Source organism: Hemiscyllium ocellatum, chromosome 26 (genome assembly GCF_020745735.1).
Source record: "Hemiscyllium ocellatum isolate sHemOce1 chromosome 26, sHemOce1.pat.X.cur, whole genome shotgun sequence".
NCBI classification, from domain to species: domain Eukaryota; kingdom Metazoa; phylum Chordata; class Chondrichthyes; order Orectolobiformes; family Hemiscylliidae; genus Hemiscyllium; species Hemiscyllium ocellatum.
Genome location: NC_083426.1, coordinates 10,528,651 through 11,085,829, shown reverse-complemented (window position 1 = coordinate 11,085,829; position 557,179 = coordinate 10,528,651). Strand labels below are relative to the sequence as shown.

The following is a 557,179-nucleotide window of genomic DNA, read 5'->3' as shown; positions in this document are numbered from 1 at the left end:
AAACTTGGTTCGAATCTGGATTTCTGGCATGGTGAGGCAGTGGTGCTAACCACTGAGCCCCCTACTGCCCCTACTCTTTTCCAAAATTGTGCTGTGGCCCTCACTAAAGTTCAGCTTGATCAGTATACAATCTCAAACTCTTCTGACCAACATTGCATTCTTCGGATACTGCAGTGCGATTGCAACTAGCCACAGTTAGCTCAAATAGAAGTGAAGGGGCAGGTAAGTGTTAAGAAAGCCTGGAGGCTGTGGAAGGGCTTGGACAGGCTAGGAGAGTGGGCAAAGAAGGGGCAAATGGAATAAAATGTTGGAAAGTGTGAGCACATGCACTTTGGTAGGAAGAATAGAGATATAAACTATTTTTTAAATGGGGAAATGCTTTGGAAATCTGAAGCACAAAGGGACTTGGGAGTACTAGTTCAGGATTCTCTCTCAGGTTAGTATGCAGTTGGCAGGTAGGAAGGCAAATGCAATGTTAGCATTCATTTGGTGAGGACTAGGATACAAGAACAGAGATACATTGCTGAGGCTGTGCAGTGCTCTGGTCAGACTGCATTTGGAATATAGTGAGCAGTTTTGAGCTCCATATCTAAGGAAAGATGTTCTAGTCTTGAAGGGAGTCTGGAGGAGCTTTATGAGAATTATTCCAGGGCTGAAGGGCTTGTCATATGAGGAATGGTTGAGGACCCTGGATCTATACTTGATGGAGTTTAAAGCAATGAGGGGTATCTGATTGAAACTTATAAAATGCTGAGAGGCCTGATAAGTTGAGTGTGGAGAAGTTGTTTCCACGAATAGGAGAGACTAAGACCTGACAGTGCAGTCTTAGAGTGAAAGGATGACTCTTTAGAACTGAGATGAGGTGGAATTTCTTCATTGCCATGATAGGCTGTAGAACCATTGAGTACATTGTTACAGATACAAATATGTTCCTCATTAGCAAAAGGATCAAGGCTTATGGCGTGAAGGCAGGAGAATGGGAGTTGAGAAACATATCAGCCATGGTTGAATAGTGGAAGAGACTCGATGGGCCGAATGGCCTATTTTCTCTCCTTAATATAGTCATGGAGATGTACGGCACGGAAACAGACCCACAGTCCAACTCGTCCATGTTGATCAGATATCCTAATCTAATTTAGTCCTATTTTCCAGCACTCGGCCCCTATCCCTGTAAACCCTCCTATTCACATACCCATTCAGATGCCTTTTAAATGTTGTAATTGTACCAGCCTCCAGCACTTCCTCTGGCAGCTCATTCTACATGGTCTTACGTTTCACGCTTGCCTTCAAGAAATCCTGTTCCTCAATTTCACTCTTTCCTCTGGAGGTGGGGGTGTCTCAGCAGGAAGAGGGCACCACTGACAGAATGGGGCTCCCTCAGGGCCACATTAATGTGCCTACCTGGAGTGTGTGCTCAACTTTATGGAAAAAAACTTCAAGCCCCCACACGTTTTACCCCTGAGCAGGATTAGCACACCACAGAGGCAGGACATAAAACCCAGGCAAACTGATTATTGAAAAAAGGCTGCAGTTATCTTAATACTCTTTATGAAGCTAGTTGCTATCTCAGTATCTAGAGCAACAAACTTGATGAAGCTCAGCATTGTTACCTGTCAAACACTGGAGCCCCCAGTAATGTTTCAAAAAAGGTAAAGTTGCCACAGAGTTTGAGAGAGAAGAGAGAGAGAGACAGACAGACAGAGAGAGACAGAGAGACAGACAACTGATAGTGGTTTAACCTGAGGGTCACTACACCTCAGGTAAGGAGAGAGTTGAAAAGTGGAGTCCTTCATGGTTTGAGAATTGAACTCATGCTGTTGATGTCACCCTGCATTGCAAATAACCCATCCAAGGTAACAAACCTTTTGTCAGGACTGTGTGCAGAGATTCACTGTCAGTCACAATTGGTTGTTACGTCCTACTCAGTTGTTAGATAGCTGCTTACAATTGTATTCCTCACCATGATAGAACATCAGCATTTAGAAGAGGTTCCTGATGGTAAAATCTAGCGGCACGGTGGCACAGTGGTTAGCACTGCTGTCTCACAGCGCTTGAGACCCGGGTTCAATTCCCAACTCAGGCGACAGACTGTGTGGAGTTTGCACATTGTCTGCGTGTGTTTCCTCCGGGTGCTCCGGTTTTCTCCCACAGTCCAAAGATGTGCGGGTCAGGTGAATTGGCCATACTAAATTGCCCATAGTGTTAGGTAAGAGGTAAATGTAGGGGTATGGTGGGTTGTGCTTCGGCGGGTCAGTGTGGACTTGTTGGGCCGAAGGGCCTGTTTCCACACTGTAAGTAATCTAATCTAGTTGTTACAGACAAGAATTTAGATTTTGAAATTTTAGATTCTGTGTATGTGAGAGGACGTATACATATGAGGGGGGAGGGGGGAGGGGGGATGGGAGAAAAGGCTCTAAGTATATTCAAAAAGCAGTCTCATAAGGGTACTCATCATCAAACAGCTGATTTTCACTTTCTTTCCATGTTTTGGAATTCTTAGCAATACATGTCTTTAGAGTTTTTGTTTTGCTTGCAGTGTGAAAAGTTTGAATTGTGTCTAATTGTCCTCATCCTGAATTAAATCCTGAAATTATCTATCTTCCTCATTCAAGAGCTCGTAAGAACTCATTGGACAAAATACTGACAGCTGAAGTGAGAAATGAAACACATAGGAAGACCACACCAGAAGTTCTCAAATGAAGATGTGACCCAGTGTCTGGCTAGCAACATACTGGCTGAACCCATGACCACTGCTTTGGGACTGCAACCATCCAATGCTCCACTAACACTGTACACCAGACACCTTGGACAGAACTGAGAGGATGCAGGCTGTGATCACTGGGGACTAAGAAGCTTAGTAAAGATGAGGTCATAGTCACTGAGCACCTCTGCAGTTCAACTTGTTATCACTATTCTTTCCCAACGTGAGTGTAACTGGTATGACCAGCATTTGTTCTGTATTCTTGAGTTGTCCTTGAATGGAGTGGGTCTCAGCTAGGATTGTGGTCTGGTGTCATTCCTAGGCCACACAAGATATAAATGACAGGTTTTCTTCCCTAAAGTTATGGGGTGGCAAGAGAAGAGGGCAGAGGAGAGTAAGGGGAGCAGGGTGGGGGTGTGGGGGGTGGAGGACAGGGTGGACAAGAGGGAAGGAAGGGGAGGAGAAGAAAGGAGAAGAAGGGAGAAGAGAGGGGGCAGAAGGAGGGAAAAACGGTTGAGAGGGGGAGGAGGGGGTGAAAAAAGGAGGGAGAAGGGGGAGGTGGAGCACAGTGGGGAGGAGGGGCAGGAAAGGGGGAGGAGGGGGGAGAGGGAAGAGGAGGACAAGGGGAAGGAGGGAGATCAAGGAGAGGGAAGAGGAGCTAGTTATTATTCCATACCACAATCCTGCCCTCTGAGAATTGCAAAGCAAGTCACTCAAGGACAACTAAAGAATGGATAACAAATACTGGTCATACCAGCAACACCCTCACTGTGGAAGAATAAAGAAAACAAGTTGAACCACAAAGGTGCTAATTCACTGTGACCTCCTGCTTAGTAAGGTTCTTCGTCCCCAGTGATCACAGTCTACACCGTCTCAGTTCTGCCTGGTGTACAGCGTCTCTGGAATGTTAGGAGTGAACCTCAATGAACCAGATGAGCTTTTACAACAATCAACAATCGTTCATGGTCACAATTACTGAGGCTAACCTTCAATCCCATGTTTCCTTTTGATTAATTAATTCCATCAGCTTCCATGGTGAAATTAGAGTCAAGGATCCCAGAGCATTAGCTAAGGCCCCAGAATTGTTAGTCGAACAACATTACCACCATGCCACCACTTCCCCACCCAAATAACAGTCTGTTCCTTCCATTCAAGGCAAAGAGCATCTGTATGTATGGGTGCTGTCAGACATCACATTATCATGGCATAGTTTTAGAGAATGAACACAATGGCACAGACCAACTCTACACATGGAGATGAAATAACCACCTTTAGTGTCTGATCCATTGAGTTTGAGTTTGTTCAATGAATGCTAGCATCCCACTCATAGACTTCATAAAGGATTTGCTGGGAATTTTTGGGATGACTGGTGTTTGGAGTGGAATTGCAGGTGGACCAGCAAAGACTTTGATCATTATGTTTGAAGTAAATTGGGGAAAACGACTCCCTGGATTTGGTGATGCAATGCCTGACTTGTCAAATGGTTTGCTGACATTGGTGACTGGAATCGTGGAACCATAGAAATGTATGGTATAGAGCAAGGCCATTCAACCCCTCATGCTTATGCTCACCTTTTGAAAGAGATATGATGCATTGACACATGTATGCCTTTGTTTTGACATTACCCTGGAAGTTCCTTCAACTATTGCCCACTCTCTTTATGGAGTCAGATTCCAAGCCCATTGTCTCAGATCTTGACAATTCTTTGAATGAACACAATTTTCCTCTTTTGCCCTTTGAATATTTTACCCAAGAAATTTGAATATCCAACCTCTACTTACATTCATCAAAGGGAATTGTTTTTTTTCTCTCTACTTCCTCTAATGATCAGTTTGAAGGTTTTATTAGGTTGTCTCTGTCTCTGTTCTGAGGATTAAAAAATCCTAATTTTTAAAAACCTCTTCTCCTAATTGAAGTCTCTCATCCCTGGTAGCATCTTATTAAACCTCCTTTTTCTAATTCCTTCAGGGACTATGTTGTGATTCATTGTCCACCTTTTTATTGCCCATCTCTAATTGCCCTTACGAAGGTGATGGTGAGCTACCTTCTTGAACCATTACAATCCAGGAGGTGTTTAGCGGCACTCACAGTGTTCTTCTGGAGGGAGTTCCAGGATTTTGAACCGCTGATCTCTATCTCCTTAAATGTGTTCACATTTTCCCAGTTTCCACATTTATTCACAATACTGAAGTGTATCCAGAGATTAATAAAATTCCAGCACAATCTCTTTGCTTCTATACTGTATTCCTCTATTTCTAAGCACAAGCAACCCTATTTTAACCACCTTAAATGCACATCCTCCCACTTTTAAGAATTTATGTTATAGACACCAATACCTCTTTCTCATCTGTACTTTTGATTAACCCATGCCTTCCCAATTGGAAAATTTACTTTGTCCCTGGTAATGGATTCCAATGACCTCCCCACCATTAATGTGAACCTGACAGGCCTGCTGTACACTATACAATAATTGCAATCCTCCAATGCTAATCTACCATCCAATCAAGACTGATAGCCTATGAACATCTCTGTTATTTATTCTTTTTGGCATTCTATGATGTATTCTATCTGCTGGTAACTTTCCGAAATGATAACCTTTTTTAAATATGTTTTCTCCATCTAGTGATATTCTGTCCATATACACCCTCTCCTCTTTCAATGTAATCCCATAACAGTCCCTTCCTTTGTGAAGACAGAAACGGAAAATGTTCTGCCTCACCTAAAATATGCACAAAGAGAATGAATCTTGTTTTATTCAGGTTAGACCATTTGTTAATTTAATAAAAGGAGAAATTAATGCATTATTGATATATCATGTTTGGCATCAATAACCAGCCAATTTAGCAACTACTATATCAGATTATATCAAGGCTGCCAAGGAGAGATCTCGAAAACATGTACAATATTATTCTCCCTTGAATTTGTTGAAACTATAGTTTGAATACAAGTTTGAATGGATGCTTTGCTTAGCAAAAGTAGTTGAGGTAAACATGATTCATGCATCGGGAAAGGAGCTTGGTACATGCTTAATTGAGATTGAGATAACAACGAAAAGAACATAATTAATCAAGGACTCCCTGTGGAGACTGGTTTAATGAACCAGGTTTCTTTTACTTGTTCACAGGATGAGGGCATTTATCAAGTTAAGAATTGACTACATTGTTGCAGGTCTGGAGCCACATGTAGGCCAGATCATGTGAGGATGACAGATTTCCTTCCGTTAGTGCACCAGGTGGGTTTTTACTACAATTGGCAGTACTGACGTGTGTATCATTAAGCCATCTTTTCGTTCCAGATTTTTATTGGAAATAATTTCCACCAAAATTCCATAATGGGATTCAAATCCATATCACGAGGGCATTGGCCTAGAGTTCTGTATTATGAGTCATGTGACATTACCACTATATCACTGCCTCCCCTTGAGGGACACTTTCTGGACCGTCCATTTTGTAGATACTTAAAATCAACTTGTTCTGATACATCATGACATATGTCCGGGGCAGGTGTAACTGGAACCAGGATCTTCTGTCCCAGAAAGTAGGGACATTACTCACTGTGTCACAAGAATACTCCCATGTCAATGTTGTATATTTGGATGACTTTTTACCCACTGAAATAATGGGATGCAATATTTTTTGTGCTGGAGGAAGATGAAAGTAATGTCCGGGGGGCAATAGCCCATCCACTTTGAAAGGTTGTGTGAGGGGAGATGGTTGAATATTTGATGACTTTGCTTCTTTGTAGAACTTTCCCATTGTAGATATTAAGTATTTTGAAAAGAATCTAGAGAAGAGAGAGAATTTTTTTTCCCCCCATTGTTGAGGGAAACTAAGAAAATGGATCTTAACTGTAAAAGCCAGAATAAAGCCATTCAGGTGAGAAGTCAGGAAGCTGCTGAAGGTGTAGAATTTTGCAAGCTATAGGTATTGAGGAATATAGAGCCAAAGCTTGTGTAAAGATATAGTGAAAGGGGAAGAATGATAACATAGACTGTGCTCGCCTGTGGAAGGAGCAGATTGGATTTTCTTTTATCCCATTCCTGCTCCAGGTGTTCTAATTTGACAATTCCAGACATCACCAGTGCCAATATCAGTGACAATAAGATTCCTGATATAAAAGCCGCTAATCTGGTCAGATGGAGCCCAAGTCAAAAGAAAACCATTGTGATGGAAAGGGTTGCCATAACGGTGGAGTGATCCATGTTCTTCAAAGCTTAACTCAAGCAACCTGGCACATGTCTGGTTCAGATCGCAGTGGCGAAACCTATCCTGTTGTTCTTGTAATCAAATTCAGTGTAATATCGACCAATAAAGTTGGCACCCAGGATCCAGACAGGGCCAGCAGGCGGGGGGATATCAAGTCCAGAAAAAGTAACTGTGCAGACATCTTCTCCAAACTGGGATTCCTGTAAACATCAAGGAACATAGATCAGTCCTTGTGTCTCTTTGATCTAACTAAAAGACTCAAACAGATGGGCTTTTTTCTTTCCTTTCATTCTTCTTAATTACAGCAGAAAATATGTACAAAATGTGTAGTAACTTCCCGCTAGTCCACCAATTCCCCCATCACAAACAACAGCATGGCACATGACATTCCCATGTTTAGCAAAACTGCTAAAGTTAACTGACTTTTAATATGTACTAAAGCATTACAATCTTAATGCCAGGAATTTGCCCAAGGCTTCCATCTATGCTAATAAATCAGTGCTTTATAGTTTTCTGAATAGAAGCATGGATTTATGATTTCATTGAAGGCTCTAAGATACATCAAAGCAAATTTGAGGTTGTATAATCAGATCTATGTTCAATGCCAGCTTGTGCTTCTTTCTGTAGGGATAGTACAGGCTACCATTATATAGATAGGGTGGCTAGTCAGAGGCTTTTTCCCGGGGTGGAAAGGTCAATGACAAGAGGGTGATGTGTTTCTGATTGGCAAAAAGCATCATCTCTACAGGGCAAGCAGAGGACTGGTAAGGGAACGTGGAAGCTGAACACAAAGCTGTTGACCCCGGGAAACATTGAGGAGCTCAAGAGGGACTATGCAGGTTGGAGAACCGTGAAGCCCCTCTTTGAGTCCCCAGTGAACTGGTGGGAAACAGTAAAAGGGAATATCAAGAGGTTCTTCATCCTCAAAGATGTTCAGGAGGTGAGAGAGAGGCGGGGAAAACTGTTCCAGCTCCAGGAAAGTATGCAGAACCTGCTACTGCTGCAGACGATGGGGGTCAATGTCACGGAGGACCTCAAGGAGGTGAAGGGCCAGCAAGCCTCGCTCTTTGCCTCGGAGGCTTCCAAGATCATCTTCCAGTCCAGGGTCCGCTTGGTGGAGCAGGACGAGACGTGCTCATGTTTCTTCTTCCAGAAGGTGCACAAAGAGAGTTCTGTGCTCAGCAGCCTGAAGGAAGAAGATGGCTCGATAACGTCATCTCAGGCCGACGTCATGAGGATCAGTAAATCCTTCTATGCCAGTCTATATGATGTGAAGCCGACCAACAGCGCGGCCTCCCAGTTGTTCCTGTCCTCTATCAAGGAGGTCTTAGATGACAGAACACGCGGGAGGCTGGACCAGCCGCTATCTCTGGACGAGCTGACCAAGGCCCTAGAGTCCTTCGAAAAGAATAAAACTCCCGGAAGCGACGGCTTACCGGTCAAGCTCTATTCCACTCTGTGGGACTTGATTGGCCAGGACCTGCTGGAGGTGTATGTCAATATGCTTCAGGCAGGTACCATGAGTGAATCCATGAAGAAAGGCATCATCACCCTCATCTACAAGCGGAAAGGGGAGAGGGAGGAACTCAAAAATTCGAGACCAATTTCACTGTTGAATGCAGATTTCAAAATTCTGTCAAAGATTATCGCCAAGCGGGTCAGGTCTGCTCTGGGGTCGGTGATCCACCCTGACCAAACCTGTGCTGTGCCGGGCAGGAAGATCGCTGAGAGTCTCGCACTCCTCAGGGATACGATCGCCTACGTGCAGGATAGCGGGTTGGACACCTGCATCATCAGCCTGGACCAGGAGAAAGCCTTTGACCGAATATCACACAGGTATATGAGAGATGTTCTCTCCAAAATGGGCTTTGGGGAGGAATCTGCAATTGGATCAGACTGCTCTACACCAACATTGTCAGTGCAGTCTCCATCAATGGGTGGGAATCAGATAGCTTTCCAGTCAAATCTGGAGTCAGGCAGGGCTGCCTTTTCTCTCCTGCCTTGTTTGCGTACTGCATAGAGCCATTTGCCGAGTCCATCAGGAAGGATGCGAGCCTGAGAGGGGTGACTATTCCTGGCAGCGGGGGCCTGTAGGTTAAGGCCTCCCTGTACATGGATGACGTCGCCGTTTTCTGCTCAGATCCGCTGTCTGTGCACAGACTGATGTGCATATGTGACCAGTTCGAACAGGCCTCGGGGGCCAAGGTAAATCGAGGCAAGAGCGAGGCCATGCTCTTCGGGAACTGGGCCGACCAATCCTCAAACCCCTTCACCGTCAGGACCGACCACCTGAAGGTGCTGGGTATTTGGTTCGGAGGGGCTGGGGTGTGCGCCAAGTCTTGGGAGGAGCGTGTCAGCAAAGTGAGACAGAAACTGGGCAGATGGAGGCTACGGTCACTCTCCATCATGGGAAAAAACCTGGTCATCAGGTGTGAGGCACTGTCATTGCTATTATACGTGGCACAGGTCTGGCCTATTCCCAGAACCTGTGTCACTGCAGTCACTCGGGCTATCTTCCAGTTTATATGGAGATCAAAGATGGACCAGGTCTGAAGGGACTCACTGTACAAAGATCTGGGCAACAGGGGAAAAAATACACACAATGCCACCCTCACCCTGATGGCCACCTTTGTGTGTGGCTGCATCAAGCTGTGCGTGGATCCCCAGTATGCAAACACCAAGTGTCACTACGTACTGAGGTTCTACCTGTCCCCGGTGTTGCGAAGGATGGGCCTGGCCTCGCTGCCGCGGAACGCTCCGAGTAGTTGGACCATTCCGTATCACCTGTCCTTTGTGGAAAAGTTTATGAAGAAAAACATCTTTGACCACAAGTCCATCAGGAAGTGGTCAGCACGTAGTGTCCTTGAGACCCTTCGGGAAAAGGAAAGGGCGGATCCTATCGAGAGGTTCCCTGAGCAGACTGTCAAAGCCATTTGGCAGAATGCCTCATCGCCAGAACTTTCCAACAAGCACCAAGACATGGCTTGGCTGGTGGTGAGAAGGGCTCTACCTGTGAGATCGTTTATGCATGCCTGGACTCTCAGCTGCACCGCACGCTGCCCTCAAAGCGGCTGCAGGGGGGAAGAGACTGTCACACACGTCCTTCTGGAATGTGCCTGTGCAGAGGAAGTCTGGAGAGGAATGCAGTGGTGTTTGTCGAGGTTCGTCCCGAGCAGCGCCGTGACGCGGGACTCCGTGCTCTACGGCCTGTTCCCTGGGACGCACACCGAGACGAACATCAACTGTGCCTGGAGGATCATCAGCTTAGTGAAGGACGCTCTCTGGGCGGTCCGAAAGCTGTTGAACTTCCAGCTGAAGGAGTTGACCCCGACTGAGTGTTGCAGACTGGCACATTCCAAGGTCCAGGACTACGTGTTGAGGGACGCGCTGAAGCTTGGGGCAGCTGCCGCCAAGGCGCGGTGAGGAAAGACCACCGTGTAACATCTGCCTGCCTAAGAAGAACAGGGGGCCCACGCAGTCATTTGGGCTCCGCTGACACCTCAGCTCAAAATGTAATCATATCGACCTGTAAATAGGAATGATTACTCTGTTTCGGTATGCAAAGAAATGGAATGTTTACTTACGCACTGCATGTCCAGTTGTATAGATCAAAGTATTTATGAATAAAGTATATTTTTGAAATAAAAAAATCTCTTCCACATTGTCACAGCCCTTCACAATTCAGGGCCAGAGTCAACTCCTGGATCAGATATTTGGAAGAGGTATCCCCTGCATCTTTTATCTGGACCATTGACCTGGGATTTTAATCTGATTTTTCACCTCTCCGAGTAGATATCCTGTTTATGTGCAGGATATCACAATGGCATGGGAAGGTTGGAATAACCAAGGGGTCTTGTCCCCTTTCTCATTGTTTGCATGAGGACAATAGAACTTCATTGGAATTACCTGCTTATATACATGGGACTCAGCTCACCCTAACTGATCATGAGTCCCAACATCAGTAAAATGGTCAGAATATAAATGCATGCACACACACAAACACATTGATAAAGAGCAAAGAACAATCTAGCAGAGGAACAGCCCCTTCAGATCACCCCTGCATCAATTCTGATCCTTATTTAGACCTGCTACTTATTGCCCATATGCGGTTTCTATCCCTCTGTTCGCCTCCCATTCACGTGTCCATCAAGACACACCCTAAGCTTTGCTAACGTACCTGCTTCCATCGCCTCCACTGTCTGTATATTCCAGGCACTTACCACGCTCTGTGTGAGCAATGTTCCCCACACTTCTCCCCTAAATTTTCCCGCTCTCACCTTGAACCTGTGCCCTCTTGTAGTTGATCTTTCCACTCTAGGAAAAAGCCTCTGACTATTCACCCTAACTATAACTTTGTAGAGCACTATCTGGTTGCCCCTCAGCCTTTACCTTTTCAGTGAAAACAATCTCACCTCTCCTCATAACTAAAACCCTCCAGACCAGGCAACATCCTGGTAAACCTTCTTTGTATCCTCTCCAAAGCATCCGTGTCCTCCTGGCAGTGTGACAGCCAAACCTGCACACAATATTTTGGAATGTTAACTAAAGCTTTGTACAGCTGTAACATAATTTGCAACTTTTGTATTCAATGCTCCACCTGATAAAGATAAATGTGCTGAATGCTTTCTTGACTACCTTATTCACCTGTGTTGCCACATTCAGGGATCAGTGGTCCTGTATATCCAGATCCCTATCTGAAAATGTGTTGCTGGAAAAGCGCAGCAGGTCAGGCAGCATCCAAGGAGTAGGAGAATCAACGTTTCGGGCATGAGACCTTCTTCAGGAATCCCTATGTATATGTTCAGGAATCCCTATGTACCCAGATCCCTAAGTATATCAGTGCTCCTAAGGGTTCTGTTATTTATTGTATAATTTGCACCTGACGTTGATCTTCCAAAATGCATCACCTTACATTTGTCAGCATTAAACTCCATCTGCCATTTCTCTGGCCAAATCTACAATCCATCTATATCCCACTGTTTTTTTTTGCCAATCTTTTTCACTGTCTGCAAACTTAATGATCAGACTGTCTTATCCCTTATACTTCTTGCATTGAAGCAAATACAGTCCAAGCCTTAAGTTCCACTGAGCTCAGCAACCTTTCCCTGACTGCTGTTCCTCACACACAAATATATGCTCATATACAAACGCGCACATGTACAAATGTGTACATATACAGAAAAACTCAAAGAGGTTCACATGGACACACAAGACACATATGCACCTGCATACACATGTGAACACACATACCCTCATACACACACAAACATACATTTATACACCCAGAGATACACATACCCCTCACAGATATAAACATACACACATAGAGACATATACATACACATACACAGAGATTTACATATCCAGACGTATATACTCAGACATAGACATATTCACACACTGAAATATTCATATACAATATAATTAAAACTCACCTTCATAATGTAGTCTTCACCCTTTAATAAATAGGTCCTCCCTCCCATGTTGAAAGAAATGTGAGGCAATAGATGGATTTTGTCACAGTTCACGATGTACTACATGTGAGGTAAAAAAGGCAGTGACCAGAACAATAAGATTAAGCCAATCATGATATCAAAAATTGGTGCCTCTTTTTAAAAGTCTGTTATTTGCATTCTAGTTCTGATGAGAACAAGACAAAAATCTTACACTTCCAGTCTCCCTTTAGCAAAATTTAATACCCAATTCTCCAAATAATTTCAATGATGACATACTTAGATTTCCATCCTGCTTTTAGATTAATCTCAACCTTCTCCATTAATTAAGAAATCGGTACATTACCAATTAAATGCAGCAACAGTGGTGAAAATCTATTGTACAAGTTATCATACTCTCTGAAAATGAGTATTCTTGTGACAACAATCTACATGTAGATCTTTTAAATTCGGGAGGTTTGGTTCTGCTGACCAACAATCTCCTCTACTTCTACAATAATGCAAATAAAAGAAAGAACAGCCAATGCTGAAGACTTGAAACAAAAACAGAAATTATTGGAGAAACTCTGCAGGTCTGGTAATAACTGTGCAGTGGTGTGGCCCAGTGGTTATCACTGCTGCCTCACGGTACCCAGGGACCCAGGTACGATTCCAGCCTCGGGCAACTGTCTGTGGGGAGTTTGCCAGTTCTTCCCGTGCTTGCATGGGTTTCCACCGGGTGCTCTGGTTTCCTCCCTCAATCCAAAAATGTGCAGGTTGGGTGGATTGGTCACGCTAAATTGTCCACAATGTTCAGGAGTATGTAGGTTAGGTGCATTAGTTAAGGGAGTGGGTTACTCTTTGGAGGGTTTCTATGGACTTGTTGGGCCAAATGGCCTGTTTCACACAGTAGGAATTCAATGATGAAAATAGAATTGATGTTCTGAGTCTGCTCAGTAGACATGAAATGGTAACTCTAATTCCCTCTTCACAGACACTGCCCACGTTGCCTCCAACAATTTCTGCTCTCCATTCTGAGAATTGACATTCCCAATTTCTTAGTGAGTTTTGAGAAGATTTGTAGCTCAAGTTGAGGTTCTGGATGTAGGTTTGCTCGCTGAGCTGGAAGGTTCATTTCCAGAAATTTTGCCACCATAACTAGGTAACATCTTCAATGAGCCTCCAGGCAAAGCACTGCTGGTGATTCCTGCTTTTTATTTATATGTTTGGGTTTCTTTGGGTTGGTGATGTCATTTCCTGTGGTGATGTTATTTCCTGTTCTTTTTCTCAGGGGGTGGTAGATGGGGTCTAACTCCATGTGTTTGTTGCTAGAGTTCTGGTTGAGTTAATCTACCAGTCCATCTACCTGGTATCGTATGATTTTTAACTTTGTCCACTCCAGTCCAACATTGGCACCTCCATAACATCATTTATTGCTGTAAGACCCACTGCTCTCAAGCTGCTTCTGTTTGGATGAGAGGCCAAGAGAGGCTCGAAGAATAATAGGGTGGTCGTGGTAGGGGATATTAACTCTCCAAACAGAGTCAGCAGTTAGTCAGAGTTAACGTGTTGACTTGACTTGGGCTGGCCACCACAATGCCACAAGCCGGATGAAAACTGCTGACACTGCAGCTAGGGATCTGATGCCTGTGGTCTGAACATCCTGCGCTATGTGGGAAATCCTAGGTAGCACTGGTGGCCTGGAGCAAGAGGTGCCTGTGGCCTGTGAAATTTGAGCTCCAGGTTTTGGGGGTGGAGGAGGAGCTGGGGGCTGCTATGGTGCGATCACGAGGCTGAGGCTGTCGTAGATAGTTTGTTTCAACACACATCTTAACTAGGTGCAGGCACCTGGAGGTGGGTTACTGCGTGAGGGAGGGAGGGCTCCAGGCAGCTAGTGAGGGAATCTCCTGTTGCAAAACATTTCTTGACATTGGAAAATGGCATTGGAGACCAGCTAGGGCCAAGACTGTGGCACTACAGATGGCCCAGCTACTGAGACTGGTAGAAAGAACTATGAAAGGGCAATAGTGACAAGGGGTTCATTAATGAGGGAGTAGTCAGCTGAGTCTGTGCCTGTAGATGTGACACCAAGCTAGCATATTGCCCCCTGGTGCCATTGAGGGAAACAAGGGAGGAATGTCATGGGCCCTGGTAGTAATTTACAAATCCTGTCTGGTGCTACAAAAAGAGATAAGAGGAGCAGGAAATTGAGAAACAAATTTGTAAGAAGATCTCCGTTATCTGTAAGAATAATAGGGTGGTCGTGGTAGGGGATTTTAACTTTCCAAACATAGACTGGGACTGTCATAGTGTTAAGGGTCCAGATGGAGAGGAATTTGTTAAGTGTGTACAAGACAATTTTCTGATCTAGTATGTAGATGTACCTACGACAGAAGATGCACCTACTCTTGGGAAATAAGGCAGGGCAGGTGACTGAGCTGTCAGTGGGGGAGCACTTTGGGGCCAGCGACCATAATTCTATTAGTTTTAAAATAGTGATAGAAAAAGGATAGACCGGATCTAAAAGCTGAAGTTGTAAATTGGAGAAAGACCAATTTTGAGGGTATTAGGCAAGAACTTTCGAAAGCTGATTGGGGGCAGATGTTCGCAGGTGAAGTGACAGCTGGAAAATGGGAAGCCTTCAGAAATGAGATAATGACAGTCCAGAGAAAGTATATTCCTGTCAGGGTGAAAGGAAAGGCTGGTAGGCGCCTGTGACCAAGGGAGTGCCACAAGGATCGGCGCTGGGTCCACTACTTTTCGTCATTTATATAAACAATCTGAACGTGAACATAGAATCCACAGTTAGTAAGTTTGTAGACAACACCAAAATTGGAAGTGCAGCGGACAGCAAAGAAGGTTACCTCAGATTACAACAAGATCTGGACCAGATGAGACAATGGTTGAGAAGTGACAGATGGAGTTTAATTAAGATAAATACAAGGTGCTATATTTTGGGAAAGCAAAACTTAGCAGGACTTATACACTTAATGATAAGATCCTAGGGAGTGTTGCTGAACAAAGAGACCTTGGAGTGCAGGTTCATAGCTCCTTGAAAGTAGAGTCACAGGTAGATGGGATAGTGAAGAAGGCATTTGGTATGCTTTCCTTTATTGGTCAGAGTATTGAGTACAGGAATTGGGAGGTCATGTACAAGGTGTTGGTTAGGCCACTGTTGGAATGTTGCATGCAATTCTGGTCTCCTTCCTATCGGAAAGATGTTGTGAAACTTGAAAGGGTGCAGAAAAGATTTACAAGGATGTTGCTGGGGTTGGAAGATTTAAGTTACAGGGAGAGGCTGAACAGGCTGGGGCTGTTTTCCCTGGAGTGTCGGAGGCTGAGGGGTGACCTTATAGAGGTTTACAAAATTATGAGGGGCATGGATAGGATAAATAGACAAAGTCTTTTCCCTGGGGCGGGGGAGTCCAGAACTAGAGGGCATAGGTTTAGGGTGAGAGGGGAAAGATATAAAAGAGACCTTGGGTGCAACTTCTTCATGCAGAGGGTGGAGGAGGCTGGTGCAATTGCAACATTTAAAAGGCATCTGGATAGGTATATGAATAGGAAGTGGTTGGAGGGATATGGGCCGGGTGCTGGCAGGTTGGACTAGATTGGGTTGGGATATCTGGTCGGCATGGATGGGTTGGACTGAAGGGTCTGTTTCCATGCTGTACATCTCTATGGCTCTATGATTCTGTGATAAGCGACAATGAAAACCATGAGGTTCTAGGGGTCAAGTGAAAGGGCAAAAACTTGGTAAATTAAGTAATGTAGGTAAGTGTGAGGTCATGCACTTTTGTTGGAAGAATCAAAGGGCATTCTATTATTTAAATGGAGAGAGACTCCAAATAAAGTGTAGCTCAGAGGGATCTAGTTCTTGTGCATCAACCGTGAAGTTAGCAGGTAAATGCAGCTAATAGTTAAGAATCGAAATCGAATTTTGCTCTTTACTGCCAGCAGGTTGGAATTTTAAAATAGAGAAGTCTTCTTCCAATTGTAATGGGTGTGGCTGAGGCCACATGTGGAGTACTATGTCCAGTTTTGGTCCCAGTATTTGAGAAAGAATGTACTGACATTGGAGTCAGTTCAAAAGAGATTCATTAGGCTGATGCTTGTGATGAGGGGGTTGGCTTATCAAGAACAGTTAAACAGATTAGGCATTTATTCATTAGACTTTAGGAGAATGAGGGGTGATCTTATTGAAATACACATGGTTCTGAGGGGATTTGACAGGATAGATGCTGAGAAGATATTTACACTGGTTGGAGAATTTAGAACTGGGAGCACAGATATAGAATAGGGGGACACTCTCTTAAATCTGACCGTCATATTTACATGCTGAAAATGTGTTGCTGGAAAAGCGCAGCAGGTCAGGCAGCATCCGAGGAACAGGAAATTTGACGTTTTGGGCATAAACCCTTCTTTAGGAATCCTGAAGAAGGGCTTATGCCCGAAACGTCGAATTTCCTGTTCCTTGGATGCTGCCTGACCTGCTGCGCTTTTCCAGCAACACATTTTCAGCTCTGATCTCCAGCATCTGTAGACCTCACTTTCTCCCCATCACATTTACATATTAAGATTAATATATCCTCCCAATCTTTGACTTTAATCAGTGCATTATTTGAGCTAGCCTACAGTCATGATCTCACCCTAACCTTTTCATCTAAGCTTATTAGCATACCTCTTATTCCTTCTACACACCTACAGGTCCCTAAACATCATCGCTGTTCACCTCAACCATTCCTTATGAGAATGCTGAACAGTGGGTTCTCAGAGAAGCACTGACTCTCGACCTTTGTTTTTGGGTCAGTGATTGACTGAATCACTGGGTAATGTACCCATTGATTCTTGATAAGCTGTACGATAATAAATTGTGTGGTATCACAAACCAAAAGGACAACAAGTTCAAAGGTAACATTCTGTTCTTTAAACTGCTTAAGGGCCAATAAATGTGTCAGTGCCCTGGGAAATAAACACACAACATCATATATTATTTAAGTAGACGATTCAATTACAGCTCAGTAAAATAGACTCTCCACTTGCAACTACTTTGACTAAACAACAGTAACGATGGTGATGGGTTTTATATGACCATGAGGTGTGGGAGGTGTATAGCTTCTCTCGGGAAATTTTTAAAAATCAATAGATGTCTTAAATGAAGGCCACTTCGAAGATCAGTCTTACGTAGGTTACAGAGAACATACGTCATAAATACAGGCCATTTAGCCCAAGTGGTTCATGCTGGTATTTATGCTCTACACAAGCCTCCTCTCATCTCTGCCTGTTGTTTTGAAAGGTCTCTCATTTATACATAGTCAGAAGTCATACTACACCAGGTTATAGTCCAACAAGGTTATTTTAAATCTCAAGCTTTAAGAACGCCTGGTTGTGTGACTTCTGACTTTGTCAATCCCAGTCCAACACTGGCACCTTCATGTCATGGCAACCATTTATATGTAGTTTTGGAATTTGTATTTCAAAATAAAGGCAGCTAGGTGCTGGTCTCTACAGTGAAGGGTTTCATTTTGCTGACTTAGAAAGAACTCACCAAACAGTCCATGGCAAAGTAAATTATAAAGAGACAGTTAGGTAAAAACTTAAAGAGTTGAGATAGGGTATAATTTCTCTGGACTCAAGTCTACGTGACAGATAGATTCCTACAGTGCGGAAACAAGCCATTTAGCCCAGCAAATCCACACTGGCTCTCCGAAGAGTAACCCACCCAGACCTGTTCCCTTATTACTCTACACCTAATGCACCTAACTTACGCTTTCTGAACACTATGGGTAATTTAGCATGGCCAATTCACCTAACCTGTACATTTTTGGATTCTGGGAGGAAACCCACATAGACATAGGGAGAACATACAAACTCCACATAGACAGACACCTGAGGCTGGAATCAAACCCAGGTCCCTACTGCTATGAGGTAGCAATGCTAACCACTGTGCCACCGTGGTTAGTTAAATCAGTTGAATTTTTGTTCAGCAATGCATTTTAAGATCATTGTAACTGTTTTTTTTTAATGTAATTAAGGAGCTTGTGTTTTCTATTTTCCTTTTATGAAATAAACTTCTGGTGTATTGCTGAAGAAAATCTACAGTTTTGTGAAACCATCACATTAACTAATTAAACAAGAGTAAACATAATCTATCAAGCCATGTTTCACTCTGAGATCTGCCTTGGCCAGTAAAACCATCAACTGGGATTCTAACACTTCCAACATATCCATCTATTCTTTCTCAGCTCAGGTATTTATCAAGTTAATGCACCTACATATCATAGAATCCTTACACTGTGGAAGCAGGATATTTAGCTTATATTAACCCTCCAAAGACCATCCCACCCACACTCCTATCCTTATGACCCTGCATTACCCATGGCTAACCCATCCAGACTGCAAATTCCTGGAAACTATGGGCAATTTAGCGTAGCCAATCCACCTAACCTGCACATCTTTGGACTGTGGGAGGAAACCCACACAGATAGTCACCCAAGGGTAGGATCAAACCAGGGTTCCCAATGCTGCAAGGCAAGTAGTGCTAACCACTCAGCCACCATACATCCCTTAGGTTCAAGTCATTAATAAAAGGAAGTGAAAAATCTCACACTGTGGTACTCCAAATGTTCGCCTAGTCTCTTGCTGCCTCACGATCCCAAATTCAATTGCCAACTTGGCCAATTGCAACAGGACATTTTTAGCAAGAAGAACAGTAAGAATTAATGAAACTCTCCCCAGTTAGACTCTTAGGATCAGAAATAGGTTTGCTTGGACCTTAAGTTTGTACCTTCTAATGATTTTAAAGTGTGTCTTCTACACCTGCCCAACTTATTCACTTATCTGCAACAGTTTTTTATTGACTTCAGTTCGTGGATTATGTTGTAATAAAACATTGAGCATTGGTCTCTCACTTAGTAATAAAACTGTGACACTCCACAGGGGTTAAATTTGAAGAAAGCACTCCAATATTGTGGAGGCACAGGCATTGCCCCACCTAGTGGTGAGGTATGCCACAAACACTGCCTTAATAAAAACAAATGAATGGTGATTTCATTTTCACTGAGGGTGAGGTCAGGGCCCAGTGGTGTGTTCATTTATTAACAATGGTATAATTCTGTTGATTACTCACTCAACACAATGACTCACTGCTGGATTATCTCTGCACTGGCAATGACCATACCAGCCTGGAATCCATGTTATCCCTGCCACGTGAATTGTTATTGTCTTAGCAATCAGTTGAACTGGAAGCAATAGTTTATTTCCTCACAATAGACTATTCCCTAGCAAATCTCTTCCTCAAAGACGCCTTCATTGCTTATTGGTAGTTCTAATCATACAATCATCCAGCACAGGAGGAGGCCATTCAGTCTATTGTATGTGTGCCAACTCTTTGTCAGAACTATTTTCTTGTGAAAAGCCCTGTTTTTCCGTCATCCCCCTGCAACTTTGGACAGTGCTTTCCTGATCTCAGCAACATTCTCTGCTAGAGTCAAAACCGCTTTAGGTCCCTTCTATTTATTCATCCACTGGGTGTGGTCATCACGGACAAAGCCAGCATTCACTGACCATGTCCTAACGCCCCCAAAGTTATGTGGAAGCAAAGAACAGGTTTCCGTTTAAATGGTCGAGCTTTGGTTTTCCATGGATACTGGGTCCTGTCTCTCAAAGATAGCATCATTCGCTTCAGCCTAACCAGTATGCTCGAGGGTAGGAGGGAAGAGGTGGGTGGAAGGGTGTAGGTAAAGCCAGAGTGCCTGGCTTTTGTAGAGAGGGGAGACATGTACACAGCGAGGTATCTGGATGAGGACTTCACTGATGGCTGGATGTTATGGAGGAAGGGCGACTGGATGAGATCATACTCCCCACAACCACACACAGCTTAAAACAATTCTGATCACTCAGCGATCCAATGCAGATTGATCAATTTATTTATGGTCTCAGTCAGACGTGGAATTTCATCTCACTTCTTTGACAGTCTCAGGATGTTCCAAGCCACTTCACTGCGGTGACTGAATGCATGTGAAGTGTAATTGTTGCTGTAACGTAGGAGGCGTAGTTTGTACACAGCAAGCCCTCACAAACAGCAAGAGTGTTTTTCTTTATTCATTTGTAATGAGTTGCACTGTCCAGCCCAACATTTATTGCCCATCCCTAACTGACTTTATGAAGGTAATGGTGAACTGGAAGCAATAGTTTATTTCCTCACAATAGACTATTCCCTAGCAAACCTCTTCCTCAGAGACACCTTAATTGCTTATTGGTAGTTCACCTACCGCTGTGGTCATAATTAATCCACACTGAATTAGAATCCCTACAGTGTGAAAACAGGCCCGTTGGCCTAACAAGTCCACACTGACCCTCTGAAGAGTATCCCACCCAGATCCATTCCCCTACATATACCCCTAACTCATGCACCTAACCTACACATCCCTGAACACTATGGGCAATTTGAGCATGGCCAATTCACCTGCCCTGTACATCTTTGGGAGGAAACTGGAGCACCCGGACGAAACCCACACAGACACGGGTAGAATGTACAAACTCCACACAGACAGTGACCCGAGGCTGGAATCGAACCCAGGTTCCTGTTGCTATGAGGCAGCAGTGCTAACTACTGAGCCACTGTGCCATCACTAACTCTTAGGAAGGGAATTCTTGGGTTTTGAGTCAATGAAGGAACAATACACAATTCCCATTCAGGATGTTGGATGATTTGGAGGAGAGTTTGCAGCTGGGATGGTGTTCCAGTGAATTTGTTGCGCTCATTCTGGGTGACAATGGTCAAGGGTTTGGAAGGTGCTTTTGATGGAGCCTTGGAGAATTTCTGTAATGCATCTTGTTGGTGGTACACACTGCTACTACTGAGCGTTGGGTGGTGGAGGAGATGAATGTTTGTGGATGCGGTGCCAATCAAGTGGACTGCTTTGTCCTGGATGGTAGCCATGATGTGGAGGAGCTGGTGTTGGACCGGAGTGGACAAAGTGAAAACTCACATAACACCAGCTTATAGTCCAACAGGTTTATTTGGAAGTGCTCCGATAGCTAGTGCTTCCAAATAAACCCGTTGGACAATAATCTGGTGTTGTGAGACTTTTAACTTTGTCCTGGATGGTGTTGAGCTTTTTGAGTATTGTTGGAGCTGCACCCGTCCAGGTCCATGGAGAATATTTCATCACCCTCCTGTATGGTGGGCAGCCTCAGGGAAGTGAAGAGATTAGTTACTTGCCTCAGCATTCCTCGCTTCTAATCTGCCTTTGTAGCTATATGAATTTTGTGGCTGCTCCAGTTCTGTCTCTGGCTAATGGAATGCTGTTGATGGTCAGAGATTCTGTGATAGCAATGCCATTGAATTTAAAGAGGCAATGGTTGGACAATCTCTTGTTGGAGATGCACATTGCACTTCTGTGGCATGGGTATACCACTTATCAACCCATGTCACCCAGGCCTCACTGCAAATGATCTAATGGACCGGTTCAGTGTCTGAGGAGTTGTGAATAGTGCTGAGCACTGAGCACGACAAACAGTTTCACTTTCGACCTTATGATGGAGGGAAGGTCATTATGAAGCAAGTGAAGATTCACTTGCTTCACCGAGGACATTACTCTGAAGAACTCTTGCAGTGCTGCTTTGTGACCAAGTTGTTTGACCTGCAACAACCATAGCCACCTTCTTTCATAATTGAAAAGACTTTAACCTGGGGATAGCTTTTCTTCCTGGTTCAACCTTAACTTTGTTAGGACTCTTGATGGCTAACTAACTGCTAGCCTGATTCTCAATGGGTCTAGTTTAGAGTGGTGCTGGAAAAACACAGCAGGTCAGGCAGCATCCGAGGACCAGGAATTCCTGATGAAGGGCTTTTGCCCAAACGTCAATTTTCCTGCTCCTCGGATGCTGCCTGACCTGCTGTGCTTTTCCAGCACCACTCTAATCTAGGCTCTGATCTCCTCACTTTTGCCTGCCTGATTCTCAATGGGGTTTATTGAGGGATAAATAATGTCCAGGACACTGGGGAGGACTTGCCTGCTCTTCTTCACCATTGTACCATGGGACCTTTGGAACCCAGTTGATCAGACAGACAGGCAAAGCACTGGTTTCATGTTTCAGCCAAAGGCAGCAGTTTCTAATGGTACAGCTCTCTCTGTGTCCTTTGGGGAGCAATAATCCTTTCATATTAAGTCTATGGAATGGGTTCTTCAACTCAGAAAATCTTCAACCTCAGAGGCAAGCAAGCTACCAGCTAAAATAAACAGAAAATGCTGGAGAAGCTCAGCAGGTCTGGCAGCATCTGTGGAGACAGAAACAGAGTTATGTTATCGAGTCTGGAAAGCCCTTTTTTCAGAACTGTAGCAGAACTACCAACTGAGCCACAGGTCACCAAATAATGACTCCTCTCCTCACCTCTCCCTCTTCTAGGACCGTGGCTCCAATAGCATTCACTAGAGAGGAAACTGCTGCGGCTGGTCCAGTGATGTAGGAGGATCCAGTATCGACAATGGCTGCACAGCCTTTACGACAGAACAACATCTCTCCACCGACCGAAATCCTAAGACAGGAGAATAGAACAAGAATTTGTGAAAGGAAGTGCTTCCTGCTTTCAGAAGTGCTGAGGGTTCTGCAAACAATTTCTATTATCTGCTGGGGACTGCAAGCTGCAAGTCAGGAGAAAAAAACTCATAGAGTGAGAGATACCTGCACCACAGCAGAAGGCCCACCGGCCCATTGCATCTGAGCCTATCAACACCAACTAACTCACTATCCTAATCCCATTTTCCGGCACTTGACCCGTAGCCTTGTTTGCCTTGGCATTGTAAGTAGGCAAAAGTGGTGACTGCAGATGCTGAAGATCAGAGTCTAGATTAGAGTGGTGCTGGAAAAGCACAGCAGGTCAGGCAGCATCCAAGGAGCAGGAGAATCGATGTTTCAGCAAAAGCCCTTCATCGGGAATCAGGCTTTTGCTCGAAACATCGATTTTCCTGTTCCTCGAATGCTGCCTGACCTGCTGTGTTTTTCCAGCTCCACTCTAATCTTGGCATTGCAAGGGTACCTCGAAATACTTCTTAAATATTATGACAATTTTTATCTCATCACCTTTACAGATAGTGCTCTTCAGATTCTCATCATCCTTGAGGTGAAAGCAAATTTCCTCCAATATTCTCTAAACTTCCTGCCCCTTACCTGAAATTTATTCTGCCTGGTCAATTATTTCTCCATCAACAGGGAAAGTCTCTTCCTATCTACCCTATCTGTGCCTCTCATAATTTTATATACCTCAATCACATCCCATCTCAATCTCCTCTGCTCTAATGAAAATAACCGCAGTTGGTCCAATCTATCTTCATCTTCTGAAACTCTCTAGACCAGGCAACATCCTGGTAAATCTCCTTCACACCCTCTCCAGTGCTATCACATCCTTCCTATAATGTGAATTCCAGGACCACAAACACGTCTCTAGCTGTAATCTAACCAACATTTTATACATTCTGAGCATAACCTCTCCACTCTTAAACTCTATGTCTCAGCTAATAAAGGCAAGTATATCATATGCCTTCTTAATCACTTTATCTTTCTGTCCTGTTATTTTAAGGGCAGTGGACATGCACACCAAGGTGTCTCTGACCCTCAGTACTTCCTAGGGTCCTACGTTCATCATATATGCAATTGCCTTGTTTATCCTGCCCAAATGCATCACCTCACATTTATTCAGATTTAATTTAACTTGCCACTGATCAGCTCATCTATATTCTCTTGTAGTCCTAGGCAATCTTTCTCACTATTACCACCCTATTAATTTTTTAATGTCTGAAAACCTTACTGATCAACTCTCGTACATTTAAGTCTAAATCATTTCTATAAACCACAAATAGCAAGGGCCCCAAAACTGACCTCTATGGGACCCCACTGGACTCAGACTTCCAGCCAGAAAAATATCCCCCAACCACCACCCTCTGCTTCCCTCACCTCAGCCAATTGTGGATCCAATCTGCCAAATTTCCTCAGATCGCATGGACTTTTACCTTTGCTGTCAGTCTCCCATTTGAGACTTTATGCTGACTCTGACAATTAGGAATGGGAGTTGCAAGGATAGCCACTATATGTCTGTACAGAGAAGGCAGTTCTCCGCTGGTAGATTCACAACTCTGAGTTTGAAGGCTGGGGACTCAGGTTTAACAAAAACCTTGGTTGATAGTCCCAAGGCAGAGGATTTTCTTACAATATCCTTTGTGATTACCCAACACTGCAGTTGATCAAATATCTTTGAAGTATTGTCCCATGCTGTAAAGTAGGAAGCACACCAATTCACACATAGAAAGAGTTTTACGTTATTTATTGAGGAATAAGCATTGACCAGGTTGACATCATCTTTGGACTAGGGCCATGGAATCTTTTGTAACTATGTGATAGGGCAGACAGGGAGTAGGATCAATGTCACAAAAACAAAATTCTGCATCTCTAACATACAGCACACCACTGAAATGTCAATTTGGAATCTACAGCTAAGTACATTGGATGAGACTTTGACCCACAGCCATCCATCTGGGAAGCAAGATTGCTTTCAGTTGATCCACAATTGGTGCATACAACCATCACAATCAGTTCAATGTTGAACTGCAAGGTTAAATCAAACATTCATAATCATGTAGCAGAAACTGCAGTATACTGTAATTGTCATAGATAAACTCGTCATTAAGTAAACACACACAGTCATAAATGTCTCCCTGTTCTTCTAACTTTGGACAATATTACATTTGTCGTCGTATTAGATCAAGCTGTCATTCTGGACTAAGTGAGAACAGTCATTAGTGAATAGAGGAATGATCATTTATGGAAAAATCACCATATATTATTGTGATTATATATATAAAAAATACATTTATAAATTTAAAACCATAACAATAATTTTTTGAACCATTTATCCCCCTCCATTTTGTTCTAGCACTCCAATGTTTAACTTTAACTCGCTACCCATATTCTTCCTTTCTCTCAAACAAAATGCCATAGAATCACACCATTCATCTTGATTAACTTACACAAGTGAAAGATTGTTGTCAAAGGCAGAACTGTCAAATATTAACAGTGCTCCCTTTGTGCACGCTAATCTTTAAGCAGTTTAGCACATGCCACGGTTGGAATCAGTGCCTATACTGAGTGAAACTGTGTACGAGGAATCACTCTGGGACCTTGCTGTAATGATGCTTACCCTTTCAGTTCGATTTGCCAGTAACCTTTCTTGAGCAGGTTCAGATAGTGGAACTCACCACTGTAGTAGGAAGGATCAGTGCCCCCCAGTATCATCTCTCCACCTGGAGTTCCTCTGGAGTCTCTGTGTAAATCAAGAACACATGGTTAAAAATAAATCAGAGTAAGAGAAGGGGAAGGCAGCTGGGAGAGAGTGAAGCTAAGCCAAAAATTATCCCCTTTGACTGCTGCGTGAATAATCACAGTCTTTGGAATGCGCTCCCCCCACAGTGTTGGCATAAAATTTCTTATAGAGTGGCCACACAATACTCTAAGGATTGCCAACTTTGGATATAAAGCTGAAGTAGGTCAGAAAGCTGCAAATTCTTTCGCAAGTAACATCCCAGAAAGGCTGTCTACAAGGCACAGACCAGGAGTGTGGTCCATTTACCTGGATGGGTGCAGCTGCAATGATACTCAAGAAGCTCAAAACCATCCAGAAACAAAAAACAGCCCGCTTGATTGGCAGCTCAGCCACTACTTCCATCGTTGACTCACTCCCTCAGTGGTATGCAGGAGCAGCATTGTGTACTATTTACATGGCACACTACAGCAACTCACCAAGGATCCTTCAACAGCACCGACCAAACACACAACCTCTAGCAATTAGAAGGACAGGGGCAGCAGATACTTGGGAATGCAATCACCTGTAAGTTCCCCCCCAGCTCACACTGCATCCTGACTTTGAAATATATCGCTGTGTCTTCACAGTCACAGGGTTAAAATCCTAGAACTCCCTTCCTCACAATATCGTAATCTTACCCCACATGGACTGCAGCAGTTCAAGTAGGTGTGTCATCACTACCTGCTCCAGAGTAATTAAGGATGGATGGTAAAGGTTGGCATTACCTAGTGACTTTCAAATTCCTTGAACAAATAACATCAGAGCAAGATTCCTGCTTCTAACTGCCTGGACTACATGCAACTTCTGCTGATAACCCAACAACTCTCATCTCACATTGGAGCACTGCCCATCATGCACTAAAATGAGAGGAAACCCATCATTTGCTGCTTGAATGATCCTTGACTGTGAAACAATGTTGACCCAATTTCCAACATTTCAATAATCAACTAACAGAATGATTCAACATGAGTAAAATTGCTGTAAATACTATATATTTTGTCATGTGAATGGAGGAAGAAAGTGGAAGTTTAGATACTGCTGTGTTGTAGAGAATGAAACAGGTGTGTTTTATTTTCCAGAATAAGTGAAAATGTATATTGTTCAATTCTTGTTATAGAGTCATAGAGTTATACAGCACGGAAACAGACCCTTTGGTCCAACTCATCCTCACAAACCAGCTATCCATAATTAATCTAGTCCCACTTGCAAGCACTTGGCCCATATGCTTCTAAACCTTTCCTATTCATATTCCCATTCAGATGCCTTTTAAATGTTGTAATTTTACCAGCTTCCACCACTTCCTTAATCCATACACACACTAAAATTTGCTTCTTAGGTCCCTTTTAAATCTTTCCCCTCTCACCTTAAACCAACGCCCTCTAGTTTTGGACTCCCCTACGCCAGGAAAAAAGACCTTGGCTAGATAAGGTTAGATAACTTTTGGAGAAGTTGTATTTGATACATTTATAAGAAAAGCCTTTGTGTGGTAAAGCTGCCTAGCAACAGCCTGTGGATTTTTAAGTTGCAGTTTGTCAGCGACCTGGATGGTGTCAGGCTTCTTGAGATTTGTTGGAGATGCACACATCCAGGTAAGCGGAAAGTATTCCATTACCCTTCTGACTTGATGGTGGGCAAGACTGGGGAGGCAGGAGATGAGTTACTTACAGTCATGGAAATTGCACCTTGGAAACAGACCCTTCAGTCCAACTCGTCCACCAGGTATTCTAAATTAACCTAGTCCCATTTGCCAGTAATTGTACCAGCCTGCATTACTTCCTCGGGCAATTCATTCCATACAGGCATCATGCTCTGTGTGAAAAAGTTGCCTTTAGGTCCCTTTTAAATCTTTCCCCTCTCACTACTTGCTGCAGAATTCTAGCCTCTGACCTGGTCTTGTAGCTCTTGTATTTATAAGGCTCATCCAGATCTAAGAAACCTTACAGTGTGGAAGCAGGCCATTAGGCCAAACAAAACCACACCGACCCTCCGAAAAGTATCCCACCCAGACCCATTTCCCCACCCTATATTTACCCCTGACTAATGCACCTAGCCCACACATCCCTGAACACTATGGGCAATTTAGCATGGCCAATTCACCTGACCTGCACATATTTTGGATTGTGGGGAGAAACTGGAGCACACGCAGGAAAGCCACACAGACATGGGGAGAATGTGCAAACTCTACACAAACAGTCGCCCAAGGCTGGAATCGAACCAGAGTTCCTGGTGCTGTGAGGCAGCAGTGCTAGCCACTGAGCCACGATGCCACCCACCATGTCTAATGAATGGTAACCCCTAGAATGTTGGTAGTGAGGGATTCATTGATGGTAGTTCCATTGAATGGCAAGGACCAATGGTTAGATTCTCTCTTGTTGGAGATGGTTATTGACTGGCACTTGTGGGGCATGAATACTACTTGCCGCTTGTCTGCCCAAACCTGGATATTGATGTTACAAGTTAAAATGATGGAAGGACACTTGCTCTGTCACCTCCAAGTTGTCTCCATCACTTAGCACTCTCTCTCCCTACCTGCGGATTATGTATTATTCACACCCACCTGTTATAGTAAACAGAAAAGACTTCTTCATTGAGAACATGTTGATCCAAGATTCGCTCGAACACCGGCTTTATGTTGTCAATAGCAATAGTCCGGAACCCCATGCCCAGGATCCCATCAAACTTGGCAAAGATAAAAGGATAAGCTGGCAAGGCAGTAGCTTCAGCAAACACTTGGATAACTGGGATATTGGCCACCTACCGGAACAAAGATCATGTTTCAGAAATCACAGGATATTGTCAGCCATGTTTCACACTGAGGTCCAGTGATGGGGAACTAGAGACAGTGCAGAGAACACAGAATGGAGGAACAGGACAAGGGGAAGCTGGCAGAGGTTAGCGAGTTAAGTACTGTGCATGAAAATATTCAGATCATCTGATTCTCTGAAATGAACGTAACATGTAAGATTTTATGAGGGCTTGACAGGTTAAATACTTGGAAGATATTTCATCTCATGGGGGCCTCTATAACTGGGGGACAGACTTTCTGAATAGAGAACTTTGCCTTTAAGACAGTGAGAATTTTTTCTATTAGAGAATTTAGAATTCCCTAGCTTGAGTGAGCACTGGTCATTGAATATATCCAAGGCATAGGTAGACAAATTTTGGGTTGACAAGGGACTTGAGGGATATGGAGACAGAACAGGAAGTGTTAAGGCCACAATCAGGTCAGCCATGATTGAACTAAATGATACAACAGGCATGAATAGCCTACTGTTTGTTGTATTTCTTATTTATTAAAGGAGCAGTCCATCTCAAAGGGACAGACTGCTGCTAATTTGTTACAGGAGTGCCACAGGGAGAATAACATAAATGACTGAGTGAACAGAATCCTTAAACAATGCACGACAAAAAATGTTAATGTTGATACATGAACAGGATTTCATTATCTATTTCTCACCATTACAATATCTTGACTGAGGAATCCCTTCACATTGCCAGATCCATATTGAATAGCAAACCCTTGTCCATTGGCCTCATATGTCCTTGAGGTGGAGGAGTCATATCTGTTGTGGGAAACTTCAAAAAGCCAAAACAAGTCACAGACAATTTAATTTTAGGCAATTTCACTACTTTCCTGTTGTCATAATTTTTGAGATTCTGGTACACTTCATCCTAAACCTGGTCTAGAGCACCATCCAGTGGCAAATCAAATTCTGTGTTAAATTGAAATGCTGTATTTTTAAAAATTCTGTTCAGTACTATTCCTTGCCATATTTTTAACTTTTCATCTTCTTTCGTCTTCCACTTTGTTTTTCACTCTTGTATATTTTTCTCTTTTTTTTCTAGTCTTAAAAGTGCTTTTGTTATCTGAATCTTTAACTTGTTTCTTATTTACTCAATGATACATTTTATTTCCCTGAGAGTCTCACTTCTGCCCAGGCTTTGACTGAATGTGCAGCAACTTCCAGTTTAATTGATCTTTGCAAGGTTCTTGCAGGAGGAGATTGGTGTTTGGGTCAATTTTACGGGCTCCTCAGGGGTTTAGCTCAACAGGGTATGATAGGTTTACGTCAACCAGGCGAAAATGAGGACTGTAGATGCTGGAGATCAGAGCCAAGATTAGAGTGGTGCTGGAAAAGCACAGCAGGACAGACAGCAACCGAGGAGCAGGAAAATTGACGTTTCTGGCAGGAGCCCTTCATCAGGAAAATTCCTGATGAAGGGCTCCTGCCCGAAACATCAATTTTCTTGCTCCTTAGATGCTGCCTGACCTGCTGTGCTTTTCCAGCACCACTCTAATCTTGGCTCTGATAGGTTTACGAGTAAAAAATGAGGTCTGCAGATGCTGGAGATCAGAGCTGAAAATGTGTTGCTGGTCAAAGCACAGCAGGCCAGGCAGCATCTCAGGAATAGAGAATTCGACGTTTCGAGCATAAGCCATCAGTCTGATCAGATGTAAACACAGGAACAGGAGTAGGCTATTCATCCTTTCAGCTTGTTTCATCATTCAATTAAATCATAACTGATCCATGGTCTAACTCTGTATAACTTCCGTTGCCCTATATCCCCTAATACCTTTGCTTAACAAAATTCTTTCTATCTAGATTTGAAATTAATAACTGATCCTACATTCACCGCCATTGGTCAAAGAGAGTTCCAAACAACTATGATGTTTTGATGTGCTTCCTAACATTTCGCCTGAACATCCTGGCCCTAATTCTCATACCATGTCCTCTAGTTAAAAATGATACTTTATTAGATAGAGATCGCACTTGTGAAGGAATTCTCACTGGAGTGCAATGATGAGTCTATCTGCAGGTTACCTTACATTCATCCAGGGGACACTTACAACAAGCTGTGTAAATGGGCGAACAGTTGGTCGATGGTATCCAGAGGTTGGCAGAGCCAGTGTCGAAAATGACTTTGAAGTTCTGTGGCGGGGTCCCGATGCTGATCTCCCCAAAGTATTGGGTCTGAAAAGGACAGCACAACAATAGCAAAGACCCAGCAACAATTCAGAGTGCTTCATAACCAAATGAAATGGCACTTCACCTGATGAAGTGCTCTGAAAGCTTGTGTTTCCAAATAATCCTGTTGGACTATAACTTGGTGTCATGTGACTTCTGATTTTGTCCACCTCAGTCTAACATCGGCACCTCCACATCATACTTTTGAAATGGTAACACTGCAGGAAAAGTGGCAGCCAGTTTACTCTGAGTAAGGCTCCACAAACAGCAATATGTTAATTGAGCAGTTAATGTGTTTTTCAGGACGTAGGTTAAGGAAAATGTATTTTCCTAAGATACATAACATGTATAATAATGCTGCAGTTTCCTTCAATGTCCACCTGAGGGAGCAGATGGAAGCATGGTTGAATGTTTGAGCTACAAAAGGGAATCTCCAGCAGAGCTTAGTGTGTGGAACTGAAATATGTGCTCAAATCTCTAGAGTGGGATTTGAACATACTACATTCTGCTTAATAGGGACACAATTACAGAGGGAATGCTGGCACGGCACTGACTGTGTAACCCTAGGTTAATCAGCTGGAACACAAAACATGAGCTCAAAATCTACCCTGGGAAATCTAAATTCAGTTAATAAATAAATATCAGAAGGTTGCATCAACAATGGTGTCCATAGAAACATCAACCTGCTGTGAACATTTAATTCGTTCATCGGTGTTCTTTGAAAAGCTTACCCCAACTAGCCTACACATTTTTTTGTTATTTGTTTTATTATTGTCATGTGTACCTATGTACATAAAAAGTTTTGTTTTACGTGCAGTACAGGCAAATTATACCATACAAAGCGCATTGGGGTAATGGAATAGAGCAAGGAATACAATGTTACACCTGCAGAGAAGGTGCACAAACAGTGACATTAACATTTAAATTTAAAATTTGAGAGGACCATTCAGAATCAAGAGTGTGGCGCTGGAAAAGCATAGCAGGTCAGGCAGCATCCGAGGAACAGGAGAATCAACTCCTCGGGCATAAACCCTTCATCATGAATGAGGCTTGTGGAACAGAGGGCCTGAGAGATAAATGGGAGGGGAGGGGGTGGGGCTGGGGGGAAAGGTAGCTGAGAAAGTAATAAGTAGATAAAGGTGGGTGAAGGTGATAGGTTGGAGGGGAGAGTAGGGCAAATAGGTGGGAAGGAAGATAGACAGGTCAAGAGGGCAGTGCCGAGTTGGATGGTTGGGGCTGGGATAAGGTGGGGGGAGGGGAAATGAGGAAACTGGTGAAATCCACATTAATCCCTGTGGTTGGAGGGTCCCAAAGTGGAAGATGAGACATTCCTCCTCCAGGCATTGGATGATTAGGGTTTGGCAATGGAGGAGGCCCAGAACCTGCATGTCCTTGGTGTAGTGGGAGGGGGAGTTGAAGTGTTCAGCCATGGGGCATTGGGGTTGGTTGGTGCGGGTGTCCCAGAGATATTCTCTGAAACGTTCTGCAAGTTGGCATCCCGTCTCCCCGATGCAGAGATCTGACAAGGGAGTCATGGAGAGACTTTCAGAAGTCTGATAACAGCGGGGAAGAAGCTGTTCTTGAATCTATTAGTACATGCGTTTAAGCTTATCCACAGTAACGTGATTGACACAAATTCTTTATTCTTTCATGGGATGTGGGCACCAGTGACAAAGTCAGTATTTTTCTTTTATTCATTCACAGGAAGTGGGCAATTTATTGCCCAACTCTAATTGCCCAGAGAGCAACCACCTTGCTGTGGGTATAGAGTCACATGTAAACAAGACTGGGTAAGGATGGCAGAATGTTTTATTCAGTCATAAAATTAAAAAACACACAACACCAGGTTATAGTCCAACAGGTTTATTTGGAAGCACAAGCTTTCGGAGCGCCGCTCCTTCATCAGACCCTGTGAAAATTAGTGCTTCCAAATAAACTTATTGCACTATAAACTGGTATTGTGTGATTTTTAACTGTGTCCGCCCCAGTCCATACCAGCACCTCCAAATCATAATTCAGTCATGGCATCACTAGCTGGACCAACATTTATTCCCCATCCTTAAATGCCCAGAGGGCAGTGAGGAGTCAAACACATTTTGGAGTCACATTCAGACAAGACCAGGTAAGGATGGCGGTTTCTGAAAGGACATTAATAACCAAATGGGTTCCTCCATTCCTAGCATTGACTTCTGCTTTCAGGAGTTGCTGCTACACACAGGCCTTGGAGATCCAAGCAGGAGGATTCCACGGGTTGAGTTTCCTCAAAGGGAGGGCATTCCTCCTCATCTCTGTCTTAAATGGGTGACCCCCCCCCCTTATTTTATTTTCATTAGAGAGAAAGAAAGGTGACTGATGGGGACTTTAACCTTCGGGTCACCAAGTTTCAGACAGGAGGCAGGGCTCTTGTGGCTACCTAAGCCAAACCAGGAATTAAACCATCATTGTTCGTGTCAACAAGCCAGCTGTAAAATCGTCAGGGCTAACTGCACCCTTCCCCCCAGGAAAGTCTGTGTAAACATCAGAAACAGGACAATGACACATTATGGATTCCTTGTTTCAGCTTAAAAGTCTGTTCCCAGTTAGTTTTAAATTTTAATTCAAATCATAAGTAAGTAATGGGGCGAGAACAAAGTTAACCTTTTGAGTCCAGTGACCTTTCATCACAACCCAGTCACAGACTTGAAACCTGAACTCTGTTTTCTCTCCATAGATGCTGTCAGAACTGCCAAGTTTCTCCAGCAATTTTTGTTTTTGTTTCTGATCTCCAGCATTCAAAAGTAGGTGGTTTTACTTCTATCGCAATTAATTATTGTCTACAAACTAACAGTGAGAGAGAATGGATCTGGTTGAATGAGGTCAAAGGCCACAGGTTAAAGAACATCACCCCCTCCATTATTCCCTTCTCCCCCATTTCTTCGGAATGAAGCTCAAGAAGGTGGATGGCACACTTACATCCAGGTAGTTGGTAAGGATGGTCGGGGCTGTTCCATTGTTCGGCTTCATTAGAAAGTCCCAATTAGCCTCAGGAGAGACATCCGACACTTTCAATCCAAGTTGCCGCAGAGATTGGCGAATGGATGGCATTTTACGGAGAGGGATCCTTTGGAGACAGGAATGGTTTAAAATGAGTGTGAGGCAATAAGTGAAACCTTACTAGGTGAGCAAGAATAGGCCATTCAGCCATCTGTTGTAATGTTTCGACTGAACAATTACAATCCATTTCATTTTCTTCGAATCATAGGGGGGACCTGCCTGGTTAGATGTGGAGATGTTGTTTCCCATTGTGGAAGAGCCAAAGACCAGTGGGAATAATCTCAGAGTAAAGGATTGGCCATTGAAGATAGAGATGAGGATGGCACGGTGGCTCAGTAGTTGGCACTGCTGCCTCACAGCGCCAGGGAACCAGGTTTGATTCCAGCCTCAGCCTGTGTGGAGTTTGTACATTCTCTCCGTGTCTGCGTGGGTTTCCTCCGGGTGCTCTGGTTTCCTCCCACAATCCAAACATGTGCAGGTTAGGTGAATTGGTTATGCTAAATTGCCCATAGTATTCAGGGGTGTGTAGGTTATGTGCATTAGTCAGGGGAAATATAGAATAGTAGGGGGGGAATGGTCTGGGTGGGTTACTCTTTGGAGGGTCATTGTGGACTTGTTGGACCAAATGGCCTGTTTTCACACTGTAGGGATTCTATGAGGAGGAATTTCTTGTCTCAGAGAGTTGTGAATCTGAAATTCCTTACTGCAAAGGGCTGTCGAAGTTGGGTTGCTGAGTATACGCAAGGCTGAGAGAGAGTTTTAATCATTAAGGGAAGCAAGGGTTATGAGGAAAGGCTGGAAAGTGGAGCTGAAGATTATCAGGTCAGATGATCTTAACCATGATCCCATTGAATAGGGAAACAGACTTGATGGGCTGAATAACTTACTCTGCTCCTACATTTCATGGTTTTGTGGATAAGGAATTACACTCAAGGTCACCTATACTCTCTTTGAATGTCAAAATAGGGAGAAGATAGATTGGTTTCTCATACCTTTTGATTCTACCATGACCACTAACTGCCAAAGGATCAGAAGAGTGCATATCAACCGCACAAATGTATAGGATCAGGAGAGTGTGTAAAAATTCGACACAAATATATAGGATCAGGAGAGAGTATTTATGACAACACAAATATATAGGATGAGGAGAGTGCATGATTAACTGCATAAATATATATGATCAGGAGAGTGCATATATAACCACACAAATACGTACGATCAATAGAGTGCATATATAACCGCACAAATACATACGATCAGGAGAGTGCATATATAACCACACAAGAGCAACTTGCATTGATTCACCATCTTTCATAACATCAGATCATCCTCAAGTGCTTTCACGCTGCAGAAGGGCATTTAAAAGATTAGCACTGGCCGTAATGCAGCAAATACTGCAGCCAATCTCACCAAACTTCCCCAAACTGCAATGGGATAATGACTAGATAATGGGAGCTGCTTAGTAATGTTGGCTGAAAGGTTAATATTAGACAAGGCAACTCCCTTGATCTTTGAGATTGTCATGGAATCATCGACACCTAACAGAGACAAAAAGGTTAACATCACTTCCAAAAGGTGCAGTACTTATTCTGTACCGCACTGGAGTGTTAGTCTCGTGGTTGCTTTCAAGCTTCTGGGGTACGGCTTGAACCCACAATCTTTTGAGAGAGGTGACAATGCTTGCAATAAATCACTGCCAAAAACAGCACTGACAGCGCCCTTTAAATGCATTCATAATCTCGTATTCCAACCAAATCACTTGCTTAACTGTTCCGATATCTTACCATCCACTCCTCTGCCATCTTCCATTGCTAGAACACCTCAAGATTTAATTTAAGTGTCACAATGACAGGTGGTTGCAGGTATTCTGGACCCAACTACCTTGAGACAGAGGATCTCTCTTATTTTGAGCTGGTGACCATCTCACTGAACGTGAAACAGCTGCAGGATGTAGCAAAGCCCTTTGTGACTGATCGCAATGGTGACTCCTGGGCTTAAAGAACAACGTTCTCACTGAGCTCGAGCACTAGCTTCCCTCAAACGTTCAAGTGGATAGCACATTCGCTCAGGCTACTTGACCCCACCATGACCTCAGGTTGGCAGAGAACCACCACAATCCTAAAATTAAACGACTGTGTAAACGGGAGCACTGACGGATTTATTCATTTGCAATAAACCCTACTGTAAAGACTCACCATTGTAACAATGATTTAGACAGACTTTATTTTTAAAATGGACAGGTCATTCCAATTTCTCTCACATCCTCCTGTATTCCCTGAGGACTCACAGTGTTGATGAGCAGACATTTCATATGACCCAGCATTGCCCAAAAAGGACAGCTTTGATCCTCGCCATTCTTTCCAGCTCTGCTCAGTAGTTAGTTTCCGGTTCCATCCCCCTATTCACGATACCCAGCCAAACACCATTCCGTGACATGAAGCTGTGCCATCCTCACCAGTGTTGAGCTTTTAATCCATCACTAAGACCAGCAATGTCCATCTCTTGCCCTGTCTCATCTCGAGTTGCTACTGAAAACTTAAGGCACATCATCATTATGTCCAAACTCAAGCTGTCCTTGCTTCACCTTCCACAGTCTCTGACACATCCTTGGCTAGACAAAGTCCCACACCAACAACTCTGATCCTCTGCTGGCTCTAGGTGGGACATATTCCTGAAAGTTTCTTTGCCTGACCTGCCCTGCAAGTATATTTTAAAAATAAATGGCAAGTCTTCAATAAACCACTGTCCACCATAAGGGAGAGGTACTAATGTAAGAGGAATGTCACCAGGCAGTAAATTGGGCAAGAGTCGAAGAGTGTGGTGCTGGAGAAGCATAGCTGGTCAAGCAGCATCCAAGGAGGAGGAGAATCGACATTTTGAGCATAAGCCCTTCATCAGGGATGAGGCTTGAGAGATAAATGGGGAGTGGGACTGGGGGAAGGCAGCTGACAATGTAATAGGTAGATGAAAGTAGGGGTGAAGGTGATAAGTCGGGGAGGAGGGTAGAGGGGGTGGGTGGGAAGGAAGATGGAAAGGTAGGACCATTCAAGAGGGCGATGCTGAGTTGGAGGGTTGGATCTGGGTAAGATGGGAGATGGAGAAATGAGGAAACTGGTGAAATCCACATTGATCATGTGTGGTTGGATGGTCCCAAGGCAGAAGATGAGGTGTTCTTCCTCCAGGTGTCAGGTGGTTAGGGTGTGGCAGTGGAGGAGGCCCAGGACTTGCATGTCCTGGGTGGAGTGGGAGGAGGAGTTAAAGTGTTCAGCAGTGGGGTTGTTTAGTGCGTGTGTCCCAGAGATGTTCTCTAAAACATTCTGCAAGTTGGCATCCTGTCTCCCCAGTGTAGAGGACACCAGATCGGGAGCAATGGACATAGTAGATGACATGTGTGGAATACAGGTAAATCTCTGTTAGATGCGGAAGAATCCTTTATGCTCTTGGATGGAGGTAAGGGGGCAGGTGTAGGCACAGGTTTTGTACTTCTTGTTTTGGAAGGGGTGGGAGCTGGGAGTGGAGGGTGGGTCGGTGGGGTGGGGGTGTGAACCTAACAAGAGAGTCGTGGGGTAATGGTCTCTCTAGAACGCAGATAGGGTAGCCTTTCCTCCAGACCAAAGGGGTAGCCATGGGCGCCGCATGGGCCCCAGCTATGCCTGCCTCTTTCTCAGGCATGTGGAACAGTCTATCTTCCACAGTTACACTGGCACCATTCTCCACCTTTTTCTCGCTACATCGATGACTGTATCGGTGCCACCTTATGCTCCCATGATGAGATTAAATAGTTTATCAACATCACGAACATCCTCCACCCCGACCTCAAGTTCACCTGGACCATCTCGGACATTTCACTCCCCTTCCTGGACCTCTCCATCTCCATCTCCTGCAATCAACTCAGCACAAGCATCTATTTCAAACCCATCAACTCCCACAGATACCTGGACTACACCTCCTCCCACCTCCACACCTGTAAAATGGGATCCCTTACTCCCAATTCCTCTGACTCCACCATATCTGCTCCCAGGAGGACCAATTCCACCATAGAACATCCAAGATGGTCTTCTTCTTCAAAGACTGCAATGTCCCCGCCCCCTACATGGTCAATGATGCCCTCCAGCGCATCTCCTCCACTTCCCCCACCTCCGCCCTAGAACCCTACCCCTCCCAACACAACAAGGACAGAACCTCCCGGTCCTCACCTTCCACCCTACCAACGTCCAGATAAAACGCATCATCCTCTGCCATTTCCACCAACTACAAACAGACCCCGCCACCAGGGATATATATTCCCTACCCACCTGATCTGCATTCCGGAGAGATCATTCCCTCTGCGACTCCATTGTTAGGTCCACACCCCCCACCAACTATCCTTCCCTCCCAGCACCATCCCCAACCATCACAGCAAAATCTGTGCTCATACCTCCCCCCCTCACCTCTGTCCAAAGCCCTAAAGGATCCTTCCACATCTGACAGAGATTCACCTGTACTTCCATACATGTCATTTACTGTATTTGTTGCTCCCGATGTGGTCTCCTCTACACTGGGGAGTCAGGACGACAATGTGCGGAACATTTCAGAAAATATCTCTGAGACACCCACACTAAACAACCCCACTGCCCCGTGGCCGAACACTTCAACACCTCCTCCCACTCCACCAAGGACATGAAGGTGCTGGGCCTCCTCCACTGCCAAGCCCTAACCACCTGACGTCTGGAGGAAGAATGCCTCATCTTCCACCTTGGATTGCTTCAACTACATGGGATCAATGTGGATTTTATCAGTTTCCTCATTTCCTCTACCCCTACCTTATCCCAGATCCAACCTTCCAACTCAGCACCACCCTCTTGACCTGTCCTACCCGTCCAATTTCCTTCCCACCTATCCGCTCCCTCCTCCTTTCCGACCTATCACCTTCCCCCCAACCCCTCCCCCAAAGCCCCACCCCCTCCCATTTATCTCTCAGCCCCTTTCGGGTGAACTACCCCACCCTCCATTCCTGATGAAGGGCTTATGCTCAAAACGCCGACTTTCCTGCTCCTCGGATGCTGCCTGACTGGCTGTGCTTTCCCAGCACCTCACTCTTCGGCACTGACTCTCCAGCATCTGCAGTCCCCACTTTCTTTGAGTAAATTGGGCAAACCCATGCTAATCATCTAGGGACATGGGTTCAGATCCCATCATGGTAAATAGTGAAATTCAAATGCAACAAAACTCTAGCATCAGAAACCCATCCAGCTCACTAATACCTTAAAAGAAATCTGCTGTTCTTATTTGCTTTGGCTACATGTGACTCCAGACCCATTCTTAACCGTCCTCTAAGAAATTAGGAATTGGCAGGAAATGTTGGCCAAGTCAGCAATACGCACATCCTCTATTTGAACAAAAAATGGTTTATCGGTGTGGCTGAAACATTTGATTAATTAAGAGATGAGATTCCCTACAATGTGGAAATAGTCCACACCAACCCTCCGAAGAGTTACCCACCCAGACCCATTTCACTCGGACTAACGTACCTATCAATATGGGCAATTTGGCACAGCCAATTCACCTGACCTGCACGTCTTTGGACTGTGGGAGCAAACCCATGCAGACTCGGGGGGGAATATGCAAACTCCACGCAGACAGTCATCTGAGGCTGGAATTCAAACTGGGACCGTGAGGCAACAGCGCTAACCCCTGAGCCACCGTGCAACCCCAATTTAGCTCTTTTAGCAACAGTCTCAATCTCAACCAAGCATGTACTGGATTCCTTTTCAGCCAACAGTGCCCACATCCCATGATCAAATTACAAATAACTATTTCTGATGCCTCAGTCTCCTGAGTTTTCATTCACAAATAAAGTAGGGGAATCCTAGAATGCTGCTCACCCGACACTGGCTCACCATTTCCTAGTGGCAAGAGTTTGATTTCTTTCATTCCTGTATAGATCCCTTTGTTGCTGGAGACACCTACATCTCTTCCAGTTCTACATTCAGGCCTGCATTTCCACTCTATGTCTGCTCCCTCTGTTCCCACTTCGACATGAGGTCTTAAGAGATAGGAATGAAAGTAGCCCAATCAGGCCCTCATCCCAGCTCTGGCTTTCAATCATTTCGTTGATTGGCTTAGAAGCATGACTTAGAAAGGGTGGACGTTGGGAAATTGTTTCCATTAAAGTGGGGATACTAGGACCCACAGGCACAGCCTTAGAATTAGAGGAGGTCAATTTAGAACAGAAATGAGGAGACATTTCTTCAGCCAGAGAGTGGTGGGCCTGTGGAATTCATTGCAACGGAGTGCAGTGGAGACTCAGACATTAAATGTCTTCAAGGCAGAGATTGATAAATTCTTAATCTTGCAAGGAATTAAAGGCTACAGGGTGAGTGCGGGTAGGTGGCGTTGAAATGCCCATCAGCCATGATTGAATGTCGGATTCGATGGACCAAATGGCCTTACTTCCACTCCTATGTCTTATGGTTTTATGGTCTTATGGTTGTGCATCTGATTGTGGACTCAACTCTACTTTCTGTTCCCCATAACCCTTGGACTCCCTCTTTGATCAAAAATCTGTTTAGTTTGCCCCTGAATATATTCAACGATTCAGCTTCCAATGCTCAAAGAGAATTTCTAACACTAATGACATTTCACTCCTTTGCTTTTATTTATAGTTCCAGACCCTTTAGCCATTTCTCCCTCACCCTCGGCAATTCCCAATCTAAATTCCTCTTGTTCTTCCAGATGCCCTCCTGGGAGATACTCTGGGATGTTTTACCTGAGAGTAGAGATTAAGTGGACTAAGCTTACATTTTCTAGAAGTTGGAAAATTGAAAGGAGATGCCATTGAATCACGTAAAACCTTCATGGGGACTGGCAGGATAGTGCTGGGAATAGATCTCTTCAGGTTGGGAAATACTCAACTAGGTGTCATAGTCTCTGAATAAGGGATTTGTAGGACCATAGACATGAAAGCAGGAGAAGGCCATTTGGCCCATGGAGTCTGCTCCCCCATTGAATGAGATCATGGCTGATCTGATCATTTTTACTTCATTGTTCCTGCCTTTCCCCATATCCCTTGAATCTCTTACTTATTAAAATTCTGTCTATCTTAGCCTCCCTTATACTCAGTGAGCCAGCCATGGCAACCCTCTTCATCAGAGCTGAAAATGTGTTGCTGGAAAAGCGTAGCAGGTCAGGCAGCATCCAAGGAACGGGAGATTTGACGTTTCGGGCATAAGCCCTCCTTCAGGAATCCTGAAGTTTCCTGAAGAAGGGCTTATGCCCAAAACGTCGAATCTCCTGCTCCTTGGATGCTGCCTGACCTGCTGCGCTTTTCCAGCAACACATTTTCAGCTCTGATCTCCAGCATCTGCAGTCCTCACTTTCTCCTTTTTAACCCTCTTCATCAGTTTGACTCCCCTCTGAGAGAAGAAATTCCTCTTTATCTCTGTCCTAATTGGGCTCCAAGACTGAGACGAGCACACGTTTCTTCACTTAAAGGGTTGTCCGTCTTTGGAAGTCTCCATCCCAGAGATGCTCAGAGAGTCAGACAGCACAGAAACAGACCCTTTGGTCCAACCAGTCCAGGGTGAACATAATCCTAAACTAGACTAGTCCCACCTGCCTGCTCCTGGCCCATATCCCTCCAAACCTTTCCTATTCATGTACTTAGCCAAATGTTGTAATTGGGCCCACATCCACCACTTCCTCAAGAAATTCACTCCACATGCAAACCACCATCTAGGTAAAATATTTGTCCCTCGAGTCTTTTTTAAATCTCTCTACTCTCATCCTAAAAATGTGCCTGCTAAGTTGTTAACTGTGCTCAAGATATAGATTTTTTTGGTTCTAATGGCTTTAAGGAATATAGAGATAGCATGGGAAGATGGAAGCAGAACAGCCATGATTTCTTGATTGATGGAACTGGGTTGAAGGGCTGGATGGCAACTCCATTTCCTATTTCTTGTGTTCTAATGAAAGTTGAAAGAAAGTACTATTCAGCACTTTTCACAACTTCAGGTGGTTTACAGTCACTGATGTATTGACGGTAATTATCATTGGAATGGTAAAACTGCTGCTGTACTGTATCCACCAGGGATTACCATGGTCCCAAGATGGTAGGCAGAGTACCATTGCAGGTGCAGGTGGATGGGGCATCAGGGAGTTGAAGCCTGTGGCAGAGGATGGTTTTCAGTGGAGCACCTTCTTCCTGATGCCAGGTGTGACAACTTGTGCCTTTAGGGGAGACCTACTTAGAGTGTTATAAAGATTCAGCACAGCCTCTCTTAATTTTGTCATCAATGGGTGGTAATTCTGTATTCTCCTGACATGAGATTCATGTCTAGGGCAGTTGAGCAGGCAGAAGGATTTTGGACAATGACGTTTTGGCCAATTTCCTAAATAGGTCCTTGGAGAGAAGGACCTTCCTGCCCTTCCATTGACTGGGCACATCATGCCCACTGAAGGTCCTCATCTCACAATCACTGGTTCTCACCCAGCAGTGGGGGGAGGTTTGCCATATTGAATGTATTCGGAATGTACAAATCAGTGTGTGAACATATTGGGAATTTACAAATCAGTGTGTGAACATATTGTGAAAGCACAAATCAGTGTGTGAACATATTGGGAACGTCCAAATCAGTGAGTGGTCATATTGGGTACAAATCAGTGTGTGAACATACTGGGAAGGTGCCAAATCAGTGTGTGAACATGTCAACTTTACCGAGCAATGTACAAGTAGTGATATTAGCATCAGTTACACAGGTCAAATACAACAGGCAGAGATGAAATTTTTAAATGTTATTTCAATATTTCTTGACTTGGTGAGGGCTCTTGTGGTGCAATGGTAGTGTCCCTACCTCTGAACCAGAAGGTTTAAGTCAGACATGCTCCAGAGGTGTGTCAGAACACATCTGAGCACTTTATTTATAAAAACAAATCTATCTCTTCAGTTGGCAGGATTGAATATTTATGCAAAGTTAATTGCATTAATACAAAGACCAATTTAAATGCAAATATACACTGGCTGTTAATGAACATCCAGGGGTTACATTTTTGATTCTGTGGTGCAGATGATATTAGTACAGGAAGCAATTTAAATGCTAATACACTTTGGTAGTTAATGATCATCCAGGGATTAAAGGGTCCTGAATAATTGACGGGTTAGCCCTCAAAAGGTGTGAGCAGACTGATTATTAATACCATTTAAAAAGAGATTCTGACTACATAATCATACTGCACAAAGGAGGCCAGTTGGCCGTCTCCTTCCTGTACTAGCTCTTTAACAGAATGTCTAGTTAGTTTCACCATGTTTCTCAGTTACAGAATTAGCTCTTTTTTGTGGTATGAAGGCCCTTTTGTTGATTTTGTTTTTGTTTGAAAAACACTCCCTGACTCAGGGATTCCAGGGTTAGCAGTTTTTATGCTTCTTCAGCAAACGTAGCAGAAATGAAAGCAAAATACTGTCTGTACTGGAAACCTGACTTTAAAAAAAACAGATAGTTTAGGAAATATTCAGCAGGTCTAAACTTTGGTGAAAGAGGTGGACTTTTGGAGCATCTCGAAGGAAGAGAGAGAGGCAGAGGGAATTCCAAAGCTCAGGACCTAAACAATCGAAAGCAAAGCTGTGGTCTAATAAAGCTCTTGTGAAGTGTTCTTGGGCATTTTGTTAAGTTAAAGACGTTGTGTAGATTCATGCCACATGATTGCCAGGCAGTGATCTGCATCAATAAGTTACAATCTAATCATCACTCCTTGGCATTACCATCACTGAATTCCCCTACTATCAATATCCTGGATGTTACCATTGACCAGAACCTGAACTGGACTCACCATGTACATGCAGTGACGACAAGTGCAGATCAGAGGTCAGGAACACTGCAGCGAGTAACTCACCTCCTGCCTCCATCTACAAGGCAAAAATCAGGAGGTGAGTTACTTGCCTGGATGGGTGCAACTCCAACAACATTAAAGACACTTGACACTATCCAGGGCATAGCAGCCCGCTTCAGTGGCATAACATCCACAAACGTTCATTCACTCCATCACTGATGCTCAGTAGCAGCACTGTGTACCATCTACAAGATACAATGCAGGAATTCACCAAATATCCTGAGACTGTACCTTCCAAACCCATGACCACTTCTGTCTAGAACGACAAGGGCAGCAGATATGTAGGAACACCATCACCTCCCCTCCAAGCCACTCACGATCCTGACTTGGAAATATATTCTGACTTGGACAGTTCCTTCACTGTCGCTGAATCAAAATCCTGAAATTCCCTCACTAACTGCTTTGTGGGTCTACCCACAGCACATGGACAACTAGGGATGGGCAATAAATGCTGCCCCAGCCAATGTCCCAGGAGTGAATAAAATATGTTGCTGATGGTAACTTCCTCCGTGGTTTCCTTCATTACTAATTAGAATATGACACAGTATGCTTATGGTCACTTCACTTGCATCCCTCCATTGTCGATTATCAAATCATTTCCTTCTTTACAACTGTCCTACTGGGTTTTTCCTGCCTGACATTACCACGTTTGTGAACAGCAACTGTCAAATTCTCTATGCTAGGAATTAACATATTCTGGAGAAAGTTTTGGGCTGGAACACATCAGCAGCAAATTAAAATGCAGAAGGAAATATAGTTAAACAACAAACTTTAATGAAAAGCAGCATTCTATTGACTAAACTATACAATGTTTACGAAACACAGTCTTTCAACAAATCTTTGTCTGGAGGCACAGCAGAAATTCATTTAACTGCAATCAGAGAATGTATTCAAAGTCAATTAATCATTTTGAGCCTCAGCATCAGACTCATTAATTAAGGCTGCTGTAACATAATGGTTACACTGGGGTTGTGCACTTATACAGTCCAAGTTGCCATGCCAATGGGCTTTTTTACATCTACGTTGTGGCCTGTAGCTATGGACAGTGGTGATAGAGGAGCAATTCCAAATTTCTTTCTATTGCAGAGCTCAACAGAGAGTCATACAGTCATAGAAATATAGATGCCTACAGCACAGAAAAAACTGCTTTGGCCAATTGAGTCTGTGACAGTCAAAAACAACCACTTACCTACTCCAAACCCATTTTCCAGTACTTGGCCCACAGCCTTGTATGCCTTGGCATCACAAGTGCACTTCAAAATATTTAAGTGTTGTGATGGTTTCAGCTTCTACCATCCTCATAGGCAGTGAATTCCAGATTCCCACCACCCTCTGAGTGAAAATGTTTTTCCTCACATCTCCTTTAAACCTTCAGCCCCACACCTTAAAACTATGTCTTCTGGTCATTGATCCCTCCATCAACGGGATCTTCCTGTCTATCCTATCACTGCCCCTCATAATTTTCTATGTCTAACTCATGCCCCCTCTCAATCTCCTCTGCACCATGGAAAACAATCCCAGTCTATTCAATCTTCTTCAGAACTGAAACTCTCCGATCCAGGCAATGTCCTCTGGCGAATCACCTCTGTGCCCTCTCCAGTACTATCCTATCCCTCTGGATTCCAGAACTGCATACAACATTCATGTTGGTGTGACCTAACCAGCATTTAATATAATCACAGCGTAGCCTCCCTGCTCTTAAACTTTATGCCTTCATAAAGGCAATTATACCACATGCTTTCTTTAGTGCTTTATCCACCTGTCCTGATAGCTTAAGGGACTATTGAACATGTACACCAAGGTCCCTCTGACCCTCAGTGTTTCCCAGGGTCCTACTGTTCATCATGTATTCACTTGCCTTATTTGTCCTGCCCAAGTATATCACCGCACATTTATCTGGATTGAATTCCATTTACCACTGATCACTCCATCTGAACAACAGTACCCTTCTGTAATGTAAGACTATCCTCACTATTTACCACCCTGCAACTTTTTGAATCAACTGCCAATTTACTGATCCACCCTCCAATATTCATGTCTAAATCATTAATATAAACCACAAACAGCAAGGGCCCCAACATTGACCTCTGTGGAACACTACTGGACTCAGACCTTCAACCGGAATAAATCCCTCAACCATCACCCTCTGCTTCCTTCCACTCATTTAATTGTGGACCCAATTTGCCAAATTTCATTGGATCCCATGGACTCTGGTCTTAGTGTTCCCATAAGATGGAATCTCTCCCAGTCTGACTACCTGCCATTGATGTGTGCTGGACACTCAGTCTGTCTGAGATAGGTCAACCTTCTTCAGCTGGGATCAAGTCCTGGAGTGGGACCCAAACCTGGAGCTTCAGGTTCAGAGGCAGGGATGATACTCACTCTGTCACAGGGCCTCTGTGTGATTCCGCTATGTCCCTAGTAATACCAAGGAGACGCTAGTTTACCTCCCACCACTCCAGCTGAGGAGGTTAAATTAAGTTAGTAAACAAAATCTTGAATAAAAAGTTAGTATTGGCAATAGTGGACATTAAACTCTTGGATTTTACAAAAAAAATTTGATTAATTCTTGACGTTTAGTGAAGCAATCCTGCCAGCTCTACCTAGCATGACCTGCATGTGACTCCAGATGTGCAGAATTTGTGTGTTTGACCCATAGTCACCCTCTGAATTGGCTGAACACACTGTTTAATTGTGTACAGTAAGGTGGCTCACCAACACCTTACCAAGTTATTAAGGGTGGGATATGAATGCTGGCCTTACCAGCGACAAATACATCCAATGATTGAATCGAAAAGGTAAGTAACAATAAGTTGATTGTACTCAAGTGATGAAGATATACTCTGATGGATATAAGCTGGCTTGCTGAGCTGGAAGGTTCGTTTTTCAATGTTTCGTCATCATACCAGACAACATCATCAGTGAGCCTCCGGTGAAGTGCTGGTGTTATGTCCCACTTTCTATTTCTATGTTTAAGTTTCCTTGGGTCGGTGATGCCATTTCCTGTTCTTTTTCTCAGGGGGTGGTAGTTGGAGTCCAATTCAATGTGTTTGTTGATAGAGTTCCGGTTGGAATGCCATATTTCTAGGAATTCTTGTCCGCGTCTCTGTTTGGCTTGTCCTAGGATGGATGTGGTGTTCCAGTCCAAGTGGTGTCCTTCTGCATTTGTATGTAAGGATACTGGTGATAGGGAATACTGAGGGCTCTGGAGATTATATGTTTGGATCTTATTGAGTCATCTCAACCACTCCTCAATTATCCTGTCTCAATTGTTTCTATTAACTAAACAGCACACACCCTTCTCAAAGACTAGCACAGCTTGGTACAGGTTTCCAAATTGGCGTTCACAAGACCATCAGGCTCCACTATGGATTGAATAGCCACCATGGTCAGCTTTGGATCATTGGCAGCTGTCTTCCACTCACTCGTATTCCGAGTCTCACTTCGTTGTTGAACACATAGCTCAGAAGGAGCCCAGCGCTACTGAGTGCATGAGATGTTCACTGAGCGCTCACCTGCTCACTCAGGTAGGTGGGAAGATCCTGTTGTAAGGGGAGTTATCATTGGTGCACAGGACAATAGTTAGCCCTTAATCAGCAACACAAGCAGAAACCAATTATCTGGTCATTTACCTTCTTGCTGCTTGTGGGATCTTTATGCACTCAGATTTATGCTGTATTCCCTACATTACAACTGTGCCATTGCAGTTCATATGCCCTTTATCCTCTATAATGTGCTGTAGGATGTTATGTGATTGGGAAAGGTGTAGCATAACTGCAAAGTCTGGTCTGTTGCAGAGAAAAGCACGTTGTCTTTCAGCCACCTTGGGGGAGCATGCTTGAGGAGCTGAATAGTCTATTCTTATCCAATTAGGCAGCACGGTGGCTCAGTGGTTATCACTGCTGCCTCACAGCTCCAGGGACCTGGGTTCAGTTCCACCCTCAGGTGACTGTCTGTGTGGAGTTTGCACATTCTCCCTGTGTCTGCGTGGCTTGGAAAGGGTGGACACTAGGAAATTGTTTCCATTAGGCGAGGAGGCTAGGACCCGTGGACACAGCCTTAGAATTAGAGGGGGTCAATTCAGAACAGAAATGTGGAGACATTTCTTCAGCCAGAGAGTGGTGGGCCTGTGGAATTCATTGCAACAGAGTGCAGTGGAGGCTGGGACGCTAAATGTCTTCAAGGCAGAGATTGATAAATTCTTGTTGTCACAAGGAATTAAGGGCTACGGGGAGAATGCGGGTAAGTGGAGTTGAAATGCCCATCAGCCATGATTAAATGGCAGAGTGGACTCGATGGGCCGAGTGGCCTTACTTCCACTCCTATGTCTATGGTCTTATGGTCTTATAGGTGCTCCGGTTTCTTCCCACAGTACAGGCCAGGTGAATTGGCTGGGCTAAATTGGCCCCTTCTGCCCAGGGACGTGCAGGTTAAGTGGATTAGTCATGGAAAATGCAAGGTTACAGGGATAGGGTGGGGGAGTGCATCTAGATGGGAAGCTCTTTGGAGGGTTGGTGGGCTGAATGGTCTGCTTCCACACTGTGTGGATTCAATTATATTTGTTGCGATGTTCTTTCCTTAGAAGATTTAGACAGAGGGACCCTGGGAACATGACAACACCAACAGATGAGGGTGTCTCCATCATAGAGAGAGGTTTGGGAGAAAGTGAGGAATGCAGATGCTGGAGAGTCAAAGTCGAAAAGTGTGGAGCTGCAAAAGCACAGCAGGTCAGGCAGCATCCGAGGAACAGGACAGCTCTTCTTCAGGAATGTGGGGGACGCCCTAGAGGGCTGAGAGATAAATGGGAGGGGGATGGGGCTGGAGGGAAGGTAGCTTGGAAGGCGATAGGTAGATGAAGGTGGGGGGGAAGTGATGGTGATAGGTCAGAATGGAGGGTGGAGCAGATAGGTGGGAAGGAAGATAGACAGGTAGGAACATTCAAGAGGGCAGTGCGAAGTTGGAGGGTTGGATCTGGGATAAGGTTGGGGGAGGGGAGATGAGGAAACATAGAGGGTTTATATTGAAGTTGTCAATGGTAACAGAGGACAAACAGCTTGGCTTTCTGTCGAGTTTCCTTCTGGTAAAAGCTTTCTCCATTATGTCATCAGGGAAATATGAACCAAGTGATAGGGTCAATAGCATCGTCAGCCAGATGGTAAAATTAACTATTAGACAAGAACTAAAACAGGACTTGTAGATCCCTGTGTTTATACAACAATGTTCTGAAAATAGCCAACAACAGGGAAAGCTTCTCCAAACTCTCCCACGCACCCTAACCAGCCGGTGAGTGGTGCTGGAGAAATGCCTGTGTTTCTGGCTGGGAAGGGGGAACGTGGGAGGGGGAGAGTTTCTGATGGAGATTTGCAAACAGGACCACTAACACAATTACTGAGGCAATGATACTTACACAAGTATTTTCAAATTCATTCACCACTAAAGGCCAGTTCCAAACATTAAACTCAGTGCACTCATACTGACCACGCTGCTTCAAGACTTGAACTCCCAGTCTAAAGCTGAATTAGTTGGGGGCACAATTTGACCTTAGTTCCCGCAGGCTAGTTCTGACTCCTGCTGCATGATAGATGCACAGCTCATAACGTCTGTGCAGTTCAACAGCATCAGGTTCAAACCTGATACCCTCCCCTGACCAAAGAGTTAGCTTTCACTTACTAAAGAACAACCTTTTGGTAAAAAGCATTCTTCATTAAAAGAAAACTTTGATGAAGAACGAAGGTTTCTCCAAACGTAATCCCTTCAACTCTGTTTCAAAAGATGTACAGCAAAACCATATCCTGGGAAATGACTATAGGTTAAAAAGTTATAGGTTTACTAATGTAAAACAGCATCCCCTAGTTATTGACTACCCTCCCTCCCTTCTCCCCTGCCCAACCTTTAGAGTCATACAGCACGGAAACAGACCCGTCGGTCCAACCAGTCCATGCCGAACATAATCCCAAACTAAACAAGTCCCACCTGCCTTCTCCTGGCCCATTTCCCCCAAACCTTTTCCATTCATGTTCTTATCCAAATGTCTTTTAAATGTTGCAATTGTCTCCACATTCACCACTTCCTCCAGAAGTTCAATTCACACGTAAACCACTCTCTATGTAAACAAAATGCCCTTCGTGTAATTTTTAAATCTCTCCCCACTCACCTTAAAAATCTGCCCCCGAGTCTTGAAATATTCTTGCCTAGGGAAAAACCAAATACTACTAACTCTGTTTATACTCCTCATTATTTTATAAACTTCTATCATTGCCTCTCAACCTCCTACCCTCCAGTGAAAGAAGCCTCAGCCTATCCAGCCTTTCTTGATAACTCAAACCTTTCAAACCTGGCAACATCCTGGTAAATCTCTTCAAAACCTTTTCCAGCTTAATAATATCCTTCCGAAAACAGGATGACCAGAACTTGACACAGCATTTAATTGCAAGGATGCCTGCCTTGAAGAAGTTTTCCTCCTCTCTCTGCAAGAATCCAGCTCACTGCCTTTATTCCTGATGAAGGGCTTTTGCCCGAAACGTCGATTTCGCTGCTCGTTGGATGCTGCCTGAACTGCTGTGCTCTTCCAGCACCACTGATCCAGAATCTGGTTTCCAGCATTTGCAGTCATTGTTTTTACCACAGCATTTAAACGTTCAGAGACTGGAATAAGTATCGTCTGATTAACAAGTTCATGACTGAAAATGTGTTGCTGGTTAAAGCACAGCAGGTCAGGCAGCATCCAAGGAATAGGAAATTCGACGTTTCGGGCATAAGCCCTTCATCAGGAATCCTATTCCTTGGATGCTGCCTGACCTGCTGTGCTTTAACCAGCAACACATTTTCAGCTGTGATCTCCAGCATCTGCAGACCTCATTTTTTAACAAGTTCATGACTCAATGGCATAGTGATGACACATGAAAGGAAGACATAAAGGTTCAGTGTTGAGGTATGGGCAGTGCACCTGGTACTGTGCCCCAGCACAGTAATTGTCTTCTTCAGAGGATTAAACTGGTTCGGAAACTTGGGGGATAGGGAATGATTCTGGATGAAGCAACTAGCATCAGCCACACTTGCCTTACTTTGAGATATCCTGGCCCATCTTTTTAAGTTTCCAGTTTGAACATCTTAGCTTTCTTTTAGATAGTCTAGTGACAAGCAGCAAAATAAAGCTTATGCGAAGTGAGTTTTATCAAGATATGCTTTTGAAAAGTCATGGCCATTATTTACCTGGGATGTAGTGTTTCAGTTGCCAAGGGAGACTAGATAGGCTGAGAGTTGTTTTCCTCAGAGTGGGGGAAGGTGGGGGTGGGGTTGTTGTTGATGTGTACAAAATGATGAGGGACACAGACAGGGTCGAGAGGAAGGAACTTTTCCCTGTAGTTGGGCGGGGGGGAAGGGAGGGAGGATAGCCAATAACTAGGGGATGCTGTTTTAAAGTAATCGTCTGAAAGTTTAGAGGGGATTTAAGGAAGAATATGTTTATGTAGAGGCTGGTGGGTATTTGGAAATCACTGCTTGAAAGTATCATAGACTGCAAGAACTACTATGACATTTAGGAACTACAGAGGAACCTTAATTATCCGAATATAAATTATCCAAATTTTAGATTATCCGAAGAAGATCTCAAGGTCCCAATAGAAATATTACATCAAAGAGATGTTTCCCCACTGTTCATGTCTTTTGTTTACAATGATTAAAAAGGAACTCGGCTGACTGAAATGTTGCTGAGAACAGTCCTGAACATCGATGGGAGCCCAGGCACCAATTCCAAATGACTGACTGCCCACCCTCTCTCTCTCTCTCTCTCCCCACACTTTCCCTGGAGTTTTACAAAGCAGTGTACCCTGAACCCCCCTCTTTCTCAGTTAATCTCTCCAACATTGTCCTGTACAGGGCAGAGGTGGAACATGTCAAAATGCTCCAGTAAAATGTTGTGTGTGTGTGTATGTGTGGGGCTGTGTCTGTGTGCGTATGTGTGGGGCTGTGTGTGCGTGTATGTGTGGGGCTGTGTGTGTGTGCGTGTGTGTATGTGTGGGGCTGTATGTGTGTGTGTATGTGTGGGGCTGTCTGTGTGTGTATGTGTGTGCATGTGTGGAGCTCTGTGTGTGTGTGTGTGTGTGCATGTGTGTATGTATGTGTGTGTATGTATGGGGCTGCGTGTGTGTATGTGTGGGGCTGTGTGTGTGTGCGCGTATGTGTGGGACTGTGTGTGCGTGTATGTGTGGGGCTGTGTGTGTGTGTGTGTGTGTGTGTGTGTGTGTGTGTGTGTGTGTGTGTGTGTGTGTGTGTAGATGTAGATGCAGTAGGTGTAGATGGATGGGGCCTCGTGGGGTTGGGGCAGATGTGGGCGGGGACGGACAGGGTTGGAGGGGCAGGGTGGATGGTGTTGGGGTCAGACAGGGGGCAGGCCAGACAGGGTTTGGGGTGGGGCTGGATGGGAGTGGGGACAGACGAGACACTCTGGCGGAGGCCCGCGTGCAGTTGCTGCTGCCTTGCCTCCAGAACGGGGAGCGGCCTTAGCCAGTGCTCACTGTGTCAGTCCCAATGAACTGATTGGGGTGGGGAGAGGCTTCAGCAATGCTGCAGGTCTCTTACTCACAAGTGTGTGTCTGCTCAGAAATAAGCCCTGAGAGAGGGGGAGCAATGCAGGCAGAGAGAAGAAATAGGAAACTTCAGAAAACTCCAAGCTCAAAAGGAGAGGTATTGAATCAATTAATTGAATAATCAATTATCTGAACAAATAATGCCCGCCCATCTCATCTGGATAATCGTGCTTCCTCTGTGTTTAGAAAAACTCTTGAAATGCTACAATATACAAGGCCGCAGGCCGAGTGCTGGGAAATGGGATGAGGCTAGATGGGAGCTTGATGACCAATATGGGCCAAAGGGCTGTCGAATTTTAAGTGTACGAGGATATTTATTCTCTATTGATGTGGTCATTCTCCATTTAGCCTTCAGTCAAGGTTCTGTTACAAAATAGCACTGATCATCCCCTTATTTCTCTTTTGTAACATCCCATACAACCTCCCCTGTTATGTATTTAATCATAGACCCACCAAACACCAATTCCACACCAGTGTTTCTCTCTACCAGACAGCTGCTCTAATCTTAGACTCGTGCTCACTCAACATACCTACACATCCTTCCTTGCGCTTGCAATTATTGATTTGACCCATTCACTGGGAACACAGATGGAGTAGGAAGATTTGCATTAATGAAATTTCCTGAACTCTGCTCCTGCACCGAGATTCAAAATACTCTAGGGAGTGGATGTAAGGATTATATTGTGCACGGACAATACTTGCAGCAAAAGAAAAATTGTGTGGTTTTGATTTCCCACGCTAACCTTTACTTACTGAATTCTGAAGAAATTCACAAATGTTATGGGCAATGGAGATTCTTATACCACATGGACCAGCCTTCCCAGCACCAACAATAAAATAGTGCCGAATGTCAGCTTCACCTCAATTAATCCTCAGCACGGCCATTAAAATAAAATAAATTTGACAAATCATTGGCAGAATTTGTAATCACGTGGAAGTTTTTAATAACATTTTTAAAGATTTTAATGAATCATCCATAAAACAGTGACAATGTTAAAGAGCTACAATAATGGCATCAGCAATCAATTTAAATTTGTGTTTATTATTTGTTCAGCTGGCTGATTTTTACTGCTGAATACAGTGAGTTAAAACTCCCATCAGTAAGGATACAGCAAAACGTCTTACCTTTTTAAAGCATCTGCTAAGACACAGAGACTCCAAAGAACCAACAGCCACTTCATACTGGTGCTCAAAGCTTCAGTCTTCCTGCTTTGCTGACTTGTCAATCTTACAACTGGGTAAAGTTTCTATCTCTTGCGAGTTTTATAGTCAGTTGGCATCGCCTACAGCTTCACCATCCACCTTCTCATTGGCTAATGCTCATCTCCTCTGCCTACTGCTCTGCCCTTGTCAAACTGTTTGGACATGAGAGAATGGAATTAAACTCTATGTACACAGTAACCCGACTCGCTTACTTTGTGGAGATTTTATTCCAAAATACTGCACAGGGATTCCGTGGGAGACCATTGTGAAAGGAAAAATCCAGGCAGAGTGGTCACGTTGATTCACTTTTCTTTCAACCCTTCTGGAGGCTGAGAGTTATCCAAATCTGTCCTTGTTCACCCAATCAAAAGCCCTTAATATTTTAAAGTATAGCTACTCCACAACACGGGAGCTGATAGAATTGGTTGAAGAAATTGCAGATTTTCTCGCTGATATCTTTCAAGGCTCACTGGAATCAAATAACACATCAATAAATTGTAAAGAATTAATGCCGTAAGGCATTCTTCCCAGAGAAAGGATCTTCAATTTAATACCCCATGAACGTTATGTCTTTCTGAGGAAAGTGATTGAGACATCAGTGGCACTTAGCATAATAATTCATAGAAAGGATAGGGTCAGGTTAGACAGTAGCATCTATCATTTAGGGAAACCATCTTCTTTATTTTCATGACCTTTTTGTCTGGTTATGCACTTATGCAGCATCTGGGGATATTTGTCTACATTAAAAGCATTAATTGAAAGCTTTGTGGTGTTTGTGGGTCTGGTGAGACAGTCAATATCTTCAGAAAAAGCTATTTGACATCATTCTAAGTAATAGGATGGTTCAGAAAGCTTGAGCTCATGGGGTAACTGGTAAAGTCAGGTCTGCAATAATGAGGCCTCTCTCATATCTCCACTCAGCCATTCTTACCACTCTCCAGGGTTCCATCATCGATCCTTCATGATAGCCCAAATGAAATACTGTGGGGTTATATGCCCACATCTCCAAGAGTTTCGGTTTAAGATAATTTTGTAAAGGAGAAGGAACATCAAGAATTGTCTTCAGGCTGAGTCTTTTTTCTACCTATGTTTGTTTACTGTTAATATAAATACTACTATACATGGTAATTTGAAATATATCAGCCTCTAAGTGCACTGTTATATCATTAAAAGACTTTAATCCAAATTCTATCTTTTCCATTTTCTATTGCCCTAACTAATTCCATCCACTCTATGCTATTTAAGCTCAATGAACAGCAGCTCTGAGACATCGTCACAAGGGTGCTCCAGGTTCCTAAAGCCTTTACACCACACTGGCAGTGTTAAGATAAGCACCTGCTTGCCAGAAAATTGTACCAAGTCTCCCAGAAATAATCAATGTGAGGTTCCCCCCATTTATTCAGCCAGTGGATGGATTCCCTGCTGTGAAACTTAAAAACTGAAGAAGTGGAAACCAGGATTTTGATTTCCACATTGGCTGAGGGGAATCAGAGGAGTGTTTGATGATCTTTTCCTGCACTTTATGTCATTAGGTGATTATAACCTTGCCTCAAAGTGATATACCCCCCCACCATTGAAGACACCCACAGAATCTGATGTTATTTGAACAGCATTATTAATAATTAGTACTACATTGAAACATGTACAGACCAGAAGATGACTATTTGGTACTTTGTGTTGAAGCCAACTCTTTGAAAGACCATTCCAATTTAGTGACATTCCCCTGCTTTCTCTCTGCTAACATTTCTCTTTGAAGTATTCTTCCAATTTCCATTTGAAAGTTACTAATGAATCTGCTTCCACTGCCCTTTTAGAATGGAAATGTTTGGTGATAAAATAAAATCACTACAGTGTGGAAACAGGCCCTTCAGCTCTACAAGTCCACACTGATCCTCCAAAGAGTATCGCACCCAAACTCATTCCTCTACATTTACCCCTAACCTACACATCCCTGAACGCTATGGACAATTTGGCATAGCCAACTCACCTAACCTGCTCATCTTTGGACTGTGGGACAAAACCAGAGCATCTAGAGGAAACATGCGCAGACACTGGGAGAATGTGTAAACTCCACACAGACAGAGGCTTGAATCAAACCTGAGTCCCTGGAGCTGTGTGGCCGCAGTGCTAACCACTGAGCTACTGTGCCTCCCTGATGGAGGGAGTTAAAAATCTAGGTCACTGGTCTTATAGAATGATGACAGACATATGTTTTCCAATGGCCAAATTGTTGAACAAATCCAGTAAGCATGTGGCATCACTAAGCACCACACAATATCAGTGTTCTTTGTTTGGATTTTCTCTTAGATTTTACAAGTTAAATGAGTACATCAAATTAGTACAATGTTGGGACTTTTTTATTTTCTTCAGTATGTTTGAAATTCAAACATTCAATTTTAGCTCTGCTTTGTACATGTTGTTCCAGGAGTAATGACTTGCTGTGGTTCTAAAAGGTCACGGATTAGAATTATTGAAGAACAAATTATACTTCTGTCAGGGGAATGAATTGAAGTCAATTTAAAAATATAGTACAATTGATTGTAATATCAGCTTTTTTTTAAATAAGTGGAAGGTATGTACAGAGCTTTCAATAATATACTTAAAAAGGGAAATACTTAGATGATCAGGGAAAGAACAGAGAAGTCATGAGGGGCATGGGCAGGGGTAGGGGAGTCAAAACAAGAGGTGATGGCTTTAAGGTGAGATGGGAAAGATTTAAAAGGGACCTAAGAGGCAACTTTTTCACACAAAGGGTGGTGTGTGTGTGTGTGGAATGAACTGCCAGAGCAAGTGGTGGAGGCTGGTACAATTTCACTTAAAAGGTTTCTGGATGGGTATTTGAATAGGAAGGGTTTAGAGGGATATGGGCCAAATCCTAGCAATTGGGACTAGATTAATTTAGGGTTATTGGGTTGGCATGGACAAATTGGACTGAAAGGTCTGTTTCCATGCTGTACATCTCTGTGCCTCGATAACTGTATGACCCGATGATTCAATGTGAGATGATGTAAGGAGCTCCTTCAGCTAGTTCCAGGCATCTACTCCTACTGCTTTAGACATTTCTGTCACTCTTTCATGAGATGTGAACATCAACAGTAAGTCAGTATCTGTTACCCATCCCTATGACTGTCCTTTAGAGCAGTTTGGAACCACACTTTTATCACTGCTTCATGGAATATGTGCATTGTTGTCCATTCCTAATTTCCCTTGAGAGCAGTTAGGAGACACTAGTAGACCCAGCCAGACGAGAAAAAGGAGAGCAAATTTCCTTCCATTAAATAAAATGAATTGTTTTTTACAACAAATAATGATAGTTTAATAAATACAAACAGAAATTGCTAGAGAAATTCAGCAGGTCTGGGAACTGGACATAGAAACTAAATTAATGTTCTGAGTCCAATATGACTTCTCTTCAGCTTATCTTAGCCCTGGTGTTCCAAAGAAATGTTATGTCAGACTTGAAGTGTTAACCATATTTCTCTATCTACAGACGCTGCCAGGCCTGCTGAGCTTTTTCAACACTTTCTGTTTTTAGTTCCGATCTCCCGCATCTACAATGGTCATGATTCCTAATGAAGGGCTTTTGCCTGAAACGTCGATTCTCCTGCTCCTCGGGTGCTGCTTGACCTGCTGTGCTTTTCCAGCACCACTTTTATCTTGACTCTAATTTCCAGCATCTGCAGTACCCACTACTGGCTGGTTTCATGGTCACGACAAATAAGACTATATTTCAGCTGTAGGATTTCCATACGTCAAGTGAACCTAGTCATGATTTAAACTTTCCCAGAGATAACTAGTCCAGGTGACTGGTAAGTAAAGGTCAAGTCACCACGGTCCCGGAGGTGTATAGGAGAGCATGGTGGCTCACTGGTTAGTTCGGATGCCTCAGAGTGCTGGACCTAGGTTCAATTCCAGCCTCAGGAGACCATCTGTGTAGAGTTTGCATGTTCTCCTTGAGTCTACTTGAGTTCCCTCTGGGTGATCTGGTTTCTTCCTACAAGATACACAGGTTAGGCGGATTAATGATGAAGGGCTTATGCTCAAAACATTGACTCTCCTGCTCCTCAGCTGCTGCCTGACGGGCTGTGCTCTTCCTAGCACCACACTCTCGACTCTGATCTCCAGCATCTGCAGTCCTCGCTTGCTCCAGGTTAGGTGGATTAGCCATGGTTAAAAACCCCATGTGGGCTTCTGGGGGAGGGGAAGTGGGCCTGTGTGGGATGCTCTTCAGAGGACTTGTCTCTTTCTGCACTGTCAGGATTCTGTTATAGGGCTGGTCTCATTAGAGAGAGATGGTTGGTGGTGAGGTTGGCCTGAAGTTGTACATACCTCTGGTAAGAGGAACTGTTGAGAGGGGGTGTCGTGCTTGGTAATCTCAGTTTATGTAGGAATTGAACCTATGTTGTTGACATCACATGACTGTAACCCCAAAAGAAACAGCACAGCTACATAATGCAATTCCTCCAAGAGCCTGTATATGGAGTGAAAACTCCCATCAGATCAGATCAGACCAGGCTTGGCTGGAAATTCCTTTCCTGATTTTTCTCACCATTGACATAAATGATTAGATTTACAGTGTGGAAACAGGCCCTTCGGCCCAACAAGTCCACACCGACCCGCCGAAGCGAAACCCACCCATACCCCTACATTTACCCCTTACCTAACACTATGGGCAATTTAGCATGGCCAATTCACCTGACCCGCACATCTTTGGACTGTGGGAGGAAACCGGAGCACCCGGAGGAAACCCACGCTGACACGGGGAGAACGTGCAAACTCCACACAGCCAGTTGCCTGAGTCGGGAATTGAACCCAGGTCTCAGGCGCTGTGAGGCAGCAGTGCTAACCACTGTGCCACCGTGCCGCCCACAATGAATGAATGGCAGAGAAATGTGTAAGTTTCAAACCATAAACCCACAGCTGCCTGCCAGTTGGTGCGATGATTAAACATTGTTGGTGCCATTCTGGTAGGCCATTGGTCAGTGCTACTTTTTCCCCATTTGCAGCTTTACCCACAGAAGGAGATATAAAAAGGTGCAGTCACTGTTGTCCTGAAGGAGTCGAAAAGTGTGACACTGGAAAAGCACACCAGGTCAGGCAGCATCCGAGGAACAGCAGAGTTTACATTTTGGATACAAGCCCTTCATCAGGAATGTGGAGGGGAAGGGGGCTGAGAGCTAAATGGAGGGATAAGGGTGGTGTTGGGGGGAAGGGAGCTGGGAAGATGTAGGTGGATGCAGGTGGGGAGTAATAGTGATAGGCCAATGAGGAGGGTGGAGTGGATAAGTGGGAAGGACGATGGACAGGTCAAGAGGGTTCTAAAGGACCACAGTCTGCTGTCTGTTTCAAGAGAGAGAGAGATGATCAGGATAAATTACATACAAATAAAGAACAGAAATTGCTGGCGAATCTCAACAGGTCTGGCTGTATATGTGGAGAGAAATCAGGGTTAACATTTTGGGTCCAAACTTTCTCAAAATTGCACAGCCCCAGAGTACTATAATGCAGCACAGTGATTAGCTCTGCTCCCTCACAGTGCCAGGGACCTGGGTTTGATTCCATCCTCAGGAGACTGTCTATGTGGAGTTTACACATTCTCCCTGCATCTGTGTGAGCTTCCTTCAGATGCTCTTCACTCGACCTGAACCATCAACTCTGATTTTTCTTCACAAATCCTGCTTAGCTTTTCCAGCAATTACTGTTTTTATTTCTGATTTCTAGCATCTGCAGTTCTTTTAGATTTTACATAAATAAAGAGGGTACCTGATTCTGAGAGTGACACAATATCATTTGGTATTACATTCTCAACCTCCAGCAATGCCGGCCTTGGTGAGTGTCTGCCCTTCTCTATTCCATCTCTCAAGCTGGTGGTGCAGTGATGACTCCTCTTCTCTGAGTCCCCTGATCATCCTCGAAGTTCCGAGGTAGTTTGGATCCTGGTTGATCAGGGCAGAACCAAACCAACACATTCCTTAGTCAGTAACAGCTGAAAACAAAATCAGACAATGGTTTTATGGTCATCATTAGACTCATATTTGCTTAAAGTTGATTTCAAATTCCATTCATCTGCAATGACGGGATTTGAACCTGCGTTCCCAGGACATTAGCTGTACCTGTGGATTGCTAATAAAAAAATTAGCACGTATACCGCAAGGACATCAGCTCCCCTTTGGGAAGAGAAATCAACTTTGCTTGTTTGTTGAGTAGTTGTGTGAAAATGCAAATATTCTTTTATTTAAAAAAGAAGATACAATTCAAATACGTTCTACTGTAACCATTTCTACAAAGCGCACAAGCTGGGAGTTTAATTCTAAGGACTGATACGTTATTTCAAACTTTAGTATGTACTTACCTCCTCAATCATTATGAAACCATCTGCTCAATTGTTTTGGTATGCTTGATGCAGAACGGAATTTGAATTCCTTAAGTCAAAGCACCCATGAATCAAACTTTAAAAAAAAGACTTTCTTTTACACAGCAAGTAACCCATCCCCTGGCTCTTGGTTTTGTGAAAAGGCAATCTTTTTTGTCATGTTCTGTGGAGAAAGGGGGATCTGGAGATAGTTACAGAGTTATAGAGATGTATAGCACAGAAACAGACCCTGCAGTCCAACTCGTCCATGTTGACCAGATATCCCAACCCAATCCAGTCCCACCTGCCAGAACCTGGCCCATACCCCTCCAAACCCTTCCTATTCATTTACCCATCCGAATGCCTTTTAAATGTTGAAATTGTACTAGCCTCCACCACTTCCTCTTGCAGCTCATTCCATACACCCTCCACCACCACCCTCTGTCTCCTACCTTTGATCCAGTTCTGTATCCAAATGATGAGTTCTCCTTGTATTCCATGAGATCTAACTTTGTTCACCAGTCTCCCATGGGGAACCTTGTCGAACGCCTTACTGAAGTCCATATAGATCACATCTACTGCTCTGCCCTCATCAATCCGCTTTGTTACTTCTTCAAAAAACTCAATCAAGTTTGTGAGACATGATTTCCCAATCATAAAGCCTTGTTGACTATTCCTATTCAGTCCTTGCCTTTCCAAGTACATGTACATCCTATCCCTCAGGATTCCCTCCAACAACTTGCCCACCACCGACGTCAGGCTCACTGGTCTGTAGTTCCTGGCTTGTCCTTATCATCTTTGTTAAATAGTGGCACCACGTTAGCCAATCTCCAGTTTTCTGGCAACTCACCTGTGACTATCAATGATACAAATATCTCCAAAAGAGGCCCCACAATCACATCCCTAGCTTCCCACAGAGTTCTCGGGTACACCTGATCAGGTCCTGGGGATTTATCCACTTTTATGCATTTCAAGACATTCAGCACTTCCTCCCCTGTAATATGGACATTTTTCAAGATATGCATGGATGTTGAAAAGGCATTTGACAATGTTCCACATAAAAGTTTATTGTGTAAAATTTGAGCTCACTGTGTTATGTAAAACATTTTTTGAGTGGATAGACATTAGCTGGCCAGCAGAAAACAGAGATAAATTATGACTAAATTTGTACATTAATGAGTATTTTCTTCTGATTGGCAGGATGTGACAAATGGAATCCTGCAATTGCCTCAGCTTTTAAAAGTTTTTATCAATGCCTTGGATGAAGGCTTTTGTGATGCAGTGGTAGTGTCCTCACCTCTGAGCCAGTAGGCATAAGTTCAAGTCCTACCTGGTCCAGAGGTGTGCAATAGCATCCCTGAGTATGTTGATTAGAAAATACTTGGTGAGAGGAGCGGGAGTTCCCTCAGTGACTCCCTGGTTAGCTAAATTTGCAGATGATTCAAAGGTAGGTAGGAGAAAATGCTCTGAAGAGGAAATATGAAGTTTGTAGATGGATTGGAACAGTTGGACTAGCAAACAAAAACGTGGTAGATGGAGTATTATGTGGAAAGCTGTGAAGCTGTTTGCTTTGTTCTGAGGAAGGGTCACTCAACTCAAAACATTAACTCTGACTTCTCTCCACAGATGCTGCCAGATCTGCTGAGTTTTTCCAGCAATTTCTGTTTTTGTTCCTGATTTTCAGCATCTGCAGTTCTTTCAGTTTTTAAGTTATTCGCTTAGGACGGATTTTAAAACAAAAACAGAGAATTACATAAATGGAGAATGACTACTGAATTCAAAGTTTCAGAGAGAACCAGGTGTTCTCGAACACATGTTAAAAAAAGTTAAATGTTGCAAGAAGTTACTAAAAACAATTCCTTAAAGAATCAAATAATGTTACAGTGCAGAAGAGGCCATTCAGCTGATTGTGTCTAGATTGGCTCTTTAAATGAACATCATTGCCTAGAAACATTACTGCCTGGTATACATTATTTCTATCCAAATAATTATACAGTGCCTCCTGATTGTTTCAACTGAACTTGGTTTCACTACATTTCCAAGCAGTACATTCCATATTCTAACCACGTGTTGTGCAAATATTTATGCTCATTATTACATTTGCTCCCATCAATCATTAAAGAAGGTTAATGGAATGCTTCAGTTCTACAAGGCACTGGTGAGACCATATCTCAGTTAAATACATTGCACAATTCTGCTCTCTTTATTTAAGAGAGGATGTAAATATTTAAAGTCTGGTTGAAGATTTGTAACTCGGGTGTCCATTGTTGTGGTTCTGTTCGCCGAGCTGGAAGTTTTTGCTGCAAACGTTTCGTTCCCTGGCTAGGGAACATCATCAGTGCTATTGGAGCCTCCTGAGAAGCGCTGCTTTGATGTTTCTTCTGGTATAAACCACTATAAATAGCGGAAGAAACATCAAAGCAGCACTTCTCAGGAGGCTCCAATAGCACTGATGATGTTCCCTAGCCAGGGAACGAAACGTTTGCAGCAAAAACTTCCAGCTCAGCGAACAGAACCACAACACAGGATGTAAATATATTGGAGGCTGTCAGAGGTGTTTTGGAAATTGTCTTATAAGGATAGTTCATTAAGTGGCTGTTGAAAACTCGAGATTAGAAGTGTGAGGGGTCAGTTGATCGAATTGTATAAGGTTCTGAATGGTCACGACATGATGGGTGTGGAAAGGCTATTTCCCCATTAGAACTAGGGGTCACCATTTAAAACTGGGTGTCACCCTTTCAAGACAGAAATGAAGAGAACTGGTTTCTCTGAGAAGGTTGTGTGACATTGGAACTCTGTCAAGTTGATGTGAGGAAACCTTTATCGACACAGTGATCTGAAATGCACCGCCTGAAAGGGGCACAGAAACAGATTCAATAGGAATGTACTTTGTTTATTCATGGGAGCTGGGAGTCACAGGCTAGGCCAGTATTTATTGACCACCTCTAATTACTCTTGGGGCAGTGGTAGTGAGCTGTCATCTGGAACTGCTGCAGGTCATAAGGTGGGTGCAAACAAATTGCTATCAGCAAGGGACTTCCAAGATTTGATCCAGTGACACTGAAAGAACAGTTATATTTGTAGAAGTCAGAATGGTGAGCAGCTTGGAGGGAAACTTGCAGGTAGAGGTATTCCCATTCATCTACCATCCATGTCCTTCTGGGTAGTGCTGGGTTTGGAAGGTACTGTCGGTGAATCTTCGACACTTGCTGCAGAACATCTTGTAGATGTTAACAGTACTGTGACTGTGTTTCAGTGGTGGAGGGAGTGAATTTTGGAAGTGGTGAATGGGATGCCAATAAAAGAAGAGGGAACTGGAGACAACTTGATAGGGAAAATGAATTTAAGACTATAGAGCAGGAGGCTCAGTTAACATACATCTTTTTTTCCCAAACAGGTGACAAAGGCATAAATGGTTTCCATTTTCATTACTCATTAATGGGATGTAGGTATTACTGGTTGGGACAGCAACCATTGTCCAGCCCTAATTGCTCTTGAATAGTTGGTGGTGAGTTGACTTCCTGACCATGTGGTGCAGGGTCACCTATACTGTTTACGATAAATTTCCAGGTGTTTTCAGTAAGATTCACTGATATTAGTAGGGTTCAACTGATCAATTTCTTCAGTATCATGAATGTTGGAATATTATCACCTTGAGCTTTCCCCCTAGGTGCAGCATCTTCGATATTCCTTCATGAATTATGAGTGCGGCTCTTCTCTGCCAATTCTAAATAGGAAAAAAATCCAATTTTCGTTTCTAATACTCTGGCAGATTCCTACAAGAAAGCAATAAGGTCTGCGTAAGTGGGAGGAAAAGGAGATTAATTAGATTAAACAATGCACTAATAACTGAGTCATTTATAACTATTGCACGCACACGGATATTAGAACATAAATTAAGTAACAAGATAATTAGAGTAATCAATCCCATTCCCTTCGGAGCCCGAGGGATACCTTTGCTCAACTATGAACTAATCATTGAGTTCCCTGGAAGATGAAAAACAGCCATCCAAGGACTTGTAGAATTACAAAGTGTAATGACAATTTACTTTCATTCCAAGTTTAATTGAGTGTCATGACGAAGTATTAAATTCGACAAAAAAACCATGGTTATAGTTCCAACCAGTTACATTCCAATAGTGACTCCTAAATTGTTACAGATTTGCATGAACAATTATACACAGATGACAAATACCTCCCCGATCTCCAATTATCTCTCCAATCTACAATCACATTGCTGAATGGATAATTAGCAGTTCTCCACATAGTTTACTCTCTGTTGAGAGTGCCGAGTATTTGCTAGGACGAAGTTATGTGCATACCATGAACTCCCTGGTGCACTTTATGAGCAGTTAGCTACTTGATCATAGGCACCACAGCCTAGTTCAAAGCTTTTGTAATCCACACACATGTGCATAGAAAGTAGGCTCACTTGCTGTTTATCCCTTCTAATTCCCTTTTGTTTAAAGGGACTAAGACCACTGGAGCCCTAAATGGACTCGCTGGAGAGGATTAACCACTACAACAAATATCAAGAATTGAACTTGGACACTTGCTGATCTGTAACAATCAGTAACACAATCCAGGTCTTTTAAAGGGTTGACAATTGCCTTGATATTTACAGGGAAGAAAGGGATTGGGAGTGTAATATTGAGGTGGGAGAGGATTTACCTCTGGTCCTGCTGAGCTGAATTCCAGGGCTTGGTTATCTTAGTTAATTTCCCTTTCCTGGTCCTGCGTCACCATATTGTAGCTGGCTGCGGACTGTCTCTGAGGAGAGATCATAAAGATTCAAGATGATGGAGTGAGGAAACCAAGGGTCCGGGATTAGACAACTGTGTTTGAGTAAGTGTTGGGCTGTGAAAGTAGAGAAACTGTATCCAGCAGTTAAGAGTAAAGACATTTACCTGCTGAATCTACTAATTTAGCTGTACCCAACCTGATGCTTCAGTTACATTCAAAATGGAGATTAAATCTGAAATACATAACCACGTTATAATATTTAAATGGTCAACCATTCTTTCTAATCCACATCCTACCTGTTTTTTGTGATTAATATTTTGTAGCATTGTTCTAACTGTGTTTAGTTGATAAAAGTTAACTGAATGCAAATATCTTTTGAGTTAATTAGCCACTTGGGACACATTGCAAGTAACTTGTGTCCGATGCTGTCCTGAATATGAGGAGTTTTGTTTTGTGATATGTTGAGTGTTGGTAGTTCCAAAACTCTTCCCCCCAGTCCTATGCCAATACAAGCGTAACTTCAGGACACAGTTGTGTAAGATCCTGTTATGTTTGCAAATATTTCTCAAGAATCCTAAATATGGAAGATTGAAATTCCTCCCAGTGATGTATAAGAGTCTGGCTTTCAGCCTTGTTCACACCACAGAGTGCTCCTATTACGCAAAGATCTGTCTTTCTGCGACATTGCCATTCTATCAAAGGCACATTCCCTGTATCTCTATCACACTCATTTCCCACACCTCTCCCATTTGGTGATTTAGTAATGCAAAACAACAAGGATATGTACTGGGCCCTCTACTTTTTGTCATTTACATAAATGATTTGGATGCGAACATAAGAGGTACAGTTAGTAAGTTTACAGATGACACCAAAATTGGAGGTGTAGTGGACAGTGAAGAGGGTTACCTCAGATTACAACAGGATCTGGACCAGATGGGCCAATGGGCTGAGAAGTGGCAGATGGAGTTTAATTCAGATAAATGTGAGGTGCTGCATTTTGGGAAAGCAAATCTTAGTAGGACTTATACACTTAATGGTAAGGTCCTAATGAGTGTTGCTGAACAAAGAGACCTTGGAGTGCAGGCTCATAGCTCCTTGAAAGTAGAGTCGCAGGTAGATGGGATAATGAAGAAGGCGTACGGTATGCTTTCCTTTATTGGGGAGAGTATTGAGTACAGGAGTTGGGAGGTCATGTTGTGGCTGTATGAGACAGTGGTTAGGCCACTGTTGGAATATTGCATGCAATTCTGGTCTCCTTCCTATCGGAAAGATGTTGTGAAACTTGAAAGGGTGCAGAAAAGATTTACATGGATGTTGCCAGGGCTGGATGCTCTGAGCTACAGGGAGAGGCTGAACAGGCTGGGGCTGTTTTCCCTGGAGCGTCAGAGGCTGAGGGGTGACCTTATAGATGTTTACAAAATTATGAGGAGCATGGATAGGATAAATAGACAAAGTCTTTTCCCTGGGGTCAGGGAGTCCAGAACTAGAGGGCATAGGTTTAGGATGAGAGGGGAAAGATATAAAAGAGACCTAAGGGGCAACTTTTTCACGCAGAGGGTGGTACATGTATGGAATGAGCTGCCAGAGGAAGTGGTGGAGGCTGATACAATTGCAACATTGAAGAGGCATTTGGATGGGTATATGAACAGGAAGGGTTTGGAGGGATATGGGCTGGGTGCTGAGAGGTGGGCCTAGATTGGGTTGGGATATCTGGTCGACATGGACAGGTTGGACCGAAGGGTCTGTTTCCATGCTGTACATCTCTATGACTCTAAAACTACTTCAAATATCCACTGTTTTATTCGACTATTAATGCTCCTGTTGCCTCTCGACGCAACTATTCCAATGCCTTTCTGCTGACCTCCCACCTTCCAACCTTAACTTTGAGCCCATCTAAAACTCTGCTGCTCCTTTCCTAGCTTGCACCATATCCCTTTCACCCTGTGCCTGCTGACTTACACTGAGCCCTGATCCTACACTCACTTACTGAATCCAGCAGCCCCACCTGCCTTTAGTTCCTGTTTTCTGATGCTCTGGTTGTATTTAAAACAGAGGTTGAATCTGAGGCAAATAATCTCATTGTAATATTTAAGTGACCAGCCTTCATTCAGGGAGCTAATTTATTGTCCCATTCATAGAACTACAGAAAGTTTTCAGCACAGAAAGAATTCATTCAGCATGTTCTGTTTGCGTCCGCTGAATAAACTAGCTATCAATTTTAATCTTGCTTAACAGTACTTGGTCCATAGATTAGATTTGATTTGATTCCCTACAGTGTTGAAACAGGCCCTTCGGCTCAACAAGTCCACACCGACCCTCTGAAGAGTAACCCACCCAGACCCATTTTGCTCTGACTAATGCACCTAGCACTATGGACAATTTAGCATGGCTAATTCACCTGGCCTGCACATCTTTGGACTGTAGAAGGAAACTGGAGCACCCGGAGGAAACCCTCACAGACAAGGGGAGAATGTGCAAACTCCACACAGACAGTCGCCAGAGGCTGAAATCGAACCTGGGACCCAGGTACTGTGAGGCATCAGTGCTAACCACTGCGCCACCGTGCCACCCATAGCTTTGTAGGTTACAGAGAGTCCTTTTAAATAACCTGAGGGTTTATACCTCAACCACCAAATAAGACAACTAATTCCAGATCCCCACCGCCCTCTGGTTGACAAGTATTTTTAATGTCCCCTCCTATTCTTCTAGCTATCACCTTAAGCCCCTTGTTAATTCATCTCACCATTATGGGGAATCAGGTCTTCTCTGTCCATCTATTCATGTCCTTCTCTCATTATTTTGCACACCTCCATTAAGTTACTCCACTGTTCGAAGGAAACAACCTCAGCCTATCAATTAGACCAGGAAGCCTCACAAAGTAACCAGACCATCAGTCTGCAAGCTAGAGCTCACGAATGGGGGAACCCAACCACCGCTGAGACCTTCCACTGTCAACTCACAAATGACGAGTTAATGAGTCGAATTGTCTGCCATCATTTCTGGGGTGAATAGCCTCTGCCTCTGAAGGCCATCGAACCACTCAGAGGAGGAGCATGCCAGCTGACTAACCTGATGCTAACCAATTTGATTTAAGCATGAAGGAACCCTTCCTCTGACAATAGAAGGAATATGTTCAAGCCTTGTACTTTCTTGAATGACCTGGGAGTTGTATGAGCCCCATAAGTTCCCTCTTGCTTTCTCCATGGCAATGCCTTGATCAATCAGAATCAGTTTGCCAACTGGGCAGCACCCTCTCTTTCTGTCGTGTAAAATATTGAGATCATTTGAAATATGGCATTCTTGCACTAGCCCTGAGAATACAAGACAAAAAGCTTTAGCATCCTCTCTGTCTTTCTAGCTAAATTCAAACTCTGTGCTACCAAACACTTTCTGAATTTTCTCTCTGTCCAAACTCCCCCTCACCCCTTACCCTGTCGGCCAAGGATAATTGACACTAATTGAATTCTCAGGCAAGGTGAGACAATTTTCAAATGAATTGTGATAAAGGTGCAAGAGTATTTCCTCTCCACTTACTAGTTATTACAGGAAGTTGTACATGGCTCAGTGGTTAGCACTGCTGCCTCATAGCACTAGGCTACCCAGGTTCGATTACACCCTTGGGCAACTGTCTGTGTGGAGTTCGCATGTTCTCCCTGTGTCTGTGTGGATTTCCTCCCACAGTCCAAAGGTGGTGCAGATTAAGTGGATTGGCCATGCTAAATTGCCCCGTAGGTGGGTTAGGAAATTTGATGTTTCGGGCCAGAGCCCTTCATCAGGGCTCTGGCCCGAAATGTCAAATTTCCTGTTCCTTAGATGCTGCCTAACCTGCTGTTCTTTTACCAGCAACACATTTTCAGCTCTGATCTCCAGCATCTGCAGACCTCACTTTTTACCTGTAGGTGGGTTAGCCATGGAAAATGTAGGATGGGGCTGGGTGGAATGCTCTTTGAAGAATCACTGCAGACTTGATGGGCCAAATGGCCTGTAGGGATTCGATTCTATGGAGTGATTTTATTTTCAGCATACAGAGTAGAAGCAGACACGCCATTTTTAATTTGGGGAGAAAAATTTGGCAAACTCTGCATGAAATTTGTAATTTACTTCCTTTATCACCCGTATCATTCGCTATGTCCTGCCTAACAGCATGAGCTGGTTAACTACGTCAAGGTTCACCAATATTAGGTTGCCAACAATGTCTCAGTCAAACAGGGAAATTAAGGACTGATTAACTGAGACAAGGCACATACTCATTGTAACATAGTGAAATGGTTATTGTCAAGAATGAAAGACATCAGTATATGTCATGATTTTAAATCTTAGGTGCCAGAATGTCTATATGTTGGAGTGAGAGCATTCACAGTGTGACTAAAACACCCACCTACTTACTAAGTAATCACATCTAGATTAGATTAGATTACTTACAGTGTGGAAACAGGCCCTACAGCCCAGCAAGCCCACACCGACCCACCGAAGCGCAACCTGCACAGACTCATTCCCCTACATTTACCCCTTCACCTACACTACAGCAATTTAGCAAGGCCTATTCACCTAACCTGCACATTTTTGGACTGTGGGAGAAAACTGGAGCACCCAGAGGGGAATGTGCAAACTCCACACAGACAGTTGCCTAAGGCAGGAATTGAACCCAGGTTTCTGGTGCTGTGAGGCAGCAGTGCTAACCACTGTGCTGCCCATAATAGATGAATCTGAAAATATAATCTGCTACCATTGCACGCGGGTATCCTGTAAAAATCTGGACATAGATATAAACAAAGGTATTTATTTGCAGCAGAGACCAGGACTAGAAAAATTAGATTGTCACCAAGAAATTCAACGCAAAGCTCAGGAGCAGCATATTTATGCAGAGAGTAAGTCACATGAAGTAATTGAGTCTCATTGTGTGGATACATTTAAGAGAAAACTAGACAAGTATATGAAGAAGAAAGGAGTACAGGGTAACAATGGGAGTGAAAGACTATCAAGGGTAGAGGGAAATGTAGAATTCAGAACTCAAACTCATGGTCTTATTGAATGGCAGAGCAGACATAGAGGATTCAATGACTGACTTTGATGCCCAGTTTGTATCTTTGTGTCTTTATGGAACATGTTGCTATGTAGAAGTGGTACTTAAGTGCAAGCTCCTGTTATAGGATTAAGTGTCAGCCACATTGTTGTGAATCTGGAGTCACATGTAGGCCAGACCAGGTAAGGATGACAGACTTCCAGCAGGTGAGTTTCTAACAACAATTGATACATGGTCTCCATTTCAACATGTCTTATTTCCAGATTTTTTTGTTATATTGAATTCAAATTTCACCATCGGCAATGGCAGAATTTGAACCCATTACCTCAGAATATTAGGTTGGTGTTCTTGGATTACCAGTCCTGTGATATTATCACTACACCACCAGAGAGCAAAGAACAGTAAATGGTGGAAAACCTCAACAGGCCCAGCAGCATCTGTGGAGAGAGAAACAGAGTTAATGTTTTGAGTCCTGTATGACACTTCTTCTGACTATTTCTTCTAAAGAAGGAGCTCGCCAAAGCAAGATCAAGCTCAATCAGCGAAGCAAGGTGGTGGTGGATGGGGCCTCTTTTCAAGGAAGAAGCGGTGAGTTTTCGAGAGTATCATAGAATGCCTGCAGTGTGAAGGCTGGCCACTCACCCATCGTGTCCGCACTGGCCCTCCAAGAGCATCCCACCCCATCCACCTGACCTGCACATCTTTGAACTGTGGGAGGAAACCGGGAAGAAACCCATGCAGACATGGGGAGAAGGTGCAAACTCCACACAGACAGAATCAAACCCAGGTCCTTGGTGCTGTGAGGCAGTAGCGCTAACCATTGAGCCACTGTGCTGTGAATGTGTAGATTTTCCGAAGGAGAATCATATCGGAATTGAAACATTAACTCTGCTTCTCTCTTGGCAGATGCTGCCAAACCTGCTGAGTTTCTCCAAAACTTTCTGTTTTTATATTAAGAGCATTTTGTTTGTTGTGATAACTATTTGACCATTTTGATGTCAACCGAGTCGTTCTCTTTAAATAATTCCTTGTGAACATTTCATTTACAAATCCGACTGTGCCCTGTCATCTTGGCATCACTGCTCAGTCGTCCGTGAAACATCCCAGAATTGTTTTTGTTTGACCCATGTGGTTTTCCAGATGTATTGAGGCCAACAACTAGGTCTTGGCAGTAACTGAGGCAAGGCAGGTTTGACGGATTCACAGTCAATGCCAACAAGGCGATGATGAGTTCTTACTCCTCTGGAGTACTTATTTTCCCACGTTGTCATTGTAACCTTAAACAGCTCAAATGAAAATGTGTCTGAGATATTATGAGGTGGTCACTTGTGGATAGTGAAATGAAAATGAAAAGTTCCCTTAAAAGGAAAAATGGATCTTAGCACCATGAGTCCCCTAAAGCAAAGCCTCCCAAAGTCCCAAGAGGCATCGCAGCCTGAAATTCTGGGGTCACAAACTCTGCGGTAGAAGTGGCTGTTCATCGAGCTCTGACTGGATTATAACAGCTTTGCAACACTCTCCCCACTCCCTTAGTTCTCTAAGAGCTCACAGCAAATTTCAACTTGACGTGGGATCGCAGAGGGAAAATGTTTGGGGAGCACTGCCCTATAGAGTTTGTTCTTTTTGCTAACTTTTCATAGCTACAGAAAAAACAATCTTTTAACTTATATATGGCACCTTTGTCACAGAGTCCTACAGCATGGAGACAGGCCCTTCAGCCCAAACTGGTCCATGCTGACCAAAATGTCCAGCCACGCTAACCCCATTTCCCTGAACTTGACCCATATCCTTCTAAACCTTTCCTATCCATGCATTTGTCCAAATGCCTTTTAAACGTGGTTAATGTACCTGCCTCAACCACTTCCACTGGCAGCTCATTCCATATGCGTACCACCCTCTGTGAAAAGAAGTTGCCCGTCAGGTTCCCTTACAGGATGTGTGCCTTGTGGGTAAGTTTGACATTTACCATCCAATCCTCATTAACTTCAGGAAGGTGATGGATTAGCAAAACCAATGTTTAAATCCTGAGAAAGATAACGTATTTCAGGGGAGTTGGGGCCTCGCACTATTAGCACTAGACCTAGGTGGTGTTCCGAGGACTCTGGTTCAAATCCTGCCATGACAGATGGTGGAATTTGCATTCAATAAAATTCTGGAATTAGGAGTCTAATGAGGACCATTGTTGATTCTTGGAAACATCCATCTGCTTTGCTAATGTCCTTTAGAAAGAAAACTGATATCCTTACCTGACCTATGCATGACTCCAGACACACATCAATATGTAGACTCTTAAACTGCCCTGTGAGCAATAAGTCAGTGATTCCCTCATCCCATGAATGAATTTAAAAAATTGTGTGGTCTAACCAACATGCATTTCTTTAAACTCAACCAAGTCAATGTTCTCCTTGACTGCATCCCATCTTCCACCCTCAAAGAACGTGAACTCATCCAAATAGTCTACTGCACATGGCCTAATGTGCAGCAGGTCCTATTCACTCACCACCTTATATTATCTCCCAATCCAGCAAAGCCTAGCTTTTAAATTAGAACAGAAAATGCTGGGAAACCTCAGCAGGTCAGACAGCAGGAGACAGAGTTAATGCTTTTTTTCATCAGAATCAACATTTCAGAATTCTGATGAAAAATATTCAACCCAAAATATTAACTGTTTCTCTCTGCAGATGCTGCCAGACCTACAGAGATTTTCTATGTTTTTAGTTTTTGTTTCTGATTTATAGCATCCACAATATTTTTCTCTTACTTTGATTTACTCTTCTTCTTCTCCTGTTGAAATTGCCCTATCCGAGCTGAGCTCAACAGTCCGGGTCCTGCATGTCGTGAAGGTACTAGTGCTCCTAATTAGATTAGATTAGATTAGATTACTTACAGTGTGGAAACAGGCCATTCGGCCCAACAAGTCCACACTGACCCGCCGAAGCGCAACCCATCCATACCCCTACATTTACCCCTTACCTAACACTACGGGCAATTTAGCATGGCCAATTCACCTGACCCACACATCTTTGGACTGTGGGAGGATGTAGAATGGAAGTTCCTATCCATTTTCTGTATGCACTGAATGGATCATACTGCATAACATAATGACCCTAAATTAATCTACAACTGTTAGGATCAATCTATTATTCCAGACTATAGAAAGACACAGTTCACTCTTGTGTATGAACAGTAACAGTACCAAATCCTGGTAGCCTTGGATTTAAAAGGATTTTCTTTGTCAACCAAAGTTTTTAAGGCAACTCGTGTGGCATCTTAGATATTAGAACAACAGTTTAACATACACTGCAATCCACCTGCTGACTATAGAAAGTCAAATGTCATTGGGAAAATAGGCAAGCAAATCTTTTAGGGAGATAAGAAATGGGGATTATTGCCCTTAATTTCAAGAAAACCTGCAGTGAATGATACAATGGGTGGTCTGATGATTGATGATTGAATCGAACCATTGATACTAGTAATATAATTCAGACTAGTGAGGCTTCACTGTTTGTGCATTCCTGCCAACACTATCTTAACCTATACCAATTTTGGTTCCTGCATCCCCATCTGTTATGGAGGTGAACTTGCAAGTTGATGGGAAGCTGACTGACTGACCTTTGACCAATGTTACGTGCCCTCCCTGCTTTCCCTGGCTGAAGATACAACCAGGTTACGTGGCTAGCTCTGAACTAGCAACTGGCGCATGGTCATCAGCAGACAGAAATTACAATGTACATCCTAGGAGGAAGGTTAAATAGGTATGTGAGGACCTGTGGATGTAATGACATTGTATAAAGCCTGACTCAGTTGGTAGGACCTTCATCTCTGAGTTACACGGTGGGTTCAAGTCTCACTACAGAACCCGCGCACAGTAACCGAGACTGATACTGTCATACAGTGCAGAGGGAATGCTGCGCTTTAGAGACGTTGCTTTTTGGGATGAGATTCTACACCCAACCTGCCTTCTCAGATGAACATAAGAAGGTCTGTTGGCATTATTTCTAAGAAGAGCTATTTCCAATGTCCTGACCAATAATTTTTTTCCAATCAATATCCCATAGGAAACAGATTATCTGCTCACTAGACTGCTGTTAGTGGGAGATTGCTGTGTGCAAATTGATGGTTTCCTACATTACAACAGAGGCCATGCTTCAAAATAGAAGTCGGTTTGCTCTAAAACACTGAGAAAATTTGAGGTTGTGAAAAGAGATGTAAACTCATGTCTTTTCCTGATAGGACCTTAGCGAGACATCTTGAACAGTTAAGATCACACACATGTGACAATGCTGATAAGTCTTTTGTATATGATTGCTTGCTGGTTTCAATCTTGTAACCACTGCATGTGAAGTATCATGTTACATCATTGATTTGTTAAATAGAGAGCATTAACCTGATGTGTTTCCTAATCTTTGTACTTACCTTAGAGCTAAATGATATTTGACAACATGCAACAGAACTCAGCAATACTGCTGCCAAGGAACTCTGCTGGTAGAAGAGAATGTTGTGGACCAGACCAAAACCTCCTTTAAATATATCATGGAGATAGCCGAGGCCCTGACTTTTATCTTACTTAAGGCAAGTAAACGGTGCTGTGTTCCAGATGTAATTCAACTGGTTACACGACTCGGCTTTCAGCAAAGTACACATTATTCTTACCCCCAGTTAAAATACAAACAAATGGAAGAAGAATTGGTGTAATTTTAACTCAACTAGAAAACTTAACATAATAATGGATTATTTAACTCCTAAACAGCAACAGTTTCAATATAGTAACATCCCAAAAACACACCCTTGGCAAAGGCAAATTCAATAAAACAGCTTTAATGTTTCTCCAGTCCAGGAGAAAAGAACACCAAGAGAAAATTCCAGTGGAGAAACAGAGAGCATTCCAGCTTTTTGCTGCAGCAGGGAGAGATTGATAACAGCTTCCACAACCAACTTCAAAATCCCAACTACTGAAAGCTAAACTGAAACCTTGGTTCTGTGGAAGCTTGACTCCACCCATTCTTGCTGCTTCTATTGTTCTAACTTTAAAAAGAAAAGATTCCAAGGCCTGACAAGCTGTTTGGGGATAGTGAGGCCCGCAGATGCTGGGAAGTCAGAGTCAGTAAAATGTGGAGCTGGAGAAAGGTCAGCAGGTCAAGCAACATCTGAGGAGCGGGAGAGTCAACATTTCAGGCAGGACCCTTCATCAGGACTGGGGAGGGGGAAGGAGACTGAGAAATAAATGGAGGGAAGGTAGAGCTGGGGGAAAGATAGGTGGTATGACGATAGGTGGATGCAGGTATGAGATGGTTGAGATTGGTCAGTGGGAAGAGTGAAACAGATAGATGACAGGAAGACGGATGGATCGGTTAGGACAGGTCAAGGGGGTGAGGCAGAGAGGGACGGTTGGGCCTGGGATGAGGTGAGGCTTGGGGGGATTTGGAAGCTGGTGAATTCTATGTTGAGGCCATGTGGTTATAAACCCCTGAGGCAGAAGGTGAGGTGTTCTTCCTCCAGTTCGTATGCGGCCTTATTTTGACAGTGGAGGAGGCCCAGGATGAACATGTCATTGGGGGAGGGGGAGGGGAATTGAAATGGCTGGGAACTGGGAGGTGATGTTGATTTTTATTGGCTTCAGGGAGACAACTGGGTGCCTCTGGCTCAATACCTCTCTTCAAAAAAAAACACAGGACAAAATACACCTCTTAACGCCAAAGTATCGTCACAAGGAGAAAGGTACAATGACGGATAACAGCACCTTCTTTCCTTCCAGATTCAGTCATAGTATGATCTAGCACTCAGCTATTTTTTTTCTGTTGCTGTCCTGCAGGGGACTGATCCTCTCCCTCAGCCTCCTCAGCTTCCTCCCAATCTCCCTGCTCTCCTGGTGCCTTCTCCTGGGACTTCTGGTCATCCATTATCCTAATCTCCTCATTCGTTTACTCGTGCTCTCCCCAGCAGTCTCCAACTCCAGCACGTTTCTGTAGGACAGGGGCAGAATACATCAGGCTCTTTAAGAAATCTTTGAACATTGGAATGGCTTAAAGGTATTCATGACCTGGATATTTCTGCTTATAACTAATGTAAATTAAGTACATCACTTTTAATGGTGGGAAACGCACTTCAAGTGAATCATTCAGCTAAAATTATTTTTTATTTGCTCATAGGATGTGGGCTCCTCTGGCTAGGCCAGAATTAATTGCCTGTCCCTAATTGCCCAGAGGGCAGTTCGAGGTCAACCATACTTTTGTGGGTCTGGAGTCACATATAGGCCAAACCAGATGAGGACGACAAATTTCCTTCTCTAAAGTCCTTTAAAGAACCAGATAGAATTATTTTCTCCAACGATCAACAATGGCTTCATGGTCATCATTCGACCCTTACTTAAAGATTTTTTACTGAATTTAAATACCACCATCTGCCATGGCAGGATTTGAACCAGGGTCCCCAGAACATTAGCTCAGTTTCTAGATTAGTAGTGAGAATATCGCTAGGTCATTGCCTTCCATAAGGTTGTCTGAAAAACTGTTGCCGGGCTATGATTTAACATTTAAGTAACACTTAAAATGCTTTCAAAATATTCGAAGGGATTAGAGTTAATATGCTGTGCTAAATTTAAACAGGCCATGAGGGTGATGAAGCCTGAAGTATTATGTTCAATCTTGTCTCCTCACCTGAGAAAGTGCAATGAAGGTTTACTGGACTGGATCAGTGAGAGAGTGGGTAAACTAGATTTCCACTTCCTGAACTTTTGATGAATGACAGGTGATCTCATTGAAATATATTTAATTCTTAAAGATGCTGGACAGTGTAAATATTGAGAAGAATGCCTCTCTCAGATCTAACCTGCACTTTATTATCAAACTTGCTGATAAGGGTGGTGTTGCTATTATCTGGCATGCTGATCTTGAATATTTCTTGACAGTATTCACTCTAGAAAGCGACAATGTTGTCGAGGAGAATACTGAAATACAGGCTACTAGACTAGGTGGGATTGAGGTTCACAAGGAAGAGGGATTAGAAACCCTGCAGAGTGTGAAAATAGATTGGTCCCCTGGGCCAGATGAGATTTATTCTAGGATCTTCTGGGAAGCCAGGGAGGAGATTGCCGAGCCTTTGGCATTGATCTTTAAATTGTCATTGCCTACAGGAATAGTGCCAGAAGGCTGGAGGAAAGCAAATGTGGTTCCCCTGTTCAAGAAGGGGAGTAGAGACAACCCTGGTAATTATAGACCAAGTGAGCCTTACTTCAGTTGTTGGTAAAGTGTTGGAAAAGATTATAAGAGATAGGATTTATAATCATCTAGAAAAGAATAATTTGATTAGGGATAGTCAGCACCTTATTGAGTTCTTTGAGAAGGTGACTAAACAGGTAGATGAGAGTAAATCAGTTGATGTGGTGTATACGGATTCCAGAAAGACATTCAATAAGGGTTCCCACAGTAGGCTAATGTACAAAATGCGGAGGAATGGGATTGTGGGGGATATAGCAGTTTGGATCAGTAATTGGCTTGCTGAAAGAAGACAGAGGGTGGTGGTTGATGGTAAATGTTCATCCTGGAGTCCAGTTACCAGTGATGTACTGCAAGGGTCGGTGTTGGGTCCACTGCTGTTTGTCATTTTTATAAACGACCTGCATGAGGGCGTAGAAGGGTGGGTTAGTAAATTTGCAGATGACACTAAGGTCGGTGGAGTTGTGGATAGTGATGAAGGATGTTGTAGGTTACAGAGAGACATAGATAAGCTGCAGAGCTGGGCTGAGAGGTGGCAAATGGAGTTTAATGCGGACAAGTGTGAGGTGATTCCTTCTTCAGGGCTTATGACCGAAACGTCGAATCTCCTGTTCCTTGGATGCTGCCTGACCTACTGCGCTTTTCCAGCAACACATTTTCAGCTTTGATCTCCAGCATCTGCAGTCCTCACTTTCTCCTATAAGAAGGATGTGAAAGCTTTGGAAAGGGTGCAGAGGAGATTTACCAGGATGTTGCCTGGTATGGAGGGAAGGTCTTACGGGGAAAGGCTGAGGGACTTGAGGCTGTTTTCGTTGGAGAGAAGAAGGTTGAGAGGTGACTTAATAGAGACATATAAGATAATCAGAGGGTTAGATAGGGTGGACAGGGAGAGCCTTTTTCCAAGTATGGTAACGACGAGCACAAGGGTGCATAGCTTTAAATTGAGGGGTGATAGATATAGGACAGATGTCAGAGGTAGTTTCTTTACTCAGAGAGTATTAAGGGTGTGGAATACTTTGTCTGCAACGGTAGTAGACTCACCAAGTTTAAGTACATTTAAGTTGTCATTGGACAAGCATATGGACGTACATGGAATAGTGTAGGTTAGATGGGCTTCAGATTGGTATGACAGGTCGACGCAACATTGAGGGCCGAAGGGCCTGTACTGCACTGTAATGTTCTATGTTCTATGGTGAATTTTCTCAGACACTTCCTTAGTCTCCACTCAGGTCATGACCCTACCATTGAACACCAAGCTGTTGTTTTCAGGACTGTCACTGACCTCATCTCCTCTGGAGATCTCCCCTTCAAAGCATCCTGCCTTCTAATTCTCCCAACCCTGCACAGTCTGCTTCTAACTCCTCTCCCCCAAAGACAAAGTTCCAGCTCAAAATATTAAGTGTGTTTCCTTCTCCATAGATGCTGCCAGGTCCCTGGTGAATTACTCGAGCACTTTCTCCTTTCACTGAGAAAGCATTTCCCTTCTCTAAGGAATCCAGAATTGAGAGTCACCGTCTCTGCAAAAAAGGCATTGGCCATTTACAACGAAGGAGAATGAGACAAAGAGACACTGACGAAATCGGGTTTACTGGGATATTGGGGGAAAATGAAATTGAAGAACAACAGCTATGATCTGGTTAAATGCTGAAAAGACCAGCTCCTTTTTAAAAGCTAGACACATTTCTGATCATTAAGATAATCAAGGAATATGGGAATGAGACAGCAAATTGGAGTTGAGGATGATCAGAGCAGTCTCGCTGTCATTAAATGATGGAGTGGATCAATGGACTAAATAGCTTACTTCTGCCCCTACGTCTTATGGTCTAAGTTCAAAATTTACAGTTTTTTTCCAAACTTTTTATACACAATTGTAACATTTGCATTGTAAGCAAGTCTTTAGAGAGAATTTTAATTAGCATTTGATATTATAAGGTTCAAAAAGTGCTTTGTGAATTCATGTTCTTTCTATTTTTGAGGACAAGTTGATTTTTCTATACAAAATATCTTTTCTCTGAATTTGCTTTCAGATCATTATTGTTTTATAACTTGGAGCTGAAGGCCACAATGAGCAATGTCTCAATTAAATTTCCCACTCTACATTTGAGGTACTGAGATTAATGCTGTACTGAACTAGGAGTGGGGAGTTTGAGGGCAGCCGTGTCAGGATCTCCCAGTGAAACAGGGAGACAGAAAATGAAAGCAGCAAGGAAGATCTGGTTCTCTTCATTAAAGCAAGGAAGGTAAAGAGAAGATGTAATGTTTTACAGTGCCGGAAAATTCCATGATCGTTTAAAATCTTGAAATAAAGTTCCAAGGGTTTGAGTATTTGTGTTATTTTATTTTCCCTTGCCAAGATATTGTAACAGTTTGTAACAACAATTTATCATGTTTAGATGCTGCAGTTCTGTTTCCCACAGGCATTTTCAAATTTGATCTTACTTCAAGTGACCCTGATGATGAGTCGTAACCAGTCAGAGAGATTGACGCAGGACCCCCTTACCAGATCCTGTAAACTGCAAGAAGTCAAGAAACTCGTTCCCTGAGCTCCACTTACCCAGTGCTGAGATATGAAGGATACATGCCAACGTTGGCAGAATGTGTACTAGTGCACGGGAACCATTTGAGTAAATACTCTCATAGGAACAGGAGTAGGCCATTCTGCCCATCAAGCCTGCTCTGCCATTTATTACAATCATGGCTGATAGAACACACTTTTACCCACTTTATTCCTGTAATCCTATATACCATTGGGATTCAGAAATCTATTCATCTTTAGAGCCATAGAGATATATAGCATGGAAACAGACCCTTCAGTCCATGCCGACCAGATATCCTAAATTAGTCTATTCCCACTTGACAGCACTTAACTCATATCCCTCTAAACCCTTCCCATTCATGTACCCATCCAGATGCCTTTTAAATGTTGTAATTGTACCAACCTCCATGACTTCCTCTGGTAGCTCATGAAAATATTGCCCCTGAGGTCCCTTTTAAATCTTTTTGTTCTCACCTTAAACCTATGCCCTCTAGTTTTGGAATCCTCTAATCTGGGGAAAAGACCTTTGCTATTCTCCCTATCCAGCCCCTCATGATTTTATAATCCTTTGACTTAACTTCCACAGGCCACCGAGATGGAGAATTCTAAAGATCGCTCCCCTGTGAGTAAAATAAAATTATCCTCAGTTCAGTCTCTTTATGTTTAAATTGTTCCACCAATTCTGGACTCCCCAGTTAGGGGAACATCTTGCCGGCATTTACTTTGTGTATCCATTTAAGTATATTGTAGATTTCAATCAGATCACCTCTATTTTTCAAACCTTTAGAGAATGCAGGCCCATTTTGCCCAAATCTCCCCTCATAGCGCAGTCCCGCCATCCCAGGAACAAGCCCGGTGAACTTTCATTGGACTCCCCCTATGTAAGTAACATATTTCCTGAGATAAGAGCTGAAAATGTGTTGCTGGTTAAAGCACAGCAGGTCAGGCAGCATCCAAGGAACAGGACGTTTCGGGCCAGAGCCCTTCATCAGGAGCCCTGTTCCTTGGATGCTGCCTGACCTGCTGCGCTTTAACCAGCAACACATTTTCAGCTCTGATCTCCAGCATCTGCAGACCTCACTTTTTACTCTATTTCCTGAGATAACACGATCAAAACTGTCCACAGTACTCTGGGCATGGTCTAACTGGGCTCCTATACAATTGAAGAAAGACTTCACTATTCCTATACACAAATCCTTTTGCAATAAAGACTTAACTTTCCATTAGCTTTCCAAATAATATGCTGCAGCTGCATATTGGGCTTCAGTGACTTATTGACAACGACACTTGAGTCCCTTTGTACATTTACACCTTCTAATCTCTTGCTATTTGGGAAATACTCTGCACATCTGTCCCTGCAACCAAAGTAGAAAACCTCACATTTTTCCACATTATATTGAATCTGCCATGTTTTTTATCTACTTACTAAGTCTGCCCAAATCCTCCTGAATCAGAGTCGAATCCACACTGCCTCCTTGAAGAGCATCCCTCCCAATCACATCTTCATAAGTCTGTGTTTCCCATGCCTAAACAACCTAGCCTGCACATCTTTGGATTGTGGGAGGAAATTGGACCACCCAGAGGAAACACATACAGATTTGAGAAGAATGTGCAAACTCCACATAGGCAGTCACCCAAGGCTGAAATCGAACCTGGGCCCCCGGCGCTGTGAAGCAGCCATGCTAACCCCTGAGCCACCATGCCATCCATTTTACATCTTCACAACACACATTCCTACTTGGCTTTGTATCATTCGCAAATTTGGAAATACTGTATTACATTTGGTCACAAAGTTGTGTTCAAACTTATGTCTAATTAGCTGTCACCAGTTCTCAGCTTTGAGAATCTGTGAGGTCCACTATGAATGGTGTTGAGGGTTTCAATGCATAAGAATGAAATACAGGAAATTCAGTGTGGAGACATCACACTGAGGAGGAGACATCACACTGAGGGTGAACACAGCAAAGAAATGAGGTTCCCATTTGAGGATGAAGACCAAAACTTGAGGACTAGAAACACAAGAAATCCACTCATTAATCCAAGGAATCCTTTAGGAGAAACTTTGTTATCCAGATAGTGTTGGCAATGTGCACTTACTCTACCAAGATAAATAGCTGAGTGTATAACATAGATTCAACCAGAGGGAAGATTAATGGGAATAGAAGTGTGAAAGGATTTGAGAATTTTAATTTATTTATTAATTCATGGGATGTGACCATTGCTGGCTAGGCCAGCCATTTACTCCCCATTCCGAGTTGCCCTTGAGAAAGCGGTAAGAAGCTGCCTTCCTTACCTGGAGAAGCCCATGCCGTTAGCTTCCCTACAGTGTGGAAACAGGCACTTCAGCCCAACCAGTTCACACTGACCCTCTGAAGAGTAACCCATCCAGACTCATTTCCCTCTGACTAATGCACCTAACACTATGGGCAATTTAGCATGGCCAATTCACCTGACCTAGATATCTTTGGATTGTGGGAGGAAACTGGAGCACCCGGAGGAAACCCATGCAGACACAGGGAGAATGTGCAATCTCCACACGGAGTATCGCCCAAGGCTGAAATTGAACCCGGGACCCTGGTGCTGTGAGGCAGCAGTGCTAATCACTGAGCCATCATGTTGTCAGGGAGGGAGTTCCAGTATTTTTACCCAGCGATAGTGAAAGAAAGACAATACATTTCCAAGTCAGGATGGAGATTGGCTTGGAGGGGAACTTGGATGTGGTGGTGTTCCCATGTATCTGTTGCCCACGTCCTTTGCGATGCAAATGGGTCTGAGTTTGGAAGGTGCTGTCTAAGGAGTTCTAGTGAATTTCTGCAGTGCACCTTTAGATATTGCACACTGCTGCTACTGTGTGTTGATGGTGGAAGGAATCGATGTTTGTGGGTGTGATGTCAACTAAACAGGCTGCTCTGTTTTGGATGGTGTTATATTGGTGGGTAGATCGAGGCTCAAATGCAGCATAAATGCCAGCATAGTGGCGCTGAATGGCCTGGATTCTGTACCGAACATTTTGTACGATTTTACATGATTTTGCTAAAGATACTCCTTTCTTTCCCACACCTCGAAATGCTGCCCAACATCTGTGTTCTGGACCTCGTCCAGTGCCTTCTTGAGACTTGCCGGTTTGCCCTTGAGGGATGCAAGGCAAGTTTTTTTTGACAGTTCCCTGAATTAGCTGCAGCTTTTCTTCCCAGGAGGTGACAGAAGACAGTAACATGAGGGCAAGTCTAGTCAAGGCTTGAAGTATGAGGTGCCTATGGGCTTCGTAGCCTTTCCTCATTCAGAATGCAGAACCATCGATGATCCTCCTTCAAGCAGGATGGCTGGATTCCTGACCCGAGGCCAGAACAGTGTGTCGTGCCTTATCTCCCTGGGGTGCTGTTACTGCTGGATTCAATCCTGTTACTGTTAACTGCATCCTTCCAGACCCAGACAGCCTGAGTAATAACTTGGCATCATGTTGGAGAACAAACTAAAGTAGAAAGAATTCCATCAACTCTGAAGAATTGAACCACCACAGGAGGAACAGGTATAACTCCCATTTCCCATTATCCGACTCAAATCAAACTCATTAAAATATGAGATAGAGGCAGGTGGAGATGCGAAATAAGACAGAGTAAAGGAAAGACAAAAGCAGTAAAAAGGGAGCATTTAGCATCAAGACAGAGGTGGGTTTACTCTCAATGAGCGAGGGGATGACAGGTTAGTATGGGTATGATGAAATATAGATTGGAGGTTTCAATCCCTTATCCAAAAAAGGGACAGGGGTCCCAAAATGTTAACTCTGCTTTCTCTCCACAGATGCTGCCAACTCAAAGAAGCTATGAATTTTACACTTTTGACCTGATCCAGTCTCCAGAAAATGATCAGTTTGACCACTAGCGACATCACAAACATATGACATGTTTTCCAAACTATTTTGAGGCCAGAGTCATAGAGGTGTACAGCAAGGAGACAAGCCCTTTGATCCAAATCATCCATGCCAACCAGATATCCCAAATTAATCTAGTTCTATTAGCCAACACTTGGCCCATATCCCGCTAAATTGTTCCTATTCATATACCCATCCAGATGCCTCTTAAATGTTGTAATTGGACCAGCCTCCATCACTTCCTCTGGCAGCTCATTCCATATGTGCACCACCCTCTGTGTGAAAAAGTTGCCCCTTAGGTCTCTTTTAAATCTTTCCTCTCTCACTTTGAACCTATAAGCCTCTAGTTCTGGACTAGATCAATTAACACAATAAGAGTTGCTTGTGTCTCTTTGCAAAAATGCTTAACTGGCTCTTAATGAACTTTGACATAAAACTTAACTGCTTTCATTTTTCCTCACTTTTATGTTACCCTGAGGTGGGGGTGCTAGTGTTTGATTGATGTGGACAAAGTCAGAAGTCACACAACACCAAAAGGTTTATTTGAGTTCACCTGATGAAGGAGCAGTGCTTCAAACCTTTGTGATTTCAAGGATTATGTGTAATCCAAGATGGAGGATAGGAAAAATTTCCACCTGTAACAGCTGCTTCTTTTTTGAGGTATTTTACGTGTTGGAGGTGATTTCCTCAAATTCCAGGAGCAGTAATTACTGTTTTTTTGCTGTCGCATTGTTTTGGAACTTTGGGGGAAAAAAAAGTCAAAAGAACAGCAGTTTTAAAAGGGAGAAGAGCAGACAAAGGAAGCACATGGTGAGGACAGTGTAGGAGAGAGAGAGAGAGAAAGGAAGAAACTGAAACTGCCTTTGCTGTTTGAATTCATGTATCGCAGGACACCGGAATACATCTGGGAAAATTAACAAACAGTGAAATTCACAACTCATCTTGGAGGAACTGTTGGACGAAGTTCACAGCAAAGAATCAGATAAGTTAATTGTTTTAAGTGGACTACAGAAAGTCTGCAGTAGTGAGTAGAGTGGATTCATTCTTGATTATATGTTTTTGGAGGTATGTCTCTTGACTAAACTTAAAATATAAGCCATAACTATTAATTTAACCTGGGGCAGTGCTTGTAGAAGAATAAGATGGTGTTATTTTCTGGGTCTGTAGATTGTGAAGGATCAAAAATGGCCTTTAGTAGAGTGATAGGTGCTTCTTGTCAGATGTGGGAGTTTAAAGAGAGTTTAAGGGTTACTGCGGATTATATCTGCAATATATCTGCTATTGGTTGCGAATCTTATCAGATCCAATGGATCGGTTGGAGAGACAGTTAAAAGCAATGAGCAATTTGCAACAGCAACAGTATATGATGGATGGCAGTTATGGAAAGGAGGAAAGTCTCAAATGCAGTCACATAGTTGGGGTAACTCCAGAAAAAGTATGAGAGGTAGGCAACTAGTGCAGGGGTCTTTTTTGGCTATCCCCATTTGAAACATATATGCTGTTTTGGAAAATGTAGGGGTGATTCTCAGGGGAGGGTAGCACGAACAGCCATGTTTCTGGTATTGAACCTGGCTGTAATGCAATGAGGGGTATGGTGGCTTCCAAGAGATCAATTGTGTGAGGGGATTCTCTAGTCCGAGGTACAGGCAGATATTTCTGTGGCCAGCAGCGAAAAATCAGAATGGTGTGAGGCTTCTTTGGTGCCAGGATCAAGAAGGTCTCAGAGAAGGTGCAGAATGTTCTCACGGGGGAGAGGGACCAGCAAGGGGTCATTATTCACATTGGTACCAATGCCATAAGAAGGGAAAAGGTTGAGATTCTGAAGGGAAAATACAGAGAGTTAGGCAGGAATTTAAAAAGGAGGTCCTCGAGAGTAGTAATATCTGGATTACTCCTGGTGCTACAAGTTAGTGAGGGCAGGAATAGGAGGATAAAGCAGATGAATGCATGGCTGAGGAGCTGGCGTATGGGAGAATGATTCTCACCATAGAGTGGTTATGGTAAGGGATTTTAACTTTCCAAACATAGACTGGGACTGCCACAGTGTTAAGGGTTTAGATGGATAAGAATTTGTTAAGTGTGTACAAGAATATTTTCTGATTCAGTGTGTGGATGTACCTACTAGAGAAGGTGCAAAACTTGATCTACTCTTGGGAAATAAGGCAGGGCAGGTGAATGAGGTGTCAGTGGGGGAGCACTTTGGGGCCAGCAACCATAATTCTATTAGTTTTAAAATAGTGATGGAAAAGGACAGACCGGATCTAAAAGTTGAAGCACTAAATTGGAGAAAGGCAAATTTTGACGGTATTAAGCAAGAACTTTCAAAAGCTGATTGGGGACAGATGTTCACAGGTAAAGGGACGACTGGAAAATGGGAAGCCTTCAGAAATGAGATAACAAGAATCCAGAGAAATTATATTCCTGTTAAGGTGAAAGGAAAGGCTGCTAGGTATAGGGAATGCTGGATGAATAAAGAAGTTGAGGGTTTGCTTAAGAAAAAGAAGGAAGCATATGTAAGGTATAGACAGGATAGATCGAGTGAATCCTGAGAAGAGTATAAAGGCAGTAGGAGTATACTTAAGAGGGAAATTAGGAGGGAAAAAAGGGGACATGAGGTAGCTTTGGAAAATAGAATTAAGGAGAGTCTAAAGGGTTTTTACAAATATATAAAGGAGAAAAGGGTAACTAGGGAGAGAATAGGGCCCCTCAAAGATCAGCAAGGCGGCCTTTGTGTGGAGCCACAGAAAATGGAGGAGATACTAAACGAGTATTTTGCATCAATATTTACTGTGGAAAAGGAAATTAAAGATATAGACTGTAGGGAAATAGATGGTGACACCTTGCAAAATGTCCATATTACAGAGGAGGAAGTGCTGAACGTCTTGGAACATATCAAGGTGGATAAATCCCCAAGACCTGATCAGGTGTACCCTAGAACTCTGTGGGAAGCTAGAGAAGTGATTGCTGGGCCTCTTACTGAGATATTTATATCATGGATAGTCACAGGTGAGGTGCCGGAAGACTGGAGGTTGGCAAACGTGGTGCCATTGTTTAAGAAGGGTGGTAAGGACAAGCCAGGGAATTATAGACCAGTGAGCCTGACCTCGATGGTGGGCAGGTTGTTGGAGGGAATCCTGAGGGACAGGATGTACATGTATTTGGAAAGGCAAGGACTGATTAGGGATAGGAGAAAATGAGAACTGCAGATGCTGGAGATCAGAGCTGAAAAATGCTTTTCAGCACTGGTTAGGAATAGTCAACATGGCTTTGTGCATGGGAAATCATCTCGCAAACTTAATTGAGTTTTTAGAAAAAGTAACAAAGAGGACTGATGAGGGAAGAGCAGTAGATGTGATCTTTGTGGACTTCAGTCAGGCATTCAACATGATTCCCCAAGGGAGACTGATTAGCAAGTTAGATCTCATGGAATACAGGGAGAACTAGCCATTTGGATACAGAACTGGCTCAAAGGTAGAAGACAGAGGATGGTGGTGGAGGGTTGTTTTTCAGACTGGAGGCCTGTGACCAGTGGAGTGCCACAAGTATCGGTGTTGGGTCCTCGACATTTTGTCATTTACATAAATGATTTGAATGTGAGCATAAGAAGTACAGTTAGTAAGTTTGCAGATGACACCAAAATTGGGTGTGTAGTGGACAGCAAAGAGAGATACCTCAGATTACAACAGGATCTTGACCAGATGGGCCAATGGGCTGAGAATTGGCAGATGGAGTTTAATTTAGATAAATGCAAGGTGCTGCATTTTGGGAAAGCAAATCTTAGCAGGGCTTACACACTTATTGGTACGGTCCTAATGAGTGTTGCTGAACAAAGAGATCTTGGAGTGCAGGTTCATAGCTGCTTGAAAGTGGAGTCACAGGTAGATAGGATAGTGAAGAAGGCGTTTGGTATGCTTTCCTTTATTGGTCAGAGTATTGAGTACAGGAGTTGGGAGGTCATATTGCGGCTGCACGAGACATTGGTTAGGCCACTGTTGGAATATTGTGTGCAATTCTGGTCTCCTTCCTATCGGAAAGATGTTGTAACACTTGAAAGGGTTCAGAAAAGATTTACAAGGATGTTGCCAGGGTTGGAGGATTTGAACTATAGGGAGAGGCTGAACAGGCTGGGGCTGTTTTCTCTGGAGCTTTGGAGGCTGAGGGGTGACCTTATAGAGGTTTACAAAATTATGAGGGGTGTGGATAGGGTAAATAGACAAAGTCTTTTCCCTGGAGTCAGGGAGTCCAGAACTAGATGGCATAGGTTTAGGTGAAAGGGAAAAGATATAAAAGATACCTCAGGGGCAACCTTTTCACGCAGAGGGTGGTACGTGTATGGCATGAGCTGCCAGAGGAAGTGGTGGAGGCTGGTACAATTACAACATTTAAGAGGGATTTGGATGGCTATATGAATAGGAAGGATTTGGAGGGACATGGGCCCGGTGCTGGCTGGTTGACTAGATTGGGTTGGGATATCTGGTTGGCATGGACGGGTTGGACCGAAGGGTCTGTTTCCATGCTGTACATCTCTATGACTGTATGACTCTAAATAAACCTGTTGGACTATAACTTGATTTGGAGATGCCAGTGTTGGACTGAGGTGTACAAAGTTAAAAATCACACAACACCAGCATATAGTCCGACAGGTTTATTTGGAAGTACTAGCGCTGTTCCTCCATGTTTGTGTATAACCTGGTGTCATGTGACTTTGGTATATGTCTCCCAATCACTGTTTGATATTTACACAGCACCATTCCATGACAAATCTCCCTGATAAATAATTCACATCTGATTTACTGTGCTCCTTTTAAACAAAACTTCAGCTTTCTGGAGTTACTGTGACAGTCTAGGCTGTAACTGCTGAGTTCCAAGGCTTTGATGGAAACAAATACAAGCTTTCTTTTAGCCTAACCTTAAAACTGATGATTTTTCTAATCATTAGGTCATCACCAAGTTGCATATGTTTTCTCCTTTCCATTTCATTCCAGTTTAATTTCAGCTAACTCAGCACATTTTAGTTTCATACGTACATATGCAGCTTCAATGCTAATTGTCCATTCTTGTGCTAACTACATTCTGTGCCAGCAAGACATGAAGGAGAGCAGAATAAATGTCAGGTAAGTTCAGTGTCTTTCACCAGTATTCCTACCTAAGCTCCTGAGCACCATATGGAGAGACAATATCACTGATGCTGAACTGCTACAGAGGACTGGTTGGAGATGGAGGGAACAGGTAGAGAAGCCCATAAGGAAGGGTACATCCTTCATAGAGTCATAGAGGACTACAGCAAAGAAAAAGTCTCTTCAGCCCAACCTGTCCATGCTGTCTAGTTTTCACAATTAAATTTGTTCCATTGGCCTGCTTTTGGTCCATATCCCTCTATATCTATCCCAACTATCTACCTGTCTAAATGTTTCTTAAATGTTGAAATTGCACTTCCTTCCACCACATCTCTGGCAGCCTCTTCCAGACATCCACCGTCCTCATTAAAATTGCCCCTCTGGACCCTTTTATATCTTTCCCCACTAACTATAACCGTATGCCCCAAGTTTTACACTCCCCAATTCTTGGCTATCTACCTGATCTATGCCTCTCATGATTTTATTGACCTCTATATGGTCATCTCTCAGTCTTCTTAGCTCTAGGGGAAAATGTCCAAGACCACCCAGCCTCTCCTGGGTTTCTCAATATGATCAGAGATTGTTTTCATCAAACAATTAATGATTTTGAAAGGTAATTTGATTCATAATAGGGCCAAGGGGAGAAATTGGAGGGGTAGTACGAATTGGATTTCACCCCTTGGGCTGAATGGGCTGAAATTCCATGCTAGAAATTGCTTCATAACTCTATACACACTCTTTTCAAACTGCTTGGGTAAGGGTTCAAAGTACATACATCTCTTTCCATTGCTCCTTTGGAATTAGTAGCTGAAGATTAAAGTACAGATTCCTAAATGAGTCCTAAGTTTGCATGAATTAATTGTGACCTTGAATAATAGTGTAAAACAATTGGTATCAGCTTGATCACCCCTTAAACATACTCATAGAATTTATAGCACAGATCCAGGCACAACTGAGTCTTATGTTGGTGTTTATGCATTGCTTAACCTTTTCCCAAATCTAATTACCTCTTTGTATGCTGCTTCACACCAAATCTCTTACGCTTTGCATCAATGATTTGGAGATGCTGGTGTTGGACTGGGGTGTACAAAGTTTATAATCACACAACACCAGGTCATAGACCAACAGGTTTAATTGGAAGCACTAGCTTTCAGAGCAATGCTCCTTCATCAGGTGATAGTATCACCTGATGAAGGAGCAGCACTCCGAAAGCTAGTGCTTCCAATTCAACCTGTTGGACTTTAACCTGGTGTTGTGTGATTTTTAACACTATGCATCAAGATTGCTTTTAAATGCATGGTGAACATTTTCTTTAACCATCGCAAAACAATAGGTTCTAATTTCTCTTCACTCTTAGGGTAAAGAAAATCACAAATTTTTTATTTGATTAGTTAATGGATATGTTGCTTATTCCCTTGATCTGGACTCAACGACCTCTTTAACCTGGATTTAAGATTCTTGCATGGACCAGGGAACAAACACAGGCCCCCACTGTGGCAAGTAAGATTTCTATCACTGAGCTACCAATATAATTTACATTCCAGTTTCAATAACAGATTCTCTCCAAGTCTTTCAATTTCTCTTAGTCATTTCTCTATGTTTTTTTTAAAATAAATGACCAATTTGAATCTCAAAATCCACAGAGGGCATTCTGACTGCAACAGGTCATCTCTGCTACTAGAATTTTCTATTTGGCTTTTTAATTGCTAAATAATTCCACAATGATCTCAATAAACTTCTAGCAATGCAGAGAAAGGCTTCTGTAATGACTGCGGGTAGCAGCAGAATGAATGATTACCCTAAAGTGGACGTCAGCATAATTATGATATATTAAGTGTCTCTATTAAAGAAGTCCTCTTGTTTTTTTCTGTTCAATTCTCTATCAGTTCACCATCACAAATATCATCTCCTATAGGCTCTCCAGTACAATGTCAGCCAGAGAATACTGGTGAATTCCGTTTCTGTCAAAGGCATTGTTCTTAAACCTCTCTCTCTCTCTCTCTCTCTCTCTCGAGGCTGATATTATTGCAGTGGTTTTTCAAAAGTGAAACTGATTTGTTTAATGCCAATATTAGTAGGCAAGCACATTATTTGTGCCTTATTTAGTAATCCTCCCTGTTGTTTTAATGAAGCATTTAGCTTGTTTGAGCATCGGCACTTTCATTCTATTAATGTACCATGTGATTCACAGCAGCTTGAAACCTAAACACATATAAGCCATAAATTTATAATGGTGACATTTACCTGACATCAAAACAAATCTCTAAGTGACCAAGAAACGTGTGATGTTGGCACTAGGTGTTTGAAGTAGATAGGTATTCTACTGCCTAACACAGAATGCCTCACCTTGATGTGCGTTCAGACAAAGAACCTATCAAAAAATTAAAGCAGGATCAGAACACAGCAAAGCGATAAAATGAACAAAAAAAAAGTAGTTTGAGTCATCTTAGTCCCCTCAACATTTGTTTATCTCCTTTGAAGTATTGATGTTTCTTCAATCTAACACATTAAAATGATCTATAATCTCTCAAAGGAATTTCTGAATTGCTATATCTTACATTTTAAACATCTTGTTGTTCTACCACACACCACAATAAATACGACTATCTTTTGTGTTATGTCTCATGGTCTACCTTTCAGAGACATTACAATAACATCTCTGGATCATAGCTTGTAATCTGTGGTAGGAGGGTCTCAGACTCTATCTTAACTCTGATCACTTGAAACATGACTTGCTGCAAGAATCATGTTGCACTATGTAGTTAATAGCTTAAAATTATCCCAGGCACCATGCACGTTTGGATGGAATCTTAGTCAGGTTGAGTTTGGTGGATTCTTGCCATGACACTGAGTGAGTTTTCTTTCCATACTTTACCAATTCCACCGCTTTAAATACCATGTGAACCCTCAGTAGAGAATCGTGCCCTATTTCTGCCCCTTCTTAACACGTGCCATTCCCAATGCAGCTCGCCACTCAGATCCCAGAATTGACTGCATCCCTGGCATTGGCAGCTTCTTGACATGGTGACGTCCCCACATGACTTGGCATCCTCTCAGGTTGGCGTGGCAGTCTTCTGGCAGTACAGGTTGGTTTTCTTGGTCTGGCATGGCCTCAGCGTGGTCTCTCAGTCTCAGGGTGATTCCAGAGAGATCTTCTAGCCTTATAAACCTCGAGGTGAAGCCCAGTGTGGTTTTGAGCCAAGGCCATGTGTGGGCTGGAGGCTAGCTATCAACATGGCAAAAGTGAGCACTGCAGATGCTGGAGATCAGAGTCTAGATTAGAGTGATGCTGGAAAAGTACAGCAGGTCAGGCAGGAAAATCAACATTTCAGGCAAAAGCCCTTCATCAGTAATGATCATTCCTAAGGAAGGGCTTTTGCCCGAAACATCGATTTTCCTGCCTCTCAGATGCTGCCTGGCCTGCTTTGCTTTTCCAGCACCACTCTAATCTAGGTACAAACATGGTCTGGGCTGGAAGGACCGTTGCTCTGAACATTTATTTCTGCAATGCTGGACTTCTTATGTCTCTATTTTCTAGGACTTTGTTACTGAAGAAGCTGTACCCACATACCTTTGTACCTAACATGGTGCTGTAAGTGGCGCCTTATAAACTTTTCACTGTACTCATGTGAGTACATGTGACAATAAAGCTACATCTAATTCTAATTCTATTATTTAAAAAAACCACTGTGAAAAGCATTGTCAGACTGGAGCTGCCCTGCACAGTCCCTGATAGGTTCCCCAGATGTGGCAGACAGAGGAAAATCCTTGCCCCACTTTGTATTATTCTAACATTGTAATAACTGTCAAAGATAACCTGGTAAAATAAGTGATGATGTGGTGGGGAGTGAAATGGAAATAGTCCTTTTCAATGCAGTATTTCTTAGCCGCCCTTCTTCTCCTAGCCCAACATACTTTTCCTGGCTTCCTCACTGTACTTTCACATCTTCCCTGCTCTACGATGAAAAATCATTGCTTCAAAAGCCATTTTTTAATCCTCTGCAGAATTTGCAGCTCCCTTGTTGAAACTTGATGTACTTTTGGATTATCCTGTGTTTGACAACAGAACTGGAGGAGAAATGGGGAAAATGCAATGAGAATTACGAGCTGAAATACACTGCTTGTGGGTGTGGTGAGGACAGATTCAACTGTGGCTGTCAAAAGAGAATTGGAGGAGCATCTTATGAGAAACCTTGGAAGGGCTTTGAGATAAGGGCCAGGGGAAAACAAGTCTCACTGAGCTCCTGCAAAGAGCCTGGAATGCTCAAATGGCTTTCTATCATTTCTTCATAGACTCCCTACAGTGTGGAAACAGGCCCTTCTGCCCAACAAGTCCACACCGACCCTCCGAAGGATACTCCACCCAGACCTATTCCTCTACTCTATATTTACCTCTGATTAATGCATCTAACCTACACATCTCTGAATACTACGGGCAATTTGCCATGGCCAATTCACCTAACCTGCACATCTTTGGACTGTGGGAGGAAACCAGAGCACCCGGAGGAAACCCACGCAGACACGGGGAGAATGTGCAAACTCCACACAGACGGTCACCTGAGGCAGGAATTGAACCCGGGTCTCTAGCACTGTGAGGCAACAGTGCTAACCACTGAGCCACCCTGATTTGTGCTCACTCAGATGATTTTCTCAGCTCCATTCACTTTGCGTTTCTTAGAGAACTGCCTTTGCAATGACATTGTAACTGGGTTGTTCAGGCCCTATGGTCCAACAAGACAAGAAGGTAACACTGCAAACATGCAACACTGCCCATGTTGTGCAGGAAAATTGGCCATTATGCTCAATCCATTGTACGGTGGATGAATGTAACTGTAGCCTAATAGCCCAGTGTCAAAGTTCCAGCCCCTGGTGTACCATTGAGGCTTTTCCACTTTTGTAAGGGGCTATGTTTAAAGTGATAGAGTCATGCAGTACGGAAAGAGACCCCTCAGCCCAACTCATCCATGCTGACCAGGTTTCTCAAATGAACTAGTCCCATTTGCCTTCTCTCAACTTTTCCTATCCATGTATCTGTCCAAATATCTTTTAAATGTTGTCATTGTATGCACTTCTACCACTTCCTCTGGCAGTTCGTTCCAGACACACATCACCTCCATATGATTAAGTTGTCCCTCAGGTCCCTTTTAAATCTTTCCCCTTGCACCTTAAACCTATTCCGTCTAGTTTTGAACTCCCCTACCCTGATGAAAAGACTTTGGCTATTCATTTTACCTATGTCCCTCATGGTTTTTGAAACCTCTATACGGTCATCCCTCAGCCTGGGTCGCTCCAAGGAAGAAAATTCCCAGCTTATCCAGTGTCTCCTTATGGTTCAACCTTCTAGTTTGTGGTCTTTTAGGTAATAATGTTGATTGGGGCAAAGCTGGTGTTTTGAATTGATGTTTCATAAGGTGTGAGTTGTTGTTGTTGCTCATTATGTTCACATAAAACCAGCAGTAAAGAGAAGACAAATCAAATCCAGTACTGGGCACTCTAATCCCCTTTTTTTGTCTTCGATTCCAGTTCAGCTTTGGATAAAGTCATTTATTTCACAGAGGATCTCTTGATAGTGATTTTAATTTCTGATCCATGGCTGAAAGAGAGTTCCTAAAGAGTTCATAAATTAGCAGAATCCAGTTGGGCTTATTGTTCTCTTTTTACAACTGCAGAAAATTTATCTCAGTCAGATCTCATTTCACCTCTGGTTGAAGCTTGTTCCCAATTAGAGCAGCTTGGGACTCACAGCCAACAACAAATGGGCCCTCTTGTGGCACAGTGGTAGTGTCCAATGCCTGGGCAAGGAGTTCTGAGTTCAAGTCCCACCTGCTTCAGAGGTGTGTAATTATATGTCTCTGTCCAGCTTGATTAGGAAAAACTGGGTTAATTTAACAAAAGGTTGCGGTCAACAAGTTCACCTGTTTGGAGGCTGAGGGGTGACCTTATAGAGGTTTATAAAATCATGAGGGGTATGGATAGGGTAAATAGACAAAGTCTTTTCCCTGGTGTGGGGGATTCCAGAACTAGAGGGCATAGGTATAGGGTGAGAGGGAGAATATTTAAAAGGGATTTAAGGGGCAACTGTTTCACGCAAAGGGTGGTACGTGTATGGAATGAGCTGTTAGAGGAAGTGATGGAGACTGGTACAATTGCAACATTTAAAAGGCGTCTGGATGGGTATATGAATAGGAAGGGTTTAGAAGGATATGGGTCAAATGCTGGCAAATGGGACTAGATTTATTTGGGATGTCTGAGCGACATGGATGAATTGGACCGAGGATCTGTTTCCGTGCTGTATATCTCTAAATCTCTTTGACTCTATGACTCTAACTCTATTATATTGCTTTTCTATTGCTCAGACCTTTGTGTATAGGAGTTGGGACATTATGTTGAGGTTGTACAAGATGCTTTGGTAAGGCTTCTGGAGTATTGTGTCCAATTCAAGTTATTCTGTTATAGGAAGGATATTGTTAAGTTTTCAGAAAAGGTTTACCAGGATTTTGCTGGGAATGGAGAGCTTGAGTTATAAGGAGAAGCTTTTTTTCCCCAGGAGCGTAGGTGGTTAAGGTGTGACATTATAGGCATTTATAAAATCATGAGGGGTATAGATAAGGTGAATGGCAGGTACCTTTTCCCTAGGGTGGGGGATTTTAAATCTAAGGGACATATTCTTCAGGTAAGAAGAGAAATATTTAAAAAAAAATATGAGGGGCAATTTTTTCACACAGAGGGAGGTTCGTGTATGGATGGACTTCCAAAGGAAGTGGTGGATGTTGGTACAGTTATAACATTTAAAAGATATTTGGATATGTACATGAATAAGAAATGTTTTGAGGGAAATGGGCCAAGGGCAGGCACATGGGACTAGTTTAATTGGGATTATGGTCGGTAATGGATTGGTTGGACTGGAAGGTCTGTTTCCATACTGTATGACACTATGACTTTGAGTTGACGCTGAGAGCAAAATATAGTTGCCTTCTTATATTCCCTACCTGTAAACTAAGTGTTGCCTATCAGGGGGGGACTGTATGCATGAATGTCCAAAGGCATATGAGAAGCTTTCAGCTCCATTTGCCAAAGTCCATGCATATTTAAGACTGAGATACATAAAATCTTGAGGATTATAGGCAAAGCACAACTGGAGGTGAGGAATGTCGGAGCAGCCACGATCCTATGGAATGATGCAGCAGGTTCAAGGGGCCAAATGGCCTATTCCTGTTCCTATTTCTTATGGTCTTATCTCCATCACTATGAAGCAAGAAGCTCTCCATGGTCATCACTCTGTTAATAGGACATTACTGGGGAAAAAAGTGGCTGCTACATTTTTTAGATCATAACAGTAGCTACATTTCAAAATATTCCATCGGTGTTTTAGGGTAACCAAAGGTAGTGAAAAGTGCTGTATAAATGCAACTCTTTGTTTCTGACAGATAACAAGTGACAATTGTTGCCTGTGGCTTCCTTGAGTCAAATGTTGCTGATACTTCTGAAGCTATGGAAGTCTTATCATGTCGGTGTTACTGTCCCTACTGCTCAGGCAGAGCTTTGAAGTTTAAGTCCCACACGAGGACTGATGCCCAATGAAGGTGTGATAATAACATGGCTAAACAGTATGATAGAAACTGGCCCTAGGTTCTAGGCCAATCCGGGCCTTGCCTCCACACCACACTGGGCTTTGAAACTCGAGGCCTTGCCTCCAGTCTGCAGAGGGACTTCACTTCCTGAAGAAGGGCTTATGCCTGAAACATCGATTCTCCTGTTCCTTGAATGCTGCCTGACCTGTTGAGCTTTTCCAGCAACACTTTTTCAGCTCTAAACAGTATGAGTAGCAAACTTCAGTTCCTTCCCCAGTACACATCACTGGCAGGTAGTAAGTATGGGAGAAATTCTTGATTAACAATGTGATAAAAAGAATGTTGGAAACTGTCCTGATTACATTCTGTAAAAATGCAGATTATCATAGTAATTTGGGACTCCCTGAGCGAACTGGAACTCATCATCACTTGAGGAGGATTACTAGCTGTTACATTTTCCTTTATGTGGTGAATAGTGTGTCTGTCAATTTTTGTAGGAGGTAAACAGACTGGAGGCCATCACAAGGAGGTGAAGTCCCTCTGCAGACTGGAGGCAAGGCTTCGAGTTTCAAAGCCCAGTGTGGTGTGGAGGCTAGGCCCGGATTGGCCTAGAACCTAGGGCCAGTGTGGTCTGGTGACTAGGCCCGATGTGGCCTGGAGACTTGGCCTGCTGTAGTGTGGAGATTTGGCCTGCTGTGGTGTGGAGACTGGGCTTGGTGTGCCTGAAGGCTAGGCCCAGTGTGGTCTGGAGACTAGGCCCGGTGTGATCTGGAAGCTTGGCTTGATGTAGGCTGGAAGCCTGGCCCGATATAGCCTGGAGGCTTGGCCTGGTGTGGTCTGGAGGCTAGGCCAGGTGTGATCTGGAGGCTAGGCCCAGTGTGACCTGAAGGCTTGGCCTGATGTGGTCTGGAGACGCGGTGCCAGCATGGGGTGGGGTGGAAGGATGGTAAATTGTGTACTTTTATTTTTTCATTTCTCCATTTTATTCTTATGCTATACTTTTTATTTATTATTTTTTCAATTTTATACCAAATACTTAAGCACTTGTACTAGGTAACTTGTATGTAAGGGGGTGCCATAACATAACTTGTAAACTTTTCGCTGTACTCATGTGAGTACATATGATAGTAAAGCTGATTCAATTCAATTCAAAACTTCATTTCAAATGACAAATTCATTCAATGCTTCATTTAAACTTCATGTAAGATTTTATATGAAGTTAATTACAGAGGAAATAATTGGCATGCCTTCTGATGCCAGCTGTTAATAAACAATAAATTTATAGTATCTCTGGTAAGTAATAGGACATCTGATCATGGCCCACAGTGTAATAATATCTGCAACCATCCCTCTCATTTCTTCTCACCATCAGCCAGACTCTTCCCATATCTTAATCCAAAAGAATTCCAGTTGTACGAGGCAGAATCTTTCTCCCTCTTCACCAAATCTAACTCAGCTCCTCGTGAGTGGTGTTTGTTCAGGATGAGCTTTATTATGCACAGCTCCCAGCTGAGGGCCTGTTGTCTTCGGAAGAGATTGTAAAGAGGATCCTTGGAATTCGTTATCACGCTCGGGTCCCGTGGGTGACTGGAACAGGGAAAACCAACTGCCTGGTGGAGTTCTTCAGAGTTCGTGTGATCAAAGGGTCCGCCTGTTAAAATACAAAAGTGTGACACAGTGAAGTAAATTTCTTTCAGAACAGACACAATGATCACAGACTCTCTTACCTTCAAGCCAGATTTTACAAATATTGCAAAGCTGATTGTGCTCAAATGAAATCTTTTTATTGGCTATTTTGATGAGACATAATAGATCTTAAAATCATGAAGGACTTGAATGAGGGGGCTTACACCCCTCATCATTACTCATGTCGTCCATCCATTTCTGATTCTCCAATGGTAACCCCCTCAACTTGGATCAGTTTTCAACGTCAATCACTGATGTTGCAGATGGAGTGAGAATGTAAGAGAGGTAGAGAGAGAGAGAGAGAGAAAGAGAGAGGTTTAAACTTGTGAAAAGAATTAAATGTAACTCAGCCATATCCAGACTGTGCAAAATGAAATTTTCTGCCATTTTAGGGAAATGCCATTTTGCCTTGTTTTGTCCTCTTCTCTTTTTCTATTGCTGCCTTCAGTAGCTTTTCACAATCGGAAGTGTAGTTTATTTGCAATGGGATATTAATTTTTACATTGGACAACTTTCCATGTCTTCAGTGTGTGTATTTCTCCAATTTGTTTGAGTTCTTTTTGGTCCCTTTGATAATGTTCTCTGCTGCCTCAGCCTTTGACTGGGAGTAATGAGATGATGATGATGTTAAGTTTCCCAATCCTTTTTGAAGCAGATGAATTATTTGCTAGTGAACTGAGGGGCACTCTCACTCATCACAATATCTATCATGCCTTAAAATCTGAAGTGTGTTTTCAAGCATTCTACAATCTCGCTGGGAGTTCCTGAAATCAACTGGTCTAACTCTAAATAGACCACATATGAGTCTACAATGACAGGATGATCATTTCCTGCAAGAGTGAAGAGGTCTACTCCCAAATTCATCTATGGCCTTTCTAACCTTCCAGTCCTGAAGAAGAGTCTACCAGATTTGGAACGTTAACTCTGTTTCTTGCCATGTATCCTGTCAAACCTGTTGCGTTTCTCCAGCATTCTCTCTGTTTGTTGCAACTGTGGTCTGTCTGCATTGACGTGTACACCAGTGACTCTAACTTGCTTAACTTGATACAGTTACATTCACTGCATTGGCTGATATGATCCTTAATCTCCTTTTCTGGAGGTAAACAGTCCAATTTCTTTTAGATTTAGATTCAGATTTAGGTTGTATTGCCACGCCTACTCACATGGGATTACAGGAATATAGTGAAAAGTGTTCAATGTCACTGTTCCTAGTGCCATCTTTAGGTACAAAGGTGCCTCGGTGCAAAATCTTAGGTACAAAAATAGAAAAGTAAAGGAATAAGTTAAAAGGTTCATCACTACTTGGGTAGTGTTGTAGACCAGAGGGACCTAGGGGTGCAGGTACATAATTCTTTGAAGTTTGAATCGCATATAGACAGGGTGGTTAAAAGAGTAAAAAATGAGGTCTGCAGATGCTGGAGATCACAGCTGCAAATGTGTTGCTGGTCAAAGCACAGCAGGCCAGGCAGCATCTCAGGAATAGAGAATTCGACGTTTCGAGCATAAGCCCTTCATCAGGTTAAAAGAGTGTTTGGCATTCTTGCCTTCATTGCTCAGCCCTTTGATTATAGCACTTGGGAAATCATATGTTGAGGTTGTACAGGACATTGGCTGAGGAATTGGGAGTAATTGATAGCATTTTGACAGGAGGGAGGGGAGTAGGAGAAGGTGTAGTCCAGGTAGCTGTGGGAGTTGGTGAGTATGAAGTAGATGTCCATGTTGAGTCGGTTGCTGGAAGTGGAATTGGAGAGGTCCAGGAAAGGGAGGAAAGGTGTCCAAGATTGTCCATGTGAACTTGAGGTCAGGGTGAAAGGTGTTCATGAAGTTGATGAACTGTTCAACGTCCTTGTGGGAGCATGAGGTGGTGCCAATACAGCCATCAATGTAGTGGAGGAAAGGGCAGGGAATGATGCCAGCATAGCTGCGGAAGATGGACTGTTTCACGTATCCAACCAAGAGGCAGGCATAGCTGGGACCCATGCAGGTGTCCATGGCTACTCCTTTGGTTTGAAGGATATACGAAGATTCGAAGAAGAAATTGTTGAGGGTGAGGACCAGTTCAGCCAATCGAATGATGGATGTATACAGGGAATGGATGTCCATGGTGACATTGAGGCATTGGGTGCTGGGAAACCAAAAGTCATTGAGGAGGTGTCCCAAATGTATGTGGAGAGATCATGGACCAAAGGGGACAGGACTGTGTCAAGGTATGAGAAGATAATTTCAGTGGGGCAGGAGCAAGCGGAGATGATGGGTCACCCGTGGCAGTTAGGTTTGTGAATTTTGGCTAACAAGTAGAACCGGGCGGTGTGGGATTCCTGGACTATGAGTTTGGAGGCTGTGGATGGGAGATTCACCTCAGGTGATGTTGTGAATGGTCTGGGAGATGATGGTTTGGTGATTGGAGGGTTGGTTGTGGTTGAGGGGGCAGTAGGAGGAGGTGTCTGAGTTGGTGCCTGTCTTTAGCGGTGTACATGTTGGTGCACCAAACTACCACAGGGCGCCCCCTTGTCTGCTGGTTTGATGGTGAGGTTGGGGATTGAAGCGGAGGAAGTGGAGGACAGTGTGTTGTGAGGGTGAGAGGTCGGAGTGAGTGAGAGGGGTGGACTGGCTGAGGCAGTCAATATAGCGGCAGCAGTTGGAGATGAAGAGATCGAGGGTGGGTAACAGGCCAGCACGGGGTGGTCCTGGTGGATGGAATATGTTGGAAGTGGGATAAGGGGTCCTTGGACGGTGGGTGGGAGTCCAGATGGAAAAGGTATGCACAGCGGCGGCAGAAGAAAAATTCAACATCGTGACATGTGTTGAATTTGTTGATGTGGGACCATAGTGGAATGAAGGTGAGGCTTTAACTATGGGTTGATCATTCATCCTCATAAAAGTTGACTATCTTTACTGCAACAGTTGTAAACCATTTGCCAGTTGACTAGGTTGTATGAAGTGGTGTGGTTCATCGGACTTTTTTAATGATATCTCTCCATCGTCAACTGTATCTGCTTGCTGTCTCGTTTACCGTCACTGATTCGGCCGCAGCCTGCCTGTTTAAAAGCTTTCAGCATCTTTGAACATTTTGGCATTCCTTTTTTAGTAGCTGTGCTTCTCTCTCAGCTCTTCAACTTTCAATCTCGACTCCATTCCTAGCACCATAATACGAGTTCAATGAGCACAATGTTGTTTGTATTTAGTCTTTGTTCAGACTGCCTTTAAGATGGCTGCCTACAGTGATGCCTCATAGCAGAGGTCACAGAGGACTGTAATGAGTGAGGAAATATGCTAGTACAGCACTACATTTCTATCCAAATAGTTACTGAGAAAGAGATGAGAAATTGGAAGAAATCTCTTTACAGAAAAAAATGTATTGAGGTGGGATCAAGAGCATCCTATAAGGGAACAATATGTTAAATCATAGAATCCTTACAGTGTGGAAGCAGGCCATTCAGTCCATCAAGTTTGCACCAACCCTCCACAGAACATCCCACTTAGACCTACCCTGTCCCTGTAACCCTGCAAATCCCATGGCTGACTCACCTAGCCTGCACATTCCTGAACACTACAAGCAATTTAGCGTGGTCAACCCAGCTAACCTACACATCTTTAGACACTAGAAGGAAACCACATCACCCAGGTCATACGTGCAAATTCCACACAGGCAGTTGCCTGAGGCTGGATTCAAGCCCGGGTCTCTGGTGCTGTGAGGCAACAGTGTTAACCACTGCACCACCGTGCTGCCCGTATTGAATATCTGAAGCAAAACATAGACCTAAGGATTGCTGGTATTAACTTTGGTTTGTCTAAAAAAAATGAATGTTGGAATACCTTCCTTCTTTGCAACGAATAATAGTAAGAGCTCAATTCATGTAACACATGAAGAAATTTCATGCAACTTGAACAGCCTGATTCAAACCATATGTTACAAATAGCTGGTCATGTTATTAAAACTAATTTATTCTTTTCTTTGACTCTGCCAAAAGGTGATGCAACCACTACCATTTCTTAAATTTTGATCAGAAAAATGATTCTCAAGAATTTGCAACAGAGTTTTATTGCCTGAGTAGTCAATCTCACAAGACCCCAAAGGGGATTTGAGTTCAATTATCGGCTTCATTGGAGTGTAATCTATAGAGGAGGGTCAAAGTCGAGACTGTTCAGATGTCTTTACTGTTAGCAAATGTGAAGAATGTTGCCCAGGAGTCAATCCACCTGTGCTCCACATGGTATTGGCTCTCAAATTTCAGCCCTCCAAATCTGGTGTGAAGTATAAAATGGAGAGAGAATGTGTAAAAGGCTAATGTTTCAGCTTTTGAGAAGCGAGTAACTCAATCATACCGAGTCACTTTTGTTAAAAGATATGTGCCCCTGTGCTGTAATTACTGTATCTGCATAAATAACAGTCCATGTATACAAAGCACATGTGTGAATATTTTGTTTTATGTGCATGCTTCTATTACCATTTATGAAGATTTATGTTAAAACACATGTCTTGACAAAATTTATATCTCAGGCATGGCATTCCAGTGCAATACATTGATCTAGTTCCCTATGAAATGGAAACAGAAAGTGCAGAGAAATTCAGAAAGACTGGCGACATCTGTGGAGGGAGAAACAGAGTTAATATTTTGAGTACAAAACTCAAATCCCTTCCAGTGCATAAATTAACCACAACGCAGAAGTTTATAAGACACTGTGCTTGTTCCTGTTGTTGACATTAATTAATTGAAACCATTCAACCTTATCATTGAAATTCACAGGTTTAGCAATGTAGCTTCAAGTATTTAAGTTTTGGATGTTCTTTTGTAAACCAATTGGATATGGACAAAATCTTAGAAGCAAATCAGATATTTCATGTATTTTGTAAAAAGCAATCTAATAGTTTCATGACTATTACAAATGGGATTGCTGCTTCATAAATGTACCCTTAATATTGCTGATTGTAAAAACACAAAGCATTGAAATTTTCCCACAATATCTCCCACTTCAATGCCCTAGTTTTAACAACCCTCGAATGGGGCACATTGTGGTCCCTTTTGATTCTCAGGTGATGAAGCATAACATCCAGCTGGTGATGAGGTGGCTGAGCTTTGGAGACTGCAGCATTTCTCCAATTGCACCTGATCCTGTGGCCCATCCTTTGACCAGTTCTAAGCTTAAAGGGCAGCTCTTGGTAAGATTGTTGCAAACATTCAGGCATGTAGGGTGCCCACTGATAGGCCCCATTAAAATGTCATCACTCAGATCATTGACATTAACGGGGGTGAGGCAGTGAATATTTTAAGGCCTTTGCTCAGTTCAGAGGTTCTAAACTTCATGTCTGTTTAGCAAAGAAATGAACAATGTGTCACAAAATCTCACACCAAGCTAACTGTACCTGCAAGCTGCGGTCTACGCATCGAAACATCTCTCTCCCAGTCCATCTCCAAGGGGTTTGCAAGCTGTCTTTCGAAACAGAGGACCATCAGGAACAGCAGGAATGTTCTCATCCTGGAAACCACTGTGGAATACTGGTGAATTGCAAAAGAAAGCAGGTGTTGAACATTGCTTCAAGGAAATAATTACTGTAATTCGGCAATCCAGTATTCGAGTTGTTAGGAAGTGGACTTGCCAGCCTAAGTGATCCACTTAGAGTCATAGAGTCATAGAGATGTACAGCATGCAAACAGACCCTTCGGTCCAACCCATCTATGCTGACCAGATATCCCAATCCAATCAAGTTCCACCTGCCAGCACCCAGCCCATATCGCTCCAAACCCTTCCTATTCATATACCCATCCAAATGTCTGTTAAATGTTGCAGTTGTACCAGCCTCCACCACATCCTCTGGCAGCTCATTCCATACACGTACCACTCTCTGCATGAAAAAGTTACCCCTTAGGTCTCTTTTATATCTATCCCCTCTCACCCTAAACCTATGCCCCCTAGTTCTGGACTCCCCCGCCTCAGGGAAAAGACTTTGTCTACTTACCCTATCCACACCCCTCATAATCTTATCATATCGAATGGATCGGGTTGGAGAGACATTTAGAAGCAATGAGGAATTTGCAACAGCAACAGTATGTGATGGATGGCAGTTATAGGAAGGGGGGAAAGTCTCAGACATAGTCATATAGATGGGTTAACTTCAGAAAAGGGATGAGGCAGCAAGTGCAGTTGTGTTCTGTGGCTATACCCATTTCAAACAGGTATGCTATTTTGGAAAATGTAGGGGGTGATGGATTCTCAGGGGAACGTAGCACGAACAGCCAAGTTTCTGATATTGAGACTGGCTCTAATGCAGCGCAGGGTACATTGACTTCCAAGAGATCAATTGTGTTAGGGGACTCTCTCGTCCGAGGTACAGACAGACGTTTCTGTGGTCAGCAGTGAAAAATCAGAATGGTGTGTTGCTTCCCTGGTGCCAGGATCAAGGATGTCTCAGGGTGCAGAATGTTCTCACGGGGAGAGGGCCCAGCAGGAGGTCATTGTCCACAGTGGAATCAATGACATAGGAAGGGAAAAGGTTGAAATTCTGAAGGGACATTACAGAGAGTTATGCAGGAATTTATAAAAGGAGGTCATTGAGAGTAGTAATATCTGGATTACTCCCAGTGCTACGAGTTAGTGAGGTCAGGAATAGGAAGACAGAGCAGATGAATGCGAGCATAAGAGGTACAGTTAGTAAGTTTGCAGATGACACCAAAATTAGAGGTGTAGTGGACAGCAAAGAAGGTTACCTCAGATTACAATGGGATCTTTATCAGGTGGGCCAATGGGCTGAGATGTGGCAGATGGAGTTTAATTTAGATAAATGCGAGGTGCTGCATTTTGGGAAAGCAAATCTTAGCAGGACTTATACACTTAATGGTACGGTCCTAATGAGTGTTGCTGAACAAAGAGACCTTGGAGTGCAGGTTCATAGCTCCTTGAAAGTGGAGTCACAGGTAGATAGGATGGTGAAGGTGGTGTTTGGTATGCTTTCCTTTATTGATCAGAGTATTGAGTACAGGAGTTGGGAGGTCATGTTGCGGCTGTACAGGACATTGGTTAGGCCACTGTTGGAGTATTGCATGCAATTCTGGTCTCCTTCCTATCGGAATGATGTTGTGAAACTTGAAAGGGATCAGAAAAGATCTACAAGGATGTTGCCAGGGTTGGAGGATTTGAGCTACACAGAGAGGCTGAGGGGTGACCTTATAGAGGTTTACAAAATTATGAGGAGCATGGATAGGGTAAATAGGCAAAGTCTTTTCCCTGGGGTCGGGAGTCCAGAACTAGAGGGCATAGGTTTAGGGTGAGAGAGGAAAGATATAAAAGAGACCTAAGGAGCAACTTTTTCATGCAGAAGGTGTTACATGTATGGAATGAGCTGCCAGAGGATGTGGTGGAGGCTGGTACAATTGCAACATCTAAGAGGCATTTGGATGGGTATATGAATAGGAAGGGTTTGGAGGGATATAGGCTGAGTGCTGGCAGGTGGGACTAGATTGGGTTAGGATATCTGGTTGGCATGGATGGGTTGGACCGAAGGATCTATTTCCATGCTGTACATCTCTATGACTCTATGACTCGAATTGTTGCTATATTTTCCCAGACCTTACAATGCGTATCATACTTAATGTTATACTGGCATGTTGTTATTGTGCAGAGGGATCATGGAGGCCACTTTTCTGATCGTAGAATCGCAGTATGGAAACATACGTTTTGGCCCATCAAGACCACACTACCCCTCCACAGAGCACCCCACCCAGACCCAACCCCCTACCCCTATAACCCTGCATTTCTCAGGTCTAATCCACCTAACCTACACATCCCTGGACACCATGAGCAACCCAAATAACCTGCACACCTTTGGACTGTGGGAGGAAACCACAGAACACAGAGGAAACCCGCATAGACACAGGGAGAATGTGTAAACTCTAGACTGGCAGTTGCCTAAGGGTGGAATAGAACTCAGATCCCCAGTGCTGTGAGGCACCAATGCTAACCACTGAACTACTGTGCTGCGCAATAGTAGCAGACTCTCCAATAATTCAAAACGATAATCATCATGTTAAATGCATTTGCTATCAATAAGGCCAGTTAATTAAAGGTGCACTCTGTAAGACGTTGCAGGACTGCAAAATTTGAGAACAGCATTGAAGTCTCAACAGAAGTGGCCAAATGGATTTATGGAATGGGCCCTGGGCCACTGGACTCAAAAGTCTCATTTTCCATTGCTGATTGATCCTCCAGCCTGGTTCATTCAGGGCACCTGATGGGGTAGAATGTTATTCCAACTATACAATGATGTCATGGTTAGGTTGGTTCCAGTTATACAAGCATTAGGGAGCTGAGCTCTGACCACTCATTATCTAGCTTCTGCAAGTTCATTGGAGCCTTTCTCAATCTATATCAACAAATAGAATTTCTCAGAAATGAAAACAAAATGCTGTGGATGCTGAAAATCTGCATATAAAAACAGAAAGTGCTGGAAATGTCCAGGAGGTCTGACACCCTCCATGGAGGGATAACCCAAGTTAACCATTCAAGTCCCATATGACATTGTTTTGGGAACAGAATTTCTCAGAGCTGTGCTTTGGGGACGTAAAGGTTGCTGATGAATTTTCAGACAATTTCACATTAAAATTCAGCTTCCTTTCAAGACAACTTAATTTGATGCAAGTGGTGGAACAGCTCCTCAGCTTCTGCATAGGTACCTTTATAGGCTTCAGGATTCAGTACTGCCTTTAACAATTTCAGAGAATAAACACTTCCTCCCGTGTCTATTACCTAAACCCACAAGTCCTGTCATGAAATGGGTTGCTTTTAACACAGTCAACCCATTTTAACTACTCACCTATCCTAGCTTCTCTTCTTCCCTGGCTTCCCTCTATCTGTGTACCATCTCTTTCTAGGAACAAGTTACTGCAGATGCTGGAATCTGAACTGAAAACAACAAATGCTGGAGATTACAGTGGGTCAGGCAACATCCACGGGGAGAGAGCAAGCTAACGTTTCCAGTCTAGATGATCTTCATCTCTGAAGAGTCTGACCCGCTGTGATCTCCAGCATTGGTTGTTTTCAGTATTTCAGTACATTTTATTTCTCTCTCTGTGGGCCCCATTTCCAACTATCATTCAGTCCATCATCCATCCACCTCCCCCCCCCCACCCCGTGCTCCTTTTGTTTCAGGTCTGCATCATTTGTGGTTCTTTAGTTTATCTTAATTAGATATTCTTGGAGAGACAGGGAAAATGGACTCAAGAAGGAAGGCCAAGCAACTTCTGATGATTTATCATGGATGTTCACTTTTATCAACCGTGTATTTATCAAAATACTGACAAGAGGCTTGGCTGCAAGCTTTGATTCAGCAGTTCTTTGGTGACAGAAAGGAAGCATAAATTGGCCAAAGTCTAAGCAAGAGAGTACAACACAGAATCACAGGGGAAAGTGGAAAAAATAGAAATCCACAAACTTCACAAGGATAGTACTGGAGCTGAGAGAATATAGCGACTAGGAAAGGTTAAGCATGCTTGGGGATATATTGTTAAGGGGAACCTGATACAAATTTTTTAAAGATGATGAATGGGTTAGACAGGGTAGATGTGGAGAAAATATTTTAATTTGTGGGTGAATCCAGACCATAAATGCAAGATGGTTGCTCATAAATGAAATATAAAAAAAAGTTATCTTCAGAAGCAAACACTTGAATGTGCAAAATGATTACTGCCATACCTTGGACTGTATGCATTAGACTTCTCCCACAGACTGAAGCCTGTATGATTGTCATTACATGGATTCTATACTCACTGCGGTATTGCCAATCGACAACACAATGTCTTGATATTCCAAACAACCTGCATCTCATAACTTATAACAATCCCTCCCCACACTTGGTTAGACTTAAACTCTTTAGAGACACTGGGATATACATGATCCTGACCACAGTGGTTGGTCACCTCTCCTCAAGTCTCGACCACATGCTTTCCTCTGTGCTACCGATATCAAAGTAATATTACCATTGACATCATCACCTATCTCAGGAAGTGATTGAGGCAAATAGTTTAGATGCTTTCACAAGGAAATTAAATACATGAGAAAAAAGGGATCAGAAAGATGTGCTGTCAGGCTGAGATGAGGCAGATCAAATGAAAAGAGACCCGTGGAGTATAAGCCACACAGACTAGTCAGTTTGAGTGATCTGTTTCTGTCTTGGACATTCTCTGTAATAAATTGATGGATAGGTTATCTGATTGGAGTGGTGAGTTGGTTGAGCGATGGTGAGGTAGACATTGGTGCATGGCTGGAGGGAGGAGGTATCGCAAGTTGGTGTGACATCCTTATAAGGGGTTTATTTAGGGATAAAGTTAAAAATCACACCACACCAGGTTGTAGTCCAACAGGTTTGTTTGGAAGTACTACCTTTCATCAGGTAACTAGTGAAGAAGCAGCGCTCTGAAAGCTAGTACTTCCAAATAAACCCGTTAGACTATCACCTGATGTTGTGTGATTTTTAACTTTGTCTATGCCAGTCCAACACTGACACCTCCACATCAGAGGTAGGGATAGGACAGCATAGATACAAATCATCAGTTTTATCCTAATTCACTTGCTGGTAACTGGCATGATTGAGTACAATCCTACCTGATATACTACTCTGAGTGCGGATGCTGGAGTTCCATATCAAGTAAGGTTCTAAAACCAATATTATACCCTATCCGGTGGCTACCTTACCCAGCAAGTGAGATTGAGAAAGACAGCATCCAACTTGAGCTATAAAATTACAGCTCAGTGCACAGTTTTGAAAGATTAACTGATAGAAATTTATTTACTGTAGTCAGAATGAAATAAAATCCATCAGTTTTCTAAAAGAGATGCAGGGAAGGAATGTAAATCTGTAAATCTGTACTCCCGCAAGCCAAAACTCTGACGTAATTAATTTCTTGAGTGTGTCTCTTGGAAGTGAGTGGGAGATGGTGGATCAAAGCATTGAGCAGAAGGGTTGCTGGCCTTTGTTCTATGAGTAAAGGCAACCCACTCCAAACTGTGCAGATTTATCCACAGAGACCCTGTTAAACAAATACATCCAGCTTTGCAGAGTGCTTGATTAATGCAATCTGGTGGCTAGATTTGACATGATCACAACAGAATAATATTATTCCTACAGCACCCTACCTAGAATACTTCACATTCAATTTTTAATTTTATTTTTATATCATTCCTCTCAGCCCCCCAGGTTCTTCAACCTCTTCTCCCTCAAAAATGTTATTTCTTTATTTGATCATGGACTGAGGGTGTCCTTGGCAATATCCTCTCTGCTTTTTTAAAATTCATCTATGGGGTGTGGGTGTCACTGATTAGGCCATCATTTATTGCTCATCCTTAATTGTCCTTGACAAGGTGGTAGTGATGTGCCTTCTTGAACCACTGCAGTCCATGCCTATCTCCTCTGCCTTGTCCAATGGTCAACGTCTTGCATACAACCAGTGTTGAGAAACATCAACAGTGTGTGCCCTGCCAGCGATTGTCCATTCAGTCAACCTCAGTCAACAATAAGTTGTGGGCATTGCACTTCTGTTATTGTGAGATAACATGACCTGCGAAGCCTCACCAAAAACGTGAGGATTTCCAGAATTCACTTGGTTTATTTTATACTGATGATAATGCCAAGTCTGAACCTACCCTCAATCAGAAATCCACATACACCTGGTGAGTTCTGAAGATGGGTCACTAGATCCAAAAGGTTAACTCTGATTTCTCTCCTAAATCCCCAGGACCTGGTCAGGTGAACCCGAGAACTCTGTGGAAAGCCAGAGAAGTGATTGCTGGGCTTCTTTCTGAGATATTTGTATCATTGATAGTCACAGGTGAGGTGCCAGAAGACTGGAAGTTGGCTAACGTGGTGCCACTGTTTAACAAAGGTGGCAAGGACAAGCCAGGGAACTATAGACCAGTGAGCCTGACGTCAATAGGCAAGTTGTTGGAGGGAATCCTGACGGACAGGATGTACACGTATTTGAAAAGGCAAGGACTGATTATTGATAGTCAACATGGCTTTGTACATGGGAAAACATGTCTCACAAACTTGATTGAGTTTTTTAAAGAAGTAACAAAGAGAATTGATGAGGGCAGAGCAATAGACTTCAGTAAGACATTCAAAAAGGTTCCCATGGGAGACTGATTAGCAAGGTTAGATCTCATGGATAACAGGGAGAACTAGCCATTTGATTACAGACCTGACTCAAAGGTAGAAGACAGAGGGTGGTGGTGGAGGGTTGTTTTTCAGACTGGAGGCCTGTGAACAGTGAAGTGTCACATGGATCGGTGCTGGGTCCATTAATTTTCATCATTTATATAAATGATTTGGATGTGAGCATAACAGGTGTAGTTAGTAATTTTGCAAATGACACCAAAATTGGAGGTGTAGTGGACAGCGAAGAAGATTACTTCAGATTACAACAGGATCTTGATCAGATGAATCAATGGACTGAGAAGTAGCAGATGGAATTTAATTTTGATAAATGTGAGGTGCTGCATTTTGGGAAAGCAAATATTAGAAGGACTTATAACTTAATGGTAAGGTCCTAGCAGATGTTGCTGAACAAAGAGATCTTGGAGTGCAGGTTCATAGCTCCTTGAAAGTAGAATCGTAGGTAGATAGGATAGTGAAGAAGGCGTTTGGTCAGAATATTGAGTACAGGAGTTGGGAGGTCATGTTGAGGTTGTACAGGACATTAGTTAGGCCACTGTTGGAATATTGCATGCAATTCTGGTCTCCTTCCTATCGGAAAGGTATTGTGAAACTTGAAAGAGTTCAGAAAAGATTTATAAGAATGTTGCCAGGGTTGGAGGATTTGAGCTACAGGGAGAGATTGAATAGGCTAGGGTTGTTTTCCCTGGAGCGTCGGAGGGCTGAGAGGTTTATAAAATCATGAGAGGCATGGATTGGATAAATAGACAAAGTCTCTTCCCTGGGGTGGGGGAGTCCAGAACTGAAGTGCATAGGTTTAGGGTGAGAGGGGAAAGATATGAAAGAGACCTAAGGAGCAACATGTGGTACATGTATGGAATGAGCTGCCAGAGGAAGTGATGGAGGCTGATACAATTGCAACTTTTATAAAGGCACCTGGATGAGTATATAAATAGGAAGGGTTTGGACCGATATGGGCTAGATGCTGGCAGGTGGGACTCGATTGGGTTGGGATATCTGGTTGATATGGACGAGTTGTACTGAAGAGTCTGTTTCCGTGCTGTACATCTCTATGATTCTATGACTCTGTGAGATGCTGCTAGACTCACTGAGATTTTCCAGCAATTTCTGTTTTTGTTTATAATTGCCAGCGTCCACAATTCTTTTGGTTTTTTTTTAACACATGGCATTGCTAGGATGGAATAAGTGGACAAGAGTGAGAACTGGGGCCTTCTCTATTACCTTGCCTACAGTACAACTGATCTGAGACAACTTAGTGGAACCTGAAGGGTAATTGCGGGACACTTTAGATCTATTAAATCAGTTCCACATTGGCCCAAGTTCCCACCATTTAGACCATTAAAGAAAACAACCTATAATCACTTACACATACAATTAACCAAGCTTACACACACACACACACACACACACACACCGACATACACACACACTCCATCATGTGCACTCATACCCACATGCACGCACCCACATGCACACACCCATATGGACACACTCATATGGACACACCCACACGCACACACCCACACACATACACCCACACGCATACACCCACACGCACACACTCACATGGACACATGCACACGCCCACATGCCCACACCCACGTGCACACACCCACATGGACACACTCATATGGACACACCCACATGCACACACCCACGCGCACACACTCACATGGACACACCCACACGCACACACTCACATGCACATGCCCACATGCACACGCCCACATGCACACGCCCACATGCACGCACCCACATGCACACACTCCCATACACACACCCACACAGACACACCCATATGCACACACTCACATGGACACACTCACATGCACACACTCACATGTACACACCCACACGGACATACCCCACATGGACATACCCCACACGGACACACCCCACACGCACACACCCACACGCACACACCCACACGCACACACTCACATGCACACACTCACATGGACACACCCACATGCACACACTCACATGGACGCACCCACATGCACACACCCACACGGACGCACCCACATGCACACACCCACACGGATGCACCCACATGGACACACACACGTGCACGTACCCACATGCATACACTCACATGGACACACCCACGTGCACACACTTACATGCACACACTCGCATGGACACGCCCACATGCCCACACCCACATGGGCGTTTAATCTGTTGCTCCTACATGTACATACACAAGTTTATGGAGTGAATTTGTTCTTGCAGAAGTACATTTGATTTGGCTCAAAAACTGCATGAATCCATCTGAAACTCTGTAAAACTATATGGAGGGTTTGTCAATCTGACCGACAGATGGACTTCACACGTATTGTTTAAAAAGCTGAGCTATCTTGAGAATGTAATTTAAAAGAAGTTCTGGGATTTACATATCAAGGAACAGAAACCAGCATATCCCATTATAAAAGATGAACGTTTTAATCTAAGATTGTTTACTGTATCACTTCTTCATGACACTGGACTCCTTTGGCTATAAATTCTGTGAGCATGATCTTAACCTCCACAATGAAGGATTGACGCTCTGAAAGCTAGTGCTTCCCAATAAACCTGTTGGACTATAACCTGGTGTTGTGTGATTTTTAACTACATTCATTTAACATCTTTAACAAAATAAAACATTCCAAGTTAATTCACTGGAGGATTACCAAATGAGGTTTGACATCAAACTACATAAAGAGGGTGGAAGACCAAGGCTTGGTCAAATTGGTTATGAATCAGAATCTTAAAGCAGGGAAAGTTACAGAGATAAAGAGTTTTAGGGAGCAAATAGAGCATTGGTCATTATTATAGTGGCTCAGTGGTTAGCACTACTGCCTCAGTGCCAAGGATCCAGGTTTGAATCCACCCTCAGGTGGCTGTCTATGTGGTATTTTCACATTCTCCCCATTAGTCTGTGCAGGTTTTCTCTGGGTGCTCTGGTTTCCTCCCACAGTCTAAAGGTGTGCAAGTTAAGTGGATTGGCCATGCTAAGTAGCCCATAGTGCCCAGGGATGTACGCGCTAGGTGAATTGGCTATGGGATATGCAAGGTTACAGGGATAGGATGGGATGCTCTTCGGGGAATCAGTGCAAACTCAATGGGATAAATGGCCTGGTTCCACACTGTAGGGATTCTATGATTAGACTTATTGTGGAAACAGGCCATTTGGCCCAACAAGTCCACACTGATCCTCTGAAGAGTATCCGACCTAGACCCATTCCCCTATCCTATTAGTCTACATTTACCCCTGACTAGTGCATCTAACCTACCCACCCCTGAACACTATGGGAGATTTAGTATGGCCAATTCACCCCAACCTACACATCATTAGATTGTAGGAGGAAAGCAGAGCACCCGGAGGAAACCCGCACAGACACAGTGAGAATGTGCAATCTCCACACAGACAGTAGCCCAAGGCTGGAATCAAACTTGGATCCCTGGACTATGAGGCAACAGTGCTGTGCCACCATGAAATATTTGGTACTTATTTCCATGTTTATGATTGAATTCAATTTCCACTATTGTTATGGGTTGATTTGAACCCAGGTTCCCAGGAAACCACTTGTGCCTCTGGATTAATAGTCTAAGGAATAGTACCATTAGGCCATCACCTCCCTACTATGGCGAATATGATTTGGAGATGCCGGTGTTGGACAGGGGTGTACAAAGTTCAAAATCACACAACGCCAGGTTATAGTCCAACAGGTTTAATTGGAAGCACTAGCTTTCGGAGCGACGCTCCTTCATCACAACCACCTGATGAAGGGGCAGTGCTCCGAAAACTAGTGCTTCCAATTAAACCTGTTGGAATATAACCTGGCGTCGTGTGATTTCTTCCATGGCAAAGGATTCCTATCAATGAGCTGAGCAAACAAATAAACATCTAGTTTTACTTGGCAAATTTCACTTGATGCTCTTTCTGTTGACGTGAGTACTAAGCACCAATTCCTCTTTCAAATGATGAAAGGCATTTGACATTTAACGGAGATGAGTCCTAAAGGATGCCAGGGCACTGACTGAGCGCGACCAGTTGTAAAGGTCAGTCTCTAGCTACGAAGGCTTTATTCTCAGATGATTGCATCGCACCAGTATTAAGTCGACGTGTGGCAAAGATTCATTCACGGAGTCTCAGACACGACAGGCAGGCTTTGTAATGAGTTGCTGCACTGACACTTTGCATGCAGCAGTGCAGGTTACCCTTAACCGAGTAAGAGAGTCAAGGGCCAGTGAGTCACAGTGCAGCATGCGAAGGGTGAAAAGGAGAAGAGAAAAACCAATGAAGTCGTTGTGGGTTTGGAATGATAATGTTGACTTTTAGAAGCCTGTGCGTTTGAGGAGTAAGGAGAGACCCAGGTGTTACGGAGCTCTGAGGTCATGGAAAAAAAAATTATGATATGATTCATTGAGACTGGATTCTAAAATAGTGATGACTCACTGAACATGGGGCGGGGGGAGTGGTGGGTGTGGGGAAGGTAACACATATAGAATCATGTCAATAGAGCTTTGCTGCAACAAAGAGTACATTTGCAGGCGCAATGATTAGAATATTACTGATGGAAACAGGAAAGGAATGGTTTTGTTGGAGAAAAGAGGAGTTAGATTCAAGCTGCATAATCATTACGACACTCACTTCAGTCTGAGTGTGCATGAGCGTAAGTTCACAGGGGCGTACACTTGACTGCTACTATTTATATCACACTGGAGATTCCTGGCATACAAAGGCTTCAACTCTTCAGCACCTTAAAGCAGTTCTGGCATTCCATTCCTTTATCACAGAGAAATTGGCATCTTTGTTCAGTCCAACAAAGGAATGATTTGTCCAATTACCATCACTTCTGCTTTAAAAGAAACTCACGCAGTAGATTTTTTTGTAAATATATTTGAATAATGCTTGTTCATTCCTTTAATGACCACATTCTGGATGTGTTACATTTACTGATGCATCATCATACATGACCTACCTGAAGAACAACTTTCAGAAGCAGCTTCCCAAGTTGCTGAACCAATAGTGAAGTGCCTCTAGATAACGTCCTCTTCTGTTACTGTTGAAAGCTTCCAGTTGTTTGTATTTCTCCTCACCACTCTTACACTATCTTTATTTTTCGACTGAAGGGGCTGACCCTTTTTATAATGAGACTATTCAACCTCGAAAAGCACCCAATTTTTTATTATCATCCATGACTTCCATGCAGCAACCTTCAACAAATAATGCATGATGATATAAACCCTGGCTGACACTAGTGCTTCTTGGCCCCAGTAATCGCTGATAAACTGCAGCAGTCCCAACTACTGTGTGCACTGGAGTTGGTTAACTGTGTCCAAACTAGGGCAGCACGGTGGCTCAGTGGTTAGCACTGCTGCTTGACAGTACCAGGGACGCAGGTTTGATTCCACCCTCAGGTGACTGTCTGTGTGGAGTTTGCACGTTCTCCCTGTGTCTGCGTGGGTTTGCTCCGGTTTCCTCCCACAATCCAAAATTGTGCAGTTTAGGTGAATTGGCCATGATAAATTGCCCATAGTGTTCAGAGACCTGTAGGTTAGGTGCATTAGTCAGGGGAAATGTAGAGGAATGGGTCTGGGTGGGATATTCTTCATATGGAGGGTGTGGACATGTTGGGCCAAATGGCCATTTTCCACACTGTAGGGATTCTAGGAATTGGCTATCAGGTCCCTGTGAAACCTGATTGGATTATTGTTACACATCCTGATATTCAGTGAAAATTATTGTTTTGTGTGCTATCAAGGCAAATCATAGCGTTCATAAGTACATCAGGATAATAGAACAGAGTGCAGAACATAATGTTACAGCTACAGAGAAGGTGGAGAGAAAGATCAACTCCAACATATAACATTCAAAAATCTGACAAAAGCATTCATTAGTATCATGGCACAAGGTAGAACTAAGCACGATAGAGTTTAATGCCAATGTGTTAATGTTATTGCTAATAGAATAAGAGAATCTTACTTTACAAAGGATATTATGTGATGGAACCTCAACAAAATTCAAATTTAAATCAACTTCTGTGATTTATCCAGCAGAGTCAAAACACATTCGGGAGGAATGTCATTCATCGGAAAACAACACCAGAAGCAAAAGAGTTAAGTAAGGTATCAGTACCCATTCCTAGATATCGGATCACTTCGCCAGATGGTTATTACTTTGCTCTGACCGTTATAATCAACTCTTGACAAATGCTGGCTAAAAGAGGGCAATTGATCAAGTCGATTCAGACAATTCAATAATTGAAATGGTGCAGTTTAATGCTCTTCAGTTCATGATGGAAAATTCTGGAGTAATCATTTCTATTCCAGTAAATACAGAAATCTTAAAACAAACATGACCTCCCCATTGAGAATGAAACACAAGTAATCGTTTACAGGTGCAGTAAATCTGCACTGGATAAGTTCCATCATACTAAAAAATAAAGATGATATTAAAAAAATCATGCTCATCTGAAATCCGTACCTTGTAGAAATTGTAAGTTTTCTCAAAGAGCCTGCAAGAAAACTGAACTCCTCTTCAGGGTGTGCTATCACAGGTGGGTCACTTTTGTAGGTAAGATTCCTTAAGATTGACACCTTGTTCTCTGATCTAGCAAAAAAGTCCGATTTTGGACAAGCAAACTGATTTACTTTATCTCTCTCTCTCTCTGCCTCTCTGCTTCACACAGGGTCCATGCAGAGTATATGGGTTTCTGCATTTGAAATTCACTCCAACTTCCCTACAGCTTCTTTTATACGTGCTGCCACCCACGTCACTGCACTGAGTCCAGTTTCTGAGTTTCATTGAAATGAGCAGCTTTGAGTCAGACCTGTCATTGCTGCAGGTAAGGGGTGGGAGGATGCAGAAATCCACTCCTGCCCCCAGTTGCATCTCGCCAGCTGATTGGCTGCAACTGCAGAAATCTCATCACTCAGCAAGGTTTGAAGACGTGTTTTAGGAAAAAAGAACTGACGTTTTCTCAGGAAACAAAGCTTTGCTTTGATAATTCCCAGATTCCAGTCATGGTGCTTTCAAATTCAAAGCTAAAGCAAGATGTACTTTGCTGCTCAGATATGAATGCATCCGTGAACATGGAAGCCAGGAGCATGCACAGTCCATTCGGCCCTTTGAACATGTTCAGCCATTCAATAAAGTCATGGATGATCATCCAACTCAATTCCATCTCTAACCTTCCATCCATTGACTCCGTCTACACTTCTCACTGACTCAGAAAGACAGCCAACGTCATCAAAAACTCCTTCCAACCCGGACATAATCTCTTCCAACCTCTTCTGCCAGGCAGAAGATACAGAAGCTGAAAATGTGTTGCTGGAAAAGCGCAGCAGGTCAGGCAGCATCCAAGGAACAGGAGATTCGACGTTTCGGGCATAAGGCCTTCTTCAGGAAGTGCTAGAAGATACAGAAGCTAAAACACATGCACCAAAAGATTCAAGAACAGCTTCTTCCCTGCTGTTATTAGACTTCTGAATGATCCTTTCAAATTTCAAATCTAATATTGATCTTGCTTTCTGTGCACCTTCTCTGCAGCTGTAACTCTGTATTCCTCGCTTTGTTCTATCATTCTATGATTTTTGTCTGGGATGATCTGCCTGTACTGCACACAAAAACAGAACCTTACACTGTATTTAGGTACATATGACAATAATAAATTTAATCAAATACTCCTGAATTCTCTCCACAGTGGCTGCCTGAACTATTGAGTATTTCCAGCACTTCCTGTATTTATTCCAAGATTTCCAGCAGCTGCAAAATTTTATTTTTATTTTGGAACATTTATGTCTTTTTACTTTATTTCCCCCACTCCAATTTCTTGAATATAGGGACCCTGAGGTCAGATGAAGAAACTTTACTGCATGTCCTGTAGAGACTAACTAATTCAGTAAAGTCTGAAAGAACACACTGTAGGAAGGATATTATTAAATTGGAGGGGGTTCAGAAAAGAATTACCAAGATGTTGCTGGGCTGGGAGGGTTTGAATTATGAGAAGCTGGATAAGCTAGGACTTTTCTTTTCCCTGAAGCGTAGAAAGCCGAGGGGTGACTCTATAGAGGTTTATAACATCATGAGCGGTATGAGTGGCAAAGGTCTTTTCCCTCAGGTGGGGGTATAATTTTAAGGTGAGAGGGCATAAAAACTAAAGGGCACATTTTTAAGGTAAGAGGAGAAAAACTTAAAAGGGACCTAAAGGGCAAATTTTCCACACAGAGGGTTGTTCATGTGTGGAATGAGCTGCCAGAGGAAGTGGTAGATGCAGACACAGTTACAACATTTAAAAGACATTTGGACAGGTACATGAATTGGGAAAGTCTTAGAGGGATATGGGCCAAACACAGGCAAGTGGGACTTGTTTAATTTGGGAAACTTGGTCGGCGTGGATGAGTTGGAGTGAAGGAACTGTTTCTGTGCCGTATGACTCAATGACTTTTTTAAAAACATTCTTTTATGGGACGTATATTGCTGGTTAGTCCAGCATTTGTTGCTTCTCTCGCAATTAAAGGGCAGTTTACAGTTGACTAACCACATTACTGTAAGCCTGGAGTTACATATAGGCCAGAGAGGTAAAATTGGCAAATTTCCTTCCCTAGAGGACATTAATGACACAGATAGGGTTTTAAACAACTGATGGCATTTTCATGATCACCATCACTGAAGACAGCTGCTCAATGGTTTTGTTAACTGAAGTCAAATTCCGCCAAGGTGGGATACGAACCCCTGTCTCCCAGAGCATTTACTGAGCCTCTGGATCACTGACATCACCACGACCAACAACCTGCAATTCTATGGCCCCAACAACATGGTGGAAGGTATCTCAGAAGATTATAGGACAGGGAGGAGAATGAATCCAGAACACAATGATGGGGGGAAAATGGATAGAGTAGAATGAAAAGGATGGTTTTGGCAAGGCTTTGTATTCAGGAGAGAGGGGCATCAAACAGCAGACAGAAGAAGGTGGAGAATTTAAGGGCAAAAGTATATTAGTGAATGAATAGCCACTGACAGTTTTTGTAAACTGAACAAATGGTCACACAACATGTCGGAAGTTAAGAAGCTAGTTAGCAACAGATGAAAAGAAAAATGAACTTCAAACACTGAACCTTAGAAGCAAAAATCAGAACCACTGCAAGCAGCTAGGCAATGGTCTCGTGGTATTAATGCTAGCCTATAAATCCAGAGACCCAGGTATTATCCCAGAGACCCAGATTAGAATCCTACCACAGCAGATGGTGGACCATGAATTTCATAAAAATCTCAAAAATAAGAGTCTAATGATGAAAGTATTGTCAGGGACAATGTCCCTATAGGGAAGGGAATCTGCTGCTCTGACATGGCCTGGCCTACTTGTGACTGTTAACTGCCCTCTGGGCAATTAGGAATGGGCAATAAATGCTGGTCCAGCCAGAAGTGCCCACATTCCATCAACTAATAAATAAAGGCCTAGATTGTAAGTGGATATCATCTTCTAGCCTTCATTTGGCTATAACCTCTGTAACCAAAAGAGCCATAGACTTTCAGACTGTTACTGACCTTATTTCATACAGAGTTGTTCTCTACTCTTCCTCCAACACCATTGTTCCATAATCCAATATCACAGACTTCAATCTCCTCCCTAAGACTCACCAATGGGAAGTTCCTGGTTGATCCAGCATATAATCTATCACTTGGGTAATTCCCCATCTCATGATGGTGGTGAGGATGGAGGGTGATAGGTAGGAAATATGAGGAGAGCCATTTCAGCATGGGCTTCATGACATATCCAGTCCATGTTTCCAGGAATAGCCTGGGCAGCAGATTTCTACCTTGTCACACAGAGGGGGAGAGGTAATTCTTATAGTTAAGGCCCCATCTACAGGAAGGAAATTTTGGCAGGTACCAGAGTCTCATTGTACTCCATGCAAGATTACCAAAGCCAGAGAAATAATAACATTCTACAATGAGGTGTTGTTGAGGTGAGTCAGAAAGGTACATTTAAGGAGTAGATGAGTAAACTAGGTTTTTAAAAAATGAAGAAGAAAGGAAGAGAAGAATTGCTGATGGAGTTAGATGAAAAGGGGCAGAGGGACACTCATGTGAAGCAGAAGCATAGGCTAGTTGGGGCGAATGGCCTGATTCTCTGCTGAAACATTCTTCTGCTCCTTCCTTTTTAAACTGATGATGAGAGAGCTGCGAGCAGAGTGTGAGGCCAGTGAAACTTGACAGTGTTCAGAAAAGATTTGCAAGGATGTTGCCAGGGTTGGAGACTGAGCTATACGGAGAGGCAGAATAGGCTAGGGCGGTTTTCCCTGGAGCATCAGAGGCTGAGGGCTGACCTTATAGAGGTTTATAAAATCATGAGGTGCATGGATAGGATAAATAGACAAAGTCTCTTCCCTGGAGTGGGGGAGCCCAGACCTAGAGGGTATAGGTTTAGGGTGAGAGGGGAGAGATGTAAAAGAGACCTAAGGGGCAACATTTTCACGCAGAGGGTAGTACGTGTATGGAATGAGCTGCCAGAGGATGTGGTGGAGGCTAGTATGTTTGCAACATTTAAGAGGCATTTGGATGGGTATATGAATAGGAAGGGTTTGGAGGGATATGGGCTGGGTGCTGGCAGGTGGGACCAGATTGACTAGAAGGGTCTGTTTCTGTGCTGTACACCTTTATGACTCTACTACAGCAAGATTATTCCAGCCCCTTAATCATCGGCTTTGACCAAATTGCTCAGAATTGAAAATACCTCACAGATAAAATAAGTTTGCAATAGCACATTGAAATATAGAAGAATCATAGATGGATTTATGCCCCTAAAAGTCCTTTCAGTCTGAATATTCCAATATTTCATTAAAGCTGTCTGTGTCCTCCTCCAAACTGTGATAAAAAATGGATTATTCCAAGAAAATAATTCACCAACTTTCTCTCATCATTTTAGCATTAATGTGCCTCAGATATACAAGATAATACATGGCTTGGAAAGGGTGGACGCTAGGAAATTGTTTCCGTTAGGCGAGGAGACTAGGACCTGTGGACACAGCCTTAGAATTAGAGGGGGTCAATTCAGAACAGAAATGCGGAGACATTTCTTCAGCCAGAGAATGGTGGGCCTGTGGAATTCATTGCCGCAGAGTGCATTGGAGGCTGGGACGCTAAATGTCTTCAAGGCAGAGATTGATAAATTCTTGATGTCACAAGGAATTAAGGGCTACAGGGAGAATGCGGGTAAGTGGAGTTGAAATGCCCATCAGCCATGATTGAATGGCGGAGCGGACTCGGTGGGCCGAATGGCCTTACTTCCACTCCTATGTCTTATGGTCTTATGGGTCAGAATTGTGTCTCTGAATTTTTTCTCGTGCTGAATCCTGCATCAATCCTATCTATGATGGAGGCTGAGGGGAAACCTGATAGAAATATATAAAATTATAGGATGCATGGGTAGGCTGTATAGTTGAAGTCTTCTTGGGTGGAAATATTAAAAACAATGTTTAAGGTGAGGGGATACGTTTAAAAGAAATGTGCAAGGCAAATCTTTTACACAGAGGGTGGCAGGTGCTTGGAATGTGCTACCAGGTGAGGTGGTCGAAACTGATATGATAGCAATGTTGTAGAGGTGTTTAAATAGACACATGAACAGACGGGGAATAGAGGAATATGGACTACGTGCAGACAAATGGGATTAGTTTAGAGTAGCGTTATGGACGGCACACACTAGATGGCTGAAGGGCCTGTTCATTTGCTGTACCTTTCTATGTTCTCTGTTGTGTGATACAGAGGTGCTGGTGTTGGACTCAATCCAATCTATGTCATGAAGAAAGTTAAACATCACACAACACCAGGTTATAGTCCAACAGGAGCAACACTCCAAAAGCTAGTGCTTCCAAATAAACCTGTTGGACTGTAACCTGGTGTTGTATGATGTTTAACTTTGACCATCCCAGTCCAACACCGGCTTCTCCACATCATATCATGAAGAAAGTTACATTTCAACATTTTTACCTGGGCTATACCAACATTTCCCTAATTAACATCAGTTCGGAGGAAGGGTCAACGGACCCAAAACATTAACTCTGATTTCTCTTCACAGACGTTCCCAAACCTGCTGAGGTTTTCTAGCAACGTCTCTGTTTTTGTATCATTTTACCTGGGCATCATTTAGTCCGAATGTGTCATTCCCTCAGACTATTTGATTTTATTATAATATCTACAATAGGCAATTGTAGTCTGTTCACTATTCAGCACCTAATTCTTCGAAATCAAAATTATAAATAAAAACATAGATCAGTAATGCTTTGAAATGTCATGTTCAGCAGTAACCAGCAGAATCTTAGAACTCTAGAGGAATACTGCACAGAAAGAGACAATCAAGACCACCTTGCTGTTTAAGTAATTATAGTAGCTCCGTACTGGCCATGGTGCATCCCAATTTTGTCAACTGGACACGGATAATCATGGAAACATATACTTGAGTAACCTCATTACTTACTGGACTCCAGTACAAAGCAGAAAATGTGTTGCTGGAAAAGTGCAGCAGGTCAGGCAGCATCCAAGGAACAGGAAATTCGACATTTCGGGCATAAGCCCTTCTTCAGGAATGCTTATACCCGAAACGTTGAATCTCCTGTTCCTTGGATGCTGCCTGATCTGCTGCGCTTTTCCAGCGACACATTTTCAGCTCTGATCTCCAGCATCTGCAGACCTCACTTTCTCCTCCAGTACAAAGCAGCCCATCCACCATCTTAAATATATACTCCCTTCAAAGTTTGGGAGAAGATTTGTAGCTCGGGTGCTCGTTGTTACGGTTCTGTTCGCCGAGCTGGGAATTTGTGTTGCAGACGTTTTGTCCCCTGTCTAGGTGACATCCTCAGTGCTTGGGAGCCTCCTGTGAAGCGCGTCTGTGATCTTTCCTCCAGCACTTGTAGTGGTTTGAATCTGCCGCTTCCGGTTGTCAGTTCCAGCTGTCCTTTGCAGTGGTCGGTATATTGGGTCCAGGTCGATGTGCTTATTGATTGAATCTGTGGATGAGTGCTATGCCTCTAGGAATTTCCTGGCTGTTCTCAGTTTGGCTTGTCCTATAATAGTATAACACTATAGAACAAGCCAAACAGAGAACAGTCAGGGAATTCCTAGAGGCATGGCACTCATTCACAGATTCAATCAATAAGCACATCGACCCGGACCCAATATACCGACCACTGCAGCGGACAGCTGGAACTGACAACCGGAAGCGGCAGATTCAAACCATTATAAATGCCGGAGGAAAGATCACAGAAGCGCTTCACAGGAGGCTCTCAAGCACTGAGGATGTCACCTAGACAGGGGACGAAATGTCTGCAACACAAATTCCCAGCTTGGTGAACAGAACCACAACAATATACTCCCTTCACCTCAGCTGCACAGTGGCAGCACAATGTGTACCATCTCCAGCGCACTAACTCACCAAATCGTCAACAGCTCCTTGCATGCCCATGGCTTCTACCATCTAGAAGGACAAGGGCAGCAGATACATGAGACCACCACTACCTAAGCCACACACCATCCTGATTTGGAAACATATCGTCACTCCTTCACTGTCGTTCGGTTAAAATCTTGGAGCTCTGTCAAAGCTTTACATTTTGTGCTTGTCTGGAACCTTAACAGTGCAGTCAGGGCATCTGCGGCACACAAACCTCTGCAGCAGTTCCAGAAGGGAGCTCTTCACCACCTTCTCAAATGAAATCAGGGACAAACAATAAATATTGGCAAAGCCAGCCATGTCTTTTTACTATGAATGAATAATTTTAAAATTCACACAAAACCTGTTGTATGAGCTGATGGTGCATTGTGTGAGTGAATTATCATAGAATCCCTTAAGCATGGAAGCAGACCATTCAGGTCGCACCAACCCTCCAAAGAGCATCCAACCCAGACCCACCACCCTATCCTATCCTTGTTTCCCTGCATTTCCCATGGTTAACTGACCCAGCCTGCACACTGTGGTAATTTAGTGAAACCAATCCACCTAACCTGCATATCTGTGGATTGCAGGAAGAAACCAGCACACCCAGAGGAAACCCATGCAGACACTGGGAGAACAAGGAACTCCACACAGACAGTCACCTGACTGTCCTTGGTAGTGTGAGGCAGCAGTGCCAACCACTGAGCTGCTGTACCCATTGTATATGCTGGTGGCCTGCCCTGGGTTTTCTCATGGTTCCCAGCCAGAAAGCTCATTATCACCCATTGTATGCACGACAGTCCTGTTCTATTTTGTTATTGTAACAATTCACACTCCCTTTGAAATGTGGTATTCTTGCGTCCATCAAGAGTGCAAAGCCAAAATCTCTTTGACTGCATGTCACTGTTTTCAACAATACTCAAGTTCTGTATGATCAAGCAACAAAACGTCATTTTATTAACAGCTTGATGCCCATAGAAAAACCCAGAAACATAGAAACATAATCTTCATTTGGAGTCAGCGAATTGTCTCTTAGTGAAAGGCATTATTTAGACTAAGATTTGTTTTCAGGAGCCAGTATGAGATTGGCTGCTGACTGTGTCTCAGGTGTACAAGAGATCAAAAGCTTTTGTTGTATCCTCACCTGAGAAATCCCGAGAATTCTATCTGAATATAGCCTAGCCCTAACACACACACACACACACACACACACACACACACACACACACACACACACACACACACACACACACACACACACAGAATGACAGATATCTGGCATTGCAACATTTTTTTAAAAATTGAGCCAAAACCTGTATTACAAAGCAAATAATTAGATGGACATTCTACCAAGGCAATTGAGTGAATCTATCACTCACTTTAATTGAAAAGGGTATAACATTCAACCAATGTCTTTGTCAGAAACAAAAACAGAAGTTGTTGGAAAAATCTCAGCAGGTTTGGCAGCCTCTGTGGAGAGAAGACAGATTTAACGTATTGGGTCTAGTGACCCTTCTGCAGATCAGACCCTTCTTCAGATCAGTGAAAGAAACGTCACTGGATTCAAAATATTAACCCTGCTTTCTCTCCACCAATGCTGCCAAACCTGCTGAGATTTTCCAACAATTTCTGCTTTTGTGTCTGATTTCTGCAATTCTTTGGGTTTTTTTTGTCCAATGCCTTTGTATCTGAGCCATCCCAGAGGACCCATGACGGTGGCAAAGCTTGTGGAGAAGAGTGAAAAGACAGAGGGAATATTTGGAGTAAAGGAAGCAGGCGAGGGACAGGACCAAAAAGACCAGTAGTAAAGTTTCTCTTTAGAGAGCAAAAACCTGCATCTGCATGGCAAACCTTATCAATATGCTTCACCAAGCCCTCATGAGGAGATATTAGGACAAGGAGGAAAAAGCTTATTTGACGAGTTGGCTTTCAGGAACCTGTTCAAATGGATGAGAGGATCAGAGGTGAAGAGCTTTTTGAATGGAAATTCCAGAATTCAGGACTGAAGGCACAGGTACAAGTGGCGTTGCAGATCAACAATATGCAGGATGTCAGAAATAGAGAAGCATAGGGATTTCATATAGTTGTAGAACTGGATTAGAACAGGAATGGAGAATGTTAATGCCATGGAAGCATTTAGCGATGGAAATAAAGCATTGGTGGACTCCATAACCAAGTAGGTCAACAAACTCCGATTAACAGAAATAAAGGAAAGACTGTTGACTAGCTCATTGGAAATAACAGCTTTCCTAAAACTTTCAGCTGGAGTAATTGCCAGTTTTACACAGTATGGCCCTATCTAAAAACAGGTCCAGTGAAGCTGAGTTTATGGCTGATTTAAACAGATGATTTCTTCAGTTGCTCCTTGTTCTTTGGCTTGTCTTCACTTCAAAGAGCCTCCCTCACTAAATCTCTTCAACATCTGGAGAGAAAAACAAACAAGCAAGTGTGAAGATCCCTCAAAACTGATAAGATTACCTTGCATTTTATATCGCAACTCTGTGGGTTGCAATTTGGAGACTGATGTTGCCCTCTTTTTCTTAACCATAAAGATAAAAAGAGTATTTGCACTTTGCTGAACTATTTCAAATTGTCAGTTTGGTGCTGTTATTTTGTAAAGAGCCCATGAATTGGGGCCTGCCTTACAATTACATGAGCTGACCCTACAGACAACAGAAAGAAGGGTTTGGATGCACAATCCAGGCCACGGAGAATGGAAGAACAATAGGTCAGTCAATTTTGAAATAGCCCACTCTTATCAATGCGTTTATCCTCAAAAAGTGTGGACTGACACTTCAAAACTCTACACAGGGAGTGCTGCTTTGCAGCCAATTCCACCTGTTAATTCAATGTTCAGCCAAAGTCTTGCCTGGTTTCTCAGGAGGACATAAATGATTCTACAGTATCTTGTGTGAAGGAATATGGAAGACTTGGTACAGAATTAAAATACTACAGGTGCCAGAAACCGGAACTCAATGTGGAAAATGGTGAAAACCTCAGCAGGTCTGGCAGCAGCAGAAATTGACCAAAGATCCTCAGACAGCACCTTCCAAACTCACAAGCATTTCCATCTAGAAGGACAAGGGTAGCAGATACATGGGAACACCACTCCCTGCAAGTTCCTCTCCAAGTCACTCACCATCCTGACATGGAAATATATTACCATTACTTCACTCTCACTGGGTCAAACTCCTGGAATTCCCTCCCGAATGGCATTGCGGGTCAACCCACAGCAAGTGGACTGCAACAGTTCAAGAAGGCAGCTCACCACCATCTTCTCAAGGGCAATAGGGACAGGCAATAAACGCTGACCAGGCAGCTACACCCACATCCCACAAATGAATAAGTCAATTTTAAAAATTGTGGAGTGAGAAACAAAGTTAATGTTTCAGCTCAATGACCTTTCTTTAATGTGGAAGTTGATTCTTCTGCTAACATACATCGGTTCTGACAAATCGATCTCATAGTGATTGGAACCAGGGCCAGGCAATCTCATTGACTGTGAGATCCTTTATTGGGGTTGTTAACCTGGGTCAATCAGGGAGCCTGTCTGATGGTTATAAACAGGAGATTCAGAAGATCTCCTCAGTCTAGGGATTGCCTCGGAGCTGGCTGTTCAAGTTCATGTACTGTTCATATTTAAATAAAGGTTGACTTGGTGACAGGATACAGGCCTCTCTGCGCTTATTTTCAGTTCTGAAATGTTAACACTATCCTCCACAGTTTCAGCACTTTCTGAGTTCACTGGGGATCTGTTCAACATTTATATTTCCATCAACTTCACTAATAGATTACCTGGTCATATTTTTATTATAAGAACTTTTAGTGTGCAAATTAGCTGTTCCATTCTCCATTACTTTAACAGTAATTCAGTGATTGTGAAGTGCTATGAGAGCACCAAAAATAGTGAAAAATGCAATGCTATTTTCAGGCATAATTTTTCAATGTTAACTTCCTTCAGCTGTGTGAACCTTCAAGAAGAAGCACTACAGAAACTCATCTGCTGACAGCACCTTCCAAACCATGACACCTACCAGCTAGAAGGATGACAACAAATGCATAACAAGACCAACACCTATGAGTTTGTCTCTTAGCCATTGATCATCCTGACATGGAACTGTCATGCAACGGCGTGGTGAAAGTCCTGGAACAAGTTTCCTTCTCCTGCTGCCATCAGCTCTGTAGGTGGCACAGGTGGAGTCCAAGTACAAACAGGGGAAGAAACATGGCACCCACCCAATTCCTCAAACACCCACCTTTGACAGTGTCCAGATCTAGCTCTTATTCAGACCCATTCTCCAACTCGAGCCACTGCCAATGTAAAGATGTCTACATGCCGAAGATAGCAATGGTTCCAGAAGGCACCATCTGTTCAAGGGCAATATATTCTAACCTACAAAGCAACTTCAAAAGTTTATAAGAGATAATTTTATTAGGGATAGGCAACACGGTTTTGGGAAGGGTAGGTCATGCTTAACTTACCTTATTGAGTTCTTTGAGAAGGTGACAAAACAGGTGGATGAAGGTAAAGCAGTTGATGTGGTGTATATGCACTTTGGTAAGGCATTTGATTTGGTTACACAAGGTAGGCTATTGGACAAAATACAGAGTTTCGGGATTGAAGGTGATTTAGTGAATTGGATCAGACATTGGCTAGCTGAAAGAAGACAAAGGATGGTGGTTAATGGGAAATGTTCATCCTAGAGCTGAGTTACTAGTGGTATGCCGCAAGGATCTGTTTTGGGACACTGCTGTTTATCATTTTTGTAAATGATCTGGATGTGGGATTAGAAGGATGGGTTAGTAACTTTGCGGATGACACTAAGGTTCTCAAACCACGCAATAGATTATCTGGTCATTTATTCCATTACTATTTCAAGGGCCTTTCTGTGTGCACATTGGATGCTGTACATTACAACAATGATTACACTTCTAAAAATTACTTAATTGGTTATAAGGTGCCTACTGAGGTCATCATTTATGGAACATTCGTGAAAATGTTTCCTGCCTCATTTTCAAGGTGAGTTGTGACAGGAGTATTAGGACGAGGAAGCAGGAAAATGTATCCAATCTGCAAGATGCACTGGAGCAACTCTTCAAACCTACTTTGGATAAATGAGTTTTGCCAATGGATGTTGACTTTTGCTGATACTTATTTTTCGCACAGATGTTTGAATTTGCAATTCGTGATTTCATGGATACTGAGGATTTATTGTACTAATGTGTACAAATAAAAGTTATTGTATAGCATGTCTTTTAAGCCCCAAAATATATTGTGACATTAAACCCTATTAATGATTATTAAGTGACTTACAGGCAGCAGTGTTCTCCATGTATGCAAATAAATTGGCTTACCACTTTCTCAATAAACTATCCTGTCGTATTGATGTCATAAAACTAATAAACCTGACTGAAGATAGGATTTGTGAAAGGACATTTGAAAAGCATTCACAAGGGATGTTAAACATATATAATATTGCTGCTTGAATAGTTAGTTGAAGCAGCCTTAAAGGAACACATTCAAATATATTAGGACTCCATGGTACCAAGGAAATTCAGGGTAGCTGGCAAATTCAGTGGGGGAAGCATTTCTCACTCACTTTCATTGGTCAATATTTACCTCTCAACTAACAGCACTGGTCAGGCACTTTACATTAAAGAAGATACAGGCCATAATAAAATATCTTAGTCATAAAATGGTACATTCTGCCAATATTTCCTCTATTTGCTTCCTGCACATATCCAAAATCTGTGCACAACAGCAACCTCCAAAACCAGAATTCCATGGGACTGCGCAACTTAAAGGGAACATTGCTCTCTAATGTGTAGCACTCCCTCAGTATTGTACTATAGTGTTGGTCTGGGTTATGTGATCAAGCTTCCAAAATGGGGCAAGGATCCTCATTCACACATGATTGCAAAAGCCTGCACACCGACTCCCTCCCCATGCTGTTCCCGGCCAATATTAAACGCTCTCAATATGCTCAAACCACTGGTATAGATGAGCTGGTCAGTTATCTCACTGCTATTTGAAGGGGCTGACTATGTGCAAATTGGGTGCTGTACATTATAACAATGGTGAAGTTAAGTTACTAAAACAGTAACCAGTTTCCTCATTTCCCCGCCCCCCTCCTTTTCCCAGCCCAAGCCTCTAACTCAGCACAGCCTTCTTGACCCGTCCCTCGTCTTTCCCATCTTTCCATTCCACACTCCTCTCTGACCTATCACCTTCTCCCCCACCGTCATTTAGCTATTGCATCTCCAGCTACCTTACACCCAGCCCCACCATCCTCCCATTTATCTCTCAGCCCCTCTGCCCACATGCCTTATTCCTGTTGAAGGGCTTACGCCTGAGACATTGATTCTCCTGCCCCTCAGATGCTGCCTAACCTCCTGTGCTTTTCCAGCACCACACTCTCGACTCTGATCTCCAACACCTGCAGTCCTCACTTTCTCCTAGTTGATGACAATAATGGTGTCTCTTCTACAAGTTACTTAACTGGTTGGAAGGTGTCTGAGGCCAGCAAAAGTGCTACATTAGTGCTTGTGTTTCTTCCTATATTTTCTTTCTCAAGGTGAGCTATGACCAGGGCATTAGGGTGAGGAAGGAGGAAAATTTATCCAATCTCTAAGTTGCACTGACACAGCTCTTCAAGCCTACTTTGATAGCACCTGTCAAACCAGGACCTTCTACCACTAAGAACAAAAAGGGCAGTCAGTTCATGGGAACACCATCACCCACCATACTTCCCAGCAACGTTTTGCCTTGATGTCTCTGGGTCAAAATCCTGGATATATTTCCAAATCAGAATGGTGAGTGGCTTGAAGGGGAACTTGGTGGTGTACCTGCTGTCTTTGCCCCGTCATAACCATCTAGCAAGTTCCCCAACAAATCACTCACCATCTTGACTCAAATTTTCAAAAGAAAATTCCCTACCCACCTGCATGATCGGTGCACCTGTCCCACATTTTAAAAACTCATTCATGGGATGAGGGCATCACTGACTAGGTCAATATTAATTGCCCATCCCTAATTAACCAGAGGGCAGTTAAGAGTTCAACCACATTGCTTTGGGTCCGGAGTCACATGAAGGCCAGATCAGGTTAGGATGGCAGTTTCCTTCCCTAAAGGGCATTAGTGAACCAGATGGGTTTTTTGACAAATGACAATGGATTCATGATCATTATTAAACTCTTAATTCCAGATCTTTATTGATTTCAAATTCCACCATCTGTCATGGCAGGATTCCAACCCGGACATTACGTGGGTCTCTGGATTAACAATATCACTAAGCCATCACCTCCCACATGAACTACTACTGATGAAGAAAGCAACCATCGCCATCTTCTGAAATCACGGGCGATTGTGGATGGGCAATAACTGCTGCCTTTCAGGAATGTGAGACCGGGAATTAGCTGACAGAGATGGAAATTCAGTGCACTAACCAAATGCTGCAACTGAATTCCTAACCAGTGTTCGGCAATTTGCACTCTCTAGATTTTATTTAACTGCCAAAGTTGGACTTTAAAGTAATTGCCTGCCTTCTTTCTTAGATTGCAACTGCTTAAATCTTCTGTGGGGGAGTAGCTTTAATATTAATATTGATGATGTATGTCAATGAGACAGTGGATTAACATTCCCTGTAGGCGTGGAGCAGGATATAATCAAGCTAACTATTATATTGAATAAATGTGTCTCCTTCAGTGAGAAACTACAAATACAATTTTGACTATTCTAAGTTACCGTTCCAATATTAAAACCAATTCACAGTTTTTACTTACCTATACATTATTGAGCAGTTTGATCTGAATCTTAATGGTTTTTTTTCATTTATATGCATGAGAAATACTAACATTAAACAGACGCAAGCACAAGTTTAAATTTAAGGTAGAGAATGTATTATTTATCACTACACTGGCAGTGAATGCAGATTAAAACAGAAACTAATCATTTTGATAAAACCAACACTGATGAATTTAACTTGGTACATTTGGTTTCATGGAATATTGCATTAGTCATGTTGCAGAGAGCATAGAGAGACAGACAAGAACAGCACCACAAAGAGATAAAGAGAAGCATTTTTACATCAAGATAGAGAGAAATTTCACCACATGGAAAGATAGACAGAAACACGCTGGTTGAGACGTAATTTGGGACTGGGACTGACTATCCTCATGGCAATGCACACTGTGCTTGGGTCAAGAACAGTAACCTGGCACATGTGCAGAAAAGCCAGGCCCATATTATTTCAATTGGTATTCAGGAATGTGAAATAGAATTCAATTTCTGTGCAAGTTACTTTCCCAACTTATTATCTTCTGCTTTGGTTATGTCAACATTACAGGTCAATTCTTGTATTGTGCCAGCAAATCACTTTTTAAAAACAATATGAATTTGATTAACATTGCAGCCATGACTGAACAAATTGGATTTTTTTATAATGTGTTTGAGGGACAAATATTGGCCAATGGCATCAAGGTTAACCATCCCACAAAATAACATCATAGGATTATTTTACATTCACCAAGCAGATGGGACCTTGGTCTAACATCATATCTGAAAGACTGCACTCCCTCAGTGTCAGCCTTACCATTTCAAGCTCTCAAGTATGACTTGAACCAGGGACTTTACAATTACAAAGACAAGTGCTCTGCCATCAGAGCCACAGTAATAGATTGGCTGCGTTTCATTGGAAACATTCCTAAAGTGCCCTTAAGCATCACCATTTCATTGGAAACAAACCCATAATGAATGGGCAGTGCTGAGGAGTTTCTTACCGTGCTGAGTCCAGGGAGTGTAAAGATGAGACTCAGGATGGGAATCTTGGAGAGTAATTCCGAAACAACTGGAAGTGCGCCCCTGGGAAAACAGTTCCACATTGAGAAAGGTTAATTAATTTGACATTTTCTTAAATTAGAAGAGTTTTCTAAATCTTGACTTTAAACACATTTGTGGTTTCCTCTTTCTTTTCGCGATGTGAATGTCATTGGGCACCGTGTACTGACCATGCTCAGTTGCACTGAGGATAATTAAGGGACAGGAAGCGCAGTGTCCAGTGCTGCTCTGGTCTGGGCTCCACTCGCGATATCCCAAACCGAGCTCTGCTCCCGACCTGGGTATAGGAGGTCCCACCTTGAAAACGATCAAAAGCACTTGAACTGAAGCAGGTGGCCCCACTGCCAAAAGAACACAGAGTTCCCCACCCCCAGCCAGTATAGCTGGCATTCCCCTTGACCCAAGCACAGAGGGTACTGTTCCTGAGCCAAGCAAAGTACCATTGCCCTGAGGACAGTGTTCCCAGTCTTAAATTATTGAGCCTAGCCACTTTTCAGTCAGACAAAGAGAGGAACACAGACTTCAGTACTGGTGAGCCAGAAAAAACAGTGAGGGTTCAATTCCTGCCCTGGCTGAGGTTACCATGAACGACACTTCTTCTCAAATCCCCCCCTTGCCTGAGGCATGGTGACCCTCTAGTTAAACCACAAGCAGTCAACTCTCTGTAATGAGACAGCAGCCCTATAATCCAATAGGTGACTTGACTGTACCTTATTGGTAACCAGGGTGGGTTCTCAGACAACCCAACAGCTTCATAGTTACTTTTACTGACAGCAACCTCTAATGTCCAGGTTTTTGTCAAACCAAATTAGAATTCTCAAACTGTGCTGTTGGGATTTGAACCTACTGGACTTGTAGTTTCCAATTCTGGGTTACTAGGTTTAAAACATAATCCTGACCTAAAATTTTCAATCTAATTTTGCATGTAGGCAAGAGATTAATACAGTAGGTCTATGTGTGCATTTTTATTGATCAAACTTTACTCTCCCCCAATGAATATTCTGCTTCAGATCAAGGAAGGCAGATCTCAGGTGCCCCAAAAGGTAATCCATCATCCATTCCCTCAGTCATATGTTAAAATAAATCTGATGAAAGAAATTTTAAAAAACGCTGGTTGGATTTTGTTTGAGTGGACTAGACCTTTCCATCTCTATCTCGGGCCTAGACCTTTCCATCTCTATCTCGGGCCTAGACCTTTCCATCTCTATCTCGGGCCTAGACCGTTCCATCTCTATCTCGGGTCTAGACCTTTCCATCTCTATCTCGGGCCTAGACCTTTCCATCTCTATCTCGGGCCTAGACCTTTCCATCTCTATCTCGGGCGACCGACTCAACACAGACATCTATTATAAACTGACTGACTCCCACAGCTACCTGGACTACACCTCCTCCCACCCTGCCCCCTGCAAAAACGCCATCCCATCTTCCCAATTCCTTCGTCTCCACCGCATCTGCTCCCAGGAGGACCAGTTCCAACACCGCACAGCCCAGATGGCCTCCTTCTTCAAGGACCGCAGATTCCCCCCAGACGTGATCGATGATGCCCTCCACCGCATCTCCTCCACTTCCCGCTCCTCTGCCCTTGAGCCCCGCTCCTCCAACCGCCACCAAGACAGAACCCCACTGGTTCTCACCTACCACCCCACCAACCTCCGCATACAACATATCATCCGCCGTCATTTCCGCCACCTCCAAACGGACCCCACCACCAAGGATATATTTCCCTCCCCTCCCCTATCAGCGTTCCGCAAGGACCACTCCCTTCGTGACTCCCTCGTCAGATCCACACCCCCCACCAACCCAACCTCCACTCCCGGCACCTTCCCCTGCAACCGCAGGAAATGTAAAACTTGCGCCCACACCTCCACACTCACTTCCCTCCAAGGCCCCAAGGGATTCTTCCATATCCACCACAAGTTCACCTGTACCTCCACACACATCATCTATTGCATCCGCTGCACCCGATGTGGCCTCCTCTATATTGGTGAGACAGGCCGCTTACTTGCGGAACGCTTCAGAGAACACCTCAGGGACGCCCGGACCAACCAACCCAACCACCCCGTGGCTCAACACTTTAACTCTCCCTCCCACTCCACCGAGGACATGCAGGTCCTTGGACTCCTCCACCGGCAGAACATAACAACACGACGGCTGGAGGAGGAGCGCCTCATCTTCCGCCTGGGAACCCTCCAACCACAAGGTATGAATTCAGATTTCTCCAGTTTCCTCATTTCCCCTCCCCCCACCTTGTCTCAGTCGGTTCCCTCAACTCAGCACAGCCCTCCTAACCTGCAATCTTCTTCCTGACCTCTCCGCCCCACCCCACTCCGGCCTATCACCCTCACCTTGACCTCCTTCCACCTATCCCACCTCCATCGCCCCTCCCCCAAGTCCCTCCTCCCTACCTTTTATCTTAGCCTGCTTGGCTACTCTCTCTCATTCCTGATGAAGGGCTTATGCTCGAAACGTCGAATTCTCTATTCCTGAGATGCTGCCTGGCCTGCTGTGCTTTGACCAGCAACATATTTTCAGTTTTGTTTGAGTGGGTCCAATTAGTGAGTCTTTTTCTCCTCACCAAAGTCCTTTGCCATATAACATACTGGAAGGGTGAGTTGATGATGGTGAAGTGATAGCACCAGGTGACAAGGATGGCTGTAAATTACAATATTAGCAGTCTTTCTCCTTAACAAATGAGAAGTGAGCCTTAAGAAAGAAGCAAAGGGGTGCCAGAGAAGGAAGATGGCTTAGAGCCAAATTAGATACTGAAATACAGCAAACATTTAAGCAGCTTGGTGGCTCAGTAGTTAGCACTGCTGTCTCACAGTGCTAGGGACCCAGGTTCAATTCCACCCTTGGGTGACCATCTGTGTGGGTTTACTCTGGATGCTCTGGTTTCCTCCCACAGTCCAAAGTTGTGTAGGCTGGGAGAACTGGCTGTGTTAAATTGACCAGAGATGTGTAGGTTAGGTGCATTGGTGAGGGGGACATGTAGGGGCTTGGGTGGGATATGTTCTGGAGGGTCACTGTGGACTTGTTGGGCTGAAGGGCCTGTATCCACACTGTAGGGATTCTATGATTTCATGAACCAGCAGCTATGGGATAATGATGTGCCCATTGGTCTAATATTCCAGTTGATCAAGATGAGCACATAATCGATCTGATAGAAACAATGCAGGGGATATGCACATTACTGTTGTACTTTATTTACAGCTTAAATCATTTAATAACACAACTTTGCCTTAAATAAAACATACTGGCAGACAGCCTTCTCATTTGCACCCTCAGCTTCCTACTCAGAGACCACGATTATACAGCAAGCTGAGGTATATAACTGAAGTATTTGAAGTGTATACGTTTTGCTGGTTTATTGAGAGTGCCAGTTCATAAAGTTCTGGTTAAAACATAGTTTTCTGTTAAGAGGAATTTAAAAATTAAATTATGAACGCATGAAAAAAAATTTGCTGTGTCCATGTGGGCTACTGAGACTGACTTTGCCGGAGATCGCAACAGTTAAGACATAAGATATTCCGATGCAAGTTTCATTTAGTCCTTGTCTAGGAACAAGGTTGGGGCTTGTTGTATGATCTTTAACAGGTCACTCAAATGGAAAAGCAGTATTAAAGTCAGTCAGTGAGAGAGAGAGAGAGGGGTCCAAAGAATATGCCTCCATGTTCCAGAAGTGCTATCATTAGGTATGGGGACAATTAATCATAGAATCCCTACAGTGTGGAAATAGGCCCTTCGGCCAAATAAGTCCAAACTGACTCTCCAAAGAGAATCCCACCCAGACCCATTCCCAAATACTCAACATTTATCATGACTAACCAACACATCCCAGAACACTACAGACAATTTAGCATGGCCAATTCACACAACCCACACATCTTTGGACTGTGGAAGGAAACCCCCACAGACATAGGGAGAACATGCAAGCTCCACACAGACAGTCACCCAAGGCTGGGATTGAACCTAGGTCACTGGTATTGTGAGCAGCAGTGCTAACCACTGAGCCATTGTGCCAGGCAGATTGCGTGGCTCTCACAGGGAGACAGTGGATGAGTTCCTTTTCCAGCAGGTTGTCAGGTCTCTGATCTATTAACATGCCCTCCCCAGCCTCAGTATTTCTCACAGAAATGAGACTTACTTGAAAAGTAGAAAACATCCATAGCTTTCACAGAGCATTCCAAGCACCGGCCATCGCAGGAGCACCAGCAGAATTCCAGCCAGGAAAAAACTTGAACCTTTCAGTTTCTGCCTTTGGATGAAGAATCGGAATGTATTCTGCAGCCCAGTGATGAAGGGAAGGCCCGACACAAAGAGAATCTGACAGGAAAAACCAGCAACACTCCAGTATTGTGCCCACTTCACAATTTAGGGAAGACATGAATGCTTTGAAGGGGGTACAGCAGAGATTTACTAGCATAAGGACAGAGACAAGATGAGCAGGAGTAGGTCATTTGACCCAAAGTACCTACACTGACATTCAAACAGATCATGGCTGATCATCTACCACTACACGATTTTTACTTACTATCTTCATATCCTTTGATGCAATTAATGTTTTATTAAGGTGGAATGGTCTGGAAGCGTTAATGCTGGAAGGGAGGAGTGCAACCAACCATAATGGTGTTACGTGGGACTGGTAGAACAGCTTAGGATCTCAAAGGAGTACAACCTTCCAACAGCTTATTCCTTATAGTCTCTGCAACAATGTCTATCATACCAGTGTTCATGTGCTTTTAAACATCATCCATGGGGTGTCGTCATTGCTGGCTGGAGCATGATTTGCTGCCCATCCCTGAATGCCCAGAGGACAATTTGAATCAATTCTTTCGGTACATAGGGGAAGAGGAAGGGAGGGTTAATGGGATGAGGGGAGAGGGAGGGAGGCTAAAGGAGGTGAGGGGAGATAGAGAGGATGCAGGGGGTGAGGGAGAGGGAGGGAGGATTAAGGGGGTGAGGGGAGAGAGAGGGAGGATTAAGGGGGTGAGGGGAGAAAGAGGGACGATTAAGGGGGAGGGGAGAGGGAGGGTGGATTAAGTGAGTGAGGGGGAGGGAGGGACAATTAAGCGGGTGAGGGGAGAGAGGGAGGATTAAGGGGGTGAGGGAGAGGGAGGGAGGATAAAGGAGGTGAGGGGGGAGAGAGGGAGGAATAAGGGGAGGGGAAGAGGGAGAGGGAGGGGGAGAGGGAGGGAGGATTAAGGGGGAGGGGGAAGGAGGGACGATTAAATGGGTGAAGTACTTGGATTGTTATCTTCAGAGTTGTGAAGGCAATGACGCTATTTAATCAATACATTCTAAATTGAGGAGCAGTGATAGATCAGATAAGGAGAAATTATTTCCACTGGCAAAAAGGTCAGTTCCCAAGGAAACAAATTTATAATAAAGCAAAACCATTTTGTATTTTGCTTTAATAAAAGTCCATTTATCTTCAAATAATGTAGAACATTATGAAACTGCATTTGAAACATGAAATCAATTTACACAGTAATAGAAAATGATTTAATCCAATGATCAAACACAGTTATGTATTTGTGGCAGAATGTATCCTATCTAATCCAATGTAACCTAAATAATGGAAAGAAAATTGGAACCAATTTAATCTTTTATGTACACAGGGTTTCCTCTCCAAACTAAAATTTCGTACTGTCACATGTGTTTTCTGAGACCGTTTAGTTATGCTCCTCTCGAGATTCTTTTCTGTACTGTGAACTTCAGCAATCCACCCAACTCCCACATATTTTCTAAAGAGTAATACTCACATTTCCAAATCCAAGTAGCACTCTGTCAAAATATAAGAGGATGCCCATCAGAAGGAAAAAAACTCCGAATCCTATCAGTCCCACTCCAATCCCTAGAAAAGATCACATCTATTTGAATGGTGCACTCCTAAGTTTTTAATACTTCTTAATATACAAAGAACAAAAAACAATACAGCACAGGAAGAGGCCCTTCGGCCCTCTAAGTCTATGTTGACACATTTTGCCCTTCCATATTAAAACTATCTTCACTTACAGGATCTGTTTTCCTCTATTCTCTTCCTATTCATGTATTCATATAGATGCTTCTTAAATTGTTGTGGTTCTGCTCGCCGAGCTGGAAGTTTTTGCTGCAAACATTTCGTTCCCTGGCTAGGGAACATCATCAGTGCTGTTGGAGCCTCGTGTGAAGCGCTGCTTTGATGTTTCTTCCGGTATTTATATTGGTTTGTTCTTGCCGCTTCCGGGTGTCAGTTTCAGCTGCAGTGATTTGTATGTGGGGTCCAGGTCGATGTGTCTGTTGATGGATGTTCTTGCCGTTTCCGGGTGTCAGTTTCAGCTGTAGTGGTTTGTATATGGTGTCCAGGTCAATGTGTCTGTTGATGGAGTTTGAAACTGACACCCGGAAACGGCAAGAACATCCATCAACAGACACATCGACCTGGACCCCACATACAAATCACTGCAGCTGAAACTGACACCCGGAAGCGGCAAGAACAAACCAATATAAATACCGGAAGAAACATCAAAGCAGCGCTTCACACGAGGCTCCAACAGCACTGATGATGTTCCCTAGCCAGGGAACAAAACGTTTGCAGCAAAAACTTCCAGCTCGGCGAGCAGAACCACAACAACGGATACCCGAGCTACAAATCTTCAATCAGATTTTAAATGCTTCTTAAATGTCGTAATTATCATAGAGTCATAGAGATGTACAGCACGGAAACAGACCCATCAGTCCAATCTGTCCATGCTGACCAGATTTCCCAACCCAATCTAGTCCCACTTACCAGTACCCAGCCCACATCCCTCCAAACCCTTCCTATTCATAGACCCAGCCAAATGTCTTTTAAATGTTGCAATTGTATCAGCCTCCAACACTTCGTCTGGCAGCTCATACACGTACCACCCTCTGTGTAAAAACGTTGCCCCTTAGGTCTCTTTCATATCTTTCCCCTCTCACCCTAAACCACTCCCCCACCCCAGGGAAAAGACTTTGCCTATTTATCCTATCCATGCCCCTTATAATTTTGTAAACCTCTATAAGGTCACCCCTCAGCCTCCGACGCTCCAGGGAAAACAGACTCAGCCTGTTCAGCCTCTCCCTTCAGCTAATCCAAGATGGAGGACGGGAAAAATTTCTGGCTGTAAGAGCTACTCCTTTTTTTGAGGTATTTTAGGTGTTGGAGGTGATTTCCTCGAATTTCAGGAGCAGTAATTAATGTTTTTTTGCTGTCGCATTGTTTTGGAACTTTGGCGAAAAAAAGTCAAAACAACAGCAGTTTTAAAAGGGAGAAGAACAGACAAAGGAAGCACATGGTGAGGTCAGTGCAGGAGAGGGACTCCACCTGGTCCAGTTGCTTTCTGTGGGTCCACTCTCAAGAAGGCCGACATAACATCTTTGGAGTGACCGTTGATACGGGTGCAACTGAGGCTGTTGGGATAGGTAACATTGTTTCACTGACCTTATGTTCAAAGTGAGCATGGAGTGCATTGAGTTCATTGGGTAGGGGTGTACGGTTGCCTGCGATTCTGTTTGACTTTGTTTTGTAGTCTGTTATAACGTGTAAGCCTTGTAACAAATGACAGGTGTCTGTTTGGTTGGCCTGGGTCTCAAGCTTAGTTTGGGTTTCTGTCTTGGCACCTCTGATGAGAGGGGTAAGAAGCATATCAGCCACAATCAAATAGCAGAGCAGACTCAATGGGCTGAACAGCCTCATTTGTGCTCCGATATCTTTGATGGCCTTGCAAAGGCTGTATCTGGATTTCCTGGTTAGATCAGGGTTGCCCGACTTATATAATTCAGACCTAAGAGCTCGGAGTTGATCCATTTGGTGTGGATTTTGTCCTTGCTGGTATTCAGGAAAAGTCCCATGCCTTTATAGTCCCCAGTGCGCAAATCAGCTGTCTGTTCTTCAAAGTGAACACTAGCTTTCAGACAATCATGCTGGTGTTCTGTCACAGAGTAGTTGTTATCTTGATTGTGGCATTAAAACTGGTTGAAGTCGATGAGCTTAGCATCAGTGTGAAAAATATCCACAGCTGGGAGAGCCTGTCAGTAGTAAATTACAGCGTTATTACAAGCAAGTGTGCACAGACACACCCCATTTAACATTACTTTTCCAGGGATCTGTGATGAGCCTTTGCACAGAACTGTTACTTTTATTTTGTCATGTAGGAGACAAATGATGTTTGTGAAGTTAGTAAGGCTTCCAGATTACTGTAGCACCTTCCAAAGTACATCAAAGGCTTCTGTGCTGAGGAAGAAAGTCATGAATAAAGTTCACACTGTAAATTTTTGCTATAAGTTCTGTGCGTTAGGATTGAGCCCTCCACTATCACTTGATGAAGGAGCGTCGCTCTGAAAGCTAGTGCTTCCAATTAAACCTGTTGGACTATAACCTGGTGTTGTGTGATTTTTAACTATGAACAAAGAGGTGTTCTTTTCTCTACATTATTTCTGCAGTTAGTGTACAGGTAGTTCTCCTGTAATGCATGCTTATTAGATGTGATTTGGTTGCCACGCATCTCTGAATTGTGGATTTCTTCTTTATAAAGTAAACTCGCGCTGTTGCCCAATTCCAGGCCCAGCAGTAGCTGAACAGCACTGCCAGTTCCTCCAAAATAAGGAAGAACAGTTATGAAGAAAGTTGAGACTGAAGAAAATTGCCCAGAAGCTCTGAGTCAACAGCAGGGGTGGGGCGAGTCCACACTATCCCTCCAGCAGCAACTTGCTGCCTCACAGCGCCTGAGACCCGGGTTCAATTCCCGACTCAGGCGACTGACTGTGTGGAGTTTACACGTTCTCCCCGTGTCTGCGTGGGTTTCCTCCGGGTGCTCCGGTTTCCTCCCACAGTCCAAAGATGTGCGGGTCAGGTGAATTGGCCATGCTAAATTGTCCATAGTGTTAGGTAAGGGGCAAATGTAAGGGTATGGGTGGGTTGCGCTTCAGCGGGTCGGTGTGGACTTGTTGGGCCGAAGGGCCTGTTTCCACACTGTAAGTAATCTAATCTAAAACTCAGTCTCGGGATCCTCTGTCTGCAAAATGCAAATTCAGTATGAGGGTGAGGGGGTAAGATTTAAAAGGGACCTATTATGTCTGTGTCCACCACCTCCTGTGGCAGTGCTAACAGGTACTCTTAACTCTTTGTGTGTAAAAATTAGCTTTTTCTCTTTTAAACATCCCCCCCTTATCTTGAAACTGTCACCTAGTAATTGACCCCTCACCCTGGGAAAAAGCTTCATATTTTGCACTGTATCCATGCCATTCACAATCTTATAAACTCTTATCAGGTCACCCCCTCAACCTCCTGCACTCTAGTGAATACAAATTCATCGAGGAGAAAGTGAGGTCTGCAGATGCTGGAGTATCAGAGCTGAAAATGTGTTGCTGGAAAAGCGCAGCAGATCAGGCAGCATCCAAGGAACAGGAAATTCGATGTTTTGTCGAATTTCCTGTTCTTTGGATGCTGCCTGACCTGCTGCACTTTTCCAGCAACACATTTTCAGCTCTGAATACAAATTCAGTCGACCTAATCTTTCTTCATAGCTAAAATCCCTCGGATGAGGTAACTTTCTGATAAACCTTTTCTCTACCTCCTCCAGAGCATCTACATCCTTCAGGTAGTGTGGTGACCGGAACTGTAGGCAATTTTCCAAGTGTGGCCTAACTGAAGTTTTATAAAGCTGCAGCATAACTTGTCTATCGTTATACTCAATGCTCCTTCCAATGAAGGCCAGGATGTCATAGGTCTTTTTGACAACTTTATCTACTTGCACGAGATAATATTCAGGAGTTGCTTTCTACAATAGACAAGCCAATCCCTATCATTGACTTATGTAACAAACACAATAAGTGATCTAAATACTGAGCATATATGCAAGGAAATGATTTCTACGTAGTGAGCAGTTGTGCAGTAAGTGTACATGCATAGCACATGCTAAAATTAATTGCACAAACCATAACCTCCATCTCAAATCTCTAACGTGATCAAGTTCCCCTCCAAATGCAAATCACTTTGTTATATTTTTATTGCGATAGGACTGATTTTGGCAATTGCTCAGCATCTATCTCTAGTCTCAAGAAGGAGATGAGGAGGTTTGTTTTCTCTTTCAGAGATTCATGAGTCCTTACCGAGCAGTGGAGGCAGGAATTGAATATGTTTAAGGCTGAGGTGTATAGATTGTTGACTGACACAAGGAGTCAAAGCATGTAGGACAGGAAGTAGGAGTCTGGGGTCATGGGTTCAGAGGCAGTGATGGCTGCTGGGGAGATCTAAGTTATCGTTCACAGCGATGAGGCCCCTTTAAGTTCTTGCGCCTTCTTTAATAGTGGATATGCTTAACTGACCATTTTGGAAGCTTCATTTTAACTCTAAAAAAAGCCAGTAAAAGACCCTGAAGATCAAACATTTTGATTCTCACCCGCAACTCAACCACCTCACGGCCACCTCCTACTACCACCCGACTTCCACCCTCCCTCACCTACTGCTGGTCTCACAGTCCTCAGGGTCATGACTATCTTCCAACGTTGACTTGGGATCTCCTCAGAAGTTGGTTGGGAAGCAGTGACATCAGAGTAGCTAGGGAATTAGAGACTATATTCAGACCAGCCATGTCCACACTGAATGATGAAGCAGGATGGAGGGTCTGAGTGGATGGAGGGAGGACAAGGTTAGACCTTTTTACAGCCACCCTGGCAATTCCCCGTCTTAACACCAGCAGGATTTGGGTGAAGTTCTGCTTGTGGTACAGATTTTAACTGTATCAGCTGTTAGGTGTGTGAGAATCAGCGAGTAGAGGACTCGTGAAAAGAAATCTTTGGAATGCAACAAATTGTAATTCACACCAGACGCTTAGCGAAGCGTAAAGAGTTGGGAATTACATGTCAGAGTTCAAGTAGTAGTGACTCCTTCTGTTTTCACGTTGGTGAATTCTTTCTTAAAATCTCCGGCAGATGGTTTTCCAGGTCAGTAAGAGTCAATATAACTCTGAGCACTAATCAATAACTTTCAACCATTTGCAAAGCTTCAGCTTTCCAAAACACGTGCACCATACCTTCCCCTGTGCCAATACTTACTCTGCGTGTCAGTTAAAGAGATCATTTTCTTCAATTTTTTTTTAATAAACAAGAAGAATACATGTGATATTTAATCCAGATTCTGACGGCTTTCCAGACGTACTCGAGTTGTTGCAAAATGTGACCCTTGGCTCGAACAATGAGTCTGATGGAATGTGGAAACATTTACGCAGCAAACATGACCTCAGGGACTGTGGTGAAAGTCCATTCCACTATCTCCGGCATATCAACTACAGTAATGCTTCTTAATCGTAATTCTCAATCTTAAATCATAAAACCAAGGCAATGTCCAGAGACTTGCGGTCTGCTGGGAGGTCACAGTATGATTCCAAGTTGGCTTGATATAACATACCCACAACTGTGCATTTAGAACAAAGAACAGTTTAGCACAGGAATAGGCCCTTCGGCCCACCAAGAATGTGCTGACACATGATGCCTTTCTAAATTAAAACCCTGCCCATATCCCTCTATTCCCTATCTATTTACATATCTGTCAAGATGCTTCTTAAATATAGCCATTGCTTCTGTCTCCACCACTTCCTCTGGCAGCACATTCTGGGCACTTACTACCCTCTGCATTAAAAGCTTCCCTCTCACACCTTTATTAAACTTGCCCCATTTTACCTTAAACCTATGTCCCTGAGTAATTGACATTTCTATCCTGTGAAAATTACACTGACTATCCATTCTGTCTATGCCATAGAGTTGGAGAGTCATAGAGACGTACAGCACAGAAACAGACCCATCTGTCCAACTCATCCATGCTGACCAAATATCCCAACCCAATCTAGTCCCACCTGCCAGCACCCAGCCCAAATCCCTCCAAACCCTTCCTATTAATATGTCCATCCAGATGCCTTTAAAATGTTGCACTTGTATCAGCCTCCACCACTTCCTCTGGCAGTTCGTTCCATACACATACCATGTCCCACATGATTTTATAAACCTCTATATGACTAGACTACCTAGACTCCCTACAGTGTAGAAACAGGCCCTTCAGCCCAACCAGTCCACACCGACCCACTGAAGAGCAACCCACCCAGACCCATTTCCCTCTGACTAATGCACCTAACACTATGGACAATTTAGCATAGCCAATTCACCTGATCTGCACATCTTTGGACTGCGGGAGGAAATCAGAGCACCCGGAGGAAAACCCACACAGACACGTGGAGAGTGTGCAAACTCCATACAGACAGTTACCCGAGGCCAGAATCGAACCTGGGAACCTGGCGCTGTGAGGCAACAGTGCTAACCACTGAGCCACCACAAGAGGTGTAAAACCTATGCCCACATCTCCCCCCTCACCTCCATCTATGGCCCCAAAGAATCCTTTCACATCCAACAGAGATTTACCTGCACTTCCACACACATCATCTACTGTGTCCGTTGCTCCCGATGTGGTCTCCTCTGCATTGGGGACACAGAACGCCAACCTGCAGAACATTTCAGTGAACATCTCTGGGACACACGCACTAAACAACCCCACCGCCCTGTGGCTGACCACTTTAACTCCCCCTCCCACTCTGTCAAGGACACGCAAGTCTCAGGCCACCTCCACCTTGCATTTGTTCAGATTAACCTCCATCTGCCATTTCTCCACCCAAGCCTTTCTATATCCCACTGAATACTTTGGCAATCCTCACTATCTGCAACTCCCCCAATCTTTCTGTCATTTTTAAACTCACTAATCAGGCCAACTACATTAACCTCCAAATTATTTACATATATTACAAACAACAATAGATTGGTCAGGGGGCAACGCAACAAGATCCACCCTCTCCTTTTCCCACAGGGCCTCAAGGATACTACGTGCTGACCACTTCCTGATGGAATTGAGGTTGAAGGTGTTTTGTTCGCAAATTTCTCCACAAAGGACAAATGACATGGAATGGTCCAACTAATTGTGTTGAGACCAGTCCCATCCTTTCCAACTCTGGGACAGGTAGAACATTAGTATACACTTGGTGATTGTGTGCTAGGGCCCAAAGTACAGCTTGATGCAGCCTCACATAGGTGACCACCAGGATAAGGTACATCAGGTACATTCTTCCCCCATTTATCTACAATTTTGTACATAATGTCCTTGCAGACATAGTCTGTCTTAGAGCTCCAGATGAAGTGGAAAGTAGTTTGGGTAATTGCATTGGTGCAGGCTCTGGGAATGGACCAGACCTGTGCCATGTACAACAATAGAGAGCGTGTCTAACAACTGTACCTGCAATGGAGAGGGAGCAGTGTTCCCAAAAGCCTTGTTTCTGCCTCAGCTTGGCAAAACTCTCCTCCCGAGGTTATGCATATGCCCCAGCCCCTCCAAACCACATTCTCAGTACAAAATGGAAGTACTTTATCTCTCTCCAGGCACTACTCACTCAGACTAAAAACCCGGTTTCTGAGCGGCCGAGCCCATGTCTGTGATCCCTTTCTTTATCGTGGTGACTGAACCGAAATCTCCCAGAATCCTTCTCCTCGATTCTCACCAGCACCCTCTGTTTTAGAAATTAATAACATAATCCAAGAGAGTCAACGTGGCTGCACAAAGGGATCTGACAAATCTATTACAGTTCTTCGAGAAGGTGACAGGCAGGATCACTAAATGGGCACCAGTAATACATTTGGATTTCCAAAAGGTGTTCGATGAGTTTCCACACATAAAGTATTTAATAAAGTAAGAGCCCGTGGTGTTGGGAGTAAAATATTAGTATGGATATTATATTAGCTAACGCATAGAAAACAGAGTTGGGGTAAAGGAGGCAACTTGTAACTAGTGAAATGCCACTGGGATTTAGTGCTGGGGGTCTCAATCATTTACAATTATTATTAATGACTTGAATGATGGAAATGAGTGTACAATCTCTAAGTTTATGGATGACACAAAAATAAGGCAAGTGGTGAAAATGACAGAAAGAGTCAGTTCACAGAGGGAGATGGACGGGTCATGGGTGAGTGGCCAAAAACTTGGCAGATGGATTATGGGCAAGAAAATGTAAAGTTATGCATTTTGGCAGGAAAAATAGAGGAGCTGAACATTATTTAAGTGGAGAAAGACTGCAGAAAGCTGCAGCACAGAAGGATTTGGGAGCCTCTAGGTATAAATCACAAAAAAGCTATCATCCAAGTTTAGCAGCCAATAAATGAAGGCAAATGGAATCACAGCTCGACATTGCTGAAGAAACTCAGCAGGTCAGGCAGCATCTCTTAAAAGAAAACCAGAGTTAACATTTCAAGTTCAGTGACCTTTCTGCACAACAGTTCTGAATCCAGAAACTTTTAACTTTGTTTTCATTCCAGAAATGCTGCCAGACCTGCTGAATTTTTCCAGCAATTTCTGATTTTGTATTTCCAGTATCCTCAATTCTTTGGGGTTTTTTGTTTAAGACAAGTGGAAAGTTGGCCTTTATTTAATAAGGAGTGAAATATAAAGGTAGGGAAGTTTGCTTAAAGCTATACAAGGCACCAATCAGACCACGCAGCATCCAAGGAGCAGGAGAATCGACGTTTTGGGCATGAGCCCTTCTTCAGGAATGAGGAAAGTGTGTCCAGCAGGCTAAGATAAAAGGTAGGAGGAGGGATTTGGGGGAGGGGCGTTGGAAATGCGATAGGTGGAAGGAAGTCAAGGTGAGGGTGATAGGCCGGAGGAGGGGTGGGGGCGGAGAGGTCAGGAAGAAGATTGCAGGTTAGGAAGGTGGTGCTGAGTTCGAGGGATTTGACTGAGACAAGGTGGGGGGAGGGGAAATGAGGGAACTGGAGAAATCTAGGTTCATCCCTTGTGGTTGGAGGGTGCCTAGGCGGAAGATGAGGCGCTCTTCCTCCAACCGTCGTGTTACTATGGTCTGGCGATGGAGGAGTCCAAGGACCTGCATGTCCTTGGCGGAGTGGGAGGGGGAGTTGAAGTTTTGAGCCACAGGTTGGTTAGGTTGGTTGGTCCGGGTGTCCCAGAGGTGTTCCCTGAAATGTTCCACAAGTAGGCGGCCCGTCTCCCCAATATAGAGGAGGCCACATCGGGTGCAGCGGATGCAATAGATGATGTGTGTGGAGGTGAAGGTGAACTTGTGGTGGATATGGAAGGATCCCTTGGGGCCTTGAAGGGAAGTAAGGGGGGAGGTGTGGGCGCAAGTTTTGCATTTCTTGCGGTTGCAGGGGAAGGTGCTGGGAGTGGGGGTTGGGTTGGTGGGAGGTGTGGACCTGACAAGGGAGTCGCGGAGGGAGTGGTCTTTTCAGAATGCTGATAGGGGAGGGGAGGGAAATATATCTCTGATGGTGGGGTCCGTTTGGAGGTGGCGGAAATGACGACGGATGATACGATGTATGTGGAGGTTGGTGGGGTGGTAGGTGAGGACCAGTGGGGTTCTGTCCTGGTGGCGATTGGAGGGGTGGGGCTCAAGGGCGGAGGAGCGGGAAGTGGAGGAGATGCAGTGGAGGGCATTGTCGATCACCTCTGGGGGGAAATTACGGTCTTTAAACAAGGAGCCTATTTGGGTTGTACAGTATTGGAACTGGTCCTCCTGGGAGCAGATGCGGTGGAGCTGAAGGAATTGGGAGTATGGGATGGCGTTTTTACAGTGGGCAGGATAGGAGGAGGTGTAGTCTAGGTAGCTGTGGGAGTCAATCGGTTTGTAGTAAATGTCCGTGTTGATTCGGTCGCCTGAGATAGAAATGGAAAGGTCTAGGAAGGGGAGGGAGGAGTCTGAGATGGTCCAGGTGAATTTGAGGTCAGGGTGGAAGGTATTGGTAAAGTGGATGAACTGTTCAACCTCCTCGTGAGAGCACGAGGCAGCGCCGATACAGTCATTGATGTAGCAGAGGAAAAGATAGGGGGTGGTGCCAGTGTAGCTGCGGAAGATGGACTGTTCCATATATCCTACGAAGAGGCAGGCATAGCTGGGGCTCATGCGGATGCCCATGGCTACTCCTTTGGTTTGGAGGAAGTGGGAGGATTGGAAAGAGAAGTTGTTCAGGGTGGGGACCAGTTCAGTCAGTCAAAGGAGGGGGTCAGTGGAAGGGTACTGGTTGGTGCGGCGGGAAAGGAAGAAGCGGAGGGCTTTGAGTCCTTCGTGATGGGGGATGGAGGTGTACAGGGACTGAATGTCCATGGTGAAGATAAGGTGTTAATAAGGCGATAAATCTTCATCAAAGAGCACTGTAGAAGTTGAATCATTAGTATATTCAAAACTGAGATATATCATTAAATAGCAAGGGAATCAAAGGTTATGGGTAAAAAAGCAGGAAAGTGCAGTTAAGGATTAGCAGATCAGCCATGATCCCATTGAATGGTAGAGTGATTTGATGGGCTGATCGGCTTACTTCTGCTCCAATGCCTGATGGTGTAACTTCAAGGCTTAAGACAAACGCAGACGAAAGTGAAGACTGCAGATTAGAGTTAAGTTTATAGTGATGCTGGAAAAGCACAGCAGGTCAGGCAGCATCTGAGGAGCTGGAAAATCGACGTTTCAGGCAGTACTTTCCTGCTCCTCAGATGCTGCCTGATCTGCTGTGCTTTTCCAGCACCACTCTAATCTTAAGACAAAAGTAGCCAGAAGCACATTATTGGTTTATTTAGCCAGTTACAAAATCAGTAGAAAAATATTAATTGGCCCACTCACTTTGGTTTATAAACCTTACCACTTGCCCTTTGACTAACCATGTGTTGCATACAATGGCTGATTCCAGATCTTATCTTCCACTGATCCCTCTCTATTTAAAGAAATATTAGCTGACATCAGAGCGACACTTGTTCTTCACAATCCTAGAAACCCCTGAGCCTCTAATCGGCCACAGTGCATTTTCTCTATCCCACTTAGTTTCTTTCAAACCTCTCAATCAAATCTTGCTACAGTATTGGGTGGCATGGTGGCTCAGTGGTTAGCACTGCTGCCTCACAGCACTAGGGACCTGGGTTCAATTCCCACCTTGGGCAACTCTCTGTGTGGAATTTGCACATTCTCCCTTTGTTTCCTCCCACAGTCCAAAAATGTGCAGGTTAGGTGAATTGGCCATGCTAAATTGCCCATGGTGTTAGGTGCATTAGTTAAGGGAATGGGTCTGGGTGGGTTACTCTTCGGAGCGTCAGTGTAGACTTGTTGGACCAAAGGTGGGTAAAAACAAGGACTGCAGATGCTGGAAACCAAAGTCCAGATTAGAGTGGTGCTGGGCCGAAGGGCCCGTTTCCACACAGTAGTAAATCTAAACAAAAAATCTCTCAGTAATGTTGAGGATACCTGGTTTCTTGAACCCTTGCTGCTTTTCCTATTAATTTAAGGTGACAGTTTAATTGTTCTTCTCTGCTTGTCTGCAGCGACCTCCTTCTGTTGAGTTGACCTGGACTCCAAGTTATTCAGTAAAGTGCAATGATTTGAGATCTGTCATGGAAGGCTGTACCGATACGAAAGGATTAATACTGAGGAGTATCTTAAGCATCACTTATTGTAGTGTCATTTGAGCTTGATGGAAGAGTAAATTAGGATCTTGAAGCAGGGGCCCACTGCCCAGCACCCCCTTATTTGGAGAGATGCCTACCGTCCTAATGTATCTTATATGGTTGTTAATCTGCGGTAAACTGGAGCCGCATTCACCATGTCCTTTGGGAATTCATTTCACACATGAACCACTCTCTGTATAAAAATGTTGTCTCTCATGCCTTTTTACAATCTTTCTCCCCTCAACTTAAAAATATGCCCCCTAGCCTTGAAATACCCCACATGCCAATGATCTTTTCCATGACTTTATAAACCTCTATGAGGTCACCCCTCGATCTCCCACGCTCCTGTGAAACAAGTCCCAGCCTACCCAGTCTCTCTTTTTGACTCAAGCTCTCCATTCCCGGCAACATCCTGATAAATCTCTTCCGAACGCTCTCCAGCTCCTTCCTATAACTGGGTGACCAGAACTGGACACAGTACTCCAGAAGAGGCCTCACCAACATCCTATACAACTTCAACATAAAGTCCCAACTCCTGTACTCAAAGGAGAAAGTGAGGACTGCAGATGCTGGAGATCAGAGTCGAGAGTGGAGTGTTGGAAAAGCGCAGCAGGTCAGGCAGCATCCGAGGTGCAGGAGAGTTGACTTTTTGGGCATAAGGTGAAGGGCGTATGTTCGCCATGTCGATTCTCCTGCTCCTCGGATGCTGCCTGCTCTGCTGTGCTTTTCTAGCACCCTACTCTTGTACTCAAACATCTGAGCAATGAAGTTTGAGCTCATCTGTGCATCACCACGTACTTTCTGCTTGTAAAGCTCTTCTCAGTCAGAACGGTCGAAATTCTTTGCGGTGAATCAGTGAATCCTTTCCCACACACAAAGCAGATGAATGGCTCTGTTTGTTGTGAGCTTACTGCTGTCTTGGACAGTGGGATGAATGAATGAATTTCTTTCCACAGGGGGAACAGGTGAATGATCTCTCCCTCATGTGAACATTCTGATGTCCCAACAGATCCTGTTTGCTTCAAATGTGTTTCTCACAGACAGAACATTTAAAAGACCTCTGATCAGTGTGAACTCACTGGTGTGTCTGCATTTGGGATAAACACCTGAGGCTAGCTTGGCTAGTTATAGTAAGAGAAATTAAAGGTCACAAAAGCAATTTTAACCAAGGTCACAGCTGGAGGGACGTGACATAGCCAGTATTAAAGTGATAAAGAGACATATTAAGGCATAAACAGACAAGGTCTAATGAACAAAGGAAGTTAAGAAACTTTATTGAGGCTGTTGAAAAGGCAGAGAATCCATTATTAAACTGCGGCAAAGGCTGGAGGCTTGTATGGAAGCCAGATGTAGGAATGTACCAGAAAAGAAATGATTAAAGCAAGTTTCTTTTTAATAAAGACACAGGTGGTGGGATTCATTCAATAAAGCCTTTAAGGAAATGGGAATCATTTATTTAAGCCGCAATTCATGGGATTCATCCAGAGAAACTGCAAACCCTACTTTTTAATTATAGAAGATGGGGGTCTCCCATTTTGAAATGAAGGAAAACCTTTTCAGGGCTGCACAATCCTGCAGCAGCAGCATTGCTATACTATCAATGGAAGATCTTTAAAGCAGGAAAAAAAAAATCAAATTAGAAAGATATGGTAGCAGAAATAATACTTAAAAATATTCACTTATTTGCTTCTGTACTGTGACTTTTACCCAACAAATCCCTCCAAAATTAGTTCTGAATCTCACTGTTAGTTAATTTTCCCAGACACATTCCGATGTCCACCGATATATGAATTCAAAGGCAGTAACTATGCAGGTTCCCATCTATGTCAGTTAGCAGTGTGGGTTCTTTCTCTCTCTCTCTCTCTCTCTCTCCTGCACTGTGAATATTTAATTTCTGCGGTAAATTGATAAGAATTGAACATCTTGTAGAAAGCAATTCTTAAGATTCAGAATATCTATCAAATCAGGCATTAAATCAGAAGCTGAACAAGTTAATGCACTTCCAGACCCATTTGGGAGTATCAATGATGATGTTATAGTTCTCCAAAGAGCAAAAAAGAAACAATAGGATTCTGGGTAATCCAAAATGGAGGACAGTAAAAATATTTGGCTGTAACAGCTACTCCTTTTTTGAGGTATTTTAGGTGTTGGAGGTGATTTCCTTGAATACCAGGAGCAGCAATTACTGCTTTATATGCTGTTGCATTGTTTTGAAACTTTGGAGAAAAAAAAGTCAAAACAACAGCACTTTAAAAAGGGAGAGGAACAGACAAAGGAAGCACATGGTGAGGTCAGTGCAGGAGAGAGAGAGAGAGAAAGAGAGAGAGAGAGAGAGAATTAGAACCCACACTGCTAACTGACATAGCAGGGAACCTGCACAGTTACGGCTTTTGCTGTTTGAATTCATGTATTGGTGGACATCGGAGTGGGTCTGGGAAAATTAACTAACAGTGAAATTCACAACTGATCTTGGAGGAATTTGTTGGAGAGAGGTCACAGCACAGAAACAGATTAGTGAATATTTTTAAATGTGGCCTTAGAGAAAGTCTGCAGTAGAGAGTAGAGTAGGTTCTTTCTTGATTATATGTTTCATTGAGATAGGTCTCTTGATTAAACTGAAAATATAAGACATATGTATTAATTTAACCTGGAGCAGTGCTTTGTAGAGGAATAAAACAGTGCTATTTTCTGGGTCTATAGATTGAAAGAAGCAAAAATGGACTTTAGTGGAGAGATATGTCCTTCTTGTCGGATGTGGGAGTTTAGGGAAAGTTTACAGGTTACTGAGGATTATATCTGCAATAAATAAATGGTTGCAAATCTTATCAGATCGAATGGATGGGAGAGACAGTTAGAGGTAATGAGGAATTTACAAGAGAAAGAGGATGTGATGGATGGCAGTTATAGGAAGGGGGGAAAGTCTCAGATATAGTCACATAGATGGGTTAACTCCAGAAAAGGTAAGAGAGGTAGGCAGCTGATGCAGGAGTCTTCTGTGGCTATCTCTATTTCAAACAATTACGCTGTTTTGGAAAATGTAGGTGGTGATGGATTCTCAGGGGAACGCAACACGAACAGTCTAGTTTCTAGTATTGAGATTGGCTCTAATGCAATGAGGGGTACATTGGGTTTCAAGAGATCGATTGTGTTAGTGAACTGTCCAGTCCAAGGTACAGACAGACGTTTCTGTGGCCAGCAGTGAGAAATCAGAATGGTGTGTTGCTTCCCTGGGCCAGGATCAAGGATGTCTCAGAGAGGGTGCAGAATGTTCTCAAGGGGAGAGGGACCAGCAAGAGGTCATTGTCCTCATTGTAACCAACGACATTGGAAGGGAAAAGGTTGAGATTCTGAAGGGAGATTACAGAGAGTTAGGCAGAAATTTAAAAAGGAGGTCCTAGAAAATAGTAATATCTGGATTACTCCCGGTGATATGAGCTAGTGAGGGCAGGAATAGGAGGATAGAGCAGATGAATGCATGGCTGAGGTGCTGGTGTATGGGAGAAGGATTCACATTTTTGGATCATTGGAAGCTCTTTTTGGGGTAGAAGAGACCTGTACAAGAAGGACGGATTGCACCTGAATTAGACAAAGACTAATAGACTGGTAGGGAGATTTGTTAGAGTTGCTCAGGAGGATTTAAACTAGTAAAGGGTGGGGGGGTGGAGTTGGGACCCAGGGAGATAGTGAGGAAAGAGATTAATCTGAGACTGGTACAGTTGAGAACCAAGGCAAGTCAAACAGTCAGGGCAGGCAGCGATAAAGCAGAGAACAAGGTAGGACTGCTAAATTAAACTGCACTTATTTCAATGCAAAAGGCAGATGAACTCAGGACATGGTTAGGAACATGGGACTGGGATATCATATCAATTACAGAAACATGGCTCAGGGCTGGACAGGGCTGGCAGCTTAATGTCCCAGGATACAAATGCTACAGGAAGGATAGAAAGAGAGGCAAGAGAGGAAGAAAAGTGACGTTTTTGATAAGGGATAGCATTAAAGTTGCTATTCTGGGATATTTCGGAATATACATCCAGGGAAGTTAGTTGGGTGGAATTGAGATATAAGAAAGGGATGATCACATAATTGGGATTGTATTATAGACCCCCTAATAGTCAGAGGGAAATTGAGAAACAGATTTGTAAGGAGATCACGGTTATCTGTAAGAATAGTAGTGTGGTTCTGGTAGGGGATTTTAACTTTCCAAATATGGACTTGGACTGCCTTGGTGTGAAGGGTTTAGATGGATAGGAATTTGTTAAGTGTGTACAAGACAATTTTCTGATTCAGTATGTGGATGTACCAACTAGAGATGGCGCAAAACTTGACCTACTCTTGGGAAGTAAGGCAGGGCAGGTGACTGAGGTATCAATGGGAGAGCACTTTGTGGCCAGCGACAATAATTCTATTAGTTTTAAAATAGTGATAGAAAAGGATAGACCAGATCTAAAAGTTGAAGTTCTAAATTGGAGAAAGGCCAATTTGGATCGTATTAGGCAAGAACTTTCAAAAGTTGATTGGGGACAGACGTTCGCAGGTAAAGTGATGGCTGGAAAATGGGAAGCCTTTAGAAATGAGGTAACAAGAACCCAGAGAAAGTATATTCCTGTCAGGATGAAAGGAAAGGCTGGTAGGTATAGGGAATGCTGGATGACTAAAGAAATTGAGGGTTTGGTTAAGAAAAAGAAGGAAACTTATGTTAGGTACAGACAGGACAGATCTCGTGAACCCTGAGAAGAGTATAAAGGCAGTAGGAATATATTTAAGAGGGATATCAGGAGGGCAAAACAGGGACATGAGATATCTTTGGCAAATAGAGTTAAGGAGAATCCAAAGGTTTTTACAAATACATAAAGGACAAAAGGGTAATTAGGGAGAGAAAAGGGCCCCTCAAAGATCAGCAAGGCGGCCTTTGTGTGGAGCTGCAGAAGATGGGGGAGATACTAAACAAGTATTTGGTATCAGTTTTTACTGTGGAAAAGGACATGGAAGATATAGAATGCAGGGAAATAGATGGTGACATCTTGAAAAATGTCCATATTGCAGAGAAGGAAGTGCTGGATATCTCCAAACACATAAAAATGGATAAATCCCCAGAGTCTGATCAGGTGTACCCTAAAACTCTGTGGGAAGCTAGGAAAATGATTGCTGGGCCTCTTACTGAGATATTTGTATCATGAATAGTCACAGGTAAGGTGCCAGAAGACTGGAGGTTGGCTAATATGGTGCCACTGTTTTAGAAAGGCCGTGAGGACAAGTCAGGGAACTAGAGATCAGTGAGCTTGACGTCAGTGGTGGGTAATTTATTGGAAATGTATTTGGAAAGGACTTCAGTAAGGCATTAGACAAGGTTCCCCATGGGAGACTGGTTAGCAAGGTTAGATCTCATGGAATACAGGGAGAACTCGCCATTTGGATACAGAACTGACTCAAAGGTAGAAGACAGAGGATGGTGATGGAGGGTTGATTTTCAGACTGGAGGCCTGTGACCAGTGGAGTGCCACAAGGGTTGATGCTGAGTCCCCTGCTTTTCATCATTCATATAAATGATTTGGATATTAGCATAAGAGGTATAGTTAGTAAGTTTGCAGATGTATGACTGTGGATGTATGACACCAAAATTGGAGATGTAATGGACAGTGAAGAAGGTTACCTCAGATTACAACGGGATCTTGATCAGATGGGCCAATGTGCTGAGAAGTGGCAGATGGAGTTCAATTTAGATAAATGTGAGGCGCTGCATTTTGGGGGAAAGCAAACCTTAGCAGGACTTATACACTTAATGGTAAGGTCCTGAGGAGTGTTGCTGGACAAGGTGACCTTGGAGTGCAGGTTCATAGCTTCTTGAATGTAGAGTCACAGTTGGATAGAATAGTGAAGGTGGCATTTGGTCTGCTTGCCTTTATTATCTTGTACCATCATCTCAAACTCTCCTGACTAGCCATGCATCATGCTCCAGTGATGCCCAACTCATCCTATTCTCCCACAGTCCACTGCCAGGACTTCCTTGGGATTCCTGGTGCCAGCCCTAATTTTAAAGATCAGCCATACATCAGATCAAGAGTTGACAGTCCAACATGGCCCTACATCTTTGATTTTATTTGCTCCAGACATTTTGGGGCTGGGGACATTGAGTTTTGCAGCAGTGACCAGGACGTCCTGATGGACAGAAGGTGCATGCAAACACTGTCGTTGAGCTTGCCCTGAGATGTTGATGACTGGCGGAGATCCAGATGAGTAAGGAGTGAGCTGAAGTCATCAGGTTACTGCCCTGACTTCCACATCGGGACCACCATCGAGTTTCTCTCCAGTGGGTGGAGAATGGGGAATGGCATATCAATGAGGTGAACTCACAGAACAATGGAGATATGCTGATGCAGTCAAGTAGCCTTCTTGTGCTCACTAGTGAATAGCTCGTCTCACTGCTCAACACTTGTTTCGAAAAACGGGCTTTTTGCTTTCAAAAACAGGAGGCTCCTCACTGCCACTTTCATCCGATTCTTGTTTTGCCAATGCCCATACCTTTCAGGGCTATGGACACTCCACCTGCTATCTTTCATAGTTTAAGAAAGGAACAGGGTACAATAAAGGAAATACACAAATAAAACTACTGTAATTTTAGAAGCAAAATCTGGGCCATTGTGTTTTTTCAACAATTCATGGCTAAGCTCCCTCAAGCTCAAAGAGACCTCCAGTGGTTGAGCAACATAACTACTGTGAAATATTAATTAAAAGGCAGTGCCTCACAAATAGGAACCCATACAGAGGATTGCAATTAATATCAACGCGCATTCTGTCAGCTCCACTCGAACGTTGTTAAACTTTTAAGGAGTTTTAAATGATTTTAAGGAGCCCAGACTGTATGAGGGAAACATGGATTGCACAATATTAGTGGATTTAAGGTGAATATAGAAAGAAGCATTAAAGGAGTAGGATGATGTGTTATAAGGTTAGGGTTAATGATGACTTGCATGTAAGGTGAAATAAAACAGAGTGGGAACTGATCCCTATTATGCCAAAACAGTAGCTTAGAACAATTGAGTTTGAAGACTGTTTTAGAGCTGTGTGAGAAATGTTTATATTATTGGTATAGTTGGAATTTCGATTTTTAAAATAAAGATAGATGGGTTTTGATCAATTCCGTAGATTTGTTTAGAAGGTCAGAAGGTCATTTGGATCAATGACCTAAAGGCATCATTTCCATGTGATTCAGTTAAGTGTCTAGTAGGATACATGTGATATTAATGGATATAGTGCTGATGCTGATGGGTTTATGACAGACAGAGGAAAACAAATCAGAGGCACTAGTTTAGTTTTTGACTTCAATTCAGAAGGGAGAATAATTTCATCCTCGCAGAAGAATCGAGGTGCCAAATTGGGGAAGCCAATCACTGGAGAAGAAATCATTTTAATCTGAAGGATCCAGGCTTTTTAAATATTTTCTTGTGGGACACTGGCTTGTCAGCATTTATCGTCCATCCCCAGTTGTCCCTTGAGAAGGTGGTAGTGAACACATTTATGAGTTGACCCACAAAGTTGTTATGTTGGGAATCCCTGGATTTTGACCCAACAGCAATGAAGAAATTGTGATATATTTCCAATGTAGGATGTTGAGTGACTTGGAAGGGAACTTGCAGATGGTAGTTTTCCTTCTGCCCTTATCCTTCTAGATGGAAGGGGTCATGGGCTTGGAAGGTACTGTCTTAAGGATCTTTGGCAACTTTTTACAGTGCATCTGATTGATCACACAAACTGCTGCTACTGCATGTTGGTCATGAAGGGAATAGCCTCTGCTGTACCTGCTCCCAGGAGGAGAAATTCCACTCCAGAATATCCCAGATGACCTTCTATTTCAAGGACTGCGATTTCCCTTCCCATGTGATTAACAATGTCCTCCAATGCATCTCTTCCACTTCCCGCAGCAGCGCCCCCCACCACACCCCTCCCCCTTGAACCCACCCCTCCAATCGCAACAAGGATAGAATTCCCCCCAGTCCTCACCTTCCACCCCACCAACCTCTGGGATACAGAGCATCATTTTCCACCATTTCTGCCACCTACAGTGAGACCCCCCCCCCCACCAGAGATATATTTTCCTCCCCACCCTTACCGCCATTCCATAGAGACCATTCCCTTCATGACTCCCTCGTTAGATCCACACCCCCACCAACCCACCCTCTACTCTCAGCACATTCTCCCACCACCGCAAGAAGTGTAAAACCTGCACCCACACCTCCCCCCTCACCTCCATCCAAGGCCCCAAGGGATCCTTCCACATCTGGCAGAGATTTTCTTGCACATCTAAACACCTCATCTACTGTGTCCATTGCTCTCGATGCAGTCTTCTCTGTACTGGGGAGACAGGATGCCAACTTTCCGGGAACATCACTGGGACACATGCATCAAACAACCCCACTGCCCTGTGACAGACCACTTCAACATTGTCCTCTTGAATTGTCTCATCTGTCCATCTTCCTTCCCACCTATCCACCACACCCTCCGCTCCGACCTATCACAATCACCCCCCCACCTGCATCTACCTATCACTTTCCCAGCTGCTTTCCCCCAGCCCCACCCTACCCTCCTATTTATCTCTCAGCCCCTTCCTTGCCCCCACATTCCTGATGAAGTGCTTATGCCTGAAACATTGATTGTTCTGCTCCTCAGATGCTGCCTGACCTGCTGTGCTTTTCCAGTGCCACACTTTTCGACTATGACCTCCAGCATCTGCAGTCCTCTCTATCTCCTAGTGCTTGTGCATGTGGTGTCAATCAAGTAAACCGCTTTGTCCTGGATCGTGTCAATCATCTTGAGTGTTGTTCAAACTGCACACATCCACGTAAGTGGGGAGTAGTCCATCACTCTCCTGACCTGTAAAAAATGAGGTCTGCAGATGCTGGAGATCACAGCTGCAAATGTGTTGCTGGTCAAAGCACAGCAGGCCAGGCAGCATCTCAGGAATAGAGAATTCGACGTTTCGAGCATAAGCCCTGCCCCCACATTCCTGATGAAGGGCTTATGCTCGAAACGTCGAATTCTCTATTCCTGAGATGCTGCCTGGCCTGCTGTGCTTTGACCAGCAACACATTTGCAGCTCTCCTGACCTGTACCTTGTAGATAGTGGACAGGCTTTGGAGAGTTACTCATTGCAGTATTCTTAGCCTCTGACCTGCTCTTGTAGCTACTGTATCTATATGGCTAGTCCAGTTGAGTTTCTGGTCAATGATAACCCCCAGGATGTTGATACTGAGGCATTCAGTCATGGTAACATCATTGAATGTCAAGGGACGGTGTATAGATTGTCTCTTATTGGACAAAGTCAATGCGTGACATTTTTGTAGCATGAATGTTAGTTGCTATTTATCAGCCCAAACTTGGATATTCTCCAGTTCTTGTTGTATTTGGACATGGACTGCATCATTATCTGAGGAGATGCGAATGGTGTTGAATGTGGTGCAACCATGAGCAAGCATTCCCATTTCTGATGGAGCTGAGATGGATGAGCCTAGGACACTACCCTGAGGAACTCCTGCAGAAATACCTTGGAGCAGAAATGGCTGACCTCCAACAAACATAACCATTCCTATATGCTGGCTATGATTGCAACAAGTGAAGAGTTTGCCCTCTAATTCCCATTTCTTTCAGTTTTGCTGTTGTTCCTTGATCCCACAGTTGGCCAAATAAGGCCTCGATTTCAAGGGCTGTCACTCTTACCTCATGTGGCAGAGTGAGAATATATTAATGTTCAAACTATCTGAACTAAAAGGAAATTTAGGCCATCAGAATTCAACAAACAATTAATACCAGAAGACACAGAAAAAAGAAATAAAACTTTTGGAGCACCTAACTGAGATGAGTTGGTTAAGTTAGAAATTAAAGATAGGAGTAACGGTTTTTGGTGGGATTGAGTATGTGTAAAAGGAAATGTTGGGAAATAGTTTGAAACTGTGTTTTGCTGTTCAGGTTAAAAACTTTCCTTAGTTGTCTTTTATCGATACATAGCTTTCTTTGATTTTTTTTCAATAAACTTGTGTTCTTTTGTTAAAGAATATTTGCAGCCTACTGTATTTGCATTATAAGTTTACTGATTGACCACGATGCAACCAAACTGCAAAAATTAAAACTGATTTATCAGGATAGGTTTGGGATTCTGAACTCTGATCTGTCCAGTACCACTATCAGCTGAGATCATAACAACTATAAATTATCTGTAAATTCTGTAATGATCTCTGTCCTTTTGTGTAGGCCTGTTATATAGATGCTGTAATGTGGAGGATCCGGTGTTGGACTGCGGTGGACAAAGTTAAAAATCACAGGTTATAGTCCAACGGGTTTATTTGGAAGATGCTGTAGTTCAGTTAAAATGTTGAATCGAGGCTCCATCCACCCTCTAAGATGGGTGCAAAAGATCCCTTGGCATCATTTCAAATGGATGCTGACTTATCCCTGTGCCATGGTCAATACTTATTCCTCATTTACCAAAAATAGAATATCCAATCATCACATCACTGTCTGTGAGATCTTGCTGTGTACAAGTTAGGAGTCATGTTACCCACATTAATAGTGATTATAATGCTTGTGGGGTGCTTTGGGCTATCCTCAGGTCCTATATGAGGCACACTGTTTTATCTGGCATTAACCCTGTTCAATTGAAAGTATGACTTTTACTCATTTGAAACTTCCTTGGATCCGCTGAGAGACCAAATGTCTCTCTATTCAAGCCTTAAATATATTTTCATGGCAAAACAACCCTCTCTTGTAGGCAATCACATTAATTCCTGATCATCTCAGTGAAGAAATTTCTCATCTCAATCATAATAATCAGCACTTCATCCAGAAGCTGCAATCCTATTGGCTAGATCCCCCTACCAGGGAAAACCCTCACTAAGAGACAATCTAACCATTGTCTCTTAACATTCAATGGTATTACCGTCAGGGAATAACCCACTAACAATACCCTTGGATTACCATTTACCAGAATTCAACTGGACTCACTTCATAAACATAGTGACTACGTGAGCAGGTCAGCGGCAAGAAATAATGAGTAACTCACCTTCTGACTCCCCAAAGCCTCTCCAACTTCTACAAGACACAAGCCAGGAGGGTAATGGAATCCTCCCCACTTGCCTGGATGGGAGCAGCCCCAACAACAGTCAAGAAGTTTGACACCATTCACAATAAAGTAGCCTGTTTGATTGGCATCACATCCACAAGCATCCGTTCCCTTCACCATTGATGCTCAGTAGCAGCAGTGTGTACACTCATGTCCCACAGGTGAATAAAAAAGTGTCTGCTCCACCCAACCCCTACAACACTCTGAATGTATCAATGAGATTAACTCTTATCTTCTTCTGATTTCAGACAGTACAGACACAATTTTTGCAGATGTATGACTGTGGATGTATGACACCAAAATTGGAGGTGTAGTGGACAGCGAAGAGGGTTACCTCAGATTACAACAGGATCTTGATCAGATGGGCCAGTGGGCTGAGAAATGGCAAATGGCATTTAATTCAGATAAATGCGAGGTGCTGAATTTTGGGAAAACAAATCTTAGTTGGACTTATACACTTAATGGTAAGGTCCTGGGGAGTGTTGCTGAACAAAGAGACCTTGGAGTGCAGGCTCATAGCTCCTTGAAAGTGGAGTCGCAGGTAAATAGGATAGTGAAGAAGGCGTTTGGTATGTTTTCCTTTATTGGTCAGAGTATTGAGTACAGGAGCCGGGAGGTCATGTTGCGGCTGTACAGGGCATTGGTTAGACCACTTTTGGAATATTGCATGCAATTCTTGTCTCCTTCCTACTGAAAGGATGCTGTAAAAATTGAAAGAGTTCAGAAAAGATTTACAAGGATGTTGCCAGGGTTTGGAGGATTTGAGCTCTTGGGAGAGGTTGAATAGGCCAGGGCTGTATTCCCTGAAGCATCGGAGGCCGAGTGGTGACCTTATAGAGGTCTATAAAATCATGAGGGGCATGGATAGGATAAATAGACAAAGTCTCTTCCCTAGGGTGAAACAGTCTAGAACTAGAGGGCAAAGGTTTAGGGTGAGAGCAGAAAGATATAAAAGAGACATAAGGGGCAACTTTTTTACACAGAGGGTGGTACGTACATGGAATGAGCTGCCAGAGGAAGTGGTGGAGGCTAGTACGATTGCAACATTTAAAATGCATCTGGATGGGTATATGAATAGGAAGGTTTGGAGGGATATGGGCTGGGTGCTGGCAGGTGGGACTAGATTGAGTTGGGATACCTGGTCGGCATGGACGGGTTGGACCGAAGGTTCTGTTTCCATGCTGAAAATTTCTCTGGCTCTAATTGGTTACCCTAATTCATTTCTTCCAATTATACCCTTTCCCATTATTCTGAGCTGTATGTGTGAACACTAACTGAGCTCTATCAAGTTCTGCTGTTTGTATACAAAGGGGCACTGTCTTGATAATTACAGTTGGCTTGGCAATGACCTTATCCGATGCAGAGGGTACCGAAATAAGCATTAAAATTGACGTAAACCTTGAAACATATTTCAAGAACTTCAAAATTTGTAAAAATCAAACACTTAAGACTTACATTTACATTTTTTAATTCTGGTTAGTTTCAATATTTTTCATAATAATTTTTTGATATTTATTTATTACAATACATTGATGTACATTATAGGGTTTACCCCTTATCTAAATTCCCAACCAAACGAAGTGAGCTATAAAACAATGCCTTCCCCAACACATTTTAGCAGTCACGCAATGAACAGCTTATCGTCTATGAAAAAATATCCTGCTTTGTCAAATAGGAAATGGAAACAAGACATAGTAAAGAAGCACATGAGGTTACAAATGTCATATTCTTGATCCTTTTACTTTCCCACATCCTGAGTCATTAAGTGTAAAGTTTCCCAGTCCCTTCAAAATAAACCCTCCTTCAAACATGAGGTATGGTTGCTACAATCCAGTATTCCTCTCCGTGAGCTCAACTGTTGTTCAATTTACAAGGTTTGCACTGGAACAGTGGCTGTCAGTGGGGATGTCAAGGGATCGGTAGAGGGAGAGCGGGAATGATGGAAGAGGTTGGTGTATGGGATGCGAACAGACCATAGCTTTTGAAACTGCCCTCCCCTCATCTGAAGAAGGTCAAGGTGTTATGGAATGAATCGAGTTACAGACGCAGGGCAATATTTAATTCTAAATACGGAGTTCAGCAAGGTCACGGATCAAGACAGAGTAAACACCTCACTGAGACCTATGGTCTGAATGGTATCATTAATGGCAGCATCTAGATTGGCAAGAGTCACAAAAACAAATAAATCAAGAGTCAATGTAACTTTCAGAAAAACAAAACTAGGCACATAGATTTTAATCAGAATAGGATTGGACTCTGTTATGGTGCCCCTATGGTCAATCCTCATTCTCCATGCTGCACAAGAAGGATTGTCACCTAAAAGCAGACACTGGATGGTGGTTGGCACCTACAGAACTGTAATCTGGTGGTAAGCTCTGCTGGGCTGGAGAGGGTGTAGACAGAGCAATTTCTGCAAATTGTTCCAGTCTACACCTCAGACTGAGCTTCAAAGGAAAGCCAGGATGCTGGAGAATTGTCCTCAGTGCCACAGCATGGAAGGAGGGCCCAGATATGTTAGGTTTAAGTCAATGGCTGATCACTATTCTCTACATCAGTCCTGCTGAGAGACCGCCCAACTAACAGCAGTAAAGTCTGTCACGATTACAAAAGGTCCTCGAGCAATTAAGAGTTCATTTAGAGACAAAGTTCTAGAGTGGTCTCTAGTTTGATCCATTAGGGATTTTATTATCCTTAAATCTCAATCATTTCATCAGCTGTAATCACTAAGTGCATGGAACCTCTAACTCCCCATCATTGGTGTTCACACTGCAAATAGTTTTATAGATAGTACACTCTTACACAGCTAAATCATGTTCAAAAGTTGACAATTTCTAGGTGACAGTCTACTTAATGATCTGCTTTATTCAACTAAATCCTTTTGAACATTCTACGTTCACTGATGTTGATTTTGTGATTGAAGATGGTCACAATACGTTCATCACAGTAACCTGCCTGTGTACAGCTACTTCCAGGAGAAAGTGAGGAGTGAATTGAGCAATAATGAACAGGGCTGGACGATATTTTAAAACAGACCTTCTGGCTTTAGTCACTGGTTAACAGTGACCGTTTCAATGGCCTAAATTAAGAGTTTTGTTCTGTTTTACAAACAGCATCAATCACACATTGACTCAGCTTGACTTCGGTCACCCACAATTATTGCTCCACATGTTGACTCCACCCGCATAGCTTATATCTCACCTTACAGTCCAGTCTCCTTCCCTGGTTCACATTTCGCATCCTCACAACTCAATCTACCCTACCCTCGCCCTCCCCCAGGTTCATTCCCTTGTTCTTATGTCCTATGCACATCCACATCCCAGGTCACATTCCCTTCTCATCTGTCTTCACATGCATTAGCCAATTTGTAGCACCCCCTGCCTTTAGTCCTGCACAGCCTCCTCGTCTGATGATGGACTTCTGGATCTTTCCATTCTGGCCCCTTTACTATTTTGCTTGTACCAGCCATTAGTTGCTTTGCTTGCCCTAGTCAATCGAGGAGAAAGTGAGGTCTGCAGATGCTGGAGATCAGAGCTGAAAATGTGTTGCTGGAAAAGTGCAGCAGGTCAGGCAGCATCAAAGGAACAGGAAATTCAATGATGAAGGGCTTATGCCCGAAATGTTGAATTTCCTGTTCCATGGATGCTGCCTGACTTGCTGCACTTTTCCAGCAACACATTTTCTGCCTTAGTCAATCCTCAACATTGATTGCACCAGTGAAGACGCCAAGAGCACAACTGTATGAGACCAAACATTCAGTTGACCACTGGTCATGCCCATTGTATCATGGAAATCATCACCCCCTCACACCTGCATGGAACTGGAGTCTGCATTAATGCGGTAACCTCAGGATACTCCATGTCGACCATAAATTCTCTGGCAGAGCCAGATCAGTTCATAATTAACAATAACTTCATAATAGAGTGAAACCACACATAGGTATTCATGTTGGAATATGTGAACAGATCCAGATTTCAGATTTCCTTTCCAAAAGTAAACTCTTTCTTTCAACTGACTCAACAATTAATGTGACAATGTAATTTATGATCTCATAGTGCTGAAGTCTGCCAGCTTTGCAAGGATAGCATTCAGATAGGTGAGACAGAGTTAGTCTCTGTACATCAATACTGTGCGTATTTGAATAGTACACTCTTTTGTAGTGACTCTGGAAAGAGATCAGTATTAGATAGTTTTTTTTCTTTAATTTTACCAAGTTTATTTATGAAACGAGGCATTTCTGACCCCAGCGGAAATCTTTTCCCAGATTGCTCAGAGTAAGACTCAGAAGTCAATGGGTGAAGCAAACAAGCTGCAAGATCATCTGATGAAAAGCAAATGTCTCCCAATCAATGAAACCTCTTGCTTACTTTGTCCACAGCTTATTCAACATCCAGGTCACGAGTAGGTCACCCTTTACTTGTTGTAGCTCTATATTGAGACTGGAGCTATACTGCAGCTGTTGAAAGAACAAGCTAATGTGTGCTGACACCAGGATATGATCAAACATTGGAACAATTTTGCATGGATGTATAACTGCAGTTACAGCTCTCCATTCCTGGTGACAAGAATTTATTTACATTAGGATTGTAAATCATTGCTCCTAGTTCATGAATCCCAACAGCCAGCACACTGAATAGCATTTTATTGTCAAAGAGTTGGCCAAGTTTTTGTGCTTGAGACAAGGTCCCTCCTCCAACAAGAGAACTTAATTTGCTACCTCAGTATTGACCCAGTGAAAGCTTGGCACCCTATAACCTCCCCTCTCCATCTGGAATTGACTCATTATACAACAAAGGAGAACCCTTATAAAATTCCTCTTCCACAATCGCAAGAGAGACCCTCTTTAATGAGAATCAGGTTGCTCAATGGCGCTGACCTTCTAGAAGACCATCACAAGACTGACATTAACTCGGAGCTGATAAATAACTGCCATGTATTCTCAACTGCACCACATTCATTCCTCAACTTGACTGAAGAAGATCCCCCAAGCACATTCCAACTATCCCTGACGCTCACCAGAGTTAATGCCTTCAACAGAACTGGATTTCCTGCTGCAAACTCTGCCGCGGCTTCTAGTATTGACCTTCTGCCCAAATTTCTCCTCTTCATCCACATGACCCCAATCCTTATCCCCATCCTTGCTACCACAAAGAGTTGGAGAACTTCCAAAAAGAGTGCGTCCAATTGGGTGCAAACTTCACAGTGGAGTACACAGGGAGTCCAATTCAGTCATTTTCTAACTTCTGGCAACTCTACGTTCTTCTGGATTGATGGCAGTGGGAGAGCAATTAAATGGAAAAATGTCTTAAGGAGCTTATAAGCAAAAAACTAACTGGTCACAATCATGTTATCAGTGCTGGCCTTAATAGAGAGCAGTCTGAAACCAACTGAACCAGTGCCTCCATGGAGAGATATCAGGTCGGTTGTCACATGTCAGATGGCTACACAGTGTGACCTCAGACTGACAAGACAGCCAACTGACAACAGGACTGGGCAAAGGAGAAGCTCAGTGCTTTGTAAATTCTGGCATAAACTTTTCATCTTTATACAACACATATGTACAGAGAGAAGGTTCAGAGTTATACCGTGCAACAGTTTAACCCAACTGTTCATATTACGTTCAGATCTCCCATTAAACAAACTGGACTTAGCCTATTTAGCAAGTCACAGAAGAGCTCATCAACAGTCAGTCAACAAGTACTCGTTGAATTTGACACAAGCTCTGTAAAATTGAGTCTTCCTCTTAACTTTGTTTTCCATCGCTACCATGACAACACAGTAGCTGAGGCCATTGCTAATGAGAAGGCACACTGACGTGTATTGATAAAACGGGTTCAGCCACATTTTCGAACAGACATGAAGATTGAGCTAGTTTACACTTGACTACCAAAGCCTACATTTTTATCTTGCAGCCTCTCCCAAATAGGCTTCTCAAAATAGTCAACAAAAGAAAGTTAATAGGAAAGCAAAGATCGAGGAGGTAATATATTTGCAAATTTCTGCGTTATTCTAATGAAAATTATTCACTGAGAGAATCTGCTGATTGACACCTGTAAGAGTTACAGGTTTGGAAGAGAAGGAAAGTCAAGAAGGGTATTTGGTTTTTTTGGGGAAATAATATCCTTGACCTTTGAACATATGTTTCTGTGCCTCAATCTATTCCTTGAGATGGGTGTACAGTAAAACCTTCATGAGGCGCCTACACTTTCACTGAGCACATCAGTTACTGACCCGCCTGCACACTTCGGGAGGGGGAAGGACTTCAGCTGGCTATGCAGGGTATACAACCAAGTCTAGTGTCTGAAGCAAGATCAGGATTGGCTCCGATCACTGGAAAGGGCAGGGGGAATCTCTCTGCCCTCCTTCTTCAACCATCAGTGGATAGTTGACAGTGAAAACCACACTGGCATCATGGGACTCAAACGGTGATCAGTGCCACAAGTAATTACCCACTCACTCTATCCTCATGCCCCCTGGTAAGGTCAGTGCTGGTGGGCATCAACTTTGTATGAAATGACCATTCCCCTGGTACTCCAAGCTCTGCTATCAAGTCCCTGTCAGATAGTTTGCCCAACTTCCTTCTCCTGGATACCTACTGGCAAGGGAGATGATACTGAGATGAATTGTTTTTTTCAAAAAATAAAGTTATCTATCTTCAGGGGATCTAGGGCACTTCTCCTCCCTAATCGCTCACAAGCTTCCTCTTGGGGTTCTGCTTGTCATCAGCGAACAGGCCTGTTTTTGCTGCACATACCAGCTTCCAGAATAATGTGCAGTTCCAAATGAACCTCAGTCTACTCCGTGCCCTCTTCCTCTCAAAGATACAGCAGGAATCTAATGAAAATACTTGGTCCCTCTTATGACTTTTATAAATACAGTATTAATCATTTTTAATGTAAGTATTTTCCCCAGCATATAATGAGAGCGGTTATAAAGTATAAAATGCATTCATAGACTTTCCTTCCGGTCGAAACCTCAATCTTACAGTGGTAGCCCAGGTTCCTCAGAATTCATTGCTCAAACGCAAAATAAAATCAGGTCACGTGAAGGACTAAAACAACAAGAAGCTCCTGGATGAATATTGGGAGGTGTTGTCTTCTTTAAATATGAAGGAGTCATTCAATCTGGTCTCCGCTGGGTGTCAGTGGCTCTTGGACAAAGGCTCCTGCTCAGTCTGAAACTCAGTCCTGTCGATGGTGTCAACGTACGACTGATAGTCTTCAGTACGTCGACCCGTGATACTTGATGGCAGCAACAGCTTGAGCTGCAAAAGAAACACGTAATAAATGATCTTGCTGCACGGTGTGGCTGATCAGCTCTTAACTCTCCATCACTTAAGGACATTAAAATGAAGAGGAAAGAGACTCTGATTTAAATTAAATTGAGAATGCATAGACTACAAATCACTTCCTTTGTAACATTTAGCAACAGTGTGAAATAAGTGAAAATTTTAACCAACTCAACCTGACAACATATGATCTTTGAATAAGAATACAAAGTGCAAATTGCAATAGCCCTTTATAAATGATAAATTAAGGGGCATGTATTTTACAAGGCATTGCTGTCATTCAAATGTTGAAATCATAATTCTGTAACCCTTTTACTACTTTGTACTTTTATTTTAGTGATATGTTGTGTGTTATCAGTTTTACTTCTATCCTCTGTCACAATTCAGCTTTTGCAGCCCTGATGATTTTTCAATGAACATTTAAAGACCAAAGGAGGCACATTCCAGATACCAGGAGCACCGAATACTGAGAAAGTCAACTTTGGAAGGGAGTGGATAGAGAGGGGACCTTATGCAAGACGATAAAAGGTATTTTCAAAATGAAATTATTAGTACTAGGGTTCTGAACCCATCCATTTTGGTCAGGCGTCCTACCAGAATTGGCACGTGGGATCATCCTAGAGAAATGGCAACTTGTACACAGGACTCCTGTGTGTGTGGGACTCTGGCAATTATGAGCTTGCAATTGCATGGTTGGGCACTGCCAGTTCCTCCAAAATAAGGAAGAACAGTTATGAAGAAAGTTGAGACTGAAGAAAATTGCCCAGAAGCTCTGAGTCAACAGCAGGGGTGGGGCGAGTCCACACTATCCCTCCAGCAGCAACTTGCTGCCTCACAGTGCCTGAGACCCGGGTTCAATTCCCGACTCAGGCGACTGACTGTGTGGAGTTTGCACGTTCTCCCCGTGTCTGCGTGGGTTTCCTCCGGGTGCTCCGGTTTCCTCCCACAGTACAAAGATGTGCGGGTCAGGTGAATTGGCCATGCTAAATTGCCCGTAGTGTTAGGTAAGGGGTAAATGTAAGGGTATGGGTGGGTTGCGCTTCGGCGGATCGGTGTGGACTTGTTGGGCCGAAGGGCCTGTTTCCACTTTGTAAGTAATCTAATCTAATCTAAACTCACCCTCCTACCTCAGAACTGTACTTCCCATGGCCAATCCACCCGATCCTGCACAACTTTGCATTGTGGGAGGAAACCAGAACACCCAGAGGAAACCCTGGTAGACATGGGGAGAATGTGCAAGCTCCATACAAACAGTCACCCAAGGCTATGATCGAACCCACTGAGCCATCATGCCACCCAGATGGGAACATGCAGGTGGTGGTGCTCCTATGTATCTGCTGCCCTTGTCCTAGATGGTCATGATTGTGGGTTTGGAAGGTGTTGTCAAAGGGGTGCTGGTGAATTTCTGCAATGCATCTCACTGTAGAAATTACATACTGCTGATGATGGAGGGTGTGAATGTCTATGAATGTGATGCCAATCGATCAGACTGCTTCATCTTGAAATGGTGTCGAACTTCTTGAGTGTTGTTGGAGCTACCCCCATCCAGGCAAGTGGGGAGTATTCTATCATACTCTTGTCTTGTGCCTTGTAGATTTGTGGAGTCAGGTGGTGAGTTGCTCACTACAGGGTTCCAAGCCCCTGACCTGCTCTGGTAGCCACAGCACTGATATGGTGAGTCCAGCTGAGTCAATGGTAACCCCCAGATGTTGATAGTGGAAATTCAGTAACAATAACATTATTGAACATCAGGGGAGACAGTTAGATTTTCTCTTGCTGGAAATGGTCACTGCCTGACATTTGTAAGCCATGAATACTACTTGCCATTTGTTCGCCCAAGCCTGGATATTTTCCAGATCTTGATGCATTTGGACACAGAGGAATTGTGAATGGACATTGCGTAACCATCAACCATAGTGAACATCCCTATTTCTGACCTTATGATGGAGGGAAGGTCATTAATTAGATTAGATTACTTACAGTGTGGAAACAGGCCCTTCGGGCCAACAAATACACACTGACCCATCGGAGCACAACCCACCCATACCACTACATTTACCCCTTATCTAACACTACGGGCAATTTAGCAATTTAGCCAATCCACCCTAACCTACACATCTTTGGACTGTGGGAGGAAACTGGAGCACCCAGAGGAAACCCACGCAGAAGAACGTGCAAGCTTCACACAGTCAGTCGCCTGAGGTGGGAATCGAACCCAGGTCTCTGGCGCTGTGAGGCAGCAGTGCTCACCACTGTGCCACCATGCCGCCCAATTAACGAAGCAGCTGAAGATGGTTAGGCCTAGGACACTCCCCTGAGACATTCCTGCCAAGGTGTCCCAGTGCAGATCCTCACGGTAGTGTCCTAGGCCCAACTTACCCTAACAATTTTGAATCTTTCCATTCCTTAGTGCTCCAAGACATAAATTACATTTCTCAACCCGATGTACATCTAAACATTACAAAGCTTATTCAGGTATTGATGTCATTGAAAGACTCAACTAAGGAAATGTAATAATGTGTTCGCAAATGTCATATTATCAAAATCATAAAATTGAACACCACATGACTTGTGTCACATGATCATATGACACATGATCAAATGTTAGGTGCAAGCTTTGAGAAGAAAGGAAATTGGTACAAACTGAGGAAAGGCAATTAGGAATGTGACAGGCCTTCATTGCCTAAACTTTCATAGGACCTGATGTCAATCTACCCAATTTACATCAATCACTGCATGCAGCTAATGCTTAATAAGTAGACATCATACAAGTATGTCATTCTTTTAAAGTTACAAATGATGAGTCTTTCTTTAAAAACTGCTTACTTCTTCAGACACACATTAAATGGCTTCCATCAGTAATCTGAGGTGGCAGTGAGGAGATGGGAGATGATGGTGGGTTTGAAGAACCTGGTGCGCTTGAAGCTGGAACTAAATGGAATGGAAGCGTGGAATAAATGAAGCAAAGATGATGGCAAAAGCATTCTTTCAAAAACAAAATCACACCCCTAAACAAGCCCACGTGCAAAGTCCTGCATTGACAACACCCCTTTCTCCTCCTACAGTTAGCTGTGACTAAATGCAGGCTATTGCATTCTTAGTACCTGGCCACCATACCCATTGTTCAGAGGTTCCCCTGTGTAAGTGACTGTCGTTTTCCTTCCATTGATTTGCCTTCTCTGAAGTTTCACCAACTTAAGGATCCCCATATTGACATCAAGCCACTTACCCCTTCCAACCACCACACCCCTCCCAACCCAACTCTATGGTGCCCACTCCCACAGCGTGCCCTTTACCCCTTCCTTCCCTCACCACAGGTAGTCCACTTGCCGAACACTGCCTTGTCTCCCTCCATCTAGATGTCTGTCTTTGTTTCCAATCCACGTGCAACTGGTTTTCCCCTCCACAGATCATCCCGTACCCACCAACCTCCAGCAGTGCTTGACCCAGTTAAACAGGACTGCCACCACAACACAGTCTCTTCCAGTGCTGTCCTGAGCATGATGATTAAAGTAAATGTGGACTGAGTGAATGGCAATGGATTAAAAAGAAAATTGTTTTAGAAAAATAAAGCATCACTAAGTATTTAATGCCAAATGATAATTCATCCTGGAAATAAATTCATCCAAACTTAATAGCTGTCTGAGCTGATCCACATTTGATCATTAAAAACATTTGTATTTGGATAGTAATTGTGAGGGCACTTGATTATCTATCTCTAGGAAGTACTGACACCCTCTTTGCTTGACCCATTGCTGTCTTTTTGGTGACAGCACTTTGACAATAAGAATTTAAACAGAGAAACAAGTTTTTCAGCCTAAGTTGACATTTATGGTCCATGCGTCTGTGGTGTTTGCACACTCCAGGACAATGTCCCAGGAGTGCTGAAGGAACAGTGATGCATGACCAAATCAGGATGATATGTGACTTGAAGGGAAATTTGATAAGCATTCACATCTACCAGAGATGGGGGATGGGTGGAGAGCAGGATCTCAGTAATATTCATTAGAAATGTCCCACCTGCAGCTGAGGCATCGGCACTGGGATCCTGTGGGAGTCCAGACCCTGATGGTGTCCAGGTCCCACGTGCTTGAGTGATCTTCCTGGGGGTAGCCAAATCCCAGGCTGTACAGGTAGAAGGACAGACCAGAGTTCCTCAGACTGCGGCCTATATCAGGAACAGTGGGTGCTGCTGGGGAAGGTGGAAGACTCTAGAGGGCACCTGAAGCCTCAGGACTTCTGGTTAAAATGAAGTATGGTCAGAGCTACTGGATGATTATTATACGTGGAGTACCCTTTGATCACTTTCGGCTTAAGAAATATACCCAATTCCTTCTTGAAAATATTCAATGCTTTGTCCAGAATGACTTTTCGTGGCTGAGAATTCCACAGGTTCATCACCGTCTGGGTGAAGACAATTCTTCTTAACACCATTTTAAACGGCCTATCCCATATCTCCAGATTGTCACCCTTAATTCAGGACTCCCTGGTCATTGAAAACTTCCTTCCTGTGTTAACTCGGCATGGCCTTATTAGAAATTCTAGAGGTTTCTATTAAATCCCCCCCATTCTTCTGAACTCTGATGAATCTTGTCCTAACCGAGGCAGTCTCTCTCTTTCTCTCTCTCTTTCTCTCTCTCTCTCTCTCCAGAAATCAGTCCTGCCATCCCAGGAACCATTCATTTCCAGAGCACAAGCAGAGCGTGACCACATGCGTTACCTGATAAGAGCCGGCTGCGCCTGGATGCCTCTGTGGCCAGAGCACAGGAAATCTCGATCCTCTTCTCCTGCTCCTGGAGTTGGAGCTCAGGGTCGAGGTTGGTGTCGGTCAGCCCTTCATTTAAGGGGATGATGTTCTGCAAGCTGACATCACATAGACCATTCACTCTGCTGTCCAAATATGCGCAGTGCCCTTCTCCCATCGTCCTTCCCGCCCAGCCCAAATCCGAATGAGCTATTCATTGCAGGAATGTCACTTCACTGCCTTCTCCCCCATCCTGCACTGTGAACAAAAGCAGACAGTGCTGGAGACACTCTGCAGCATCTGTAGAGACAGAGTTCAGTCTGACTCTCCTTCAGAACCTCTGACAAAAGGGTCCCTGGACTCGGGATGTCAACTCTGTTTCTCTCTCTGCAGACGCTAGGACAAAGTGAGGACTGCAAATGCTGCAGTGAAGGCCTTACGCCCGAAACGTTGACTCTCCTGCTGTGCTTTTCCAGCGCCACACTTTTCATCTCTGCAGATGCTACCAGACCTGCTGAGTTTCTCTAGCACTGCCTGTCCTTGTTTCAGATTTCCAATGGCCACAGTTTCTTGCCTTTATTGCACTGAGGACAGTTGGGCACCATGGGAAACTGTGGAAGTCACCATCTCCCTCCGCTGTCAAAACTATTTTAAAATCACTACATTGCTCATGCAGATGACGACGCCAAATTAGATGTTGAAAACTGCTTGTCAGTAGGAAAAGGGACATTCTAATTACATGGGGGAATTGAAGATTCAAAAATTATACACGCGCACACTTCAAACAAACCTTTGTACTGTTCTGCATGAAGGACAGTTTTTTTTAATATCAAAAGCCATTTTCAGGAGGTGGCATTAATGGTGGTGGTAATGACGCATTTCCATCCTGAATAGATGTGATTTTGTACATTGGGGAAGACCTTTAGGCCATTTCAAATGGCTATTAAAAATCCACGTTGTTATGACTCACAGGCCAAGTAGGTGAAGGCATTACAGATTTCACAGAAATAGAGAAACTCAGAGCAGGAGAAGGCCATTTGGCCCTTTAAGCTTGTTCTGTTATTCAAATGGTCATGGCTGATCATCCAACACCAGTCCCTGCTTCCGCTTTCTCCCCATACACTTTGATCCCTTTATTCCTAAGAGTGTATGGAATGAGCTGCCAGAGAAAGTGGTGGAGGCTGGTACAATTACAACATTTAAAAGACATCTGGATGGGTACATGAATAGGAAGGTTTACAGGGACCAACTGCTTGCAAATGGGACTAAAACAGTTTAGTATATCTGGTTTGCATGGATGAGTTGGACCAAGATCTGGGAGTGCAGGTCCATTGTACCCTGAAGGTTGCTGCACAGGTGGATAGAGTGGTCAAGAAGACATATGATATGCTTGCCTTCACCGGACGGGGTATTGAGTACAACAGCTGGTAGGTCATGTTAAAATTATACATTGGTTCGGCCGCATTTAGAATACTGTGTACAGTTCAGGGTGCCACATTACCAAAATGATGGGGACGCTTTGGAGAGGGTGCAGAGAAGGTTTATGATGACATTGCCTGGTATAGAAGGAGCTAGCTATGAAGAGAGGTTGAGTAGGTTACGTTTGTTTTCATTAGGAAAAAGGAGATTGAGGCAGGACCTGATTGAGGTTTACAAAATCATGAAGGGTATAGAAGGATGGATACAGATAAGCTTTTTCCCAAGGTGAAGGATTCGATAATGAAAGGTCATGCTTTCAAGGTGAGGGGTGAACAGTTTAAGGGGGATACACGTGGCAAGTACTTCACACAGAGTGTGGTGTGTGTCTGGAATGTGTTGCCAGCAGAGATGGTAGAGGCAGGCACGGTTGATTCATTTAAGATGCATCTGGATAAATGCATGAGTAGGTTGGGAGCAGAGAGATACAGATGCTTAGGAATTGGCCGACAGGTTTAGACAGTAGATTTGGATCAGCTCAGGCTTGGAGGGCCGAAGGGCCTGCTCCTGCTCCTGGGCTGTAAATTTTCTTTGTTTCTTGTGCTGTATGACTCTATGATTATACCGAACTCTTTCATGAAAACATTCAATGTTTAGGCCTCCACAGCTTTCTGTGGCAGAGAATTCCACAGGCTCCCCACTCTCTGGGTGAAGACATTTCTCCTCATCTCAGTCCGAGATGGCCTATCGCCCATCCGAAATCTTCAGCACTGAAATTGAGTTATTTTGGACTCAAAGTTAACTTTGATTCTCTCTTCATAGACCTGCTGAGTTTCTCCAACATTTGTTTTGCTCGTAACTGACTCTAACAGTTCTCACTGTCATGGGGTCATAGTAATTTAAAGTCCTCAAGTTGGGGGCCACAGTGCGAGAGGTTTGGAAACACTGGCCCACAGCCACAAAGCAGAGGCCTAATTACTAACTCTTAGGGAATAACAAATGCCCCTTACCCAGTGTTAATGCACTTGACCAGTTAAAGCTAATGTAACCTGCTATTATGTAATAACACTTTATGTGTTACTCAAATAAACGCCTTTTCTGTTGACTGATTAGTAGTTAATCCTTCACCACCGAATACAAGTCCCAGAGGCGACACCAAGAAGACTGCTGGTAGCGAATCTGTCTAAAGAGGATCCCATTAGAACCAGGTGCCAACTACAGACATCTCTTACAACACCCAGGCTTTGGTAAACTCCCCCATAGTTCAGCAATTCGGTACCTGGATTTTGCGATGAGTGTTTTGATTCGTTCCACTTTCTTCTGCTTCTCTTTGAGCTCCTCTGGACTGAGAGGAAGCTCAGGTTCAATTTCAATGTATCGCTCTGGAATGAAGACTTTGTCTGGTGTGGACAACTGTACACGAGAGAATCAATCAGGACAAAAACGAGTAAACATTCACAAGCCCTGTAACTGTACTTTGTAACAAGGGAACAAGTAAGCCATCCAGTACACTACCTGGTCTTGCCAATACCAGCTCTAAGGTGAGGTAAACCCAAACAATGATATTTATTGAAATGAACAAAGTCATGCAGGACCTGAACACAGCAGGCAGGGAGAAACCGATTCCAATCTTTAAAAAGTGGAGATCAAGAGAACACAGATTTTGAAAAGGAGCAAATACAGCGTAATAAAATGTGTTATCACAGAGAGTCTGGAATGAGCTGCCTGAAAATCTGATGGAGGCAGGTTCAGCGGAGACATTGTAGAGGGCACTGGATTAATATTTGAATAGAGACATTGTGGGTTTCCTCCAGGTGCTCCGGTTTCCTCCCACAGTCCAAAGATGTGCGGGTCAGGTGAATTGGCCATGCTAAATTGCCCGTAGTGTTAGGTAAGGGGTAAATGTAGGGGTAGGGGTATGGGTGGGTTGCGCTTCGGCGGGTCGGTGTGGACTTGTTGGGCCGAAGGGCCTGTTTCCATACTGTAAGTAATCTAATCTAATTGTGCAGGGTTAGGGGAAAAGGCAGATGTGTGACTTTAAGTTATAATGCATATATGATGGGCTGAATGGCCTCTTCGTGCAATGATAATGATTCTGTGAAATCGGCTATGAGGAACTGGATACGCTTTGCATGGATTGCTGGGCTCAAACAGTTCATGGTGAAGCAAAGCATGGGTCATAGCTATCTTAGATAGTGCCAACAGTTGATGGGAAGTCAGTGGGTAACCTCACTGTGACCATTTCTAAGGGCATTAATCCATTCTGCACATGCTGCATGCTTGTCATCAGGAATCCCGTCTCTTTAATGAGGGAGACTCGGCTCCAACAGCTCCCACCTATCAAAGGGCTGGCAAACTAGCCATCCAGCTCTCCTGTGCCACCAAGAGCACTGGTCACTGCCAAGACTGCAGTCGGCTGGGAGTAGGTGCTAGAGTCTGTTGAGGTGGGGACCAGGCAGATAAGCCACAGGAAGAGTTAAGGATCAAGGTGGAGGGAGGGTTGTAACTGTGGAGGTGGTTCGATCTGTCAGATGACCACTTGTCTCCATCGCCCCTCCCCCAAGTCCCTCCTCCCTACCTTTTATCTTAGCCTGCTTGGCTACTCTCTCTCATTCCTGATGAAGGGCTTATGCTCGAAACGTCGAATTCTCTATTCCTGAGATGCTGCCTGGCCTGCTGTGCTTTGATCAGCAAAACATTTTCAGCTGTGATGTCCAGCATCTGCAGACCTCATTTTTTACTCGAAGACAGTACCCCCTCAATCCCACCAGTTTTACTGGAGCATCGCTGCATTGTGGAAAGGCCACTCATATCCACCAACCAGCTTCCATTCTGATGCTACAGCCTCTTCCAACCTCACAGTCCGTCCCATGAACCAGATTGAATTCCACCCTGGTTCACAGAGAACTGCAATACCACTGTTACTGATGGATGGCGCCAAAGAGCCAAAAGTCCTCAACTTGGGCAGTGGGATCTACAAACCTGGTGTATCTGTGGCTCTCCGTGGCTATTCCAAAGTTCAGCTGCACCATTCAAAGAAGAGAAGGGAATTTCTCCCTAATTTCAGGACAATAAATTAGACTTTGCACCCATATCGCTAAAACATATTTTGCCGTGCTTTGTGGAAGCTTTGCTCTGTAAGGACACTGCTGCATTTGCTAACTTCGCAAAATAAATCTATGGCAGAAAAGCACAGATATCCCCAGGACACGAGAAGTGATTAATAAATGCAATGTGCCAGTCGAATGCCCCATGTCAAAAAGTAATTAATTCAATTTCTGCATGCACACCACCCTCTTCACTTTCCCATTCCTCTAACACTTCTCCCTCACACTGCCTTCCACCAATCGCTCGCCATCGTGCACAACTGCCCTTCCAACACTCACAACCACACACACCTCCTTGTTGATGTCCACGGAATAGTGCTCTGGCTCCACATCCATCCTCCTGAGTCGGGCAATCTCTTCCCTTGGTGTCTCCTGGTAGTTTGCGGTGTGATCCCCCCTGACAGCTGCCTCCAGGTGACAGATATCGATCTCCGTGGTCTTACGCCGAGGAACCTGGATTGGATGGGGAGAAAGAGTAAATTTCAGCTCCTGTTGGAAGGTGACAGCTTTACTGACCCAAAACTGTCACCAACAGAATAGTTACATCATCCATTAAGAGGCTATTGATATTTTCTTTTGAGTGTGATAGGGGTTCTAATGGGACATGGCATAAGATGGTTTCTCTGGATTCTAATGGGAATTGGCATAAGATGTTTCCCTGGGTTCTGATGGGACCTGGCGTAAGATGGTTCCTCTGGGTTGAGAAGGCTGACCTTCATTGTAACCTCAGTAAGCACATTAACTGGACCTACCCTCTAGGTGTTACTCTGCGTCACAAACCAGCCATCCAGCCAACTGAGCTAATCAACCCTGAGCTGAGCTAATTAATAAAATGTTAAATTATATTGTTAAGATACAGTGAAGGACATTGGGTAATCAAGTACCTACAGCACTTATAAAGGGAGACCATTGGGACATGGGAGACAGTAGATGGGAATTAGACATCGGCAGTGCTATATCCTGTCAATTAACTTACACCAAAGGAAAGTATTAACATCTAGTTTCATGCTTCACCAACCGGCTTGGGGTTGATTTAACCAGGGACAGATTCCTGGCAGGCCGAGGTTAGGGTGAAACATGCAGTGCCATACCGTGACTCTCCGAGCAATAGGCTTCGGGCTGCTCGTGCCCACAGCCATCAGCTGACCCGACGTTAGGGTTAGGCTCCGCCTTTTGGTGTTCCCTCGGAGCGACCCATTCTGGTGACGCTTCATGCGCTCCGCTTGTTCCTCCACACTCATCTTGGATTTTGTGTCGTTGGGGTACCCGCTGCCTTTTGATTTTTCCTTTTGCAGAAAGATAAGAAATGCCCGTCATCAGGGAAAGGAGTCAGACAGCAACAAACCAGCAACAGTCACTCTCAGTAAGACCTGACCCAACCAGATAGCTTCAAGACAGGTGAAGTCTCACCTCAAAATAATTATAAGCCAGTGAAAATAATTTGTTATCTTCCTGTTATTATTGTTAACTCTATCAAGGAAGTTCAATAGGGAAACAAACAGAGAGAGGACTTTCATAGTCTGAAACCTGTGTTGCCATTTAATTAAATCACGAACCTAACTCCATTAATCCTTCTCAAGGGCAACTAGGGATAAGCAGCAGGTGTTGGCCCAGCCAGTGAAGTCATGGCCCGCAAATGAATAAAGAAACCCCACCACATCCCTTAAACTACCCGCTAACCAAGGGGAAGAGGGTGGTAGGGAGCAGGCAAGAAATTTTCGTTGTGATCGTCAGTCAAGCCTAACCTACATACTTACTCGTGCCTGAGAGTCGTAAATCACTTTATCATTACTTCGAACAGCAAGGGAAGATGGAGACGGAGAAACCTCCTCTGGAGGTGATTTGGTCCTTGGAGGAACAACACCTACTGTAGAATCAAATGGGAATACAGGTTAGAGAGCTAGGTCAATGTAGCTTTGAAGTGATCTTCTGAAGAGCATTCTAGTAACCAAACAAAACAATAATGAATTTCTAATGAGATCCTTCTGCTTGTCTACAGTGACTTTGAGGAAATGTTAATAATAAACACTTTAATCACTATTACAAATAGGAGGTTGACTCTTAGATGCACATTAAATTAGCTGAGCATGTATCAAACTGGTACTAAAGCTGACAAAAGGAATGAAAACCAATGGACGGTATTGTCGCACACACAAACCTGTTGACCCTCCAAGCTCCCCTTGCTGCTGTCCAGGGGTTTGTGCCAAAATTGGGAGAGTTGCCTCACAGAATGGTCAAGCAAACGCCTGATACAGTCACCGGATCATACCTTACAGACAATCTCTTCCAATCACCATCACCATCCCTGGGTATCTCCTGTCCCACCAGCAAGACAGACCCAGTAGAGGTGCTGGCACAATGGTAAATACTGTAGTCAGGAGGGAGTTCCCGACATTGACTCCGGACACTGTGAAATCTCAGGTCAAACAAGAGCAAGGACATTTCCTGCTGAATACCATTTACCGTCTTCCTCTGGCTAATGAGTCCTTCATGGTGAACAATGCACGAGGGATACACTGAGGGTGGCATGTGGGGTTTAAACATCAAGCAGCAGCACCTGTACTGACCGAGCTGGTTGGATCCTAAAGGACATAGCCACTCGACTGGATCCACGGCAAATAACAAAAGAACCAACAAGAGGGAAAAACATACTCGACCTCATCCTCATCAATCCATCTTCTGTTGATTCATTTACCTATGACAACATCAGTAAGAATGACCACTGCACAGTCCTTATGGATATAAAGTTCTGGTTTCACATTGAGGATGCGCTCCATCATGCTGTATGGCACTACCATCGTGCTAAATGGGATAGATCTGAAACAGGTCGAGCAACTCAAGGTAGGGCATCCATGAGCCTCCGTGGGCCATCAGCAGCAGCAGAACTGTATTCAGCCCCGACCTGTAACGTCATCCCCTGATCTACCATTGGCATCAAGCCAGGGCATAAAGCCTGCTTCAATGAGGAGTGCAGCGTGGCATGCTACAAAAGCACCAGGCATATCTAATAAAAACATTGTCACCCAGGTGAAGCTACAAAACAGCAAGAAACAGCATAAGCAGCAAATGATAGATAGAGCTAAGTGATCCCGCAACCAACGCTGGATCAGATCTAAGCTCTGTAGCCCTGGTGCATGCGGTAATGAAAAGGTATTGACAATTAAACAAATCACTGAAGGAGATGAGCACAGCACCTCAGTGCAAAAAATAAGGTTGGTTCATTTACAAACATCTTCTGCCAAAGTGCCAAGTAAAGGATCTCATTTGGATAGCACCTTTAATATGAGTCACTGTCCCAAAGCACTTTTAGAGGAGAGCTATCAAACAAAATTTGACCCCAAGCTTCTATTATGGTTGGTGGCCAAAGATTTGGTCAAAGCAATGGATCTTATGGAGTGTCATGAAAAAAATGACAGATATGGGGTAGCAGGGCCCTTTAGAGAAGATGGTCCAGAGCAATCCAATTCAGTATTGCAAATTGGAGAGGCCAGAATTGAGGGAGAGTAGATACAAATGCAACATGCTGTCAATGTCATGGAGTATTTTAGGACCAATGGTAAACAAGAAGCTTTAATTAAACAGCTCCCATTATCCTGGCTGGATAATTCTGTGGATAAGGTTATTAAACGCTCAGCTGCAAAACCAAGCAAGCTCAGCTTAGATTTACTACAGAGTCAAAAGTGTGGCACTGGAAAAGCACTGCAGGTCTGATAGCATCCAAGGAGCAGGAGAGTTGATGTTTGAGCATAAGAATTTCATCCGGAATGTGGGGGGGGGGGGGGGGGGGGGGGGGGGGGGGGGCAAGGGGACTGAGAGATATATGGGAGGGGTTTGGAGTTGGGGGGGATGATAACTGGGAAAGCGATAGGTGGGGGAGGGTGATGGTGATAGGCCGGAGCAGAGGGTGGAGCGGATAGGTGGGAAGGAAGATGGGCAGATGAGACAGTTCAAGAGGGCGGTGACGAGTTGGAGGGTTGGATCTGGGATAAGATGGGGGCAGGGGAACTGAGGAAACTGGTGAAATCAACATTGATCCCGTGTAGTTGGAGGGTCCCAACAGGGAAGATGGGGCGTTCTTCCTCTGGCTGTTGGGTGGCTTGGATCCCAGCTACATTGCCCCCAGCCCCACCCCCTCCCATTTATCTCTCAGCCCCCTTGGGCCCTCCCTGCCCCCAACATTCCTGATGAAGAGTTTAACTTGAAACATCGACACTCCTGCTCCTCGGATGTTGCCTGACCTGCTGTGCTTTTCCAGCAACACACATTTCGACTCTGATCTCCAGCATCCACAGTCCTTACTTTCTCTTGAGATTTACTACATCCCAGTACCCAAACACAAGCTCCCTGAACCCAGGGGACACACCCATTTGGTCTCTCGCAGATCGTACCTTTGTTGTGTTTCTCAGCTTCTGCGTCCTGCTTGCTACCCTCGGAGTTGGTCTGCAACATCGAACGCCCTTCCTTCTTGGATCCCTCAAGACCCAGCTTCTGCAAGAAACAAAACACAGTTAAACATCAGGGCTGAGATAGCCAAGACGTGAGCTGAGGAGCCAGCCCTGGACTGACTGGAGAGAAAAGGTGGGCGGTGGGCGGGGGGAACAGGTGCCAAAAGCCCTGCTCCCTTTGGAATATGCTCGATGACAGAGGGTCCCCTCCCTTGAATGAAGAGTGTAACGAACTTGAGGTTGGGGCAGGTTAGGACGAGGCTCTCAATCCAAAGTCTAAGTGTATGAATCCCTACTGTGGATTCCTCTCTAAAGTGATAGACAGAAAAGCTCTGTAAAATCCAATGAGGCAGAAAGCAAGTTCTCTGTTTAAAGCTGATTGTTCAGCTAACGTGCTGGAGATCTTTCAGCGTAACTGATCCGATCAGTTAGCATTCGCTCTGGTTTCACATCCAAAGAGGAGAGTTGCCTCAACCAAGTTACTCATCCTCTCTTTAAGCAAAAGGCATGTGACTTCTTTTCCTGGTAAATTCAAAGGCCATAGGATTCATGATCCTTATCGCCTTTGTGACTACATTACCTCAGAAGAGGAAAGAGACCGCAATTGCCCAAGACATTTAGCAAGTGGATGAACCGTTCAGACTAGAACGATCTCTGTTTCATGATACCTGTGGGCCATGTTAGTTGTTAGAGATTGAGTATGGGAATGGCAATGCTACTCATTGCTGGCTGTCGTTTAGGTTTTTGGGAAAGGGCTAAAATAAACTCTTGATCCATTGGCCCTTGCTAGAAGTGGATATTTTCAAGGCCATGCAGTTGGGTTTTGGCTATTTGACCATGAAAGCATTACCACTGGTAACAAATCCTTGTCCAGGCTCACTTGGTGACTTCAGCAAGAGAGGATGAAAGATGTAAGGATTTCTTCTCCCCAACTGGACTGGACAAAAATCCATTTCCCAAAGCAGGAATGGTGACATGGTAACTGCAGCCTGAGCCTGCACTAGCACAAACTCAACCAAGATCAGTCAGTAAACAATGCCCATAATTCAGCAGTAACTATCCCTTAAAGTTTACCAGCCTCTGATTTGTATTATGGCTACTACAAGGTAGAGTGAAATGGAGCAAAATCCTACAAAAGTGCTGTATGTCTTTGTGATCACCCTTTCCAATTTTTTAAAGGCGAGCAAGTTTTAAGGAAGGTTCACAGACATTGTATTGTTTTTATTCATTTTATTCTGTCCCTATCCTGGTTGGAAGTTGCACAATGGCTCAGTGGTTAGATTTGCTGCCTCACAGCACCAGGGTCCCAGGTTCAATTCTAGCCTCGGTTGACTATCTGTGTGGAGTTTGCACATTCGCCCCATGTCTGCGTGGGTTTGCTCCGGTTTCCTCCCACAATCCAAAGATGTACAGGTTAGGTGAATTGGCCATGCTAAATTTCCCATAGTGTTAGGTGCATTAGTCAGAGGGAAATGGGTCTGGGTTGGTTCCTGTTCGGAGGGTCGGTGTGGATTGGTTGGGCTGAAGGGCCTGTTTCCACACTGTAGGGAATCTAATCTAATCTTAATCAAAGCTCTAGATGAATAGAAATAACAGAGTTGTTTTGGATAAACTCAACAACTACCCAGTCCCCGTGGCCCACCTTTAATGACCAAAGATGATGATCCCCATAATGATTTGCTACTACTACATCTGAAATGTAGCAAACAGTGCTGGCTACAGGGACGCTGCTGCACAAATCAAAGTACAGTGAGACACTATGCCCACAGTTTTATGAATCACACATCAAATTCAAAGGGAAATACACCAAATTACAACACATCGGCTACAACAAAGAGGCATGAAATAAGGAGTTTCCAGTTATCGATATCAACTGACTTATTAATAAGAATTTCTGTTCACTCATCATCCTTGTTGCCTCTGATCTGTGCTTCGGTCCTGACCTGGCAATGCCCGATTTTTAAATCTTCATCATTTTTTCCCCCCAAACCCTCTATTTCCTCACCAGTCCCCTTTTCTCTGACATGCCCTACGGACCCTGTAGGATTGTCGCACTCCTCCAAACCCGGCCTCTCATGCACCACCCCAATTTTCTTCCCTCTGTGCTGCAATCTTAACCTCCTCGGCTCCAGAATTCCCTCCTTCAGGAGTGGGGGCAGAGAGATTTAAGCTGCTCCGTTAAACCTACTGCTCTGACTAAATTTTTGCTTCTCCTGTCTGAATATTTTCTGATGTGACTGAACCTCCGTTGAAGCACCTTGGTACGTTTTACTGAGTTCAAGGAGCTTTACTAATGCAAGCTCTTGTTGTTACATTAGCATGTCTCTACACATCTAAAAAACTTTAAAGAGATTAGAATCATCCTGCATCTAGTAAACTGATTTGGATCTCCTGTATTACAGAGACACTCATTAACTGTGCTGTAATGCATCATTGAGCCATTTCAGTACAATTGAATGAGAGTTACTTTCAGCATTATTCCTAGCTGAAAGATTATTGTCAATGCTGCCTCATGTATTCTACTTATTTCATGCCTTGAAATCACATGAGCAGAACTAAACAGATGGGAAACCACAAGACTTGGGACTGATGTAGACAGTGGCCTGGCCAGCCACTTACTGCCGTGCCTCCTTCCATTCTCTTCATCTCCAAAGCTGTCTTCCCTTTCTCCGCCTGCTCCCAGATGTCCTCGATAGAGTAGGCCCAGAGGCTGCTCTCAGTGGGAAGAGGAGGAACTACAGGCAACGACCCTTGAGGCAGGTAGGACTGCGGAAGGGGAGGTCGTGGCGGGCGGGTCTCCTGAGACAAAGAGCGAGCAAAGCATAAAGAGTAACTGCAAAGCTAGGAAGACAATGAGTGAGCAAGAGGAGATTAGTCTTTGGAAGGCTTCCCCTTTGAAATGAAGAAACAAGGAGGAGTTTAGGATTTTAGTGAATACAGAGGGTTGTATCTTGGTGTATCCTTTAACATTGGTGTGCACAGCTGGAGGTGAAACCACTTCTCCATCGTTTCTCTTTCTCTCTGACAGGGTCTGAGTCATGGGGTCTCCAACACATTTGGCCCATTGAATCTGCTTCTGTCAAAAACAACCACCTAACTATTCTAAATCCCATTTCCCAGCCCTTGGCACATAGCCTTGAACGTCTAGGCATTACAAGTGCACGTCTAAATAATTCTTCAATGTAATGAGGGTTTCTGCCTCCATCATCCTTCCAGGCAGTGACTCATAAAAGTTGCTAATTCATACTGGGGTGGGGGGGGAGGGAAGCAGGGTTTGGTGTCTCGGTCACTAGGTGATCATCTGACACTTTATGCAAGTGGTCATCATTTATATTCAGTGTAATTGGCTACTTGAATGTTTGCAAAACAGTGTCAATCACAGGTTAGCACGGTGGCTCATTGATTAGCATTGCTGCCTCACAGCACCAGGGACCTGGTTCGATTCCAGCCTCGGGTGACTGTCTGTATGGAGCTTGCACATCCTCCCTGTGTCTGTGTGGGTTTCCTCCAGGTGCTCTGGTTTCCTTCCACAATCCAAACATGTGCAGCTTAGGTGAATTGGCCATGCTAAATTGCCCATCGTGTTCAGGGATGTTTAGGTTAGGTGCATTAGTCAGGGTTAAACATAGAGTAATAGAATAGGGGTTTGAGTGGGTTAATCTTTGGAAGGTCAGTGTGGACTTGATGGGCTGAAGGATCTGATTCTATAAAAAAAACTAAACCACATTCTATCCCTAACAGTCACCTCTCCATATACTTTTCTGGACAGTGGTCACTGGGTAGAGATCAGGAGGATACACAGGTCTTGATCCTCGGTACCCTGGATGATTGATACTTCCCTGTGATGCTTCTCCTATTGCTTTGACGCTATTCACTTCTGAGCCCAGCTGCAGTGCAGGATACTACCCAATAGATGCTGCATGGGCTGCTTCCAAATCCCTTCTACTCTGCAGCGACATGTTTTACAAGCAGTGGCTTTGCAACATGCCAGACAACAGCACTTTTCAAACTCTTTCATGTGGGGAATTCTTGCAAATATTGACACAGGCCCAGGACTTCGCATCCTAGCTTCTGAAAGACTGAGCCAGCAAACTGAAGGGAAACTCAAGGTCTCTTTGTTTCCGAGGAATACAGAAGTGGAAACAAAATGTACAAATGAATGGAGGCAGTCAGAAACCGACAGCTATTCCAGAACCATCTTGTGTGGCCTGATCAGTTTTTTTATTTTGGCTTTGACCTGGTGAGCAACAGGAATTGGGTTGAGACTGTGCCCCTCCTTCCCAAATCCAGAATGATTCCAACTGGAATCCTTGTGGAAGAGAATGGGTTTCCATCTCAACTAGTTTGGGTTGTGCGCTCCCCAACTCAAGTCCCTGGAGGTGAAAGGGCAGAATGCTCAATAAAGGCCACAGCTGCCTGTTTGTCAGTACAATATGCAATAATTGGATAACTGCCTAAAACAACATCATACAGAAACAGCAGTCAGATGACATACCAGCACGGTGTGACAGGGGTTAGCACTGCTGCCTCACAGCAGCAGGGACCCAGGTTCCATTCCACCCTCGGGTGACTGTCTGTGTGGAGTTTGCACATTCTCCCTGTGTCTGTATGGGTTTCCTCCAGGTCCTCTGGTTTCCTCCCATAGTCCAAAGGTGTGCAGGTTAGGTGAATTGGCCAAGCTAAATTCCCCATAGTGTCTAGAGATTAGCAGGCTAAGTGGGTTAGCCATGGGAAGTTCAGGGTTACGGGATAAGGTGAGTCTGGATGGAATGCTCTTTGGAAGGCCAGTGTGGAGATGATGGGCCAAATGGCCTGCTTCCACAATGCAAGGATTCTATAATACTGCCACCATCGGAATACTGGAGTAATTTGCCAAATTACTGATTGGAAACTAACTGGATCAGAATCCTTTCTTTCTTTTTCATCCTTCTGTCAATTTCTTTTCAAATTGTTTTATTTTCTTTCTTCTTCCTATTTTCTACTGTTTTTCAAAATTCATTAATAGGATGTGGGCATCACTGACTAAGCCAGCATTCATTCCCCATCCCTATTGGGCAATTGAGAGTTAATTACATTGCTGTGGGTCTGGAGTCACGTGAAGGCCGCACCAGGTAAAAGGATGATAATTTTCTTCCCTACAGGATATTAGTGAACCAGATGGGGTTTTCTTGACCATCAATTGGTCATCAGGAGCACACGGTGGCTCACGGTGCTGCCTCACAGTGCCGCCTCACAGTGCGAGGGACATGGGTTCGATTCCAGCCTAGGGTGACTGTCTGTGTCAAATTCGTACGTTCTCCCTGTGTCTGTCCCCCCACAGTCCAAAGAGATGCAGGTTAGGTGAACTAGCCATGCTAAATTGTCCATAATTTAAAAGATAAAATGATTAAAAGTGGAAGGAACTTTAGGTTTGCGTTCAGAACAATGGTGAAAATGGGCAAACAAGAGTAGGTGGCACGGTGGCACAGTGGTTAGCTCTGCTGCCTCACAGTGCCAGAGACCCGGGTTCAATTCCCGCCTCAGGCGACTGACTGTGTAGAGTTTGCACATTCACCGTGTCTGCGCGAGTTTCCTCCGGGTGCTCTAGTTTCCTCCCACAGTCCAAAAATGTGCAGGTTAGGTGAACTGGCCATGATAAATTGCCCGCAGTGTTAGGTGAAGGGGTAAATGTCGGGGAATGGGTCTGGGTGGGTTGCGCTTTGGGGGGTCGGTGTGGACTTGTTGGGCTGAAGGCCTGTTTCCACACTGTAAGTAATCTTAAAAAAAAAAGTAGAAGATGGGACCATCAACTGCAGGGTTTCTAACAATTGTTAAGTAAATACTGAACAGAGTTACTCCTCTATTGCTAGGGAAAGGGAATATGGGGACTGGAAAGAGTGAAGGACAATTATGTTTCTGGAGGACAGAAGGTCACATTGAACAGTGGAGATATGATCATTGTTGGAATTGTGCTTGATTACTTTTATTTATTTTTAAGCAACCTGCTCAGACAGGTTATGGGACACTTTTGCAGCAGACAGGACTTGAACTCTGGAGCATCTGGTCCAAGGGTAGGGCATTACCACTGTGACCAAAAGGCTACCCCTTGATTGTTCTTATACCATCAGGAATTAATCATGTTTATTTAAGCACAGATAGGATTGACGGTCAGAATCTTTTTTCCCAAAGCTGAAACATCTAATACTAGGGGGCATGCACTTAACAAGAGAGGGAGGAAGTTCAAAGGAGATGTGAAGGGGAGGTTTTATACACAGAGAGTGGCAGTAGTCTGGAACGCACTGCCAGGGGAGGTGGTGGAGGGAGATACAATAAGGGCATTTGAGGAACTTTTAGATAAGCACATGAATATGCAAGGAATGGAGGCGGACAGACTAAGGGCAGGCAGAAGGGATTAGGTTTTTTTGGCATCATATTTGGCACAACTTTGTGGACCGAAAGCCCGTTCCTGTCCTGTACGGTTCTATGTTCCCTCCCGACATTAGGTAAGTTAGAGTCAAAGCCATGATCGGAAGGTGTTGGCTTGATGCTGTTAACGGGAATTTCCTAAACCTCACTTCCTTGTAATTTGAAATGGATCAGCTGGTTCCTGGGTATCATTCCATGGTTTTGAAGCAAGTTCTGCAGAAATCATATTGGAATCAAAACATTGGCTCTGTTTCTCTCGTTACAGATGCTGCCAGAGGCGCTGTGTTTCTCCAGCACTTCCTGTTTTTATTTCAATATTTACTTGTTCCACTTGACAGCAGACACAATTTGCTCACTATAGCACAGTTAAATACAATTTGTGTTAGATCTGATATCTCATTAATTTTGAATGCTTTGGCTAAACACCAATTACCACTGGCTGTCAGCAGAAGGGAAGGAGATCAGACTACTGGTTTAGATTAGACTTACAGTGTGGAAACAGGCCCTTCGGCCCAACAAGTCCACACCGACCCGCCGAAGCGCAACCCACCCATACCCCTAACCTAACACTACGGGCAATTTGGTATGGCCAATTCACCTCACCCGCACATCTTTGGACTGTGGGAGGAAACCGGAGCACCCGGAGGAAACCCACACAGACACGGGGAGAACGTGCAAACTCCACACAGTCAGTCGCCTGAGTCGGGAATTGAACCCAGGTCTCAGACGCTGTGAGGCAGCAGTGCTAACCACTGTGCCACCGTGCCGCCCCTGTGCCACCGTGCCGCCCTGGGGAGAAGCTAGGATTGAAGTTGACACGAGCAATAACAACTCATCTCTCGCTCACTGGAACTCTTTCCAGGACTATACGGATGTCACTAAAACGCCACCACAAAGACGGGGAGTTGGTTTGTCCATCCTGAGTCAGGGTTTACATTGCTTACCTCCTTTGCTGTCTGCTGAGCGGACACCTGTGACTCGGAGATGGGAGAGAAGGGGCTCAGTGGACTGGTGAGGCTGGTGGTGCTCAGAGGGCTGGCAGGACTGTTTGAGTTGAAGGTGCCCATTTGGGCACTTGTCACTGTGAAAAGAAAAAGATCGAGATTCGAGAAAGAAACTAACCATTCATTTTCTGCGCATCACCCACTGTTTATAGAATCTATCCAATCTTCCATGTATCTGGACACGCGATGCACATAGCTCAATCCATAATGACATAAAATCACCACAATCCGTTATCATGAGGGGTTTACAGAGAGTTGACTGTGGTTGGCTTTTCCGTAAGATGGGGAATTTCAAGACTGGGGGCACATTTTGAAGGTGAGATAAATTTTAAAAAGACATAAGCAACAATTTTTTCACACAGAGGGTGGCTTGAGTGTGGAATGAACTTCCTGAGGAAGTGGTGGATGCGGGTGCAATTACAACCTTTAAGAGACATTTGGATGGATACATGAGTAGGAAAGGTTTGGAGGGACATGGGCCCACAGCAGACAAATAGGACAAGTTTAGTTTGGGATTACGTTCAGCATAGCCTGGTTGGACTGAAGAGTCAGTTTCTGTGCTGTGTGACTCTATGACTCAATGAAATCAATACATGAAGATGGAAGACTACATTTTCTGCGTTGACCCTGTGTGTGGGCAGTTTATGTGCTTTTGTCACAGATTCATTATATAGAGTCTATAGCAATGGCAGAGTTAGTGTATGGCCCAAAGCACTGTGAACACCATTTGTTTTGCAATGTATCATATAAGCATAGAGAGTATACAGCACAGAAGAGGCTGTTTGGCCCATCAAATCTATGTCAACCTACCTTCAATCACTTAACTCACAGCTTTGAAAGTTATGTCATTTCGAGTGCTCAACCACATACATTTTAAAGGTTGTGAGGTTGCCCCTCTCTCTTGCTCTCCCTCGCAGCAGTTCCAGATCCCCATCACTCTGAGGGAAAATGGTTTTCCTCAAATCCCCTCTAAACCTCCTGCCCTTCACCTTCACCTCCCAATCTCAAACACATTAAAGTATTGAGACTTGCATTTATACAGGGTCTTCATAAACACAGGACGGACGGACGGACGGACGGACGGACGCGCGCGCACACACACACACACACACACACACACACACACCCCCCTCCGTGTCACTTCAGAGATAATGTGAGTTAGCACAATGACATATAAAGTCTCACCCGAAAGACAGAATGACCAACACTGCAGCACTCCCTCACTATGGCACTGGGAATGTCAGCCTAGATTGTGTGTTCAACACTTGAACTGACTCCAAGTGCTACCCACTGATCTGAGATTGGCACCTTTGAATTCCTGAAAGCAGTAATTCAGGTCTTGTCAGGAGGATTGTGCAGAGTGTTACTAATGAATTATCCCAGTACAGAACTTGGTGAATAGGATGGTTTGTCCTGAAATCAGGCTGAAGTGAACACATTGTACATACTTTTGGAAGCAAGTCGGTAACTGGGATTCCACTTTTCGTGATGACCCGCAGTAAGTTCACATTTCACCAGCACACTGCCCTGCCCTGCACTGTCTGCCCACAATGGTAATAGCTGCAAATGTGTTGCTGGTCAAAGCACAGCAGGCCAGGCAGCATCTCAGGAATAGAGAATTCGACGTTTCGAGCATAAGCCCTTCATCAGGAATCAACCACAATGAATTACCACAATGGTAATATACCATCTACCAGGGCCAGGGAGAGAAATTGCAGACCGTCATGTTATTTTTGGTCATGGCATAATCTTAGAGCATTAAGACACAATTAAAGAGGAACGTCTTCTCTCAGAAGGAAGTAAGTCTGTGGAAGTCATTACTGTCAAGTCTGGGTCATTAAATACATTCAAATCTGATACAGGTAGATTTTTAATCAGGAGGGGAATCAAGAGTTATGGAGAAAACACAGGAAAATGGAGATGAGGATCATTGAATCAGCCATAATGTCATTGAATGGGAGAGCAGACTCAATGGGCTGAATGGACTATTTCTGCTCTGAGGTCTAATGGTCTGGGCCCCCAGACCCAAGCATAGTGGTCCTTCCCTCCTAACCTGGGTACAGAGCCCTTCTGGACCCCTGGTCCTCGGGCTGTGAGGTGTCTTGCCATGCTGGCCCCTGATGCCCACCCCCTGCCCACAAGCTGGGAATTGCCATACCATGCTGTTTAAGGGGCTCCGTTGAAATTCGGTCGGGATAAGACTTCCGTAGTCCCTCCATGACATCTTGGATTTTCCACAGCTCCTTCTGAATGTGCTTGTGCCCCACCTCATCCTGTAAAACGATCATAAACCCCGCGTCAGACTCATTTCCTACACCTTGACTGAAATCGATTAGCTTCCTCCACAGGAGCGGAAAGTGCTATGAAGCGAAATTCAAAATCATTTAGAGATGTGATTGCACAGTTACAGTAGACTTTATCTTGATGAATTAGGATGGGCGAGAAGATTTAATGGGCTAACCTCGCACCTAGTCCTCTCCTATGTTTCCTCGATGTGGATGATTACTGATTATTTTTACCAGATTACCTTTGCTTATGAGTTTATGGCAGTGTTACCTGCATTCCCATGGGGCTGTTCAGCTGCTCCCATAAGTCATTGTGAATGATGGACAGCTCCATTTTGAGGGCATCGCACTCCATCTTTGTGTTTGCAAAGGCCTAAAATGCATGCAACGCACAAAGCAGGACCAGAATACAAGTCAATACTATTTCCTTGTGAAAAATCTCAACGCGTCATGAAAGAAACAAGTACATTCCATAACTAATGGGGTGCTTTTACATCCATAATTGGCGACCAACTTCATAAAGATTGTCAGTGATAAGCCATGACTATGGTAATAAACAGGGACCCAAGGCCTTGGAGGTGGAGCTTGCCACTGAAATGGCTCAGCATTGCTTATACCTCTGTTGCTAACCGTGCAAATGCAAGCTGGTTCACCTGTTGTGGGGGCAGCTACGTTTGTCTTGCTTTTAAAGCTGTTGAAACACTCTTGCCCGGGCCGGTCTCTGTTCCAAATTTGCTTCCGTCAACCGGGCAAGGTGCAAACACCGAGCAACATGCTGGCATAATCTAGCGAAGACAAGTTCCTTTCCAGCACACTCGATTAGACAAAGTGCTGAACTCCCAAGACTGCCAAGACAGTCAAGCCTCGTGGGTCAAACATAATTGCGGCCCCACCCCTAGCCTTCCGCCGCCCCACCTCCACCCCTCATGACCTCGCGGTAACTCAGCTCCCATACCGTAGTTGCTTGCGAGAGCTCCCCACGAATGTTGATCAACTGATTCTGCAGAGATTCTTTTTTCTGTACGAGTTGCTCAGTGTAACCTGGCTGGTTAGGGTACATCTCCATCTCCCGATGGGTTTTCTCCAAGGCACTTTCCAGGGATTCCTGGAGTATGGAAGGAACAGCCAAGGAAACCCTATGAATTAGGTTCAACCACCATTAAAAACCAAACAGACACTCGTTCTTCTCTATAGCTGAGGGAACAGATGGGGACATTGAGGAACCTCAACAATAGAAAGGACAAAGACTGAATAAACTGTGTTGTGGCTAAGTGCAGGTTCTGTCCTGAATGCAAGTGAGTGGGTCACCCCCACAGCCTCCTCCCCACCCATCAATCAACCCAGAAACCATCCTCACTTGTACCATGGAATTATCCTCCACTCACAGAATAATCCTACTTTTATCAAGAGTGTTTGGGGTGACTACAGCCACATGTGTGCTACTTGCTAGAGTACATAAAAACTCTACCTTGTTTAAAATATGGAATCCATCTGAAGCTGAGAAAGCAAGAAAAGAGGGAAAGAGGATAGAGAGAGAGAAGGAGAGATGCATGGAGAGGAAGAGAGAGATAAAGAGAGGAGGACAGAGAAAGAGTCAGAGAGATAGAGACGGAGAGAGTAGAGATATCATGGACAAAATGGCACATAAATAGTTAATACTCAGATCCAGTTTACAACGCAGTTCAACACAGCTGACATGACTGCTTGTCATCTTTGACCTTTCAAGGCAGAACAGTCTACAACTACAATAAGTGTAAAATATATTGCTGCTTATGTTCATTTCTCAAACCTTAGAAGTATTTATGTTAACAATGTCTGAAGTCAACCTACAAGGTGTTCACAATCTAGCCAGTTGTCCAAGTATGGTTCCATCTCTGGATATGTTGCAAGTTACCGAAGCTTTGACCAGAAAAGGCACGATGAACAATGTGGACAAAGGGCCCTCCTCTAGGAATGCTCCAAGAAAGCGGACATGAGGAACCTATCCAGGGAGCTAGAAAACATTAAGGTACCTTCTCCTTCCGAAGCTGCAGGACCCATTTCTCCTGCTCCCGCTGGTTCTTGCTCTGCTCACAAAGTCGGCCCAGCAGTTTCTGTTTCCCAAAAAAATAAGGAAAATGGAGTCAATGTTTGGGCGGACTTCTGACAGAGATGGCAATAAGGCAAACATTTGCAAATCTTGCAGGCATCAGATGTAATTAATTAACACTGTGATACCTCGTAAATTCATCCACAGAAATGGCTCCTGCTGCAAATGATTAGGTTGTGTGAACATGAATAATGTTACAGTCATTCTATTGTTATGGTTAATCATAAACATGTGGAGGGTAGGGACTGATTAAGAATCTTGAACACCAAAAAAGACTGTTCTCCTCAATACCTGGTTGCAACACAGTTCCATGCTCCAGATCTTTGGATCCTGGTTGTGGACGAGGGAACCTTATCAAGGTGGCCACTATCACTTCTAGGTACTGGGTTGTGGAGGAAGTCATTAGAAGTGACTGGCTACCTGGCAAGGGAGCACATTTACCACCACTGGTGGGCACCACATGGGCTGGGAGTTTCTAATCTCCTTTCAAAACCAAATTTTAATTTAATTAGGTAAGTTTCCAATAGAATTTCATCTTTATTTAAGGGGCTGTGAGCTAATTAATTTGGTTCATTAGGTAATAGTTTTCTCAAAAGTGTGCATAAAGAGACAGCTGCTATCCTGGGACCTTGATAGGTAGAAGGTGGAGATATTTGATAGGAGTTAAACATAGTTCTTCGAACTAAAGGGATCAAAGGATATGGGGAACAGGGAACGAAGTTGGATGATCAGTAATGATCATACTGAATGGTGGAGCAGACTCGATGGGCTGAATGGCCTCTTCCTGCTCCTATATTCTATGGTTCCATGTTTCTATCTGCAATGCTGCATTCTGTGAACAAATCTTCACCAAGAAAATAATCGGTGTCTCGATTTATACGACCAGCTTGCTTAGATCCATTTAACAACAGACTGTTTGTCGGTAACTTCAGCATGAGTCATTGAGATTTTGATCGCCAATTCACCATCAGATACTGTTCAGAGGAAAAGAGGCAAGACTCCCCACCGAGTAAAAAGTGAGGTCTGCAGATGCTGGAGATCAGAGCTGAAAATGTGTTGCTGGTTAAAGCACAGCAGGTCAGGCAGCATCCAAGGAACAGGAAATTCGACGTTTCGGGCCAGAGCCCTTCATCAGATTCCCCACCCCCCTGCCCCTGCCTCACAGGAGAAATAACACGCAATGCTGGGGATACACCTGTGAATCTCAGGATAGTGGTACCCTCCATCTCTCAACATGTTCTCAATGTTTGTGGCACTTGCTCAGAGATAGGTTCATTTCAATGGTCTACGTTCACCCCAAAATGGTCAGTCCTCCAAAGGTGAGCAAAGAGTGGCAGCAAGCCATTCGGCTGTGGAGGCATCATCATTGAGATTAATGCATTGATGGCTGCCCAATTTTCTTCATTGTCCAAAAACGGGATCATCAGCTCAAAGAAACAAAAGCCAAAAGCCCAGGTAATCACCCAACCCTGTCCCTGCCCCACCTCACCATCGCCTTTGTGCCAAAGCCCCTTGCTGAGCCCTTCTCATCTCCTGGAGTTCACTTTTCATGAACATTACATCTTAGAAAGATCCAATCACACACTGAGGAGTGTATCAATCAACTGAGACATCTGGAGATCATAACATTTTAATATTACGTAGGACAGGTAAGAAAACATGAAATCCCAATAATTTCTTTCTGCTTTCTCTGTGTTGGCATATTTTTTCCCAATGTCCAGCTACAAATGCTGGGACCCAGTGGACATGAATCCCACACCTACACCCTCCCAAGAAGGCCCAGTCTTTGTCCTGATTGGTCATTATTCTTCCTCTTGGTCATTATTCTTCCGCTTACCCAGGTTTCAAGTTGTGCAATTACTCCCCCTCCACCCCCCCCCCGGGAACCCTTTGGTACCAACAGAATCCCTCGTACATGGTTTAGATTAGATTATTTACAGTGTGGAAACAGGCCCTTCGGTCCAACAAGTCCACACCGACCCGCCGAAGCGCAACCCACCCTTCTCCTACATTTACCCCCTTACCTAACACTACGGGCAATTGAGCATGGCCAATTCACCTGACCTGCACATCTTTGGACTGTGGGAGGAAACCAGAGCACCTGGAGGAAACCCACGCAGACACGGGGAGAATGTGCAAACTCCACACAGTCAGTCGCCTGAGTCGGGAATTGAACCCGGGTCTCTGGCACTGTGAGGCAGCAGTGCTAACCACCGTGCCACCATGCCGCCCACAAAGATGGCAAAGATGGTATGGTTTAAGATGGCAAGTTGCTGCCAATAGGATATCAACAGCTTAATACAAGACCAAAACCATACAGAGTGAGTTAACCTGTTAAACCCTTGCTGTCAAGCCATGTCAGAGCCCAGCATTGTGGAAATAATCTTACTGAGGACACTGGTAAATAAATGTGCAACTTACATCAATCTCCACTTCATCGACTTTGTAATGCTCCAGTGGCTCCTGGAATCTGTCCTGGTATGGAACCTGCAAACACCAGCAATTGTTAAAGATTCTGACCTTGCTGTCTGCAGTGCACATTCATCAGGATGTTGGCTGCACTGTCAATTTACAGCTGCCAATTCTGGATTGTTTTATACTTTAAGTCACTGGATACTGCTCCCTCACTTACCGCTGCTTTGATTGTTGGTATCAGTAGCAAGCCAATCCCCCTGTCTCATGCTCTACAATCTAACAGGGCCATCAAAACTACAGTTGGTTCTGATAGAACATGGTAGTTCCATTTCTGTGCGTTATAAGAAAATCGTGAAATGGCAGCACCATTTAAGCCAATGGGACCTGAATCATGTTATAGCAAATACACGTAAGGAAAACTCACATTCTACATGTAATGGTCTAAATTATTCAATCGCGTTATAGCCAATTCACGTTGAAGAAATGCTTGCGATAGCAGAACCGATTGTACAATCAAACTAAGAGCGACGCACGGTCACAGTTAGAAAGGATCATCGTTTGATACAAATCAGAAGAAACACACTCCACTCTCTGCCCTTGATTATTAGTGACTGACCCTAACTGCTTGTAAAAGGCAGTCTAATTCACTCTGATTGTGCAGAATCCTCACATTCCAGAGTGCCTTCTGATTACAAAGTGAGAAACAAGGACAACAGGTGGCCATTCAGCCCTTTGAGCTTAATCTGCAATTCAACAAGACCCTGGCTGGCCTGCCACCAATTGTCCACAGTATCCGAATATCTCTTGCGAAACAAATCTTCGCAAAACCAAAGATTGCAGCACAGTTTATGGTCGATAGTTGAGCATCCACAGGTAAGATGATTCCAAACCTTCGCAATCATTTGAATGAAGACATTTCTCCTGAACGTGCAACCACTTATTCTGAGACTGAGACCGCTCTTGTTCTAAACTGCTAAACTAATGGAAATATTCTCCCACCCTGTCAAGTTCCTTAAGCATTTTCTATATTGTTTTGTGGGAGATTGATTTTAAACTGCAAAACCAGCGCATGTCTCCTCAAACAAAAACAGAAATTGCTGGAAAAACTCAGCAGGTCTGGCAGCATCCGTGAAAGACGAACTGAGTTAATGTTTTAAGTCCAGTGACCCTGAGAGAGTCATAGAGTCATACAGCACAGAAACAGACCCTTTGGTCCAACCAGAGTAAGTGAGGACTGAAGATGTTGGAGATCAGAGTGGAAGAGTGTGGTGCTGGAAAAGCACAGCCGGTCAGGCAGCATCCGAGGAGCAGGAGAATCGACGTTTTGGGTATAAGGTGAAGGGCTTATACCCAAAAAGTTGATTTTCCTGCCCCTCGGATGCTGCCTGACCTGCTGTGCTTTTCCAGCGCCACACTCTCGCCTTCGGTCCAACCAGTCCTTGCCGAACATAATCCCAAACTAAACTAGTCCCACTTGCCTGCACTTGGCCTATATCCCTCCAAACATTTCTTATTCATGTACTTATCTAAATGTCATAAATGTTGTAGCTGTACCTGCATCCACCACTTCCTCTGGACATTCATTCCAGCCACGAACCACTCTCTGTGTAAAAAACCTGCCCCTCGTGTCACTTTTAAAACTTTCTCCTCTCACTTAAAAATGTCACCTAGTCTTGAAATCCTCCACCCTAGGGAAAAGATACCTGCCATTCACCTTATCTGTACCCCTCATTATTTTATAAGCCTCTATAACGTCACCTCTCAATATTTGACACTCCAGTGAAAAAAGTCCCTGCCTATCCAGCCTCTCCTTATGACTCAAACTCTCCATTCCCAGCAACACCCTGGTAAATCTCTTCCGCACCCTCTCCAGCTTAATAATATCCTTCCTATAAGTGGGAGACCAGAACTGGATACAGTACTCAGACCCTTCTTCAAGAACTTTTTGCCAAGAGGTGCAAGGGAGGACCGAAGGACCGCTGGGGACGTGAGTAAAAAACATTATTTGAGCAGAGCAGCAAGGAGAGAGGGCGAGAGAAATGAGGGCTACCGGAAAGTTTTTACGCGGGTGAGATCCGGCAGAATATGGCGGGTGAGAGACACTTCACATGTCTCTGCCAACTACATCTGCGGGAAGTGCATCCAACTCCAGCTCCTTGAAAACCAAGTTAGGGAACTGGAGCTGGAGCTGGATGAACTACGGATTATCCGGGTGGGGCTGATGTAGAAATTGAGAGGATGTACAGGGAGGTGGTCACTCCCCAGACACAGGGTAAGGACAGCTGGGTTACAGTCAGGGGGAGGAAAGGGAACCGACGGTCAGAGCAAGGATCCCCTGTGGCCATTGCCCTCAGCAATAAGCATACTGTTTTGGATACTGCTGATGGGGATGGCCTATCAGGGGAAAGCCATAGTTGTCAGGTCTCTGGCACTGAGCCTGGCACTATGGCTTAGAAGGGAAGGGGGAGAATAGAAAAGCACTAGTGTTAGGGGACTCAATAGTTAGATGGATTGACAGGAGATTTTGTGGTCAGGAACAGGACTCCTGGAAGGTATGTTGCCTCCCCGATGCCAGGGTCCGGGATGTCGCCGATCGGGTTTACAGGATTCTGAACGGGGAGGGTGAGCAGCCAGAAATCGTGGTACATATTGGCACCAATGATATAGCCAGGAAAGGCATTGAGGATCTGAAAAGTGACTACAGAGAGTTAGGATGGAAGCTGAAGAGCAGGATGAGTAGAGTAGTGATCTCAGGCTTGCTACTGGTGCCAAGAGATAGTGAGGTGAGGAAAGTCAGCAAATGCAGCTTAACACGTGGCTGCGAGGCTGATGCAGAAGGGAGGGATTTAGATACCTAGGCCGTTGGGATACCTTCTGGGGTAGGTGGGACCTGTACATGAAGGATGGGTTGCACCTGAACTGGAGGGGCACAAATGTCCTGGGTAGGAGATTTGCTCGTGTGCTTCAGGAGGATTTAAACTAGTTTGCCAAGGGAGTGGGAATCAGAGCCACATATCTGACAGGGGTCAGTTGCACATGGGACAGTAACAGGATGTAGCAAATCTTTCGGGAAGGTTTCTCACACGATGAATCAAATGAATCAGTTCAAGTGTGTCTGCTTTAACGCAAGGAGTGTCAGAAATAAGAGTGATCAACTTAGAGCATGGATCAGTACTTGGGGCTATGATGTTGTGACTGTAATGGAGACGTGGGTTTCACAGGGGCAGGAATGTTTGCTAGATGTTCCAGGGTTTAGAACATTTAAAAAGAACAGGGAAGGTGGAAAAAGAGGAGGGGGTGTCGCATTGCTAATTAGAAAGTGCATCACAGCAACAGAAAGGAAGGTTGTTGAGGAAGGTTTGTCTACTGAGTCAGTATGGGTGGGAGTTAGGAACAGCAAGGGAACAGCCACCTCATTGGTGGTTTTCTACAAACCCCCCCAATAGCAGTAGAGAGATTGAAGATCTCATAGGCGGGCAGATTTTGGAAAAATGCAGATGTAGCAGGGTTGTTGTAATGGGTGATTTCAACTTTCCCAATATTGACTGGACCCTCCTTAGCGCAGGTGGTTTGGATGGAGCCGTTTTTGTCAGGTGTGTTCATGAGGGTTTCCTTACTCAGTATGTAGACAGACCGATCAGGGGAGAGGCCATTTTGGATTTGGTGCTTGGCAACGAGCCAGGACAGGTGTCAGATCTCGCGGTAGGAGAGCGCTTTGGTGACAGTGACCACAACTGCTTTACATTTAGCATAGCCTTCAAGAGGGAAAGGAGTAGTTACCGAGGGAAGATATTTAATTGGGGAAAAGGAAATTATGACGCTATCATTCCTCTGAAACAGGTACAAAGAGGTCAGATTAAGGAACCTTGGATGGCGAGAACAGAGGAGCTTCTCGTCAAAAGAAAGAAGGCACCTTACGTAAGGTGGAGGAAGCAAGGATCAAGCACAGCTTTAGAGGATTACAGGCTTGCTAGTAAGGAGCTCAGAAATGGACTGAGGAGAGCCAGGAGGGGGCACAAAAAAGGCTTGGCAAGAAGGATTAGGGAGAACCCAAAGGCTCTTTACTCATATGTGAAGAATAAGAGAATGATCAGGGAGAAGGTAGGGTTGATCAGGGATAGCGTAGGAAACTTGTGCGTGGAATCTCAGCAGATAAGGGAAGCCCTAAATGAGTTTTTTGCTTTGGTTTTCACTAAGGAAAGGGATCTTGTTGCAAATGAGAACTTTGAGGAGCTGGGATACACGCTTGACCAGATCAAGATTGATGAAGTTGATGTGATCGAAATTTTGGCAAACATTAAGATTGTTAAGTCCCTAGTGCCAGACCAAATTTATTGTAGGCTGCTCTAGGAAGCAAGAAAGGAGGTTGCTAAGCCGCTGGTGAGGATCTTTGCCTCCTCACTCTTCATGGGAGTCATACTGGAGGGTTGGAATGAGACAAATGTTGTTCCTCTTTTTAAGAAGGGGAATAGGGAAATCCCTGGCAATTACAGACCAGTCAGTCTTACGTCGTTGGTCAGCAAAGTTGTGGAAAGAATTCTGAGGGACAGGATTTATGACGATTTGGCAAAGCATAGCGTGATTAAAGTCAGTCAGCACGGCTTTGTGAGGGACAGGTCATGCCTCACAAATCTTATTGAGTTCTCTGAGGAGGTGACAAGACAGGTTGATGACAGTCAAGCAGTGGATGTTGTGTATATGGACTTCAGCAAGGCATTTGATAGGGTTTCCCATGGTAGGCTAATTCATAAAGTCAAGAGGTATGGGATGCAGGGAGATTTGGCTATCTGGATTCAGAATTTGTTGGTTGACAGAAGGCAGAAAGTGGTTGTAGATGGAAAGTATTCTGTCTGGAGGTCAGTGCTGGGTGGGGTCCTGCAGGGCTATGTTATTGGGCCTCTGCTCTTTGTAGTTTTAATAAGTAACTTGGTTGAGGAGGTTGAGGGTGGGTTAGTAACTTTGCAAATGACACAAAGGTTGGAGGTACTGTTGATAGTATCAAAGGCTATTGCAGGCTGCAGCACAACATAGACAGGATGCAGAGCCGGGCTGAGAAATGGCAAATAGAGTTCAACCTGGATAAATGAGAAGTGATGCATTTTGGAAGGTCGAACCTGAATGCTGAATATAGGATTAAAGACAGGATTCTGGGCAGTGTGGAGGAACAGAGGGATCTTGGTGTTCAACTGCATAGCTCCCTCAAAGTTGCCACCCAAGTGGATAGGGTTGTTAAGAAAGCATATGGCGTTTTGGCTTTCATTAACAGGGGGATCAGGTTTAACAGTTGCAAGGTTTTGCTACAGTTCTACCTGTCCCTGGTGAGACCACACTTGGAATATTGTGTCCAGTTCTGGTTGTCCTACTATAGGAAAGATACAGAGGCTTTGGAGAGGGTGCAAAGAAGGTTTACCAGGATGCTGCCTGGACTGGAGAGCTTGTCTTACAAAGAAAGGTTGACTAAGCTTGGACTTTTCTCTCTGGAGAGAAGGATGAAGAGAGGTGACTTGATCAAGGTGTACAAGATAATGAGAGGAATAGATAGAATTGATAGCCAGAGAGTTTTCCCCAGGACAGGATGGACTGGTACGAGGGGTCATAGTTTTAAGATATTGGGAGTAAGGTATAGAGGGAACCTCAGAGAAAGGTTCTTTAAACAGAGAGTTGTGAATGCATGGAATACATTGCCAGCGGTGGTGGTAGAAGCAGAGTCATTCAGGACATATAAGCGACTGCTGGACATGCACATGGATAGCAGTGAATTGAGCGTGTAGGTTAAGTTATTTTATTTTACGTTAGGATTAATCCTCGGCACAACATCGTGGACCAAAGGACCTGTCCTGTGCTGTACTTTTCTACGGTCTATGTTCTATGTTGTATAACTTCTTCAATCCCCTATCAGTCTAGCAAGCCAATGGGTTCACTCATTGCTGTTCTGTCAATCTTAATGCACCACTTTCTTTCTCGTGTTGCTTTCATTGCAGAGAATTATAATGGACTGTCTCCTGTCATTCCCTCCAGTAACAACTATAGACAATTCCAATAGATCAAGTGTTCTATCATCAGCTTGTACTTGTCAGTACAGAAACTGCCTGGAACAAACTCCTCACTCTTTACATCGAAGTCCCCATCCTACTGAACAATCCCTTATTCAGAGAGAAGGAACAGCAATTACTGTGTTATTACTCATATACTACACAGGCCTTTTATCTCACTTGCAAACATCTGGACAATACTTGTCTTTGTTCAGTATTTTCTGCTATCTGCCATTTGATAGACCTGCCAAGTGGATAGGTAAATAGCCTGTGAACTGAAGATCATCAATTAATCCCAGTTTAGGTACATAATGACTTGGGGATAATCGAAACGCCTTATTCACAAGTCACCTATTTAAGCAAATCCTAAAACTGTCACATCTGTTAATATGCCCCAAATACACAATTACCTAAGTGACTGCCCAGCCTTGAGAAATTAAACCCAGTTGGTGACCTACATTTAACCCCAAGTTCTACACAATTAACTAATCTTCAATCCACATTCATCCCAAAAGGCTGATAGTAATAATAGTGATTTCAGTGGATGAAGCGAACTTTTGAAATGGCTATTGAGCTGTTTCAAATATAATACTTTAAATATGCAAGCTTGACTCATAACATAAATCGTATACAAAAATTACCAGGAACAAACTCAGGACAAAACTGAGAGGAATCACTGCCATCTTTGATACTACTCTGGATTTTCATTTCCACATGTCTGAGGCAAGCTATCTTGCAAAATCATCTGTATTTCATAGTTTTTTTTTCCTGAACAACGTCTGCTAAGTAACACATATTACACAAACACACATGTGTTCATGTCAGTAAAATTTAGATTCTCACATGTTTATTTCTTGAACTCGTAACTTGAACAGTATATTGCAGCCACCACACTGAGCAGTGTGTTGTAGCGAAGCAGTTATGGTCAATGTGATGAAAACTCTTCAATGAGCAGCTCATGATAGAAATGTGGGTTCTCAGTAAGTTATATAAAGTCTCCAACTGTTGTAATCACTTGATTAGAAACATATATTCACCTCTTTTCCTGCCTGCTACAAGATCCTGGATTGCTAATCCCCAGGATGTAACACGACTGTGCGTTGGAGTCAAGCCAGATAATAGGATTCCACAATTTTGAAAAATTACTGCAGAATGGTTATGGCACAGGAGAAGACCATTTGGCCTATTGCATCTGTACTGGCTCTCCAAAGGAGCAACTGACTTAGTGTCACTTCCTTGCCTTCTCCCCATAATCCAGCACATTCTTCCATTTCAGATAACAATCCAATTGCCTCTTGAAAGCTTTGATTGAACCTTCCTCCACACCAGCCTCCTCAGGAGCAGAAGGTTTTGAGTGGATGTAAGAAAAGACATTCTCACCCAGAGCGTGGCGGGGAATCTGGAACTCATTGCTTGTAATAGAGGCAGAAATCCTCAAAACATTTTAAAAGTGTTTCGATGTGCACTTGTGAAGCCAATGCATACAAGGCTATGGGCCAAATGCTGGAAAATGGAGTTACAATAGTTAGGTGTTTGGTTTTGACACGATGGTCTTTTTCTAAGCTGTAGATCTCTCGGAGTCTGTGACACTCTGAGATAGCACGTTGCAGATTCCAACCTCTCATTGGATGATGAGGTTGTCATGTTGCCATTGTTTATTTTGTCAATCTGGTTCACTAATGTCCTCTAGGGACAGAAACGGCCATCTTTACCTGGTCAGGACTACATGTGACTCCAGACCCACAGCAATGTGGTTAACTCTCAACTGCCCTCTGGGCAATTAGTAATGGGCAATAAATGCTGGACTAGGCAGTGATGACCTCATCCCTTGAATGAATAATCACCTTAGATTTGTACCTTGTTGTCCTCAATCTTTTCACCAATAGGAACTTCTCGACTGACTCCCTCATGGTTTAGAATAGATTAGATTAGATTAGATTACTTACAGTGTGGAAACAGGCCCTTCGGCCCAACAAGTCCACACCGACCCGCCGAAGCGCAACCCACCCATACCCCTACATTTACCCCTTACCTAACACTACGGGCAATTTAGCATGGCCAATTCACCTGACCTGCACATCTTTGGATTGTGGGAGGAAACTGGAGCACCCGGTGGAAACCCACTTCGAAGATATTTCCTACCCGGAGATGTCAATGCATAACTTTAAAGAAGGTGGGAGTAAAACCCGGTCTCTGGCCGAAAAGAGATTAGCACTAGGTAGTAGCAAGCACAATAAGGATGAATGGCCTCTTCCTGAGCTGTGACTCTGAAATTCTGAGAGGTAGAGACACTACCGCTGCCACAATACTCTCATTCACTATTTGCATCAAATAAAACTCTTGCACTATCAGCTGGCTTTATTCAGAGCGAAAGACTGGAGTCTTACCTTTGAACTTGGAACCCGTCAGTCGGCAATCTGCATTCCTCTATATCATTTTACAATTCACTGGCATATTTTAGTTGTCAAACTGCTTCAAGGCAGGGAATCTCAGAGAGATTCATGTAGTTATAGTAATCTAATCCCTTGTCCAGAGGATAATGGCTGGGTTTGAAGCTTTAAGTTAATTATCTCCTACTCAAGAAACCAAAAGATACTTTGCCTCCTTGTCATCTGTACTCAAAATGGCTACTTACAAATCAACAATGACTGCATAATGAAGTAAATAATTACATTGAAAGTTAAGGTTGCTTGATCAACCTTCTCTATTCAAAGAGATTTAAACAAGATTTTCAAAATCACAAAGGTATTTGACACAGTAAATAAGGAGAAACTGTTTCAAGGTTCAACAAGCAAAGAGTGGGGAGAAGATGGAGAGTGAATTTATGATCTGAAACGTGCTGCTTGAAAACGTGATGGAAGCTGGCTTCGTGGAAAAGATTGAAAAATATAGTTCACCACTTCAGAGAAATATTTTGCAGAGCTACAGAGATAGATCAGGGGACTGGGGCTATTTGACATTTTCTTTTTAGACAGCCATAACAGTGCTACATTGATGGAGGTAGGTTGGGGTTGGTTAGCTCAGTTGGCTGAACAGCCGGTTTACAATGTACCAACAGCATGGGTTTGATTTCCACACCAGCTGAGGTTACCATAATGGAGTCTCTTTCTCAACCTCTTCCCCTCACCCAAGGTGTGGTAACCCTCAGGTTAAACCAACACCAGTTATCTCTCTCTAATAGGAGAGCAGCCCCATAATACAATGGTGACCTTACACTGGCTGAATGATCGTTCTATGTTGTATGATTCCACAGTTTGAGACATATCTGAAACACGATAAGGTGCCATGAAAGTACAAGATTTTTTGTGGTAATTATTGATTGAAATTTGAGGGAAACTTGTTTATGTGAAGGAATAAATGTGCCATATCTATTTGCAGTGATCTTGAGCCTGGCAACAACTAATGAACAGATTCTGAGCCAAAAAATCAATGACGCTGAATTGGAAAGTGAATGAAAACTTGCCAGTTGTCAGTCAAGGTTTGTTCAAAACATTATATTAATTAATTGCTTTATAGGGTCAGGGATTGAAAATAATCCTCAGCAAATCAATAGGGAAGATGGTGATTTAGTTCAAATTAAATGGTGCTACAAACAGCATCACCTTATCAATTCCAGTCATGTTTTCAAACATAGATATTGACTGCAGAGCGGTGGATGAGTCAAACATAACATTCACTTTAAACATATACTTTCTCGTGGACATGTAGCAACAATTTCACTTTAAAATGTGTTTGGCATAAAGCACATTTACTATAGTAACGTATCCCAAAATATCCTGCAGCGCAACGCTCGTATTCAGAAAGAACCAAGGGTTTAGAGTCACTGCAGGATTGTGTTGTAAATCCTGGCACAGTACAAGTGACAGCGGCTGTAACTGGGGAGATTAGAACAGTGTGCCAGAGATAACAGCATCAATGTAAATCCAAAGCCACACTGTGAATAACTTGAGTTTACTCATTCTAGAACATGCGCAGCTTTCTTAAATTTGTACGCTTAAGATGAGCTCTCAGAGAGAAGACACTAAGTTACAGCCCATTAACATTAGCTGAGTTTTTCAAGGTCGACATGGATTTGGTTTTATGCACTTGACCTTGAGTGTGGCCTCAAGCCCCTTAAATACCAAGACAGGGCTGACTAAATGCACCCTTTAAAAACATAGTATTGCTTATGTTAATCACTGAAACAGCTCATTCAGCCCATCTAGTCTAGCTACGTATTAACGCATCATACAGTCTCTCTGACTCTACTTCACCTTAATCTATAAAACATATCTTTCTATTCCTTTCTTCCTAAGGTACTAATCAAGCTTCCTCTTATGTGTGACAATGCCATTTGTCTAAACTATTTCATGCAGGTTTCAAACTCAAAGCACTCTTTCATGGGTAATGAGGATTTTCCTGAATTTCCAATTCAATTTACTAGTGGTCATCTTATAATTATGACCATTAAACATACCTGTTCCTTAGTGGAAATGTCTTCTCTGCATTTTTCCTATCAAACTCATATCATAATTTTAAAGTTATCCAGATGTCTTTTTCTAGAGAGTAGTCACCTCTTCCCACCTGCACTGTTTCTTCGTCGATGGTTATAATTTCAAACACACAATCTTGAGCAGAGTCTGAGTGCCTCAAACGGTCACAGCAGCAAGCGCATGTAAAATGGACAGTCACAGAACAGAAAGCAGGCAATTTACAGAAAACCAATTATTTGAAGCATCCTGTATTGTGTATGAAAGTTGAGGGAGGTTAATCACATTCTATCGAATTCTCTACAGGGTTTCTGACAAGATTTACACAAATTCAACAGTAAACAACAAGATCTTTTGACGAGATGAACACACTACAGACTGCATTATCAGGATGTCGGTGAAGACAGAAACAGACAAATACTCAAAGGAGAAGTATCAAGGTTCACTACCTTCACAGTGCAACCCAAAAAAATATAAATCCCAACATTAATTGTCAAATATTTAAATTTTGTTTAGCCTATCAAAGAGGCAAGCCCTTAATGTCGATCATCTCTCTGGAGTAAAATCCCTTTGATATGGTTTGTTCCTCACTAAAGAAATCCTTTTAATGTTTATATTGCCTTCCCATTACTACATTTTTTTGATGTGTGTTTGATTGCTATTGAATAATCCTTTTTAATTAGCTTGAGCAAAATGCTGGAACATAGTCTCCTAGAACATGTTGTGTCATGAATCTAGTTGTATCATGTGGATCTGAAATAGTTCAATCATTAACACTGTACTTATCATTAATCTTGCTGTTGCTTTAACATCTTTATGTTTGATCAATGAGAACAACGAAGTATTCGTAGGTTGAAAAATCTATGACATGGACCTTCCTTCAATGTTCATCGCCATTTTTAAGAGGGTGGTTAGTTCCTACAACCAATAATCAGAAGGTTTGTGCGCCAATATCTGGTTGTGAAACCAGAATTTAGATACATCTGTGAGGGTTATCTGGAGTGGGTTTTGACCTTCTCCACCTGCTAACTTGGAGTCAGGAATACAACTAGCAGTCAAAGGCTCACTCAATATCTTACACGTGAAGATGTATCTACTACTAACAATCTCAGCGCTTGTTTTATCCTCCTTGGCAATACCTATATGTTAATTACTGTTATACAGGAATTATTGTAATGTCACTTTATTCAGTAATTATGAGTATTTTGTGTATGCATAAAATGAAACACCCTCTTCAGACATTTCTAAACTACCCTTGGATTTTTTTCATCTAACTTGTTTCTGTGTTACACCCTAGTTTATAATTACTTAATTATGTGAAAATGTTGATTTGATTTTTCTTTAAGAAGTCAAGTAATTAATTGGTGGCATGGGTGAGGTGTGCTGAATGGGCTCTTGTGTTGTGTCATTCTGTGAGTCTTGTTCCTCATGGTCTTTAAGTATCATTGACTCGAACTCCCAGTTCACGTGGATCAGACTCAAGGGTAATGTCCAATTCACAACCTTGTCACTTCATCCTTGACCAATGGGAATGGACATCAGGGTGGTTTGACCAATGGGAACAGACACCAAAAGAGTGTGGCCAATGGGTATAGATACCAGGACAGTTTGACTAATGGGAATGGACATCAGGACGGTCTGACCGAAGGGAAAAGACACCAATGGAATGTGGCCAATGGATATAGATACCAGGACAGTTTGACTCATGTGAATGGACACCAAGACAGATTTACACATCAAGGCCCACCTGCTGGTCCAGAAATTCTAGCTTCCTTTGTAACTGAAGATCTAGAATTTCATCCTGTCATGCCACAGGGTAAGAGGAGTCGCAGAGTTAGACAGCACAGAATGAGGAAGAAAACAAATAGTTAGTCAGAAGAAAGGGAACAGACGGTTAGAGAGTCCAAAAGGGCCCAGTTAGACACTGTGATACTCCAAGGATACAGTAAATAAGATAGGGCTCTGAATCTACTCATGCTGCTCATCAGCACCTGACCATTTCAAAAATGCTGCTGCACAGACTGTTTTAAGTGTAGTTGTTACTTCCACTGCAAGAAGGCAAGGCTTCTGTGGAAAACGGAGATGGTTTTACTGTCCAAATTGACATTTAATGATCAAAGAGGTTCCCTTGATCCCTAAACCAACTCTTTGAGGCAGGTAGACCTGCTCTAAGCCTGTCTGAATGCACACCAGCTACTCAGCTCTGACACTAAATCTACACCACACAGAGTAGAGGGAGCTGAGGGAAGGTTAAAGCACAAAGTGAAGATTGAATGCAATGATAATAATATGAACCCCCCCGCAGGTTCTACGATTGAAGTCAAGAAAGTTGAATAAATATGATGGGAAAGCTGAGCTTGCCCAGGTTAGCATTAGGGAAAGGTGGTTTAGTGGTAATGTTAATGTCCTCTATATTGGTGAGACAGGCCGCTTACTTGCGGAACGCTTCAGAGAACACCTCAGGGACGCCCGGACCAACCAACCCAACCACCCCGTGGCTCAACACTTTAACTCTCCCTCCCACTCCACCGAGGACATGCAGGTCCTTGGACTCCTCCACCGGCAGAACATAACAACACGACGGCTGGAGGAGGAGCGCCTCATCTTCCGCCTGGGAACCCTCCAACTACAAGGTATGAATTCAGATTTCTCCAGTTTCCTCATTTCCCCTCCCCCCACCTTGTCTCAGTCGGTTCCCTCAACTCAGCACCGCCCTCCTAACCTGCAATCTTCTTCCTGACCTCTCCGCCCCCACCCCACTCCGGCCTATCACCCTCACCTTGACCTCCTTCCACCTATCCCACCTCCATCGCCCCTCCCCCTAGTCCCTCCTCCCTACCTTTTATCTTAGCCTGCTTGGCTACTCTCTCTCATTCCTGATGAAGGGCTTATGCTCGAAACGTCGAATTCTCTATTCCTGAGATGCTGCCTGGCCTGCTGTGCTTTGACCAGCAACACATTTTCAGCTGGTAATGTTAATGACCTATAAATCCAGATCCCGTTCTGATGTTCTGGGGACATGGGTTTGAGTCCTACTGTGGCAGGTGGCGAATTTGGAATTCAACTAAGATCTTGACATTAATAACCATCGTCAATTGTTGTAAAAATCCATCTGATTCGACAGGAAGGAGATCTGTTGTTCTTTCTGACATGTGAATCCAGACCCACAGCATGGAGTCACAGCACAGAAAAAGGCCATTCAGCACATCAAGTCTGCACTGGTCAAAAATAACTCCCATTGCCCAGCACTTGACATCACAAGTGTACATCTAAATACTTCTTCAAAGTTATGAGAGTTTCTGCCTCTATCACTCATATAGGTCATGAGTTCCAGATTCCCACCACCCTCTGGGTAAAGATTGTTGACTCAAATCCACTCTAAACCTCCTGGCCCTTACCTTAAAATTAATCCCTCCATGATTGATCGCTCCACCAAGAGGAAAAGATCCTTCTTGTCTCCCCCATCTATATCCCTGATCAGTTTCTACCCCTCAATTCATGTACCCATCAGTACTCTCTACTCAAAGGAAAACAATCCAAGTCTATCCAGTGTAGTGTCTTTTCACTGCCACTCAGTTCAACAAATGCTGGTCGAGCTAGTGAAGTCAACATTCCATGATGTGGAACAGTTGAGAATACAAGGAGGATAGTTTAAGGAGGAGAATGTAGGGATGGACAATACAACTTATCTCCCAAGCCCTGCATCCTGCTGGAATATGGTTCCAGATGACTGTGGATGACCTCTCAGTTGTGTCCAATCTTATCCTCAAGGGTCAAATACACTCACTCATTTTCCCAGAGGACAATAGTGACTAATGGTTGCTACTTCCAGACCCAAGTTAAGATTAATTGTATCTGTCCTCAGTGAATGCTGGCATGGAATACAGCTGATGTCGGCAATCTTAATGTGTAGAAATGCAACTACTTATTCTACAAGTCATGCAGCATAGGGGTCAGAACCAAATCTCAGCTGCAGATGAGCTACTGTTAAAACTATGTGACATGCCAATTGTCAAGGAGACAAAAAGAAATTTTCACTCTTTGAGGCTTGCAAGCCTGGTCCAAACTCACTGCATACCAACTCCCCAGGCACATGTAAAAAGGCAAACGTCTTGTCCAGTAACTAATGTTTGATCCTCTGTTCCTAAAGGGCAACAGCCAAACTATTGTATTTTCATGACATATTGACTGCAGCTGGGACAAAAGAAATTCAAGCTTTCACTGTTAAACCATGAGAAGAATTCAGCATGGATTTTCAATCTTGATAATTAAACATAGAATCCCAACAGCGTGGAAGCAGGCCATTCATCCCATCAGCTCCACAACCACCCTCTGAAAAGTATCCGATACAGACCCACCCCCTACCCTATCCCTGTAACTCTGCATTTCCCATGGCAAACCCACCTTGTCTGCACATCCCTGCACATTCTGGGTAATTTACCACGGTCAACCCATCTCACCCACCCATCTTTGGACTGTGGGAGGAAACCAGAGCACCCAAAGGAAATCCACACAGACACGGGGAGAATGTGCAAACTCCACACAGACAGTCACCCGAGGCTGGAATGAAACCCAGGTTCCTGGCAGTACGAGCCATTGTGCCGCCCATTAACATGGCTGGAGTAACTGAATTTGATTTTAGTGACTGACCTGAATCTTAACTAAGACTTAGGCTTGAGACTCTGCTGTCTAGCATTATCCATTCTCCAGCTCTCCTTCTCCCATCACACCTATTCTCAACAATTTCAGCTGGCTCCCCGCTACTCAATGCTTCAAACTCAAAATCCTCACCTTCAGAACCTTTTCATAACCTTGCACGTCAATCGCTCCCAGCCCATGAATTCTGGTTCTCTGATACCATGTGTTAGTCATCCCTCCATTTCACTATATTAATCATCACAATCCCTGCATCCCACCAAACTTTTGTAACTTGATCCCTAAATTGTTCCAAACTTCATGGTTATGGGACTCCTTTAAACGTCTTTCTTCAATCATGTTTCAAACTGTTTCTCCTCAACGTTTTGCACACATTTGCTGTGAAGCATCTTAGGACGTCTTTCTGTGTGAAGGCACTCTGTAATTATTTAAAACAGAGGAAACAATAACACACTGGTAATGTTACTGGACTAATAATCCACACATTTGGACTAATTCATCTCTGACATGGGTTCAATGCCGTACCACAGCATAGGGACAAAAAGATGTACAGCACGGAAACAGACCCTTTGGTCCAACCATGCTGACCAGTTAACCTAATCTGATCTAGTCCCATTTGCCGGCACTTGGCCCATATCCCTCTAAACCCTTCCTATTCATATACTTATCCCAATGCCTTTTAAATGCTGTAATTGTACCAGCCTCCACCACTTCCTCTGCCAGCTCATTCCATATACGTACCACCTTCTGTGTGAAAAGGTTGCCCCCTTTGGGCGGCACGGTGGCACAGTGGTTAGCACTGCTGCCTCACAGCGCCTGAAGACCCGGGTTCAATTCCCGACTCAGGCGACTGACTGTGTGGAGTTTGCACATTCTCCCCGTGTCTGCGTGGGTTTCCTCCGGGTGCTCCGGTTTCCTCCCACAGTCCAAAGATGTGCGGGTCAGGTGAATTGGCCATGCTAAATTGCCCGTAGTGTTAGTTAAGGGGTAAATATAAGGGTATGGGTATGGGTGGGTTGCGCTTCGGCGGGTCGGTGTGGACTTGTTGGGCCGAAGGGCCTGTTTCCACACTGTAAGTAATCTAATCTAATCTTAGGTCCCTCTTACATTTTTCCCCTCTCACCCTGAACCTATGCCCTCTCATTCTGGACTTCCCACCCCAGGGAAAAGACTTTGTCTATTTATCCTATCCGTGCACCTCATAATTTTGTAAACCTCTATAAGGTCACCCCTCAGCCTCTGACACTCCAGGGAAAACAGCTCCAGCCTATTCAGACTGTCCCTATAGCTCAAATCTTCCAACCCTGGCAACATCCTTGTAAATCTCTTCTGAACCCTGTAACGTTTCACAACATCTTTCCGAAAGGAAGGAGACCAGAATTGCACGCAATATTCCAACAGTGGCCTAACCAAGTCCTGTACATCCACAATATGACCTCCCAAAAGGAAAGCATACCAAATGCATTTTTCACTATCTTATCTGCCTGCGACTCCACTTTCTACAAACCTCCACTCCAAGACCCCTTTGTTCAGCAACACTCCCCAGGACCTTACCATTAAGTGTATAAGTCCTGCACTGATTTCTTTTTCCAAAATGCAGCACCTCACAATTATCTAAACTCCATTTGCCACTCCTCAGCCAATTGCCCCATCTGATCAAGGTCCCACTGTAATCTAAGGTAACTTTCTTCGCTGTCCACTACACCTCCAATTTTGTTGTAATTGGAGGATTTTTAATTTAATGGAAAAAATAATCTGGAATAAAATGCTAGTCTCACTAACCATTAACATGGGAATTCTGGATGGCTGTAAAAGTGCACTTTCTTCACTAACGTGCCTCAAGTCTGGCCTAATGTGACTCCAGACCCAACAGTGATGTTATTGGCCCTAATTGCCCACTGAAATGGTCTGCCAAACAACTGAGTTGAACCAAACTGTAAAAGTTGACAAAGGTGATCAGATATAGGGGTAATAAATGATGGACTTGTCAGTGACACTCACGTTCTAAGAATAAATGAAGGAGAAAGACATGGGTCAACTTTAACTGTTGCCTTTGTTCCTTGCCCTTTCAATTATGTTCTAACCCAGTAACTTCAAACTGTCCTCTGTTACACCCACAATGTCATGAGTAAAGGACTAAACCATATTGTACTTCAATTTTCAAAAAATATAACAGGGTGACATATTGAATTGCTCTGTGTGACTCTACAGTGAAAATGTCTCATAGCTACACAGCAGCTCTTTAATTCTGTTGTAAACATCTGTTTCAGGGGAATCGAACAAACTGAAGTGTCAGCTACACAGGTCAGGAAAGCATGCCTGACAGTAAATATGCTGCTGGTATCAGGGATTAAAAAATGTCAGTGGTACCTTGATTTTTGGCCCAGCAATGGTAGCATACCAATGCACTGGCAACTTTTAAAGTGTCACTGGTAGAGTTTGGGAGCGGTGGTAAGATGGGTTTACCCATAGAGAGCAGTGGTTCCTCGTGACTATTGCACAATTTTTTCTTCTGGTAGTCTCGGAATAAATTGTTGAGACTTCCAAACTTCATCTTGGTTGGCAGGATGGAGTGGGGGGGGGGGAAATGAAGGGGTGACTGAAATGGATTATAACGTTTCTACAAGGGCTTAGGCAGATAGGAGCAGAACCATCTCGCTGGACACATCCTTTCAGACAGTGGCAAAAGAATCGGTGTTTGCAATAGTCAGTCAATACAGCTGGGATAAAGTTTCAGTGGTCTAAAGGAAAATAAGTATTTTATGATTTACTGATTAGTGGGCTACTCTCATTTGCTGAGAATTATATAAAATTTACAGCATGCATGCAAGCAGTGCAGCCCATTGGATCTGAGTTGGTGTTTATGTCCCATATCAGTCTCATGGTAACCTACTGGCATCATCACTAATTATTAACTTAGCGACCCAGGCAACTTATTGGAGACACTGGTTCAAATCTTGCTTTGGCAGATGGTGGAGTTTGAATCCAATAAAAATCTGAATTAAGAGTGTAATGGTGACCATGAAACTATTGTCAATTGTCAGGCAAAACTGAATGCGATCAGCAAAGTCTTTTTAGGGATGGAAATCTGCTTTCCTTACCTGGTCTGGCCAACATGTGACTCCAGACCCAATGGCCCTCTGGGAAATTAGGGACTGGCAATAAATGCTGGCCTGGCCAGCAACATCCACATACTGTGAATGAGTGAAACAAAAAACTGTTCAGGGGATGTGAGTATCACTGGTCTGGCCAATATTTGTTGTCCGTTCCTTAATGTCTGTAAGAAGATGATGGTGAACCACCCTACTTGCATTGCAGGCCACGTGGAATAGCAAGCCCCCTCCCCCCCACCCCAGTTGTGTTAGGGAGGAATTTCCAAGACTCTGACTCAGTGAAAGTGAAAGAATGGTGATCTCGCTCCAAGTTCTGGGTGAGGGGATCCTGGAGGGGAACTTGCAGATGGTGGGTTTTTCAACACTACTACCACACTTGCCTTTCCAGGTGGTAAAGCTCGCAGGTTTGGAGGGTACTGATGAAGAATGTCATTGCTTGGGGCATTTGCATTCTTGGGTCTTAGCAGAAACTAGGCCTTGTTGTCAAGGTCCTGCAAATAGAAACCTAAAGCTACGTCCAAAGATGTGAATTTTCACTGTTATCAATATCCAAAAATGAATCAGCAACAGGAACCATTCTCTATGAATTGCAAGTGGTGCTTCCAGGTTAGAACTAACTACAGAATAAGCCATGAAAATATTGTTGGGGAATCAAACATGCCAAACATCAATGTGCCAGAAATTTTGCAATACATGGAGAGTCCAGAAGTTATGGTTTATGACATCCCCTTCTTTCATTTGCTTATTACAGTTTTCTTGCATGAATCCAAATGAATTTACATTGCAAGTCATTTTCAGAACCTACCATTCTGTCCTGCATTGAGCGAGAGGCAGTGAAGTGATATGGCTGCAGTCCAGACAGCCTCCTGTCTCCGGAGTAGTCGTATTGCTAGAAACAAACAGGAAAAAGCTTTAATAAAACTCACCACCAACCACAGCTGATGCACAGGCATTCCTTGGAAATGCCTAACTAACAAGGTGAATGTTAATTATGTTTGCAAATACTCCTGTGAAGAGGCTTGGAACTTTTTTTTTAATTAAGTGAAGTGTTGTTAACTGTGCATTAGAGAGTCCAACAAGCAGAACTGATGACTTTGTGAATTTTAAGGTTTCTTTAATCCTCTTTCTTGTTCCAGTATGATGGTGATGCTGTTACAACCTGCAAATGTATCACTTGCCCAGAGGTGATGAGCTGGGTCTATTACTCCCTGAGGGTTAAACCTGAGCACAGCAAGCTGTTCAAGTGGGAATGAGCTTGCCCAGGCAATGTTTTTTTATATATGTTGGGGCTGGGTAGGGTCTCCGCCAGCCCCTGGAAAACAATGATCTTTTCTGGGCATTACACCTTAGGAAGGGTCATCTGACCACAAGGCATAGGAACAGAAATAGGCCATTCAGCCATTTGAGTCTGCTCCGCTAGTCAATGATAATCCCTCACTTCACTTTACTTTAGAAGGAGTACCTTATAAATTTAGCAAAATTATAAAAAAATTACACAAAATGAAGTTGTATACCCTGGAATTTAAAATGTTTGACTCAAGTTTCAAAACATTAAGGGGGACAGGTCGGGTAGACAGAGAGAGACACTATTTTGTCGGAGCAAACTATTGCAGATGCTGGAATCTGTACTGAAAACAAAAAATGCTGGAGATCACAGCGGGTCAGGCAGCATCCATGGAGAGAAAGTAAGCTGACGTTTCGAGTCCAGATGACTCTTTATCAGAGCTGATGTGACTCCCATTTCTTCCCTTTGTTTTAGCTATATTTGTTACATTCTCTGTCACCATGTCTTCTCTCCCCTTCCCCCACTCTGGTGAGACTATGTCTTCTTTCCTGTTTGGCAGTTAGACCCACTATGGTTCTGCCATTCTCAGAGTCCAGAACTAGAGGGCATTGGTTTAGGGTGAGAAGGGAAAGATATAAAAGGGGCCTTAGGGGCAAAGTTTTCACACAGAGGATGGTACGTGTATGGAATGAGCTGCCAGACCAAGTGGTGGAGGCTGATACAATTGCTACATTTAAAAGGCATCTGGATGGGTATCTGAATAGGAAGCGTTTAGAGAGACGTGGGCCAAAAAATGGCAAATGGGACTAGATTAGGTTGGGATATCTGGTCGGCATGGATGAGTTGGACCGAAGGGTCTGTTTCCGTGCTGAACATCTCTATGAGTCTGTGACTTAATCTGCACTAACAGCACCATTTCTCCCTCAGCACACCACCCCCACTATTTCATAAATGTTGCCCCCTCCACACTCATGTCAGCGCTGATGAAGAATTTACCTAGAGTGCTTGCTCACTCTCCACGGATGCTGTCTGACCCGCTGTGATCTCCAGTATTTTTTGTTTAGAGATGCTATTTCCACTGAATGTGAATCTAGCACTAAGAGGTAGAGTCTAAAAATTGGAGCCAGAAATTTCAGAAGAGCAATTAGAAACATTGTGAGACAGAAAAGGATGGAGAAATTTAGAATTCTCTTCTGAAAATTGCAATTGATGTCAGATCAATTGCTAAGTTTAAAATGGAAATTGATACAGTTTTGTTATCCCCAGGGTATAATGGAATGTGGGGTAATGGTAAGTATATGGAGGTCGGCCACAGGTAAGCTATGATCTCACTGCGTGACGCAAGGAGCTAAATGGCCTCCTCCTCATCTTCTATTCCTACATAATATCAAAATACTTAGAAAGGCCTAAAGAAACAGACACATTTCTTTCTAATTGTTGAACCTTCCCATTGTATTTTTCCCACTGAAATCCATCGCCTTCACATTCTATCCCTCTCACGAACTGAAATGTAATCAACTCCATTGTGCTGCTCACTTCCATCTCCTTTCCTGCAAATTTGGTATGCAAAGCTTTCATGAAAAGCACCTCATATCTTTTTTTCTCTCTCTGACAAGGGACTACATAAATAGAAGTGTTGGAAATATTCCATTTAATTTCCATTTGTATAGTTGACTTCTTAATCTTTAACTTGCATTCACCATTATTTGAACCCTCTGTCACAATAAACAACTGCCTGGTTCAAGTCAGTTTCTTTTCTTATTAATCCGAGAAAGCTGTACTGAAACTCCCACGTATATTGAATTCTGAACCCTCAGGGACCTTGCAACTTAAAGAGTCCTTTGCTGTGCTTCCCTGGGCCACACACATGTGCAGAATGTTCCTTTTTGCTGAGGGTGAATTTCTGGTGGAGACTAACATGCAAATTCCCTCCCCCCATGACTAAGAAAACTTGTCATTTCACCCATTAAGAGCTGGTAGGTCAGTATGTGTGAGGTTCTCAGCAAATGACAGGCCTTGACACTCGAAAATTCAGGGTGCCAAAAGTTACCACCCAAGCCAACTCCTCAGTTGGGCATGGCAGCACTGTGGTTCGCACTGCTGCCTCAGAGAGCCAGGGTCCCAGGGACACTTAATCTAAATTAAACCTTACAGACATGTGGAATGAATGCATCAGCTTGAAATGAAATATTGTGAAATAATCGAACATTGTTGAGAGCATTCTTGTTTGAATTAGAAGTTTTGAGTTCCTACTCAAGAGAAATTAGGTGTACAACTTATGTTGAAGCAGCAATGCAATGCTGTGCAGAGGGAGTGCTACACTGTCACTGGTACCACCTTTCACAACAAGGTTCGTCCAGCTCTCTCAGGTGGATATAATAGATCATACTTTGAAGAGCAACAGTAGCATCTCCACAACATCTTCACTCAAATAGCATCAATAAAGCAGACTATCTAGTTATTACCACATTGCTGGTTTGGGATCATGCTGTGCACAAATTGCCTGTCATGTTTGTACAACAGCGAGTTCAAAAGAAATTCATTGGCTGTAAGGGCCAGATCTGTGAAAGCTTGTTCCATGAATGAATATCTTTCCAAATCCCTCCTGCATTCTCAAATTAAAGGATGGTATAAAAATTTAGAATCCTTACAGTGTGGATACAGGCCATTCAGCCCATCCAGTCCACAATGACCCTCTGAAAAGCACCCCATCCAGATCCATTTACCCTCCCTTCTCCTATCATCATGCATTCCCCATGGCTAATCCACCCAGCCTGCACGTCTTTGGAAGAAGCCCACGCAGACACAGGGAGAATGTGCAAACTCCACACAGATCTTGATGGTATAGGTTCATCTTGGAGTGATGAACTAGCGATGTTCCACAAGGATCTGTTTTGGGACCATTGCTGTTTGTCATTTTTATAAATGACCTGAAGGAGGGGCTTGAAGGCTGGGTGAGCAAGTTTGCGGATGATACGAAAGTCGGTGGAGTTGTGGACAGCGAAGAAGGATGTGGCAGGTTACAGCGGGATATATATAAGTTGCAGAGCTGGGCAGAAAGGTGGCAAATGGAGTTCAATGTAGCTAAGTGTGAAGTCATTCACTTTGGTAGGAGTAACAAGAAGATGGATTACTGGGCTAATGGTAGGCTACTTGGTAGTGTGGATGAGCAGAGGGATCTTGGTGTCCATGTACACAGATCTCTGAAAGTTGCCACCCAGGTAAATAGTGCTGTGAGGAAGGCATATGGCGTACTGGGCTTTATTGGTAGAGGAATTGAGTTCCGGAGTCCTGAGGTCATGTTGCAGTTGTATAAGACTCTGGTGCGGCCTCATCTGGAGTATTGTGTGCAGTATTGGTCGCCATACTATAGGAAGGATATGGAGGCATTGGAACGGGTGCAGAGGAGGTTTACCAGGATGTTGCCTGGCATGGTAGGAAGATCGTATGAGGAAAGGCTGAGGCACTTGGGGCTATTCTCATTGGAGAAAAGAAGGTCTAGGGGAGATTTGATAGAGGTGTACAAGATGATTAGGGGTTTAGATAGGGTTGACAGTGAGAACCTTTTTCCGCTAATGGAGTCAGCTGTTACTAGGGGACACAGCTTTAAATTAAGGGGAGGTTGGTATAGGACAGATGTTAGGGGTAGATTCTTTACTCAGCGGGTTGTGAGTTCATGGAATGCCCTGCCAGTAGCAGTGGTGGACTCTCCCTCTTTATGGTCATTTAAGCGGGCATTGGATAAGCATATGGAGGTTATTGGGCTAGTGTAGGTTAGGTAGGCTTCGGTCAGTGCAACATCGAGGGCCAAAGGGCCTGTACTGCATTGTATTTTTCTATGTTCTATGTTCTAGACTGTCGCCTGAGGCTGGAATTGAACCCGGGTACCTGGCACTGTGAGGCAGCAGTGCTAACCACTGTGCCACCATGCCACCCTTTGAGTAAGAAAAAACCTTTTGCAGGAGACAACATAGAAATTACTGCCCAGACACAGTCCATTTAGCCGACTTGCCTTGGCTGTTCATCTTTCCTGATGAAGGGCTTTTACCCAAAATGTTGATTTTCCTGCTCCTCGGATGCTGCCTGACCTGCTCTGCTTTTTCAGCACCACTCCAATCTAGACTCTGATCGCTAGCATCTGCAGTACTCACTTTCACCTTTGCTGTTCAAAGGCAATTAGGAATGAGTAACAACGCAAGGCTCACATACAGAACTATATAATTATGTAACTAAACTCCACAAAGGCTCTAGTCAGAATACTGATGGGATGCTCTAAACAGTTTTGGGCCCCTGATGTATGAAAAGATAGACTGGAAACAGTTCACAAAAGGTTCGTCCTCTTGGTTTCTCCCAGGTCTGGAAGGACTGTCCTATGAGGAGAGTTTGAGTAGGTTTAGCCAATCCTCAATGATGCCAGCATGCAATGAATTAATCATAGGGACGTTGTGTGTATATTTAATCAGACCATTCAAAGTGTGGACTGTGAGGTGAGTTACCTTTGCACTGCGAGACCGGCGCAGCGTGTAGGCTGGGTGGCCAAACACTTCGTCCCTTCGGGCCGGCAACCTATCAAACCGGGCGCTCGGAGACCTCACCGGAGAGTAGACCCGATTCACCACGAGGGGTCCTTGGGATGGTGAGCGAGGTACGGAGCGGGAACGGGGCTGCAGGGACATCCTCCGCATTGTGCTGGTGATGTTGTCGACCTCATGGGTGTACGCTGGCTGTGCCCCATGCCACACGGGCGACCCCTGCCCACTGTATGCCCGCCGGTCCTGCCAATCCCTCGGCAGAAACGCCGACTGTCGCTCGTCGATTGACCACCGCGCTGTCATTCTGTCATAAGCTGGCACAGAACAAATACTGTCCGGCCGTGTACCAGGTTGTAAAAACTGCGGGTACTCATCTTGGTAATAGGGCGATAGCAGTCTATAATACTCTGGCACATCTCTGGTTGGCGTGTGATATACCTGAGAGCTGAAAAAAAGGGATATCATCAGTGCCACAGGTGACCAACTTATAAACAAAACCAGAACTCGATGGAGAAACTCAGTAGGTCTGGCAGCATCTGTGGGGAGAAAGCAGAGTTAACAGGTTAGGTCCAATGACCCTTCTTCAGAACTCTGACCACCGTAGATACTCCTTGTAGTTACAATGGCAAAGAGAGGCATGGTTTTTCATTTCACTTCCCCCCACCCCCACTCACTGTTTCTGCCATTCTACCAGGAAATGATCAAATTTTCAGCACGGGGAAGGTAGCATACTGGCTCAGTGGTTAGCATTGCTGCCTCATGGCGTCGGGGACCCAGATTTGATTTCAGTCTTGGGAGACTGTCTGTGTGGAGTTTGCATATTCTCCCCATCTCTCTGTGGGCTTCCTCCAGGTGCTCTGGTTTCTTCCCAGTGTAAAGTTTGCAGGCTAGATGGATTGGCCATGCTAAAATTACCTTGTAGTGTCCAGAGAAGTGGAGGATAGATGAATTAGCAGTGGGAAATGTGGAGTAATAGGGTAGGGACAAAAACACCGCAGATGCTGAAATCCAAGGTAGACAAGCAGGCGGCTGGAAGAACACAGCAAGCCAGGCAGCATCAGGAGGTGGAGAAGTCAATGTTTCCGGTAAAACCCTTGTTCAGATCAAAATGTCGACCTCTCCACGTCCTGATGCTGCCTGGCTTGCTGTGCTCTTCCAGCCTCCTGCCTGTCTAATTGGGTATGGGGCTGGGGCTGGGTGGAATGCTCTTTGCAGGGTCAGTGCAGACCCTGAATGGCCTCTTTACACAATGAAGGGATTCTAATTATGCCTTCAATTTTGTACCCACACAGACACGCGCTTAGCTTTGGATAGTAATCAGAAACAGTAGTATGAGGTGACTGTCTCTTCTCTATCCCACTAAGCTCCTTCTGACCCTATGATAGTGTCTGTAACGTCCAACTGCCTTCATCCAATCTCCTCAACTTTCCTCAGCTAACTGTTGAGCGAGATGGTTTTGTGCAATGGACTTATCTCCTCTGATTGCTTCAGATACGGCCGGTGAACCATCAACCAACTATTTCAAGAATTTGGCCTCTCTTCGAAGTATAGATATTTATCACCACCCAGGGATCATGATCAGACATGGTCATTAAAACGATTATTGGAAATTCTAGAGCATAAAACAGTTTGGAAGACCAATTTAAATCAGTCTCCGAGCATGTTGCTGGACACAGAGATCTTTAAGTTCCCAACACGGGAAGGCAATAAATGTCAAATATAAGTCCATTTCAGGAGGAGCTGAATCCCAAAGTAGAGAGGTTTTGTTAAACATATGCAGAACGTTGGTTAGTCCACTCTGGAATACCATGCTTTGTTCTAGTCTCTATATTATAACCCTAACTCGATATTATGAAGAAGATATAAAGACACTGGAAACTAAATCTATAGGAATGACGACATAACTGAAAGGTTCTGACCATCAGGAAAGAATGAATAGGCTGGGATCTTATTCTCTATAAAAGAAAAGGTTGAGAATCCATGCAAAGTGCCGTTTTCAAACAAACAGAAGCTTACAGGACAGCCCTTCCCGGATGCATTCCCCATGGCAATGACCTGACCAATCACAGTTGAGTTGCCTGGTTTCAAGTTAAACATCAGCTTGGCAGTTAAACTGTTCCCCAATACATTCTCCATGACAACCAGACAGGACTCTTTCCTCATGCAGTATGAATTGTTGTTCTCTTTGAGAGTTTTATGGGCGGCACGGTGGCACAGTGGTTAGCACTGCTGCCTCACAGCGCCAGCGACCTGGGTTCAATTCCCGACTCAGGCGACTGACTGTGTGGAGTTTACACGTTCTCCCCGTGTCTGCGTGGGTTTCCTCTGGGTGCTCCGGTTTCCTCCCACATTCCAAAGATGTGTGGGTCAGGTGAATTGGCCATGCTAAATTGCCCGTAGTGTTAGGTAAGGGGTAAATGTAGGGGTATGGGTTGCGCTTCGGCGGGTCGGTGTGGACTTGTTGGGCCGAAGGGCCTGTTTCCACACTGTAAGTAATCTAATCTAATCAGTCTTTGGTATTCTTGCAATTCTGTCCTGATGAGTGCAAGATGAAAGGCTTTGACAATATGTTGCTATTTTTCAGCAGTGATAGTACACAAATCACTGTGTACTATCAAATTGATAAAAATTTTTATCAGGTTTAAATACTTTAAATATTTAAGAGGATTAATCCAAAAACTAAGGGACACGAGTATAAGAAAGTCACTAATGATTGGAATCAAGAATTCAGGAGAAATTTCTTTATGTAGGGAATTGATAGAACTGTACCTTACCACCATGCTGGTTGAAGAGACTAATATAGATTCATTTAAAGAAAAACAAAAACAGAAATTGCTGGGAAACTCTGCAGGTCTGGCAGCATCCGTAGAGAGAAAGCAAGGTGTAGCAACTGGAATGAGGTCAGCTAGGTGTACCTCATAGAATATGAGTTCCCTGATTTGGGCTGTTAATCTGACCCACTCAGGGTGCCCTGGCTGACATATTAAAACATGGGTGTCAGATTTGCTGTTCACTCAGAATTGGCTCTGAGAAAGTTGGATCAGTATCAAGGACCCTCCACATGTAAATAAAGGGGGTGTTAGATACTGGCCTCTGTGGAGTTATTTCACAGAGTTAACGTTTCAGGTCCTGAGACCATTGAAGGAGATGTTTTGATAAATAAAGGAATGAAATGTAGCATTGATTGAGTTAGATGGGAGAGTGGGAAGTAAGTCACATGAACAGTAGCATGGCTCACAGGGCCTAATAGCTATCTCTGTAAAACTTTGTGTAATTCTATGTAGCATTAGTCAGCTTCCATTTTAAGACAACACCAGATTCTAGTCCCATCACTGTTGGTCTGGCAAGGCATTCAATGTGCTATCAACACTTAAGTTCCAATTCCCTGCCTAAACCCCACTCACATTTTACTTTCCTGTCTGCCTTCAATTCACTTCATAAAATCTAACTATTTAAAGGACTAGCTTAGCTCAGTTGGCTGGACAGTTGATTTGTGACACATTGTAACACCATAGGTTTTTTTCCACATTTTCTGAGGTCACCATGAAAGCTTGTCACTCGCCCAAGGTGTGGTTAAGCCACCTTCAGTCACCTGTCTCTAATAATGGATAGCTGAAACTATGGAGATGTTACCTTGGTTTTCCTAGCAGTGTTTTCCTGGTGATGGTGACTGGTTTAAGTTCATCTCTCCCTGTTACCTCTAGATTTTCAATTTCAATGGAAGACAGACTAGACCAACAGGCACAAATTATCCATTTAAAATTTCCATTCGTCCTCTGTTTCCAATTATAAATTTCCCAAACCGTCTCTGCAGAGGCCTTTGTTACTCCTTTCCTATTAAAATACTGTAGGAACTCTTACTGTCTGTTGGTATATTACGAACGAGCTTTCTTTTATACTCTGCTATCCGCATCTTAATTATCTTATTAGTCATTCTTTGCTGATTCTTAGTTAATCCAATCCTCTATCCTACCACAAATCTTTGCAGATGTGTAGTGTTCCTTTCAATTTAATATTAGCCTTTCCTTCCTTACTTAGCCATGAATCCTTCTCAAACAAACAGTCTTTCCTTCTCACTGAGTTCAATCTTTGATGAGAATTATTAAGAAATCTCAAAAATGTGCCACTGGTAACTCTACTCTCCTTACTTCTAACCTAGTTTCCCAGTTCACCTTTGCCTTCACACCCTCAGATTTACCTTTATTTTGGTTTACAACACGAGTCATGGCCCACACTTACCCCTTTCAAACTAAACTTAAAACTCTGAATGTAAATTTGGAAGATTCATTTTCAGACGTTTCATTACCATACTAGGTAACATCATCAGTGAGTCTCCAGTGAAGTGCTGGTATTATGACCCACTTTCTATTTATGTGTTTATGGTTCCTTGGGTTGGTGATGGCATTTCCTGAGGTGATGGCATTTCCTGAGGTGATGGCATTTCCTGTTCTTTACAGGAACAGGAAATGGCATCACCAACACAAGGAAATCTCAACACATAAATAGAAAGTGTGTCATAACACCAGTGCTTCACTGGAGGCTCACTGATTATATTACCTTGTATGGTGGCGAAACATCTGAAAATGAACCTTCCAGATCAGCGAGCAAACTTACATTCAGAACCTCAACCTAAGCTACAAATCTTCTCAAAACTCATTAACATAAAGCTCGACAGTGATTTGTTATTGTGGGGCAGCACAGTGGTTCACTGGTTAGCATTGTGTCCTCAAAGCGCCAGGGTCCCAGGTTCGATTCCAGCCTCGGGTGACTGTTTGAGTGGGGTTTGCACATTCTCCCTGTGTCTGCATGGGTTTCCTCCAGGTGCTCTAGTTTCCTCCCACAATCCAAAAGATGTGCAGGTCAGGTGAATTGGCCATGCTAAACTGCCCAAAGTGTTAGGTGCGTTAGTTAAGGGTAAATATAAGATGGAGGAATGGGTCTGGGTGGGTTACTCTTCAGAGGATCAGTATGGATTTGTTGGGCTGAAGGGCCTGTTTCCACACTGTAGGGAATCCATTCTAAACTAATCTTACCTCAAGGCTCCTTTGGCATGAGCTAATTGATTTACCTTGTTGCAATGTGTATTGCTAGCTCCAGATTAGCCCAATCCTTGATACACTCTAGAACGTACTTTAAGAAACTGACCTGAAAATACTATTCAAGCATTTTACAGGAGACCTTTGCCAATCTGTTTCCCTCCATCTATAGAATAGATTAAAGTCACCCATGATTACCGTGGTCCCTTTCTTACATGCCCCATCTATTTCTTCCCATAAACTCGGTTTTACAATATGGCTACTGTCAGGGGGCCTATAAACTTTGGCCACAAGTAACTTCTTTATTATTTGGTACATCTCCCCAAACTGATTGGCCATGAATGGCTTTGCCAGTGATGCCCACATTCTGCAAATGACTGAGATTTAACGTCGGGTTTTAGACATGCCCTCTCACCTCCTCAGTTCGTCCTGTGGGAGTGCGGATCTGCGCATGTTAACCCACTGTTGCAATTGAGTCAACGAGGATTGACGTTGTGCCATTTTCTCAGTGTTAGTACGTGGGACAAAGCCCCTTCGATGCACTGTATTCATCCCGTCCTGTTGTAAGTACTCCTCGCTGGGTCTACCAGGGGAAGCGTGTTGCCAGTTGTGCCCATTGGGTTGCACAGGCCTCTCGTGCCCTGGCTGAGTTCTCAGCTCTGGACCAGGGCTATTGGTGTCAAAAGGCACTTCCTGTACCATCACACCATTGACCTTGGCTGTTGGCTCGTTGCTCGAGTCCTTCTGCTCACTCTTCCTATCGCATCTTTCGAACCCGTCCATTTCACTTTGAACCCGATCTGAGTCGGGTTTAATCAGTTGTTTATGATTACTTGTGTGGTTCAGTTCCAAAGTAGATTTTATTTCATACTTCATCCCAGTGCTGCCAAAACAACAGAAAAACTCAAATTAGTGTCTCGTTCAATTGTGGTGAATGTGTTTTGTAACTACAGCCTTCCACCCCCATGCATTAGGATCACAGGGAAATGAGACATACTCAAATCCTGATGCACTCATGTAAAGTATCATCTGTCTGGTTAGCACACAATACAATACTTTTCACTGTATCTGGGTATACGTGACAATAATAATAAATCAATATGAGCAGGAGACCCTTTTTGATCGTGTAGATCGTGTGGAAATTCTCTACTGAACATCATGTCCCCCTTTAATTTGGGGAAACGTTCTGCAAATTTCCAACCTGATTTTCCCAAAGATAGTCAAACTGTCTATAGTCATAGTTGTACAATTTTTTTGAGAGTGGGTATGATGTTGTAGTGATTATATTGCTGCAACATTGAAACCTGGGCAGTGGAACACCCAACAGCATACCAGTTCAAATCCCATGACAGGAGTTTTAAGAATTCAGTTCTAATTTGCAATTAAAAAAAGAAAATCAAGAGCTGGCATCAAGGGTAACCAGAAAGCTGTCAGACTGACCCAAGATGGAAATGGTTCACTCAAGTTTTTCAGGGCAAGAAACCTGGCATCCTTACCTGGTCCACAACTATCTGTGACTTCAGTTCCACACTGATTTGACTGACCAAGTTCAGTGGGTGATAGGGCAGGCAAACTGAACTTTATTTTAAAAGGGATGGAATATAAAAGTAGGGAGGTTTTGCTGTAAACATACAAAGCAACACTCAGATCACAGTTGGAATACTGTGAATGGCTTTGGGTTCTTTATCTAAGGCAAAATATACTGACATTGGAGGCAGTCCAGAAAAGGTACACTCAACTGATATCAGGAATGGAGGGACGAACTTATCAGGAGATGTTGAGTAGATTTGGACTGTACACATTGGAATTTAGAAGAATAAGGGGCAAGCTTCTTGATATACACAAGATTCTGGAGGAACTTGACAAGGTAGATGCAGAAAGGTTGATTCTCCTTGTGGGACAGTCTAGGACCAGAGGGCACAATCTCAGAGTAAGGAGTCACATATTTGAGATAGAGATGAGGAGGAATTTCGTCTCTCAGAGGCTAGTGAAGCTGTGGAATTCTTTACCGCAGAATGGTCGAGGCTGGGTGATTACATATATTCAAGGCTGAGAGAGACAGACTTTTAATCAGGAAGGGGGCCAAAGAATATGGGGAAAAGGTGGGAGGTAGAGTTGAGGATTATCAGATCAGCACGATCTCATTGAACAGTGGAGCATTGAACGGTGGAGCAGTTGTACAGGAGATGGGGGTTAATAAATGCCAGCTATGCCCACACGCCAAGGATGAAGTTTAAAAACTACTTCAGGCAAAGTCAAGGCCATTAGAAGAGCAGACAGAATGAAGGAATGGAGAAAGTGAGGACTGCAGACGCTGGAGATCAGGGTCGAGAGTGTGGTGCTGGAAAAGCACAATCAGTCAGGCAGCATCCTAGGAGCAGGAGAGTCAACGTTTTGGGCAAAAGCCCTTCATCAGGAATAAAGCTCTGGCTCTTGTCCGAAACGCTGATTCTCCTGCTCCTCGGATGCTGCCTGACCTGCTGCGCTTTTCCAGCACCATGCTCTCAAGAATGAAAGAATGGGGTATGTCTCAATATATTCTGGACATAACTTGTGTACGTAAAATTGGGGAGATGGTAGCACAGTGGTAACATCACTGGACTAATAATCCAGAGCCCCAGGCTAAAGCCCTGGAAAACCTGGAATTTGAACTGAATTAATAAACCTGCAATTAAAAGCCAAGTTTAGCCAGGTGACTGTTCCAATGTCAACTGATGTACGTCTGACTTTGGTGTGGCTTGTAATGTTATCAGAAGATTGCAGGTTCCAGTCCTGCTGCTGCTGTTTTAGGGCTCTTATGGTGCAGTGGTAGTGTTCACAACTCTGAGTTAGGAGGCCTGGGTTCAAGTCACACCTGCTCTGGAAGAATGTTATGACACATCTGAACACATTGATTTAAATAAAAACACACCAAGACATTCAGTTGAATGGGTACATTGTGCAGTTCACATCAGGAAACAGACTTGCCTGCACTCAACCAACTCGACACTTCCAAAACTTAGAATGTAATGCCTAATTTTAGGGAGTTCTTGTGGCATTGTGGTATTGTCCCTAGCTCTGGTTCAAAAGGCCCATGTTCAAGAACCAACTGCTTCAGAGGTGTGTCAAAAAATCTTTGGATTATAAAATACCTAAAAACCTTCCATCAGGGAAGGAAATTTGCTAGTCTGACCTATGTATGACTCCTGACCGACAGCAATGAGGTTAATTCTTGATCATCCTCTGAAATGGTTGAACAAGCCATTCAACTTAAGGGTAATTAGAATGGTCAGCAAATACTGGCCTTCCCATTGATGTCCACATCCACAAAAGAATAAATCCTATGAAGCTAACAATGTTGTTCATTTTTGGCATGAACAAAAGGGGTATTCAGAATAGCACAATGTTTGTGAGTCTTCTATACACTGCACCTGTTCAATGGCACGGCCTGTATGCTCGCTGCTTCGTTCATCGCATTGATCCAGTCCTCCATCTCCGTCTTATTCTCTGCACTCAAGTAGTAAGTCCGGATACCTGCATGTTCAGCCTGATAATTAATGGAGCGGTCATTATTGTGAAAAACCTCTGGCTGTCTGCTTACAATCAGCTGTGGGAGAGATAGGGGATGTAATTGTCACTAGTGAGACAGACTTGGTCACTGTTTTGCAAAAGATTAAACTGGTAGACAACCACAACTGGAAGGCAACAACTTGACTTGTCCCGCATGCTTGGGTCAGACTTCCTCCTAACTGGAGGTTGGCATCAATGTGGAGCAGTGGTACTGGAAGAGCACAGTTCAGGCAGCATCCAACGAGCAGCGAAATCGACGTTTCGGGCAAAAGCCCTTCATCAGGAATAAAGGCAGTGAGCCTGAAAGCGTGGAGAGATAAGCTAGAGGAGGGTAGAAAGTAACATAGAGTACAATGGGTGAGTTGGGGGAGGAGATGAAGGTGATAGGTCAGGGAGGAGAGGGTGGAGTGGATAGGTGGAAAAGGAGCTAGGCAGGTCGGACAAATCCGGACAAGTCATGGGGACAGTGCTGAGCTGGAAGTTTGAAACAGCTCCTCCCCCACTCACCCATTGTACGCTATGCTACTCTCTCCCCACCCCCACCCTCCTCTAGCTTATCTCTCCACGCTTTCAGGCTCACTGCCTTTATTCCCGATGAAGGGCTTTTGCCCGAAACGTCGATTTCGCTGCTCGTTGGATGCTGCCTGAACTGCTGTGTTCTTCCAGCACCACTAATCCAGAATCTGATTGCCAGCATCTGCAGTCATTGTTTTTACCACATCAATGTGGGGCAGTCCCTTCACCGGTCGACAATGAGTTTGCAGCTGGCATTGCCAATGAGGTTTCTAGAAGTGACCACATGTGACAGGAGATTACCAGCCACCAGCCATCACTTGCACCAACCCCAGCATCTCTGCTGCTGACCTGTGTGAAGTCAAGCCCACTTCAGAATGCATGGGCCTCACCAGAGCAGGCTCAGTGTCAGCATTAGGCTGCCCATTTGCCCCCTCAACATCTCAAACAGGTTCCATCTTTAGCTGCTGTTTTCAGATCAGACAGATGGCAAGTGTTAGAGAGGAGGCGTGGCCCATCACAAACGATGTTCCAGACAGGGTAATCATGACAGCCCTCACAAATGATTCTCCAGTTGTGTTTCTCCTTCAGTAACTGCCATATTTATGTTACATTTAAACCCAAATTGCACACCCTTTTCGTATCCATTCACCAGTCCATTGTGTCAGCGCTCAGTGGGGAATGTGCATCTGTATTTCAATCAGCCAGTCTCCCATCTCTCTCCTATTGGGAAGAGATTGCAACACCCTCCCACAATGTTACTTATGATGTTTATTGTTAAATAGGAATTTGCTACTTTTCAACCTTTCACCACCTGATGGTAGCACCCCAGGATGGTATCCAATATCTCCAGCAAAGGGAGTTCACCAGTGCCTGGAATGTCCATGTGGGAGTGCAGACAGTGACCAGATTTTCAACCATGGCGAGGGGGCGCACATGGTCAAACCCAACACTACCCGTATCCGTAGTTAAAGCCATGACGGCTTGTGCAAGAGCCATTGGATAATGATCAGGGGCAGGGCCCAAAGTGCTTTGCACAAGCCCTGTTTTCTATGGAGATGGAGTATCTCAACACTGGGTCCCAACTTGAGCACTTACCCCACTGAGGCATCCGAACAAGGAGAAAGTCATTTTATAAAATCAAAATCAACTGAGAATTATGGAATTTTTAAGCTTGCAAACAATGTGTTTTTATTAAAATGCAGCAACTTAGGGAAGAAATGGAAGCAACAGGTTAAATAGTGTTGAAGCTCACGTTTCTCTCCACATGTCCAGCTTTGACTGGAGTCACATGTTAATGAAGTGTCTCTGAAGTTGCATCTCTATCCACTGGACAGCTTTAGACATTGGGAGCCTTTGTAAGTCTGGGTGTGGTTGGTAAGCAACACCAAATGTTGACTTATTGGTCAATGGGTAAGTTATCAGCAAAGTTTGAATAAGGTGTCAGAACCCATACAGTCTGGAAACTCTCTGAGATGCCAAGGCACCATCTTGAACATTCATGACTTAAAGGGTCGAAGGTGCCTTTTGCTACAAATGCTGGGCCGTGTGGCCAGTGTCCTGGAGTGTATAACAGTCTGCATCCTCTGGAGCACAGCAGGAGGTGAGAACAAGTATGGGGTACCTCTAGTGCAAGTTCACAAAGTGTGGCTGATGTGGGCAATAGGAACCTGGCCAGACATGGTCTCTTTGAACATGGGGAGCAACAAGCCCAGCCCTGCCCTCATCCAAAGACCAAGCAAGAGAAGAATAGCCAACATCCAAACAGGTATGCAGCACATTGAGGTGCCACATGGACTCCACATTCTCAAGGAGGGTCACTGGACCCGAAACATTAACACTGATTTCTCTCCAAAGATGCTGCCAGACCTGTTGAGTTTCTCCAGCAATGTCTCTTTTTGTTTTTCCTTCCAATGTTGGAAAGGGACAGGAGAAACAGAGAGTTTTAAAGATCATGGCAGCCTGCATTTGATAGAATCTCACTCTCTTGAGGTTGAGATTTTGCGAGGTGATGATTTTTGAATCTTGTGTCTTGTGCTGCAGATGGGATACAAACTGTTTTACACTCCATGGTTCCTGCAGATAGGAGCTGTAGGTCATTTGATTTAACACGGATACTGGTTCAACACCACCTCGGTTAATTAGAAGAACTGGAAATTATACCTAGCTGAGATCCTGCAGAAATTCAAGACACGCACAATGCAGCCACTTCTTGTACAGGGGAGTCCTCGGCCATGAGTGGAAAAGATAAAACGTCAGAACAACTAGCAGAGGTTAACAGAGAGAAGCAGCACACTCACCATAATGAGAATAACCTTTTGGAATATTCCTGGGTATTAAGACTGAAAGTGCAGAAGTTACAACCACTATTTTGGGGCAGAACTTTTTTATTGCTTCTTACAACAAAAAACAAAGGCTTTGAAGACATTGTGGTCATGTTTGGATGCCTAATCAAGAATTCCAAACTGATGCTTCAGAGATAAAAGTTCAAATCCCACCAGGGTAGCTGGTGGAAATTAAATTGAAAAAATGACAATGAAACAAGTAGATTGCGATTAACAGTTGAAAATGCGTTGCTGGTTAAAGCACAGCAGGTCAGGCAGCATCCAAGGAATAGGAAATTCGACGTTTCGGGTGTAAGCCCTTCATCAGGATTTTTACCCGATTGCGATTAACAGCCCATCTGGTGTACTAATGTCCTTCAGAGAAGGAAATCTGTCACTTTCTGAAAAACCCTTCAGGTTCAGCCTCGTTTCTTATGCTCAAGTGGGGGAAATGCACTGCTATTGTATTAAAGCGTATGGGAGGCAAAGGCTTTCTGGTATTGTTGCTGGACTGTTAACCCAGAGAGCCAGGTAATGTTCTGGAAACCTGGGTTCAAATCCCACCACAGCAGATCTGAATCCAATAAAAATCTGGAGTGAAGACTGTAAATGCATTGTCAATTGTCAAAAAAAACCCATCTGGGAAGGAGACTGCCATCCTTACCCAGTGTTGTCGGCATGACCCACTGCAATGTGGTTGATGGGTAATAAATGCTGACCAAGCCAGGGTTGGCACCAACTATGTATGGATGATTTAATATAAGACCTTACCTGCTTTGTGCCAACATGTGACTCCAGATCAACAGCAGAGCAGTTGACTTTTAACTGCCCTCTGAAATGTCACTCAGCGGTGCTCACCACCTTCTCCAGGCACTAAGTGCTTGCCATCTCTGTGACCTCATGACCTAAGGGTGAATCATCAAAACCTCATGCTATTCCCAGTGGGACAAGAACCTGAAAAGGCAAATCCCAGGCCTTTATTACAGTTCTGGGGACTGACAATTGGGTTTGTCAATACTGATTGGGTTATGCCTGAAACTTCCATCTCACGTCATCCCACTTCCACCAGTTGGCCCCTTCAATAGGTATAAAACTAAAAAAAATGAGAAAACTGCACAATTATTTTGATTCTCCAATGGTTTTTCTCCTGAGTGTTGCATAGTGCAGAATGGGATTGAGTTCAATCTCTGACCTTTGGAAACTCCAGGATGAGCTGGGAGGGTTGGGGATGAGCTGAGATCTGTAGGTTATAGGTGCTGCACCAGAAGTCACCAATAGCCTATGTTTTAAGGCTGAGGCAGCTGACGTTAAAGAAACTGAAAGTAAACTGTTGGGAAAACAGCGGTATTAACCTGCTTTGGTCATGTTGATATTTTCTGTTCACGTGGTGTAATCTGAATTGATTAGCCAGCCACTGTTCTCAGTCACTGGCAGCCTGCTAGCTTAGCACTGTCTGTGCCAGGAATTATTCATTTTAAGTGGAAACTAAGGCACTATCATCCTGCTGACCCCTTGAAGGATGGACTACACTCTGAAAATCTATTGGAATCTTTCAGTGGCAGTACACTTCCCTCATTTGAGCATTTGATAGCACATAACAAACAAGGCTGAACCTGAAGGGTTTTGTAGAAAGCTCTTTCCCCTTCTACTCACACCCAATAGTTATACAGACATAGAGATGTACAGCACAGAAACAGACCCTTCTGTCCAACTTGTCCATGCTGACCAGATATCCGAACTTTAGTCCCATTTGCCAGCATTTGGCCTAAATCCCTCTGAACCCTTCCTATTCATATTCCCATCCACTTGCCTTTTAAATGTTGTAATTGCCTCCACTACCTCCGATGGCAACTTATTCCTTACGCACACCACCCTCTGTGTGAAAAAGTTGCCTCTCAGGCCCCTTTTAAATCTTTCCATTCACACCTTAAACCTATGCCCTCTCGTTTGGTTTCCCCTACTCTGGGAAAAAGACCTTGGCTATTCATTCTATCCAGGTCTTTCATGGTTTTATAACATCTATTAGGCACCAGTCTCAGCCTTTGACACTCCAGGGAAAACAGCCCCAGCCTATTCAGCCTCTCCCTGTAGCTCAAACCCACCAACCCTGGCAACATTCTTGTAAATCATTTCTGCACTCTCACAAGTTTAACACCATCTTTCCTCAAACAGGGGGACTGAAGTTGAACACAGTATTCCAAAAGTGGCCTAACCAATGTCCTGTACAGCTGCAACCTGACATCTGAACTCCTATTGTCAATGCACTGACCAACAAAGGAAAGCATACCAAACCATTAAGTGTATAAGTCCTGCCCTGATTTGCCTTTCCAAAATACAGCACCTCACATTTATCTAAATTAAACTCCACCTGCCACTCTTCAGCTCATTGGCCCATCTGATCAAGGTGCAAAACTAAAATGGAGTGAACTGCTGCAACGTGCTTGGAGGTAGAACCATCTCTGACTCTTGTTGGTCACCACCCATTGATAGAACAGACTCACCCTTTACAATGAAAACTGGACCTCGAGACATTTCCGAGTGTTTGAGCAGTCGTGCTAACGTCAGATATTTTGGTTACATGCAGACCATAATAAGATCTCAAGATGCCTCTTCTCACCCGGCAATGTCAGCTCTGCAAATATTTGCTACAGGAGGTCAACTTATACAGTCAGTTCTGATAAAATGTGATAGTTCCGTTCTTGTGCGATCTCACGTTTTAAGAAAATCGCGTAATAGCCGCATCATTTAAACTAATGGGGCCACACTCAGATAATAGCTAATACAGATAAGGAAAGTTTGTGTTCTGCAAATAGTAGTCTAAATTCTTCAATCACATTACAACCAATTTATGTTGAAGAAACTCACGTTATAGCAGAACCGACTGTACTCTGTTTGTTTTGAAACTTCACCTTAGCTCCAATCTCAGTCTGAGTTCATGATTTTGTTGGTCAATTTTAGGTAAATGCTACCCAGAGACACTAAACTGCTTAGTCTCAGTCTCTGAAGCAATGGGAACATTTAAATTATCTGCAAATACACAGTGATCAAACCTGCACATGACCACCTTGCTACTCCTGCCTGGTTTAAGTACAGAACTACAAACAGTACCCCCAGCAGAGTGACTATATCTAATGTACTACGCTACAATTTGGCAGCTGGAATAAAGAATATTATTGATTTTAAGGTGGGGGAGAGGGTAATGTGAAGCTATGTGAACATTCACAGACTGGATTTGTCAGAAATAAACTTCAAAAGTGAATTATTGACCTCCTCAAGGCAACAGTGCACAGTCAGGACTTATAACCAATACCCATCCACTCTCCCACCCTTTTCAAGGATAATGGAGCTTCTTTTTCCTGTTCTCTGTTCATCTGTTCATGTAATTGTTTGTCCAACCAGTGAGACAAGAGGTTAGATTAGGAGCATGTTGTTGCCATGTGCACTGGGGATCAGCCACACTTTATAGGTATCAAGCTTCAGCAATCTCTATAACAGCCTGATCTGGAGCATCTGCTCTTAGCCTGAACCCCAAGATGGCAGTCACATATCTTCAGAAGGCATTCTTCATCCATGATAGTTCTTCTATAACTGACACTTCAGACTTGCTATGTAACAAGCATTTTGTGTTTCCTGTCGTTGAATCTTACTTGACTGGAATTATTTCTTGGGTTAGGTTGTAGCAATGCCTTTTATGAGTTTAATTATCACTCTCAGGTCAATATGTTAGCTTCAGCACTTCTGTAAGTCACTTTTGAAATTTGATTTTATTCCTGTAAACCTGTCGTAGGACCATAAGCACTTGAGGGGAAGAGTTGGTTCCTGATGAAGGGCTCTGGCCTGAAACGTCGAATTTCCTGTTCCTTGGATGCTGCCTAACCTGCTGTGCTTTAACCAGCAACACATTTTCAGCTCTGATCTCCAGCATCTGCAGACCTCACTTTTTAATCAAAATCCTTTGTCAGATTCAATCAGTTGAAGGTTGTTGACCTAAAACATTCATTTGAGCGCATTCTGTTCTAGATTCTGATGGATTTGCTGCATTTTCTCATTTGCAATTCAGACTTGGGGAATTTAAAAACTTTTCATTAAAACTTTGTTTCTTTTTTGCTTTCATCATCCAAACTTGTCAGTGTGCCTGATCTGTCTGAAAATAAACTCTATTGTAGAATGATGCAGCACAGAAGGAACCCACTTGGCGTGTTCTCCCTACACTCTGTGCAATGAAGCTGCAAGCATACACTTTCTAAACAATTTGGCCACACAGCGTGCAGACAGAACCTTTCCACCAAACATGCAAGACACTTAGGGAGCAGAATCCAGAGACACATTTATAGACAGACACATACCCACAAGAGAAACAGCGTTCAAACATAAGCATATGTGCACTTCCTTTTATATTTTATTCGCTCATGTGATGTGGGCATCGCTGGCTGGCCAGTATTTATTGCCCATCCCTTGTTGCCACTTGAGAAGGTTCTGGTGAACTGCTTTCTTGAACCATTGCTGTTCAGATGCTGTAGGTTCACCCACAATGCCCTTAGGGAGGGAACTTCAGGAGCTTGATCCAGCAACAGTGAAGAAATAGTGATTTTTTTTCCCAAGTCACGATGTTGAGTTGCTTGGAGGGGAACTTTCAGGTGATGTCCTCCCAGATGGAAATGGAGGTGGGTTTGGAAGGTGCTGTCTGAGGATTTTAAGTGAATTGCTGCAGTGCATCTTGTAGATGGCACACTCCGCCATGACTGAGTGTTGGTGGTGGAGGGAGTGGATGTTTGTGATTGTGGTGCCAATCAAGTGGGCTGCTTATTTCTGGATGGTGTCAAGCTTCTTGGAACACAAGAAGCTGCATGTGTGTGTATGTGTTGATATGCCTCTCTTGTTGTACATCTCTGTGTGTTTACTGCAGGTAAAAGAGTGCATGTCGAATTCATTAAGGTACGTTGAGTTTACACAAACCAGAGAATCTCACTGGTGTTATCTATTGACTTAATTTGAAGTAAAATCAGGGAAGTCACATCAATCATGTTATCATGTCCCAAACCTAAGAAGCAGTGCATCTCTTTACTATGGGAGCATGTGTACAGACAAACATAGGAAATAGAGTAGGCCATTCAGTCTTTCAAATGTGCTCCACTATTCAATTAAATAATGGCTGATTTGTATCTTAACTGCCTCTGCAAGACATCTTAAGGAGGTGTGTAAAAGTATTTTTGAAGGAAAGCTTTAGACCCTTGCATATTGTGCAAATTTACAGGTTCCTGGACATGAAGAGGCAAAAAAAACCCCTTTTGTTTGCAAACCTTATGCCGGAGGGAAGTGGAAGTTTCACAGTAGATTTTGTAAAAATTGCCTTTTCATGCAAATGGCTGACCACATTTTAGCCACCTCAAGTTATCAGACAAAGTCTCGGGAGCAGTTGTGGTTGTGACTATGTGTGACACCAGCACAAGCTAACACTGACACCACTCAATCTCCTCTGTAAGGCTATAGCAAATTGAGCCAAGCCCTCTGCATCAAGACTGGCACAATGTTCGTGTTTCCAAAATCAAATAACTTCCAAATAAAGACTCATTTCCACAAGTAAAATTTGGAATCTAATAAAAAAAGTTTGGAGAGTTTACACATTGAGTAACAGATGGACGAAAATGATTTATGGGCTGAAATCTAACTGAGGTATTGAGAAAAGGGCATGGAAGCCCCCTTTAACTATAGTGGTTACACAGTGGTTAGTACTGCTGCCTCACAGCACCAAGAACCCAGGCTCCATTCCAGTCTTGGAGAATTGTCTGTGTGGAGTTTGCACATTCTCCTCGTGTCTGTTTGAGTTTCCTCCAAGTGCTCCAGTTTCCTTCCACGCTCCAAAGATGGGCAGGTTGGGTGGATTGGCCAAGCTTAAAAATTGTTCATAATGCAGGTTTGGTGGGTTAGCCATGGTAAGTGTGGGGTTATGGGGATAGAGTGTGGGCGTGGATCTGAGTGGGATGCTCTTTGAAGGGTCAGTGAAGATTCTATGGGTTGAATGGCCTCTTGCTGCATCGTAGGGATTCAATGATCTCTTTCAAAGAGAGATTGATAAGATTTTTGATTATCAATGGCATAAAGAGCTATTGGGACAATTTGGGTACACAACAGTCACTGAGTAGTAAAGCAGACTTGGACTGAATAGCATACTCCTGCTCCTATGTTCCAATGTCAGGTTTAATGATACAATATTCTAGATATCCTATAGTGACTGATAGGTTCCCATCTCATCAAAGATTCTAATTTGTAATTAATTGATACCTTGGAATGAGATACACACTATAATCTAATCAAAGTTCATATCATATGACGTACTGTGGGAGTTGTTGTTAGCTATTCCAGATTTTATTAATACTGCATTTTGAAATATGTTTATGTTCGCTTTATTTCAATTTTACATTCCCTAAGACATGGCAAGTTTCCTTGATCTCTTTTTGTCTGCTGTTGAAAGGTTAAGATTGTGATCTCATTCCTGTACTGTTCTCAGTATTTATCGAACCATCGATCTCCATTTTCAAAGAGATTCCAAGGGCAGTGCTAAATGTGACTGAAGCCCTAATGAAATCTCCTGCTGAACAGTTTAATGAGGCTACAGTTCTGACACCTGAGGCTCTGCTGATAAATGTCTTACATTTTTTAAAAATGCAATGAATACGACTCAAAATGTCTAAAACAGCCAGTTGCAAGGGATCTCATTGTGTAAGAGGATTTCCATTGTAATTGCATCTAACTCCACAAAGTTCTTGGGCTAACTCTGAATCATTACATGCAAAGCAATAGAACAAGCAGGGCTATGTTAACCAGGAGTTAGAACTTGAGGGGTGAGCCTTACATGAAACAAAATGATGGAGTTAGTCATCACAAAGTGGTCACTCATTTACTCTGAATTCTCAAATGAAACAGTCATTAAAATTGTTGCATCCAATCTTGAGAAATTACAAAATATCTGCTGAAAATGACAAGCCCAGGATGGACTATGAAGCAATGACCAGGTTGTTGAGAAGATGATCAAAAAATATTCCCACTTTCCTACATGTTGAGGTTTGTGAATTTCCAGAAATTGGATAATATCTTCAGACAAGGGACCACTTTGTGTCACGAAAGAGAGGAGACACCAGAAGTAGTAAAGCCACAAGAGTGAACAACAGATACAACAAAGACAGAATCATCAATAATACAAGGAAACAACAGATAAGTGCAAAATATTAAACAGTAACACTTAGACAAGGCATTTTGTGCAGCATGTGCTGAAGCTGGGCTTTGTAACACCCCAAACCCCAGAATCTTTTGGGCAGTTTCATGTGTTCCGACTGGAGCTGCTTCTGGAGATTTTATCACATGACATCCTAGTCACACACATCCCAATTCACTACACTCCCTCCATTGGTCTATCCTGCAGGTATTACCTTTCTACAGCCAATAGGAAAGGGAACAAACACTTTGCTGGCCAATCAGATGAAGCTCCACCATTTGCAAAACAGCCCATCCCCAATAATTAACAAAATAATTGACACAAACGAGGGAACAACTCAGATTTCTGTTCAATGTTCCTATTGTTTTTCACCTGAGTTGCAACTAAAGGTGATCCTGAAATTAATCAATAAGTTTCTGGAGCCTCCAGAATAATCATGGAGCAGTCTCAACACCAGAACCCCATCCCCTTTTTGAATGGAAAGGCAATGGAATAGGGATCAATTTTAATACAATTTTCGGATTGGCAATTTTCTGTTCATGAGGCATTTTTTGCATACCTGAAGAGTTTAAAAATATTAGGGTACTCATAGGTTTCTTTAATTTCTCCCTCCGCTGACCCGAAAATGTGTTGCTGGAAAAGCGCAGCAGGTCAGGCAGCATCCAAGGAACAGGAGATTCAACGTTTCGGGTGTAAGCCCTTCTTCAGGAAGCCCTTCTTCATTCCTGAAGAAGGGCTGATGCCCGAAACGTCGAATCTCCTGTTCCTTGGATGCTGCCTGACCTGCTTCGCTTTTCCAGCAACACATTTTCAGCTCTGATCTCCAGCATCTGCTGTCCTCACTTTCCCCTCCGCTGACCCCTCAACATCCCCACCTGTCTGACCAAAGCCATCGACACTCTGTCTGCTGTTAAAAGCACCAACAACACTTTGGTGCCTCTCCCCAAATGACCGGCCTTCAAACGTAAGCCGAGGTACGGAATGCCGTCGGACTGGCACCCATTATGGGCATCACTTTCTGTCTCAATCCTGCCCTGGCACAAATCCTACAAACGATTTCTCAGGGAGCAGTTTCAGAGAGAGCACTACGTCACCTTGAAGGCGTGCTTGCGGCTGATGTTGTCCGAAGGTTGAACGGGGCTTATTCGGAAGCTGAACAATGGGATGCTCGCCAGAACTGCCTCCTCTTTCTCATCTGGATTCAAAGACAAAACTCATTGTTACTGAATTATCTTTCTTGGTAGACCGCTCTTTCGCATGTACCACTCTGCATTATAAGGAAGGAGAGGTTACAAGAATAAACTGTGATTGGCCCTTCCTGCCTGATCTGAATGATAGCGAATGAATGGCTTCATGCAGTGAAGAAATGCAGCCATTGACACACTAAGTCCAACACTAGCTTTGGGTTTCCCTGGCCATTGTTTGCAAAGTACACCCCCACTCTCCTCCCAGCCCCTCTCCCCTATACTCACCTTGTGTCTGTAACCTCTCCCTCAGCTACCCTGGGGTGTTGTCCCTGACTGCCCAGTCCGTTACTTAAATTAAGGCTGTTACTTAAACTAAGGCTTGACCGTTAAAATGACGCATTCTTGATTTTAATCCCTCCACCACTGAGGGCAGTGCTCTCAACTGCTGAGGCTCAGGAATTCCCTCCCTAAAACTCTTGACACCACTATCTCTCCCTCTCCTCCTGAAATGCTATCTCTTTGACCAGGTTTAATGGTTACCTCGGTAATAGAAGAGGCAGCGATCTGCCAGCACAAACCAGCGCTTGTTCCAGGACTTCACTCCTGAACTTGCCTGTCAAAGATAAGGACAGTTATGACCTCCGCATTGATAAGAGTGAAGACAATTAGCAAGGCAACAGTCAACATTTCCCAGTCTCCAACACCATTCCCTTGGTCAAAATAATGGATGCATCCACCTCGGATTTAAAGGAATTAATGGCTAATCTCATCAAAACATATTATCCTCATCAGATGCTGATGACACCCTATCAATCTCAAACTACAACAGCAAAGTTTGGAAAATGTTGAAAATCTGAAAAGGTTGCTAAGAAATGATGGCGTCATGATAATGGAATTAGATTAGTAATTTAAAAGCACAGGCTAATATACTTGCGACAAGGATTTGAATCCCACCATGCAGATCGTGAAATTTGAATCCAGTGGAGTCTGGAATTAAAGGCTCATCCAAAGTTCATAAAAGCCCATCCACTTCACTAACACCCTTTAGGAAAGGGAAAATGGCCTACATGTGACTCCAGACCCACAGCAATGTGGCTCATGCTTAAATTATCCAAAAAGAATGAGAACAAATAGCTGGGCTAGCCAGCAATGCTTGCGTTGCACTAATGAATAAAAAATGGCTGGAAATATTCAGAAGGTCTGACTGTGTCTGTGGAGAGGGGAACAGAGTTGATGATTAATGCTTTTCCTCTCTTTGTAAAATTGATGGGCATTTATCCAAGTTTCTTGCTTCTATAGCAAATATATCCTGCTCTGCAGGTGCCAAAATATCACCAAATGGAAAATACTGCAGCTGGTAGAAATCTAACACCCTGGAAAATTCTGGAATTCTGTTGAACAAAAGCTGAGTAGAAATGACTGCCCTGATACTGGCAGTTGGGAAATCCAGGAATGTGGAAGTCTTGATTAACTTAACTACTGGACCTTATTAGGAATTTTTTTTGTTAAATCAGATTTTCCGCCTGGCAACTGGATACACTGAAGAGTTGATCCATCACTGAGCAGCAAAGCCAGTGGTCTACACTGCACAGTCTCACAGCGTATCTGCTGGGAATGTGGAAAGGCACAAATGGATTAGGGTGGAAGTTGGGAAGGATAACACTTCAATTTGTGTGGAATTGGATTGGTACTTTCCCACTTGACATTAGTTCCTTCCCCCAATGGTTTAACACTTCATCTAGCCATGAAGTGTTCATTGCTGAAAATATGTTGCTGGAAAAGCGCAGCAGGTCAGGCAGCATCCAAGGAACAGGAGATTCGACGTTTCGGGCATAAGCCCTTCTTCAGAATCTCCTGTTCCTTGGATGCTGCCTGACCTGCTGCGCTTTTCTAGCAACATATTTTCAGCTCTGATCTCCAGCATCTGCAGTCCTCACTTTCTCCATGAAGTGTTCATTGCTTGGCCATTACAGTCTGTTGCAATGTCTTTATATCCTATGCCCAGTGAGTGGCTTTACAACGAGTCCTTGCACCTATTTGGCTTTGGGCTGTATTGTTATGACTCTCTAACTGTTGCTGTGCAGTGATGGCCCTTCACTTCTGTAAACAATTTGATCTTGAGTGGCTTTGTGCTCGGTTTTGAAAACTTGGCACGAGTTTCAAACGGCTGAGAGTTTGACTCATGTCTTTGAAACAATGAAAGTTTATGTTGTTCAAAGCTTTCTTATAAAGCAATACAAACTGCAGCAGACAAAAATTTAAAAAATAGTTCCTACAGTCCCACTTTGTGAAGAGAAGGGATGGATCCTGCAGAGGATTGTGGCAGACTTTTCAATGTTTGGTATAAATGTAACTGATCAGAAGATCTCATTTTAGACACTTTCTGCACTTCCTTTTGACTGCCCACACATTTTAATACAATCCCAGTTCAGCATACCCCATGACACTTTATCAAAAATCACTACAAGACAGATATTAAATCCTTTACTTTAAATCAAGAAATAAAACTCATGCTTCATATTAGTTCTTTTGCATTAATTAAAGGCATCATTCAAACACTGTTGTACAGATCTGCAGTGGCATATTCATTTCCCTGCACTGATTTAAAATGTGTGCAGGGTCTTATATTTAATAACAGCACAGAGTTCTTGCATCTATTCCTGCTGAATAAGCACCAATGTAATGCAGAGAGCCTGCTGAATGGGGAAGAAGTTACACAGCGAGTAACCCTTGCCCTGCTGCATAACCAGTAAATCTGTGCAGTCAGCTATTCTCTATTCCGCAAGGGATAGATCACACCAAGAGAAATCCTGACCATGTTAACTACCAACACCGATTAATTATAAAAAGAGTAGCAAATGCAGTGAAGTCATAAGTGCAGATGTGAAGAAGCTTATAGCTTTACTGGAACTAATGTGCAGAGCAAGTAATTTGCACCTGTTATGTGGTGACTAACTCCTGCACAATAATTTCACAGTCACCAAGCATTAACCTGGGCATAACTAATTGGAATGCCAAAGTACCAACATTGATTTCAATGGGAACTTTATAGAAGTAGCATTTAGTGCAGATTCATTTAATTTGCAATTAGCCGTTAACAATGTATAGTATTTTTGGCACCATGTGGAAGTGATTTCCACTACGTCTTAAAGGTACTGCTTGATATGACGAAATGCAAACACAATTTCAGCACAGGTTTCTAGTTGACAAGCTATAGGTCTGTAAATTTGTGAAAGGATAATATTCAGGCTTGGGCTGATAAGTGGCAAGTAACATTTCGTGCCACACAAACATGGCCAATGTCCAATAAGAGATAATCCAACTATATCCCCTTGACGTTCAATGGCATCACCATTGTTGAATTGCCCAATATCAATATCGTTGAAGTTGTCATTGACCAGAAACTGAACTGTATTAGTCTAAAAGTAGCTACAAAGGTAAGTCAAACTCTGGGACATTTTGATGAGTAATTCACTTCCAAATTTCCAAAAGCTTGCCCACCATCTGGAAGGCACAAGTCAGGAGTGTGATGGAATGTTGCACAATTGCCTGGATGAGTGCAGTTCCAACACCATTGAGGACAAGGTGGAGAGCTTGATTGGCACACCATCTAACACCTTCAACATTCACTCCCTCCATCACCTATATACCTATGTACCATCTACAAGATGTACTGCAACAGCTCACCAAGGCTCCTTAGATAGCATCATCAAAACATGTGTCATCTACAACCTAAAAGAATAAGGGCAGCAGATACATAGAAACACCACCACCTTCAAGGTCCCTTCTAAACCAGTCACCATTCTGACTTGGAACTAGATCACTATTCCTTCCTTGTCACTGGGTCAGAATTCTAACCATGTGCCCACCTATAGCACAAGGACTTCAGCGGTTTAAGAAAGCAAATCACCACTACTTTCTCAAGGACAGTTAGGGATGGTCAATAACATCTGGTCTAGCCAGTAAAAACCATATCCCGTGAATGAATAATAAAAAAAGTCACTCATCAGACAAAGGCAGACTGCCTTCAATAGGTTAAACACAAAGAACTGCAGATGCTGGAAATCTGAAACAAAAACAGAAAGTGTTGGAGAAACCCAACATTCCTGGCAGCATCTGTGGAAAGAGGAACAGAATAAATTCAGTGACCCTATAGATGCTGTCAGACCCTGCTGTGTTCTTCCAGTGTTCTCTGTTAGTGCTTCTAGCAGTTGTGACGTAAAGAACAGGGTTGCCCATAAATACAATAATAAATACAAGAGATAATAAAGGGGAAACCTCTCTACACAGAGATTTATGCGCTAATGAAATTCACCTTCAAAATGAGCAGTTGAAGCAGAAACGTGTCAACATTCCCAGTTCAGTTTATACAAATGGACAGACAGAACAGGGCAGAAGGATATGGACACAAGGTGACTGATTTTAAAGAAAAATTTTCCAGGGTATGCAGGATTACAGAGCCGAGGTTGAAATCAGATCAGCCATGACCATTGAACAGGCTCGAAGGGCCGAGTGGTCTATTCTTATCTCTTGTTTGTACATTTGAAATGAAAGGAGCTGGGTTTGCTGAAAGCTTTAGCAGAGTTGGGATGCCATTTTGTGGCTGTACAGAATATTGGTGAGGCCACTTCTAGAATACTGCATACAAATGCTGGTCGCCCTGCTATAAGAAGGATGGTGTTAAACTAGAGAGCGTACGGAAAATATTCACAAGGATGTTGCCTGGATTGGAGGGTTTGAGTTATAAGATGAGGCTGGATAGGCTGGGACTTCTTTCCCTGGAGCATAGGAGGCTTCATTGTAATCCTTGTTGTACCAAACTCTGGCTCTGAAGATCTTAATGTTCATATTATAATAGCTCCACCCACTCTACTGACATCACACACAGTCTGTGGGTCAACACAAAGAGTTCTCTTCCAGTTTTCAGAGGGAGCAGATGAACTTGTATCAGCTCCCTAATTTCCTAGTTCTGCCCACTATCCGCCTGACCAAACACAGATATACATGTTGCTATCATGTAATAAGACTTCTTGTTACCTAAGAACAGTGCCTCTTCTGTAGATAGTCTCCAATAGTGTACCCTGTACCACTAATGGATAGTGAGACTCAAGACGAAGCTGGCCCTTACCCAGCACCAGAGACTGGCAGAAGTGGAAGCTGCCTCTAAGTGCCTACTGTGATTAGATTAGATTACTTACAGTGTGGAAACAGGCCCTTCGGCCCAACAAGTCCACACCGACCCGTCGAAGCGCAACCCACCCATACCCCTACATTTATCCCTTACCTAACACTATGGGCAATTTAGCATGGCCAATTCACCTGACCCGCACATCTTTGGACTGTGGGAGGAAACCGGAGCAAACCCACGCAGACACGGGGAGAACGTGCAAACTCCACACAGTCAGTCGCCTGAGTCGGGAATTGAACCCGGGTCTCAGGCGCTGTAAGGCAGCAGTGCTAACCACTGTGCCACCGTGCCGCCCACGTGATCATGCAGGTTAAAAAAAACACAACTTTGAACTGCACACATGGGTGAAACTGGATCTTCAGGAGAGGAGGGATGGGAGAAACAAAAAAGGTTTAAATGTTTATTTAAAAAAAATAATAGCTGTGTGGACCAATACTGCGCTGAGTTGTTCTGTACAATAGTATTGCAGGGCTTAGCAATAAGACACATTATAGTATTGATGAAAAAGGCACATTTTGTCAAAGCCCTTCATCTTGCACACATCAGGACAATTTGCAAGAATACCTCCAAGACTGGTTGAGCATATTAAACAGAATGTTTCGTATGTTGCTTATGACAAGAAAGAGGATGACTTTACCTTACCAGTCAATGCTTGCCAATCTCACAACACAGTTTTTAGCATTAGATATGATTCTGTAATTAAACAATGTTTTTTGGATAATCTTGAGTGAGTGAAGAATTATGCTACAGTTCAATTTAGGCCTTGCAATATGATGCACCTGTGTCTACTTGAAGCTATGTAAATTAATATACAGGGCTCTGTTCTTTGAGACAGAAACAACATGGACTCACATTGCATCGATTTCAACTCAACAAAATAGGCAACAGCCATTCGCTGGTTGATTTCTCAGGGTAATTCCCTAACCAATCAGAGTCAACCTGTTTGGTTCAAATGGTGAATGAATCTTGGCAGTTAACTGTCAATTAACAGTAATGGGGTACATTCTTCTGCGCAATACTTCTACCAATCAGATTCCACTTGGCAACTAGCTTTCTTCTGTCACGCAGTAGAAATATTGGTTTTCCCCTTCAATTGACATTCTTGTGAAGTTTCCTGACCCGTGCAAGTTGAAAAAGCTAAACAAAGTGTGTCATGTTAGAGTATTAGAGATGTACAGCACAGAAACAGACCCTTCGTTCCAACTCATCCATGCCAACCAGATATCCTACATTAATCCAGTCCCGTTTGCCAGCACTTGGTCCATATACCTTTAAACCCTTCCTATTCATATAGCCAACCAGATGCCCTTTAAATGTTGTAATTGTACCAGCCTCCACCACTTCCTCTGGCATCTCATTCCATACACCCATCACCCCCATGTGAAAAAACTGCCCCTTAGATCCCTTTTATATCTTTCCCCTCTCACCTATGCTTATGCCCTTTAGTTGTGGACACCCCCACCCCAGGAAAAAGACCTTGGCTATTCATTTTATCTATGCCTTTCATGATTTTATATACCTTTATAAGGTCACCCCTCAGTCTCCAACACTCCAGGGAAAACAGTCCCAGACTATTCAGCCTCTCCCGCCTCTCCCTATAACACGAATCCTCCAACCCTGGCAACATCTTTGTAAATCTTTGCTGCACCCTTTCAAGTTTCACAACATCTTTCCTACAGCATGGAGGCCAGGATTGAACAGTATTCTAAAAGTGGCCTAACCAATGTCCTGTACCAATGTTTCAGCAAACTCAAGTCTTGCACTACTACATGTTATTTATATTGATTTTTAAATAGATTGTCACTGCAGGGCAAACTTGTGCCACTGCATCCCAGTTTCACCCCACTGCTGGTCAAACAGGAGTTATACTGTACCTGCTTAAACAACCAGCCACTCTTTAGGACATTGGCTTTCGGATTCCTCTTCATTGAGTTTGACCTTTTGCCAAAGGCAGCATTTTTCTTTGACGACCTGGAAGTCTGTTAAGAGCCAACATTAAAACAATCAGGTGAAAGATTAAAAGCATCAACTAAAGAGAAATAATGTGCCCCCTGCCATTCCTCACCTCCCTACACACTCCTTTTTAAGAGGCATAGCTAATACAAACCCTAACCATAAAGGAGAACGAAAACGTATCAATGGAATAACAATATTTCATCTAATATCTACTTCAGGCTCCAATACTTGCATTGGTCACTAATTGTTGAAAGACTCAAAAATATCACGAACATAGAAAATAGAAACAGGAGTGGCCTTTGAGCCTTCTCTGCCAATCAATATGACCATGGCTGATCATCTAACTCAGTCCCCTGTTCCTGCTCTCACTCCATAGCCTTTGATCATTTTAACTCTTAAGAACTCTATCTAACTCTGTCTTGAAAACATTCAATGCTTTCACCCCAACCTGATCTGATTTGATTTGTACCAGCATACAGAGAAAAGTTTTGTTTTGCATGCTAATGAGACAAATCATGCCTTACATAAGTACATCAGGATAAAAGTTCAGAATGCACAATATAGTGTTAAGCTACAGAGAAGGTGCGAAGAAAGATCAACTCTAACATATGAAATTTGTTAATAGTGGGAATATCCAAGGAGCAGTAGAGTCGACGTTTCGGGCATAAGCCCTTCTTCAGGAATCCTTCAGGAAGCCCTTCCTGAAGAAGGGCTTATGCCCGAAACATCGACTCTCCTGTTCCTTAGATTCTGCCTGACCTGCGGCGCTTTTCCAGCAACACATTTTCAGCTCTGATCTCCAGCATCTGCAGTCCTCACTTTCTCCTAATAGTGGGAATAAGCTATTTTTAAATCTGTTGATATGTGTTTTCAAACTTTTGCATCTTCTGCTTTTAGAAAAGGGTGGAAGAGAGTATAGGGAGGAGTCTTTGATTATATTGGCTGCTTTTCTGATACAGCAGGAAGTATAGATGCAGTCAATGGAAGGAAGTCTGGTTTTCATGATGGACTGGCTCTTTCTGTATCAGAGAATGCTGCAGGTGAAGAAGTTTCTCCTCATTTCAGCCCTAAATGGTCGACCCTATATCCTCAGAATGTGACCCTTGGTTCTGCACTCCCTGACCATCGTGAACATCCTTCTGCAGTTACTCTGTCTATTCCTGTTCAAATTTTAAATGTTTTTATGAGATTGCTCACCCCTAATTTTTCTAAACTTGAGTGAATATAGTCCTTCAAGACACTAGCAAGGACACCACTTCCAGGCCTGTGGAATTCAGGAGAGCAGACAGAGTGGCAAAGCACCTATCCTGCCAACTGCACCAGGCTATGACCAACCTATACTCATACAGATACCACCTTGGCCTGGAATCAGAGCAGATCCATGTAAAGGTCTTGCAGACTTGACCATTCCCTCCCCTCTGGTTTATTCCAGAAATGGTGACTACAATTGGTAGCAAAAAGGGAATGAGGATGTGACAGACAACAGGGAACTGTGCACCAGAATCCATCACAGAAACATTCCAGAAGGACTGACCCTTCCTAAACCCCATTCTCTGAAATATAGCTCCTCTGTCCTTTAGGGGTTTAACATAATAGTTAGCCTCAAGGTTATCCAGTGCTAGGATTGCACTATCCAATGCTAGGATTGCACTATCCAGTGCTGGGATTGCACTATCCAGTGCTGGGATTGCACTATCCAGTACTGGGATTACACTATCCAGTGCGAGGATTGCACTGTCCAGTGCGAGGATTGCACTGTCCAGTGCTAGGATTGCACTATCTAGTGCTGGGATTACACTATCCAGTGCTGGGATTGCACTGTCCAGTGGGAGGATTGCACTGTCCAGTGTTGGGATTGCACTGTCCAGTGCAAGGATTGCACTATCCAGTGCGAGGATTGCACTATTCAGCGTTGGGATTGAACTGTCCAGTGCTAGGATTGCACTATCCAGTGCTGGGATTGCACTGTCCATTTGGGCAGCTTTTGACATGTTTTCCTTCCCAGGATCAGCCACCAGCAACGAGCTTGTTCCTTGGGGCAGCTTCTGTGCTGTCTTGTGCTTGGGTATTCCAGCGGCCCTGCATAGTGGTACTGTCTTTCCCAAACCCTGGAGCCATGAATTTAACCAAGATGAACTTTATCTTAATTTTTAAGTTTTGTTTTCTTTATTTTATTAATATAGTCACCATGCTATGGTGACTTGAACAGTTCCACTGATTTTTTTGTAAGAGAAAATACAAGCAACAATAAATTACTATTCTACTTGATGGAACAAGCAACCAACTAAATTAAGTCAACTGTGAGACTGGAGACATTGGGGTAGTTACTAAAGACGCTCAAAACTCACCCACCAATATTTACTAAATATGACACTTCCTACATAGATTTGTGCTCAATGTTACATGTTTATAAATGGTTGCCCCATTTGGAGACCTTGTGGTTCAGATCAATCTGAAGAGACCTTTATGATTCCTCAGAAGTGGCCAGTGGGGTTAGTCTGGCAATAATTGAGCCAAACATACAATGTTCTGGAAAAGCTCAGCAGGTCTGGCAGCATCAGTGGAGAGAAATCAGAGTTAACATTTCAGGTCAAGTGACCCTTGCTCAGAACTCAATAATTCAGTCAGTTTTAAGTACATTGTTTTAATAGTTCTTCTTATGGTGATATCTTTAGCTTCCCATCTGACAGGTATGTTTGTGCCCATATAGTAACAGTATCCAATATTAAAAATCGCACAACACCAGGTTATAGCCCAACAGTTTATTTGGAAGCACTAGCTTTCAGAGCACTGCTCCTTCATCAGGTGGTCATCAAGTGACAACCACCTCATGAAGGAACAGTACTCTGAAAGCTAATGCTTCCAAATATACCTTTGGACTATGTTGTGTGATTTTGAACTTTGTACACCTCAGTCCAACACTGACTCCTCCAAATCATGGTATCCAATATTGACCCTTCAACTGAAGGTGAACACGTGCTTCCTCTGCAGTGAAACGCCATGCTTACCCTGACTGCCTGTTCCTGAGAGGTTTCTGAAACCAAGGTGTGATTGGACATCTCACTGGCAATGCTGGTTGGACGCTGCCCACCTCCTCCTTCACCTCGCACACTTCCTGCCCGGTTTGACATGTTAGGCAGTGGCCTGAAACAACCGAAGGAACTGTGTTAGAAAAAGAGACTGTAATAGTCTCAAAAATCCCCAGATTTACTGTTGTACATATGTGAATAGAACTGCGTGTCATAAGTTTGTGTGCACTGCGTTCATAATATATCCGCACACTCTACTGTACATGCTGTGTATGTACATTAAATTCTACTAAATGTTGTTATATTCTTTACCAGAAACAGTACAACACAGAAAAACAGTAATTCATTTTAAAGTGACTGTGGAACCTGTCATTTCTAAAAGAATGCTGCAAAGTACTTTCAGGGGTTGGCATCCACTATAAGAAGACTCTAACCTCACACCTTTAATGCATTGTCTGAGCTGAGATGTCATCTTTTTCTAATCCACTGAGTTAACTCAGAACTGTGACTTGAAAGAAATTCTGGGATTCACATATTAGTCAATCAAAACCTGCATCACAATTCTAAGTGATTAAAGACTTAACAGCAATCTAGGTTTGTCTAATACATCACAGCAGTTGCATGACACTTTGACCTTTAACATATACGTTCTGTGTTCTATGTACCTGCCTGCTGAGCTACCTGACGTTGGAGCAGCACTCTGAAAGCTTATACTTTGAAATAAATCTGTTCAGCTATAACCCAGTATTGTGTGATTTTTAACACTGTAAAAAGGATCAATTGTAATTTGTTTGGATAATAAGAAATTGGCCATCAAGTCCCAGTGTATGACACGGTGACCCTTGGCTTGGAAGGAAATTAAGAAAGAAACCATATAGCTGGCAGACACAAAGGAGAATTGCAGAGACAAAGGGGAGGTACAGTCAGAGGAGTTGGAGGGTGAAGTGATCACAAGAACACAAAAAGAAAGTGGAGAGAAACAGAAAAAACACAAACACTTCTTGTGAGGAGAAGAAGCAAGAGCTGAAAATGTGTTGCTGGAAAAGCGCAGCAGGTCAGGCAGCATCCAAGGAACAGGAAATTCGACGTTTCGGGCATAAGCCCTTCCTCAAGAATTCCTGATGAAGGGCTTATGCCCGAAACATTGAATTTCCTGTTCCTTGGATGCTGCCTGACCTGCTGCGCTTTTCCAGCAACACATTTTCAGCTCTGATCTCCAGCATCTGCAGACCTCACTTTCTCCTAGGAGAAGAAGCAAGTCAATTTCAGGATAAGCTCAGTTTTTCTGTTTAGCAGAAAGAGGTACAGAAACTCTTGGAGAAACTGCATGGCTTGGCTAAAAAGGTGTGAAAACTAGATGGCTGTATGAATAAACAAGAGATGTTAAAGAATTGGGTATGTTCCCAGACTGGCCAAACAGGGAACTGTAGTGTTATTGGTTGGTCCATTGAAATGCGATTCAGGAAAGCTACATTTTCAGAATTGTTGCCAAATAAGGGAGAGAGGATTGGTAGAAATGTGTGTCCCTCGTTGGTGATAAATGTACCTGTGAAATCCAGAGGAGAGAGGTTTTATAGGGCGCAGCTCCTGACTGACCTCACAAGAGAAAGGAACTGCATGCTGTGGCTCTGCACAGCTACATACTTCCACATTTGTGGAGGAAGTGACTCAAATGCTTATGGCTACAAAAAGATGTACCTTTGTGGGCTAGCTAAAATGAAATTTATCCCTTTATTTGAAGTACTAGTTGCCTAATAGTTTTTATGTAAATTGTAATGGTTCTATTGAGGGTAGAGTTAATCCTACAAAAATTCTAACCTTGTCAGTCATTGCTTCACATGGAGGTTGTTCAGTAAGTATTAGTTTTCCCTCAGGGACGATAACAATGTTATACATTAATGCATTATAATGATATATTATAATTGTGGTGTATACTGTTTCTTTATATGTGGTCTTCTGTGTTAAACCGAAATGGTAATAATTACCAGCTCAAGATTTTTGACTGAAACAAGCCAAAAAGCATTTTACTGGAATTAGGCCTGAAATTTCTACAAATCCTCTCCTATTCTATTTCCAAATTGAGAATCACTGGTGTTTGAACTGGTCACAAAGTAGCTGTCACAAGGAAAATTGCTGGGATTTAATCTTTTGTTCCCATAACAGTTTTGCAATAACTCAGTCTCATACAGACAGAGGGAATATTTCTTCAGTGGGACTCGCCCAGAGGGAAGATCTCCTCCCACAGTCTCTTTGCTTCATTAACACCCACAGATACAGTTACAGAACTTACAGCAAATTCATTTCTCAGGCACTCCTTTTTAATGAATGTGAGGCTGAACCTCAATATTACACATGCCTTCTGGACACAAAAGGATTCAATTGTGTTTCAAAAGGGAGCTGGGTAATTCTCTCTGAGATCTTGGCCAATATTAATCCTTCAAACAACATCTCTAAAACAAATTAGCTGGTCAGTTATACATTGCTACTCACAGTTACAAATTAGCCATATCCTACAGTAATGGAGTGGAGGTTGCAGGTTAAATTGGACGGCATGGTGGCTCAGTGGTTAGCACTGATGCCTCACAGCACCAGGGACCCAGGTTTGATTCCAGCCTTGGAAGACTGTCTGTGTGGAGTTTGCACATTCTCCCCGTGTCTGTGTGGGTTTCCTCCGGGTGCTCGGGTTTTCTCCCACAATCCAAAGATATGCAGGTCAGGGTGAATTGGCCATGCTAACTTGCCCATGGTATTTATGGGTGTGTAAGTTAGGTGTATTAGTCAGGGGAAATGCAGAGTAACAGGGTAGGGGAATGTGTCTGGGTGGATTACTCTTCAGAGGGTTAGTGTGGGCATGTTGGGCTAAATGGCCTGTTTCCACATTGCAGGGATTCCATGTTCTATGAAGATTCGGCATGCATGCTATAGGTGGTGGGGGTAGAAGCTGCAATTTCTTTCCATTACATGGCCGAGCAGGACATTGTCGTTCTCTCTTTGCCTGCTAATGGAATGTGTTGGAAGGTGATGCACAACCTCTTTGGCCTTGCTATGAACACACCTTCCTTGCCCATGAAACCCTAGTTGAAAATGTGTTGCTAGTTAAAGCACAGCAGGTTAGGCAGCATCCAAGGAACAGGAAATTCAACGTTTCGAAGTCAGTCGAAGGAGGGTGTCAGTGGAAGGGTACTGGTTGGTGCGGTGGGAAAGGAAGAAGCGGAGGGCTTTGAGTCCTTCGTGATGGGGGATGGAGGTGTACAGAGACTGGATGTCCATTGTGAAGATAAGGCGTTGGGGACCGGGGAAGCGAAAATCATGGAGGAGGTGGAGGGCGTGGGTGGTGTCCCGAACGTAGGTGGGGAGTTCTTGGACTAAAGGGGACAGAACCGTGTCGAGGAACGCGGAGATGAGTTCGGTGGGGCAGGAGCAGGCTGAGACAATGGGTCGGCCGGGGCAGTCAGGTTTGTGGATTTTGGGCAGAAGGTAGAAACGGGCGGTGCAGGGTTGTGGGACTATGAGGTTGGAGGCGGTGGATGGAAGATCCCCTGAGGTGATGAGGTTATTGATGGTCTGGGAGATGATAGTTTGGTGGTGGGAGGTGGGGTCATGGTCAAGGGGGTGATAAGAGGAGGCGTCCGCGAGCTGGTGTTTGGCCTCAGCGGTATAAAGGTCGGTGCGCCAAAGTACTACCGCGCCTCCCTTGTCTGCCGGTTTGATGGTGAGGTTAGGGTTGGAGCGGAGGGAGTGGAGGGCTGCACGCTCTGAGGGTGAGAGGTTGGAGTGGGTGAGAGGGGTGGGCAGGTTGAGTCGGTTAATGTCGCGGCGGCAGTTGGCTATAATAGATCGAGGGCGGGTAAGAGGCCAGCACGGGGTGTCCAGGTGGATGGGGTATGTTGGAGGCGGGAGAAGGGGTCGTCAGAGGGTGGGCGGGAGTCTTGGTTGTAAAAGTAGGCATGGAGGCGAAGGCGGCGGAAGAATTGTTCAATATCTCGCCGCGTGTTGAACTCATTGATCCGAGAGCGTAGGGGAATGAAGGTGAGGCCTCTGCTGAGGACTGATCTTTCATCCTCAGAGAGGGGGAGGTCTGGAGGGATGGTGAAGATCCGGCAAGGTTGGGAGCTAGGACCTGGTGTGGGACTGGAGCTAGAGGTGGGGGCGGGGTTAGGGGCGGGGACAGAGATCGACGTAGGGGCAGGGTTAGACGTGGTGACGTTGCTCGGTGTGGGGGCGGGGTTACGTGTGGTGGCGAAAGTCGGCGTGGGGGCGGGGTTATGCGTGGTGGCGAAGGTTTGCGTGAGGGCGGGATTACGTTTAGTGACGAAAGACGGCGTGGGGGCGGAGAAACCTGAGGCGTTGTGGTCCTGCAGGTTAGTGGTGTCAGTGGGGGCGGAATGGCTGCGGCGATGGCAACCGAAGGGGCGGAAATGGTTGTGGCGACAGAAGAACCGTTGTCATTCCCGGTAGCCGCGGGGGTCGCGAGTCCGTCGGCTTCGTGGAAGCGGTTGTCTGTGCGGCGATCGCGGAGGCTCCGAGGTCGGTGGGGGCGGAAGTGACGTCACGGTCGACGGCGGCCGTTGGTGCCGCAGGCGCCGTAGCGGCCACAAGTGTAATGGCGTCCGACAGGCCGATAGAAGATTCTGGAACAGTCTTCTTCCTTGACAATCTTCTTCCTGACCTCTCCACCCCCACCCCACTCCAACTTATCACCCTCACCTTGACAATCTTCTTCCTGACCTCTCCGCCCCCACCCCACTCCAACCTATCACCCTCACCTTGACAATCTTCTTCCTGACCTCTCCGCCCCCACCCCACTCCAACCTATCACCCTCACCTTGACAATCTTCTTCCTGACCTCTCCGCCCCCACCCCACTCCAACCTATCACCCTCACCTTGACCTTAACACTTTAACTCTCCCTCCCACTCCACCGAGGACATGCAGGTCCTTGGACTCCTCCATCGGCAGAACATAACAACACGACGGCTGGAGGAGGAGCGCCTCATCTTCTGCCTGGGAACCCTCCAACCACAAGGGATGAACTCAGATTTCTCCAGTTTCCTCATTTCTCCTCCCCCCACCTTGTCTCAGTCGATTCCCTCAACTCAGCACCGCCCTCCTAACCTGAAATCTTCTTACTGACCTCTCCGCCCCCACCCCACTCCAACCTATCACCCTCACCTTGACCATCCAGTCCCTGTACACCTCCATCCCCCATCACGAAGGTCTCAAAGCCCTCCGCTTCTTCCTTTCCCGCCGCACCAACCAGTACCCTTCCACTGACACCCTCCTTCGACTGACTTAACTGGTCCTCACCCTGAATAACTTCTCTTTTCAATCCTCCCACTTCCTCCAAACTAAAGGAGTTGCCATGGGCACCCGCATGGGCTCCAGCTATGCCTGTCCCTTCGTAGGATATGTGGAACAGTCCATCTTCCGCAACTACACTGGCACCACCCCCCACCTTTTCCTCTGCTACATCGATGACTGTATCGGCGCTGCCTCGTGCTCCCACGAGGAGGTTGAACAGTTCATCAACTTTACCAACACCTTCCATCCCGACTTCAAATTCACCTGGACTGTCTCAGACTCCTCCCTCCCCTTCCTAGACCTTTCCATTTCTATCTCGGGCGACCGACTCAACACAGACATCTACTATAAACCGACTGACTCCCACAGCTACCTGGACTACACCTCCTCCCACCCTGCCCACTGTAAAAACTCCATCCCATATTCCCAATTCCTTCGTCTCCGCCGCATCTGCTCCCAGGAGGACCAGTTCCAATACCGTACAGCCCAGATGGCCTCCTTCTTCAAGGACCACAGATTCCCCCCAGACGTGATCGACGATGCCCTCCACCGCATCTCCTCCACTTCCCGCTCCTCCGCCCTTGAGCCCCGCTCCTCCAACCGCTACCAAGACAGAACCCCACTGGTTCTCACCTACCACCCCACCAACCTCCGCATACAGCGTATCATCCGCCGTCATTTCCACCACCTCCAAACAGACCCCACCACCAGGGATATATTTCCCTCCCCTCCCCTATCAGCATTCCGCAAAGACCACTCCCTTCGTGACTCGCTCGTCAGGTCCACACCCCCCACCAACCCAACCTCCACTCCCGGCACCTTCCCCTGCAACCGCAGGAAATGTAAAACTTGCGCCCACACCTCCTCCCTCACTTCCCTCCAAGGCCCCAAGGGATCCTTCCATATCCACCACAAGTTCACCTGCACCTCCACACACATCATCTATTGCATCCGCTGCACCCGATGTGGCCTCCTCTACATTGGGGAGACGGGCCGCCTACTTGCGGAACACTTCAGAGAACACCTCTGGGACGCCCGGACCAACCAACCCAACCACCCCGTGGCTCAACACTTTAACTCTCCCTCCCACTCCACCGAGGACATGCAGGTCCTTGGACTCCTCCATCTGCAGAACATAACAACACGACGGCTGGAGGAGGAGCGCCTCATCTTCCGCCTGGGAACCCTCCAACCACAAGGAATGAACTCAGATTTCTCCAGTTTCCTCATTTCCCCTCCCCCCACCTTGTCTCAGTCGGTTCCCTCAACTCAGCACCGCCCTCCTAACCTGCAATCTTCTTCCTGGCCTCTCCGCCCCCACCCCACTCCAACCTATCACCCTCACCTTGACCTCCTTCCACCTATCACATCTCCATCGCCCCTCCCCCAAGTCCCTCCTCCCTACCTTTTATCTTAGCCTGCCTGGCACATTCTCCTCATTCCTGATGAAGGGCTCTGGCCCGAAACGTCGAATTTCCTGTTCCTTGGATGCTGCCTAACCTGCTGTGCTTTAACCAGCAACACATTTTCAGCTCTGATCTCCAGCATCTGCAGACCTCATTTTTTACATGAAACCCTCGTGGTGACACTCAAACCCAGAGCTTCTAATCAGAGACAGGGAAGCTCAGGATCTCCTCTTACGACAGAGACTGCCCTATACTTGAAGTCATGAGTGGGGCTATATAAATACAAGAGTGTGGTGCTGGGAAAGCACAGCAAGTCAGGCAGCATCAGAGAAGTAGGAGAATCATTGTTTCAGGCATAAGCCCTTATCAGAAATTTCCAGCACCACACTCTCAACTCTGATCTCCAGCATTTGCAGTCCTCACTTTCTCCGATATAAATGCAAACAGACTTTGGCGCACAGGGCACAATTCCAAAATTTAAAGACGATCAGAAACTTGGAAGCATTATGAATTGCAAGGAGGATAGTGTAAGCTTCAAAAAGGACATGTACAGATTGGCGGAGTGGGCGGATAAGTGGCAGATCAAATTTAATGCAGAAAAGTGTGAAGTGACTTATTTTGGCAGGAAGAAGACAGGGAGGCAATGTGAAATAAAAGAGTCCAATTCTAAAGAGGGTGCATGAGCAGAGGGACCTGTGTGTGCACAAGTCATCAAATACACAGGTCGGGGTTAGTGAAAGTGGGCTTAATAAAGCAATACAGCAACCGAGACTTTATTGAAAGGTGCACAATCAAGGAAGCTATGTATAGAACACCAGCCCAGTCTCAAACAAAATACTGTATCCAGTTTCGTGTACCACACACTTTAGGAAAGATGTGAAGGCAATTGGGAGAGTGCAGAAAAGATTATGAGAACGGTTTCCAGAGATGGGGAACTTCAAGATCTTCAGGATCTGGGCAGAGTCGGTCAAAAACAATGCTCCCACAAATGGAAGGATCTGGAATAAAGAGGCACGGATTCAAAGTAACTGGCAAGAGAAAGAATGGTAACACAGGAGAAACCTTTTCATGTAATAAGTTATTAGGATCTGGAATGCACTTCCTGAGAGTGTGGTGGAGGCAGGTCCAGTTGAGATATTCAAAAGCAATTGGACCATCAACTGAAAAGGATAAATGGGCAGGGCCAAAGGGAGACGGCAGATGGGTGGCACAATGTAAATTGTTCCTAAGGCGAACTAGTGCAGACATGATGGGCCAAATAGCCTCCTTCCATGTTGTACTGATTCGGTGAACTCTTTCTTCTCAGTAGGGCATAGAATCTTTCATGTTTACTCGGCAAGAGGATTGGCAAGGCAAAACCGGAGAATTGGCACTAGCCTCATTGCTCTTGCAGAGAGTCTGCACAGGTTTGATGGGTGGAATGGCCTCTTCGTTGTAACCATTCCACAATCCTGAGAGGACAGGATGTGCCTTTGGTTATCCTCTCATCTAAAATGCAGCACTTTGCCCAGTGCCGTACTTGGGGTACAAAAAATAATTATTGGGATTATAGATAAAATGCCGGGAAGGTTGTTATAAAGATTATTGGGGGCTATACAGACACGGAGATGGGGGTTATATAAACACTGGACGGAAGCAGGGGGGACGTGTTACAAAAACTCTTGCAGCAGCTGCAGCATCAGGAGCTCTGGACGGGGAGCAGACAGTTTGTAGGGTGTACTGCCACAACTAGGCCACATTCCGAGCACACTTCCACACCAACTCGTCAGCCACTCCCTTCTGTGACCACCACCTGCCCTAAGTGTAACAATATCCACCACAAATTCACCTGCACCATATTCGCCACAAATTCACCTGTACCTCCACACACATCATCTATTGCATCCGCTGCACCCGATGTGGCCTCCTCTATATTGGGGAGACAGGCCGCCTACTTGCGGAACGCTTCAGGGAACACCTCTGGGACGCCCGGACCAACCAACCCAACCACCCTGTGGCTCAACACTTTAACTCTCCCTCCCACTCCACCGAGGACATGCAGGTCCTTGGACTCCTCCACCGCCAGAACATAACATCACAACGGTTGGAGGAAGAGCACCTCATCTTCCGCCTGGGAACCCTCCAACCACAAGGGATGAACTCAGATTTCTCCAGTTTCCTCATTTCCCCTCCCCCCACCTTGTCTCAGTCGATTCCCTCGAACTCAGCACCTCCCTCCTAACCTGCAATTTTCTTCCTGACCTCTCCGCCCCCACCCCACTCCGGCCTATCACCCTCACCTTTACCTCCTTCCACCTATCACATCTCCATCGCCCCTCCCCCAAGTCCCTCCTCCCTACCTTTTATCTTAGCCTGCTGGACACACTTTCCTCATTTCTGATGAAGGGCTTATGCCCGAAACGTCGAATTTCCTGTTCCTTGGATGCTGCCTGACCTGCTGCGCTTTAACCAGCAACACATTTTCAGCTAAGTGTAACAGTGTCTATGTTTGCCACATTGATCTGTACAGCCACCTATGGACTCACCCTGAGAGGGGAAAAGAGTTATCCTTGTCTGTGAGGGACCACCAATGACTGGGAGTATCAGCTTAGATTCTGTACTTGAATGCGGAGCGTAAGGCTCAGCATCACCCAATCAACTACAGCTGGGCAAGTTCTCTTTCTCTTCCCTCAGTTACAACTAAAAACAAAAGCTCTATCTTAAGAAAAATAATTCCAGGCAATAAAATATCTGCATCCTTCTGGAAGCCAATATAAAATGAGAAGAACACCACAAGAATTAGCATAATGGATAGGCCACTCAGCCACCTGAACCTGTTATAGAGTTAAACAGCATGGAAACAGACCCTTTGGTCCAACTCAGTCATGCTGACCAAGTTTCCCAAACCAATCTAGTCCCACTTGCCAGCGTTTGGCCCATATGCCTCTGAACCTTTGTTATTCATGTACCTATCAATTTTTTTTTATATTTTGTAACTGTACATGCATTGATCACTTCATCTGGCAGCTCATTCCACATATGAACCATCTTTTGTGGGGTGAAAGGGTTGCCCTTCAGGTCCCTTTTAAATCTTTCTTCTTTCAGCTTAAGAAATATGCCCACGGTTTTGAACTCCCCCACCCAAATGGAAAAGACTTAGGTTATTCACCTTATCTATGCCTTTTATGATTTTATAAACCTCTCAAGGGTCACCCCTCAAACTCCTATGCTCCAGCAAAAAAGTCCCAGCCTATCCTTATAGGACACTCCAGACCTGGCAACATTCTGACAAATCTTTTTTTAAACCCTCACCAGTTTAATAATATCCTTCCCAGCGCAGGGCAACCAGAACTGTACATAGCACTCCAACAATGGTCTCACCAACATCCTGTACAAACTCAACATGATGTCCCATTTCCTATACCAAATGGTCTGTACAATGAAGGTAAGCATACTAAACATCTTCTTAATCATCCCATCGATGTGTGAGGCAACTTTCAAAGAACTATGTTCCTGAACACCTAGGTCTCTCTGTTCGACAACAGATGGATCCCTCATCTCCGTTTTCCCGACCATCCCCCATAACCCTCAGTTCTCTTGTCAATAAAAAGTGCACATAATGCAATCTTAAATATAGTCAATGACCACTATCACCAGGGCAAGAGAATTCCCGGGGGTAAAACACCTGACTCCACTGCATGTCTGTCAACAATAATTTATTGAGCCCAGCATTATTACAGAGCACAATACAGTACAGGTATTGGGATGACTGTACATATACACACACATCCCAAGGGTAAAACAAAATCTCACCTTTTGACTTAAATGGGGACACTTAATTTGAAATATTTTGAATTATTATTCTTTTACTGGTCGGAGCATTGAGTATAGGAGTTAAGAGGTCATGTTGTGCCTGTACAGGACATTGGTTAGGCCACTTTTGCAATATTGTGTGCAATTCTGTCTCCATGTTATCGGAAGGGTGTTGTGAAACTTGAAAGGACTCAGAAAAGATTTACAAGGACGTTTCCAGGGTTGGAGGATTTGAGCTTTAGGGAGAGGCTGAATAGGCTGGGACTGTTTTACCTGGAACTTTGGAGGCTGAGGGGTGACCTTATGGAGGTTTATAAAATCATGAGGAGCATAGATAGGGTGAATAGAAAAGGTCTTTTCCCTGGGGTGGGGGTGTCCAGAACTAGAGGGCATAGATTTAGGGTGAGTGGGAAAAAAATTTAAAAGAGATCTCAGGGGCAACGTTTTCTTGCAGAGAGTGGTGCGTGTATGGAATGAGATGGCAGAGGAAATGGTGGAGTCTGATACAATGACAACATTTAAAAGGTATCTGGATGGGTATATGAATAGGAATGATTTAGAGTGATATGGGCCAAGTGCCGGCAAAAGGGACTAGATTAATATAAGATATCTGGTTGGCATGGACGAGTTGGACTAAAGGGTGTGTTTCTGTGCTATACGTCTCTATGACTGTAAATGTGAGAGAGTAACATCTGATATAGAACCAGAGGCTTCCTGAATCTCTTTCAGCACAAACCAGTGCCAGTGAGAAAACGCTTCGTATTTCATTGCTGCCTTAGGGTTGAGAACATTGTCACAGAGACTGAAAGGATGATTATCTTGCATCTGACTCCACTGCTTGTCTGTTAACAGTAATTTATTAAGGCCAGCACTGTTGCAGAGCACAATACAGTACAGGTATTGGGAGGACCGTACATATACACACACACGTAGACACACACACACAATACATGTGACAAATAGAGAGGCCAGTGATGAATGGGAACTATCAAAATCTCTTAGATGTTACACATGCATATTTTAGAACATTCTCAGAATGAATTCACTCTTTATAAATTCTGCTGGCTGCTATAACCTGACTGCCTGACATCAGCGCCTGGTAAATCTCAGACGGAGAGAGGCAACCTTAAACTAAGCTGTCCTTTGGGAAGCCAATGAGACTCTGTCCAATTTTACCCTGCAATTAAATTGGGGATATTATATTGGTCAGAGGAATGTAAAACCCAATCCTCAACTTATTCCTGATACTCACATCTAATGGGTTAAAGTTACCATTCCCTTGATGAAATATTTCCTTAGATGGTGAAAATGTAAAATGTCTGAATTGTTATCTCATTTCTACATTGAGGTTTCTATGAGTCCAAAGAGACACTGTTACTGGGTCAAGCACAAATTTACATCCAGCATCTACACAGTGGGCTGCAGCTCTTTTTAGATTTGAGCAGTTACTTTTGGAAATATTTCCTGCTGGCTGAAGGTGTAATTACCAATCACCATGGAGACAGTACTTGGTCTGCCTGCAACTATTTTGCAAAATTGCATATTGTTTAAAGAACAGAATATGGGCTTTGGTCCTTCAAAAACATCCTGAAAGATAAGCAGCAAATTGCATTCATGTAGCACCTCGAGTAGATTAATTCATCTCAAGAGTTGGGAACTGTACCCTTTGAGCCACCAAAGGGGATATTAACACAGATGACGAAAAGCTTGGTTGAAGACGTGAGTTTCAAAGTACATCTTAGACAGGAGAGAGCAGGATAGAGATGCAGGATAATTTAGGGAGGGAACTTTGGAGTTGAAATGACAGCATGGCCGCAGTTAGCACCATGAAGAAAATTTGCAATAATGGAGTGCACCTCATTGGGCAATAGTAGCACCACGTGAGTGTAGTTATTTCATTTAGGAGGTGCTTGAGAGATTGATGGAAAGAAACACATGCAGAGAATCTTGAGATAATGTAACAGTAGGCAAAGGTCTTAGTCTACCTCAGATTCCCATGTAGAGAAGTAACTAATATTAGTTTTGTGATAAAAAGAGTTCTAAAGAAGCCTAAGCCAAAAGATTCTTCTTGATTTGTCTTCTCTTCGACCAGTCTGTCTTGAATCCAAATTCTTGGATGTTGGCATAACGCCAAATGTCAAAAGAGCCACTAATGATGGAGCAATGAACATCGGGATTATGCAAGAGACCAGAATAAAACACTATTTCAAGCTTATTTATTTTAATTATAAATTTAAACAACAAACAGCTGTGTGTTTGTCAAATGAATGCAAGGAAAAGGGACAGAGATGTGTTTATTTTAATCTGGCTTTGCAAAGTCCAGCTCAGTGACTGAATCCAGCTCGTACATGATTCATACAGAATCTTGGTTCTAATCATGGACAAGTTAACTGATCTGAAACTGGGCTACTACAACACAGGCTTGAGCTACTCCCAGAGCCTTTGCTGAAGGGAAAGGTTAATCAAAACTATTAGCCTGGATGCAGTCACACTCCATTGGCGAAACCGCAGGTGTTGTCTGTGAAGACTTGCATGTGACAAATGAAATTTTGACAAGTGGAATGCTGTTAGCCTCAAGGGAACTAAAGCCGTTCAGGTGGTGGGAGACAGAAAGATGACTAGGACCTATGAAACCATGTGTCATATAGCCCCATGCCAGCTGGTGAAGTACAAAATTAGACACAAATATTTTCCTTGCTGAGAGATTTATTGACAGAATGCAGCACTACATATGTCTGTTTCCTACTAACTAGCAACCCAGAGCTCTCACAGTGTCTCTTTATATAGCATTTAATCAACTTGCTCAGAAATGTTATTAGACACCTCTGGAGCAGGTGGGACTTAAACCCGGGTCTATGGCCTCAGAGGTAGGGATACTACTGTGGCACTAGAGCCTGAGCATTCTCTATTCATATTTAGGGAATAGAAATCAATTAAACTAAATGAAACAATTTAACAACCCCTTAAAGGACATTGTTTCATTAGGTTTTTTTCTCGTCCTATAGCTATTTTTTGTCTCTTATATTATTTTGAAATAACCAGAGAAAAGGGAGTACCATAATGAAACTAATCAAACCAAACTGACAACCTTTAAGAGGGTTCTATAAAAGGTCAAGTTAGAATGTCACACCTCACTGGAGTTGCACATTAATAATCAATCCGCCCCTTAAATTCCCCAATTTACTAGTTCTTTAGACCCAGGCTGAAAGAAAGTACAGATCAGTTTTGAAGGATGTTACCAAGACCTGAAAGTTTGAATTATAAGGAGAAGCTGAATAGGCTGGGACTTTTTCCCCTGGAGTGTTGGAGGCTGCAGGATGACGTTATAGAGGTTTATAAAATCATGAGGGACAAGGATAGGATAAATAGACAAGGTCTTTTCCTTGGGTGGGGAGTCCAGAACTAGAGGGCGTAGGTTTAGGGTGAGAGGGAAAAGATATAAAAAGGACATGAGGGATAACCTTTTCCCACAGCGGGTGGTGCATGTGTTGAATGAGCTGCTAGAGGGAGTGGTATAGGAGGGTACAGTCACAACATTAAAATGACATTTGGACAGGTACAGGGATAGGAAAGGTTTAGAAGGATATGGGGGACAGGGGAGAGAGACAGAGACAGAGAGAGAGAAAGTGTGTGTGTGTGAGAGAGAGAGAGAGAGAGAGAGTGATACCTACACCCATTGAATTAGACTGTTATTGGAAGTGGGGGCAAGGTGAGGGGCCAAAATGGCAATAAGGAGAGAAGTAAAGGAGACAAGATACTTACTTGTCTTCCAGTTTGAAGATGCAGTTCTCAATAGGCACAATCCCTGTCACTGGGTCCTGGAAGGTGGTTGTTCTGTCATTGTGGCTGAAAAACAATGGAAGAGGTTGAGTATTGGTTTAGTATTTATTCTAAAAATCGAGCCAGTGTTGACTATGTCTATGCAGTCATTGCAAGCATTAGAGAGCTCAGTACCTGCCATTCAGGTGGACGTGTCTCACTGTGAGACAGGGCTGAGACAAACTTCTACCTGTGATTGAGAGAGCATGAAGGCAGCCCAGTCCAACTCTCCCTCCAGTGCAACAGCTGGCTGGGGAAAGTACAGAGTGTAAGGCTCTCCCAATAAAAGATGGGCTACAGCTTACGTAAAATCCCTTAGCTGTGTGCACCAGAAAATGTGAATGTAACATAATTGTAACTGCAGTTGGAGTTGGGACATCATCCAGTGAAGGCCCCAGAAGCATAGCTAATTAGCATTGGCAATATTGCACAAATTATCTCTTCGCTAAGGAGGTCAATTCAGACCTGAATGAATCGTTTGCCAACACCCTGATGGAGAGAGTTCCCTTGGGTCAACTGGGACTTGAAAAGGAGATGTGCCTGATAACTCCCAACTTACCCCTTGCTGAAGATTTACTCAACCCTCTCAGCCAAAATCAAAGCTACTGATGGATATAGAAACCTTGGTGGCAATATGTTAAGAGAAAAAATCCTGACCCCTCCTCCCAACTTCACCTGCCTATTAATTCTCTATCCCAACCCACACCCAGAATCTTTAATTACTGCAAGTCCAACTCCCATTCATTGTCTTTACTACCTACAACACTGAGTCACAAGTGAAAAAATGGCTTAATACACAGCGAAAGATAACGATTTGCACCACACTGCCCAGGACTTTGTGTGCTACACTCAAATTAACTGATATTTATGGGGAACATCCTAGTGAACCTTCTCTGAACTGCCTCCAATGAAATGAAACATTTCCTCAATTAAGGGGACCAAATCTGCTCACAGTACCCCAGGTGTGGTCTCACCAGCATCTTGCACAGCTGTAGTAATACTTGCCCATTCTTATACTCCAAATTCCTTTCAAAGAAGAGTCAATGTTCCATTAGCCTTGCTAACTACCTGCTGTACCTGTGAGCTGGCTTTCTGTGTTTTGTGCACAAGTACTCCGGCTCCCTGTGTTACAGTTTACTGCAGTTATTTTCCATTTCAATAATATTGTTCTTTTCCCTTTCGAAATGAATACATTCACAATTTCCCACATTACACTCCATTTGCCAACTTTTTACTTAGTTTGTCAATAGCTCTTCGTAAACTGTGTGTATTCCTCTCACAACTTGCCTTTACACCGTACTGTGATCTGCAAATTTGACTACAGTACATTCACAACCTTTCTCCTCATCATTGACATATATTATAAACAGCTGCAGTTCCAGCACCGATTCTTGTGGAACCCAGTGGCCACCAATCTGAAAATGAACCCCTCATCCCTACTTGCTATTTCTTGCCTATTTGTCAATTCTCAATCTATGCTAATATATCACCCCCAAATCTTCCTCCACTTCAGTGATCTAATTAATCTCTCCGCATTATCATTTTCTCCCATCATCCTTCATCTCTGTGAACATTTTTAATCGAATTCTGAACTCATACATGCTGTCTGTGTCTATAAACTTTCATTAACAGCTTCATTTATCTCATGCCTTTCACGTAGTAAATCAGCATAAGATGCTTCACAAAATGATGATCAAACAAAATGTGAAACAGTCATGTCAAGAGATAGTAAAAGAGCGATTGAAAATTTGGTGATAAAGGTAGGTTTTAAAGGTGCAGCTTAGAAGGAGAAGAGAGTGATAGAGGTGGGTAAGCAAAAAAAAAAAATCCAAAGTAGAGGGCTCGGGCAGCTGAAGTGGCAGGTTTCTCAAGGACATTTCCTCTAGAGTAGGCCTGCAGGAGGTAGTGAGGGAAAGAAAAAGACAAACTAGATCTTGTCCTTTCCAACATAGTGGTCACAGATACGTCTACCCATGCCCCAACCACTAGGTGAGACCACAATCCTCATGAAGAGAAAGTTACCAATGTTGGAATGATTAAAGATTTGGACTTACAAAGACACTATACTAAAATCTTGGAAGGGTATGGGACTGGAGGAGGTACAGAGATGAAGGGACATTGAGAACATGTTTGACCACAACGGTAATCACTTTTAAACTGAGGATTCAGGGACCAATGAGGATACAAATGATGGTTAACTTTTGCCTGCTTTCTGATTGATGCTGTTAGCCTTCACATTTTTCCAGGAGAAAGTGAGGACCGCAGATGATGGAGATCAGAGTCAAGAGTGTGGTGCTGGAAAAGCACAGCAGGTCATATGGCATCTGAGGAGCAGCGGAATCACGATCAGGATTCCTAATGAAGGGCTTATATCCGAAACGTCAATTCTCCTTGGATGCTGCCTGAACTGCTGTGCTTTTCCAGCACCAGACTCTCAAATCTACATTTTTCCACTCAGGTATCATGGAGTTTGAACTTTTCACTGTGCAAATAATTGCAGTGGCTTAAGTTTCTCAATCCTCTTCAAATCAGCAGTGAATTTTCCTCCATTACAATGAAAGATAAGTTGACATTCTTTGATCCTAGCAGGTACCAGTTGTGTCTCTATGGGGAGCTCTGGCACCTGAATCAGGAGGTTGGGGTCGAAGTCTCATTTCAAGCACAAAAGCCCAGGGGTAAGAGCCCGGTGTGTTATTGAGGGACTGCTGCACCCTCAGAGATGCTGTCTTTAGGATGTGATGGACCAAATAGAACATAGAACATAGAAAAATACAGCGCAGTACAGGCCCTTTGGCCCTCGATGTTGCGCCGATCCAAGCCCACCTAACCTACACTAGCCCACTATCCTCCACATGCCTATCCAATGCCCATTTAAATGCCCATGAAGAGGGAGAGTCCACCACTGCTACTGGCAGGGCATTCCATGGCATCATTTGGAAAAACAGTGGGGGGAGTTATCACCAGGGTCCAGCTAATATTTATTCCACAACCTAACAGTACAGGAAATGGTCATCTGGTTATTATGATGTCGCGTTTTTGAATGAACTTCCCTTGCACAAATTGACTGACGTGTTTTGTACATTGCAACAGTTGTGACCACTGTAGTACATCATGACTGACCAAAGTGGCTGGTTCCTGAAGGACATTTCCTCTAGACTGGGTCTGTAGCAGGTCGTGAGGGATAAAAAAAGAGCAACTAGATTTTGTCCCTTCCCTCATAGTGGTCTCAGATACATCTACCCATGCCCCAACCACTAGGTGAGACCACAATCCTTGTGAAGAGAAAGTCTCATCTTCATACTGAGGGGACCCTGCATGGTGACATGTCGTACTGCCGTTGTGCTAAATGAAACAGACTCCAAACAGATCAAAAAAGCTCAAAACTAGGCACCCAAGAGGCACTGTGGGCCAGTAACAGCAGAACAATATTCAGCCACAATCTGTGCCTTCAAGGCATGGCACAGCCATCAATCTATTACTGTCAAGTCGAGGGATCAGCGCTGGTTCAGTGAAGCACAGAGGATGGCATGCCAGGAGCAGCACCAGCAAAGCTAAACAAAATGGTGTCAACCTGTGAAGCTACAACAGAGGACTACTTTTCATGCCAAACTACAGTAGCAACAAAAAACAGACAGAGCTACACGATGCCACAACCAGTGGATCAGATCTAAACTCAACAGTGCTGCCACATCTAACCCTGAATGGTGATGGAGAATTCAGCAAGTCCCTGCAAGAGGAGCCTGCACAAATATCCCCATCCTCAACCACGGGAGAGCCCAGCACATCAGTGCAAAGAATAAGGGTGAAACATTTGCAACAGTCTTCAAACAGAAGAGCTCAGCAAATTATTCATCACAACCTCCTCCTGCATTCCTGATGAAGGGCTTTTGCCCGTTACGTTGATTTTCGTGCTCCTCAGATGCTGCCTGACCTGCTGTGCTTTTCTTGACTCCTCCTGCAGTCCCCGGCATCACAATTTGATTCACTTCATGTGATACCAGGAAGCAGCTGAAGGCATTGGATGCTGTAAAGGTCATGGGCCCTAACAGCATTCTGGCAATATCATTGAAGACGTATGCACCAAAGCCAATCATGCCCCTGGCCAAGCTGTTCCGCTACAGTCCCAACACTGGCATTGACTTGGCAATGTGGAAAATTGCCTTGGTATGCCTGAAAAATAGGGAAATCTACACTGGCCAATTACTGCCCCATCAGTACACTTTCAACCATCAGAACACTGAGAAATTAAGAAGTATTGTCAACAGTTCTATCAAGCAGCATTTACAAAGCAATATCCTGCTTCACTCTCAGTCAGGTTACATTCCAGCTCTTGATCTCATTATCACCTTGATCCAAACATGAACAAAAAGGCTGGAGTCTACAGGCAACGTGACAGTGACATGAGAGCAGGGTGAAATCTTGTCAGCAGTTTAGCTATTAATTGGAAGCTAGAATTTCCCTTCAAAACCTTATTGATCTGTACAGGGATTGCAGCAATACAAAAATTGCTCTTAAAAAACGGCAGGCATCACTGTTTGTCATTCCAGGAACAATAACTGCTGGTTACTCGCTCAGGAACAAGGTGTGACAGCTGAATCGAACATGAAAGCAGACTCTCGCCTGCTCACAACCTTTTAAAAATCAGCCCTGAGTTGTTTCAAATGAGGACACTGCTGCTTTGTTAAAGCTGGGGTTTAAAAGGTCACCAAAAATAGCGATACAGTGATGACTTTGCAAAACAACAATCCCCCCACCCACCCAGTGCAAAAGTCTTGACCTGAGAAGAATAATAGGAATAATCTTTCCACCCCATCAAATAAGAAAACAATTCCAATTGCAAAATTCTAATTTAGAGAGTCCAGCAACTGGAAAACATTATGCAGTTATTATAAAGATGAAACAACTCCTGAAGTCAGATCTAGATGAATCAGATGCTGGAATGAGTGGTACAGAATGGTTCACTGTCAACTCTTCACCAGTCATTATTATCATTGGCTGCTTGCCCCAATCTGCTGCAAGATTTACATTTTTTCACTTGTTCTATAAACACTTCCTCCATATCTACAGGCCTCCATCACATTGATGGTAATCATCGATCTCGAGCACGTTAGGCATCAAAGATACTTCCATTAATAAAACAATTGTTGTCAGGTTACACAGCTCTGGCGGAATCAATTAGTTTGTTACAGTGTGCCTCAGGTATCATCAGCATGTGGGACACCCATGTCCTGCCTTCACTCTCATTCATCCCAAATTAACACAATCCTATCCTAAACAGAACACAACTTCTTAGCAACAATCACTGGATGATGGCCAGGGATCCTGGTTGTTTTTTCATGGTATGGTAACTTAGTGGCAATATTACTGGACTGGAAATTCAGAGACATGAGCTCACATCCCGCTGAGACATCTAGCCAACTTAAAATCAATCTACATCTGGAATATAAAAACGTTTACACCAGTAACAATGACCACAAAACTGTCAGATTGTTATAAAATATACCTGGCTCATTAAGGGAAATTTTCCGTCCAGATCATGATCTGACCGTGGTCCCACAGCTACATGGTTGATTCTTAACTTCCCTCTGAAATGGTCCAGCAATAATCAGCTGCATTAAAGAAGGTGGCAACTAGGGGTGGGCATTAAGAGTATCACCTTCCGGACTGACTTTTTTCTCCACAGTGCTCCATAAAGCATACTTATTTGTGTAGGTTTTTGGTCATCTGACCTAATATTTTCTAATACAGCTCAGTGTATACATTCTGGTGAAGCACTTTCAGAAATTTCATTACATCAAAGATGCTATATAAGTTGTTGGTGTCATGCGGATAATACAAAGACCCTTCATCTCTCAGATACTTTTGTCGAGTAACTAGTAAACTATCATACATGTGCACAAACCTGTGCTAAGTGAATCCCTTGGGTTTATTCTAATTCCATACATTGCTTGTGCTTTTGAGACAAGTGTCCTACCTCTTCCACCAAGCAGCGTTTAACTCGCTAGCTCCAAGAGAACTTCGATTTTTGATAGATTTACAACACAGGAGACAAACAATCAAACTCATGGAGTGCATGTGATTAACTTTTCAAAGCTGTCTGCGCTTTCAGAGGTTGTCTCTGGTCTCTCTACTGTAGGTTTCTACAGTACCTTCTGGCCTGCTCACCACATACAGGCACAATCTAGCCATCTACAGTAATTATGTGAATCGCGCCGCAGCACATCAGTCAAACATGGATCAAGTCCTCCACTCATTTGAAGGTAATGATCAAGAATGTTGTGTTACTGTAGCCCCAGCTCCATTTCTCTTTTTAGAAACCTGAAGACAATGCATTAAAAATTATAAAATCATGGCGAGGGTCTATTCCCTGGGGTGGGGGGAGTTCAAAACTAAGGTGAGAGGAGAAAGGTTTAAAAAGGACATGGGGGCAACATTTCTATGCAAAGGGTGGTTCATGTGTGGAATGAACTTCCAGGGGAAGTGGTGGATGCAGGTACAGTTACAACATTTGAAAGACATTTGGATATGTAAATAAGTAGGCAAGGTTTGGAGAGATATGGGACAAATGCAGGAATGTTGGACTAGTTTAGTTTGGAAACATGATTGACATGGACTAGTTGGACTGAAGGGTCTGTTTCCATGCTGTATGACTCTATAACTCTATAAAAGCAAGGCTATGCCACAAGGCAGTGGTAGAACTCCCAACACCACATTGGAAAGTTGTGGGTTAGAATCATAGACTGATTTATAGAATGGTCACAGCACAAAAGGACGCCATTCTGCCCATCATGACAATACCAACTCTCTGCAAAAAACAAGTAGTTAGGCCTGACTAACCTGCCTTTTCCCTATAGCCTGATCTGCTACTTCTCTTCAACTCATTAGATTAGATTAGATTAGACTTAGATTAGACTTACAGTGTGGAAACAGGCCCTTCGGCCCAACAAGTCCACACCGACCCGCCGAAGCGCAACCCACCCATACCCCTACATTTACCCCTTACCTAACACTACGGGCAATTTTTAGCTTGGCCAATTCACCTGACCCGCACATCTTTGGACTGTGGGAGGAAACCGGAGCACCCGGAGGAAACCCACGCAGACACGGGGAGAACGTGCAAACTCCACACAGTCAGTAGCCTGAGTCGGGAATTGAACCCGGGTCTACAGGCACTGTGAGGCAGCAATGCTAACCACTGTGCCACCGTGCCGCCCACTAACCATTACCCCTACTGAATCTGCCTCCACCAAGGCACTCTCAGGCATTACAGTCCAGATCCTAGCCACCTTTCACCTTTCACTGTATCTTGGTACATGTGACAATAATAAATCCAATCAAATCAAACTCGCTACACAAAAATAAATTTTGCCCAATTCCAGCTTTGGCCAGGTTCTCTCAGCCATTGCTCACTGGGTCCTGACTGCTTATCAATAGGAACCTCCCTATATTCTCTCTATCCACTCTGATTTTGTAGACACCCAAAGTATCTTCTTATGACTGTCTCTGAAAACAGTCCAGCTCCAATAGCCTGTCCCTCGCTGCTGCAATCATTCTTATGAACTGTTCCTGCTAGCTAGCAACGCATTCACACAATGCAGGGTGACTCCACAGTACAGTGCTGAGATTGCTGCACAATCACAAGTTCCATTGCTTACACAACGCAGTAAACTGATGCCCCACCTATCCTCATGGATGGATTGCGAAGATCCCATTGCCCATTTGAGGAAAAACAGGGTAAGTCTTCCTGCTGTCCTTTTCAGTACATTATCCCTCAACTAACATCACAAACAGAATATTTGGCCATTATTTCATTGCCATTTGCCAGTTGTAGGGTGCAACATTTGCTGCATAGTTATCCATATTGGGACTACTCTTAAAACATAATTAATATTCACGAAGCACTCTGGAATGGCAAGGTCAGAGAGTCATACAGCTCAGAAACACAGGTCTATGCTGAATATAATCTCAAACTAAACTAATCCCACCTGCCTGCTCCTGGCTCATACGCCTCCAATCCTTTCCTATTTGTGTACTTATCCAAATGTCTTTTAAAGTTGTAACTGTATCCACCTCCACCACCTCCTCAGGAAGTTCACTCCACATATGACCCACCCTCTGCGTAAAAAACTCTCCCCCTATTGTTTTTTAAATCTCACTTTAAAAACATGCCCCCTGGTCTTGAAATCACCCATCCTAGGGAAAAGACATTGTCATTAATCCCAGATATGTCCGACATGATTTTATAGACTTTTATAAGGCCACCTCTTAACCTCCTGAACGCCAGTGAAAAAAGTCCCAGCCTTTCTTTATAACTCAAACCTTCCATATCCTGCCACATCCCAGTAAATCTCTTCTGTGCGTTCACCAGCTTAGCATAGGTCTGTATTTTTTTTATGAGTATTCAGACAACTTATTTTGTTCATCGTCACATTGACATGTAAGTTTTCAAGAGAAGGATCACCATCAACATTAAAAATCACACAACACCACGTTATAGACCAACAAGTTTAATTGGAAGCACACTAGCTTTCGGAGCGACGCTCCAAATCATGACCATCAACATTGGCCTTCCTCACCTCGAGTGGCCTGGCCAAGATTTACATTTCAAACAATGTCAACAATAAAAGACAATGGTCACATCATCACTTGCACTGCATGCAACTTGGCTGCTCTACTTCCAAAATGTCGCCGGGAGATCTTCCACATCCACCCCAAGCTGCAGATGAGCAGGGGTTTATCAGCCAGCACTTCTGGCAGAGTGGCACTCCCTTAGTGCAGCACGAGGAAGGTCAAACCTAAAATGGTGCTCTAGGGGTGGGACTTGAACCCATAATCTTCTGACTCAGTGGTGAGATTGCCAAAATGGAGCCACGGTGACACGGAAAGGATTTTTGCAAAGGTTCAATCTGCCAACAATAATGCTCTATTGGAGGTTAACTTAGCCAGATTGTTGTCAGATCACAATCTTTGTGATTCAATGATCAAAGTGGCAGTAACTTGCTTTCAATAATGAGCTTCCCAACAGGCAGGAAGGAGAACAGCAAAACTTGCAATTGCCTGAAAAAACAAGAGTCTTGAACTGAAACAGTGAAACGATGGCTGGTTGGGCTATTGCAGAATGGTGGGCTTTAACGAAACCCCGTGCCATTGCTTATCAGGAACTATGGCCAAGTCTCACTATCAAAGTTGTCTTGTTCTACAAGAAATCCTGTGAAGGTAAGAGACAAATCTTCAAGTCAAGGACATTGATGCCACCAGTGAGGGACATGGAGCTAATGCTTCGGAAACTGTCTCTGAATGAAATGATACAGAAGATTGATCATCATGAGGATCATATGTGTTTTCAACAGATTAGATTTTATTGCCACATGTACAACAATACAGAAATACACTGAAAAGTGCACAAAGTTGCCATTCTCCGGCATCATCTTAGAACACAACAGTTAGATTTAAAATCAAGAGCAGAAATAATGAATCCGAAACAAAAGGAAAAGAAAATGTCCAGATCATCCTTGTCCCTATGTATATTGTACAAACATGTGTGTAGTTTATGAAACTGTACCGATAAATGTTGCTTTGGAAATTAAACCTTCCGAAACAAAAGAGATACATGCAAGTTGGAATTGAAGGCAAGTTACTATGGAGAACGTGGAAGAGGAGAGAGATGATGGTGACAGGGATTGGTGTTCTTTGGGAGTACGATACCAGAACGTCCAACATGGAGACAATAAAGGGAGGGGGAGCTGGATGCCAATGATGCACAGGAAGATAACAATGAGACAATAGCTCTGGCCCAGTTTATACTCTAACCTGACCTTACACCAATCACCTGGATTTTAAAGATTCTAAAGTTCTGCAATGGCTTGTATTAGAGGCAGGCAAAAACCTAGGAATATTATTGCTAAATTAATAATCCACAAACCCAGCTAATGTTCTGTGAACTCTGGTTCAGATCCTGCCATTGTAGTCTGAATTCGACAAAAAGTCTGGAATTAAGAGTCTGGTAATGACCATGAATCCATTGTCGAATGTTGGAAAAACCCATTTGGTTCACAAAGAGGACAGCACGGTGGCTCATTGGCTAGCACTGCTGCCTCACAGTGCCAGGGACCCGGGTTCAATTCCAGCATCGGGCAACGGTGGAGTTTGAACACTTTCCCCGTGTCTGCGTGGGTTTTCTCCGGGTATTCCAGTTTCTTCCAAAGAGGTGCAGATTAGGTGAATTGACCATGCTAAATTACCCATAGTGTCCGGGGATGACTAGGTTAGGTGCATTAGCCATGAGAAATGCAGGGTTACAGGGATAGGGTAGGGGGTTGGGACTGGATGGAATGCTCTTCCGAGGATTGGTGTGGACTTGTTGGGTCAAATGGCCTGTTTCCACACTCTGGGATTCTACAGATACAGAATATCCTTTAGGGAAGGAACTCTGTCAAACCTACCTGGCCTGTAACTCCAGACCCACAGCAATGTGGCTGACTCTGAGCAATTAGGGATGGCAATAAATGCTGGCCCAGCCAGAGCCACCCACATCCTGTGAGTGAATAAATAAAAGAACCTGTTCATACTGACAACATAGTTATCCTTGGGCTTCTATGAAGTGCAATCAGTGCAGCTGTTTTGAAATGATCAAATCCACATCATGTATAATTAACACTTCTGTGTGCAGCATTATTTTGATACAAGGTCCATCTTTGGTAGTAACAATGATGTGGATTTTGGGATGTGGATTGAAAGACAGAGAGTTGGAGATGGCGAATTAAGAGTAACACACAAGTAGTGGCTCACCCATTACGAAATGGTTTGGCTCACTGTGTTATCCTCTAGACTACTAATATATAACAAATATAAGGATTACAGAAGCATATACTCATTTTACAACAACGGCACTTTTATGAGGCTATGCTTTGTAATCTGTGCCAAGTGGAGAATTACTTTGAGTTGACACCCTTGTTGTAAATACTTGCATCACCAGATCATAGATTTCTGTTCCCATCCCTCACAGCACAAACAATTTGCTCCACTGCTATAAAATATCAGGCATGACATGTTCCAACAGGTCCATGTCCTCAACCCAACATAGGGGCATTCCAGCGAGGGGGAAAGTGAGAGAGAGTTTGGGACTGGGCTATGAGGCTAATTTCTAGGCAACCCCTGCACAGCACAATAAGATGCACTGAAACCCAATGGAAAAGGTCAGTTAGAGGGACACAAGGCAAGAGAGTTAGCATGGAAAGCACAAGGGCTCTTGGGGACTCTTGGAATGGTGGTACAAGGTTTGGTGGTGGTGGGCTTTGATAAAATCTCTCAAATTATATTTCAAAGATTTCCAAATCCACACTATGGTTCACGATTTATCTAAGGACTCATGAACAATGAGTTATAGAGAAGATGCCAGCCTAACTCTGCAAACACTGGGGGGATACAGAGTGATGGTTAACCCTTCCCTGGCACCAATCACATGAGGGCATCCAGTACATACAGTTATTGCCCTCACCTTTATGCTTCACCAGCAACAATTGCTGGCAGTGGGAGTGGGGGCAGGAATCTTGGAATTGGGCGCCGTTCTCCATTTTACAGCTGCATGGAGTTATCCACACCCTGTGGAAACCTGGCTCTTAGTGAGTTAGAGCTGTGTTCCTTCTTTGGATGTCAAGACTTTAGCACTGGGAGTCTCAATGCCCATGTGTGTTCTCAATGCTCACTGCTGGGGCAAATGTATAAGAAGAGGCCATCTGATTAGTTGCCTCTGCCTTTGCCATTCACATCAGGATGTGGAGGGCCAATGGGTGGGGGAGGCAAGCAGCAACAGACAGCTGCTGGCCAGACCAGGTGAGGTGTCCGAGGCAGGTGGGTGAACAGGAGGACATCTGAAAATTGAGAAATTCTGCCAAAACGAACTAAAACAGAAATCGCTGGAGAAACTGAGAGGTCAGGCAGCACCTACAAAGAAAATACACAGTGAGAATGTTTCCAGTCCAGTGGCCCTTTGGTTCAGAGCTCTGCTCAACATGTGAGATGGTGGAGGTGTGAGGGCCAAGGAATGATTGCTGAGGGTTCCTTAATGAGAGTTTGAGATGAGTCTCCAATGGCCTACCAACCTGCCATCCGAACCCTCCAATCAGTAGGCGCATTCTAAACTTAATTGGGGTTGTCGGGGAGGGATTGGTCTGACTGATGCTGGGAATATTTTATCAGATATCTGGAACAATGGCAGTTAACGGGGCTACACTGCCACCCCAACATGACAGAGGCTGCTCATTTCCTAACAACTACCTCTTAAGAAAGTCAGAACTCCAGCAGCCTCTAAACCCATCTTTACAGGGAGCCAGGAACATTCAACACTTTGGTGACATCTAGCATCAGTTTGGTCACATCTAGCATCAGATCTCTAAATGGTGTGCTCCCACAAACCGTGTAGTGTATATAATGGGTTGTATGTTAACATTGTTTAAGGTCCAGTAGTGAAGCCAGACTGGGGCATTCTATGTCTGTATTGGGCAGATGATATTTTGATTGGATACAAGTCATACAGTCAGAGTCATACAGCACAGAAACAGACCTTTCGATCCAACCAGTCCACGCCTGGTTGCATAGATGCAACACAGAGCAATACTACCCAACCTGACCCCCAACAGCCCCCCACCAACTCCTTCACTAGTAACCATGCTGTATGAGTATAATTTTTATGCAGCACAAGATGCTTAACCCCAGCGCAGATGGGAACAAAATCAGCATCAGCAGTTAACAGAACACACTGTTCCTGAATTCAGGTCATTTCTCTATCCCTAACTTGCACTCGGTATGTGCAGCAAGCACGCACACAGACTTTGCTTGCTTGGGCACGTCAACACATCATAAGCAAACGCACGCAGAATGTTCTCACACATTTAACCATATGCCATCCTGCAGCATTTAAGAGACAGGCAGACAAATAGCTCCTTCCTAAAACCCAACACCACCCCTCGCACACACCACAGCCCCCTCTTCAGAAAAACACACCCCAGGTCCACCTTTGCTTAACAATCTCAGAGAGGCCCACTTGCCTGTTTCATAGGAACACTGCAATGCAGCATTAATGTGTAAACTAGTTAATCAGGCTCCGCAGCAGTTACTCTGTCATCATTTTACAGGTACCTACCTCTTCCTCCTGTCGGCCCTGAACTTCAACATTATCTTAATGGCAGAGAACTCCTGCAAAATCAGTAGCCCAGGGTGCTTGCGGTGCCCTTCCGTCCCACGGGCTTGGGATCTCGGGATCATTCCCTGCGCATCCTTATGCTCCACGTCGGAATTCCTCTCCGGGAGACAGGGAGGATGGCAGCTTCATTCTGAAGCTTGGCCCTGGCAGCCTGACAAAGCCTACACCTAGGCAGCCAGCAAGGTGAAGTGCAGGAGACTGAATTTCTTCACGCAGTTTCTTTGCTCAACCTCCCCACACACACATAGCACCCCCTCCCTCCCTCCCTCCCTCCCTCTCAAGGGAGGCTCTGAAGGACACAGGAGTCAGTCAGGTACTGATGGGGTTTTTTTTGCGGGCAGCAACCTCTCTCAGTAATGAGGCACTGAGACTTGCCGATAAAGCTATTTTACATTAGCTTGCTGCCTGCAGGTCTGAGCTAAGACCTATTTAATCCTCAACAGTGATCACAAAGCCGTCAAGTGCTGCTGTCTCCTTCAATTTGCACTAATGGATTATTTTGTGAAATGATTTACCCTTTAAATGCCGCACCTCCATCACATGGAATTAGGCAAAAGGAATTCAGACATAAAAAAATACAAAACGTCAAGTCTTGCCTTTGTGAGATTCACAAAGAAGGTGCTTGAGCAAGGTTAAGCTTTGTAATGAACCCCGAATCTGGGTAAGGCTCACAGCGCAGGATGGTAGCAGTGACCCACACTTGTGCTATGAAAAGGCACCAACTTGTTATTCGGATTAGAATGATCCCAGGTTCAACCCCAACCAGGTGTAAAAGATGCCAAGGCCGTGTCTAAGTGCAGAAGTGCAGGTGGCTTCTCCCTGGTGTCCTGGGCAACATTCACCAACATCCCCCCACCCCCCTGCTCCCCCTCCCCAAAAAAAAACAACAAAAACAGCAAGAGTTTGCCTGGTCCTTGTTCTTTGTGAGAGCTTGCTGTGTGCAAATTGGCTGCAGTGTTTCTGCGCTTTACAACAGGGACGACAGCTCAAACAGTGCTTAACTGGCAATACAGCACCTTGGGATGTCCTGAGGTTATGAAAGACACTACATTAATTCACATTTGTTTTTCTTAAACAGCTGATCACCAGAGTGGTATTGGTGTAACCCAAGTCCCTGGGTAAAATGAGGAAAAGTATTGATGCACAAGTTCACAAGGATCTGCGGAGGACAATGGGGAAGTAACTGATTGACCATGTGACTTAGGAACAGATGAGGCCATTCAGCCCATCATGTCTGCTCCACCATTCATTAAGATCATGGCTGATCTGATAATCTGCAAAACTGAAGACTACATCGACCCACACATTGAAGAATAAAGAGTGCACATGCTAGACACACAGAGTGGAAGGTGCTGCCATCCCAGACTTCAGGGATATAAAGAATCAAGCTTTAACTTGATGTTAATGACCTGCTCAGAAACTCTTCGATTGTCTGGTAGGTTTGCTTTCATTATAACATATGTTATACAAGTCAACATTTTGTCGTAATGTGTTACCACTTAAAAAGGATAACATTGTAGGATTATGAATCTGTCAGTTACCCAAAAGAAACAGGAGTTGAAAAAATACATACCCAGGGAAGGAAGAGGTGGACAGAAGGTGACTAACAACGAAAGAGAGAAAACTAAAGTGAGCAGAGAGAGCCCAGAGATAGAGAGAAGCAGACAAAGAGGGAGACACAAGATGAAAGAGACAGGGAGAGGGACACAGGCAGATACAGACACAGGATGAAAGAGACAGAGAGACACAAGCAGATAGTGACACAGACTAAAAGAGACAGACAGACAGACACAGGGTGAAAGAGACAGGGAGAAGGACACAGAGATATAGCCATAGAGAGGCACAGGGCTCAACAGAGACAAGTGGTAGTTAGAAAGAGAAACACAGAAAAATAGGGAAAGAAATTGATGGGGGATAAAACAGAAACTATTAGAAACGTCGAGCAGGTCAGTTAGCATCGGTAAAGACAAAAGATAGATTACAATGTTTTTAGCATCTTTCATCACAACTTAAGATATTGATAAACTCATCCTTCAGTTCTGGTGAAGAATTATACACTGCAAATATCAATAACCTATCTTCTCTTATTGCAGGCACTCATTAATAATTCTCTTTATTCAAAACAGCCAAGATTTGTGAGTTTTTGCCTTTTATTTTATTTTTCGAGACATTAATGACAATGAATTGACGATGACTTCAAACACCAGTTCAGAAGAGAAATGCACATTCTATGTATGGCTTGTCGTGGGGTGAGGGCTGCATTGGTGGATGGGAGTTCAGTTCAGTGTAGGGTTGAAGAGGGTGAAGGTGGAGGGTGGGGAGGAGGGTCACCAATGAATAGGATTCCTTTCTCTGTGCTAGTTTCACAAGGAAATTGGATTTTGTGCATAGGACTACCAGCGATTACCAGCATCACGATATTTTCCATCAGTTCTGAGGAAGGATCACTCAACCCAAGACACTAATTCTGATTTCTCTCCACAGATGCTGCCAGACATGTTGAGTTTTTCCAGCAATTCCTGTTTTGGTTGCTGTTGTTGTAGGAAGAAATTAGGACAGGTGACCCAAAACTTGATAAAGACTTCACTTTTCGGGAGCACCTTAAAGAGTGAGAGGAGAGGAGAATGGAAGCCTGGGCAACCACAATAAAGACTAAATTCTGACAATGTGCGGCAGGGCATCATTCCAAGGTGAATCTTGAGACATCACTCCAGGAAACAATTCAAATGCATTTTGCTACAATAAAATGAAGGACTGCAGGTGCTGGAAATCTGAAAGCAAAACAGTAATTGCTGGAGAAACTCAGCAGCTCTGCAGCATTTGTGGAGAGAGAATCAGAGGGAGCATTTCGAGTCCAGTGACCTTTCTTCAGAGCTGTTTAGTGGGTTTGATACATGAGCTCTGTTTCTCTCTTCACAAATGCTGATTTTCTCCAGCGATTACTGTTTGGTCTAAAATGCATTGTCTCCACCCAGTCCTCATGAAGGTTTCCAATTGCTGGAGTGTATTTGAGGATCTAAAGAGAAAATAATGAAACCCATCACATGAAAAGCTTCTGAAAAATAGGTGCAATGCAAGATCCGATCTGAAAGGAGATAAACAGTGTATGGAACAGAGCCCTTTACCAACTCAGTGTTCACGTCCAGTCTAATTTGTGCTGTGACAGTACCACTGTTACCCACACTACATGCTCAACACAAACAAGTACAGATTAGCTTTTCTGTAACGCAATGGTTGCATTCTTGTGCAAACCTGCATTATAGAAAAATTACACTTTAGAAACAGCACTTAAAATGTTGGTGTGTTAACAAAACGTGTGTTATAGCAGAGCGACCAGTATAACCTCAATTTTTCGTCTACCAAACCACATGGACACACATACACAATCACTTCCACATACAGACTCAACCATAAATATCCACGCACGCGAATATCCACAAACAGACATTTAAACATACACACACTCACACGCAAATATAATCACACCAGAGGAAACAATAACACAGTAAATCCCTGGACAAGGAATCCAGAGGTTCAGGTTAATAATCTGGGAGCATGTGTTCAAATCTCACCACAGCATTTGGTGGAATTAAAATTGAATTATTTAAATCTGAAATATAAAGTCAGTCTCACCCAGTGACCCTGAAACTACCAAATTGAATCATAAGAGGTTTCCAATACAGAAATAGAACCTTCGAAGTTGAGAGTGAGTTGCTGGGAAAGCACAGAAGGTCAGGCAGCATCCGAGGAGCAGGAGAATCGACGTTTCGGGCATAAGCCCCTCATCAGGAATGAGGCTGGTGGGACAAGGGGCTGAGAGATACATGGGAGAGGGTTGGAGTTGGGGGGAAGATAGCTGAGAAAGCGATGGATGAAGGTGGGTGAGAAGGTTGATGGGTCTCACTTGCTCCTAACAGTACCTCCAACCCAACTTGTTCATGTTGCCCAGTTTTTACAATTAACCTAGTCCTGTTTGCCTCCGTTTGGCCAATATCCCTCTATACCTATCCCATCTAAATAACGGTCCAAATGTTTTTAAATGGTAAAATTGTACTCACCTCTACCACAACCTCTGGTAGCCTGTGTCAGACACTCCCCACTCTCTATGGGGCAACACTTGCCCGTCTGGACGCTTTTGTATCTCTCCCCTCTCTTTTAAACCGATGCTGTCTAGTTTTAGACTCCTCTATCATGAGGAAAAGCTGTTGGCTATCTACTGTATCTATGCTTCTCATGATTTTATAGATCTCTACATGGTCACCCCTCGGTCTCCTATGCTCCAGGGAAAAAAGGCAAAAGCGAGGACTGCAGATGCTGGAAACCAGAGTTTAGATCAGAGTGGTGCTGGAGAAGCACAGCAGGTCAGGCAGCATCTGAGGAGCAGAAAAATCGATGCTTTGGGCAAAAGCCCTTCATCAGTCTTGCTGCCTGACCTGCTGTGCTTTTCCAGCACCACTCTGATCTTAACTCCAGGGGAAAATGTCCCAGCCAATCCAGCCTCTCCTTAAGGCTCAAACCTTAAACCTGAGTGCCTTTCAGAGGAAGTTTAATCATAGGATTGTACAGTAAAAAGGCCTTTCGGCCCATCGGGTCCGTATCACCAAAAAGAGGATTAGACTGGATTTGAGGAAAGGCTTTTACATCCTTGGTTAGAATCTGAAATGAGAGAGGATAGTTGCAGCAAGAGACCACATAACCTTTAAAAATGTATTCGGATGGCTGAAGGCAAAATCACCAAGAACTGGTGGGAGCTGCATTTAGTCAGACAAATTGTGCAAATAGTGAAGTGATTGCCAGTATTTCAGTAAATGCTTGACGGGGATCAATTTACTAAGTGGCTCAACACGCGCACACACAAATGAATTAAAGTGTGGAGTATCTGGAACATGCTCCAACAGAGAGCAACTGAGCTGACGAGTTTGGATGCATTAAGGGGGAGCTGAGTAAACATAGGAGGGAGAAACTAATATTAATGCTATGAAGAGATGGTTAGATAAAGTGACTGAGTGGAGGCACTCATGAAACACAAAACATTTTCTGGATTAGTTGGTCTGAATGGTCTGTTTCTAAAATATATGTTCTACACAGTTCTAGCAGTTTGTTCCTACCATTTAGTTATAAGGCCTTCTCCTCTGTGATGACAGCACAACTCCAAGAACAATCTTTCTCCTTTAAGGGACACCACTTCCCTCAATTTGTACAGAACCAAGGAGAATTACTTCTTTTAAGTTAAATTTACAATAAATTAGCGCCTAGAATACCTCAGAAACTTCCCTATGTGACTCCAGTATTCAAAGATTAATGCCATACAATACCCCGGAGTGGATCAGAAAACGTAGCCGAGCTATCTGGATTATTCAAACATTCCCAGGTTGAAACCTGTATTTCCTCTCTCAGGCCTTGCATTATGCACAATGACGATAGCTAAACAAACCTACATTTCCACCAAACCATGACAGAGGTCAAAGGATTGTTGAATAATGCAGCATAGAAGGAGGCCATTTGGCTCATACTGTCTTGAAAGAGTTATCCAATTTGTCCCACCCTCCTGCTCTTTTCCCCACAGTCCATATTCTTCCTTTTGGGTGTTTATTCAATTCCTTTATAAAGTCACAAATAAATGTGCTTGAAACACCATTTCAGGCAGCAAATTTCCACTGAAAACAGATTACAGATTAGAAAGGCTCTCCTTTGGTGTCCTCTGTGTCCTCCACTCATTGCTATAATTCACCATAGCTCTATGGGCGACATAGCTCTCACTGTTGTTATAACTCACAGTTAGTATGCAATATACTTTTAAGAGACATGCGCTTCACTTTATAAGGATATAAAGATCTCCATCTCCACCTTAACTGGGGCCACTTGAAGCATGACATGCTGATGAAGTATGTCACTGTTTTTAACCAAATAGCTTTGGTCAATTAATATTAAAGTGCTTTGAAATATTATATTTATACATACGTCAAGAATTGAAGTAAATATCTACTGAGTATTTCAATAGCACATTACCCACTTCTATTTTACATTATGGGAGCTAACATGAGTGTTGCCACATTAGGTACCAGTGCCCTGCTGATGACAAAACTCACACCATGATGGCGCCTTTTCTTTGGCTTGGCATTTCATATTTGAGATGAACAGAGCAGCTTTTACTGCCCCTGAGCACAACAGATAATAACTTAGACCAGAGCAAGTCACTTTGTGTTGCAATGTAACTTTCCTTTAAAGTTTTGGCACAAGGCTTGGTGAAAGATAAGACAAACAGAACATATTTCTATGATTAGTACCACATTTAGGTTATTCTGAGGGTTACCCTTTATTAAAGGAACGTCAAAGTTGAACCCAGAATTAAAGAAAAGCAAAATATGGTGTGGTGGGATGGGTGGGGGGTGGACTTTGGGGGAGCAGGGGTCATGGTTCAGAGTGCAAGGGGTACAAGAGGTTTTACCCTCAAGTGAGCAATCGGTGTGGGGACCATGATGGTAATGATTGTGCAGAGTTCCACTCCTTTGAGGGGAATGGCCTCTGGAGAACTGAGGCTCAAAGTTCACAAAAGTCACACAATGCAAAAACATCGCGGACTAGAGCGCATCAGTTTGAGGTTGGAAGGGAATGAACAAAAGGGAACCTGAAGTGCAACGTTTTTGCATAGAGGGTGGTATGCATGTGGAATGAGCAGCCAATGGAAATGGTTGAGGCAAGTACATTAACAACTTTTAAAAGGCACCTGAACAAATACATGGATAGGAAAGGATTAGAAGGATATGAGCCAAGTGCAGGGAAATGGGGTTAGCGTGGATAGACATTTTTGTCGGCTTGGGCTGAAGGGCCTATCTCCGTGCTCTAAGATTCTATGACCTAATTTTCATGAATAATTAAGAAGCCGGTGTTCTCTCACTATGACAGAGAGCAGTAGGGTGTAAAGTATAATTGGGAAGAGAGGATGGGATCAGTAAGTGTCTTGGGAAAGGAAACTCCCTGAGAAGGGAACATATATCCTTGGAACATTTATTGGCCCTTCAGAAAGATCGATCGGGTGCCAGTGGTCACGCTGTAATTCCACAATGTGAGTCAACAAAAGCAGATTCTGTTTCCGCACTGCTGTGTTGAGCACTGAACCCAATCCCCACCAGACACCGAGCACCATGTCAGTGGATGACACAGTAAATATAAATTATACTGATTGATACAGGATAGACTTCACTGAATCTCCCACACACTGCAGCATATGCATACATCAACCCTTTCCAAGTACAAAATATTACCTCTGGTTTAAGTAAATGAATGCACATCTACAAATTACTGAAAACGCAGCTGCAGTATATATACAACATTCATTCCGAAGTTTTATTGCTGGTTCATTGATTTTTCGTCACTGTGGGAACCTATGGTGCATGTACTGCTCAGATTCTGGCTTTAAGGAGAGCAGGTGAGACAGAAGGATGAGGAGCGAAGAGTGTTCCTTTGTTTGTCATACATTAAGAAAGCATAGGCCATTCATAATAACCAGATTTATGATATGGATGGACGTAGTGCATAGAAGAACCTTTCCCATACTGTAGGAGTGAAGTAGTGCTTTTTAGACGGGTTCCACATTGGCAGCTACATAGCCTCATTTAGTGAGGCGAACCCTAGACAGAAGGACAGGTCAGAGAATCAAACATAAAGGCTGTTGAATTAATGAATGGGAACATCAAGGATCCTAAAAATATACTAGAATCTGAATAAAGAAGATGACGCACATATGAAAAACGCATTTGAATGGCAATGGCCAACACTTTGCTCGACTGATCATTTCAGGTTACGTTTGGCTGGTAAACAGGAGTTGCATGGGAGCAACAAAGGGATACAGACAGATTGAAGGTAGGGTTGTGAAGCCTGGCTGTGCATATTCCAGGAGAAGTCAGCAGAAATGAAATCACAGAAAGCAAGAGGGCATGGTGCAATCACAATTTTGAAAAGTAAGCAACAACAAAAAAGTGCAACAACTGTGGAAAACGAAACCTCAACCCCACCGAGTGTATTTAAATCAAATGTCCTCGGGTTACTGTAGGCAACTATAGGACGTGCCCTAATGCTTTCCCCTCCTGGATTACAAACCCAGCAAGGCCAGCAGCTGTTTGTAAAAAAACAAAACTTCGTTCTCAAGGTGCAGGCATCTAAAAAATGTAGCCTGGAAATATGAGGATAACAGCAGTATCCAGAGGCAAGGTTACTGAATACTTTCCATGCAGAAGTAGATGTATTTGTGTTCGGCAAAGTATTCAAAGGTTATTGGAGCAGTTGAGAATGTGGGCTGCAAAATAGATCGGCCATGGTCTTATTAAATCATAGAATCCCTACAGTCTAGAAAAAGGCCAATCGACCGGAGCCTCGGAAGAGCATCCCACCCAGACCCACCCCCATCTCCATTCACCCCCATTCCCCATGTCCAATCCATCTGCCCACACACTGCTGGGCAATTTAGCATGGCCAATCCACTCTACCCTGCACATCTTTGGACTGTGGGAGGAAACCAGACCACCTGGAGGAAACCCACGCAGACATGGAGAAGAATGTGTAAATTCCATACAGACTGACATCAGAGGATGGAAATGAACCTGGATCCCCAGCACTGTTACGCAGCAGTGCTAACACTCAGCCTCCAGTGGCAAGCTTGAGAGGCTGAATGGTTTATTTGCTCCTACTTCAAATGCTCGTATGTTCATATGAAGGGTGTGGGGCACACAAGCATTTTAGCAGAAGAGCCTCCAATGTATGGGCAAAGCTATAACACATGGAAGGGTATGACACCATCTATGTTATATGGAAGAAAGACAAATCAGAATACTGTCATAATGACAAGGCTAAAGTGCTCACTCACATACACAAATCTCTAGAACTTGACACATAGATGTCAAATAATCACAGAGGCTTCCAAAATGTTGGTCTTCATCTCAATGGGGGTTGAAATAAAATCATGAGAAGAGATGCTACAACTACACAGAGCTGTGGTCAAACCTGCATCAGAGAACTACCTTCAGCTCTGGGAACCTCATCTCTAAAAAGCAGACTGATCTTGGAGGAGATCACAATAGATCCATTAATGATACTATGACTAGAAGCTTAAATTACAAGGACAAACCTGGCCTGTGTCACCCCAGGGGAAGATAGGAGGCGGGTGTCATCAAACTCTTGGCTGAAGTGGTGGGTTTTGAGAAGGATCTTAAAGCAGAGAAGACAGTGAGGTTTAGGGCGATTGTTCCAGAGTCTAGAGACGTGAAGGCACATGAAGAGTAAAAGAATTGGGGATTCCTCCAAGTCCGTGCACTAGCGGAAGTAATGACATTTGCCCCAACAATCCTACAACTAAACTGAAGCTGTAGATAATTTCCTCTAACTCCCAACTGGCAGAAGCCAACAATCCTCAGTAGTTAAACAATGTCATTCTGCCCCAGAGGACTGCACATTGCTAAACTAAAGCACCACCTGGTCTGTCTAGCTTCTGGTATATGCAGTACCATGTGTTGGTTTGTATCAATAGGAAAAAAGTTAATTATTAGTGAATGACAGAGCAAAGTTTGCAGGTGTAGTTAGGAAATACTTGGAAATAAAAAGGGAAATATTTCATCATGGTTCAACTTCTGAAACAGCAAGTTAGTTTTGGAACATAAAGCAACAAGCTCAGTCAATTGATCAATTTGAACCTGTTTCCTCCAATCATTGAACTCCAACAGGCCCAGTTTTACAGCTTCTCATTCAAATCAAGGGTATCCAATCAATTAACTGGGTTGGGTTACATGATCTGTCAATGTGCTGAACATAGCCTGTTTGGTGAGCTCAGTCAGCCAATGTAAAGGAAAATATTTGCTTGTACAGATGAAAAGATTAATGCAAGAACGGATAAATAATCCCACAGCTCAAAGCCAGGTCAAGTCACCACAGACCACCTCAGTCATCAGAGAGAGTTAACTGGTGGTGATTTAACCTGAGGGCCACCACATCTCAAGTGAGGGAGGAAACTGTGAGGGAGAGTCCTTCACGGTAATCTCAGCTAGTCATGGGGATTGAACCTATGCTGTCAGCATCACACGGTTTCAAAAACTGGCCAGCCCACCAACTAAATTAAACCAAACGCCATAGCTCAAAGTAATCCAGCACCCATCAATACCTCAATTCACTTCTTATATTAACCATAAGTTAGGTTATATTTTTATGTTGCTTGTGACAACGTATTATCATCAGATGTTTGGAGGTCGTAGTCATGGAGTCATAGAGATGAGCAACATGGAAACAGACCCTTCAGTCCAATTCATTCATGCCGATCAGATATCCTAACCTAATCTCGTCCCATCTGTCAGCATCTCTCTCAGATCCCTCTAAACTTTTTCTATTCATATACCCAAGATGCATTTTAAATGTTGTAATTGATTGTTTTTATTTTCAGGGATTGAAAACCTTCTGAAGCTTCCCATCCCACTTTCTGAATTGTAGTCAGTACAGTGCTGCAATGCTTCAAGAAGGAAAGACATCCAAAGATAGGGTGGTACGGGGACTTAGTGCTGCTAGTCTACAGTACAAGGTCCTGGATTCAATCCCACCCTTGGGTGACTGTCTGTATGAAGATTGCACATTCTCCCTGTGTCTGTGTAGGTTTTCTCTCAGAGTCCAAATGTGTGCAGGTTAGATAGATTGGCTATGAGAACTGCAAGGTCACAGAAATGGGGTAGGTCTATGTGGGATGCACTTTGGAGGGTCAGTGTGGACTCAATGGGCCGAATGGCCTACCTCTGCTGTAGGAATTCTCTATGATTCTATGTGCCTGTAGTTCGCAAATGGCTGGGGTCTTGTAAGATACCAAACACAACAGAAATGCACATTAAGAAGCTTGGAAATGTTAATCTTGAATTTGCCAGTACAATGAGATATGTAGGTATAAGACTAGATGAGGTTATTAATTTATTCAATTGGATCTTGGCTGGTTATGTTAACCAGAGTTACATGTGTCTTGAGTAATGGTATCAGGAGTCAAAGTCAGCAAATATCTTTGCAACAAACCCAGAAAGTACTTGTGAAACTCATCAGGTCTGGAGAAGGAAACAGAGTCAATGTTTCAAATTTGGCATGGTTTTTGTTCAGAAAGTCATTTTGTGTGTTTGTTACAGATTTCATAAGAACCTCAGAATCCAGGAGCAGGATTTGGCCGTCTGCTCCATCGAGCCTGCTCTGCCATTCAATAAGATCTCTGTGAACTCAGGTCCAGTTACCTGCCCATTCACCTTGATTCCTTTACTGTTCAAAATCTATCTATCTTTGCCTTAAAAATATTCAATGAGAAAGCCCTAACTGCTTCACTGGGCAGGGAAATTCTACATGTGCACAATCCTTTGGATGAAGAAGTTCCTCCTCAACTCAATATTGAATCTACTTCCTCTCATTTTGAGACCATGTCCCCTAGTTCTAGCTTCACCCACCTTTGGAAACAACCTACCTGCTTCTACCTTATCCATTCCCTTCATAATTTGAGATAGTCCTATAAGACTCTCCCCCCACCCCCACCTCTCACCCTCACCATTCTTCTAAATTCCAATGAGGATAGTCCCAGTCTCTCCTCTTCAACTCAGGAATCAAACTGGTGAACCTTCTCTGTACTCCTTCCAGTGCCAGTACAGCCTTTCTCTAGTAAGGAGATCCGCCATCTGCAGAATTGTACTTTTCCTCCCCCTAAATGTACCTACATCTAAACTGTTACATTTTCAGTTGATCCCTTTATGAGGGAAGAATTCTCACTACTCACTGGGTGAATAAGTGCTTCTTGACATCACAGAGAAATGATCCAGGATTAAATGTATGGTTATGTCACCTCCCACCAGAGAAAATAGCTTTTAAACTTACTGTATCAAATCTTCTGATCATCTCAAACACCTAAATTACATCATACTACAATATATTCAAAGGAATTCGACCTCATTTTAGGCAGTCTTCTGGCAATAATTTAATCCGGTCGGACACTTGGGAATCCATGCTGCATTCCTTCCAAGGGCAATGTATTTTTTCTTTGAGGTACAGGATCCAGGGCAGAACGCTGAACAATCACAGTTTTAAGCTTTAGTCATAAAGAACTTGAATCTTGCTGAGAAAGAGAGACATGCAGCAGTAGAGTTTCATCTTGCACTCATCAGGACACATGCAAGAATGCCAAATTTCAAACAATCTCTGCAGTAATGCTACAGTAGAAAAGGGAGCCAATGAATTTGCACGTTGACTGTGAGAGGCCAATGGATGGCCACAGAGAAAGCAATGGGGGGCAATAAGCAACCTCCCTTCACTCCTCCCCCACCCACCAACACCAATGTTAACTCCCAGACTCCCATGTGATACACAAAAAGGTTCAAGTCTTAAACATATTCCTTTTATATGCAGAGAATGGGAGCCTGGCAAATGACTTGGGAAGCCTATGGTCCCTTACTATTCTCACCATGGCAATGCCTAGGCCAATCAGAGTCAACTTGCCAACCCATCAGTTCCCGTGGGAGCAATTATTACAATTATTTGAAATTCAGCATCCTTGCCTTCCTCTCCCTTTACAGAGAAGATAGTCCACCCATCGTGATGGGTGGTTGATTTAAGACAAGAACTCTAAGGTGATTCTAACCCTACTGTGTATGGTTTACAATCTCAATTAATGTGAATTGATATTTACTTCAAATTGGTTTGTTATTGGACAGGCTGCTTGGTGTGTAATCAGGTTCATATAGTGGTGTGAAATATTATTATAGAATCAGAGAATCCTTCCAGTGTGGAAAGAGGCCTTTCAGCCCACTGAGTCTGTATCAACCCTCTGAACTGCATCCCCACCTAGACCCACCATAACCCTGCATTTCCCATGGCTATTCTACCTAGCCTGAACACCTCTGGACACTATAAGGCAATTTAGCATGTCCATCCACATAACCTGCATATCTTTGGACTGAGGGCAGAAACCAGAGCACCTGGAGGAAACCCATGCAGACACGGGGAGAATGTGCAGAGTTGATTGAATATGGAGCTGGAAAAGGCACAGCAGGTCAAGCAGCATCAGAGTCGATGTTTCAGGCAGGACCCTTCATCAGGAGAATGTGCAAACTCCATCAAAACAATCAACCAAGGCAGGAAATGAACCCAGGTCCCTGGTGCTGTGAGACAACATTACTAACCACTGAGCCACCATGCCACCCTGGAGGGTGCACATCTAAGAACTAGAAGGACATTATTTTGCAATAACATGTGCTAAAAGATCCAAATTAACTTTGAATTGTGACACAGACTGCGGTTTCTGTATTAAGATGGATTATTGAGTCAGCAGTTAAAAGAAATTACAGAATTAGCAATCCCTGCTCCACCCACCAGAGCAGATAATAATGGAGTCTTTGTCTCTAAAAGTGGTCCTTTTACAGTAGAATGGCTTGGCTGCTGGGTCCAGAACTAGGCCATTCAACCCCTTCAATCTGTTCTGTCATTCATTGCTGACCTGAGTCTCAATTCCCTTTACCTGCGACCATTCTATACATCTCAATGTCCCTATCCAGCTGTCAATTAGCTTGAATGCCCAAGCTGTTCCCTGTCCTGTTGGATGGGACAACTGTTATTATTGCGCACAAAACAATAAGTAATTGCAATAATTAACTGTTCCCTGTGGCAGGGAACAGACTGCACTCACTCTGGCTAAAAAGGACTTTTTCACAGGCACATTGGAATAAGGGACAGATTTGAGTAACACGCAGGGCAACAGCCAGGAATAGGACTCCAAAGTTTGTTTCAGATGTATCTATTCTGAAATATAAAACATACCTCACGTACTACAGCCTATGATAGGGGTGGGTAAGTTGCAGAGTGAAGGTTTAACTATACCATTAGACTAGGAATAGTGACTGTGCATATGTTCAATGAGGTATGTCATAATGTCATCAGATCATGAGGAACCAGCTTGTGAGTGTGCAAGGGTCCAGAGTTGCCCTGTCTTACCCTCTGCTGAGTATCTCCTCGTAAAGGTTACTGAGCTCCACTCATCTGGGCATGGTCTACATTCTATTAACAACCAGGCCTGATCTTACTACTCCATTAAGCCCATCGAGCTTGTAATGTTACTCATTTAGGTCTTGGATATTCTATACATTACCTGCTTTGGTTCATATCCTTCAATATCTTGCCTCACAAAAATCTGCCTTGCGTTTTCAAATGTAATTGTCCCTCTCTCCCAGCTTTTTTTGGGAGCTGGAGTTCTCGATTTTTACTTCTCTTTGTTTGAGGAAATGTTTCTCGACATCACCGTTGTTGGGTCACAATCCTGAAACTCCCTCACTTTGGAAGTACCCACAGTCCACAGACTGCTGTGGTTTAAGATGGTAGCTCCCACCATCTTCTCAAGATCAGCTGATGAAGGACAATAAAAGATGGCCTCACCATTAAAGACGTTGATAAATCACCCTCAAACTGCCTGATTCTAATTTTAAGGCTATCCCCTCTTGTCTACCAACCAGAGGAAGAATTTCTCTCTATCTATCCCATCAAATCCTTTAATCCTCTTAAATATCTCAATTATATCCTTGCCTAATCTTCTACGGAATACAAGCCTAATCAATAAAACCCTCATAATTGAACCCTTTTAGCTGTCTGCAATCTATTCTACCTCGCTCCACACATATTTCTACAGCCTTGTGTTTACACTAGACATTAGAGTGCACCAGACAATTGGCATGGTCCAATTTTGGAAAAGATAGGGGGGGTTTCCGCACTCATCGGGTGTCTGGCTGACCCAAACAATTCATCCTGAGTACATACAAATGGACCCTGAAGATATGGACAAAAGAAGAGTCATAGCATCATAGAGTCCCCACAGTGTGGAACCAGCCATTCAGCCCATCGAGTCCATACTGATACTCTGAAGAGCATCCCAGCTTGACCCACTTCTCCCACCCTCTTCCTGCATTTCCTATGACTAATCCACTTAGCCTGCACATCCCTGTACACTATGGACAATTTAGTTTGGCCAATCTACCTAAGCTTTGGACTGTGGGAGGAAACCGGAGCACATGGAGGAAACCCAAGCAGTGACGGGGAGAATGTGCAAACTACACACAGACAATCGCTGGAGGGTGGAATTGAACCCAGGTCCCTGGTGTTGTGACACAGCAATGCTAACCACTGAGATGGTAAATATCAACTCTGTTTCTCTCTCCACAGACGCTGGCAGACTGGCTGAGTTTCTCCAGCATTCTCAGTGTCTTACTGAATGTATGAAACTAACCTAAGGGACAATAAAGAGTAGCAGACTCTAATTCACAGAAATATGAAGTGGTTACAACAGTTCCGAATTAGCATTTTTTTCACCACATGAGCATATAATCATCGTCATGTTTACCCACCATGTTGCAATCTCGATTCAACCCTTTTCATTCTTTAGCTATCAATTCGTCAGCATTATCTAATCGTAAAATGTTGACATAGTTTCTTGCCTCAAACACTAACGCAGGGAGTGAACTTCCGCAGTTTCAAAGCTCCTCGTGTGGATTGGTTTCTCCCGCCTTTGGTGCTAAATCCCTCAAGGTGTCAGCTCATTCCAGAATTTGCTCAAGTTTAAATTCAGAATGACAAGTTTTGCAGTGGCCAGGCACCAGCTCCCCGAACCTGACGGGCTGTTTCGGATCAGATGCCTTTGTCCACCCTAAGGCCACAACCACCACCTATTTCTGCAACACTCTTCACCAACCTGCTCTAACCCCAGTCTTTCAGGCGCATGCTGGTCATTTCACAATGTGGTGGTTTCAAACACGAGGGCTTGACGGCCTTTTGAAACTCACTGGGTGCAAATATTATTCAGTTATGATCCCAGCAGGCACCTGTACTGAGTCAGCCACTTACAATATCATTGGAGTTGTCAATCTGCCAGGGCTACTCCAGGTATTGAGGATTCATCTTGAGCATGGTCAAGGTCAGGAGAGGCCAATTGCCAGGGGTTAGGACAGGGTCCAGAGAAAGGGCCACAGTGCTCAAGGGGCTCAAGGTCAAGGCCAGGCCAGGAACAGCACAGGGGGCCATAATTTCTGCCCTTGTCCCTGCCCTTGATAGCATTTGGTGTGGCGCGGTAGTGTGAGGGGTCACCTAGATGAGAGACGGGCAAACCCCCTTTTAAAAGCAGTGAATGCTACTGCATGGACAGGGTGGTAGGATGGGTGGATGAGTTGGTGTTAAGTTGTTAAGTGGACAGGCTATCCACAGGCATGTGGATAAGGTGGGCAGCTGTGCCAGAAGGTGATCGTATCAGGTCATGAGGAGTTGTCAAGTCAGGCCTAGTTGGTTGGTGGGGACTAGTCAGGTCATGGGTGGTAATTGGATGGTGAGGAGTTATTTAGGGTTTAGATTAGAGTGGTGCTGGAAAAGCACAGCAGGTCAGGCAGCATCCAAGAAGCAGGAGAATCAATGTTTTGGGCAAAAGCCATTCATCAGGAATAGAGGCAAGAAGCCTCCAGGGTGGAGAGATAAATGGAGGGGGGGAGAGGGAGGGAGAGGGGGGGGAGAAGGTAGCAAAGATTACAATAGGTGAATGGGGGTGGGGATGGAGGTGATAGGTCAGAGTGTGGAACCCCACCACCCTGTGGCCCAACATTTCAACTCCCCCTCCAACTCTGTCGAGGACATGGAGGTCCTGGGCCTCCTTCACCCCGCTCCCTCACCACCCGACGCCTGGAGGAAGAATGCTTCATCTTCCACCTCGGAACACTCCAACCCCAGGGCATCAATGTGGACTTCAACAGTTTCCTCATTTCTCCTCCCCCCATCTTACCCTAGTTCAAACCTTCCAACTCAGCACCATCCTCATGACCTGTCCTACCTGCCAATCTCCCTTCCCACCTATCCACTCCACCCTCCCCTCTAACCTATCACCTCTATCCCCACCCCCATTCACCTATTGTACTCTTTGCTACTTTCTCCTCACCCCCTCCACCCCCCCCAAATTATCTCTCCACTCTGGAGGCTTCCTGCCTCTATTCCCGATGAAGGGCTTTTGCCCAAAATGTCGATTCTCCTGCTCCTCAGATGCTGCCTGACCTGCTGTGCTTTTCCTGCACCATTCTGATCTAAACTCTGGCTTCCAGCAATTGCAGTCCTCACTTGCCTAGGAGTTATTTAGGGGTTTGGGAGGTTGACAGTGGTAGGTCTTATGAGTAATTGGGGGAAGGGTGTCAGTAATAGAGTGACTCAGGAGTTGGACAAGGAGTTTTATGCCTAATATTTGCTGGGTAACTGGTTAGGTATATCATAAGACCATAAGACATAGGAGTGGAAGTAAGGCCATTTGGCCCATCGAGTCCACTCCGCCATTCAATCATGGCTGATGGGCATTTCAACTCCACTTACCAGCATTCTCCCCGCAGCCCTTAATTCCTCGTGACATCAAGAATCTATCAATCTCTGCCTTGAAGACATTTAGCTTCCCGGCCTCCACTACACTGGCAATGAATTCCACAGGCCCACCACTCTCTGGCTATCACAACAATCTTAGACACTCACATAGGATCTCCCATCGGAAGTTTCAATTTGCCAGTCAATTCCCATTTATCTCCAAGCATCAGAACTTCCAAGGGTCACAACATACATTTTCAGACCTATGTTTAGACACTGAAGATCTGGAGACTGGAAGATATGGGCTGATATCTTTTAGACTCATCACTGCTCCAATCATACAGCCACTTTAGTCAGGACTTCCCCAAGTAGACATCCATGGCTTTCGATCTCCTGACCCTGTATTCACCTTCATACCCCTCTAAGCTCTATGCTGCTCCTCCTAATAATCTGTTTACCAATATTGTCTTTCCTGTTCTGTGCCCATTCCCTCACCTCCTTACCCATTATGGTCTACGTTACCTCTCCTCTCCTAATGAGTCCAAGCCCCATACCATACCTTCTCTTATCCAGTTACTTTTCTGCAATAGTTCTGGAAATCTAATTCCCTAGATGGGAACATTTTTTTCTCTGCCACCTTACTTCCTTCATAATAAATTGACCATTGTCCTTCCGGACCATAAGGCTGCTCTCTAATGAAAGAGAGAGAAAGAGAAAAAGAGAGAGAGAGGGAGAGAGAGAGAGAGAGAGAGAGAGCGCGAGAGGGAGAGAGGGGAAGTGAGAGAGAGAGGGAGAAAGAGAAAGAGAGGGAGCAGGAGAGAGAAGGGGAGGGAGGGAGAAGAGAGAGAGGGAGAGAGACGGAGAGAGACAGTGAGTTAGTGAGGGGGGGTGGAAGAGAGAGAGAGAGAGAGAGAGAGAGAGAGAGAGAAAGAGAGAGAGAAAGAGAGAGAGAGAGAGTGAGCTGGTGGTGGGTTAACCAGAGGGTCATCATGCCTCAACCGTATGGAGAGGTTGAGAAAGAGAGTCCTTTGTGGTAACCTCAGTCAGTGTAGGAATTAATCCAACACTGCTGGCATCATTCAGTATCATAAACCAGTTAACCAGCCAACTGAGGCACTGACCACCCCTCTCATAACACTAGTACCTGATGGGTGGCTGAATCCTAACAAATAAACCAGCCTGTTATTGTTTTCGTTATAAACACACACAGCAAACTGAGGAACTCTGTAGCAATTGTCAACCCTCTTCCACTGTACAAGGGTCGCAGACTGACATGGAATGCATTATCTAAATTAAAATACCACACATTTCCACTTTGAAGTTCTATATTTTCTTTCATCTTTTATGTTCTGAAGAAAATTCTTTCATTTTCAGAGCACTGATTAGCATGTACTTGATTTCTGTGCTGATAAGTTTGAAGCACTGTTTTATTTACATTCCCCTCCTACCCCTCTCCCCACTGTAAACGCTGTTTCCACGTACACTCTTAAGCCCGTGTTGGTCTGAGACATAAGCTCCTTCAACATGAGCGATCTGCTAGAGACTGCTCTGCTACCGTAAAGCTCCGTCTTGCAACCTGCCTGTGTGCAGGGTCGTCAGTTCCAGTTGGGATGAATCCGGTGAGGTTTCATTCCATGATCTGCGACCCTTCTCAGCTGCTAACCCCATATCTGTCACTGCCCATCCAACATGCCCACTCTCCCAGACCACTCAAGGCCACTTGGGAAGCACCATCATCACGGGCGGTCACTCGCAGAGGAGGATGACTCTCTCTGACTCTCAGGGTGAGTCCGTAGGTGGCTGTACAGTCTGATGCAGTTTCCATAGGCTCTGTTACACTTGGGGCAGAAGGTTGTCTTGGTTGGGGGGTTAGGTGGGGTTTTAGTGAGGGAGAGAGCTCCTTTGGCTGCTTCCCCCTGGTTTATGCCTTTTCCTGAAGGCAAGTCTTGAGATGCTCGGTGCCTTCCTGGCTGCTCTTCCTCCACTTTGGATAGTCTTGGACCAATGATTCTCAGGTGTTTATGGGAATGCCGCACTTCCCCAGTGAGGCCTTGAGGGTATCCCTGAAATGCTTCCTCTGTCCCACCTGGGGCTTGCCTGCCGTTTCGGAGCTGGGAGTAGAACACTTGCTTGGGGAGCCTCTTGTCCATCATACGGATGACATGCCCAGTCCATCTCAGCTGATCGAAGGGGGGTAAGTGCCTCGATGCTGGGGATGTTGGCCTGATCGAGGACGCTGATGTTTGTGTGTCTATCTTCCCAGTGGATTCAAAGGATTTGCACAGGCTACGTTGGTGGGACTGCTCCAGCACCTTTAGGTGTCTGCTGTAGATGGTCCACATCTCAGAGCCATATGGCAGAGTGGGGGAGCACTTGAGAAGCAAACAGGGTAGTCTTTACCCAATTGGAGGTTCTTTGACTTTCAATCAAACAGCCCTTTAATCTTTAATCTTCCATGTTCCCAACCCAACCTGCTGCTTAGATGGTGGTGGTAAGCCAGCCATCTTGTTGAACCATAGCAGTCTGTACGCCGCTGATATGGTGGGAGTTCTAGAATTTTCTGTCAGCAAATCAGGATGGTGAGTGACTTGCAAGTGGTGATGCTCCAAATGCACTGTGCCTTTGGCTTCCTAAGTGAGGACGGTCATGGATGGAAGCTTGGCATGATTTCCCTACCTCCATTCTTTTTAATGTAACTAATAAAGCGCTTAGTTTAGCTTGAATAGTTGGTTTGTGGTGCAGAATGATGTCAAAAGCATGGGTTCAATTCCTGCACCAGCTGAGGTGACCATGAAGGATTCTGCTTCTCAACCTCTCCCCTCGCCCGAGGTATGGTGACCCTATGCTCAGTCCTACGATTTGGTAGGATTATGGCGACTTTATCTGTTTTAATAACTCAGGAAGCCTGACTGGAAAGGAACATCATTTATTGTTAACAGCAAAATGGAGCCACTACTCATGACACACATAGGCTTGTCCTAGCCCAGGATAGACAGTTCTTCAGACCCATCTCTGGATATGTTTATGTTTATAGATATTTTTAACCAAACTGTTCAGGGATGTTATTATATACCTGTGAGGCAAGTGGGATTTGAGTCGAGGCCTCATGCTCAAAGTTAGGGCCAATACCACCATGACCCTTCTCCCGGCCTGTTTATAAACGTCTCAGAGCAGAGCATTGCCTGTTACCAAGGGAACTCATACTTAATCAGCTTTGCAGGGGATTAATTACTGAGTCCTTACAGGCTTTGGAGGGGTTATGATACACAATTGTCTTTGGTGTCCTGTTGACTTTTGTTTTGTCTAGGTGCATTAGTGTCCTTTACAAACAATGGTAACAAACCATAAAGGGTTGGCACAGCGGTTCAGTGGTTGGCATTGCTACTACACAGCACAGGGACCCTGGTTTGATTCCACCTTCAGGCAACTATCTGTGTGGAGATTATCCCCATTTCTGCATGGGTTTCCTCCCACCGCCCAAAGATGTGCAGGCTAGGTGGATAGGATAAGCTAAATTACCCATACTACCCAGGGATGTGCAGGCTATGTGGATAGGATAAGCTAAATTACCCATACTACCCAGGGATGTGCAGGCTAGGTGGATAGGATAAGTTAAATTACCCATACTACTAGGGATGTGAAGGCTATGTGGATAGGATAAGTTAAATTACCCATACTACCAAGGGATGTGCAGGCTAGGTGGACAGGATAAGCTAAATTACCCATACTACCTAGGGATGCGCAGGCTAGGTGGATTGGACATGGGGAAATGTGTGGTAATGGGGATAAGGTAGGTCTGGGTGGGATGCTCTTTGGAGGGTTGATGTGAACTCAATGGACCTTATGGCCTGCTTCCGCACTGTAGGGATTCGATGATTAAAAAGCAACTTTGGTTGAAGAAGAAAGCTTAGAAAATACAAGCAGGAGTAGGCCATTCGGCCCTTCCAGCCTGCTGATCATCCAACTCAATATCTTGTTCCCAATTTCTCCCTGAACCCTTTGCTCCCTCTAATCCTAAGAACTATATTTTTATTCCTTCCTGAAAACATTCAATATTTTGACCTCAACTTTCAGAGAATTCTACAGATTCACCATTCTCTGGGTGAAGAAATTTCTCCTCATTGCAATTTTAAATTGCCTATCCCCTATCCTTAGAACATGCTACAAAACATAACATCCTTATAAATTACACACTAAAAAAAGTATCACTGTCAAGTCAGACTTTTAAACATTCATTATTAATTTCTCTGACATTTACTTTGACAGAGGTGACTTTCAGATTATGCTCATTGCTGAATTTTCAACTTTAATAATTAATTTTTGATAGATTGTTAGTACAGTACAGTGAATACACCCAGCAGTGACACTGAGACATACCTTCCCTTTTCCACTCGCCCACCCCACTAGAATCCTGGGCATTTACAAACAGCACCAACAACCCTAGCGCCCAGAGATAAAGGATGTGAGCAGGAGATGTCAACAACACAGGATTTCAATCTAGACAACAACTGAGCTCTTCCTATGATCGAGTCTTGTCTATTCATGTAGCCAATTCCATTTATATGGAAAAATCAGGTATTCAATTTTAACGTTATACAAATGGGGATTCATTGAGTTAAAAGTATGCTGCTGGTATCAGGTGTATAACGTAATGGTACTGAAGGAGTTAACCCAAAAGTTGCAATCAGCCCCACCCAATCTTTGTCCCAGAGGAGACAGGTATATTATCTCTGATTCAGATATTTTGACCAGCCAATGGAACTTGAACTTCTTGTTATTGTGCCATAAACTGCTTCTAGTACAATAAACTCTTCTTAGAATCTCTGCGTGCGGAAAGAGGCTGTTTTGCCCATTGAGACTGCACCGACCCTCCAAACAGCATCCCACCCAGACCCAGTCAACCACCTTATCCCTATAACCCATCCACCTAATTTGCACATCTTTGGATTGGAGGAGGAGCACCCGAAGAAAACCCACGCAGACACAGGGTGGACACACAAATTCCACACGGATAGCCACTTGAGGCTGGAATCAAACCAGGGTCCCTGGCGCTGTGAGGCAGCTTTGCTAACCACTGAGCCACCATGCCACCCTCCACATCTTATGAACATTCATCGGTGATCCATCCTCTACTTCTATAATTAGATGGGTCTTGAAGGGAGGATTGCTGGCAGCATTTTACCTGCAACCACAAACTGCCAATGGATCAACAGCTCAATATGACAGGATCAAACAATAAAAAAATCTGGAACACAATTGTTGCACAGGTAGAGGAATCAGATTCCATCGGAACTTTCAAAATTAAATTAGACCTGTAGTGGAAGAGAATTAGTTTGCACGATTCTGGGGGAAAAGATGGCATGAGCTGAGGGGAAAGTGGGTTAAATTAGGTGACTCAAAGAGCGCAGAGGATGAATTGAGGTGGCCTCCTTCTGTGCTTTGTAATACTGTGGGTCTAACAGGGAGGGTAGAGAAGATTGACTTGAATGGTACCAGGGATCAGGAACTCAGGAATATTAGGGAAGATGGCATGATTCTGGGACAGGATACACCAATGTTTAATAGGTCTATGGATTCTTGGAAATGCCCTGTTGCGGCCTGCGTAGAACCAACTATAGATCGTTCTGCTATAATGCAGGTTTCGTGAACACACATTCTCTATAACGCAATTGACGAATTGGGGACACTGTTTCTAAAGCACAAACTTTTAAAGCATATATTGGTTATAAAGTGATTTCGGCCCCATTAGTTTAAAACGTGCCACTATTATGCATTTATCTAATACCATGGGACTGCACTAGAATGGAACTACTGCGAGATAGCAGAACTACCTGCACCAGCAAACTCACTTCTGTAATAAGTTCCTGAGGCCACCCAAACACTGTCTTTTATTGTCCCCCAGACAAAACAGATTTAGATTCATAGAGTCATAAAGATGTACAGCATGGAAACAGATCCTTCAGTCCAACTTGTCCATGCCAACCAGATATCCTAACCTAATTGAATCCCATTTGCCAGTACTTGGCCCATATCCCATTAAACCCTTTCTATTCATATACCCATCCAGATACCTTTTAAATGTTGCAATTGTACCAGCCTCCACCATTACCTTGACTGCTCATTCCAAACACGCACCACCCTCTGCGTGAAAAAGTTGCCCCTTAGGTCCCTTTTACTTCCCCTCTCACCCTAAACCTATTCCTTCTAGTTCTGGACACCCCCCACCTCAGGGAAAAGACTTTGTGTATTTACCCTATCCATGCTCCTCATTATTTTATAAACCTCTATAGGTCACCCCTCAGCCTCCAACGCTCCAGGGAAAACAACCACAGCCTGTTCAGCCTCTCCCTATAGCTCAAACCCTCCAACCCTGGCAATATCCTTGTAAATCTTTTCTGAACCCTTTCAAGTTTCACAACACCTTTCGGACAAGAGGAAGACCAGAACTGCATGCAATATTCCAATAGTGGCCTAACCAATGTCCTGTACAGTGCAACATGACCTCCCAACTCCTGTAGTCAATGCTCTGACCAATACAGGAAAGCACACCAAAAGCCTTCTACACTATTCTATCTACCTGCTACTCTATTTTCACAGAAGTGTGAGCTTTGTTTTGTTTCCTGCACCTATCTGGCCAAACATCTAAGAGATGGGTGAAATGCAAGCAAGCAAAGCTCCTGTAATAAAGCTAGTGTCTAGTGTCCGGCACTGTCAGGTAGCACAGCACACACAGCCTGCAGAAATTAAGCTTAAACTTACAAAGCATTTTCAGTGTGTCCTTTCCCAACGCTGGAGATATGGTGCTACTTTGTGCCACATCAGGGACATCAGCACTAAAGCCTCAGCATGCCCCAGTGCAGGACTGAGGGAGTGCTGCACAGTCTTCCAACAAGATGTCAAAGCTAGACTCCATCTACACTCTTGGGTGTACAGAGATGATCACGTGGCACAATTTTGATGACAAACATGAGGATTAACCTTAGAATCCTGACAAATGTTTATTCCCTCAATCAAAATTATATTGAAAAAATAACCGCTCGTTATCAGAATCGGGGGAGTTCCTGTCCATGAATAGGTTTTCAAAATGCCAGCACAAACACATTGGGTCAGAAGACCTGAATCCGACTGTCAGAATATGTCACACCAGTTACACAGCACAAAAGGCAGACCATTCGGCCAAATCAGTCAATGTTGGTGTTTATGTTCCCTCTTTCCACATCCAATTCAGCCTTGCAACCTGACATTCCCCTTTCCCCTGTATGTTTCCCAACATCCTGTCTCTTGTAAATGCTGAAAAATGTGTTGCTGGAAAAGCACAGCAGGTCAGGTAGCATCCAAGGAGCAGGAGAATTGATGTTTCGGGCATAAGCCCTTCTTCAGCAATGAAGAAGGGCTTATGCCCGAAATGTTGATTCTCCTGCTCCTTGGATGCTGCCTGACCTGCTGTGCTTTTCCAGCAACACATTTTTCAGCTCTGATCTCCAGCATCTGCAGTCCTCACTTTCTCTTGTAAATGCTGCCTGAATGGATCTCCACTGCTCACTCCCAAGTGAGTTCCACATTCTCAGTCCTCTCTGTGTGAAGACATTTATTCTGAATTCCCCATTGGGTTTCTCAGTGATTGAATTATATTGATAGCCTCTTGGATACTTATTTGAAAATGTCTCATCTAAATTTTCCCCAAAATGGGCATTTCATTAAAAGTGACCAACACATATTTAAAATACGTGGACGTAACATCGCACGGGATATGGCCAGCATGGTTAGCACTGCTGCTGCACAGTACTAAGGACCTTGGTTTGATTCCACCCTTGGGCACCTGTTTGTGTGGGTTTCCTCTGGGTACTCTGGTTTCCTCCCACAGTCCAAAAGGTGTGCAGGTTAGGTTGCCTGGCCATGCTAAATTGCCCCATAACTTCCAGAGATATGCAGGCTAGATGGATTAGCCATGGGAAATGCAGGGATGGGGTAGGGGCTGGGCCTGGGTGGGATGCTTTTCAGAGGATTGGTGTGGCTGAGTGACCAGTCTTCACACTGTAGGGATTTTATGAGTAATAGTATTGTGCTCACTGGTATAATTTGTAAGGGTTTGAAAGCGTTAATGTCGAGGACAGTGTGAGTAGTACTGCCCATTGTGACGATGAGCATGATCACATGGTAGAGAGACTGGCGAGGAAAGCAGGATGGCTTTAGCAAAATTACACCTAGTTCTGTATGAGACTACTTAATGTATAATAACCTGGTTAATGTTTAAACATACCAAAGCATGGAAATCTCTCCTAAACTAGTCTAATCAAACATGCTACAACTGTGAATCAGTGGATAGGTTGTTTCCCAACATTAGGAGCAGTATGAAGCAAAGAGAAATGTTTGCATTAAAAATCAGTTAGTTTCTGCGTTGCTGATGCATGTATATTTATAAGTTACTGTTCAGTGCAGACTGAAGGACTGGGAAATACAAAACTGAGATAGGCCAGTACCTCCACATGCAGATGGACTAATTAGAGCGTTACAGGTTTATACAATTAGATCCTATTATAAAAGGTGAATGGAGAAATGTATCATGAGAAGAGCTCAACACAAGAGTGCAACAAATAATTAGAAGGATATGGGCCAAGTGCAGGGAAATGGGGTTAGCGTGGATGGGCATTTTGGTCGGCATGGACCAGTTTGGGCCAAAGGGCCTGACTCCATGCTGTAGAACACAGTCGGGTGGCACGGTGGCACAGTGGTTAGCACTGCTGCCTCACAGCGCCTGTAGACCCGGGTTCAATTCCCGACTCCGGCGACTGACTGTGTGGAGTTTGCACGTTCTCCCCGTGTCTGCGTGGGTTTCCTCCGGGTGCTCCGGTTTCCTCCCACAGTCACAAAGATGTGCGGGTCAGGTGAATTGGCCAAGCTAAATTGCCCGTAGTGTTAGGTAAGGGGTAAATGTAGGGGTATGGGTGGGTTGCGCTTCGGTGGGTCGGTGTGGACTTGTTGGGCCGAAGGGCCTGTTTCCACACTGTAAGTCTAATCTAAACTCTATGACCTGATGGCAGGAAGTAAGTTTGGATTGATGGGAAGTGAATGCTGGGATAGTATTTAAAACATAGTCTCCCCCTACAGTCAAACCAGAATGTGAGGAAATACTCACACCCAGACAGATACTTTGTCAAATAATGTACGTGTAAACAAACATAGTATTTTGATTACTTCAGTCTCCAATAAAAATACAGAGAATGTATATTGATATTACAAATGAACAGGAATCCATGACTCACATCAAGTTCATTAATTGTTACAACAGTTCGGATTTTCAATAATTGCCTTAGAATGGAATGCAGCCACTCTCAGTGATTCAGCTTTAGTTTCAGGACAGCTCCACCTTGTTTTGAAGTGTTACTATCCATTCAGCCTGTAATGAGGTCAGCCAGGTAGACCTCATAGAGTAGAGTTCCCTGACTGGGGCTGTTGACCTGGTCCAATCAGATAATAAACAGAAGTTTCAGAGGTTCGATTCACTCTGAGAGCTGGCTCCCAGGGAGCTGGATCAGTGTCAAGGGCTCTCTGTGTAAATAAAGGGTGAGTTGGTGATGGGATACTGGCCTCTGTGGAGTTATTTCAAGGTCATTGCTTGCATCTAAAAAAAGGGCCATTGGAAGGGCCGTACAACAATCTTCAAATTAAAATGATGTACCTGGGACTAAAGAGATGTGGGGATGCAAAGTCAAGAGATAAATTAAATTGACTGAATTCAGCTCACGACAACTGTCTGGCTTTGCATAACTGATACAAAATGCACGCGGATATGGGTTCAATTCCCAAGTTAAGCTAGATGGTGAAATTTGAACTCAATCAAAGCTGTTCTGAAACTCTTCTCTAGTAGCAACCAACCATTGCTGATTATTTGTTTGAAAAAAAAATCTATCGTGACCTTACCTGGTCTGACCTACATGTGATTCCATACCCACAGCAATGGGATTGATTCATAACAGCCCTCTGGAGTGATCTTTCTTTTTCAGGAACAAGAGGGCAGAGATGTACAGTGCAAGGATGAAGTGAGGAGAAATACGTAACAGTAAATCAGGCCATGGAATGCAGAGCCTGGACAGGAGATGGAGGCAGGGTCAATGAGGCATTCAAGATAGCAATGGTCAATGATTTAGATAAAATGATGAGTGGGGAGAAAGCAGGCACTGTGTAACAGTGCTCACTTACTGAGCCAGCGTAAATACGATTGGCTGAATGGTCTCTTTCTGCACCTTAACCCTTCTGGGATTCTGTGATAGAAACACAGGACACATACCAGTTCCAAGAAGGATCACCGGGCCCGAAATGTTAACTCTGATTTCTCTCCACAGATGCTGCCAGACCTGCACAGCTTTTCCAACAACTTCTGTTTTTGTTCCTAATTTACAGCATCGCAGCTATTTCAGTTTTTACATACCTAAATACCTGTCAAACTGCCATGACTGCAAGGAAACAATTCACTCCCATTTGTCTTATCTTGGTGTGCAAAGGAGCTTATATTTACTTTTTACCAGTCTTTCAGGAAGTTCAAAAGGAATTTGGACCGATGAATTTCACATACAGAGACCAGGACATCCGTGAACTGCACTGTAGTGCACGTGGTAGGCTGTTTGCCCAGTGCCCACATAATCAATCTCCTCATGGTACATGGAGTTGGCAGATTCTGGTGATCGTTTGAAACCCCAAACAATGATCCAGGGAAACTTCCCCACAATGACTGCTTTGTCATTTGGCCTGAATTGTGGATTTGTGTTAATATTCTGCAGGAAGATGTACTTTCCAACAAACAAAAGCTTCAGGTCCTCAGACAACGCTGTTACTTTAACTGCTGCCATCAGTATGAGCACCAATCACTCAAATCTTGGTGCTGCTCCAGTCAGAGGTTTCAAAACCTACCTCTTTTCTTTCTCAGATGTACTTTAGGAAGATGTTGGAAGAAAATTACACATTGGAAATACTCCAAAAAGAAAAGTCACAGTCTCACCACTGCAATGCCATCATTTTGGAGCTAATTTGCACAAAGTAAGTGCATTAACAATGTTGTGGATTTTTACTTTTAGCGGACTATTTGAACCAGGTGAGGCAATACTTGTGTTAGCTCCTGTAGCATAAGAACTAGAGGCAGGCGTCATAGCGCTGAAGGATACAACAGACATTGATTACAAGTCATGGTATATAAATATATTACAACCACAGTATTTCAGTATCTGGGCTAATACTAAATTACTTCAGATACACTTCCATCAGCATGTCATGCTTCAAATGGCCCCAACTAAAATGGAGTCTGAGACCTTTACACTATGAGGTCATGTACAATGATATTGTATAATATCATAAGTGTGTCTCTTAAGGTTAAACTGCATACTAGCTGCAAGATATAACACAACAGCAAGCTGCCATGAACAGTACCGTGATAATTAGAACATCATTTCATTGAGTTATGTCAAGGATAACTATTGCCCTGAATACCAAAGTTTTTCAAATACTGCCAAGGAGTCTTTTACAAGTATAGAGGTTGAAAGGGTCTACTTTAACACTTCATCTGAAAGGTAGCATCTCAGACAGTGCAGCACTCCCTCAGCAATGTACTGCAAAGCCAGATTAGATATAGGCTCAAATGTTTACAGGGGGAACCCACAACGTTCTAACCAAACGTTCTGCCAACTAAGCTGCAACTGGCACTTTACATCCTAAGTGACACAGCAGATCATTCTGATCAATCTGTTCAGAGATGTCATTACAGACCTCAGGAGCAGGTGGCACATGAACCTGAGTGTCCTGGTTCAGAGACAGGGACACCACCGCTACTACAGCACAAGCACCCTCTAAGTGGCATATCACTTAACCTTTCGTCATCAGCTTCATCTGATCTTGTTGCCGTTTCTCAGAATTAGCAAGACTGTAAGCCTCAGCTTTTCAACCGAACATTTCAAAACTACACATAGCTTTTTATAATTCTATCAGGAATTACAATGGAAAATTTCCTGTGTCCCTCTGCCAAACCCCAGAGGCGAAATGAACTAAAATTATTAATTGGGACTTACCCCACATCATTAAATGTAAATGGTTGAGAGGTGAATGGTATCAGTACTGGGTCCATTGTTTGCCTGCCTCTCACTTGCTATAGTTTTATCACAGTCAAAAAGTGTGGTGCTGGAAAAACACAGCGGGTCAGGCAGCATCCGAAGAGCAGGAGAGTCAACATTTCAGGCTCATCCCCACCCCCCTAATTATCTCTCAGCCCTCTTCCCCCTCCCCACATTCCTGATGAAGGGCTTATGCCCAAAACGTCGATTCTCCTGCTCCTCAGATGCTGCCTGACCTGCTGTGCTTTTCCAGCGCCCCCAGACATTTCGACTCTGACTCTCCAGCATCTGCAGTCCTCACTTTCTCCTAGTTTTATCAGATAGTTGCATGGCTACACTATGACAACAGGGAGCAACCCCAATTCAATCAGTGATTGCTGGAGTCCTTTACAGTTCAGTTAAGAAATCCAGGTAGCTCTGCCAAAGTGTACTTTTACAAGCATCCTGTAGTCATGGATGGTAACAGCACAGCGTCCCATCATACGACTGACCAGCAATCTCTCTTGCTCTTGTCCTCTGCCATTGGATGTATTCACAGTTAATACACAACCTAAGTTGAACACACCTTTCAGCCCTCAGGCACCAGGTCTGGACGCAAACTCAGCACTTACAGTTCCAACTCAATGCACCAGAAGGTCTCCTCTGTCGATGAATAGTGCCAACAAACTATGTGAAGCTGCATTTTTACAGCACAGCATGTGAAATATAAAGCAATCTCTGGAATGAATTATACATTCCAAAAGACAACAGTGAGGCGGGGTTTTGGGATTGTGGAGCAACCTTATGATGACAGAACATAGAAAAATACAGCACAGAACAGGCCCTTTGGCCCACGATGTTGTGCTGAGGTTTCATCCTAATCTAAAATATAGTAACTTAAACTACGCACCCTTCAACTCACTGCTATCCATGTGCATGTCCAGCAGACGCTTAAATGTCCCCAATGACTCTGCTTCCACCACCTCAACTGGCAACGCATTCCATGCATTCATAACTCTCTGTGTAAAGAACCTACCTCTGACATTTCCTTTATATCTTCCTCCTAATATCTTCAAACTATGACTCCTCATACCAGTCTATCCTGCCCTGGGGAAAACACTCTGGCTATTGACTCTATCTATTCTTCTCATTATTTTGTACACCTCGATCAGGTCTCCTCTCTTCCTCCTTCTCTCCAGAGAGAAAAGTCTGAGCTTATTCAACCTTTCTTCATAAGGCAAGCCCTCCAGTCCAGGCAGCATCCTGGCAAACCTTCTTTGCACCCTCTCCAAAGCCTCTGTATTTTTCCCATAGTAGGGTGACCAGATGTCCATGATGTCATGAAGTTACTTCCAACATGGCATAAGAAGCATGATGTATAAGAATTTAACTGGATTTGAAAAGGGAAGCACATGCAAGTAACATTGTAACAACAAGCACAGAACCTAGTCAATCTCAGATGACCACGTATGGTTGTATATAGGGAGTAGGCTTCAATGGAGGTCTACACCTGAAGTCAGTTCTTGACTTTGCCTTCTCCTTGACCAGTCTGTCTTGGACTCAGACTCTCACGTGTGATCAGAAAACTACCTTCATCCCTGCCACATACAGCCTCATTTAGCTGTGGCTCAGGTGGTAGTGCTCTTGGCTCTGGGTTACTTTTTGGCTCTGGTCATACCCACTCTGAAAAGTGAGCACAAAAATCTTCGTTGCCATTCTCCAGCTGTACTGAGGGAGTCGGAGGTGGGGTCTTATTGACCAGTGCCCCTATCTAGGTGCCCAGGTGGAACATAAAAGTTTCAGTTGCACCAGAGGAAGCAAGGGAGTTCTCCCCAGGATCCATACAAAGAATAAAAGTTGGCCATTCAGCCCTCTGTGTCTGCTCCATCACTCAATTAGATCATGGCCAACCTGATTTTAACCTCAACTGTATATTCCTGCATGTCCCAATAATCTTTCATCCCCATGGTCATCAAGAACGTACCTACCTCTGCCTTAAAAACATTAAAAAGTTTTGCATCTGTTGCCTTTTTGCGAAAGGGAATTCTGAAAAATACTCACAGCTGTTGGGAGAGACAAAAACAAAATTCCTGGCCAATATTTATCCCTCAACCAGTTTCTCAAAAATAAAACAGATTATCTGGTCCTCATCGCCTGTGGGAGCTCGCTATGCACAAACTGGGAGCTACAGTTACCCAAATCACAACAGTGACTGCTTCAGAAACCGCTTCATTGGCTGTAAAGTGATCCAAAATGTCTGTTGTGGAGATAGGTGCTATATAAAATCAAATCTTTCAGTTTTTATTCCCCAAGTCCAAACATGGACCAACATCAATACTGAAACTTGAGTCAAACAGTTTGCATTCCTTGGCCCCACACAAACAAAACTATACTTTGTCATCCACAATCTATTAGTTCTCATTGACACTTTTAGTTTAGTCGATAATGGAACAAAAATTCATGTTCTCAATCAGGCAACTGAGTTTATTTTAAATGCATCAGTAATAAAAAGAAATGGGTATTTTTCACTTCAGTGAATCAAGCAGAAGACTGGTAATTTGCTAATTTGTTTTTCAGTTCAGAGGGTGATGGACATCAGTAACGTTAAGTAAATGTTTTCCAGCTTTCTGCACTCAGTCAGCAGAAAGCACTCCCAACTAGCGTGCCGTTAAAACACTCCATTCCACACTGTTCTGCTTCAGAACATCAAAGCTTTACTACACCAGTGCAAGATCAGCCATACTTTTTCCAGTTCAGGAACAACAGAGCACAGCCCCCGTTTACTCTTAAGGCTGGCCAGACATGTTTCATTTAAGATCTGAGCTGTTGGCACGGATAGTCATTTCTATCCCATCTGGTTGTTATTCAGATCCCAGCGATGAAATACTGATCTGTTAACCCACTGTGCTGCCCTCTGGCCGATACCATTCCTGACCCACTGAGCCCCTATAGTGTGAAGCAGGCCATTCAACCCATCAACACCATACCTCCGAAAAGCATCCCAACCTAACCCACTCCATCCCTGCATTTCCCATGGTTAATCCACCTAGCCTGTACATCCCTGGACACTAAGGACAATTTCCTGTGGCCAATCCACTTAATCTGCACACTTTTGGACTGTAGGAGGAAACCAGAGCACCCAGAAGGAAATCCATGGGGAGAACGTACAAACTCCACACAGTCACCCTAGGTTGAAATTGAATCTGGGTCCTTAGTGCTGTGAGGCAACAGCCACAGTGCCTCCCATTTCTGCAATCAACAATTTAGATAGGGACACCTTAGATCTCAGATATAATCATAGAATCATTTGGACAGAAGAGGCCCTTTGGCCCATCAAGTCTGTTCTGTCACAATGACACTAAACCTACATTAGGCACACTTTCTAACACTTGAATGTTATGACTCTTCAAGTCTTCATTCAAATAAGGCTGTGAGGTTACCTGTCTTAACAATCCTCTCCTGAGATCCCTTCTAAACCTGTCTCTCACTTTCAAAGTAGTGTTTGAATGACAAGAGCCAGAAACCTAACGCATTGCCACTTGGTGCAATCAGATCACAGTTACACAAGAGTAGGTTGCTCAGAGTAGAACCATCAAGGAGAAAGTGAGGACTGCAGATGCTGGAGATCAGAGCTGAAAATGTGTTGCTGGAAAAGCGCAGCAGGTCAGGCAGCATCCAAGGAACAGGAGATTCGACGTTTCGGGCATAAGCCCTTCTTCAGGAAGAAGGGCTTATGCCCGAAACGTCGAATCTCCTGTTCCTTGGATGCTGCCTGACCTGCTGCGCTTTTCCAGCAACACATTTTCAGCAGAGTAGAACCATGCCAGCTGAAAGTGCTGTAGGTCCTCCCACACTAAACTTTCAAAAGTTCAAGTAATTCATAATCAGCTTTAAAACAGTTTCAGCCAGGTGCTAATTGAAGCTGACAGGCTGTGCTACAGAGATCTGAATACACCTGGTATTCACACATGTATTAAAGTAAAACAGGCTTCACTGACCTAATGTGCAGCTCCAGGTCGCCCTGCAATCAGCAGCTTCCAACACGACCTATCTTTCATCAATCGACACTTGTCAAAATCCGCAAACGCGTTTCTTTCTAAAATCCCACCTCGCATACAGACTACACACACACACACACACACACACACCGGGCTCCAAGCCAACTGCTCTCTTTCACACACCCCTCTACCTGCCATTCTGAGCACGCTCTGTTACAGTGAGCCAATTATTAGCAAGTTTAGAGCTTGCTGCTGCTGCTGATTAACTCTTTGCGTACTGCTTCGAGGAATTTGCTTCAGTAAACATTTCACAAGGACCCCACCTCATCTTCACCAGCTCACAGGAGACTTAGACTTTGTCAGGTTGGTCACAACGGAACGCAAGCCCCTGATGGAGAAGCTAGACTGGATGTTTTACGCAGTCTAATTGTTTCACGGTTACATTTTAACAAGGAAAGCTGTTTTGAAAATCAGAATTCAAATTGCTATAGGATTTGAACCTAACTTTTGTGTATTATTCTTGTATGTGTTGTGAGCTTTGTTGGCAAGGCTTGTATTTGTTGCTGTTGAACTAATGGGGTAATTTCCAAGTCGATCAAATTATAGAATCCCTGCAGTGTGGACGCAGGCCATGTTGCTGGGTATGGAAGGTTTGAGTTATAAAGGAAGGCTGGACAGGCTGGGACTTTTATCACTGGAGTGTCGGAGGTTGAGAGGTGACCTTACAGAAGACCACAAAATGATGAGGGGTATAGATAGAGTTGATGATTGTTGTCTTTTCCTGAGGTTGGGGATTTTCAAGACTAGGAGGCACATTTTTAAGGTGAGAGGAGAAAGATTTAAGAGACATAATAAGCAAGTTTTTTCGGAGGGAGCTTTGCACGTGGTATGAACAACCTGAGGAAGTGGTGGCTGTGGGTATAATTACAAAGTTTAAAAGACATTTGGATGGATACATGAATAGGAAAAGCTTGGAGGGGATGTGGGCCAGGAGCAGGCAGGACTAGTTTAGTTTGGGATAGACTAAAGGGCCTTTTTCTAAGTTCACACCAACCCTTCAAAGAGCATCCTACCAAGACCCACCCCCCCCAATAACCCCACAGCCAATCCACCCTAACTTTTGGACTGTGGGAGGAAACCAGAGCGCCCAGAGGAAGCCCATTCAGACACAGCAAGAATGTGCAATCTCCACACAGTCGCCCGAGGCAGGAATCAAACCCGGGTCCCTGGCGCTATGAGGCAGCAGTGCTAACCACTGAGCCACCATTCCTGTCTGGAGTGACATGTAGGCCAGATCAAGGAAAGTTGGGAGAAGTCCTTCCCTAAATCAGAATGTGAAGCAGATGTGTTTCTAGGGCAATCAAGTGTTACGAGGAGATGACAGATGAATGTTGTTGAGAAACATATCAGCCAAGATCAAATGGCTGTGGAGACCCAAAGGGCTAAATTGCCTATGTCTGTTCTTAGATCTTTGATCTTATTGTTTTATGGATTAGCCCAAGCCAGCTGGATTAAAAGTCAATTTGACTATCACATCCATAATCTAACATAGATTTATGTAATAGAAATATATAAAATATATCCACAGATGCAAGTGTGGATATCCAATGACACTTCAACATTCACATATCAGTTTTCAACCCATACGCTAAACCTATAAAACATATAAAATTCTAACAAGACTAGACAATGAAAATGCAGGAGGATGTTCCTGATGAGCAGAGAATGCAAAACCAGGGGTCAGAGTCAAAGGATTTTGGGTAGGCCATTTAAGACTGAGATGAAGAGAAATTTCTTCACCCAGAGATTAGGGAGTCTGTAGAATTCTTTGCCACGGTAAGCAGCTGGGGCTAAAACATTGAATGTTCTCAAGAAGGAGGTAGACATAGTTCTTGGAACGAAAGAGATCAAAGGAAATGGAGAGAAAGTGAAAACAGGGGCCTGAGTTGGAGGATCATCCATGATCGTATTGAATGGAGGAGTGGACCCAAAGGCCAAATGGCCTCCTCCTGCTCCTATCTTATATGTTTCGATGTTACAAGGGTGTCAAACTTGTGGATGTCAACTGTCTAATTTGAAATCTTTTAAGATTCTTTCATTGAATGTGGATTTGATGCCTAACTGTTTTTGAACTGAGTGGTTTGCTCATCCAATTCAGAAGGCTATTATGCGTCAACCACATTGCTGTGCGTTTAGAGTCACATGTAGGCCAGACTAGGCAAGGATGGGAGATTTCCCTCCCTAAAAGACATTAGTGTACCAAATACTTTTGTATAAGTACAGTGAATAATAAGAGTAGTTTTTCAATTCCACCGTTAGAGCAATGGGACATGAGCCTGCATATCCTCAGAGCATTGAACGGTCAAGTGACAATAACACTACACACCATCTCCTCCACTTAGAGCCCAGAGTAAGGTGATAACTGTGAGAGGAGTCCATTCCAAATCTCAAGAGGTACATTCAGAATAGTGACTTCAAAAATACATAGCTGTGAATGAATTAAAGAAGGAGCATGTACAGAAAAAGCTAAATGTTTTGACAGTCAGAAAGGCTATGGTTGCGCTCAATGGTGACATGCCCCATTACATCCTCTGTATCTAAGCACACACATAACCACTTGTTCATAATCCATCCAGAAACAGTGAGCACTTTCTGGAGCAAACATGGTGACTGATTTATCTTTATTACATTTGAACTGGACACCTTTCTCAATTGTGCAGTCAAAACCAATGATTTCTATTCATGAACCACACACTGATGAATGCACAGTACATAAGGGAATGAAATTTCCCTGCAGGTGAAACAAGATGGCAACTGTTTTATTACGAAACATAACCTTGTTATCAATATTATGTAATCAGATTACAAAATGTTCATAAACATTAAGGGGTCATCAAGGGCTTCTGTTCCATTGGCTTGGCAAGGAGTCAACACACACACACACATCAGACAGAGACATTAGATGCACACAGTCAGACACACAAATAACAAAAACACACACTCACATATCCATAAACACCATAATTCACACACATCAGACACACGTACACTCCATAGATACATACAAACACACCCATACACACAGACACACCCACACATAGTAGATGCCACACGCATTACACAAGACTTTGGCACATCACACATTAAGACACACAGGTTTATGCACACCACACTCCCAGACACGCTCATACACACTTTGCAAGCAGACACACATCCACACACAGACTCACACACACACAGACACACAGCCACCCATACACAGATATACAGACACCAACACACAACCATCCACACACACAGAGACACAGCCACCCACACACACAGCCACTCACACACACAGAAACACAGCCACCCACACACACAGCCACTCACACACACAGAGACACAGCCACCCACACACACAGCCACTCACACACATAGAGACACAGCCACCCACACACACAGCCACCACACACAGATACACAGCCACATACAGACACACAGCCATCCACACACACACAAACACACAGCCATCCACACACAGACACACAGCCACCCAGACACACACCCACACACACACAACCACCCACACACAGCCACACAGATACCCACACACAGAGCCACCCACACACAGACATACAACCATCCACACACAGCCACCCACACACAGACACCTACACACCGACACACAGATACCCACAAACAGAGCCACCCACACACAGACACACAGCCTTCCACACACAGCCACCCACACACAGACACACACACCGAAACATAGTCACCCACACACATAGACACCTACACACCGACACACAGCCATCCACACACAGACACACAGCCACCCACACACACAGAGACACACAGCCATCCACACACCGACACACAGACACCTACACACCGACACCCAGCCATCCACACACCGACACACAGCCACCCACACACACACACAGCCACCCACATACACACAGACACAGACACACACACCGACACACAGCCACCCACACACACAGACACCGACACACAGCCATCCAAACATTATCACACAGCCACCCACACACCAACACACAGCCACCTACACACTGACACACAGCCACCCACACACAGACACACACCAACACACAGCCACCCACACACACACAGACAGACACCTACACACTGACACACAGCCAGCCACACACCGACACACAGCCATCCGCACACACAGACACCTACACACCGACACACACACACAGCCATCTGCACACACAGCCACCCACACACCGACACACAGCCATCCACACACTGGCACACAGCCACCCACACGCACACAGCCACACATGCAGACACACAGCCAGCCACACACACACAGACATACAGCCACCCAGACACACACACACTGAAACACAGCCACCCCTACACACACACTGACATACAGCCATCCACATACAGACACACACAAACAGAACCAAGAGACAACTCTTTCTGATTCTCTTCATCATATTGAAAAATTAAGAAAGGTGCTGGTGATCTCTAAAGCAGTGAATAATCATCACTTAACATTTCTTCAGATAATAGAACAGAGTAAGAGTTACTTCACTGTCCAACTGTTGCTCTGTAATAAGCAGATGTCAGTAAGTCACCTTACAGAGTTGCTACTTACACAGTGGGATTAGAGAGCCTGTGTATAACTGGGTGACGCTCTGAGTCTATCAAAAACAAGGAATCACTGATCAGGATTCAGAATGACCCTTCAATTTAATTTTGAAGGAAGTAAGGTCCTTGATCAAACTCATTGTTTTAAGACAAAAACCTTCCAAAAACTATCCATCGGGAATGATGTTGTGCCCAGATTCTACTATTTCCGAATGCACTTCAGCTCTATTCAAAATAGGATCCATCATTTAAACGATATCTGGTTGATTCTGTACCATAATGCACTCAGGGTGTTTTATTGTTTCTCTCAATAAAAGGTTCCCATTCTTGTGGTTTGAGTCATATGACGCATTATTGCAGAATTAGCTCGATGCATTAATTCACAAGTTTGAGATTCAAGCTGTAGCTCAATATGCAGCAACCTCATTGTGGTACACGATTGTGGGGCAAGGTCTGACAACAGGGTACGGTGGCTCCATGGTTAGCACTGCTGCCTCCCAGCACCAGGGATAGGGTTCGATTCCAGCCTCGGGTGACTTTCTGGGTGGTGTTTGCACGTTCTCCCCATGTCTGAGCAGGTCTACTCTGGATGCTCTGGTTTATTTCCCCAGTCCAAGGATGGGCATATTAGATGGATTGGCCATGCTAAAATTACCTACAGTGTCCAAGGATGGGCTTGTTAGATGGATTTGCCATGCTTAAATTACCCACAGTGTCAAAGGATGGTCAGGCTAGATGGATTAGCCATGAGGAATGCAGGGTTACAGGAATAGGCTGGGGGAGGGAGGTGGTTGTTGGGGGTTGTGATGCCTTTCAGACAGTCACTGTAGATTGATGGGCTGAATGGCTTGCTTCCACACTTTAGGGATTCTATAATCACAGACTTGAACAAGAAATCACGACTGGCACTCCAGTGCAGCCCTGCGGGGGGGTTCAGCACAATCAGAAGTGCCATCTTTAGCAGGAGACCTTAAACCACATGCCCTCACACGTGGCTGTAAAGGGTCCTGGAACAACTCTTCCAAAGCTGAGCATAGCTTATAATCTGGCCAATACTCATCCATCAAGCAAGACCCCCGATGGTTACCATCACACTGTGGGATCTTGCTGTGTGCTAACTGTCAACTGTAGTTCCCCCCGACAATGGTAAACACACATAAAAAAAGACAAAGTACAGCAGATGCTGGCAATCCGAAACAAGCACAGAGAAAGCTGGAGAAACTCAGCAGGTCTGGCAGCATCTGTGGTGTGAGAAACAGAATAAGTGTCTCAAGACCAATTACTCTTTCGCATACGCTTCTAAAGAAGTCTTAACAGGCTCAAAACTTTGACTGTGTTTCTCTCTCTCCACAGATGCTGACAAACCTGCTGAGTTTTCCTGCTTTCTCAGTGTTGGTTGCACAGTGTAAAGACATGTTCAAGCAGTGTGAAACATTCTGAGCTGCTGTAAGGCGATATACAAATACAAATCTTGCTGATTATTTTTTGCAAGGTGCATCACAGTGTGGTTTGGTAACTGCTCTTCCCAAGATCACAAGAAATTACAAGAAAAGAGTTGTGAACACAGCCCAGTCCATCACGCAAACCAGCCTCCCATCTATTGACTCCATCTATATTTCCCACTGCCTTGGGACAGCAGGCAACATAATCAAAGACCCCTCCCAACCCAGTTATATTCTCTTCACAATCTTGCATTGGGCAGAAGATATAAAAATTTGAATACACGCACAGATTCAAGAACAGCTTCTTCCCTGCTGTTATCAGATTTTTGAACAGACCTTTCAAATGTTAATTCTGATCTCTCTCTCTCTCTCTCTCTCTCTCTCCCGCCCCCATCTCTCTCTCTCCCTCTCCCTCTCTCTCTCTCTCTCTCTCTCTCCCTCTATCTCTCTCTCCCTCTCTCTCTCCCTCTCTCTCTCTCTGTGGTTGCGACATTATATTCTGCTCTCTGTTCTGCTACCCTGATGCACTTATATAGCACGCAAAACAATACTTTTCACTGTAACTCGGCACATGTGACAACAGTAAATCAATCAGTGTGTGTGATTTATTGCAAAGAGGTTGTCTTGGGAGTGACTTCCAGATCATGGCGGGTGCACAGATGATTGCTTGGTCTTCTTGTAATCTCTGGTAAATGTGGATGGCATTAACCACCAAATCACATGGATTGAGAGCCAGTGATGCAATCTGTTAATGTCACTCAGCCACTCAGTGGCCTGGTTCTCTCCCTGTATAAGGTAACATCACCCAAAAGCACCACCTCAGTAAAAACTTCATTTTAGAAAATGCATCACTCTGTGCAGCAGAAACTAGGGCAAACATACGGTGGCAGAATGATTGACTCATCACTGTGTGTTTGCTTTCATTAACTGTTTACACAAAACATCCGTCTTCCTCAATAGAGACAGATACAAGGTCGCTGTACTTTTCAAATGGGTGGCACCGCTGCCTATTCAATGGCCACCTCCCCTGATAACCTACAGAATCGTACAGCATGGAAACAGACTCTTCCATCCAATTTGTCCATGCTGACCAGACATCCCAATCTGACCTAATCCCATTTGCCAGCATTTGGCCCAGATCTTTCTAAATCTTTCCTATTCCTGCACCCGCCCGGATGCTTTTAAAAATGTTGTAATTGCACCCACCTCCAACACTTCCTCTGGCAGCTCATTCCAAACATGCACCACTCTGTGTGAAAACACTACCCCTCAGGTCCTTTTTAAATATTTCCCCTCTTACCTTAAACCTATGCGCTCTAGTTTTGGACAACCCCACCCTGGAAAAAAGACTGTGGCTCTTCCCTGTATCCATGCCCCTCATAATTTTATAAATCTCTATAAGGTCACCTCTCAGGCTCCAACACTCTGGGGAAAAAAGCCCCAGCCTATTCAGCCTCTCCCTATAAGTTAAACGCTCCAGTCCCAGCAACATCTTTGACAATCTTTGTGACACCTTCTCAAGTTTAACAACATCCTTCTTATAGCAGGGAGACTAGAACTAGAACTGTATGCACAAGGTCCACCGCCATAGGATGTCACATGTGTCTGTCTTGTGAGATCCTTACACAGCCCCTGTAGCCTGTCTACAAGGGCTCTGTGACATCTATGGGCCAAACAGGTCTTGTCTGTGCTGTATGACTCACTGAACATTTTTACATACATTCTCCAAAGACCATTAGCTGCTCTTTATTATCCTTGTGCATGTCTTCGTCTATACTTGAAGTCAAGTCACCATAGTCCTACCAAGGCGGTGGCACAGTGGTTAGCACTGCTGCCTCACAGCGCCTGAAGACCCGGGTTCAATTCCCGACTCAGGCGACTGACTGTGTGGAGTTTGCACTTTCTCCCCGTGTCTGCGTGGGTTTCCTCCGGGTGCTCCGGTTTCCTCCCACAGTCCAAAGATGTGCGGGTCAGGTGAATTGGCCATGCTAAATTGCCCGTAGTGTTAGGTAAGGGGTAATGTAGGGGTATGGGTGGGTTTCGCTTCGGCGGGTCGGTGTGGACTTGTTGGGCCGAAGGGCCTGTTTCCACACTGTAAGTCTAATCTAATCAAACCATTGGACTACCGTCTCATTAGACAGAGATGACAGGTGGTGATTTAACCTGAGGGCCACCACATCTCAAGTGAGGGAAGAGAAGTTGAGGAGGAGATTCCTTTGTGGTAAACTCAGGCAGCGTAGGGGTTGAACCCATGCTGTCAGCGTCACATTGCTTCACAAACCAGCCATCCATCCAACTGAGCTAAACCCATCTCCATTGTCAAAGGGACCATCACTTCCACATAACTGGAATAGGCACTGTGGGTCAGAGGTCACCTTGACCGGCGTGTCAGAGGTCAATGTAACCTGTGGTTCAAGACAAGAATGGGTCAGAGTGCCCATACAGTGACCTCAGTTGGGATGTTCCAGGCCTTCTCAGGAAGGACTGGCAAGGGGTTTCAATTAAGCAGGAGATAAAAAATTCAGTTTTGCTGCAACAAGTTGAAAATTTCCTAGTCGGTTCAGGGAACCTTTCAGATAGACTGGGTTCCCCTCACCTCTTTTGCAGTCATTACCATGTGATGAATCTTCAGTCCACTGAAATTACATTCACGGGCACAATCTTGTTCAGACTGTACATGAAGTGTCTATGTAGTGGAGCTGACCTCCTCCTCAAAGCCCTTGGGAATACAAAGTTACTTCACTCCTGCACAATCCAAGACACAGTTCTTTGCACAAATGCTGACAGGTTTTGGGATGAACCCTCTCCTTGACGACCAACTCGGGACAATTCTCAGTCGTATGCAGTCTGACTTGTCAGTGTTAAACCTGACAGTATTACAGGGTGAACCATGATGGTCCAATAAGCCTAACCAAGCAAGACCTGACTAGGGCTGGAAAACGAGGCTGCACTCAAATGAGGGCTAAACACAGCGAGCCATCTTCTGTGGCTGTGTCCTTATCCCTTCCACGCCTTTGGCAAAACAGTATGTCATCTCGCGGTTGTGATGAAAGGTCAGTGAGCTGATGGTGCGTGAACTGTTGAGAGTTGTACTCCTCTTATTTTGAGAGTTTGGAACGTTGGCAGATGTGTGATGGACATTACCAGTGTAGTGCCAATTCTGCCACCTTGGTAACTGCAAAGGAGTGACAGATATTGATTGCACATGATGCACCTGACTTTTACCCTGACCGATTCCTGGGACAGCAGGACTGATGTAGGAAGAGCGACTAGAATGATTAGGATGATCTTCACTGGAGTTGAAAAGAATGAGGGGGTATCTCGTATAAACCTATAAAATTCTAACAAGACTAGACAGGGTAAAACCAGGAAGGATGACCAATGACTGAAGGTAGGTGTAGATGCAGGGCTCACAGTTCTAAAGATACTGGGTAAGCCATTTAGGACTGAGCTGTCTTCACCCAGAGAGTGGTGAGCCTGTGGAATTCTCTGCCACAGAAGGCAGTTAAGGCCAAAACATTGAATGTTTTCAAGAAGGAGTTAGATATAGTTCTTAGGACTAAAGAGATCAAAGAGCATGATCATGCTGAATGGCTCCTGTATTCTATATTTAATAGATAGCTCTGTGCGTTAGTATAGATGTATATCTGATGTATTGTTAGTAATACAAAATTGTACAGATCTATCATGATGCAGCTTGGCATGAGTTCAGAAATTATACTAAATGTAATAGGAGTTCTCAGAGAGACGTGATTTCATAAGTGTGTGCTATATGCAAGCTTAATTGTTATGTTTACCTATTTCAATAATAGGATATATAATCACATTATATAAATGTATACATATGTGTGCCATTAGCAACAAACCAGAGCAACGTTCTTTACTGTACTAATCTCCTATTATATGCTCCAACAGTTTAATCAGCAACTTTGCATAAATAGTAAGCCTCCAAAAATATTTTAAATCACTTTGGGAGCAATTCAAAACAAACTCTTTTTCATAATGTGCATCATCAATCTCTACAACAGCACACGCGAAACAGTCACAGTCGGCTTCGCCCCGTTCGAGGGTTGGCATTAAGACTGATTTCTGCTGTCTCAGTCCCGTTCCCAGAGAACAGGAATGCCCAGAGGAAATCAAAATGGCTCTCGATTTCATTCAGCCCACATCCAGATGCCACATGTGGAAGATGGGAACGTCATCAGCGTATCCTTTCTGTCAATTGTTTCCGCAATCTCTACAGAATTGAAATGACCCTGCTGTGGCTGCACAGAGGGGATGTGCAATCATAGAATGTCATGAAGAATCTCATTCAGTTACTCAACAGGGCCTGCCACAGTGAAGAAGAATCTTCCAAACACTTCACAACATTTGTAAATCCCAACAGATAAGATTCTTGTTAGGACTATTCATCCAACTGTTGGCATTCGGAACGTTCTTGTACACAAGCCTCAGAGATATAATATGAAAATGCAGCAAGCTATCATGAAAGCAAATGTTATGTTATGGATGAAATCTTGATGTTTTACAATACCATAGTATCCAACAGCAATCAACAGTGACCAGAAATTGATATGGATTTGGAATATACGTACTGAGGCAACAAGAGCAGCTCTGAGGCTCGGGACACTGCAGCAAGTAATTCGCCTCCTGACTCCCCAAAGCCTGTCCACCATCTACAAGGCACAAGTTAGGAGTGTGTTGGGAGACTCCCCACTTGCCTGTTTGGGTGCAGCTCCACTAACACTCAAAAAGCTCAACACCATCCAGGACAAAGCAGCCACTTGATTGACACCACATCCACAAACTTTCATTGCATCACTGACACTCAGTAGTGACAGGGTATATCATCTACAAACAAAATAAAAACTGAAAGAACTGCGGATGCTGTAACTCAGAAACAAAAACAGAAATTGCTGGAAAAGCTCAGCAAGTCTGAACGCATCTGTGGAGAGAAATCAGAGTTAATGTTTCGGGTCAAGAGACCCTTTCTCAGGACTACCATCCACAAGATGCCAAGGCTCTAACGATGGCACCTACCAGACTCATGAACACTTCCATTCAGAAAGGGAGGGGCAGCAGATAAATGGGAATACCACCTCCTGCAGTTCTTCTCAAGCCACTCACCATCCTGATTTGGAAAATATTGCTGTTCCTTCGATGCTGCTATGTCAAAGTCCTTTTACTCTGCTGCCTAACTGCATTAGGGGTATGCTTACACCAAATGTACAGCAATGGTTCAGACAGGCAGCTCACCACCACCTTCTCAAGGGCAACGAGGAGTGGACAATAACTCCTGGCCCAGTCAGCAACTCCCTCATCTCCTGAATGAATAAAAACCAAAATCTGACCTCGCTGAACTGAACATCCTGAATGGTTAAAACAGACAGTTGGGAGGCTGTGTAATACATCACACGTACAGATAGAGTTAATGAGAAGAAGCAGAAAACTTGACCTTTTTTTTAAAGCACTCCTTATGCTCACTGTCACTGAGGTCAATTGTTTCCCCCAATACCAGTTTTGCACGAGGCTATACATGGAACATGGGCCATTGATGGTGCAAAGCTCTGTCATTGGCCAGGCAACTCACGCACTGCAGAGAAAGAGCTTATGTAATTTACAACCTCTCCTCACATCTTCGGGTGATCTTAAAGTGCTTTATAACTCAGTTACTTTGGAAGCACAGTGACTGCTGATTGAGAAACAAATAAACAGTCAATTTACGTGGTAAAGAAGGTATACATCATGCTTGCTCTCATTGGTTGAAGTGGTGGATATAAAAGTTAGCAAGTTATGTTGCAGCTGTATAAAACTTTAGTTAGGGCACATTTAAAGTACTGTGTGCAGTTCTGGGCACTGCACGTTTTGGGAAGGATTGGAGGCTCGGCAGAGGGTGCAGAAGTGAATTCCCAGCATGTTGAATTGATTGGAGTATTAGCTATAAGGGGGGGCTGAACAAACTTGAATTGTTTTTGCCAGTGTCGGAGGCTGAGGGGTGACTTGATTGAAGTGTATAAAGTTATGAGTAACTTGGATTGGGTGGATAGATGGAGTCCTTTTCCCAAGATAGAAATGCCAAATATTAGGGGGCATAGGTTTAAGGTCAGAGGGAGAAAGTTTAATGGAGATGTGAGAGGCAAGTTTTTTTAAACACAGGTGGTAGGTACCTGGAATGCATTGTCAGGAGAAGGGATAGAAGTAGATATGATAGCAAATTTTAAGAGGCATTTAGGCAGACACATGAACAGGCAAGGACTAAAGGGCTATAGGTCAAATGCAGGTAGATGGGATTACTTTAGAAAGGCATCATGGTCAGCACAGACCTTGTGGCCTGAAGGGCCTGTTTGAGGGGAGGGAGTGTGTGTGTGTGTGTGTGTGTGTGTGTGTGTGTGTGTGTATGTGTGTGTGTGTGTGTGTGTGTGTGTGAGAGAGATGAGGGAGTGTGTGTGTGGGGGGGGGGGGGGGGGGGGAGTGTGTGTGTGTGTGTGTGAGAGAGAGAGATGAGGGAGTGTGTGGGGGGGGGTGGGGGAGTGTGTGTGTGTGTGTGGGTTGATGGAGTGTGTGTGTGTGGGGGGGTGAGGGAGTGTGTGTGTGTGTGTGTGTGTGTGTGTGGTGGGGGGTGAGGGAGTGTGTGTGTGTGTGTGTGTGTGGTGGGGGGGTGAGGGTGTGTGTGTGTGTGTGTGGTGGGGGGGTGAGGGAGTGTGTGTGTGTGTGTGGTGGGGGGGTGAGGGAGTGTGTGTGTGTGGTGGGGGGGTGAGGGAGTGTGTGTGTGTGTGTGTGTGTGGTGAGGGAGTGTGTGTGTGGTGGGGGGGTGAGGGAGTGTGTGTGTGGTGGGGGGGTGAGGGAGTGTGTGTGTGGTGGGGGGTGAGGGAGTGTGTGTGTGTGGTGGGTGGGGGGGTGAGTGAGTGTGTGTGTGTGTGTGTGTGTGGTGGGGGGGTGAGGGAGTGTGAGTGTGTGGTGGGGGGGTGAGGGAGTGTGTGTGTGTGTGTGTGTGTGGTGGGGGGGTGAGGGAGTGTGTGTGTGTGTGTGTGTGTGAGTGTGTGGTGGGAGGGTGAGGGAGAGTGTGTGTGTGTGTGGTGGGGGGGGTGAGGGAGTGTGTGTGTGTGTGGTGGGGGGGTGAGGGAGTGTGTGTGTGTGGTGGGGGGGAGTGTGTGTGTGTGTGTGGTGGGGGGGTGAGGGAGTGTGTGTGTGTGTGTGTGTGTGTGTGAGAGTGTGTGGTGGGAGGGTGAGGGAATGTGTGTGTGTGTGGTGGGGGGGTGAGGGAGTGTGTGTGTGTGTGGTGGGGGGGTGAGGGAGTGTGTGTGTGTGTGGTGGGGGGGGGAGTGTGTGTGTGTGTGTGTGGTGGGGGGGTGAGGGAGTGTGTGTGTGTGTGTGTGTGAGTGTGTGAGTGTGTGGTGTGAGGGTGAGGGTGTGTGTGTGTGTGTGTGTGTGTGTGGTGGGGGGGTGAGGGAGTGTGTGTGTGTGGGGGGGGGAAGTGTGTGTGTGTGTGTGTGTGTGTGGCGGGGGGGTGAGGGAGTGTGTGTGTGTGTGTGTGGTGGGGGGGGGGGGCGGAGTGTGTGTGTGTTCCTGTGCTGTAGTGTTCTGTTTCATGTGCTATGCACAGCAAGATCTTGATATCCTACAATGAGTAAAATCTTGACTAACACTTTTCCCTCAACCATTACCAACAAACAAATGCAATCATCTCACTGCCATTAGTGGGATCCTGCTGTGGAGAAGTTGTCTGCCCTTTTATTACAGGGGACAATATATGTTTAATTACGAGCCCAGGATTAGAGAGTGATAAACATCTTGGGGGCGGGTAAGGCTGGAAGAGGTTTCAGAGATAGGGAGGGGCAAAGTTACGAAGAGATATAGAAACCAAGGACGAGAATTTAAAATCACGATGTGGCTTTACTGAGAGGCAATAGAGGACAGTGAGCCACTGAGGAATAGAGTTTGCTGCATATCAAGAGGCAGCAAGGCTCTAGATGGTTTCAACTTCACATGGGGAATGAATGTGGGGCAGCAGCCAGGAGAAGGTGAGAGAAGTTAAGGGGAGGTGATGGCCTTGTGGTATTATCACTGGACTGTTAAACCAGAGCTGAAAATGTGTTGCTGGAAAAGCACAGCATGTCAGGCAGCATCCAAGGAGCAGGAGAATCAACGTTTCAGGCATGAGCCCTTCTTCAGGAATCTGAAGAAGAGACCCAGGTTAAACCAGAGACCCAGGTAATGTTCTGGGACCTGGGCTTGAATCCCACCGTGGCAGATGATGGAGTTTGAATTCAATAAAAATTATGACCATGAAACCATTGCCAATTGTTGGGGAAGAAACCCATTTGGTTCAATAGTGCCCCTTAGGGAAGGAAATTGCCATCCTTATCTGGTCTGGCTTACACATGACTCCAGATCCATATCAACGTGGTTGACTTTTAACTACCGTCCATGTAGTTAGGGATGGGCAAGAAATGCTGGGACACCCCTCATCCCATGAAGAATGTTTTAAAACTTGAAGCAAGAAGTACAAAGTCATTCACAAGGGTTTCTAGCAGCAGAGACAGGGCCAACGTCGGGTGATGTTACATTAGTGGGGGTACCTTGGGTAACCTTAGTGATTGTGATAAAAACCCAACAAATTCAAAGTTTATAGATAATCATCAGCAATCCATACAAACATCAAGGAATGAAATTAACTCAGAGACAAGTTATTTAATATTTAGAATCCCTTCAGGGCCCTTCGGCCCAACAAGTCCACACTGATGCTCCAAAGAGTATCTCATCCAAAACCCATTCCCCATTACTCTACATTTACCCCTGACTAATGCATCTAACCTACATACCCGCAACCATTATGGACAATTTAGCATGGCTAGTTCACCTAACCTGCACATCTTTGGATTATGAGAGGAAACTAGAGCACCTGGAGGAAACCCACACAGACACGGGGAAAACGTGCAAACTCCACACAGGCAGTCGCCCGAGGCTGGAATCGAACCTGGGTCCCTGGCACTGTGAGGCAGCATTGCCAACCACTGAGCTACCATTATCTGCACCAGGCAAGAATTTTAATGACTGGACAAGGTATGAATTACAATCAGCCACGTAGGCTACCCATCACAAATCAACAAGATTAATTGTAGAGAAAAGGTTCATTCTATGTTTCCATTATTTACACACAAAGGCCAAATGGTCATCTCCTCTTAATGTACCACTTATAATAATGGGATCACACAGTTAATCTGCTCTGTATGATTATATCTTGATATAAAATGTAGGTGATAAAACCTTAAAAGTTCAAGTCAGCAAACTGCTCATAAAAAGACTTACAGCACCATTACCTCAGTATTAAGGTGTTTTACAATTGAGTAAGTGTATTTTGAAATGCAGCAATTGTTTTCATATAGAAAACACGGAACCAATTTGCCCAAGCCAAGCACCACCAAGCAGCAACATGTAAAATGACTGATGGTCTTTTTTGAACTGGCAGACAAGGATAAAAACTGACAGGGCAACGGGAACAATTCCCCTGTATTTCTACCAAACGGCAACATGGGATCTTTTACACCCACCTGTAGGAGAAGATAGTAATATAATGCTTCATCTGAAGGATGACACCCATGTTAATGCAACACTCCCTCAATATGAGGTACCTTGTGTTAATGCAGCATCCCTCAAGATGAGGTACCTTGTGCTAATGCAGCACTCCCTCAGTATGAGGTACCTTGTGTTAATGCAGCACTCCCTCAGTATGAGGTGCCTTGTGTTAATGCAGCACCCCCTCAGTATGAGGTACCTTGTGTTAATGCAGCACCCCCTCAGTATGAGGTACCTTGTGTCAATGTAGCACTCCCTCAGTATGAGGTACCTTGTGTTAATGTAGCACCCCCTCAGTATGAGGTACCTTGTGTTAATGCAGCACTCCCTCAGTATGAGGTCCCTTGTGTTAATGCAGCACTCCCTCAGTATGAGGTACCTTGTGTTAATGTAGCACCCCCTCAGTATGAGGTACCTTGTGTTAATGCAGCACTCCCTCAGTATGAGGTCCCTTGTGTTAATGCAGCACTCCCTCAGTATGAGGTACCTTGTGTTAATGTAGCACTCCCTCAGTATGAGGTACCTTGTGTTAATGTAGCACTCCCTCAGTATGAGGTACCTTGTGTTAATGCAGCACTCCCTCAGTATGAGGTATCTTGTGTCAATGCAGCACTCCCTCAGTATGAGGTACCTTGTGTTAATGCAGTACTCCCTCAGTATGAGGTACCTTGTGTTAATGCAGTACTCCCTCAGTATGAGGTACCTTGTGTCAATGCAGCACTCCCTGAGTATGAGGTACCTTGTGTTAATGTAGCACCCCCTCAGTATGAGGTACCTTGTGTCAATGTAGCACTCCCTCAGTATGAGGTACCTTGTGTCAATGCAGCACTCCCTCAGTATGAGGTACCTTGTGTCAATGCAGCACACCTTCAGCATGAGGTACCTTGTGTTAATGCAGCACTCCCTCAGTATGAGGTCCCTTGTGTTAATGCAGCACCCCCTCAGTATGAGGTACCTTGTGTCAATGTAGCACTCCCTCAGTATGAGGTACCTTGTGTTAATGTAGCACCCCCTCAGTATGAGGTACCTTGTGTTAATGCAGCACTCCCTCAGTATGAGGTCCCTTGTGTTAATGCAGCACTCCCTCAGTATGAGGTACCTTGTGTTAATGTAGCACCCCCTCAGTATGAGGTACCTTGTGTTAATGCAGCACTCCCTCAGTATGAGGTCCCTTGTGTTAATGCAGCACTCCCTCAGTATGAGGTACCTTGTGTTAATGTAGCACTCCCTCAGTATGAGGTACCTTGTGTTAATGCAGCACTCCCTCAGTATGAGGTACCTTGTGTTAATGCAGCACTCCCTCAGTATGAGGTCCCTTGTGTTAATGCAGCACTCCCTCAGTATGAGGTACCTTGTGTTAATGTAGCACTCCCTCAGTATGAGGTACCTTGTGTTAATGTAGCACTCCCTCAGTATGAGGTACCTTGTGTTAATGCAGTACTCCCTCAGTATGAGGTACCTTGTGTTAATGCAGCACTCCCTCAGTATGAGGTACCTTGTGTCAATGCAGCACTCCCTCAGTATGAGGTACCTTGTGTTAATGCAGTACTCCCTCAGTATGAGGTACCTTGTGTCAATGCAGCACTCCCTGAGTATGAGGTACCTTGTGTTAATGTAGCACCCCCTCAGTATGAGGTACCTTGTGTCAATGTAGCACTCCCTCAGTATGAGGTACCTTGTGTCAATGCAGCACTCCCTCAGTATGAGGTACCTTGTGTCAATGCAGCACACCTTCAGCATGAGGTACCTTGTGTTAATGCAGCATCCCTCAGTATGAGGTACCTTGTGTTAATGTAGCACTCCCTCAGTATGAGGTACCTTGTGTTAATGCAGCATCCCTCAGTATGAGGTACCTTGTGTTAATGCAGCATCCCTCAGTATGAAGTGCATTGCGTACACTCCCAGTTTAGACTTTGTCAATCCCTCAAGTGAAGCCTGAACCCACCATCTTTGAACCCGTAGCAAACATTCCCTCTTCACCAACGAGGAATTAGTATTTCTGGACAACCTTTCAAAGTAACGTATTCCATTTGCATCACAGCATTATGTCTCCCTGCATAGCCAGTACAATTGAAAACAATGCTTACATTTTCCACTGTTAAAATGATAGACTAAAAGATAACACTAACAGCGACAGGGTGTGCGTCGCACATAGCCAATCTCACACCAATTGTCCATCTGTCTGGTTAAGTTGTTGGTTCCAGCTCCATTTGTCCCCAACTGGTTTAATTGGGACTCTGTGGGTCACCAATACTTCAGGCTCTTTCAAGAACCAAGGAAACTGAGCTCTGTCAAGATGGATAAGACAATAAACCTTGTACAACAACAGAGAAGCAAGCAAGAGATACTCAAGGTGGGAGCACTGCCAGAAACTTCAATCCCCTTGGCTTTCTACTCACCACAGCTTATCCCTGCCTTGTAGTTATGAGAAATGAAGACTGCAGCAAAACAGACAAAGGGGAGGGAGAGGACGACAGCACAATCTGTCCAACCTCCTCCTGACAGAATAGGGTAATAAACAACAAAATCTGCCCTTAGTCACACAAAGAAAAACAACCATGTTGCAACACGGATCGCTTCTGAGAAAACATCTGCTGATCTGAATTCTTTACTTTGAATAACTGAGGCATGTCTCATCAGTGAGAGAGGCAGAGCTGTGAGTAGCATGACACTGAAATGTCAAAACATTCCAGCCAGGGCGTGGAGATCTGGGTGTGGAAGTTTTCACTTATATATCCAAGGCGTCACCAAATTGCAAGGACGTTTTCTTCTTGTTTTGGCGTATTTTCTTCCATCCAATCTAATCTCAAGTCAGTCACTTTTGATTTAGAAGGTGCATGTTCAAGTCCCTCGAAGGACCTTACACATTATCTCAGCTAACTCTCCAGCACTAAGAGTGTCTGCTGCATTTTGTATTTACCACCTTTTGGAAGAGACAATAAACCCAAATCTTTATCTGCATTCCTGCCTACTTCCTTGTACACCTCTCCCATCCTCACCACCACACCACCCCCAACCCAAATCTCAGATCAATCAACTTCCTTCACCCAAAATTGGAAAGTTGCTGTTATGTGTCAGTCTCCCCATCTGGATTAATTTCTCCATCCACTGGGGGAGCTGTGACCTTTGTTAATAGCTGCATTACCGACCCATTACATGGTCCATGGGTTGGCCAGCATAGAATCATAGAATCCCTAATGTGTGGAAACAGGCTATTCGGCCCAACAAGTCCACATCAACCCTCTGAAGAGTAACTGACCCAGATCCATTCCTCAATCTTATTACTCTACATTTCCTGACTAATGCACCTAACCTACATATCCCTGAACATTATGGACAACTTACCATGGCCAATCTACCTAACCTATGCATCTTTGGACTGTGGGAGGAAATCAGAGCACCTGAAGGAAACCCACACAGACACGGGGAGAATGTGCAAACTCCACACAGTTGCTGAGGCTGGAATTACACCCTGATCTCTGCTGCTGGTGTGAGGCAGCAGTGCTAACCACTAAGCCATCGTGTCACTCAAAACCAAAGTGGATAATGCAGGAGCATCAATAGATCCTCTTCTTTCTCCACCCTGTGTCTTTACTTTTGTAGTGCACACCCTCCCTTATACTTCTAAATGTAACAGAAATAATGGGAATCACTAAACAGCCAAGGTATTAGCATAAGTATTTAATGATCTTCACTGTATTTATAAAACACCTTTGGATTTAACTTTGTGTTCCATTGTCTTTCGATTAAGACAGTTGTGTTAACTGACTATCTCTGCCTTCCCTCTCAGAAGGAACTAAAGGAAGATGGGTATTTTGAAGAAGGTCAGAGAATTGCCCTTGCTGCCCTGGTCATTATTTATTCCCCAAACATCAAACTAAAACTAAATAGATCTTGTCCTTATCACATTGCTTTTAGGAGATTATTTGATGTGAATTGATTGCCACATGTCCTGTATTACACTACACAGCCAATGTACTTCACTGTCTGTAAAGAGCTTTGAGATATCGTGAGAATCACAGGATTGTAACGGCACAGAGAGATGCTATCTGGCCCATCGTGCCTGTGGCTCTGAGGGTTTTAACTTAGTGCCATTCTTCGGACTGTTGCCCATTAAACTGCCCATTGTTTCCATTTAAATAATCATTCAGTGCCTTTCTGTATGCCTCAATTGAATCTGCCTTCACCACACATTCTAAGCGGTGCTTACCAATCCCTAACCACTCACTGCAAGATAAGGCTTTCTACGCGTCCACATGTGCTTCTTTGCAAAACACTCTATGATGGAACCCTTTATTTCAGTACTAATTGGAATGAGGTCAGCTGGGAGAACCTCATAGAATATGAGTTCCCTGACTGGGGCTGTTGACTTGGTCCAATCAGGGAACACTGGCTGACAGACACAAACTGGAGTGTCATAGGGGCTCTTGTGGTGCAGAGGTAGAATCCCTACCGCTCAACCAGGAGGCCCAGGTTCAAATCTCACCTGCTCCAGATGTGTGTAAAAATAACTGAACAGGTTGATTAGAAAAATAGGTTAAACAAAAACAAGTAAACAGGAGCATCAAAGGTTCTGTTAACTCTGAGAGCTGGGTCTGAGGAAGCCAAATTATGCATGTGTAACTTGGTAATGGATCAGTGGTGCTGGAAGAGCACAGCAGTTCAGGCAGCATCCAACGAGCAGCGAAATTGACGTTTCGGGCTACCTCGTTGATTTTAACTTGGTGATGGGTTACTGGCCTCTGTGGAATTATTTAAAATTCCTGATCCATTAATAAACAGGAACCATTTCTTCCTGCTGACTCTGCCCAGACCCCTCATGATTTTGAAAATTTCTATCTCTTTGCCTCCTCCTTCCAAGGAAAGAAAGTTGCAACTTCACCAATTTTTCCTCACAAACGTTTGTGAAAAGTGCGATAAAACCGACAGGTTCTTTCCTTTTACACAACCAGTTTTGTTTACCGAAGGCAGCCTGTGGTCACAAATTATTCACCGATCGAATGTTCTGGCACAAACATTTCGAAGTTGGGACTTAAAATAACTCCTCAGAGGCTGGCAGTCAATCACTCCTTATTTACAAATAGCAACATTTATAGGAACCCAGGAATTAGGAGCAGGAGTAGGCAATTCAGCCCTTTGAGCCCGCTCCGCCATTTAACATGATCATGAATGGTCTTAGCTTGATCTCAACTCCATTCTCCCACCTGCTCCCCGTCACCCTTTATCCCGTTGTTGTGGTTCTGTTCGCCGAGCTGGAAGTTTTTGTTGCAAACGTTTCGTCCCGTGGCTAGGAGACATCATCAGTGCTCTGGAGCCTCCTGCGAAGCGCTTCTTTGATGTTTAATATCCACTTATATATCCACTATAAATACCGGAAGAAACATCAAAGAAGCACTTCGCAGGAGGCTCCAGAGCACTGATGATGTCTCCTAGCCAGGGGACGAAACGTTTGCAACAAAAACTTCCAGCTCGGCGAACAGAACCACAACAATGAGCACCCGAGCTACAAATCTTCACACAAACCTTGAACCCTTTATCCCGCTTTTCATCAGAAACATAGCTATTTCTTTCTTGAATCTGTTGGTTGATTCTGCCTCCACTGCTCTCTGGGCAGTGAGTTCCACAGATTCACAATTCTCTGGGAGAAGTAGTTTCTCCTCACCTCAGTTTTGAACCTACCTCCTCTCACTCGAGATCTATGACACTATGTAGCCTTTGACAATAACACTGAACCAGGCATTCAGGGACTTAATACTCCAGACATTCACCCCTTTATGTCAGCCAGGTCTCCCTGATTAGACCAGATTAATAGTCTCAATCAAGGAACTCATATTCTGTAATGTCCAGCTGGCTGACCTCATTACAGTCACTACAGCATTCTTCCTGAATTGCTCTAAGTTTAAACTGAGCAACAGCCATCTCAGAATCACAAGCAGAGAAGAAGACCATTCAGCCTATCGTGTTTGTACTTGCTCTCCAAAGGAGCAACTAACCGAGTGCCACCACTCCACCTTCTGCCCGCAACCCAATTACAATGTACATTTTCACATTACTATCTTATTCACTCTTGAACACCTTGATTAAACCTGCCTCCATCATACTGTTGGGATGCATGGTGCAGATCCCAATAGCTCGCTGTGTGAGAAAGCATTTTCTCACGTTGCCATGGCCTCTTTTGCCCGTTACCTCAAATCTTTGCCCTCGCTACTTCCACCAGTGTAGAAAAGCTTTAGCTTGCTGTCCAGACTCCTCATGGATCCTCACTCACCACTTCTGGGCATTACACCTACAGAATGCTGTCTGAGCCACTGCGACCTGTAGAGAGTCCTAATGGGAGTATTTGAGGCAGGTGTTGCAGGTCAAAATCAAAAAAGTGGTGCTGGAAAAGCACAGCCAGTCAGACAGCACCCGAGGAGCAGGAGGGTCGATGTTTTGGGCATTAGCCCTACATTAGGATTATGAGGAGCTTATGCCCCAAAATGTCGACTCTCCTGCTCCTCGGATGCTGCCTGACCTGCTGTGCTTTTCCTGCTCCACACTCTCGACTCTGATCTCCAGCATCTGCAGTCCTCACTTTCTCCCAGTTGCAGGTCAAAACACAATCATTCAAAATAACATAGAAATTCCATCATTCAAAAGTGCGGTGACACGTCTTATCTTGGGACGACTTCAAAGGGCAACTATACAACCCACCTTGACAGGATGTTATAGGATGAAGCAAGTTTGCTACAAGGTTCGTAATATAAAACAGCACCAAAACAGGAGAAGATGTTCCTTTACTGATTACAGCTTTCTGTTTCTATTTCTGCATTTTCTAGGTGTGGCCGCAGCAAGGTGAGGGGGTGTAGTTAATTCCTACATGAGTAAGGAATTTGCCAAAGGATAGGGATGGGATCAGCTCAAAGAGAGAGCTGAAACAAAAAAAAATGGAAGTTTTTTTTTAAGTCACAAAATTTGGCTTACAGTTGAATTCCTGAGGAACGCTACAGTTGGGACACCGAATGGAACAAATGATCTTTTGGGGGAAGTTTTGGGAGGCTTGTTTGGGATGGAAAGGGGCTTCTTTCATCACTATCCTACAGTTGCTTGAAAACAAATCCTGCTCTCTTCACCTGGTCTGTCCTAGGTGTGCCAAATCAACATGCTTGGTTCATAACTGACCTCCCCCCCCCACCCCCAACCCCATCTCTAATGTGACTAAGCAACAGGAAGTGCACTGTCACCTATTTGAAGGCAAAGAGGAATGGATAACAACAGAAATGGCTGGAGAAACTCAGCAGGTCTGGCAGCATCTGTGAAGTCCAGCAATCCTTATTCAGAACCAATCTGGACTCAAAACGTTAACTCTATTTCTGCCTCCACAGATGCTGCCAGACCTGCCGAGTTTCTCCAGCCATTATCCAGTAATTTCTGTGCTTGTTTCAGATCTTCAGCATTTGTGGTTCTTTGTTTCATTTGAGGGATGGGCAATAATTGGTATCCTTAGTGTCAGCACCATATCCTAAAAATCAGCAATTTTTAAATTACACATTCATTCCTGAATTAAATGTCACATTATCCTGTGGGGAACACCTTGGCACAAAAAAAAACCTGGGTGTGTACTGCAGGTAATGCTAATTGTAGTCTGAGAGTTTGAAAGGGTTAATGTCTTGAACAGTGTAAACAACACATCTGTGACGATGTAAGAGATTGCATGAGAGAGGGAAAAAAACTTCAAAGAATCAATTTGGAGTTAGTCATGCTTCTAAAACGTTACATGTAATGTTTTAACAATTTATTGTTCAAACCTGTTAAAGGCTCCTAACGAGACAAACCAAACATACAACAAAATTGAAAATGTGTTGTTGGAAAAGCGCAGCAGGTCAGGCAGCATCCAAGGAGCAGGAGCCCTTCCTCATGCCCGAAACGCGATCCTCCTGCTCCTTGGATGCTGCCTGACCTGCTGCGCTTTTCCAGCAACACATTTTCATCTCTGATCTCCAGCATCTGCAGTCCTCACTTTCTCATACAACAAATCACTGTGGGTGGCACGGTGGCACAGTGGTTAGCACTGTTGCCTCACAGCGCCTGAGACCCGGGTTCAATTCCCGACTCAGGCGACTGACTGTGTGGAGTTTGCACGTTCTCCCTGTGTCTGCGTGGGTTTCCTCCGGGTGCTCCGGTTTCCTCCCACAGTCCAAAGATGTGCGGGTCAGGTAAATTGGCCATGCTAAATTGCCCGTAGTGTTAGGAAGGGGTAAATGTAGGGGTATGGGTGGGTTGTGGGTCGGTGTGGACTTGTTGGGCCGAAGGGCCTGTTTCCACACTGTAGGTAATCTAATCTAATCTAAAATTGGTCTTCAACAGAAGGTGGCTTCTTCAGATGCAATGGGAGAAGATTAAATCCATTCCGAGTTGCATCTAAAACTGAAACCAGTACTAAATGTTCCTCAGTGTAGAAGCATATTTCCTTCTATCTTCTTCACTAGAATGGACAAAAAAAAAGAGTTGATTTTTAACCGCCTTGCTCACAAAGACCTCTAGTTGAACCAGTACTGTAATCAGAACCACATGTGATTCCACCTACTCCGAGGTGCAGAGAGTCCATATATAAATACAACAAGCAGCCTACCAGAAGCCTCCAAGTTGCAGTTCAGTCCAGCATGACAGCCTCTGCCCTGAATTGATGATGCTTCAATCAGGAACCAGGGGTCCTTCCTTAAAAAACAGGAACTTCCAACTTAAAACTGTTGAGGTCTTTTCCCCAGGATAGAGGAGTCCAAAACTAGAGGCCATAGGTTTAGAGTGAGAGGGGAACAATTTAAAAGGGACCTAAGGGGCAACCTTTCCATGCAGGCGGTGGTGTGTGTATGAAATGAGCTGCCAGAGGATGTGGTGGGGACGGGTACAATTACAACATTGAAAAGACATCTGGATGGAGACATGAATAGGAAGGGTTTAGAAGGATATGGGCCAAATGCTGGCAAATGGGACTAGATTAATTTAAGATATCTGGTTGGCATGGACGAGTTAGACTGAAAGATCTGTTTCCGTGCTGTGCATCTCTATAACTCTATGAGGTGAATTTAATCTCTCACTGAGTCTTTGGAACTCCATGAAATAAATGGTGCAAGGAAAGACCTTGAATATTTTTAAGAGACAAAAGAAAATCTACAGGTGCTGCAAATATTGAATATTTTTAAGGCAGAGATAGATAGATTCTTGTTAAGTGAGCGGGGGAGGGCTAAGGGTTATCAGGAAGAGGCGGGAATGAAGATTTGGGTTTAGTCTGATCAGCCATGATCTTATTCAATAGCAGAGCAGGTTTCCAGGGCAGAATGGTTTACTTCCACTTCGAATTCGCATGTTCATGGGAACCAAAGCCAAAGGGAAGGTAACTCATAAGTCATTGGAGGTGTCTTCATAAACTGACCACATTTCTCTCAGTGGCTTCTTGACTCCACAACAGATCTCATCGCACAGCTCCATCTCAGACTTACAATCCAATCGAACGGAGCCTGGCTGGGTGATAGGGGAGGAATTTTAAAAAGATACAATATTCTTCCGAGTCATTTGACCACAAAATGCACTGTGATGTATATTCTGATTATTACTGCTTTTTTCTGCAGGGGATCATATTTCACCAAAATATTGCACTGTTTCCCCTTTCCCTGATCCCCTGATATCTCAGATTTGGAGACATCCTCAGACTGCCATCTCCAAAACTATCGTCTCAACTTTACTTATCGGATTTCTACTTTTAACTTTTTTTTTATCCTTTGGTTTTCAACCTTGTTAGTATTCTACAACATAATCATTTAATCATCTATCCTAATCATTTCAAGAGAAAATATTTTGTGAATTAGAGAAAGTTCTGGATTCCCCAGTATCAATTTATTTGTGACTATCTCTGTGTAGCTAAGGGGGGTATCTTATCAAGATGGTTGGGGAGATTTTGGCTACCCTCTGGTGATCTGGTGAGAGACCAGCATTCCCTATTTTTGGAAAAACCTGTGGATCAGGTAGCTGACAGGAGGCCAAGGGCTGGTCTTTCCCGCAATTAAGACCCTAAGGAGAGGGAATTCTCACCTACCAAGAGGTACTGGCTAATCAGCATCAGACAACTCTCTTGCTCAGCAGCACCACTGGTAGGCAGTGACCGCTGCTTGAAAGACAGCCACTGGAGGCTGATGTAAGTGATGGTGGGAGGCATTTCAAGGGGGCAGAGTCGCAGATGAGGTAGGTTGAAGCTGGGGGGAGTCAAGTGAGTGTATGGGGGAGAGTCAGCAACAAGGGCAAGGGAATTGCTCTCAATAGGCAACATCTCCCCAAACACTTTTTCACTGATGGGTCCCTCAATCAGCCTCAATTGAATATTTCCAAATGAGGAACAGCTATGAACATGGGACCCTTCTGATGGATCACGAGCAATCAGCACAGGTTTCCTTATCTGACACTCCCCTGCTACACTCATGTTATTCCCCCCAGGTTCAAACCACTTCCCCTGCAACTCTGCTCCCTCAATGGATCATAAGCAATTAGCGCAGGTTCCCTTACCATGTTCCCCATGTCTGGTGACAGATCTATGTAGGTGCTTAATTGGTCAGGGATAGGGGTGGTTGAAGTCTAACCAAAGAGTTAGGGAGTCTAACCAAAGGCATTCCTGCATTGGACTGAATCCGGCTAGAGGCAGGAATGTGGCAGATTCCAGATTCTGACCTGCAACAATCCAACCTCATTATATCCAATCCACCCATGAGGGAGGAATTATAATCTCGCTATAAAATGTTAGTAGCATGGAAAAGGTCCTCTCATGTTTTTCTTCCTTCCTCCTTCACCAAATTGTTCTATTCCCTGAAGCCTAGTGGCGAAGGTTAAAACTACAGTCAATCCTTACAGAATTTTCTAAGCTTTTAGTTTTGGAGGTACACAAAAGTACAAACATACACCTCCTAAACCCCATCATTACAGTTTGAGTCTGTTCCTATTTGTAGGAGCATGATTAAATCCTCACTGAATACTCAGAATACTCTCCGGCTGCCTGGATAAGTGCAGCTCCAACTATACCGAAGAAGCTCAACAGCCCAGGACAAAGCAACCCATGTCGAGGGCACTCCATCGAACATTTTTAACAGTTACCCCTTCATCACTGATACACAGTGGCAGTTGTGTGTATCATCTACAAGAGGCACTGTAATAAATCACCAAGGCTCCTCTGACAGCAACTTCCAAACCAATAATCTCAACCATCTCAAAGGGTAACATACATGGGAAAACTGTCTCAAGATTCCCTCCAAACCACTCACCATCCCGACATGGAAATATATCACCACGTCTTCAGTCAAAATCCTGAAATCCCTCCCTAACAACGCGATGGGCAGAGCTAAACACAACTGCATCAGTTCAAAAGGGCAGCTCACCACCATTTTTTCCATTGCAATTAGAGGAATAAATGTTGGCCCAGCCAGTGATGCACACACCCTACAAACCAATTAACATACAAGATCCTGAGGGGATTTGACCAGGTGGATGTTGAAAGGATGTTTTCGCTGTTGGAGAATCTAGAACTGGGGTCAGAGTTTGAATAATATACAATTAATAAGCTTGTGATGCTGAGCTACTTGCCCTGGTTCTATTCAAGCCAGACTCTGAGCATTAGTGAAGTGTGACCACTGGGATATTCCAAATTAAACTCAAACTTCTTGATAACTTTATTTGCTGGGTGGTTCTGCCCAACTTTACCTGTTTGATGTGGGTGGGATATTCAGGTCTAAGATGTGAAGCTGAGACAGTAACCACATCAAACCCCAGTAACATCTTCGGAACACCATCAGCAGCCCCTTGGTTTCCTTCCAAATCTGACTCTAGCACATATTCCCTGCCCTTTGTGGTCACTGGGTCAAAGCAGGAGTAACCTGTAGCAGCCAGAACCAATACCCTCGCAGGGCAATGAGGAATGGGCAATAAATGCCAATCTTGCCAGCAACAGCCCTCATACCAAGAACCAAATTATTTCAAAGCTTTCACCCAGGAGATATATTTGATGGAACGCTGTGTTCTTGCCGATGCTTGATAAGGATCTCATTGAAATAAATACAAGCTCGGATTGCCTTGACCAACTCGAGCTCCAGTTGCTCAAGGCTGTGCTGATATCATCCACTTTTTGATGCTTATCCAACTGAAAGAAACTTTTAAGAGATACCATCTGCCGTAATGTTGTCTCTGTGAGTGCACAGATACAAGGTTCCTGCCCACAATCAGTAATCCCTGCTCAATTGAGATCTACTTTAAACAAAACAGATACTCGACGCCATTGTGATTCGGGACGGTTGCTCGTATTGCACTGATCAAATGGCCTTCATTCTGAATAATTATGTAAAATTATGAAGTCGGGAGAGAGAGAGAGAGAGAGAGACAGAGAGAGAGAGACAGAGAGAGAGAGCGAGAAACGTTAGCCTACATGCTTTAGTTACCTGCTGCATACATCCAAGATTTTCTGTTGGGTTGATTTCTTTTTATCTAACTTTTATCTTGGGCGTTTTGTATCATGGACCAGGCTCTGTTCGAAACTATGTGACTGGCCCTTATCCTAAAGCCTGTTTGTTTTGTATTAACAAGCTCTCTGAAACAGCTGTGTGCTGTAATCTGACAGAGGTTCAGGGCCTGGTTAATCACCTCAAGATGCATTCCATCTGCCTTTTGACTGACTCCACGGTTTGCAACACAGTCCAAGGTCTGCCAGGGAACCACAGCAATCAGGACAAGCTCCGTTAACACTGACTGGTGAACAAGCACCCAATCCTCTGTAATGTTCACTCGAGTCATCGCCTTTCTTATCTAATTCCCCGGCACTGGTTCAAGATCCCTCTGGTTTCCCTGTCAAAATCCATCCCTCAATCTACATGGAGATGTTGCTGTTTATAGGAGCCTACTGTGCATGAATTGGCTTCTGTGTTTCTGACAGTGCAACAGCAGCTGCACTTCACAAGGAGCTCATTGGTTGTCAATGCTTTGGGATGTCCTGTGCTCATGACAGGTGCTATAGAGATGAAAGTATTTCATTCTTTCTACGTTTACACAGTAAAAGAGATTGGGAAATCATGTCCATTGGTACTTTTCTCCAGAAAGTTAAATGAAGACAAGCGAACAAAAGCTGAAAGAAAGCTAATTAAACTATGACTCCTAATGTGTTCATGAGTTTATGGCTTTGGAAATAGTCAGAATTTACACAAGATGCCATATATACCATTTCTTTTCTATTGTCCTATCAACCAGCCTGAGGACAGTCAAGGTTCCTTAGAACCTTGCGATCTACAAGAATCCTTAGGAAGCTGTCCACGGTGTTAATATGGTGATAATTGTATATTAGCTGTGGTTAACTGCATACAAGCAGTGGGCATTAACTAGGGATTCACTTGAGCCCCACGTGAACAGATTAAAACTGTGGCTGGGAGGTTAGGACATATAAACTCGTAATGTAAAACTCTGGAAATAAATTATATTATTAGGTAAAGATTAGCTCTGTCAGTTCTGTCCTTCATCAACCAGCTTTCTGCAATAAAACAAGAGTCTGCCAAAACTGACCCAAAATTCCCAAAACCCAGAGTGCGAAGCTGTGAAATCAGTCATCACCAAGGCATGGTGACCCTTACACCCACAGATGGAAACCTCAACCCCTATTTATCCAAGATGGCGGCAGAGGAGGGCTCCTCAGCCAGAGCTCCTCTACTCTGTCCATTTTTTTTTCTCTTTTCACATTTTTTTTTCCCTTTCTACTTAACTCCTGTGAGGTGTAACCCAACGCGGACCCATGCGAGTGCCAGCCTTGAGGTGAGCGGCAGTGAGGGGACTCCCGGCCTCCAGGTGGGCAGCAGTGAGGGGGCTCCCAGTCTCGAGGTGAGCGGTAATGAGAGGACTCCCAGCCTCAAGGTGAGGGACAGAGCAGGGACTCCCAGCCTCAAGGTGAGAGGCAGTGAGGCGTCTCCTAGCCTCGTAGTGAGGGACAGAGTGGGAACTCCCAGCCACGAGCTGAGTGGCTGTGCGGGGGACTCCCAGCCTTGAGGTGAGGAACAGAGTCAAGGGGACTCACAGGCTCAAGGTGAGGGGCAGTGAGGGGTCTCACAGCCTCGAGGTGAGTGACAGTGCGGGGATTCCCGGACTTGAGGTGAGGGACAGAGTGGACTCCCAGCCTTGAGGTGAGGGGCAGTGAGGGGGCTCCCAGCCTGGAGGTGAGTGGCAGTGCAGAGACTCCCAGCCTTGAGGTGAGGGGGAGTGAGGGAACCCCCGGCCTTGAGGTGAGTGATAGAATGGACTCCCGGCCTCGAGGTGAGGGGCAGAGTGGGGACTCCCAGCCTCGAGGTGAGGGGCAGTGCATGGACTCCCAGCTTCAAGGTGAGGGGCAGTGCAGAGACTCCCGGCCTCGAGGTGAGGGGAAGTGCAGGGACTCCCAGTCTAAAGTGAGGGGCAGTAAAGGGACTCGCAGCCTCGAGGTGAGGGACAGAGTGGGGACTCCCGGCCTCGAGCTGAGTGGCAGTGCAGAGGACCCCCAGCCTCGACGTGAGTGGCAGTGCGGGGACTCCCAGCCTCAAGGTGAGGGGGAGTGAGGGGACTCCCAGCCTCGAGGTGAGGGGGAGTGAGGGGACTCCCAGCCTCGAGGTGAGGGGGAGTGAGGGGACTCCCAGCCTCGAGGTGAGGGACAGAGTAGGGACTCCCAGCCTCGAGGTGAGTGGCAGTGCGCGGACTGCTTTAATTTTTTTCCTCTCTCTATCTCTGCTTTAGAAGGACTGTAATGCTGAACTTTTCATTTTCTATCTTTATTTTGCTCATTTATACCTGACATCTTGTTCCTAGGCACCATTATGTAGTGAATGTAATGGGGTCAGCCAGGTGGACCTCATGGAATATGAGATCCCAGATTGGGCCTGTTAATCTGGTCCAATCAGGGAGCTCTGGCTGACAGACAATAAACAGAGGTGTAGCACTGCCCTTTGTTGAGGAGGGCACTGACTGTCACATTTGTTGTTCTTCACTGTGTCCTACACCTGCGCACACACACACAACGCGGGTGCTGGGGAAAATAAACTGTTTGGCAGGAGAGTGGGGTTTAAAAAAAAGAAAAAAATAAAGGGAAAAAAACAGAAATGTCAGAGGTTGTGTTCACTCGAGGAGCTGATTCCCAGGGACTGGATCAGTGTGCAAGCACATGCACCCACACACCCATATAAGTCTATGGGGTAAATCTGCATTTGTAGAATTATAATTGCAGTTACATTCTATGTTGATCAAAAAGTACACAATCTGCAGGCAGTCAATCCATGTAAGAATTTATAAATTCCTAATTTGGAAACAGAACCAGTCTGACTCAAAATTGGGATGCAGACAGGCTCTAACCTTATACCTTTAATGCATTGTCTGAGCTGAGATTTTCACTATTTTTTATAAGATCTTATGTTATCTTGAGAATGTGACTGGAAAAAAGTTCTGGGATTTGCATATGAAGGAACCAAAACCTGCGACCCATTCTAAAAGATGAAAGACTTCAAAGCAATCTAGGTTTGGTCAATATATCACTCCAGTTGCATGACACTGTGATGTTTTGCTATAAATTCTGTGTCTTATGATCCTGCTCCATAGCTACGTGATGAAGGAGCAGCGCTCCGAAAGCTAGTGCTTCCAAATAAACCTGTTGGATTATGGACTGACTTCCTCAATCTGGTGTTGTGTGGTTTTTAACTTTGTCCACCCCAGTCCAACACCAGCACCTGCATATCACCTCCCACTTCCTCCAAACCAAGGGAGTAGACATGGACACCCGCATGGGCCCCAGCTATGCCTGTCTCTTCGTCAGAACTGTGGAACAGTCCGTCTTCCACAGCTACACTGGCACCATCACCTACCTTTTCCTCCGCTACATAGATGATTGTATTGGCGCTACCTCGTTTGAACAGTTCATCCACTTTACTAACACCTTCCACTCCGACCTCAAATTTACCTGGACTGTCTCAGACTCCTCCCTCGTTATCCTAGACCTCTCCATTTCTATCTCGGGCGATCGACTCAACACAGACATTTACTACAAACCGACTGACTCCCACAGCTACCTAGATTACACCTCCTCCCACCTTGTCCCCTGTAAAAATACCATCCCATATTCCCAATTCCTTCGCATCCGCCGCATCTGCTCCCAGGAGGACCAATTCCAATACTGAACAACCCAAATGGCCTCCTTCTTAAAAGACCGCAATTCCCCCTCAGACGTGGTCGACGATGTTCTCCACCACATCGCCTTCACTTCCCGCACCTCCGCCCTTGAACCCCACTCCTCCAATCGCCACCAGGACAGAACCCCACTGGTCCTCACCTACCACCCCACCAACCTCCGGATACATCGTATCATCCTCCGTCATTTCCGCCACCTCCAAACGGACCCCACCACCAGGGATATATTTCCCTCCCCTCCCCTATCAGCGTTCCGGAAAGACCCTCCCTCCACGACTTCCTCATCAGGTCCACACCCCCCACCAACCAACATCCATTCCAGGCACCATCCCCTGCAACCACAAGAAGTACAAAACTTGCGCCCACACCTCCCCCCTCACCTCCCTCCAAAGCCCCAGTGGATCCTTCCATATCCGTCGCAAATTCACCTGCTCCTCCACACACATCATCTATTGTATCCGCAGCACCCGATGTGGCCTCCTCTACATTGGGGAGACAGGCTGCCTACTTGCGGAACGTTTCAGGGAGCACCTCTGGGACACCTGGACCAACCAACCCAACCGCCCCGTGGCTGAACACTTTAACTCCCCCTCCCACTCTGCCAAGGACATGCCGGTTCTTGGCCTCCTTCAGCTCCAGACCCTGGCCACGCGACACGTGGAGGAAGAGCGCCTCATCTTCTGCCTAGGAACCCTCCAACCACACAAGATGAATGTATATTTCTCCAGCTTCCTCATTTCCCCTCCCCCAACCTTATCTCAGTCCCAACCCCCAGATTCAGCACCGCCCTCTTGACCTGCAATCTTCTTCCCGACCTCTCCGCCCCCACCCCCTCTTCGGCCGATCACCCTCACCCTCATCTCCTTCCACCTATCATATTCCCAGCGCCCCTCCCCCAAACTTCCTCCCCCACCCACCTTTTATCTCAGCCCGCCTGGCACACCAGCCACATTCCTGAAGAAGGGCTTATGCCTGAAACGTCGATTCTCCTGCTCCTCGGATGCTGCCTGGCCTGCTGCGCTTTTCCAGCACCACACTTTTCACCACCATATCATAGTTTACTTTCAGTCTCATTCAAACTCTCGATCCTCCTTTGATGAGATGAGCTCAACATACACCCGAAACAGTCAGTCACAGTCCATGGATGTATCAGTTGGAAGGTGGGCTACCATCTGACCACCAAGCCCAGCAAAGACACAGCCACATACACTGGGAACAGCCCTCTCCACCTCAGCAAGCCACTATCGCCTGCTGCCAACAACAGAGAAAGTTCTAACTTCCCGCCTTGGAGTTACGAGCAGAGAACTGGCCTTGGATCACACACCATGGCAGAACAGTCAGCTTTCCCCCCCCCCCCCACCCCTTCCATTTGTCAATCAGGACTACCGCAGTCAAATAGCACGAGCCAGAATTTTCCAATGAGCCACTTCCAAAGGAAGTTGGACCTGTAACCCCAGAGTGAAATGCATTCAAACGCAGCCACAGGAATCTGGGTAGATGCACAATAGCAAGTCATTTACAAGGCAATTCCTCCCACAGACGTAACACTCTTCATCAAAAGGCAGCTAGTTAACTACTTCCCATTTCAAACGTATCTTCTAAAGTCAATTTTGGCTTTGGTTAACCATTTATTTCCTTTTACTAACAACTGAAGCTTTGGCTTATCCATTGCCTGTTTTATTGGGTAACCATTTCCCATCTCAAATTTGGTGTCGAGAGTTACATGTCCACTTTGCACTTTCGCCAGTTCCTGATGTGCAGGCTTTGGTTCATTGTCTCAGAGCTGATTCATGTCTGATTTCAGACTTCTCTGCTGAACATAATTTATAATGTTTTATTTGCCCTAGAAAAAGTGTGACAAAGATTTGCTTAAGCATATGTCTTCTACTTCTGGACTCCTCTACCCTGTGGAAAATACCTTGGCTATTCACCCTGTCCATGCCCCTCATGATTTTAAAATCATTATAAGACCCTGAGCCTCTGACACTCCAGTGAAAACAGCCTCAGCCTATTCAGTCTCTCCCTATAGCTCAAGCCCTCCAGCCCTGCCAATATCTTTGGAAATCTTTTCTCAACCCTTCCAAATTTCCTAAGGCAGGGAGACCAAAATTGAACCCGTATTCCAAGCTCAAGGGACAGTCTTGCCCTCCCTGCTATCAGTCTCTGCTGCATTCCAACAAAACTACACACAATACTCCAGATCCAATCTCCACAAGACCCTGTATAACTGCAGTAATGATGTGCAGGTGCTGGTGTTGGCTGGGGTGGACAAAGTTAAAAAAAACCTACAATACCAGGTTATTGTCCAACGGGTTGATTTAGAACGTTTTGAGAAGATTTGTAGCTCAGGTTGAGGTTCTGGATCCAGGTTTGCTCGCTGAGCCGGAAGGTTCATTTTCAGACGTTTTGTCACCCTACTAGGTAACATCTTCAGTAAGCCTCTGGATAAAGCACTGGTGGTGTAGCCCGCTATGTATTTGAGTTTCCTTGGTGAATGGTGATGTCATTTCCTGATCTTTTTCTCATGGGGTGGTAAATGGGATCCCACTCTCACTAGTATCCTCACATAGGGAAGAGGAAGGACACTACGTTCATCCTAGGACATACCAAACAGAGACACTCACTGGAATTCCTAGAAGCATGGCATTCCAACCGGCACTCTATCAACAAACACATTGACTTGGATCCCATTTACCACCCCTGAGAAAAAGAACAGGAAGTGACATCACCATACATATAAACAGAAAGCGGGCTACGCCCCAGTGCTTCATCTGGAGGCTCATTGATGATGTTACCCAGTATGGTGACGAAACATCTGAAAACGAACCTTCCCACTCAGCGAGCAAATCTACATCCAGGGTTTATTTAGAAGTACAAGCTTTCGGAGCTTCATCAGGTAGGTAGCACTCTGAAAACTTCTACTTCCAAATAAATCTGTTGAACTTGTACCTGGTGTTGTGTGACTTCTAATTGCAGGAAGACATCTTACTTCTGAACTCAAATCCTCTTGCAATGAAGGCCATTTACCTTCCTGATCATTTCACAGATAATATTTCACCTGTTGAATATTTCTAGCACTCGATAAGCCATGATAAGTTGCTATGGGGGCATGTTTGCAATCCCAAAGTTCCTTCATTCATGTTCAGAGATCTGAAGCTGCACTTCCTGCAGTAGGCCACTGGGTGGCACTTGAAGGTCAATCCAATCCCACTGAAGTGAAACTTGATTTCAGTAAAGGAGCTTATGATGAAGGGCTTATGCCCGAAACGTCGAATTTCCTATTCCTTGGATGCTGCCTAACCTGCTGTGCTTTAACCAGCAACACATTTTCAGTTCAGTAAAGGAGGATCTTACTCCTGAGTGAGATTTTGTAAGAACACACAGGGTCACACGATTATCCATAAAAAAGACTCTCACTCCAGCCAGAGAGGAAGGCCCTCATTAGAAGCATGTACATTAGACAATGGGAGGCCATTTCACCCACTGAGTCCACTCCCATTCTTTGAATGAACAATTGAATAAATGCCATTCCCTAATCTTTACTAGCTCAGTTGGCTCGATGGCTGGGTTTTGATACCAACAGCACAGGTTCAATTCCCACACGGGCTGAGGTTACCATAAAGGATTTGCCTTTTTTTAAACCTCACCAGAGGTTAAACCATCACCAGTCACCTCCCCCTAATGCAGAGAGCAGCCCCATGGTCTGGTAAGACTATGGCTTGCTTTTACCTTTGAGCTTTTGATCTCATTCCCTGTTGAAAGTTACTGCTGCTCCCGGTCTTCCAGATTGTAACAACTCGTAGGTGGTTTAGTTGATCTTCCTTCACAGTTTCTGTGACTGATACCTACAGGACTGTGAGGGATGTGCAATTCTCCAGTGAGTCTGTGTTTGCTCAAACATTTTGATGTTACACGCCGTTGCGATTAAGTGGAATCCACAAACAGCTGGAAATGGAATTCTAACTCTTTAACAACAACAGGCCGAACCACAGGAGGGTCTGTACTGAACAAACCCATGGCATCAAGTATAGAAAATCAGACCGACATCTATACAGCAGTTATTCTTTAAAATTCTTATGTTGGGAAGTGGGTATTGCTGACAAGGCCCACATTCGTTGTCCTTAAACAGAATGGCTTGCTGGGCCATTGCAGAGGGCAGTTAAGAGTCAGTCCCATTGCTGTGGGTCTGGAGTCACATAGATTCATAGAAATGTACAGCACGGAAACAGACCCTTCTGTCCAACTCATCCACGCCGACCAGATATCCCAACCCAGTCTAGTCCCACCTGCCAGCACCTGGCCCATATCCCTCCAAACCCTTCCTATTCATATAACCATCAAGATGCCTTTTAAAAGTTGCAATTGTACCATCCTCCAAAGCTTCCTCTGGCAACCCATTTCATACACGTACCATCCTCTGCATGAAAAAGTTGCCCTTTAGGTCTCTTTTATATCTTTCCTCTCTCACCCTAAACCTATGCCGTCTAGTTCTGGACTCGCCGACCCTAGGGAAAAGACTTTGTCTATTTATCCTATCCGTGCCCCTCATGATTTTATAAACTACTATAAAGTCACCCCCCAGCCCCCGACATTCCAGGGAAAATGGCCCTAGCCTATTCAACCTCTCCCTATAGCTCAAATCCTCCAACACTGGCAACATCCTTATAAATCTTTTCTGAACTCTTTCAAGTTTCACAACATCTTTCTGATAGGAAGGAGACCAGAATTGCACGCAATATTCCAACAGTGGCCTAACCAATGGCCTGTACAGCTGTAACATGACCTCCCAACTCCCGTACTCAATACTCTGACCAAGAAAGATTACTTTCTTGAAAGGACATCAGTAAAAACAGATGGGTTTTGACAACAACGAATGATAGTTGTCATGGTCACCATTACTGAGGCTGTTTTAAATTCCAGATTTACTAAACATATTTTAATTCAAACAGCTGCCCATGATGGGATTTGGACACAACTCCCTGCAGCCTTAACCTGGGCTTATGCTCAATTGATCTGGTGACAGAGAGCCACAAACTGATGTTAAACAACGTGTGGGTCATCAGTGTCCCATACCACTCTGTGTCTCTGATACTCACTACCATACCACATCTGCCAGGGATGCTGTTGTCTTGACATCTGGGAAGATTGTGGAGGTGACTGAGTGGCGTGAAGCCTTTGGAACATGTTCACCCAGTGACAATTGGTATTAGAATTGTTAAACATGGATCCTTTCTGCCTCACAGACTTACTCTGCTCATTACATGTATACAGGGTGGCTACAAGAGGACAGAACTGATCATGCAAACTCCAATACACCATAAATGGTGATAATCAGAAGATCCTGACTCAACAGTCCAGTTCTTAGGTTATGGGAGCCAACATAATTATAGACAATAGACAATAGGTGCAGGAGTAGGCCATTCAGCCCTTCGAGCCTGCACCACCATAATTAATGCCATAGTAGGGAGAAATATCCTGTTGAAGGTAAAAGATGACAACACAATTACAGACTAAGGTGACACATCTCTCAGAATTTGTGATGGGCCTGAAACTGCAGTTCAACTGTCAACAACAACCCGCATTTGCATGGTGCCTTCAATGCAGGAAAATATCCTGAGGTGCTTAATAGGGCCATTCACAAACAACCTTTGCCAACGAGGTACATGAGGAGATCTGAGGGCCAATCAGCAAACAGATAGGTTTGGAAGGGGGTGAGAAAGGAGAACAGAGGCCGAGAGATTCGGGGAAGGCATTCTGGAGTTTAGTTTTCAGGCAGGTGAATATTGCTATGTAAGTGCCTACATTTTTTGGCACAAGACCCATTACTGAGTGTATAACTGGATAAAACCTTGAATTTCTTCTCTTCACTGAGTGTCTGTTAGCCAGTGACTAACTGGAATAAACCGGAATCTCTCCCGTTCTCAGAGAGTCCCAAGGTTCCTCATTTGGGGGTCACAGGCTAGTGCACTTTCAGTGCCACAGGAGATTTAGCTCCAAATTAAACGCAGACTGAAGCTTCCCAGAAAATAAAAACGAGTTCACTGTCAGACAGCTGTATGTAAGCATGGCCCTGCCTGAACCTAATTCAGTGGCTGTGCAAGAGACAGACTTTAAATGGACATGGATACCAGGCGCAGTCACTCGCTATCAGTGACAGAGGAGGTCCGCAGACTGGAGCGCTGCTTCCTGATATCAGTAACGAGTAAAACTATCAGACAGCTATGGTCAGGAATGTAAAACATACAAGGCATTCTCACACCCTGATCAAACTGTTCCCAAGGATGTGATTGTTCTAAAGAGGGTGCAGAAGAAATTCACCAGGATTTTACTGGGGCAAGAGTAATTCAGCTATGAAGAGAGATTAGATAGGCTGAGGTTGTTTTTCTTTAAGCAGAGAATGCCTGAGATGGGTATCTGATTGAGGAGTACACAGTTCTGAGGGTAGATAGGGAGAAACTTCTCACCCTGTGTAAAGGGGTCAATAACCAGATGGCATAGTATTAAAGTAAGGAAGCAGAGCTTTAGAAGGTATTTGTGGAACAATGTTTTCACCCAGAGTGGTGTGACTATCTGGAACTCACTGCCTTGGTGAGAGGGATACAGGAATCCTCAAGACATTTAAGAATTTTTTTTTTAAAAAATGAAGAATTATAGCAAACAAAGCTACGGGTTAAGTGCTGGAAAATGGGATTGGAATAGATGGATGTTCAATGACCAGCATGGTCACAATGGGCTGAAGGGTCCCTTTCTATGCGATTCTATTCTGCCCTCATCACAGTGCCCCTGTCTCACCCTGGGACCTGGATTCTCAATCAGACTGTGATCTCACATCAGCAGGCTTCAGCATCCCAGGGTTTCCTGTTCCTAGACGCTAACCATGACATTTATAGGTAAGCGTTGCCAATGAGCAGTTTCAGCTCTGTACCTACTGGGGAACCTTTGGTAAGAGTGAAAAGGGGCCGCGATCAGATCATTACTCCTGGGTTGCATTGACTTTGATGGATAATCAATGTCATTGGGAGCGATATGTAACTGGCAACCTTTTCCATAATCCCCATGTTTTACCCAACAATCCCACCCACCCACTCTGGCTCTATTGGTGTCACCGTGACTTGCCAGTGACACGCAGAGATTGGTGAATTCATGGGGGGAGTCTTCATCTTTTATCTGTGCTCTTCCCTCTTGGTTACACAGCCAAGGCAAATGGCCAAAGAGAAAATATTTAAATGGGAGAGCGGGACAAAGGGCAGAGGGATAACTGGGGAGAGGAGGGGAGTTAATGCCGTGAAGTCGGGGACTAAGTATGGGTGAGTGGAGCACGTGAACATAGGATGAGGGGTCTGAATGTGAGGGTGGGTGGGAAAATGGGGTCTGTCTGTGGGGGGCTGAATGTTGCGGGGGAGGGGACAACATGCTGGGAGAAGGAGACTGAATGTTTGGAGAGGAGAATTGAACATGATGGGGAGGGGGTTAAATGTTGCCAGGGGAGTGGTGGTGAACACACAACAAGGGAGCTGAATGAGGCTGGAGGATGGGGATTGAAGGAGAAGAATAGACAGAGCCTAGAGATGAAGGTGTGGCGGGGGAAACCAGACGCATGTCTGAAAGAAGCAGCAGAGCATTGCAAAGGTGCGAATAGTCTACCTGCCTTACATGGTTTAACGAGCTGGGAATTTGTGTTGCAGACGTTTTGTCCCCTGTCTAGGTGACATCCTCAGTGCTTGGGAGCCTCCTGTGAAGCACTTCTGTGATGTTTCCTCTGGCATTTGCAGTGGTTTGAATCTGCCGCTTCCGGTTGTCAATTCCAGCCGTCCGCTGCAGTGGCTGGTATATTGGGTCCAGGTCGATGTGTTTATTGATTGAATCTGTGGATGAGTGCCATGCCTCAAGGAATTCCCTGACTGTTCTCTGTTTGGTTTGTCCTATAATAGTAGTGTTGTCCCAGTCAAATTCATGTTGCTTGTCATCTGCGTGTGTGTCTACTAAGGATAGCTGGTCGTGTCGTTTTGTGGCTAGTTGGTATTCATGGATGCGGATCGTTAGCTGTCTTCCTGTTTGTCCTATGTAGTGTTTTGGGCAGTCCTTGCATGGGATTTTGTACACTACTGCAAATGTGTTGCTGGTCAAAGCACAGCAGGTTAGGCAGCATCTCAGGAATAGAGAATTCGACGTTTCGAGCATAAGCCCTTCATCAGGAATAAGAGAGAGAGAGCCAAGCAGGCTGAGATAAAAGGTAGGGAGGAGGGACTAGGGGGAGGGGCGATGGAGGTGGGATAGGTGGAAGGAGGTCAAGGTGAGGGTGATAGGCCGGAGTGGGGTGGGGGCGGAGAGGTCAGGAAGAGGATTGCAGGTTAGGAGGGCGGTGCTGAGTTGAGGGAACCGACTGAGACAAGGTGGGGGGAGGGGAAATGAGGAAGCTGGAGAAATCTGAATTCATACCTTGTGGTTGGAGGGTTCCCAGGCGGAAGATGAGGCGCTCCTCCTCCAGCCGTCGTGTAGTTGTGTTCTGCCGGTGGAGGAGTCCAAGGACCTTTTGTACACTACATTGGTTTTGCCCATGAGCACCCGAGCTACAAATCTTCTCCCAAACTTTACATGGTTTAAGGCAGTCTTCATAATTTTTTTATTATTATTTATTCAAATAATGTGGGCATCACTGGCTGGGCCAGCATTTATTGCCCATCCCTAATTACCCAGAGGGGAGTTAAGAGTCAACCACATTGCTATGGGGTCTGGAGTCACATGTAGACCAGACCAGGTAAGGATGGCAGTTTCCTCCCCTAAAGGCCATTAGTGAACCAGGTGGGTTTTTTCCTAACAATGGATTCATGGTCATCATGAGACTCCTAATTCCAAACTTTGTTTCTGATTAGGGTAGTCAGGGTGAATGATCAACATCACATCCACGATCTGGGCTGCGGTCCTGGACGAACCAGGCTAGTGTGGACGCTGGGGACCCTGATGCGGAAACACACAATGACTCCAAGCCCAGAGCTCAGGCAATCAGACTGAGAAGAGCCTGAAGACAGAACAGATGCCCTTGCCCAGACAGTCAGTCCCACACTCTGAGTTTCAGCGACATTCTCACAACAAACCTCCCAGGGCAGCTCCTGTTCACTTAATCAAAACATAACAGCTCCACCCACTTCTCGTACTGTCTGCCTGCCTTTTGTGACTTGTCTCATTATTGTTGCTATTGTGGTCATCAGACTGTGCAATAAATCTGTTGCCAAGTTCATGTTAAAAATTAAGCAATCAGGAGATCTGTACAAATGGTATGTTTTATTGAAACGTGTAAGATTCTGAGGAGGCTTGCCTTGCTGAGAATGTATTAGATTTGATTCCCTATGGTGTGGAAACAGGCCCTTTGGCCCAACAAGTTCACACCCAACCTCCAAAGAGTAACCCACCCAGACCCATTTCCCTCTGACTAATGCACCTAACACCATGTGCAATTTAGCATGGCCAATTCACCTGACCTGCACATCTTTGAACTGTGGGAGGAAAGCTAAGTACCTGGAGGAAGCCCATGCAGTCATGGGGAGAATGTGCAGACTCCACACAGACAGTCGCCCGAGGCTAGAATTGAACCTAGGACGCTGAGGCTGTGAGGCAGCAGTGCTAACCACTGAGCCACCATGCCGTGGCATTATTCCTAAGTAAAGTCCCAATATAGATTGCCCTGCTCAGTGCCACTCAATTCCTTGCTCAGCCTGGCTAGCATTTATAAAAGATACCAAATGAGGAGAATACTGTAAGTGCATTGCACATGGAAATACTATATTATAATGATCCTGCCAACAAAATATCGTTTGACCAAGGATATCACGAGAACTGGATGAAAACATTCATAAGACAATAGCAGCTTCTTTAAAAAGGTACCTGAAAAGGACAGGATATTAGAATAGTGCACCATCTAATATTATCAATGCACAATGATGTTATTTAATAATTATGTCACATGATAGGAGTTCTGCATTATCTAAGTGAGAGACACAAACAATGAGAGCGCTATAATTTTTGACAAAGAATGAATTTAATTAATCTGGACATTTGCTTCTGTTTACACTGAGACCTGTTTTTTCTCCTCTCTCTCCATCATTATTCGTTCCTCATTCCTGGCCAATGTCTGACGTTCTGCCTTGCCTAGGCTTCGAATCACCCAAATTCCCACTGCCCGTGTCCTAACTCACACCCAACTATTCTTGGGCTCTCTGATCAAATTTAGCTCCTGGTGAAGCAATGCCTCACTGTTACAGTCCTCATCTTCCTTTTCAAACCCCTTCACAACCACACCATCACCAGTCTCTGTAACTCTCCCTAAACTGCTGAAATATTGGGACTCTTCTAATTCTGGCCCCTTTAGCATCTCTGCTTTTAATCACTCCATCTTTGACTGCCGTTCATCAGTGACTGTGATTTTAAGCTTGCGAATTTTACTCCTGCACCTCTCCAACTCATGACCTCCTCCTCCTCGATGTTTCTTAAATGTAATGCTTTGATAAAACCGATGGCCACCTTTGTGACTTCACTTTATGTGGCTCAGTGTCTAATTGTACTTTAAACCACTCCTTGGGGCATTTATTACATTAAAGGCACTATAAAATGCAAGCTGGTATTGATCGACTTATGAATGCGTGAACTCCTTATGCCCCGTTACAAAACACTTGAGAAATGAAACATCATTACCCTGAGAGAATACAACCACCTGGTTCTGAAAGATACTCAGTGTATCATTGGGATGAATATTCCAGACAGATGCAGTGCAGCTCTGGGTGCCGCAGAATTGGAAAAACTGGAATCCAGAAAACAACAACACTCATAAAATCATAGAGCCGTACAGTATGGATGTTCAATAACATCCTTCCTATAGTAGGGCAACCAGAATTGTATGCAGTACTCCAAATGTGGCCTTACCAATGTCTTTTTCAGCTGTGTCCCAACTCCTACACTCAATGCGGTGACCAATGAAGGCAGGAATTACCCATCGCCTCCTTCACTACCCTGTCTACCTGTGACACTACTTTCAAGGATTAATGGAGGTGAAATAACAGAAGTCTATTTAGTTTCCCATTCCTGCACAGTGCGGGTGTCAGCATTTGGGATAACTAGTTCCAATTTCAACTTGTTTTGCGAAGATTCTTCTTCAGATCTGTTCCTATCTGGGTCCTGCAAGCAACAGCTCAGTTGACTGTATGCCAGCCTGCCCAATGGCATCTCAACCTCACCCAGGTAACCAGATTTTCTTCTGAGCTCCTGCATCGAATGGGCAGGGAACGCCGTAATGGAGCCCAATTTTATCCCCATGCGCGCTGTTCACTGGACCAAAGTCAGGGGGCTCACTGAACAACACACCAAAGCAGATGCTTCAGTCCTGGGCAGTTATAACATCACAAATACCAAGATCAGCAACCTGACTGTTCCAGATTTGGCAACTGCTTTATCCACTCAGTCCAGCATCACTGGTGGTTATACTTCCTAAACAAATAATTGCATCTATTTGACACCTTTCATAAGCCCAAGATTTCTCAAAGAGCTTTACACTTAAAAGTGATGAGTCACTGTAGTTACTGTTGTATTATAGGATACATGGCGACCAATTTGCACACAGCAATCTCCCACAAGCAACAATGTGATCATTCTTTTAGTGATGCTGATTGAAGGATAAATATTGGCACCCCCCGCCACCCCTCCCTGATCCAGCATCTTCAACATTTGCGCTCTCCACCATCAACACACAGTTGGAAAAGGATATACCATCTACAAACATCTAACTCATTGGGACTCACTCCATACCTCCATCCTATATCACGCAGAAGGTCAAGAGCAGCAGTAACATGGGTATACCATCACCTACAGGTTCTCCTCCAAGTCACCCAGCATCCTGACTTGGAACAATATCGGCGTTCCTCACTGACACAGGTTCAAAATCCTGGAACTCCTTTCCTAACAATGGGGTGGTGAGGTGGCACAGTGATTAGCACTACTGCCTCACAGCACCAGGGACCAGGGTTTGATTCCACTCTCGGACAATTGTCTGTATAGAATTTGCACATTCTCCCCGTGTCTGCGTGGGTTTCCTCTGGGTGCTCCGGTTTCCTCCCACATTACAAAGATGTGCAGTTTAGGGTGGATTGGCCATGACAAATTGCCCATAGTGTTCAGGGATGTGCAGGCTAGGTGGAATAGAGTCAAAATTAGAGTGGTGCTGGAAAAGCACAGCCGGTCAGGCAGCATCCGAGAAGCAGGAAAATCGACGTTTCGGGCAAAAGCCCTTCATCAGCCTGATGAAAGACTTTTGCCCGAAACATCGATTCTCCTGCTCCTCGGATGCTGCCTGACCGGCTGTGCTTTTCCAGCAACACTCTAATTTTGACTCTAATCTCCAACATCTGCAGTACCCACTTCTGCCTAGGCTGGGTAGAATAGCCATTGGGAATGCAAGGATAGGATAGTGGGATGGGTCTAGGTGGGGGGATGCTCCTCAGAGGGTTAGTGTAGATTCAATGGGCCAAATGGCTTGCCTCCACACTGTTGGGATTCTATATGAGTGCTGTGTATGTATCTATTACCCTGGAACTGCAGTGGTTCAAGAAGGCAGATCACTATCTTGTGTGGAGCAATTAGCTTTAAACAATAAAATGTTGACCACTAACATTGACCATAGGCAAGGACACCCACGTCCTGTGAATGAATTTTATACAGAGAACACAGAATTAGCACCACGGCATATTTTGTGTCAGTCTAGCTGATGGCACTCTGAGAGACTTGGTTTAATATCTAATCATCTGAAAAATGGCACCTCTGACAGTGCAGCACTCCCTCAGCGCTGAAAGTACCAGCCTAGAGATGCATGTCCTGGAGCCTGGGAGTGAGGATTGAACCCCTAACCCAAGGAACCCCCCAATATCAAGAACCACTCGCTGAGCCACAACAAGAAAAAAAAATGAAAACACGTTTTTAAACACAGAATGTCAAACTGGGAATAAGAAATACAAGTTCCCCGTAAAAAGAAGGCAGTAAGAAATGAGATAACAATGAAAATGAAAGAGAATTTGTTCGGAGGAAACACAGCTTAGCTCTGTGCTCTCCTGCTCACAATGAGATGTGTTCACTTGACACAATTCCCAATGCTCAACACCTGCACTCTCAGTAATAAAACTCACGGAGGCCACTCTTTCAGGTGTTTGAAAGCGGCTTCAGAACGATTCTGTGTTAGCCTTTCCCCTCTCAGCAACACATTTCGCTTTGCAAATGACAGAACCTCCTCCCTCACCCCCCCAAAAAAAACCCACTTAGCTGCCAAAAGTTGGCTTTGAAGATCCCACACACACACCTGCCGCTGTTGCTCCTGAACTTGGTAATCTCTCTCTCTCTCACACACACACACACACACAAGAGAGGGAACACACCCCTGACAAGCTGAATGAAACATAACAAAATGACACACCGTCAAAGCTCGCTGCCCCTTCTGGAGTATCCCCTTCCCCAAGTTGCTGTCGGCTGTGGGATGCCGGAAAATGACTTGTGGATGATCAGGAAAAGCTACGCACCCGAGCAACAATTATCACAGTCTTGTCCGCTCTCTGTCTCTGTGCACGCAGCCCGCTGTGAAATCCGACACCTCAAGGTTTCTGCCCAGTGCGATCCTCTTCTGCTTTGTAGCGAGAGGGGAAGAGGCAGATAATGTGACAGGCGATCTCTGTCTGCAAGACTCACGGCTGGTAATTACAGCGCTGTATGATCCTGCCTGACGTAACCTACATTAGCCAGCTCAGCATCCCAACAACAACAAAACACTGAAGCTCAGCTCAGAGCAGAAGCTACCACCCCCAACCCCCTCCTCACTCAGTCCCTCAATCCCCACCCTGTTCATCCAAGGCCGCTGATTCCACAACAACAGATTGCAACTTGCATTCGTATAGCGCCTGGAGCACCATAAACCCCTTCAAATGAGTGTCACCAGAGAGGGGGAAAAAAGCCTTTGACTCCCGCCCAGTACACAAAGAACAGGTGATATGGAGGGGACCAGAAGAAGATGGAGACGCTGATGATTTCTTCACTGTTTTCTTCGGTTGTCTATAATACCTTGCAAACTCCTCCCCTACTGCCACCCATAAGAAACCCACAAGCATCCGCACCCCCACTGCTGGGGTTTGTCAACCACCACCCCCCCTCCCCCTCCAGACTGGAGTCACCCGTAATTTGAGTTCAGGCTAATGCTGCAGGAAACCAAGAAATTAAAAGCAACACTAAAAATATAGGTGTTTATATATTCTTAATCCCTTTCAGCACCTTTGCTTAATGGCCATACATGAGGGGGCTATTATCACTAGAGCATTAATCCAGAGATCCAGGCAATATTTTCAGGATCTGGGTTTGAATCCTCACAAGGGTAAATGGTGGAATTTGATTTTTTTTCAATCTGAAATTAAGAGTCTACCAATTCTGTTGTCAGGAAAAAATGCCCATCTGGTTCATTAATGTCATTTCGGGAAGGAATCTGTCATCTGTAACCTAGTCAGAGACCTACATGTGACTCCAGACCCACAACAATGTGGTTGACGCTCAACTGCCCTCTGGGCAATTAGGGATGGGCAAGAAATGCAATAAGTAATAAACACTGAGCCGATGTTGCATACATCCCAGAACTCCACTGACCTGCTCCACAAGAAGGGATTTAGATTTGCAGAGTCACTACAGTACAGGAAATTGTTTCAGTTAAACAATTACTGCAGCCTTTCCAGCATTATCCACATTCCAACAACACAATTCCTCTGCCCTGAATGTCATTATGTCCCTGAGGGAAGGAAATCTGCCATCCTTACTCAATCTAGCTTAAATGTGACTCCAATTTCATAAGCAATGTCTCTGAAATGCCTAACACGCCTCTAAGTTCACAGCTAATTAAGAATGGGTAACAAATGCTGGGCTTGGCCAGCAATGCCCATAGCATAGGCAAGAATAAATCAACCCATCCTCATTCAACACCTGGAGGAATCTGGTTGTCAAATGAAATTATGAAAGGAACTACTCTTCTGGCACTGAACTGCTTTGGAAGTGCATCTATTGTAATTTGTGGACTAAAGTGGTAGCCAAATTATACACAGCAAGCTTCAAAAACAAATACTGGACACGTGAGCAGTTCTTCACACTTCACTGTTGGTTGGGTGGTACAGCGGTTAGCACTGCTGCTGCACAGTGCTAAGGACCTGGGTTCACTTTCAGCCCTGGCTGACTGCCTGTGTGGAGTTTGCACAATCTCCCTTTGGCTGTGTGGCCTTCCTCCCACAGTCCAAAGATGTGAAGGTTAGATGGATCAGCCATTGGGACGTGCAGGGTTATAGGCTGGGTCTGGGCGGGATGCTCTTCTCAGGATAGGTGTGGATTTGATGGGCTGAATAGCCTAGTTGGGAATTCCATGATTAATATTCACTGGAGACATACACTCTCTCCACCCTTCTTCAAAAAATGCCATGGGGTTTTTACGTGAACCTAAACAAGTAGGGAGTGCCTTGGATTAGTGTCCTGTCTGAAGCAGAGCACCACCCACAAGTTTGTATAAGGTGGTCTTTATACTAATGTCTAAATCTTATATTATAACAAGAAGGTTGGTTAGTATTAGCCACTCACTATATGAGCAGATTAGTTGCAATGTTGAATCGAACAGTGTATTGTCCCACTTGTGTGTTTAAAGGTGAAACACTGTGGGCAGCACAGTGGCACAGTGGTTAGCACTGCTGCCTCACAGCGTTCAATTCTCGCCTCAGGTGACTGACTGTGTGGAGTTTGTACATTCTCCCCATGTCTGCATGGGTTTCCTCTGGGTGCTCCGGTTTCCTCCCACAGTCCAAAGATGTGCAGGTCAGGTAAATTGCCTGTAGTGTTAGGTGTAGGGGTATAGGTGGGTTGCGCTTCGGCGGGTCGGTGTGAACTTGTTGGGCTGAAGGGCCTGTTTCCACACTATAGGTAATCTAATCTAAAGAGAGAACAGTACAGCCACAGGCTGAATCTCAGATAGTTCAGGTGAAGGAGGAACAGTGGGAAATGGGAATACAAACTTCTTGATACATTAGAGGGTCTGGGGATTCTCTAATTCCTGACATCAATGGATGCTCCTAAAGTAGCCCAACGATTGTTCAGTGGAGGATATTGTTTCACATTTGATCTTGTCCACATCCCTTCAAAGATGTTAACTTTGCATTGGCAGGTAAAATATTTGAGCAAGGGTATTTATTTTAATTCTATATGTCAAAAAAAAGTAGCATGCTCATAGCCCTATACCAAAACAAAAAGAAAGTCACTTGTGACCGACTTAATCCTGACATATATCATGAGGAAGTCACTGTTAAATTAACACAACTGAAACCTTATCCGTTCTGAGGCTGGAGACAGCAAAATAAATCACAATTATGATTCACCACCACATACAGAGTATTAAAATACACTTCAGCTGTGATGTTCAGGTTACAAGGACCGAGTTAGTAGATTGATTGCAGATTTGCATTAAAACTTAACTCCACAATGTAAAGCTCAGCCAACACCCAAGTCAAACGTCTGGGGCAGAAGTTTCCATCTTCAACACTGGCCAATTGTCATTTCTCTCATTTGGAGAGAATTGACAATTAACCTGCTACCCAGTTCCTACATTTAATCTGCTTCCTCACTTCCCCATGCATTTTCATTTTCACAGTATTGTCCCTGAAGGCAGGTCCTCTGGCTGGGCTAACAGCTGCATTAACATCACGTGTTTGCTTGCAGAACGCTATTTGTGCTTTTGTGATTATTGTAAAGACCGAACTGCTGTTTCATTCTTTGCTTCGCAATTCACCACTTGACACTATTTGCATTTATGTAGCACCACAGCAGAGTTAAATATTCCAAGACATTTCACAAGAACACAAGCCGGCAGAAAGTTGCAGAGTCAATGAAGGAAACACATCCATCAGTATTGGAACAAAAATGCTGAGGATGCCCAGGAAGGCTGTCTTCCAGTTGAACATGATGCCCTCACGTAGTGCCAGCCAAAATAACAGAAGCTATTGTAACACCTTACTCACCAACCCTGCATTTGTACAGTTATTACTCAGGTCACCAAAGCATCTTTAAGCAGCCTACTATTTTCCAGCCATATATGCTGTCCTCAGTGATAGCATCCAAAGATAATGAATCACATTCCACCTGTATGCTCTCAGTACCCAGCTCCATCTCATAACCCAGCAACTCGGACTAATGACAGCTCCAGCACTAGGTGGTGACATTGAAGGAGGGCACCATGCAGGGCTGCTGGAGCAGTTGAATAGTTCAGTCTCTGGAGGAAAGGGTGTGTGTGGGGAAAGGAGGCTCGTTGAGAGACACATCAGACAAAACAAAGGATTTCCTTGATCACAAGCTTAATTCCATATTAATGCTGTTGCTTCTTTCATATTTGTAATGAGCTGATGACAGTGGAATAGATTCATGACCTTTGGGCTGTCCACAAGTTCAAATCTCATTTTATACTTCAATTTCTCTCTCCATTGATGCTGCCAGACCTACTGCATTTCTCCAACATTTTTCACTTTTTGATTTCAGATTTCTAACATCCACAATAACTTGCTTTAGTGTTAAAAAGTCTGAAGTGACAGTGTTCAGCCCCCATCACACCTCCATAGATTTCATTTCGTTCCTTGTTTGGCAACACAGGGTGCACCAGACAGTTGGAAATTTTACCTATTCAACCCTGAGCTCAGAAAACTACCTCTAACCTTTTTAATCACCAAGACAGCTTCTGAACTTTGGTTATCCAACCTGCAGGGGCCATGTAACTCCCTCCAATATGTGCTCATTTGTCTGGACGTTTCAACAGTGCTGTTCTTAGCATTATGAATTTGTCGACAGCTCCTGAATCAGGTCAGCAACATCTGTTGATATTGGCAACTGCTCATTAATGGCAACATGGATTAGCACTCAATAATTGATCTATGTAGCCCACAAAAAACAAAAAAAGTTATAAGATTGCTGGTCATAAAAAATTCCAGAATCACAGAACATGACAGCATTTGAGTATTAGCCTAATCTTTGTTCACATGAACAAGTAGCCATCATTAAGGGCACTAATCTGATCAGATCAATTACAGTGAAATCATACTGGGATCACAGAGAAATTACATGGGGATTACAATGAAATTTTACTGGGACTGGAGTGAAATGAAAGCAGGATGACAATGAAATCATATAGGGATCATAGCAAAATCATAAAGGGATCACAGCAAAATTGTACTGGCATCATAACAAAATTGTACTGGGATCACAGTGAAATTATACCATAATTCAAGATGCAGCAGCATGGATGAGGACTAAACTGATACAGAGTAAAAACTGCAGTTTAATAATGTACTGCGAGCAACACAGATTCCATGAGGTCTGTGAAATTTCCATCAAATTTCTTTCCACTGGATCTTAGCTAAGTGTTCCTGTTCAGGATTGGGAGTATTGTTTACATAACCCAAGCTGGCAAGTCAGTGCAGTGATGGAGGAAGTGCTACACTGTCAGAAATGCCTTCTTCCCAGTGAGATATTCCGTCGAAGGCCCTTCTGCCCTGATGCTGAATGGAAACGTTCCTGCCCTTAGTTTAACGTTGGACAGCAAAGCTATCAAGGGAACTGTTGAGAGCATCACCTCAAGTATTTAAGCAGAGTTGAACAGCTCATGGAGTCAGTTCGATAAACATGCATCATCTTTGAGAAAGGTGTTAGGCCAAGGCCCTTTCAGATGGATTTACAAGAACCCATGACCCAGTTTGAAGAAGACCAAGCAAGTTTACTCTAGTGTCCTGTCAAACACTTATACTCCAAACAACATCTCTAAAAAATCGGGAATTTGCTGTGTAATAATTGGTTGCAATGTTTCTGACAATATAACAGTGCCTACATTTCAGAAGATGACATTTGTTTGTAAAGAATGACTTGATGTCAAGAAGGGAACACAGCCTTTTCTCTCTCTTAGCTGCTGCAAAATCTATCCCAGACCTTTTAAGAATTACTTAGAATCAATGTACAGATTCATCAGCACTGTGCCCTTTGTATTCACAAATCAATCCACAGTCTTTTAGATGGTTTTTCCTGATTTTCCCAGATTTCCCAGTCCCTCTGCGCTTGGAGGCACTAATGTAAGTGCTTTCTTGTCCTCAGTTCAAGGTAAAGCTGAACGTAAAAGGATCCCTTTCATGCTTTGTCTGCATTCTCAGGAACATAATTCAGGACTGAAAAGGAGTTAATTTTCTGTTTTGGGTTTGTTTAAGTACAAATGTGAAAGAAATGGTACATGACTTGTTCAGGAAATAGTTCTGCACTAAAAATAGTTCATCAAACCAAAGCTATGGATGACATTCTAGAGCGGAGGAGGAGGTCGGAAATAAAACAGGAGGTTGCGAAAATTAATCAGAATTCCTTGTGACTGATAAAATATATTCAGTTTCAGGGTAAGGGTCAATTATGAAGGACTGAAATGAGGGAAAATTACTTCACTTGAACGGTTGTAAATCTTTGGAATTCCCTACCCCAGAGGCTTGTCAATGTTTCATGCTGATATAATTGGGGATATGCAGGGATGTAGAATTGAGGTTGAAATCAGACTAGCCATGATCTTATGAATTGGCGGAACAGGCTGGAAGGACCAAGCGGCCTAGTCTGGTTCATATGTTGAATATATTTAAGACTGGGATAATCAGATCCCTTGGAATTTGAATTCAATTAATTAATCTGAAGTATAAAGCTAGTCTCAATAATAGAGACCACAAACCTATCATTGATTGTTGAAATAATTCCCTAGAAACTGGTAGCCTGTCACCAAGTTACCCTTTACTTAAACACGAACAGTCCTTGACTTCAGTACTGCTTCATTCAGAGTCAGGTGTCAGAGTGTCAGTATCTCTGACACTCCTCTTTTTATGTGTCAGCCAGAGCTCCCTGATTGGACCATATTATCAGTCCTAATCAGGGAACTCATATTTTATGACATCCAGCTGGCTGACTTCATTACAATCACAACAACTGTCATTAAAAAAAAACCCATGTGGCTCATTAATGTCCTTTAAAGAAGGAAATCTACTGTCCTTACCCAGTCAGTGAGTGATTCTTCTCACACAACAATGTGCTTTAATTTTAACTGCCCTCTCTCAGTTCCATGGTAGTTAATGGCTGGTAACAAATACTGGTCTTGCCAGTGATGCCCACCTCCCCACAGATTGAACCAATATTAAAATAAAACAAGAGTTGCCTGGGCTTTTTGAGTCGGAGATCGACATGACCTTCCCAGCTGACATTTTAAGTGATTGAGTCGCAGCGCGGTTACCCCAGTTCGAACCCCCTGCATCATTTCTCTGATTTGCACAACCCTTGACTTCAGAAATTTCAAATATGCACAAGAATGCCAGAATCAAACAGAGACTCATGTTTGTGTGAGATTGCACAAGCACAGTTCCGGGAAAAACAGACTGATCAGACGGATCCAGGTTTGATTCCCGATCTGTGTTCCCTGAACTATAGGAATGAAAAGAAAGCAAGGAATGGGAACCCTGGAGGAATACTGTCCAGTGGCCCACTTGGAAAGTCTGCGCATTCAGATCGAAAATTTTCTTAATACAGGGAAAAAGATCCAAGGGGATTTCAAGATTGCAACATATAAGATTTGACACCAAGCCACATGGATATTACAGCAGCTGACTAGAAGCCGGCACAGATATTAAGGAAAGGAAGAGGCGGAAGGAAGGGAAATTCCAGATCTTAAGGCCAAGATGGCTGCAAGGCATGAATGCTAATGGAGTGCAGGGAATGGGTAAGAAATCATTGGATAAGAATTGGAGGAATCAGCAATCTCAGAGGTTGGGGTAATTGGAGAGGATTAGAGAGACTAGGTGAACAGAGTTTTACAGCATGTAAAAAAATGTCCTTTCAGCCAATCCTGTCCAGACCAGTCATTGATCATCCAGCTATTCTAATCCTATTTACCAGCACTTGATCCATAGCCTGGTATGCTATGAAATTCAAGTGCCTATACATGTACCTCTTAAATGCCTTGACTGTTTCTGCCTCCGTCACCCTTTTAGACAGTAAGTTCCAGATGTCTAACACTGGGTGAAAGAAAGTTTCCTCAAGTCCCCTCTAAACCTTCTGCTCCTTACCTTACCACAGTGCTCCCTGCTTATTGACCCCACCAATAAGGGGGGATGTTTTGCCTAGCTACCCCATTAATGTCCCCCATAACTCTATACACCCCAATCAAGTCCTCTCTCAGCACTCTATGCTCTCAGAAACAACACCAGCCTAACTAGTCTGTCTTCAAGATTGAATAGCTCCAACCCAGGCAACATCCTCTGCCCTCTCACTAACAGAATCTTATCTTGCCAATAGGATGGCGACCAGAACTGCACACAATACCCTTAACTAACATTAAATACAGCTCCATCAAGTCATGAGGATTTGAACACAGGAACAAGAATATTAATTTTGAGGCGTAGCCTCACTCCCAGTTCTTTTTGCAAGCCTTCTGTAGGGACACTCTGAACCTACATTCAGGCGCGAAGAACGACGAATTAGATGAGGTACCAGGAGTCACGTAGCACTAGTGTAACTGGACCTCATGATGAGTCAGCGTCTTTTGGCAACAGAATAACAGATACTGAGAAAACCGTATTTATGAAAGAAAAATCACACATACTCAGCACTAATTAAATATTAAAAACATTCACAAAACACAGGGAACTAAATGTTAAACATTTATGAAATGCTGCCATTGATGAGTTTAATTTTCTGAATGCTTTCCAGCTCAAAACTACTGATAAAAAAAGTTTATTTATAAAGAATGCAGCTTCCAAAAGGTAGCAGCTGCTTTCTGTTTCTTAGTCTTTTGTACATTTTCCTAAAACAGTTTTCCCCATCCCAACCCCACAACAACCTTCTATACCCCTTTCCTCATCACAACCCTTAGATTACATTACTTACAGTGTGGAAACAGGCCCTTCGGCCCAACAAGTCCACACCGACTTGCAACCCACCCAGACCCATTCCCCTATATCTAACACTACAGGCAATTTAGTATGGCCAGTGCAAAAATTTGCACATTTTTGGACTGTGGGAGGAAACCGGAGCACCCGGAGGAAACCCAGGCAGACACGGGAAGAATGTGCAAACTCCACACAGTCAGTCGCCTGAGGTGGGAATTGAACCCGGGTCTCTGGCACAGTAAGGCAACAGTGCTAACCACTGTGACACTGTGCCACCCACGAACCCTCTCCACACTAACCCCCCATGCTACAACAACCCTCTGTACTCCCTTCCTCATCACAACCCACTCCACGCTAACCCCCCACAACAATCCCCTGTACCCCCTTCCCCATCACAACCCTCTCCACGTTAACCCCCCCACAACAACCCTCTGTACCCCATTCCCATCACAACCCTCTCTACACTAGCCCCCACCCACAACAACCCTCTGTACACCCTTCCCCATCACAACCCTCTCTACACTATCCCCCCCCACAACAACCCTCTGTACCCCCTTCCCCATCACAACCCTCTCCATGCTAACCCCCCACAACAACCCTCTGTACCCTCTTCCTCATCACAACCCTCTCCAATCCAACCTCCCACAACAACCCTCTGCACCCCATTCCCCATCACAAACCCTCCACCTCAAACCCCTATAACTCACTCCATCACAACCCTCTCCCATAACTCTCTCTACCCTGCCCTTCACAACTCTCCCCTTCCCCTTAAAAATGAGGGACAGATCAGCCATTAGCAAATTGGGTGGCTTCAGAACAAATTTAAGGGGCTGAATGGCCTACACCTGTTCCCAAGTGCCTCCCTAAACAGTAACAAAGCCACCAAAGTGCAAAGGCACTCACTGCTCCTTAAAACTACTATCCCAGGGGTTTGGGGTTTGAGGGGGGAGTGGAATTTGCATAGAGGAAGCCTCCTGGCCCATCACTTCCACATGTGAAAAGTTAATGTCAGTGAATAATGGAGACACACCAGGATTTTACACTGACTGGTTTCCAATGTCCATCCTGGCAAGTGTGAACCCAGGGCAGAGCTCCGCATTCAGAAATAGAATGAAAGGGGCTCAAAAACAAGTAGATTTACACATTCTGTTACCAACTCTGAGTGAACAGGAGTCTGTATTGTCTAAACTCGACTTTAACAGCCTTCTGACATCTGCTTAAACACAGCTCTAAATTCAGCAGAATTAGGAGTGACATAGTGGCAACATCATTGGACTGGCAACCATGGCTAATTCTATAGGGACAATGGAGTTTTGTGGAATTTAAAGTCAGTGAATAATATCAGGAAGGACAAAGCTAGTCTCAGAAATGGCGATCATCAAAGAATCTCTAATTGTTGCAAAAACTCAGCAGGTCCACTAATGGCCATTGGGGTGGAAATCTGCCACGTTTATCCAGTCTGACCAACATGTGACTTCAACAACATAGTTGATCTTTAACTGCCCTCTGAGACAGGACAGTAAGACACACATCTCAAGGGCAGTTAGGCAACAAATGCTGGCTTTACCACAAGGCCCGCATGAAGTCAAAGAGTTGGTCAGCACGGAAACACACCCCCACATAAGATTAAAGAAAAGACATGCATTTTTCACTCAGAAGGACTTTAAGGAGTGAAATGGAAATTCACACAGCCAGTGTAAAGAGTCTGCACCCAGCTGCTTGTGAGGAACATGGGAAAAGGAACAGGCCGTTCATCCTGTTACATCATTCAATTAGAGCATGACTGATCTGTGACCTAACTCCATCTACCTGCCTTTAGCCCACATCCCTTAATACTATTGCTTATCAAAATTACATTCATTTCAGATCTAACATTAACTGATCCAGCATCCACTTCGTGGAAGAGAGTCCCAAACCTCTCCCACCCTTTGTGTGTAGAAGTGCTTCCTAACATCTCTTGTGAATGGTCTGCTCCTAATATTTAGACCAACTCCCTCAAATCTCAAACCAGTGGAAATAGTTTATTTTTATCTACCCTGTCTTTTCCTGTTAATGTCTTGAAAAGGTTGTTGTTGTGTCTGTGCATCCAGCGTAAACATGTACTCAATTAAGCAAACCAACGGGGACCAGTACTTGTGTGGTGAAAGTTAACACCTTGGCAGCTTCCCCTTCATGACTCAGCAAAAATCATCAAAGTGTCATTGGAAGACCACAGGATTCCACCTTCAGCTATTGGCTCAGGTACACTGCAATCACTGAGGACACATAATTTTGAAGCAATGCATGCTCAACTGCACAGAGCGTACACACAGGGAGCTTTGAAACATGGGTTCAAACTATAATGTTCCAAAAAAAACAAGTACATGACTTCAAGAAGCACTTGCATTGATACAATTACTTGAGAGGTGTCACGGCAGAAGACTGGCAGATACCTAGTGTTATTCCTCTAGTTAAAAAGTGAGGAAGGAACGGGCCTGGGGATTGATAGAACACTCAGCCTAACAAAGGAAAAAATGAAATCCCCTAAGGAGCGAATCAAAACAACAGCTAGAAATGAAAATGATAATAATGAATATTCAGAATCAACTTCAAAAGAGAAAATTTTATATGACCAACTTTATCAAATATTTTGAGTGATTAGTGGTAAAAGTGGACAAAGGTAATGTCATGGATGTCATTTATCTGAATTTCAGTTTAGGTTTCCCCATAATAGAATCGTGAATAAAGTCAAAGGAAAATAGAATCAAGGGACAGGTGTCAGCATGGATGGCTATCTGAGTGGGAATAAAGGTTCAAAGTGGCAGAAAGTTACAGTCCATAGTACAAGGGCTGGACTCACCGCCATTCACAACTCACATCAACAATTTGGAATCCAAAGTTTCTTGATTTGCAGAATAATTAATTTAGGAGGACAATTGATAATAGAATGAGTACAACATATTGCAGGAGGACATTAATAAACTTTCTGAAATAGCAAATAGTTGGTAAATGACTTTTGGCCTGTGGGACAAATGCAGGTTAGTACATGTTAGTAGGAAGATAAAGTTACTTATTACTTGGAAGGTCAAGTCTAAGTGGGGTAGAAGAACAAAAGGATCTCAAAGTACAAATGCATCAATCACTAAATGTTAGCAAGGCCACTTTAAAAAGCAATAGGTTTTGTTCCTGAAGGGACAGAATTGAAAAGAAAGGAAGTTAATGCTAAACCTATATCAAACCTTCCTCAGGCCACACTTCCAACACGACAAATAGCTCAGGTTGTCATATTATGAAAGGAACATAGAGGCGTCAGTTTGGCTGCAGAGAAGATTTATAAGGATGATCACAAAAATATACAGATTTGCAAATCAGGAAATGATGGGTTGCTTGATTCTTAAAGAAGACTGAAGATTTTGAAAGAGTGGAAACAGAGCAAATGTTTTCTCTTGTGGGGAAGAACAAAACGAGAGGCCATTAATATAAGGTAGTCATCAAGATCCAATGTAGAAATCAGAAAAAAATCTGTCTTTACCCAAATAAAATATGCTATCACAGAGAGTAATAGAAAGTGAGGACTGCTGATGCCGGAAATCAGAGTCGAAGGTGTGGTGCTGGAAAAGCACAGCAGGTCAGGCAGTATCCGAGGAGCAGGAAAGTTGACGTTTCTGGCATAAGCCCTTCATCAGGAATGATGAAGAGCTTATGCCCGAAACGTCGATTCTCCTGCTCCTCAAATGCTGCCTGACCTGCTGTGCTTTTCCAGCACCACACTCTCAACCACAGGGAGTAGTTAAAGTGATTCATACAGATCAATTTTCAGGGAAACTAGATGATCATATGAAGGAAACCAGAATTGATGATTACAATGACAGGATGAGGTGAGATAAATAAAAGTAGAAAGAGGTGAGAGTTCATCACACTGAATGGCCTATTTATGAGCCATTTATAAGCCATAAAAGGCTTGAAGCCACTAAAACTAAATGGCCTAATTTTTAAAGTAGCCCCTAGTTGTAGAGTTTCCCATGATAGGAGACATCCTTTCCGCATCCACCCTGTCAAGATCCCTCAGGATCTTAGATGCTTCAATCAAGTTATCTCTTACTTGTTTGATTTGATTTGATTTATTACTGTCACGTGTACCTAAGTACAGTGAAAAGTTTTGTTTTGCAAGCAGAACAAGCAGATCATAACATACAAACACATACAGATCATAGGGTGATTAGACAGAGTAAGGTATACAAGGTTATGGCTGCACAGGAGTTGTACAAAGCATGATCAACATTAGATTTTAAATTTAAGATGTCCATTTGCAAGTCTAATAACAGTGGGGAAGAAGCTACTCTTGAACCTGTTGGCATGAGTATTTAGGCTTCTACATCTTCTTGTTGACAGAAGTGGTTAGAAGAGAGTACAACGGGGAGTGGGAAAGATCTTTGATGACTTTTCTATACACTAGCAGTTACAAATCTAGTCTTTCCAATCTTTCTTTGACAACCTATTCCATGTATTAATCCATGCATTTACACCCATTCCTTAAATGAAGTGACCAGAACAATGCTCAGTACTCCAGATGTGGGCTCACTAATGCCTTGCAGAACTAGAGCATAACCTCTGCACATTTTTATTCAATTCCCCTTGCAATAAATTGTACAATTCTGTAAAGTTTCTAATTACTTGCTATATCTGAACTGTCATCTTCATAACTAGGGCATTCATATCCCTGCACTGCTCAGAGCTCTATAATCTTTGATCACGTAGGTAATGTGTTTCTTTTTTATACTCTTCCTGCCCATTTGGACTACTTTACACTTCCCATATTATATGCCATTTTTAAATCTCTGCCAACACATTTAACCCATCTTTTTATCTTTTTGTAGCCTCCTTGTGTTCTCTTCATCAGTCACTTTCCTCCCTATCTTTGGGTAATCAGCAAATTGCAACACAGGTGATTCAGCAATTAGCCCTGCTGCCTCACAGCACCAGAGACCCAGGTTTGATCTCAACCTTGGGCGACTGTCTGTGTGGAGGTCGCACATTCACCCTGTGTCTACAGGGGTTTCCTCCGGGTGCTCCGGTTTCCTCTCACAATCCAGAGGTTAGGTAAATTGCCCATACTGTTCCGGAACGTATAGGTTAAGTGCATTAGTCAGGGGTAAACATAGGGCAGGGGAATGGGTCTAGGTGGGTTGCTCTTCTGAAGGTTGGTGTGGACTCGTTGGGCCAAAGGGCCTGTTTTCACACTGTAGGGGTTCTAAAAAAAAATTGGCAACCATACCTTGCACCCATCAATAATAAAGAATGAGTAAATACTGCTGGTTATTGAGTTTATATGTATGTTTCCTGTGAAATATAATGTGGATATTTCACTGACAACACTAGCCCTCTATTAGCTAAGAAACAAGGATAACACTATCCGGATAAAATCAGCTTAATTTCTAGAATAGTTATTCAATCAATTGTTCAAGTCTGACAGGAGGTGCAAGACATATATTCCAATTACAGCATTTAAAAGGCATCTGGATGGGTACATGAATAGAAAAAGTTAGAGGCATAAGGGACAAATGCTGATAAATAGGACTTGATTAATTTAGGATATCTGACCAGCATGAGTTGAGTTAGAGCAAAGGGTCTGTTTCTGTGTTGTATGACTCTATGACTTTATGACATTAAATTTCAACACAAACACCTTCAGATACTGGCTTAGCAGTATATGAAATGGGCTACCATGTAAAGTTTCACCATTCTACATGTTTGTTTTTGGATTGCATTTCTCATCATGTTTATTTAAATTTAAGCATTTATCTGAAGCTTTTAGTAATTAATCTAGTCAGACAGTAAGTTACAAAGAACTGCCATGATTATCTGCATCTCAGTTTAACACAAGTTATCATGACTCTGTGATATTTTTTACTTGTTAAAGGAGATGGTTAAATTTAATAACTACTCTAGAATCAGGAGCATATCATCGCCTTTGTTCATCTAGTCTTTACTGTGTATATATTTGGCAGTTAAATATTAAGTAGTCATTACTCCCACAGGAGTGGACACACCCTCTACCATCCCACAAAACTGCCTCAAGTAAAATAAACAAAAACAAAAGACCTCCTTGCATAAGTTCTAAGATAGATCTTAAGATTATGAAAGAGTTTGATGGGATAAAGTCGATAAGATGTTTCAACTTGTGAGTAAGCCAAAGCTCAAGGTTATAATAATAGTAATGTCACCAGTAAATCCAGCAAAAAATTCAGGATCAACGTCTTAACTCGGAGGCTGGAGAGGGTACAGAAATTACTGCCTGAAGTAGTAAATCACAAAGATGCATTTGAGTTATAGATAGATCAAGGCAAAAGAGACAATGGAATGCAAGGTTATGTTGATGAAGTCTGATTGAAAAAGCGTGGGGAGAGGCTTGGAAGTAGCATTCACCCCAACAGTGACATGGGTTGGTTGTTTCTGTGTTCTGTATGCTCCATATCGAATATTATCAACCTTAAAGTTTAGGCCAGCAGCTCTGTGATTGCAAATGTCACCCTGGGACATTGGGATAGGTGGCTGAACACAGTGTTACTTCAAATTACTGGGATAATTTTAGAGATGAAGCATTCTGGATATTATTCTTGAAATTCTGGAGACTCCAGGACAAAGCTTGAGGGAGGAATAGCAATCCCTTATCTGAAGAAATTAATAAATAAAAATGCTGCAGTGAATGAAGCCATCTTATTTCACTGATTATCAAGATTTTAAAAATGATTGTTTTTCTAGCTGGTAGAAAACAGCTCTTGAGAAGAATTGCTGGCAACCCAATGAGTCCGTCTGAAACCGATATTTTTGAACTGATCGGGAAATCTACGTTTTAATTCCATGTTGCCTTAAAGTAATGGAGCAGCTGTTCTGTCGGGTTCTTCTCCATCGAGCAGAGAAAGCCAACAGGAGATTTGAAAATAAGCTTCTAAGAATCCTGAAAGTTTTGGATACAGTAAGTAAAGACAAACTGTTTCCTTGGCTGAAGAGTTAGTTGGGACAGCATGGTGGCTCAGCGGTTAGCACTGATGCCACACAGCGCCAGGGACCCGGGTTCAATTCCAGCCTCGGGTGACTGTGTAGAGTTTGCACCTTCTCCCTGTGTCGGTGTGGGTTTCCTCCCACAATCCAAAGATGTGCAGGGTGAATTGGCCATGCTAAATTGCCCATAGTGTTAAGGCATGTGAAGGTTAGGTACATCAGTGAGAAGTAAAATGTAGAGTGATATGGTAGGGGAATGGGCTTGAGTGGGTTACTCTTCGGAGGGTCAGTGTGGACTTGTTGGGTCAAACAGCATCTTTCCAAACTGTAGGGATTCTATAAAAAGAGGATGCTGATTTAAGGTGATTACAACAGAACTAGACCTGACACAAGAACAAACACCTTTACACAATAGAAGGCGCTGCTGTGTAGGATGGTGGTACATATTCTTCAGTAGCTTTCAAAAGGTAGCCAGATTTATACCTGCAAGCTAAAGTAAAACTGCAGAAATAAAAGAGAGAGGGAACAGGAGTGTCCACATTACTTCAGCAAGCATCTGAACAGATTCAATGGGCTGAATGGTCTTTTCTATATCAACTGTCCTATACAAGAAGCTGCATCCTGGTTCAATGAGACAGGAAGCTGGAAATGAACAGCACCTTTAACAACATTGCTATCTCAAACCATGTGACAACGAGCTAAACTAATGACACAAAGTGGTAATGGGAGAGGGATAAAGAGGGAGAGTGTCAAAGGCACGGTGAAAGTGTCTGGCCTTTCCTTTGAGGGGTAGAATAAGAGCTAGCAAGGTAGAGAAACCTAAGTTAAAAGTTACAGTGTAGTGTCAAACCTGCCTCTGAAAGTGAACTGGCTGGATGGACAGAGTGATGGCAATGTTTCAATGTGTATGGAGCTATGAGTCATATTGTGGATAATGACAGAATGTCTTATTTCTATTAGATAAAACTAAATTGAGGCATGAGCTTCATCCTTCCCACCACAGCCCTGGTTTAAGGGCAACAGTGAGGCCTCAGACTCGTGGTTTTCCTACAGTGAGCCTTGTAAGCGTGACCACTGCCGGAGTAGTAGTTACACAAAGGGAGCACCACAGTACCTTTCACAGTCTAAGCAGGGATTGTCCACAACAACGCCTGCCAAAAACAATTGAAGGGCTGCCAACTCTGAAAGGATGTTTTTCCGCATTGAGTCAAAGGCCCGTTGGGGCACAAGTTCAAAAACAACCATCTAACTATCCAATTCCATTTTGCACCAATTGGACCATAGCCTTGGCATCACAAGTGCACATCTAAAACTTCTTCAATGTTATGAGGGTTTCTGCCTGTAGCACCCTTACAGGCAGTGAGTCCTAAATTCCCTCCACCCTCTGGATGAAAAGATTTTTCCTCATATCTCCTCTGAGCCTCCTGCCCCTTAACTGAAATTAACACCTTCAGTCACTCATCCCTCCATCAAAGTCTCTTCCTATCTATCCCAGGTATGGCCCCATGATATTATACATCTCAAACATGTACCACCCCACCCCCCCATATACCTCTGTTCTGTGGAAAACAACCCCAGTCTGTCCAATGTCTCTTCATATTTAGAGATCTCCAGCCCAGGCAATGTTCCAGTAAATCTCCTCTGCACCCTCTCCAGTGCAATCATATCCCTCCCATTACGTTGATTCCAGAATTACACACAATATTCTGACTGTGGCCTCACCAACATGTTTCGTTATTCCTCCCACTGACTGTCCTGCCAAGTGAAACAATGATTCACATGCATCCCACACTCTATCTCTAATATTTTCATAACTAACAAATGAATAATGTGATACCTGAATTTCTGGCTTGATTCCAAATAGTCCATATAACCCAATGACAGGTGAATGTAACAAATAACAACCCTTCAGCTGTTTGTAGTCAGCAACATGTCAAGCATGTTCAACTAATCGGTGCTTACAACACTCAAAACATGGTGTGTAACATTAAACATGAGTCTGATATTGAACAATAATTACTCAACAATCCCAATGGTTCTTTGAGTACTATGTCTTACAGCTCTCTATCATACCATGCTTGAGGAAGGAGCTGGGTACCGAAAGCTTGCAATTCCAAATAAACCTGTTGGACTATAACCTGGTATCATTTGATTTTTGACCTTGCGCACCCCAGTCCAATCTGTCTCCATGCTGAAGGCCTCTATGACTCTATAAAAGGATATGGCCAAGTGCAGGGATCAGCCGGAGGTTACAAAACAGGCTGTGGGGAGATAGTGGCTCAGTGGTTAGCACTGCTGCCTCACAGCACCAGGGACCCGGGTTTGATTCCAGCCTCGGGTGACTGTCTGTGTGGAGTTTGCACATTCTCCCCGTGTCTGCGTGAGTTTTCTCTGGGTGCTCCGGTTTCCTTCCACAATCCAAAGATGTGCAGGTTAGGTGAATTGGCCATGCCAAATTGCCCACAGTGTTCAGGGATGTGTAGGTTAGATGCATTAGTCAGGGGTAAATGTAGAGTAAAAGGGTGCGGGAATGGGCTTGGGTGGGTTAATCTTCGTAAACTCAGTGTGGACTTGTTGAGCTGAAGGGCCTGTTTCCACACTGTGGGGATTCTATGGATTCTATGAGACAATAGGCTGGTTGGGAAGTTAGGGAGAGATCAGGCCACCCATTCTTGTCCACCACCCACCCCTCCCCATCCTGAGGCCCTAGCTGTCCCATGCAGCCCTATCTCTTCCTTCGGTCCCTTCCAATTCCCAACACGACGTCGCGTCTGTTCTGTGTATTTGCAAATGAGCGGACTTGCATAGTCACCCCACAGTTCCCGTATCAGCAGACTCTGCCATTTCTGTGAGCAAAGGGCTACAGAAACAGTCAAACCCAATTGAATCCCTATAGCGATCCCCTGATCAATCAAAGTCAATTTGGCTGGCTTGAAATTAATCAATTAACTAAGATGGAAAATTAGCAGTTCCTGCTGTATCACGACACTGCCCATTGTCCAACAAAATGCACCCTCCTCTCAGCTTCACAGTTTGCTGTTCCCTTTCTGAATTTAGCTTTCTTGCATTTCTGTCCTGATGACAGCAAGATGCAAAGCCACCTGTGTCTGCGTGGGTTTGCTCCGGTTTCCTCCCACAGTCCAAAGATGTGCAGGTCAGGTGAATTGGCCATGCTAAATTGCCTGTAGTGTTAGGTAAGGGGTAAATGTAGAGGTATGGGTGGGTTGCGCTTCGGCGGGTCGGTGTGGATTTGTTGGGTCAAAGGGCCTGTTTCCACACTGTAAGTAATCTAATCGTCATGTTAATGGGGAGAAAAATTGACTGTTTTTCCAGTTGATGGACAACGGCTCTTGAGAAGAACTTATGGCAATTCAACGGGCCAGTTGGAAACCAGATTATATTTTTCAACCAATATAGAGATCTGCATTTTAATTTCATGTTGCCTCAAGGTAATGAAGCAGTTCTGTTGTGGGAAAGAATCTTTCAATCGGGGGAGACTGACATTCTAACCCAACATAAACGTGATTGAAGATTTGCAGAACTGCCAGCGCTAATGATGGATAAACAGACTTGCAGAGAAATGGATCACTGTAATTTGTAGACGATGGGTGTATGCGAAACAAAAGAGTAAACGAGCAGAGTAATGGTACAAAGTATGTGGAAGTGAATGGGCTCCTTCTGTGTTGTAAAGGCTTCAGCTCAGATTACTGACAAAACCCCTTGTATATAAATTCATTGTGTGAAATAAAGGCTCTCTGTTGCAATCTTTCCAGTATCATTCTCCATTTCATTTATAATTATACGATCATTGTTCCTTTGATCATTTCTGTCTGGTTTCTCCATACTTCAAATACACGCAAACTTCTCCCTCCATCCACATGTGTGTTGGAAGAGTAACTCATTGCATCATCTCAGACTCCATCTTATTTACTACCCCAAGAACTCTACCTTTCCACTGGAGAAACCCGGCAGGTCTAGCAGCATCTATGGAGATAAAGCAGAGTTAACACTTCAAATCAGGTAACTCTTGTTCAGAACCTTTCTGGTGAAGAGTCCCTGGACCCAAAATGTTGACTCTGCTTTCTCTCCACAGGTGCGGCTTGACCTGCTGGATTTCTCCAGCTATTTCTGTTTTTGTTTCTGATTTCCAAAACCAATATCTAAGTTTTCCTTTCCTTGTATTTGAATCCTGTCATGATCGCAACCCTTCTCATCTCTGTAACCTCGGCCAGCCACATAACTGCTCCAGAATTCTCCATTCTTGTCATCCACTGTATCTTCTTTCATCTCTCCATGCCAACCGTACCCTCAGTCATCTCAGCCTCCCACTCTCCCCACCCATACAATGCCCTCCTATGCAACCCTCACTACAAACCTCCATTCTAGTGCAGTGTTCGAGCTGCTGAGCTCGGCACTTGGCTGCTCAAGCATACTTTTCCGTTTCCCTTCTTTCACTTTTGCTCTTTTCCTTTTGGCTTTTGCACTCGGTGGCATCTCTGGTGAGAGTGAAAGCAAAATGGCAGCAATGAGTGTGGGGCAGTGTTCCAGGATCCTGCAGCAGCAGCAACAGACCCAATGCGTGAGTCCCAAGGGTCTGTGGGAGTGAATGAGTCTGGGGGTCTGTGGGAGTGAGTGAGTCATGGGGGACTCTGGGAGTGAGTGAGTCCTGGGGTCTGTGGAAGCGAGTGAGTCCCTGGGGGGCTGTGGGTGTGAGTGAGTCCTGAGAGTCTGTGGGAGTGAGTGAGTCCCTGGGGGGCTATGGGAGTGAATGAGTCCCAGGGGTCTGTGGAGTGAGTGAGTCCCTGGGGGGCTGTGGGAGTGAGTGAGTCCTGGGGGATCTGTGGGAGTGAGTGAATCCCAGGGGTCTGTGGGAGTGAGTGAGTCCCTGGGGGACCCTGGAAGTGAGTGAGTCCCAGGGGTCTGTGGAAGTGAGTGAGTCCCTGGGGGGCCCTGGGAGTGAGTCCTGGGGGGTCTGTGGGAGTGAGTGAGTCCCAGGGGTCTGTGGGAGTGAGTGATTCCTGGGGGGTCTGTGGGAGTGAGTGAGTCCCAGGGGTCCGTGAGAGTGAGTGAGTCCCAGGGGTCTGTGGGAGTGAGTGAGTCCTGGGGGCCTCTGGGAGGGCGGTCTGAGGGCCTATGGGAGGCAGTCCTGAGGATTTGGAGGAGTGAGTCCTGAGGGCCTGTGGGAGTGGGTTCTGAGGGTCTCTTGAGGCAGTGGGAGCAAGTTCTGAGAGTGGAATTGAGGTGCAGGGCTTTGGGAAGGGAGGCCCAGTAATCTCACAGGAAAAGGCCTGCCTCATGGAGTTAAGACTTTTAAATGTGGATGCTTCACCCTATATTCTCGGCCTTGTTTCACCTCTGCGCTTGAGTACGCATCACAGTAAAATCTAACTCCAATTCTAATCACCCTTGGAACACCACCTTACTTGGCTCAGCAACCATCTTTCTTCACCACTTTTGGAAGACACAGCAAACATTATTGAGGACAGAGGCAATAGGTGCATGGGAACACCATCACAAGGTCCCCTTCAAGCCAATCCCCACCCTGACTTGGAAATATATCGGCTGTTCCTGCAGTGTGATTAGATTAGATTAGACTTACAGTGTGGAAACAGGCCCTTCGGCCCAACAAGTCCACACCGACCCGCTGAAGCGCAACCCACCCATACCCCTACATTTACCCCTTACCTAACACTACGGGCAATTTAGCATGGCCAATTCACCTGACCCGCACATCTTTGGACTGTGGGAGGAAACCGGAGCACCCGGAGGAAACCCACGCTGACACGGGGAGAACGTGCAAACTCCACACAGTCAGTCGCCTGAGTCGGGAAATGAACCCGGGTCTCAGGCGCTGTGAGGCAGCAGTGCTAACCACTGTACCACCGTGCCGCCCACCACAGGGTCACAATCCTGAAACTCCTTCTCCAACAGTACTGACGGCCTACACACCCCATGGATTGCAGCAGTTGATGATGACAACTCATCACCATCTCCTCCAAGGCAGTTAGGGACAGGCTGGTGCAGCCAAACATGTCCACATCATCTGAATGATTTTTATTTAAAAAGTGACCCACGTCAATCTCTAAAAGTAGCACATTTTGATGTGATCACCAAAACGATAAATCACTTTGCCATTATCCTGTAAGTGTTCCATTTAATGAACGCAATTATTGAAGGAGGGGAAAGACTCAAAAGAAGAATTGCAAAATATTTTGAATCAATTATGAAATTTAGTGAAGCTCAGCCGAATGGCAGCTTTTGAAGTTGCTTTGATTTGGAATGAATGATCACGCGAGACACTGAAATTACTGATGGCAATGAACATGCAAACAGACGAGTAGCAAATGTATGCCTTTGTATAATTTTATTACTTGGTGGGGCTTTGTCTGACATCCATTTACGTTTTGTTCCTATGTCTCAAAATAGAAGTTACTGTAGTTACTGCAGTTAAGCAATAATAAGCTTCTGTCAATACCCAGACATGTAACTATCCACCACAACCATAACATCAACTGATTGTAACCCTACCTCAGCATCCTGTGCTGCTGAAACTTCTCTCCATGTTGTATTTAGAAACATAGAAAATAGGTGCAGGAGTAGGCCGTTCAGCCCTTCGAGCCTGCCCCACCATTCAGTATGTTTATGGCTGATCATTCAACCTCAGTATCCCATTCCTGCTCTCTCCCCACATCCCTTAGTCATGTGGGCCATGTCCAGCTCCCTTTTGAACATTTCTAACCAACTGGCCCCAACAGCTTCCTGTGGGGGACAATTCCACAGGTTCACAACTCTCTGAATGAACTCTCTGGGTTGGGAGTGTCCAAAACTTGAGGGCATAGCTTTTTCAATTAAGAAGACAATTATACCTCACCTCTTTCTCCCCCTGGCATTTTAACTTATAAAAAATCCTTTTATTTGTGGGTAGAATGAGTATAAATTGTTTGAGACTCTGTCATTTTCAGGACCCTTGAAGATAATGAGTGGCTTCAGTTGTGCTGCATTTTTGACATTTCTTTTCAGATTCCCATTCTTCTCATAAAAAATAGAAATAGAATGTAGGAGCAGGAGTAGGCCATTCGGCCCTTCAAATCTGATTTGCCATTCAATACGATCGTGACTGACCCTCTATCTCAATACTATATTCTCTCTTTCTGTCCATATCCCTTGATGGTTTTGATATCTAAAACATTGATCAATCTCCTTGAATATATTCCGTGACCCTCTGGAACTTGACAGACTCCTGTGGTAATGAATTCCCCAAGTGGACTAACCTCTGAATGAAGAAATGTTTCCTTATCTCAGTCCTAAATGATCTACTCCATATCCTGAGACCCTGACCCCTGGTTCTCGACTCCCCCATCAGGGAAAACATCTTCCCTGCGTCTCATCTCTCTAACCTTGTTCGAACTTTATACATTTTAATTAGATCCCCTTATATCCTTCTAAACTCCAGTGAGTACAGACTCAGTCGATCCAATCATTCCTCATCTGAAATCCAGCTTTGTCCAGTATCAACCAAGTGAATCTTCACTGCACTCCCTCTATGGCACCCAACAAACCAACACAGTCCCACAGTTACTGCGTACCCGACAGTTCTGTGCCAAGTTTGGATTCTGGCTCAGAATGATGTGGGTAAAACATAAAAATATCTAGACGGCACTCGGTACTGAGGGAGTGCTGCACTATTGGAGGATTAGTACAGACAGAGTGCTGCACTGTCAGAGGGTCAGGACTGAGAGTATACTGCATTGTCAGAAGATCAGTACAGAGGGGGTGCCACATTGCTATAAGGCAGTACTGAGGGAGCGCTGCACTGTTGGAGGGTCAGTTCTCAGGGAGTGCTGCACTGTCAAAGGGTCAGTACTGAGGGAGTGCAAAACTGTTAAAGGGTCAGTACTGAGGGAGTGCAGCACAGTCAGAGGGTTAGTGCTATGGGAGTGCCGCATCTGAGGGAGGATAAGTACTGAGGGAGTACTGCATAGTCAGACAGTCAGTACTGAGGGAGTGCTGCATTGTCAGAGGATCAATACTGAGGGAGTGCTGCACCATCAGAGGGTCAGTACTTAGGGAGAGCCACACTGTTAGAGGGTCAGTACTGAGGGAGAGCTGCACTGTTGGAAGGTCAGTTGTGAGGGAATGCCACACCATCGGAGGGTCACTGCTGAGGGAGTGCTGCACTGTTGGAGGGTCAGTACTGAGGGAGTGGCGCACTGTTGGAGGGTCAGTGCTGAGAGACTACTGCACTGGTGGAGGGTCTATTTCCCATAACCCTTGATTCTCTTACTGACAACAAGTCTATTTCAACCTTGAATGCACTTAACCATCCAGCCTCAGCAGCCCTCTACAGTGGTACTCCATGACTGTAATGCAATAGTAATATCCTGGGGTTGTGAAAGGTGCTGCATAAATGCAAGTCTTATTTGATAAATACATCACACGTGTATTTTCAGTAGGGAAACGGACAGGGGCTTCTGCATGTCTGAATGCTGCCAGCTATGACATTAGTTAGCAACCCTGTCATTGGCATCTCCTTCTGTCTCCCGTGTCACTGTGTAACCTCTCCTCCCTGACTGCTCACTCAGGCTCAAACTGTTTAAAGAAAATGTTAGTGTTTGAGTTAACACCAAACTTGACTTCAAATCCCCCTTCCTGTCCAATAAAATGTCTCCAATGTTGGAAGCCTGATCAACATATTTTTGTTATACCTAGACTTGCTTTTTCTAGTATTCTTCATCCACACCTCCCAAACACTACACTCCAACTTGTCTCAAATGTGACAGTCCTACTCTGTTGTGATCCTTGCCCAACACCTCATGCTAAATGACATGAGCTACCTCCAAATGACATGACCCTCCAACAGCACGCCACTCCCTCAGTACTGACCCTCCAGCAGTGCAGCAATCCCTCAGCAGTGACCCTCCGATAATGTGGCATTCCCTCACAACTGACCTTCCGACAGTGCAGCTCTCCCTCAGTACTGATATCAGTTTTCAAATTCTCATCATGAAATTCTTCCCACCTTTCTGGGCAAATCTTCATTCACTGGGTCTGACCTGTTTGACCTTGATCTCCTGTGCTGTATCCATGAAGCTCTAATTAAGCTCAAGGGATAGTGAGCACACCATTCTTTAATAATGCACTAGACAACCTTCTGAACTGAATATGCAATTCAGCAATTTCACCTCATGAACTCATACCCCTGTACTTCTGGTTTTTAATGTTTCTGAATGCCAGTTGTTGGGTAACTGATTCTGACTGCCCTATTTCAAGTCAAAGGGCATAGGTTTAGGGTGAGAGGGGAAAGATTTAAATGGGACCCAAGGGGCAGGTTTTTCACGCAGATGGTGGGGGTGCGTGTATGGAATGAACTGCCAGAGGAAGTGGTGGAGGCTGGTACAATTACAGCATTTAAAAGGCATCGGGATAGGTATATGAATAGGAAGAGTTTAGAGGGATATGGGCCATGTGCTGGCAAATGGGACTAGCTTAATTTAGGATATCTAGTCGGCATGGATAAGTTGGACCGAAGGGTCTGTTTCCATGCTTAATGACTCTATGACTGTATCTATCTCAGGTCCACTCTTGATTTTAACTACTCCATCATTGCTGACCATACCTTCAGCTGCCACTGCTACCTCGCGATTCTCTCTCTATGTCTCTCTGCCTCCTCACCTCTCTTTCCACCCATCTGACTCACAAATGTCTTTTAGGGAAGGGGAAACTGCCATGCTTACCTGCTCTGGCCAACATGAAACTCCAGACCCACAACAATATGGTTGACTCTTAAATGCCCTCTGGGCAATTAGGGATGGGCCATGATTTCTGACATAGCCAGTGATGCCCACATCCCACGAATCAATGAAAAGAAAATGCTTTTTTAAAAGGCACTCTTTGGCCAAGCCTTTGTCTAATTAACAACTTCTATGAGTCAGCATCCAAAATTATTTTACAACACTCCTGTGAAGAGGTGTTTTATTACACTCGAGGTTCTATATTGTGGAATCAATGTAATACAGCCCATCAGTAAACAAAGTGCCGGTTAGCTCAGTTGGCTAGATAGCTGGTTTGTGCGGCAGTGTGATGCCAACATCATGGGTTCAATTCATGTACCAGCTGTTGTCACCATGAAGATCCTGTATTCTTGAGCTTACCCCTCCCTGAGGTGTGGTGATCCTCAGGCACCCTCACCAGGAATCTCTCTCAGAGTGAGTGGGACAATCGCAACTTTAATTGTTATCATAAAAACAGTTTGTTTGCTTGTGGTATTGCTGGGTACACTTACACATGACACTTCCATCATAATTCATCAGCTGGAAGTGGGCGGCCCAGTGGTTAGCACTGCTGCCTCACAGTACCAGGGACCCGGGTTCAATCCCACCGTTGGGTGACTGTCTGTGTGGAGTTTGTACATTCTCTCTGTGTCTGTGTGGGTTTCCTCCCACAGGCCAAAGATATGTAGGTTAGCATGGATTGATCATGGGAAATGGCGGATTATTGGGTGGGATGCTGTTCAGAGTCAGTATGAGCTGAATGGCCTGCTTTCACACTATAGGGATTCTAAGTTCAAAATGCAGATGGATAAACAATAACTTCACTCTCAATATAAAGGTAACAAGCTCGTAATTTCATTTTCAAAGATAAGAAGATTTAAAGTACCACTTAAACAGCTAGGCACAAAAAATGAATCACATGGGAAATCAGCAACTTGCTGCAGTTAGTTAGTTACAACAGCTGTACCCTCCCCCCTCCCTTTAACAGCAACATCCTTCCCCCACTGTCTCAGTTATCACCAAGAGGTCATGACAATCATCAACCCTCAAAGTGGGGTCACAGTGGAAAAGATACTTGGAAAGCACTCAAGTAGAGTGAAGCACACACCCACCAGAGATGTTTGATCAGAGTTGGGTTTAGCAATCTTCCAGGATTGTCCCTGGACCTTCACAAGAAACATTTTTCACCCAAGAGCTGGTGGGTATGTGATAGAGGTGGCATTTAAAAACTATTTAGATTAGCATTTGGAATACAATAGCATACAGGGAGGACTATGAGCCAACTGCAACAAAATGGGATTGAAATAGATGGAAGTTTGAAGGGCAGAATGGCCTCTTTCATGCAGTGAAAACTCTAAGTTGAATATTAATCTTCAGAACACTATTGGCAGCAGTCTCCCAAAATAAGAACTGGGACGTTCCAAAATATTTATTTCAAAGATTTAATTAGAAAACTGGTTACATTTGGGAAAAGAAAGGCTTTTTACTGAAACGTAATATTCATTGGGTAATGAAAGAAAAGAGAATATTCTGAGTGTATTCAGGACAGGTCGGGTAGCATCAATGCAGCGATAACATTTCAAATGAGGTCAGAAATAGAAAAAATTAGGGATGTCACAGATTTAAAGTGACATGCTAAGGAGAGGAATGAGCAACACCAATAGTCTGATATAGAATAGAGGAGGGATTACATGACAAAAACTATGACAATGCAATATCAGATGGCAATGGGACAATGAGAAACAAGAAGACGTGTATAGGAACGGTGTACCATGAAGGACTCTCCTTCTCAAGCTTTTCCCCTCAGTTGAGGCAAAGTGACCCTCAGGTTAAACCACGACCAGTGATTTAATGAGAGAGCAGCCATATGGCCTCATTTAGAGACCACATAACGTACATATAGCGACTTGACTTACAGTCATAGACTCATAGAGATGTACAGCACGGAAACATTTCCTTCAGTCCAATTCGTCTATGTTGTCCTGATATCCTAAATTAATCTAGTCCCATTTTCCAGCACTTGGTCCATATCTCTCTAAACCCTTCCTATTCATATACCCATCCAAGTGCCTTTTAAATGACCACCGTCTCCATCACATAGGTTGGAAATCACAAAACTCTCCAGATTTTTTGATTCATCCACATCGCTCTCTGTTCTGTTAATTTTCTCATCGAACAGATTAGTGGTTAAACAAAATTCAGCAGAGATTACCGCTAGGAGTCAACAATAAGGTACAAAGGTAATTAGTTAAAATAGCCTTCTCAGAACAGAGTCTAAAATAGAGTATACAAGTAGGGAAATATTGCTTCTACTGTGAGCCGTTAGTGAGACTGTGCTTGGAGTATGATGCACATTTGCTCTCCTTACTTGAGGTGGGGTGTAGGTACATTGGCGGCTGTTCAGAGTCAGAAAGTGAGGACTGCAGATGCTAGAGATCAGAGTCAAAAAGTGTGTTGCTGGAAAAGCACAGCCAGCCAGTCAGCATCCACGGAGCAGGAGAGTCAACGTTTCGAACACAAGCTCTTCATCAGGAATGCAGTTCACAGGAGCTTCACTAGATTGATTGCAGAGATGAGGGGTTTGTTTTATGAAGAGGCATTGAGCGGTTTAGGCCTCTACCCTCTGGAGTCGAGGGAGATTTAATACAGGTGCTCAAGGAAATTGGACACACTAGACGTAGAAAGGATATCCCCTTTTGTGGGGCAATCTGGAAGGAGAGGTTGTAGTTTTAGGATAAGGGGTAGCAGATTTAAAACAGAAATGAGGAGAAATTATTTCTCTCAAAGGTTTGTGAATCTGTGGAATTCACTATGTCAGTGACTTGAATTGTGAGTAATTTTAAAAAAGGAGTTAGGTAGACTTTTAATTAGTAATGAGTTGAAGGGTTCTGGAGAATGGGCAAGAGTAGAGTGGGGCTGAGCTGAGATTGACTATGATAGTATTAAATGGCAGGGCAGGTTCAAGGGGCTGAATGGCCTACTCTCTGCTCCTAGTTCTTATGTTCTGATTTGATTTAATTTATTACTGTCATGTCTACTGTCACAATCTAATTTAAAAGGGCATTGAATATTCTGTGCTAGCATTGGCTTGAGGAAGATGCGATCATCACTGTCATGTGCAAAGCAGATTTAAAGAAAAAGCTACATTTAGAGATCAGAAGTGGTTCTAAGCCAATTATGTAAGGTACTCTAAGCTGAAAAGAAGGAACAGCACTTAAACCATCTCTGCTATGCCCTCGAGAATATGTCAGGTAAGAGTCAATACTGTAACGCCCATAAGTCACCCCGACGAGATACAATCACAGTTTATTCGGAAAACGATGCACTTGTTCTCCTTAAGTGACAGCAAATCCCAGCTCTGCTACTGCAAACCCACCTCACCCAGAGCCTTCACTGTGGTGGGAAAGGACAGGAAAACATACAGGACATCCTCTTTTACTCTCTCATTTACTACACGGGCAGAGACAAGTACGGTCAGTCCTGCTGTAATGCACTTTTCTTTGGTTTGAATTGACTATAATGTGCTTGAAGAATTTAGACTATTATTGGTAGAATGCAAACTTTCCTTACCTGCATTGGCTATAACGTGATTCTGGTCCCCATTGGGTTAAATGGCACTGCTTTTATGCAAATTTCTTATAACGCGGGATCGCATGGGAATGGAACTATCGCGTTATAGCAGGACCGACTGGATATAATCTTCACAGGCATAGCGCGAAAAAGGAATTGTAAAAAGCAAGACAAAAAGGAATGCAAAGTGGTGGGCCCAAAGCAGACTCATGGTGGTGGTGCAGTCGGGTTTGGCCTGGTGCTAGACCAGGTCGATCGGCGGTGTCTGCATTGGCGAGGTCCATCGAGGACTGGCAGTAGCAAGGGCATCAGTGGAGGCAAGATGGTTTCAAAGGGACCTGGGCAATATCTAGTGTTGGGCTGGAAAGACACACACACACACACACACACACACACACACACACTCCAGCAGCAGTATGGTCAACAAGCCCTTGTCCCACAGCAGGGCACTTAGCAAAAAGGACTGTGAGCTTGGACACTTTTTCTTTATTTTGTTATGTTTCTGCCTTTACATTCTGCGTTTTATTCATTTTTCTGTGCTTTCAGATGGCGACGGAGAATGGCAACAGTATTTTAGTAACAAGACACACATAACAATAAACAAATCGAAAGAAACTTCCATTCCAACAACACCCTTTCATGGTCACTGGACACCCACAGACTGTTTTTGAATTGCGGTCACTGCTTTAATGTAGAAAACTCAGCTGCTCATCTGAGAACATCAAGCTCCCACAAACAGCAATGTGATAATGTTCAGATTATCTGCATGCTTTGAGCTGCTCATTACATTGGTGATGGCACAGAAGAGACACTCCATGTGCTTCTTCAGCGTTGTGTCAATTAATGCAAGAGGGCAGTGAGGACCTCAGACTGATGCCCCATCAGAAAGATGGCGTAGAACCCATAGAAATTATACAGCACCGAAGGGAGCCATTTGGCCCACTATGTCCATGCTGACCCAATGACACCCATCTCTAAATATGCAGCAGTCCCTCAGTGCTGTTCCAGAGTGTCGGTTTAATCTGGTGTGTTCAAGCCCTGGAGTGAAATTTGAAACTATTAACGTCCTTCTCAAAGTTATGAAGGATACAGGCTGACTCAACACCAACTTGACAAAAACATGATACCAAATAGCCCAGGGCTCTGTTGGGATGAAGGCATTTGCAGACTTGAATTTGATTGAAATTTGCCAGGGGATCATCACTGTGTATGAGCCTGGGCTGCCACCAATTCCCAAAAAGCTATTTGACTGTGGAAGCTTCACAGCCCAGCCAATATCCTGTCGTTATCTGAGTGTCACACAATTGAGCACAAAGATCAGATCCACGAGCACTGGCTGATTTCTCAACTCCCTGTACATCAAGAGTGCCGCAGAGTTAACTTGTACCACTGGTCTAACCCAGATAATGCACTTAATATCTTATGCACCCCTCAAGCCTATTTTACCACTTCACCTGGCAATCATTTCCTCCTCCTTTTATATCCCACAAGATGCCAAGATTTAGTTCATGATTTAGATTAGATTACTTACAGGGTGGAAACAGGCCCTTCGGCTCAACAAGCCCACACCGACCTTCCAAAGCATACACCACCCAGACCCATACATTTTACCCCTTCACCTAACACTACAGGCAATTTAACATGGCCAATTCACCTGACCTGCACATTTTTGGACTGTGGGAGAAAACCGGAGCACCCGATGGAAACCCACGCAGACACGGGGAGAATGTGCAAACTCCACACAGAGAGTCGCCTGAGGCGGGAATTGAACCCAGGTCTCTAGCACTGTGAGGCAGCAGTGCTAACCACTGTGCCACCGTGCCACCCATTTACCTCAAAGAAAAGTGTTACTCAATCAACAAGAGGTGGAACAAGATTGACCAGGTTCAAAATCAAATCAACATAACTTTCCTACCAAAAAAGAATAAAGATACCTGTGTACACACACCCACACAAGGATTATCCAAGATATGATCTTATTCGACCTTTAGAAAACACTAGTTAACCCTCAGCCATACTATTAGGTTTCATTGTAGATGACACATTTTAAGAACGGAGAGGGTGCACAGGAGGTTTACTGGAGTAGTTCCTGAGTTGGGTGCAGGGGGGACATACTGAGGTCTGTGGAACGATCAAAGGAACTTCATGGGGTTCTTCTCCTTGGAGTGTGCAAGGCCATGAGGAGGTGATCAAATACAGGAAGGGTTTGGATAAATAAGGAGAAGCATGTCCTGGTGGCAAAGGGCTGAGGACACACAGATTTAAGGAAAATGGGACAAGAACCAGAGGCAATACGAGTCACCATTTTGTTAAACTGTGGAAGCTCAGACTTTGACATGTTTATAGCAAAATTCTGATTCCCAATGCTGTCAAGGATTACAGTGATAATGTGGGTGAAAAGGCATTGATGTGTTCAGTCAGCTATGATCATATTGAATGGCAGAGCAGGCTTGATGGGCTGAATGGCCGACACCTGTTCCTATATTTTTACACAGCATGTTATGATCTAAAACGCACTGCTTCAAAAAGCTGCTTCTGATTCAAAGTCGAGAGTTAGATAAACCCTTGGAAAGGAAGAATTTCTCAGACTGTGGAAAAACTGTAGGAGTAATTGGATAGCTCTTCAGTAAAATGCACAAGGAGCTGAATGTCCTTGTTCTGTGGATGTTGTGGTATTTTTTAATAATCTGCTAGCCAGGAGCACAGCATTATTACAGCACAGAGGGAGGCTATTCAGCCCACCACATCCATGCCCACTCCTGTCTAGAAGGACAAAAGCTACAGACATGCGGGATCACCACATTCTGCAAACTTCCCGCCAAGCCACTCACCATCTTGTGTCAGAACTATATAAACTGCTCCTTTAGTGTTGCTGGGTCAAAATCCTGGAATTCCCTCCTTAACAGCATAGTCTACATACAGCAAGTGGATGGAGTGGTTCAAGAAGGCAGCTCACACCACCACCTTCTCAAGGGCAACCAGTGACGAGAAATAAATGTTGGCTGAGCCAGCCACACCCACATCTCGTAAGTGAATTAAAATAAAACTTCGACATCAATCCTCTGTAGGAGCAAATCACTTCATGCATCTCTCCCACCTATACATTCTTCCTCTTCCAATAAAAATTCAGCTCCATCTCATGCGCTTCAATTGAATCTGCCTGAATGAATACTGAGTTCAATTCTGATCTCCCGGCTATAGGAAGGTTGTTGTGAAACTTGTAAGGGTTCAGAAAAGATTTACAAGCATGTTGCCAGGTTTGGAGGGTTTGAGCTATACGGAGATGTTGAATAAGCTGGGGGCGTTTTCCCTGGAGTGTCAGAGGTTTATAAAATCATTCAGGGCATGGATAGGGTGAATAGGCAACGTCTTCTTCCCAGGCTAGGTGAGTCCAAAAATAGAGGGCACGGGTTTAGAGTGAGAGGGAAAAGATTTAAAGGGGACCGAAGGGGCAACATTTTCATACAGAGGATGGTGCATGTCTGGAATTAACTGCCGGAAGAAGTGTTGGAGGCTGATACAGTTACATCTGGATGGGACTAGATTAATTTAGGATATGTGGTCAGCATGGACAGGTTGGACCAAAGAGTCTGTTTCCATGCTGTACATCTCTATGACTCTATGACTGTATCAGGCTCTCAGGTGGCACATTCTAAATCTCGACCAAGCAGGAAAACATTTCCTTTCATGGTGCCTTTGCTTCTTTTGTCAATTCCCCTCAAATCTGTGCCCCTTTCTCTTCAATTCTCTGAGCAATGGGAAGATTTTTCTTTTCCTATCTGGTCCGTTCAGAATTCACAGAGAGCATATAATGCTGCTCCTGGGTTCCACCAGCTTCTTGTAATGAGCAGAGGTCTGGAACATATCTCCCCAGTATTGGTTATGTGGAGGTTATAATGAAGGGCAGGCTGCTCAATCAGCAGATACTGCCACCTGCACAGGTTTCCTGTTCAGGCTGTTAGCAAACCAGATGGATGCCAAGACACGTGCCACAAACAACAGCCTTCATTCATTCAGGGCATCTCCACTTTCTTTCCGAGAGAGATTTTAATTCAGATCGAAAGCACTGAGGTACCTGAATTGTTTACTAATCTATAGCCAGCAAAAATCTTCGTGTCTCATTATCCCCATCAACAATGGACTCTCATTCAGAGAGAAACAAATGGGCAGCATTTATCAACAATTAGAAATCTTCTCCTGGGGATGCGAGAGAAAAATCAGGATTCCCACCATGAACAATTACATTCAAACCTCGTTGCAACTCTATTTATTCATTCAAACACTTGCTTCTCGGTTACAGACTGGTTCCAGGCGGTAACAGTTTGACAAATTCCAGGCTTTGTGGAATCTCTCCAAGTTACACCATGGGGCAGAGTGCATTGCAATGATGATGGTAAATATTAAATTGTCTCTATTTAGTTTCTATAAATATAACAGAAACTTGCATTTACAAAGAAGAATAGCAGTGAGAATGCAAAACTTGTATTTATGTTGTGCCCTTCACCACCAAAGGTGGTCTCAAAAGCACCTGGAGCCAATAAACTACTTTTGCAGTGCAGTCACTGTCATAAAGTAGTGAATTTCAGTGCCGCAAACTCCCACAAACTCCCAGGTGATAATGTCCAGATCGTCTGGTTTCATTGTGATTTTGATTAAGGGAGAAAGATCAGCCAGCATCATGGAGATAACTTTGAAATTGTGGCAAGGAATCCACCTGAGAGAGTGGTTCTAGCCTCGGTTTAACTCCATGTAGCACCTCTGGCTATGCAGTACTCCCTCGGTACTGCGTGGGAGTATCAGCATTGAGTCTTGTGTGCCTCACTTTATGTAGCAAAACATCCCAAAGTGCTTCACTGCAGTTTCAAATTAAATTTGACAAGTCCCGCGAAAAGATACAAAGACAGGTTAGTAAAGCAAGATCAAAGCCGTTGGTTTTTAAAGAGTGTCTTTGTTGTGATTGGAACCAGGTTGACTTCGGTCACAACAAGGTTCTTGACTATCCTGGTCTAATCAGGAAAGCCTTGGCTGACCAATAATAACCAGGAGACTCGGGGATCTGAGACGGAGGGTGCTGCACACGGCAATCCCCTGCAACCGCAGATTGCGGTGGTTCACGGACTCCCAGCCCAACTGCTTGTTTTGTGGTGCTGTGGAATCTGTGGACCACGTATATATTGGGTGTGGGTGTTTGCACTCCCTTTCTGTTTTCCTGAAAGAACTTTTCGTCTGTTCTTGGTTGCACTTCAGTCCCACGGTCCTGATCTTTGGGCAGCCTGTGGGGAGGGGGAGGGTAGATCAGGGACGTCCTCATGGATCTGCTCCTGAGCCTAGCCATACTGGCCATAATCAGGTCCAGGCCAATTGCCTGTCCCTCTTCCGTAGTTATGTCTGAGCCCAGGTGTCCTTGGTGTCTACCAACTCCCTTGAGCTGTTCCGGGAGAGGGGGCACCGCAGGGAGTGGAGAGTTTTATTTCCCTCTCCAACTCTATTTTGATTTAATCCCTGCCCTCGCCTTCAATTTTTCCATCATGTTTTTCCTTTGACGTGAAGGACTCTGCTTGTCATTGGCCACTCGGGTGTTCCCTCTCTTCCTGATGGTGGAATATGAATAAAAATTTCTTCACTCGCTGTTTCTTCTCTGTGTCCTACACCTCCACACGCACGACATGGGTGCTGGGGAAAATAAGCACTACTGCTGTTTGGAGGTAGAATAGAGGGTTTACAAAAAAAAGACAAAACCAACACTGAGGACTGCCTCTGGTTGCAGCCAGTGTATTTGCAATAGGAAACAAAGAGTGACAAGGTGATCGGAATCAGCCTCTGTGCAGTTATTTCAGTCTTAAAGGATAATAGAAAGGTACATTTTAGCGAGGAATATGCACAGCTTAAATCTATGGTTACCAATCATGCAGTGATGAAAATGATGGTTTAGATTACTTACAGTGTGGAAACAGGCCCTTCGGCCCAACAAGTCCACACCGACCCGCCGAAGCACCACCCACCCATACCCCTACATTTACCCCTTACTTAACACTTGGGCAATTTAGCATGGCCAATTCACCTGACCCGCACATCTTTGTGACTGCGGGAGGAAACCGGAGCACCCGGAGGAAACCCACGCAGACACGGGGAGAACGTGCAAACTCCACACAGTCAGTCACCTGAGGCAGGAATTGAACCCAGGTCCCTGGCGCTGTGAGGCAGCAGTGCTAACCACTGTGCCACCGTGCCACCCACATGGGTGTTGGGCCCTTCCCCTCTCATATTTTGTTGATGTTCCTGTTGTTATAAAGCTGCCCATTTTTCAATGTATTATGTGCTACATCTTAGGTGATAATGTGTTGCTGGTTAAAGCACAGCAGGTTAGGCAGCATCCAAGGAATAGGAAATTCGACTTTTCGGGCATAAGCCCTTCATCAGGAATTGGGGCTTATGCCCGAAACGTCGAATTTCCTATTCCTTGGATGCTGCCTAACCTGCTGTGCTTTAACCAGCAACACATTTTCAGCTGTGATCTCCAGCATCTGCAGACCTCATTTTTTACATCTTAGGTGATATCTACTTCAAAAATGTTTACCATATTTTCCTCCCCTTCTCACAATGAGAAGTTCTCCTGGACAACATACATCAATTCCGTTCATCATTTTGAAAAGGCCATCCAAATGAGCATCAGCCTAAGTTTTTCAGAGCTAGGTCAGCCTGGCCTTCTGCAGTACTAGAGTTGAGAACTGAGTTTAACATCATATAACCAATATAAATAACCCCATTCATCCAGAGAAGATCACTGGAAAAGCAACAAGGCCAGGCCAGGCCACGGTCACTGGGCTAAGGAATTTCCTTAGAGCACAGATGTCCTCGGGCTGCTCTGCCAATCATGACCATCTGAATGTCTCCTACAATTGGAAGGTTTTCCATTGACTCCAGGTTGTCTAAAATGCTTGGATATCGCATCTTAAAGACGCTGTCATTTCCTCAGTCTATCCTGATGGTTTTAACTTTTCAATTCTGTGATCCTTTCAGGAATATAGGAGCAGGAGTAGGCTATTCAGCCCATCATACCTGCTTTGCTCTTCAATTAGGTGATCTCTGATCATCTCCCTCAAAGCTGCTTTGCCAACCTATCTTGCTTTGATGTCATTCGCCTCCTGTAATCTGTTTTCTGATGCCTTTGCCCATGCCATTATACTTCTGTTGCAGTCGGAAGACCAGAACCAAACAAAATATTTCACACTCAGATTTAATGGTCTTCAAGGTGAGGCTACTATTACTGCTCATTTTGACAAGAAGAAGAATGTAATTGACGATAGAAAAATCACACACAGACTGTCATGTTTATTGTTTCTCACTCTCCGTTGAAGAGTTTTCTTAAGAGTAGGAAAGTTGACCTTTTTTTATGTCAAGTAATCAAAACATTCTTGTTCACTGTCCTCTCCTGACCTCCGCATTCTTTAACCGAAAGCAAGTGTAGGCCAAACTGCTCTCTGTTGTAAACTTCAGCTTCTCCTTTTAACTTCTCTCTGGGAGGGTAAAAATAACTTTCAAGGGTGGAAAATAAAAGCAAATAATCCTTCTCATGACCACAAACAGCAATTGTATGAAAACCAAACAAACCTAAGTAATACTGTTCATCACTGTTCAGGCTAGTCACCTTCTCACTAACTGTAAATTATTTTTGATCAATCTGTACAAAAGCGTACATTCACATCAGGTGGGACTTGAACCCAGTCATACTAGTTCAGAGGCAGGGACACTATCTTTGTTGCACAAGTGTCCACTCTCATTAAGAGAAAACAATTTAATTGGAATCAGCTGGGAATGAAGTAAAGCACAGCACATTGGGTAACTGAGTGACCTAGTGTCTCAGAACACTATCTTTGCATATTTTGGAATCTGCTGTCGATTCTACCTCAATGTTATTGTATTGTCTACCATCTGTGGGTTGCATTCCAGCCCATGTTGTCAAGCGCATTATGGTAACATTGCAATACCAACATTGCTATCAAGGAGGAAAGTGGAGTACTGTGTACAATCCTGGTCTCCTTACTTGTGAAAGGATGTAGAGAGGAAGCTCGATTAGCTGGCATTCAATGATCTGAATATTAGATTATCCGGGAAGATCGCAATATTCCGATGCTCAGCTAAACTACGTTATTTGGCATTCAATTATCAGGAATTCGATTAACCCGGATGAAATACCCCCCGCCTGTGTCCTTTGGATAATCAAGGGTCCTCTGCATTAGCACTTGAGGAGGTTCACAAAGTTGACTTTAGTTGGCTTATGAGGAGAGATTGAATAGACTAGGACTATACTCATTGGAATATAGAAGAATGAGAGAGATCTTATTGAAACATATAAAATTAGGACGGAATAGATAAGATAGAAACAGGGAGGTTGCTTCCACTGGCTGGTGAAAGCAGAACTAGGGGGCATAGCCTCAAAATAAGGAGGAGCAGATTTAGGATGGATTTGAGGAGGAACTTCTTCATCCAAAGGGTTGTGAATCTGTGGAATTCTCTGCCTACCAAAACAATTGAGGCTACCTTGTTGATTATTTTTAAGGCAAAGGGAGATTCTTGCAGAGTAATGGAATTAAGGATTAGGATGAGTGTGCAGGTAAGTGGAGCAGAATCCACAAGAAGACCAGCCATGATTTTACTGAATGGTGGGGCAGGCTTGATGGGCCAGATGGCCTACTCCTCTTCCTATTTCTCATGTTCTTATGTGAAGACTACGTACCTTTGTCTAAAACTCAGTGCAAATGCAGTCCCAGGATACAAGGGCAAGAGTCTTTCAGTTGAGTGAGGTCTGGTTTCATGACTATTACAGAGAACTACATTAGAACTTACAGCACAGAAACAGACCATTCAACATGGCTGGTCCAAAATCTTTCATGGCTAGATATTTCCACTTTATTGTCCAGGGCTATGCTGATCCCTCCTGAGTGCACGTGCACACACACACAACTTTCCCTACTGCTGAAATAAGGCAATAGTTAGATACAAATCACAAGGGCTTCCATTAACTTGCGGGTGGCATGGTGGCACAGTGGTTAGCACTGTTGTCTCACAGCATCAGAGACCTGGCTTCAATTCCCACCTCAGGCAACTCTCTGTGTGGAGTTTGCATGTTCTGTCTGTGTGGGTTTCCTCCGGGTGCTCTGGTTTCCTTCCACAGTCCAAAAATGTGCAAATGAGGTGAATTGGCCATGCTATATTGACTGTAGTGTAAGATATAGGGGAATGGGTCTGGGTGGGTTGCGAGTTGGTGTGGACTTGTTGGGCCGAAGGGCCTGTTTCCACACTGTAAGTAATCTAATCTAAACTCCTTTTTAATACTGTAACATTCTCTTCCACAGCTTACAGATTAAAACAGTATCCTGTCCCACATTTTTAGTTCAAAATATAAAAGTCATCTTTACAACTAGCTTTGGACTTTCAGATATGAAGAAAGACGCTCCTCAAATCTGTCCTTCAGAAAGCTTCATGATTTTGGGGACTTCGAGAAAGACATGTTACCAGACTTCCTATTTACTACAAAGACTATTCAATTCCTAAACTCACCCCAATATTTAAGGCAAGGGAGGAAATGCATGTGGACCATTTCACTTCCTTTTTTTATTTCAAGGTTCTTTTCCATTATAAATATTGTAATAAGTCAAAACATAATGGTATTTGTTTATACTATGAAGATCAAATTATTCAAACTTCCTCTTCGTTTCCTATTCACATTTCATTCTATATATGCAATGCTTGTACAAAAGGACTCAACACTGATTACTTGGAAAATGCTCCAATGTCCAGTTTTAGCCCATTCGTACCCAAATTCATCTCAGACAGTTTTCGATAGCGATGATGGGATGCAGGGGTCTCACCCACCACTGCAGAGCTGGATAGGAGGAGACCCATATCATCTCTTTTCAAGAAGACTCACAGAAGAACTCATTAGGAATGGGCTTCACCAGACTTGAGGTCGGCTTGATGGGTGCGGGTAGGTAGCCAGCAGTTCTTTTATTGCTCAGCAGCACCACTGTGGTGGTAAGGCGGTTGCCAGTACTACATGGATGCAAGGCAATGGAATTGTTGGGCATCAGTGAGTACTGGCAGGAGATAGCTGGTGGAGTGGGTGAGAGAGGTGGGGTGGGAATCAAAGGAGGAAGACAAATGGAGCAAGGGTTTCCCATCTGGGATGTCGGATCCCTCAATCAGGGACTCAAATGAGTGAACTTTCCCACTCCTTCCCCAACTCCGGAGTACACAAACAAACAGGACGGGGCTTGCCTTCTGAACTTGCCACTTGGCAAGTCCTTCACCTGCCACTGGGGAATACCAATTGTGCTGGGATGAAGCCATTAAGTGGGTGTTAAGAGCCTCAATTGGAAGCAGGACAGGATGTGCACACCATTGCTATGCCAACACTTATTGCCTGTCCCTAATTTCCCTTGAGAAGCTGACAACTTGAATTGCTGCACTCAATGTAGTGTAGGTCACTTTTTCACGCAGACGGTGATATGTGTATGGAATGAGCTGCCAGACGAAGTGGTGGAGGCTGGTACAATCACAACATTTAAAAGGCATCTGGATGGGTATATGAGTAGTAAGCGTTTAGAGGGATATGGGTCAAATGCTGGCAAATGGAACTAGATTAGTTTAGGATATATGGTCAACATGGACTAAAGGGTCTGCTTCCTTGTTGTGCAGCTCTATGACTTGATGAGGTAAACCCAAAAAATTTCTTTCAAAGGGCATTTCTGGATTTTGATCCATGGACAATGAAGGAATTGTGATTTATCTTCGATGATTTTGACAAGCACTGAGAAGCAACAGTGATCCCAGACGCACGCTGTCCCTGTACTTAGAGATGGGAGTGATCACTCACTAGGCAGAATCACCACACATCATCAATCCAAAGGCTTTTGTTTTGGAATTTTGTGGGTGCAGCAATAACACAGCACTCTGCTGGGCATGTTATCAAGGGTCCTGTAGTACGGCTTCTATTTATGGTTGTCAATTCTCTGATGGTCTAAAACTGCTTTCTTCTGACCCCCAGGCCAGTTAATTCCTGGCATCAAGTCCCTCAGTACTGACATTTTAAAAATATGTGGAGCTTTCATGTAATGGGAAATCTAAAGTTCTAGCTTCTTAGAAGATTCTTCAAAGTTATAAATAGCCATCTGAAGTGGGGAATAAATGTTAGACTTGATACTCATTCATTTTCTATCAGACAGACTGGTTCGGCCCACAGATTCTGCAAATTTAAAAATTAGCACCATAAGCTACAAACTAGCGAGGGTAGGAAAAGGAGGATAGGGCAGATGAATGCATGGCTGAGGAGCTGGTGTATGGGAGAAGGGTTCACATTTTTGGATCATTGGCATCTCTTCTGGGGTAGAAGTGACCTGTACAAGAAGGACAGATTGCACCTAAATTGGAAGGGGGCTAATATACTGGCTGGAAGATTTGCCAGAGCTGATCGGGATGACTTAAACTAGTAAGGTTGAGGGGGTACCCAGGGAGACAGTGAGGAAAGAGATCAATCTGAGACTGGTACAGTTGAGAAAAGAAGTAAATCAAACAGTCAGGGCAGGCAGGGACAAAGCAGAGAACAAGGTAGGACTGATAAATTAAACTGCATTTATTTCAATGCAAGGGACTGAACAGGGAAGGTAAATGAACTCAGGACATGGTTAGGAACATGGGATTGGGATATCATAGCAATTACAGAAACATGGCTCAGGGATGGACAGGATTGGCAGCTGAATGTTCCAGGATACAAATGCTACAGGATGGATAGAAAGGGAGGCAAGAGAGGAGGGGGAGTGGCGTTTATGACAAGGGATAGCCTTACAGCTGTACTGAGGGAGGATATTCCTGGAAATACATCCAGGGAAGTTATTTGGGTGGAACTGAGAAATAAGAAAGGGATGATCACCTTATTGGGATTGCATTATAGACCCCCCTAATAGTCAGCAGGAAATTGAGAAATAAATTTGTCAGGAGATTTCAGTTATCTGTAAGAATAATAGGGTGGTTATGGTGGGGGATTTTAACTTTCCAAACAAGACTAGGACTGCCATAGTGTTAAGGTCTAGATGGAGAGGAATTTGTTAAGCGTGTACAAGACAATTTTCTGATTCAGTATGTGGATGTACCTACTCGAGAAGGTGTAAAACTTGACCTACTCTTGGGAACTAAGGCAAGGCAGGTGACTGAGGTGTCACTGGGGGAGCACTTTGGGGCCAGCGACCATAATACTATTAAATTTAAAATAGTGATGGAAAAGGATAGACCAGATCTAAAAGTTGAAGTGCCAAATTGGAGGGAGGCTGATTTTGATGATATGAGGCAAGAACTTTCAAAAGCTGATTGGAGGCAGATGTTCACAGGTAAAGGGACGGCTGGAAAATGGGAAGCCTTCAGAAATGAGATAATGAAAGTGCAGAGACAGTATATTCCTGTTCAGGTGAAAGGAAAGGCTGGTAGGTATAGGGAATGCTGGATGACTAAAGAAATTGAGGGTTTGGTTAGGAAAAAGAAGGAAGCATATCTAAGGTATAGGCAGGATAGATAGTGAATCCTCAGAAGCGTATAAAGGCAGTAGGAATATACTTAAGAGGGAAATCAGGAGGGCAAAAAGGGAACATGAGATAGCTTTGGCAAATAGAGTTAAGGAGAATCCAAAGGGTTCTTACAAATACATTAAGAATAAAAGGGTAACTCGGGAGAGAATGGGGCCCCTCAAAGATCAGCAAGGTGACCTTTGTGTAGAGCTGCAGGAGATGGGGGAAATACTAAATGAGTATTTTGCATCAGTGTTTACTGTGGAAAAGGACATGGAAGATATAGAATATAGGGAAATAGATGGTGACATCTTGAAAAATGTCTATATTACAGAGGAGGAAGTGCTGGATGTCTTGAAATGCATAAAAGTGGATAAATCCCCGGGATTTGATCAGGTGTACCCTAGAACTCTGTGGGAAGCTGGAGAAGTGATTGCTTCTCTTGCTGAGGTATTTGTATCATTGATAGTCACAGGTGAGGTGCCAGAGGACTGGATGTTGGTTAATGTGGTGCCACTATTTAAGAAAGGTGATAAGGACAAGCCAGGGAACTATAGAACCATTGAGCCTGATGTCAGTGGTGGGCAATTTATTGGAGTAAATCCCGAGGGATAGGATGTACATGTATTTGAAAAGGCAAGGACTAATTAGGGATAGTCAACATGGCTTTGTGCATGGGAAATCATGTCTCACAAACTGGATTAGGTTCTTTTAAGAAGTAACATAGAGGATTGACGAGGGCAGAACAGTAGATATGATCTATATGAACTTCAGTAAGGCGTTCGACAAAGTTCCCCATGGGAGACTGGTTAGCAAGATTAGATCTCATGGAAAATAGGGAGAATTAGCCATTTGGCTTAAAGGTGGAAGACAGATGGTGGTGGTGGAAGGTTGTTTTTCAGATTGGAGGCCTGTGACCAGTGAAGTGCCACAAAGATCGGTGCTGGCTCCACTACCTTTGGTCATTTATATAAATGATTTGGATGTGTGCTTAAGAAGCAGATTTAATAAGTTTGCAGATGACACCAAAATTAGAGGCGTAGTAGACAAGCAAAGAAGGTTACCTCAGATTACAACAGGATCTTGATCAGATGAGCCAAAGGGCTGAGGAGTGGCAGATGGAGTTTAATTTAGATCATTGGGAAAGCAAATCTTAGCAGGACCTATACACTTAATGGTAAGGTCCTAAGAAGTGTTGTTGAACAAAGAGACCTTGGAGTGCAGGTTCATAGTTCCTTGAAAGTAGAGTCGCAGGGAGATAGGATAGTGAAGAAGGTGTTTGGTATGCTTTCCTTTATTGGTCAGAGTATTGAGTACAGGAGTTGAGAGGTCATGTTGCAGCTGTACAGGACATTGGATTGGCCACTTTTGGAATATTGCGTGCAATTCTGGTCTCCTTCCTATTGGAAGGATGTTGTAAAACTTGAGAGGGTTCAGAAAAGATCTACCAGGATGTTGCCAGGGTTGGAAGATTTGAGCTATAGGAAGAGGCTGAATACGCTAGGACTGTTTTCCCTGGAATGTCGGAGGCTGAGGGGTGACCTTATAGAGGTTTATAAAATCATGAGGGACATGGATAGGGTAAATACACAAAGCCTTTTCCCTGGGTGGGGGAGTTCAGAACTAGAGGGCCTAGGTTTAAGGTGAGAGGGGAAAGATATAAAAGAGACTTAAGCGACAACCTTTTCACGCAGCGGGTGGTGCATGTGTGGAATGAGCTGCCAGAGGAAGTGGTGGAGGCTGGTACAATTGCAACATTTAAGAGGCATTTGGATGGGTATAGGAATAGGAAGGGTTTGGAGGGATATGGGCCAGGTGCTGGCAGGTAGGACTAGATTGGGTTGGGATATCTGGTTGGCATGGAAAAGTTGGATCAAAGGGCTTGTTTCCATGCTCTATATCTCTATGACTCTATGTCCAACTTCCTTTCAGCAAAAATTGTTCAATTTTTCTCAGATTTCTTTTGCAATTTGCTAACATTGCATCTGGCAAGTTTTGCAATAAATATTAATTTGGGGAGAAATCTCAGAAGATGCCAAGGTTCCTTCAACTGCATCTTTCAAAATCAAAATTGTACCATCACAAAGGACAACTGCAGCAGACGCAAGGGAATATTATCCCCAGAAGTCTCACACTATCCTTACCATTCCTTCAGTACCATTGGGTCAAATCCCTGCAACCCACTCCTTCCCAGTACATGAGTTGTGTCTACACCACATGGACTCCAGCAATCTGAGAAAGAGATGCGCCACCACCTTCTCAAGGGCAATTAGGTTTTAGGCCATAATTGCTGGCCTTGCAGTGACTCTCAAAGTCTCAGAACAAATAAACAGTCTTTGATGTTAAATCTTGCCTTGGCCCTTCTGAATTTAAGAAGGGCTCTTGAATCTCTGAGATAAATGACAATTTTGCCAGCAAAATATTCTTAAATTTATCAGGTCCTGGAGAAGGGTCACTGCACGTTAATTCTGCTTTCTCTGCACAGATGCTGACAGACCTGCTGAATTTTTCCAGCAATTTATGATTTTGTTTCTGATGTCCAATGTTTGCAATTCTTTAGTTTTTTTGGTCTCATGCTTATCAATTTTGTTTCAACAACATGATCATGTAATTTGCAGGTTGTTGTGAAATTGACCTGCTTTGCTATTGGCCATCAGCAAAGGATATCTGCTGTCATTCCTGCCCTGAAATTGTCTAGCAAACCATTCAGCTGTCAAAAACGCAATTCACCAATGCCTTCTCAAGGGCAACCTAAGGATAGACAATGAATGTTTGTCTGGCCAGCAACATCCCAAGAACACAAGCAGTAGAAACAAGAGTAGACCATTCAGCCCATCGAACATGCTCCACCATTCAGTATGAGCATAACTGGTCTTGGGTTTCAACTCCACTTCACTGTCTGCTCTTCCTATCCCTCCATTTCCTGAGAGACCTACTTCATCCCTCAATATTGTGTTCAGCAATGGTCCATCCAAAACCCTCTGGTGTAGAGAATTCCAAAGATTAATTTAATTAGGAATATCTATATCTAAAATATCATCTTCACTTGTTCTTGTCAAAGATGTAGAACGATGTTGCTTTAATTTCAGATATGTAAGTGTTATTTTTTAATTTGCAGTTTGCCTTGATTCGAGACACTGATCCATTTTGCCTGTTGCACCAAGTATTTTTATCTGAAATAATTATTTTCAGAATAGCAAACAGTCTAAATAAAAGGCTTCAACTTGTAATTAAAATACATCTGCACTGAAATGAAAAAGAGCTCTGTCTCTGGAAACCAGCTCCCCCCACTCATGGCAATTTCCTTCTGATCTTAACATAGCCAGGTTGATAATTGGAGCATGGAGGCTTTGTGATTTTACATGTTAAAGGATTGCCTATCTGTCACAAAGCCATTCAACTCAATTACCTTTTTCCATCTTTCAGAAACCTTACAACTGCACCTCAGAAAGGAAAACGCAGCTCATGACGATGCGCACACAGGCAGCAGCAGTGCCACAGCATTTATTTTGACACAGTGCTTGTAGACAGTTGCAAAGCCATCACTCTGTAGCAGGCACAGAAAATGACAGAACAGGTCATAATAACAGGATGCATTTTTCTGCAAAGCCATTAAGCTGAATGGAAGGAATTTACAGCTTGTGCAGACCATGTTCCTGGCTAAAGAGTCTGCACGCGGCTCAAAGGACAGCTTCCTTGCTCAACACTTAGTCAGAATCTCTGCCTTTGTTTGGGAAGAATAATGCAGAAGAGCGAAGGCAGGAGTCCACTTTAGGGAAGATATTATCACAGCGGTCGGTGGTAATAAGCATTCTCATTGTGTGGAGAATATTTCCTCCCCCTCCAACCCAGGTACTGGATTGAGCTAGATCCCTGTGGTTTCTCCCTTCTTCCATTCCTCCCCTCTCTGCTGATGACATCCTGCATCCTGCAGCACAATTCCCTTGGATGCCAGCAGACCTCCAGTACTTCACTCATTCGCCATCCTTTAGTTGTTCATCTATCATCATAAGAGGGAATGGCATGGTGGGGCTGCAATCATAGAAGGATTGGCCTTTACTCAATGCTTGCAAGCTGCATTTGCCAACATATATCAAGCCTTGGCCAATTTCCACTCCTTGAGCCCAGGGCCTCAGTATTTAATGGTATTGTGACAGCAGTACCAATCACTGTCTGAATCCAGGATAAGAACAGGCGCGCTGGAGAACTCAGCAGGTTGGCAGCTTCTGTGGAGAGAGATTCAAAGCTAATATTTCAACTCTAGAATGACCGTTCTTCAGAACTGAAGACCATCATTTCTGCTCCTATGTCTTATGGTCTGACAGGTTATGGGGAGAAAGCTGGAAAATGGAGTTGAAAGAAACCTAAGAGCCATGATGGAATGACAAAGCAGACTCGACCAGCCAAATGGATTAATTTCTGCTCCTATGTCTGATGGTTCTATAGTCACAAGGCCATAAGAGATGTGAGCAGAAGTAGGCCATGCAGCCCATCGAGTCTGTGGCACCATTCAAGAGATTGTCGGTAATTCCATTTTCCAGTCTTTCCCCAATAACCCTTCATTCCCTTACTGATTCAAGATCTGTCAAGCTCAGCATTGAAAATGCCCTCTGACCCAGCCTCGACAGCCCTCTGTGGTGAAGAATTCCACAGATTCACTACCCTCTGAGGGAGGAAATACCCTCTCACCTCTATCCTAACTGGTCCTTATTTTGAGATTATTCCCTCTCATCCCAGATTCTTCCAAAGGGAAAACAATCCGTCCACATCTACCCTGCCAAGTTGCCTAAGAATGTTGCATGTTCCAAGAAGGTTACTTCTCATTCTTCTAAACTTAAATGAGTCAGCTTCAACCTACTCAACATCTCCTCATAAAAAAAGTCCCTCCATAACTAATGATCAGCCTAATTAACCTTCTCTGGACTGGCTCCAGAAGAGGTAAATAAGTGACAGCATTGATGATATTGAATAAAAGATTTAGGTGGAATAAAAGGAAATCATAGGGAAAAGTTGGAGAGTGAGAACCATTGTTTCAAACTTTTTATTTCTCTCATTTCTAATTCATTCCCACAATCAGCAATGCTGGACTTTTTATTTCCTTCTTTTTCTAACTTTTTTTTCCCTAAGAACTTGTACTGAAGACTCGGTACCTAAGTACCTTTGTATCTAAGATGGCACATAAATGGCAAATTGTAAACTTTTCACTGTACTCATGTCAGTACATGTGACAATAAAGCTAATTAATTCAATTCATTCATTCATTCATTCATTTAAAAAGCAAAGAGATAATGTTTCAAGTGAGGAAAGAGAGCATTGTAGAGTCATGGAGTCCCTACAGTGTGGAAGAAGGCCATTCAGCCCATCGAGTCCACACCGATACTCCTAAGAGCACTCCATCCAGACCCATCCCCACCTTATTCCTGTAACCCAATGATCCAGTATTAACAGTAGAATTTAAGACCCTTTTTGGATTTTGCAACTCAGTATCACTACTATTTGTTTTCCCCAGTGAGCCATGCGACCCAACACCTTCTTTAGTTTAATTCTTCCTTTTGTTTAAGAACAAAGAAAATAGGAATAGGCAATTTTAACCAGCTTCATTATTCAATAAGATCATGGCTGATCTTCTACCTCAATTAAACAATCCCCATGTCCCCCAGTGCCTTTAAAACTACAGACTCTATCAATCTCTGTCTTTGAAATATTCGATGGCTGTGCACTTTCAGCTCTCTGGCATGGAAGTTCCAAAGATTCACAACAATTTAAACTTACGATATCACTCCTCATTTTAACCCTTTATTCTAACAAATCTTTGCATTTGTGGGTGAACCCATCAAATCCATTAGTTGTCATTAATCTGCCTGGAGAATTGAGCAAAGTATTTCATAATAAACACACCTGCCTTCAGGTGTGCAGCTGTTCAATATGCCAGGACTTGTCAGGGGGTGGGAGGACAAGGTGAAAAATCTCATTATAATTATTCTAAATTTGATAGCTCAATGTGCAAGCTGCACAAGCAAGAGGATTATGCAGTTAAGCCATCCTGATTTTAATTAATGCGTGACAATTTTCTGGTTAATTCTGCATCCATGAGTCCAATCTCATTTTGGGAGGCAGCTGGGCATTCAAGCAAACACATTACAGGTTGCAGACTACATCTGTGCTACATAAATGTTGTAAAAGACAGCTAGAACCTGAAAGAAGTAATTTACATCACGAGAAGCTTTATCCCATCAGAATGTTATGGAGATTTCTGGGACGAGATGAACAGGGAGCACATTCTAATTGCTCACCTGTCTCCAAAGGTTTCAGTTGCAGTATTGTGTACTTAGTTTTGAGTGATGCTTGAGGTCTTACCAAGGACTCTCAGGTGTAATGTAATGAGCTGTAAAGTACTAAACCAATTCTGTTTATCAAGACTTGGTCTTGCTTCTGCTGAAAACTTTGTTGGGCATACTTCCTCACTTGGTATCACTAACATAGACTAAAATCACAAAGAAGGATTGGTGCTGGCCCCAACTAAAAGACAAGTAGCTGAAGTGTAGTATTGGAATGATGCCATTAAGACTTGCAATAAGGCTGAGGTTATCATTCTGAGTTGCTGAAGTACAACATTTGCTAGGGAGGACTGCAGATTGTAGGTAATGAACTGGTTTGGAGTTCTTACGCCACACATCTGGACTTGAACTTGGGCCTCCTAACTCAGGACTATGGACACTACCATGGTACCACGAGAACCACTAAGATTCAGGTGCACATGAAAGATATAACATGCTGGCAGTGCTGGTATGTGACTGTTGTAAAAAACCAACTGATTCACTAATGTCCTTCAGGGAAAGAAATCTGCCCTTCTTTACCTGGTCTGTACAAAGTTAAAAATCACACAACACCAGGTTATAGTCCAACAGGTTTAATTGGAAGCACACTAGCTTTCAGAGCGACGCCCCTTCATCAGATGATAGTGGAGGGCTCGATCGTAACACAGAATTTATAGCAAAAATTTACAGTGTGATGTAACTGAAATTATACATTGAAAAATTGATTGTCTGTTAAGCCTTTCATCTCTTAGAATACAGTGATAGTTTCACTTCTTTCATGTGTAAATCACAAAACCTTTTTCTTAAAGTTGCATTCTCGGGTTAGCTGTTAACAATGGTGATAGCTAGACGAGATAATACATGGCTTGGAAAGGGTGGACGCTAGGAAATTGTTTTCGTGAGGTGAGGAGACTAGGACCTGTGGACACAGCCTTAGAATTAGAGGGGGTCAATTCAGAACAGAAATGCGGAGACATTTCTTCAGCCAGAGAGTGGTGGGCCTGTGGAATTCATTGCTGCAGAGTGCAGTGGAGGCCGGGACGCTAAATGTCTTCAAGGCAGAGATTGATAAATTCTTGATGTCACAAGGAATTAAGGGCTACGGGGAGAATGCTGGTAAGTGGAGTTGAAATGCCCATCAGCCATGATTGAATGGCGGAATGGACTTGATGGCCGAATGGCCTTACTTTCACTCCTATGTTTATGGTCTTAATATGTTGAAGGTGTTAGCCCCCTGTGTTCTCTGTCTATGCCATGATGTTTAGATTGATTCTAAACTAAAAAGTGAGATAACGGAATTTTACATAAATTCATGCAGGCAAGGATGCCCGGAGGCATGGTACATTGGGGAAACTGAGCAAAGGCTACGACAACGGATGAATGGGCACTGCACAACAATCAACAGACAGGAGGGTTCCCTCCCAGTTGGGGAACACTTCAGTGGTCCAGGATATTCAGCCTCAGACCTTCGGGTGACCATCCTCCAAGGCGGACTTCAGGACAGGCAGCAGAGAAAAGTGGCCGAGCAGAGGCTGATAGCTAAGTTCGGTACCCATAGGGAGAGACTCAACCGGGACCTTGGGTTCATGTCACATTACAGGTGATCACCATTGCACTACACACAAACACAGATATTCCTACACACATGCACACACTCTCACATACACATGGACATAGGTACACACATACATGCACACAGACACCCACATACACCCTTATAGACACACACACTCCCACATGCACCCCCTCACAGACTTAAGACACTCTGCACTCACACTCACAACCCCCACCCCAGACAGACAGACACACACACACAGACAAAGACCCACATGCACACATATATTTTGTGGGGTGAATTTGTACTTGCAGAGTTACATTGTACTTTGCTCAAAAACTGCATGCATTCATAGAGAACTCTGAGCTCAATAATTGCATGAATTTATGTAAACCTCTGTCATCTCACTTTTTAGATTTGAATCAATCTAAATATCATGGCATAGACAGAGAATACAGGGGGCCAACACCTTCAACATATTGTCTAGCTGTCACCATTGTTAACAGCTAACCCGAGAATGCAACTTTTAAAAAAAGATTTTGTGATTTACACATGAAAGAAGTGAAACTATCACTGTATTCTAACAGATGAAAGGCTTAACAGACAATCAATTTTTCAATGTATAATTTCAGTTACATCACACTGTAAATTTTTGCTATAAATTCTGTGTTACGATCGAGCCCTCCACAATCACCTGATGAAGGAGCGTCGCTCCGAAAGCTAGTGTGCTTCCAATTAAACCTGTTGGACTATAACCTGGTGTTGTGTGATTTCTAACTTTGTACACCCCAGTCCAACACCGGCATCTTCAAATCATTACTTGGTCTGGGCTACATGTCACTCATGTAGCTGTGGTTGATTATTACCCACCCTCTGAAACAGCTGATTAAACTACTCAGTTTAGAGGCAATTAGGAATGGGCAACAAACACTGACCTTACCAATAACACCCACACCCCATAAGAGAGTGAATATAAAATAAATGTGATATTGCCTCAACAGCTGAAACATTACAGGACATTTGTGAGACTATATCTAGAGGAGTACACACAGTTTTGGTTTACTTCCCTAAGGGAGGATAGACTTACCTGAGAGAAAGTGCAACAGAGCTTGACCAGAGTGGTTCCTGGGATAAAATGCTTGTCCAATGAGAAGAGACCATGTAGATTGCATCTTTATTCCTGAGAATTTACGGAACTGAGATATGGCTATGCAAGGGTCGTGATTGGGTAGATACTGGGATAACACTTTCCCTAGCTGAGAAGTCTAGAACCAGGGGTCATAATCTCAGAATAAAGGGGATGTAGAAAAATTTCTTCACTACAAGGATTGAGAACCTTTGAAAATCTCCACTCCCTAAACTTATTGAGGCACAGTTATTAAGTATATTCAATGCAGCCATTAACAAATTTTGGGGAATGAGGATATGGGGACAGTACAGTCAGGTGACACTGAGGTAGAAGATCAATCATGATCTTGTCGAATGATGGAAAAGGTTTGAAGTGCTGAATGGCCAATCACTGTTCCAACTTCTTAAGTTCCTATCCCATAAATTATGAATGGGGAGCCCCTCACCCCCTTATATTGTAGAATGACCATCAATGGATTTAACCCCGAATGTCAATCTGGAACACCAATCATTGGAGGGCATTTTCAGCAGGGGTTTGAACCCACACCTAGTGGCGAGGTGGCAATGCTAACCAGGTTCATTCACAGACAAGTGTTTGAATCAAACACTGAAGCCAGACTGCATCTAAATTCAGATGACGGCAAAGGCAACTTTAACCCCAATGCTTGATTATTCCACACTACAAGTTATTGGCAACCATGATCTCCTCACATTATTTCACAGCTACGTCCACTCCCTGAGGAAGTGGAGTCACAGTGAAACCCAATCTACGAATGTCCAACCAGAATAAGGTTTGGTCATGGAAACATATAGGAGAAAGTGAGGACTGCAGACGCTGGAGATCAGAGCTGAAAAATGTGTTGCTGGAAAAGCGCAGCAGGTCAGGCAGCAACCAAGGAGCAGGAGAATCGACGTTTTGGGCATAAGCCCTTCTTCAGGAGTCCTGAAGAAGGGCTTATGCCCAAAACGTCGATTCACCTGCTCCTTGGATGCTGCCTGATCTGCTGTGCTTTTCCAGCAACACATTTTTCAGCTCATGGAAACATATGATGAGAGTCTCAGTCTCCCGGAAAGAAGTTGAACAAGATAAGGGAAGTTTCAGTGAAGGACGTTTCTGGCACAGCCCAAGCTAACCTATTTCTCACTTTAAATAAACTGCACGATATGCTGACTGTGATATATCAACAAACATCCCCCTCCGGGTGCAGTCGTTCTGGCTGTGGGTTGGCATTGGCAGATGTGTCAAAGCATCACTACTTAAGGGAATAAGTATGAGACTGTGTCAAGAGGAATAAAGATTTGGAACTTTTTTCCACTTTATAAACAAATGTACAACTTGCAGCATCACAGAGTAATTGTCTTGTTAGTGCTAAAATCGACATCCCAGGGAGCGAAAAGGTTTGATGTTACTTCCAATTCTGAAGAAATCCAGCCAAATTCACTGCATGCCAATGTAACATTTTTCAACTCATCATTCCACACGTGGCATTCCATTCTTCCAACAAGCCTACTACATCCAATAAGCTCGATAACAGAGAGAAACAGAACTTGCTGGAGAAACTCAGCAGGTCTGGCAGCACTCTGGAAGAAGAAACAGTGTTGGTGCTTCAGGTCCAGTGACCCTTGTTCAGAACCACTATCAAAGTTTATACTTGAGTCAAAACCTTTAGTTTCCTTCATAAACAACTCGTTCTTTTTCCAACTCCTTGAAACCAGCATCAATCAGCACAACAGGAGCTGACTTTGATGAGAATCCAGTGCACACACCTATTATGGTAAAACAAAGAATATGGACACTGGAAATGTGAAACAACTACAAACTGCTGCAGAAACTCAGAGAAAATGAGGACTGCAGATGCTTGAGATCAGAGTCGTGAGTGTGGTGCTGGAAAAGCACAGCAGTATGAAGGGCTTATGCCCGAAATGTTGATTCTCCTGCTCCTCGGATACTGCCCGACCTGCTGTGTTTTTCCAGCACCACACTCTCAACTGCTAGAGAAACTCAGTAGATCTGGCAGTTTCTATGGAGAGAAAGAATCTGTGTTTTTAGTCCAGTGACCCTTCTTCAGAAATTGTTCAGACCCTTGTTCTGAAGAAGAGTCACTGGACCCAAAACATTGAATCTGTTTTCTCTTCACATATGCTGCCAGACTTGCTGAGTTTCTCCAGCAGTTTCTGCTTTTGCACCTATTATGCTAAATGGATGAAATGAATTCTAACACCCATCGCCTACTTGAAGATTACAATCCTACACTTGAATCCTCTACTTCTCCTCTTTAAAGAATTCAATCTTTTATCCTCAAAAAGCATACACTGTAGTTAGTCAACTTGTAATGATGCAAGTCCAATTAAACCATGCTAACAGGAATACCAATTAGGTTCTGACATTCATGTCTCCAATGTCAAACAGTACTCCCAGTCTAGACTCCATTACCCTTGAGAATTTTGCAAGTCTCTTTTGGGGCTGCCTAAATTTACACTAAGATTGTATGTTAGAAACCAGTAGCACTAGACTCCTCAAAGCCAAGACTAAATTGAATCAACAATTTAATGTTGCTTTCAACATAAGGTGAGCAAACTCAACCACGTGGAATTAAAAACAGGAATAAAGCAGATTTAAAATGAATAAAAGAAAATGAAGAGTCATACCAGACTCAAATATTAACTCTCTTTTTCTCTTCACGAGCTGCTGTTTTTTTTCCAGATTTTGATCATTTGCAGTACTTTGCCTTGAATAAAGTAGACTTTGTCTTGTGGACAGATGCATCTTCAGTTATGGTTGTCCTTTTATTGAAAATACAAGTGCACAACCTTTTACTTTATTCATCTTTGCTTCCCATTCAACATACACAAACACTCCGCTTCCCAACATAATGCACAGAACCTTAAATTAGCTAGGCTAAGGTCTCCATGTTCAAGTTCCCTCTCTGCTACTGTTGTGCAGATGGAGGGGGTGGGAGGGACACATGAAGTTTGATGTGGTTTGGAAAGTAGAAGGAGAATGTGCCAAAGGTCTCTAGTCCAATGAGTACGGGATATCTGTTCCTCTGCAAATCACTCTAACAGCAGTAGCAATTCATATTTCATGGAGTTCTATTAAACATTCAGTGCAAATCAAGATCGGGACACCGCAAACATTTTCTTGATTCATCAAAACCCCTCTCTTTTGAGTTGTCTTTTCCCCTGGATGTTAAATCCTTCTCCATCTAACACACAAAACACAACAGGGGGTCTCATGGCTTTGCAAAGGTGGCAACTGATAGGAAGTTCAGACGCCTGCAGTGAATCCTCTGATACAATGAGTTGCTGTTGGACAAGAAATGCACAGTGCAGTCGGAAATTCACAATGCATACATGTTTTTTTCAAAGTCATTATTGTGCCTCTGAGTCATAAGGTTTCCAGTTTAATTTCCACACCAAGACTTTTGGAGGAAATATTCAACTGAAACACTACCAACCCTGAGGTGGACGTGAAAGATCCCACAAAAGAAGAGCTGAGAGTTACATCTGATGTTCCTACCCAATAATTATCCTCCGATCAACCTCACCAAAAGAAGTATCTGGCCATTACAATACTGTTGTTTGGGTAAACTTTCCGAGCTCAAATTGGTTGTCATGATTCTAAACTTACAACAGTGACTACAGCCAACAAAGTACTTTTGAAGTGTAAAGTTCTGAGACATCCACTGGTCACGGTTTAAGGTGGATGTGGAGCATCCAATGCCAAGCTCCAATCTAACAATGCAAGTCAGCTGGGTAAAAAAGAAAAGCCAGCAGTTTTTCTCCACAGCAAGAAACCTACTGAATCATTGGTTTCCTTAGAATCTTACTCCACAGTGAAAGACTGTTCGGCCCATCGTGGCTATTCTGAAAGCATCTTAAAAGAGCTAAATACTCCCCTTTCCCTTTCTGTGCATGTCCAATTGCTTCCTGAGAGTTACTCTTGAATCTGCTTCCTCTTCCTTTTAGACAGCGTAATCCAGATTATAACTTACTGCGTAAAAAGATATTTTCATCTTTCTACTATTCTTTGCACCAATAATCTTTGATTGAATGACTCTCCAGCCAATGGAAAAAGTTTCTCTCTACTGACTCAATAAAGATGAAAATGTGTTGCTGGTTAAAGCACAGCAGGTTAGGCAGCATCCAAGGAATAGGAAATTCGACGTTTCGGGCATAAGCCCACCCTGACTCAATAAAGAGCCAACATATTTTTGAGATGGCTGTCAAACCTCCCCTTTCAGCCACGTGAAGTTCAATAAAGGTGATTTTGACAAAAGCAGACACGTAATGCTAAACCTGTGAAAATGACTGAACCCATTTAGACTACAGTCCCATTTAGTCTCACTTGAGGAATGAGATCACGATCATGGGGAAGAAGTGAAAAGGATATAATACGATAGCTGTGGCTTTAGTGTTAAGAGACCAGGGAACAAATCTCAGTGAGGGAGAAAAAAGATAGGGATTTATTAGGGGCTCAAAATACATGTGGGCACAACATCCCCTCCCTAGAAGTGTTGAGAGAGATGCTGAGAAGGGGAAACATTTGGGTGTGATTGCCTTGGTGAGAAACACAGCAGCTAAGTGCGGATGGAGATGATCTCTGGGTGACTTTTTGGAATCACCAGTAATTATGCCCTAAGTGGTTAATTAATAGTCATTTGAGACATGGCCAGGGTGGCACAGAGGCTCAGTGGTTAGCACTGCTGCCTGACAGCTCTGGGGACCAAGATTCAATTCCACCCTTGGGATAGGGTAAGGGGTGGGATGCGAGAGAGTCAGTGTGGACCTGATAGACCAAATGGCCTGCTTCCACACTGTAGGGATTTTGTGGGAATCTTAACTCATCAACTCCCTGATCACCTGCCGCCCCAACCAGCGATTAAAGTGGGTTGTTTCCTGAGTGGGAAATCTTGGTGTAGCTGAGAAACTAGGAGCTTGAGTAGGCCTTTGAGCCTGATTCACCATTCACTAGGATCATGGCTGCTTTTCTATTTCCATGCCATATTGCTGCATTCTCCCCATATACTTTTAATATCACAGAATCATAGAATCTCTAAAGTGCAAGAAGAGGATATTCAGCCCATCGAGTCTGCACCAACCCTCGGAAGTGCACCCTACCCAGATTCACGCAGCAAATGCGTGTGAACTTTAACCTGTATATCTGTTGGAAAGTCAAAAAGAAATGTGCACAAAGAGTGGCTTTTCGTTGTTCAGGTTTTACTCTTGCGCAGGTTGGCAGGTGTTTAATAAGTAAATATTCAAATACGAACTGCGTGTACCTGTGTTGTGCAATTGTCTGAACACAGTGTCACTGTCGCCACATCCTGAACAAGAGTATTTTCCTCTCAAGTCTATTTATCCTCTTGAGCCATTTACTAAGATCATTGATAATCTGTAACTTTGCTTCCCCTATAGTCTTCAGGTTTCATAATTCAACATACACTACAAATGCCTATTAATCTCTGATTTGAAATATTATATTTAATGCAAGTTTTTTTTGTAGGTTAGTGGCAGGCCTGAGATTTCCACGTCTCAGTGATTGAAGAAATGCTTGCAGACATCATCCTTGATGGGTTTAGCTCTAACATTAGGATTATTTCCCCTTGTTTTATAATCTCACACCAAAGGAAGTTCTGTGATTTCTCTCTATTCAACATTTCAATCAAATCCTTTAATCACTTCAGTTAGATCCCCACTTAATCTTATACACTTAAGGCAATATAAACCTGATTGTTATAACCTGCTGTTGTGATGTGAACCCTTTTACCCTGGTATCAGTCTAGTGAATCTGTACACCACACCTATCAAGGCCAATACATCCTCCTTGAGGTACTTACAGAAGTAAATGCAGTTATTTAACATGGAGATCTCACCAGAGAACTGTATAGCTGGAACAAAATTTCTACACCTTTAAACTGCATGGCCCTGTGAGAAAATGGGTTACAACTTCTATTTAACGGCTTCTATTGAACAATACTGTTGGAACTGCTGACCCAATGTCACAGGTGTGTACTTCCTGAGATTCAGGGTATGCCATATGTCTCTCGAACACATACCTGCCCACAATCCACTCACACCATTTGTATAATCTTTTGATCTCTCTGATTATAAAGTCTGTGCCTGAGTGCTCTCTTCACTTCATCTGACGAAGATACAATACTCTGAAAGTTTGTGATTTCAAATAAACCTAAAAAATCACAACACCAGGTTATAGTCCAGCTGATTTATATGAAAGTACTAGGATTCAGGGAGCTGCTCCTTCATCAGTTACCTGAAGATGGAGCATCATTCTGAAAGCTTGTACTTCCAAATAAACCTGTTGGCCTACAACCTGGTGTCGTGTGACTTTTGACCTTGAACACATACATAGAAATAAACACACACACACACACACACACACACACACACACACACACACACACACACACACACACACACACACACACACACACACCCAGAATTACAGAGATAATTGCAAGAATAGTGAGTGTAATTCACAGCTGTTAAATTTCAAGTTTTGCATCGCAACCTAGATAATACACCTTGCAATTCTTGTAATGATCTTTTTGGTGCAGTTTATTAAATCCCATCAATTTACTGAGAAATACTAGATTACGGTTTATGAAAATTCAGAATAAAACTCTGTCTTTTCTCTCACTTCAAATCTAGCTTTATAAAGTTAGACTTATTACACAAACATAATTCATACTTCCCTGTGTAACCAGAGACCCCCAAAATCACATTGACAGGATTATTACATTCAGTTAGTTGGTTCAAAAATCGATGCAATATTTTATTATTGAAGAGCTAACAGTCAAATCAATAAACAGGAAGTGACAAGGGCATTCACTCTCCAAGTGAAGCAGCAGCTGATTATTCTACCCTAGACAGCGGCTAATCTGAGGGGATGGAGTGCTGAACGACATTACTTCTTGAGTTAATTTGGATTGGGTACCTTGTCTCTTTTGACAATTTATTGTGATGGAAGTCCTGATTGAATCAGTTTATGACTGAGAACAAAGGGCCTTCTGTAGACATTAAACTGGACCAAACCACCAATGGAGATTTGTTCAAAAGTACTGCATGGTGTTGAGGTTATGTGAAATCTAAAGACCAGACCAATAAACTGTGACTTTCAAACTTTTGAATGGCTGTAAATTAAGAGAGGGGAACGTTCGACCAGACCTGAGTGTCTTCATGTACCAGTCACTGAAAGTAAGCAAGCAGGTACTGCAGGCATAAAGAAAGCAAACTGTATGTTGGCTTTCATAACGTGCTGTATGACAGCAACAACACAGGTTTGAATCCTGTGCTGGCTGGGGTAAATTTAGGACCTACCTCCTCATCTGCTCACACTTGATACTGAATACTTGTTCCTCAAGCTTTATATAACCAATCAGCTCTCTCTATTGGAGGGGGATTCCTACAAACAGTCAAATACCCAACTACAATGGTGAAACAGTTGGGTTTTATCAGTACATTTCCATCTTAATTTTTAAAAGAAGCATGAAGAGTTTAGATTATTGTAAAATTGTTTTACTACCAGCATAGGGAACAAAATTAATTGACTCTGCCCAGTTAAGCCCACTTGACTCCCAATCAAGTGCCCAAGTGAAGGACTGCTCTATGAAGGAGATGAGCAAGAAAACTGTTGAAATCTATTCTGAACTCCCTCATGAAAAGCATTGCAGAACCATCTTCATCAAGTAAATAAAGTTAAAGTTTTGCTATAGTCTTACCAGATCATAGGACTGCTTTCTCATTAGAGAGAGATGACCAGTGTCAATTTAATCTGAGGGTCTGATCAGGCAAGGTCTGAGGCTAAGAAGGGAAGACCTGTCTGGTAACTGCAGTCACTGCAGGAACTGAACCCATACCGGAGGCATTACTACTGCATCGCAAACCAGCCACCATGACAACTGAGTTAACTACAGCGGTTCAAGAAAGTAGTCCAATGATGTTGGTCATGGTAGATCAGAAGTCACTATTCAAACTGAACAATAGTGGCCATGACTATTTGACGGATCAGCAGTTTGTATGTGAAACGCAAGAGATCAACATAACAGCTCTACAAGGCTTCATTAGGTGAAACCCCTTGCACCTCCAGTTTCTATTAATGTCACTCTCTTCTCTCCCCCTCTTCGTGCAATCTTACTCACCTTGCTCTTCTTTTGTATTGTAATGATTATTCTTCTCTGAGCAGACAAGAGTAAAAGAATGGATATCTGGTTACAACTGTGTAGGGCACTGTATGTGACAACTGCGTACCATTTTGGTACCATTATTTAAGCTGTGATTCACCTGAAGGTTTTTCAGAGAAGGTACGCTCTGCTCATTCCTGGGATGAAGAGGCTGCCTTATAATGGAAGGATGAACAGCTTGTTGGAGTTTAGATGATTGAAAGGTGATCTTCTTGTAACACAGAGCATTCTGAAGGGACTTAACAAAGTGGATGTTGAGAAAACGTTTCCCCTTTTGGGGGCGTCTAGAATAAGTGGTTCCCGATTTAAGATAGAAATGAGGAATTATTTCCACTTTTGATGTTGTGAATGTTTGCAATCTCTATCCCAGACCTCAATGGAGGCTGGGTTACTGAATATATTCAGGACTGAGACAAAATTAGAAATTGCTGGAAAAAGCTCATCAAGTCTGGCAGCATCAGTGGAGAGTAATCAGAGTTAACATTTCAGGTCGAATGACCCTTCCTCAGAACGGGTCTGAGGAAAAGTAACTCTACCTGAAACATTAACTCTGATTTCTCTGCACAGAAGCTGCCAGACCTGCTGAGCTTTTCCAACAATTTCTATTTTTGTCTGTGATTTACAGCATCCACAGTTCAATCAGTTTTTATATTCAGGGCTGAGTTGGACACATTTTTAGACTAGAAACAAAGGAAGTATGAACAGGAGTAGGCCATTTGGCCTTTTGAGCCTGCTACACCTTTCAAAATTATCATGGTTGATCATCCAACTCAATCCCCTGTACTCACTGGGTGAAGAAATTGCTCTTCATCTCTGTCCTAAATGGACTATCCCGTAACCTTAAACTGTGACTATCCTAGTTCTGTGACTCCTACAATGATAAAGTAGCCCCCAAGGATTATGTGGAAGACTCAGCTACTAGTGAATCATGGACAGGCTCCTGCTCTTATTTCATCTACTTTTGTGTAGCTTACTCTCTTTGTTCTCCCAGTTCTTGTAAAGCTGTCCTGTCATCTTCCGCTCCAAACCTTCCAACGTCAAAATCAAGATTGGAGAGGCAACTTAAGAAGTGATTTCTCTGCTACCTGATGCTAGGAAGACAATACGAAAAGGGAACAGGAGAAGGCCATTTGTCTCCTTGAGCCAGCTCTGCCATTTTGTAGGATCATGGCTGCCCATCTTTAGTCAGGAAGAAAGACCTCTTTCTTCATCACATGATCCATTATCCAGAGTTACAAGCTGCCCTTTGGGTTTTGCCTTCCTGGGTCCTAAGTGCAGTTAGTTTGCTTGGCCATCCATCCTACAGCATAAAAGGAGCCATCTCCCATAATACTAGGAGGTCATACTGGTAGGTCTTTTGAGAGATACTGCACAGAGTCTGGTGTGCAGATTGGTGGCTGAACATTGTCCTCATTGCTTAGCATTTGCTCACCATGCATAGAGACACTCTTCAAGCCGCACACTCAACACTCCTGAAACCTATGCCCATCAATTCTCAACTGGAGTTCATGACTTGAATTTTGTTAGAAACCTGTGGTCTGTCCCTGATCCCAGCAAAGAGTGCAGCCACCTGCCTATGGAGATTGTGCTAATAGCTGAAGCAAAATGCAAGAGAGATGTCAAGGAGCTAAAAGGGCTTTAAATGAACTCTTTCAACAGTGATAAGCTGCACAAGTTAAAAACAACGTGAACAAAATCCCTCATGGATTACTAACTGCTCAGCCAGTTAAACACTTCATGAACGGTCCTCATGTGAAAACAATTGTTGACCCTTCGGAATGAAATGTGCCAATGCAAAGAGGTCAGCATTTTGGGATTTGCTGCCCTCCTGCCACATGTGGAAAACCCAGGGTGACAATGTCAGGACCCAATCCATCAAAACATCGGTTTCCCTAATACAATGGGCGGACAGGTGCTAAAGTTACAAAACAAAATCATTGATCGGCAATGGAGTTTGGTAACAAGCCTACTGACTCGAATATTACCCTGCCCATGCCATAATGTGCTTGGCATCAGGAGGCCGACAGAGCAGGAAACCCACTGTGTCACCAATCCAGTGAAAAAGCAGGAAGGAATGGGGAGAGGGGATCACCTCCTCTGTGGGTACTCTATGAGCATCAGAGGTAGTGTCACACATCACCCTCCCCGACTCCTAGCATCCAAGATCCCAGCCCCTCTCCCCCAACACACACACACACACCCCCAAGAAGTGCCCAATTCCTTCCTGCTCTAAAATCTCAATTGAGTTCCTCGTGAAGATGTCTACAATCCCAGCAGGGCCAGAACTCAATCATGGTCATTTCTAGGATGGTAAGAGTTGCTGACCATTTGAAGTGGACAGACTGTAACCTTGTCTGTCCAACTGAGGCAATGAAGGCTCAGGGTCCCACCTTGAGGGTTTCCTAGTGTAGCAGGGATTGCTGGGTAGCCCCTTGTCGGTTTCCAGGACCCTCCAAAACAACACTCACTGCCACTGAGCAGCAGCAGTCCCATCCTCAACTGGTCAAGGGCTCCCGCAGGACAAAATCACCAAAGGGGTGGTGTGGTGCAGAGGTCTGGGGGGAATGTGGTGCTATCAACACCATCCACAGGGTGGCATCCAGCCTGAGGAGGTCAGACGTCAGAATCAGCAACAACATAAATAAGAAATGGATGCAAAGTCTGGGACAGTGGAAGTGATAGTTTAGATGGTCAGGAGACGGAATAAGAGGCATGTGGAATAGCCTAGCTGCAGCGAAAGAGTATAAACTTTATCTGACAAAATAGTTAGGGAAATAAAGAAGTGAGGGGAGAAGGGATGATACAGGTCATTCTGCCATAATCAACAGTTGTGTTTCTCCTCAACCTCACACTACAGAAGATCGCGCTATGGAGAACCTTCTATACCTGTTCTGTAGAAAGTTTGCAACATGCAAACAACGTCCACAATTCGTCAATCGTATTATAGCTAATTTGTGCTGACAAAACACACCTTATAGCAAATGACCTATAAAATGTATGCATTTTATGTCTAAAGGATAACTAAAAAGTAATTTCTCAAAAATTAAATAGTGGCCGGTCAGACTAAATAATCAGAAGTGGAAAACATTTTCTGCATCACTGCACTCACTTCACCAATCTAACAACCAGCACTTGTGTTTGAAATAAATTTCTAACATCGAAATTAATGATGTTATGCATTTACAAAAATAGAATTGTTTGCAGAGTTTAATGAATCAAACACTTGAAATCTCCTTCACTGATCTATACTACTGAGGACATTCCAGAATATGTACCAAAGGGTTACAGTACCAACATTCTGAAAGAAATGCATCAAAAACTCTAAAGGTCAAATCTGCGAGGAATATGCTGCAACAGCCCAAAAGAAGCATCTGACCTCACAGAGAAAGAGGGAGGTGGGTCGTGCATCTTTATCGAGGATTTCTCTGCATCTTGGATTCTACTGGGACGGTCAGAACAGTTGCTGCATTTTATTTCTAATGCTGTTTAATTAGAACCTCTCTCTCATGCTTTAATGGTCTCCCTGTGTGTAATTCCTTTGGCCCACTCCATCCAATGTGTCTGCTCCAGCAAAAAACAAGAGATCTGCAGCTGGGTGACCTTTCGTCAGCTGTCAGGTCTTCATTTGGAAACCACAAAGCTCTATTCACACAACAACTTGAGTCTTAACACAGGCTAAGGGATTTTTTTTATTAATCTGTTCACAGGATGTGGCCGTTGCTGGTTCGGCCAGTAGTTATTGCCCACCCTTAATTGCCCAGAGGGCAGTTGAGTCAACCACATTGCTGTGGGTCTGGAGTCACACGTAGGCCAGAGCATTTAAGGATGGCAGTTTGCTTCCCTAAAAGACCTTGGTGATCTGGATGGGTTTTTCCAACAAACAGCAATGGGTTCATGGTCATCATTAGACTCTTAGTCCCAGATTTATGCTGAATTCATATTTCAACATCTGCCATGGTGGGATTTAAAACTGGGGCCCCAGAACATTACCTGGGTGTCCAGATTAACAGTGCCACAATAATACCACTAGACCATCACCTCTCCTTATCACGATCCAACTCTAATCCCTCTCAGAAGCCTATCCAGATTCTTCAATATGTATCTATAGAGTTCACTTCAATGACTCCCGTAGTAGTAAGTTTCAAATTCTCACCATTCATGTGTTATGGCATTTCTAGACAGAAGGATGCTGCTATCTCTTTCCTCTAACTGAATTTAACTGGTTTACAGTGGGAGAAAATCAACTTTATCTGAGTTTCAACAAGAAGTGCTTCCTAGCTTAAAAAAGATGTAGGTTATTGAACTGGAGCGATCAGGTATAAGTTGTATCTGACCTTGTTAGCAAGACCTTGACGAGACCTTTGGTGTTAAGTCTGCACTCCATGAGGCTCCTCAGATATTCTGCCTTATCCCCACCCATCTGTATGGTACTTACGTTGTAAATATTAAGAATATTGCTGTCGTATTGAGTCAAACAAGTTGAATTTTATTGCAAATACTATAATACCCAAGGTGAAATATATCGTAATTGATTTTTCAAATACCATGAATAAAAGTATATTTGGAAAAATGTCAGATTGGTGGAGATTCATGCAATCGTCAACATTAATCCTTTCAGATATATTACCTTATCCAATATTCTGAAATTTCTATTTGATATAATGATGATCTCTATATTTGCTGGAACATTGTGGAAACATTGTGTTCAAATACTGAAATGTCACACACTTTTAAGGATCTCTACTAGCGTCCTCTCAGCCTTCTCCTTTTCATTTTGTATACACCTTGGGGCAGACTTTAAATCTATACCCTTATGACTCAGAGACAAAAACTATCCAAATATTATTAAGCCAAGATGAATCACAATCCCCAAGCACTGTCTCCAGAGCCTGGTTTCATCTCTCTCTCTCTCTCTCTCTCTCTCTTTGCCCTCTCCCCACCCATCTGTGTACTATCCCTCCCTCTGGTATCCCAATACTGACAAGACATGGCATCACATTAAACAATTTAAACAAGACCTGTGGTCTCATTCAGTCACAACAGGATAAATGAGGTACATGATCTCATTGAGTTAATTCAAATTAAATATATATTGCATTTTTCACCGGACATTGTTTTGTACTCAGAAAGCTAGCCACAAGTCCAGCCACATCTATAATGAAAGAACATTGCAACCATCAAAGGGCATGTACTAAAAAAAAGACTTGTATTTTTATAGCACCTTTCAGGAATGTAAGATGTGCTGTACCTTCAATGTAGTAATGATTGTAATATAGGAAAGGCAGCTGCCAGTTTGCACAATGCAAGCTCACACATTATGGCTGGATAATCTTGTCTTCCTTAATGATGTTGACTGAAGGATAAATACTGCCCAGGGTACAAGGCAGAACTCACATGCTCCTCTTCAAACAGCTTATTTTAAATTCATTCATGGGATGTGGGCATCACTAGCCAGGCCAGCATTTATTGCCCATCCCTAATTGTCCAGGGGGCAGTTAAGAGTCAGCCACTAATTACTAGGGGTCTGGAGTTACATGACAGACCGGGTAAGGGTGACAGTTTTCTTTCCTAAAGGATGTTTGGAAACCAGATGAATATCTCCCCAAAAATCTATTCATAGTGATTGTAAGATTCTCACTAGTCGATTTTAATGGAATTCAAATTCCACTATCTGCCATGGTGAGATTGGAACCTAGGTCCCTAGAACTTTACCTGAGTTTTTGGATTGACAGCCCAGCAATAATACCACTAGGCCACTGCCTTATCATGCCACAGAATCTTCTACAACTGACTTTGAGAGGATAAGAAGCCTGAGTTTAATGCCTCAGCAGGAAGGTGGCACCCTCAGCACTGCTGCACTCCCTCAGGGTAACCACAGGATCAGCCTAAGTTCTATGTTTATGTTGGCGGGGTCAGGGAATGGCTGCCTTCAACCTACTATTATTTGACTCAGAGAAGAAAACACTAGCCACTGAGAATCAGCTGATGCCCAAATGTGCCCAGGCATCCATTGACAAGGTGGGGATTGCAGTTCTCAGAAGACGACGAGCCACTGTGGACTGTGTGTATGTAGAGAACTCTTTTATTTGTTTGTAATTTCACAAAAACAACAGGCAAAGCTTCTAAGAAATTGGCAGCAGTTAAAACCTCTTGCTGGCTGCCCAGACTGGCATAGGAAGGGTATTCAATTGCAGGCAGCTAATGGCTAGAAGTCATGGATTTCTGAACTACAGATATATGGCTGGTAAATGACTGAGCAGGTGTTTGAAAACTCCTGCAGAGCCACACCCAACACTCTCAGGATGTGCTGACAGTACTGAGGTATATAACAATATGATCAATTGATTAGGGACTGAAAGTAGGATGTGAGGTGTCCAATTACATTGAGGCCTGTAATGCAACTCATTCTGTCATCTTACCCTGCCTACTGATCGTAGATTAGTTGCTGAACTGGTTGTTACTTATTTCCTCGGCAAATAATTCCGGTTCTAATTTTACCCTGAACTCTAAGTGATAAATCTACTGCAAGAGCGTTCAACAAATCTTGTTCAAGCACATAATGGAGAGATCTGAGCACTGTTTGGAGATTCCACATCAGCCAATCGTATTGATCTTTGTGAATGACCACAACAACATGTCTCCTTATAGAGCCTTTAACATAGTGAAGCGTTTCGAGTCACATGAGTGCTGACAATAAAAATCTTAAACTGAGTTTAATGAAGGAAAAATGACCAAAAGCTTCTGAAGTAGGTTTTGAGAAAGGTCTTGAAAGGAGGGGAGAGAAGCAGAGAAATTTAGGGAGAGAGTTCCAGAGTGTAGGGTCCTCGCAGGTAAAGGCACGGCCACTGATGGAAGTCAGGAATCTTCAAAGGGCTAAGTGAGTGGAGTACAGAGATTCCTGAGGGATCAAGGAGAGGGAATGTTACAGAGGTAGTGAATGTCCTGTTCACACACTGTAGCATGCAATCATGTATGTTGTTGGAAAACGGTTAGCACCGGCAAGGGAGCATGGATTGTCCACTTACAATTCTGAAAAAGGATCATTGGATTTCTCTCCACAGATGCTGCCTGACCTGCTGAGTTCCTGTTCTTGTGTCAGATCTCCAGCATCCACAGTTCTGTGTTTTGTCTCTGCCCTGCTCGGTTGAGTGCACCTACTCATTGAGCCATCCACAAAGGTTCGACCAGCTTTATTTGAATAACTTTGTTTGAACAACAAAGCACAATGACAACATCACGTAACCAGTTTGAAGGAGCTGCCCAGCATGAATGTGATCAAGTTAAATATTATTTCAGTTTTGGATGAAGGTGAGATTTGTTCCTGCTTCAGTTATTAACATTATATCAACTCCCGTGCCTCAATGACTCTAACACAGTTCCCCCAGTGGCGGGGCAGAGATTAACAAGACCACTAAGCAGGGATAGGTGACTGACTCTCTCCCCCACCCAAAACAATCACCTCCCTCTATCTTGGCCTGCCAGATTCAACTCTTGGGCCAAGCAAACTGCTTCCCCAAATACACCATTGACCCCTGACACCCCCCTCCCCAGTCACTCCCTCCTTTGGGCACATTGGAAACCACAGCCTCTCCAGTTCACCCAAGACTCAGGCTGGTTCGGAATCCAGATCACACGCCCTCCCTGATTCAGGCAAATGGGCTCCACCCCACCCCAGGCTGTGCAACTTGTTCCCCTCCTACTCATCCCAGATCACCAGAATTGGTTGTAGACCCAGAACATTCATGGGACCATACTACTTCATAAAAATTGACAGGACCTGACATGATGGCTGTGTATGGACAGTAAGTATCAAAGCTGTGAGACACTCAACAATGGCTAACCCACCTAGCCTGCACATCCATGGGCACTATGAGCAATTTAGCATGGCCAATCCACCTTTGGGAGTGGCACGTTGGTTCAGTGGTTTGCACCGTTGCCTCACAGCACCAATGACCTGGGTTCAATTCCTGCCTCGGGTGACTGTCTGTGTGGAGTTTGCACGTTCTCTCTGTGTCTGTGTGGGTTTTTTTCTGGGTGCTCTGGTTTCCTCCCACAGTCCAAAGATGTGCAGGTTAGGTGGATTGGCCATGCTAAATTGCCCATAGTGTTCAGGGATGTGTAGGTTAAGTGTATTAGTTAGGGGTAATGTAGAGTAGTAGGAGATTGAATCCGGGTGGGTTACTCTTTGGAGGGTCAGTGTGGACATGTTGGGCCAAAGGGCCTGTTTCCACACTGTCGGGATTCTATGTAAATCTGCATATCTTTGGACTGTGCGAGAATACTGGGAGACCTGTGGGAGGAAACCCACACAGACACGGGGAGAATGTGCAAACTGGAATTGAACTCATGTCCCTGGTGCTGTGAGATAGCAATGCTAGCCACTGAGCCGCCCTTGGTTAATTAATGAATTGCCTGATTTGTTTAAAGGAACTTCCTACAAAAATAAAACAAGTCAGAGCATTTTTTTTATCATAGCTGCACTGGAAGGGTTAAGTGGGCTTGTCAATAATCAGATCATTTCTTCCGATCCTTCAATGGAGTATTGATAGTGGAATCCCCCTAAATCGTGAGATTGAGCAGGTCTCTAACCTCAAAATGTTGCCCACAATCTCACTGCATCCGTCTGGATCATTAATTATTCTCCCCATAAAAATATACAAGAAACCCCACTGGGATGATCCCACTAACTACGAGGGAACTCCGATTGGAGGAAAGCAAGAAAGCATGAATCGAGGAAAACTCAAGAATACCCTTTCCGTTTCACAGAACAATGGAGATTGCACACAGTGGCTTATCTTAGACAGAGATCACCTTTAATATTCGTCTATCATGAAAGCGTATGAAGAAAAACCCTTAACTAAATCACCTTTCTGCCCATACTGTTTAACCCAAGACTCCTCTGCCTTACAGTCACCTTCTCTGTTAAAACCCAGGTGCACAAATACCACTGTGCCCCATTGAAGCTTACCTCTGTGACCAACAGTTTGAGACTGAGTATTGATCAAACCACTTTTAAAGAAAAAACAAAACAGTTGAAACAAAATGTATAAAACAAACCCACTAAACCATCAGGCCATATGTGCAATGAGCTACTCCAGAATATAATCATCGCAATAAAAGACGGTCATTGAATCTGGTCTTAGAGGATACAGACAATGAAACATTACCATGAGCTGCCCAGAGGGGTGTCAGCAAGTGATAGCCCAGCATTAAGCAATTACAGTCTGGCTTCACAGGCTGTGATTCTTTCCCTCATTAAAAGGAGCTATATAGAAAAGGGTATCTTATGTCAATTTTAAAGATTCAGGATCTTGTTTCCCACCTCTATCAGTAGATCTCAGAATAGACTTGAAGCGCAGGGTGAATAGACTGTGGTATCACAATCACAGCATTGGTGGTCACTGCTATCCCTGTAACTGACTTCATTGACGAGTCTAGGCAGTGAGCGTTAGCTGGATGTTTGACAGTGAGTGTCAGGGCCAGTCTGCCCCTACACATACAGTGTCCAACGCACGTCAGTCACAACAAGGGGCGGTATTCAATCAAGGTGAAAGGCCTTCAGAGCTAGAGAAAGGTAGCCATAATTAGAGTGGTTCTGGAAAAGCACAGCAGGTCAGGCAGCATTCGAGGAGCAGGAAAATCAATATTTCGGTCAAAAACCCTCCTTCCTGATGAAGGGCTTTTGCCTGAAACATCGATTTTCCTGCTCTTCAGATGCTGCCTGACCCGCTGTGCTTTTCCAGCACCACTCTAATCTTGACTCTAATCTCCAGCATCTGCAGTACCCACTTCTGCCCAGAGAGAGGGAGCCCTGTGTTGCTTCCTTTGGGGAAGCAAGCACTGAGTAGCCACATCATTGGCCAGTGGCAGGCCTCCCCAGGGGATCAGGAGCCCCAGGGGTGAAACCTCACCGCACAAGAGCCACCGTGCCAACAGAGGCTGGCAGCTGTCCACTGCAGGAGGTGGCTGCAAAGAACAGTAGCTGCTGCCAACAGTGCATTTAGGAAGAAGCAGAGTGTCACCGAGGAACCCAGAATAACCCAGATTAGACCAAACTTGGAATATTGCGTTCAGATCTTTAGAGAGGGTGCAGTGGAGATTTACCAGGATGCTGCCCGGACTGAAGGGCATCTCTTAGAAGTAAGGTTGAGGGAACTAGGGTTTTTCACTTCGGAGTGAAGGAGAATGAGGGGTGACTTGATAGAGGTGTGCAAAATGATGAGAGACATAGACAGAATGGATAGCCAAAGACTTTTTCCCAGGAGGGAAATGACTATCATGATGGTGACTGGAGGAAGGTTTAAGGAAGATGTCAGAGATTGGTTATTTATACAGAGAGTGGTGGGCATGTGGAATGTATTGCCAGCAGTGGTAGCAGAGTCAGGTACATTAGAGACACTTAAGCAACTCTTGGGTAGACATGGTAGTGACTCTTTGGGCAGCACGGTGGCTCAGTGGTTAGCACTGCTGCCTCACAGTGCCAGAGACTCAGGTTCGATTCCAGTCTCAGGTGACTGAGCGTGTGTGGAGCTTGCATATTCTCCCAGTGTCTGCCGGGTGCTCTGGTTTCCTCCCACATTCCAAAAGATGTGCAGGTTGGGTGAATTGGCCATGCTAAATTGCCCATAGTGTTAGGTGCATTAGTCAGTGTTAAATGTAGGGAAATGGGTCTGGGTGGGTTACTCTTTGGAGGGCTGGTGTGGACTTGTTGGGCCGAAGGTAATGTAGGTCAGTTTGATCATAGAGCGAATAAAAGGTCGGCACAGCATCAAGGGCCGAAGGGCCTGCACTAAGCTGTATTGTTCTATGTGCTATGTTCTACAACAGATGTCTGCTGGGACCTGGGATTGGTGTTGCAGGTGGCAGGAGGGGGTGAAGAGTCACCACCAAACACCGAAGGTTGGATTCTGTAGATCTCCCTCCACCTCGTTCCACTGCCAGGTCCCTTGAACAGGTACAGCATCAGCCAATAGGTGAACCCAAGAGGGTTGCTGTACAGGGTATTCAGGCTGGCAGCTGGCACCTCCACTGCTGGTGAAATGCCAGTGACAACAGCGTGAGGCCCTGAGGTAAACAATCTTCATCAGTACACAGGCAGGGAAAGCAGTATCTTCCTCATCCTCTCCATTAGCAAGGCACCCTTTTCCTCCAAACCTGCCTCAGGGCCGGGCGTTCAATTCTGCCCTGGGGTTGTACCTATTCTGGCCAAGTTTCTTTTCCACCTTCCCCTGCTCCTGTCTGGATTGCTCACCACTAGAGGCAGGATGGGAACCCGTGGGATGGGAGGTGGAAGAGAGAGAAATTAAGGTGCTGTTTGCAATGCCAAAGTTGCACATATACAGGGAAAGAGGTAATTAGTGCGACTGATCAATCAATCTCAAGAAACTGGCATAAAGATGGGCTGAATGATCTGATTTTTCTTACTAGTTCATGTGGGTATCGTTGGCTGAGTCATCCTTAACTAACACTTGTACTGAGTGGTTAGGACTATTTCAGAGCCAACCACATTTCTGTTTGTCTGGAGTCACACATAGACCAAACCAGGTTAGGACAGGGCAGAGTTCCTTTCCAAAAGGGGCATTCGTGAACCTAGTAGAGGCTTTTCCCAAACAATCAGCAACAGTTTCACATCCATCATTAGACTCTTGACTCTACATTTGCTAGTGTATTAAAATTCCACCATTAGCCTTGGCCAGGATTTGAACCCAGGCCCCCAGAACATTACCTGCATCTTAGATGAATAGTCTAGCGATAATACCATTGGGCCAACATGATCAAATCATCTGATGCAATTGCCCAACCTCCACCTGAGCTAATGTGAGTCAGGAACTGTCGGGAAGTTGAAACGTAACGATGTTTTTTGTTCAGCCATCTTTCATGGAGCTATAAAGCAGTGGGACCGTATCTCCATTACCCATAAGGCAAGATAAAACAAAGATGCTGGAAATCTGAACCCAAAACTAAATTGCATCTGTGATGAGAAAAAGAGCGTTAATGCTTCAAGTCCAGTGAGCCCTCTTCAGAACAGTTTCTCCAGCAATTTCTATTCTTGTTTCAGACTTCCAGCACATACAGCTTCTTCTGTTTTATCAGGTAAGGATGGCAGATTTCCTTCCCCAAAGAGCATTAGTGAAGCGAATGGGTTTTTACAACAACGATTACATGGTCATGACTGGCTAGTTTTTTTAATTAATTGAAATTTTACCATCTGCCACACTGGGATTTGAACCCATGTTCCTAGATCACTAACCTGCATCTCTAGGTAAGAGTCCAGTGACAAAATCATCACACCACAGCCTCCCCAATTCTGTGCTATGCGACCATTTCATAGTCTACACTTAACACTGAGCAATGAGATTGGTCTGATGAGGGAGAGTCGGTGGCATATTCCCAATACAGCCCATTTAAACCAGCTTCTGTAGCTAGGTAACTGCAAAATCCTGACAAACATCCCTTTACTTAGATTGAGAAACAAAATGAAGGGTCAAGTTTAAGGACACTGGCGAAGTTTAAAATGAGGAGGTAAAGCAGGAAGTGGTCACATGATGCCATGTTCAGCTATTAAATGGATACAGATTGTGGGGTCGAGGAAGGTACAAAAACACACAAAGAGAGAGAGAGAGATGGTAGAGGGAATTGATTTTAATAAACAGAGGATCAGTTATGAAAACAGGGTTTTCCAGTACAGGCTGGGAATTATGTGTGTCTTACTGACCCCTGACAACAGGAATGCAGGACGTATCCCACTTCCCTGCAAATCCTGCTTCACTCCACGTCGTTCTGTAGCTTCGCCTGCACCACATTTTGTCCATTTTCTCATTTGAAAAACACACAACAGCCGTCTCAATTACTTCCCCAAGGCAAAGCATTCCATGTTCTAACCGTGTAAAGAAACACGGTTCTCTCAAACATCTCTGCTCATTCTCCTAGCCAGGATTTTAAATTTTATGACCTCTTGTCAATGATTTCCCTGAGGATATAATCTTTCTTAGTCACCCGATTAAATCCCTTCATAATTAAAAAAAACTATTAAAAATGAAGACTGAATTAATATAACATATTCCGCAACCTCAGGGTATTCCGTTGCACTTTACAGCTAATAAGGCAAGTCTTTTTTGAGTGCAGTCACTAGTGTAATTTGCAGAGGCCAATTGATGTGCAGTAAGCTCCCAAAAAACAGCAATGAGTTGATGACCAAATAATCTATTTTACTGCAAATTTGTTGATTGATGTCAGGTGAGGAGTGCGACCACTCTACTTTAAACATTTTACAAATTTACAGCTTTGGTTTGATAGCCAACAGTGCAGCATCCTTTCTCATTCTGTGTTTTTTTTTATTAATTCATGGGATACAGGGCATCACTAGCAAGGCCAGCATTTACTGCCCATCCCCAATTGCTCAGAGGGCAGATAAGAGTCAACTGTGAGTCTTGAGACACATGTAAGCCGGACCAGATAAGGACAGCAGGAGCAAACTACTGCAGATGCTGGAATCTGTTTAGCAGGGTACGGTGGCTCAGTGGTTAGCACTGCTGCCTCATAGCACTAGGGACTCGGGTTTGATTCCAGCCTCGGGCAACTGTCTGTGTGGAGTATGCACATTCTCCCTGGGTTTAGTATGGGTTTCCTCGCACAATCCAAAAATGTGCATGTCAGGTGAATTGGCCATGCTAAATTGCCCTTAGTGTGAGGTGCATTAGTCAGGGGTAAAAATGGAGAATGGGTCTGGGTGGGTCACTCTTTGGAGGGTCGGTGTGGACTTGTTGGGCCGAAGGGCCTGTTCCCATATTGAACAAAAAAACAAATGTTGGAGGTCACAGCGAGTCAGGCAGCATCCATGGAGATAGAGCAAGCTAACAGTCTCGGCATCCACCTCGAAACGTTAGCTCGCTTGCTCTCTGTGGATGTTGCCTGACCCAGCTGTGACCTCCAGCATTTTTGTTTTCAGGTAAAGACAGCAGTTTCCTTCCCTAAAGGCATTGGTGAACCGGATGCCTTTTTCCTGATTATCAGCAGTGGTCATTGGACTTTTAATTTCAGATTTTCTTTTCATTAAATTCAAGTTCCACCACCTATTTGGATCTAGGGTTTAAATCCAGGTCGCCCTTGATCTCTGGATTAATAATCTAGTGGGTAACACCCCTCAGCCATTACCTTCCCTTGGCTCAGTGTTTATTGCTCAATAAAGAGACACAGAATTGGCAGATACAATGAACCAATCAGCCTTCTTCAACAATGTAGTCATTCCAATGACTTTGCCCTTTTGATGTGAAGGGCACTGCTTGTCACCGGCCACCCGGGTGTTTTCCTATCTTCTTGGTGATGGAAATTGAATAAAGATTTGTACACTTTGTGTCTTTCACTGTGTCTCACACCTGCACACACACACAAAAAAAAATAATTCCAATGACTGTGTGAAGGGAGGATGATCTGGAGAAACATCGAGCACAGTATCATCAATAACACTGATAGCTGTGGCTTCCCACATGCCTTGAGAGCAGTTTTTAATGCAGCATTCACCAGGTGCAGTGATGGAGGAGTTAACAGTGGCTCTGTGCACACTGTAATCCTTAAATATCTGCCATCTCGGTCTTCCAGCACAGCACAGGAACGCCAATTATAAGCTGTTTCCTGAATTTGGGTGCACGGAGACTCCAGTGGTAAAGAGTGCCCCCTATTGGATGAAGAAATGCACTATTTGTGGGATGGGAACTAAACTGGGTTAGCCCTGCACCAAGTTCACATCCCTCTCTGAAGGGCTTATGCCCGAAACATTGACTCTCCTGCTCCTCAGATGCTGCCTGACCTACTGTGCTTTTCCAGCGCCACCCTTTTTGACTCTTAAGTCAGAGGACTCTAGGTGAGATTGTGGCCTCCATTCTAGGCCGCTGCAGTGTGGAGTACGGAAACACAAACAGGAGATATTCAGCCAGCACTCAAGGTCACAGTGGTTGGTAAATGTTCCCTTCTTTTTAGAAAATATCCCAAATGGATGGGTGTTGGATTAGTGGCAAATCTGTTTGTATTGTGATGCCACCCATAGACGAATTGCCGGTTGACTCATTGCCTGGTTTTCAGCATGGAATAGGTGTGGTACTGAGAGCTGGCTAAAAGGTTGTAGGATCCTAACTCAGTATGAAGTGGGAAGCCTCAGGAGAGGGTGGGGTTGATACAGATGAAGCACCAATTCATCAATTGGAGCAAATTCAGCAGGTGGGGGGGTGGGAGGGAAACCACGTGCCCAGGGACCAGTGAGCTGTTGCAACTTGCTGGGAATGCAGCCTTACAGGTTCACTCACTCATCCCTTAGCCCATCGCACAAATTCAGAAAATGCCTCCGGCTCTTCCCAAAGCATAGTACGTTGACCCAACCTCTCACCTACTCCAGCGCTGGTGGCAGACTGTGGAAGGGCTTGCTCTGGGCATGTTGGGCTTAGGGGTCAGGGCTACCATGAGATTATAATGGCCAGAGAACAAGGCCATTTGACCCATCAGATCGAAGCCATCTCTCCATAGAGCAATCCACTCAGCCCCATTTCACCACCCAACTGTATCCCCACAGTACGGCAAATTTATTTTCATTAATTTGCCAAGAAAATTGCTTTTGAAATCATTAAGAATGACTGTTTTCACCATCCTCCTTGTGTAGCAAGTTCCAGGTCATTATCACTCGCTGTATATCACTTGGGGTGGCACAGTGGTGCCTCACAGCGCCAGGGACCTGGGTTCAATTCCACCTTTGGGCAACTGTGTGTGGAGTTTGCACATTCTCCCACAGTCCAAAGATGTGCAGGTTAGGTAAATTAGTCAGGGTAGATGTAGAGTGGTAGGGGAATGGATCTGGGTGGGTTACTTTTCGGAGGGTCAGTGTGAGCTTGTTGGACCAAAGGGCCTGTTTCCACACTGTAGGAAATCTCTGCATAAAAGTTGCCTTCTTCCCATCCACCTACACCTGCCGTGGACCACATAACACTGTGTTTCAGTGTAACACAGGGTTAGGAGTGGGAGAAGGCAATTCAGCCTTTGAGCCTGCTCCACCATTTCGCTTGCTCATGGCTGGTCTTACCCTGATCTCATCTCCATTCTCCCGCCTGCTCCCCATCGCCCTTTATCCCGCTTTTCATTCGAAACATAGCTATTTCTTTCTTGAATCTGTTGATTGATTCTGCCTCCATCGCTCCGGGCAGTGAGTTCCACCCTCTGGGAGAAGTTGTTTCTCCTCATTTCAGTTTTGAACCTATCTTCTCTCACTCTATATTTATGATCGCTTATTCTAGACTGTTCCACAAGGGGGATTATTTGTTCAACATCCACCTCATCAATCCCTTTAGTATTTTGTACACCTCAATCAGATCCCCCCTCATTCTTCCGAATTCCAGCGAGTATGAGCCCAAGCCATTCCACCACTCCTTGTACACCAGCCTCTGAACTGTATCCAGTGTCACCACATCCTTCCTCGAGGAAAGAGACCAAGACTGGACACAACACTCCAGGTGTAGTCTCACCAATGCCTTATAATTTTACAATATTTCTTTACTTTTATAAAGAGTCCTTTTGCAATAAATGTCAAGATTCCATTTGCCTTTCTTATTATATGCTGCAGAGCACTTTAGGGAACATCTCTGGGACACCCCCACCAATCAACCACACCGCCCTGTAGCCCAACATTTCAACTCCCCCTCCCACTCTGCCGAGGACATGGAGGTCCTGGGCCTCCTTCACCGCCGCTCCCTCACCACCAGACGCCTGGAGGAAGAACACCTCATCTTCTGCCTCAGAACACTTCAACCCCAGGGCATCAATGTGGATTTCAACAGTTTCCTCATTTCCCCTTCCCCCACCTCACCCTAGTTCCAAACTTCCAGCTCAGCACTGTCCCCATGACTTGTCCTACCTGCCTATCTCCTTTTCCACCTATCCACTCCATCCTCCCCCCCTGACCTATCACCTTCATCCCCTCCCCCACTCACCTATTGTACTCTATGCTACTTTCTCCCCACCCCCACCCTCCTCTCACTTATCTCTTCACCCTTCAGGCTCTCTGCTTGTATTTCTGATGAAGGGCTTTTGCCTGAAACGTTGATTTTGCTACTCCTCAGATGCTGCCTGAACTGCTGTGATTTTCCAGCACCACTCTAATCTAGACTCTGGTTTCCAGCATCTGCAGTCCTTGTTTTTACCTATTAAATGCTGCACACCCACTTTCTGTGATTCATGCACAAGGACACCCAGATCCCTCTGCACGGATGCACTTTGAATCTGCTTTCCAGTTGAACAATAATTTGCATTTTAATTTTTCTGGCCACAGTGGAGAACCTCACACCTCTTCACATTAAACTCCACCTGCCAAATTCTGGCCCATGCTCCTGGCCTATCAATATCCATCTGTAACCTCTTTACCTCCTCTTCACAGCCTACTTGCCCCCCTATTTTAGCATCATCCACGAATTTTGCTAAGTTACACTCTGTCCCTGCATGGAGACCATTTATATAGATTGTAATAGATCAGAGCCATGAACTGAACCCTGTGACACCACACTAGATCCAGAGAAGGACCCATTTATCCCGACCCTCTGCTTTGTGTCAGTCAGCCAATCCTCTATCCAAGCCAATACTCTACCCTTAACCCTGGGATCCAACCTTCCAGATCAGTCTTTTAACCTCGTCAAAGGTCTTCTGGAAGTCTAGATATACCACATCCACTGGATCCTCATTATCTACCTTGCTGGTTACATCCTTAAAGAACTCCAATGAGTTTGTCAAGCACAACTTGTCCTTCATATAATCTTGCTGACACTGGTAAATTGAGCATTGTCTTTCCAAGAGTTCAGTTATTTCCTCCTTTATGATTGATTCCATCAAGTTCTCCACTACAGAGGTCAAACTAGGAGTGGTTGAACAACCACAAAACTGATGGTGTTCCCAGCTCTCTCGGATTGCCCAGGGGTCTCCACAGTAAAAGAAAAGATCCCATGTCACTACAGCAAGCAACCTGGCATTGAAATCATAGGGTCATTCAAAAAAATTACAATAGACGCTTTTCTTCTTCTCCCTTGTTCTTAAAATATTGGTGTAAGGGAAGAAATAACATTTGATTGGCAGTTAGGAATGATTCCAGTCGGAACATGTTGAACCTGTTTGCTTTCCAATTATGGTGGATTGGGTATACCCACAGTGGGGGGGGGGGTGGACAGGGATCAGAAGTCTTCCATCCAGGAGTACACCACAACAATTCACCATTGTTCCTTCAAAAGCCTCTCCCAAACCCATGATCGTTACCACCTCAACAGACAAGGGCAGCAGATACATGGGAGCACCTACTGCCTTCAAGTGCCCTTCCAAGTCTCACACCCTCGTGATTTGGAAATATATCCCCCTTCCTTCACAATCGCTGGGACAAAATCATGCAGAAATAAACAAAATGTTAGATAATGTAGCTCATGGCAGCGTCAGGAGTACGAGCTAATTTTAAAAGGAAGCAACACAATTTTGAATTGGTGGTTCCAGTTGACTTTGATATTTGCCAGTGTCTTTGTGTGCATGTGAGACTGCACATCTGTGTATGAGTCTGTATGCATTTGTGTCTGTGTTTTTTTAATGTATATATGTACTTGTGTGTGTGTGTCTGAGGTCTGACTGTGTGTGTATGTCTGTGTTTCTGTGGGTGAGTGCATGCGCCTGTACCTGCATGTGAGAGTGTGTGTGTGTGTATAACTGTGCCTATGTGTTTCTATGTCTGTGTGTGTAACTGTGCCTGTGTGGCTGTATCTGACTGTCAGTGTCTGTGTGTGTGCCTGTGTGTGCCTGTGTGTGCCTGTGTGTGTGCCTGTGTGGCCAATTCAAATCAACTGCCTTCAAGGACCACTGGGAAACATCTACACCGTCTCCAAAAATAACAAGATTAGAATTTTCCAGATGCTCTGACTACATAAACAGAGGCTTTATAGTTCATTCTCACTGTGTTCCAATGCCAGCATTCTATCAAGGCATAATGTCCCTATTGAAAAGTCATGAAGCGAGCTCCACACGATGCTAGATAGACAAACTGAAATGTGAGTCTTCATACTAACCGGTGATACAAAGAGAAGTGGACAGCAGTGCAAACAAAATAGAAAGAGAGGCAAGAACAGGAGAATGCCAGGTGAATACATTCACACATTAGAGAGAATAAAGAGTTAGGAACAAACAGAACAAAAAAATCCAAAAATAAAAGGGAATATTGTAATTATGGGCATAGAATGAATGAAAAGGTGTGGAACATTTTCTGGCAAAACTCCTAAATAGATTCTGTCAGGTGGAACTGCACAATGTTACATCTTCATTGTTGATCTGATCCAAACATTCAAACCATATTTCACCTGCTGGACTATCCTAGCTAATAATGGTCTCAAGTCTAGACAGGTGATCAGATCGTAATCAGGCTGAAAGAACGTTAACACAATGCTGGGAGTGACTAGGACTAGAGGGCACTGTTTAAAAGTAGAAGGGTGGCAGTCTGGGACAGAGACTAAGGGCTGAATGTTCCCAGTCACTGAATGGTCCGGGCATTGGTAAGAAAGGTGGGAAAATCGTATGAGATTGGTGGTGCGGAGATTCCTGATGTCAAGAGCATGGAAGTCGTTGTGTTCTAACCAAGTGTTGAACAGCAAGACAGGTAAGTAAGTGAATAAGAGAAATTTAGCATGTCATTATTAGATAAGCTCACCTCCTTGATACACAGTTTCCCATTCTCCCGTCCATTAGATCAGAAATATGTCACCACAATTCATACCATGCGGGGCGCCTGTGAGTCCTGCTCACCACTTACTCCTCTGGCCCTCCATCATGAATGTCTGAGGGCATGTGCCAGGGGCAGTCACCGTACACAGCTCCCTCCACCAGGACCTCCAAGAACCATCAACAAATCAGGGCACCAATTACTCTCTGTCCAATACATCTGGGGCAATGGACAGGAGCTGTGAAGGGCAGCTCTGGACTACCCCAGTACACAGGAGCTTTGATTATCCGCACTCCATTAATCAAATTTTGGATTATCTAAACAAGATCGCAAGATCCCAATGTTTGGCTAACTATGTATCCAGCATTCGATTAACCGAGCAAAATGCTCCCCTCCTCTGTCCTTTGGAGGTTCCTCTGTAATTGATCAGGTACAGAACAGGACTTTAAAGAGGATGCCAATTCAAGGAATCCTGGGAGATCTCAGCAGTCACCAGTACAGCGCCTCCTGTGGTAAGTGGGAGAATGGGTGGCCAGATTCCCGTGGTGCAGAGGTAGAGGTGAGTTTGAAAAGATACTGCGAGCAATCCCATGAGGGTTCATGAAGAGTTTCTCTTCATAAAGTTCACCAAGATTGACACTTATTGCATTTCCGGTAAAATTGAGCTGAAGGACCTTGCTTTTCTCTTGGAGGGTTACAGACTGTTGGAACTCTCTTCCACAGGAGGTTCATTGAACCTTTTTAAAGCAGAGGAAAAGAGATTTTCAACTAACAAGTGAGTCAGAGGTGATGGAGGGTCGGCAGGAAAGTCACATGGAGGCCATAACCAGATCTGTCATGATCTGAGTGAATGGCTGAGCAGGTTCAAAATGCAAAATGATCGACACATGCTCCTACTTAATGTACTCTTTATGCCAGCTGTGCAAACAGTTGGCATCAGAACGGGCTTTCTCTAGAGGGTCTGCTTCAGTAGAACATTCACGGCTTAGTTACTGCACCAGAGCTACATCTTGGGCTCAGTACAGACGATGAATATGTAGAATCTGCTACAGAAGACTTTAGAGGCCAAGTCATAAGAGTTATAGAGATATACAGCACTGAAACACACCTTTCGGTCCAACTTGTCCATGCCGACCAGATATCCTAAATGAAACCAGACCAGCATTTGGCCCATATCCCTCTAAACCCTTCCTATTCATCTACCCATCCGGATGCCTTTTAAACCTTGTCATTGTACCAGCCTCCACCACTTCCTCTGGCAGCTCATTCAAGATTTGTAAGTCTTAAAAAGAAACATTTGGCTGATCAATGAAGTCCTGACACTCCCAGCTGTCAGTGGGCCTGATAATGAGGCCTCTCCAAGGTCTGCTGTGAAATTTCACTGTTGGCTTGCTTTCCTTGGACCCAAACTCTGATTTTTAGAGATGCTTGTACATTCACACTCAGTCAGCTGTGAAAGTTCACTGCGAGGTTTTCTTTGATGAACTCCAGAGCCTTTCTTGGGCCACCCACGTGGTCTTTCCCGAAACCCTTCTCTCCCTTTCCTCCTGTTTCAGGACTTTTTTTAGCTATTTTTCCAAAGTTCCAAAATCAAAGCAAACACTTATAAAAACTGTAATTACTGCTCCAAGAAATCGAGGAAATCAGCTCCAGCATTGAAAAAAAATCTCACAAAAGGCGCAGCTCTTGACAGACACAATTCTCTGCCATCCGCCATTTTGTGTTGAATGCCTTCAAGACAGAGATAGATAGGTTTTTGATTGGCAAGGGAAATAAGGGTTACGGGGAGAAGGCAGGAGGATGGGGTTGAGAAACATATCAGCCTTGATTGAATGGCAGAGTTAACTTGATGGGCTGAATGGCTTAAGTCTGCTTTTATATCTTATGGTCTCATGCCAGAGTTAACAACTGAAGCAGAGAACTCACCAATCTTTGAAAGCAGAATAATGGCTGTTCCAAGAAAGAGTCATTTTTGCCTCGAAATGATATCTCCTTTTCTCTCTTCACAGATGCTGCCAGACCTGCTGAGTTTCACTAGAACTTTGTTTTTATTTCAGATTTCCAGAATCCACAGTATTTTGTTTTTAGATAGGTAATTAAAGGTGCATTGAAACAATGTATTCAGACCCCATTTAATTAGGAGAAGGAACTACAAAACAGATGGATCATACTAATGAATGGTCACAGATCAGAAAGAGGCCACTCAGCCCACTGAGTCAGTGCAGTCCCAATTTGTCTAACCCTCCACTCTTTCCCTTGTAGTTCTGGAAGCATTTTCCCTTCAGATTCCCATCTAAATTCTTCCTGAAAACCAGGAGTGAATCTTTCTCCCAACTATTCCAGATCCTAACCTCTCACTGCGTAAAACTGTGTTGTCTTTGCTTCTTTTGCCAGTCACCTCAAAGTAGTGTCTTCTGGATTTTGAACTCTCAGTCCTGGGAATGGTTTCTCTCTGTATATTTTGTCTGAGCCAGCCATGATTTAATCAAAACTCTGCTCAACACTCCTTTCTCCAAGGAGAACAATCACAGCTTTCTAATTGATACACAACTAGAGTCCTTCATCTCTGTTCTCAGTTCCATTCTATGTCAAACGTACACACAAGGACAGAGAATTTTTCTCTTTACCTTCTTCTTTCATGAGACATGGGTGTTGCTAGTAAGATCAACATTTGTTACTCATCCCTAATTGCCCTTGAACTGAGTGCCTCGCTAGTTTGGTGTTGGGGAGGTGCTGGCCTAGTGATAACTGGGCTGTTAATCCAGAGACCCACAAAATGTTCTGGGGACCTGGATTCAAATCCCACCATGGCAGATGGCGGAATCTGAATTCAGTAAAAATCTGGAATTAAACAGTCTACTGATAACCATGAATCCACCTTCAACTGTTCGAAAAACCCATCTGATTTACTAACATCCTTTAGGGAAGGAAACTGCCATCCTTACCTGGTCTGGCCTACATGTGAATCCAAACCCACAGAACTGCAGATGCTTCAGATGGAAATCTGAAACAAACACAGTAATCTCTGGAGAAGCTCAGCAGGTCTGGCACCATCTGTGGAGAGAAAACAGAGTTCACATTTCAGGTCCAGGGCCCAAAACTTTGAATTGTCCTGATGAGCAGGCATACTGGACGTGAAACATTAACTCTATTTCTCTCACCACAGATGCTGCCAGACCTGCTGAGTAGTTTCAGCAATTTCTATTTTTGATTTTTATTCCAAATTCAGTAATTAACCTGAAATTTCACCAGCTACCATGTTGGGATTTGAACCCATGAACTTAAAGTAAGTGTGCAAAGATTGTATCGTTTTAATTTTCTGTATTCTTGATAGAATGGGAAAAGGAGAGAGTTTTAAAAGCTAAAAATGGTTGAAAAATTGCTGCCTTTTTAAAAGCAAGTTACCTAACACTCATTGTGAATGCTGCTCCCATAGCTGTTTACTAAAGCACTGAGGCAAGTCTAAATGAGACAAGCTGGAGTCAATGAATGGAGCTTCAGCTGGTGACATGTAGCTGATTGGTCTGTGGATGAGTTACCAGTTATCAATGACAAAAGCCTCTTGCCTACCAAAAACTATGTGATTGACTCCCGGGTAGATGAATAGCTTGTGTATGTGAGGCAGAAGCCATAAAATTTCCAAAAGAGAAGGAACTGAACCTCTTTTCTACAGTAAAACACCTTTGGTCGGGGATCATTGAACTGCCTTCTCAGTCTTCCCCTCCACCCATAACACCCAAGTTTTTATTCCCTGTCTATGAGTGCAAAGAGGGAGTTTACAAGGGGATTAGAGGTTCAACTAGTGGTGTTTTATGCTGATGGTTCATAGTAGATTGCCTGTAGCTAGAATTTATTTCTTTGTGATTTGTAGTTGTTGTTAAGTACAGAAACCTGCTCCGTGTTTTCTGAAGAAGGGCTTATGCCCAAAACGTCGAATCTCCTATTCCTTGGATCCTGCCTGACCTGCTGCGCTTTTCCAGCATCACATTTTCAGCTCTGATCTCCAGCATCTGCAGACCTCACTTTCTCCTCCGTGTTTTCTGTCATCCTGGATCCACAAGTCAGGCAAATTGGGGAATTGTGTGTACTCTTACAAAAGTCTTTAATGTTTGCAATGACTGTGAAAATAACTGGTCTGCTTTCCAGCACGCTAGCCCGGTGAGGTGTAACGATATTCAAGACCTCTGGTTTATTAGTCCTAACATTGCCTGTCAAACCTCAAAACAATGTGCCCCCCTTTTCCCCAAAGCTATTCAATGAATAGGCCCACTACAAACTACTCCGGGAATAAGGATCAGGCAAAAAATGCCACTCTAGCCCACGTCCCCCAAAAAAATTCACGTTTATGCATGGGCATCCAGATCTCAGCTGTAGATCTAAATTCTCAACAGCAAAGACAAGAACCTAACTCTGCATGAAAACCTTTGGGTATTGTGCCAAAGACTTCCTTTTCAATTCTGGAAGAAGTATTCATTCAATTTATAAAGGATTATATTGTAGCTGAGGGAAACATAGAGTTTGCATTCTAGGTTTCAGTGGAAACAGCAACAAAAAAACACATTTTGTATGATTGATAGTGGAATTGTTACATTCACTGAAGCATTGAGATGTCACGGCTATGAGATGTGCCAGTTCCTTAGCTCCACTCTGACAATTTTGCAAACTCTTGTGGCATTTGCTGGAGGAAGCATCAGACAAAAGGTTTGGTCCCTTTCTCCTTTTTAACTTCGGTCATCCCCATTGCCACATGGACTTGCAGCAGTTCAAGAAGGTGGTTCAACCACCACATTCTCAAGGGGAGGTAGAGCTGTATAGTAAATGCTGGCCCAGCCAGGACTGTCTTTATTCAGTCACGGGATGTGAACAATCTTAAGCTTCATAATTCTCACAATGGCGGGGTGGGGGTGGGGGGTGGGGGGGTGTTGTTGAGGATAAGGGTTTTACGACCCTGGAACAATCTTGTGATGTTGCAGAGCTATATCTCACTGGGCATAAGTAGCATAGTTTGGAATGAATTAATTAAATTGGCAGAGAGAAATATACGCTTAGATGCAGGTGGAGTGGAATGATTAGTATTGGACAGAGTCACTAATATAAAAGTTTATCAATTTTGTAACAGTAAGATTCAAGCCTGGCATACATCTGACTGTCTTGTATTTAGTACTGAGGTGCAATAAATAGCGTGATTAGGATGCAAAGACTGAAGACAGTTCTTGACTTTGCCTACGCCTCATTCAGTCTGTATGGAACCTAAGCCCACTGCATAAGCTCACTGTATAAACCCACACAATAACAGAGGTGGCATCAGCAAAGTTCATTGAGAACTCTGAGGTGAAGGTGCTAAAGGTAAAATCTTTGGGGATATCTAGAAACATTAAATGGGGATTGAGGATGCAAGTTGGAGGCCTCAATGCAGGGATGGAGCATGAATGTTAAAAGGCCAACCTTACCTTCTTGTAGCTAAGGCCCATATCCCACATTGATTGTGAGCTGCTACAGGGAACCTTCCTCTCAGTTCAGACATTACAAACTGTATACTAGCTGAGGATCAGCTTGGACCCGTCCAACATTACCTACCCCCTGCCGATAATCACTGCCGTCTTCATGGCAGGACATCATTAAGGTGAGGAACCAGAAAAGTGACGGCCAGTAATGTCAAAAGGAACCAACCAGCATTTATTGCCCACCCTGACTGCTTTCGAGTAACAGTCATAGAGTTTTACAGCACGGAAAAAGACTCTTTGGTCCAATTCATCCATGCCAACTATATTTCCTGAACTGATCTAGTCCTATTTGCCAGCATTTTGTCCATACCTCTCTAAACCCTTCCCATTCATATACCCATTCAGATGTCATTTAAATGTTGTAATTGTACCCACCTCCACCAGCAACTCATTCCATACACGCACCAGCCTCTGTGTGGAGGTGGTGATGGTGAGTTGCCTTCTTGAACAGCTGCAGTATTTGGAGCATGGATACATCCGCAATGCTGGTAGGAAGAGAATTCCACCATCTGGGACAAAGCAGCCCACTTGATTGGCACCACATCCATACACTCTACCACCGGCGCATAGTAGCAGCAGTGTGCACTATCTACAAGATGCACTGCAGAAATTTACCAAAGAGCCTTAGCAAACACCTTTCAAACCCACAACCACTTCCACCTAGAAGAACAAGGACAGCAGATAGTTGAGAAGACTACCCCCTGCCTGTTCCCCTCCAAACCAGTCACCATCCTGACTTGGAAATATATCATCGTTCCATCACTGTCGCTGGGTCGAATCGTGGAATTTCCTCCCTGAGGGCATTTTGGGTCAACCTACAGCACATGGAACTGTAGTTGATTGAGAAGACAGCTCAGTGCCACCTTCTAAAGGGCAACTAGGGATGGGCAGTAAGTGCTGGCCCAGCCAATGGCACTCATGTCTCACGGCTGAATAAAAGGTGCTGGTATTGATCATTCTTACCAGGGAGCTTCACACAGGTCTCTTTATATCAAAATTGGTTGGATCAAAATTCAAGATAATGGAGTAGTTCAGATGCTCTCAACATTCACACAAGTGACTCAATATAGCCCTGCACTCAGTTTAATCAATTCATTACATTAGATTTATCCACTGACTTGGAATTAAGAGGACAAAGCCTGCACAGAGCCAATAGCAAAGGGTAGTGCATGGATATGTTTTTCAAACTGGCAATGTAGTGGATTTCCCCAACGACCGGTTAAGGATTCATCACTGATTTAAACATTAATGTGTGATAGACTCAGAGCAGCATCATAAATTTGCAATTAAAATTAAACATAGCAATATAGTAATGAGAGCATTGTACTGCAGATGCTGGAGACCTGAAATGAAAACAGAAAGTGCTGGAGAAACTCAGCAGGTCTGGCAGCATCTGTGGAGAGAGAAGACAGAGTTAACAGTCCAAGATTCTTCTGAACTGAAGTGAGGAAGGAAATGATTGACAAAATGGGAGAAGGAGTGAGTAGCCCAGATGGTGAGGGTCGAAGGGAATGCTGATGGCAGTGGAGGAGTGGTATAGATGTGGAATAGTGTTAATGGTTGAATTGAATTGAATTGAATTTATTGTCACGTGTCCTGAAGCTTTGTCTTGTGAGCAATACAGGCAGATCACAGAGTTAAGTAGCATAGATAGTAAATAATAGGAAACAGCAGCAAAAAGCAAAACACAGGTATTGGCGAATGTTAAGAGTTTGTGAGTCCATTCAGAATTCTAACAACAGTAGTCAGCTTTGATGACTGCAAACAAGACACAACGTGATCTAGGGCTGGGGGAATTGCCGGGGGGGGAGTAGAAAATACCGTTTTGTTCCTTCAGTTTAGTTCATACTTTGCTGGAACGTCAGGGCTAGGATAGAAATGTTAGCATGAGAGCAAGCTGGTGTACTGTGTGCTCCCTCAGGATGCCACCATTAAACACATGCTACCCTCCCCCCTTCCCTTGTCAGCACTTGGCATGGACCATTCCCTCTGTGACACCTTAACTCACTCCGCCATGACTCCTCATGTTTCTTCACTTCCCTATGGCACCTATGCATGCAATCACATAAAGTTTAACACTCCCTTTCACCTCCACCCTGCTCTCTGTCCTTAAAAATAGCCCAGACCTTCCAGTTGCTTGCCATTTCAATGCACCATCTTGCTCTCATTCTAACATTTCCATCCTGAACGTATTGCAGGATTTCAGCAAAGTCCAACAACTGCTCAGTGAACAACATCTCCCTCTCTGCTGAGGGTACTTACCAGCCTTTGTGACCCAATAGTGAGTGCAGCAACTTCGCACCATGAATATTGTGTGGCATTTTGATCATACCCCCTTCCCACTGCCCCACCCCCTCATCTTGTTCGTATGGTTTTGTAATCAGCAAGGCTGACCTACATTCTATCATTAACACCAACCATTAACACCAATTCTATATCTCTATCCCTCCTCTACTGCTGACATATATTCTGTCATTAACACCAACCATTAACACCAATTCTGCATCTCTATCCTTCCTCAACTATCGCCCTTTGTCTTCTCCTGTAGACACTCTTAACATCTGTACCATTCACTCTTCCCCCCACTTTGTCAAAACCATAAATACCATCAAGTTCTGCCCCTTTCAGTTTCAAAGGAGTTATTTTGTATTTTAAATGCTAACTTGGTCCTTTCTCTCCACAGATACTGCCACACCTGCTGAGTTTCGCCAGTGCATTCTTTTTAGCCAAGTGATAAACCAATGGTGGGTAAAGCAATATGCTTCACAATGGTGAAATGTTCCAATTCCACTCAACAGGACCTAGAGTCTAGTTGCTTTGAGATAGTTTATTGAATGTGGATTTAGGGTTCCAGATCTGAGTGGAGACCATTAAATAATCAAACTCTTGTTTCCCAGGTCAGTATCAGGCTTTACAGCTGGCTCCTGTAGTTTGAGATTAACTATAAATAGCAGCCATGTGTGCAGTCAATAGGGTGCATTTTCCAATGGCACTGGTTGCCAAGGCAACCTGGAGCCAGAGCTGGACTGAAACCAAAGTAGGATAATCCACACAGTGGGAGCCGAGCACACAAACCTTCTCCTTCTCCTCCTCTTCTTGATGAGGGAGATGACCAGGACTGGGGCAGCAGGCACACAAACTGAGGCACGTGCAGAAAGAAAGGATCTCCCAGAATACAAGAGCAGGGAGGTTATGATGAACTGGGAAAGGACACCAGACAGACCTCACCTGGCGGTTCAGAAAGTATACCAGGGTGTTACTGAGACCGGACTATAGGGGGAAGCAGGATAGGTTTAGATTAGATTCCCGACAGTGTGGAAACAGGCCCTTCGGCCCAACAAGTGCACACCAACCCTCCAAAGAGTAACCCACTCAGGCCCATTTCCCTCTGACTAATTCACCTAACACTATGGGCAATTTAGCATGGCCAATCCACCTGACCTGCACATCTTTGGATTGTGGGAGGAAACCAGAGCACCCAGAGGAAACCCACACAGAAACAGGGAGAATGTGCAAACTCCACACAGACAGTCACCTGAGGCTAGAATCAAACCTGGGTCCCTGGTGCTATGAGGGTGCAGTGTTGGAGTGTCAGAGGCTGAGGGGTGACCTTATAGAGGTTTATAAAATCATGAGGGGCACGGATAGAGCGAATGGTCAAAGTCTTTATCTTATCTTTGCAGAAAGGCCTGTTTCCACACTGCACAGCAGGTTAGGCAGCATCCAAGGAATAGGAAATTCGACACTTCGGGTATAAGCCCTTCATCAGGAATGATGAAGGGCTTATGCCCGAAACGTCGAATTTCCTATTCATTGGATGCTGCCTAACCTGCTGTGCTTTAACCAGCAACACATTTTCAGCTGTGATCTCCAGCATCTGCAGACCTCATTTTTTACCCTGTTTCCACACTGTAAGGAATCTAATCTAATCTAATCTTAGAGTGCGGGGAGCCCAAAACAAAAGGGCATAGTTTTTTAAATGAGAGGGAAAAGATTTAAAAGGTATCTAAGGGATAACATTTTCACATAGAGGGTGGTATGTGTATTAGACAAGCTGCCACAGAAGGTGGTGGAGGCTGGTGCGTTTACAGCATTTATAGAACACAGAACATTACAGCACAGTACAGGCCCTTCAGCCCTCGATGTGGAGCCAATCTGAAGCCCATCTAACCTACACTATTCCATTCTCGGCCAAATGCCTGTCCAGTAACCATTTAAATGCCCTTAAAGTTGGCGAGTCTACTACTGTTGCAGGCAGGGCGTTCCATGCCCCTACTGCTCTCTGAGTAAAGAAACTATCTCTGACATCTGTCCTGTATCTATCTTCCCTCATTTTAAAGCTATGTCTCCTCATGTTAGCCATTGCCATCCAAGGAACAAGGCTCTCAACCTACCTAACCCTCTGATTTTCTTAAAAAGCATTTGGATGGATACTTGAATAGGAAGAGTTTAGGGGGATATGGGCTTAATGCTTGCAAAAGGGACTCGGTCGGATTGGGATGCCTTGCCAGCACAAATGAGTTGGACTGAAGGGTCTGTTTCCATGGAGACTCGTGTACAGTTCTATAGAAAGGACATAAATATGTTGGAGGGAGTACAAACAAGGTCTATGGAAATTGTTCCAGAGATGAAATTTTCTTTCCTGGGCGAGGATGAGACTAAAAGAAGGTTTGATAGAAATTATGCAAGATAAACTGTTACCACTTGTAAATGGATCTGAGGGAGCTGAGCGCAAGGTGGGAGGGAAATTAGGAGGATGGGGATGAGGGAGCTGAGCGTGAGGTGGGAGGGAGATTAAAATGTTGGGAACGAGGGAGCTTGGGAATGAGTAGGAGGAGGATAAAGAGGCTAAGGCTGAGGAAGCAATGGAGGGAGTTGGGAGTGAAATGGAAGGCAGTTTAGGGGGCTGGAGCTGAGGTAGCAGAGTTGTCCCTATCCTGGAGGTTCTCTGTAGAGAGACTCTCATTGGCCACTGCTCTCGTGCCTTGGCCACATCGCCATATATGATTGGTCTGTTTACAATTAGAGGAACACAAAGTAAGTGACAGCTCCAACTTTCAGAATGTCCACTTCTTTCTGTCAACTCCAAATGACATTGGGTTCAGGGTAAAGGGTGTAAAGGGTTAATGTGAATACATAAGACAGTTTACTTCAGCATTGAGAACTGATGCAAGATCACATGGCTACTAGAAGATGGTTCCCTTGAACAGCCGTACAGTGAAGATGAAGTCTTGACCTGTCAATTCATAAAGTTAAAAGTGATGTTCGACCCTACATTAAAAGCCTCCTGCATTATCTATCAAGCTCCTTCCTGCATCAAGTTTCATCTCACTGCTGCAGCAGCTAGGGTTGGAGTTGGGTCTTTGGTATGGTTTAGGTGATTGTATCAACGCCTTAACAAAGTATTTCAGATCTACGTTAGCCAGAGACTCTCTAATGCATTACTCTAATGTGTTGATACCAGAGAGAAAATTAAAGCACATTAATATCCATTCCAAAAGCCACAAGAGCATCCAAAATGACCGAGCAGGAAGAGAATGAGGAAACTGGGAGTGATGAAATCACATGATAAAGAACCAGCCTGATAGCACTATAGTTATATTATGGGACTAATAATCTGAAAATAAGAGTTCAAATCTGTGATTGATTATCCATGAAGCTAAATGGCCCCATGCATGTGCAGACATGGCCTGTTAAGTAGTGGAAGAATTTAAATTCAATTAATTAAATAAATATAACATTTAAAAAGCTGCCACCAATAGTAGTAACCATGTACCAACTGGTTTGTTGTCAAAACTCACCCACTTTCCTCATGCCTCCTTAGGCAAGTAAGTCTGGTCCACAGGAGAGTCCAGCCCCCACACTATTGTGGTTGACTCTTACCTGACCTCTGGATGGGCAATAAATGCTGGTCCAGCCAACAATGCCCTCATCCCAAGAATGAATCAGTTACCTCGTCAATGATGTTGCCATTTAGCGAATGAATTAAAGCCAAGGGTGGGCACACTTAGAATGAGTTTCTTTCTGTGCCATATAGTCTGAGACACGGCTGAACTGTCCCACAGACACATGCCTCCAACACCGTCACCATCCTCAAAACACCAAAATTCACCAGCAAGAACACAAATTGCTGGAGAAACTCAGCATGCTTGGCAGCAGCTGTGGGGTGAAAGCAGAGTAAATGTCTCAAGTCCAATTACCCTTCTTCAGGCACGGGAACCAAAATGCTAACTCTGCTTTCTCTCTCCACAGACGCTGCTAGACCTGTTGGGTTTCTCCAGCAATTTCTTGTGCTGTTTTAGATTTCCAGTGTGCGCAGTCCTTTGTTTTACTATACCACAGTTAACCAACGGTTAACATACGAGTTACGATTGAGTTCTAATCGACATAAGCTTGTGTCAGCTTGTAAGGAGAAACATAATGGCTACACCAACATGAAACCAGAACTGGAGCAATGTCCTCTGGGTGCAGCCAGCTGTGCCCTCAGGTTCGAGATTGGCAGATGGAACAATTGAGCCTTTGGATTCTGCTCCATTTCACAGTGCATTGCCAAAGCCTAGCAATGATGTTTGACCAGCTGCTGGTTTTATGAGCGATAGGGCAGTAGGAATTCTATTCTTTCCTTCCTTTACACATTTGCTTAAATACAATCCCCTTCCCGCCCCACCCAAGGTGTGAGCCAACGCGAGGTGAACTCAGCACAGACAGGAGTTAGACAGCCTGAGGATGTTGGGGTGCTAAGGAGTCCAGACGGAAAAGCTCACCTGTGATAATAGTAAATAATATTTTTCTTTGCTGTCTGACTCCTTCACACATGATAGCACTGATGTATTCCAATTCTGAGTCACACTCCAACAGGCAGGAGAGAGACAGCTGCAATGGTTAAGTCATTACATGGTACACATACAATTTGCATCTCCCCTATTGTAAATGTTAATGTTGAATCAGCTGACACTTCAACCCATTCTGCATGTGCACTGAAAACAAAGTGGGAAAGCCAAGTCGATGAAGTAAGTAACCTTGCAAGGCGCAGCTAAACAGACTGGCTGCCAGCAGATAAAGGATTGCTCCAGTTCACCTTGACCTTTGCTTATAGGTCCACAAATTCCCAGCGCATGTGTGAGAACCACACAAGATCTCACAGCGTGTTGCTGCAGACAGAGTGATCACTCCTGTCACATCTCAAGATCGCACAAACCTCAGGATCCCCAAAAGCAACAGGAAGACCCAAGATTTAGAATGTATCATGGGCTTTTTTCAACAAATGTCTATTTTATTTTTATTATGAGTGGAGAGTGAGACTATTTGGACAATCATTCAAAGAGCGAGTACAGTCCTGCAGGGCCAAATGGTCTCCTTCTAAGCTACAGGATTCTACGCTATCGTGGTGCATGACTAAAGCCACAACACTAAACTTGAAAACAGCAAAGAACGTGATTTCCATCAAAATCTACAAGATGCACTGCAGGAGCTGAACAAGGCTCCTTCAACAGCACTTTCCAAACTCAACCATTTCCATCTAGAAGGGCAAGAGCTGCAGATACATGGATACACTACCATGTGCAAGTTCCCCTCCAAGCCACTCACCAATCTGACTTGGAAATATCTTGCTGTTCCTTCAGTGTCACTGGGTCAAAGCTCTCCCTAACAGCATCGTGGGTGTACCTACACCACACAGACTGCCATGGTTCAAGAAGGCAGATACCCCTGGGCAATTAGGGATGATAAACACATGCTTGCCTAGCCTAGCGATGCTACAACCTGAGACCAAATTAAAAGACATACTCACTCCCACTATAAGTTGTTTTATTCTTCACACTTTTTGGCAATTTCAGCTTCTGTCTTAAGTGAAGGTCTTGTTTCAAGGGAACAGTTCAGTGACCCTCCAGTAACTCAATCGAGTGACAGTCCACCCCTGCATGTCAGAGCATGTCAGCAGATTATTCAACTACAGCAAGTTTCATATATGAGCATGCTGCATCTGGCTCTACCACAGAGCATCTATAGCAAGCATCAGTGGATCATGATGGAGAGCTAGGACCCCAGTTCATGTTGCTCGCTGTTGCTGAGTCAAGAACTCCTGAAGCCAACACAACTTTTTCAAAAACTGTGAACGACAACTGGCAGATATCAACAAGCTCACTGTGATCAGACCTTGGGCCTTCCTAAATCCTGGGGTTTGTTCACAATGTAAGTCCCACATCAAGAGGATTCCCTACAAAATACCACCAACATATTAAGCTAATACTTTCCAGCATCTGCAGTCTTTTTGTCTCTAACATACATCATGAAGCAAACACGCTGTGCTGCTGTGGATGAGTTATACTGTGTCTTTCTTTCATTTTCTCTTTTGTAGTGAAAGCACTTGGTCATTTTGGGGGGATAATGATTCTACAAGCAATCCATTACACCTCAGAAGGTGCAGATTATGTGTAACAAGATATGGTTACCTACAACAACGAGATTCTCCTATGAGTAGCCATCGAGTTGAATTTTAAAAATAATTAATATGATGTGGGCATTGCTGGCTAAGCCAGCATTTTTTTGCCTGTCCCTAATTTCTCAAGAGGGGCAGTTAGGGGGTTAATCACTTTGCTATGGGTCTGAAGTCACATGTAGGCCGGACCAGGTCAGGGTGGGAGGTTTCTTTCCCTGAAGGATATTAGTGAAACATATGGGTCTTTATGCCATGTGGTTAAAATCAGGCCAGCATTTCATTCCAGATTTTTATTTAATTCATATTTCACTATCTGCCTTGATGGATTTTAACCCACGTTTCTAGGACATCAGCTGGGGGCTGTATTCCAAAAATACTGAAAGAAATACTAGCCCAGTGATATTTCCATATTCCAAATGAATGAGGTGAATTTGTTGAAATACTCACAAGTGGTCTCACAGGGTGGGTGTGTTCCCTGGCTAAGGAGACGCTGGCCATTTCAGACTGAGATAAGGAGAAGTTTCCTCAGGCTGAGGATTCCAAACCTTTGGAATTTCAGAGATGTGTGGATGCTCAGTCAATGATTATATTCAGACCAAAGGCTGACATATCGGAGGTATGGCATTGAGGATACATTAGAGGTTTGGATTAGGAATTGGCTGGCTGGAAGGAGACAGAGGGTAGTAGTTGATGGATTATGTTCATCTTGGAGCGAAGTTACTAGCGGTGTACCACAAGGATCTGTTTTGGGACCATTGCTTTTTGTTATCTTTATAAATGATCTAGAGGAAGGACTTGAAAGCTGGGTAAGCAAGTTTGCGGATGACACGAAAGTCGGTGGAGTTGTGGATAGTGAGGAAGGAAGTGGTAGGTTACAGTGGGATATAGATAAGTTGCAGAGCTGGGCGGAAATGTGGCAAATGGAATTCAATGTAGCTAAGTGCGAAGTCGTTCACTTTGGTAGGAATAACAAGATGTTGGATTACTGGGCTAATGGTAGGCTACTTGGTAGTGTGGATGAGCAGAGGGATCTTGGTGTCTATGTACACAGATCTCTGAAAGTTGCCACCCAGGTAAATAGTGCTGTGAGGAAGGCATATGGTGTACTGGGCTTTATTGGCAGAGGAATTGAGTTCCGGAGTCCTGAGGTCATGTTGCAGTTGTATAAGACTCTGGTGAGGCCTCATCTGGAGTATTGTGTGCAGTTTTGGTCGCCATACTATAGGAAGGATGTGGAAGCTTTAGAACGAGTGCAGAGGAGGTTTACCAGGATGTTGCCTGGAATGGTAGGAAAATCTTATGAGGAAAGGCTGAGGCACTTGGGGCTGTTCTCATTGGAGAAGAGAAGGTTTAGGGGAGATCTGATAGAAGTGTATAAGATGATTAGGGGTTTAGATAGGGTAGATACTAAGAACCTTTTACCGCTAATGGAGTCAGGTGTTACTAGGGGACATAGCTTTAAATTAAGGGGTGGTAGGTATAGGACAGATGTTAGGGGTAGATTCTTCACACAGCGGGTTGTGAGTTCATGGAATGCCCTGCCCGTATCAGTGGTGAACTCTCCTTCTTTATGTTCATTTAAGCGGGCATTGGATAGGCATTTGGAAGTTATTGGGCTAGTATAGGTTAGGTAGGACTCGGTCGGCGCAACATCGAGGGCCGAAGGGCCTGTACTGCGCTGTATCCTTCTATGTTCTATGTTCTATATTTGAAGGAATGGAGGGATATGTAGACCAGGTTCAGATGAGCCATAGTCTTAAATCCACAATGGAGCAAGCTAGAGGGGCCAAATGGCTCCCAATACTTATGTTCTTTGTATCACTGACCATCACGAATCTAGCAATCCACGACTCCAGGCTAATGCTCTGGGAATATGAGTTTGAATCTCAACATGGCAGATATTGAAATCTGAATACAACAAAAATCTGGAATCAAAAGTTCATCGATTGTCAATCATTTAACCATTACCAATTGTTGTAAAAAGCTCTGTGGTTCAAGCACACTCTTTACGGAAGGAAATCTGCTATCCCTACCCAGTCTGGTCTACAGCAATATGCGTGACTGTTAAATGCCCTCTAAAATAGTCCGAGGAATCTAGTCTGGTGAAGAGGTGATTAAGGATGGGCATGAATGCTGACCCACCCAGTGATGCCCACATCTAATGAATGAGTACAAAAGGTCAGGGCTATGAATGATGTTATAGTAATTGGTCAAAGTGGAAGCATTATAGCTCACTGATTCCTCTCCACAGCGTTGATTCCTCACACCACATCCCTCTCCACATCTTGTTGTGAAAGATGACACATTTTAATATTTTTATGAAGTATAAATCATTGTGAGGATTTGAAATTTGGAATTCTTGCGATGTCCTCAGCAGTGCAAAACAAAATGGTTTGGCAAGATGTCAACTTTTTCAGCAACACTCCAGTTCTGTAGCTGGGGCCAGGTGCATGTACGCATGTACACATACCTTCGTGTGTGTGCTTATAATTCAGGGCTGAGTTCATCTTCATGACCAATTTTGGTCAGTCAACAAGGGGTCAATAAACAAATCTCTGAGTTATCCTTTGTTAAACTGGCTAGAGATTATAATCTTGTTCTCCACCTTTACCAGGCCATTAGCAGACTGTCAGGTGAGTTGTATTTTTACCATCTCCTGCCTGTTGTATTCTGCTTTGGCTGGTTTTCTGTCACCAATCCTCCCTTCCCTGAATCTAGGACCTGTCTAATTATCAGTGGAAAAGGATAGGCCTCTGCTGAGTCTATAAACAGAAGAAACACTGATCTTTCATAACAACGCAGATCACTGCACGGTCACAATAGTTTATATTAACTTGCTTGGCACATTTAGTAAGAATTGTGCAGAATATATCCCCACTCTTTGAGTACTTGGACAAAATGGATCACAGTCGAAAGAGAAGAAAGTGAGGACTGCAGATGCTGGAGATCAGAGCTTAAAAATGTGTTGCTGGAAAAGATCAGCAGGTCAGGCAGCATCAAAGGAACACACGCCCGAAACGTCGATTCTCCTGTTCCTTGGATGCTGCCTGACCTGCTGCGCTTTTCCAGCAACAAATTTTTAAGCACAGTCGAAAGATACAGGGAAAGACCATTTAAGACTGTATTGAGGAGAATTTACTTCATCCAGACAATGGTGAGACTATGCAATTCACTACCACAGAAAACAGTTAAGACCAAAACATTGTATGATTTCAAGAAGCAGTTGGATATAGTATAGAGAAGTTCTTCAGAAGAGCCATATCAGACACGAAATAGAACTGTTTCTCTCCACAGATGCTGCCAGATCTGCTGAGTTTCTTTAACCCTTGTTGTTATTTCAGGTTTTTGGCATCCATAGTATTTTGTTTTTATGACATGAACATGAACTCCTTCAGAACCACTACCTTTTACAACAAAACGTTATGGGGAGTGTATGGAGTATGGTCCATAGGAATCAGATTGGTGTGGGTGGATCCTTTCCCTTTGCGTTTCATTCTTGGAATCTGAGTGTCACTGGCAGACCAGCATCTATTGTCCATCTAAATTGACCTTATTGAAACATCCAAGATTCATAGGGGGCTTTACAGGCTAAATGAGGAGAGGTGGTTTCCCCTTGTGGGAGAGGTCAGCACCAGAGGACATAATCTCAGAATAAGGGCTTGCACCTTTAAGACAGACAGCAGGAGGAATTTTGAATCTCAAAGAGCAGTAAATTTGGAATTGTTTACTGTAGAGGGCTATTGAGGTTGGGTCATTAAGGCTAAATTATTCAGAGGCAAGACAGACAGCTTTTTAGTCACTAAAGGAATTAAGAGTTATGGAGAAAGGGCAGGAAAGTCAAGGTGAAGATTAACAGATCAGCCATGATCTCATTGAACGGCAGTGCAGAGTCAATGGGCTGAATGGCCTACATCTGCTCCTACATCTTCTGGTTTTATGATCCCTAAACAATCCTTAGAAGATTACCATGAGTCTTGATTCACAAGAATGGTTCAGGAGATCAGATGCTTCAGTAATATGGCTAGATTGGTGAAGTTTGGCTTGTTCTTATTTTGAGAAGAAAATAATGAGAGGAAGTGTGTTAGAGGTGTTAAAATCACACAGGCTCTGAACAAAATGGATAGGTGGAAATTATTTCCATATTAAAAAGTGTTAGATAGGCCTCACTTGGCAGTGACCTCTCCTCTGAATCCCAGTGTGCTTGGGTTCAAGCCTGACCTTAGGGCTTGAGTACAAGCATCTACAGAGACATTTCATTGGGTTCCTGAAGGACTGCTGCATTGACAGAGAACCTGTCTTCTGGATGGTATGTTAAGCTGAGCTGCTATTTGCATGCCTTAGTGGATGTAGAAGATTCCATGGATCCTGAAAATCAGAAAAGTGTTCATAAAAAAATACAAACAGATCATCGAATCATTACCAATGTCTGTAGGAGTTCTACCTTCATCTGCAATGGCTGTTAGTTTCTCCTTTTCAAGCATTTCAGAAATACTTTGTGAATGAGCTTTGGGATGCCTGACGGTCATTAAAAAAACTAGACAAATTCACGTCTTTATTTCTTTTTCACTGGCATTGAGTTCAAGATCTAAAGATCATTGACTTCAATTGTGTAGAAAATGAACAAAAGACCAAATTAGTTATATATGTTTTAAGCAGCCAGTGGTTGAGATTTGGAATAGACCATCTGAGAGTGTGACCACCAGGAAAAATAGGAACAGGAGTAGGCCACTCGGCCCCTCAAGCCTGCTCCACCATTCAATAGTGTCCTGGCAGATCTGACACTCCTCCTATCCATTTCCTGGCCTTAATCTGTAACCCTCGATTCCCCTATTGTTTAAAAATCTACCTACCTCAACTTAAATGTACACAAGGACTCCATCCCCATGGCTCTCAGTGCCAAGGAGTTCCAAAGACTCTCACACCTGAGAGAAAAAAATCCTCCTCATTCCAGTCTTAAATTGGCTTCCCTTTATTCTAAGGTCTAGTAGTGGCAAATACAATCAGGGGTTCCAAAAAGGGAACTGAATAATTATGTGAGGTGAAAAGAATGACAGGATTGAGGGGAAAAGGGGAAGCTGAATGAGTTTCTCTAGTAGACAGCAGACATGGACACAATGGGCTGCATGGTCTCCTTTGTTATGCTGTAAGCATTCTATGAATTTGTGATTCTTCTTAATCTGCTGCAGCCAGTGTGGTAAAAGGTGTTGACACAGTACTGTTAGGTGGGGAATCCCAGCATTCTGATATATCTGCCACTTTTTGTTGTCATTGTTCGTGCATTCAAGGGCTAGTAGCCTTCCCTTCACTGCCCAACCAGCAGCAAAGCGCTGAAAACTAACACCATAACCAACAGGGGAGATGGCAATTAGATCATACAGAGACTTAATACATTGTGTTCCCTACCTTACTCAACAAGGAACTGCAAAATAATCAAACCAGACCATTAGTGCCCTGTGGAACTGGATGCATTTAAATCATTATCCAGTACGTTGGATCTCCCCAGTGGATTACATGTGAGAAAGAGAGAGAGAGAGAGACGGACAGAGAGATAGAGTAACAAGGGAAGATTAACATGCACAATTGTGTCAATTATAGAGTGTATCTATGTCTGGTAACCATGCACACACACTCTGCAACCTAACGATTGCAATAAAGTGACACATCACCACAAAGCAAACACAAGCATGATTAGAGAGATCATATATCAATGTAGCCTGCAAGCACCATATCACATTAATATTAAATGGCCATAGATCAGCAATGAGCAGAATACTAGGAGCAGGTCGAATATGTTTTGTCCCTGTGCGTCTTTTTTTTGGAACTGCACAACATCTATCACCCGTGTGGGTTACTCGTGCCCCAAATAGCAGGAGTAGGGAGGTGGGAAACAAAGTAAAATAAACATTCATATGTGAGAATAAATGGTCTTGCTACCATTTGTAAGGGTTTGCTAGTTCTGCAAAGCTTTTGCTTCCTCAACGACTGGTATTATATTGTTTAAAATTACCATCAAGGCAAGGATGATTTATGATGCTCATAGTCAGAGGTATAGTTCACCCCTTACTGATGATAGAGAGGTCACAAACAGGGACAGCTCTCATTTCATTCTCATATCACATAGTCTCACTGACCAGGATAAAAATTACACATACTTACATCTAATTGTGATTCAAAACCTCCAAAACCAAAGATGGTCATCTCTGTCATCACCAGGACCATCTATTTCCACCTCCGGAACCTCACCCCCATCTCAGTTTGCCTGCTGCTTAAACCATCATCCATTTCTTTATTATCCATGATCACATTATTCCAGCACACACCTCACAGTGCTGCCCTATCCTAAACTGTTTAAACGTGACCTCATCCAAAACCCTGTTGCCCTTGTCTTAACTCATGTCCGAATCCCGTTTGTCTTTCACCCCCACGCACACTGACCTACACTGGGGCCTGCTGCTCGGATGCTGCCTGACCTTTTCCTGCTGTGCTTTTCCAGCATCACTCTAATCTCCAACATCTGCGGTCCTCACTTTTGCCTACACTGGCTCCTGGTCAAGCAACTTGCTGATTTTAAAACATAGAAACAGGAAATAGGAGCTTCACGGGGCCATTCAGCCCTTCAAAGCTGTTAAGCCATTTAATCTTATTATGGTCGATCATCCAACTCAGTACCCTATCCCCATTTTGTCCCTATCACCTTTGATCTCTTTAGCCCTAAGAACTACATCTAACTCCTTCTTGAAAACATTGAATATTTTGGCTTGAACTTGTTTCTGTGGCAGAGAGTTCCATAGGCTCACCACACTCTGGGTGAGGACAGACCCATCCCCTTGCCTTATCCCTGTAACCCTGCATTTCCCATAAACCACCTGTACACTATGGCCAGTTTAAGTTGTTGACAGGATGTCATATTAACATGCATTAGGGAGAAAGCCTTAATATGTTGAATCCATTTCACCCATTTCAGGTTGGACAGAGCTCACAGGTTGGTCAAAGTAAAGCTCTTATGGACCACTCTTCAATGCTCACTCCCAGCAATCGTTTGCCTTCTCATCCAATATGGCACTGGCCCTGTCCCCACTAAACACTTTGCCCACAGTGAATAGTGGGCCTGTGCTTTCACACTGCCAATGATAACAGGGTCAGCCTCTGGCCATAAGGCTGGTACTTGCTTGACAACAAGAACTGTTTTCAAAACTTACACAGCGAGGCAGAGTGTGTGATTGTTAACCTCCTCATGGTTAACTAGAATCACAGTTTTTTGGTGGATTCAGACAGGTCGGTCCCAGTTTTGTGCAAGACATACCCTTGGCACCTTTAATATGTCCCAAAGCCTTTCACAGGAACATTAAAAAAAAACTCTAAGCTAGGAAGGTGGAGAAGATGTTTCCATTAGCAGGAGAGATGAGGAGCTGAGGGCACAGCTTCAGAGAGAAGGGACGATCCTTTAAAACTGAGATGTTAAGATAGTCCCAGTAATGGGGCGGACCAAAACAATAATCATCAGTTGTTGTAAAAAATCTTTTGGACTTTCTCTAGCATTCTTTAAGGAAGGAAATCTGCCATCTAACCGGTCTACCCTATCTGTGACTCAATAATTGACTCTTCCGAAATGGGATAGCAAGCCACTCAGTTCTTGGGAAACTCGGGATGGGCAACTGATGCTGGCCTTCCCCTGATACCTACATCCCGTGAAATACTTTAAAACGTACAGCAGGCAGGAGAAACAATAAATATTTCACCAACACCTTGCACACAAGCAAGTGGAATATCAGGAAACAAGAGAAGAGGTGCAACACCTTCAAATCCCAAGAGGGTCAGAAAACAAGTTAGTTATCCTCAGATAGTCAAGGCCTCCAGTTTATTTTCAGACTGAATAACACAACAGTAATTCAAAGCACAAAGGCAAAACGCAGGGCTTGCCACATTATACCAAGTCATTTACTCTCACGTCAACATAGCAAGGCAGGGTCAAGGTCAAGTGGTGATTGACAGCAATCACTCTGATTTTGACATTTTTACTGTAGGCATCATCATTACCAGACAAGACATTGTCAAATGTCAACAGAAGAAGCAGGGTATGGGCGAAAAGGTGGCAGCTGTCGAATAAGCTGACCTGAACTTTCTCTCTCCTTAACAGGTCTGTTCATCCATTGAAAAACCAAATAAGGCACCTGAACCATTTCAAACAAAAGCATTTAGCTTTCAGCTGTTAGAGTCACAACATTTATTCAGCTCGAAGACGACTTAAACACAAAAACACAAAACACACATTTGGAAACTCTGAAGATGAGGGTGGCATGAAAGGGAGAGTCTGACAAGAAAGTCAGAGATGAAGAGAAAGAGAAAAATAGAAAGAGGAAAGCAGAATGGGAGCTAAATAATGAGAGCGAGACAGAACAAGACAGACATAGATAGATATAATAATCTGCTAAGCCAGCCTGTGAATTATTCATTTCAAAATCTTCTCATCGCTAAATGCGACAGATTTAATCATCTCAGGAATGAATGCAATCAGCTATCAGCTCCGTCTCCTCAACAGACAGGATTCCAGGCCCCTCCCCATAACAGACGAAAGAGAGCTCTACATTCCAAACTCCCCATTACTACAGTGAATACCCTCTTAAATCTGATTAGTATTTTTCAAAACATAATAACCAGCCTCTTCTGTCTTTTTATACCAAGAACTCAGAAAGGGCCAATTACTAATTGGTTGCTATGGATACATGGCAGGAAACATGGCAGGAATCTGTTCAAGAACAACCAGGAATTGAATCTCTTGCATCAAGGAAGAAAGAAGGGATGACACGACGTCACTATTAATTAGAACAATAAACAAGAATCCATCCAAATAAGCAAACCAGCCCTGACAGCCCGAGAAGCCTTTTTAAAATGCTGTTCCAGTGAGCAGCAAGACTTACCAGACACCTGCTTAGAGATGGCTGGTTATGTCGTGTCAGGATTAGTATTAGATTCCTGCTGCATGCTCCTTCTTCCGATACCAAGGGAGCGAGATCTCTGCACCCACTCCTGTCAACACCACAACGGTGCCACTCTGCACCCACACCAGCCAGATCCCGCCTCTCCCAGATTCTCTGGGAATGCCGTGTCCTCCCAGCAGCTGGGGGAGAGCTGGAAAGAGGAGAATGCTGCAGAATCAGCATCACACACAGGCAAGTACTCACACACACACTCTCTCTCTCTCAGAGCATGCTCTGTGGCCAAGGAATCCCAAGGTACTCACATGATTTACTACTGTACTGTGATAAACCAGGAGAGTTACCACACAGAGCTGCAGGATCATCCTGCTCTCTGTCACCCAGGCAGCTCCACTTACAAATGAAGGGAGAGTGTGTGTTTCAGGAGCAATTGAGCACTTTATTTTGTCACATGATGGTGTTTTTCCTTTGAGTCTTTAACTGACCCTGTGGCCCACTGATTCAGTATTTTAATTGATGTGGAATCAGAAGACTGCAAAGGACATAATTAGATGGCTATAAGATAATCATAAATAAATCAAAAGAGTTAAGGAATAAATTCTTTAGTCAACATGTGGTTAGGATATGAAATCCACTTCTTCTTGGGGTAGTTTTATTTTCTTTGTTCTTTCACTCACACAGCTAATATTTATTGCCAATCCATAATTACTCTTGAGCACTTCCTTTAGCCGATGCACTCTGTGTGGTTTAGGTGTTTCCTGTCCTTAGGAATCAGGGGTGGTCTTGCCTTTCCTCCAGTTCAAGATGGTTGATAAAGCCAATACATTGATCAGCAGACAGTGACACGCTCCTCAGTCTATCCCAGGCGAAACAAGTGATGGTTGAGGGATTGGGCACATGAGGTATTTGGAGGTTTATGTAGGAAAGAATATTCTTTTCCCCTCTCTGTATGGATAGCTGGGTATTTCCATGAGAAAACATGAACCTGAACACCAAAAATGTGGCTTATTATTGGTACCAATGGGCCTGATTCCTGAACCATTCTCAGTGGAGAATCTCCCATTTCTCAATGAAATCCTTTGTAGCATCGATTCATCTGGACACAGTAGGAATGATTGAAGAGGGATCGGGAGATTAAGTAGTCAGGGTGCCTCAGCGGTTAGCACTGCTGCCACACAGCACCAGGGACCCAGATTCAATGCAATCCTCAAACAACGTGGAGTTTGCACGTTCTCCCCGTGTCTGCATGCGTTGCCTCCGGGTGCTCCAGTTTCTTCCCACAGTCCAAGGATAAGCAGGTTAGGTGGATTGGCCGTGCTATCATGCCCGGGGATGTGTAGGCTAGGTGGGTTAGCCCCAGGAAATAGGGATTGGTTAGGATGTTCTTCGGAGGGTCAGAGTGGACATGTCAGGCCAAATGGCCTGTTTCCATACTGTGGGGATTCTATGATAGTCACCAACCAGGAGGTTTACAAGTTCGGTAAATGGCATTAACCTAGAAAAAACGTTCCCTTTCGATGGCTGGCTCAATAAGCAGAGGTCAGACTTCCAAAACCATTGGCAAAAATATCCAGAGGGAAGGGGATTTGATCTCAGAATCTTCAACACTCAATCCGAAAAAGGCATTAGAAGCTGCTGCTATAAACATTTTTAAAAGGGAATTGGGCAGATAACTCTAAGATGGAATTTGCAAGATTTCAGGCAAAACTACATGGGGATGGGAGACTAAACAAGATGTTAATGCCGGATAAACACAGTAAAGAGGTGATGGGTGTTAATTCATTAATTGTCTGTGTAAATATAAGAAGAGAGACAAAGTGAACTGTGATCCATTGACAGTGAACCTGCCTCTGGACCAGAAGGTCCAAGTTCAAGTCCCAATTGCTTCAGAGGTGTGTCATCAAATATCAAACAAGTTGATTAAAAATAAATATAAAAAGGGGATTCTGGGTTTTGTGGCACAATGGTAATGTCCATGCCTCTAAGCCAGGAGGAGAAAGTGAGGTCTGCAGATGCTGGAGATCAGAGCTGAAAATGTGTTGCTGGAAAAGCGCAGCAGGTCAGGCAGCATCCCAGGAACAGGAGATTCGACGTTTCGGGCATAAGCCCTTCATCAGGAATGATTCCTGATGAAGGGCTTATGCCCGAAACGCCGAATTTCCTGTTCCTTGGATACTGCCTGACCTGCTGTGCTTTTCCAGCAACACATTTTCAGCCCTAAGCCAGGAGACCTAGGTTCAAGTCCTAACTGATTTAGAGGTGTGTTGTAACATCTCAGGTTGCGATTAGAAAATGTTTATAAAGAGGGGTAGTGGCCCTTTAACAGGCTGTCAAACATTAAACAGTTAATTTGGTTATTGGTTTTTAAAAACAGCTGGAACTACACACTACATGGGAAACTATGGGCAAGACATTAAACTGTTTGCCAAGGAAACTTCTTGTCTCTTGTTACTGCGTCATCTTCAAGCTTGGATCCCATTAACATATGACAGCTCAGTTGGCTGGATGGCTGCAGAGTAATGCCAACAGCATGGGTTCAATTCCTGCACTGGCTAAGGTGCCCATGGGGACTCTCTTTCTCAACCTTTCCCCTCACCTGCGACTCTATAGTTAACCGCAAGGGATCCTCCACCAATCATCTCCCTCTCTAATGACTGAGCATCCCTGTGGTCTAGTAGGACTATGGTGATTTTATCTTTAAGGTGCAATGGTAGTGTCCCTATCTCTGAGCAAGGTGGCCTAGGTTCCATTCCCACAGTGTGGAAACAGGCCATTTGGCCTGATAAGTCCACACTGACCCTCCGAAGAGCATCCTACCCCATTTCCTAGGGCTAACCCACCTAGCCTACACATCCCCAGGCATGATAGCATGGCCAATCCACCTAACCTGCACATCTTTGGACTGTGGGAAGAAACTTAAACACCCACAGGAAACCCACGCAGACATGGGGAAAACGTGCAAACTCCACATTGGTTGAGGGTTGTATTGAACCTGGGTCCCTGGTGCTGTGAGGCAGCAGTGCTAACTACTGAGGTATCCTGACTACTTGATCTCCTGATCCCTCCTAAATCATTCCTACTGTGTCCGAATGAATCAATGCTATGAGGGATTTCATTGAGAAAAAGGAGAATCTCCACTGAATCTGCAAATGAAGTGTGCCATAATATCTTTTTTTTGGCAGCTATTTTCTAATCAACTGGTTCAGAGAGCAGGTGGACTTAAACCTGGGCCACCTGGCTATGAGGTAGACACATGACCTCAACACTCCAACAGCACTTTCACAATATCTCTGAACAGGGGGTTGATTAGAAAAACACATGATTGCTCTCTCAAAGCCCAATGGAGGTTTAATGAGCCAACTGGCTTCCTTCTGTGGTCTAGGTTTTTCTGATTCAAACAAATTCAAGAAAATGTTGTGGGCATCATGGAAGAAACAATTGTTGAATATTTTGAAGAAAATGGGAAATCTGGCTTCTGAAATGATGTATCTGGGAGACAAAGGTTGTACTTGCCTGAAGTCAACACAGATTATCCACTTGCCAATTAATAAAATAATTTTTGTCTGATCGTGTTTCTACAAGTCATCGTACTGCCTTAAACCACATTAAAGGCACTACAAAACATGTTTTTTGCTGTTGTTATATATGGTTGCAGGTAAGGCTTTATAGTTTAAAATTTCAGCAGCCATTAACTAAACAGATGTCAACCAAAGGAATAGGTTCATTCAGGTCTTCTAAACACCTCCTGCATTCTAACGGATACATCCTTCTATTGACAATAGAGAGTTTCAGTGATGAAGAAAGATTGGGATTGTTTTCTTTGAAACAGAGGAGAAGACTGAGGGGGACTACCCACCTCGTTCTTCCCCCCCCACACACACACACACACACTGATCCTTTCACCCTCCTCCAGTATTCACCCTCCATATGGACCCCTTTCCCTGGCCTCTTACCTGCCCTCCATCTCTTCATTGAAAACTAACAGCATGACATCGACCATATCAATTTCTCCGCTCCTCTCAGCCACTTTAACCTGTCCCCTTCACTCTCACAGGTCCAACCCTAACCTTGTTACCAAACACACCAGCAAAGATGGTGCTGTTGTAGTCTGGCCCACTGATCTTTACCTTGTGGATGATCAACACCAACTAGAGTCAGAGTCATAGAGATGTACAGCACAGAAACAGACCCTTTGATCCAACTCGTCCATGCCAATCAGATATCCCAACCCAATCTAGTCCCACCTGCCAGCACCTGGCCCATATCCCTCCAACCCTTCCTATTCATATACCATCCAGATGCCTTTTAAATGTTGCAGTTGTACCAGCCTCCACCACTTCCTCTGACAGCTCATTCCATACATGTACCACCCTCTGCACGAAACAGTCGACCCCTAGGTCTCTTTTATATCTTTTCCTTCTCACCCTAAACCTATGCCCTCTAGTTCTGGACTCCCCCACCCAAAGGAAGAGACTTTGTCTATTTATCCTATTCTTGGACACTTCTTCCTCCTCCCCTCTTGGACCTTGAATCCACATCCCAACATCAAGCCATTGTTGCCAGGACTACCAGTGACCTCACTACCTCTAGAAATGTTCCCCTCCACTGCCTCCAACCTTATACATGCAGTCACATGTAGGCTAAGCCAGATAAGGACAGCAAATGTCCTTCCTAAAAGAATGGACTAGACTGGACTGGATGGGTTTTACAACAGTTGAATGTAGTTTTACGGCACATTATATTTAAAGTCATCCAGCTGTAGTGATGGAATCTGAAGCCAGGTTATCAGCGCAATACTCTGAACCTTTGGGACAACTAGTCCAACGACATGACCTCTAGTCACCATTTCATCCCATAACTTACAAAGAAATCAGGGCCCCACATCCAGCACTTCTAATCAATTAGATTTTACTTCTCTCCAATTTCAGAAGAGTTTTTGTATTTTGGCATCTAGCCCCAAAGATTAAATCCTACAAAACATCAACTACTTTCAGAGTCACAGAGTCATATAACATGGAAACAGACCCTTCAGTCCAACCAGTCCACACCAAACCTAATCCCAAACTAAATTGGTCCCACCTGGCTCATATCCCTCCAAACCTTTCCTGCTCAAGTACTTATCTAAGTGTCCTTCAAACGTTGTAATAAAACCTTTTTGGGTGAGGTTTCTGGTTTTGTAACATGCACCTCAGAGGTTATAGCCCATCTTTGTGAGTTTGCACGTCTGTAATGCTTTAAATCACTTCATCCCAATTAATGTCCAATAACAGGTCAGCAAGGTATGCATTCTCTCGTCACTCTGCCTGCTCTGAACCAACCAGTCTGTTGCACACTTTTATTTTGCCTTTAATCTGATTAGGAGCAAGTGGAGGTGAATTCCACTGCGCTAATTAGTTTTGGATGAAGTGTAAATGTATGCCTGAGGGATGGGGCCAAGATATTTTAATGGTGTCCTGAACACACCAGTAAAATTAACCTGAGAAAATCAAAGTGGGAGCGAGGAGAATTAACTTAACAGGCAATAAATTTTATGAGATAAGGCAGTTCACAAATAAAATTCTGCACAGCCTGACACAGCTGGCAGTTCTCACCTCACAACTATTATCAGACTGGAGATGGAAGAGGAGGGAGTGAATCCCTGGAGTGCCAGGCCGACTCATCAACATAAAAAGCAAAAGAACAGCGCATGCTGTAAACCAGAAACAAGAACAGAAGTTGCTGGTAAAGCTTAGCAGGTTTGGCAGCACCTGTGGAGAGAAATCAGGGTTAATGGTTTTTTTTAAGATTAGATTACTTACAGTGTGGAAACAGGCCCTTCGGCCCAACACACCCACACTGACCCGCTGAAGCACAACCCACCCATACCCCTAACCTAACACTATGGGCAATTTAGCATGGCCAATTCACCTGACCTGCACATCTTTGGACTGTGGGAGGAAACCGGAGCACCCGGAGGAAACCCACGCAGACACGGGGAGAACGTGCAAACTCCACACAGTCAGTCACCTGAGGCAGGAATTGAACCCAGATCTCTGGCGCTGTGAGGCAACACTGTGCCGCTGGTTTGGGTCCAGTTCTGAGGAAGGGTCACCAGACCGAAACCATTAATTCTGAATTCTCTTCACAGATGCTGACAGACCTGCCAAGCTTTACCAGCAACTTCTGTTATTTCAACTCATCAACATACTGTTTATTAAAGTAACATTTTAGTTTACAATTACTGTTGTACAGCGTGAGCAACTCATCAGCTCAAATCTCTGGCATGGCAGACACAAAAACATTTGCTCAATCATTAGCGGGCTTTGTGTGTCTCTCAAAATCAGGAATAATCTGCAGAGAAAGGACACAGAACTGAAGGACACTGCCATGAGAACAGAGGGCACACAGAAAGACAGGGAAAGATAACATCACTGATACAGGCACACAAAGGAAGCAAAGATGAAACGGAAAATAAATAAAGTCAGAGCGAGAGAGATGCTGAGAGAAATGTAGTGGGGTAGAGAGAGAAGCAGAAATGCAAAGGGAGAGAGAGTGAGATTTTGTAATTAATGTACATGGCTGGCATCAGGTTCTGTTAGGGTATTTGGGTAGATTTGATGCCACCCACCCCTAATACTAGTCTCCATTGGTATTAAATAATGGAGGAGTGATCACGAACATGGATTTTCCAGAAGCAGCAATGCATTTAAGTAACAAGAAGTAGTTTATTACTTAATGGTAAGACAACAAGTTACATTAGATGAAGATTGGTTAGCTGCATTAATGCTAAATGAGAGATATTATTATCCCCTGGGAGATGGTAACTAAGTATGCTGTAGACCGTAGGACTGACTAACAACAAGTTAACCAGCTCCTCCCAAATTACATATCTGTGTGAGGAACTATTTCAAAATGTCTGAGTGCAGACCAACTTTCTACAACATCTCTTCCCAGAGTAACTTTCCCCTTTTTAAACCCAGCAGAAAATTGCTTAAGCAAGTATATCAAGTTTACTACTTAACCATTCTGCCACCTCAACCCCCAACCAGAATTACTACCTGACTTTACAAATGTAATCAATCTAGAGGCTTGATAATTCTTCCAGACTGTATGTGTTGGGCTCAGAGGTTTGGTGCAACACTGGCTTGAAGATGCTGGATTCAAATATTGCTCTGGTACCAGAGTGGATCATGAACAATTGTTCTCATGATGGAGCAATGATGAGCTGTGATTGTGCAGTGATAATACGTTTCTGCAATTTCTGCGATTAACAGTTCCCTCCAACGGGCAAAGTATGAACTGACAATAGACAATAGACAATAGACAATAGGTGCAGGAGTAGGCCATTCAGCCCTTCGAGCCTGCACCGCCATTCAATATGATCATGGCTGATCATTCCTAATCAGTATCCGCTTCCTGCCTTATCTCCATAACCCTTGATTCCACTATCTTTGAGAGTTCTATCCAACTCTTTCTTAAATGAATCCAGAGACTGGGCCTCCACTGCCCTCTGGGGCAGAGCATCCCACACAGCCACCACTCTCTGGGTGAAGAAGTTTCTCCTCATCTCTGTCCTAAATGGTCTACCACGTATTTTTAAGCTGTGTCCTCTGGTTCGGCACTCACCCATCAGCGGAAACATGTTTCCTGCTGCCAGAGTGTCCAATCCTTTCATAATCTTATATGACAATAGTTATTTCATCATTTCCTTTCTATCAAGACCTCTCATTCACACTATTACCCCATTTTGCAACTATTTAATGTGGTGATGTTCATGATATTTAATAATGTTGCAAATATTGATAATGCTGTTCTTTACAGTAAACATACATGTCACATTAGGGATTCATCTGTGGGATCAACCTTTTTGGGAAGGATAGGGAGTTTATCTCTCTTCCAATTAATAATTCTGATGGTGGATAAGTCACATCTGAGTAGAATGGACTGATATTTCAGCAAAGCTGTTGAGAAGTAAGTACATTTTTTCAAAAGGGAGTCAACAACTTGCACCCGTTGTTCTGCTCCATCAGACTCAGGGAACTGGTTGTGTATTGGAATGTGAGAATGGTTGCAAACTTGTCAACAACCTCACTGGCAAACTATGCTCCATTATCAGATTTGACCACATCAGGGAGCCCATGAGTAGCAAATACTTCATAATAATTCAATAAATAGGGCTCTAATAACTGCATTGGTCATGGTAATTACATCAATACACCATGAGATATAAATCAATAGTCATTAGGAAAGGGTGTCCCCTGAATATAAATAAGTTTCTTCCCAATCTTTGCCAAGCTCTCGTAGGAAAGGCGATAGGGACTAATGGTTCTGTGTGTGTTCAGCTCTGTGTACAGCATATTTTACACACTGTTTTGAGATTTTCTATTTCTTGTGTGATCACTGGCGACTACACAGACCCAAGTTCTGAGTCTTCATTTGGTAATACCGGTGTCTTCGTTCTGAGCAAAGACGAATGACCAGTCTCTCACTCAGTACCCCAATAGGTCATCCATAATAGTGAGATGTTATTGATCTTCAAAGTAAGTCTTCATTGTCAAAACATTGGGTTTTTATATCTGCCCAAGCTTTGAAACAATAGCAATGGATGTTAATGCACTCTGGGTTTTTTGTTTTTGCTTTTGTCTGATTTGACTCTGTTTATATTGTGTTGCTGATGTTGTTCACCAGTTAAAGTCTTCACTAGCCACTGTGAGATTATCCACAGTCACTCCGAAGAGAGCATCTGCTAATTCCTTTCAGCTCATTTTTTATGTGTTGGTCCTGTGGTAAACCTCATGAGGTGAAAATAAAATTGCTGTTATCTGTGAAGGTACCTTTACCAACTATTTCTCATCCAAGAGGGAGACCAGTGAGTTGCGGTTGTTCTCTATGAGGACATACCCTGGATATCATTCCACTTGTTTCCATGAACAAAGCTCTAGATGCATAATATACTGGTTTCCTGTGTCCTTTTGGTTGTTCCTGAAAGAATTTAAGGGTGGCATGGTGGCTCAGTGGTTAGCACTGCTGCCTGGTGCTATGGCACCAGGGTCCCAGGTTCAATTCTGGCATCGGGCAACTGTGTGGAGTTTACACATTCTCCCCGTGTCTGCGTGGGTTTCTTCTGGGGGCTCGGGTTTCCTCCCACAATCTAAAGATGTACAGGTTAGATGAATTGGTCATGCTAAATTACCCATCGTGTTAGGTGCATCAGTCAGAGGGAAATGGGTCTGGGTGGGTTACTCTTCGGAGGGTCGGTGTAGACTTGTTGGGCCGAAGGGCCTGTTTCCACACTATGGGGAATCTAATCATCAAATTCTGCACCCACACCTATAGCTGAAACATCTGCAGCAATAATAGACAGGAATTATGGGTGATTGATCCACCAGCACCTTCCACTCCCACATTTTCTTGGAAGAAGTGACATTCTTATAATGGAAATGACGTTGTTTTTGTTTATGTGGAGTTTTTTTGCTAGACATTGTAGTCAATCACTCCCAGCATCAAAGGATTTAAAACCCACTTGGGATTGTTTGCCATTGTTTGGAGTGTTTGTACCATATGAAAATGACAGGTTCTGACGGTCTTTTGAAGTAAACTGTCATTTTTGTTCCCTGAATTTTCCTGTATCTGTTCTGAATGTCTAGCATAGCAACACAATCAGAATAGCTTTATCAAGTGTGAGATCTTCCTGTGATTCTAAAATTCAGACATTCCAATGTCAACTCCGTCTCTAATTAGTTCTGGTGCAATGCACCAGATTCACAACTATCCTGTATCCCATTGACACTGTATCCTGCACTCTGGTCTGTTATCCTGGTACACTTGTATAGTACTAAATGTTTGCAAACCACATAAGACAATAGTTTTCACTTGGTAGATATGATAGTAATAAATCAATCAAATCATAAGATTCAGACAGTAATATAAAAATCACGAATGAAGTTGCCAACAGGTCCTACAGAATAAAATAATGTGTTAATGTGATCAGCTTGACATTTGGTGTGTAGGCTGAAGTAATTCTGAATCTCATGAATTGCTTCTTCCATGCTGATTCATTGTCTGAACTGATTGTAAGCTTGAATCTGCTTGGAGATGTAGTAACTTTCTCTATTTTTTTAATAATTCATGGATGTGGAGTCAACCACATTGCTATGGGCCATGAAATTATGGAAGTTTATAAAAGTAATTTAAATTCTGCTGCACCTTCAGCTTTGACTTTTTAAGTTTAAATAATGGTTTCAAATCAACTGATGTATAGCTTGTCATACAATTGTTTGGAGAGTTTGTACTTTATGAAGTTGACAGATTCTGACGGTCTTCTGAAGTAAATTCTTTGAAGAGTTAACAAAGTTGATTGATGAGGGAAGTGATGTAGATGTCACATACATGGACTTTAGTAAGGCATTTGATAAGGTTCCCCATGACAGGCTGATGAAGAAGGTGAAGTCGCATGGCGTCCAAGGTGTTCAAGCTAGATGGATAGAGATTAGTTGGGCAACAGGAGACCAAGAGTAGTAATGGAAGGGAGTTTCTCAAAATGGAGACCTGTGACCAGTGGTGTTCTACAGGGATCTGCGCCGGGACCACTGTTATTTGTGATATACATAAATGATTTGGAGGAAGGTTTGTAGGTTGCCTCATTAGCAAGTTTGCACTTGGTAAGAAGCAGATAGTGAAGGAGACTGTCAGAGAATACTGCAGAATATAGATAGATTGGAGAGTTGGGCAGAGAAATGGCAGATGGAGTTCAATCTGTACAAATGTGAGGTGATGCATTTTGGAAGATCCAATTCAAGAGCGAACTATCAAGCAAATGGAAATAACCTGGGGGAAAATTGATGTATAGAGAGATCTGGGTGTTCAGGTCTATTGTTTCCTGAAGCTGGAAATGCAGGCCAGTAAAGTGGTCCTGAAGGTATACGGCATGCTTTCCTTCATCAGGCAGGGTATTGAGTATAAGAGCTGGCAGGTCTTGTTATAGTTGTATAAGACTTTGGTTGGGCCACATTTGGAATACTGCATACTGTTCTGGTCATCACATTATCAAAAGGATGTGGATGCTTTGGATAGGGTGCAGAGGAGGTTCACCAGGATATTGCCTGGTATGGAGGGCATGAGCTATGAGGAGACTTTGAGTAATTAGGATTTTCATTGGAAAGAAGGAGGTTGAGAGCAGACCTGATTGAGGCCTACAAAATCATGAGAGGTGGAGACTGTGTGGATAGCAAAAAACTTTTTTTCCCAGGGCAGAGGACACAACTAATAGGGGTGACGAGTTTCAAGTGAGAGGGGAAGAGTATAGGGAAGATATATGTGTAAAGTTCTTCATGCCGAAGGTGGTGGGTGCCTGGAATGCGTTGCCAGTAGAGGTCGTGGGAGCGGGAACAATAACATCATTTAAGATGCATCTAGACAGATACATAAATGGGCAAGGAGCAAAGGGATACAGGTCCTTAGAAAATAGGCAACAGGTTTAGATCGTGGATTTGGATCAGCATTGACTTGGAGGGCCAAAGGGCCAGTTCCTGAGCTGTAATGTTCTTTGTTGTCAGACATTCATGAAATAAAAGGGCCCATTTACTTCAGAAGACCATCAGAAACTGTCAGCTTCATACCATCCAAGCACTCCAAACAATTGCAAGATAAATAGTCTCAAGGAGTTTTCAAACTCTTTGACACTATGAGTCACTGAGTGAGATGTTAAAACATCTTTGAAATGACAATTAAATTTTAATTACTGATAAAGCAAGATAAGATGTTCTCTTACATTAACCAGTTGCTGTTTTGTCCTGTCTTTAAGTTTCTTCCTGCAGACCTACTTTGAATTTTCTTAATTGTAAAAGCATTTTTCATCACTGCATTGGAAAGATATTACTTCCATAAAGTGAAAATTAATTTTAAAGCATTTGAGGTTGTGTAAATCTAGCTTCCCAACATAAGAATGTCAGATGGTGGTTTTGCATCATCTTGCCTTTCCCCTTGGCCATTCCTCTTGGCGGGTTTTTCATCTTTATTCACAAGAAGCAGAAATCACACGTCCCTCTTTCTTTGCGCCTTTTCGAATTGAAATAATGGTGTCTCACTTTCGTGCACCTATACACTTTTCTGTTATTCAGTCAAAATTTCTTCTGCTTCCAAACGACCAATTTTAATAAAATCTTCTGCCTTCCACCTTGAGGTTCTAATCTCTCAAACTATGCTATTGCTTACAGAATTGTCCCTTTCAGAAGAATTTTCTTACAGCTTATTACAAATACTTTCGCATCATAAAAAAAATTATGTTCGTTTCAAGAAAGATAATGAGTGTGCCTTTTCCCAGGTTTGCGGGTCAGAATTTGTGGGGCGGCACGGTGGCACAGTGGTTAGCACTGCTGCCTCACAGCGCCAGGGACCTGGGTTCAATTCCCACCTCAGGCGACTGACTGTGTGGAGTTTGCACGTTCTCCCTGTGTCTGCGTGGGTTTCCTCCGGGTGCTCCGGTTTCCTCCCACAGTCCAAAGATGTGTGGATCAGGTGAATTTGCCATGCTAAATTGTCCGTAGTGTTAGGTAAGGGGTATATGTAGGGGTATGGGTGGGTTGCACTTCAGCGGGTCGGTGTGGACTTGTTGGGCCGAAGGACCTGTTTCCACACTGTAAGTAATCTAATCTAATCTAATTGCAATACTGAAGTAAGCTTTTTCACTCTCTTCCCCTTAAGGACTCAATTTACACCTTGGAGCACGATGTTAACAATTTCTATCCTGGATCGCAACTTGGAAATGCTGCTTCCCTGTAATTTAAATGGGACTTTTCCTAGACATCACTGGTTTTTTTTGTATTTCTGTTCCCCCTGGACTGGCCGCTTTAAGCTTTCTGCTACATTCTTCTCATACAGGCTGAACGAATGCTGCTTTTGTCCTTACAAGAGTTCATTGTCTGAGTTACTGCAGCTGCTGACTGGTTGACAGTATCTATTTTAAAAGCTAACAGTTTCTTACAAAATTAAAAATCACACAACACCTGGTTATAGTCCAACTCGTTTATTTGGAAGCACTAGCTTTTGGAGCACAGCTCCTTCATCATGTGGTTGCAGAGACTAAGATCATGCTCACAGAATTTATAGCCAAAGAAGTCCAGTGTCATGGAGAAGTGATACAGTAAACAATCTTAGATTAAAACTTTCATCTTTTATAATGGGAAATGCTGGTTTCTGTTCCTTGATATGTAAACCCCAGAACTTCTTTTAAATTACATTCTCAAGATAGCTCAGGTTTTGAACAATAGGTGTGAATTCTGTCTGTGTCCCAGTGCTATGTCAGACTAACAAATCCTCTGCAGAGTTTTACTCCCCAGTCCAACACCGGCACCACCAAGTCATTCCTTATAGAAGTAACTTGCATGCTTCCTCTTTAGAGAAAGGTCAAATATTGCAGATGCTGTAAGTCTTTAACAAGTGTAAAAAATGCTCGGAAAACTCAACAGGTCTGGCAGCATCTGTGGAGAGAGAAGAACACGGCACGGTGGCACAGTGGTTAGCACTGCTACCTCACAGCATCAGAGACCTGGGTTCAATTCCCGCCTCAGGCGATTGACTGTGTGGAGTTTGCACGTTCTTCCTGTGTCTGTGTGGGTTTCCTCCGGGTGCTCCGGTTTCCTCCCACAGCACCAAAGATGTGTGGGTCAGGTGAATTGGTCATGCTAAATTGCCCATAGTGTTAGGTAAGGGGTAAATGTAGGGGTATGGGTGGGTTGCGGGTCGGTGTGGACTTGTTGGGCCGAAGGGCCTGTTTCCACACTGTAAGTAATCTAAACAGAGTTAATGTTTGGAGCCTGGTACAAATCTTCTTCAAAACCCTGCCAAATAGTCAGAGGGATTCTGGAGAAGAGTCATACCGGACTCGAAACATTAATTCTATTTCACTCTCCACAGACCTGCTGAGTTTCTCCAGCTTTCTCTATGTTTGTTTATGTTTCCTTTTTCTTCTGTGAGGAATCTGAGGATTCTTGATGATGATTTCTTCACATTTGAGGAAGAGATGTCCATAGCTGGTACCTCGTGCTATTAGGCCTTCTTTGAGTAGAGCTGCTCCCACTCACCCTCAATCTTACTCTATGGGGATACTACCTGTGTTACGTAATGAAGGATTAACCAGTCTTTGACAAAATAGCCACACATTTGAACAAGAAGTAGTTTAGAATTAGAATTCGAATTAGCTTTATTGTCACAGGTACTGAAATGAATACAGTGAAATGTTTAGAAGTTATCACAGCGCCACCTTAGGTAATAAGGCACTGAGGTACAGCATCTTTAGCTACAAGATCTTAGAAAACTGGAGAAATAAAAAGTCCAGCATTGCAGAAATAAAGTCCAGAACAAGAGTCTTCCTGTCCAGACCATGCCGGCACCTAGCCTCCAGTCCGCTCCGGGATTCACGCAGAGGTTCTTGAGGCTGGGAGATTGCTCAGGATTGAAAGGTGTGGCATCCGAAAAGCACAGCAGGACAGGCAGCATCCAAGGAGCAGGCGAACTGATGTTTCGGGCATAAGCCCTTCATCAGGCATGTAGGTACATTCCTCATGAAGGGCTGGTGCACGAAATGTTAATTCTCCTGCTCTGCTTCCTTTTGCAGCGCCACACTTTTCCACCGTGGTCTACAGCATTCACAGTCCTCACATTCTCCAGAATCACCTTACACACACACACACACACACACACACACACACACACACACAGACAGCCAGACACACACACACACATAGACAGACAGGCACACACACATAGATAGACAGACACACACACACACACATAGACAGACACACACACACATACACACATAGATAGACAGACACACACATAGACAGACACACACACACACATATACAGACAGACACACAGACACACACACATAGATAGACACACACACACACATAGACAGACAGACACACAGACACACACACATAGATAGACAGACACACACGCACACACATAGACAGACACACACACACATACACACATAGATAGACAGACACACAGACACACACACATAGACAGACACACACACACACATAGACAGACACACAGACACACACACATACATAGACAGACAGACACACACACACACATACAGACAGACACACACACATACACATAGACAGACACACGCACATAGACAGACAGACACACACACACATAGACAGACACACACACATAGACAGTCAGACAGACAGACACACACACACACAGACACACACACACAGACAGACAGACACACACACACATAGACAGACACACACACACAAATACATACACACATAGACAGACACGCACACACACATAGACAGACAGACACACACACACAGACACACATAGACAGACATACACACACAGACACACACACACAGACACACATACAGACACACACACAAATACATACACACATAGACAGACAGACAGACACGCACGCACACATAGACAGACAGACACACACACACAGACACACATAGACAGACATGCACACACAGACACACACACAGACACACATACACAGACACACATACAGACACACACACACACATAAACAGACATACACACACAGACACACATAGACACACACACAAACAGGTGCTAGAGACACAAAAACAGAGAGAGAAAGAGGTAAGAGGGACTGAGTCACTAACACATTCATGAAATATTGATTAACTTAAGAGCAACACGAGGACATCTGAAAGATAGAGAGACACAGAAGAGAGAGAAAATAATTATTCTGCTCTCTTCGCATTTAATTTTGTATGCCCCAGTTTTGTACTGATTCTTTAATGACTACCCTGACTTAGATTACATTGCTTCCAAATTGGTCACTTTGCTAATTAAATATTTAATTCCATGCACTTTTCCAAATATAGGGTCTTCACTCTCAGAATATTGAACACCTGTACTCAGAATCTTTTCCAACGTGTCAACGTTTCAAAGATAATTGTACAAAATATCGAAGTCCAGCCTCATCAATGAAAATGTCTGCACTGGAGTCAGGCACCTTTGAGAAACAGCACAGTAATCAATCTGCTGAACGCTAACAGCTTGTGTTGACTGGATGTTTGTGCTAAGTGCTCCTAATCAGACCCGGATCTTTTTCTTTTCATTACCAATAGGCATTCACCATTGTGTACTCATGTTTCACAATTCACAGAGTGATCTACATCGCCATCCATTCAAAAGCATTAAAATTCAGCTGCCCAGACTCAGTGCAGCGGCTTAAATTGTCCAGGGTCTTCTGATTATTATCAATGGCCTCCAGTTTAGGGACTTGGCCACATAGCTGTCATGTGAGGAATTATTACTGTATTGTTGGAAGTGCATCTAAACCTCATCACTGATGATAAATGTGAACAGTAATAATTGGATGGAGACAGACAGGAAGCATTATGAGGACCTGCACTCTGTGTTCTCAGTTTTGGTGTGATATTAGTCAGCATTTGACAGGACATAAATTATTCTGAAAGCAACTAGCTGTCCAAATGAAAGCTCCAAGATGTCTCAAACAGGAATATTATTGTATAGAATATTAATATTTCCCAACAGAGACAGAATAAAGGTACGTTTAAAATTAACTTCTTAGTTGAAACATAGAAGAGGGTAACATTGAAATATTGAAAACAGGAGCAGGAGTAGCCCATTCTGCCCTTCCAACCTGCTCCACCATTCAGTAGAATCATGACCGATAATCTGACTCAGTCCCTGTTCCCGCTTTTTCCCCATACCCTTTGATCCCTTTAACCTCAAGAATTAAATCTAACTCTTTCTTGAGAACACTCAATGTTTTGGCCTCAACTGCTTTCTCTGACAGAGAATTCCACAGGGTCCCCACTTGCTGGGTGAAGAGATTTCTCCTCATCTCAGTCCTAAATATCTTACCTTAGAATGTCAGAGACAAAGAAACTGCAGAGGTTGGAATCCAAAGTAGACAGGCAGGAGGCTGGACGAACACGGCAAGTTAGGCAGCATCAGGAGGAGGAGAAGTCAACGTTTCAAATGTAACCCTTCTTCAGGACCGGGGACCTTAGACTGTGAGCCCTAGTTCTGGAGAACTGAGATATTAGGGAGACTTTTTTGGGTGATTCCCCCTCCTGGAATAGCGTTCCTACATGAAAGAGGTTTAGAAGCCACCGCACTGCAATAGCCAGGAATCGAACCCGAGTCAAACTGCTTGGAAGGTAGCTATGCTCACCACTATACCACCATCGGTCAGCATCTACAGTCCTCACTTTTGCCTTCCTACATGAAAGAGTCTATCTAAAGACAAACTAAATATACAAGGCTAGAAAAAGGTGGGGAGCAGCACCAAAAGACTTGATCTTGATGGCCTAGTTGTGTTATCATTAGACTATTAATCCAGAGACCCAGGGAATATTCTGGGGACCTGGATTCAAATCCTGGCCAAGGCAGATGGTGGAATTTTAATTCAATGACAAATCTGGAACTAAGAGCCTGATGATGATCGTGAAATCAATGTTAATTGTTGCAAAAACCCCATCTGGTTCACTAATGTCCTTCAGGTAAGGAAATTGCCATCCTTATCTGGTCTGGCCTACACGTGACTCCAGACCCAGAGCGATGTAGTTGACTCTTGACTGCTCTCACGGAAATTAGGTATGGGCAATAAATGCTGACCTATCCAGTGGTGCCCACATCCTGGGAATTAATAAAAAAAAGACATAATGGGCCAAATTGTCTCTTTTTATGAATTGTAACCATTCTGTGATTCAACGGCACAGAAGCAGCAAAGTGACATGAGTAGGAATGTAGCACAGAGGTAAACGAGACAGACAGCAAAGCAAGAGACTAGAGACTTGGATACAAATCTCCCAGCCCCAGGGTGGGGTGAAAGCCAGCTCAAAGCACTCCAGTCAATGGGAATCCTCCTACAGAGGGACCCAAAGCATCATATCCACCCATGAAATGGAGGCAAACAGCCAATTTTAAATTAACTACACACTTAGACATCCATTTCTTGGATTGTGGGGGGCAGACTATCCTCCTGTCATGTGCAGACACAGCATATGAAGCCTTTCCCTTACAGCAGCTAGAGGCAAGACACCATTGGGGAATGAGGTTCCATCTTTCTTAAAGAGAGGTCCCTGGGCAGGGAGGCTGCCCCTACCTCACCCCACGCCAATGGTTTTTAATTTTAGTCTTGGCCCTCCATCCTCGGGTTGCCAAGTTTACAAAGTTCTGAGCAGAGCCAGCAGCATCTATCCAGCCCACTGGCCATCTGTGATTGGATAGCAAGTCCAGAGGTGGACACTTAGGAGAGAGCCTAAGGGAGTAAAAGTCTGAGCTGGTCCCACTGCCAGCAAGTACAGGATCATAACTCTCATCTTTTCATGATGTCCCAGATTCTGTAGTAAAGTCCAGCTCATTGGAGACAAAGGACAGAAAGACTGAATGAAAATAGAACAGTAACAAAAAGAAACACACATTTGAACAAGAAATGAATAAATCGAGTCAACACATCACTCTGTGGTAACTACACTGCCATCAGGCTCTTTAAGGATCTATAGGACCTGCCTAGGACAGGTGTTCAATATTCTGAGAGTGAAGACCCTATATTTGGAAAAGTGCATGGAATTAAATATTTAATTAGCAAAGTGACCAATTTGGAAGCAATGTAATCTAAGTCAGGGTAGTCATTAAAGAATCAGTACAAAACTGGGGCATACAAAATTAAACGCGAAGAGAGCAGAATAATTATTTTCTCTCTCTTCTGTGTCTCTCTATCTTTCAGATGTCCTCGTGTTGCTCTTAAGTTAATCAATATTTCATGAATGTGTTAGTGACTCAGTCCCTCTTACCTCTTTCTCTCTATGTTTTTGTGTCTCTAGCACTTGTTTGTGTGTGTGTCTGTCGACGTGTGTCTGTGTATTTGTGTCTGTGTGTGTATGTCTGTTTATGTGTGTCTGTGTGTGTGTGTCTGTATGTGTGTCTGTGTATGTGTGTCTGTGTGTGTGTCTCTGTGTGTGTATGTCTGTCTATATGTGTCTGTGTGTCTGTCTATGTGTGTGCGTGTCTGTCTGTCTATGTGTGTATGTATTTGTGTGTGTGTCTGTCTATGTGTGTGTGTGTCTGTGTGTGTGTGTCTGTCTGTCTATGTGTGTGTGTGTGTCTGTCTATGTGTGCGTCTGTCTGTCTATGTATGTGTGTCTGTCTATGTGTATGTGTGTGTGTCTGTCTGTATATGTGTGTGTGTCTGTCTATGTGTGTGTGTGTCTGTCTGTCTATGTGTGTGTGTGTCTGTCTGTGTGTGTGTCTGTCTATGTGTGTGTCTGTCTATGTGTATGTGTGTGTGTCTGTCTGTATATGTATGTGTCTGTCTATGTGTGTGTGTCTGTCTATATGTGTGTGTGTCTGTCTGTCTGTCTGTCTGTCTATGTGTGTGTCTGGCTGTCTATGTGTGTGTGTGTGTGTGTGTCTGTCTGTCTGTCTATGTGTGTGTGTGTGTGTGTCTATGTGTGTGTGTGTGTGTGTCTGCCTGTCTATGTGTGTGTGTGTGTGTGTGTCTATGTGTGTGTGTGTGTGTGTCTGTCTGTCTGTCTGTCTATGTGTGTGTGTGTGTGTGTCTATGTGTGTGTGTGTGTGTGTGTCTATGTGTGTGTGTGTGTGTCTGCCTGTCTATGTGTGTGTAAGGTGATTCTGGAGAATGTGAGGACTGTGAATGCTGTAGACCACGGTGGAAAAGTGTGGCGCTGCAAAAGGAAGCAGAGCAGGAGAATTAACATTTCGTGCACCAGCCCTTCATGAGGAATGTACCTACATGCCTGATGAAGGGCTTATGCCCGAAACATCAGTTCGCCTGCTCCTTGGATGCTGCCTGACCTGCTGTGCTTTTCGGATGCCACACCTTTCAATCCTGAGCAATCTCCCAGCCTCAAGAACCTCTGCGTGAATCCCGGAGCGGACTGGAGGCTAGGTGCCGGCATGGTCTGGACAGGAAGACTCTTGTTCTGGACTTTATTTCTGCAATGCTGGACTTTTTATTTCTCCAGTTTTCTGAGATCTTATAGCTGAAGATGCTGTACCTCCGTGCCTTATTACCTAAGATGGCGCTGTGATAACTTCTAAACATTTCACTGTACTCATTTCAGTACCTGTGACGATAAAGCTAATTCAAATTCTAGTTCTAAACTATTTCCTGTTGTTCAAATGTGTGGCTATTTTGTCAAAGACTGGTTAATCCTTCATTACGTAACACAGGTAGTATCCCCATAGAGTAGGATTGAGGGTGAGTGGGAGCAGCTCTACTCAAAGAAGGCCTAATAGCACGAGGTACCAGCTATGGACATCTCTTCCTCAAATGTGAAGAAATCATCATCAAGAATCCTCAGATTCCTCACAGAAGAAAAAGGAAACATAAACAAACATAGAGAAAGCTGGAGAAACTCAGCAGGTCTGTGGAGAGTGAAATAGAATTAATGTTTCGAGTCCGGTATGACTCTTCTCCAGAATCCCTCTGACTATTTGGCAGGGTTTTGAAGAAGATTTGTACCAGGCTCCAAACATTAACTCTGTTTAGATTACTTACAGTGTGGAAACAGGCCCTTCGGCCCAACAAGTCCACACCGACCCACCGAAGCGCAACACACACATACCCCTACATTTACCCCTTAGCTAACACTATGGGCAATTTAGCATGGCCAATTCACCTGACCCACACATCTTTGGTGCTGTGGGAGGAAACCGGAGCACCCGGAGGAAACCCACACAGACACAGGGAGAACGTGCAAACTCCACACAGTCAATCGCCTGAGGCGGGAATTGAACCCGGGTCTCTGATGCTGTGAGGCAGCAGTGCTAACCACTGTGCCACCGTGCCGTGTTCTTCTCTCTCCACAGATGCTGCCAGACCTGTTGAGTTTTACGAGCAGTATGATAGAGAGACACTGCTCACGTCTAACTAGAGGGGGCTTTCCAATTGAACAAAACGCAGTGCATTATATATTAACAAACAATTAACAGGTTACATTAATATAATTGTTAGTTTGATGTTAGTTCTTTGTTAGTACAAAACTTGAATACTGCTAAAAAAAAGACTGTTATTAAAGCTTGCACTCATCAGGATAATTGGCAAGAATACCAGTTTAATGGAAATACAATCTTTTTGCATTAAAGGTTTCTTTTGTAATCAGCCTGCTCAGACAGGTCATGGCACACCTCTGGAGCAGGTGGCACATGAAGCTGGGCCTTGTGGCCCTGAGTCAGGGACATTATCACAACATCGACGATTGTGGTGCTAGAAAAGTACAGCTGGTCATGCAGCATCCAAGGAGCAGGAAAGTCGACATTTCAAGCATAAGCTCTTCATTAGGAATCAGGGGATGGTTTGAGGGGGCTGAGAGATAAATGGGAGGGAGGATGGGTCTGGGAGGAAGGTGATTCTTGAGGAGGAGGGAGGGACAGACACTGTGATAATGTCTGGGAAGAAGTGAGGACTGCAGATCACAGACAAAGAGTGCGGTGCTGGAAAACCACAGCAGTTCAGGCAGCATCCGAGCAGCAGAAAAATCGACGTTTCGGGCAAAAGCCCTTCATTGGCTGAATTGTTATGCTTTTCCAACACAACCCTAATCTAGAATCTGATGTCCAGCATCTGCAGTCCTTGTTTTCACCTGGGAGAAAGGTGGCTGGGAATCCGATAGGTAGATGAAGATGGGGATGAAGTTGATAGGTTGGATAGGAGGGTGGAGCAGATAGGTGGGAAGGAAGATGGACATGTAGGACAGATTAGATTAGATTAGACTTACAGTGTGGAAACAGGCCCTTCGGCCCAACAAGTCCACACCGACCCGCCGAAGCGCACCCACCCATACCCCTACATTTACCCCTTACCTAACACTACGGGCAATTTAGCTTGGCCAATTCACCTGACCCGCACATCTTTGTGACTGTGGGAGGAAACCGGAGCACCCGGAGGAAACCCACGCAGACACGGGGAGAACGTGCAAACTCCACACAGGTTAAGAGGGCAGTGCCAAGTTGGAGGATTGGGGTTAGGTGGGGAGGGGGGGCGGGTAAATGAGGAAACTGGTGCAATCCACACTCGAAATGTCAACTCTCCTGCTCCTCGGATGCTGCCTGACCAGTTGTGTTTTTCCAGCACCGCACTCTTTGTCTGTGATCTGCAGTCCTCACTTCTTCTCAGATATTATCACAGTGTTCTGTCCCGCCCCCACCCTGTTTCAGATCCATGCAAAGACATAACAGGAGTTTCCAAACAGCAAACATGGTAGAGACGCTGAGCAAAAAAAAAGGCACAGAGATGGAAAGGAGGGAAAAGAATAAAAGTTTAAAAGAAGAGAGGAAAAAAGTAGCAGAAGTAAAAGAAATTTCAAGAAAAATGGATAGAAATGAAAAAGAAAAACTACATGAGAGAAATACTTAAGAAAAAGACATAGAAGAACATATAGAGTAAAACAGAAAGAGAAAACAAACAAGAGACTGCAGGCAGAGAAGGGTGACAAAGAGAGCATTCCATGTTACAGAAGCAATAGATTGGTTCTGGTAAAAGAACACACGCTGATTCCAGGATTAAAATCTACTTGCCATAACTTATTGCAAAAATTGCAATTTTAAAGAGACAGATTGTCAAACACATATTATTATAGCACTGAAGGTCATAAACTTTACATCTGTGCTCTGATTCCCACCACGAAAACTCTCACAATCATTTCCCGTCATCATTCCTTTAATATACTTTGAGAATAACCAGATGACCCTACGTTGTGTGTAATTTTCTGTATACTGCAGGAGCCTGAGCAATGAGTTGGAGGTAGAAAGCAATGCCCTTTAAAACATCAAATGCTCAAACATACGCTTAAAATTCCATTTACAGATCATGAGACAAATGAAGAGATGCTTGAAACTGCGACAGTGAAAAGAACTCTTTTGGGTGCACAAAGTTAAAAATCACACAACACCAGGTTATAGTCCAACAGGTTTAATTGGAAGCACACTAGCTTTTGGAGCGACGCTCCTGCATCAGGTGATAGTGGAGGGCTCAATCCTAACACAGAATTTATAGCAAAAATTTGCCGTGATGTAACTGAAATTATACATTGAAAAATTGCTTGTCTGTTAACCTTTTCATCTGTTAGAATACAGTGATAGTTTCACTTCTTTCATGTGTAAATCACAAAACCTTTTTTTAAAAAAGTTAAAAATCACACAACACCAGGTTATGCATTCTTGGGTTAACTGTTAACAATGGTGATAGCTAGACAATATGTTGAAGGTGTTGGCTCCCTGTGTTCTCTGTCTATGCCATGATGTTTAGATTGATCGTAAACTAGATTGATTCTAATCTAAAAAGTGAGATAACAGAGTTTTACATGAATTCCTGCAGTTTTTGAGCTCAGAGTTTTACGTGAATGCATGTAGCCTTTTGGGTGCCACTGTTTAAAAATAAGTCATTTGATTAGAGCTGAAAAGCTGCTGGGTCCCTTTATAGGGCAAAGTGAAGGGTTGCAGAAGAGAGTTTGAGCGTAGCTGACTGATGATGTCACCGAACAGTTGCAGATAAGCTACAGTGGATGTGTGAGAATGGTGTCAGGCAGACAAATACAGACCATGACGGCAGGAGTAATTACAAACAGAACAGAATGAGAAGGGGAGAGTCAGGGAATATTAAAACCATCATCCCGGTTTTCATATCTCTGTATGGCCTCACCTTTCCGTACCTTTACAACCTCCTCCCGTCCCACAACCTATCACGTTGATGATGTTTTGACAATTAGTAAGTCATCAAGCCTTGATTCACTCCAAGGGTTAGTCCACTTAAAACAGTAACGCATATTACAAGTTGTGGAGCAGACATTACAGCAAATCAATTGATTCCTCTGTAAGTAGATTAGAGTGGTACAGTGATTAACACTCCTGCCTCACAGCACTGGGAACCCGGGACCTGGGTTCAATTCCAGCCTTGGGTGACTATCTGTGTGGAGTTTGCATATTCTCCCCTTGTCTGTGTAGGTTTCCACCCACAGTCCAAATGTCCAGGTTAGGTGGATTAACCCTGATCAATGTAGGGTTACAGGGATAGTATAGAGGGGTGGGATGTCCATCAGGGGATTGGTGTGGACTTAATGGGCCAAATGGCCTGCTTCCACACTGTAGGGATTACAGGTGCACAGCTGATTTGTTATAACAGTCAAGGCTATGGGCCAAGTGCTAGAAAGTGGGATTAGTGAAGATAGATTAACACAGACTCAATGGGCTGAAGCATCATTTCTGTGCTGTATGACTCATGACCAACCACCAGAGTCATGATATTGTCTACCCACAGTCTTTAAAATCAAAGTCTCTTAAAGGCAGGGTGCAGAACACAGACAATCCTTTGAGAACTGGACAATCCTTTAGTTCTGGCCTCCTGCACATCTCCAACTTTTATCCCTGTGACACAGGTGACCATACCTTCAGATATTTCAACCGCAAGTCCCTGAATTTTCTCCTGAACCTCCTCCTTTAAGATCCTCCTTAAACCTGAAAACTTTGACAAAACATTTGGCCACTTGCCCTATTATCCTAACGTGTGCACAGTGTCAAACCTTGTAGGCAAGAAGGCAGCTAGGAGTAGGAGTCCTGAGCTTGTGAACAGGATAGCTGTAACCATCTGAGAGCTAGAGAATCAGGACGGGGAATTGGAGCAGGCAGGAAGCTAATGGACACATTGGCAGAGCAACAGGCAACACCCATGAACTAGAGATGCCTCATGGAGGAGGTGAGCAGTCAGGGGCAAGAGCAGAGTTTCAGAATGCTAGGCTTCTATACTGAGGAGGCAGTGCCACTGATGGCACAGAGTGAAGCCATTGCCAATGGGCAGGGAGTAGGGAGGTGGCAGTGAAGAGGAGACTTAGGCAGACCATCTGGAGAAAACCCAATTTTGGGAGGCCGCAAGGACAGATAGAGCCCATTTTCTGTCTGGAAGGCAATCTGTGTTATGGTGAACTGGGAACTTAGACTATAAGGCACAGGAGTAAGCCATTCAGCCCATCGAATCTGCTCCATCATTCTATGAGTTCCTGGCCCACCAAATAATCCTCAAATCCACTTTCCTGCCTTATAACCTTTGATTTCATTACTGATTTAAAAATCTATCTATCTCAGCCCTGAATATACTCAAAGACTCACCCTCGACAGCCCTCAATGATAAAAAATTCCACAGGTTCACTACCCCGTGAGAGAAGAAATACCGCCTCATATCTACCTTGAATTTGCAACCCTTTGTTCTGAGTCCTAGATTTTTCCATAAAGTAGAACAACCTCTCCTCACTTACCCTGTCACGTCCCCAAAGAATACCACAGGTTGTTCTGCTATAACACGCGTTTCATTAACGCATATTCGCTGTAACGTCATTGACAAATTGGGAACACTGTTTCCAAAGCATGAACTTTTAAAATGTGTGTTGGCTCTAACATGATTACATCGGCAACACTTTGAGCGTTATTTCTAAAGCTTGATTTTTCTACAATGTGGGGTTGTACAAGAATGTAACCATTGTGTTCTAAAAGAACTACTTGTATGTGGTTAAATATCACACAACACCAGATTACAGTCCTGTTGGACTATAACCTGTTGGACTATAACCTGGTGTTGTGTGATTTTTAACTTTGTCCACCCCAGTCCAACACCGGCATCTACAAGTCATGGTGACCGTCAATACCTGGATATGTTTCAATAAGGTCACCTCTCAATCTATAAATTCCGCACAGGTCCAATTTACTCAACTTTGTCCGAAAGACAGTTCCTCCATACCTAGGGTCAGCCAATGAACCTTCTCCAAAGTAGTCCTGAAGAAAGGGATACAGCCAAAATGTTGACTTCTCCAATTCCTGATGCTGCCTGGCTTGCTGTGTTCTCCCAGTCTCACGTTTGTCTCTTTTGGATTCCAGAATCCGCAGTTTTCTTGTCTCAGTGAACCATCTCTGGACTACAGTAGTGTTTAGCAGCAGAAATTTCTGCAAGTCTACCTGCTTACCCAGCTGATTAGCAATCAGACGTTATGGCCTATAACAATATCCTGCAAATCTGCAACGCTAGGCATCTAACCTGTAAATCAGTCATGCTTCTAAGTAATGTTTTTCCATTAATGTTCATCAAAATGCATTGTCGGTGAAACAAAGAGTGCCAATTTCATTATCTTCATGCCCCATTGTGTTTAAGTTGTCTGTTGCATTGGGAAACATGACAAATCCCATCATGGTACCAAACTGAGAGAGCTCTAGATGCTAGTCTCCAATCAGTCAATTAATGAAAACTGCTTGTGCAAAGATAACAGAAACCAGGGGCGGATTACAAAGTAAACACTTGAAAACACAAAAATTACAATTAGAAACAGCCAACTCACTTCACTTTATCTCGTTACTGACTGATATTTGGAAAAGAACTACTATGGAGCAATAATCGCACACAGCCAGCCTTGACATTGTTTGTTTATTAGATTAGATTCCCTACAGTGTGGAAACAGGCCTTTCGGCCCTACAAGTCCACACCGACCCTCCGAAGATCAACCCACCCAAACCTACCTCCCTCCCCCCCAACCAATGCACCCAACACCATGGACAACTCACCTGACCTGCACATGTTTAGAATGTGGGAGGAAACCAGAGCACCCAGAGGAAACCCACACAAACACAGGGAGAATGTGCAAACTCCACACAGACAGTTGTCCGAGTCTGGAATCAAACCTGGGACCCAGGCGCTGTGAGGCAGCAGTGCTAACCACTGAGCCGCCATGCCACCCTGTGTGATGTGAATGACGCCCCAAAACCAGCAGTGAAACTCTAGGCTCTGCTGTGTGAATTCTTCACATCCCTGCTGCGATCTGCCAGATTGTTCACATTCAGATGAGGCTGACAAGTCAACACCGGACGGTAATGCAGATGCCACGATCGCATACCAGAAAATCACAAAAATATTCCGACATCACATGTCAGGACTCTGTTAGATTTTAACTCCTCAATGTCTAAACTACTGCTCCTTCGCCAAACAGGACAGTGTTGCGAAGATCTTCACTCGAAACAGCGGTGGGAATGGGAGTGGGGGGGTGATGGCCTAGTGGTATTATCACTAGGCTGTTAATCCAGAGACATAGGTACTGTCATGGGGATCTGGGTTCAAATCAAATACTGGAATTTGAATCAAATAAAAATCTAGAATTTAGATTCTAATGATAACTGTGAATCCATTGTCAGGAAAAACCCATCTGGTTCACCAACATCCTTTAGGGAAGGAAACTGCCATCCTTACCCAGTCTGCTTTACATGTGACTCCAGCAATGTGGTTGCCTTTTAACTGCCCTCTGGACAATTAGGGATGGGCCAATAAATACTGACCTAGCCAGAGATGCTCTCATCCCATGAATGAATAAAGGGTAAAAAAAATCCAGGACTGTGATCAATTGTTTGTTGGACACAGGGAATCAAGAGGATAGGACAGGGAAGTGACATTGAGGTGGGAGATCCAACATGATCTCACTGAATGGCAGAACATGCTCAAGGAGGGCCTAGTCCAGCTCTTCTTTCTTGTATGAAGCTCTATAAATAGGAAAAGTCAGATCACACAACAACTAAGTGCTCCCTGAAAGGATATTGGACCTGGATACCAGATCTCTCTGTGCTACAGTTCACCCAGGATATCCAAGTTTCTGTTACAACATCCATTTTTACCTTTATGTTGTAGTTAGGCACCATGGATGGTGAGGGTGGAGGATCCAACACGTTTTCCATCACATGGCTATCAGAAATCTCTCTTGTTCTTACCCACTGCTATTGGGACAGACTGGAAAGATTTGTAAGTTGATATTGAAGCTATTTGGCTGCTTCATAATGAACGCACCTATACTGGGCATTGAGCTTTGGAGTGCACCTCAAATCCACAGGCTCTGTGTTACGGCTTCTATCTGAGATCAACTCCCCGTCAATAGAATGGGTAATCAGTTTCAACGAAATTTCTGTGCTTGCAAGTTCTGGGTGGACCAAAAGACTCAGTTTCCAAGTCTTGTAGGCACATAGTAAAGTCAGAAAACAGCAGACATGGTGTGGGTTAATAGCTAAGGTTTGTTACCAGTGGCGAGGTTGAAAAAAAAACAAGGTCATCAGAAATATTTCTAAATAGTAGGCCATGAGACATCAAATGTCCAGCACTCTGAGCTGAGAGAGAATCAAATAAATATAAACGTACAAGACAGGAACAGGAGTTGGCCATTGGGACCTTCAAAGCTGGTCCACCATTCAATATGCTCATGGGGGGATCATCTAACTTGGTCCCTTGTTCCAGTTATCATTGCATACTCTTTTGATGTCTGGTGGGTGCAGGCTATAAAAAGTCTTGATTTCATGAAGGAGCCGTACTGCATGGAGTTAAGCATGGAGTGGGATTCTGTATGATGGTCCAGTGTGTCCTTACTCTGCGTCTCAGCTTATTACCATCCACTATGGTGTAGGACAACTTGTTGTAGCTATCTGAAGTAAAGGCAAAGTTACCATAATCAGACCAAACCAAAGGGCTGCCCTCTCATTAGAGAGAGACTATTGGTGATGTTTTAACCTGAAGCTCACTCTGCCTAAGGCAAGGGGACAGATTGAGAAGAGAGCCCTTCATGGTAACCTCAGCTAGTACAGGAATTGAACCCACACTGTTGCCATCACTATACACTGCAAACCAGCTGTCCAGACAACTGCACTAACCTCAGCAATCTGGACATAGTCACAAAATAGCCTAAGAGTCTCAGTCAGTGGTTAGGAAGTCAAATGCAATATTAGCATTCATTTTGAGAGGTTCTAGAATGCAAGGAGAGATGCACTGCTGAGGTTGCATAAGACTCTGGTCAGACCACATTTAGAATATTGTGAGCAATTTTGGGCCCCATATTTCAGGACTGGCTTTGGAGAAGGTCCAGAAGGGGTTTGCAAGAATGATCCCAGAAATGAAGGGCTTGTTACATGACGAGCAATTGAGAACCCTGGGTTTGTACTCGATAGAGTTTAGAAGGATGAATGGAGCTCTCATTGCAACATACAGAATACTGAGAGACCTCGATAGAGCGGGTGTGGAGAAGATGTTTCCACCAGATGGAGAGACTAGGACCCGACAGCACAGCCTCAGAGTGCAGGGACAACCCTTTAGGACTGAGATGAGAAGGAATTGCTTCAGCCAGGGGATAGTGAGTCTGTGGACCTCATTGCCACATAAGGCTGTGGAGGCCAAGTCATTGTGTGCCTTTAAGACAGAGATAGTTAGGTTCTTGATTAGTAAGGGAGCAAGGGTTACAGGGGGAAAGCAGGAGAATGGGTTGCGGCATCAGGTATGATCGCAAGACAGAGAAGACTCGATGGGCCAAATGGCCTAATTCTGTTCTTATAGCCTATGGCCTTATCTCGGACTCTCTCCCTCTGAGTCATTTCTCTGTCATGAATACATTATCAAATATATTGCCAAATGTCTTACTTTAATCCCTTACTCCACTCATGTCAATAAAATCCATGGTAAGGATATTGGAATGAACGAAGAAAAGGGAAAGGGGGAGTAAAGAAAGGGAGAGAAAGGCAAGATGTAAAGGAGTTGTCTGAAAGAGGGTGACTAGAAAAAATGGCAACTGCATATGCATGTGACTTATCCCCAGTCACTACGCTGCACACACTCATTGCTCTCATTTATACAACAGCAGCCAACCTCACTGGAAGAAAGAATTCACCGGTGAGGTTATGACATATCTCTGACAAGAAGTGCATGCTCCAACAATTTCTCTTTTTCACACTGTCATGTACATATTGCTTGCATTTTCCTTTTGCGATGGTTGGGTGTGGCTCGGGGGGGGTCGGTTGGTACTGGAATTTCATGCAGCGGTGCAGTCAAAACAAAATGAAAGAGCCTCAAACACAGTGTTTTCTTTCAAGGGGGTGAACGGCCCTCATCATTCCGGTCATTTAAGTGACCCTGTTAGTAATTACCCTTAACCACAACTTGCAACATGTGACACTATCAATTATGGGGCTGCAATCACAATCACTGAGACAGCGAATAAGTCTGTTTATTTAAACAAATACATCAGTTTAAAACATTCTGTACTTTTAGGAAGGCAGGACAGAGACCTACAGGTCAAAGCCTCCCTGTAAATGGATGATGTCACCATTTTGTGTTCAGATCCGCTGTCAGGGCACAGACTCATGACCAGTTTGAACGGGCCTAGGGAGCCAAGGTAAATTGAGGGAAGAGTGACGCCATGTTTTTTGGGAACTGGGTCATCCCCTTCTCCATCAGGGCAGATTACTTGAAGGTGCTGTGAATATGGTTCAGAGGGGCCAGAGCATGAGCAAAACCTTGGGAGGAGTGTCACCAAAATGAGTCAGAAACTGGGCTTCTGGGATCACCATTCCCTCTCCACCGTAGATACAAGCCTGGCCATCAGTCGCAAGGCATTCTCTCTGTTGCTGTATGTGGTGCAGGCCTGGCCTATTCCCAGAACCCGCACTAATGCAGTCACCCGAATCATCTTCCCCTTCATCTGGAGCTCTAAGATGGACTGTGTCCACAAGAACATTACATTAAAAATTCTGGATAAGTGGGGGAAGAATGTACCCAATATCACTCTCGTCCTGGTGGTCACATATGTGCGGCTGCATCGAGCTGTGCATAGATCCTCGGAATGCAAACACTATGTTTACCTCGTTACTGAGGTTCTGTCTGTCTCCGGTGTGGCGAAGGATAGGCCTGGCCTCTTTGCCGTGGAACGCTCCAAGTAGTTGGACTGTTCCGTATCACCTTTCCTTTGTGGAGAAATTTGCAAAGAAAACACCTTTGACCACAAGTCCATCAGCAAGTGCTCAGCAGGTAGCGTCCTTGAGGCTCTGTCGGTAAAGGAGAGGGTGGATCCTGTCTGGTGGTTCCCCGAGCAGACTGTCAAAGACAGTTGGCAGAATGCTCCATCACCAGAACTCTCCAACGAGCACCATGACAACGCTTGGCGATGAGGAAGGCACTACCTGTGAGATCCTTTATGTACACCCCAGTTGGTCTGCACACCCACATGATGCCCTTGAAGTGGCTGCCGAGGGGCCGTTGAGACGGTCACACATCTCCATCTGGAATGTGCCTTTGCAAAGGACGCCTGGAGAGAGATGCAGTGATTTGCGTTGAGATTCACCCCGAGCAGCTCCATGATGAATGGAGCACCTGAGGTCTATGGTGTGTTCCCTGGGGCGCACACTGAGACAAACATCAACTGTGCCTGGAGGACCATCAACTCGGTCTTTGATCTGCCCGAAACATATTGATCTTTCCAAAGCAAAGAGTTGACCATGACCGAGTGTTGCAGTCTGGCACATTCCAAGGTCCAAGAGGCATTTAGATGGGTATATGAATAGGGAGGGTTTGGAGGGATATGGGCCAGGTGCTGGCAGGAGGGACTAGATTGGGTTAGGATGTTGTGGTTCTGCTCGCCGAGCTGGAAGTTTTTGCTGCAAACGTTTCGTTCCCTGGCTAGGGAACATCATCAGTGCTGTTGGAGCCTCATGTGAAGCGCTGCTTTGATGTTTCTTCCGGTATTTATATTGTAAATATAAATATAAATATAATTAGATATAATATAAATATAGTTTTGAACAAGTAAGAAATGCCTTTGGTTTGTTTGCTGGATACAGTCAAACTCCAATGTTCTGAGGAAGGGTCATGGGACCCGAAAAGTTAACTATTGATTTCTCTCCACAGATGCTGCCAGACCTGCTGAGCTTTTCCAGCAATTGCTGTTTTTGTTATCAATGTTGGTTCATTTCTCCATGCGCTAGTGCACAGAACAGAACTGCTTGTTTGGCTATGTATGTATATAAAGATATTTTTATGAATAAAGTATACTTTTAAAGTTAAAAAAAACCTGCATTTCCATAGCACCTTTCATATTCTCAGGATGTCCCAAAGTATTTTGCAACCACAGAAATACTCTATCAAGTACAGTCACTGTTAAAAACAGCAGTCTTTTTGCACACAATAAAGGGATCTTATTGGCTGTGAAGTCGTTTTGGGACAACCTGAAGTTGTGTAAGGAGCTATGTAAATGCAGGTGTTTTTCTCTATCTTCAACCAATTATTTTATTATCTGAGCTAATATCTCATGATCTGACTTCACATGTTAAATTTTAATTTGAAGATACTGCAATGAGATTGCTTTTGGCTGTTTTGCTGGGTGAATAATTCTTGTAGTGATGGTTATTATGGAGTGTAAGAATTCAGACATGGAGTAATTTTCATTGGTGTCCTATGATTTTTTTTTCTCAATGAGATGTTTTTGCGATGGCAACTCCAGCATTTATTACCAATCCCTAATTGCTCCTAGAACTGCGTGGTTTTGATGGGCCATTTCATTCGGAATAATTGCATTTGCTTTCAAAGGACATTTCAGAATGATATTGCTGTGGGTCTGGAGTCACATATGGGGCAGGACAACAGACTTCCATCCCTAAAGAGCAACTATGAATCAGATGGGTCTGTATGACAATGGTTGCATTAGCCAGTTTGTTTTTTTTTATTGAATTGAGATTTCACACATTTTCCCAGTGTCTGTATGGGTTTCCTCCGGGTGATCCAGTTTCCTCCCACAGTCCAAACATGTGCAGGTCAGGTGAATTGGCCAAGTGAAATTGCCCACAGTGTTCAGGGATGTGTAGGTTAGGTGCATTAGTGAGGGGTAAATGTAAGGGAAGGGGTCTGGGTGGATTACTCTTCGGAGGGTCAGTGTGGACTTGTTAGGCCGAAGGGCCTGTTTCCATACTGTAGGGAACTTAATCTAAACTATCTGCCACGCTGAGACTTGAACCCATCTTCCTACAGCATTCGTACTGGATTACGAATGCCAGTGACTTTATCAGTTTGGAGAGGGAGATGTAATGGAATATCCCTTCATTTAAAACCAGTGTATGGAAGAAGCTTGTTGGGATATCTGACGGTTGTTCCACCCTCTCGTTGCTCCAAATCCTTGGGTAAAGATGACAAATACAACTTTTTAACACTGAGGAGAGGGCAGACAGTGGCTCTAGTTTAATGTCTTTTCTGAAAAATGACACGACCAGCAATGCTGTCCTCTGGCAGTGTTGCATTAGCGTGCTGGTCTAGAGTTGATGGTTAATGCTCTAGAGTGGGCCAATGATTCCAGGACCTCTGACCCAGGGTTGTGAGTGTGACCTAATGATAAAGCAAGGGATTTACATTTATATGGCATTTACTGTTGAGGACACAAGGGAGAATTCTCCTGCTCTCCTTCAAAATATAGCAAGGGCTCCTATATACATGTATTGCCCCAGGTGAAGTCTCCAATACCGCAGCACTCCTTCAGTGCTGCACTAAAGGGTCAGCCTGGATTTTTAACAGTCGAGTCCCGGGAGGAGACTTCAAGCTGGAACATTGTGATTCAGGGACAGAAATGCTACCAACAGCACCCGTGAACAGTTGACATAAATCTGGGAGAAACTGTACCCAAATGCAGAGAGAAAGAATTTGACATGTTTATGAGAACAGTCAGTGACTGCTGTCGATAAAGGAAACATACAGGTGCAAGAGGCATGCAACCAGAAACCGTGGCTAACATCCAATGAGAAATGAGTTAATCTTCGAGAATCTTGCGTGGTCATGGAGTGTGTGACACGAGGTGGTATTTTTCAATAATATTGGAAAGTAGGAGGGCACAAGGCACACAAAGAAATTGAAAATGGACTGTTGTCTGATTATTAGCTTTGTTTTGTCTCTAAGAGGAAGCAAACATAGAACACAGAAGCACAGAACAGGCCTTTTGGCCGACAGTGTTTTTTGTTTAAAACTAAAGGGTATTAAATCTTTCATTACAGACCATCCACAAGTATATTGGATGTCTGGATATTTCCCTTGCTCTCATGTCGCTGAGTTTTGATGGCCCTCAAGTTCTTCACCAGCATCATTTTCAATTCTGACTTTGAATTCACAAATTATATCACACAGGAGTAGGCCATTCAGCCCATTGTGCCTGTGCAACCTTATTCCTGGATTACTCAAATAGTTACACTCAGCCACTCTTTCTCAACAAATATTTCCTTTTAAGTATTCCCACCTTCAAAGGTACCTTCCAAACCCAAGAACCTGGATGGACAAGGGCAGCAGATGCATGGGAACACCACCTCCTGCCACTGCCACCCTAACTCGGAAATATATCGCTGTTCCTTCACTGTCGCCTGGTGAAAATTCTGGAACTGCCTCCCTAACATCACTATGGGTTTAGCTGCACCCAATGGACTGTGGTGGCTCAAGAAGGCAGTTCACTACCATCTTCTCCAAGGCAATTACAAATGGGCAGCAGGTTTTGGCCAAGCCATTGATGCCCACATCCCATGAATGAATCATAAGAAGTTGCAGATACTTTGCCTTTGCTTCATAGCCCCTGTCCCTCCCACTTACACCGGCTCCCAGACCTGCAACACTTTGAGTGTAAAATTCTCATTCTTACTTTCAATGGCCTCACCATTCCAATCTTGGTCGCCTCCTACATTACTATAACCCTCCAAGTGACCTGCTTCTCTATAATTCCGGCCTCCTGTATATCCCTATCACCCACATTGGTTGATGGGAGGACCGGCCACTCCTGTAAATGCGTCCCCACCAAGGTCATATGCATTGTTCCACAGTGAACAGTCAATTAGTGTTCTGTGGCACTGTGGCTCAGTGGTTAGCACTGTTGCCTCACAGGGTCCCAGGTTCGATTCCAACCTCGGGCAACTCTCTGTGTGGAGTTTGAACATTCTCCCTGTGTCTGTGTGGGTTTCCTCCCGCAGTCCAAAGATGTGCAGGTTAGGTGAGTTGGCCATGCTAAATTGCCCGTAGTGTTAGGTGCATTAGTCAGAGGGAAAAGGGGTTTGGGTGGGTAACTCTTCAGAGGGTTGGTGTGGATTTGTTGGGCCAAAGAGCCTGTTTCCACATTGTAGGGTATCTAATCTAATCTTATGGTCAATATATTGGTATATCTTTAAAATGCAGCACGCGACCTGAAAATATACTCCTGAACACAATAGGTGATCCTGTCTTTATTGATAAGATCGGTCTTGAACCAGCTTCAATGAAACATCTGATTCATTATTAATTTCTAATCGATTCCCTCTTATCTGGATCTCAAGCATTCAGAATTCCTCTCTTGAATCTCAGGTGCTTGCTGCTTGAGAGTTCCAGATGCTTGGGATCTGGGAGACAAATACCTTACAGGTGAAGGAGCAGGGATGGAAAGAGACTTGAGAATCATGATAACACTTAACTCCTGACTGTACTCCATCTGTTTTTCCTCCTCTTGTTGCATTCTTTATATTATTTGAACCGACCTGTTTGGAAATGTCACAACATAGTTTGGAGCAAACAGGTTTTAAACCACCCTTCTGGCTCAGAGGTATGTTCACTACTGCTGTAAGACCCTCCCTTTTACACTCTAAAAGCCCCCTAAACCACTGCAAGTTAAATGAAGCAATAGCACACTCTGGTGCTGGGAAGATATCATTGCAGAATGATCCGACTGCGGAGAGACAGAACGAGATAGCTGAAAGAAAAAGAAGCAGAGAATTTGGTTTGAAATTCAGAGACAATATGGCAGTTGCTTTACACTCAATGAGACCAAGGGTCATCATTGTTTAGTGTAACAGCTCAATGCTCAAAACACATAACAGCTAGGGAACTTCTAAACCATCTGACTGGGCTCACCCTCTGGTACACACAACTTACAACTTCTCACAAACTAAACCATAACTATGGTCCAACACACTGGAAGAGGTCTCCTTATGAGGAGGTGACTGACTGAAATTTCCATTCTATACCTGAACGCACATTTGAATCCAGTGCATTTTATGCTTCAGAAATACATAGTGGGTGCTATAAGTTTATAAAGGAGTTTTATTTGAGTCCTTAAAACGTTTGCTTTCACACCTTCAGCTGTTTGCCTACACCCAGGCTTCATTCATTAGAGATAACAAACAGACAGCAGACACACAATATCAAGCGCAGGAACACTGGTGGCTAACTGTGACCTTGTGAGAAGTTCACCTGCCTCTAAATCTCAAAATCCACAGGTCCAAGTCCTATTCCAGGATTTGAGTAGAACAAATCAAGGCTGGCACTCCAGTGCAGTGCTGGGGGCACTGCATTGTCAGAGATACAGTTTCAGAGACGTGGTGTATACACTGAGGTCCTATTGACCTGTTTAGGTAGATGTTAAAATCCTATGGCTCAATTCAAAAGAAGATTGAGGGAGTTATTGCTGCTTTCCTGCTCAACATCCGGGTACACTCCTTTTCATCATTTATGTAAGTGGTTTGAACATGAACACAGCAGGTATAGTTAGTAAGTTTGCAAATGACACCAAAATTGGAGGGGAAGTAGATAGCAAAGCAGGTGACCTCAGATTACAACAGGATCTTGATCAGATGGGCCAATGGGCCGAGGAATAGCAGATGGAGTTTAATTTAGATAAATGTGAGGTGCTGCACTTAGGAAAGGCAAATCAGGGCAGGATTTATACATTTAATGGTAAGGTCCTGGGGAGTGTTGATGAACAAAGAGACCTTGGAATGCAGGTTCATAGTTCCTTGACCGTGGATAGTGAAGGCAGCATTTGGTATGCTTGCCTTTATTGGTCAGTGCATTGAGTATAAGAGGTGGGAGGTCATGTTGTGGCTGTAGAGAACATTGGTTAGGCCACTTTTGGAATACTGCATACAGTCCTGGTCTACCGGCTATAGGAAGCATGTTGTGAAACTTGAAAGGGTTTAGGAAAGATTTACAAGGATGTTGCCAGGGTTGGAGAGTTTGAGCTACAGGGAGAGGCTGAACAGGTTGGTACTGTTTCCCCTAGAGAGTTGGAGGCTGCAGTATAAACCTTAAAGAGGTTTATAAAATCATAAGGGGCATGGATAGGGCAAATAGACAAAGTCTTTTCCCTGGAGTGAGGGATTTCAAAAATAAAGAGGGCAGGTTTAGGGTGAGATGGGCAAGATTTAAAAGGGACCTAAGGGGCAACATTTTCATGCAGAGGATGGTGCGTGTATGGAATGACAGGAATTGGTAGGGGATGGTACAATTACAACGTTTAAAAGGCATCTGGATGGGTATATGAATAGGAAGGGTTCAGAGGGATAGGGGCCAAGTGCTGGCAAATGGGACTAGATTTATTTAGGATACCTGGCCGGCATGGACGAGTTGGACCAAACGGTCTATTTCTGTGCTGTATATCTCTTTGACTCAATCTATCCCTTGCTGAATGTTGCAAAATTATTGAGTTGATTCATCACACTGTTAACCACAGTCATCAAAAAAATGTTGGCAGGATATGGATGTTAATCTGTGATGTTTGAAACAACCAAACCAGGAGCTGAACACTACAGACTCCAGCTGCAAAGCAACAATTAAAGGTTGCACCTCCCCTGGGAAGGCTAGAATTCCAGTGAAAACCAGATCCAGCTTGGGAGCATTTAGTCAGTGAATACTGCCCCTGGACCTCATCCAAAACACTATTGACCCTATCCTAGTTCACAGCATGTACTCCACACCAATCACTGCTGACATTTAATTTATATTCTGCTCCTGATCTACGAGCATTACCTCACTCAACTTTACATTTCTCACCTTTGTGTTTGAATCCCTTCACTTTCCCCACTTCTCTAGCCTTGCCAGCTTTAAAACCTTCGCTTGGAATCTCCAGCTCCAACCTCTTGGAGATTCCTAGTGTTTAATCATTCATCAGTGGCATCTTCAGTTGTTAAGGAGCTTCTATCTCCAGGATCGCTCCACTTCTGCATCTCTTCCACTTTCTCTTTCTTTAAGATTACTGAAGCCCTACCTCTTTGAACTTCTTTATGTCTTTTTATGTGGCTCACTGTCACATTGCATCTAGTAATACACTTGTGCAGCGATTTAGGATTCTGATAAATTGTAATGAATTTTATAATTTTGAGACTAAAATAAGAAAAGTAAGTAGATTCACTTACTTCAAGAAATGAGGTTAGTCATTTTAGAAATAATATCAATATTCGAAATACATGCTACACTTCCATAATCTTCATCTTCCCACTTGAATAAACAATGCCACTGCATTCCAGGAATTTAACAAAAATGTTTTCTGCAAAACAGTTTAACTTTTTTCCTTCAGTTTCCTGAACTTTACTTGAATTGTTGGCAATGATGGAAATGACGTATTTAAAGGCATGTAGAACCAACTTTCAATACCTTCACTACTGCAGATACTAGCCAGCACTGCACTGAAAAGTCAGCTTGATATGTTATACTCCGGCCTGGAATAGGATTTCAACCTGCAGACTGGTGATTCATAGGCAGGTGAATTTCCCACAGAGCCAAGGTTAGCCAACAATTTCTAGAACGCAAATAGGAAATTCTCTGATTCATCTCCTTGAATACAGACATGAAGGGGCCATGGTCACTTTAAGTCACAGAGTCATAGAGATGTACAGCACGGAAACAGAACCTTCAGTCTCACTCGTCCATGTTGACCATTTAGTCACAGATTTGTACAGCATGGAAATGGACCCTTTAGTCCAACCATCCATGCTGAACATATTCCTAAACTAAACTAGTCCCACCTGCCTGATCCTAGGCCACATCCCTTCAAACATTGCCCATTCATGTACAGATAGCTTGAACTAATCTAGTCCCATTTGCCAGCATTTGGTCTAAATCCCTCTAAGCCTGTCTTATTCACATATCCATGCAGGGACCCTTTAAATGTTGTAATTGTAATTCTTTCTAATTGGAGAGACAGAACGAGATAGTCTATTCAAAGCTGTTGTGTATCTTATTCAGGATCTCTGGTTTAGTTTCAGTTATATTACATGAAATATTTGTGCCACAGTTTGATACATAATCTGCCAGATGACAGGAAAGTACTTGGTTCAATGTGTGAGGGTAGCTGCAGCAACAATTCACTGCCCTAACACTCTCAATGTTCTTTCTACCAGCAGCTTGTCGCAACAGATTCAGCTGGGCCTGCTGCCAGTCAGGACAGCTATTTGTCTCGACACGCCATGCACAGATGGACCGCTCACCGATAAGCAGATTACAGCTTCATATACACACTCTATCCCTTTCAACCACAACACTTCACATGTCACAATACAAACCGAAACAACTGCGGAAGCTGTAGAATCAGAAACAAAAACAGAAACTGCTGGAAAAGCTCAGCAAGTCTGGCAGCGTCTCTGGAGAAAAAGCAGAGTTAACATTTCGGGTCGAGTGACCCTTCCTCAGATTTCTCTCCACAGATGCTGCCAGACCTACTGAGATTTTCCAGCAATTTCATATGTCACTGCACGGAAGAGACAAACTAAACATTACAAGGAAGACTGGGCCGTTTCACTCCTTGAGCCCTCTCCATCACTCAATAAGAATCGAGTTTCTATCTTAGCTCAATCATCTTCTTGTCCAACTATAAAATGCTGAGTGTCCAAATATCTATTAACCTCAGGCTTCAATATAAAGCAAACTTTGTTTTAACCGGCATCATATTTCAAGAGGGCCAACATCATCCCTGTGCCTAAGGCAGCTCATGCAGCATGTCTCAATGACGACTGCCCAGTGGCCCTAACTTCAGTGGTCATGAGGTGCTTTGAAAGGCTGGTCATGGCATTAATCAACTCCAGCCTCCCCACTACTCTTTACCCACTCAAAATCCACATCAGGTGCCATATCACTTGCCCTTCACTCCTCCCTAGAACATCTTGACACCAAGAACAGCTACGTAAGAATCCTACTCATTGACGACAGTTCAGCCTTCAACACTATTATCCTCTCAAGACTGATTACTAAACTTAGTGATCTCAGACTAAGCCCCACTCTCTGCAACTGGATCCTCAGTTTCCTGACCCACAGGCCACAATCATTGAAGATTGCAGACAATATTTCATCCTCACTAACACTCAATACGGGAGCCCCCCAGGGGTGTCTACTCAGCCCCCTACTGTATTCATTGTATACCCATGATTGCGTCACCAAATAATGCCATTTACAAGTTCGCTGATGACACCACCATAGTCGGTCAAATCTCAGATGGTGTTGATACCGACTACAACGGTAGGTGAAAGACCTGGAAAAATACTGCACTGAGAACAACCTAGCTCTCAATGCCAGCAAAATCAAGGAACTCATTATTGACTTTCGGCAGGATGTTACTCATGCCCCCCTACACATTAACAACACAGAGGTGGAATGAGTGGAGAGTGTCAAGCTCCTGGGAGTGGTCATCCACAACAAGCTTTCTTGGACCCTTCACACAAACGCACTGGTTACAAAGGCCCAACAATGTCTCTTCTTCCTCAGGCAGCTGAGGGAATTTGGCATGACAGTGAGTATCCTTGCCAACTTTTACAGATGCACCATCGAGAGCATTCTGTCTGGGTGTATCACTACCTGGTATGGGAACTGTATCTTTCAAAATCGGAGACGGTTACAGAGAGTGGTGAACTCGGCCCGGACAATCGCAAAGGCCAACCTCCCATCTATATAATTCATCTACCAGGCCCACTGTCAAGGAAAGGCCGCCAGCATTCTCAAAGATTCATCCCACCCTGGCAATGTTTTTCTACAACCTCTACCATCAGGGAGAAGGTACAGAAGCCTGGACACATGCACCAGCCGGTTTCGCAACAGTTTCTACCCTACTGTTGTTAGAATACTGAATGGACTCACAAACTCTTAACATTCACCTATACCTGTGTTTTTGCTTTTGCCGCTGTTTACCTATTATTTACCGTCTATGCTACTTAACTCTGTGATCTACCTGTATTGCTCACAAGACAAAGCCTTTCACTGTGCCTCGGTACACATGACCATAAATTCAATTCAATTCATCGTATTAACCGGTAATCACAATAAACTGGAACAACACAAATACCAGGACTTTACTGGGTTATTGTGATCTCGAGTAGTCAATTGAGTGTGCAACTGAGACGGCTGTTTTACCGCTAAGTTTTATTTAAAGCAAAGTTCCGTTATTATGTAAATGATTTATGCTGTCAATAAAGTATAACAGTTCTATTATTTAGTGTGTGTTTTACATTGATAATATGGCCCTCTTGATAAACTGGAATATTTGATCAACCAGTACATTCCTGGTCCCTAGGTGCCGGTTAATACAAGATTGGCTGTCCTCAATGCCTGAGCTTCCGCAGCCCTCTGGGAGAGAGAATACTAAAGCTTCACCACCCCATGAGTAAACAAACATCTCCTTATCTGAATCACAAATGGCCAACACCCTAATATCTATTTGAGTTGGGGAAAACATCCTGTCTGTATTCACCTCAGCAAGCCCTCTAAGAATTTTGTCTGTTTCAAATAGACTACCTTGATTCTTGTAAACTCCCATTCTACTCAATCTCTCCTCTTAATCTAAATCTGTACGCCCAGCAATTATGTTAGTGACCTTAGATGCATCTCTGCTATGGGACGCATATCGTCCTCAAGACAAGAGGACCAATATTGTGCACCACATAGTCTCACCAAAGCAACAAGGTTTCCTGACCCAAAATCACAAGCCCTCTTGCACTAAGGGCTATCACAGTCTCAGCTTTCCGAATTGCTTTGTGTACTTGTATGTTAACATCAGACACATGTTAATGACGCAGTTCATTCACTAGCAGCAAGCATTTTGGAAGAGACAGCATTGAAGCCAGATACCCTACAACGAAACAAGTCCAATATCTACAACCCACCCAGTACTTTGATCAACATCTTGGTGCTCAGCTGGAAGCATGGCAGCAGCTGGGGGCCTGGATCACAACTTTGATGGTCAGAGATCGAACCCAATCTGGGAAGAGTGAACGCAACACAGCGGTGAGGGAGGTTCCCGGCATCTGCAATAGCGTTAAGAGCAGGCAGCCGAAACTCGTCTGGAGAACAGGACAAAGTGGAGGAGATTGAGCCCTCGTAGGGAGTGTGAGCCCAGCATGACGAAGTATTTAGGAAAGACTCAAGAGTGTGGTGCTGGAAAAGCACAGCAGGTCAGGCAGCATCCGAGGAGGAGAATTGATGTTTTGGACAATAGCCCTTCCTGATGAAAGGCTTTAGCCCAAAACATCGATGTTCCTGCTCTGCGAATGCTGCGAATGCTGCCTGACCTGCTGTGCTTTTCCAGCAACACACAATGGAGTTTGCACATTCTCCCCGTGTCTGCGTGGGTTTCCTCCGGGAGCTCTGGTTTCCTCCCACAGTCCAAAGATGTGCAGGTTAGGTGAATTGGCCATGCTAAATTACCCATAGTGTTAGGTGAAGGGGTAAATGTAGGGGTATGGGTGAGTTGCGCTTCGGCAGGTCGGTGTGGACTTGTTGGGCCGAAGGGCCTGTTTCCACACTGTAAGTAATCTAATCTAATCTAATCAAGTAAAACTCTCGACCCTAATCTCCAGCATCTGCAGTCCTCACTTTCGCCTTGTTAAGAAAGACTGTTGAACTTATAACTTTATTTTTTCAGTCTTCCACCTTATAGTAAGAAAGACTATATTGTTAAACTTTTAAAATTTGTTTTTTTTTATTTTTCTACTTTATACCTAAACTTTTGTACCTAGGAACTGTATACCAAACGTGGCACCAGGAAAGGTAACATTGCACACTTTTCACTGTACTCATGTACTTCTGCACTTGAGTACACAAATTCTGGGGATTGCGGACAACTGGCAACACCAGCACCTGTATGTTCCCCTCCAAACCACACATGGCCCTGACTTGGAAATGTATCATTGTCTCTTCAGTGTTGCTGGGTCAAAGTCCCTTCTCAACAACCCATCCCAGTTGACTATGGCAGTTTAAGAAGGCAGCTCACCACCACCTTCTTGAGGTCAATGATAGATGAACAATAAATGACAGCTGAGTCAGAGATACTCTCATCCCACGAACGAATTTTGTCTCATGAAGAATTGACCCTAATGCATATCTGCATTCTCCCTCTCCCTTACAAAATCTATTCTTATATAACAAGAGTTATCGATGGGGCAAGGGCAATTATAATGCGATTAGGCAAGAATTAGGATGCATAGAATGGGGTAGCAAAATGCAGGGGATGCAGACAATCGGAATGTGGAGCTGGTTTAAGGAACTGATATTGCATGTCCTTGATAGGTATGTCCCTGTCAGGCAGGGAAGAAGTGTTAAGGCAAGGAAACAGTGGTATACTGCAGGAATTGCATCTCTTGTTAAGAAGAAAAAGAAGGCTTAGGTGTTGATGAGGCAAGATGGTACAGATGAGACGATGGAGAATTACAATTCAGCTAGGAAGGATTTAAAGAGAGAGTTAAAAAGAGCAAAGAGAGAACATGAGCAATCTTTAAGATTTAGAATAAAGGAGAACCCTTAAGCTTTCTATAGGTATGTGAAGAATAAAAGGATGACCAGGGTAGGAATAGGGCCAGTCAAAGACAGAAGTGGAAAGTTGAGTGTGGACCTTGCAGAGATCGGAAAGGTGCTAAATGAACATTTCTCATCGGTGTTCACTCAGGAAAAGGAGAATATTGTGGAGGAGAAGAATGAGGTACGAGATATTAGACTAGAAAGGATCGAGGTTAGTTACGCACAGGTGTTATCAATTCTAGAAGGAGTGAAAGTAGACAAGTCCCCTGGGCCAGATGGGATTTATCCGAGGATTCTCTGGGAAGCTAGGGAGGAGATAGCAGAGCCTTTGGCTTTGATATTTGAGTTGTCATTCTCTACAGGTTTAGTACCTGAGGACTGGAGGATTGCAAATGCTGTGCCATTGTTCAAGAAGGGCAGCAGAGATGACCCAGGTAATTATAGACCAGTGAGCCTTACTTCTGTTGTAGGAAAGGTTTTGGAAAGGATTATAAGAGATAAGATTTATAATCATCTCGCAAGCAACAATTTGATTTCAGATAGTCAACATGGTTTTGTCAAGGGCAGGTCATGTCTCACAAACCTGATTGAGTGCTTTGAGAAGGTGACCAAGCATGTAGATGAGGGTAGGGCAGTTGATGTGGTATACTTGGACTTTAGTAAAGCCTTTGATAAGGTTCCATATGGTAGGCTGATGGAGAAAATGCAGAGGCTTGGAATTGAGGGTGATTTAGCAGTTTGGATTAGAAACTGGCTTCTGTAAGAAGGCAGCGAGTGGTGGTTGATGGAAAATATTCAGTCTGGAGTCCAGTTACTAGTGGTGTGCCACAAGGATCTGTCTTGGGACCAGTGCTGTGTGTCAGTTTTATAAATGACTTAGACGCAGGCATAGGTGGATGGATTAGTAAATTTGAAGATGACACTAAAGTCAGTGGCGTAGTGGACAGTGTGGAAGAATGTTACAGGTTGCAGGAGGACTTGGATAAACTGCAGAATTGGGCCGAGAGGTGGCAAATGTAGTTCAATGCAGCGAAATGTCAGGTGATGCACTTTGGGAAGAATAACAGGAAGGCAGAACACTGGGTCAATGGAAAGATGTTTGGCAGTGTGGATGTGCAGAGGGATCTTGGAGTCCATGTTCATAGATCCCTGAAAGTTGCCACCCAGGTGGATAGTGCTGTTAAAAAGGCATATGGTGTGTTAGGTTTCATTGGTAAGGGATTGAGTTCCAGAACCGCAATATCATGCTGCAACTATACAAAACACTTGTGCGGCCACACTTGGAATATTGTGTACAGTTCTGGTCCCCATATTTCACAACGCAAGTGGAAGCAGTGGAAAAGGTGCAGAGGAGATTTACTAGGATATTGCCTGGTCTGGAGGGAAGGTCTTATGAGGAAACGCTGAGAGACTTGGGTCTGATCTCATTGGAAAGAAGAAGGCTAAGGGGGTATTTGATAGAGACATACAAGATGATCAGAGGATTAGATAGAGTAGACAGTAAAAGACTTTTTCCTAGGATGATGACGTCAGCTTGTAGGAGGTGGCGTAACTACAAATTGAGGGGTGATAGATTTAAGACAGATGTCAGAGGCGGGTTCTTTACACAGAGAGTGGTAAGGGTGTGGAATGCCCTTCCTGCTAATGTAGTCAATTCAGCCACATTAGGGAGATTTAAACAATCCTTAGATAAGCACATGGATGATTTTGGGAAAGTGTAGGGGGACGAGCTGAGAATAGTTCACAGTTCAGTGCAACATTGAGGGCTGAAGGATTTGTTCTCCGCTGTAATGTTCTATGTTCTAACCTACAGTACATTTACAAATTCCTGAGGCATTCCTAATTTATTTCAAGAAAATCATATTTGAAAATAAATATTTAATATCATAACTTTTTATGAACCCCACAAAAAGCTATAAATCACAAATGACTAACCAACGTCACTGTCACATTGCTGTATATCTGAATTTCAAGGCCATCAGGTTTCAGCTCATAGGGCCTCAAACTCTCGCATTCCCTCCCTAAACCTTGACATTTCTCTACCCCTAATTCCACCTTTTAAATGATGCTTAAAACCTATCTCTTTGACCAGGTCAGTCATTATATGTGACCTAGTGTCAAATGTTATTCAATAATATCTCAATGAAGTGCCTTAGAACATTGATATCGTGTATTTAATAGAAGCACAATGAATGTTTTCTTTATACCTCCTGTGAGTTTCATACTTTACTGTTTCTGTACGACACACAGGTGATCAGACTGAGTGCGTGCATTTGATAGATAAGTAAATCTTTAACTTTTCTAAACCTAATCTAACCCAATTTAATATGTGGCTGGCATTAAGCTGGAATCTACAGTTTAAAGTCTGGAGATGCTCGCCTTAAACAAGGATTTTTCTTCCACGGTAGGATGGAAAATAAATCAGGAGACAATGGGAGCATGTAAAAAGGGCAGTACATTAATCACGTGTGACTTCAAACTTCAAGCAGATTGAGAAAATTAAATTGGCAGAGGTCACACACGAAAGAATTTGTAGAAAGTGTTCATCCGAGGATATGGAAAGACGTGGATGCATTAGTAATCATCTTACAAGCATCATTAGATTCTGGAAAAGTTGAGGCAGTTTGAAATCTGTTATTGTAACACCCCTATTTAGAAATGAGAGGGAGACCAAAAAAAAAGGTTACAATTGGCTACTTAGCTTAATCTTTGGTGTTGGAAAAATGTTGGAGTCTATTATAAAAGATGTAATAGCAGAGCATTTAGAAATATATCATATGTTGAAGCAGAGACAACATATGTCATGAAGTTTAACCAGGCTTAACGAATAAATTACAATTCTTTTAGGAGGTAAGAAGCAGGATAGATAAAGGGGAACAAGTAGATGTAATACATTTAATTTTCCAAAAGGCATTCAGTATGGTACGGCAAATAAGGCACCTTAAGATAATACCTCACGGTTTTGGAGGTCATATATTAACACGAAGCAAAGATTGGCTGCCTAACAGAAGTCAGAGAGTTGAGATAAAGGGCATTTTCAGGATGGAGAATGTGAGGACTGCAGATGCTGGAGACCAGAGTTGAAAAGTGTGGCGCTGGAAAAGCGCAGCAGGCCAGGCAGCATCCGAGAAGCAGAAGAGTCGATGCCTCAGGCATAAGCCCTTCTCCTGCTCCTCGAATGCTGCCTGGCCTGCTGCACTTTCCCAGCACCACACTTTTCAACATTTTCAGAATGGAACCTGTAACTAAGAATGCCAAGGGATCAGTCCTGAGACTATAATTATTTATAATATATGCTAATGATTTGCACGAGGGAAGTGAATGTATTTTCACTAAATTTGCGATGACATAAAAAGAAGTAGGAAGGCAAGTGGTGAGTCCTCAGAGGGATATAGACAGGTTAAGTGAGTGGGGAAAGCGTTGCAGATGGAATATGAGGGGCAATGTCTGGTTATGTACTTTGGCAAGAAGAATATTATTTAAATGGAGAAAGACTGCAGAATGCTGCATCTCAGAGCAATTTGAGAGTGTTTGTGCATGAATCCCAAAAAGCCCACATCCGAGTTCAGCAGATAATCAGGAAGCTAGGTTAAAGGATGGCCGTTACTTCAAAGGGAATGGCATATAAAATGTGGCACTAGTTAGATAACACCTAGAATATTAAAATTGAATCCCTAATCTCAGAAAAGATATGCTTGGCATTGGAGGCAGATTCAGGAAAGGTGACCTGGGTACGGAGGGACTATCTTATGAGGAGAAGTCAAGTAGTTTGGGCTTATATTATCGGAGTTTAAAAGAATGAGAGGTGACCTTATTGAATCAGGTAAAGTTCTTAAAGAACTTGACAGGATACTTTCAGTGACATCATTTCCCTTTGGCAGTGAACAGGACCAGAGGGCAAAGTCTCAAAGTAAGAGGACCACCCATTTAAGAAAGAAATAAGGACAACTTTATTCTCTCTGTGAGGGTCGTGAATTTGTGAAATCCTCTACCACAGAGAGTTACCAAGGCAAACATTAACAATGTTCAAGGCTGCAATAGATCATTAATCAGTAAGGGAATCCAGGGTTATGGGGAAGAGGCAGGAGAGTGGAGTTACCAGATCAGCGATGATCTCTTTGAATGGCAGAGCAGACTCGATGGCCTGAATGGCATACTTCTCCTTTACATCTTAGGGATTCAGTCAGAAAACTAGACTACTGACAGCCTATAAAGCAGATAACTCAAAAAACTACCTCTGTTCTCACCCAAGTAAAAGCTTGTCTAAATACGTTGGAAAAGTCCTCCAGAATTTGACTGCACAGAGTAGGCAACGTAGTTGCAAGTACAAGATTGGGGATATTGTTATCAAACCTACAGTTATCAGTTCAGCTGCTGCAAGCTCCTGTTACGCTCCGCAACCCGTGCCCATTGGCCATGAGAAGGCTCTTTAGGCACTGTGAGCCCAGTACAAGGTTATAGTCTGTGACCTGTTTGCACTTACGTTCATTGCTACATTGTTAGAAACATCACCAAGTATGCATCACCCTCTTCAAGCTCTCAACCCAGAAACAGAACATCGATCCCATGTACCAATCATCAATAATCCAACTCTTAAAGTACCAGGAGACAAACTGTACACAGCTTCATAACAGTTTTGTTCCTGCCTTAAGGAACTTTATAACTGTCGTTCCAACCATGGAAAGTCTTTTGTTCTGAGGGTTTATCATGACGTTAGCGATTTTCTGTTCAAGCTTGACTTTCCAAGTAACATTATTTATTATAAAAATTGCTATAGATGGTAATTATAGATATACCTGGTTTTGACTTCTAGTTATATTAGATATGACTATATACGCGCTACTCTTTTCTAAAATCTCCATTGATCATTTCAATCCTTTACGCAGCTTCAATCAATAACCAACTAACACTCAATATAAACATGATTTATGCCCAGTGATGAGCAGCTCCATGACATCACTGCAAGTTGATCCAGGGTCCTAAAGCCCTTTTACAACATAAAGAAAGTAACCGTCCTCCCCATAAAATTATCTCACACTTACCTGGGTTGAATTCCATTTATCATTTTTCTGTCTATCTTGCCAGTCTATTGACATCTTCCTGCAGACTACATATTTTTTGCTCACTAACAACTAACATCCAGTTCCAGTATCATTTGCGAACTACTCGGCCCTGCGCTCAACACTGAAGTTGAAATGATTGATACTCCCCACTTGTGTGGATGAGTACAACTCTCAAGAAGCTCAACACCATTCAGGACAAAGTAACCCACTTGATTGACATCACATCCATGAATATTCAGTCCATCCACTATCGATGCTCATTAGCAGCAGTGCATGCTACCTATAAGATGCATGACAGAATTTTGCCAAAGATATTTAGACAGCACCTTCCAAACCCACGACCATTTCCATTCAAAGGACATGGGCAACAGACACATGGAACACCACCATCTGCAATTTCTCTTCCAAGCCACTCACCATTCTGACTTGGAATGTATCACTATTCCTTCACTGTCACTCAATCAAAATTCTGGAATTCCCTCCATAACAGGATTGTGGTCTACCTACATATTACAGCTGCAGTAGTTCAAGAAAACAGCTCACCACCACCTTCTCAAGGAACAACTACAGACAGGCAAGAAATGCTGGTCCAGCCTGTGATGTCCGCATCCAAGTGATAAAATAAATCGACAAACAGTCAGGGACCCAATACCTAATATTCTGTGGAATCCATTTGAAACAACCTTTCATTTACAAAAGCAATAATGAGGAGTCACAATGGACTCAGAACATTAATTCTGTTTCTCTCTCCACGAATGCTGAAAGACCCATTGAGTTTCTTTGGTATTTTCCAATTTTATTTCAGATTTTAAGCATCCCTAGCATTTTACTTTTACAAATGTACCTATTGACCATGAACTTTAATTTTTGCCACTGAGGCAATTTTAGATCCAGCCTATCACTTTCCCAAGGATCTCATGAAGGTTTCATTTTATTGATTAGCCTGCCTTCTGGAACCTGGTGAAAAGCCATGCTCAGACCTTTTCAAAGGTCATCAAACATTCTCCATGGATTGACCCTCTTGTTTGCCTCATTAAAACTCTGCAGGATGCGAGAGATAAGCAGACACCTTCACTTAGATGAGGAATTCAAATTAAATGGTTCACGGGAATGTTTCTGTTATGACCTACTAAATTATAACTTTAATTTTTTTTAAAAATGTTAATTATAGGAATATCCCTCTCTCCTGTCTGTCTCTGTCTGGTTCCATGATTACAAAATTGACATTTTACCGTAGCACTCTGTACATAGTTTCAAACTTTCACAACCGTCCAATGTGGCATTCTTGTCAATCTTAGCAAGTGTATTAAGATATTAATAAACCAGAGGTTAGAATGCAAAGGCCAAAGAATATGATGTGCAACTGTTTTATATATTTCAACAGAAACATAACACATTAAGTAAACATACTGTTCAAAGTAACTGACTCGGCATTCTTAAAAGTGTTGACTAGTGCATGCGAAATAAAACCATGTTTCATCCCCATGTGCCCTCCTCATTTTAAACTAAACATTTTGACAATGGCACTGTCTGCTTGGCTCCTGCTCATCTTCCCAAGCTGAAGATAAAACATCAAATATTTGACCTCCGGCCTCTTCAGCTCTTTGTGACAAATTTTCAAACTTACGGAGAATGCTTCCCAACATCATTCCCAAATGTCTTGCCTCAATTTTCAGCATTCTATTCCCTTTAGATTAGATTACTTACAGTGTGGAAACAGGCCCTTCGGCCCAACAAGTCCACACCGACCCACCGAAGCGCAACCCACCCATACCCCTCCATTTACCCCTTCCCCCCACGGGCAATTTAGCATGGCCAATTCACCTGACCTGCACATCTTTGGATTGTGGGAGGAAACCGGAGCACCCGGAGGAAACCCACGCAAACACGGGGAGAATGTGCAAACTCCACACAGTCAGTTGCCTGAGGCGGGAATTGAACCCAGGTCTCTGGCGCTGTGAGGCAGCAGTGCTAACCACTGTGCCACCGTGCTGCCCTTGTTCTGGAATCTCCCATGAGAGGAACAAGTTTCTCCTTAACTCCTCTACTTATTGCATTCAAGATCTTAAATACATGGTCTAGATCACTCCTTAATTTTCTATACTCAAGGTAATAAAAGTCTAGTCGTTGACCCAAAATTTAATCCCCGCGTAATAACTGAGGCACTTTGAGGATAAGGAGCCTTTGCAAATTAAATTCTCAGGAAGGTGGAAAGCAATTGAAATTATTTTTAATCAAACGTTTTATCTGATTTATGCGAAATTTCAATCCAATAATCCATGGATAATCAAGAGGAGCATAGTTTAAATTCAAATGTAGACTAATCGTTCCTAGCATATGTCCAAATGAATAGTCATATTTGATTGTTAATGCTTATAGATCCATTTTGAAAACTATCAGGTAATACTAAGTATAGTGTGGTGAAGAATTACACTTATACCTTAAGCAGCAACTCTCTCATAAGTTTTTCTTGCATCATCAAAATATCAGTAAACACAACAATCTGCCCTGCTCTGCATTATCATTGCTGAATTCAGAATATTCAATTCACAATACTCAGTTAAGGACTGGGAGGATTCCTGAGGCATAGTGGTCATGTCCCTACCTCTTAGCCAGGAGACCTGGCTTCTTACAACATATCTAACCAGATTGATTAGAAATATCTAGAAGGGACTCAAGTGACATCACAATCCTGACAGACTCAAAAGACATTGGTAATGTTAGTGCCCATGCAGTCAGAAGTGCATCTTAAAAGCAACTTCCCAACCTTTGGCACATGTCCAAACTTGTCAATTTTTTATATAGAATCCCTACAGTCTGGAAGCTGGCCATTCAGCCCAACAAGTCCGCATTGAGCCTCCAAAGAACATCCCTCCCAAACCCACTCCCCGACACTATCTCTGTAACCCTGCATTTCCCATGGCTACCTCACCTAACGGACACATCCCTGGACATTATGGGTAATTTGAGAACAAATCTTCTCAAAAATTGGTAATTTCCCATGGCCAATCCAACTAACCTACATATCTTTGGACTATGGGAGGAAACCGGAGCATCCAGCAGAAACCCATGCATGTCAAGTAGCAGCTGACATATCACAATTGGCCTTAATTCACCTCCCCCCACCATCTCCGCCAGCCAAATTTCAAAACTTGACCCTTTTTTAGAAAAAGGCTCCACGTGTGGAACTGATAATTAGGCTCAGTTGTCATTCCTCTACAGCCACAGAAAAATATCTCAATTTTCAAGGTTTCATGTGGTATGGGAAGCTAAAGGGGGAATTTGACATCAAGGTAGAGGATCAGTCATGATCATATTGAATGACAGAGGAGACCTGAAGGACCAAATGGCCTACTCCTGCTCCTTGCTTCCATTCTCTGTAACATAACCAAGCATTGTTTAACAGTGCAGGCTGAAATAATGTAGACGGGCAGTTAGTGCCTTATATTCATGTGGCACACCTAATGCATGGGATTTCACAGGAGTGCCATAATGGAAAATTAGACCCATTCTAAGATATTAGTACAAATCGCAACAACACTGGTCAACACAGATCAGTGGGTGGCATGGTGGCTCAGTGGATAGCACGGCACCAAGAAGCTGGGTTCAATTCATGCGTTGGGTGACTGTCTGTGTGGAGTTTTGCACAGTCTCCCTGTGTCTGTGCGGGTTTCTACTGGGTGCTCTGGCTTCCTTCCATAGTCCAAAGATGTGCAGGTTCGGGTGGATTGGGTCTTGGTAAATTGTTTGAGGTGTCCAGAGATGTGCAGGCTAGATGAGTTACCCATAAATGTGGGGTTATGGGGACAGAGTAGATCCAGGTGGGATGCTCTTCGGAGGGTTGGTGTGACTGAATGGCCTCTATATGCGCTGTAGGGTTTCTATAAAAGAGAAAGATTTTAAAGGGTGTCTTGGGCTGGATAGAGTAGGTGCGGATATGCAGGTCCACACTATTAGGCTGCTGAAGGCCAGGTCTTCGGTGATGGAGTGAGTGAAATTGGGGAGCTCAAGGGGCACAAATTTCACAAAGACTGAGAATTGGGAGGGTTCTGGAAGCTTCAGGGGTTACAGCGAAAAGGAAGAGAGAGGCCATGGAAGGATGTGGATTGATAAAATGGAAGCACTGACAAAGTCAGGTCAGGTTATGAGGGATGGGGAAAGGACAGTGCAATGTGTGAATGGGCCCTGGGCCGTAACTATGTGCCCAGTCACCTGTAAACCGACAGAAAAGTGCTGAGAAGCGCCAACCCTTTGTGGAGGTGGAGAAAAGGCAAGTTCCTGAAGGTAAAATCCATCAGCACCGAACTGAACCAGAGCAAAAACAATCAAATAAACTCCACTCACTTGATGAAATATGTTGCACCTTCAAAAGTGAAAGCTTGTTCCCAGCCACGAGGCAGATCTGCAAGTTTCAAAACAAAAATCCAACAATAACGTACAATAAACCCTGAGTGTCTGGCTCATAAACAATGTAGGGTTTGAGAGAGACCTCATTCACTGATTCCTTACCTGGACGGCGCCTGTGTCCAGTTCGAAATCCCTGTCCGGATCTGGGATCTATCCAGGTGGTCGAACAAGTTAAATCACTGTACACACACAAAAAAAAACATCAAATGTACCCCAGCAGTGCCAGAAGTTTTGGGAGGATAATTTAATCTGCAAAACTCTACCGCAAAGTCCAACTCTACAGAAAGGCAAACTTTCTCAAAGATACTCAACTCTATGAAGAAGATCCGCCCATCCCGTGTCACTGCCGAGTTCCAATATTTTGGAAGGCGTTCCATTTGTCCTGGGGACGGGTGGTCTTCACTTTCTCCTCCGTCCCTGTCTCCCTCACCCCCCGGGGGTTAGCACCCCTGCTCCCCTGTGCACTCTCTCGGGCTCGCTTCCTTGTTAAAGGGATCAGTCAGTTGTCAATATCACCGCTTCCTGAGTCCCGCCTGTATCTGAAACTCCTTCCCACCCTGCTCCCAGAGAGAGAGAGAGAGAATGTGCTCCGGAATAAATCACACTCCAATGATACCACCCACACCCTCCCAGGAGAAATTTCAGGTTGCTGTGCAGATCAAAATCCAACTGAGTCAGTCACATTGCACACACAAACTCAGCCTCATTTTTAAAAAATAGTTTGACCTATTTTTCCAAATCCACGTGTTATTGCACACCTCTGGAACAGGCAAGGCTTGAAATAGGGTCTCCTGGTCCAGGGTAGGGACACTACCACTGTGCCACACGGAGACTCCAAAGTACTATACCTGGTGGAGGAGAGGGTGAGGATTGCAGATGTTGAAGAGTCAGAGTTGAAAAGTGTGTTGCTGGAAAAGCGCAGCAGGTCAGGCCGCATCCAAGGAACAGGAGAGTCGACCCTTGGGGCGTAAGCCAGGTATATCCCAGGCGGTCTCCCAACAGCCCTGAGTCTGCTTAGCTTCCGAGATCAGACCAGATCGGATGTTTTCAGTCTGGTATGTCTAACCCCAATCCCCACAAATTTTCCTCCTTGCCACTTTCCTCACTTTCCCTGGGTTAATACTTGTCCTGCAGCCGACACCCACTGAAGGTGGACTGACCATTTCTATTTACGGGATCCTCCTGTGCACAATCTGGCTGCCAAATTTCCTACGCTTGCAGCTTTTTCTTTCAGAAACAGCTTATCTTCACACACTTACACCTCCCCCTCCCTCCCCCCAGCCTGTCTGCAGGGAAACTGGGGGAATGAAACAAGCAATTGAACCCCATCATGAACACTCTTCCCATGACTGGCAAGTCCTAGCCCAGGATTCGAACACTCCATTGTGCCTCAAGACCTGCCGGGAGTACAGCAACTCCTGGGAGGCCTGGTGATAATATCACTGGGCTATTAATCCAGAGACCTAAAAAACATTCTGGGAAGGAGGGCAGCACGGTGGCTCAGTGGTTAGCACTGTTGCCTCAGCACCAGGGTCCCAGGTTTGATTCCAGCCTCGGGTGACTGTCTGTGTGGACTTTGCACATTCTCCCCATGTCTGCGTGGGTTTCCTCCAGGTGCTCTGGTTTCCTCCCACAATCCAAAGATGTGCAGGTCAGGGTGAATTGGCCATGCTAAATTGCCCATAGTGTTAGGTGCATTAGTCAGAGGGAAATGGGTCTGGGTGGGTTACTCTTTGGAGGGTCGGTGCAGACTTGTTGGGCCAAAGGTCCTGTTTCCACACTGTAGGGAATCTAATCTAAAAAGAAACCTGTGTTCAAATCCTGCCACAACAGATAGTGGAATTTGAATTCAATTAAAATCTAGAGTTAAGAGGGTAATGAATGTGAAAGAAACTAATGTCGTTGAGGAAACAACTATCCTGGCCTACATCACTCCTTGAAAGTGGAGTCGCAGGTATATAGGATAGTGAAGAAGGTGTTTGGTATACTTTCCTTTATTGGTTAGAGTACTGAGTATAGGCATCGGGAGGTCATGTTGCAGCTGTACAGGACATTGGTTCGGCTAGTGTTGGAATATTGCGTACAATTCTGGTCTCCTTCCTATTGGAAAGATGTTGTGAAACTTGAAAGGGTTCAGAAAAGATTTACAAGGATGTTGCCAGGGTTGGAGGGTTTGAGCTATCGGGAGAGGCTGAACAGGCTGGGGCTGTTTTCCCTGGAGCATCGGAGGCTGAGGGGTGACCTTATAGAGTTTTATAAAATCATGAGGGGCATGGATAGGATAAATAGACAAAGTCTCTTCCCTGGGGTGGGGAAATCCAGAACTAGAGGGCATAGGTTTAGGGTGAGAGGGGAAAGCCTGAACACACGCACCAGCCAGTTTCCTAACAGTTTCTACCTGACTGTTGTTAGAATACTGAATGAACTCACAAACTCTTAACATTCGCCTGTACCTGTGTTTTTGTTTTTGCTGCTGTTTACCTATTATTTACTGATCTATGCTACTTAACTCTGTGATCTGCCTGTATTGCTCACAAGACAAAGCTTTTCACTGTGCCTTGGTACACATGCCAATAAATTCAATTCATTAATTCAAAAATTCATATAAAAGAGACCTAAGGGGCAACTTTTTCACGCAGAGGGTGGTACATGTATGGAATGAGCTGCCAGAGGAAGTGGTGGAGGCTGGTACAATTGCAACATTTAAGAGCCATTTGGATGGATATATGACTAGGAAGGGTTTGGAGGGATATGGGATGAGTGCTGGCAGGTGGAACTAGATTGGGTTGGGATATCTGGTTGGTATGGACAAGTTGGACCGAAGGGTCTGTTTCCATTCTGTACATCTCTATGACTCTATGTGACTCCAGACACACAGCAATGGGACTGTCACCCTCATCCTGTAATTGAATGAAAAAGCACTATTTCATTATAAAGCACTTTGGACTTATCCATCTGTGTGGTCAAAAAAGCAGATATAGACAATAGACAATAGCTGCAGGAGTAGGCCATTCTGCCCTTCGAGCCTGCACCACCATTCATTATGATATGGCTGATCATCCTCAATCAGTATCCTGTTCCTGCCTTTTCTCCATAACCCTTGATTCCACTATCCCTGAGAGCTCTATCCAACTCTTTCTTAAACGAATCCAGACACTGGGCCTCCACTGCCTTCTGGGGCAGAGCATTCCACACACCCACCACTCTCTGGGTGAAGAAGTTTCTCCTCATCTCTGTCCTAAATGGCCTACCCCTTATTTTTAAGCAGTGTCCTCTGGTTCAGGACCCACCCATCAGCGGAAACATGTTTCCTGCCTCCAGAGTGTCCAATCCTTTAATATCTTATACGTCTCAATCAGATGCCCTCTCAGTCTTCTCAACTCAAGGGTATACAAACCCAGTCGCTCCAATCTTTCAACATAAGATAGTCCGGCCATTCCAGGAATTGACCTCGTGAATCTACGCTGCACTCCCTCAATCGCCAGAATACCTTTCCTCAAATTTGGAGACCAGAACTGCGCACAATATTCCAGGTGCGGTCTCACCAGGGCCCTGTACAGTTGCAGAAGAACCTCTTTGCTTCTATACTCAATCCCTCTTGTTATGAAGGCCAGCATGCTAATAGCCTTCTTCACTACCTGCTGTACCTGCATGCTTGCCTTCATTGACTGGTGTACAAAAACACCCAGATCTCTTTGTACTGCCCCTTTACCTAACTTGATTCCATTTAGGTAGTAATCTGCTTTCCTGTTCTTGCCACCAAAATGGATAACCACACATTTATCCACATTAAACTGCATCTGCCATGCATCTGTCCACTCACCTAACCTGTCCAGGTCATCCAGTAATCTCCTAACATCCTCCTCACATTTCAACCTGCCACCCAGCTTTGTAACATCAGCAAATTTGCTAATGTTATTACTAATACAATCTTCTATATCATTAATGTATATTGTAAAAAGCTGCGGTCCCAGCACTGATCCCTGTGGTACCCACTGGTCACCGCCTGCCATTCCAAAAGGGAGCCGTTTATCACTACTCTTTGTTTCCCGTCAGCCAACAAATTTTCAATCCAAGTCAGTAGTTTGCCCCCAATACCATGCGCCCTAATTTTGCTCACTAACCTCCTATGTGGGACTTTATCAAAGGCTTTCTGAAAGTCCAGGTACACTACATCCACTGGATCTCCCTTGTCCATCTTCAGAGTTACATCCTCAAATAATTCCAGAAGATTAGTCAAGTATGATTTCCCCTTCATAAATTCATGCTGACTCTGACCTATCCTGTTACTGCTATCCAGATGTGTCGTAATTTCATCCTTTATAATTGACTCCAGCATCTTTCCCACCACTGAGGTCAGAATAACTGGTCTATAATTTCCTGCTTTCTCTCTCGCTCCTTTCTTAAAAAGTGGTACAACAGTAGCCACCCTCCAATCCTCAGGAATTGATCCTGAATCTATCGAACTCTGGAAAATAATCACCAACGCATCCACGGTTTCCTGAGTCACCTCCTTCAGTACCTTGGGATGTAGACTATCAGGCCCGGGGACTTATCAACCTTCAGACCCAACAGTCTCTCCAACACCAATTCCTGGCAAATATAAATTCCCTTCAGTTCAGGCCCTTCAGTCACTGTTACCTCTGGGAGATTGCTTGTGTCTTCCCCAGAGAACACAGATCTGAAGTATCAATTCAACTCTTCTGCCATTTCTTTGTTCCCCCTAATATATTCCCCTGTTTCTGTCTTCAAGGGCCCAATTTTAGACTTAACCATATTATTCCCTTTTACATACCTAAAAAAGCTTTTACTATCCTCCTTTATATTTTTGGCCAGTTTACCTTCGTATCTCATTTTTTCTCTGCGTATTTCCTTCTTAGTAATCCTCTGTTGTTCTTTAAAAGCTTCCCAGTCCTCTGTTTTCCCACTCATCTTTGCTATTTTATACTTCTTCACTTTTGACTTTATATGTTTCTTAACTTCCCTCGTCAGCCACGGACACCTCTGCCTCCTCATAGGATCTTTCTTCCTTTTTGGAATGAACTGATCCTGCATCTTCTGCATTATACCCAGAAATATCTGCCATTGTTCCTCCACTGTCATCCCTAGAAATACAAATCTCTCAGTCTTTATTCTATCATCATCCACTCTTTGTCCTCTCCCCAATTTCTTCTCTGTCTCTGTGCTGTGATACTCCTTCTGTCTCCCAAATATCATCTCACTTGCAATTCTTAGATTAGACTTACAGTGTGGAAACAGGCCCTTCGGCCCAACAAGTCCACACCGACCCGCCGAAGCGCAACCCACCCATACCCTTACATTTACCCCTTACCTAACACTACGGGCAATTTAGCATGGCCAATTCACCTGATCCGCACATCTTTGTGACTGTGGGAGGAAACCGGAGCACCCGGAGGAAACCCACGCAGACACGGGGAGAACGTGCAAACTCCACACAGTCAGTCGCCTGAGTCGGGAATTGAACCCAGGTCTCTGGTGCTGTGAGGCAGCAGTGCTAACCACTGTGCCACCGTGCCGCCCTAATGTTGAGATCTTCCTTACCTCCTTATTTCTAAGTTTTTTTTTAGATTTTCCAGCATGTTGTCACCATCTCTTACAATGAAGAAAAACACAGGATGTGACTGAAGTTGACAGTGCGCAGCTGCTGGTCTGATTCGGAAACACTTGGATTAATGATCAGGATGCATTTGGAAACTGTCAATAACCATTGCTTTTTCTGTCGAGAAATATGTTACATGCAGAAGTCATCTTGTAACAGAGATTGATGACTATCTATAATCCTGTGATGAATCTAACCAATCCCACTCTTAGGACTTCAATCATTCTCACAGCCACGAACATCTGAATAATGTAGATAGCTCAGATTTACGATCAAATCAAAGGTTTCACGATAAATGTCGGAGCCTTACAACAGCCAACTAACTTCCAAGGTTAGAATCTTGCCATGAACTTCCATCTGACTTATAATAATATTTATAAATTGGAAGGTCAAGATTGGTTGAAGAACTTTAATTCAGAGATGACCATAAGGTGCAGAGTCTGACTATCAGACCTGATTTATTGGGTGACACGGTGGCACAGTGGTTAGCACTGCTGTCTCACAGTGCCAGAGACTCAGGTTCAATTCCTGCCTAAGGCAACTGTATGTGTGGAGTTTGCACATTCTCCCCGCGTCTGTGTGGGTCTCCTCTGGGTGCTCCGGTTTCCTCCCATGTCCAAAAATGTGCAGGTTAGATGAATTGGCCATGCTAAATTGCCCGTAGTGTTGGGGGAATGGGTCTGGGTGGGTTGCTCTTTGGAGGGTTGGTGTGGACTTGTTGGGTGGAAGGGCCTGTAAGTAATCTAATTTCTGACCAAGATTAAAAACTCTGGCATTTTCTTCACGTCAATGAGTAGTTACAGGACTGCCCCCAAAGAACAAAAGGAAAAACTTACATTTACGTAGAATCTTAACAGCCAATAAGGCATTTTTGAAGTCGGACTACCTTTCCAAGAAATATGCCATTGATTTGCTCACTCCCAAAGTGATAATGGTCAGATAATCTGTTTTAGTGGTGTTTATCGAAGGACAAATATTAGCCATTACTCCTCTGCTCTGCTTCAAAATAGTGTCATGGGATGATCTTTCACATCCTTCTGAGAGAGCAGATGAGTCCCCAGCTTAATATCTTATCCAAAAGGCAATATCTCAGCCAGTGCTACAGGCCGAGTCCTGCACTGATGTGTCAGCAGTGATTTTAGTTTTCTCATCCAAGGGGGAGATTTGAACCTGGAACATCACGACTGAGGAAGGAGTGCTACCAACTCTGCTGCAGGTGACGCACAGGATTTCAATCAACTCCAAATGAAAGGTTCCCGAACACCTCCAATGAATATCCCACCAACCAACTGGAGAGTGTTGTTGAATAGAGAGACCTAGGGGTGCAGGTGCATAGTTCTTTGAAAGTTATACCATAGGTAGAGAGGTTGGCGAAGAAGGCATTTGGCACACTTGGCTTCAGTGGTCAGAGTATTGAGTATAGGAGTTGAGATGTCATGTTGCAGCTGTAAAGAACATTGATGAGGCCACTTTTGGAATATTACATACAGTTCTGGTCACCCTATTATAAGAAGAACATTATTAAATTGGAAAGAGTGCAAACAAGATTTACAAGGATGTTATCAGGCCTTAGGGGATTTGAGTTAAAAGGAGAAGCTGGATAGACTGGGATTATTTTCCTGGAACAAAGGAGGTTGAGGGGTGACATTATAGAGGTTTATAAAATCATGAAGGGTCTAAATAAGATGAATAGCAAAGGTCTTTTTCTCTAGGGTTGGGAATTCAAAACGAAAGGGCATAGTTTTAATGTGAGAGGGACAAGGTTTAAAAGGGTCCTGAGGGGCAACCTTTTCATACAGAGGATGGTTTGAATGTGGAATGAATTGGCAGAGGAAGTGGTAAGTGCAGGTACCATTACAGCATTTAAACGCCATTTGTACATGTATACAAATAGGAAAGGTTTAGAGGGATATGGGCTAAAAATGTGGGTCTAGTTTAGTTTGGGAAACTTGGTTGGTATAGATGAGCTAAACCAACGTTTATGTGCTGTATACTCTATGGCTCCAACTTGATCCTGTCTCTACCTGCTATCATCACGTGCAGCTCATTTAGAGTTCATTGGATGACAATGGGGCATTGGAATTTTATTCAGTTTGACTTCCATAATCCAGGAACTAAGCAGCTGATTGCCATGTCAACACAGATCAGTTATTATCTCACGCTGAGTCAGAAGATTATGGTTTTGAATGTTATGACACACCAGAAAAGACTAGATTCTTGAAGACGCCTTCCTTCCAATGACGAAGCAATCTGAGCTGTCAATCAGTCTGTTTAGTTGAATAGTAAACACCCATGGAACAGTGAATGACCTTTCTCTCCCTCTTCCACCTCAGCACTAACAATCATCCCCCAACCGCCCTACAGAATCTGAATTATTTGGCATTCAACTCCTTCTTCCTGTTTGTTCAACGTTGCTGCCACACCATGACCAACACCTTAAACCAATTAACCATTCATGTCCCTCAGGCACAATCCTGTGTGTGCAGTGTTCTAAGTAAATACACTAACACACAAATGTAATCAATGGCCATGCAAATCCATGATCAAAAGCTTGTGCCTGTCCAATTTCAAACACCTTGCACTAGAAATGTTACTGCTAACATGGAGAAGATTCTGACTTTTTTTTACACATGGATTAGATTAGATTACTTACAGTGTGGAAACAGGCCCTTCGGCCCAACAAGTCCACACCGACCCGCCGAAGCGCAACCCACCCATTCCCCTACATTTACCCCTTTACCTAGCACTATGGGCAATTTAGCATGGCCAATTCACCTGACCTGCACATCTTTGGACTGTGGGAGGAAACCGGAGCACCCGGAGGAAACACACGCAGACACGGGGTGAATGTGCAAACTCCACACAGTCAGTCGCCTGAGTCAGGAATTGAACCCAGGTCTCAGGCGCTGTGAGGCAGCAGTGCTAACCACTGTGCCACCGTGCCGCCCACTAGTATGGCTTTTATTGACCTTGAAAGCCCTACTAAAAACAAAAGTGACCAGATAAATACTTTAAAATTAAATTTATTTTATAGTATATGGTAAAAAGACAGGGAAATTGATCTGAGTAGATAGTTCTTACAGGGAGTTAGCAGAAGTATAATGAGCCAAATAGCTTCTCTATGTCTTAGAGTCATAGAATCCCTACAGTGTGGAAACAGGTCATTTGACCCAAAGAGTCGTCACCAAACCTCCGAAGAATAACCCACCTAGACCCATTCCCCTACATTGCCTCTGACTCATGCAACGAACATACAGACCCCTCAACACTATGGGCAATTTAGCATGGCCAATTCGCACATCTTTGGATTGTGGGAGGAAACCCACACAGACACGGGGAGAATGTGCAAATTCTACACAGACAGTCATCCGAGGCTGAAATTGAACCCTATAATTTCTATAAATTCTATGATTCAGTGATCTGATATCAACAGCCCCAGCACAAACAAGGAACTGTATTTGAGCATTGACTTTAACGAATACAAGAACATAACAATTAGGCCATTCAACCCCATGAGCCTAGATCTACCATTTGAGGGTATCATGGCTGATCTGTCTGTGGTCTTGACTTCATGTTGCTGCCTTCTTCCCCAAAGCCCTCAACTCCTGATGAAGGGCTTATGCCCGAAACGTCGAATTTCCTGTTCCTTGGATGCTGCCTGACCTGCTGCACTTTTCCAGCAACACATTTTCAACCCTCGACTCCTTTGTCAGGCAAAAATCTATGTAACTCAGCCTTGAATATATCCAATGACTCAGCCCCCAGGTGCTTGCTGGGGTCAGAATTCCAAACATTAATGACCCTCTGAGAAAAGAAACATTTTCATCTCTACTTTAAATGTGAGACTCGTTATTTCAGAACTGTTAGCGAGTTTTGAGAAGATTTGTAGCTCAGGTTGATGTTTTGGATGCAGGTTTGTTCGCTGAGTTGGAAGGTTCATTTCCAGATGTTTCGATACCCTCCTAGGGAACATCTTCAGTGGGCCTCAGGCGAAGCGCTGCTGACAATTCCTGCTTTCTATTTCTATGTTTGGGTTTCTTTGGGTTGGTGATGTCATTTCCTGTGGTGATGTTATTTCCTGTGGTGAAATCACTTCCAGTTCCTTTTCTCAGAGGGTGGTGGATGGGGTCTAACTCGATGTGTTTGTTGATAGAGGTCTGGTTGGAATGCCATGCTTCTAGGAATTGTTGTGCATGTCACAGGAAATGACACCACCAACCCAAAGAAACCTAAACATATAAACAGAAAGCAGGAATTTTCAGCATTGCTTCGCTTGAGGCCCACTGAAGATGCTACCTAGTAGGGTAACAAAACGTCTCGAAATGAACCTTCCAGCTCAGCGAGCAAACCTGCATCCAAAATTTCAGAAATGTGTCCCTGGTTTTGAGTTCCCTCACAAGGGGTCTGTAAAATCTGCTTAGAAACTTGCATGTTGCAATAAGATCCCTTTTAGACTTCAAAACTCCAGTAAGTTTAGATTCAACCTGCTCAACATTCCCCATGACATGCTCGTTATCCAACAAATTTGCCCGTTGAACCTTCTCTGAGCTATTTCCAATGCGAGCATATCCCTTCATAAATAAGGTGACTAAAACTACACACTGTAATCCAGGGGTGCTCTTATCTGTGCCCTGTATAGTTGGAGCAACATTTCCCCACTTTTATTCTCCAACCTCCTTTAGTAAAGGCCAAGCTGTGGGTGGCATGGTGGCACAGTGGTTAGCACTGCTGCCTCACAGCACCAGAGACCCGGGTTCAGTTCCCGCCTCAGGTGACTGACTGTATGGAGTTTGCACGTTCTCCCCGTGTCTGCGTGGGTTTCCTTCGGGTGCAGGAATGTTATAGCCTCTTTTTTTTCCCACTCACAGGATGAGGGTGAGACTGGCTAGATTAACATTTGCTGCCCATGTTATGACATGGGGGAAAACAGTCCTGCTTAATTTAAAACAGCAACACAGAAAAGATTGATCCCGTGCTGTAATCTGTGAAATCAGAGGCCAAACACACTTTAAAGTAAAAAAAACTTAACAACATTATTTCTTATAATATAACAGAGAATAATTAACTAATAGCTATTTACAACTCTTCTTGTTGGGCGGCACAGTGGTTAGCACTGCTGCCTCACAGCGTCAGAGACCTGGGTTCAATTCCCGCCTCAGGCGACTGACTGTGTGGAGTTTGCATGTTCTCCCAGTGTCTGCGTGGGTTTCCTCCGGGTACTCCGGTTTCCTCCCACAGTCCAAAGATGTGCGGGTCAGGTGAATTGGCCATGCTAAATTGTCCGTAGTGTTAGGTAGGGGGTAAATGTAGGGGTATGGGTGGGTTACGCTTCGGCGGGTCGGTGTGGACTTGTTGGGCCGAAGGGCCTGTTTCCATACTGTAAGTAATCTAAAAAATAACATTCCAGCTGCTGTCCTAATTAATCACTGTGCCTCCATGCTGACTTCTCCTGATTCATATACTTGCTTTCTGATTCTCTCTGATACAAGTTGAAAATGCTGGTCTTGTGATCTTCTCTGCAGTGACAGGACTAAGCTTGACCCAATTGCAAGTGGGGGAATCCATGAGATTACAAACATATGAACAAGAGTAGACCACTCTGCCCTTTAAGCTTGTTCTGCTATTCAATAAGATCATGGCTGATCTGATTTTAACCTCAACATTCCTGCAAATCCCTATAATGTGGAAAGAGGCCATTCAGCCCATCAAGTCTGACCCCCAAAAGGACATCCTATCCAAACTGCTAAACTACCTAGCCTGCACATGTCTGGACACTACAGAACAATAAATGACCAATCCATCTAACCTGCACTAGAACACCAAGTGGAAATCTACACAGTCATGGGGAGAATGTGCAAACTCCACATAGACAGTCTCCTGAGCCAGAATCAAAGGCCAGGTCTCTAGCACCATGAGGCAGCAGTGCTAACCACTGAGCCATCCCATCAATACAACAATCTGATTAAATGGCTCAAGAGGAGTTGAATGACCTCCTGTGATCCCATTGAACTATTTAATTAAGCCATATTTGACTTTAACATTCTTTGTGCTAGAACCTCAAAAATTTGCATTTCAATTTTTAAAACCTAGAGAGTTTTTAAACTTAGAAAACTACAGTATGAGAAGGCATTGAATTAAATTAAAATTCCCCATTCAAACCAATTTCATCCAAACCTTTTTATGTTCATTTCCAGTGTCTAATCAAACATCTCTCGTGCAATGACTTCTTTCTTCTGTAGTTGTAATGTTGCTCATTTTTGTATTGCATGCTTCCCCTCAGCAAACATTAACTGAGTTAAATGGCTATCTATACCAACCTGGCACCTGGTACAATTGTGTCAGATGCCAGTCTAGTTAAACCAAGTCTGACTTAAGCCAGGAGATGGTTCTATCAGTAAAAACTGGCACTGCACTAACTAAACTAAGATATAGTCAGTAAGAGCCAACTCTACATTTGTTGCATTTTGTGATAGTCTGCAGTTTATCCACTAGGTGGTGGTCTATGCCAGCTCGTCTATACTATAGCCAATGATTTCAGGAGATAAATATACCGTACAAATGCGAGTAAAATTTGTTCTCATGTAGAAGCCGACCTTTTATTTTTGGCCAAAAAAATCTGGAATTTTCCGAATATATCATGTAAAAGTCAAACACAGATAACAGATCAACATTTGTGAGTCAAGGTATTATCCTGTAGATAAATGTTATGATGAGGAGGAGGTACAGAGGACAATTATCTGTGCTCCCTCTAACTACGGACAGCAAAACTGAAGAGGATCCATACAACAATATCATTTATCCTGATGATCATGAAGCTTGATTCAATGCTGAAGATGTTGAACATTGTGATTTCTGCAGGATTTTAATGAATTTTTGTATTTGACATATTTAATTTTAGATGTACCATGTCATTATGATTTAAAGCCGTATTATATTTCTACTTCAATTTTTTATGTATAAATAAAAGCTTACTAATTCATTTTTGTTTCTATTGTCTTTATCCAGTAATTACAATAACTCATTTTTTTCCCCTTTATTCAATGAGAGATTAATTGGGGTCCTGCTAATGATACAGTATTTTGGACTGTAGCATGAATTTCAGCCCCTCAGAAGTATTTGCCATATAATAGTTGTCCTCATAAATTTAACCTTAAAAAAAGCTAAAACATTGGACTTTTACGTGAGTATATGCAGTACTAGCCAGGTTTTGAAACCATTAGGCACAAAATTGGAGTCTTTAATTCTCCCCCCATTTCCATCATTTCTTCTTTGCCACTTTCTACCACAATGTGTGAATTTTTTTTAAAAAAAGACTAACTTCCCGAATGCCTTTCGTAATGTCAGGCTCTTCCTTTGTACCCTCGCCAATGAATCAGATTTGAAGTGTACTTGCTGTTGTAACATAAGGAAATGTACCAGTCAGTTTGCCCTCAGCAAGTTTCCACAAAACAGCTGTGTCACAGGAACCAGAAAATCCTGTCGCAGTGGCTTGTGGGATAAATGTCAGCTCAGACAGCAGGTGGAATTTTCCTGCTCTCCTTCCCAATCATGGGGTTTTTTTTAAGTCCATTCCAGGGTCGATGTGTCATCTTAGAAACATAACCTCTGACAGAGCAGTATGAGTGCTAGACTGAAGCAACATTTTTATTGTTCAGGTTTCCAGAGTGGGACATGAACTCACACCCCCGGCCAGAGTGGTGTTCTTCCTATTGGAAGGATGCTATGAAACTTGAAAGGGTTCAGAAAAGATTTACAAGTATGTTGTCGGAGTTGGAGGGTTTGAGCTACAGAGAGAGGCTGAACAGGCTGGGGCTGTTTTACCTGGAGCGTTAGAGGCTGAGGGGTGACCTTATAGAGGTTAATAAAATCATGAGGGGCATGGATAGGATAAACAGACAAGGTCTTTTCCCTGGGGTAGGTGAGTCCAAAACTGGAGGGTGTAGGTTTAAGGTGAGAGGGGAAAGATTTAAAAGAGTCCTCAGGGATTTTTTTTTAACACAGAGGGTGGGTGCATATATGAAATGAGCTGCCAGAGGAAGTGGTGGAGGCTGGTACAATTACAACATTTAAAAGACATTTGGATGGGTACATGAATAGGGAGGGTTTAGAGAGATGTGGAACAAGCACTGACAAATGGGACTAGATTAATTTAGGATATCTGATGGAGAAGTTAGATCAAAGGGTCTGTTTCCATGCTGTACCTCTCCATGACTCTGACTGTGTGTGTGTAAGGCAGGCGAAGCTCATTTCCAGAGAGCTGGTAAAATCATTTGGGCATATAAAATAAAATCATTAGGGTTTGGTTTAACCCCAAACCCTCCCCCCCCCCCCCCCCCCCCCCACCTTTGGCATTACTGTATTGCTCTCAGGGTTTTGCATGTAAATTAATCAAGCAGAAAACACGGTGATTTCGTCATGGAAGTTAACAGGTAGAAAAATCCCATAGGTGATTTGATAGTGAGAGAAAAGTTGTTGGTTGTGTGTGATAACTCTTCCTGTTATAAAGCAAAGAAAGGACAAAATAAAATTATGAGGGGGTAAGCTATCATGGTGACCCTGTCTCTGGACCAGGAGGCCTGGGTTCAGGTCCTACCTGCTCTAGAGGTTTGTATAAACATTGAAGAGTGTGGTGCTGTAAATGTACAGCCGATCAGGCAGCATCCAAGGAACAGGAGAGTCGATGTTTCAAGCAAAAGCCCTTCATCAGGAATGAGGCTCATTCTCCTGCTCCTCGGATGCTGCCCGCCCGGCTGTGCTTTTCCAGCACCACACTCTTTGACTCTCATCATCTCCAGCATCTGCAGCCCTCACTTTCTCCATGTGTATAAACATGCCTGATTACAAGGACCTAAAACCACAAGGGTTGGTGTTCACAGTCTCTCCAACACCATTAAAACAACTTTATTTATCATTTAGAAACATGGAAACCATAAAAAAGGAGCAAGAATAGGCCATTTGGCCCTTTGAGCCTGCACTGTCATTCAGTACAATCATGGCTGATTATCTAACTCTCTCCCCTGTTCCCACTTTCTCTCCATAATCTTTGATCCCTTTAGCCTTAAGAACTGTAGAAACATAGAAAAGAGGAAATTATAAATTAATCAGAAAAGCTCTCACTATAAAACATGTACACACCAATAGGAACATGGGACAGCATTAAACCATTCAGCCCTACAATCCTGTTCAGGCATTCGTGTCTGATCCTCTGCCTTGAATGAATTCAAATTCAAAGTTTAACACAAGCCTGGTTCGTGTACCCACTGGGTGCTGGGGGGATGAGGTGTGGGTGGGTACATTTCTGCCAGAGAAATTTACAAAGACAACTCGCCTGCAAACCTCAGACATTACTGGTTGGTGAAGGCGGAAGATAAAAGATTGCAGGTTGAGACATGCAGGGACGAAGGGAATGCTTCCAAACGATTCCTGTGGGACACAGAATGAGAAAAACAATGTGCATTTGCAGCTATCAAGCAATGAGCAGTTAACCCAGATTCTGGTGTTTACACGTCTGTCGATCTAACTTGATTAATGAGGTATTCACTTTGCCTCCACCTAACTGTTCTTTATAATAGAAAGAAAGACAGGAAAACCACTAAGCAGCAAAATTATTTTAGTGGAGATGTTGCTCACCTCGTCCAATAATTTATCCACGAAGCTTGACGTGGAAATATCACATTACAGAAAACTTGGACCTGGATATTAAGAGTCACATTGAAGTATGTTTAATGAAAAATGTTCTCATATCATTAAACCACCGAACTCCATGTATCTGTGTTGACAGATAGCCCTAATTCCCAAAACCTTGGCTGTAGCTTTGGAAGTGGGAGAAAGTGAGGACATGCTGATGTTGGAGATCAGAGTGGAAGAGTGTGTTGCTGGAAAAGCACAGCCGGTCAGGCAGCATCCGAGGAGCAGGGGAGTCGCCGTTTCAGGTAAAAGCCTTTCATCAGGAATGAGGCTTGTGGGCCGGGGGTGCTGAGAGATAACCTTTGCAAGTTTGGAAATAGCTTTGGAAGTTACTGCATTCAAGTCCATATGCAAGCACTTTCTAAATATTAGAGGGTTTCTGTCTCACTCTGTTTCAGGGACAAAGTTAGAATTCACTCAACACCAGGTCACAGTCCAACAACTTTATTTGAAATCACAAGCTTTCGGAGTGCTGTTCCTTTCAGGGTTTGAGTTCTGACTCCTGCTATCGTCTTGGAAAATCCTCATTTTTTTTCTCGGGTTTTCCGCAAACATGTCATCTCAATAGACAATAGACAATAGATAATAGGTGCAGGAGTAGGCCATTCAGCCCTTCGAGCCTGCACCGCCATTCAATATGATCATGGCTGATCATTCCTAATCAGTATCCTCTTCCTGCCTTATCTCCATAACCCTTGATTCCACTATCTTTGAGAGCTCTATCCAACTTTTTCTTAAATGAATCCAGAGACTGGGTCTCCACTGCCCTCTGGGGCAGAGCATTCCACACAGCCACCACTTCTGATCTCTGCTCAGAAATCCATGATTCCTGGTTACGGACACTCTGTTAAAGTAAAGATAAAGTTGCCATCGTTTGACCAGATCATAGAGCTGTTGTTGCAGTAGAGAGAGAGAGGTGGCAGGCAATGGCTTATCCTGAGGATCAGCACGCCTCAGGTGAGGGGAGACTCCCTCAGAAGGGGTTGTTTATTATGTTGTTAAAGATTCGCAGGGTGTTGCTTGATTAATGATCAGCATCATCCAGAAACAAACAGCCTGGCAGCCCGGGAGAGGGATGTTTCATGCCTCCAATGACTCATGGGTGTCACAGGGGCTGCAGTGCGAAATGACAGCACAAACCCAAATTTGTATTTGAAATTAAATGTTCCAAATGGGGCTTTGTCTTTTGTTGCAGTGCCCCTTTATTACAGCTTTTACTCTGGGTTAATTAATTCTTTGGTTTAAATTAATTTAATTTCATATGTTCAAAATAGTATAATGGGAGCCAGGAACTTCCACGACACCCCGGGTGGAGGGAGAGTTGGAGCACATTATCTCCTCCTAAATGACATTTTAATTTACAGAAAATAAAAAGTGCTGGAGATTACAGTGGGTCAGGCAGCATTCATGGAGAAAAAGCTCTGACATTTTAATTTAATTTGCTATATTTCCCATAAGGTTTTGCTTTTGTTGCTGCACTGCTTTATAGCATGGTCCATCATTGTTTTTTAAAGTACCCCCGTTGCAAGATGAATAACACACGTTCTCTCTCTCCCTTGAGCGTAGTGTTCAGGGCTGGGTAGGTTAAGTGCATTAGCCATGGGAAATACAGAGTTACAGGGACAGGGTGGGGGTGTGAGCCTGGGTAGGATACTCTTTGGAGGGTTGGTGTGGGCTTGTTCAGCCGTGTAGGGATTCTATGATCTGACTTTGATCCATTTTAAAGACTCTCTCACAAGACAGATTCCAATCCACTCTATCTTGAAATAATCTTCCCAAGTTAAGGATTTACTGCTGTGATTCAGTGGTGAGAATGTGATATTAATCTCCTGCCGTTTTCAGAGTTGCAAAATCGGCAGCAGGAACATGAGACAAAACAATGTCGACTTTTATCAACTTCAGGTGGAGATTCAACAGTAGAGCTCAGGGCAAGAGCTCAGAGATTGGATTGAGCAGCCCCAGATGGATCCAGGGACCAAGAAGTGGTGTGTGGTCTGTCCCTGAAAGCTACTCTTGCTGCTACACACAGAACGGTAGCTCACACATGTGGAATATAATTCCTCAAGGCAAGGCTGAAGCAGAGAAAAGAAACACAAATAGACTGATCTGTTTTTATAGTGTTTAAGGTTTCGTTTTAAAATCATCAGCAGTTATGGCCCTTATTCCTTTATTCCTTCTCCCAGTTCTCCTATTTTTCCCTCCTTATAATTTCTTACCACAGGATATTGAAAGATTTTTTAAAGCTTGCATTTATAGAGCACCTTTCACAATCACCTCAAATGTATTACAGTCAGTGAAGTACTTTTTTTTATTATTAAGCACCCATGCTGTGTGTGTGCAGGTGTGAGACACAGTGAGAGACACAAGGTGTACAAATCTTTATTCGATTTCCACCACCAGGAAGAATTGAAACACCCGGGTGGCCAGTGACAAGCAGTGCCCTTCACATCAAAGGGCAATGCTGTGTGATCAAACAGTGAAGGGGAGGGCAGGGATTAAATCAAAATAGAGTTGGAGGGGGAAATAATGCACTCCACTCCCTGCGGCACCCACTTCTCCCTGAACAACTCCAGGGTGTTGGTGGACACCGCGTGCTCCTTCTCCAAGGACACCTGAGCTCTAACGTAACCGCGGAAAAGGGGCGGGCAGTCGGCCCTAATGACCCCCTCCACGGCCCGCTGCCTGGACCTGTTTATGGCCAGTTTAGCCAGGCCCAGGAGCAGACCCACGAGGAGGTCTTCAGACCTGCCGTCCCTCCTCCGTACCGGGTGAGTGAAGTACTTCTATGAGGTGTAATCACAATAAAGGAAACAAGGTGGCATTTGTGTACAGCAAATTCCTATGGTAACTAGAATCCTTATAGTGCGGAAAAAGACCATTCAGCCCATCAAGTCCATACCAATCCTCCAAAGCACACCACACCCAGACTCTATTAACCTCCATTTACCATGGCTAATTTGCATATTCCTGGACACCATGGGAAATTTAGCATGGCCAATCCACCTAGCCTGTACATCTTGGACAGTGGGAGGAAACCCACACAGACACAGGGAAAACACACAAAATCCATTCAGTCACACAAGGCTGGAATCAAACCCGGGTCCCTGGCACTGTGAAGGCAGCAGTGCTAACCACTGAGCCACTGTGCTGCCCATAAACTTGGATAATCTGTTTCTCAGTATAACTTAAGGGTTAGGATTAGCACTGGCCTGAACTCTTCTTCTACTGAAAAATAGTGCAGTGGGACTTTCAAAATCTATTTGAGAGGGCAAAATGGTACCTCAATTTAATGCTTTATTTGAAAGATGCATAGTAGACATAGAAAGGAGACAGAGACTGTCCGGAATTAGATTAGACTAGATTCCCTACAGTGTGGAAACAGGCCCTTCGGCCCAACCAGTCCACACCGACCCTCCGAAGAGTAACCCACCCAGATCCATTTCCCTCTGACTAATGCACCTAACACTATGGGTAATTTAGCATGGCCAATTCACATGACCTGCACATCGAATGAGGAGGGAGAAAAATGGCAAAAGAGAGTAGACAAAGAAATGCAGGAATTAAGTGAAGAACGAATAAAACTGAAGAAATAAACACAAGAGAAAGATGTCTCAGAGGAAAAGGAACCAAGGAAAAGGGGAAGAGTGAATCGAGATGGAGGAAGCAAAATTGAAATAAGTCAAGTCAGCTGGGTATCTTTGGTCTATGGTGTAGTGGCCATTATGGAGACTTGGATATCACAGGAACAGGAATGGTTATTGGATGTTTAGATGATTCAAAAGCAATAGTGGGGGAAGGTGAAAGAGGTGGAGGAGTGGTATTGCTAATCAGGGATAGTTTCACTGGGAAGGTTGTCGAGGAGGGTTTGTCTACTGAGTCAGTATGGGTGGAAGTCAGAAACAGGGAAGGAGCAGTCATTTTATTGGGAGTTTTCTACAGACCCTTCAATAGCAACAGACACACGGGGGAGCAGATTGGGAGGCAGACTTTGGTTAGATGCGGAAGGACCAGGTTTGTTGTGATGGATGACTTTAACTCCCATAATATTGATTGGAACCACCTTAATTCAAATAGTTTGGATGGAACAGTTTTTGACAGGTGTGTCCAGGAAGGGTTCCTGACTCAATATATAGATAGGCTGACTAGACGGGAGGCCATATTGGATTTGGTGCTTGGTAACGAACCATGCCAGGTGTCAGATCTTTCGGTGGGACCGCATTTCAGTGATAGTGATCACAACTCCATGGCTTTTATTATACTCATGGAGAGGGATAGGAGGAGACAGTTGGGGAAAGTATTTAACTGGGGGATGGGATTGAGTGTAAGAGCCACGAGGTTATGCTGCAGCTCTACAGAGCCCTGGTTAGACCATACTTGGAATATTGTGTTCAGTTCTGGTTGCCTCATTACAGGAAGGATGTGGAATCGTTAGACAGGCTACACAGGGAATTTACCAGGATGCTGCCTGGACTGGAGGGTGTGTCTTATGAAGAAAAGTTGAGCGAGCAAGGGCTTTTCTCATTGGAGCAAAGGAGGATGAGAGGCGACTTGATAGAGATATACAAGATGATGAGAGGCACAGATAGAGTGGATAGTCAGAGACTTTTTCTCAAGATGGAAATCTCTATCATGAGGAGGCATCACTTTAAGGTAGCTGGAGGTCGGTACTTTACACAGAGAGTGGTGGGTGTGTGGAATGCGCTGCCAGCGGTGGTGGTAGAGTCAGAGACATTAGGGACGTTTAAGTGACTCTTGGATAGGCACATGGAAGTTAGTACAATGAAGGGTGTGTAGGTTAGTCTGATCTGAGTAGGAAAGAAGGCCAGCACAATATTGAAGGGCCTGCACTGAGCTGTACTGTTCTATGTTCAATGTTCTATGCCCTGTGTTCTATGTCTGCCTGAAAACTGTTGGTCTCCCAGAACAAGGAGTCGAACTCGACTGAGTGTTGCAGACTGGCACATTCCAGGACTACGTGCTGAGGAACACCAAAAAGCTTGGGGCAAAGGGGAACGAGCACCGTCTGAGGCCTTGCTGTTGAAGTTATACGGGAGGTCCATTCAGTTATTAGACCACCCTTGTGCCTCAAATGCTTGTAAATATAATCTGGCTCCAGGAAGAGATGACTTTGGTTTGTTTGGATGGAGTCAAACCCCCAGGTTTGTTTGTTTCCTTGACACGCTACTGACGGAACCAAACAGCGTTTGTGACTGTGTGTGAATAGAGACAGAGTGATAGATACATACATTCACTAATAACATGTATTTTTGAAATTAAAAAAAATCAGTAGAAGAGTGGAACAAATTAAAGTAAAATTCTGCTTTCTCCAAACCTCACCCACTGGAACACTGGGAAAACCTGCAGATATTAAGCTGGAATTTGCTGGATTAAGTTAAATTAAATGAGGAGAAAACGTACAAAGCCTGGTGATGACCTAATGATTAAAAATGTCACTCGTTTTAAAGTGTCTCTGTGTTTAGATTGAAGCATCTTAATCTAATAGTGATGGGCTGAAATGTCACAGTAATTCTAGAATAGATGGTAAAATAGACACAATGATAATGATAATGTGGACTATATAGCAGTTAAATTTGTGATTGCCATAGATTAGTGCTGTGTCATATAGTTGATGGATCTTATAAGTAGCAGGAGCAAGCTGAAGCTAAGATCAAAGTTTGTTAAAAGCCAGAGATAAGCTTCTTTCCATGGAGTTACATCAAGTCCAAATGAGTTCATTGGTTTCAACTGACCATGGGAGTAGATGTCACGTTTGTGATGCTTGCCAGTGGTGAAATGGACCATTTGCTGGAGACTTTATATACATAGCTTCTTTGAATGGAAAAACTATATTGAAAAAACTTGCCTAACAGCATAATTAGTTAGCTCAGGAAGGAGGGTGTCTGATCAGGAGCTGGAGATTTGGACATCATCTGTTCCAATCTGATTCTTGCACAGGTCCACTTAAACAGTAAAACTGTAGATGCTGAAGATCTGAAGCAAAAAAAAGACAGAAATTGCTGGAAAGATTCAGCAGGTCTGGCAGCATCTGTGGAGAGCAAACAAAGTTAACATTTCAAAACCAGTGATAAAGAATTAACTGATTTCTCTCCACAGATGCTGACAGATGGAGTGGGAGATGGCACAGAGCAGGGTGACACGAGGCACACGGACACACAAGGTGGCCGCTGAGCCATCAGTTGGCCACTTGATACATAAGATGGCCGCCAGACCACGATGCTGAGAGAGACAACAGAGTAAACACAGATACTGCCTGGGGTCACCTGGATGCCAGCACAATGCACTCACAACCTAGTTATTAGTTTAAGGCAGGTGGGGGAGAGAATACACGAGTAGCATATACTGCCTGCTGAAGTGTCTGGGTCCAGCCAACAGCTTTGATAGAAATGCCAATAGCTTGATACGGATTCAATACAAAATGCTGATAGCCAGGGCTGCAGTAATTGTCCTTCTCAGGAAGAGCGATTAGCGCCCATTACTACAGCAATGGACTTCCACGCGGACGCTGAAACTGACAATGTCTGGGCTGAAATGGACAATGGCTGCACTGAAAGTAACAAAGGCTGCGCTGGAACTGATAATGACTACATCAAAATTATCAACGATTCTGCAATGTGAAAAATAAACAAATCATGTTACAAAGACAATAACTTCATCACTGACCTATTGTATCACAAGATGTATAAAAGTATCTTGACATGTGCTCCAGGGGGAGAGAAGACTCTCAGCTGACCACTGTGCTGTTGGTGTCTCTCTCTCCCTGGAGCTCCGATATTTCCTTGTACAATAAACTCTGTCAGTGAATCCCGACTCTGACTCTGAGACTGGTGATTTCCCCACAACAATTGGTTCTGCGAGCAGGGTTCTTATTACCGGTGCCCTGGTCGAAGGCCATGATTGGGGAGCCGAGGTAAGAACCAATTTGTACCTGCAAACAGGAAGAGTCAGACTGGACCAAATACACAGTTTAACAGGTATGCTGATTGTAATGTCTAATTTGCTACGGTACTGAGTTAAAAATTTTTTAAAGTGCATGTCCGTGGAGAATATGTGTTTAACTGTATTAACTGTTGTGAGAACCTACTGCTTGTGTGGAAACAGCCAGAGGACAAGGTAGTGGCTGTCTCAAAGACCCTGCCCTAAACCAGTTGTTATGAGAGTTAAAAACAATGACTGCAGATGCTGGAAACCAGATTCTGGATTAGTGGTGCTGGAAGAGCACAGCAGTTCAGGCAGCATCCCAAGTGCAGCGAAATCGACATTTCGGGCAAAAGCCCTTCATCACGAATAAAGGCAGTGAGCCTGAAGCGTGGAGAGATAAGCGAGAGGAGGGTGGGGGTGGGGAGAAAGTAGCATAGAGTACAATAGGTGAGTGGGAGAGGGGATAAAGGTGATAGGTCAGGGAGGAGAGGGTGGAGTGGATGGGTGGAAAAGGAACTAGGCAGGTCAGACAAGTCCGGACAAGTCATGGGGACAGTGCTGAGCTGGAAGTTTGGAACTGGGGTGAGGTGGGGGAAGGGGTTGTTGACCTGGGAGTTGCAGTGGGAAAGGGAATAGCCCTCCCTCCCACGCAAAGGTTGAGATTTGAAGTGGGAGACACATAAAAGTTAAGATGGGACACCAGCCCAGACCTAGGGGACCCTGGGAGCACCTTCAGGTGGATTTTACAGGGCCACTACCACCTTCCCGTGGGAAAACACACTGCCTGGTCATCATAGACCAATTCACCCAGCCCAACCAAAAGCTGCACTGCGACTATTGTAGCCAGAATATTAGTGATGGAAGTAATCCTGAGGTGGGGGGGTACTCCTCCAGATTGACTCCAACCAAGGGACACATTTTACAGGCAAAGTCATGAAGACTGTCTGCCAATTACCCGGCATTTGACAAAAATTTCACATTCCCTATCACCCCCAGAGCTCAGGGATGGTGGTGAGAATGAATAGAACACAGAAATACTTTAGCTAAGGCTACACAAACCTCAGGCAGAATGTGGGCTGAAGTGCTGCCAGCCAGACTAATGAGATTAAGAGCCAACACAAATCAGGCAACCGGGCCAACACCATATGAATTAATGACCCCCGGGCGAGCAATGCAATTGCTCGAGACAATAATCACAGGTGGCACCGATGTGGGTCCACTAAAAGACAAAATTGAGCGATATGTGATAGAATTAAGCATCCAATTGAAAGCGATGTGGAAATCTGTAATTGATAAACAGGACAAAAAGGACAAGGCTGGGGAACTCGGAATCTTCCCGGAGGTCCCAGCAGCAGGAAGCCGTGTCCTGGTGCGAGCATTGCCCGACAAACCAGGCTTTGCCCCAAAATGGAATGGGCCATACGATGTGGGGACACCTGGGCCTGCACAGACATTAAAGAAGAAGGCACATGGAAGCACTGGACCCAACTCAAACCGTTTAAAGACTCCTGTGACCAAACTAATGTCATTGACCATTCCCCGGGTGCAGAGAGGAACAGCGGACAAGACGGTCATCCCAGGGCAGGGGGGAATGCCGAAAGCACAACAGAACAAGCCACACAGAAGCACAACTGCACCAACTGATGAAAACAAAGACTTTGACTGTTAACTTTATTTAACTGCAAAAATGTATATACCTGTATGTATTGCACTGTGTTTAAGTGTCACGACTGGTGGGACCATGTCAGGATTTGAGGATAACCTCTTCTATAAAACCTACCTAAGTTTCCATGGGAACCGAACTGTCTGAGACCCACTGGTGCCATCAATAGAATCCCTATCTGTGGCCACCCCAGTGTGGACCCCTCTTGATCCGTATACAGTGGACACCTTAGCAGCGCCATTTAAAGGGCAGATAGGGAAATACAAATGGGGAGCCCAGGGAAGATGTGTGCAGCTGGGCAGGACCACCAGCCCGTGGAGCTGGGTTCCCCAGCCTAGGGAAGGCAAGACCCATTTAAAACCCGATGCTTACCCACTCTGTTTCACAGGGCAGGGATGGGGAGGTGTTTATGCCCTGGTTACCAAAAATGACTCATGCGTCCAGACACAGTGCACTTACCAGCGCTGTACAGTCACCAGGGGCAGGCATGCTTGAATGTTACTAGGGGCAGATGGTTCATATGTGGTCACAATTACAGACAGCTGACTAAACTGGTTGCTAGTTAATCTTGGGACCTTATTTCGCACACCGGGATAGTTCTCCACATTGCACTTATGCTGGTATTCTGTGTGTGCCTCAGGTGTTTAAAGCTCTTTCAGTTCCAATGTCTGCATGGAACTCCATTGCTTATGTATTGCTGTGAGTTGTACTGTGCATGTCCAAGTAATCCCCACCTAAAAAACCAAGGTTCCTTTGCTCTCTTAAACTGGAACAAACTGCTGCTAAAACATGAGAAACATAACCATGCCTGTGATGTCTCCTTCATTTTCTGCTTAGGTCTCCCTTGAGAACCTTGTGTCTCCTTCGGGTTGGATCATTGTCCATGGGGAGGAGTTTGTTGTTGGGGACCTGGGCTCGCAGACATTAAAAGTGGCGGGAATTGAAGAGATGACATAAGGCAGGAGGTGAACTTGTGTTGACTTAAACTGACAATTTAGTTTGGAGAATTTGAAGAAGAGATGTGTACGCTAGGGGATCAATTAAAGCTGGAAGAGAAGGTGGCAGCAGCTGATGGCAGATACAGGCAATTTGGGAAATCATTCCCAGAGGAGTATTCCGTTTATCGAGCTTGACAGAGGGAGCACAATGGAACGAGGAAGCATTGCCTGTACCTAGCCTTTTGGGACTCCCGATCTCTGAAGATGAACTTACTGTTTGACACAACCATGAGGAAACTCATGATGGAGGTTTGACATTATCATCTTGAACTCATATTTGTACAGCACCTTTCGCTGCCAGCGAAATGCTTTTAACATGTGGACATTAGAGTCGTGTAGAAAAGCTGCTGCAGGCAGTGTAAGAAAGAACGAATCAATGGCTGAATTGTGATTGTACAATGCCTTCTCTCTGAAACACAAAAGTGCCACAATCAGTTAAACGTTCCTTTATAATTGTAGCATTAAATAAGGCAGCCTCAGTCCCAGCCAGATACAAGTGAGATATTCCAGAAAGCCAGCTGGTGAATGAAAGCATTGGGGTCAATCATTACTCAGTCAAACATTTATTTAGAGAGTGAAGCACTTCAAACATGTACCTCCTAACTCAAACATAACATATTTTCAGTATGTCACAGAGAGGTACAGCATGCTCTAACTCATTCGAGCCAACCAGATATCCTAAATTAATCCAGTCCCATTTGCCAGCACCTGGCCCATGTCCTTTCAAACCCTTCCTATTCATATAGCCTTCCAGATGCCTTTTAAATATTGTTATTGAACCAGCCTCCACCACTTCCTCTGGCAGTTCATTTCATACACGCAACACCCACTGCATGAAAATTTGCCTCTTTAGACCCTTTTAAATCTTTCCCCTCTCACCTTAAATCTAAGCCCTCTAGTTTTGGGTTCCCCCGTTTGGGGAAATGACCTTGTCTATATGCCCTATTCCATGCCCCCCATGATGTTACAAACCTCTAAGTTCACCCCCCCCCCCCCCCAGTCTATTCAACCTCTCCTCATAGCTCAAGTCCTCCAACTCTGGCAACATTCTTGTAAAACCTTTCTAAACCCTTTCAAGTTTAACAGCATCTTTCCTACAGCAGGGAGATCTAGGAAAGATGCATTGAAAACAGTATTCTAAAAGTTGCTTGACCAATGCCTCATTAAGACCAAGGTTAGATTGGCCCGTTGTTTAATGGGTTTAAAAGAATGATAGCTGGATTTCGGGGTTTTGGTTATGTGGAGAGATTGGGCCTGTTTTCCCTAGAATTCAGAAGGTTATGGGATGTTTGATTGAAGTTTTCAATATTTTTATAGAAAAGACAGTATTCCACTGTTTAGGGATTCTAGAACTTGGGGCCATAGTCTGAGTATTAGGGCCAAAGCATTTAGGAGAGATGTTCAGAAGCATTACTACACACAAAAGGTGGTCGATATTTGGAACTCTCTTCCACAAATGACAATTGATGCTAGATCAGTTGCTAATTTAAATCTGAGATCGATATTTTTTGTTGAGCAAAGGTACTATGGGCCAAAGGCAGGTACATGGAGTTAGGCTACAGATCAGGCAGGGTCTCAGTGAATGGTAGAACAGGCTTGTGGGGCTGAATGGCCTACTCCTGTTCCTATGTGTCTTTTCTAGTGCCACTCCTCCAATGGTCACAACAAATTGTAAATGTAACCCAGGTTGGTGATCGGAGCAATTATGTAGATCTCAAACTGTACCAGGTTCAATATCAAGTAGTAGTCCTGGAGATTTCATTAACCAACAACAGATAACTGATTTACTACCGTAAACAAACTTATTCAACATGCAAAGATTATTTACAGTTTGGAGGACTCAAATACCTACATGTCGAAAAGTGTGGTGCTGGAAAAGCACAGCAGGTCAGGCAGTATCCGAGGCACAGGAGAATCGACGTTCATCAGGAATGAAGACCTTATGCCCAAAACGCCAATTCTCCTGCACCTCAGACGCTACCTGACCAGCTGTACTTTTCCAGCACCACACCTTTTGACTCATTTCTCCAGCATCTGCAGTCCTCCCTTTCTCTCAAATACATACGTTTCTACTTTAAAAAAAACACACACACATACACTGGGAGAAGACAACAAGAAAATACTCTAAGTAATAGAAACTTTAAAGTACTTTGGACAAGTAATGGCCAATCTAATGAACATGGAATCAAGCACATATTGCCCCAAATGGCATTCAGTTTCCAAAGTCTCAAACACAAGCTGCTGGCCCCGGATTGTCCACCTGGAACAGCTGTAGTTGTCTGAACTCCCTTTGCTTCAAACATTGGGGTATACTCGAAAGAATGTTTTCCTGGAATTTTTCACAAATGGTGAGGATAGTGCAGGTGAGAGAGAGAGAGAGAAAGAGAGAGAGAGAAAGAGAGAGAAAATCTGCACAGTTACTGCCTTTGCTGTTTGAATTCATGTATTGCTGGACATCGCAGTGCATCTGGGAAACTTAAACAGTGAAATTCACAACTAATTTTGGAGGAACTGTTGAACGAAGTTCACAGCACAGAATCAGAGAAGGTAATTGTTGTTTTAAGTCTGTCCAAGTGAAAGGCTGCAGTAGTGGGTACAGTGGATTCTTTCTTGATTATATGTTTTTGGAGATAAGTCTCTTGATTAAACTTAAAATATAAGCCATAACTATTAATTTAACCTGGGGCAGTGTCTGTAGAGGAATAAGACGGTGTTATTTTCTGGGTCTGTAGATTGTGAAGGAGCAAAAATGGCCTTTGCAGTGATATGTACTTCTTGTCAGATGTGGGAGTTTAAAGAGAGTTTAAGGGTTACTGCGGATTATATCTGCCATAAATGCTGTTGGATGCGAATCTTATCAGATCGAGTGGATCGGTTGGAGAGACAGATAGGAGCGATGAGGAATTTGCAACATCAACAGTATGTGATGGATGGCAGTTATAGAAAGGGGGAAAGTCTCAGATACAATCACATAGATGGGTTAACTCCAGGAGGGGTAAGAGAGGTAGGCAACTAGAGCAGGAGTCTTTTGTGGATATACCCATTTCAAACAGGTATGCTGTTTTGGAAAATGTAGGGGGTGATGGATTCTCAGGGGAACGTAGCACAAACAGCCAAGTTTCTGGTATTGGGACTGGCTCTAATGCAACGAGGGGTATGTCAGCTTCCAAGAGATCAATTGTGTTAGGGGATTCTGTAGTCAGAGGTACAGATAGACGTTTCTGTGGCCAGCAGAGAAAAAGCAGAATGGTGTGTTGTTTCCATGGGGGCAGGATCAAGGATGTCTCAGAGAGGGTGCAGAATGTTCTCGCAGGGGAGAGGGGCCAGCAGGAGGTCACTGTCCACATTGGAAGGGAAAAGGTTGAGACTCTGAAGGGAGATTACAGAGAGTTAGGTAGAAATTTAAAAAGGAGGTCCTCAAGGGTAGTAATATCTGGATTACTCCCAGTGCTGAGTTAGTGAGGGCTGGAATAGGAGGATAGAGCAGATGAATGCATGGCTGAGGAGCTGGTGTATGGGAAAAGGATTCACATTTTTGGATCATTGGAATCTCTTTTGGGGTAGAAGTGACCTGTACAAGAAGGACGGATTGCACCTGAATTGGAAGGGGACTAATATACTGGCAGGGAAATTTGCTAGAACTGCTTGGGAGGATTTAAACTAGTGAGGTGGAGGTGGGGGTGGGGGGGATGGGAGGGGAGGGGAGACCCACGGAGATAGTGAGGAAAGAGATCGATCTGAGACGGGTACAGCTGAGAACAGAAGTGAGTCAAACAGTCAGGGCAGGCAGGGACAAGGTAGGACTAATAAATTAAACTGCATTTATTTCAATGCATGGGGCCTAACAGGGAAGGCAGATGAACTCAGGGCATGTTTAGGAACATGGGATTGGGATATCATAGCAATTACGGAAACATGGCTCAGGGATGGGCAGGACTGGCAGCTTAATGTTCCAGGATACAAATGTTACAGGAAGGATAGAAAGGGAGGCAAGAGAGGAGGGGGTGTCATTTTTGATAAGGGATAGCATTACAGCTGTACTTAGGGAGGATATTCCCATAATACATCCAGGGAAGTTATTTGGGTAGAACAGAGAAATAAGAAAGGGATGATCACCTTATTGACCCCCCCAACAGTCAGAGGGAAATTGAGAAACAAACTTGTAAGGAAATCTCAGCTATCTGTAAGAATAATATGGTGGTTATGGTAGGGGATTTTAACTTTCCAAACATCGACTGGGACTGCCATAGTGTTAAAGGTTTAGATGGAGAGGAATTTCTTAAACGTGTACAAGACAATTTTCTGATTCAGTATGTGGATGTACCTACTAGAGAAGGTGCAAAACTTGACCTACTCTTGGGAAATAAGGCAGGGCAGGTGACTGAGGTGTCAGTGGGGGAGCACTTTGGGGCCAGCGACCATAATTCTATTTGTTTTAAAATAGTGATGGAAAAGGATAGACCAGATCTAAAAGTTGAAGTTCTAAATTGGAGAAAGGCCAATTTTGACGGTATTAGGCAAGAACTTTCAAAAGCTGATTGGAGGCAGATGTTTGCAGGTAAAGGGATGGCTAGAAAATGGGAAGCCTTCAGAAATGAGATAACAAGAATCCAGAGAAAGTATATTCCTGTCAGGGTGAAAGGGATGGCTGTTAGGTATAGGGAATGCTGGATGACTAAAGAAATTGAGGATTTGGTTAAGAAAAAGAAGGAAGCATGTGTCAGGTATAGACAGGACAGATTGAGTTAATACTTAGAAGAGTATAAAGGCAGAAGGATTATACTTAAGAGAGAAACCAGGAGGGCAAAAAGGGGACATGAGATAGCTTTGGCAAATAGAATTAGGGAGAATCCAAAGGATTTTTACAAATATATTAAGGACAAAAGGGTAACTAGGGAGACAATAGGGCCCCTCAAAGATCAGCAAGGTGGCCTTTGTGTGGAACTACAGAAAATGGGGGAGATACTAAATGAATATTTTGCATCAGCATTTACTGTGGAAAAGGATATGGAAGATATAGACTGTAGGGAAATAGATGGTGACATCTTGCAAAATGTCCAGATTACAGAGGAAGTGCTGAATATCTTCAAACTGTTAAAGGTGGATAAATCCCCAGGACCTGATCAGGTGTACCCGAGAAATCTGTGGGAAGCTAGAGAAGTGATTGCTGGGCCTCTTGCTGAGATATTTGTACCATCGATAGTCACAGGTGAAGTGCTGGAAGACTGGAGGTTGGCAAACGTGGTGCCACTGTTTAAGAAGGGTGGTAAGGACAAGCCAAGGAACTATAGACCAGTGAGCTTGATCTCAGTGGTGAACAAGTTGTTGGAGGGAATCCTGAGGGACAGGATGTACATGTATTTGGAAAGGCAAGGACTGATTCGGGATAGTCAACATGGCTTTGTGCATGGGAAATCATGTCTCACAAATTTGATTGAGTTTTTTGATGAAGTAACAAAGAAGATTGATGAGGGCAGAGCAGTAGATGTGATCTATATGGACTTCAGTAAGGCGTTCGACAAGGTTCCCCATGGGAGACTGATTAGCAAGGTTATATCTCATGGAATACAGGGAGAACTAGCCATTTGGATACAGAACTGGCTCAAAGGTAAAAGACAGAGGGTGGTGGTGGAGGGTTGTTTTTCAGACTGGAGGCCTGTGACCAGTGGAGTGCCACAAGGATCGGTGCTGGGCCCTCTACTTTTTGTCATTTACATAAATGATTTAGATGCGAGCATAAGAAGTACAGTTAATAAGTTTGCAGATGACACCAAAATTGGAGGTGTAGTGGACAGCGAAGAAGGTTACCTCAGATTACAACAGGATCTTGACCAGATGGGCCAATGGGCTGAGAAGTGGCAGATGGAGTTTAATTCAGCTAAATGCGAGGTGCTGCATTTTGGGAAAGCAAACCTTAGCAGGACTTATACACTTAATGGTAAGGTCCTAGGGAGTGTTGCTGAACAAAGGGACCTTGGAGTGCAGGTTCATACCTCCTTGAGAGTGGAGTCGCAGGTAGATAGGATAGTGAAGGCGGCATTTGCTATGCTTTCCTTTATTGATAAGAGTATTGAATACAGGAGTTGGGAGGTCATGTTGTGGCTGTGCAGGTCATTGGTTAGGCCACTGTTGGAATATTGCGTGCAATTCTGGTCTCCTTCCTATCGGAAAGGTGTTGTGAAACTTGAAAGGGTTCAGAAAAGATTTACAAGGGTGTGCCAGGGTTGGAGGATCTGAGCTACAGGGAGAGGCCGAACAGGCTGGGGCTGTTTTCCCTGGAACATTGGAGACTGAGGGGTGACAAAATTATAAGGGGCATGGATAGGTTAAATAGGCAAAATCTTTTCCCTGGGGTCAGGGAGTCTAGAACTAGAGGGCATAGGTTTAGGGTGAGAGGGGAAAGATATAAAAGAGACCTAAGGGGCAACTTTTTCATGCAGAGGGTGGTACGTGTATGGAACGAGCTGCCAGAGGATGCGGTGGAAGCTGGTACAATTGCAACATTTAAGAGGCATTTGGATGGGTATATGAATAGGAAGGGTTTGGAGGGATATGGGCCGGGTGCTGGCAGGTGGGACTAGATTGGGTTGGGATATCTGGTCGGCATGGACGGGTTGCTGTACATCTCTATGACTGTATGACTGCTGATGGATTTTTAACTCTGCACGAAAACAATGGGCTTTCAAAGAAAGAGAAAGACAGCAATAGGCCACTGCTGTTCAGGCAGGACAAAGATGCTCTGACTGAACTGTGCAATTGCAGGTACAAACTAGGCCCATGCGACCTCCCTGATAGTTCTCCACACTGTGACTTTATCCAAGCTCCCTGCTCCTTGTAGGTGCTACTTTGTTGTTGTTGTACCAGAAGTAGAAGGTATGTTTAAATAGGTCCACATATTTTTAAAAAGCAATGTTTGGATCACATCCCCTCATAATACTTTGTACCTGCTCAAGTGAAACTCCAATTAGAATCCTCCACTGCATATTGCTGAAACTTTGAAATCTAGAAGATCCTGAGGGTGAGTGACAGAGTGGATGCTGAAAGGATCTACTCCATTGTGGGAGAAGCAAGTGGTGAGCTACATTTGTGAACAGTAGCCCATGGTGTGTAAGGACACTTGCAATGATGTTGAGGAGTTGCAGAATTTCAACCTAGTATCAGTAAAGAAGCAGTGATAGACATCCAAGTCAGGATAGCGTTTGTCTTACTGGGGAACTTGGAGATAATGATGCCCTCATGTCTCTGTTGTCCTTATCCTTTTATGAGGCGGAGGTGACGGAATTGAAAAGTGCAACCTTTGTGATCAATACAACTGCCATTTGTGGTTCAGGTGTGAGTTGGTGCTTAGATACCTCCTGGAGGACAACATCAGCCCTCAGCCTTGCTCAACACTTTCTGTTTCTAGCTTTTGAAAAATATTTTTAATCAACCTGTTCAGAGATGTGAGGACACACCTCTGAAGCAGATGGAACTTGGAAGTCAGATCTCCTCGCCCAGAGATAGGAATACTACCACAAGATCCTTAATATGTGGATCCATTGCCTTGCTGTCTTCTGGTTCAGAGAGTCAACATAGAATTAAAGCAAATTACAATGAGCCTCCTGAATAAGTTTACTGTTCAATTCAAGAAACTTTTCATTAGGTGTTGAGGTGAGATATATTCTAACAACTTCCTCACTGAAAAATAATTTAATTGCAACATTTTACAAATAAGAACACACGATCAATTTGATTATTGAAACATATTTATTCATATAATTATTGTGACTGCAATGAGACTCAACAAGCAAGATGGTAATGCATCTACGCCTCAGATGACCCAGGATGCTGTCCTCCTGGACGATAACCTGATGTTGCGTGATTTTTAAGAATGCTGTTGTACACTAAGACATTATAAATGTTGCAAATGTACTGAAAAGATGCTGAAAATATTAATATCATTTACAGTTTTGATTGATTGCTGAGGCAGGTCAATTGAAACTCTCTAGACTGAGATTGATAGATTTTGTTAGCTAGGATATCCAGGGATATGGAGCAAAGACAGATAAATGGAACCGGCCTGAAGATCAGCCATGAATGGTGGGATAGACTTGAGGAGATGGTTGGCCAATTGCTGTTCCTAGTTAATGGCTACTTCAGGGCATCTTGCGCATCCATCTCTTTGATCTCACAGAACGATCTCAAAACCCACACAAAAGTTGGCTCAGCATGAAGTGGTTGGTTATTTTTGACTGGTACAAACACAATGGGCTGAAGGGCCTTTTTCTGTGCTGTAGACCTTGACGACACTAAGCGAAGAAAATTTCCCCTGCTAACCCTGCTTGCCCTCAAGCAAATACCCGACCCTTGTGTCCGATTACATGTGCCAGTGAAATTTGACATTTGAAGGCATGGTGATGTCTATCGAAACACATTGTGATATTAAGAAATTAAGAGGGAGATAATTTTCTAATTAAGGGGCAATAATTTACAACTTTACTGAATAAATTTTAGTATTATGTACTTTGCAATTGACTCAAAATTGGAAATGAGACTTAACACAATCAAAATGTAGTGCAGGCATCCTCAACAATTCCAGAAACGAATCTGCTAAACCAGTTACAAAGAAACAAAGAGTTAAATATTGAGAAATATCCCAGATGTAGGACCAGGTTACAAAGTGCCTACACATTACTTGCTTTTAAATAAAAGGCACTTCCAAAATTGGTTTTACTCGCAATTCCAATGGGAATGAAAATGTTGCTCCCAGTTCTATGACAATATTAGAACTCTTAAAATGAGTTGCTAACTCAGAGACAGGAACTGTGTTAGCCATATTCCCAAAATGGAAAGGCCTCAAACTTTACCACAGACACAGTTTAATATTGTTATTGGTGCCCTGTCATAGTCATAGAGCACAGAAACAGACCCTTCGGTCCAACCAGTCTATGCTGACCATAAACCCAAACTAAAAACCAAAAGAACTGCGGGTGCTATAAATCAGAAGCAAAAACAGAAACTGGTGGACAAAGCTCCACAGGTCTGGCAGCATCTGTGGAGAGAAATCAGCATTAATATTTTGGGTCTGAGGAACGGTCACTCGATCAGAAACATTAACTCTGATTTCTCTCCAGAGATACTGCTACACCTACTAAGCTTTTCAAGCAATTTCTATTTTAACTACAAACTAAACAAGGTCCATCTGTCTGCTCCTGGCCCATATCCCTTCAAACCTTTCCTATTCATGTGTCAATCCAAATGTCTTTTAAATGTTGTGATTGTACCCTCCCACATCCACCACTTCCACCAAACCACCTTGTTTAAAAAAGTTGCCTCTCATGTCATTTTTAAATCTTTCTCCTCTCACCATAAAAATATGACCCCAGTCTTGAAATTCCCCATCATTGGGAAAAGTCAACCACCATTAACTCATCTATGCCTCTCACTTTATGAACTCTCTACATCCTCTGATCCAGTGAAAAATGTCCCAGCCTATCCAGCCTTTCTTCATAACTCAAACCTTCCACACCCGGCATCATCCTGGTAAATCTCTTCTGAACCCTCTCCAGCTTGATAATATCCTTCCTCAGTATTCCTGAAGAGGCCTCACTAATGTCCTGTGCAACCTCCTTAAAATATAGGAGCAATCAAATACTCCACACAACATCAAGCTGACCCAAGCTGTCAGGAAAAAATGAGCAAGGTGCTATATAACTGCAAGATATAAGATTGGGGGATTTTCTGGAGGTTTACTTGATTAAGAGAAACTGTCTTCATATGGTTCAATGGATTACATAATATCTCCTAGCTTCTGGAAATTGATTTCTAAACTTCTCTACACATCTTTAAGCTGCTGCTTGGAGCTGAACACTTTGAATAAGGTTTTGGTTACCTGCCCTTATATCTTTTTATAAAGTTCAGTGCTGAACTTTGCTTGATACTGCATGTGTGGAACACCTTGGGATACTTGATTATGTTACAGACATTATATAAATACAAGTCATTGTGGTTAATGATCTACTAAAAGATTAGGAATTGACTTTCTGTAGATGTACTTAGTGTACCACAAGGACAAAGTCACTGGTTGATTTAATGTTTTAACATTGTCATAATGCCATATGAATTTGATAGATTATTTCTAATTTATACGACAGTGCAGGAGTGGAGACATGACTTTAATCTATGTAAATATAAAACCAATGCTTCCCAAAATGAGGACTTGCATCCTAAGTGGGGTGACCAACTGAGATGTTGGCATTGTGAGTTCTCAGGTATCAGTGACCTCAGGAGGTCCAGACAGCAGTAGCCTATCTGCAAACTCAGATATATCTTCAATTAACATCCACTGCCAGAGTACAATTAAATCCTCAACTAAAATACAGTTAACAGACTGGCTTAAGCTGGATAACAAGTTACTGTCCTCTCTTATATCCTCACTACTCCCACACCTTCCACCCCCACCTACCTTTGATGTTTTGCATTGCCCACAATGGGCCTTGTGTGTACTCAGTTGGCTACATGGGTGTTGTTACTGGCGGTGGTTAGCAGTTTACAAAAACAAAGTCACGGTGATTTTGGTGGTGGGAAGGTCGTTACGTTATGCGTGATAACACTTCTGGGGTAGAAGAAACCCCCCTGCATAATAAGTGATTAATTGTGTCCCAAGATCTTGTGTGTGATGAATGGTGTCAGCACTTGGGCTTTCTCTGACCTGAATGGGTCAGCTCTATGCACGTTGGGGTTTAGAAGAACAAGGAGCAATCCTACTGAACTGTGGAAGCTGAGGTGGTCGCCTGTTAGCAGTGTCACTAGGTTGGCAATCCAGAATCTGGATTAATGGGGATCTTGGTTCAAATGCCTCTGTGGCAGATGGTGAAAATTTGAATTCAATAAAATCTGGAGTAGAGAGCTGGCCTAATTGCAAACACCCATGTGGCTCAGCAACTCCCTGAAGAGAAGGAAATCTGTTATCCTAATGAACAAATAAAAAAGAAATCTTGAGGGGACTAATAGGACAGATACTCAGAGGATGTCCTCCCTATTGTGGGGGAGACTAAACCAAGGGGCATAGTTTCACTTTTAGCATGGAGGAAGGAAGCATTTCTGTTGCCAGAATTGTTCAACACGTGGAATTCTCCTCGCCATAAGGTAGTGGAAGCTGGATATTTGGACACATTCAAGCCTGAATTAAATAGATTTCTGATAAAGAGATGAATCAAGGATTATGGGGTGCAGATAAGGAAATGGAGCTGGTGTGGAAGCCCAGCCCGAGCTTGCTGGCTTCTTGCAAACGCCTGTCCGAGAACAGAGAACCACCACTTGATTAATAGCGTCAGCAGTACTGTCTTTATTCAAGTTTACAAGTATACATGTATACAAACAAGCTTGGGAGCAGATCCACGCTAGCCCACGCCGGATGCTAGTCCGTAGTTGCTCAGTTTTTGATTAGAAACATTGTCATTATATACAGAAATTCTTACGCCAGACAGTTTCCTGTGTCACGGGGTTATCACAAAGTACGTTAATCAAGTTATACTTAAATGTAATCAAGTTATATTTAAATGTAAAAGTACACATCAGGGATGCTCAGACATACAGATGCTAGCATTACCTCAAGTTAAGACATTAGCATTTTTCTGAAGATATGCTATTAGCACCTACTTTAGTTAAGACATCAGCATTGTTTGAAAGTTAGACATTTAGGCACCAGCATCCTTCTGGTAGCGGCCCCTTGACCTGGTGCTATGTACTACACTATTCTTGGACATGTGGGAACGGACTTGTCTATTCAGCTTATTTCAGGGAACCTTACAAGTTGCTGTGTTAGCAGTTTGCAGTTTGTGTGTCGCTCAGCATGTCGGTTAGTACAGCCAATCCCCCACAAACATTGACCATTTTAACCGACACACCGAGCGCCATTTTCTATATGGTTACTGGGTCTATCTTCACCTTATCACTGGGACCACAGACTGATCAGCCGTGATCTCATTGAACGATGGTGCCGGATTGAGGGATCAAATGACCCACCCTGCTTCTATGTCATCTACCAACATCAATTTCTTCTTTAATTGTTTTCTAAAGCTGGAAGACAACTTCCTTAAAAAAAAACTAAAGAACTGCAGAGGCTGAAAATCAGAAACAAAAACAGAAATTGTTGGAAAAAAACAGTAAGTCTGGCAGCATCTGTGGAGTGAAATCAGAAATAACATTTTAGGTTCAGTGAAAGGTTGGTATATATGTAGAAGAGAGGATGGAGGGCAGGGTAGGGGGGGGGGGGGGGAGAGTAAACGATAGGTGGCAATGGATCCCAGAGAGAAAGAGATCACCACAGGAAATGACATCAATCCAAAGAAACCAAAACAAATAAATAGCAGGCCACTAATACTAGTGCTTCACTGGAGGCTCACTGATGATGTTACCTAGTATGGTGACGAAACATCTGAAAGCGAATCTTCCAGCTCAGCGAGCAAACTTACACCCAGAGAGAACAGCAATTGGGCAGAGAAAGGAATGGGATAAAGGTGAGCCCAGGGGAATCAATAACTGCTAATGGGGACCATGAGTAGATGACAATGGGATGGCTGTGATAGCGGTTCATGTGATGACAAGGCCTGGTGAGTGGGGTCTGGGGTAAGGATATTTGAAGGTGCTCTGGCTCTAAAATTTGAACTCAATATTGAGTCCTGAAGGCTGTAGATTCCCCAAGTGGAAAATGAGGTGCTATTTTTCCAGCTTGTGCTGAGCTTTGCTGGAGCACTGCAACAAGTCTGAGACAGAGATATTGGTCATGGAACAGGGTGGGGTGTTGAAGTGACAGGCAACTGGAAGCTCAGCGTTATTTTGTGGACAGAATGTAGGTGTTCTGCAAAGTGACCTCCCAGTCTAAGTTTCATCTCCACAGAGTAGAGGTGACCTTTCAGAAGATGATCTTTTACGTTGACGAGAGAGGGGGTGCAGTGAGGAGGGGACAGGGTTTGATGAAGGTAAGAAAGAGGAAAAGGTAGGTTCCTGTGGACTATTCCACCTGGCAATGACTGTGTTGGACTGATGTTAGGCAGGAGAATCAAATGTTGTAGGAGCAGGTGAGGAATTCATAACACAGACAGATCAGACACTACCTTATTGAATGGTACAGCAGGTTCAACAGGCCGAATGGTCTAATTTTGTATGTTCACATCACAACACCTTTCTGCCGAGTGAAGGAGCTGTCATACCTAAATAAAAAGGGGTGCAAGGCAGTATGGGGGGTTGACTGATGAGGGAACATTGAAGGACAAATTTAAAATAAAATGGCAATATCAGACGCAGCAACTTCATTTTACTTCAGGCTGAATGGTGAGTGAGCCACAGTGGGTCACCAAAGCCACTCACTGCAGGAACACATCAATGAAATGCACACGTTGTATGAGCAGGCATGCAGAACTGTGAATGGTGCTCACTAACACAGGCATGACCTCCAGATAACCCAGCAGCTGGGACTGTCCAGATCTATTGAATCAGCCTTTCAATTTTGTTCAGCATAATTTCATGTCGGCCCCATTCAGTACCTGGAATCCAGAAGGAACACAAACAGCAATGGGAATAGGCCATTTTGCCCTTTGAGTTTTCTCCTGTCACTCAATACGACCACAGTTGGTCCTCTTTCGTAATGCCATATTTCTCATTCCACCGTACTTAAAGAAGCCTTCAAAATCAAAAACATTGAATATATTCACAAAAGATAGACAGTGACTGAGTCTCCACAACTTTCTATGGTGAGAACCCCAAATGTTCACTACCTTTTGAGTGAAGAAATTTTTCCTTATCTCAGTCCTAAATGGTCTGTCCTGTATCCTGAGATTGCGCCTTGTTTCTAAACTCTCTCTGCATTTAGTCTATCCAGCCCTGTTGTTATTAGAACACCTCTTTATTGTCAGACCATAGGAGCAGACATTAGGCCATACTGCCCATCGAGTCTGCTCCGGCATTCAATCATGGCTGATAAGTTTCTTAACCTCATTCTCCTGCTTTCTCCCTATAACCTTGATCTCCTTGACAATCAAGAAGCCATCTATCTCTGTCTTAAATATACTCAATATTCTTCTACATTCCAATGAATACTGTCATAACCAATCCAAGTTTTCTTCACACGTCAGTCCTGCTATCTCAAGAACCAGTCTGGTAAACCTCCATTGCACTCCCTGCTTCAGATAAAGAGGTTACAACTACAAGGAATACCCCAGGTCTGGTCTTACCAAGGCCCCATATAACTGTGGTAAGATGTCCCAACTTCTGACCTCAGATCTTTCAATGAATGCCAAGACACAATTTGCTTTCCTCATTGCTTGTTGACTACTTTCACTGACTGGTGTACAAGATCATCCAGATCCCTCTGTACATCCACATTTCCCAATATATCAGCAGCTAAGTAATACTCTTCCTTACCATTTTTCACACCAAACTGCATAACTACATTTAGCCATGTTGCACTGCATCTGCCATGTGTTTGCCTACTTACCCAACTTGTCTAAATCTCCTTGAAACTTTCTTGTCCTCACAATTCACAATCCCACCCTGTTTTGTGTCAATTCTGAAATGTTGCACTCGGTTTCTTTATCAGGTCATTTATATATTGTGAACACATGGCCCCACGCTGGTACAATTACATTTAAAAGGCAGCTGAATGGGTACGTGAATAGGAAAGGTTTAGAAGGATCTGGACCAAATGCTGGCAAATGGGACAAGATTAATTTAGGATATCTGGTTGGCATGGACGAGTTGGACTGAAGGGCGTTTCCATGCTGTACATGGCATGTTTGTTGTCAACAATTACAGTAGCGTGATTTAAACAAAGTGAAAATACTCAAAAGCCCTCTGGAGGATTCCAGCAGCTGATGGACAGAATAATTCCTCTCATTTCAAGTTGGCCATCTTCTGAAAAGCACCTTTGAGGCACTCTCAGTGAAGTCCCAACAGAAGAAATATCCATTCGCAGGTAACATCAGTTTTCATCTGCTCCAGTGGGTCAGCCAGAAACTGAAGAGAAAGTGTATGAGAGGATCAATGTTGGAACAAAATCACTTCAGATGGATTAACATTTCCATTTGATTATAACTCCCCTTCTCCCACTCCACCTCCTCCCCAAATTCAATTAAAAATATTCGTATTTATGCAGCATCAGACACAACTTTGCACTTTACAGCCAATGAAGCCAGTATTAAGCGTAGCTGCTTTTGCCACGTATGAAATCCAGCAACCAATTTGTGCACAGCAAGTTCTTACAAACAGCAATGCTATAACAGCAGATAACCTGCTTTCATAATGTCGGTTGAGGATAAAATCTTGGCCACTGAGAAACCAGATGGAACTGCTTTGCACATCTTGGACCGAGTGCCCTTGGATCATTCACTACCTGGAAGGGAAGACAGGGCTTCAGTTTAAAGTTTCATCTAAACAATAGTTTTTCCAACAGTGCAGTGCTACCTCAGTGCAGTACCGGGTTCCAGAATCAATTTCGGCCCAAATCTCCTGATATGGGGACAGTCCTCTGACTCAATGTATGTTGCTGATATGCCTCAGCAGTCTGAGGAAGTCCCAGAGTAGGTGAACCCACAATATTGATGCAAAATTTTAAACTTTGGATTGCACATTTACCTTGCTCATGCTGCTCAGTAACTTGCCCTATACTAGTCCAACTTGCCCTCTACCTACCCTCCCTTTTTGCACAAACTAACCATGAACATTCACAGCTAAGCTAAAACCTGCTCGTAAGCATAAGTCAATGCCAGCTTGGTTCAACCTCTCTCCCCGTGCCTTTTATGTTCACACCCACCCCCAACCAGACGGCAATGCTCACCCTCTGCCCACTCCAACCTCCCCAAATGCCCAACCCACAGGCAGTGCCTTTATTATAGAACCATACATTCCCTATGATTTGGAGATGCCAGTGTTGGGTGTACAAAGTTAAAAATCACACAACACAGGTTATAGTCCAACACGTTTAATTGGAAGCACAGTAGCTTTCGGAGCGACGCTCCTTCATCAGACAATCACCTGATGAAGGAGCGTCGCTCCAAAAGCTAGTGTGCTTCCAATTAAACCTGTTGGACTATAACCTGGTGTTGTGTGATTCCCTCCTGTGTGAAAACAGGCCCTTCAGCCCAACAAGTCCACACTGACCCTCCGAACAGTAACCCACCCAGACCCGTTCCCCTATCCTATTATCACCCCTTATTAATGCACCTAGCCTCCACATCCCTGAACAGTATGGGCAAATTAGTACGGCCAATTCACCTAACCTGCACATCTTTGGACTGTGGGAGGAAGCCGGAGCACTCAAAGGAAACCCACACAGATACACAGAAACACAGAAAGAACATGCAAACTTCACACAGACAGTCACCTAAGGCTGGAATCAAACCCGGCTCCCTGGTGCTGTGAGGCAGCAGTGCTGACCACTGAGCCACCGTGTCATGAGCTAATCAAGAGTCGCAACCATTATTTTGGAAAATATTTTCTATTGTTAAACCGAGCTGGAAGTAGCATTAATTAATATAATTGAACTCTTTACAGAATTCAGCACCTACTGATCTTCTTCCCCTAACTATCCTGCACCGTGAGGGAACACTTGGATTCCAGGTATTCCCTGCATTTGTGAAGAAGCTGGTATGGGAAGATCAGGCCAGAAATACAGAGCTTCGCCCTTGTGCAAAAAGCAGAGGAGCAGGAAGTGGCAATCTGACGGTGCTGGACATTTTCTCCAAAACCTCTCACCTTTCTTCTTAAACTTCCGGAGTGGGATCTGAAATCACAACCTCAGAGAGGTGCTACCCACTGAACCACAACTAACATCCACGACAGGAGCTCTCCGAAACAAAACAAAAAGTGAAAATGCAAGAAAGTGGCTCACATGGCCTCCACAAAATAAGCTTCATTGCCCTTACATTTCTTTTTAATTAACTCTCTGTCCATCGTTTCGGCGTTGTGCCTGAAAGAGTACCATACTTCCTTCCCACATATGCTGCTGATTGCTGTTTTCTTTTCCACGGGTTTTGAATTTTCACCCTGCTCTTTTAAAAAGAAAACTGTGCTTCTTTCAATAAATGATGAAGTGGAGTGGGAAATGAACAGCAAATAAGAACATTAAACATTGAAGAGATTTGTGTTACTACTGATAAGGGATATTACAATGGTAAGTCAACGTGGCAGGCACTTCGAAATATAGCCAGCTGTTACTATTCCAGAGACTTGGTTTGACTCCAAACATCAATATTACTGCAATGCTTTTTTTTATTATTCCTTCATAGGATGGGGGCATTGCTGGCTAGGTCAGAATTTATTGCCCATCCCCAATTATCCACACTGCAGTTAAGAGTCAAGCACATTGCTGTGGTCTGGAGTCACATGTTAGCCAAACCAGGTAAGGATGGCAGTTTCCTTCCCTAAAGGACATTAACAAACCAGATGGGTTTTACCTCATCAGCAGTGGATTCATGACCATCATTAGACACTCCATCCCAGATTTTAAAAACGGAATTATAATTCCACCATCTGCCATAGCTGATAGTCAAATCCAGACCCCCAGAATGTTACTCGAGTCTCTAAATTAACAGCCCAGCAATCGTACCACTAGACCATGACCTCCTCTTGAGTGGAATGACATTCAAAACCTGGGAGGACACTTAACACGTGGTGCCTGTGCCGGCTCATTAAAGGAGCTGTTCAATCAGTCACAATTCCCTTTCATTCTGTAGACCTGTACAGCTTCCTTTTTTGATTATATCTGCAAATAGTTTTTTTAATGGTTACTTTTCAACACATGACCACCACCATTCCTGCATAATTTACATTTCTGAAAAATAGATACTTTGACAGAACATATTGCCTTGCACCCAATAAATACAACAAAATGGTTTATTTCTCGGGACAATACTCTGAATATCAGTCAAGATATCCAGTTTAAAATGAAAACAAAGCCCAGCAGTTAAATAAAAAGTGAAAGAACTCTGGATGTTGCAGATCAAACAAAAACAGAACCCTTCCTCACTGGACCAGAAACATTAACTTTGATTTCTCTGCACAGATGCTTCCTGAGCTGTTGAGCTTTTCCAGCAACTTCAGCTTTTGTTTCTGGCAGTTAACTGTCAATCAGTATTAATTGTTGCCCTCTCCATGGCAATTTTCACAATGAATATTCTGCAATATGACTCTCCACTCATATTGCAGAAGTGCTGCATTCCCCCAGACATTTGTGCCCACATAGGTATTGCTGTAAAATGAATAAACATATATTTCACAAGCACTTCTGTGCTGCTGCTATTTTAGGGGTTTTCTCTGTATAGCTTAGAGTGGAAGTAGCTTTTTTTTGTCCTCATCTACTGTGACAGAACCCCTCAGGATTTTGGACAACAAAGTAGGTCTCCTACATTACTCTTCACTGATAGAAGAATAATTATAATTCTTCACAAAACTGGAGTCCTTGGATCATTTGAGTAAATCTCCTTTACGTTCTCTCAAAACCTGGATTCATAAGTGCAAGGGAAGTTTTGAGTTCCCCTACTACCTGGATTCCTTTTCATTGCTCAGGCAGTGAGTACTGCTGGATCTGCTGGAAAGTGAAATTAAATCACCACTGGGCCCCAGGAAGGCGAGATCCTGCAGACAGCAAAATGATTCACACTTTTTTGCTAATTGACAATCAAGGAGAACTAACTGACCTCCAGAATCCCCTCCACATAGCCACCAGCCACATGCAGATTTTGATAAAAATCACAGAACCCCTACACTGTGGAAGTGTAGGGATTTGAACCATTGAGTACACACCAACCCGCTGAAGAACATCCCATCCAGTCCCACTCCATTACATTGTAAGCCTACATTCCCCAAGGATAACCCATGACACAACAGTAGAGTCCCTAACCTGGGTCTCCTGGCTCAGAGTTAAAGTCCCAACTGCTCCAGAGCTTTATAAAAACATCTCTGAAGAGGCAGATTAGAAAATATCTAGAAAAAGAGATTCTGATGGGAAAGGAGAGGCTCTTGTAATGCAGTGCTTGTGCCCCTTTCTTTGGGCCAGGAGGCCTGAGCTCAAGTCCCATTTATTCCAGAAATTTGTAATAACATCTCTCAACAGGTTGGTTAGAAAATATCTCAACAGATAAACAAGGTGCTCTGGTGGAGCAGTGATAATGACCATACATCTGAGCCTGGCAGTCTGGGTTCAAGTCCAAGCTGTTCCAGAGGTGTGTAACATCTCTGTACAGGTTGAATAGAAAATATCCAAAATATGAATAAGGCAGATGAGCTGTTAAAGACGGCGTATCAAACATTTAATCTTTTGTTCACCGTGGGCGGCACGGTGGCTAGCACTGCTGCCTCACAGGGCCAGAGACCCGGGTTCAATTCCCGACTCAGGCGACTGTGTGGAGTTTGCACGTTCTCCCCGTGTCTGCGTGGGTTTCCTCCCACAGTCCAAAGATGTGCGGGTCAGGTGAATTGGCTATGCTAAATTGCCCGTAGTGTTAGGTAAGGGGTAAATGTAGGGGTATAAGTGGGTTGTGCTTTGGCGGGTCGGTGTGGACATGTTGGACCAAAGGGCCTGTTTCCACACTAAGTAATCTAATCTAATCATTTGAAAAGAAATACCAAAAGGGGAAACAACAGAATGAGAGGTCATTGAAATTCTGATTGGTAGATTCTGAATGCACCAGTTAGATGGACTGGCAAGCCAAACTTTGCTTAAATTTTAAAAGATGACAGTGAATCTGATTGGTCAGGGTAGAAAATATCTTGACAACCAGTTTATTGAGTTGAAACAGGTACAGTGCATGTAAATGTTATGTTTGGAAGAAGTGAGAACTGTAGATGCTGGTGATCAGTGTCAAGAGTATGGTGCTGGAAAGACACAGTAGGTCAGGCAGCATTCTCCTGCTCCTCAGATGCTTCCTGAGCTGCTGTGTCTTTCCAGCACCACACACTCGATACATGCTCCGTTTGTGAACAGGACCCTGTATATTAATATGTAGCTTCACAAACAAATTTTACACTCAATAAGGGGTTAATAAAACAGCACTAGACTTTTGACCTCAGCTGCTGCAGAACACAACAGGTCTGTGTCTACATTGTACAACGTGACTGAGAACAGAAGGTTTGATGACTCGCAAAAGCCCCCTATCTGCCATGTGACTGAGCCTTTGTGCAACATAGAAGCTTCAGAATAGTGCCTATGGGGCTATTGTATCTTTTGTAGGACTATTTTCCCAACAAAAGCTGGAACAGTTTGAAAACAGGAGAAACTGCGAGTGTACACAACTTGAAATTTATTCCCGGTCTGATTAGTAAATATGTAGACTGTGGATGAGTTGGTAGCCCCCCCTTTGAGCCTGGATGGGGGTTCAAGCCACATCTTAGAAACCCAAGTACAAAAACATAGTAACAAAAACAGAAGTTGCTGGAAAAGCTCAACAGGTCTGGCAACATCTGAAATCAGAGTTAATGGTCCAGGTTTGTGATTTCTCTTACTCAGCTTTTCCAGAATCTTCTGTTTTTACATAAATCTAGGCTTACCTTTCAATGCAATACTGGTGGAACACCACACAGTTAAAGGGGTGATGCCTTTCAAATGAGAAGTTCTTTCAGCCCCTTCAGATAAACATTACACATCCAAAAGCACTCTTCTGTAGAATTATTTCTTCCAGTCTCTTCGCCAATGTTGATTTCTCATCAACTATTACAATTTGTAGGAGTTTTTCTAAATGCAATTTTGTCTGTCATGCTTTCTACTCGACGAAAACCATTACAGTTTAATAAACTTTGAAGTTGCAAAGGACTTTGGAATATGAAAGGGGTTAAAGAAATGCAGATCCTTCAGATTCCTACAGCCGCCTGCCCCGACAACTACACAAATCATACAGGTTAACATTAAAAAGTTGCAAAACTTCCATTAAAAGGCCTCACCTAAAGCTGTGTCTAAACTGACCACAGGTGCTGCCAAAACCTAGCTAGTGGCAGTTTTGACCTCAATGTACATACAAATGCCTCTTATGGTGCAATGATGGCATCCCTACCTTTAGGCCAGGAGGCCCACATTCAAGTCCCACCTGCTCCAGATGTGTGCTATATCGCTCATCAAGGCGTCATAAAATATTTGGTATCCCGAGTTAGAGAATAGGAGGCAGTCATTTAACTAGTCACATCTATGCCAGTGCTCTAGAAGATATTTCATTTAAAACATCCAAAGGTACTCTTTCTCAGACAGGATTATAGGACAGCTGACACCTAAGAGTGACACCAATAGAAATCTTAGTTAAGAACCTCACAAGATATTGAGCTGTATTACTTTGCGAAGGGCTTTGGAATATGAATAAGAAACCCAGATCTTGGGGTTGAGGAGTGTATCAGCCATGACTTAGCAGAATGGAGGACAACACCTAAAGATCTGGACAGCCCTCTCTCTTCAATCATTTTTTAAAATTAGCCAATCTGCTCTTCACTCTAATATACCACCTCCAGGGGTAGCCTGACAGCACTGTACCTTAAACACCTTTTGGAAATCAAGATAACATAAGCAACTGGCTCCCTATCATCTACTCCTCTTGTTTTCACCTCAGAATTTAGACAAATTTGTCAGGCATAATTCTCCTTTCAGGAAGCCAGGCTTACCGTGGAGAGAGTATTACGTATATCTAAATTTGAATATTTCACATGACAGAGACCACTCCAAGGCACACAGCCATGCTGAGAGTGCATGCACTTCAAATGGCATACCGAACCCTCTCCCAACAGTAACCTCCGGTTTTGGAATTTGCTGCCTCACAGACCTGACAGACCACACGAAGTAGACAAAATTACATGGGTGTACTTTTAGTGGAGTCACTCTTCCTGATAAGGAATCATTGTGGTGTCAGTACTCTATTTATGGAATACCTTTATTTTGAAAGCTGGCAGAGACCCATTCAGGAACTTGTAGTCTCAGCCCACTACTGTCAAGACATTCATTGGGGTAGCACAGTGGTTAGCACTGCTGCCTCACACTTCCAGGGTCTCCGGTTCAATTCCCACCTCGGGTGAATTTCTGTATGTAGTTTGCACATCCTCCCTGTGACTGCGTGGGTTTCTTCCGGGTGCTCTGGTTTCCTCCCACAATCCAAAGATGTGCAGGTCAGGTGAATTGACCATGCTAAGTTGTCCAAAATGTTAGATGCATTAGTCAGGGGTAAATATAGGGGAGGGGAACGGGTCTGGGTGGGTTACTCTTCGGAGGGTCAGTGTGAACCTGTTGAGCCGAAGGGCCTGTTTCCATACTCTAGGGAA

General features: G+C 43.8%; 3 protein-coding genes across 11 annotated transcripts; all 3 read right to left on the bottom strand.

The window, feature by feature from the left end:
* Positions 1–6,573: 6,573 nt before the first annotated feature.
* Positions 6,574–53,355, bottom strand: ren (renin). Its single transcript, XM_060845069.1, has 9 exons — positions 53,276–53,355; positions 33,618–33,765; positions 30,548–30,671; positions 29,156–29,274; positions 28,256–28,452; positions 25,537–25,659; positions 22,737–22,881; positions 12,342–12,440; positions 6,574–7,106 (listed from the first exon to the last, which is right to left on the bottom strand). The coding sequence occupies exons 1-9, from the start codon at positions 53,329–53,331 to the stop codon at positions 6,945–6,947; spliced, it is 1,173 nt and encodes a 390-aa protein (XP_060701052.1). The 5' UTR covers positions 53,332–53,355; the 3' UTR covers positions 6,574–6,944.
* Positions 53,356–123,035: 69,680 nt separating this feature from the next.
* LOC132828079 (vesicle transport protein GOT1B-like) lies at positions 123,036–142,960 on the bottom strand. The gene is made up of 5 exons (XM_060844992.1): positions 142,936–142,960; positions 137,640–137,731; positions 136,022–136,200; positions 131,820–131,901; positions 123,036–123,086 (listed from the first exon to the last, which is right to left on the bottom strand). Exons 1-5 carry the CDS (start codon positions 142,958–142,960, stop codon positions 123,036–123,038), a joined length of 429 nt encoding a protein of 142 aa, XP_060700975.1.
* Positions 142,961–164,650: 21,690 nt separating this feature from the next.
* plekha6 (pleckstrin homology domain containing, family A member 6) lies at positions 164,651–510,469 on the bottom strand. Of its 9 annotated transcripts, none has more exons than XM_060845333.1 (26): positions 510,316–510,469; positions 510,106–510,182; positions 509,941–509,998; positions 264,001–264,084; positions 249,720–249,855; positions 246,630–246,734; positions 240,108–240,180; positions 239,475–239,575; positions 228,192–228,367; positions 225,197–225,664; positions 219,710–220,190; positions 214,734–214,817; positions 195,665–195,730; positions 193,167–193,247; positions 192,110–192,259; positions 191,426–191,527; positions 191,028–191,142; positions 188,810–188,946; positions 181,404–181,503; positions 178,773–178,882; positions 178,107–178,301; positions 177,307–177,468; positions 175,188–175,321; positions 172,469–172,611; positions 170,575–170,679; positions 164,651–167,724 (listed from the first exon to the last, which is right to left on the bottom strand). In XM_060845333.1, the coding sequence occupies exons 1-25, from the start codon at positions 510,378–510,380 to the stop codon at positions 170,579–170,581; spliced, it is 3,504 nt and encodes a 1,167-aa protein (XP_060701316.1). In that variant the 5' UTR covers positions 510,381–510,469; the 3' UTR covers positions 164,651–167,724; positions 170,575–170,578. The 9 variants fall into 9 exon arrangements, with proteins under 9 accessions (XP_060701316.1, XP_060701317.1, XP_060701318.1 ...); XM_060845334.1 differs by having other exon boundaries at positions 178,773–178,879; XM_060845335.1 differs by having other exon boundaries at positions 228,192–228,307.
* Between the last annotated feature and the right edge of the window lie 46,710 nt (positions 510,470–557,179).

What these genes read in the sequence shown, in the direction of transcription:
- ren (XM_060845069.1), bottom strand. Translation starts at nt 53,331, where the DNA reads ATGAAGTGGCTGTTGGTTCTTTGGAGTCTCTGTGTCTTAGCAGATGCT. An exon ending in TTAGCAGATGCTTTAAAAAG is followed by an intron (nt 33,766 to 53,275) that starts GTAAGACGTTTT and finishes CTGTCTCCAAAG; the next exon opens with GATCCCTCTCCGTAAAATGC. An exon ending in TCCTTACCAACTACCTGGAT is followed by an intron (nt 30,672 to 33,617) that starts GTAAGTGTGCCA and finishes TGTCCTTTTCAG; the next exon opens with ACCCAATACTTTGGGGAGAT.
- LOC132828079 (XM_060844992.1), bottom strand. Translation starts at nt 142,960, where the DNA reads ATGATCTCTTTAACTGACACGCAGA. An exon ending in TGCTACTTGGATTTGGAAAT is followed by an intron (nt 136,201 to 137,639) that starts GTGAGTATTACT and finishes TTTTCCTGTCAG; the next exon opens with ATTCTCTTTGTGTCGGGCCT. An exon ending in CACTCCCTGGACTCAGCACG is followed by an intron (nt 123,087 to 131,819) that starts GTAAGAAACTCC and finishes TTGTCCTTCTAG; the next exon opens with ATGGTAGAAGCCATGGGCAT.
- plekha6 (XM_060845333.1), bottom strand. Translation starts at nt 510,380, where the DNA reads ATGGAACGCCTTCCAAAATATTGGAACTCGGCAGTGACACGGGATGGG. An exon ending in ACAGCCCCATGGGAATGCAG is followed by an intron (nt 191,143 to 191,425) that starts GTAACACTGCCA and finishes ATCGTTTTACAG; the next exon opens with GATGAGGTGGGGCACAAGCA. An exon ending in CTATTGCTCGGAGAGTCACG is followed by an intron (nt 177,469 to 178,106) that starts GTATGGCACTGC and finishes CATCCAATCCAG; the next exon opens with GTTCCTCGGCGTAAGACCAC.